Here is a 474,193-nt window from a genome sequence, read left to right on the forward strand (position 1 = left end):
TCTATTTAATTACTTCTTCTGTAGAAATGCTGGCTTCAACTTATTTACGTGTACAGTTTTCGTTCGATAGTCTGTCAATTTTATCACTGCATTCTCGTTGTTTGTAACTTTCTGTACCTCATATGGTCCTAGATAGTTCGCATCTAATTTACAGGTTTTAGCATCATTAATTAAAAATACCCAATCCCCCGGCTGGAAATGTCTCTGATTCATAGCCCTATCATAATACAGCTTAGATCTAAATTTTGCTAAATCAACATTATCTGCTGCGCTTAACTGTGTGGTACGTAATTTATCTACTAAATCGCCTAAATAATCAGTATATACAGGTGTTCTGCTCTCTTTTACGAAGCTAGATGGGATACGCGCTAATCTACCAAAAACTAATTCATGTGGTGTGAACCCTGTTGACTCATGAACGGATGTATTATATGAGAACATAGCATATTTGATCCAAGTATCCCAGTCTCTGTCAGAGTCAATAAAATTCTTCAAATACTCGACTAAAACCAAGTGACTTCTCTCGAGAGACCCGTTAGTCTGAGGATGAAATGCTGTAGTCTTTAACTGTTGAATTTTGAATAATTTTGCTAAATGTTTCATTACTTCCCCAATGAAATTTGATCCTTGATCAGTCAGAATTGCTTCCGGACAACCAAAAACACAAATGAAATTTTCCGTGAAGGCCTTTGCAATATCAATTGCTTTTGTTTGGGCTAAAGGAACGGCTAGTGAATATTTAGTCAAATTGTCTTGGATAGTTAGAATATATCTATTGCCTGAAGTAGTAATGGGTAATGGTCCAACGATATCGAGTGCAATTTTCTCAAATGCTGATTGTGGGGTATCCGTCACTATCATTGGTTGTCTAGTCTTTACTCGAACCAATTTATTCCTCTGACAAGTCACGCAATGTTTAATAAAGTGTTGAATCTGAGATTTCATATTCTCCCAGAAATACAACTGTCGAATTCTACCATAAGTTTTTATCACACCCTTGTGACCACCCACTGCGGACTCATGCATTTCTTTTATAATTTTTTCTCGCTTGTCAATCGCGGGGACCTCGGTTTGATCTAGGCAAAGAGTTATGTGGTAGCCTTGCGGAAATGTTCTTTCCAAGTACATTTTGATATTACCCCAGGGTAGCTTATCAAGTCCGCCCCCAGTCGTCGCGATTCTCACAGTTCTGACATCAAAATAGTCCATAATTTCCCTCAACTTTGAAATACACAGACTCACGTTATTTAAAGTGGTTTTAGCCTCAGCTGAATCTTTGATTACAACTAGAAAGACATGAAAACTTCCATGTCTGAACACTACAACATCACCGATTTCGGGTTTATCTTTCGGGAATTTACTCTCATCAATAAATTTTTTTCGCAAAAGTTCTTGAAAGACTGGAGTTCTTATTTTAAAATCAGCGGAAATGAAGGTCGCGATATTGTCCTTCTTCATAAAAATGCCATCTCTAGTGTCACTGAAAATGTTTAATGGGGTATGTTTCTTCACTCTTTTGCCATATTTAACTACTACGGATTTTTCAGGGGCCTTAATTTCTTCGTCTGAAGAGCTATTCCAATCATCGTAATCACTTATTTCATTGGGAAACTGTTCATCCATAACTTGAATAGAAGGAGGTAATTGTTCTAATTCTGGATCTGAGTGGAAGATAGACCTAGTATTCTCCATATGCAAAATAGCACACTCCTGGCAAACACGACTATCCTCGTTGGGACTACTCTCACAGACTTTTAATTGATTGCTTAATAAACTCTGATTAATAGGACTTCCTTTGGATACCTCCTGTGTTAGTATTTTTCGTTGTCTTCCTATTATATTCTGTAACTCTTTTGGATCATGCGTGCACGTCTTACAGTCATAAACTTCACTGGGCATGCCTCCGCTCCATGCCTCCGGGCCCGGAAAAACTACAACCTTCACACTTACATCACAACTCATTAACTCATTAGGACAAGCAGAGGATTCCTTCAGGTCAGTGGGATGCCCTACAGACAGTACTGTGTCCGTTTGGCCAACTTTTTCCTGTTCTCCAGGGGCCCTCTGACCTAGAGTTTGAATTTCTCCCTTGTCACTAACGAACTGTATCTTACACACACTGGACCTCTCATTACGCTCAATGGGGTCTGAGTTTTGGATCTCGCTCAATCCTTTACTTTGACAATCTGTCACTAAGCTCCTATTCTGTGAGCGAATCGTCAGGAAGTCCATTGGCTTATTTTCAGTGAATAAACTTTCCGTAAACTTAATATTTGCCATTGATAAGTCTGCTAGATCTGTAGGATTTCGTGATAATGCATCTGCATTAGAATTTAGTCGTCCTGGCTTATAGATTACTTCATACTGATACTCCCGTAATAATAATACCCAACGAAGGAGTCGTGATGCTGGATCCCTAATCTTATGGGCCCATACTAAAGGTCTATGATCTGTCACTAGTTGAAATTTGGTTCCATACAAATAGGGGCGGAAATACTTTACAGCGAAGACTATTGCGTACAATTCTTTCTCGATGACGGAATAATTGAGTTCTGCACCCCTTAATAACTTTGAAGCATAAGAGATGGGTAAATCCTTGCCAATTTCACCCTGGCTGAGAACAGCTCCAAGAGCATAATGTGAAGCATCTGTCGTAACAATGAAAATTCTCTCAAAATCGGGGAATTGAAGTATGGGCTCTTTACACAGGAGTTCACACAAGTGTTCGAAAGCATTTTGACACTCCACACTCCAATTAAAAACTTGATTTTTCTTTAGCAACTGGGTCAATGGCCGGGAAATTTTCGCGAGGTTGGGGATAAAACGTCGATAATAACCAATGAGACCCAAGAATTCTTTAATGTTTTTTGCTGATTTAGGAATTGGAAACTGTTTAACCGATTTTACTTTCCCAGGGTCAGGCATTACTCCCTTATCACTGACAATGTGTCCTAGATAGGTGACACTAGTCTGCAAAAAACGACATTTATCAATTTGTAATGTCAATCGACTTGTACGTAGCCTACCCAATAATTTAACTAATTTTCGTTCATGATCTTCTAGAGATGAAGCATAAATAACTATGTCATCAAGATAAACAAAAAGGTCTGTACCCTGAAGACCAGTGAGCACCTGATCCATGAGACGTTGAAACGTCGCAGGGGCGTTTTTGAGACCAAAAGGCATTCGCGCGAAATGATAATGTCCATTTGGTGTGGAAAACGCTGTTTTGGCCTTATCATTCTCATCCATGGGGATTTGATGAAAACCAGAAGCAAGGTCAAGCACTGAAAAGTACTTTGCACCTCCCAACTGGTCAAGAATGTCGATGATATTGGGAAGTGGGTAAGCGTCCGCGACTGTTTTTTCATTTAAATTCCGGAAATCTATCACCATACGCCATCTCTTATTGCCCGCGGAATCGGCCTTTTTAGGAACTATCCAGATAGGGGAATTATATGGGGACGAAGAGGGTTCAATTATATCAGACGCGAGGAGTTCCTTAATTTGCTTCTGAATTTCCTCCTTATGAATTGGAGGAAACCTATATTGCTTCGTGGAAATCGGAATTTCATCGTTAGTTGGAATTTTGTGAGTGAGTACATTCGTACCTTGCAAACGATCGCCTGGAAGGCGGACCTGATAGGGGTATTTCGCAAATACTCTGAGAATACTATTTCTTTCCTCTGAATTGAGGTTTTCTAAGTGGAGACTATTTGTGAGCCTTTCCATTCTTTTCTCTAGTGATTCTGTCTCAGTCAAACAACATGTTTTAATGGGTTTCCCTGAATAGTTTTCAATTTCCTCTAAGTACTGCGCGGGAATATTGAGTTCTCGTTCCTTCTCGTTGCAATTAATTACATAGATCCACAAAATTCCTTGGTTATTTGTGACCAGCGCTTCTCCCCCATAAACACCAACCCCCAAATTTAGTCTCGGTAAATACCCCTGTTTCATTTCAGTGTTTAATATGTGAATTCCCACTTTTTTCTTACAACGAGGAGGAATGGTAACTCTGGTTTGCATTAATGGAATTGAGATTCCCTTACTATTTATGCGCAGACTACTGTTAGAAAAACATAGGGTTACTTTTTCGTCCCGTAAAAATTGTGCACCCAGTATGCCATCGTATTTGATCGGAAAATCTCCACGCACAATTTGAAAATAACAAGGGACTGAATTAAAAATAATATGAGCCTCACCAATCGTTTCATCAGACCCTGGGGTGATTCCTCTTAAGACGAAACGTTTATTTGGATTAATTTTGACACTAGGTTTTAGAACGCTTTTCTTCAACAAATTAATGTCAGCCCCAGAGTCGATAAGAAGTCAATTTTTCATATTTAATAAATCGTCACTTGTGATAGTTACGCATGGGAGTGTCATTTGTTCAGCCTGGTTAATATTAATTGACGCTTTTTGTGGAGAATTTTGAGAGCTTGATGGGGTATTTTGGCTACTACCAGCAGAATTACTTCGACGACAATTACGAAACGTATGCCCAGTTATTTTACAATTCACACAATATCCCGGCTGGAATTTACTGCGACATTGATTAATCATATGACCCATTTTGCCACATGCATAACAAATTCTACGATTTTTGAATAGATTACCGGAATCTTGAGATTGAATCTGCATAGCATTGACTCTAGCAGGTATATATTTCTGGGGTCGATTTTGCAAATTATACGGGCCCTGATTCTTGAAGTGCCGGAAATGACGATCGTGGAAATTTCGTTGGTTATTTGAAGTAACGTGATTTTGTGTATCAAATGAAACTTTAGATTGTTCATACTTAAACAAATCATTACGTTGTTCAATTTCTTTTTGTTTCTCAATTGCAATTTTAACAGCCGCCTCAAAACTGATGGGCTTTTCATTCGCGACATGTGAACTTAATTCACCTCTCAAACCGCGAACGAAGCTGTCTCGAGCTCCTTCCTGAGTCGTAGCTAAAACCCCGCGTGCGATATCAATGGGATATTTTTCTTGAACCAACTCAGTGATTCCCTGAATCAAAACATTTATTCTTGCAACATAATCTATGATTTTCTCGTTAGATTTCTGATGGACATTGGCAAGTAAGCCTTGCCACTGTGATAAAGTCTGGCGAGGCGCAAAAGCCTGTTTTAAATTGGCAAAAATACCGTCAATAGTCAAAGTGGTCTGATTCGCGATGTATTGGCTGGCTTTACCGGAAATTTTGGACTTTATCAGTTGCGTGAAATACATATGATGGGAAGAAGGTGCAAGCGCGACTGCTTGTTTACACAAATCGATAAAATTATTTACGGGAATATTTTCTCCAGTGAAATTGGGAATCAGATTGGAGATATCTTTGATGGACACTAAAGGCTGCTGCATGTCGTTTGCGTTAATTGTGCTAGTAGTAACAATATCGCTTATCGAACCTGAATCTCTAGCATGCGTTGTGGGCACCGACCCTTCTGCATTTGGCATATTTCTGCTACTTCTCCGGGTGCGCGGCATTTTAAAAACTTAAATTTAACTAATGTCAAACAATAAATTCCTAAATAAAATAAGTTCAGAGCTTCTCTCCTTACTAAACTACTTTGATAATTTAAATTTGAATTAGTTTGTGCTCTCTTTTACAAGGTATGGACGAGGCTGCGGCCTATCATCAGTGTATCTCGCTACTACCCAGTAAAACCGCAGAAAACCTGGGCAATACTCTGACTTATCCACCCTCAATAACAATACTTATATCTAGACTTACAATTTTTGAAGTATTATTAATAATCCAATGTTTCACGTTTCCACTCTAATTTCACTTTAATTTCACTTATTGCCCTTTTCAATTTTCACTCAACACCACAAGAAATTCTGCCGGATGAAACTGCGTTGTCTTGTCAGTGGAAACTGCTTGGCTGCAACTGCCCTTGGACCCTTTGACTGCGATCACCGGAACTCTGCTTGGCTCAGCACCGTTGTCACGAAAACTTCCAGAATTTCCAAATTCAAATTCAAGATTCGATGGATGCGGCTATCCCACCGCTGTCACCAATTGTTATGTCCTCCCTAGGTAACTAGGAGAATGGTGGCGCCAGGTGAGTAGTATTTAGCGCCAATCTTCGAATGTGGGTTCGTTACCCGCTAAACCTCTAATGAGGACTCCATCGAAGTCTGTTTCTCCAGGTTGAGGGTAATTGAATTGTTGGGTAATTCAATAATAAAACAATTACACAACTGCTTAGAAGAGCACACTAACACTTTATTTGGTAAAAACTAACCGTATTTTGTATCCTCATACAAAAGTTATTCTAATAACTGATCCTAATTTAGATTTTGAAAAACTAATTGAACAGGCTAACGGAGAGAAGCTGCTAGCAGGATAATTGTATTAATACTAACTTATCTCAACTTAGACTTCTAAGGGTTGGGTCCAGTAACCCCCACCAGTCCCCAAAAGTGGCGCACGCAAGTCCTCCTCTTGGAAGGTTTTAGATTTCTCCTTGTACAACAAACAATGAACAATGGATCCCACATGTGTCGAAGATGTAACCCAGAAAACCTTTAAAATAAGCAGTGCTCAAATTTCATGACTTGGAACCGTGACCGTTGACTTGCCTTTTTGTCTTCAAGTTTCAGTTTTACAAAGAACGCCCTTTATCCAGAGTTTTGAGGGTAATAAATTAGATTAAAACTCAACAACTTGAGATTTATGTTTTTCGTCCAACGGTTTTTCTCACGACAGTCAATTTATTCATCCCCTGTTCATTGTTTGTCCTTATGGTTTTATTTTAAATGTTATTATAAAATTTTTCCAACGACATTAAAATTTTATCCTAAAACAATAACTCAAAAACTCGCGGATTAAAATGGCCGATAAATAGTGCCATCTATAATATTCAAGCCCAGGACATCACACATCCACCTTCCCCCATATAATAAAAATTAGACTCTACACGAGTCTAATTTTTAGACACTTATTCTATGATTCAATTCATCTTAATAGGAATCTTATGTATGTTATTACTTGTTTAAAGTTTACTACTTGCTATCTCTTTATACATAATCTTAGAAGTCTATGTTCTATTTAATTACTTCTTCTGTAGAAATGCTGGCTTCAACTTATTTACGTGTACAGTTTTCGTTCGATAGTCTGTCAATTTTATCACTGCATTCTCGTTGTTTGTAACTTTCTGTACCTCATATGGTCCTAGATAGTTCGCATCTAATTTACAGGTTTTAGCATCATTAATTAAAAATATCACACGTGAGTGATGTCTCTGATTCATAGCCCTATCATAATACAGCTTAGATCTAAATTTTGCTAAATCAACATTATCTGCTGCGCTTAACTGTGTGGTACGTAATTTATCTACTAAATCGCCTAAATAATCAGTATATACAGGTGTTCTGCTCTCTTTTACGAAGCTAGATGGGATACGCGCTAATCTACCAAAAACTAATTCATGTGGTGTGAACCCTGTTGACTCATGAACGGATGTATTATATGAGAACATAGCATATTTGATCCAAGTATCCCAGTCTCTGTCAGAGTCAATAAAATTCTTCAAATACTCGACTAAAACCAAGTGACTTCTCTCGAGAGACCCGTTAGTCTGAGGATGAAATGCTGTAGTCTTTAACTGTTGAATTTTGAATAATTTTGCTAAATGTTTCATTACTTCCCCAATGAAATTTGATCCTTGATCAGTCAGAATTGCTTCCGGACAACCAAAAACACAAATGAAATTTTCCGTGAAGGCCTTTGCAATATCAATTGCTTTTGTTTGGGCTAAAGGAACGGCTAGTGAATATTTAGTCAAATTGTCTTGGATAGTTAGAATATATCTATTGCCTGAAGTAGTAATGGGTAATGGTCCAACGATATCGAGTGCAATTTTCTCAAATGCTGATTGTGGGGTATCCGTCACTATCATTGGTTGTCTAGTCTTTACTCGAACCAATTTATTCCTCTGACAAGTCACGCAATGTTTAATAAAGTGTTGAATCTGAGATTTCATATTCTCCCAGAAATACAACTGTCGAATTCTACCATAAGTTTTTATCACACCCTTGTGACCACCCACTGCGGACTCATGCATTTCTTTTATAATTTTTTCTCGCTTGTCAATCGCGGGGACCTCGGTTTGATCTAGGCAAAGAGTTATGTGGTAGCCTTGCGGAAATGTTCTTTCCAAGTACATTTTGATATTACCCCAGGGTAGCTTATCAAGTCCGCCCCCAGTCGTCGCGATTCTCACAGTTCTGACATCAAAATAGTCCATAATTTCCCTCAACTTTGAAATACACAGACTCACGTTATTTAAAGTGGTTTTAGCCTCAGCTGAATCTTTGATTACAACTAGAAAGACATGAAAACTTCCATGTCTGAACACTACAACATCACCGATTTCGGGTTTATCTTTCGGGAATTTACTCTCATCAATAAATTTTTTTCGCAAAAGTTCTTGAAAGACTGGAGTTCTTATTTTAAAATCAGCGGAAATGAAGGTCGCGATATTGTCCTTCTTCATAAAAATGCCATCTCTAGTGTCACTGAAAATGTTTAATGGGGTATGTTTCTTCACTCTTTTGCCATATTTAACTACTACGGATTTTTCAGGGGCCTTAATTTCTTCGTCTGAAGAGCTATTCCAATCATCGTAATCACTTATTTCATTGGGAAACTGTTCATCCATAACTTGAATAGAAGGAGGTAATTGTTCTAATTCTGGATCTGAGTGGAAGATAGACCTAGTATTCTCCATATGCAAAATAGCACACTCCTGGCAAACACGACTATCCTCGTTGGGACTACTCTCACAGACTTTTAATTGATTGCTTAATAAACTCTGATTAATAGGACTTCCTTTGGATACCTCCTGTGTTAGTATTTTTCGTTGTCTTCCTATTATATTCTGTAACTCTTTTGGATCATGCGTGCACGTCTTACAGTCATAAACTTCACTGGGCATGCCTCCGCTCCATGCCTCCGGGCCCGGAAAAACTACAACCTTCACACTTACATCACAACTCATTAACTCATTAGGACAAGCAGAGGATTCCTTCAGGTCAGTGGGATGCCCTACAGACAGTACTGTGTCCGTTTGGCCAACTTTTTCCTGTTCTCCAGGGGCCCTCTGACCTAGAGTTTGAATTTCTCCCTTGTCACTAACGAACTGTATCTTACACACACTGGACCTCTCATTACGCTCAATGGGGTCTGAGTTTTGGATCTCGCTCAATCCTTTACTTTGACAATCTGTCACTAAGCTCCTATTCTGTGAGCGAATCGTCAGGAAGTCCATTGGCTTATTTTCAGTGAATAAACTTTCCGTAAACTTAATATTTGCCATTGATAAGTCTGCTAGATCTGTAGGATTTCGTGATAATGCATCTGCATTAGAATTTAGTCGTCCTGGCTTATAGATTACTTCATACTGATACTCCCGTAATAATAATACCCAACGAAGGAGTCGTGATGCTGGATCCCTAATCTTATGGGCCCATACTAAAGGTCTATGATCTGTCACTAGTTGAAATTTGGTTCCATACAAATAGGGGCGGAAATACTTTACAGCGAAGACTATTGCGTACAATTCTTTCTCGATGACGGAATAATTGAGTTCTGCACCCCTTAATAACTTTGAAGCATAAGAGATGGGTAAATCCTTGCCAATTTCACCCTGGCTGAGAACAGCTCCAAGAGCATAATGTGAAGCATCTGTCGTAACAATGAAAATTCTCTCAAAATCGGGGAATTGAAGTATGGGCTCTTTACACAGGAGTTCACACAAGTGTTCGAAAGCATTTTGACACTCCACACTCCAATTAAAAACTTGATTTTTCTTTAGCAACTGGGTCAATGGCCGGGAAATTTTCGCGAGGTTGGGGATAAAACGTCGATAATAACCAATGAGACCCAAGAATTCTTTAATGTTTTTTGCTGATTTAGGAATTGGAAACTGTTTAACCGATTTTACTTTCCCAGGGTCAGGCATTACTCCCTTATCACTGACAATGTGTCCTAGATAGGTGACACTAGTCTGCAAAAAACGACATTTATCAATTTGTAATGTCAATCGACTTGTACGTAGCCTACCCAATAATTTAACTAATTTTCGTTCATGATCTTCTAGAGATGAAGCATAAATAACTATGTCATCAAGATAAACAAAAAGGTCTGTACCCTGAAGACCAGTGAGCACCTGATCCATGAGACGTTGAAACGTCGCAGGGGCGTTTTTGAGACCAAAAGGCATTCGCGCGAAATGATAATGTCCATTTGGTGTGGAAAACGCTGTTTTGGCCTTATCATTCTCATCCATGGGGATTTGATGAAAACCAGAAGCAAGGTCAAGCACTGAAAAGTACTTTGCACCTCCCAACTGGTCAAGAATGTCGATGATATTGGGAAGTGGGTAAGCGTCCGCGACTGTTTTTTCATTTAAATTCCGGAAATCTATCACCATACGCCATCTCTTATTGCCCGCGGAATCGGCCTTTTTAGGAACTATCCAGATAGGGGAATTATATGGGGACGAAGAGGGTTCAATTATATCAGACGCGAGGAGTTCCTTAATTTGCTTCTGAATTTCCTCCTTATGAATTGGAGGAAACCTATATTGCTTCGTGGAAATCGGAATTTCATCGTTAGTTGGAATTTTGTGAGTGAGTACATTCGTACCTTGCAAACGATCGCCTGGAAGGCGGACCTGATAGGGGTATTTCGCAAATACTCTGAGAATACTATTTCTTTCCTCTGAATTGAGGTTTTCTAAGTGGAGACTATTTGTGAGCCTTTCCATTCTTTTCTCTAGTGATTCTGTCTCAGTCAAACAACATGTTTTAATGGGTTTCCCTGAATAGTTTTCAATTTCCTCTAAGTACTGCGCGGGAATATTGAGTTCTCGTTCCTTCTCGTTGCAATTAATTACATAGATCCACAAAATTCCTTGGTTATTTGTGACCAGCGCTTCTCCCCCATAAACACCAACCCCCAAATTTAGTCTCGGTAAATACCCCTGTTTCATTTCAGTGTTTAATATGTGAATTCCCACTTTTTTCTTACAACGAGGAGGAATGGTAACTCTGGTTTGCATTAATGGAATTGAGATTCCCTTACTATTTATGCGCAGACTACTGTTAGAAAAACATAGGGTTACTTTTTCGTCCCGTAAAAATTGTGCACCCAGTATGCCATCGTATTTGATCGGAAAATCTCCACGCACAATTTGAAAATAACAAGGGACTGAATTAAAAATAATATGAGCCTCACCAATCGTTTCATCAGACCCTGGGGTGATTCCTCTTAAGACGAAACGTTTATTTGGATTAATTTTGACACTAGGTTTTAGAACGCTTTTCTTCAACAAATTAATGTCAGCCCCAGAGTCGATAAGAAGTCAATTTTTCATATTTAATAAATCGTCACTTGTGATAGTTACGCATGGGAGTGTCATTTGTTCAGCCTGGTTAATATTAATTGACGCTTTTTGTGGAGAATTTTGAGAGCTTGATGGGGTATTTTGGCTACTACCAGCAGAATTACTTCGACGACAATTACGAAACGTATGCCCAGTTATTTTACAATTCACACAATATCCCGGCTGGAATTTACTGCGACATTGATTAATCATATGACCCATTTTGCCACATGCATAACAAATTCTACGATTTTTGAATAGATTACCGGAATCTTGAGATTGAATCTGCATAGCATTGACTCTAGCAGGTATATATTTCTGGGGTCGATTTTGCAAATTATACGGGCCCTGATTCTTGAAGTGCCGGAAATGACGATCGTGGAAATTTCGTTGGTTATTTGAAGTAACGTGATTTTGTGTATCAAATGAAACTTTAGATTGTTCATACTTAAACAAATCATTACGTTGTTCAATTTCTTTTTGTTTCTCAATTGCAATTTTAACAGCCGCCTCAAAACTGATGGGCTTTTCATTCGCGACATGTGAACTTAATTCACCTCTCAAACCGCGAACGAAGCTGTCTCGAGCTCCTTCCTGAGTCGTAGCTAAAACCCCGCGTGCGATATCAATGGGATATTTTTCTTGAACCAACTCAGTGATTCCCTGAATCAAAACATTTATTCTTGCAACATAATCTATGATTTTCTCGTTAGATTTCTGATGGACATTGGCAAGTAAGCCTTGCCACTGTGATAAAGTCTGGCGAGGCGCAAAAGCCTGTTTTAAATTGGCAAAAATACCGTCAATAGTCAAAGTGGTCTGATTCGCGATGTATTGGCTGGCTTTACCGGAAATTTTGGACTTTATCAGTTGCGTGAAATACATATGATGGGAAGAAGGTGCAAGCGCGACTGCTTGTTTACACAAATCGATAAAATTATTTACGGGAATATTTTCTCCAGTGAAATTGGGAATCAGATTGGAGATATCTTTGATGGACACTAAAGGCTGCTGCATGTCGTTTGCGTTAATTGTGCTAGTAGTAACAATATCGCTTATCGAACCTGAATCTCTAGCATGCGTTGTGGGCACCGACCCTTCTGCATTTGGCATATTTCTGCTACTTCTCCGGGTGCGCGGCATTTTAAAAACTTAAATTTAACTAATGTCAAACAATAAATTCCTAAATAAAATAAGTTCAGAGCTTCTCTCCTTACTAAACTACTTTGATAATTTAAATTTGAATTAGTTTGTGCTCTCTTTTACAAGGTATGGACGAGGCTGCGGCCTATCATCAGTGTATCTCGCTACTACCCAGTAAAACCGCAGAAAACCTGGGCAATACTCTGACTTATCCACCCTCAATAACAATACTTATATCTAGACTTACAATTTTTGAAGTATTATTAATAATCCAATGTTTCACGTTTCCACTCTAATTTCACTTTAATTTCACTTATTGCCCTTTTCAATTTTCACTCAACACCACAAGAAATTCTGCCGGATGAAACTGCGTTGTCTTGTCAGTGGAAACTGCTTGGCTGCAACTGCCCTTGGACCCTTTGACTGCGATCACCGGAACTCTGCTTGGCTCAGCACCGTTGTCACGAAAACTTCCAGAATTTCCAAATTCAAATTCAAGATTCGATGGATGCGGCTATCCCACCGCTGTCACCAATTGTTATGTCCTCCCTAGGTAACTAGGAGAATGGTGGCGCCAGGTGAGTAGTATTTAGCGCCAATCTTCGAATGTGGGTTCGTTACCCGCTAAACCTCTAATGAGGACTCCATCGAAGTCTGTTTCTCCAGGTTGAGGGTAATTGAATTGTTGGGTAATTCAATAATAAAACAATTACACAACTGCTTAGAAGAGCACACTAACACTTTATTTGGTAAAAACTAACCGTATTTTGTATCCTCATACAAAAGTTATTCTAATAACTGATCCTAATTTAGATTTTGAAAAACTAATTGAACAGGCTAACGGAGAGAAGCTGCTAGCAGGATAATTGTATTAATACTAACTTATCTCAACTTAGACTTCTAAGGGTTGGGTCCAGTAACCCCCACCAGTCCCCAAAAGTGGCGCACGCAAGTCCTCCTCTTGGAAGGTTTTAGATTTCTCCTTGTACAACAAACAATGAACAATGGATCCCACATGTGTCGAAGATGTAACCCAGAAAACCTTTAAAATAAGCAGTGCTCAAATTTCATGACTTGGAACCGTGACCGTTGACTTGCCTTTTTGTCTTCAAGTTTCAGTTTTACAAAGAACGCCCTTTATCCAGAGTTTTGAGGGTAATAAATTAGATTAAAACTCAACAACTTGAGATTTATGTTTTTCGTCCAACGGTTTTTCTCACGACAGTCAATTTATTCATCCCCTGTTCATTGTTTGTCCTTATGGTTTTATTTTAAATGTTATTATAAAATTTTTCCAACGACATTAAAATTTTATCCTAAAACAATAACTCAAAAACTCGCGGATTAAAATGGCCGATAAATAGTGCCATCTATAATATTCAAGCCCAGGACATCACACATCGTTCCCTAGGGAATTTCACCTTAGCAAGTTTCCACAGTGTCAGACATTTTCAAAAATGGAGAAAAAAATCTACTACAAAGATAAGACAACTGTATTGTTTCCACCAAACTAATTCTTGTTAAATCCCAAGAATGTGAATTCTCCATAATCTCAAAAATGTTAAAACCCCAGAGCCCTCCCCCACCCCTTAAAAATCCTTATCACCACAACATTTCATTCATACCTCGGGTCCAGAAATTGCCGACGCCCGTGTATTCCTCAGAAAACACCGCTAGATAATAGCCCGGGGTACAGTCCCCGCAAACAATCCCGTCTATTTCCACATTTGCAATCCCCCCTCCGCCCTCCGCCCCCCCCCTCTTTTGAAAAACACAAAAGTAGAATAAAAAAAACACAAGAGCTCAAATTAATTGTTACCCAACGCTATAAAAAAATCCAACAAAAAATCTCATGTAAAAAAAAACAATAATGCTCTGAGAGTATTAAGAGAGTGACATGGTCGGCTTCCCTTTGATGTTGAGGGCACCGACACACAAACGTTTTCATCTCTCTTATTCTCTTCGTCTTTCTCTGTCTCTTGAAATTCGTCGAGGACCAATGGCACATTTTCGAGTTGATTGAGAAAACTATTTTGTGCCGACAGAGGACCAAGGGGGGCAGTGTCTCATGACCTCTCTACCCCCCCCCTCTCCCCCCTACACACACGCCCTCCCCCCTAGTTTTATTACATCGCACATACATGGTAAAACTTGGGATTTTACATCGACTCGTTAAAATTTAACTACTCCTGAGTACTTTGATACGCGCTTGCGCGACTTTCCACCGAAATGTTAGGATATTCAGTGCTTTCACTACTGAGTTTTGAGTGAAACAATGTTATGAGGTACAACACAGCATTGCGAAAGACGGGAAATGTGTTTGTCAGGTGCGTAATGAGTTTTAATGAGAGCCTCAATTTAAATTTGTGAGATTTTCCCGGGCTTTTGGGCGAGTCAAGGGTGAAAAGTTGGGTTATGGTGATGAGGTACGGGGGTCACTCGGCTAGGGAAATTTTGCGATTTTTGAGGGGAACGAGGGGCGGTTGGGTAGGCGAAGTGGGGAGGGAGGAATGAGGCACGGGGGACATTGTTACGGCACTGCAGGGTTAGGGTGGGGCGGGCAGGAGCGGGAATACGGGGAACGTGGTTTAGGCGAGGACGATCTCTCGTGGACTGGTAGTCAAACGACGGGCGTTGATGTGAACGGATCGCTTGATTTTAGGTGAAAAGCCCTCCTATTTTTCAAACGTTTACACGATTTATCTCGGGTTCTACGGAATTAATCCCTGAATTTTAAATTTTGAGAGTGAATTTACCTACGGTAAACGCGATAACCACGATATAAATAAATTATTTCGCTAGGAAAAGCGTGAAAGTTGAATTATCTAAAAAATACAACTTTTATCATCAACTCGGAAAAGTGATTTTACTGCATTGAGAAGTTGAGGGAAAGATATATTTTTTTTCATGATATTTGAGAAAATAGTATTGAAATTTTTGTGAGTGATTTTTTTTTCGAAAACCAGTGTTGTGTGTTAACTACGAGGTGATATACAAAGTGATGAGAATCCCGATGGATTAACGGGGGGAAAAAAGTACAATTTTCTCTTCTGTGTAAACACGAGGATCACAGTGGAAAGCCTGCGTGTCATTACGCATGAGGGTCCCATGGCTACCGGATTGGTGAAGTGGTGGCGAGCAAGATTCCTCGCTGGGTACAAGCCCTTTTCCGGTAATTTAATCTCCATAAAATTATTTAATATAAGGGACTGCGTTATGATGGCTCTCCGATGTTTGGAAACAGTAAGGACGAGAGTATTTGGAGGACAATGGTCGGTGGTTCGATGGTGTTTTTGTACTGTTGACCCGCAATACGATCGATTGGGGTCGTTTGGAGACCCCAAATGTCGACAGATGCGATGAAAATATATTTTTTATTCATTTCCACAATCATTTACCAATTATTTTTAGATTCTACCCTCCCACATGACTTGAGGAATTAATTAAGGGGATTAAGACAGTGTAATTGATGGGAATGAGTTGAAAAATGTTTTTTTATTGTTATTGCAAATGCTTCTAAATCATTTTTTGAGTTTACAATTATTTTGGAGGATCATTCCCTTCCTTTTATGAATGATAATTGATCCAATGAGGGCTTTAATCTGGGATGATAGCTGGGGTCGTTGAAACCACCACCTGTCCGTGGTAGGACTAAAAAAAAAATTCTTGTTTTCCATTCGTATTTTTAACGAGATTTCTACCTTTAAATCAATTGAATCGGCGATAGATATCGATTCGTAGTGTCGTTTGTAGTATTAGAAGATCATTTGAGTGATGAAAGGAATTCGCCGACTTCTGCTTCACATAATCACTTTCCAATCATTTTTCGACGTTTGAGGGATTTTTCAAGATTATTCTGATACCTCAAATCAATAATTATCAATCGCTTTTCGTTGTTCCCCCTCAGGGTTATCGAGGCAATTCAATTCCCCAAAAGAATGTTTAGTCATTAATTTTGTCATTGTCATTGCCTGTTTCTGAAATAATCTGGAAATTTCGTCTTTTCACCAACTTTTTTCACTCATCATTGATTCTACCCTTCCGTAATCGTCGAGGTATCTCACCCTTTCTCGAACACTCATCAATCAATTTCTGGAGCCTTCTCCTGAGTTCTTTAACGCCTACTATTTTCTTTCATTTTTCCCAAAATTATTCGTCTGCTGGACATGACAAGCAGTTTTCCCCGACGAATTATTAATCCCCTTCATTGTTTTTACCCGCCCATGATGATTGCAATGACCCTCGAGGAATGAGAGCACGGCATTCCGGTTGATCGTTCTCCAGGAATTCCTGTTTCTTCGATCACCAGATGGTGAACGTCTATAAACCACTCCGGATGTCGACTCGACTTTCATCACCATCTCCATTATTTTTTTAAGAATTATATTTTTTTTTCCACTCATTTCCTACTATCGTTTTATCACTCTGACTTGCCATAATTACTGAAAAACAAAAATAATGGAGGAGAACAATTTGAGGGCCGTGTATGAATAAAATCCCGAGGAAAATCGGCGGAAGATCAAAGAATTCCCTCGGCTTTTATTCACTCATTTAATTAGTTTCTCTCATAACTTCGAAAGCTCTTGACTTTGTTTATGCCGTCTTATTTCGATATGAGGGTTATTTTTATTTTTCAAGTCGTCGAGCGAATGATTAAAGAACGAGAGATAAAAGTACTTTTACGTTGAAACAATTTTTTTTTTATCGCTTTTACTTTGTGAATGGAGTTTATCCCCCATTTTTTTCCACTTCACGTCGTCACTCTCATGTGAAAACAAGAGGGTGGTTTAGTGACTTCAGTTTCTGGAGAGTAATGGGACACTCTTCGCAACCCCTCGGGTGTAATTGAGGGGTGGGGAGGGGGAGTGGAGGGATGAGGGGTTTGTTTGAGGTTTCAAGTCTCTTTCATCAATTTTCCGCGATTTTTTACTCTTTTTTCAGTCAATTTTCCACTTTGTTTCGCTCGCATTCTTCAACAATTTGTTCCAGGGGAGATGACTTATTTATTCAATTGATAATTCTACAAAATTTTGGTGGATAAGAATATCAATTACTCTGCTATCTTCTGATAATTTCTCTTTTCTTCCTTTTTATTTGATTTGTCTTTTCGTTTCTTTAACTCAAAAATTATCTTTATTGATGACCATTTACTGTTTTTATCATTTGCACATGGAAGAACTTTAATTGACCAATTCGTTTATTCTTAAGTGTCAATAAAGGCCAATTAAATGAAAAATAAAATTCTAATGAAGAAACAACCATTAATTCGTTTAAAAATCATCTTCATTGACACTAATTTATTATTTTTGTCTCTTGTCATCGAAATCCTTTTCATTCTCCACTTTCTCATTTCATTAAATTAAAATTTTGAATAATGTTTCCTTTCAGTCCTCTCTTACTTCACTTTTTTCATACAAATTTTTAGTCCTCCTCGAAAAATTATCTTCATTAACGGAATAATAGCGTCAATTAGTATTCAACGATAATAATTCAGTCTCTCCCCTTTAGGTTTCACGTTCGTCTATTTAAATTTCCTCGTATCAATCATTCATTCATTCATATCACACTCAGTTGTGAATAACAGTTTTTTTTTTTTTAAGTTCTGAGAATTGTCGCAACTTTTGTTTACGTTTGACTGTAAACACGCCTGTGTGTTTACTCTGTGTCTCAACTGCACTTACTTCCTCTCGTTGCCAGTGTTATTTATCCGGTTTTGTCTGTTCGTTTGGCTATTCCCCTCGTCTCTCCTTCGCACTTGGGGAAGCCACTGGCATTCCTACTAGTCAATGAACTGTGTTGGAATATACACTTCCGTGAACTGGCACGACTCGACGGCGGTACCATTCCGTTATCTTTTTACTTGCGAGCCGTTCCGGCAAGGGGGTGGGTGGGGGGCAGGTCATTTTTGGTAATAATGCACGAAAATAAATTTTGGATAAAAATTAGACGTCTAGAGGGTGAAACGTGGGACGAAATGACAATCAACCACTTTTTAAATCACGTTTTGTTGAAAAAATTAGACTTGGGAGGGGTAATTTTTGTGATAAACCTAATCTTCGTCCCTCGTTTCGCCCCCTGGAGGTCTACGTTTTACCTAAAATTTATGTTCGTAAGTTTTCGACAACTTCCGGTTTGGAGAAGTGGTCGTAAGTCCACTTTTTCATAAAAAAAGAGATGAAAAACACTTTCTTGAATATCTTGGGATCTAATTCTCAAATTCCGGTCAAATTTGAAATTCTCGGGTCAATTCTATTTGACTCAAGGACGTGAGGGATTAGATGTATAAGATATAAGGGACATGGGAATTTTTGGTTGCGTGAATAGGGTCGTATTTTTTATCTCCGGGGCAACGCAGGACTTCTAGTTTCTCTCTCTAAAAGTGGTACTCCTTTGAATTGGAGTTTTTGTCTTTAATACTGATAAGGGTTTTTTAAAAGTGTGAAAGTCCCTTTAAGTAAAGAAATTCGTAGAATAGATTTGACATTGATATTTAAAGTGGGGACTTTAAATGGTGAATTTTACCATGAAAAATGTCAACTCAAAAAAATTATAAGGGATTTTTAAGAATTGCTCAAGTACTTGGACATCCTGAAAAAAAAAAATCTATAGCCATGACAACCGAAATTGGTCGTAATTAACTGGAATTCCTGGAATAGTCTTCAGTTAAAACCGAAATAGGCGGGGAGAAGGTGAGCTCCTGGGGTACGCAAACTGCCTATCCCCGAGAGAGTGAAGCCCGGAGGGGGGGAGACCTCCTCGAAATTCCGGTCCCTTTCAAAATACTCCGGCAAACAAGCCGACCCAGTCGACGACTGTCGCCGCACCTTTTTTCCTTCTTTTTTTTTCTCGTTATTTCCTCCTTTTCCCATTTTTCGTCTCTTTTTCACTCGTTGAATTTCCCGTAGGAGTCTCTCACCTGCGCCCGGGCGTTCTGGGAGGGCTTTGAGAGTTTTTGTCTGGCTTTCAAAAACCATAAATCCCCGGGGGAGAATTTTTCGGAAAGCCAAGGTATTATTGAGAATCGGAGAAATATCATCCCCACAGTTGGGGATAACGAGGAAATTTTCCGAGGGGGGTGGAGGGGAGGAGATTATTGATCGGGAATGGATTGGTTGGAGGGGTGGGAACATGTGTTCCCAGTTATCGGAGAGTTTCTGATGGAAATTTGACGTTTTCGGGGAAGGGGGATGATAAGTGGTTTTATGAGGGAGGAGAAACATTAAGTACAAGGGCAACTCATGATTAATGCGATTGTTTTTGAGAGAAAAAATGGAAGAAAAAATTGTCAAATTTCCTATTCCTTTTCTCCGAATTTTCGGTTCCACCAATTTTTTATCTCATTCAAACTCACTTAATTTATCATTTAGAAATCAATATCCTCCAATCGATTTGATTTAAATGAGATATTACAGAACAGAATCCCCTGGTATTAATGAAAATTCTATTACTTTATCGAGCCCCACGACGAACAACAGCTGCAATCACTCTCTCGATTTCCCAAAAAAATTTCATTCTCTGAAAATTATAATTCCAGCATAAATGAGCCAACTTGTCACCACTTTTCAACCCCTCTTTCTCCAGTCGTTTACCACATAAAGTATCAAGGGGACGATTCAGACAAAAAAAAATTAACAAAACAATTATGAAAATTTTATCTCCATTGCTTTCCTCCCTACAATCAATAATTTTACCCTCCCCATCGCCACCACCCTCGCTGCCAGCATTGGAACCCCTCTGAATCCAGCACAACAAACCCCCAACAAAAAAAAAATGTCAGTCCAGTGGAGTCCGAGTGGCTGAAAGAACAAAAAATGAAATAAAAAAAAAACTTCAAAAAAATCGAGCAGCCGAGTAAGAGTGATGGCGGTTTGAGTGGCGATCGGATGTGCCCGAGAAAGACAGAAATACGGGATACAGCGGTTGCCGGCGGTCTGCCAAGGGTGAGGGGATGAAGTGAGGGGGGAAGATGATGGAGGCTGGATGAAGCGAGAGATCGGCTCGTTTTTGAAGTACATAGTGGGGGTAAAACACGAGTAGAGTAGAGAGGCTGAAGCGAAGTGGAATAAGAAGGAAAAGAGAGGCGTTTGGTCTCTCTTCCTGGAAGCCAACAATAATAGCGGCCCCGGAGAGAGGCACTGACGACCGTTGGTTCTCGATGCTTCTCGGAAAATACCTAGATCGTATAAACAATTTTTTTTTTTCTTTTTTTTTTGAATTTTTTCTCTCTCTGCAACGCCGAGAAATGGCCCGAGAGGACTTGGTGGACCAAGAAGGTGAGATGAGTTCACGATTGCGTAATGTTTTTGGTATTTCGGAAGGTGTGGAGGCACTTCCGGTTGTGTATTTTAGATTTTTACGAGGAAAGATGATAGGGTTCAAATGGAGCCTTGAGGTGGGTCGGATGGAGATGGTAAATAGGGACGTTCATCTGGAATTTTCGAGGGGGGGGGAGGGGGTTTAGGTGGTGTGGTATTGTCTAGAAATTTTCTGGAATTTTGATCGATTTGTGTTTGAAATTATTTGCAGTTATGGGTTCAGCTTCGGTCGGTTGTAATTGACTTCTTTGAGTTGTGATTTCTTTGGTGAAATGTCACTGGTGGTGATTGAAGAGATTGCCTATTGCTCGTGCTTGAACTCTTGATTAACATCCTTGTCTTCGTCAGAGCTGCTCGATGAGTCCGTAATGACATTTCAATGTCTTCGGATAAATGATATGAGACTTTCCCCGGAGTTCAGGGGAAATAACTGAATTTTTTATGTACGTGGGGTAAAAAGGCATAATTAACACAATACACTTGTAGTTTATCAACAATTTAAGCTGAAACAATTCTCCACGAAAAATATTACTTGAAATTTTTTTGTAAAGCCACTATTTTTCTAGATAAAATCTTCGTCAAGGAAAAAAGTTAATTTTAGGAAAAAATGGTCGTTGGAACTTTAACCAACTAAAAAAACGGGAAGTTAGAAATCATCACGTTTCATCTGAAAAGTCAGTTCCACACTCGGGCGATATTTTTGACATCTTGATGAATGAACATGAAATTATCTTGTTAGCCGGTGATTGTGGGGAAAAACCTCGGGACATTTTTTTATTGGAAATCTCCTTATCTGTGGGAAACATCTCTCGACATTTTTTTACCGCCGATAATCTCATCCATAATTTCCAAAATCATCAGATTTCAGTTTTTCTGAAGCCCCCAGTGCCCAACCCAAATTCTCATTAAAAGGTCTTCATCCTACCAATGCTCCTAAGCAATTTTTAGTCTGCATTCTTCCACGACACGTTAAAAAGGAAAAAAATAATCATTAAAATTGTGTCAACTAAGAATTTCTTTAATTAAAAGGGGGAAAAATTACGTAGAATTTTCTTACATTTTATTTATTAAATTTGAAGCTACTTAATTGAAAAAAAAAATAAAATTGACAGCTGTTCTTTGAATGTTGACAGCTGCGTCTGGAACAGGGAAATTCATGACTAATTGAATATTTCTCATTACTTCGTCTCTAAAATCGCTGAAATTAAAAAAAAAATCGTTTTTTTTTTCACGTAATTAACAGCAACCGAAAAGTTCGACTTTTCCAATTGCAAAAAAAAAATACTAGATAATTCTCGAAGAGAAATTTTGAAAAATAATTGTCGCACAACTTTTCCATTTTCCTTCATCAAAAATAAACAGAACTCCCCAATGTTTTCCGGAGTCTCCCGAAATAAAACACTGGTGACAATTTAAACTATGCTCCACAATACCTCCCCAACCGATCACCAAAAAATCTCGGAAAAACAAGTGCTGAAAAAAAAATAAAAATAAAAAAGCGCGGAAAAAAGTGATGATGGCGCGATCCTAAACGAGTCCAATCCCCTTCCCGCGTCGATGAGAACCTGAAATACCACTAGGCGTTGGAAAAATGTTGTATAATCTTTGATTTATCGGTCGATGTGTTGTGCATGTGTGTGTACAGGCCTGTCCTAGGCATGAAGGCGGCCACTTGAAAGGCTTCGGAGAAAAATTTTTCGAGGAATAACTCGCGCCGCCGCCGGGCGCACCAACGCACACCAAAGGCTAAGCCGAATGGCCACATCTCTCTCTTCGTCTCTCTTTTTCATTCTTCCAACCGGTGGTAGAGAGAATACCGACACTGTATAATGCGTGATTATCCCCCGGGAACTATAGTAAATAACCGAGACGAGCGGTAAATGGTCAATGGTGTCGGCGAGAGTTACCGAAACGAATTTACATTACTTCCTTTATGGATTTAAAAATATAGGTAATGCATTGAGATTACGTTTGATGGAGAGGGAAGGGTGATTAATGATAGGAGGATTTCAACATTTTTGCCATTTTTTTTTTGCGAATTAAATCGAAGGAGAGAGTGTATTCGATCGGTTTTTTAAACTTTGGGAATTAAAGAAGGAGAAGTGGATTTAGAAGAAAATGTCATTAGTCTTTTTTTATGGCAAATTTATGGAAAAAAAGGCCAGAGTAATTTAACTCCCCTTTGAAAATTACGATATTAATAAACTAAGAATATATTTATTGAATGAGAAAAATACAAATTATTAAAAACATGTTCTTGACAGTTTTCTTTAAAATAAATCCAATAGGTTCTGAGATACTCAAACGAATGACAAAGTTGATATTTTTTATTTTGACAAATTAAGTGTGACTTTGTATCGATTGTAAACAACGTTCGACACCTTTGTATGAACATTACCAATAATATTTAGTACCAAAACAATAATAATTTCTGGTAAAACTGTGTAGAGGTACAAATAGTCACGGATTTGTCTACAAAAAATTACTGGTGAACGGCTTTTGTCAGGCGTAAGATGTTTGTTGAATTATCCCCAAATGAATTTCATTGTTTTGCTTTCAGTTGTGGGAGGAATAGCGGAGGGAAGTGACTCTGAAGAGTTATTAGCGGGGGGCGTTGGTACACCGTGTAACAGCTCACCACTGCCACCAGCTACTGCATCTCTTCTTGTAACACCGGAAACTCAACCAGTAACAGCTAACACTCCAGCACCAACTCCCCATGTTCAAGTCAATCAGAATGATGATCAACAGCAGACAGCTCCCAATAATACGAGACAGCTCAGCTTTGAGGTATATTCAAGTTAAAACTCTAGAAAAAATTAATTTTCTATTTAAATGAATCCTCGAAAGTTCTCAGTCATTTCATTTTCAAAATAATATCCGAAAAAAATCAATTATCTCGAGAATGAATCACCGGATCTTAAAAAAACTATTTGGTGACAGACTCAGGATAATTTTCGACCTTAAACCCTGATCGTAAAGATTTTTTTTTTTAATTTGAGATTTTGAAATTTCCTACGTAAAATTTCTTATGATATTTTGACTTAAACCCATCCCTTACACCTGTAAATTAAAATTGAGTTAAAAACAGAATTTTGCGAAGGAAATTGATCGCACCCTCAATTTCCGGTGTCTTAATGAGAGTTTCGGGAGTTGTTCAGTGAAAATAATCAATTTCCGAATGTTCCAAAGGAATTCGAGTGTGACGTGTCCGTGGCAGAGGGCAATCGTCGCCGCCAGGAGTTCTCCTTCACCCTGTACGACTTCGATGGTCACGGAAAGATAACAAAAGATGACATTGCTGGCCTTGTTACGACTATTTACGATACCCTAGGTGCATCAATTCAGGTACCACCTTGTGGCAGTAAAACCATCAAAGTCAAGCTAACAGTATCGCCGGACAAAGGTACAGGCCAGGGTGTCACAAACAATTCTGCAAATGCAAAATCAACCAATCTACCCTCTACTACACCGTGCTGCCATGTCAAGACTGTCAGTGCGTGCAGTCACGCAACGCACGCAAATCGCAGACTTCCGAGAAGGAGGCGAGTGCCTCGTAATCGGGCTGAGGTAATGATCATTATTTACCAGATTTTTCGTTAATTTATTTCTTTTTTTTTTCTTAACTGAGACTCCACAACTGTTTCATCAGTCGATTTTCAAAAGACCCTTCACTAAAATGCGATTATCTGAGAACCTAATGACGGAATTGCAAAAAAATCTTTTCTTCTTTTTTACCGGTAAGAAATATCCGGTCTCAACCGCTCGTTACGAACCTACTTTGCCTCAGAGATTAATTAGAAACTCGTGGAAATGTGAATAAACAATTTTTCATACCGTTAAATTGGGCAAATTAATGATTTTCAGAATACCTTTCACAAAAAATCAATTATCTCAAGACCTAATCAAGGAATTTCAATGATTTTTTTTCTCATTTCAAAGATGATGAAAAAAACTCTCTAGACCCGCTCATAAATCCGTTATGCCCCTGTCGGTTGTAGAATATTGAAGATTTTTCTGAAAGGATATTCTATTTTTTTTTGCTGATTGAGATTGGATGTTTTGTTAATTGATTACTGGTTGATGACTAATGATTGATATTGATCAGCCTGAACGTGTGATGGAGTCACACAGTGAAGAAGACGCTGATAATGTACCTCCCCTCAACATAACGAAGCAGGAGGAATTGAGAAAACGAGTTGGACCAGTACCTCATTTTCCATCGCCTTACTCAAACAGTTCCGAGGGTGATGTAAGCGATGACAGTGATGCATCACCGACAATTACACCTTTAACGCCGTTAGTTAATAATCACCGTAAACGCTCTGGGTCAATGCAGAGACAACAGTTACTCGAGATTATACAGGCCAATATGGAGAAGAACAATCTCAGTTTCCATGCATCTAGGTAATTTTCATTGAAAATTTTTTATTTTTTTAGCACATTTTCCAATAAACTTATCGAAAGATGGAACGATCTTAGCCTTAACCATCTCTTCAATTATCTAATTACTCTCATAACTATTACTTTTTTAAAACAGACATCGGATTTTTCAAACTTTGAAAGTTCCTTGAAGTGTCATTTGTCCCTCAAACTTAGAAAAAGTCATATAATATTATCACACAATCACAAATGCAATTTGACCAGTCAACTTTAATAATTTTCTTCCAGGAAACGACACCAGACTGATCATCTCCGAGTACCCCTGGAGCGCTCATACACCGACCCATCGTCTCCCTACACGCAGAGAAGTCGTCCCCCTTCAGCTCAACGCACCCCACCAGCCTATCACAAACCAGTGCGAGAATATTCCCATCACTCGACGTCTCTCCCAAAGTTGACGACCAAATGTCGTGGAAATTTGCGAAAAACGAGAAATCACCAGAGCACAACACCCCAGAGAAACGTTCCCCCATCAACTACAAAATCCCTGAGGAACAATCTCCAATCGAGTCCAGTGGTGAATCCCAACATTCTGAATCCCCAGGAGGCTCAGAATAACCAGACTAACGTTAATCAAATGAACAATCAGAAGAATGACGTGGAATTCATTCCTCAGGGTAAGAGCAGTAAGAAACACCAGCTTAAGCATGCAACAAGAGAACAAGATCAGGCCAGGGCTATGGCACAGGTGGTGCGCTGGCTCGAGAGGGAATTTTCACAGACTGCTGCTGCAAGCTCCTCTGGCCGGAGGCATGTCCACGAACACATCCATCATCATTATCACCATTATCATGCTGAGGCACTTGTCTAATTTTTTTCGAACGAGATTAGAAGAGATGAAGAAGTCGATAAAGTACTTGACGTTGGAGGGGAATTTTTTTATTGGAAAGATTACTTGATGAGACGGGAGTTCAGGGGGAAATATGAAAATGTCTTGTTTACGGGGAACTTTGTGGTCTAGAAAATAAAATGAGAGGAAATTTGTTGTAAATGTAGTTGTTAGGAGGATAATTAAAAAATTTCGCAGTTGATAATTTTAAATTTGTCGATTGTCTGCAACGAAAAGTTTAGAAAAAAATTGGCGTGAAAGATTTTTCAAAAGGGGAATGAGAATATTATTTTATCGACTTCTTCATCGTATACATTGCTGGTGAAATTTTCCAACTGTTTTCAACTGCAATTATTCAAATTTGAAGATTTTCTATAATGGTCTTTTTACTTTACGGAATTGGGAGATGAAACAACAATTTTTTCTACTTTTTCCCCTGAGTTCTGCATGTTTTTGCATAAATGAATGAATGGAAAAAATTGAATTAGTTTTTTCATAAATTTAGTCATTTGCAGGACAAATTAAATTTAAGTTTAGGCATTTTCTAATTAAACTCCTTCATGTCATATCTCCCAATTTCACACTATTGAATTTATAGACTGACTGAGAGGGCCTACGAACAATTCATACCCCAAAAAGCTTAAAAAATCCATAATATTTAAATAATAATTTTCCAATAATGCAAAACCGAGAAAAAAATCATTCGTAAGGTCTTCCTCACCCTCACTCGTCCCCTCGCGACAATATTTTTGTACGTAGTCTCACGATGAACAAATAATCGAAACAAAACAGAGTATTAATAAATCTATTTAGCAATAAGTCCCCCACTAATTACTCTAAGTAAGTTAATTAAATGTTAATTATAGAAGGATCCCCGGGAAGTGGATGATAATACCGATGATGAAAAATAAAGATATTTAAATAAATAAAAACTCCCATTTTACTCTTCCATTGAACAAAACAAAGTGTGATTTTGTTTAATTAAAAAAAAAAGTAAAACAGGGAGATGTAATTTTGTATTGGAAAAAACTTTGTAACCGATGTAGATATTTTTTATCATGTAACTCGATTTTTTTTCTATTGATATTTATTAAAACACTTCTTTTTTATACTGTATACTATTGCATTCTCAATCAATCAATCCTTACAATTAATTAATTGATTAATCAATCCCATCATCTCGAAATGTTCCTTAATCATCTGTTTTTTTTTCTCAAAATTTTTTTTTCAGTTATCTGCTGAATAATTTCTCCCAACATCATTAATTATTTACTAAGTTTATACAATTAGTTCCACACGACGTCTGTCTGGGGGACCAATACAATATGCAAATATAATCGATATTTTTTTTTAATCAGTATCCAACCCACTTTGTTTTCTTAATTACTTAATCAACTATTATAATTATATTCTGCATTTATTTATTCATTTTCATTATATTATCAGACGTAACTCCAAACACATGTGCTACGTGTATCAACACAGCACATTTTTATTTATTTTAAGGGTTTTAATTAATTTTAGTTAATTACGGGGTAATTCTTTGTTCAAATTTTTTCGTATTTAAGGTTTTCAGGGGCTTTATTTAACTATATTGCATGTGCTTTTAATACAAATCCCTTATAAGCATTCATTTCAGTTAAAAAAGAAGTTTCAAGTGTTAGGTAAGCTATTATACACGCTCATTACTAATTAAGTTTCGGTAATTCATTAAAATATAGAGAAGACGAATTTGCTGCAGTCGAATTTTGTTTTGTATCGATTACCGCGGGATGCGACTGGACCGAGACAATAACTGATTCCTCGTTAGATGGTTGAGAATTTTTTAATGTGGAAAGAAGAAAAACTCAATTTTCACAATTAAAAATTCTTTGTCGATTATAAGGGTAACCAGCCCGGCAAAATGGACGATCGAGACCAGAGAATAACATTATAAATTTTTAGATGTTTTGAATAAAGTTGAACTAATTGGCATTGAATCCATGAATCGCGCGATAATCCTGCTTTTGCACTTCTCAAAACTCGACTGCAAGTCGAATAAAATTGATTACAATTCAATTGCTTTTTAATTCAAGCAAAATTCTCTCTCTCAATACAATAACCAAATACAAAGCATCAGAGTAAATAATAGAAACACTTTTAGTTCATTTCACTTGCACCCAGAATTATCCAAAAGGAAAATTCACGGAAAAATTATAATATATATTTTTCTCATCATTAAGTTGATTAGACTTGAAGGCTTTATACATTATTTTCATAGAATTTTATTCACTTTTATACTTATCAATTCTTTGTTAAAGTAATTAGGTATAATTAGTTGCGCAGCGAAAAAACCATTGCTACGCAGTATCCAAAAATCTTCGAAATTCCAAGTTGTGGACTGATCAAAATGTTTGTAAAATGTAATCGAAGAAAAGCCAATTTTTGATTGATTTGAGGAGTGATGGCAGGTAAAGTCAAATGCTGTTGGTGGACTACTTATAATGATAATTTTTAATTCAATCGTCCATCCATTTTTTTATTCAGAAGTCTCCCAAAAATTCCTGACCTCAGAGATTGTAAAAACATTTCACCACTCCTGCAAAATCACTCAACAATTAAAATCAGTAAAGAAAATATAGCATTTACAGACAAAAAAAAAATCCGTGCAATAATCCTACGCTAAATGCTATTCGCTCTTCAATTAAAACCCGGTAATGAAAATCGTTTATCTTAAACATTGATATGAATACAATACAATTAATAACTTAATCCTAAATTAATTAACAAATCGAATATAGATTTGGTTAATTCAAAAAAAAATGGTCATTATACTGCGATTGAAAATGTACAATCAGACGCACATCCTTGGCATCCTTGGCAATTAAAATTCATTCACCAATATTCCATTCAACCCATCAATCAAAATTCCTAATCAATCAATTGATGAATCAATCAATCAATCAATAAATTGACATGAAAAGTTACCACAGTTTCTGAAATACAGATCGCATTCTCGAATGAATTGAAAAAAATAGTATATTTCCATACAAGTGCGACGAGGTGGCAAAGAGTGTGAAGTTGGCGGCCCGAGGCGAAGCCAATGGCTGACAATCGCACGAATTAAAACATCCCCTCGCACGTGTATCCGAATTCTACTTTTTGTTAGTGATATTACGTTCAGCGAGCGGTGAACTGTGCGATTCTTTGTTTACCAGTAAACGAAAAGGCACTTTTCGACACGGGCTGAATGTAGCAGCAGTGACAAAAAACAATCTTTTCTCTTTTAATTACAATCCATTGATTAATTACTTGGTTTCTCATGATTACTACAGAATTTGGTCATCTGTACTCGAATTACCTATCTTTCATTCACAATTAATCGTAATGACGCAATTAATTATTGATTAATCAATTTGCACTTTTTACTTAAACCAAAAATACATAATTGGACCATGATTTATTATTTTCAATCGTTTTAACTGCTAGTTTAGGTTGCAATTATCTTGAGCAGTGCTTGTTTTTTTTTAACATGATGTACATTTTATCCTAATTCCCGATCTATTTAGACGGTTATTGGTTACTTAATGGGATTGTTTTTGTTTAGATGGGGTTTATTATTTTTTTTTACTGACGAGTGGAGCTCTTTATGGGGCATTTGTACACTTATTTCGGTTCTTTTTGTGATTGAGTGAAGTAAAATTCATGAAAAATCAATTTTTTTTTATTAAAAATTTGTTCTCACGATTTATGATCAGATATTTGTTTTCGTAGCATTTAAAAGTAGTAATGGACTTTCCAAAATGGACTTTGTAAAAATTTATAACGAGAAATAACGAAAGGTAATCACGTCTCATTTCACTCAAATCACAAGTTGAGGGATATAAATTTAAAATTTGAATATGTCCATAATGAGTGAACTTACGATAAAATGTGCCAAAACATTTTCTGCAGTAAATGAAATTCTCTTTAAAAATGTCTTGTGACATTTTGCTCCAAATCTGCTCAGTAATGAGATAATGAGGGGTTGCTGGTGAGGAGTAGATGATGCTGAATAAGAAGAGTTTCTTCTAATTACACGAATGTGCAGTTGATTACAGGTTTTTATGAGAAAATATAACAAAACATTTTTGTTATGAAATTTTATAACATATCAAAAATGTTACGGGATATTTTTTCTCAGCACCAATAGTCAACAACATATTCGCAAAATTACCAGAATAGGTTTTCTTGATTTGACTTGGGTCCCTTGAAATGAGGAATTGTTCAAATTTTTTCACACAAACATGAGTTCAAGGAGAATTAGAATCACGTACGACATCAAAAATATACTATTGCAATAGTGCATCAGTGTGCGAATGACAACACCCTGTAGATAATCATTAACCCAAGGTATTTTGATGTAACCTCGTGTCATAATTATTTCACACAATATTATGACTTTCCCATTCGCTGGATCCCATGTATGAATTTCAGTAATTAATCATAAAAAAATGCTAGAAAATATCCCAAAAAACCCACAAAAATTGTGAAAAAAAAAACAAAATAAAAAGTTTTTATGCAAAAATAATAAAACTATATAATGATTTAAAAAAACAAAACTCCCATTAAATACCTGATTATCTCGGTAATGAGTGGACTTAGGCTGAAATGTCATAATAAATTCATTGTAAATAATATTCTAAGCTGCGACAGTTTCAGACAAATTTCGTCGAAAATCCACTGATTACCAAGATAAGTGAACCATTCAGGAGGCGAGAGGAATCATCTTGTTTCTTATTTTTTTAATAAGATAATCATGAATTAAACAATTTTTTCCGGGAAATTCAGGCGTGGGATCTAAATGTGATTAAATTCTTGGTTAATTAGGTAATATTTCATTCGAATTAAAGTTACGCTCTACCACGTGATTTTTTAGTTCGAGAAGTTGAATCCTCAGTGGTGGTGATTTTCGAAGTGGTTGTTGCCATTCTCTTTGCACGTCCCGTTGATGTTTTATCATTCCTCTCCACCTCTGTGCTCTCGCCAGTCCCTTAAGGAGATGGTTTCGATTTTTCGTGTTATTCCAATTGTTCCAATATTTTTTTAATTTCATTTTTAGTAATGTAATGCAATTTTGATGAGTCTAATTTAACATCTTGTTCTCAGGGGTTATTCCAGTAATGGGTGGATATACGACACAAGTACTTTAGAAATTTTTTGTAGCTTATGATTCCACGAAAAATGTCTAACCTTTTGTCCTAAATCCATTCATCAAGATGGAACATTCGACTTGATGCAAACGGGTAACTGTGAGGACATTAGTGTTTCATCTCGATTAGAGGATTAATTAGGTGGAATTCATCAAAGATGACTGGTTAATAACCGAGGCTTTGGGCTTTGAGTCAGGAAAAAAAGAAATAATGGTTTCTGAAGGGAGAAATGTGTTCGAATTTTGAATAATTATAGGCCATCCATTGTTATTACCATCTCCTTAAATTTGAATAATCATCAAGACCACCCCCCCTCCCAACATAAACAAAAAACCCCAATAAAATTTATGAAAAACCCTGTGATGAAGTGATAAAAGTCAAGAATTCCCTTAATTTTGCATTTATTTTCTTTAAACGTTCAGCACCAAAAACATCTCACGATGAACGAAGATAATTAAATAATAATAAATAAACCTAGGATGAATAGTATTCACAAAAAATAAAGAACCATTTCGTTCATTCCCATTTTATCACTTCATCATTAATGGAAAAAATAGCCCCTCAGTAATACTTGGGATCAATAATATTCAATCGATGAATGGTAAAACATCACTCACCAAGTAGTTTCGTTCTGGGTGCAGTACTGGTTTCCTTAATAGTTTTCTTCATCTCCACCTTCTTCGAATCATTACGCTTTCCCTCCTCTGTATTATTTATAACTGGACTCTTATTAGCCCGATTTAATGCACGTTTAGCTCGTGATGGCACTTTAGCAACTGATTTAGCAATAGCCAGTGCTTTGTTAGTTATTCGTTTTTTATTACGACTGCTTCTCATTGGTTTCTTATTATCATCTTCATCACTAGACTCATCTTCAGATGATGACGATGAGGTGTCACGTTTTGATCTCTTGCGTTGATGTTGCTTTCTTTTGATGGTGCTTTTTCTCTTCTTCAATTGTGACTCATCTTTGTATAACGATAAATCAAGCCCGTCCGGATGTTCCTCTGTCACACTTGGCTTTTCAGAAACACCAGCTTCCACGTCTATTGCTCTCTTCAGAATATTTTCCGTACGCAAAAGCTCGATTTTCGTCAGCTGAAACTTGTTTTTGTCGATTTTGTTGAGGTTCAGGTTCGTCAATATGCAGTCGAAATCTGAAAGTGGTATTAAAGAACCAAAATTTCTATGAAATTCTCCGAAAAAATTGCCCAATTTCATTTTTAAAATTTCCCTTCCTTTTTTTTACGATGAGGCATCATAGTTGACTTAAAAATTGCGAAATGATACTAGAGAACTGTTTAGTGTAACTAAAAGTCCTAACCAATGACAATTAAATTAAAAACCCCTCAATTTACCTGTAAAATCGTAGAAGTCAGGTGAATAAATTTCTCCATTATTCTTGTCCTGCGACAGCCAGCGAATCCTGATGCGCCTACTGCTCTTATAAATATTTTGCATCGCTTGACACACGTAGAAGCTCCCCTCGGCATTTCTTACCGCGAGAAATTCATTTTTATAGAACACAATAAGTTTATCGTCGGCATTCTTATTTGCCACTGGTTTGCTAAGTGTCTTAACGATCAAGGCAATCTCTGGCAACGGGCTCTGATAGGGCTGTGTCTGAACTCTGTTTCTCTTCGGTTTGCTACCTCCCTCCCCGACACTCCCCTTGAGATCCTTGAGTTCACGTGATTTTCTCTTTACAACTCTGGGAGTTGTGGCAATTTTCATTTCTGTTTTCACCGGTGACGATGTCTCTGGTTTAGTTGGTGTTTTTTTCTGTACATTTGGGGAACTCTGCTCTTCTTTCTGGGGAGTCTTGGGGGGTTGCGTGCTCTCCGGGTCCTTCGAGCCATTATTCATTGGTGATTTTTTCTCCTCTGGTTTGACTAAATCGTCGGGTGCATCACCGGGGCCCTTTTCAGACTCGATTGCGCTCTCGGGTATCAGATTGTTGTTTCTGTTGACTTCTGATTGTTTTGGGGATGTCTCCTGGTCTATTGAGGCTTTCGCCCCCTCGACACCGTTGGGGAGGGATTTTTCTACCTCTTGTTTGTCACCATTGTTACTATTGTACTGCTGGCCTGGGTACACTGGACTCCTGTGGTCCTGCACCAGGCTAAGGGGCTGGGAGGCTGGCTGAAGGGTAACATAACTTAGACCACTGTTGCTCAGTGGTTTCATTGATGCTGTTGAGTCCGCTCCTGGCGACACTTTCTGGGCCATCGCTGTCATTGGGAGCATTGAATGACCTGTTGAGGGGGCTGAACTTTGTACGCCTGGCATCGGTGTTTTTATCGCTGATGCACTCATTTTGGGGTTTACTAAGCTGAAAAGACATTTTTTTCGTTAAATTTTTAGTGTCGAAAGGATATGACTCGTGGGAGGAAGGCTGGGATCTTTGACAAGGGGGTCTGAAGAAGTAAATCCAAAATCCCTGTTACAAAAAATCACAGCATTTAAAATTAAAAAATACTTTTTGTCCTTTCAATCCCCTGAATCACGAGGTAAAATAATTTTCTAAAAAATTCAGAACCTCTAGAAAATGTCCCATATTTTCCGTCGTCCTCATGGCCAACCTCAAAAATTCTTTATAACTAATTCAAAGTTAAAAAAAAATCTCCAACCCTCACAATCACCTCCAAATTCATCCCGAACCACCAACAATCTCACGAACCCCTTTTCCCGCCGAAAATCCATGCCTCAGAGCCCCCTAAAATCCCCTTGGAAAACCCTACACATGTCCAACCCAATTCCATTATCACCTATCCCCACATTTTTTTTATCAACTGCACGATAGATTGTAGGTGGTATGTGAATGTTGAACTGTTATGAAATGCTCAAGCATCAACGACAGGAGGTAGAGGGGACGATGGTGGTCTGGGGGGGTCGGGGGGAAGGGTATGTGGTGCGAGTAAACATAAACATGGAGCGTATTTTTGCCATTTTAAGGCAGTTTTTTCGATTATCCGATGGTATAAAAAGATTTATAACACTCACTCGATGGATATTTATCGTCTGATACTATTCAATTGATGCACGATGTCCACAAGCTTTCGATGTTTGTTGGCTACGAACCTGGCCTCACGGTTAACTCATCATTGCCACCGAAAACGTTTTTCCCGCTCAGTAGTTTTAACAATTTTTTTAGGTACATGCGAGGCACTTTCCACGCATTGTTCACTGATTAATGATACTGAAAGGTTTTGCTCAACTTTTTTGGGGCTTTTGATAGTATTTTTGGGGGATTATATGCGCTTTTGATGGATGAAAAATGTTGTACGACTGTGCACCGCACTTTTTCGGGTAAAAAAAACAGGAGAATGCCAGGACGTTAGATGGCGTCGGTTAGTCGACGCCGCTTGAGGGGACCACTCAACGATTGGGGGCGGGCGACACGTCGGGATTGGACGAGCGTTTTCATGACGCGACTGGCGGGATTTTTGATTTTTTTTTTACTTAACGTGACGAGGGTTGTTTGTGTTCACTGTTATTAATTGTAGTCTAGTGTCATTCCACTGTTTTCCGTTCTATTCGATGACACCCTCGTAATTATAATTAATAACCCGATTGCCATTTGAAAATCAGTTTTTTGGTGGAGAAAAATTGTGTGAAACTGTCTATAATTGTTTATATTTAATTGTTTATTTCAATTGTCATAATTATACTACGTTGTAACTTGTGTGTGGTTCGTTCGGCTTGGGAATATGATAGAAGAAACTCTGAACCAAACAGAACGTCACTTTTACCCAATGACAGTGTACAACTGGAGGGTAGGGGACAGGGAGGCAGATAGTTTGAAGCTTCTGATTGTTGATGATATTATTTGTTGTTAAGCCCTCTCAACATCAGGATAATCACAAACGTAACTAATAACGGTAAGAATTTAGGTTCGAAAATTATTTTGTGCCTAAACAATTGATTTGATTTGCTTTTCCCAAATCTGACTTTCTAACCTTAAAATAATCCTAAATTTTGTCTGTTCGATACATTGCAGAGGGGAAAAAGTATCAAAGAATGTCCGAATCCATTTTAATAATAATAAATTCAGTTGCAAAGCCGAGATCAGGCCCTTTTTTTCCAGGTCCAGACAATTCGAGGTTAGAATGGTAGTATATTGGCCCTGTCATCCACTCATTATGTCACCAGGACTATAGCAATGTATTTTTAATCGCCAGAAGTCAAAAAAAGAGTTATTTACTTCTCTAAATGAGAATCATTCTTTCATCATCGATCACAAGAATATCCGTTTCAGCTCAATCATGAATATTCCCCTCGTTCAACAAGCCGGCATGCAGATGGGTCAGATGCCCCAGCCCAACAATCCTCAAATGGCGCAGAATCCCCAACAAGTCCAGCAACAACAACAACAACAGCAACAGCAGCAGCAGCAGCAGCAACAGGCTCAAGAAAAGCTCGACAATATTTCCAAGGTGAAGTCCCTCGTGGGCCCCCTGAAGGAGTCCCTGGCGATAGCCATGAAGTCCGCAGCCCAGACATTCCACCAGAACAGTCTGGTGGACGTCGGCTCCCTCAAAGGCATCGAACCCACGGATCATCGATTTAACAAGAACTTCGAAGAGTTCTTTTCCATCTGCGATCAAATTGAACTGCATCTCAAGACTTCTATCGAGTGCTTGTCACAGAACTCCAGCTCTGTGAGGTATCTACCAATGCCCGTGGTTCCCACGAGGGTCGAGCCTGTCTCCACCCAGGAGGGCCCTGCACTCACTTATCCACAGTTCCTGATGACTGTTAAAGCTCAGGTGGGATTCTTCAGGGAGGTTCATGACACCTTGGTCACTGCTGCTCGGGTTATGTCTGACTGAGGGTTAGAGTAAGAGCTTTTTGTAAATAGATAAAATTAAGTCTTTTATGTTTAGGAAGAGACAAAGAGTAATGTCTTTATTTTAAGGAATTTAAGATGTAGTGAATGAAGGGGTGGGAATATATAAAATAGTTGTGCAGGCCGATAGGGGATGGTAATTTTGTAATAATCGTGGGTCTATGCATAATAAATGTGTGATTTTTTAAGGAATTAAGAAAAAAAATTATTCCAAACAAATATTGAAATTGTTCATTATGATTCCTAAAACCTTTTTCAGATAGTTAATAGGTACATATGTACGTATTGATGGATACAATTTAATATCCAATAAAAAAACAATATTTCCTTGTTATTTTCATCTAATATTCACACCAAAATATGTCGACTCCTATTTTGCCAATAACATCAAGATACCGCAACAAATTAAACTACAAAATACAAAAAATGTTGAAATATCTCCCCTCATCTTAGTTCATCCACCAATTAACTTCCCCAGAACAAACATTTTTCCGTAAAAAAAAAATAATTAATTCTCCCCTCCCGTCCCCCCTTAAACTTCAGTAATTTTTCACAAGAATTACCCCACACTATCCATCTTCGTCTTTCACCGCAAAAAAAGCCGGCAAAAAAATGTGAAACCCAGTGGCTGCAGTTCTCATATGTCTAAACACTTCCATTTACGTGAAATAAATAAAATTCATACAAAAATGATAATCATCAGCTCATTACCACCCTGGGCGCATAGAATGGGTGGCAACGGGTGTAACGATCCTTGTCATCCGAGATATAAAAAAATAGAAAAAACAAACAATCGCATAATAAAAAAATTATTACACCTGACGGCTGTTTGACTTGCACGTTACGGAATTGTTATCCACCGAAGACGCAAAAAAATTGTATTTATTACTTAAGGTGGGAGGTAAACCGTGACGCCATGCTCTCATGTGTATTACGGGCAAACTTGCCAGATATTTTTTATTCACATGTGAATAAATAATAATAGAATATACAATTATTGAAATTTTATTTCAATGAAAAAAAAACTGGACGAGTTAAGCCCGGGGAAGCCATTGATTATATTTTTACATTAATAATGAGACAGTTCGTGAATTCAATTCGACTTTTATGTTAATAGTACACGATTTCTTGCTGACGGATAAAGAAATTAAAATGGAGGAACTAATTGCTTCTTCAGTTTTTACGGGCTCTCCTCATGAATTTTCCAACCACTCCGGAGGCTGGGGTAGAAAGTGACCCCGTTGTGTAGAAGCCATTTTCCATTGTGAAGTGAAGCCATTTTCCTCCGTTAGTTTCCGCGATATTGAAAAACGAAAAAATGGCCTCCGAACTTTTTTAACGTTTTCTATAATATATAGTAGAGTAAAATCGGTTCATGATGAGGGGTTCCAAGTGGACATTTTTCAGGCTCTTAATTGAATTGATTAACAGTGATCTTGGCCCGGGAGTTTTAGTGATATTTGACTGTAGTGGAGTCGGGGAAATGATCTAACTTGGGATTTTTATCGGCGAACGATTTTTCAGTCAAACAACTTCTGGAGGATTTTGCCTGTTGGAATGCAATTCAGTGGGCTTGAAAGCACTTCTCTCCCCAAAAGAGCGTGCTTTCATTCTAAAAGGGGAGGGTATAAGTTCTATTATTAATGTCAGCTGTTGCATGGTTACCAAGCAACTCGAACTTATATACCAGTTATTATAACATCATTCTCTCAACGTATCCTCCTCAAAACTAATGACTATTTATAACCGTAAATATATTTTAAACACCCAAAAATATTTTCCATTCCACCCACACCTCAAGTTGACCAACGTTTATCAAAAAAATCCTCAAATTGCAGTGCAAAATTGGATTCAAACTCCACATCGTGAAAGAACATTTTTAGAATTCACATCTGGATTAAACGTGAATCAAGAATACGGAAAAGGATTTTAGCATTTGACCCAAAAAACTTTAAATTAAAATCCCTAAAATTGAGAAGATTTGGAAAAATAACAAACTTTACTGAAAACCTAAGATTTCCTTGGAGATCGAGGAGATTTCAGTGCGTTCACCAATTAATCGTAGACCCCTCCTCCATGTTCCCCACCCACGTGAAAAAATTTCTCCAGAGGGGAAAAAAAACTGATGCTCTCCACAAGAAATTTGACAAAAATCCAAATTTCCACTGGTCTCCCTAAACTTCCGAAGAATCCACAATTCCACCCGCCAACTCTCCCTTCCCCCTTTAACCCTTTCCAACCCCCACCTGCCCCTCCCGACTCCTGTACTCATCGCAGGTTATCCCTCCTGACAGTTCGATTGGTGTTTTGCCGCGTCTCTCGGCTCTCGCATTCGAAAAGGAAGGACCACCTCTGTTAACCATATTTGGATAACTTTTCCTAATATGGTAACGTCTACTTCTAAATATGGCAGCCGGGGACGCCCTCTCACCGCCAACTGTAACCCTCCGCCCGTAAATTCTCCGGTGTCTCCTGTGAAAATTTCCCCCCAAAATTCCCCAAAAATGGGTCAATGGGCTTCTCGGGGGCCCTCTAAATTTTCCTAGGGGGAAAAAAGTCCACCCTCAGAGGGTGAGTTAACCCCCTGGAATCACCTGGATCTACTTTTTGTCGGCGTTGGGTGAACGAGGTGGGGGAATAATGTGGCGGTTGGTACTCAGGCGGAGGCACAACCGCTCGCACGTAGGTCAAGTTACGATACTCAATGTTCAGTTTGCGGGGAGCGCTCAGGGAGTGCGCACTATTCGTCCCGTATTTAGCCATAGGTGTACGATCACGTGGCAAATACGTAGGGCATCAAATAACTGAAGTGTCGAAGCAAAACTTTGAAAAAGTTTTTTTTTTTAAGTCCAGACACCTGAGTGCACCTGACAAAAAAACCCCCCCAGATATCGAAAACAAATAGTCCAAAATTCTCCAGAAAGTATTTTCTGGTTTTGGGCAAATTTTTTGATTTTTGGTAAATCCTTAAGGTTGTTCAGAGTCTTGTTGATTTTGAGGTTAAGTGGCCTGTGTTTGGTGTTTTGGTTAATAGAAAAAAAACAACGATAATTTAGATGTGCGCGTATCCGTGATGGAAAATCCGAGCGGCGGTAGGGACAGTCGGTACACGGCACTTGGATACAACATGGGTATGATGGGTAGTGATGCTGGTGAGATGTATGGACGACCGTCTACATCACAGCTGGGTGGCTCGCAGATTGGCCGTGGTGGCGCCACCATGATGAGCCCACCTGGTAATACAGGGGGTAGTGGTACCGGTGTTGGAGTGCCAAGAGGGTTGAAGAGATCGTCATCCGATGTTTGTTATGATGATAATGGAAGACAATTGGGACAGGGACAAATGATGCAGGGGGATTGTGTGCCGGATAATATTGACGAGTCATTTACTAATTTGGGAGCACCAAAAAAATCACCACCGAGCAATGGGAAGAAGACCAAAGGCAGGGTGAAGATTAAGATGGAGTATATTGACAACAAGTTGAGGAGGTACACAACATTTTCGAAGAGGAAAACTGGAATTATGAAGAAGGTTTGTTGAGAGCTTTGACATTCATTTGTTTCGAAGGGCAGCCTTTTGAAGGTTTTCTAGGGGTCTTCAGAAATTTCGCAAACAGGGGAATCCTATGCCTTGTCAATACAGTGCCAAAGGCGCTACAGATTTTCAAAAAAAAATCGCAATTTCATTTTTTGCTCATTTTAGAACGATTTGTTCGGAGTTAATGGTAAATAGTTTTTTTAAGAGCACACTCCATTGAACTTATCTATCAGAATCCTGTAGACGAAAAATATTCACCTGGGGACGTCGTTGAATCAATTCTAAAGGAACATCTGCTCTGAACAGTTCTTCTTTTTACTATTTTCCAGGCGTACGAGTTGTCAACCCTAACAGGTACACAAGTGATGCTCCTGGTAGCCAGTGAAACGGGTCATGTGTATACATTTGCGACCCGCAAACTCCAGCCAATGATAACGAGTGAGGCAGGCAAGGCTCTCATTCAAACCTGTCTCAACAGTCCAGATCCACCGCCTTCCGGTTCATCCGGTGATCAACGAATGTCAGCAACAGGTTTCGAAGAGACGGAGTTGACATACAACATCGCCGACGATGAGCAGAAAGTAAGACAACTGGTCTATGGATCACCGCATGGTGGTGCACTACACGGTGGTTATTCCGGTGCTGGTGGACCGCCAGTGTCACAGCATGGCCCACCACATTCACAGCACGCCCAGCATGCGCATTTGATAGCGCATGCACACGCTGGCTCGCCAAGCTCCCATCTTGTGCCCTGCTCGAGTCCTGGACCAATGCTAGCTGGAGGACCCTATCAGCAGTCATGTCCATCCCCATTACCACCACCACATGCCGCTTATCATCCGCATATGTCGCACTCACATCCCCAACGGTAGTAGAAAGAACAAAAAAAAATGAGAGGAATAGATATGGCTAGGGAATTGATAGTTTGGAATGATTAAGTAGAAATGAAGAGAGTAGTAAGAACTCCAAAGACCCGACGCCATAGTTTCCCAACAATCTATTGAAAAAAAAAATTAGGTATTTTTTACCGCGTGTGATTAACTCATCACTTTCAGTTGAATTGTACAGAAACTAATTTCACATATGTCGGAGATTTTTTTTTCAATTGGGCTTCGATCCGTACTTCTACATTATTTAATTGAATATTTATTAACGCTTCCCTGTAAATATTCCGGTTACCCTTGGAGATTAAAAATAAGAAAAAACATCAGATGTATCAACAAGAGTTGCGAGTGCTGGATGATTCGGCTGCGGTGCACGGTTGGCGTTGTTACAGTATTTTTGTGCATCGTGCCCCCTTTCGTACTATTTTTTACATTTTTTGTACAGTACACCCCACCCCACCCCTCCCCATTCCTGTTTGTGTGTTATAGTGGCATGTGTAGTTGGTTTTTCATGCGTAGCTTAAATAGAGAGTACTTAAAATATTTTCTTAATTTAATTTCGATGGCAAACGTCATTGTCCCTTATTAAAGAGAAATCCTAGAATTTTCAAAGATTTTCATGACATTTTCGGACTCTAAGTTATTGTTCTGTTGATATTTACAAATAGTCTCCAAGGTTTTCTTTGGTAGTGAATTTTATTTATAATTGATTGAAATAGAAATATTATCTATCGAATTTACGCACATGCATGAGAATGATTTTGACAAAGTTCTAGGACTGCTCAAATTCCGTCCATTTTTGCATGAAACGAATTCAAAGAAATTTTGACTTTTTATTTAAACTCCCTGATAAATTATTTAAATTATTCTCTCTTGTTGAATACTCATTGTTATAATTATTCTTTTCAAAGAGCAAATTAGCTGTAAAAAATCTGAGTCCTCCCTTTCCCACAACAGAGTACAAAATAACGGCGATTATTAAACAGAAAGCGATAAAAAATTAGCAGTAATTTAATATTTTTTTCTTGATTTATGAGAAATAACACAGTGATCATTAAATGATCAATTATTTTCTTTTTTTGTATCACACGTGTACATACATGTACTGTAAAATACTGTGATAATATTTATACTTTGAGTTTTATAATTTTTTTTTAACTATTAAATCGTAAGATTGGTTACAAAGCTTTAGACATGATTATTTTATTTTAAGTTATTTCTAGTTCATTAGGTGAGTATTTTCGGCTTGTATTTGCTATTTTTTTTGTGGCTTCTGAGGAGTTTACCTGCATCCTACTCCAGTTATTCAGACACTTTATCCATTTGTGTTTGAGCATTTTTTTGGTTGCATTTTTTTTGCATATTTTGTTTGCGATTTTTTGTGCATTTTGTTGGGGAAAATTTGTTGTTGTGTGGATATTGAAAGGTAGGTGCTGCTTTTCATTCCCAGCTTTTATTGCTATTATTGTCAGCTTCCATACAAAATCGAAAATAGTTATTATTTCAACTGAGAGATTTTTTTTTTCGGTGTGAGACTCCTGAGTAAAATATACTAAGGCGTAAAAGAATTTTAATTCGATTTTTTTTCTATGCCAGAAATTCAGGTGAAGTAGTTTTAAAAATAGTGGAATTTAATTCAGTCGAGTGGAATTTTTTTTTATCCACAATTTCGTAATTCCAGCAACAATCCGAGACCTCGTACGGGTAAAAGCGATGAAACGGGTGGTGTTGCTAAACACGGCCTTTAGAAAAATAGCATTACGTGGTTTTCGTCCCTAACGATTTGCTGAAGTATTCCAATCGAGAATAGTGCGTTTATTCCCTTGAGATAAATTATATACTGAAATACGTAAAAATTAGATAATTGTAAAAATTCCTCTTTCGCAATTTTCCATTCGTATTCCTTTTAAAAATAACGCCAGTCTTTCATTCGAAATTAAAAATTTTACTTGCCATTGTCTTCACCATGATGAGTGAGTAGTGGGTAATTATAATTTTCTCAAGCTTTAAAAAATATTTGATCGCTCCAATGACTTTTGAAGACGTGAATTTCACTCTCAATGAGCTATAAAATCAGCCAGTACTTCCGCATCATCAGCCCCACCTAAATTTTCCAACGATAACGAGTTTAAAAAAATCGTCTTCCGAAAAAACACCATAAATCATCAAGTCATCACCTCCTTCACGACTAATTATCCGCGTCGAAATCACCTCCGGGTGTATTTCAATACGCAATATTTCAATGGAAAATCCGTGGAAAATCTAATGTACCAACCGCACCAGGTGTGCTGCTACGGTCTTATAAATACACGTATGGAAGGTGGAAGCCGTGTGCCATATACGGTCACCTTTGTCAAAGCCCCGACTCTTTCGCCATATAGAGTCAATGGTTTTCTGCAATGCCAGACGCAGGCTCTTATATAGGAGTTGACTCCGAGACCTCGGGGAATGTGAACCATGATTTTTTACTCATTTTTTATTTATATATCGACATGAAACATTTTTATACTCCGGGGAGGGGCGGAGGGAGGGCGAGAGTTTTTTAACGGATTTTCGAGTGACGAACAAGAGGAACCGATCGCCGATGGCTCTGGGGCAATTCAGGTCTCGATCTTCCCTCCGGTTGACGAGGAAATACCGTTGGACATTCGCTTCTTGTACTTTGATTGTTGTTTTTGTTGGGAGATGGGATGGTACGTCTTGGAGATGGATTTTTGATGAATATCTCTGGGCGTGAGGGAGATAATGAAATTTTAGTAAAAAGCTTTTCTTTGATTTCTTGAAATCTACAAATAAAATTTCGGCGAAAATTTTTATATCTTTCATAGAGGTGGAAATATTTCCGAGAATGTTTTCACTTTCCATGGAGACTTTTCCTTGTTTAGCGCATGTTGTTGGGTAAGTTACTTATGTTTAAAGATGAATGAAAAGTAATTGATTCATCTATTGACAGATCCCTGATGATACGTGAATTCTAATGGTATCGGCGACAGTGAGAAAATGCATAATTTTTCAGGTTCTTGCGAGCTTTTCTTGCAGAAATAGTCGGCATACCTCGACTCTTTCTATTCATGGAATGTCTCGAGCAAGCTGAAGTGGTAGAAAAAGATCATTTCCTTATTCAATTTACAGAATCGTTCAATTTCTCTTTCAATTCTTCTCTTTCCCCTCTAATTGTTAGAAAAAGGTCTGAAATTCAATTAGATATTCTCCTCCAATTCCCAGTTTCCATTTCCTCTCCTCTATTTACTTTTACAAAAATTTATTTAAGAAAAAATAGCTATCCATAATTCAACGACCCTTTCTCCCTTTTCCGTTTACTCTCATCCTACTATTACCATCCTGTTACCCTTTAAAGACTTTTACTATCGCGAATAATTTTTTTTCGAAGTATCAGGCTGTCCATAGTTTGCTAATAGCCAATTTATCATAGTTCCAACTCTCAAGTGTCTGCATGTATATAATTTAATTTAACGGGTACCCATATCTGTGAGAATCACTGGTAAAAAGCCTCAATTTTCTTCAGGGGCAGGTACCTTAGAATTAATTAAGAGAGACAGGTAATTTCAAAATTAAGTGACTAAATAGTTCGGTTCGGAAAATATCCAATTAATGAAGGATAGTCAGAAACTGAAAAAAATCAAAGTTCTGAGATTTTTGGATTTCTAATTTTTTTATTGTTGAATAATGCTTTTAGTTGTATGAAAATTGAGGGATGAAGGAACCTCAGAACAATCCAACGATCCTCTCCCCTTCCTCCTCATGGTCTTTTCCCTTACCCATCTCCTGTGAGAATCACTTAAAACCGCAAAGTATATAGAGTGCGTATTGAAGACTCGAGCAGCACCGTGATGACCTTATAAGGTGCGAACAAGGATGCATCTCTCTCCCCGCTAGGTTTTACCCACGTATGTATGTATACGCACGTACCACCACGGGGGGAATCATTTTGCACGAGAAGTGCTTCGACAATTTTAACGTTTTCCTTTTTTTTGTTATCGTTTTACCGCTCATGTCGGTACTAACGAATTAATTCAGGTGGTTTTTTTCACGTCTTCCGGGAATTTCCGAGGGTCATTGATGGTGGGGCGAGACGCAGTTGAAGAGAATACTTTCCCATTGATGGAAAATTGAAGGGGGAATTTTTTTTGTTTGTCCCAGAATTTTTTTTCCATTTTGTAAATTAGATTTTAGCATGTAATTGCCAGTTTTTTTTACTAATTTTCGGGGATTTTTTGGTGTTTCAGGAAGAGGGAGCGTCGCCGAGGTCCGACATCTGCGGGAATGACTCGGAGGGTGACTCGAGTGATGGGGATAGCCCACCTAAGGATACAAAAAATCATACAGGTGACTATGATTTTTATGGTGAGGTTTTCTAATACAAAAAAGCTCACGTAAATTCATTTTACTGAGGAATTTTGAAAATAATGTGGGAACTCTCTCTCTTCCCTTTCAATTGAACTTCAACTCTTCGTAATATCAATCAAACCGACAGTTCAATGGAACTCAGGCAAGATACCATCGATAATACTATCTTCAACCACAATAGGAGTCCCATAACACTTACTCTTCCAATTATCATCAAAAAACAATCATTCACTAACCCTCCTACCTAAAAACTACCTCTCCCAACTACTAAAATTGAAATCATTTATCCTCATCCAAAAAATTAAAAATTCTAAATTAAAAATCTTCCAAAACTATTAAAAAAAAAAAGAACGATTAATAGCAACAAATTTCCTTGACCCATACACCCCACAAACCCCCGAAATTCTCTATCACCCCCCAAACAAAAAATTTCAATCACTCCAGACCTCCACCTCCCGTCAAAAATCCTCCCAATCTCTCCTCCCCTCTCCCTTCATCCCTTCATAAACCTACCGTAAAAAAATCATTCCAGTGCCTCTCACTCGTCCGAACCGATAAACCATCGCCACTTCAAAGTGTGTGTTTAGAGGCCTCACACAGGGTTACTTAGAATGCGAGGAACGTGCGAGCTATGACGGGGTTGTCCGTGTAGGGGCAGCAACTCCACTACATCGCGAGCATCGCGGCCGGATGATGGGAGGGTGAGCGGTGGGGGAAAGGAGAGGGGTGACTTATACAGTTTGAACGATGACCAAACTAAGACGACAAACGCCAATTCCTAACTGGGAAGTAGGATCCGGTCGAAATAAGAAGTATAAGAGTGAGATGAAAGTTTTGAAAAAGCCAATGTGCCTTTTCACTCGTCGTACCTCTGGCTTTTGCAGGTGTACACATAAATATCGATGCTAATACACACCGGGACACTCCATATGCCCTCCTCTTACCCCCTTACACCCCCTGGGGGCCCCCACTGCATCAGCGATACAACGAGGCAATGAACACGTTCGGTTATCTTTAACTGTCTGGAACGCTGTGGACATTTTATTGCAATGCCACTTTGTATTTTTCCTTCTTTCTTGCTGTGCTCCCCTTAATTTTTTTTTTCTCCACCAAGACTCTTATTATTTTTATCGACGTTTCATCCACTCGATGCGAATGATGGGGAGGGGGATCTCTCGTTTTTCTGACGGGAAGTGAGAGGAATATTAAGAGAATTTTTTTTTATTTGGTGTACGACTCGTGTCTCAAACTAATTAATCCGAATACTTTATTAATTCCCTTTTTGTTTTTTTCAAGGGGGTTCAGGCGGCTGGGGGAAGTTGTGATCGATCATTTATTGGTGGTTCGCAATTCTAAAGTTCAGATTCGAGAGAATTTTTCGTGGAATAAAGAAATTTGATGGAAATAATGGGTGAACTGGTTGGAGAATGTTTCTGGACTAGTGTCGCCAGATTTATTGAATTGCTCGGTAGTGAGTATATTTTTTTATATTTTTTTTTTTAGGAATCATGTACCAGATGCCCCAGAGTGTCATGTACTCTCATAGCCCTGGTGTACTCCTGAGTATCGGACAAAACGGCCAACCAGTACAAATATCCCAAGACGGAAGTGAGTAACATATATTCCGGCCTTAAACGGCTACGTGTACGCACGTACCGGAAGTCCATATATTTATTGTAAAATTGCATTGAAATTATTATTCCATCGAAGTTAACACTCATTATTAAATCCCATTGTTTTAACTTGGGCGGGTGCGAACATTTTTTTTTTCCCTCTTGGAATTTCTTTTTCACCTTGTCCGGAAAGTAACGAGGCGTGGTCTATTTTCCGAACGGTTCTTTGCGTTGCACTTCAGTCAGAAATGGAAAATTGTGGCGAGTTATTTGTGCCTAAATGGACCGCGGGATTTTTCGGCTTCGCTCACTAGTTGGGCATATTTCCGGTTACGTTTTATAGGGGTTTCGTATAGGGTAATTGGAATGTGCAAGTAGGAAACGACCAGGACTTTGATCATCAGTCACGCAATATTTTGGAGTAAAATTGAAGACAGCAGAGATATGACACAGGTTTCGAGACCTTCCGACCACCTTCGCTTCACTTTACAGCCCTCTGACCTGATTTAATATCCAGAATTGTGCGCCAGGTTGTGCATCGAAAATTGGACCGAGAATTGTCAGAGTAGCGCCAGTAGATTTAATCTGTGCTGCAGAATATTTGGGTGAAGTTGATAATTTTTTTTTACAGATTCGACTAGTGTAACTCCAGGACAATCCCAGCCCTTCATCACGATTCCCCTCAACGTAGCCATGAGTGCCGCTGGTCTGTCTTTACCGGTATCAAAGGGCCTGACGACTCAATGCTCGATAGGAGCTAGTGCCAACTCAGACATGCCGTCTGACCTCAGTAAAGACAGGAAATGATGACTTCTGTGTCATATCACGACGGTTCTAAGAATAATTCGAGTCACCACGCGCGGTAAAAAACTTAGGAAAACCCAGCGAACTCGATAGAAAATTCCAGTAATGATCGATTCTATTGATGAGTTACAATTGTTTCCATAATTATTTTTCGATGGAATTTTTTCGGTTTTTTACTGTATTTCTGTCTTTCTTTTACAAAAAAATTAAAATTTTCGAGTTGAAAAATTTCCATGGAGGCCAGCGATATAGGATAAATCAATCCGAAAGTTCATTTCTATTTATGGTCTTTGTAAAAGATAAAAGATTTATAGAATCAAATAATAATTAATGGAATTTTTTAAAAAGTCAGTAGAGTTGCCTAGAAAATTTTGTTGTTCGTGATGGGGTCTTGCAATATTAGTTCTCCTAATTATAAACGAAACATTCTAAATGGAGACTCAATTTTTATAAATGTTGATCAATTTGGAAAAGTATTGGGACAATTAATACTCATTTAGAATAAAAATGTTGAGATTTCATCCCCAAAACTCATTTTAAAAAAATAGCTCAATTGCGGGAGAAATCATTATAAATCAATGAATGCATATGTTCTTCAGTTCATCAAAAAAAATGGAACAAATATTAAAGCTCACGTTTTTTCACTTCTCCACAGAATTAAACCGACCAACGTGAGTAATTGAAAAAAAAGGCCTTGAAATTTTTTATTTTCAATCCTTGAAATATTTCTTAGAGCAAAAAGCACGTTTTGTACATAGAACTCATGTGCATATAGATTAGCTAATCTACGATGAATCAGTGACACTAAAATTAGTGAATTATTGTACAACTAATGATATTAGGATTAATACTGACATTGTACATTGTGTACAGTACATTAACAGACATATATATTTTATACATAAAACCCTCCTTCAATGGGAAGGTTTAACTCTTTTTTGTATGAATAATGAAGATTATTACGTTTGTAAAGAGAATCTAATAATGATTTTTGTTTTGCCAGGTTGAATGTTTGTATAACATGTTGATGAATGGAGTTCTGTTGTGGCTTAATTATTTTTTTATTCATGGATATCTTGATAATAAAGCAGATTCAATGATTATTTTTCTACTGATTTGATTATGGTTTTTGATCGATGAAAAATTATTTCAGGAAAATGCCTTCATAAACTTTTATGTAATCATTTTAAAAAATTCAATGAGACATCAATACATCTTTCAATCCGGGCTCTTCAATCTTACGATTGTGGTGCATCTCGATGCATTTTTCAGAAATTGTTTTCTTGATTTTTGTTCTGACGATTAGAATAAACACAATTTTTTATTTAAAAATGAAAATCCGGGGTTTTGAAAAACAGAATTTCACGTCTTCTTGTCCCCCCGGTAAACAGCGCGGCGCACGTCATCCCGAGGAACTTGTTCACTGTTCTGGTGAGAAGTAAAGAGTAATAATCTCGTGCGTCGGGTGCAGCCCACTGAAACTCACCTAAAACCCATAAGGATTTGCTGCCCCGTTATTGTCACCGATCCAGATGGCGCAGGATGTTATATGCTCTATCCCCTCCCTGCGATTTTCATCCCCACTCCTCGATTTCTATGGCAAATCCTCATATTGAATGTGCGTTCAAATTGTGTTTTTCTTTCTGTGGTTTTTGCGAAAAAAAAAATGCCATCTTGCGCGGTTCAAGGATGCAAATCGGGTTATAAAACGAATCCCGAGAGAGTACATTTTTTTTTGATTACGAAAAAAAGATTAGCAGAGTGGAAAATTGCATTAAATCGTGATGATTTGAGTGTTGGGAGAGCTGTGTGTGAAAAACATTTTGAAACTCAGGAAATAGATTGAACAGAGAGAGATGCTATAATTAGAAATGGACAAGTTTTCGGCAAGGTATGTTTACACATTTTTTGTTCATGAAAAATAATGTCATATTCGGGTAAAAAAGATTTGTATATATGTCTTAGACAATTTTAAAAGTTCCACGGCTGAAAAAAGGAGTAGTTCCGTCCATTTTTCCCTGGACCGAGGACTGGAATTCTCTTGATTTGAAATGCCAGGTAAAAAACCCAGATCTGTGTCATTACGTGGAAACATTGAAAATCACACATCTTCGATTAGCTTTAATGAATTGGTACGGACTAGGTTCAAATTTCCTGATTAATATATTTTTTAATTATTGTATGTATATAGCTAAGATAAGCACGTCATTCTCATTTTTATAATATACTAAATGTCAACAAATTATCGTTTTTTCTTTATTTTTTCTGCCAACGCGCACAAAAACCCTGGCGCGTATTCAAATCTTCAAACTCCCAAGCGAGATCGAGCATATAGCCATCAGCGCCACCTAGGACGTGACAATATCTGGGCAGCTATCGAGCAGGAGTTGCAGTGGGCTGGTCGGGTGACTCACGTGAATATTAGTAATGACCCCGACGGTAAGAGGCGCCACCGTCGATTTTGGTGGCTGGCAACGATAAAAAACTCGTCTATAAGTAGCCGACGGGTGATTACTTTTCGTGAAATGAACAAATTCTATTGTTTGTAGTAGGTTTGTACTCATTTGTACTCAGCTCCAAATGTTTCGTTAGTTTCACATTTATTTTAAATTAAATAATGTGAGTAGTGTTCTCCGTCTGCCCCCGCTCGCCGACAAAGATATTTTGTCAGTAGCGACCTCTGTGTACCACATGCGGAAGCCCTCAGAACTGAGCTTCTACTCTAGTCCATCCTGTTTGGTTGAAACGGTTCAAACAAATAAAACGGTTTGAGTCAACGGTTTTCCTCTATTGACGGGTGAAATTTTCATTCTGTTCATTTGTGCAATCGACAAAATGCGAAAGTTCCTGGCCAAGAGCTCAGACCATTAATTAGTTGAACGAAGATGCAATCGGATACATCCGAGATGTATTTCCAGGTAAATAACAGCTTTCCCTCGTATTTTTGTCTCATGGGGTCAGGTGTAAGAGGCCTTAATGGGCTTATTGGTTTGTTTTTTGAAGATCAATGTGACACCCAAGGCCGAAAAATCAGCCGGGGCCCAGGAGAAGGCCCTCGATGTACAGGCGGTACTTGTACTGGCGCCCTTTCAACCCCAACCTCACCTCAACATCGAGTCATCCATCAATGTGCCGGCTCAGACAAGTTTGATCATCAAAAATATAAGCAGTCGTTCCTTGAACGTAAGTAAAGTGTCAACACATCTTCGTGATCATAAATCACGAACATAAGTCAACTGTTGACATAATGGTTTCATTAGAACCAGACATATCGCTTCTGAACTCCCGGTTTTCCCCTAGGTGAAGGTTTCCAGACCGCCTCCAGAGGAACGTCGGATTCTTCTTAGTGCCACAGAGCTCTCGCTCTCTCCCGAATCCTCTGCAACGCTCTGGCTCTCTTGGACGCCCTTGGAGTCAGGCTCATGGCGAGACACCCTCCAGTTAACCGACAATCGTCGCCTCAAGTTCGAGATCCCCCTGACCACAACCTGCCTCGCCTCCAAGAAATCGAACGTGAACAAGTCTTCCCGACATCAACCCCAGAAAATCCTCGTCCCCTCTAACGACAACAACCCCTCAAAAACCCATTTACGCCCGTCTGACTCACTCCTACATCGAAAACAGCAAAAGAAGCTGCCTGACAACAAGGAAAACATCACCAAGAGGCAACTCTCCTCCAACGTATCCTCGAAGGGCTCCCGATTGTCAAATGCATCAGTAACGAGTGACTTCTTTTTCAAGCCTTCAAATGGGAAAAATTATCAGAATTTCCGTTGCAATACAGACAATTATTCCCAGAATAGTCAAAACTCTTATACAAATCGTCAAAATGTTGATGGTTTGGAGACCTTCAACACCAGTAATTTTCAGTTGACTCCACTGAAGAATTCCCACCCTCCGGGTTCGGAGAAAACCTCAGTGAAATATGAAAATCACCCTCAGGGCTTTGACATCCATCCCAGCAATCACCAGGAGACACTACTCCCATCTGACACGAGGGAAAACTTCCCCAGAAAAGGGCAGATTCCTTTCAATCCATATTCAAAGGTCTCATCGTCAAATTCCTACACAAATCATCAAAATTTGGAAATCCCTGGAGCTTTCAACATCAGTAGTTTCCAGCTGACTCCCTTGAAGGACTCCAACCTTCATAAATCTGAGAAATTTTCAACAGAACAGGACAACCATCACCAGGACTTTGACTTTTCTCCACGAGACCCACGAATCATCTCTCCAGACAATCAACAGCACTCGCTGCCCCTTCGTCGAGAGACTTACCTTAACCCAGACCCTAAATTCTGTAAACTTCCCCCTCTGCAGCCCCTGGAGCACGAGGAGGACTTTGATGACTCATTATCGCCAAAACCTGATGATCGGAAGAATTCAGGGAACTTCTCAGCTCTCATTGACGATCTGGCAAATTTCACAACTCCTCAGAAATCAAATTGTCCACGTGATAATCGAGGGCTGACTGTTACCAGGACCATCAAGGAGGAGATCATCATCACCAATCATAATGGCACCTTTGAAATAGCTGGGTCTGGAGGGGAGGTCCGGAGACAGCTGGGAGAGCTCGAGTTTTGCTTCGAACACGATCACAAGAAGCCGATAAACCATCAGGGACAATCAGAAGTGGATCAGTTTCAGGGTTCCTCCGGCGTTTCGACTTCAATGAAAATTACAAGAGGAAATAGAGACGATTTCAAAGGGAATTGTCATGCTGGAGACGCTGACCATTCTCAGAATCACTACAGGAGCGATTATCGAACATCAGAAACTGATGATTACCACAACTTGTCAGGGATTTCTGCCTTTTCGAGGGATTTGAAAGGCACTGAGGGCTTCGTCGACGGAGATTATGGCCGCAGAGAAGCTGGACAGCATCAAAATCACGTGAAAAATGATTATCGACAGTCAGCGGATGATGGAATTTATGATTCTTTAGGAGTTTCAAACTGTTCCCGGACTTTTAAAGATCCTGGAGACTTTTTACGCGTAAACTATAACTCTAGAGTCCCTGCGCATCATCAAAGTAATTATCAGCAATCAGACAAATTCCCCCAGAACTACACTGGAGCCCCTGGATCCTATCATCGTCAATCAGAGTATCCAGAACTCTACGTTCCTGTCACCCACGGCCAACCTTTCAACCTCCAAAGACACTCATCAGTCGAGGATTTCACCGCTCCTCATCAGAATCAACATCCACAATCTCGACAACCAGACACGGACCATTTTCTACGTTCCGTAAAGCTATCCAAATCGTTTGGGCGTCTTTCGCCAGTTTCATCGAACACATCGTCACCTGAGGAGTCCCTTCCTCCGGTCTCCTCGTCGCCCTTCTCTTCGATCAGAACCACAGACTCATCAACAGTTCAACAAGTGATCGAGGCTGACCTTTGGCTAAAGGACGAGCCCAAGACACCCCTACGTCACCAAAAGTCCATTTCTCTGGAAAGCATCACCGAGGAAACATCGTTCAGCCATCAGTTAAGGCTTCCCCAGATTAATTTCAATTTGAATGTGACAAAAACATTTTCTTCGCCTCTGAAACCGACAGTCTTCGAGATCTCACCAGTGAAGCGATCGTGTGGGCTTCCTGGAGGGATTCGAGGACTCAGGGAGACCAATTACCACCGGATCTCGCCGAGAAAACCCTCAAGAATCGGAAAAGACAGAACGAAGGAGAATCAAATGTTTCTCAAGAGGACAAAGATGGCTTTGGGAAGGCAGAAGACTATTCCTGGAGTCAGGGTGACTAAATTGTCCCTCTCAAAGCTCCATAAGCCTAAGGAGCCGAAGATACAGGAACAGAGTGTCAAGCTACATAATCCAGAGCAGATTACATTCGATGTTTTCCATCTTGATCCCTTCGCAGCGACTATGACTGAGGATCCCTTCCTCGCCTCCAGTCTTTATTATGACGAAAATTGGATGTGGAGCCAGGAAATGGAGTTCAAGAAGTGGTTGAATGCTTTGCTGACACCCCCTGAGCACCTCAGTGCTGATGTGGACAGTGGAAGGGTCGACGTAGGGAAAGTCTGGCAGTCCTGCAGGACCAAGGAGTCCATCCCTCTTGCAGAGACCCGTGAAGCAGTCTCAGCAAGGTACCACACGAACCACCGTCTGAACACTCTCCGTAAGGCAGCCCTTGTCCTCTTCAACAGCTCCGAGGTGCGATCGATTCTCTCCAGGACAGTTCTCATGATAGAGAAAGGCAATTTAGTCGTGCGCCAGGACAAAGACCTTCATCGAGACATTGGCCTCCAGAAGGAAATCCTCGAGCTCTTCTTCGGCTACAATCCTTTGTGGTTGAGAATCGGTCTTGAGGTCGTCTACGGGGAGACAATTCCCCTCGCCTCCAACAACGACCTCATCGGTCTAACCAAATTCATTCTCTCTAGATTCTTCAACGACCCCTTCCTCGCGGAGAAGTACTCCCATCAAAATTCAACCCTGAAGACCCCCAACTTCATGCCTAATCTTAACAAATTTATTCTGAAAAAGTTTATCCTTCTGGTTTACTTTCTGGACTACGCGAAGAGGAACAAGTTGATAGCTCATGATCCCTGTCTCTTCCACAAAAAGGCCCAAATCAAGGAGAGCAGGGAGATCCTTCTGAATTTCTCTAGGCAAACACTGAGTGGAGTTGGAGATATCACGAAGATGCTGAAGCCCCATGGGTATGTCCTGATGCACAAACAGACGTATCTGGATGAGTATGACTACGCTGTCAAAGACCTTTCGGTGGACCTCAGGGATGGCGTGAGACTCTGCAGGATTATGGAAATTATCATTGGGGGAAAAAATCTCACCTCCAAGTGCAGGGTTCCAGCTATTTCCAGACTCCAAAAGGTTCACAATGCAGACGTAGCTCTGTCTGCTCTCCACGAAGCTGGCTACGTTATTACCGGAGATATTGACGCCAAAGCAGTAGCTGACGGCCACCGAGAGAAGACTCTGAGCCTCCTCTGGCAAATAATCTATAGATTTCAGGCTCCACGCTTCGCGAGAGCAGCTAAGATTTTGCAAAAATGGTGGAGAGCCAATTTATACTACATTCACGTCAGGAACTACCTCAGAAGACGACGAAGTAACGCTGCTATTGCCATCCAGTGCTGCTGGAGGTCATACAGGGCCAGGCGAATGTTCCAAGACCTGAAAACTCAGAAGCAAAACGAAATTTTCCAGAGGAATAACGCAGCGGAGTTAATTCAGACCTGGTGGAGATCCCTTAAAGACCGAAGATCCTTCTTGGCCTGTAAGAGGGCAACAATAATACTGCAGACTACCTGGAGGAGGTACAGGATCTCCAAACCCTATCTCCGGGACCTCCAAAGGAAGAAGAACGCTGCAAGCGCAATTCAGCGTTTTTTCAGAAGTTACAGAATCATGAAGTCTCAGCGAGACAATTATTTAGAGACTCGTGTAGCTGCTTTGATGATCCAGAGATGGTACAGAACAATGTCTCAAGGTCACAAGGATCGCGAGGCCTTCAACAACCTGAAAGCAACCGCGATCTTCGTTCAGAGAAGATTCAGAGCTAATAAATCAATGAACCTCCAGAAAAATAAATATCTTGTGGTTCTAACGAGTGTTAAAACCATTCAGAGATGGTGGAGGGGACATTTGTTAACGAAAAGGACGAGAAATGAGTTCATCATCAAGAAACATTCAGTGAAAATCATTTCTTATTGGTACAGTGGGCTACAATCAATGAAAATTGAGAGAAAATCGTTTTTGGAGAAGAGAAATTCAGCTGTTGTCATTCAGAGGGCCTTCAGAAGGGTCAGGGAGACTAAAGATCATCGACAACAATTGAAGGAGGCCATGAGGGCGGTAGTTGTCATTCAAACCTGGTGGAGGCGAGTGCACTCCCAAAGACAATTTGAAGCTAAACGAAAATCTGCCATCATCATTCAGAGGTGGTACATATCCTCTAAACTCACAATCCAACTCAATCGCAATTATCTTAAACTCAAGTCCGCTGCCATCATCATCCAGAAGAGCTTCAGGATGAAGATAGCGCGTAAGGAGTACTTCAGAATGAAGAGATCAGTGACTATAATCTCACATTGGTACTTAAATCTAAAAGCATCAAGAGCCATTAGAAATGAATTCTCCAGGAAGAGGAATGCCGTCATCGCCCTCCAAAGACGGTTCAGGAGTCTCCAAGCAACTAGAAAACAGCGCAAGGAGTTCCTGGAGATGAGACAGAGCGTTCGCAAAATCCAGATCTTGTGGAGATCTAAAACTTTGACTAGAAAAACGAGAACTCAATTTTTAGAGATGAAAGCTGCGGTTGTAACGGTTCAGACGTTCTTCAGGGGACTCGTAGCAAGAAGGAAACTGAGGCATCTCCAAGATTGTCAAAGAGCTGCGAAGATCTTGCAACGGGCCTGGAGAGCCCAAAAGTTATCGAAGCAAATTAGAGAGAATTATTTAAATAAGCGAAGCTCCATTATTTGTATCCAGAGAAGACTCAGGGCTACTTTAGCAGCTAGAAAATCCCGACGTGAGTATGAAACACTCAGGAAGGCCGTCATCAGCGTTCAGAGGAGATTTAGAGCTCAACGGATGATGAGAACGATGAGGCGATCGTTTTTGGCAAAGAAGAGGGCAGTTGTTCTGGTGCAGTCAATTGTGAGAATGAGGAAATGCCTCAGAAATTATCAGCGAGTAAAGACAGCTGTAACTGTCATTCAGGCGAAGTGGCGATCAACGGTTGTCTCCAGAGTGATAAGACAGGATTATTTGAAGCTGAAGACAGCTTCGATTTTCCTGCAGAGGACATTTAGAGCGAAATTGGAGGGAAGAAGGGTGAGGCGGGAGTTCCTACAGGTAAGGACAACTGTGGTGGCGGTCCAAAGGGCCTGGAGAAGAAAGTTGAAGGCTAGGGAGCAGAGGGAAGCAGCTGTTGTCATTCAGATCTGGTGGAGATCGATGGTAATCGCCAGAAGGGAAAGAAAGCTATTCCAGGAACAGAAGAAAGCTGCAATTGTGGTCCAGAAGTTCTTCAGGGGATGGATGGAGACCAAGAAAAGGAGACAGGAGTTTGAGAGGGTCAGGAAGGCTACGAGCGTCATTCAGAGCTGTTGGAGACGATTCAGAGGCAGGAGGGAAAGAAAGAAGATGATGGAAGCCAGGAGAACAGCCGTTTTAGTGATTGTGAGGTGGTGGAGGGCTGTCGTGGAGAGGAGAAGACGAGAGGAGGAGGAGAGGGAGACCCTCAGGAAGCAGATTAGGGCTGCCAGGGTCATTCAAGCAGCTTGGAGGGGACACCAAGTGCGTAAAGAACAATCAACAAAGATAAAAGAGCTGCGCATTCGATCTAAAAAGGCAGCGGAGGCAGCGGTTCCCTCAACAACAGTAGCCTACCGCCTTGAAGAAGCTATGAATGGTCTGATGACCTTCAATAACGTTGGCCAGCTCTCGATGTGCCTCGCGTGCATTGACATATTGACGAGACTAAGCATCAAGGGTTGCGTGATGTTCTGTAAATTACAACTAGTGGAAAAAATTTACGACCTGCTGGAACAGTCTAATAGGTCCTTGCCCTGGATGGATGTTTGCATGAGGTGCACCAATATCTTGATCACCCTGGCGAAGCTGCCGGACACTGCTAGGGAGGTGAGAAGGTTGGAGTACATGGAGACTGTGGCTAGATTAATGAATGTCACGATCAAAGGACAGACGGAGCTCTTCCTGAATCTGGCCACTCTGCTCTGGGTTCTATTAGGTGACGAGGAATTCAGGATGCAGGTGATCAACGACCAGAGGACTGTCTGGTTAGTGAAGAGTGCTTGCAGCACTGGGCTGAAGAGGGAAGGAAAAGGAACACCTATGAAGAGGAGAAATACGAGCTTGGAGAGGATAATTGTCCTTCCGAATCCGAAACCTGATTGGGGACTAGCTAACAGACGACCCAGGTGCTTCCTTAAGGTGGAGCATGCGTTGTGGGTGCTAATGGAGATGTTTGAAATCCAAACGTTTGGAGTTTAGGAGAGATCATCGGGGAGGAATTGTTAGTAACTACTGTAATACTTTAACCTTTCGGAGATGGCGAGGAGGTCCAAATTGTACTGTATCTTGGTCAGGAACCACCTGAAAAGAGGAAAAGTGATGCTACGATCTGATAGAGGCTAGTAGAATTATACGGACTTCCAAATTTTACAAAAATTTGCATTTTCGAGGTTCATTTCATATTTTTTGGAGGGTCAAAAAAGCTTTGTTTTGTCTTACAGAATAAATTTCGACCAGAAGGAATGAATAGCTTCGAGAGAAAGAATTTAGTTAATGGCATTTACTTCATTTTATTTTTTTCGTTTAATTTCACTCCTCAAGAAATAAAAAAAAATGTAGATTGGTGATAATGAATTGTCAAATATGTCACTTTGCAACATTGAAATAAACAACTATATCGCGATGTGGAAATAGAGTATAAGCTTCCATGAATCTTTGGAATATTTTTTAATAATGATGTAGGCTAGGCCATTATTGTACTGTAAATAATTATACTAGATTATTACTAGTTATAAAATTTTTATACTTATGATGTTTTATACTTCAAAGAATCCAAGGCTTAAAATAATGTATTCCCTTTTTAATAATACTTTTTATTGCAATAAATATAATAAACAATAATCATTATTTTGGCGTTACATTTTTCATTAACAGTCAATTCTATACATACAATATTGGATTACAATAATTATTATTTTTGTTTTCTTTATTCACTTTTTTAAGCATAAAACGAAGCACAGATGCTTATTAATTATAAGTAATACATTCGCAGCGTGTAGAGTAACCAGAAGTGTTTTTTATAATTTTCATTCAATTTAGAACATGTCAATTTTTCTTTTGACTTAATAAAAATTAATTGAAAAAGTACAGCAGCTACAATTTATCAATTAATTATTGGTTTTTTCAATGCGCGGTTAGAGTTCTGATATTTCTCTCTGAGAGCTAAGGAATTTTTATTTGTTAATTATAAAGCCATGTCGGCTAAATTATGAAGTAATTAGTTAATTCATTCTAGGTTGAAGTGGTAAGATGCCGATAATTAATTTACGGGGGGATGAATGGATTAAGGAATAAATATGAGGAAATATTTTGCTCTTAAAGCAATCATTAGTAATATAATCATGTAATTAACAGTGTCTAATTTTTAAATTATCCCGATAAGCCGCGGATTAAGAGGAAAACGCAAACAATTTTTTCCAGAGCATTGCATTATCCCTGAAGACGGCCCTTTGACATTTTCTTCTAAAACCACTCGTCAATGATATAATTATCAAATAAACAAACAATCTTCAGCTTCATTTGTACAACCTCCTTTATTATCAGTCACCAGCCATTGCATCGATTGTTAATTATCGAACAATCTCGGTAAGTAGTGACTTAACGAGATATTTTCAAACAGTTTAAAAATGTCAAAAGACCCATCACCACTTCAACCGAAAATCCCTCTCATTCACCTGCGAATACTCGTTACAATCGATTATAAAATTAAAATATGATCCCATCGTAATTAAAAACACTCGCCAATCCTCCGGATAAACAATTATCCCAGTCCATTAATTATTAATTTTTTTTTCTTTGTATCACAATATACAACAGTCCCCGATACAACACTCGATACTCCTGTTGTACCAATTACACCTGATAAATAAGATATGAATAGGCACGAGATTTACGTCTTGTAGCTGCCATACCGAGCCATTCAACACCACGATTTCGACTTTTCAAAATGAAATAAAAATTGTTATCCGAACAATCCCAGGGGTGGTGGGTATGGTCGAATTGGTGGAGAAAATTTCCGATCCAAACACGTGGTCTTAAACTCTTTTATGATAACTATCTCCCACAAATTTAAACATTTCGATTTTCGGTCCAAGACCACTCTTTTCAAAGGGGTCATGAACTATTGAACATGAAGAGACTTATGACCGCCATTCGGAGCTAGAAATTTCTCCCCCGATTCGCAGAAAACGCTCTCACAACTGTCCGAGAATATCCGAAATAATCGAAAACACCAATTAACTCACAATCAACATCTGGATTATTTTTGCTTCATTATAGTGGAGTATTATAAAGTCTGGAGTCTGTCTATTATACAATAATGATGTCACGAATGTAAATTTGTATTTACACAACTACCTTGAAAAAAAAGATTAATTAATCGATTAATTTACGAAACAAGAAAAAAAAAGATAAAGTGGTGATAAACGTAAATTGAATAAATCCGATGGGCTGGTTTTGTTGGGGTGCTTTTTAATTATCATTTACAGACTTTAACTCTTTGATCTGCTTTATGAGATATGCTTTCTCGTCGTTGAACTGCTCGTCCTCGGATCTGTCTGTGTGGAAGCGCGTCAGAAATTCAATGAGTTTCTCTTGATTGCGGAGCAGTATGTCCAGGATTGGTTTTGGCTTGTTTGGATTAGCAACAAATACCTGGGGAATAATTGGAAATTATTAATCGAATTCAGAAATTAATTATTAGACTTATTTGGAATTTGGGTATTATGAATCATTTAATATATTTGGAGAGTGAAATTAATTGGAGTCAAAGGAAATTGTTAAAACCATTTTGGAGAACTTTGAATCGACATCTTATTGATTCAACCCAGAATGAGTTAGCTCATTGGTTAATTTATCTGTCGAAACGATTCCACTGTTTCCCAGGAAAAATATTCCAAATCAGAATGTCGGTGTAGATATTACCCTCCAACAGAATACCCGGAAAAGTGTGTTTTTTAAAAGCAGATATTAAAGGATAAAATGTGAAACAAAATAAAAAATTATCAAATAAATAATTAAACGTATATTATCTATAACTTTAAGAGAATCTAAAACCTGAGAATATTTTTGGAAACGGCATAGTATTGGGTGTATGATATCCTAAATAAGATTTCTCAGTGCATAAGAGAGACAACTGTCAGAACTATTTGACAATCAATGGATAATGCATTACCTTGAATACGTGAAAGGCCTCAAATTGGATATTACGTGACTTTTCCTTTAGCATATTCATCATGAGCTTCAGATTATCGGGATTCGATATATATCGAGTCATGACCTGGAAAAATATTTTTTTTTATTAAACAATCATTTAGACTTTCTTCTCACTTGCTATAGATTCAAAAGTTATTACTGTGAAATTGTGTCTGTCCAGCAGGAGCTCGCCAAGTAGTTTTAAACTCTGTCGGCGTGTCACGTAGTTCTCGGAGTTCAACAACCTCTGGTAGTGCGAAAAAACTTTATCGTAATTGACTTCTAAAAATTCGGCACTCAACATTTTGTGCCTTGTTAGCAATTCCTGCAATTGAAAACAACAATTTAATTGGTTAGAAAATTTACAGCAATTGATGATTAATGTGTCTTCATCACTCTCGATGCTTCAAATGCTTAATTAATCTATGTTAATGACTCGGGGATTACCTTAAACGTAGAAAAGGCATCTGATGCAATATCGAATGTAGAAACCTCGACGTATCTAAAGAAATTATAAAAGTCGTCGGAGTAAATCATAATTTTAGCGAGTGCTTCGTATCGTGCACATTCTCTCAGCATCGTACCACAATTTAGCGCAATATCTTGGTGCTCATACCTGAAAAAGAAATTATCTTTCAAAATAATTCATTGAAGGCGTTAAGACCGAAATTTAACTTTGTTATACATTTTTCAGGAATACTTGAAATTATTATTTCTAATTAGAAAAGAACTACAACTTGTATTTTTTTTCATGATTTAAATTAAACAATAGTTCAATTTAGTAAGATGATTAATTTATGTACATACCCAGACATAAGTGTGAACAGTATTTCTGGCTTTGTACAAATGTATTCCACCGTTGGTGATCGTGTGCCAATTTGTCGTCGCAGAATGTTGTTGAAAACCTGAGCAACGTCTTTTTTCCCCTAATGAACAGAACAAAACGAATTTTCCTTTAATTGACTTGATTCTGTACAAATGGTAGACGAGTACGTAATGTTTGGTCCTGGACAAGTGATTTTTAGAAAATATCTAATGGTTTGAATTATCAGAAATGGAGAACATTGAATTTAGTTTATTAGAAAAATTAAAAATCAATTTCAAAATAATATTGAGTCATTAGAACTCAAATCAATCGATATTTAAAATATATTTTTTGTAATGAGCATTTAAAGAGCCATTGAGCTCTTATTTTTAGATTTCAATGGATCAGTAAATCATTTCCTAACTCTCTCCGATAACCGAAATGATTTTAGCACCGAGAAATATTGACTTCAGGTCTCCAGCATCTAAGAAGGATAAAGAAAGTCAACTGAGAATTTATTTTTAGATAGAAGAATATTTTTAAAGAAGAGTTATCAATTTATCGAGAGGTCAGAATACATTTCAAAGAAATTAAGTACAAATCAATAATCAGAATTGGAAAAAAATAATCGTTGAATGAAAGGGTATTTTTTAAGTTCATTTCCACGCGTCAAACAGTAATTGAAACAATTTACAATTTAGAAATTTATTAATGATTGTAATTAGTGAAAAATTTACCGAAATTCGCAAAAGTATAAATCAAACGGTGGTCATTTCCGCTTTTTCCCTGTATTACCGACTGGTCCATAATACCGAGAAAACGGTAGAATTATCAATGTCTCATTCAATATCATGTAAGGGTAATCACTTCAGAAATTGCTTTAGCTGTGACGATACTCTTAGGATATTTAAAATTTATTACAATGTTTTTTAATATATCGAAGGACGTCTTTGCAAAAAATTACCAATACCGAGTTTTTTAAATTCTCCCTCATGACGCCGTAAATACTTTGAATCTCCAATAGTATCGACAACTTCTTAAAAACTCATTCGAGTAATTTTTCCCCAACAAAAGAGTATTTTTACAGAGGAGATTATCACTTGTTTCGAGGGGTCAAAATCATAATTAACTGTCCTTATCTCTGTGTGAAATTCTTATCACAAATAAAATGAGATAATAAGAAATGAAGGAGCATATCCCTCTGGATTACCTCGAAGTCAATGCGACTCAGGTTTTGGACAAGGAGAAGCAGCAAATTACTGTTGTACAATTCTTGCGCCAACTGTGCAACAACAATGTCAGCCTGTGGCTCGGTTTCAGCTGTTCCATACAGCATGTTCTTGATGTGTACGAGATTTTTGCTGACATCTTCCTGAGCCTGCGGAAATGCCAAAATAACATGTGTTAATTTCGCGATTAACTACAGTTGGCAGTTATTTATCTCCGGAGTAGAGGATATTTTTTTATTTTTTGATTATACACAGTATTAGCCCTGATTATTGCGAAACATCTCCACTTTTTTTAATAATATAAATTAATGGCAAGCAAAGCCATACAATTGCTAGAATTATCAATTGGCGATTAGAGTTTTTCATTTGGTTATTCTCCTGTCTGAATTGTAAGAGATTTTTATTGATCCATTATTAAGCGGATTTGGCTATTTCGTGAACTAATGACTGCATTTATTTTCGATTGAAGCGGTAAGGCTCCAAAAATTGATCTGCAAAGGACAGACAATTTAGGGGAAACGTCTAAAGGATTTGAGATAGAGCGACAGTCATTAATGAAATACTGCAATTATCAGCAAGCTCCAATTTCGGTTCAAAGATTTTATTACCACCTAATTGTCAGATTACCTCCCTAATGAGAGAGTTTAGGGGACAATGTCGACCGCCCTTTTTTCAGCGAATTTAAATTTCTATGGCAAAGGACATTAGATATTTTTACCTGAAACTAATCGTTAACGAGGATAATTAGCTAGTAAACAAAGATCATCAATTTCACTTGCATAATTTCCCTCGAACAATTTCATCACTCATTAATTCTTGGACAGTCTTGTTAAGGAGTGGCTTAGAAGAAAATACGCGAAGGACATTTCATGCGGGGAAATTAATTTCCAAAGAAAAGGTCTCTTGACACTTTCTTGTTAAATATTTAGTGAAAGACTATCAATTTACCTTTTCCACCTTCTTGTCGCCACGCTCCAGTGCATTGACCGCCTCTTTGAGGGCCTTCACAACCTCCGCCGGACTTTTTTGTGACTTTCCGAACAGAGGCATGATTATTCTACAAGGTCAACACCTTGAAACATAAAATTCAATATTAATTAAACAATTCATTACGTCAAGTCACTGTTATTAAAACTTATAGTTATTCAATGAAAGATGACAAAAACTCAATCATGCTGTGTTCATTACGACTTCTGCCTCAATAAAACAACAAACAAAAATAATAATAGATAAGAAACAGAGTGAATTAGAATTTGGAATTTAAATTGTTCACAAACTCCACTTATTAATAATTGTTATTATTCTGCCACTTGCTCTTGACTCAGTTTGATAAAAAAAGATTTGTAGGCAATTTGAGAAGGTGAGGAGAGAAACTATTTTATCCATTAATTTGATAATTAATGTTGTATTTTGGCTTAATTTAATAACTCAGGATTGGTGTATTGTGAAATCCCGGAAAAAATAGTTTTGTCCAAAACATTACTCATTAATAATTTGCAATTTCTCTTTGGCTCATCAATTACTTTTACCTCAATTCGAGAAAAAAGAAATTGAATAATGGTAAGAAAAAATAATGTTTCAATATCTCAATTAATTTTATAAACAAAATGTGGTCAATTTCCATGTTAAAAATCCAGAGAAAATATGAAAAACATTGAATGCAGTTCCCCTAACCTTTGGCAAACAAAATTTAACTAAAACCCCCCTCCAGCCGTATAATCACCAACAATCAGCTATCACTGACACACTTTTTAATGAGTTGAGTATCTGAACGGCGAGCTCAGCCTCGCCACTAAAAAATTCATGGAATGTCTCATCCTTCGACTCGACCACTATTCCCTCCCTCCCTCTTTCTTTATACGAAAAAATAAATAAAATTCATAAGCCCCCGAGACCCTCGCAGAAGAATAAACCACAGGTGATCCCAACAATACTACATGATTCACCCGCCAGATTCCTCAAAAAACCCAGACGAAAAAATTCAAACAGAACGACTTCATTCGTTGCTAAAAAAATCGCTAATATTTCACGGCCATTGTTATGATTATGAACAAATGAAAGAATGAGGTGAACAATCAAATTAATTACTTGATAAGGCAGAAAATTATTTTGAAATTTTACGCAAGACTGGAAGATAGAATTGCTTCAACTTCTTTTACTGTAAAACATTGTTTCAATTTGAAATCAATAAAAAAAAGATCCAGGTCATCAAAATCATTGATGACAGCCAAAAAAAATACTATGACAGTGGGGAAAAAACCGCTGGAGAATGAGAGTAAATAATGAGCTCTGAACCCCAGTTCAGGTCATCCCTCAACCCCTCGGGAAACGACCAAAATAAATAAATAGATAGATAAGCAAATGGATGGATAAATCCCTTGAACCGTGTGAACTAATTTCCAAAAAAACCCTAAATTGTGCAGAAAAAAATCATAAGAAGAGATTTAAAATCCCTCACTTTCCCCTCAAAATAATAATCACAAATGCAAAGGAATCCCCAATAACTACCTCCACTATCATCCAAATTGCAAAAAAATCACAAAAATCACGAGTCCTCAAAAATATTGGCAATAACCTCGGAGAATCGCAAAACATGTGAAAAAAATGAAATTCCCCAATACCTCTAACCTACGTTAAACCCCAAACCCCAACCCCCCAGTTACGCAATGTTAAGATCAATTAGACTCACCATTCAATCCCCAAATGTCTGAATAAATAATTCCCCTTGATCCGACGTTAGTCCCCCACGTCCAGAAGTTGATGCTTCTAAACAGTCGTGGCCTCGTCCAATCAACGTCTATTTATCATCTGTCGTTGTTGTTGTTTTATTCGCAGTGACGAAATGACTCCACGAAATGATTGATTAATAACTGAATAACACAATTATCCTGATGTTCACAAAGTTTGACAGGTTTACTCGGAGAATTTCGGGTGGAGGTTAAGGCTAGCCAAGTTCCTTATGCTCTCGGAGGTTTTTATGGGCTACCGACGGCGGGGCATGGACGTCAGTGGTTTTATCACAAGACGAGATCGGAGAATTTTTAGTTCGATTGTTAATGCGAAGGGATTCGTCACTCAACTGAATGTGTGGGTCGGGGGACGGCTTGGGAAGCGGTCTGAAGGGTTTGGAGGGGGGTTATAATGGTTGAAGGGTGGGGGAAGTGCCAACCTAATGGCGAGAAAATTCAAAATGAGGTTTTGAGGAGAACTTCGATAAACTATTTTTCTTTCCGATGGTGTGGTCAAAGGTGCGAGAAAAAATACCTTTAATGAGGAAAGACGTGTTGGATTTAATTAGCCCTTAATAAGGTTTGGAGATAAAAGGTTCATGAGGGTGAAGCAATGCGTGAGGGAGTTCTGACGTTGAGCTCCAAGGATTACAAGAATGATTTTTACAAACAAATTTATCAACCACCATTTTATAAATTTGATTTTCGTCTGACGTTTTGTTTATCCCTCAGCAAACTAGTTGAAAAAATTGAGTAGAATTTATCGTATTCAATTGATGATTTTTGAATCGTTAATTCGAACGACGCGCGCCACTCCTGACTGCTACAACTCCCTCCTGATTGGTTATGGCCGTTTAGTAGCGTCGAATCAACGTGACCTAGTCTTTACCGTTTCGTTGGTAGCACTGATGCGCATCCCAACAACAAAACTTACATTTTGAGGTTAAATTCGCTCTTCTCTCATTCCCGCACGAATTTCATTATTCCATCGCTCCAAAGACAACAATTGGAAAGAACATAATCGAAAAAATTGCCTGAGATCACTCGTTGAGTGATAAACAAGTGTTGAAAGCCCGTTACCCGGAAGAAAATAGTGGCAAAGGACTTGCATACTGCAGTTATGTGCTTCCCTTACAATAATAGGATTGTTTTATGGTGATAATATGTCAAAATCAAACATAAGAAAAATAACAGTTGACCCTACGAAATGTAATACGGACTCACGGAGGCCAAGTGTTTTTGAACGTTTGGGTACCAAACCAGTGGCCACTGGAACACAACAAATAACGTCTGATTATTGCAGGAATTGGGCTTTGAATGGCAGTTGTTCGTATGGTAAAACTTGCAAGTAAGTATCATTTACTCCTCAACCCCTGAATCTTTTTTTTATCGATTGCTATCACTCAATTTTAATTGCCTAAAGTGATACAAACAATGAGGATCGCATGCCTCTCTTCACCAGTTCATACGTTCCCTGATTCTTATGATGATTGTTTTTTTAATGATTGACTCGTACTCATTTCAATGCTCTCTGAATCACATGTTAATCATGTTTGCGATTCAGCCACTTCTAGAATGTCTCATAGATTTCATTTGAACCCGTGGATTTTGGAGATTCAATTTGTTGATACTCTGGCAAAGTGCATGCTGATACTTATCACTTTTTAGCTAGTTATTATTAATTCCTTTCATAAAGTAATTCATCACATCGAGATGACCTTCACAAGATCGTCATCTCACGGTCGCAGCATCAAATTAGAAATTAAACTTGGCTTACCAACAACAAAACGTTGTATTAAATCTTTTCGAGCAAATGTTTAATTTTTTAATGACTATTTCCTTCACCTGGACTGCAGCCAATCAGATGACAATATTCGAGCATCCCCAACAGTCTGATCTGATTTTTTCTTAATTTACGTTCACTCAAACTCGCACATGAATCGGATATTGTCCTCAGCCTTCTCTGCCAAAAACAAAGTCTGCCAAATTTAGCTGAAAAATTTGACACACGGGTTCCCAAGCAAGGAAACTGTCGCAAAATATTCAATAGTTTTGAAGCACTAAAGTCATTGCTACGGCAAAATTATGATAATTATAGTGACATGCTCTACTGGTCAATAATAGCAAATGATGATTCAAACGAGCTGACGTGGAATATTTTAATTCTCCACTTTGCTTTTTACCAACGCCTTGTGTCTATGATAACAATTTTTATCTATTTATATTTTTCCTCTACTATATCGCATTCTAATTCCCAGCTGATAAAGACGACGTGAATATTCATCATTCAATGGTGAACTTCTTTATTTTCAGATATGCAATCACCCATACCCTCATAAGTCCCTCAAAAAGAGCAAAGAAGGATACAGCAAATGCCAGTACTCCAGTGGTAAGTTGCAATGAAATTAATAGAATTCAATATTCCATAGGAAATTCATAAGAGCCGCTTCATTAACCAGTTCCTTAATGCTCGAGTGGTTGGCCAATGTGTCGTGTCATCGGTTTTAGTATTTTTGTTTGATAATACTTGAAATATTGTGAATTATAAACTGAAAATTTAAGAATTCCTCATTTCATAGCGGAATAGAATTAATTAATTCCGCTAGATAACGTCTGCAGACAGTTTCGTAAATAATTTGTCAGCTTGTAAAAACCGTTCTGTGACTGGTTCTCCTCTAGATCCACTCGTTTCCCAATTTGGCGAAAAACAATTTTTGAAATTCTCCTCGTTTCACGAGATTATCAAAGCCCACTTGTATTTCAGACGAAAGAGGATTCCTTCAAGCGCGTTACTTCGAAAATCGTCAAGAAAACTCCCCACTCTCCTGACCTTAATCTCGAGGAGTGGAATCAAACTGATCTCGAATACGAGGACGAGAAGGTCCTAGAGCGTCGCCGCCAGCTATTGCAGCGTGAGCTGGAACTACAGATGAAAAAGGACAAAGAGGTCCACACAAAAGATCGGCCCAAGCATAAAAAGAAAGCTATGACTTCGTCCTCCTCTTCGCACTCGTCCTCTTCCTCCTCGTCCTCCAGTTCATCGTCCAGCGAGGACTCGTCCTCCTCGTCGTCCTCCTCATCGCGGAAAAAATTGAAAAAAATAAAACAGAAGCGTGCGCACAGCCCTGCCTCGGATTATGATGAAGATAAGGACCGAAAGAAGAAACTAAAGCTCAGAAGACTAGCAAAGACTGATAAGGTCCCAAAGAAAAAGCGAAAACTTGAGGCCACACCCTCAAAAAAGGACAAGGATCTGCCAAAGCCCTCGAAGAAGGCACCTCCGCAGCGGAAGCACTCGGTAATTCGTCCGAAATCCCCTGTGGCTTCCGGAAAGCCGAAAGAGCTTCGGAGTGAATCCCCGGTGAAGATGAAACGTGATCTTTCTAAAGAAGTCCCAAAACGCGTGAGTCGACCATCGGAGGACCCCAAAGATCCGCTCAAGGATCTCAAATCAAAGGCAGAAAAGTCAAAAGATATTGAAAAACCGAAGCTCCGTCTTCCTGAGGACAAACCGCCCTCAAAACCAAAATCAAAATCGAAGGAGAGAAGGTCCCGAACTCCTCCCAAACCTCAAAAATCGCCCATTCTTATAAAACGGAGGAGTAGAACCCCGGAAAAGCGCCCGAAACGGGAGTCACCAAGGCCTTCGAAGCCGTCCTCGAGGCCCTCGCGACCCTCAGCAGTGCCTCCTAAGCCCAAAGACCGAGAGCTTCACAAGCTCGACCGGAAGGACCATGATACCCTTAAAAAGGTCGAAACCATGAAACCCCGAACTCTCATGGAAGACCTCCGCAAGCCCTTGCCGCGAGACGTTGAGGACAAACGACGGATTAAGGACCATCGGGAGGATCGCAAGCCAACTCATGACCCACGGGAGGAAAAATTCCACCAAAGACGGGACAAAGATCGGGAGGATCGTCCACGTGATCTTAAAGATGTAAAAATGGCACCCACTCCGTTGATGGATAAAAGGTATTTGCGGGAAAAAGAGAAGCCAAAAGAACTCCTCCCAAAGGATGATAAATTACCGAACAGAGATCGACGAGGGGATCGAGAACGGGATCGCAATCCTGCCAAGTTTGAGAAATATGAGAAGGATCATAGGTTCAGGGAGCGGTCTCCGGAGAAGCCAAATATGGAGCGAGAGGTTTATGACAGAAATCGTCACAGAAGGTTCGGGAGGTTCGAGGATAGAAAGGAGAAGGAGTTTCCATCAAAGGTTGAGAGGAGGGAAAGTCCGAGAGGACTAGAAGTCGATCGGAGTTTCGATAGAGGTTATCAAAGAATGGAGTGGGAGGGCCACGAGGAGGGCCACTTCCACGAGGACGAGCCAAGAAGAAAGAACACTGAAGGCCGAAAATTCAATTCTCCATTCGTTGAGAGACGAAATCGAGAAAGGGAGGAAAGAGGGGAGGTCAGGAGGTATCCGGAGAGAAACTTTGACGAGCACCATCATCACTTTCCGCAGGAGCCTAGGGAGAAGGTCAGGAGTCTGGAAAGAAGAGAGGAGGTTGAGAATAAGTGGGAGGAGCATGGGAGGGAGAGGTATCCCGTACCTCAGCCCTTGGCGACTGAATGGGAAGACCGGGAGTGGAGCTCTACTAGACCTAGACAAGGCTCTAGGGCGGATCGCGAGTGGGAACGAGAGAGTGTTCCGAGATCGGAAGCACATGATGAGGAATGGAATCAGAGGTATGACAGTCCAATAGCAGATTGGAAGGTCAATGAGTCGGCGAATAGGAAATGGGAGAACCCTCAAGTACATCTTCGAGCGAATTACAGGAATGAGAGGCTCAAGGAGATGGAGATTGATCATCATAATAAGAGGAGACCATATGGGACTGGTACCCCAGAGGTCGATGGAGGATCACATGGCTCTAAGCAGAGTTCCCTTCATGGTAGTATGAAGGAGGAGCCAATTAACAAGAAGTTGATGGAGCTAGCCGAGGGCCGACCTCGGCGGAGTAGGGAAAAGTCAGCGGATTCATTTGGAAAAAAAAGTGTGATGAAGGAGAAAGGAGGTTCAGGAGCCTTGGGAGGGCTCATTCTGACAGAAGTGAAGGACCTGGTGGAGGCAAAAAGATTATGTCTGGATGAATCCGTAGCTCATCATACGGAGAGTGATCTGAGTGATATCAGTGATGACCCTGATGATATATTAAATATGGAGGATGAGAACGATAAGAAGGTTGTTGAGGAGGACAGCTTGGCAGCTACGCCTCAGGAGCTTCATGAGTCGCCGGAGCATGTCCCTCAAGGGCTTGAGGACCCTGGAGTCACTCCCAAAGACAAGAAGGAGGACAAGGAGGAGAGAGAAGAGCACATGGAGGAGGACAACATGGAGACGATGGACTTTGAGGAAATTTCGGATGGGGAGCTTGAGGAGGACATTAAGACTAGTGGAAAGGGCCTCGGCGATGCCCTCGGAGTGGACTGGGAGAGTCTTGTTAAAGAATCACAACCGAGGAGGGACAATCAGGAGAATGAGGACAGCGCACAGGGCAGGTGGCAATGCAGGGCCATCTTCCAAAGGATTGGCATCTCCAGGAGATACGCTGGAGACGATCTGATGGAGAAGATCGGTAGGAAGTATGGAAATGGGGGAGAGTTTTTGTTGAGTGGGGTGGCTATGGTGCATGCAGGAATGTGGCGACAGAAGGTTATGGGGGAGAGTGAGGAAAGGGGTGAGGGCGGGAGTGATGAGGAGGATGAGGAAGTATTGAAGCCCTTTGTGGGGCTTTTTGAGGAGGCTAAACAGATATTAGAACAAAGTTGTTGAATAAGAAAGGAGTTGGAGAGACGTCAAAAGAGATAAGAACGACTCGGTTTTGAAGGTTTAGGACCTTGGGAAGAGCGAGCAGAATTTTTGGGCAAGGTTGTTAGGGCGTGGAGGAGTTCGTGGAAATTTTGGGAATGATCACATAAGGCCAAAAGAAAGTGGGACTATTTTGCGATTCAATAGGGATAATTAAATGGTCTGGGAATATTTCGAATGAGATCTCAGGCGGTTTCAACAATTTGCAATCACCACTTTATTGACTAAATAGCGAAACGTTCAAGTTTATTGAATAAAATGCTAATTTAATTGTTTCGAATGCTCTGTACTTTTGTGGAAAATATCAAGGGGTGTTGTTGGAAACTAAAAATTAATTTCCCTGTTTCATAAAACGCTTCAGATGAAAGTACAGAATGAAAAAAAGATAACTTCTTTTCAGGTAGTTGACGAATATGTGAAAAAACCCTAAAAGAATAATTTTTCACTTTAGCTGAATTACCGATTTTTGTTTGGAAATTTGATATGATGTGCCAGGACCATTCAACAGTGTTTATTGATGAATTCCATGGGCGTTTTATTGTGGTGAGGAGGACTGTACGGGGCACTGGTGGGTGCCGTGATGGGTATTCTTGTTTGATCAATATAATCAGGGGTTAGTGCCTGTTGAGGTATTCGAAGTCTTGAGTGACTTTAGATCATCCGGTGATGCTACGTCATCCTGCAGAATCTCCACGGCCTTGTCGAGGATTTTCCGGGTATTCCTCTTGAATTCCTGGAGCAAGAAGTAGTAAAAAAGAACAAAATGTAAATTAAATATATGAGATTATGCCGGTTGATGGATTTATCATCAGATTTGTCGATTGATGATTGATCATTTTTAGGAATAATGGCGGAATCTAATGCTTAGATATTAACCATAATGTAATGTAATTAGAAAGCAAACCGATATCTTTTGTTAATAAATTAATTACTCATCTATTTATGTTTGAATTATTACCTTTGAAGTTGGAGTTGATATCTCGTACTGTCTGCGAGATGATTCTTCTTTTATGGTACAGTATAATTCGTACAAAATGAATCCTGAACAGGAAGAGAGAAAGTAGAATCAAAATTATTGGATTATTTATTTGTGGTATGGCAACAAATGATCAGTTGGAGAGAGTCCTTGGTCATAAATTTATACCTTTTAGTTGACAATCACCCAGCTGCAATTTATCTATCATATCGAGTAACTCCTGACAATATTTAGATTTTACTTGGAGCTCTTCATCTGTTAAATCTAAACAGAAAAAAATTTTTGTCTGTCAAATATCTGTCACCTGCGAGTTATCAGGTGGGTGAGTTTACGATACCTTTGAACTGAAGTTCTTCAGTCCTCCCGAAGTACGAGATAACTCGATATTTCATTTGTAACATCGAGCTATTCATCTCTGGAACGAGAATTTTCAATTCTCCCCTCACGAAATTGAGAATTTCTCGTGGAGACTTGTACAGATACCCGTTTACGATTGAGTCAATTCCTGAGATGATTGCCTTAATCTTCAGAACAGAGATCAAAGAAAAAGTTGAAGAAAAATACATTTGAAAAATCGAGGTCAAAGAAAGATTTATATGATTCACCTGGCGAAAGGAAACTGTTTGGCCGCATTGCTTACAGATCCAGGGTGTTGTCCAGCTCAGAGGATCAACAGGAAGCATGAGGCCATAGCAGCTGATGTTGGCGCACCACATTGCTCCAACATTGCTGCCATATTCCTGATTATAAAATTGAAAAAATAGCCCGGATAATTTCCTATTAATCCCTTCGGATCTGGGGGAGGCATCATAAGTTTGCTGATGATGGGGGATGGGTTTGTCAAAATTAAATTCAAGGAACACTCACACTTTGATCAGAACACCTTCGACATCTGCACTCAAAGTGCTTTGACATCATGAGATACCTCCTCCTGATGAAGGTGTCCCAAAAGGGGCTAATGTACGTCATAGTTAGCTCTTCACCCTTCTTGATGTCCACAGCAGCATAAACACTCATTATGTCATTAGTCTTGAAGAAGTGGCGAGTGTTAGGGGTGCACGAGTGATTCTGCATTGCTCCGATGGGGTAGATACCCCTCAGACTGATCGTTCTCAAATTGTCAGCAATAGTCGCTGTCTCCATTGCATTCGTGTCCATTATCTTGCAGACATTCAGCATAAACTCTTCGTCCTCGGGGTCTATCTCTCCATCCAAATTCCTTTTCAATAATTCTATCTAATTATTTATTATTATTTATTCCTTTTGTTTCGCTGAATTGTCTCAATCGTAAGCTCAATTGCAAGGCCACGTGCAATTGCAATTGATCTTTATTAGTTTAACAGATCTAGAATATAAATTATGGGACAATATGGGACTTCAGGTAAAAAATCAATTGATCTACTTTCCGGCTGAATTAATGTTTCTCAGCGCGTACTTTTCCTTGAAAAAAATTGATTTTTAATTAATAAAATTGAAAATTCACCTCTCGACCGTGACGTGAGCCTCCGTGACCCTTGAACGCCATTATGAGTTCCTTATCCTCATCCCCAAGAACTAACGAACGGACCACAATTACGGACATCAACAGTTCCTTGGAGAACATGGGTCCACAGTTGGGCCTCCACTTCCTCAGAATTTCGCACTCCCTGTCCACGTGCTCTGGGGCATTTTCACAGGTATCAGAGCACACAGGAAGACCGCAGCCCCGGTCGCAGGGGAACAGTGTGATGCCTGTTCTGTGACAGTTGACGCACATGGGGAATTTATTCTCACCGCACCTGGGGCCGAGTACGACTGGAGCGTCGACTACTATCTCCTCACCCTGGGCAATGTCTCGGGCGGCAAAGAGCCCACGTCCATTTAATTCCGAGGATTTTATGCACCAGGGGAGGTCTCCACACGCCAGGAGACCACAGGAGGACAGGTGACGACGGATGAGGTGCTCCATTCTCTCAGGATCGTCCATTCTCCTAAACCAGGCTAGTCTTTGGCGAATTCTGTATGACCTTCACGTGTTGAGGATGTTGGACACCTTTTTAGCCAAAATTCACGTTTTTTTTCATAGGATGAAGGATAATCGCGGCACTGAGTGATCAAGTTACCGGGATTTTTCTGAGTGAGGAGCAAAAGTCAACTGCGTACAGATCAGGAGTCCAGTACCTACTTGACTACATGTATCCGGGGTTGAAAATAGATTCACCGAGAAGCCCCGACACCTTTTTCTCCCGTCGACAAACTTTATGTTCTATATTTAATGCGATAAAAAAAATCAACTGATTAAAAGTCTTCCGGAGAGGCAGACAAACTCCAGCTATTCATTTATTGATTTAATTATTTGCATAACTTGATAAACAATATTTATGCAGGTAGACAGTGTCCAGGTCCATTTGTCTCATTATTTACTTAATTATCCAAAGTACTGACTTGTGAATGTCTTCCTGGTGTTACCAGAATCATCGCAAAATGTTTGTTCAGTGTAAAAATTAAATATTATGCAACAAGTGCGGTAGAGATTGGCGAGGGGTGTGAGGGCAATGATGATATAAATAAATAATTGATTTGATGAACGGCTTGGAAACTGGATAATCATCAGTAATGAGTAATTGGAGATAGAACTATTGATGGGAATCATCTATCGAGCGTGATGGTACGCAGGCGTATGTCCACCCGGTATAAAAACTACCCTTTGTTGTTTACAAGTTGTCATAGATACACACGGGTAAACGGGTCTACCAGTGTACATACCGGTCTATGTATATACCCATTCAGTCGGCTTTTCATTTTAACTCGCGCCAGTATGACGATAAGGTAAATGCCACGGAAATCGGGGGCTTTCCATTTCACATCGATTTTATTTTTTTATCTCGCACTTTATGCACTAGTTTGTCAAGAATTAGAGTTGGCGGAAGATTTTATCTTCATGTGTTTACAGTTTTTTATTATGTTTTTGACCTTTGGGCGTTTTCATCGTATGGATTTGTGGAAAAATCATATTTGAGAGGGAATGAATGAAATTTTATGAACAAAGATAGGGGGTAATTGTCAATTTTCAGCCGATGAAAAATTGAATTTTAGATTTTAGATCGTAAATCGTTTCTTGGAGGATAATATTCGAAGCCCTCAGATTTTCTAAATGTTGCTTATTAACTTTTTCAATGATCAATCAAATCCTTCATTTTATTTCAGAAGAGGTAATGGGGAAAGAAAATATTGATTTTTCGGTTGAGTGAAAGTGAGGAAAATGGAATTTTCAGGGTGATGTGAAATGAGTGATGAGGGTAATAATTATATTCACCAAATTGTATTCAAATTTCTCAGATCAATAAGAAGTGGATGAAAAGAACTGACACTTTTTACTGTTTTTTATTAGTGGAAGTAAAGCTGAGAGTGCGATTAGTCTTGACGATAAGAATTTGTTATTTAAAATATTTGAAACTCCCAGGTCAATAAAATTCCTCCGGCAACAAGTGATTATCGTTGCTGTATTGTGCTCGATCCTCAAATGGACTGCAGCATTGAACTGCACGAGTGACCCGTGCATGTATGGAATTTGTCTTGACAGCGTAAACAGGTGACAATCATTAGAAACAATCTCTACAACTAAGAAAGATCCCCAAGAAGTTCAAAAATAAAAAAAACCCAAAACATTTGAAAATGCTCTATGACTTGATCATTAATTTCCCTAATATTTTTTTTTATCGCCAAAACGTTAACAAATTGTCAAATTTGCTATTGTCAATTTCAGTATCACCTACTCAACTTAATTATAAATTCTATGAAGCCGAACTTTAAATTACATTTAATATAATATACTAATTACTCTCTCATTGAACTAAACCAACCGAAATAAAATTCAATTAATTAAACTTCTGGATTTTATTCGTAAAATAATTTTTTGCACAGTTCATACTCGTGTTACTGCATCGACGGTTACACCGGAATAAATTGCGAGATAAATTGGGACGACTGTTGGTCGGATCCCTGTATGAACGGTGGCACCTGTACAGACGCCGTTGCCGCTTACAACTGCACGTGCCCCGATGGATTCATCGGTAATTATTCTTTTTCAATTGGAACTCAATTCGATAATGCACTAATTACTCACTCTCAATTTGCCCGAATCAGGAACTAATTGCGAGCAGAAGTACAGTGAGTGCATGAACCAGCCATGTCTCAATAATGGGACTTGCATCGATTATAACGGCTTCACGTGCCAGTGCCAAGACGGATATTCTGGTGATCGAATCTTTCAATTATTTATCCAATTCCTATAGCCAGGTTTTTTTATTATGATAGGGAGGGGACGGGGAAGTCCGCAAAACTTTTAGCTTTTACCCTAATTTTATTCAACTATTTCTCTCCGTGCATATGACGTCAGGTCGAGGCATTAATTCCCGGATATCTTAACGTACATATAAATGCATCTCCATATTTTTTGCTACAACTGCCTCAGGTGATTACTGTGAGATTGACATCTCCGTATGCAACAGCACGATCTGCCGAAATTCAGGAGAATGCATCGATGGTGCCGGCTACTCGTTCACTTGTAAATGCAAGGAAGGTTGGACAGGTGAATTCTGCGAGGAGGACATCGACGAGTGCCTGAGCTCTCCATGCCTCAACGGTGGACTCTGCTTGAACGTCCCAGCGTCCTACACTTGTGCTTGTCTATTCGGTAATTATTCCCGCCATCAACCCACCCCACAAAACCAACTATCCTCTCTCAACTCTCGAAAATTCCCCCAAAGGCTTCACCGGAAAGGACTGCGACAAGCCGGTCGTCTCCTGCGACGTGAATCCCTGTCTCAACTCTGCCATGTGCCTTCACGAAGACGGTGAGCCCGTTTGCTACTGCGTCCCAGATTACCACGGTTCCCTCTGCGAGTTGAGATACAACGATTGCGAATCAAAATTCGCTAGATGTGAAAATGGTGGTACCTGCATTGATGGCATCAATGCATTCACCTGCTCCTGCCCTGCACCGTACAGCGGAGCCGCTTGCGAGGAGTTTATCCCGGGGAGTACCTCCCCACCAAGTACTTCCGCTATGACACGCACCTCAACACCGAGAAGTGTTAATGTGACTCAAGGTTACGAGATAAAACCCTTTACAGACGCTTTTCGTCAGGTGTCCACTGTACCTATTGACATCGGCACGTCGACGAGGCAGTTGGAAGGGCAAAGTACTACTTCAAGGCCCCGTGAAGAGTCAATCACTACGTCAAAGTCATTGGGAAGTCAAAGTACATCAAAAAGTCCTGTTGATGACCAAAGTACGACAAAAAGTACGTTTAGAAGTCATAGTACAACGAAAAGTACTTTTGAAGGACGAAGTAGTGATGATTTTGGAGGAACTACGTCCACCGATTATGTGACTCAGAGTACATTGAGTACTTTAAGTAGTTTTGGAAGAGTTGGTACTTCTGGTGGTACTTCACCGACTGTCTTCCAAGTACAAAGCACTACGACGAGTTATGGATGGACGGGTGGATGGAATGCGACGGCTAGAGAATTAAGTGCAAGTACTATTTCGAGCACCAGTGGTTTGGGGGGTTTGACTACGTCAAGTACTTTGGAAGGTGAAACGATTGGGGGGAAGGAAACGACGGTGAGCGGTGCCGGAATTAGTACTTCGAGGAGCATTGTCAGGGGGAGGGAAGGGACAACTGTATCGAGTGGAGGAGCGACTGATGGAGTGGGCATCGTCACGATGGTCAGTGTGACACGGCCGGTGGAAAGTACTACAAAAGTATATGAGGGGGAAGTTAGTACTTCGGATGGAGAGGATGCCACCAGGGGAATCTCGTTTAATTGTACGCAGGATGGGAAAAATGGCACTAGTGTAAGTTAAATCATGTTTGGGAGGGCTGGCCTTGAGTGGAATTTCTTAGAGGTAATTTTAGTGAGGGGAAATTACTGGTCGAATTACCGGGGTCAAAGTACTGACGTAATTTGTAACTGCATTACTAGGCGAGTACTCTTATAGGTTGAAAAAAATTCTTGCATAAAGTTTAGAGTGAAGCTAGCGTTTGGGAAATTTTGACTGTTGAACATTTAGATTGGACTTCATAACAAAAATTTTATTTGTTCTTCTGTCGATCAACTTGCAGTGTGATTGCACTTCATTGGATGGGTGCAGTCCCTTCCCGAGCATCAAAAATGCTGCATTCAATGGAAAATCCTACGTCAGACAGCAGGTAAACGTCAAAAACGACGGAATGCTGAAAATTTTCTTACAGCTGAAGACAAAATCGAAGAGTGGAATTATTCTTCACGCCTTCTTCGACGAGGAGAGGTATGTTCTCCTGTATGTGGAGTTCGGCCAACTAAAATTTCAGTTCTCCTGCGGTTTGCAAACGATGCTCCTCGGGGAGATCGATACTCCTATTAACAATGGACACGATGTTGATGTTGAAATAAGGTGAGTTAGCCACTAGAATTGCTATTTAATTTTTTAGGCAGAATTGATTCTTCCGCCCCCTCCCCCTCCATCAGTTTCTTTTTTCTCATAATAATTGTAAGAGTAATTGGCAGCGAAGGGCCGTTTCCCCTCTACTATTTCGAAAAAGAAAAAAGTAAAAACCGTCAATAAAAAAATATAGAGAAATACGTCTGATTGAATTGAATCAAGACCCTGTTTGTTGTAGTCAATTACTGGAAAAGTGGGAAATTACGTTCGCTATAGCATAGTCGTTAGTTTTTGCAAATAAATTTTTTCAACAAATAATGCAAACCCTAAATTTCCTACCTTTCCTCAGATTTCGTTACCTGGTGGAAGACAGGGTAGGCAAATGTCTGGCGAAATTATTCGTGAATGGAACGATGGCAATGAGTGGAGAACAGATGTTAGCGGCGCGGGATGACATCCCGGGATCAGTCAGACTGCACTTGGGGGGAATCCCCCAGGCGTTCTCCCACTATTTTCCCAGGATTGCCCTGGGCTTCATCGGCTGTATGGGCGCTCTAAAGGTGAACGATGTACAGAGGCACTTCATTGATGATTCCTTGGAGACCTTTCAAATTGAGGAATGCACCTCATTCCTGTGTCTACTCAATCCTTGTCAGAATTTCGGTTCTTGTCATGATATTGATGGCAAAGTCCACTGCAAGTGTATCGCAGGGTAAGCTAATTTCGTAAGCGACAGGAGAAGTAAAGTTACTGGTTTCAATGAAAAAATTGCAGACATTAACAAATTAGTTCGCTAATTATTCTGATTGATCCTTATTCTTCAAGATATTCGGGAGAAATGTGTGAAAAAACAGCCTGTGATGATAACCCATGTTATTTTGGCGCTACTTGCATTAGTTCACCTGGTACCGGATTCATTTGTATCTGTCCACTAGGAATGCATGGGCTGCGGTGTGAAGAAGGTAAATTCTCTCACAAATTTTCTGTATCCAGTCAACAATGTTGGCTTATTTAGATGTCAAACTGCAACAACAACAGTACTTTTGAGTGCCACCGTAACTTTGGATCCAAAAGTACAGTGAAAAGTACTCTTCAAGTACCACGACACAGTACAGCCATAACCACAGTACATCAATCTCGTGATTAATTCATTAATTCTGTCAAACGATTTATTTATTTATCTCAGAATCCACAATAGTCCAGCCTTCGTTCTCCGTCTTCATCCCGGGTTTCTCCTCCTACGCAGCCTATGGAATAAATACGGGAATAAAAGATAGCATGGAATTCAGAATGCGAATTCTTCCTCATTCCGTGGACCAGATATCGTTGATAGCTTATATGGGTCAGAGCGCTCCGGGAGGTGACATCCCAGATCACTTCTCAGTGACCTACGTCAAGGGTTTCATAATGCTCACGTGGGACCTCGGTTCCGGGGTCCGTAGAATCTTCACAAAGACTCCTCTCTCCAGCCAGGCTCACCGACCTCATCTGCTGAGGGTTGGCAGAAGGGGGAGGGAAGCCTGGCTCTTCGTCGATGGTGTTGGAAATTTCACGGGTCAAGCTGCTGGGACTATGACGCAATTGGACGTTTCTCCGATACTTTATATCGGTGAGAATTATTATTTTTTCGTTTGTTTTGGATAATATAGTGCTTGGATCCCGTGAACCAGGGATTCGATTGATTATCGAGGCTTTTTTTACAGGTGGACATAAGTCGAAAAATTTTGAATCACTGCCACACGACCTGCCCCTGCACACTGGCTTCACCGGTTGTATTTATGACGTGGAGCTGCAGACAGACAATCAGGTCTTCCCTGTGACAAAATCAAGTCCAGCCACTGGGCGAGGAGTGGGCGAGTGTCATCGCAACGAGTGTACGCGAAATGCATGTAAAAATGGAGCTGTCTGTCTGAATCACGGCCCTACGTACAGGTAAATCCGTGTCCTCACGCTAGTCTTATTACTTCAGTGCATTATAAAACTCTTGGAATAATTCTGAATACGCGGACGTCCTACATTGAATTGTTAAATATTTTTATTGGCATTCCTTTAATGCTAATGATTGACTGAATTTAATTGATTCGCTCTTTCCAGTTGCATTTGCATGAAAGAATGGGAAGGGCCTGAATGCAGTGTTCCATCGAAGCTATGTCCTGCGTCAAACCCCTCGTGCCACAAATACAGCGTATAAATTAAAAATAAATTAATCAAGGAATTTAAATCAATGTCATTGAGAGACTCTAGAGTTATAAAATTTTGAACGATTCAAGTTACAATAACGAATAATTTTGTTGATAGATGTTTTAGAGTGGAGTAGTGCAATTTATACTAATCATTAGGGAAGAATTGAATAATCAAATACCTGTTCAACAATTCTGTTTTTATACTTGTCTAGATTTTATAATGTATTATTTACAAGTCACGAACTCTCCATCTTCGGTTTTGATGTTGCTGATGATGTATTGAGGTGGATGAATAAAACAGCTGCTGAGAGTCGAGCCTGGAGGTCGTTTTTACTGAGATCATGGGACCATTCTACTCTCCCCCAGTGTGAAATCTGAAAAAAGTTGATTGAAAGTTTGATTAAACACCATTTAAAAAACCAGCAGCGAAATTATTACTTACTTGGAATTCTTCTTCTAATCTAGTTAGGCTGATAGCACTCTGAACATTGATTAACCTCTCACAAACCGCCATCATCAAGATCACGGACTTGAGAATATCAATTCCGTACATAAATCCTGGAATTTAATTTGTTTATTTGTTACTCATTATCACTCCATTATTATCGTTTTTAACTATCTTTCTCGTTTATGAACTCATTTATTTCAATTTTATTTCCTCATTACCTATTAACGCAGGATAATCGTAAGAAGCAAAATGCCGTGTCAGGATGTCTTTGGTTGGTGGAGGAATAATGGGAGGACTTATGCTTGTGGTCTTCGTGATGTCGACCTGGTACTTGTCACAGAACCACTGAATTATTGGATCCCATTTTTCTGTTTGCAATTTGAACAACTCTTCCGTATCCTAAGCAATGAATTGATTCGTGAATCCATGAATTATTGAAACGAGCTGATGATGATGATTTTCACTCACGTTTGACTGAAATAAAACGGTGTCTGTTTCTAGGTAGTTTGAAATGTAGTTCACGATGTCCATTCTACTGTGCTGGTGAGGATTATCTAATAAGGTACTGCAAAGGGCTGTCTGAAAAATCAATTAGTTTTAACGAGCGAAAAGAAAAGTTAAATATTCCCTGTCATTTTCTCCTAAATTATTGACGTATTAACATAATCCCAAGACGATAAAAGATGAAGAAAAAAATCAATAAAAATCATTATGCAATTAATGCAATTACCAGATGCATATTGCTCCTGTTGATGGTGTCCTCCTGGCTCTCCCACTCCATGGCGACAGCAAGGGCCAGTGGTTTACTAGTCACCTCGAAGACATTCCCCTTAGGAGTCTTAAGCTTCCTCTGGTCCAAAGTAATCTCGAACCTATCCCCGTTGCTCAGAATATTGGTTTTCCTGTAAAACCTCTTCACAGTAGCTAAAACCCCCAACAAAAAATATTTCAAAAATAATTTCTAGGTTAAATCTCTCCTCCAAGACATCCACAATTCGTCAAGATTAACAAATTCTTGTAATTACCCATTTTTCTGAGAGAAATAGTGGGGGGGAAGAATATCTTAAGCTTCGAGGCCAACATTTTCACGTTTCTCTGCAGTCCTTGAGATTTTAGCGAATCATTTTAGGATTGCAAAGGTCAAAATGATCTCACATAAACTTTCGGAGCACCGGAGTTTCGAAAATGGCGCCGTCACAACCGGCAAATGCGCCCTATTGGACATCTGGCAACACTGGAAATTGACAATCAGTGGAATATTTCTTGATGATATGGACACTGGGCTTGTCTTAACGAAGTAAATCATCTGATCGTCATCAATAGGGTGATAACATAAGGGCGGATGTGTGATTGAGCTGCTGGAAAAGGGTTCAGTATTTTTTTTAGATTTTTGGGGGATTATGGGGTCTTTAAGAGTGAGTCTGGGGGTTCTGGTGATTATCTGTTTCATTGGAGCGAAAGTGGTAGTTGGAGATGATGAGGAGATATCCTTGACAAAGTTCGGGTCCAAAACTGGGCCCACCATCCAGTTCTTCTACTGGTGAGTATCTTTCGAATGGTTGAAATGAATTTTGCACTTTTAGAAAATGAATTTATATTGTTTTTGAGGTTAAGTGCCAGGCGGAGGGGGCAGAATGAAGTCTTCAATGAATTTTCGATAATTCGTTTGGGGAAAGATTATCAGTTGAGAGATATTGACTTCATGTATTTCTCTGATTTAAGCACCAGCTCTTCTAAATGATTTATAATATGTTTCGTAACAATTACATTAGTTAATGTAATTCAGAAGCTGGATCTGTTTGGGATACATGATACTCCAGAGTAAAGCTTTAACAAATATTCATGTATCTTCCTGGGATTCCGAAATATTAACAAACATTGAACTGTTTTGATGTCACATAAAAATTTCCGGTTCCAAGAACTTAATACTGATTTGTTTATTAATCTTGAAATTCCTTTTCAGCTACTCCTGTGGATACAAGAGAGTTTTCGAGGAGTACGCCAGTATCTTAAGACATAAATATCCAGAGCTTCAAATTTATGGGCAGAATTATGATCCTCCGGGTTATAACATGCTACTCGTGAAATTTTTGGTAATTTAATTTATTTTCATAATATACATGTGGAATATATCAAGGGAAATATCTGGAGTTCTTTAGTGGTAGCCCTCTTAATTTTCAAGAGAGTTACAAAAGAATCTACATTACAATGTGAAACTTCAGTATTTCAATGGAACAGCCATAATCGTTGTCATACTAATTTTTGTAATATCCTCATAGGGGACTGCGAAAATCCTTATTATTCTCCTTATAATATCGGGTATAAACCTAACTCAATGGCTGGGCCAGCAGCAGCAGCCTTTCTGGTGGGAGTGGTGTCTCAATAATAAATTTTACGCCTGCATAATGATTTTCTTCGTTTGCAATGCCATCGAGGGACAGTTGATATCCTCTGGAGCTTTCGAAATTCATTTCAATGGTTCGTACCCTTTTTTACTCACATTGTTTATTTGTTCAGTCAAAATATCAACTAAATTTCTTCATTTCCGTACATCTTATTTGGCCATTTTTTAATTTGTTTTGATTTCTCAAATGTCTAGATGTTCCAGTCTGGTCAAAATTAGAAACAGGAAGGGTTCCCCAGCCTCCAGAGCTATTCCAAATAATTGACAACCATATTCAAATGCTCTTCCCAGACCGGGAATCCCTGGAGATGTCGTTCACCAAATAATAAATTCAGTGTGACGATTTTTTAATTGAATTAATGGCCCGAAATAAACATTTTTATTGCGACTGATTGATTGTATCAATCAAGTGAACACTATCCAGATACAAGTGCATTAGTTTCTTTTCACTGAAGACTCGAGCCTGTCGACCATGAGTCGTCAATTGCGGCATTGTTTTCAGATGTATTAATTTTTCAATGTCAAACCGGAGATGAATAGGTGTGTTGTCATATTATGTATATATGGTTTGTGCAGCTACAGTCAAGACTTGACTGATCAATACCAAATGGTGTAAATATGGACTGGTGACAATTGTCAGATACCTCATGGTAAACAAAAATTGGAGGAGAAGGGGGGAGGGATTTTTATTGAGGGTGTGAGAAGTGGCGCAACAGTTAGGAGAAAATGTCAAGCAACTTCTTTTAGCAGTCTAATTATCTACTCTTTAGATGATTCAAGGATTTTTTTGTGCCGAGTTTATCGTTAAATGATGCTTGAAAATGTCTGGAATTAAAGCATTAAGGATAATTGGTCTCAGGAATTGAGCAAAAGGGTCATTTGATCCCCAAGACTATTTTTAATTTTACCTTTTCAAGTCTTATTTGACCCTCAAAACTAGTTGACTCTGAACTACTAAAAAAAACAAATTCGTGAACTGCCCTAAGTAGCCATTTATTAATTGATTTTATTCTGCGTTGGTGATTATTGAATTACTTCACTAATGAATAGATTCATTAGAAAATGGTATTAACTATACGTATGCGAAATTTAACAAACAAGGGAAATAAAATCAGATTTTGTCGTAAGTCCACCCATTACCGAGATTAATTCACCCCCAGCAAAGACATCACACGAACACTTTTACCACTTTGTTGATCAAATGATAAAAAAAAATACATGAATGATGATGAACAATTACCTTGACATCACAGAATCTGAGATTTTAATTTATAATTTCTATGAGGGTGTCGTGAATTAACTACTTTTCTTATTTAGTTGTTAATAATTAATTCAATGTCTCAAAAATTGTACAACTGAATTTTGTTTAAATAAAAAAATCAAGTGAAGTTGGAATTTTTATTTTTCAATCATTTTTTTTCGAGCATTTTCATCTTTTAAACGGAAAAGTTAGGTTATTTTAGTTCAGGTGGCGTCTGAGTTGTTCAACGGCTGTCAAAGGATAAAAAAAAGCTTATAAAAAACTTCGTAATAAACTTGAAATTATTGACAAACAAATAATTGACAGTAAAGAATTCTGGAGTCCAGTTGAACCCTCGAAAGGTAAAAAACAGGAGCCCTTAAATAATTAATATCTGTCCGGCGTTTTGTCAGCTACTCAGTCAGAGCTTAACCTTTTTATCCCACATGATTTTGCAAATTTAGAACAACAAATGTATTTTTAGGCATTCAATTTCCCACTTCGAGAGGTTCATTACTTTCAAATAAATTCTGTATGTTCATTATTATATCAAAGAAAGATTCGAGTCACTTGTTAAGTCGTTACAATTTCAGCAAAAAATGATCTCTAATGCTTCCTCATAAGATCCCGCGTTATCGAGATAATTCAACAATTGAATAAATGGGGAAGTTCTCGATGTTGAGAGTCTTTGTTGCTTCTAGGAAAAATGGAACATCAATGCAACTGTGGAAGCTCTCACTCAACAGCAGAACTAGGTATTCAGTATAATTTGTTCGAAAAAATTGATACAACTGGGGCTGAGTGCCTTAATGAATCTGAGGAAGGGTCTGGAATTAAAGTCTTCAAGCCCTGGGAGGAGCGTCTTAATCGAGAGAAGGTAGACCTTTTGGTTTCATTTTTATCGCAAATTTATTATACTCGTTTGATCGTTGCAGTTTGTGGAGAGCGACGTCGATGATGAGCTCCTTTTCAACATTCCGTAAGTATTCTCCTGAGAATGATAACCAATATAATCGACCCTCATTAGAAAAAGCACAGGGTAAAATGGAAAATTACTGGGTTGGGAGGGATGGGGTTCAGTCAATCGCATCAAACACTGGCTCATTCCCAAACTTTATCATCTCAGTCTAGTCTAATTACGGTCTTTGTCATCTAGCTTCTTAGTCAATACTGATGTCACTCACAATTAGATTTAATTTCTATTGACGCACCTACAGAATTTTTTCTATTATTTAAAAGTTTTCTGAAACGTATCTGGAACATGTAACCAAAACATTGGTGAACTTCACACACTATTTTATCACTTTCTTCTTTGTATCCTCAGATTCACAGGCAACGTGAAATTGAAAGGCATAATTGTAATTGGTGGTCCTGAAGGCTCTCACCCAGCGCGAGTTAAATTGTAAGTCTCGCCAATAAATGAACAAATTCGCTCGCATAATTGAGTTTAATTCGTAATGTTCTGATTGAAGATTCAAAAATAAGGAGCACATGACCTTTGACGACGTAGGTATCGCTCCAGATCAGGAATTTGAACTCGTAATGGACAACCATGGAGTGCACGAGTATCCAATCAAGTGAGTTCATTATTCACATCTGAATCCTTGGTTTATTTTTATGTCAAGGTAGACAGCTCCATGAATCCTAAATCCACCAGTGGAGTTAGAATTCTTGCGGACATTCTTTTAGAAGAGATCTTGCATTCTTAGATTTAATTCTTCATTACCCCTCCGGCTATGCTACCAAGATCCATGAAACTTCAACAAAATTTTGAAAAAAACCCACTCCAAACAAATAGCTAATTCAGCAACACCACTAACGATATCCAGTTACAAATAAACGACGGTCATCCTCTCAGCTTTAATTTCTCGTCTTTAATACTTTCGGAGTAAGACGGATTATCAGTACGAGCTGACGGGGAATATTCCGGGGTTTGAAATGAAATCGGATGAGACGTGATGTCATACGAAATGCGCGAGTTATGAAGACCCAGTAGAAAGAGATTGTTCAATTCGTTGAAATTGATATTCATACCTCTCTCTGGGGTGCAATAATCTACGCGTTTCGACGACAATATAAATAATTCTCGAATGACACGTGCGCGTGGGCGTCATGATGACGCCCACTACCTCGCTCCACGTGGTGAGGAGGAATGAAAACATGTCGACACACGCGACTACTTACTCAACGGGTTAAAACTAGGCAGAGAGAGAGAGAGGGAGATGGAGCATGGCTCGAGGGATAATGTCAGCGATTTTTTTTGTGAAGAATGAAATTGTTTGTCATTAATTGTATAATCGAACAATTAAGAGTAGGAGGAGGGCGACGCGGGATACAATTGCTCTGAATTACGGGAGATGATGTCCGAGGAGAAACGATTACCCAGTCCAATTCAGGGTTTTTCTCTTTGCCTTTAGTCGTGGGTTAAATCATTATGAGGATCACACGATCCTCAACGATATTTAGAGTTCTGGGCCAGATAAACGTAAAGGGGAAACAACCTTTAACCCTAGGTTGGTCACATCCGCGGGAAGACAGACAGACAAAGATGTTAATAAATCAAAAATTATTCCCATCACACGTCATCACTGGTCTTGACGCGGTTATTGATAGTAAACTGGTGATAATGACGCAGGATCGTCAAGTTCTCGTCAGTCCACCACTTGAGCCTGCATTTCATTGGAAATTCGGGAGCCGAGAGGACCAGAATCGATTACATTGGTCTTAAGGGCGAATGGACACCTGGTCACAGGCATGGGGTCACCATCTGTAACTACGAGGCTTTCCCCATGGGATCTGATAATGCACTGAAGGACCTTAACAATATTGCTCGAGAGGTGCAATGATTGGGAAAAATTGTGAAACGAAGGAGATGTCAATAAACTGATTTTTTACGTTTACCAAAAATCATCTGTAATTTTCCTTGGGGGTGGGTTGTATTTAAGGACCAGAAGGGGTAAACAGATATTAAAAGCTACTATGAAACGACACAAGCTCCAAAGTATTATTAAGTCATTTAAACAAGGTAGAACACGAGTACCTGAGTATGTTGGGTGTTAAAGTACTTTGAAGTCCTCCCACAGGTCTCCCTTAGATTACTTTTATCTGATTTCTCATAATCTCTTATGGAATTGGGAAATTGTGTTGTCGGTATTAGGTATTTGAAAACGTTGTTTGTGGTGAAAGTGTTATTTGGGGTAAAAGTGCATTGGGTTTTGCCGACAGTTCATTCCACCTAGTTCTATTACCGTCGACTTGTTATTTTAGGAAGAAGATGAGACACGATGTACAGTGTAATCGTGCTTGGAGTCGACGGACTACGATACCTTGACAATCAAACAAGACCGGTGAGGCCCTAGTAAATGTATACCTCACACTTCCAGGTCAACTCATGCCAAGGGCCAAGGTATCGGTCTGACCCATTCGATCCTTAAACCTCTTTGATCCGCAAATGAAAATAAACTCATCGTAACGTCAAATTCATTAACAACAATCTGATTAAGGACATGCAGTAGTAGGTAATAGAGACTAGATTAGAAAATGGGGCAAATTGATATTTTGAATGCAGTCAATTTGTAGAGAAAATTAAAAATGTGATAAACATTAAACTGAAGACTGAAGATTCTCATCATTGACCCAAGACTTCAGTGTGTTTGCATAGTAAATGAAGTAGTCGTGTGCCAACAAAGGCATCAGCAGGCCTCCGCGAGTTTTACCCCTTCCCCAATGCGCGTACTCCCTTTCACGTTCTCCCCTCATCACCAGCATTGATATCACCCCGTCGCGGGTTTTATTATTCACACGGGGTCGAGACAGTTTTCGCGTAGGAACGAAGGGGTATGGCTCAATGCGGCTGCGCAACGATTTAAAGTAGTGTCTCATCATCAAACAGCGAAACTGCTTGCGAGGAACGTGATTTTCCGATTTTTACGGCTGTCAATTGATTTTTTTAATGGGCTGGCAATAGTGCATATGACTAGGAGGAATTTGTAGTGATTTTTTAAGGATTTATCAGTGATGACACCACGTGTTGTGCTTGTGGAACGTGATAAAATGTGGTTTTGAGGCGAGAATTGGTAATGAGAAAACAGTTTTTATCTTCAGCAATTGGAGATAAGAATCTTGAGGGTTTGATGACAATTGATGTTTTACCAATGTTGAAGGAAGGCTCCGAAGGGATTTTGGTTTTCGTGTCTTCCCCTTTGATTCATTTTTTGGCCCTGGGTTCGTGGGTTCCTCGATAATAAATGATTTTAACAGAAAATTTTTGTTTCCATTTTCGAAGAGTGAGGCACAATTAAAATATTATTTTTAATGCTTCTTTGTTTGTTCATATCAGTATTAATAACGAAAAATTGATTCAGCAGTGAAATCATTCGCTCTTCGGTTGATAACTCCCCTGAGGCTCTCGCGAGTTCATTGTTTCATTTGCCAACCTTCGAAACAGAATTCAAAGGTGATTTGAATAAACAGGGTATGTCACAAGTGTCGATAGCGGCCAGCGCTGCAGGCGAAATGCACGTTTTAATTACACTTGGACGACTATCAAAGGTCTGACGTGACTCAATTATCAACAACGAGTGCTTCCACTCTAATAAAGAAATTCATTCAACTTATTAACAACTCAATTTTCTAGTTTCAACGGACTTTGCCATCACTTAAATCTGCTCCATTAGCGTCTGTTTCACAATTTTTTAGTGTTCATTTTGATTAATGTTTAATTATCGATCAGTAATTTTGTCTTGTGGCAAAAATATTCCAGGACATTTCACTCTAAAGTTATTTGAGCAACAAAAATATTAACAACTAAAAACGAAATTCCGGACAAAGAAAAATGTGTGAGATAATTTTTTAATGAATTATAATTATCATTCGAGGGACTAACAATGACCAGTGATTAACGGTCATTAACGCGAGACATTAAGATCTTTTGGATCAATTGTTTCGACAAGAGCCTGTCCCATGCACTTCCCCAAAGGCAAATGGTTTGATCCACTTCTCCTCCTAATTTACAAAGTGATAAAAATGTTGACAGAAGTTGAGGCTACGATAATAAGTCAGAGAAATTTAGTTCGTCGAAATTAATGAAATGATTGTCATGTGGATGGTGTATACTCTTCGAGGATAAAAAATGTATTTTCGAAACCAACGTCAATGGTAATGATTGGATAACGTTTAAAATCACTGACAACTGCAATGAGTCATCAGCAGTACGCTTGGCTTTTTTTAATTGATTTATCAAAGGAATTTTTTTAATCAAAACTGTATTTCCCAATTTTTGTTGCATTCCACAAAAGAAACGTTATCATTTGGTTATTTTCCTCGGACCAAAGATCAACTACAATGTAGGTCGTTAACATCTAATCAGAATTGAAACGTGAAAGGGAAATATACGTTCATTTTTTCGAGGACACCCTACACTTTGTGTTTAACATTTTCTTCACTGCAATTGCCAACAAGTACGATTCGGTTCTATAAATTCAATTATCTATAAATAGCCCGCGGAGATCCCAACGTAATGTTTTGTAGACTAATACAATCGCTCCTTGAAACTTCTATCACTTTTTTCCATTCATTTTTTTAAGTAAATTTTCAATAAACAAAAGTCCAAATTCCGTGAGAAAATCGTTTAAAAAATTTCGGTTCCTCTTTTCTTTGAGTGACTCCCGTCAACTTTACACTCCACAGGCGCGAAAAATCTCATTTTACCCACGTGGAGTGCGTAAAACTCCACTTTCCGCACTCTCTGCCGAATAATCGTGCTCGACACTTGCAGAAACAGTTTTTCTAGACTCATAAAGTGCAATAGCACTCGCGCAATGCGTAAAATTCCATTTTAGCGAGTGCCCCTCTCCCCCAGGAATCAGATGAAATTTTTCCCACGCGTGTTAAATACTATTTCTCGAAAGAATCTCGGACTGCAAATAAACTCCTCAACATTTCACTTCACGCAGAAATGATGAAATAATTCTATTCACACGTCATCATATCGAAATATCTATTTAATTATTCATCCTCCGCGCAAGCCTTTGAAAATTTGTGTACAACCAGTAGCTGTTGATTCAACAACCTTGAGAATACTGATAACAACTTATCAACTAACATTTTTCATCTATTTTCCCAACACGTTTTGTTAAGCATAACAATATGCCAAAACCAACTTGACTAATTTTCGATAAAACAACAAAGTTCCAGCAACAAGCTACCAGCGTATGTGGTGTTATCTGAATGCGTTTCCTGCGCACAGACGTCTTTTTCCCACCGCCATCAGTGAAAAAAAAAATGCTCGAGGAATGCTCAGTGGAAAGAGAACGTAATTTCCTCAGTTGTTCTTGAGACAGTTGGAGTGTGCAGCTCTATGGAAATTTATCATCCTTTGACTTCATTCAAATTTCAAGTGTTGACACAAAAGTATAACAGACATTGAGAAGCAGTTTCCCGGATAATAAATCAAGCATTTTCAGTTAGTAACGCGACAAGTTAGACATTAATAAAAGTAAATTTTTCAACTTTTTATAATTTTGATTGGAGCATCATCTTTTTTTTTATGATGTGATTATAGCGGACACTGAATGATCAACACATCATTAACGACAGGTAATAACTGAAATTCACTAATGAATTGAGACTACAAGTTCAAATAATTTGAGATATTTTTCAATGTTTTGTTTTGATGAATTAAAAGAATTAATTAAACATTGAAAATACCAGAAAAGCAAGTGCTCAATAAAAATCATAATTGACTGCTTAATTAATAGCTAATTAGTGTTTAACATATTTTCTTGTCATTTCTTCCCACAGATTAGTTTATCAGGAGTATGATTAACATCTCCAAGATTATGAACATCGCAACAGCCGAAAATTTTATCAATAAGTGACGTAATAAAACAGGATTTTGATAATATATCGGATTTACGTGGGCTTAAACATGAAAATCAAATAGTTACGGTGATAATGTGAAATGTACGCTCCCTGGAGACCATTACCGTTCAGTGGTACCTAATCCACTGGATCCATCGGTCACAGTCGATCTCTCGATTATTTCCGGTGTCGAATATTTTATTTACATTTTTTTTTTGCCTTGTGAATTTGGGAGGGGGAGAGGGGGAAAATCATTCCCCGTGACCTCGTGGGAGTTGAGTTGAGTTGAATTGAGTGCTGCGTGCCACGTGCGAGTTCTCAGAGGAATAATGGCCCACGCTGTCGAGGATCCCGAGAAGAAGCAGAAAAGGAAGGAAAATCCGGACGGAACTGTTGATCTGTACGAGCCCGCACCACCCCCCGACGGGGGGTGGGGCTGGGCTGTCGTCTTCGCCTCTTTCATGATACACATCGTCAGTAAGTGCGATATTTCCATGTAATTATCATTTTATTAACTCGAGTTGGCCATCCGCCTCGATCTGATGATGGGTCATCGTCGCGGGGAAACCCCCGGCCGCATCATCCAGATGAGGACGTTGTCAAATGCACATTACCCCTCTCTTTAATAATTTGAAAAATTTATTATTGAAAGTCATTATAATTTTCTAGACATTTTAATTGGAAAAGATAGGTGTGAAGTAAAATTTCGATCGCACTCTGCTAATTTATTTGGCAAAAATAGCCACACTCGATGCAATAGAAAAGCAATTTCTCACTTGTTTCCTGTTTATGCAACTAAAATAACTTTTTGTTGAAGGTTTTCCCAGGAAATTCCATCCATAACTTTAAATTACTAATGTGCATTATAAAAATTCAATTTACCAATTATTTTTAAAGATATGTTTTTGGGGAGATACTCATACACGTATAGAGAGCAGTTTTACACCCAGAATTTCTAAAAATAGACGAATAGACCAAAACGATGCCTAAAGCCATTGAAATTTTTATTAGGAATCTATGAACGAAAAACAGTTTTCTTAATAATTAAAATTCCATTGGAATTTCCATGAAGTTTTAGTCGTATGTGTCATGATAGGAACGTGATGATTCCCCGCAGGCATAACTATGAGCCATCGAACACATTATTCCTGAACAAAACTGGAAAATTTCTGAGCTACAAATAATGGAGAAAAGCCGACAAATGATGAACAAAAGACTTATTAAATATAAATGACCCAGAGCGTTCAATATAGTTGAATTTTTTTGTGGCAAATGACGAAGAACTTCAACAAATCATTCACTAATTTGTAAAGAATCGTAAGATAAAATTCTGATGTCCCCAGAAATGTTATGTACATAGCCTTAAGCAGAACCATGTGTAGCTATTAATATTTATTTGAGTAAACAATATAATAAAGCTGATACACGTAAATGAAAAGGCTCCACAATGCTAGAACTAACTAATCAAAAACTCATTATCGACTCAAGGCAATACCTTCATGGAGTCATTAAAAGGGAAAAACGGAATTATACGAGAAATTATTTCCAAGATTATTTAGTCAACGGGTAAAGTCTCTATAGTCACTAGACAGCCACTGGGTTATCAGGAATTGCAGAATGGATGGGATAAGAATGTAATAAGCGATTTCCTCATGAATAACCGCAGGAAAATCGTTAAAAAAAGCATTGAAAAAGTTGATTTTTTTTTTATTCTAATTTTTTATCATTCAGTACTATTGCGTCAGTAGCTTTCGAATTATCTGAACTTATCAAAAAAAATTCGATAGATAATTTCATTCTAAAATCTCTTGAAGTGAACGAAAAACGAAAAGCGCGAACGAAAAATGATAACGAATGTCTTATCAACGTGAGCCAATAAATTCAGAGAGTCATTGAAAGGGGAAAATGAGATTATCCATGGGAATGTCTCGAAGATTGTTTACGCAAACGACTAGACAATCACTGGTTTATCAGAAATTGAAGAATGAATGGGATAAAAATAACATCGTGAATTAATCATGAGCCGTCACAGGAAAATGATAAGAAGAAAATTTCTTCGAAATTTGAATTTCCCAAACCCGCAAAATTGATCAAAAATTTACTGGAAAAGCACATCATCCATGAGTATGTGGCCAAGATTAATTGCACTAACGACTAGACAACCACTGGCCTCAAAGGAATTGAATGAAAAATCTATTGAGAGTTTAATCCACTGCAACTAGAGTAATTGTAATGAAAAAAAAAGTGGGAAGTCTCTGAATTCGTTGAATTATATTTTGTAATCATCTGATAGTTCTATAAATTTTCTTCGACGCGTATAGAATCGCGGAAATTTTTTCCATACATAATTTTCCTGAAAAATCTCCAGAAACAGATAAAGGCGAAAAGCGCAAACAAAAATTGATAAAGATTCCCTTGTCGAAGCGAGTCGGTATCTCCACGGAGCCATTGAAAAGGGGAAAATGAGATTATCCATAGGAGTACTTTCAAGATTATTTATCCATACGGCTAGACAACCACTGGGTTATCAGGAAACGAAGAATGAATGGGATAAAAATGCGGTGTGTGAATTATTCATCAGTCACTGAAGGAAAATCATGAAAAAAAAAGTTTTAAAAAAGTCCTCGTATATTCGTTGAATAATTCACGCGACACGCGGATTATTGTTTTGGTGGAAGAAAAAACTAATTGTGAAGATGATTCCAATTTTTTGGAGACTTTATCAAAATTTTATTTCGAATTCAGGGCACCAGAATATTCGCAGTAATTAATTTTTTCAATTAATCCCAATTAAATAAAAGCCCTTATTCATTGTTTTACTCATTCGTTTGTTTCGTTTATTCCAATAATAATCCAATCGATAAATTAATTGATAATAAATCATCAATTTCATTAGGTGTTATTTTTATGATGAATGACTTATGATTCATATCTGATTTTAAATTCTTTTTTTGTGTTAAGAAAAATACCTTTCGGTTCTTCCCCTGCGGATGCAGCTTTATCGACTTCACTGATAACCGCATAATTATTAATGTGTCGAAATTCTTTATTGTGATTACAGTGAATTCCCAAATGATTCAAAGAGCATAATAAATGAGATTAAACATTTGATAATGAATATCATTTCCGCAACAGTTGTTGGGCGACCCCTCGGCTCAGCTCAAAGAGCAATACCATAATACTCTCATTACCAAGAAATTATCACAAAGAATGTCATTAAACAATTGTCCTAACACAAAGAGTGAAGTTTCTGCGTGAAATTAGATCAATGGGACATGATTGTTTGGGTTTATTTGATAATGGATTTCAGGGGAATTGTCACTCGTTTCATTCTATTTCAACTCATTCTGAATTATTTCAATTGAACCCACTGGATTAAAGAATTAATTGAATGCGAGATGTATTTGTCCATTACGTGGATTATTTTTTTTTCTTGAATAAAAATCACTTGGAATATTTTTTCTCGTTGGATAAGATATAATTAATTTCATGGCAAAAGTTCACAGCAATAACACCTTGTACATATTCACATTACAATTTTTTATCAATTAAGAAGTTATTTTAGGAAGCTCAACATAACGAAGGGTAATTTGTTGCATTTCTACAATATTCAATTCATGATTAATTGGATGTTCTCCCCATTACAATTGATAAAAGGCTGACTAAATGGTAAAAGGTCACATCAATAATGAATTTAACTTTTTAAAGAGTTTTCATCAACGAAAAATTAGTACGAAGAAAAAAAAACATAAAAAATAATTTGATCTATTTTTATCCTTTTTTTATTTATGACAAATATGATTGATGTATTTCTTTGCGTGATGATCGCGGGGAGGGGTTTCTTCCAAAGGAGATAATAATTGTTTAAAATGGAGATGATTAATCTTCAATGAATGGGGCAATGACCTGACTTTTTCCTTTAGTACCACCGCTTCGAATTACAGCGGATGGTGTCACCTACTCATTGGGTCACTCTAAAATATTTCAATTGAAGATTATGAATTAAAAACTCAATTCTATGACGAAATTTCTCTATCTGATGTGCAACAATTTTTTAATTTCGTTTTTCAACAGTTTATAACTGGCATTTTTTTATTTTTCAATTAAAAAATGATAGTTATTTTTTTTTATTTTAATCACTACTGTCATATTGTTAATTGATAAACCGTTGATTGACAACGGACGATAATAGTTTCCTGGAGATTTTTTTTTCTCTCTGTAATGGACAATAATCATTTTTTAAAGTAGATATGTTCGATTTTTTATGAGTGTATCAATGAACTAATGGTTTTCTAATGTCTGAACGTCTCGAATTACAGCGGATGGTGTGACCTACTCATTCGGTGTATTTCACGTTGAGCTACGCAATTATTTCCAAGCGGGAGACGGCGCCACAGCGTGGATCGCCTCTATTCTCGTTGGAATTACCTTGTGCTCTGGTGAGTGACATTTCATTCTGCCTTCCTGAGGAAATTGAGATGACATTTTGATGGCAAAGCAGTATCCACCGATCATGATCGAGTTCTCATTCTATGCCAAGATGATTTTATTTGAATAACTAATTTATGAACTCAATTTGTTATTTTTTCTTTCTATTGTCAATTTACCAGATTTGATGAGTAAAATTGACTGATCAATGATTTTAATCTTTGAAAATATTTATTGTAAATTAAGTCAAACCAATTTGTCTAATGAAATTAATGCTAAAATTAGAATTCCGATTAAAATTATGTTTTTGTTTCTCTCAGGACCAATTTCCAGTATTTTTGTCAACAAATATGGCTGTCGTCTGGTTACAATTTCCGGTGCAATTCTCGCTAGCATTTGCCTCTTAATAAGTTACTTCGCCCAGAGCATAATTATCCTGTACTTCACAATTGGTTTGGGAACAGGTAAGGGCCGTCTGATTAATTACATTGATTGCCACCAACTACATTAAATTTTCTTCACTAAAAAACCATTAACTATTCACTGCGGAGAGTTAATTATCGAAATCGTTAAAAGATTATTCAATGAAACAATTGAACAAAAGAACACATCCAATAATTCATGAATTACTGATCAATTATTTCTCAATCTTCACCAACTCCCCCAAATTTCATGAAAAAAAAAACATCACTCAAACCTTTCTAAACTTCTCCATTGCAATCTTGAGCGAGCGGAAGAAAATTTACTAGGTAAGACGCTTCAATTATCCGTTAATACCACTCACGCTACTCTCAATTAATGAAATTTCTTCCAACGACTTTATGAAAAAAAAAATCCCATTAAAACAGATGAGATTACGTGGTCTCTGGTTCTAGGTCTTGGATTCGGCCTTGTTTATCTCCCGGCAATAGTCTCGGTCACCTGCTACTTCGAGAAACTACGGTCCTTGGCCACTGGAATAGCCGTTTGTGGATCTGGTCTTGGTACTCTCGTTTTTGCACCCTTTATTGAATATCTAATTGGAGAATTCGGATGGAGGGGCTCTATGCTTATTACATCTGCACTCGTGCTCAATTGTATTATTTTTGGGATCATGTTCCGACCCCTAGAGCCAGTGCGAAAGATAATGGACATTCCTATGATGGTAAATTTTCCGTTCGAATGGCAGCATTCTGATGTCTTTATTAATTTATTCAATGAGTTAATTGAAAATTCTTGGAATTCTGACAGGAATTGACAAAACCTGAGGAGTCAGGAACGTTGAAGGTTCCCCAGACAAATGGACTGTCAGCTAATGGGTTTATCAGACCCCACAGCGTGACAAACATCAATCACCCAAAATATCACTTGATTCCTGGTAACGAGGAATCATCAAATCTTATGAGAATTGCATTGAGCCAACCAGTCCTTATTTCCAAGACTGGACACGTCCAACGATCCAGGGACTTTGGTAGCGGCCTCATGCAGAGAAAGGATATTCTTTATCAGAGGAGCATCGAAAATATTCGGAAACGATCGTAAATAGCAATCATAATCATTTATTAATGAATCACTAGATGTTTTTGAACCGTATAATTCAGCTTAATCATTCAGCTGAATATTTTAATTTTTAAACCAATCAATTTGAAACGCTTCAAAAAATTGTGTTCTAGAGCGTCCTTGGGATGTCGTGACCTGCACGTCGCACTCAGGGGATCGCTGTCAAGTCTTCCCAATGGGATAGATGAAAAACAGGGACAGAATAATAATTCCAAGCACACAAAACCACTGAGTGCTTTTCAACAAATACTACAACTCTCGTTACTCAAGGATTCCGTATTCCTGCTGTTTGTTTTCTCAAACTTCTGCACAAGCATCGGATTTAATGTGCCTTATGTGTATATTATAGTAAGTGATGGATCCTTTACATTGTCAGAAAAATATTTACGAATTTTCATAGCAAAGTTGTTAAACGAATTGAGTTACAATTTCGTTTTAATTAAATTCTATTTCATCTAATTCTATCGATAAATTCCATGTTTAAAAATATTTTTAGCCACAGTATTACACCAACCAAACATAAAATTATACCTGGATACCCGTAATCTGCTATCAAGACATAACCCTGCCCATACCGCCAGACCTATTCCCCGGGGCCTCAGACGGGCCCTGGATAACGAGTCTAGTTACCAACAAAATCTGTATTAATAATCCCATGTCAGTGGCAATACCACTAACAATAGTTTCATAAACACTACCATACACACCACCAAAGAGAAACGTATACCTGGGTACCCTTCACTAAAGAACCATGGAATTCCCCACAGGGTTTAGCTGAAGGAGTACAAATATCGAGGGAGTCAGCCTCATATTTATTATCGGTAATTGGTATCGCCAATACTGTGGGACGTATTGTCTTGGGCTACGTTTCCGATAAGCCCTGGATAAATCGTCTAGTTGTCTACAATATCTGCCTGACCATTTGTGGCGTTTGTAAGTACCTCCCCAACTAAATCGTACCATTGCATTTTATATCCTACCTGGCACTAATACATTCGATGTATTTGCTTTCAGCAACAGTATTAGGAGCCTTTTGTTCTTCCTACACATGGTTCGTTATTTATGCGTCTGTGTACGGATTTACGGCTGGTGCCTACGTGGGACTCACGTCTGTGATTTTAGTGGACTTATTGGGTCTAGACCTTTTGACTAATGCTTTTGGGTTATTACTACTATTTCAAGGATTTGCATCGCTATTGGGACCCCCCATCGCTGGTAAGCAAATAATTTTTTTTTCAGATCACGAACCAAAACCTATGGCTCCCTTGTCTACCCCTCTCGAAAATGTCAGATTTATTGGGGTCATTATCAGATTATCACGACTCTCCATATTAACAGTTTGCAATACTAGGAATGTAATTATCGGTGAGGTCGTTGACTATAGACATCCGTGTCCTTCAACCTTTTCAGGTTCATTAGGAAAGTTTTATTTTAAACAAATTCCGGAGAAGGCTTCGTGTATAAAAACGAAAATTTTTGACAGTTTCAATTATCCCTCTACGGATTCATCAATTGCACTTGTTAATAATGATGGGACAGTACGGTTTAGACCCCCCCTAAAGCGGATTACAGGGGTTTCCTACTACCAAATCATTTTTTTTTTATTTCGTCGTGGTATATGTTTGATAATTATGGGGATTGGAATTTATGTTTGAACGGAATGCTCAGTTATTGAGGAATCCGATGGTTAATCCTATTTTCATGTTTCAGGATGGCTTAGAGATGGAATAGGCTCCTACCGACCTGGTTTCGTTGGAGCTGGGGTCATGATCGCTGTCAGTGGTCTCATATTATTCTTAATACCTTTTTTACAGAGGAAAACCAAAAGAAAAGAGGAAAGAACGAATGGTCTAGTTGTACAATGCTAGGGAAATGAATAAATACGACGTTTTATTAACATGGCTGAATTATTTCTTACCGTTTTCATAGTAAATAAATAGGAAGAGTATTCAACTCTACTTGAAAATGGCAATACTCAAAGATTTCCCGAAATCTTAAATTGATTTTCAAAAATTCAATTGATACAAAAACGGTAGGTGGGGAGGAAATTGATCATGATTTTCACCAAAATTATGATAAGAAGTCTCCTGATGAGTCTATTGACAAACCCCCATAACGATATCAATTTCACATTTAACATAGAGTCCTAAGTCCGATGGGTTCATGCAATTACATGTCTAACACAGTTTCGCCATAGTCATTATGACTAATTGCTGAATTCGTGATAACTAATTAAACTCATGGGTTTCATTCCTATAGCAGTTGGACGTCAAACTTACAATTTTGAACCTGCCGCTACCTGCTCAAACCACTTTTCACTGCTTCCACCGAACGTCAACTTGGAAACCCGCCCATAAATTCTCCAGAACCTTCGCTCTCCAATACCTCCCAATAAGCAAATCTCCCTAAATCCCCCAGGAACTATATTTAACTTTCTTTTACGTTTTCCTGAGCCCGATAATTTTAATTGCCTCATCAAATTGAGTTGAAATCACGCATTGGGACTTACCCAACACATCCCACGAAAATCCAAAAGTTGTAAAAATTCACTCCAAGTGCTTCGTTAGTCCGCCATATTCGCCACCAGTGACGCCTCAGGCATCATCAAGTGTTCGGGAAAACTCCTGGAAAACCCGTGAAAATCTCTAGTGAAAATTAGTGCCTCGATTTATCAAAATTATTTCCCAATTCGTGTCTCTAAAGGATACAGCAACTATGTTCCAAATTGTTAATTAATTTTTCATTTGACTCACGTATTTTCTCCGCAATCAATACGCTGTCTTGACACGTAATTGCATTTCCGTGGGACTTTTCATGGGGTTGGAGGTCACCTTAGGTTTTCAATTGAGTGAAAAAAACAGTTTTAAAAATCTCAGGCCATTGTCCAAAATCTCTGATTATCCCTTTTCCCCAATTAAAATCCCAAAACTCCAACATCCCCTCCCCAGGGCGCCATTTTGCCAGCATGGCGGGACCCGGGGTGACGCGACGTCGAAAAAGGCGGGGAAGATTCCCAAAACCCTCGGAAAATCGTCCAAAAAATTTTCCGACGGTTTAAAAAATGATTAAAATAATTGTCGCATCAGATTTTTACAAATAATTGTTTGTTTATCAATTGTATCAGTGATACGTCATTCCGCAGTGCATCTTGGGTAATAGCGCGGAATGACTGAAACCGGACCATACCCCCACTCTATCCCCTCCTCCAATGCGAAAAAAAACCGCGAATATCTCAAAGAAGAATCAAGAAAAAAATTTTCAAGTCCCATTATAAATAATCTAAACATTTCCACCAACATTAACGAAACCTGCCAGCCCCTATTAGTCCTACAAAAACGCTCACCTTTTAATTAATAGTAAATAAAACCCATTAGTCCTTACAACCTCACAAGCCATTTCCTCAATTTTGGAGTTCAGTAAAAATTCATTTATCAGCAACAAAAATCCTGTCAATGCCAACGGAAGCCGCCAGTCTACATTAACAACAACTCGGATGCCAGCTATGACATGATCAGGAAGGAACCAAAAATTAGAAAGAGAGAACCCAATGACTCCCCAACCAACAATATTTCAATAATATATCGACAACAACTAACGTTCTGTTGAATGTTAAAATAAACTGGTGAATATTATTTGCTGGGTGAGATTAAGAAACGGGAATTGGATTTTTAATTAATCCACCCGTCGAATTGAAAATGAAAATGAATCACTTCCTTCCGTAAAAGGGAAGAAATCGAAGACAACCCGCATTTACAAGAAAAATATTCTGAAAACCAATAAAATTTCCAGTCCCTTATTACTAATATAAGAAAAATTGTCTTGAAATTATGTGCAATAAGAAATGTAAAGGCTCCATCCTCATTAGCAGGAGCAGGTATTGCAAAAAAAGGATAAATAATCTTCTTAGTATTTTGCAAAATCGTTTTATAACATGGCGAAATAGAAAAGGGTGTATTTTCAAATGTTCAAATGCCTCATTATCCCCACCATTTTCCACTCCAGCCAATCCCGTTTCGCCCAATCGGCGGTCCTGCCGCTTTACGTATATAGGATGGGAGAGTTGGCACACCCAACTAGTGTGCGTCTGTGTCTCAAGCGTACTCTGAACCCAAGAAACGCTGGAACAGAATCTCGTAGCCATTGTTGGATATCCGAAGCGATCGTTACATTCTCCCTCGGAGAGTGTGAAAAATTCTCGGGGAAAAAAAGTTCACCCTGTTGGGAAAAAAAAATTCATTTCTCACACCTAATCACCGTTAAAATTCGTTAAAACATTTCCCGAAAATCATGGACAAGTGTTCGCTGAGTTGGTTAAAACCCCGCGCGTCGTGTTAAGATGAACTGAACGTTACCACGGCGTTTATTGAGTGAGATAGACGCATTCGTAAAAGTGAGTGGTAGTGACAAACGGTGGGAGAAACAACTTCGGGGTCGGCCATAATACCCAAACGGACCAACCAAACTCATCAAGGGAGAAAGCGCTGTGGAATTATCGGCGTTAAGGCGTTGTGCGTGTGTGTGTCCAACAATAGCCAGTGGATTTATGGAAATTTTTTTATGGATAAATATTGTGTGCACGAGTGATTTTTGGAGTTTTTAATGGAATTTTTAAGCAGGTAAGAATCAAGTTGGTTTCTCACTTGAGTATTTGTATGGCGCGGAAGGGGGTGGAGGGGGCCCTTGGGAGCTTTCTTCGGTGGGAGCACCGCCATGTTGAATGAATGGCGATGCCTAATTGTGTGTCTGTGAGTAGAATTTTACGTTTTCGAGGGGGTTTTCCTTTTTTCATAGTTTTTTTAATGAATTTTTTGGGCGTACGGCAAGCTCAGGGGGTCTGACAATGTTTTTATAGAAGCTAGACAGATTTTTAGAGGACTGGGAAACGACAGTGGAGGGATGTGGGTGCGGGTGATACGTGCTCGGGTTGCTGGAGGTGTTGATGTGGGTTTAGAGGATATTTCGTAGTTTTCTGAGGGATATTTTTCTAGTGGTGGCCGGGTCTAGGGGGCTCGAAGGGTTTCTCGACATGTTTTTATTGATAAAAGGGGTTAAGGTACTCGAGGACTGATTACGAGGTGATGTGTTGGGGGACTCCTCGTGGAGGTTTGGGCGGCGTTTCTGGGCTGTTCGTGGTTTTCGACGATCCTGGGGTTTCAGGATAGTTTTTAGTCGTGTAAATGGTCTAGAGGGATTCAGGGGATCTCATGGGAAACTGCTGAACGTGATGGGGTTGATCGCAGGGACATGGATCTTACTTGGCCTACTTTGGAGACCTACTTGAGAAGGTGGTTTTCAATGTTTTATGGGTTTTGGGGAACACGGGAAGCCGTAGAAGCTATTTGTAGACGAGTTGAGATTTTTTTTGGGGTTTCAAGGGGAGAAAAATAAGTTTGATCTTTTGGATTTCTTTAGTGGTAAGAAAATTGTTCAAGGTTGTGAAAGCTGTGTAAAGATATTGTTGAAGATTGTAGGGATTCGCAAAAGGTTTAAGAGTTTAAGGGCAATCTCATACGTAGAAATAGTTTTTGGCGCCTAAATGGTGGAGTGTGGGTCACTTCAATGGACGAGGTTGGCCTCTTGTATTGAAAAGATTGGAAAAGGTTCAGAGAATTGTTCATATATCATGGCATAGATGAGGAAGTTGTTATTGTGGCCAAGCAATTCTGCAATAGGGGATCGATCCTGAGTTAACTTGTTGAGGGAACTCCTCGTGAGGAGGTTTGAACGGTGTTGTTGGGCGTGATAGGAGTTTCAGAGGGTCTTAGGGCATATTCAGACAGTTTTCATTGATACTATTGTTCTAGGAGGGCCTTCAGAGAATTTTGATGGGTACAGACGTTTAGGGGGACTTACGAGCTCCAAAGAGGAATCGCTACATGGAATGGGGATTGATCGGGGGAGAGTGGATCTTGGCCTAGTTTGGAGACCTACTTGTTAGGATGATTTTCGGGATTTCAAGGGCTTCGAAGAATACGCGAATCTGTAGAGGCGATTTTTAGAGGGTCTGAGATTTTAGTTAGAGGCTTTTACGGAGAAAAAAATGAAATTTGGTTTTTGAAGATAGGTTCAGGGGGAGAGATGTTACATAAAATTTTGGAAGGTTTTTTCTCGTGTTATTGAGATTACTCGGGATTGGAGACAGGTTTCTGGGGCCAGAGACACTTTGACACGTAAACATCATCTTTGGCGCCTAAACGGTGGTTAGGGGGAGGGGAGGCCGTCACTGATGTGGAATTTCTGATGAGGTTATAGATTTTTGCTAGATTTGGGATATTTTGCTGCCACATGATTAACATTTTGCTACGTTCAATTTAGTTTTAATCAAGTTTTATGATAATATATAACTAATGATTTCTCAGTCAAGTAATGATTCAACTTTCATGATTTTGTTTTCATGAAATGTAAATGAACAAAAATGATTTTTTAAATGCTAAAGCAAAGTAACAAAAGTGGTTAAAAAAATAGTTTTTTTTGGCGCCAAAAATCATCATAAATATTTCATTATTGCATTTAGTAATTCTATATTTTCGAATATGATTTCAAGGCTTCACTCATAATGTATGTAATTTTATGCTGTAATTTTTTCTGAAATTTCTGGCGATAAAAATAATTTGTTTTATTGTGTTGGGGATAATTATCACTCCTTACTTGAGGAAAATTGGGTTATTTAGTCAATTCATGATGATTTGTTGAATAATTTCTGATGAGAATAATAACGCGTTTCATTTTATCAGTGGAATCTTAAATTTTGAATAATTTTGTTTATGCAGATGTTGCTATCTCGAATTCTGGGTGGAGTACAGGGGTTAATCGTTGGTTTACAGGGCTGACATATCAAGTAACTACCTTCTGGTAGGCTATTACTTGTTGTTATGCCTCAACACCATCACCGAGAATTGGTAATATCTTCGTAAAGGAATTTTCATGTTCAACAATGATCAATTGTATCATTGTCACCTCGATTGTTGGTGAAGCCTCGTAGCATTGGGCATCAACGTAAGGCAGTTGTCTGCTACATTGCATTTATGTACCATTTATGTCTGAAAGGTAATTCATATTAATATTTTGTTATTATCACATCAGTTCAAGGAGGATGAGATTCAATTTGTCTTGTTTAATCGTTAATATCTACTGATGGAATGAAGCGTTTTCAGTGAGTCAGAGCGCACTTTAGAGTCCATAATTATGTCTTCAAAATTACCAAAAATTATTGGATTTCACTCTGCCGATTCAAAGTTATTGATGATTGAAAAAAGTTCATCGCATGAATATATTTCTAAAAGCTGCCCAAAGATCAATATTTATCAATATTTCCATTAATATTTTTGTCTGTGTTCGTTCCTTCATAAGATAATTGACAAATTGTCAGAAGCTAAAATCAATTCGCGAGAAATTTGGGGTTTTGGAATTTTTAATTATTTATCTTGATAATGATTCATGCCGAATAAAAATGATAATAGTAATTAGTTCCGGTGGAGCAAGTTCACGAATATATCCACGATTTTCCTCCAAAACGCCGGATTGTCCTGATAAAACTAATCGGCTAACGAATAATGAAGTGATTGAAACTCAACATCAAATTTTCATTATTAATTATTGTTTAATAAAATATCGGTGATTATTTGGAAATTCTAACGGACTTCTATCATTGATTTTCAGAAACGAAGCAACCATGCAGCAGCAGGTGGACACCAATTCGCAGAATAACTCTGTAAGAATTTTCTCTTTTAATTTCTCTAAATTTCATTTATAGTTTTTGTAAGCTCTCGTATGTTCAGAAAATAATATGTTGTTGTTTATTCATTGAAATTACAGTTAGACGTGGAGGAGCGCGAAAGGCTGTGTAATATACCGAAGGTAAGACTTCAATTTTTAATAATTCTCAAATGTATGTTTTTTGGTTAAAAATTCAACGACAATGTTTGCTTTGACCACTAAAATAGTTAAACTTTTACGACTCGACAGAAACTGTCCTCTTAGGAACTATAAATAAACTATGACAAGCACACAACTTCCTTAGACATTTATAAAATCGATATGCACACGTGAAAAAATCACTTTCCATATGTTAATCTCTTTGTAATTATTTAATTTCATCGAAAATTCCAGAATAATATTTACGGTAAATTACATTACCTCTCAGTCCATAGATAATTACGTAATTTACAAAGGCAGATTTTTTCTTGAGAGTTCCTATAGAACGTAACTTTTTTAGAATCATTTTAAAATAGTTGTAAAATTTAGATACGAAAACCCATTCTTCATTCTCCAAACTGAGGCTAAAGACCTATCTTAATTGCGTCATTCCATCGTTAGTACACGAATTTAGAGAAATATCGTTTTTATTATTTTATCAGACAAGCGCCCCTGGAACGACAACAGGAGCAAAATTTGTACCTGCGAAAACTCCACCGCCTCGCGATGAGCCGACAGTCGAACCGGTCAATGGCATTGTCCAGCCACCTGTGGTACCACCACCCACGAGGCCAGGAAGAGTGACAAATCAACTTCAGTTCCTTCAGAAAGCTGTCCTAAAACCAGTATGGAAGCACCAGTTTGCTTGGCCCTTTCAACAGCCAGTGGATGCGAAAAAACTGAATCTACCGGATTATCACAAGATAATAAAACAACCGATGGATTTGGGGACGATTAAAAAGCGTTTGGAAAATACGTACTACTGGTCAGCGCGAGAGGCCATTCAGGATTTCAATACCATGTTCAGAAATTGTTATGTTTATAACAAACCTGGGGAGGATGTCGTAGTCATGGCGCAAGCCCTTGAGAAACTATTTCTGACGAAGGTAAAATCATGTGTCATTAATTAATTGATAGAGAACGAAGGTGAGAGAACCTCGTGATATTGAAATAATTTGCACTTATCTCTCGTGTTAACGTTTTAATAAATGTATTGAATTCCACCTCAGGTAGCACAAATGCCTCGAGAGGAGATGGAGTTAGAGGCTCCTGTGACAAAGGGTCCGAAAGGAAAAAAGGTAGGTCGTGTGGCACCGCTGCCAGGACCACCGGCGCCAGGAGCGGTGCCAGGTCCAGTGGCAGGTGTTGGTAGAGGCCGTCCATCATCAGGTGCAGCGACAGTATCCTCAAGCGTTCCCAATAGTCTCCCTCCAACGGCGACAACAACAGGAACAACTGGAGCTGTACCAATGCCACCAATTGGCACACAAGCACCACCAACTGTTCCTGGTAGCACCAATACCACGACAATAGCTCCTCCACTGACTATTAGTGTCATACCAATGGCAACCCACAATTCTTTACCCCAACAAGTTGTTCCACCAGCCACTGGTTATCATGCACAACCGGCCATTGAACCACCAACACCACCAGTACAGCCAACACCTCAGGTAGCAGCAGCACCTACTGTTCTGCCACCATCTCAACCAGCTAAACTCAAGAAAGGAGTTAAGAGAAAGGCGGATACAACTACACCTACTGCGAATTCATTTGAACCTATGTATCCTCCGATGGACTCGAAAATTGCTAAAATACCAACGAGGAGAGAGTCCGGCAGACAGATCAAGAAGGTAAGGAGATCATTGTTTTTTTTTTCTTCACAGTTTTGTTTTATTATTTTTGAAGATTGTTTGAGGGTGAATTTGGAGATTCGAAAATCACGGGGACATTTTCTATTATCTTTTCGGGATTGATACTTTATTCGGAGTTTATTTCACTCAGGGGTGTTTCATCATTTGTGCAGCGCAAATATGTTGAATATTAAATGACAAAATGTATTTTTTCATCGTTACATTTTACTGTTGTATTGTTGTAATTGTCGTCAGTTTGCATGTATGATCACGTCATTTGCATTAACATACTAACAGTGGGATTGATGATGGGGCTGTTTCAGCCATCGAGGCAAGCGGAAGACGGCCTTGTGCCATTCCACCAGGCCAACATGCCCCTCATGGGAGCAATGGCCCAACAGGTACACATAATATTTATCATCAGACATACTTGTGATTGAGTTGAATCAAATAATATAATATTTCAATCACATTGTGTTGATCCACCTAAACAATAACGTTTATTCTTTATGTGTATTTGATTTCACTCGATCAACCATCTATCTCACTACTCCATCTGTGATGTCTCGCTATGTTTTTTAGAATTTTTAAACCAAGTTCCAAAGTGTAACCAACAAGATTGAATTGAAAACAAATTTAAAAATTATTTCCATTTTTATTTCGTAAAAAAAACGATTTTAGTAACTGTTGAATAGTACCTTGAACAATAATTTCGAATTCAATGAGTTTGGACTTATCCTGAAGGAAATTAACTCCTGTTTACAATTAATTCAATTTTTCGGTAATCGACTATCCGGTTATTCAGCGTTAACTCTCTGGTCTTCCCTTCTTTCTCCATCTCCTTTATTTTCATCGTTAAAATTAATTGGAAAAATAATTATAGCCTCAACACGCGAGTGGAAAGTCGAAGGAGAAGCTCTCGGAAGCTCTGAAGTCCTGCAACGAAATTCTGAAGGAGCTTTTTTCAAAGAAACACTCGGTAATTATCTAGAATAAAAAGTAACTGAAAAATCCCTAGAAAACTCTTGATAATTATTTTCCTAATTTTTTTCTATCTAGGGCTATGCGTGGCCATTTTATAAGCCAGTTGATGCTGAATTACTGGGTCTCCATGATTACCATGACATCATAAAGAAACCGATGGATTTGGGTAGTGTGAAAACGAAAATGGATAGCAGAGAGTACAAAACAGCTCAAGAATTTGCTGGCGATGTCAGACTTATCTTCACAAATTGTTACAAGTACAATCCACCTGATCATGATGTCGTGGCGATGGCGAAAAAGCTCCAGGATGTTTTTGAAATGAGGTAAGAAATTGTTTGTTCTCATTGTCGTCGAAACTCTACTAGACTTTTTCGAATGGATAAAAAAAAATCACCAATCTTTATAGATTTGCCAAGGTCCCGGACGAGCCCATGGGCAGGATTATGGCGATGAAAGGTAGCAGCAGTAGTGGCAGCAGTTCAGGGTCTGATTCGTCGTCAGAGACTGACGATTCTGAGGCTGAAAGAAGAGAGAGGCTAGTGGCGCTTCAAAAAGAGGTAAAATTACATTTTCATTGGCAAAATTGGTAATAAGGAAAACCTGATAATTTCCTCTAGTTGTTGCTATATAAAAATCAAAACATCCAATCGACTACAATATTGAAATTTCTAGTCATGAATTGTGTCGTTACATAGTGATTATACTAACATTTATTAAAACTATATGGTGGTACAATAGTTATCACGTATAAACGTTTTATTTTCAGCTGAAAGCAATATCCGGACAGATAGAGAAGCTCGTAGAAGAGTCGGATCGTAAGAAGAGTAAAAAGAAGAAGCCGGAGAAGACGAAACCAAAATCTCTGAATCGTGCCCCAAGTATGGGTAGTCACAGTGGTGCCATGGAAAAATTGATGAAGCCTAACGTTGGAATGGCAAATGTAACAGACAGTGCTCACGCCAGTATAGCGAGTGTTGCAATGGGTGGTGGTGATCTTAAACTACCATCAGGTATGGGTGTTAATGTAGGTATGGTTGTTCCTGATCATCATCAAGGAATGTCAGCAGGTGGTGGTAAAGCACATGCAACAGCATCAGCAAGTGCCAAGCAGACTAAAACAAAGAGCCGGGGTCCAGGTAAGGCAGCTACCCAAAATGCAACTCAGAAGAGACCAAAAACAAATAGCAGATCAGCTGGTGCAAAGAAGAAAAATGCAACGAGTCAACCACCACCAATTGCTTTTGATTCTGAGGACGAGGACAATGCTAAACCAATGTCTTATGATGAAAAGAGACAATTGTCATTGGATATCAACAAATTACCTGGTGATAAGTTGGGAAGGGTTGTCCATATTATTCAGTCGAGGGAGCCATCGCTCAGGGATTCCAATCCTGATGAAATTGAAATTGATTTTGAGACACTCAAGCCTTCTACACTGAGAGAATTGGAGAGCTATGTAGCGTCCTGTTTGAGGAAGAAAATTCATAAGAAGTTGAGTGGCAAGAGTAAAGATGAGCAGATGGCGGAGAAGAAACAGGAGCTTGAGAAGAGGCTGCAGGATGTCACTGGACAACTGGGCAATGTTAAAAAGGCACCTAAGAAAGGTAAGAAATACTTGAATGGATTTCTCATGCAATGATAATTCTTGGATTTCATTGCTTAAATATAATTTGAATCAATACTTGAATTCCAACTTTAAAAAAAGAAATGCAAATAATGAAGAACTTGACTTAAATATTTCTATTTTATCCACTCCACAGAAGACAGCAGTAAATCAGTTGATGTAGTTGGGCCAGGTGGTGCGAGTGGGCCATCGCGGCTGTCGGCGTCGAGCAGTAGCAGCAGTGACAGTGATTCCAGCAGTAGTTCTCTATCATCGAGCTCCAGCGATTCCAGCGACAGTGAAGCAGGTTAGATAATTACTTCATAAAAACAAAAACCAACTTTTGCAATAATCACAAGCAAATGAATGATAGGTCAACCCTAATAGGGAACAACAGTGGAGGCACTTATTTTTGCCAATTGAAATGAATGCCTCCAGTATTTAATACGAACTGACAATTTTTTATTACGCAATTTCAATTTTTTTGTGGGTAGTATTTGCGATAATTAAATCATTCATGCTGATTAAATGAATCACTACGAGTTCTTTAATGGATATATTTCTCGTTCTTTGACAATTTCAATTGTAAAATACAAAATTTTGATGATTTCCATCTATTTTTTGAGTTTATAATATTCAAAATGAAGGGCAAATTCTAGTCTTTTGATGATCAAATTGTGGTTTTGTTTATTTTACAGTTTTGTTAATTAATTAAATCATTTTTCATTTTTGTCACACATTCATTAATGTGTTGATCAATTATTTGATTCACAACAGAGTATTCACTTCTCTTCTTGATAAATTGTAAATATGATTTTCTCGTGAGCTCAAAAATCAACAACGACCACTAATTTAGTAATTGAGTGGTTAATTAACAATTGTCAAAGACGTTCAGTAAATGAAAATATGTTATAACTTGAAGCACAAAGTATTATCGCAAATGCCTTCAATTCACCCAAATGAACGAAAAATACTTCATTAGAAAAGAAAAAAGCAAATATATACACATATATCACTTATTAGGACGGTGTTGATCACTAATTAACGGTTTCTAAACGTTAATGACCAAAAGTCCATCTTCAAATGGAAATTAAATGTCCAGTCCTCCCTGAAACTCATACATCACAGAAACAAACAATTGTAAATTAAAGAAAATCATTAAATTAAAAAGTAATCAACTAATTATAAACAATTGTTTAATGAACCAATTGTGTAAATTCTAATATCACGTTGGTAAATCCAATGTGTATAATACGTAATATATAATGACTCTGGACACTCAATTTTCACTTGAACAATCAAATTAATTTAAGTAATTGTAGCCAATTCTTTTCTCTTGTTTTATTTTTATGGAAGATGAAAAAAAATGATAACAATCACGAAAAAAAAACATAAAGTGCAGGTGAGCTAGTGGAGTGCAGACTGTGTTTAGAGGATACCATATGCCATATACCAGCTTTATTTAATTAATGAATAAGCATTCATTAACGATCCAAAGTCAATGACGAAGTTGACAAAAGACAATTCAAAATAATTCATTGATTCCTTTTGTCGTTTTTTGCATGACACGAATAAAACACATGAAAAATTCGATGATCATCGAATTTTTATTTATTTTTTGGCATCTACCATATCAACCAGATGTCAGCTATTTTGACCATGGGCAAGAGCCCAAGGAAAATGGCGGCTAATAGTGACAAAAATGATGAGAACTAATTTATATAAAATAAAAAAATCTTTCGCAATCGTTTCACTCATATACTTATCATTTTTTGGTTAATTTTGCGATAATTAAAAAAATGAATGCGTGAGCGACGGGGCCGGGGGGTGGGGAAGAGTACGAGAGTGTGTGAATTAAGTTGAGAATTTAATTAATCCATTGCCAGATTAATTGAATGATAATAATAGGAAGAAACGACGATCTTAGTTATTTTTTTATTATCGTGGAAAAAAAATTCCAATGCCAAAATGGCGGAATCAGCTGATATCACGTGATAGAAGCGGCAAGGCTCGAGTGCACAGGACTGCCCAGTCCCTAATTTACACATATTTATTTCCTTAGAAACGATGAATTAATCAGGATATTCCTGTATTCAATCAATCAATCGGGATATTCCTGTATTTTTCTCAAACAAATATTTACAAAAAAATGCAGACAATGTGTATGGTGGTTGGATATTTTTTCATTGAATTAGGGGGACTTTAGCATGAATGAAAATTCTAAAGGATAATCTTTCTCAGCCAAGAATGACCAAAAATTAATTCCCTGAAAATCATTTCTTTTTGCATTGAATTGAAAGAATTTTGAATAGCTAATGGATTTTATCCAATGAAAAATATGAGAAGTGGGACAATACATTGTGAGACAGATTAACGGAGAGGATTGAGGATGATTTTATTGGAGGGTTTGGGGTATTTGGGCTGCTTTGGAGCCCTGGTCAGAAGCTCGTTTTAATCATCGATTTGTACCCAAATATAAGTTACCGGGATCTCTTGAACGTTAACATTAGCAATTATGCTCATATCTATCATCAGTAATCACTTTGAGCTGTGGTCACTGGTGCCAGTGGTGGACTTGTAATTTCCATTAACATGGTAAATTCGTTCAACTCGATCTTCAGTAGACTTGTCAATTTAAGTTTATTGTCTACCGGATGGACAGGAACTTGAGCCTAAAAAATGTAAAAAAACTCTACCGATGATCACCTGAATTCTAAATCCTTCAGCTACACCAACTGCGCTGAGTTTACTTTCCACTAGTTCCTGGATAAATCAGCCTAACTAGCCATTACCTCCATCAAACTTGTTTCTCTCACTGACATGTGCTAAATTTTGTCGAAAAATTTGACTAAAAAGCTTCTGACCAATATATCAATCCTCAAAATATCCTCAACCGTTCAATAAAATCCCAATTAATCCATTTCAACCAGAAGTTATGAATCTTGAAATTCAGGATATTGACAAAATCAACCAAAAAATAAGGAAATATACTGAAACTATAACTAAAGAATAATAATTGACGACGCTTGAGATACGACGATAAGGAAAGTGAAGATAAATGATAAAATCGAGGTGTTAAATGAAGTTGAATAATTGGTTAACAATTAACAATAATGCATAAAGATGAAACTGGCCTCCAAACACATTGTTTGCACTCCGCTAAGCTTTTCTCCGGTGATTAAATCATCAGTTAATCATTAATTATCCTTTGTTTATTTATCCGCAATTAGATCATTTATACTACTTTTACATCTCTTCGTAAACATGATGAAAATTGTCGATTAATTATTATTAATTGGAGGTAATTTGATGAATTGAAATTGATCGATCGGTGTGGTTTTACATGCCAAAGGGAACGACTTGTTCAAGTAATTAATTGATCTAGATTCATTAACGACTCAATTGTTGATTACTGAGGATGGTTATCACCTGGTGATTGTGTATTGATGGTTAATTGAACAAATTAAATGGGATTTTTTGTTTGTTTTTTATTCCAACAAATGAATGAACACTCGTCCTAATTAACAAATAAATTAACTACTGAAGATAAACAAACGTTTTAGAAGTCTTTTATACGCGATTTTTCGAGACACATTTAGCTATAGGGTCTAATGAACAATGATAAATATTTTTTCTCCCCTCCCTTTAATTCTCTCTGTTTTTATATTTCTATGTGTAAATGTCTGCTCCGTACGACGAGTTTTGTTGAGAATATCATGTAAATTTAATTGATTAATTTACTATATAAATATATAAATATATATATATAGAGAGGGAGAGAGAAGTAATATAAGGAGAATTATGGACGCAATTCAGATAAGGTGCTTGATTAATTGGCACAGTAATGAAGTTAATTTAATTGATCATGGATTCATTAGTTTGGGAGGAGGAGGAGGAGTGTGATGGACCATTCTCAGTGCAATAACTATTTTATTCAGGATAAATTTACCGCGAGAAAATTTAAATAACAAGCTTATCAAAACTCATGGCTATCGAAAATTCTTTAGACAGCGATTCCAACCGGTGGGAAATTGATCGATTTGTAAAAAACAGTTGAGAGTCATCTACCAACACTCAGTTTTACTGAACGTTGGCTTTACCAATGATGTCCCCGTTGTCAATTTTTTTTTCATTTTTACGTGACGAATCCTCGGGAGATTTTGTGATATTCGCGATAGCCTTGTATCAACAATGGTGAATCCTCAATAATTTTATTTTTTCGTGATTTTTTGTTCTTCTCGAAAGCGGAAAAAAAATCTTCAAAGTGAGAAACTATTTGGCGAAATTATATCATTGGATCGAACGAGAAATAAAATTTGAAAATGTCCATTTCACCTTCTCCTCTTTTTTCGTAATTATCTGGAGTGAAAATTTGCCCTTCTTTAATTTCTTAGTAGCCGTCCATTAGACGGAAGCGGAAATGATTTTGGGACAACCCGAAATAGTTCTGCTGTCACACGCTGGTCATAGTTTGATCGTTCTCTGCGGTGTTTCTCCTAAAATCCAAAAAATCATTTTTTCACACGCAAAAAGGGGTTTTTGATGTATTTAAGGAGGATCGGGATCACAAGGGCTCATAACCAGCATTTGGATTGAATATTCTTCGCAGAGGAGAAGGAAATCAATTTCATAGGACGGTTACTAATAGTTTACTTACTATGAGAAATAACGGAAATTTTCACTCCATCAGTTACGAAAAAAATTGACAAAATTAACGAGGTCTTTTCGTTTAATAATGAAAAATGATATAAATATTACGAATCAAGGGTGGAAATTATAATTGCACTCGAGTACAATTAAATATTATTTAATGCACTCACAACAGCGTACTTAAAGAATTTAAGCGGTAAATCTGATGATTTGATTGAGAGAAAATTGATTGATTGAAGTAAACAGAAAAAGAAAATTATAAACAGTGTAAAATGAATTTAATATTAGTACCAATTCTGATCGATCAAAGCTCGGTCAGAATGTGTTCGTCGATTTTTAAGGAGATTATAAATTACGTCATTTAAGGATTTATATGAAAACAAAAAGTGAATAAGTAAAAGTAATGAAATTTTCGTGAAAAAAACTAAAAAGATTAGACGTTTATTTGTAGATTTGATGGGCTAGTTTTTGGTCTTTGATGGGCTTTAAGTCTGTTCCGGGTGATTATCAATATTTATGTACGTGGACCGTATTTTTTGGGAAATTAGATAGATTGATTATTTGCACCGATGATTTTCGTCGAATTTCGCGCAAAATTGATTTTTTTTTCTCTTAATCGTCCAATTATCTCCATAATGAGTGGGTCTATGGGATAATATCTTAGGAGACTTTTTACGAGGAATTTAAATTCCGGTGAAAATGGTCTTGTGACATTTTTTCATAGAACTATTAATTCCAGAGATACGATAAAAATTATGAGATTTCGTTTATTCCTAGCAATTAGATTATTAAAAACCTAGGGCATTTAATATTAACAAAAACCATTCGTATTGCCTTCCGAAAATTTCCACCAATTTTCAACTTCCATTCTTCCTCAATTATTGAACATCAACGATGAATAATTTTCGATAAATAATTTTCCATTGTTTAATGAAGGAAAATACGTGAAAATATTCTAAAAATCGGACGTTTTTCAACTTTTTTCTTCGAGTTCGAACTTTAAATTATTTATGAAGCATTCATCCAGCGATGTTAAATAGTAGAATCCACACTCCATAGTCAAAATAGACAACTAGTTTTCCGGATAAATAACTCATTAATTAATTTATAAACCAATTAAATTCTGGTTTCTGTTCACTTCTTTTTTTCATCGTGACACGTTTTGTAAATACTTTGACATGAAACAGAAATGATGGGGAAAAAAATATAATAACGCTAATGTATCATTAAGTATTAATAATAGATTAAGATTGAATTGAATAATTTTTGAAACGATTATGGATGAAAACGGGAATGTAAATTGAATTTTCCCTCGGATTTTCAGTTTATTGATATTTTCATATGAATATTGAGTGGCTCGCATCTCTTCGAAACCCCAGCAAAATCATTAACTTCATGCTCTTTCAGACACTGGTGTACGTAGAGATCTGGGAGCAAACTCACTTCAAACTTGGAAAATTGTCTATTCAAAACCCTAGTCACAGTAGCATTTTACCCTAGTAGATTGGAAACTGAAGTTGTTGAGCTGAATTTAATAAACAGATGGAATGAAGTGAATTTATGACTGGGGATTTGAATCATAGATTTTCTTAATTATCCACAGCCCTATCCCAACTCCCGATGTCGAGCCATTCACGACCGATCTCACATTTTGTGCTACGACGAATGATTTTTCTCCTCCCCCCAAACAAATTTTCCCAGCCCGAGAATTTCCTTTGAACTAATCGTAAAATTATTCGAGTTTTAATTTACCCTAATTTACCGTAAATAGAGAATACATTAATAACTAATGATAAAACATAACTAGAGAGAAAAATAATACTGAGAGATGTTTTATTCTTTCGTTGGGGTGGATCTTCATGAATGAAAAACAAAAAAAAATGATAAACGATAGAATAATAAAAACGACGAATGCTGTGTGTGCCCTAGTGGTAAAAAGAATAAAATCATTGTAATTTATTGCGCAATTGAAACGCAATTGATTTAACAATTGGAAAGAAGTTATTATGGATTAATGTAGAGTGAAATGAGAGAAATGTTGTTTTGCGAAAGATTTTTTAATTAATATAAACAAAATGAAAAAATGAAAGCAGTGAATCATGAGATATGAAAGTCCAAGTGGGTTGAGAAATAGTGGAGATCATACGATTGAGATATTTAAATGAAATGAAAAAAATGCAAAAAAAAAAACATTGTTGTACACAGTGATACAATTATAATATAAGTATATGAATAAAATCTATCAGTAAATATATGGCGATTTATTTTATTATGTATTTCTTTAGGTTTTTATTAATATGGCTGGTATCCTCTGACGCATTATGTCCTTCATTTAGTTCCTAATTTAGGTTATCAAGGAACATTGTCCAATGATGAGCATTGGTAAGAAAAAAATTCACTCATTTTTTTTAGTATGTTTGCTTTCAAATGAATTTTTGTCCATATTTTGTTTTGTTTTTTTTTTTTTTTTTTTTCATTTTTTTTTTTTCCATAATGTGTTTATAATAGTCTGTAGGTTGCCGAATATTAGATGAATATTTTCACGAATTTTTAGGTAATTCAACGAGTCGTCCACCTCGAAAGAAAGCGAAGAAAACACCTGGCAGCGGAAATCTCACACTTCCGGTATGAATCACTTTTCTTAAATTTACGTTTGAAAAATTGCATATTTCTTTTGTTTGTTTTGATTGTTACTAAATTGTTTCTATTTACTCAGGCAAATCACTCAGGGAATCTACTGTTGAACAATCAAACGAGTGGAAACATAACTGGACTTGTGGTGAAGCCCGTCTTACCGCCGTCCAATCAGCTCTCATCGGATCAAGGTAAAGCACCAAGACATGATAAAATTTTCATGAAATCTCAAACGTAAATCCAGTCACAATTCCATAATTCTAGTTATGATAGTTTATTCCTCTAGTTAGAAAATTTTGTTAATATTGGTAAATGATTTCCTTAGGAGGTAATCAAGCAGCAATAGGTGTGGCAGCAGTAACAGCAGCCCAGGTGATGCCAGTGGCCAGTCATGCATCGATGCCGGCTCAACCGCAGAGGCAAACAGCACTGGCTACTCCAGCACCGGCTAAAAAACCAACACCTCCACCACCAGCCACCTCAAATCCGCCCACTCCATCGGTTACTGTACCAACACCACCACCATCAGTGACACCAACAAGTATCAACACATCGGTACCCTCTCCCGTTGTAACGCATACACCCCAGGCACCTACCAGTGCTTTCCCAGCTGTTACAGCACCCTCGGAAGCTGGAGGCATCGGTCAGCCGGATCTACTGGCAACTTACAATTCATTAGCATCAATACCAACGAGTCAGTCATCAGTGGACGCCCAAAATAACATAAAGAAGGATAGCCACATGCCAATGGTGCCGAGTATGCACCCACTGACACCCAACAACACGAATATGAACATTCTCCAGGACATGAAAAATTCAGTGAACATGATGCCATCGTCCTTGCCGTCGACCCTGAATCTAGCCGGCCTCAACATGTCCAATCTTGGGCTCAACCTACAACAAGGAATGAGCCAGAATCCAATGTCCCTGCACAATCAGCTTGAGAGTATGATGAATACATCGAATCTTCAGAACTCTCACAGTATGATGGGTACATCTCAACAGCATTCAAACGGTTTCAAGAGGGACACATCTCCTCAAAATTTACTGAATAACAATGGCATCCCTGGTATGGCTCTGGGAATGGGTCCTATCAGTTCGATATTTGATCCACCCATGGTCCCCACCATGCCAATGATTCCTCAACTTCCGGCTAAGAAAGAGGAGAAAAGCATCATTTCGCAGTCACAAATGGCACATAAACCTATGGATGGTATGTTTTCCATTTTCATAATTTTTTTGTGGGACTAGGGTAGTTAGGGAAAGTGACCAAGTAACGTTTTAATAGTTTGATAACAGCAGATTTTCATGAAAAGCAATTACTACTTGCTTTGCTCTTGCTCCTATTCCTGACAAAATTATAATATTGCTTTATTAACACCTCACTGATTGCTTGTACTAATCAAAACTTCTTAAACGCTGACGCTATAGCGGGAGCTTTCTTTGCAGAAATGAATGCCCTAGGAATGCCCCCGATCAGCAATCATGGGGGTGGACAGATGCCCTCTGAGAAGAAGATGACACCTCCTGATTCCAAAAATACAGCTAATTTTGCTGCCGCTTTCAAGAATAAGGTAAATACTTCATAATGTCTCTCATCATTACTTAACTCACAGCTAAACGAATACAAAGAATCAAATTTCTTCAAGTGTCTCTCGCCCTAGTTTTTATCCATAAAATTTACGCAAATATTTTTCCACAATCAGACGGTCGAGCAAAACGTGAAGAATGCCTCGTCATGGTCATCGTTGGCGCAGGCCTCGAGTCCTCAATCGACCGCTGGCAGTAGCATGAAAACGGCAGCAAGGGACTCTTTCCAGGCATTTAAAAAACAGGCGAAAGAGAAGCAGGAGCGCCAACGGCAACTGGTGGAGCAACAGGAGTTGAGGCGACAGCAGAAGGAGCAGGAAAGGGAACGCCTCAGGCAAGAGAATGAGAGGAGGCAGCGAGAGGAGGATGACGCCCTGGAGAAGGTCATGAAAACAGTCACTGATCAAGGTGCATCCATGCCAGCAGCCACAAGGGCTGAGGAAATCAAGGTCTCCACTGAGACTGACAGCAACAGTCCGAGCCAAACGTCAGGGTCTGATAAGGCTGCTGCCGAGAGGGAGAGGCAGAGACAACGGGAACAGGAACGTCGACGTCGGGAGGCGGTAAGTTTATTATTTTTTTCTTCTTTATTCGTACGGTTGATTTTTTTTTGTGGCTGGTCTCCATCTTTTGACCTTCAGTGGTTGATAACCACGTTCATTGGATGGTTTTGAAGGGCAGAAGATCTTGAAACACTTTTGGATGTAAGGGTCCGCGTTGCCGCGAGGGGATATCGAATTATTTTGTCCATTCATTTTTTTTCCTTCAGCTTCCTCACGCGCTTATGAATTTTGATCTATCAAATCCCTTCATCAACTTGATAACTTCATTGCGAAACCAATGACGTGGTCTCAAGTAAATTTTGCAATATCCCTATGAATTTCGTATTTTTCAGATGGCCAACAAAATCGACATGAATATGCAAAGTGACTTGATGGCAGCATTCGAGGAAACGTTATAATATTCCTCACCCCCAAGGACCATCTATAAGGACACTACGCCCTGCGTTCGCAGCCCGCTTAAGCCCCTCGTCCCGTTCAATGCTCGCAACACCGGCAAGAATGCCCGGAAATTACATTTTTGCCAGTGTTTTGTGCTCCCATGGACAATTCTGAGTGATGCCCATCCACTCAGGCCCAAAAATAGAAAAAAAGAATCAGTGAAAGACAATTTTGAACACGGTAGTTCTAAAATGGAAGGGAAAACGTGGATAGTTGATTGAAAGCGATAAAGTGATCCAGAAAGACAGTGTGTTTGTGTTTTCGACGGATACACGAGCGTGACCCAATGTAATTAGTAAAAAAAAATACTTACAAAACGCTACTCTCATAATTAACTGATTTAAAGAATTAAAAGATAAATCACAAGAAGACGACAGAGGAAGCTTCTAAGGAACCGACATAATTGTGTTAAGTTTATCGGTTTTGCTAAGTTTGTACTTTATGTAAATTTCAAGAGGAAAAAATCATTAAAAAATTAATTAAAAAAAATTATAAAATATAATGAGACGAGTGATATCTGAGATAGACGATGAGAATGTGTGGTGAAATGGCAGGAAAAAAAAATAAGAAAAAAAAAATTAATTAGTCATATAAGAGAGAACTTAAAGTGTAATGATGACGAGTATGACGTGTACATTTAGTTAAGTTTTATATTTTTCCACAATTCAGTCATTAATCGTTGGTAGGAGTTTAGTGAAGGTTTTGATGATTTTCGTTCCTCTGACGATGATTATTCAGTTATTGGGGATTATTAGTTGTCATTATTAAGGTCTGAGTGCTATTTCAGGGGGGAGGGGGGTTGGGATAAATTGAGGAATCCGTTGGGAAAGATAGGTAGGACTTGTTGAGTCATTAATGTGCAAGGATACCTAATTAGATGATTTTTTTTTGAGAGAAAGAGAGAGTGAATGGAGGAAAATATTTATGACGGATGTGATGAGGTGAATGGGATTTTTTAGAGAAAATGTCAAATTAGATTTACGGAGATGATTAAAGCTTGAAAAGTGGAGATAATGTTATAATGGAAATATATTCAGAGCTTTTTGTAGGGGACTAATTTGCCTATGAAAAAAAAGTCTTTCGATATTTCCTCCTGGTATCGTTCCTTCTCGGGATGATTATGTATTTGGTAGAAAAGTCTCATTCACTCGTCGCGTTTCGTGAATAAGCTACATGATTACATAAATAAAATTAAAATTACTGGGAATCGGTTTATTCCCAGAAGGTCGATGTTTTCGGTATGATTAATCATCCTTGAACAAATGCTGTCAATTATTACAAGAATAATGAATGAGAAGGAGAAGGAATATTTCAATTCAATTGATCGGAAGAAGAAACACTTTAATTTTGTTTCTTATCCAAGGAAAGTGAAACTTCCTGAACTTTTAGAACTTTTCATTTCTCTTTGGATGGAAAATTCAAGCAATACATTGAACAATTGAGGATATTTCTCGTTTATAAACTTTGCAAATGAAAAAGTACAAAAAGTGATGGGAATATTTCTTTTGTATTTATAATTAAAACCACGATTATTGAATTCACTTTTGAATAAATTTGGGGGATATGTTCTCGAGAGAGAGAATATTCAATTGAGACGTGTAACTGAAGTTAAAGTTGTAGTTTAGTCGCCCTAGATAATGATTATAATGATGATAAACAGAGTTGAATAATGTGAACTGTAAAATATTAAATTATTTTGAAAAATCTCATTTTTGCTATTTTTTTTGCCAGATTCATGATTTTTATTGTGTTCTTTTAATTACTATTTTTCATGAGAATCATTCAACAATTGATCAATTCAGTAATTGATTCATCGATTAGTCGATATTGCAATAAATAAAATAAATTCTAAAAGAATTATACTTGTTTTTTTCTCTTACTCTTTACTTCTGCTCAGTAAGAAATAAATAGATGAATAAATTCATTTGATTCAAAAAAATCATTAAAAAATATCTCGCAATTATTCTTAAAAAATAATTAAAGCGAATGAAAAAAAATATTCAAGTGATTTTAGATGGAAAGAGAATGTGGAATGTTAAGTTAGCGAGTTACAGGTAAAATTCTGAAGTGAAGTTGGCGCTCTGTCATTATCTCGGTAATGAGTGATTTGGGGAGGAAATGTCTTGAGACTTTTTTGTAGCTCGCGGAATTCCCTATAAAAATGTAATTTGATATTTTCCTCCCGGATCGATAGTTCTCGAGATAATCGCAGAATTAGAGAGCTGTAAAATTGATTTTGGATTGCTCACTTCACCGATGAATTCGTTTATATGTCAGACAATTACTTTCTGATTTTTATTAATTAGTTGTTAATTGATAGGGTATAGACCGTGTCATGTATAGATTTAAGTGTATAGGTAGAATTTATAAATGTGAGAAAAATATATATAGAGAGAGAAAGGGCGGCCTCTTTAATCGAGAGTACACAAGTGAATTTATGACGTTTCAATCATGACTTTCATTTATTTTCCCTATTTCTGTTATTATTATTTAATTAATGGGTATGTTAGGGATTTAGGGGAGACTGTAGATGAAAGTCTTAGTGGTGAAGTGAGATGTAAAGAAAAACTATGAGAAAAGATGAATTTTTCATGAAAATAAATGATGCATGACAGGTGAACATTGAGCTCTGGGGTAAAACGAGCTGAAGGAAATGTGAATATTATTTCAATTTTACACTGCAGGGCATTCCCTAAGTATTCAACGAAGTCTCTCTCTTTGCAGTCCGTCCCTTACCCCTCCCCTTGCCCAAATAGCATGGCAGAATCGATATTTTCCTTCACCGCGAAATCTGGGGGGAAGAGTGGAATAAATTTGACATTTTATCTCATCGATGAGTCGTTAACAGAGAAAATTCCAGAAATGATTTCTTATATGGAACTGAATCCCCCATCTAAAGTAGCTTCTGATTTATCTATCTCTTAACCCTCTCGTCAATGAGATATTTCATTAACAACAGATAAACGGTAAAAAACCGTCAATTAAAATAAAACTCATTGCTTATATAATCATTATTTCATTAATGAGTAGTGTTGAATAAAAAATGCATGTAGAGCTTTTTCGTGGCAAATGCAATTCTCCACAAAAAGTAATTTCCTATTTTCATGTCAACGCATTCATAACCGAGATAATCAAGCAATCAAGTAGTTCTAAAAATGAAAAAAAATCGTCAATTCATGACGTTTCGCCCCTTTCCCTTCAAAATCTCAGGTAACTCTCGCCCCACTCCCGCCCCTCAATTACGAACTGAAGAGTGTAAAAAAGGCTTCCAAACCCTCATATTTCTACCCCCCCCCCCATTGTTGTTCTCCTCTAATTACCAATTACTAATGATTATTGTTATTTGAATTAAATTGCCCCTCAATGATTAAAAAAAATACAAATTAGTGGAGAGAGAGAGAAAGAGAGAAATCACTTCTCTCCACATGAAAAAAAAACATTAAAAAATGACTAATGAATAGAAAAAAAAATTAATTAACATCTGTACGACGATAGAATTAAGTGAGAGTACGTGTGATAGATATTATAGCTGTACAATACACCATTTATAAGAATTGTAAATAGAAATAACTCGTAAAAACTGGGACAAAAACCAATAAATTGGCAGCAAAAATTGTATAAAAGCCAAAAAAAGAATCACCATTTAAATAAAATAAATTAATGAACTTTGTAACATTAACGTGAGGTCGATAGACAGAGTGTAAGTTATTACCTAGATCTCAACGTGAGTTTAATCTCCTACGAGCTAATGAATTTGCAAGAGTTACGAATAGATGATTAAGTAAACACCAAAATCACTCCTGTCAGAAGAAATAAATTTTTATAAGTTCCCACTGGCGCACACTATCTCCAATGGCACATGAATTTAGAAAGAAAGGAATTATATATTGAACTTAATTTTAATTGACTAATTAATCGATGATTGATTATTTATAGGGATTAATGATGATGGTTGTACATAAATAATTAACTGATGAAGTGAAATAAATGGCTAATAAAATGATTATGTGGATGTTTTTCAATTGAGTGCATGAGGGGGTGATAGTTATTAGTTTTTAGGAATTCAGAATGTTTTTCTGGACATTTTTTGGACGTCAGGAAAATCTCGCATGATTACCAAAGAAAAAAAGGATTCGTAAAAATGTCTTCGAGAAATTTCGTTGATTATGTTGGCGAAATACCGTCCTGTTCGAAAAAAGGTATTCGTCCGGATGATAAAGGAACATATGGCAGTTTAGATAATATAATTTAACCGTTTGATCAGGGGAATTTTGTAATGGATAACATTTTATAAAACAATCTTTTTAGAGTAAGATTTTTCAAAAAATTGTTGAATTGTTAAAATTCAATAATTTTCATCTCCTTCTCGTCCAACAGCAGGAGCTTCCAATCGTCAGATTCTGTTGATTCGGATTTACGGACATGCCCTCCACGAAAATTGAAAGTCATAAGAACATCTGTCATTGCGATTAGAAAGAAGGAGTTCCCTTAATAATTAAAAAGGTTAAAGCATTCATCAATGAAAACGTGATGATTCCAAAGATTCTTACCTTTTCAACCTCCCCCCGCGCCCCTTGGCTCTCGACAACTTCAGACCGCTCGAACGATACCATCAAACTTCACTTCTATGCACTTGCATGTTTACACCGGCTGAATTTGTTTTCATATCATTACGTACGCTAATTCGTCCTCAAACAATAATTCGATTGGTTTTTTTCCACTCGCGTTTCCACGCACTATTGACCGAAGTCAATGGACGTATTGAAGCCTGAGATCGTGCGAGTACATGGTCGCCCTTACAGATTCTTCGAAAGCAACATATGGTCGAATCAGCCGAGTGCACCGTACCAAGAAGAATATCAAACTGAGATGGATGATATGACGAGTGAGGCTTGTGAAGACGATTCAATTGATATTGAGCAGATCTACGGTGGGAAATTTCGACATACCCTGGACATCCCCCCGTACGTCTTACTGAATAATTATCTATTTTATTTTTAATTGGCACGTTAATTTTCTATCAATGACATAATAAATTAGAATGCGTTTATTAATACTCATTTGAGAGCGTACTTTCATCATTCGGCAATATATATTGTATCGTTTATTATCGCAAAACATCTCTATGTAATTGTCATGTAATCTCTATGTACTTCGGATTTTAGTGCTTTCAATGGTCTCATCGTGGGCCACAAAGGAGACACGAAGAAGAAACTGGAGAGAGAGACAAAAACCAATATTAGAGTTCCATGGAAAAATTCTACAGATTTGATAACAATTACTGGAGACACGAGGGCGGATGTGATTTCTTGTAGACAGAGGATAGACTTATTGGTAGAATCTTCGAGGAAGAAGATGCGACCCACTCATTTTGTGAGCATTCCCCTTAAAAACGATGAGTTTATACAGAACTACATGAAGTTTAAAGACCGAGTCTTGGCCGATTCTGATTTCAAAGACGCCAGAGTCGTCGAGGACTTTTTCGTCAATCCCAATAAACTGCATTTAACGGTTGGAATGCTCCTGCTGTTGGACGAGAAGGAGATGAAAGAGGCTGCGGATGTTCTCAATGAATGTGTCGAGAGAATAATCAAGTAATAATTTTTTTATGTCTAATTTTAGAATTCGAGAATGGTATTGCCCATTATTTTCTTAATATCTAGGAGAGAGACTGATTGAAGAGAAAATGTCATGACATATTTTCTGTTGAACTCTTTTTCAGTTTCACAAATATGTTTTAACTTTTTGCAAGATATTCTCAAAATAATGCATCAGCTATTGCTGGATTATCGATCATTTTCATAAAAAATATTTGATATTTCCTTTTCTCTTTACAGGCCGATTTTGAAGGCCCACAAAGATCCGTTGATGATAAAAATTCAGGGATTGGACTATATGAATGATGATCCGACTACAGTATCAGTAATTTATGGAGCAGTTTTGCCGAATGAAAAACTGCAAGAAATTGCCAACAAAGTGTTTGGATTCTTCCTTGAAAAACGTAACACAAATTACAACTCATCTTTGTCAATAATTTCCTGATATTCTAATTTGTTTTCCGTAGCTTTTTGCCACGCCCCAATGGCTTTCAATATTAAATTTGGTGAAATCATGTTTATTTTAGAACTGATGCGGGTGGAACGGACCGAAAACGTTAAATTACATATGACTTTGATAAACACGAGTAAATTAATCGCAATGGATCAAAGAAATCGTGGTCAGAAGATTTATTTCAACGCCGCGAAGATGCTATCGGTAAATTTTAACATCTGATATAGAGGCACCAAGATATTCTTCACTAACGTTAATTATTTTCGCTTTTTACTTATTCACAGGCCTTTCAAGACTATTATTTTGGAGAAATGGAGTTGAAGAGCTTCGATATATGTGAGAGAAATAGTTGCGAAGCTGATGGATCCTACAAAATAATCACGAGAGTCGGATTAATTTAAAGAAAGCTGATTTACGAAAAAGTCTACTTCCGGCCTTCTTAATAAAAAATTGATATTTTTTAATAATATTTAAGTAGGTAGGGGTTTAAGATATCTATGGCATGCTCAGGGAGAATTTTACAACGCCAATAAATTGATGCTTTATTGTAAAGACATTCTTTGAAGGTTACCAAAAGGATCTGCGATACACTAGCATATTTGCAATGATGAAAATAATTTCTAGAGCTCACACTTATGCATAAAATTCAATAAGAGCGCGAGAATTAGCATTTTTCCTACGTTACCGACGCGTAATTTTAGGCATAGAGAATCGTAATTAAATTCATTTACCTTCGCTCCCGTTTACTCAACCCATCGACAAACGAGGAGATTATAATGTTGAGATTTTGCTTCCCCGGGTAAACTGAGAATTTTTAATTCCTTGGTGAACGTCCCAAAAATCAGTTGGCCTACGCATGCATCTCCAAGTGGCTAGTCGTAACAGCCGAAATAAACAAAGGCAGGCGAAGATATGATGAGGTAAAAGCTATCTTCAATCAATTGCTCGCCACACTCATTTCAACTTTTATTTTTTTATTCGTCTATAAAGAGACATCAAAATTCATTCTATTACCCAAAAGGGATGACAAATGCGAATGCCTTTACGTCATGGACCCCAGCGGTCTCAGCCAAACATCCAGATAATATCGTATCCTCAGGATTCACAACAGCGAAAATATTCCGGCCATCTTACGAGAAGTTACCAATTTATTGATCATCAAAATTGTTGGAATATCATGATGATTGAATTACAGGGAGGAGCCATGTATGGAGCAATTGATGGCCAATGAATATCAAAGAATGTGGTTGACAGAGAGAGATCAGTGGCTGAGCAAAACTACCTCGAGAGGAGAAAAAAAGCGCCGGCCGAGAGCTGCCCCCAGTCAAAAGAGTCAAAATGTAAGTCATTTCAGTGAGAATTGTTTCTCCCCTGATCCTATTTTTTTACCCTCCACCAATCGATGCGCATAATTTTCTTCATCTAATTAGACGAAAAAAAACGACGACAAAGCGAAAATAAAGTCTGGACGAATGTAATAGCAATGTCGGCTGTCCAAACAACTCGTGCACAACTTGACGGAAAGCCATAAAGCTCATCATCGACGATACAAGTCCAGTGAATAACCATCAATCAGTGATTCTCAAATATTTATATCAAATTCAAAATGCAAAACGAGCAGAAAAGCGTTAAATAATTTTACAGTCTTCCGATATGAAAATTACTTACAAATCAAGACACACCTCCAACACTTATCCCACAAAACTTACAGGCGCGGCTTCACTATCCATTCCATATAATAAAACCCAGCGATTCAAAGTGAAATTAATTCAGCCATAATGTACTCGAGAATCTGTCCGAAAGCCCGGAAACGGTTTTATGGCCGATAATATCCTGTCTTTTTATCTTCTTCATGATCAAGTGATTGGGAGGGGGAGAAAGGGGAGGGGGTCCTGAAATCCCCTACAATGAGGGGGAAAAATTCTTAAATATCTGATAAAGCAAGTCATGCTCACTGAGATAGTTTATCCGCGTAAAAAAATTCTCCACTGTTATTATCCAGCCCAAGGTCCACCGAGGGCCTTTTTTTGTCCAATATTATAACTATTTTTTCACCATTCTAATGGACGAGAATTCTAAAAAAGTTGATAAATAATGAGAGCCTTTATTAGACCGTTTGAGGAAAATCATAAAAAATCCACTTTATCATTTTATGGTGCACCGTAAAAACATTTCGATGTGAGAAAAGAATTTAAGTTGATGTCACCTTCTGGTATTTCGAGATGTGGCAGTTGTCGGGGGGTTCACGATCTGAATAAGGTGGGGTTAATGCTGACATTAATTAGGAGATAAAGACGTGAAAAAATGTTTAGAATTTTTAGTTGCCCCGGAGGCCGCAAAAAAAACATTTTCTAGTTTATTATCCCTTTTTCATTCTTCTTTAATTTAGTTTTTGCAATTTAAACACAGAAAAAACATAACAAAAAAAATTGACAGAGTTAAATGACTCTAATTGCTAAGACGCAATTAGAAAGAACCTAAATAGGTGAATAAATCTAGCAGCGGGCGCGAAGCGGTCGTTCGCCACTCTGTGAATTATTTACAGATTGACTATTAACCGAGCATCTCTTGAAATGCGTTCTCATGTTGCTGCTCTGGGAGAACGCTAGTGAACAGTTAGGACAGGAGTACGGTTTAACTCCAGCATGATAGTTCAGATGGGTCTTCAGGTGATGCTTCTTGGTGAAGGCCTTTGAACAAATATCACATTTGTACGGTTTCAATCCCGAATGGAGTCGCGTATGAAGTGTCATATTAGATCGATCGGCAAATGCCTTTTGACATATGTTACATTGATAGGGTCTCTCGCCCGAATGGATCCTGAAGTGCTGTTTGAGGAGCATTTTTCTAGAAAAAGCCTTGCCACATTCCTCACACTGGTGGGGCTTGATACCACTGTGGATCCTCACGTGCATATTATACGCCACACGCTGATTAAATCCCTTACCACACTCTCCGCAGCTGTACTCCTTTCTGTTTCTGTGGATCTTCATGTGAGACCCCAAGTAACTTCGATCGTTGAAGCTTTTTCCACATTCGGGACACGTCGTGGAGAATTCCCCAGTGCCCTCGTGAATACTCCTGTGGTATTTGTAGTTTCGTAGCTGAGAAAATCCTTTTCCACAGTCTTTGCAGCGAAATGGCTTTTCCCCTGGTAATGAGTGCAGGCGTGTGTGAACCTTTTTTTTGCAAATGGCGTAAGAAAATTTGGAATTTTAGGATTGACTGAGTTTTATTGAGGAATTCAACAATTGTCATCGCCACTTCTTTCGATTTCTGCACTTACCTTGAGCGATGCTCGACTCTCGAAGTTCTTGTCACAAATTTTACATGTGAACTGGCTCTGATTTGTATTATCAAAATTATTGTGAGATACCTCGGGTCTTGCATCGCTGGTTTCAATGGGCGTGCTGATATTTGTACTGGAAAATACCGGCTCCCCCAGCAAGCCGATCAATGATACATCCTTTCGTGGTCGGCCACTGATTATTTTCTGATTCGCTGCTGTAGGGCTAGATGGTGAAGTGGTTTGAGGGCACACTTCAATGGCTGGAGGAAGTTGATGATGTGGTGGTGAGGAATATGATAGCCTACTTCGGTCGGTAGGTGGGTGATTAGTTGGGTTCTCAGGGTGGAGGGATTCTACTTCTTCTGTCTGAAATATTAAGACATCTTTGTATGTGAATGTATATTTTTTTTTCAATGACTGTGTATTTGTTACGGAACAACATCGTCAACTCATCTTATTCAGAAGTGCACAAACGAATTAAAGATTCTTCGGCACGGAATTAAGTGGAAGATGTTTTTTCCCTCATCCTCGATCGAAGCGAGTCATCCTTCTTGTTAAAATTCCATAAAAATTGACGTCAACACTTATCAAAACTCTCAGTCCTCTAACACAAACATGAGGTAGATTTTTATTGAAATAACAGTAGGTTAAACCGCGCATTGAGTTTTATGATAATAATAGGATTGTGGAAATCCTAAGTGAAGGCGATCTAATACCGTTAGAGGTAGACGCTAGAATTATACTATGGATGAGAAGAAAAAAAATCAATCAACCGAAGTCTTGGGTGAGAAAACGAGAATTACAGCTCGATCGTGTTATTTCTTTATCACGCAGAACTCTCGGATGAAGAATCATTTATAATGAAATTCCTAATGTGAATTTTACCCCATGAGTTGTCGTAGTCCTTCTGTACAATATCGAAGGACCTCCTAGAAGACATTAAACTGTCGGTAATATTCCTATTCTCCCCCTTAATTTTTTTCTTACCAATTGAGGAAAATATCTGGTTCCATATTTTTTTCATTTCGCATAAAAAAATTAACATTTCGTTTATTTACTCACCTGAATTATATTTCCATCTTGAGCTACATGATTTTTGGATAAATGATGTGGCTGCAGGATCTGACACCACGGCGAAGCCGAGGCACGATTAGCGACGTAAAATCTTGGTCGTCTTTTTTCCCGAAATCCATAACAATTTTTTTTCTCTAAATTCAAACAATCATTTTCGTAGAGTTCTTCCTCAGAGCACTGTGGTGGCATCCGATGCACAACTCCCTGGTAGCACTCTTCCTCATTCAACTTGTTCTTTGTCATATTAATTCCAACATTGTCATGATATTTTTCCCATTTTCCTGTTCCACCTGTCGACAAACTAATTTCATCACGAGACAACGATAATGGTCGTGGAAGCGGTGGTATTTTTATATTGAGAGCTTCTGCGGTACTCGAGAATGCCTCTAATCTGTCCCCCGACACTGCAGTGTATCCTGTGTAGATGAATCCCAATACCGCCGCCAAATCATTACCCTCTACGTCAGGAAGAATTACGGTAATTGGTTCGTAAAGACAGGCAGTATTGCCATGCGCTGACAAGACCCTCTGAAATTTACGCATGTATTCAATATTAGTGGGGAAGAGGTAAAGCGACAGAGATTGACATTTCTGAGTCAAGATGTTGAGCAACATCTCCAAGTCCAAGATAGACGGTGGCATTTTTGTAACTACATTTGTTGTGGCACTTTGGTATCGATAAAAGCAGGTATTTGGGGTAGCTAAATGTCAAACAAATATTTTTTAAACCTCAGAAAAATTGTGTACTTCCTCACCTGAAGGTAGGGACTTGCTGCCGACAACACTAATCGATGAGCAGAAAATCTCTGACCTCCTGTGCAACAAAGGATCACGTCTGCATACGTTTGGGAGATCATAGAGTCTCTCAGGATGTCAGTCACGTTGGGTAAACCACGGGATAACTTCACCACTTCTCTGACACTCATGGTTGCTCCAATGATATCCTCACTTTTTAAAATATTTTTTTCTAAAAATTATCATTAGTTCGGAAATTACGATTCCATTTTATGATGAGGACATTAGCAGTAGGATTGATTGTGCTATTTCTCGATATGGTTGATATCATTGGAGACATTGAGGTTGATTCATCATTGAAGATGTTACCACGGAGTTGTCAGGGTGATGACTGCCCAGTGACCACGATTCAGGAAACAACAACATCTCTTGCAAGACACTCCCTCTACCAATCCCTTTTCTTCAATCTTCCTGCGGTCCCCTTCCCCTCGTGGAACATGGTATTCGGGATTTTTGATGACATTCACGGTCATGAGAGCGGGGAAGATACCAATGAGAATGTCCACTAATTAATTCTTCAATTAATTGCATTTTTTTTCCTACGAGTATTTCTCCATTTACTTGCATTTCTTCTCTACTTGTTCCTCGAGAATAAGAGAACTGGTAAATTGGTTCAATTCCTCAGGTGGTTATTTGCACGAATTGAGTTGATTTGTAAGTATATACCTATCTCCAGCCAGACTGTGAAAATGATTACCTTGCTCTTGGTGAAGCGAGGGCCATACTTGGTGATTTCGTATGCATAAGGGGAGGGTGTGCATTTTATGTTTGTGAACAACTTGAGAGGAGACTGCAGAGAGTCTATTGCATCAGACACGTTAGGTGTTCGCTGTTATTCATTGAAGAAAGAATCCTATAGCACTTTTTACAGATTTTTCCATGGGGAAATTATCTTACAATTTTTTTGAAGACTGGTGGAAGAATTTCGGTGAAAAGGACCTTTAAGGCGGACCAATTCCTATTATTTTCCATTTCATATATTTTCGCAAGGATTTATGTGATAAAATAATACATCCTTCAGACATGTTTGTCACGACTACTGTTGTCCCAATAAACAGCGAGCAAAAATTTTGAAAATAATTTTAACGGAATGTATTGAAAGACTTGAACGAGCCATTAGCGCATTGAAACCACTCGTCGTGACATTGCTCATCATTCTGCAAATATTATTTCGTGCGCTCATCATGTACATGGTACCGTTTTACCTACATGTTTTTACATCTCTGTTTGCTCAATCATTTGTTCTCCTTTTCACCTGATCTCCTCTCATTTCACTCGATTTGTGGGGTCAATTAGTTGGACTATGGAAATTATACCTCAACGAGTGTGTAGAAACTCTCTACCATGTGGTCACGTCAATTTCTTGTGGTTTCAGCGGTTTGTGTTAAGAGAGCGGATATATTTTCTCGTGAAACTTAATTTAAATTAATGATCACCAGAGTGACTCATGCCAAGACTCCAAGTCGTAGGAAAAGTACTTTTATTTTTTTTTCATCCCAATTTTTTTTTTCGCATCAACTGGAAAGAAGTAGATGCTCAAGTGTCTCGGTTTAATTATTCTTATCTACCAGGAGCACCCAGGAATTTATGTTTACATTCTTTTACATTTTTGTCAATTATTCCTTGGTTCTTTGGCTGTTTTAATCACTCGAGCATTACCGAGGTGCGATCCTTGGGCTGAAACGACGATGGCTTGACTGATTAAAATTAATTAAAACATATGGTTGGGCTCTGACGAAGTTCAGGTGGTGACATTCGTTCTCATTCTCTCTCGGTAATTGTTACTATAATTTTTCTTCTAATGAAGCATGTCGGGGTGATGGTACCGAATCTGCTGATGTTATCATTATCAGTAATGCTTTGTAAATATTTTTTCAAAGAACGAATGGTGCGTTTTATTTTTATGTAAAAACATTTTATATTCCCTGGGAACCTGTTGCATTGCGAACGACTTTCATTTTTAGTTCCATTTGTTATTATTTTATTTCTTTCATGAAGGGAAAATTTCAAGAGAACCTCAATACGATGAGATCGGGGGTATAATTTTGAAATCAACTGATGGCACGCGACTTGTACATGATCTCTACTGTTGCAATTGATTTTCCAGTGTTTTTGCACGTGCAATATGCCCACCAATAAATAAGGGGTCGTCAGCACATCCTTTCTCTGCACCTTGACATTTTGCATTTGTTATCCTGTGCATACAGTTTTTACCTCACTTTGTCGATCCTGAGTACAACCCTGGTTTAAATAAAGTGGTAATTATTTCTATATTACTATATTATTTTGAAAATGCACGAAGAACCGCACATGTGAACGATGACATTTTGGATTTGTCTCAGACACAAATCTTATTCTTTAAATAATCTCTTTTCCGCATTGTGAATGTACCTGACCTCCGGGTTGATTGGCCGCTTCTGTCGTGTGTCACTTTTCCCTCTATCTCTCTCTGACTTCCAGAGATCTCTGAAAATAATGGTACTGCGGGTACTCTATCAACTCCCTTTCCTCCAGACTGCTCAAAGTGATATCAAATTAATCCTCATTCCGGAGGACAGGATTAAATACCAGTCCCACGATGTGTACACTCTCATATTTTGTTTACATAACATTATTTTGTTATATGGACTTGATTTTTTTATAATATTGAATTTCTTTATGATTTCCAATATCTTAATAACCAGTTTAATAATTCTTTTAATACTTCATAATAATTTAATGTTCTTAATTTTCTTCCTCACAGTATTTTCTAGATTTTGCACAATTTGCCAAAAACAGAAAATATGTGGCATAGAAGAGGGTAGGGCAAAATGGGACATTTCAAAATTTTGACTGTTTACATATTCTCGTCTGATTTTATTCTCCCCGACGTCTTTTATTTTTTCTGCATAACGGTTGTTATTCCCGAGAGTTACAAACTTGATGTTAATAAGGTCGATAATGTTCTTTATATCCCATGTTTACGAATTGCACATTTTCTATGAATGATATTGACTACGGGAGATAGTACGCCGGTACCGTGGGTGCGTAATTGTCCGGTATTTCGAACTCCAATGTGATGATAGGTGACGTGTTATTTCTGAATTATCAGAAGTCAAGGATTTTGGTGTGAGAAGGCCTCCAGGCATCTACAACTGATGCTGCTTTCTATTCAGCCTTGTTCAAGCATTCTCACGATTAATGAATTTTTTTTTCCTGACTTTTCTACTCTATGAATGAGTCATTCGCTTAAAAAATCAGTAAATAAAATATCTCAAGCCAGTAATTGTTATTAATTGATATCTACATTAATATACAATGTGCAATAACTGCATAGTAATGGAAATATTTATGTTAAGATCAACCGCTGCTGATAACGCACGTAAATCTTTCAATTTGGGTAACTTAGAAATAAAATTGAACAAATAAACAAATAACATACAAATATTTTAAAAAACACCGGATTCAGCGCCATCCTTTGGCGAAACCGCAACGCCGAACTTCCCCGCGAGTTCCCCTCAACGACAGAAACATATGTCGCGAGGTCCTCCCAGGCATTGCTCCCATACCCCCAATGTATATACGTGGCTATACGTGGCTACGCCGGGCAGTTACCCCAAACCTCATCCTCATCGTGTGAACAGATCAGAAGCCATCAGGGAAGGCCCCCAACACCAGGAGCACACGGAATTTTCAGTGCGACTGAATTTACCAACAATAACCCCAGTTCCTACAACTTGGCTGAACATAACCTAGAATGCGAGTGAGATTAAAGCTCTAGACAGCAAAACTGGACCTGACACAAATCAAATAAATTCGAAAATCAAATGACATGAGTCTGAGGAAAAAGTTCGAGATGCTGAGAGTCTTCAGGTGCGTAATAATCCTGCATTTGTTTATTCTCATCCTCGAACTGCCCAATGCGGTTTGCCTGGAGGTGATTTACGCGATTAATGCTGGGGGTGAGACTCATGCGGACAGTTATGGGGTGCGATACATGAGGGATCCACTGATGGGAAAGGTTGGAACAGCTTCTGATTATGGAAAGCAACTCATTATTGGAAGGGTCAACACCGTGGATCAGATTCTCTATCAGACAGAGAGGTACCATCACTCGACATTTGGGTATGACATACCCATCAGTGAAGACGGCGATTATGTACTTATCCTCAAGTTCTGCGAGGTCTACTTCAACTCCCCGAATATGAAAGTATTCGATGTGGTGCTCAATGGAGATCACACGGTCGTCACTGATCTGGATATTTTTGAGAAGGTCGGCAGAGGAATCGCTCATGACGAGCATGTGCCCTTCAGGGTGGAAAGGGGAAAGCTGATTTATAATGAAGAGGAGTCGGATATTCTCGGAGGAAAAATACGGGTGGAGTTTATCAAGGGATACAGAGACAATCCAAAAGTTAATGCTATTGCTGTCATCAAGGGGACTGTTGATGGTAAGACACTAGGGTGAGGGTTGGGGCTTCATAATTGAGAAAAATCATTAGAAAATATTGTTGATTTTGTTGGGGAATATTATCAGCATGAGATTAACGTTATCAAGAATTCTGGTGGAAAGCCAAGTATGTTATTTATTTTTCGTATTGCTCAGAATTTTTTTGGCCTAATTTTTTGTTTTGTCAGCAATCAAGAAAAATGTGATGAATAGGCCTGAAATTCCGGTCAATTGCAAAAAATTTCGCTGTCAGTGATAGTATTTTCAGTTGACATAAATAAATATATGAACACATTCATTTGTGATATTAAAATATTTTCTGAACTTCGAAGCTTTAAGTTTATTATTTATGAAGACGAATAGTAGCTTTAGAGGAAAATTTCAAGTGGTTTTTTTCGATCAGGCAATGCCACACTCGATTAATTGCCGATTCAGTAAATATTCACACTGATAAAGTCTTCTCAGTCAAATTCAAATTTTAGAAAAAGTGAAATTTCTATGACATATTCCCTGACAATTCTTGACTATAATCAAGGATGATTTCATCTTTACCTAGATGTAACACTTAAAATTTGTTTAACATGTTCAGCATTCAGTTTAAAAAAATCTAATTCACCCGTTGAATCAGATGTACCACAACTGGGTCCCATCCCACAAGACCCAGAGGAATACCATGGGATGCAGGAGGACGAGGAAGAATCTCCAGTTCGCAATAGACACACGAGTGGTCCTCGAACTCCTGACCCCTACTCAATCGACGATTCGTCGATAATGCTGCCGGTTTTCGTAGCTATCGGGGCCTTCATACCTTTGCTCTTCTGCCTGTGTAAGCTCTGAGGAAGATCAATCATGAAGACTAGCCAAAGCAATGTGAAGCTTGCATGAAGCTCATTCTGCGGAATCTAGCCAAAGGGAAAAAATTACAGAAAAACATTGGTCGAATGTTTTAGCATAGTGGATTATACAAGGAATAATTTAATTTAAAAACCTAATAATTTTTCTTGGGAAATTCCATTGGATCTCTGTGGAATTTTCTATGAAATTTGAGACACGTCTATTGGAATTTTTAAGAAAATTCAACAGACACTCAATGCAACCCATTTTAGCTATAATTTCAACGTCGCATACGAAACTATGCGTTGCGATATCTGAAAGCCTAGAGTCGGCCGGACACCCTAAACTATGGACTAGTTAAAATATGATTGGCTAATCAATTTTTTTATATTTAAGTAATTTAAGCAAAAAATTAATCATTCAAAAATCATGCAAGTGTTCTCTATCAACGAATTCAATGATGCACAGAGCAGAAGATGAAACGAAACGCAGGATTTTCCAAATGCACGAGTGTACTTAGTCGATACAGTCACAATGTGTTAATTGTAACGATTTTTAAATGAACCACTTATTTATGTTTATTTATTTTTCACGATTTAAATACAGAGATTATAATGGGGAACTGATTATACGTGGTATTTGTTAATACGATTGTAAAGTGTGTGAGAATAAAATAATGACTGTTGTTATATGTATCTTTGTAATTGTTTTTTTAACAGACTAACGGAAAATGGGGCCATTTCTATGCTCTATTTGTAATTATTTATTCAATGGTGAAAATTTATGATTCGAGTTTCCAATTGAGGATCGGTAAAAATAATAAGATTAATTGCAATGCAACTGTTTCATTTAATGCATTTTCTCATTAATTAAGTCTTCATTAAATTTCCAGTCGTTTTTAATTGCTTCCGAATGGAAATTACAATCGTACGATTTTCACATTTTCTAATTTTTATTGGAAATTGTGTAGAATTGCCTGACATCTTCAAAGTCGGTCAAAATGATGCCTACGAAAATTTTTAACATTCGTTCAATAATCGTAGAACTTTTCAATTGCATTATATTAATATAAATATTATATTATATATTATCCCCTTAAAAGCTCTTCTGCAGTCGTAACAAATACAATATTTCATGAGTGACCTAAAAGTGGAAATAATGAAATAAATTTTTTCATTGAATTTTTCTACTTATGAATCAATGCCGGCGGTATTCCCGCGAAACATTGAACAAAAGGGTCCCTCAAGATAGGGCATAATTGAGCAGAGTCCACCGACGAGCATCAATCGGCTGAGTTTTGTATGAGATGAATGGAACGACTCATTTGGCATTGACAATGAGGGACCGGTAGCATCGTACGACGATTCAATCAATTTAGTCTTATTATATTACCGAGTTCTTTTTTTTTCAAAGCACTCATTTAAGTCACATTCGTCTGCTTCAGCGCTGGAATGAAACGTGTTTTTTTTGGCAATTTTCGTTGTTTTTTCAAAGATTCTATTTTTATGATGAACTTTGATTGATTTGATAAGAAAGTCATTGGAATTCGCACTTGTCAATCTCCAGATATCGATAGGTATCTCGTTAACACGTCCGATGTGACTACTCCAAGATTAAAACGTGTCCGTGAATTCTGAAGGTTTCGATTAAATCCCCAAAAATATCAATATTTTCCACTCGATTGAATTTTCATTGTAACGGGTGGAAAATGAACGTTTTAGGCGCTGGATGATCCAAAAATTATTTTTCGCACAGTCGTGTAAAAGTCTGGTCGATTTTGTGGAAGTTTTTCATTGAATTCGGGATTTTATAAGCGAAATATTGAATTAAAAAATTAATCTAGTAGAAATAGAAAATTTAAAGCCTTTCAATTCTCACCGAAAACTTCCAATCGAAAAGCAAATCGAATTTCATTGAATGTTTTCTGTCGAAAATTTCTCTGTCAATAAGAGTGACCGAAAAATCCGTAAAAAATCACGAAAACTCAAAAATATGGGTAATTCCGATAATTTATCTCCTGAACTTGATCCAGTTGACAAAGTCCCATCTCTCGTCCCGCTGAATCATTCCCACTGATTGAGCGTCTGTTGCTGTCGCCCCTTAGGCCGGCAATTGTAGATTAAAATTGAAAAGAGAATAACCGAAACGAAAAAGACCCTCGACCTCGTCAGAGGGAAGACGAAGAGGGTTTAATCTGAGGATCAGCCCGCACCGAGATACCCCTCGTTGCATAATCATCTCCTCGCGTCGCTTATAAAAGCCATAATTCGTCTCCCAGTGCTTCATTCATCGTTGACAAACGACGAGACAAGAATATCAACGGTCGGTGAAGATAATATTCTGTTAAAATGGTGCAAATCGTTGGCAAGTACGAGAATGTTGCAAGCGAGAACCTCGAGGAGTACCTGAAGGCTGTCGGTGGATCTGCTCAGGCCGAGGCTGCCAAGGCTTTCGCCCAGGGTAAGCCTACCTTTGAGATCGTTCAGGCTGGAGATAAGTGGACCATCACTGTCTCCAATGAAGGCAAGACTTCTAAAACTACTTTTACTCTTGGAACTCCCTACGATGAGACGATGCCACATGGAGCTGTCCTCAAGGTATTTGTTCATCGTTTTTTATAAATTTGATTTTTATAAAAATATGCAAATATCATAAGTTTGTGAAAAAAAAACTTCAAGTCCATTTCGAGTTCCTTAAACCTGTCTCCCTAATTTTTTTACCCTCCTTTGGCTCTAAATTCATGGCGCAAAATTTTCAGTACGTTATTATCATCCGAGAAATTCCCTTCACAAAATTTTAATTACAGAGTGTGACAACCCGGGATGGAAATACCTTCACCACTGTGACTGATCTCCCCGACGGTAATCAGTCAGTTCGTGTATATGAATTCACTGACTCAGGCATCAATGTCGTAAGTTATTTTGAAATATTTTTAATATCAAAGAGCAATTAATTTTTTATTTCATGAGTCTTTTTAAAGTTTTAAATATCGAACCATTTTACATCAAAAATATTCTCAGCAAAGACATTTATCGAGATTGCGGTCTGCTATCGATCCATAGCTTTCCATTTTTCAATTTTTTGGATGAATAATTAAATGTAAATTTTCTTTACAGCACTTGGCAGACAAAAAGGTCGGCGCAAAAGCCACCCGCACGTACAAGAGAGTTTAATCATAACTTATCAGCGAGAATGCAAGAACTGGCTCCTCATCCAATGATAATGTAATTTTTTCATGTTCCATTGATTGCATTTACTGATGTTCTTAATAAAGATTATTTGATCGAATTACGATGAAGCAAAACCACCAAGCACCATTTTTTTCAATCCTTTGCCTGAGACTTTTCAGGAGATTGAAAGAATTTCTTCCATTTTATTATTATTTTAATTATTTTATTGAATTTTTCTGGCTCGATTCAAGTATTCAATTTTCCTCGTCTGCAGAAGGTGCAATGATAGATAAAACTATTCAAGACCTAACCATTGTTGAAAAATTCATGGACTCAACGTGATAAGCACTTCATTTGTCAGCTCATTAGGTTTTTTGATATCTTAGAAAATTCCTCCTCATTAGAAAATTGTTGCTTCTCATTTTGAAGTGTCCTCTTTGCATTCAAATTTTTAGCTACAAAATATTGCTCGTGATAACACAGAAAAATTTAATAAAATCCGAGGAAAGTCTTCAAATATATTTTATTTGCTCGAATTATTCTTTACTCAACTATTGAATTGCTATTATTATTATTGAATGATTAATTATTGAATTTTGTTCGACGACCATAATTTGGCAAAAGAAATTCACTGTCGCTGTTTATCTCTATAGATAAAACTTCATTACTTCTCGATTATTTTTTATGTAAATGCATTCTGTATCAGACCGTTTAGCAATGGAAGTGTTCCGATCAATTTTCATTTTCAAGTATACTTAAGACTGAAGAATAAAAAAAATTTATTTCCCTATTTTATAAAATTCAACGAATGAAATAATTTTCAAGTACAGTAAAACAATCTAAATAGTTTAATTCAATTTTATGTTTTTCATTGGCGTTTTGCGAGGTTAATAAAGATAATTGTATTAAAATCCAGTGGTTTTCTCTAGCAACTTCTCAATAATATAAACCAACAAATTGTACCTTAGTCCGAGTACCTGACAAGTGACATTTCTCCACAGATGTTCCAAAAACATATATTCAAATTTCAAATTTATTTTCCCACGTTACCCTCGACGATTTAAGTAATCCCACCATAAATTCGCGCCAGCATCGCTCCTCCTCCACCGTCACATGGTCTCTGCCGCCTCATGGAAGCCCACCCTAATCTCAGAAACTCCCACTCGTCAATTCCCCCCGTAAAATTTTACAATCGAAACACGAAAAAAACAATAATAATCCCCACACACAGCACAAATCCCTCGTAGCACATACATACCCAACATATGTATCCCATGTTAATTCAGCATGCGAACGAATGACACAATAACGTAACTGAGAGTACAAATATCGCATATCAACGAATGATTATTTCGTGGGTTGTGTTACCGGAGTGAGTGAGACCAGTGAAACAAAACCGGAAAATTTGAGAACAACCTGTTTTGTCACATAACAAATGAAATGCTAGACAATTGATTCCTCGGCAATTAATGAACCGAGCAATTAGTGCTGTTTTAACCTAGTGTTGAGTGCATTGGTGATGCATGGGAAGTGTCACATGGTCACGCCTCTGTTTACGCATTAACCCCCAATTGTTTGTTTTCATTAATACGAAAACAGTCAGTGATTTTTTTATAAAATAAGTACAATGGATCAGGTGGATGGAGATTATCTGGGCTCGTACAGGAGATTTCTCGAGGATTTTGTCAAGAGCATGGATCCCGACGATCAACTCCCGGTGAAAATGACAAGCTACGACGTCAGGGAGGCTGAACTCGTTGGTGAAGTCATCGACATGACGCTTCGGTATTTGAATCAAAAGTTAGTGGTGAATCATTCAATAATTATTTATTTCAGTATTAAGAGGGGAAATGAAGTCATCGTCATTACATGTTAATGACTCGAGATCGTCTGAGTGGAATTACGTATTGGTTTCCGATTCCTAAGATTGAAAAACTATGAATAATCAGATTTAATTGAGCTTTTTTTTATTTCGATCCAATTGTCTGGGTGAAGACCCCGAAGACCCCGCAGAGTGAAATAAAAAAATTATTTTTCACTTTGAAGACTGTTTTGTAAAGTTCACAATGCGGCTAAACTAATGGAAATGGTATCGTTGAATCTGAATACATCGACGATCCAATAAAATCATTGCCATCCGTCTCCTTCCAATGATAACAGGGAGTGAGGAAGAATGGAATTGTTTACGTTTGCGCAGTTGATAACGGGAGGCAGAGGTGCTTTTATTATCATTGTTGTATTATAGTTAAGACCACACCCTCTTCATATCTCGAAAAATAATCCATCATTGATGATCACTCGATGACGATTCGAATTACTCGAGTCGTCTAAAGTATCTGGTGCAGACGACGTTACTTTTCTCCTGGGTCAACGTCTGAAATTTTTTTTCAATCAAAATTCACTGATTAGTTCGTATGACACATGATCATGATTATTTTACTCACTAGAATCAGCTGGTCGTCACTGAACTCGTACTTTCGAGTGACTTTATTCCCATCAGGACCGATCGAAATAGTCACCAAACAGTCTCCCTCGAGACTTGTCGTATTCTGGAAGAAATTAACGAGAGTTAGACCTCAGATGTTGCTCTAGATATGAATCATTAATGATGATCAGTGTTCATTAACTTTGAGCACAACTCCAGATGGCATGAATTCCTCGTATTCTTCACCAAGTTTGAATTTAATCTCCTGAGTTCGCAGCATTGTGACATTTTTCAACGTCCACTCATCGTCATTCTGACTGATTTCAATTCTTGGATTTGCCATTGACATCATTTTCCGAGGTATATAAGGGACTCCTGTCAAGTGTGTTCATATCAGTCATTAGAACTGAGAACATCGAGAATTAATTAAAAAAATATATTTGATAATTACCGAGGATTCTAAAGAATTCGTCGAGGTTCTCACTCCTTTCGTGCTGATACTTTCCCACTATTTTCACCATTTTTCACTGGGACTCTGGATGCACTGATGCTGCGGCTGTGTTGACGGCCACTGCACAAAGCGCGAGGTTAGAGAGATGCGTTGTTGCAGGCTACAGCGTCGTGACACCTGTTGGAGTGCCTTGATGCGTCGCTTATTACGCATTAGGTGCAGCCACCGAGTGGAACGGGGCTTTCGAATGATCTCGGGAGATGACGGAGTTGGATTGGCTTCATTCACGCAATGTCCCGGCATTTTTATTCTTCTGAGCTTCCCCGAAACTCGAATAATCTTTTAAATTTATCCGCAGAGAGTTTACGGAATTAAAAATTAAAAGTTGAAATTTTCCTTTCTCTTAAACAATTTTAAATAACGTTTTATTCACTGCATCTGACGTTTCAAAAATTATATTTCCCTTAATGCAAGGTCATTTATTCATCCAGGAATTAATAATAAAAATAATCATCATCACGTTAATCATTGCATTTATTTGATCATGAAAATACACATAACTATTTTCTTTCAATTTCAGATATTGTCCACCCAGCCTTCAGTCTCACATAGTTCACCTCGTCATCGAAGAGATAAAAGTAATGTGCAAAGCCCAACCGGAGGTCTGTGGTCTCAGGCCACAAGAAAAGAGTGAGTACTCACTTCCAACACCCTGTAAATCTCAATCACCACTATTTCATCATTACAAATAAATCTCTGTTGCACGTGCTCCAGCATATGCTCCACTGAAGTTGATGCAGGCTGTGACCGGTAAAGTCAACGAAATATGTCGACGTTACTTGGAGAATAGCAGACTAGCCCTCCTACCACCACCACCAGCTACTCCTCTACCTCTGACGACAGTTTATGCTATAAAAAATATCCGACGAAAGATGGAGGATCGTCATGTTGTATTGCACGATTTAAATACTATTTTTAATATAGAAGACGAATCAACAGCGAGTTATTATGCTGTATTCGATGGGCATGTTGGCTCGGAAGCTGCTGTCTACTGTGCAGCACATTTACATCAGTATTTAGCCGAGAGTGTTCATTATCCGACTGATCCAGAGCGTGCATTGCGCGATGCATTTATCACAACTGATGCACATTTTGTACAAAAATCTCATGATTTTGGAGTTAACAGCGGTGCAACAGCTGTTTGTGCATTGCTTATCAATAGAAAATTGTATGTCGCTTGGGCTGGGGACTCTCAGGCGGCACTTGCCAAACGTGGGAATGTCACACAACTGGTTAATCCACACAGGCCAGATAGGAGTGTAAGTTTTTATTCGATTGTTGAAAAATTCAGTCTTTATTTCGCGTTTTTTTCCATTGGGAAATTTCCTCTTTATTATTTCTCGTGGATATTAATTTTGATAGTCAATGGGAAATGTACTGTGTGTACAAAGGAGCCTATGTTCATCCTATCATTTTGGAAAGTGGGTCTTTTTGATTAATCTTCTTAATTAATGATTCAATTCGTCGGAATAAGTTCCTTGAAAATTAAAATCAACCTCTCAATATCTACATCTCACCACATGGTCGTATAGAACAACTTGTTGATAATCCCCACTCTCTACCTTCAACCTGAACGTATCAACCCCAGGACTCCTCCCAGGATCCAAATCCACAATCTTCAAGTCCTTCAAGTTTTTAAGAAAAATTCCCCTCTTTGCGTCCATCACCGGCTCATAATTGTCTGTCCCATTGAGAATCAACTTCTTGGTCTTCCAATGATAGTAAGACAAATCAGTTTTTCGTGGTCTCAGCTTCCTCCTCCCCTTGAAGAACGCCTTCCAGTTCTCCCTCTTCAATCGATGAGCAAAATCGATGTATCCGGACACTTCGTAACCAGATCTCGTTATTACACGAATGAAAATAATAGTCGAGAGTGTTCCTAGACGATTAGCCCTCTCTCGAAGTGATAATTCTGTTATCAGGGAGTCCCTGTGGTCTGTCAGCTCAGAGGCAAGTGTGAATGGTCTCCACACGGGGAATAGTAAATCCTTGACGATGCCCCTGCGTCTCTGGAAAGTCTCACGATCCAAAGTCTCACCTGTACTTTTATAACCCAACTCTGCAATAATTCTCGCTGTCTCAGTATTTCTCAGATAATCGAGATCTACTGCTGTCACCAGGGAGTCGAGGTATTCCTCATAGGTCGTGAATTTTAAGAGGTGTTTGTCGTTATCAACTTGTGTCCCTTTTGTCCCCATTCTCGTACCCTTTCCTTTCAATTTTTCTTTTTATTTTGATTCTCCCCAATGATCTCCAATTGTTCTCGAATTTTACGGGTTCCTGGGGACCCCAAGATAGTGATTTCGCGATGAAAAAAGGTGGGATAGGCTAAACATGCCTGGGGAGCTTTCTGGATAATTTTGGGAAAGAAATTCAATAGCAAGGAAATCCCGAATAAATTATTTAATGGATTCGACAGTTGTTTAATAAATTTATCTGTAGAAGGTTAGAATTATTGAAGAAGGTCTTGAACAATGGAATAACAGTGATCTTTTGTTTCTCATAAAAGGACGAGAAGGACAGAGTACTGAAGATGGGCGGAACTGTGATGTACTGCGGGATGTGGCGAGTGAACGGAAATCTTGCTGTATCACGAGCAATAGGTAAGTAACAAAAAGTTACAGGAAAAAAAAAAACAAGTTCATTGTTGTGTGTGTGGGCAGTGAGTGGAGTGATTTGAATGGCTAGAGAGCGCATCGAGATACTTGATACGCTCATTGATTACTTATTAAAACACATGGGGGAAGAAAGCATCGTATGATGATTTATTCTGCTGTGGGAAATTTTAATCGGTTTAATTCCGTGGTTTTGATGATCGTTAATTTTTAATAGTTAAGGTTTGTAAAATCATTTTATGGTGGCATCAAATTCAATTCGTTCAATAAGTAAATACATTAATAAATTTTATCTGGTAATATTTTATTGAGGAATTTTGAGGGAGGGGTACAATCTTGAGAAGATGGTTTTGAACTAGAGAAAGAGCCAATAAATTCTGAATCATTTTATGGCATCGAATTCGGACGATTTTCGGAGAATATTTTCACTGTCGTCAGTTGTACCAATAACTACCACCAAGTTAGGATTGACCCCACTTTGAGTGAGGCTTTGCCATTTATGTATGCGTGAAAATGGTCAGTGCGTGCCAAGCATACAATGTTCATTTTGTTTCCTGCTATCTCACACCTTCCTTTGAGGGTCATCGCAGTACCCAGAATTATTTACGTTCATTTTCTTCGTTGAATATTGATCTCATGACTCAAAAAAAATTGCAATCATTGTAATTATTAAGTATAAATTAATTGTCTGAGAAAAAAGTCACCGTAAATTAGGTCAAATGACTTGGCTCAGTTCCTATTCCTCGGTAAATAGACCTCATGTGATAACGACAGTGAGATTTCTCATCAAAATTACATTTTTCTTGCAACACTAAGACACGGTAGGAAAAAAGAAACAATTGTCCTGTCGAGCCTTCAGTACAGGACAATTAAATCTTCAAACAGATGTGAAAGATCAAATGATTTGTTCTGTCACATTTATCCACACCTCAATTAAATAGCAATGGCAAATTGACAGAATAGATAAGTAAAATTCCTCAACTTCAGAAGGTGCGTCATAATCTCACACGGAAGCCGGTAATAACCGGAAGCTCGCACGTGCTACCATTTTTACCTCATTATTCAAACGATCACATGCATCGTATTAATTAGATCATTACAGTTAATTACACGCGCTGTGTTCACTTGCTCACTTACTCAATGCTCCATTTTATTGAAATTCATTACGTAGTGATCGATATTTTTTATTTTGTTCCCCAGGTGATGCACAGTACAAGCCTTATGTCACTGGTGATCCAGAGATACGCTGTGTTATGCTCGATGGTAACGAAGATTTTCTGATTGTCGCTTGTGATGGACTCTGGGACTATATCGATGAGACAACAGCTGCTGGAATTGTTTACCAACAAATCTGTCAAGATCCACGTGAGTAATAATTTTTATTGTGGAAAGAAAAGTAACTAATTGCCATCTTAGGGTGGGGGTTACTCCTAAGGATGGAAAGCCTTGACTTTTCACCCCAGAATGGCAACTGCTCACTTTACTCTCGATCATGAAGGAGTAAAGTATTGACCATAAAATGAAAATTATTTTTATTTTGTGGTCAATTGTGGAAATCGCAGTCGGAGCTAGGAGGCCAATTGGCTCTGCCACTTGCTGAATAAATTCGATTTTGGAAAAAGCTGGAGGTGATAATAGAAACATTTTCACAAATTGGATTCGTAAAATCCAAGAGGAAAATCCATAAACGTCAGTTCCTACTGAAGCGATGAAATGAAATCCCCGTCGAAAAAAATATCAATCAATATCCGTTGGCAACAAACCAAAATAATATACCGAATGGAATCGCTTGTATTAAAACAAAGGAATCCAGGGGAGTAGCTGAAGCAAGACCTTCGCCTCTCTCACTGAAGCGAAACGATGATAGTTTCCTCTCTGGACACTTTTTCTCTTCATACAGTCATTGATGAAGAATGAGGCATCCTTACCCAACTTTTACCGTGTGTGTATTCGTTATAACCATTTAATAATGATTCAAGACGCGTGTTTTGCGCATACACGAGACTTGACTCTTAATTGGAGGAATTTTTATGTACGTGTACACTAACAACCCACCAGCACTATGACTATACCGTTATACAAAAGGAGAATTCATGTCTTCGAGGATTTTTTTTATTCTGCTCTCCTTCTGGTAGTTTTCGTTTTATTGCTGTTCGATATTGTATTGCGAATTGACAGGTTATGCTGATTTGATCGAACATTTTCAGTTGTGTTTCCTGTCTGGGCTTGGTATTGATCAACATGGATTCGTCGATCATTCGATTAAAGAAATTACATTTCTCAATCAATGAAGAGAGACCCCATCGTGGGTGATAGATCTTTTGGCCTGGAAGCCATGCAGCTCCATTTGGCCATCGAGGAGCTCCCTAAAGATTCATTATTTCAACGTCAAGTCCTAGAGACACAATGACTCGTCATTTTTAATGTCGCTCTTTAATTAAAGGCTCATGTGGGTGAATCAGTGTCTCATGAACATGTAAAACAGCCGAAGGTGGACCAAGAATATGAAATCATAGTGTCGATGACACATTCTCCAGACTAATTCCGGTAGACTGAAGATTGATTGATCAAATCGCAGTTCATCAATCTCAAGTTATAGTTTGAAAAAAATCCTGAGTTACCGATATTCACTGGCGGTTCATCTTTCGCAACTTCAGGTTATTGAGGAGTCGTTTCTTTTGAATCAGAGGTGAAAGGACTCGTGTGTTGAATGTGCATCGACATCCCGTTCATTCTTCCTCCATGAAAATCCTCAGAATCTCTCATTCACAAAGTAAACTAGAACTTGTTCTCAGAAGTGTCGATGAGAATGGGGGTAAAATGGACTCTGTTTTATTGTCCTTCGGTGCTCATTATTCAGGAACAAATTGCGAGAATTGGTTCTCGAAAACAAAATTGTTCTATTCAAGTGAAGACTGGAGGGACTTTGGAGAATATTAAAAATTTCCATTCTGCCCCACCGGCTCCCACGAGATTTTCTCCAGGGGGAAAAAATTTATAAAAAAATTGCAGAACTCTGGTATGTCTTTTTGTAGCATCTCATTTTTTTAAAACAATCAACGAAACAGTAGTAGCACTTTGCTGAGGGAAAGCAGGTCTACAAATGGTTTCGGTTGGATTAGACTCAGGAATTTGTTCCAGCTCGATTCCAGCGGTGAGTCATTGTCGTGGACTCACCAACCGACGACCTCCAAGTTATTACATTTTACCAGCCACCTCCTTCTTCCGATATATTTTTTTCATCCCTTTTTTTCAATCACTCTCGTGACCCGATATCCACTTCCTTGTTCCAATGGGAAGCATCCAAGCGAGAAAAAAAAAGTACCATTACAAGATGATTCCCAAAGAGTGAAGCAAAAAATAACGAACGTACAGTTAGCCATTGGGTACGTAAGGTTTTACAATTAAGCAGAGAGGAAAAATTCAAGGAGGGAGAGTGAGTGAGGGGAAGAGAGAGGTGAAAAAAAAAAAGAAATTGTGGAAGATTATCGACGGTTGTGGGGCGTTGGCTGGGTGCTGACTCGCTTAAACTTCATGGATAAACTTCGTGAAGAAATAGTGTGAAAACACACGAAATACCAGATGGTTAAATCGAGACTCCACCGTTGAAATATTAATGATAACGCCATTCTTTAATGTTTGTTTTTGGAGAATTTGGCGCATGACATCATCCGTTGGCAAAGAATACAAGGAAAAATCGAGAAAGTCGATTCTTGGGGAGTGAATTTATTCATTCTGGAGTTTGAATTTCAGTCCTGATTATTATGACGAAATTAAGAGATTTTAAGGGAAGGGAGGAGTGAAAGTTTTGGAGAGAAAAAAATTAACGTGCAACAGGACAGAAGTGTTTAACCAGTGGATATCGAAATATATTGATTTTTCATCATTATTTATCAATCTGTCGATAGAATGGCGAGATGGAGAGGGAGAATCGATTATTGCGAGAGATCAAACTAATTCGATAGTTACTTTAAATCTATTGATGCGTATCGATATGTCCGCGTATATTGTTATATCGATCGATATCGATGGGTCAACTTCCATCCACAAACTGATACATCGAGATCATTAAGATCGAGCTAAAATATATAAATATAAATAGTAATAAGGCCCCTCTTTGATATTTGACACAGGATATCATCGATACAGAAGAAGTACAATAGAAAATTAGTTGTCGATTATCTAGAAATCAATTTCTTCACTCTGAAATGCAGATTATATTTATGATGATGAAATTAAAAGGATTGGATTGAAAAGGGAGGAGGAAGTGTTGGCTAAAAAAAAAATTAACGTGCATCAGCATAAGAGTATTTATGTTTGTAGTGTTGTATATCGGTGGAGGACACGAATGAGTCATACTTTAATAAAGTTTTCTCCCATACGAGTGGTAAGAGTACATGTGACGATGAGACTGGTCGCACACGTGGGAGACAATCTTTCTCCTTTTCCCTTTGGTCCCTCTCTCCATTACTCTTGTTATAATTAGAAACTTGCCATTTTACGAGAAAAAGGATGGTGAATACCTTTCGTTGGAAGGAATTGCACTGGTGAAATGCTTCAGAGTTTCGTTGGTTGGTTCTGGGCAATAAGAAGATGAGAATTTTGAGGGGGAAATTTTGCCTCTGCAATGAGTTTTTGGACTCTTTGATGTAACATACGAGGGCATTTATGATAGATATGATTTTAGTTGAAGAGACTAGGGTGGAGGGAATTTTAGGAGGAATTTATATCCAGGAGGCAAGCGATGAATAACATTTATTGAATATTAAATAACAGTTTTAATCGTGTCGTATATTAAATTAGAATTGTAGACTGGCTTCTTTGTAGGTTTTTAGTAGAAAATTTGAGGGGTTTTTGGGGGAAAAAAAATCATCTAGATTGTTTAAATGGCCCAGACAGTGGCGAGACTGTTTTTGTAGGCTTATTGATTTCTATTTGTGTTTATGACTTTCATTCAACCTTCGTATGAGGTTTCTCACCCTTCTGACCCTGTAATTTGTTATCGTTTGTTGGCAATTCAGGTGCCAATTAATGATCAATAATTATGATCAGTTCAGCCATTTCGAATTGTCTCTGTAACCCTTATGTGGTCTTTATGTATCTCCACATGGGCTCGGTGATGTATCTCTCGTCCATATTCCACATTCAAGAATTCCGGTCGGCTCGATGTTGGATTCGTTGATTTAATAAATAATGTCAATTCGTGATAAACGTCATTTCATTAAGAAAATTTGAATCGAAATGTAGAAATCATCAAGCAAATGATAATATATTCATCAAATATCAATTTCCTTCATTTTGAGTCTAAAATTGTAATCGTAAATTACATTTTTAAATTTCATTTTAATGAGAAAAATGATGATCGGGAATTTTTGGAAAAAAAATTTCACCCAGACTGTTTAAAGACCCCAGACACCGGCCAGACTGTTTTTGTTGGTTTATTGATTTTTATTTGCCTTTGTAACCCTCATATGACCTTTATGTGCCTTCACACCGGCGAAATGGAAAAATCATTAGGCAAATGATGATGAATATTCATCAAATATCAATTTCAATCGTATCATCATTTAAAACTAAACATTTTCAGATGCAAGTTGATGTACTCTCCAAAGACCTTGTTTTTCTCAATGCAAAGCTAGACTGTCTAAATGTCCCAGACAGTGGTGAGATTGTTGTAACGATCATACTCTGGCGCAGATGTACGGATATACCAGTCGTGTCTGCCACGGTGCGGAACGTTCGTTCCTTTTGCCGCTTCAGCAGCCTCTCTTAGGCGTCGGACAACGGAACCGGTGATGCATCCCACTCGGCCGTCTTGTGCCGATGGTTAACAAGTACACCATCATCAGAATTATACATTTTTCATATATCGAGATCCATTAACTCGATTTTTTCCTTTAATTTTCGGTGAAATTTATTGAAAAATTTTTTTTTCTCGAGGCAGTTCATGTTACTCTTTCCCCTAAAAAAATTATCAACACTCCCTGGAGTTAATGAAGTGATCTAAGTGGTTTTTAGAAACTCTTACTTCTTGCATGTTTAAATATTGATAATTGTTTTTCTTAATTATTGAAATTTATCGAGACCGGAGAAATGGTCGAGTTAATAATGGGAAAAACGAATCGTTTGTTTCATTTCATTATTCATTTTCGATAAAACTTAATTGATTCCTGTATTCGTTAATTAGGACGGTTGCTTAGTTGATTGATTCATTAGACAAACAGTCACTTTATTGATTTGCTGTAATTTCCGATCAATTATGGGTTCGTGTCGATTTGGAAGAAGAGGGTTTTATATTTTGCGCTAGAGGTGAAAATTGAAGTCATGAGTTTGAAGCGGAAATGAAACGGAAGTTTAATAACTCGCTTCAATTTTTAATTGGACATGAATATTCACTGGCAATATGACCTGATTTTTCAGCTAGTTTGGGATGGGAGAATTTATTCATTAGAATTTTCGTTATTATTTATGATGGGCCCTTGGTTATTTCTACTGATTTTAATAACTTTGTAATTCGTAGATTCGTTTTAACGACATTCAAGACTATTTTTACTCCATCATTTTATGACTCAATGCTGTAGTAAAGTGGCAAATCGAGATGAGTCACTTTGAGTATTGACCAGCTTTTTATGAATATATCAAAACCTAAGGAAGACAGTAAAATGTTCATTGAGACCTTTTTTGTAGGGTCAATTAAGTTCTACAAAAAATATAATCACACTAATTTCGCTATGTCCCTTAGATTCGGAGACTTCATTCAATATTTGACTGCTGAATATCATCGGAAAATTCTAAAAAAAAATTTTTTAAAGGGCGACAGATTTTTTAGAATTGTCCCAGCCAATGCCGAGCCATTGCAGCCGTCCTTTTCCTGTCCCTTTCCCTCAAAAATCCTTGTGATCTCTGGATTTATTCTTCCCATACTCACATATTCATGAATAGAGCCTCGGAAATTCGTGGGATAAAGTAATGTACGTCGTGCCTACATGAAATGGTGAAAAAAAAAGGGCAAGAGGAAGGGACCGAGAATTGTGAGAATGGAGAAGAGAGAGGCGGATGGATGTGAAATGGGGGTGGGTTGGCACGGGTATGAGGTATAGCGTGAGTCATGTAGCGGTGGTGGCGGGGTAGCAATGGCGTAGACACACCACGTTCTCTCTTCTGGCTCTTGGTGATTCAGTTGAACCAGCCGGCCCGGCAGTTGATCGCGATACCTCGCCACACCCGTTACGTTCACTCCCAAGAGCTTGTTCCGTTGATTCGCGATATTCGGGGATTTAAATACTTTGTTGGAGGTGATACACCAATTCCCACGAATATCTCTGGTTTATAGGGGTACTCAGGGTGGTTCGGTAGGTGCCTATCATGGATTTTTTACTATTGGAGAAATAATTGGATTGGAAAGTGTGAAAATCATTTTTTTTTAATATTAAGGCTCGTCTTAGTAGAAGAGTCTCGCGAAGACTTCTCCGAGGAGAAGAAACTGAACGAGTTTTGGAGCTTTATACAGGGAAATATTTTTGCTAAATGTGCCTCGAAGGATAACCGACTTCTACGAATCGGGAAAATTAATTGCTAAATTATTGCCAAATGCTCCGAGAATTATTTAGGAATCGAGGGGATGACCGGGAGTGAAATGTAGTTTTGGTTGTCGTGGATTTATCGACAGGAAGGGCAGTTCTACGAGAAAATTTTACTGGAACTTTTTCATGGAGCAAAAAGTTGTCTAAAAATTGTACTTTTGGAAAATTTTGCTAAATCTCTTTTTTTCGGGGGATTTTTTCTGGAGAAACTGGTGTTAGTTTTGGAGATTTGTGAGGGTTTATTTCATTCTCATGATTCGGAAAATATTCGCAGAATAATGTCATACTTTTGGTAATTGTTAATGGTGGATGTCAAAAATTATTGTTTTACTGGAAATATTATTAACAAGAGAGTATGAAAGTTCTGTCTAAAGATCTCTATTATTTTTCTAAGCCGCGCGTTTATCTCCGGAAAAAAAATCATAGAATAGTTGAAGATAAATGTGTTTATCTCTTCTGTAAAAGGTTATCAACAATTTTTCTTATAAATATCTCAATTATCTCATTATTTTCCCGAAATTCAACACTATAACGAATCGTTGTGTTTGTCCCCAAAATAAAATCGAAGAATTATCGGTAAACGTAAATGATGTGATGAGTTTTCTGTTTACCCAACTGTTTGTTTGGCTCTGGACTCGCGAAAATTTGCATTTGATAAAGAAATAACCGTTGTCAAAAAAAACCCTGGATTACTTTTTTGAAATAATTATTTCGTACGTCAAAAATCCCGTTTTTTAACTCAATCAATTTTCCCTTCTCTATAATCATTGTTATTAAAAATAAATCAGAAGAATTATCATACGGAAATTCACCATTAAAGTAAATCGTTTCCTCTTCCTTCGAAATAAAATCACAGTATTGTCTGTAAATTCAACGACTTCCTAAATTCCCTGTTTACTCGGCTCGGTTGGCCCTCGTCTTCCAAAAATTCAAATTTACCGTAATAAATTTTATTTCGAAAATTATCGCGAGAAGAAATGCATTCAAACATCAGGAGCACTTTTTTAACAAAAAAACCGTTAGAAAAATAATACTTTCAAGCGAGTTTCGAAACAAAATTTGCATCTGGATTAATCCTTCATTGAAAAACCCTATTAACCGTAATCACCGTAAAAATATTATTTTATTTTTACGGAAATTGACCACTGGGAGGAACAATTTCATTTTCAATCAAAATAAAATCAAAGTATTATTCCAAATTCTCTGTTTACCCAAGTGTTTGTTTGGCTCTCGTCGCGCCCCGAAAATTCAAATTTAATATGACAGATGGCACACGCCCAGTCCTGATACCATCGAGCCCCATATCCCGATGAATTTTAACAGGAAGTCTACTCATTTTTTTTTCCCGTGTTAATCGACCCTGTCCATGCTGCCGGTTCCCATTTATCCTGTGGAAAACTCAGTAACCCCTTTCGTAATTTAATATAATTCCTGTAATATGAGTCTGAGCACAACAGTACAGTAACCACTCGAGACGTCTGTGGTCTCGCTTCCACTTCCCTTTTTTTCCCTTTCCGCGCACCTTTCATCAACTTTTTTTTTACTCCAAACGAACGAAAAATCCTCCGGACGCTAACGTACACCAATAATTGTCCCCCCTAGTACCAGTCTAGGAGATACAATTGCCTTGATGACTCATACGTTTACTCATGGTTGACGAGGGGCGGTAAAAATCAATTGAGTCAGTGGTGTATTTTCGTGGGTAAATGGCTGAATTTGGTCAATAATACAAATCAATAAAATATTATAATCTGCGAGGATTCAGTGTGATGTTTTCATATGGAGATGTTGATGAAGATTCTTCCTGTTATTGATTTATGTTGAGATGAATGATGTGCATGTAATTGTTATAATTACATAGTTAATGTGTTATATATAATATATATAATGTATAGGACTTGACTCACTCTTTCGAAAATGATACAATTGTTGGAACCAGAGCACTAATCATGCATTTATTAATTTTATTACAGAGAATCTTCAAGCAGTGAGTCAACGATTGGTCGAATACTCGAAGAACAAGGGCTCCGCTGATAATATAACCGTGATAGTGGTGTTTCTAACTTCACCCAATCAAATAGCAACACGATTTACTCATAATCATCCGCTGATTGCGGATGTTGAGTTGAATAATATGGAGCCGGACAACAGGTACTTCTCATCGGCAACCGGCCAGTATGAAGTCAGTGCTGGTATCAATGCGTCGTTTGGCAAGGGAATGAGAAATCAGAATAATGGAGGGGGATTCGATGATGATGAATTTCCCTACAGCAAATCATCTAATGGGAGACATGAGAATGGAGCTGTGGACTACGACGAGGAGGAGGATGATGGAGAGGAGGATGATGACGATGATCTTGGCCCAGAGAGCAATGTTGATGCTGTAGATGAGGCTAGTGAGGTCTGCACATTAGCTAATGTCTCCAGGGAACTTTTTCCGGATGAATCGCCCAAGGAGGAGACACTGGGGGACGAACTGGAGGACACGGGTGTGAAACTCTCTGGTGAGTTCATTTGTTAATATATTTTTTTGAGGCGGAGAATGTCACGGGGTTGAGCAGGAGTCCATCTTGGGAATTGTGGGGGAATGACGAAATAGCTTGGTAATTTGGGGTCTGTGGGGAAAATGGAAGAGGAGAATTTTGTGGAGAATTCTCTGAGCTACAAAAAGTTTTCTCAACGTTTTTCCGTAGAATCACTAGATCACAAGATAATGAAAGGATTACGAAACTAAATTTTCGAGCGAAACAATCATTCTGGAGGATCTGGAGATGTTAAATTATCTTTTTATTCGCCGTCAGCTCCTGGAATTTAGTGCAAATCATTCTCATTTCCAAAAAGCATCTGAAAGGGAAACCGCTAGTTTTCGATAAGAAATATTGAGTTCCTTGTATTCATCTGATTGCTGAATTTCTCAACAAAAAGTTAAGAAAACCGTGAGAATTATTCAAGTAGACAAGATGGATTTCACCATGTTGAGAGAAGTGAGCTTGAGGTGCTAGTGGTTGGCGTCCAAGCGTGCCAGTCAGTGAACTTGATGCACTGATTGTCGTCTCGAACCAGCTGGAATCAGACCAAGAGCCCCAAGATTTTCCCCACCTCCCCCGCTAGTTGACCCCGCAGCATTGCAACAATTGTTGCCTCTGCTCATTGGTGCGTTCATTATCTTTTCTATTTTTTCATTAGACTAATTGACTAATAATGACTCTATAGTCGTGACTGAATCCCTGACACGATATTCTACATTTTATTAATTAATTTTTTCCCCTCGTGTCCCTGTCTCACGCCACAAAGTATTTTTTTTTCATTTCCAAGTGGTTTCGAGTGTTGAATGGCCTCCATAATTATGGATATTGAATCTTGCTATCTAAATAAAATAGGCAATGAGAAATCAATTTTTCTCCGGTAATGATGGACAGAGTAACGAGAATTTTATATTTTAATGATAGGAGGTCAAATGAAAAACGAATATCAAGTTGATTTAACCCTTTATCGACCTCATTTAGCCCACAAATTAGAACGTCATTGGTCATTTAACCCATAACTTTGTTAACCATCAGTTGACCGATAATTCCACACATCGAAGGGTGAGTTGACCTTTATAACTCTTCCTCCAGGCTATCCTGGCCTTCAAACTATCTGTCACTTAACTCAGAAAAAAACTTCCTCTTGAAAAACTAACTTTCATCCCAATACTCCGAATATCCCTTCCTCTCAACCTCAAAATAACTCCATAACGAGTCATTCCACGAAAAAATTCCGCAGAACCTTTTTTGTACCAAATTAAATTCCCTACAAAAAAGGTCATTACCAATTTTTTGTTAAACCCACGCATTCCCCAATTATAGATCCCCAATTACCAATAAACCTCTCCCCTCCCTAAATGTCAATTAAAATTCCTTCTCTCCTCATTCACTCCCCAAAAAAAAACCTAAAAAATTCAACTCCCCCCAACCCCTACATCATATCTACAATTTCAAATTCAAATTTAGTGCACGCATGAATCCGTCAGAGTCCGTCCACTCTTCCCTGGCTTTCCATTGGCTCTCGATGTCAACTGATTCCACCAATCGCCACACGAGTCCTGAATGTTAACCCAGTGGGGGGGATAGTCGCTAGGAAGGCTGGCAGTTGGTCCCGTAACTCGCCGCCCCAGTGCTCCAGGATTTTTTTGAATCCATTGCGTCTTTTGTGCGACGTGTGTGTGTGTGCGTGTGTATTTTTTTTTTCTTCCCAAAAATATCACAAAAATAACTCGCTCACTCGCGTTACCGAGGGGTTCCATGAGACCACGGGATAAATAATAAAATATCGTTATTGTGTGGAGGAGATAAAATATCGTGAGGGAGAGGAGAAGTGCCTGGGTTGATCGTTGATCGAGAAAGCCGGGTGGAAACAAATTGTTTCACACGAGAAATAAAAAACAACGAACCACTAATAATAATAATAATCATAATCGCCCACTGGAGGATAGGAATCTATTTTTCGCCGACATTTGAGGTACGTTTCAGTGGAATAATGCGAGACAAATGAACTTATATTTTAGCTGAAGCTGGTGGACGTGTGGAAATGGATGATAAAGGAGTGAAAGAGACGAAATAAAAAAACGGATGTGCGCAGAATTTTTTGAAACGTGTGCGCCGGTCCAGCAAGAACTGACTCATATAACTGTGTTTTAGTTTTGTACCTGGGCATTTATATTCTTGAAATTCTCGGGTTTATAAATAAGAGTGCAGCTGCAAGTGAGAGAGAATAATTTTTCACTTTGTTTTGTCAGGGGAGAGTGGTTAATTGCAACTGTAATCATCAATAACTCAGGACTGAACGGTGCGATTTCAGTGAGGGAGGGCTCATTTTAAAGATGGCAAAAATAGCTTGAAAGTGAGCACAAAATTTTGAATTTTCACTCTACCGATCATGAGTTATTGCGGGGACAACTCTTGCGTTCTCCTGTTTACAGTTTCGAGGCAAAATTTTAGGGTCCTGGAGGAACAGGCACAGGGGGAGGGGACTTAGGGAGAATTTATGAACGTGTTGATTCTACTGGAACATGTGTGAATGCGGGTTCTCAGAATGTACCTGGGTTTCCGCCGGTAATGCCGGCGTTATGCATGAAGTTGAAAGTTTTTCGCGTGGCGATGTCTCCTTGGACTGTTCGCCCACTTCCTGCTGCTGGAATTTGTCTTTAGGAAGTAAAGAATTCAGTGTTGAAAGATATTTTATTCTGGATGGTCTTCAAGCTAGACAATCTTTCCGTCATTGTTTTTTTTAGACTAGAAATTTTTCGTGGAATTTCTCTTCTAGAAATTCCAAACGGGAAGTGGAAAATGCAGCAGAACAGAACGAAAGTTTCACTCTTTTTCTCGTACTATTGAGTTATCTCGATGGTGAGTGGCTTTCAGGGAAAATGTCACGAAACATTATTTGCTGTAAATTTAATCCTTTACAGAAAAGATCTGATAAGGTTTTTCCTTAAAATTACTCACTCTGGAGATACTAACAAGGTTATCAAGAAGATCAGATGTGATCCACCGGATTCTCGGAGATATTTGATTTGTTTATTATTTCGCGAATGACATTTGCGTGTCAGGTTTGAGAAGATTTTAATGAGACTCTTTTCGTTATAAATTAATCCTCCAGAAACAAAATGGAATCCATTTTCTTCGGCAAACGCTCATTATCGAGATTACATTAATGTAGAAAATCTAAAATTCTAAATTTAGAATTGACTGTCAAATGATTTTATCGATCAAATGGCTACTAAGGATGTTTGGGGCTGAGGGTGAAAAGACTATCAAAAGTATCTACAGTTGAGGGTTAAATTCTCATAAAGATCATCAACATTTCCTCCGTGAAAGAAATCAAAAAAATACAAGAACTTTTATGAAATTAATTAATTACATTAATTAATCACATGGACTTTCATCTAACTCATTCGTTCCGCGACTTTTCCGTCATTGTTGAATCTTTATCAACAAAAATTCAATAGATTAGATAAATTCAACATTGACGCTCTTTCAGTAACACTTAGTTACAAAGATAACTGCACTGGGATTAGCAGTCGTAGAGAGAGTGGGCTAGTCCGTGAAGGGTAGAGGGATGAGGGGGGAAGGGGGTATACTGAAGCAGTAAGTGTAAAATTAACTTTTCGTTCGGCAAAAAAAAAGCCCCGACGTGAGTGTGAACCGAGAGCGAACAGCCTGTGACACTGACAAGAGGCCATCGTACTTCAGGCAAAATAAAAATCAAAAGAGATATACCACATATAGAAATAAATGAGGAGTGGAATTCAGTTGCCATGTTATTTTAAAATAAAAACAAGTATTGTCTATTTCTGGATTGTATAAACGGAAGTCACTTCGTGTGTCGTCAAATTTACATGCTTCAATATTTAAATGATAATTCATGAAAACAGTGATAGGGGGAAGGGGGCATGAATGACAAGATATGATAAGACGCAATTGCCGGAAATGATTTTTATCGCTGTTATGGACTTTTCTGAGAGTGAAAATATTTTTACATAAAAGATGAAGGTCAAAGGACCCTTGAAGACGTTTTGAGTGAATGCCAGATGAGGTTAATGCTTCAGTAACCCTTCAGGGTCAAGTATTTAATGGCTCCGAGGGTCAAATAATGTTCAAGGACGTTGGGGGAGAGGGTCAAATAATTATGAGGATTGAACGGACTTGAGGGAGTTCTCATTTATATAAAATATCTAGTTGGAACATTTAGGATTGATCACACGATCTTGAAGATCTTTAGGATTGGCCACACAAAGTGAAGGGTTAAACAGTGTTTCGAAAACTTTGAAATGTTTTTCGAAAATTGTAATTGGGAAAATCCTTACTTCACCTCTCCAGACATGAAAATATTTTTCCCCAGTGCGAGCTTTCCCTTCATTCAATGCGTTCTCAACCTTATCCTTCTGTTCCCTTCCATTCCACCTCAAATTACGTAAAAATAAAAACGAAATGAAAAATTCACTGCGACAGCCTCGTCAGCAGGAGGAATGCATCCTGTATGACGGTGGCTGGTAACGCCCATTCCTCATGGTAACACCGTCGCTCATGTGCGTATCCGTCGATACCTAGCCATCCCAGTGTCGGCTACCTCCTTGGCAAATGTCCCAAGTGCATCCTAAATGCAAAGCATTCATCTCGTCTGTTAGAAGAAGGGGTTGAGGGGAGGGAGGACACAAATGTGTGGGCATAGGCTGGCAAACTCAACTGGTCTAGTCCACTGCGTGGGGTTTACCACTGAATTTGTAGATTTTTTATTTTGTTGATTTTTTTTTATCACTCGTTGCCTCAGAGAAGTCCCACGCATTTACCTTTCTATGGTGTGATTTATGATGGAGGGCTCTTATCAGGGGAGTTATTTAATCGTGTTATTTATTAATGTAATTTTCCAACAGGTACCAAGAAAAATGAGCATGTCGATCCAGAGAATGTAGGTGACAGTGAGGACTCTGACGACGAGTGGAATTACTACAGGGTCGATTCGGATAAGTTGAAAAATCAGGGGATACAGGAGGCTGAGAGGTGTGACGATCAGCAACAACTGGAGATTGGGGACTCTGAGGAGCAAAAAGCTACTGAACCTGTGGACATTGCTGAGAGTGACAAGGAGAAGGAGAGAGAGGTCGAGGAGAAAGAGACCGTTTCCAGTGACAGTGACGAGGAGAGAGAGGTTCCACAACAGCTCACTGAACCCGAGGTACGATATAAGAATTGATTGTGATGATTTTAACGATTAATTTCTGAAAATACAATTTTGGGATTTTTTTTCCGTGTAGAGAAAATTTATCATTTATTTTTATCAGTTCAAAGGAAACGAAATTTTTGAGTAGCAAATACGTTTATTCATTTACAGATTTGCGAGCAAACTCCAACGACAAACCTCCCCCTCGTCCCGGAGCCTTCAGAACTCCACCAATTATCCCCCGAAGAAATGGACTTCCAGCTGAATCCCAACGCCGCCGAATTTATTCCGGTGTCACCAGCACCGGCACTATCCGCTCGTATTCTAGATCTTCCAATAGCTGGTTCACCCCTCAAACAGACCCCGATGATGGACGACATCCGTGTGCCCAGTCCCAATGAATTTCAGGAGGAGGTGAGCCACCGTCCGAGTGAGATTGAAGGAAAAATTGTCACCCCTCAGAATGGTGATGAACTGGACGAGAAAGTGGATGAGGAGAGGGTGAAACCAGTCTTCAGTCTCGATGAGTCAGAAGTCTCCTCGACAAAGGCGGAGTTTGGAGATGAATCGACAGCGAGCTTCCTGACAAATCCGGATTATCACAGAAATCCTGGCCTTGATGGATCTTTCACCAGTTCGTATTCAGGTTTCGAGAATGATCCAATGATCATGTCCTTTGGTCCTGGTGATTTTAATCCACTGAACAGCAATCCAGTGGATCTCAACGCTGTTCACGACTTGACAGATGCTGATCTGATGGCCGATGGCAATAGTTCGGGACTACAGGACGAGGAACGGGATAATGATGTGCATCCTGAGTTGGCTGATCTCATTTCTCCTGATTCTGATCAGCCAAAACCATCGGATGCTTTTCCCGACCATCAAGTGAGCGATATGTTCGGAAATATGAGCCTGGAGCAGCACATCGAAGAGCGAATTGAGCAAGAGGTAGAAGCTAAAAATCTAAAGAACTCAAATCAAGAGGAATCAGCTTGTCAGTCCAATGGAGGAGAGCTGCCACTAGGTTATGAGGGACAAGATATTGAGATTAATGTCAAAAATCCAGAATCAGCGGAACTTGAAGAGCCAGTCGAGAGCGGAGAGAGCCTCTTGGAGGTGAGGGAGAGCCCTATGGAAGTGAGGGAAAGCCCTGTGGAGATGAGGGAGAGCCCTATGGAGCTGAGGGAAAGCCCCTTGGAGGTAAGGGAGAGCCCTATGGAGGTGAAGGAGAGTCCTTTCGAATCGAGGGAGAGCCCCTTCGAAACGATGGAGAGTCCTCTGGAGTTGAGACAGACTCCTCAGGAGATAAGAGAGAGTCCCTTCGAAGCGAGAGAGAGCCCTTTCGAGGCAAGAGAGAGCCCCTTCGAGGCAAGAGAGAGCCCCTTTGAGGCAAGAGAGAGCCCCTTCGAGACGAGAGAAAACCCCTTCGAAGCAAGAGAGAGTCCCCTGGAGGTGGAGAGTCCTCTGGAGGTGAAAGAGACTCCCTTAGAGGTAAGAGAGAACCTCTTTGAGATGAAGGAGAGCCCCCTAGAGGTGAGAGAGAGTCTAATCGAGGTTCAGGAAAGCTCTCAGGAGATCGAGAGCCCTAAGGAGGTAACGGAAAGTCCTGAAGTCCAGGAAAGCCTTCCAGAGACGAAGACAACCCCCCTGGAGGTACCTTTGACCTTCGACCTCATATCCTGTGACTCCACAAGCCAGAATCCCTTCGTCTCTTCATCAACTGAAGAAACGAATGGTGATTTAATTGCTTGCAGTCTCACTAAAGAGCCAAAAATTTCGAGTCCAATGCAGGAACTAATGGACGTGGATCCAGTACTTGAAGCCACATCCCCAGTATCAGACAAACCTGATGACCATTTAATCCATTATGACGACTTAATCACCACATCTGAGGCTAAATCAACACCTCCAGAGGAGCCCGTGGCTATAAAATTATCCGAATCCCTTCAGGAATTCACTGGTCTCGAGGAGCAGTTCAATCCACTAGAAAAAGATTCAGGCGTTGAGACACCGATTATCGAGGACTTGAGAACTGATGCTGATCTTATTGCTTCCAGTCCTGAGCCCATTGTCCAAGAGTCTGATAAACCCCATGTTGAAGTCAGTGTCGAACCTCTAGAGTCCAAACCAGCTGAACCTTTAATTCCTGAGATTGTACCAACAATTGTGGAGGCACCAGTGGCTCCAGTGATAGCTCCAGCTGTCGTTGAGAAAGAATCAGAAAAAGAAAAAGCTCCGGCGAAAGCTAAAACAGCAGCAGCATCGAAAGTAACATCAAAACCCCCCTCAAAAACCTTAAAACCAGATGTGAAATCCACTGTAAAATCCTCACTGTCTCCAAGTAAGCCCCCCACTCGTCCCTCAGTCCCACCAGTAAAGAAAGCATCACCACGTCCACCGACAAAGCCTCCAACAGCTGGAGTAACAGCCCCAAAACCATCAAAACCCCCAGTGAAAGCACCGGCTCCAAGAGTCGCTCCAATTCCACCAAAACCAAAACCGACGACTGGAGTTTCTAGACTCTCAGCAACAAAGACATCAGTGACTGATAAAAAACCTCCAGGTGTTGTTAATGGAGATGTGAAAACAGCCAAATCCAAGATAACTAGTAAACCTCCAGCTAAATTGCCAATTGGAACCACTAGACCCACGACAGCTCCTGCAAAACCCAAACTTCCCTTGACTAGTGTTAAAACGTCCACTGCACCTACCACTGGAACTGGAGTGGGGGCTAAACCACAAAGGCCCAAGACAGCACCATCCGCGACTACCACAACTACACTGACAAATACAAGAAGAACCTCAACAACTGCTAAGTCTCCAGTCATTGATAAGCAGATCAAGGAAACAGCAAATAAACAGATATCATCCAGTCGCACTTCTGTCACTGCCACCAGCATCAAGAAAACTACATCGACGACTACATCCACTGTTGCTACTGCCAGACGTGTCACTACGATAACTGGTACTACAACTGCTACCAAGAAACCTCCAGCCAAGCCCACTGGAAAACCAACTGCTGCTATGAATGGAAAGGCTACTACCAAGACAACAGTCAAAGCTAAATTACAGAATGGGGTTTGCGAGGTTAAGAAGACAGAGGAGGAGGGGAAGATCGAGGAAGACGTGCCACAGAAGGATGTCTCGCCTGTTGATGCGTCTAACGACAATCAGCTCATCATCACTGCTGAATAGTTGGGCATATGCTTTTGATGTTTTTTATCTGTCAAAGGTTAGAGGTTTGGTTTGTCTTAGGAGGGAAAGTGTCGGTGATTCTGGGGGAAATGGTGGACTGAGGAATTTTGATGTTTTTCTTTTTGCTCCAAAATGTGGAAAAAATTTTCGGGGATTTAATTTTGAAGGCTTAGGAATTTGAAAGTTGAGGATGTTGAGAAACTTTTTTTTGCTCAGAATTTCACAATTTATTTGCTGAATATGTCAATTGATATTTTTCCGTGGAATTATTCTTCTTAGAGGTTAATTTACGCTGTCCTGGGATTTGAAAATAAATCAAGGAAATTTACTTTTCGAGGACTGATGATTTTTTTTTCTCAGAGTGAGTACTTGCGCGGGCAGATGGCCGAGATTTTTTATGTAGATAATTCTTTTCGTATCATTATAGAAAACATTTTTTTAATATGTGCATCCAGAATTAGGGATTAATTGAGGATTAACTCAAATAAGAAAATGTGAAATCACCAAAAATTCATCATTTAAATTTTCCACTTTCACCAGCTCCTCCAGAGCGCCCTCCCCACCCATTCTTCAATTGACAGCGTCGATTTTTAATTTCTTAATGACTCCATATAACGAGAGAAGCATAAGGAGAGCTTAGGAATTTTATACTCGAAAACGCTTGCAAATTTTCCTCTGTTATTGTGTAAATAATCTAAATGCCTTTTCGTAATTATCGATAAAAGCATAACTATTAATTGTAGCACATTTTTTACACGATTATCGCAAAAAAACATTTTTTTATAAATCCATCGAATCAATATCATGGTGCTCGCTCACGTGGGCTGGCGAATATTTTCCTTTGTCTTTTTTTTAAATTTCACTAACGATTCGTTCAGTGCGTTACTCTGGGCAATTTTTTTTTCATTTTATATGGCTTTGTAATGATAGACCCCGATGTCGGATGGTTGACATCGCACAGGTATCACCAGCGACAAGAGAAAAAAAATGAAAGTACGAAAAAAAAAATATTGATAAAAACCTCTGGCAAAAGTCGATGAGATAATAGATATCATAGTTATCCTTACATTATGCATTTGTTTTCGTAATTACTGATATCATCATGTGCATTACATACTCGATTATTAATCATGTGCGATTTTTGTCCTCTGTTATTGAAAGAAAAAGAGAGAGAGAACGAGAGAAATGATGGTGAAAATCGAGGCTTAATGGTAACGAGATAAAAAAGAGAACGAAAAAATTCATTATTTATTTGTGCGTTCCTACTATTGGACAAGTACATTCAAACAATTGACAGAATTTAATTGAAGAGAAAATAAAATAATGAGAGAGCGTAACGCTTTGTATATCCATCAACGTTACGTTTTTTTCTCATTTCCTCTTGTGTCTGTACAGCACGTTTTTTTTTATTTAATGTGATACCTTTATAATTATTAATATTATTATTATAATTATTATTATTATTATTATAAATTCAAGACAATATGAGATATTGAATAAATAAAGTTTATATTATGATTGGTGTTTTATTTCTAAGGTTATGGTTGTTATTGTGCTGCAAAATATTTATAACAATGGAAATCACTGATATAAACATTTTGAAGGTAAGATGCAGCTCGAGACGTACGTTTTTGTTGGCCTGTCTGATGATGTAGGAGGTGGAGAGGGCAATAAATTAAATAAGATACAGTTTCATCTATTTATTGCTAAAGTATTGTACATGCTGAAGGCATATATAGTTCGATCTCTCTGTCTTTGCCTGTACTTATCTGTTGTTGCTTCGCCGCGAGAAAGGTCCCGGAATCACGTTCCTCCAACCATTTAGGTAAGGGTGCATTCCAATCTGTGGGTGGTGCTTCTCGTCTTGTCCACACGTCATTCATATAATGTCCCTTTAATCGCTGTACTCGGCGGACTTTTTCACTCGCCACGAGATCCTCCTGAAGGATGATATTTTTGATAATCAAAACATTGAAAAAGATAAATGGAAAATATTCTATTCTTTTTCACCCCCGAATTTTTCTTCTCATGGGAAACATGATTCTAATAATGAAAATGAGATTGTCAATAATGAACCATGGCTAGGCGATCCACCCCATGTTCCCTTTGGGATCTGCCGAGTGAAGTTTGAAGACTTTTTTTTATTCTTGAGATAATTTTTCAATGTTGGAATACACCTTGACGAAGCAATATCTGATCATTTAATGTGGACATGTCGGTAATGACAAGTAGAAATTTAATGATAGACACTTACGTAAGCCTGCTGATCATCTAATTTCTTCCACTTGGTGCAGTTGTTGTAATCCACCTTCCACTGGCTGCAATCAGCAGTCTCTCCGTCTACGAACAGCTGATTAAACTTCCCTCTGAAGGAATTACAAACCTTGAACTCCGAGTTGTACATTTCACAGGGCCTCAGCTAAAACCGGTAATTGTCGTTCCAAATCACTGAACATTGATAACAAATTATTCAAAGTAGAGACAAAAAAATATCCAAAAGCTTTAGATGTCTACTTTTTATGTTACATAAATATTGTAAATGATGTCTGTTCCTGAAGAAATATCCGATTCCCTAAGACAACAATAGCCCGGACATAACCTCCAAAATGGAAGAGGCCCTCAGAATGAATGAACTACGTACCATCCATTCGCTTTCCCAAAATTTCTCCTTTGTTTTATTAGTCTCACTCGTTCCCTCGGCATCTTTGTCGTTGACAATGTCATTCTTGTCAGTTTCACTCATCTTCAGTCTTGCACTTGGTATTTTCTAATTCACAATGCACCGAATGACTCACACATCCACTCGGTGGCGATGACGTAGTGCAAACACCCACCCAGGCCCAATTGGGATCAAAATTTACCCGTGCTACGATAATAAATGTTTTCGTTTTGTTTGGGTCGTCACATCGCATACCTTCTAGACTCAAATCAACAATAAAGTGAGTAACAATGGCACGCGGCCATTCTCGAGGCTATCTGGTAGACTTGTTGACTATTTGCTGATTAATTAAAATTTTTTTAAGGTTAGATATGAAACTGCAGTATGACTCCACTGTTTGTGATACTACTGGTCTGTCTAGCCATCTACACCAGCTTCACATGGTAAGACTCATTGTTTATTGTTTCTCCTTGTGGGGGACTTCGAGGATAGACAATTAGAATTGTGTTCTGTCTCAAGAGAACCTTGATGAACACCATGACTGTGTGACCAAGTTTTTCTTATGTCATTTATTCTCCCCTCCTCCCATGGATTAATGGGAATTTATTTTCGAGTAGAGAACAGATATCTTGCGAATTTTAATCTTCAGGATTCTTCCAAGAGCGGTAGCCTGGCTTGTAAAACGAAGATACAAGATTCACCTCCGGGTGGGTCACATCTCCCTCCCCTACTTCATCCTCCGGGACGTCATAATCTCGAAGAACGGTTTCACAGTAGAAATCGAGGAGATAACTGTCAGAAGTAGTTTATTCAGCAGCGACGTAGCTAAGCTTCTGGCAGTGATGATGCACGATGTGAGAATCAACAAGGACGTACCCGTGTGTCCCCCGAGGGCAGAGCAAAAGGACCCAAAGAAAAATTCACCCCTAGATTTTAGAAACAGGAAAGTTCCCCCAATGATCATAACCTTCGTCCAGTTCATGGCCGTTCACATAGAGAATCTAAATCTCCTTGCTCTGGGTGATGGGTGGCTGGCAAACGGCAGCGCCGAGAGCCTCAGTCTGGATGGAAGTGTTGTCCACGGTGCGAGAACACTTCTGGTGGCTGCCACCGTTGCTGGTGGTGCTATGAAACTCCTTCGTCATGCTTCTGACGCATGCCTCTCCCAGATGAGCTTCGCTGGTAATGTTGAGGCGACCATTCAGGCCCAAGGGGAGCTCACAGTTGAGGTGGGATTTGTTCAGTGAATAAGTTAAGATTTTTCTGCACATGTAGTGAGGGCATTGACGCACTGGATTGCAGCTAGAAAGCATGCTGATTTTGTTTTCTTTGCAAACAATGTTTTTGTAGAAGTTGAATGTTGGAGTGACACAGTGTGAGGGATCTGGAGGACTGGGATTGGTCCAGTTTATTAGGGACAGGAAGTCACTAACAACTGAAGCTTCTGACGAGAGAGTAGAGGATAGGGGGTATTCAGAAGACATTCTAGCTAGGTTTGCACCGATCATACCTAAGGTAAAGAGGATTGAGTTGAATTGTGTTTTAATGAACTGCACAAAATATTTTAATAGCTTTTTATTTTAATTGCGAGGCTCCCCAATGCCGTCTTCATGTTTCTAATATAGTTCCGTTACTTTTCGATACAAAATTTCAGAAATAAGAATTTAGTCCCAGGTGAAGTAAAAACGTAAAGACTTACCAAAATTATCCATTCACTTTGGAAAAACAAAATCTCATCTTCTTCCAGGATCTCTCAATGAAAATCGGAAGTTCCTCGATAATCGTCGGTCGGGAGGACCCCTCTCTAACGGGTCTCGAGGGAACGATGAAAAACCTCCTCGTGAACATGACGTTCTCTCCAGAGACCACTCAAACCAATCTAACCGTAAACCTTGAGGGTTTGTCGGTTCGGGGTAAGCTGCCAGTCCTGTCCCTGCAATCGCTCTCCATCTCCTCGAAATTCAAAGACAAAATTTTGAGAATTGACACCCGCCTGACTAACCTCTCCCTAACCTACGACCACCGCGACTGGGAGTCCCTCCTCTCGATAAACCGACCCACCATTCCCACGTCCCGGGTTCCCTCGCAGTCGAAATTCCCTTGGATCCAGAGGATTAAGACGACAACAGACCTTCAGGACGGCTCTTGCACCGTCCGCCTGCCGGATGTACCGGAGGTCTCCTTCGGACTGTACCACATCAACCTAGAGTTGAATCGATTGGGATCAGACCTTCACGACTGGACGACAAAACTCTTAATTGAGTCCCTGAGGTGTACACTAAACGGCCAAGATCCTGGAATCCCCAAGACAACCCATCACTGGGGAAATCCTCTTTCAGTGGGTGTTCTAGTCGCCACGACTCACAAGAACGCCGTTGGCATAGCCATGAATGCACTGAGAACGGAGTGGAGCTTAGAGCTTGGTAGGTTCCTCCAGCAGTCTTTGAAATACTTGAACGAACACTGGAAACAGCCCCCAATCTTCGTCGAGGGAACGCCAAAAGCCTCCGATACAAAGCCAACAATGAACAAACAAGAGAAGGAGAGGATTCTCCAGCTAAAAATCAAAGTATCCAACTGCAATGTTTTCCTCATCTCCGAGAGTGGTCTCTCAGTGATGGCGAGACTGGACTTTGCGAATATCGAGCACAACGTGAAGGAGAGATTCGTTGGGGTGGCAGAGGGTGTGTCAGCCATAACTCTAAACCGAAATGAACCGATAATCTGTGAACACGCCGAGCACCTCAAGGAGCCTTTCCTCTCCATCAGAAAATGCAAGGGTGCAGTGACATCGGAAGCTATCAATATCAGTGTGAATGCATCGAGTCTAGTCTGGAGTCCAAACCTCCATCTTCGATTGCTTCAACTCTGGAGAGAGTCCTCGAGCTTCAGGAATGTGTTCAGCATCAGTTCCTCGGCAGAGGCTGACGGAATGAGGAGGACCAAGAGGACGATTGACTTCTTGGCAACAGGGGGAATCACAATAACCGTGGACATTGATGCCCAGAATCACTATGTCGAAGTGTTCTCGGAGGAGCTGAGGTGTTGCAATGGTGAATGGACATCCAGTTTCTTGAAGGGGTCCCTGGATATGGTTGACATAATAGCCCTTGAGGGACTCGAATTCGTCAGGTTACAGGAGAGTGAGGAAGTGAGATTAGAAAGACAGAATAACGAAGACTTCGAACTGGACTGGAACGAGACCTGGGCGATGACGATTGACTCAGCGAAGGCGTGCTTTCCCTACGAGCACTGCTTCGCCGAGACCATTCAGAACAAGCTATTCAGTTTGAAGAAGTGGCTGAAGGAAATTCATTCTTCGGGATCGACGAAACACGAAAAATTACCTTGTGATTTAGTCATAAAAATCAAAGAGTGGGTGTTCGAGGTGAGCGACGATCCCTTCGAGATACGCCTCAGGGACAACTACGAACTCCTGGAGGACGAGTACAAAGAGAGCCTCAAGCGTCAAGCTATGTTGGATGCTAAAGTCAAGGAACTGTGTCGAGCTCATCTGCTGTTACCCCAGGGCAAGGTAGAGGAACTGTACGCCAGTCTCAGTAAGAAAAATGCGGAGATATACGTGCAGAGGTGGAGACAAATGCAGAGGACTGGACCCGCGAGAACTAGGCTCTTTGCCTGGACCATGCAAGACCTTGAGATTATAGCACTCGCTGATCCTGTTATCAATGGAACTGCCAATGCAACAGCTGCCATCGCCGAGATGGACTCGGAATCACCCTGGCCTGAGGATGGCATTGAATTTGGAATTCTGTGGGTCAGGGGAATCGCTGTCAAGTGTACTGAGTGGAAGCTACAGCTGAGGGACTTTCCACAACCACTGCTGCTAGTGGAGGGATTGAGTATTTGGGGTAAACTCGCTGGGGCCGAGATGCTTGCACCCCCGAGAGCTCGAAGAACCGTCAGGATAAGGGTTGGAGCTCCTTGGGAGGATATCGTTGTCGAGAGGGGAATGACTTCGTTGAAGTATTATCACGATCTCAATTGGGATATCGATAATTTCAGGTAACTTTCTTCTGTATGTATTTAACCCCCTCCTTTTCGCAATATTCCTACCTAGGACGATCCACAGTAGCTTCAAAGGTGCATTGAGCCAGTTACTTGGAGATTCAATTTAATCAGACGACGTATCGGTAGAATAACAAAAGCTAATGTCCCTCTGATCTCCGCGTGTCACTTTAGTTCTCCCACACTGCACATAAACCATCTGTGTAGTAGAATCTCGTGAACATACATCAGCGTAATGTGGCACCCCTAATTTCAGATACGCTTTCGGCCCCTGCTGGGAGCCAGTGATAGCTCAATACAACCTAAGCTTCGAGAAGATCCTCCATCCGAGTAGAGATCCTAGTCCACCCCTTCCCTTCTGGGATAAAATGCGTTTGGCTCTTCATGGCCGATTGACCCTGTGTGTCAAGCAGCTGACAGTCTTGCTTCACGCGTCTCTTGACCCGTACAATACAACCGAGGAAATGGAGTTGACCTGGTCGGGATTGGAGCTGGACTGGACCCTCGGTAAAATCATCATCAAGGGTGATCTCGATGTTTACGTCAGGACAGCCAGCAAATACGATGACTGTCGTTTGCTTCATCTTCCCAACATCAGATTATCAATTAAATTGGCTTGGGTCTGTCTGGGGGATCCTAGGGACCACCACGCAGCCGTTCCCTGTGCTCCAGATCGACTCCCCGAGTATTCTAGCAATCAGGAGCACGACTCTTTCAGGGCTTTCAGATCCCAGAATATAAATGTCAGTCTGTCTTTGGAGACGAGACCTACGGGATCTCCGACCGTCGTGACGCCAGCTCCAACAGCTGTCTTGTACGGCAGCACTCTGAGGTGGTTCGAGAACCTCAAGTTCATTCTGTCAGGGGCCACGAGACCCACGAGGAAGGGGCCCCTCTTCGGTAATGTCAGACCTCGGAAGAAGCAGTTGAGTCGGCATTACAAGAAAGTCAGATTAACTCTGGCTTTTCATCAATTTCACGTCAGCTACTGGATGTCCTTCGCTATGCAGAGGGGCTTTGAAGTCACTGGGGGAAGGGTCGCATGTTCGTCAGAGCACAACCTCTCCCTCTACCCAATAGACGACGGACTGATCCATCGACCGAGAGCTGAGTGGTCGATCATCTACATGAACTGCGAGCTCAGCGATGCCGAAATTTGGCTGAAGAGTGCCCTTCAAGAAGAGGAGGAGTCGGCGTCCCTTCGACAACCAGTGGAGAAGTGCTACTGTCTAAGTGTGACCAGAGTTAGCTATGGCAGGGAGGCACTCGTCGCTGGCATCAGTGGAGACACCCCAACGCATCGACTAGTTGTTCACGATCTCAAAGGCGCGTGGACAAAGACAAATCGTGACGTCGCCTTCGCCCTCTTCGACTCCTTTATCAAGACCCAACAGCTGAAGAGGAATTTATCAACAGCTGCTTTGAAGGGCTTCCACAGGAGTGAAAAGACCCCCCAAAAGAGTAGGACGAGATCAATCGATGCTGTGATAAATACAACAGCTGTTACGACTTCAGGAACGACAAGCACAAATACAAGTACAACAGCAACATCTACGACGACAACGACAACAAGCACCAGCACATCGTCCAGTATGGCTTCTACGTCGTCGGTGGAAGCTACTACTGAGTCATCAGTGGTGAAGAATCATCAGAGTGAAGCTGCGGGGATGCTTCAGCGGCTGATAGCTGAAGCTGCCAACAAGCCTGTAGCCTTCAGCGATGATTTGTCCGTGCAGACAAGGGGACAGCAATTGCGGGGTCTCGCAGCCTGCAATCAGGACGATGTTCTTCATAAGAACTGGCTGATAGCTCTCGTTAATTCTCAGGTGCTGCTGAAGGGAATTGAGACGAAGGGCTACGTGATCCTCTCAGCTGCCAAGGCAGAGATCCTTCAGAGGGTTCACCGTCCTGTCTGGAGGGAGAGAACCCTCGTCTCTAAGACCACGTGGGTGGGCTCACTAGAGTGCATGCAATACTATGCGACAGTATCTGCTAACATTGATGATAACATCGATGACAACAATATCATGTGGCTGACGCTGGACAATATCCAGGAAAAGGATTCGGTGACAGTTGCAGGGCTGCCTGATGTACCGGCTTTAGTCGGCTCGGGGCAGAGTGTTGGTGGAGTTGTTAGTCAAACTGTAGGTGGTGGTGGGGGACTGCAGCATCAACTCCAGAGAATTGTCTCCAGGTGCAAGTGCGAGTTCTGCTATGTTGGGTATGGCCAGGCGTTGGACGAAGTGGAGCTCGAGCAGATGCCACCACCACCTCCAGAGGAAGTCACACCCTGGGAGAGAAAAGACCTGTCAGCTGCCGATGCCTTCACTCTTATGCATCATGACCTGGACGTTTGCACTAACTCACTCCAGTATGCAATGCTTCTGGATGTCGTGAACAATCTCCTGTTGTACGTCGAGCCCAGGAGGAAGGAGGCCATGGAGAGGCTTCAGAGGATGAGATTTCAGTTGCAGCTGCACTCGGTTGAGGATCAGAAGAGGCCGATTCAGCAGCTGCAGAATACGGTTAGGGGGCTTGTGGCGAAGTTGAGGAGACTCGAGAGGGAAACGTACCTCGTGCAGAAGGCACTTGGTGAGGAGTCCAGTCCTGAGTTACAGACGGATATAGAGAAACTCGAGGCGAGGGTCTTCGAGTGCAAAGAATCGTTGGGAGCTAAGGCAGAAGAGCTCGATGTCATGTTGAGTTGTTATAAGGAGACAACAGCACCAGCCGCTGCCTCCACCAGTCTCAAGGATAAACCAGCTGCTGTGGCTAGGGCTGCTGAGATCTGCTTCAAGCACGCCCAGTGGAGGCTCACCGATGCTGATGGACAATTGGGTATTGCCGATCTCATTCTGACGAATTTCTTGTACACCAAGACGAGTAAAACTGATGACTCGGTGGAGCACTTGCTCGAGCTGGGATACGTTAGGATGACTAATCTACTTCCTAATCAGGTGTACACTGAAGTGCTGGTGCCAACTGAATTGCAAAGCAACATGCCTGTGGACCGACAGAGGGCCCTCAGGGTCTTCTGCAGGGAGAAGGCACCTGTTGCTGGGATTTCTGTCAAAGAACATTTTGAGATAAACGTTGTACCTCTCACTATTGGCCTGACAAAGAAGTTCTTCAATACGATGCTCAAGTTTTGCTTTCCTGAACGTGATCCCGATGGAATTGAGGAGCCACCTGCACCACAGCGGGACTCATCATTTTATGTTCCCATTGAGAGGCGCGATGATGTTGAGAAGATGAAGGAACGGGCTGATAAAAATAAATTGTTTATCTACATCAAGATCCCCGAGGTACCTGTCACAGTCTCCTACAAGGGGAATAAGGAAAAAAATCTGGAAGATGTGAGGGACTTTGCCCTTGTCATACCAACCTTGGAGTATCACAATGTCACGTGGACGTGGCTGGACCTTCTGCTGGCTATGAAGAGCGATTCCAGGAGAGTTATTCTGAGTCAAGCGATCAAGCAGAAGCTGCAAATAAAGCCTAGGGGGCCACAGGAGGAGACTACACCGCAGGAGGAGGATAAGGCGAGGCTGTTGCTTGGGGCACGACATCATCCAGGGGATGCTAGGAAGAAGAGTGTTTTTAAGTTCAAGTGAGGGGGACAAGGGGGCAATGACAGAGAGATTGTATTATTGATTAATAAAATAATTTATTTTTTTTTATTTTTGTTGTGGAGTATTACAATTAATGATTGGAAAAGTTATTTTTTACATGCCTTTAGGTTAAGGATTGCTGGGGAGGTCAATGAAGGGAGATAGGGTTTATGTACATCAAAATAATGTTTTTAAAGTTTTTTTAACGTTAGAAACTTGCATTTATTCAAATAAATAACTGAGCTAATTAATACTAATTCATTCGCAAAAAAATCGGGGTGTATCAGCATCTGGACACAGACCAATTTATAACTTTAGAATCAAATTACAAAAATATCTCTGAATCAGCTCATCGATGGTATTCAACAATAATTGAGCTTTATAATGAGAAAAAAATGATTTAATTTGTTTCGATCCTTCAAAAAGTTATGAGTGGAAGTTCAGCATTTCTTTTGGCATATCTCCACTCATTGATGTGAGCTAGGATTCGTCTACCGTAGCCTGTGTGCAGCTCCTTAAATGTTACTTTAGTTCTGGGTATATTCTCAGTCCTCCCTGGGGCTGATCTTACGCTTTGCGACCTCTGGTAGGACGAGTCTGGCCTGTTGAATGGATTGTGACGAGTTCTGGGTGGTGCCCTTGGCAGTTCTGGAGCTTGAATTTCTTCAGGCTGAGCTGCCTCTTCCTCAGCTGCGTCCAGTTGTCTCTGTAACTCAGCTACCATGAGCTTCATGTAATCATAGCTCGCGCAGGCTAGGGCTTTCATCCATTGCTCCATTGAGTCCTGAAAATTCCCATTAAGTTTTGCATTCACAATTATCAAGAGGTCATTTCCCTTTCGTAAAATGGGTCTCGACTCTCAACATCTCGACAATGATTAAATTGCAATGATAATTAAAGAAATCATGAAATGTTGGCCTCTACCTGAGATTCCGCTCCCAGGACGTAGCTCCTGTTGTTGGGTCCATGAAAAACAATTTTGAATCCGAACTGCTCCTCCGCCTCCGCCAGCTCGATGGTACATCCCTCCAGGACAATCATCCCCACGGGTTCTTTGTCACCTCGACGATCAAAGTAAAACAGGATATTCCCCTTGAGGACAAACCATCTTCTCTGGTAGCCCTTGTTAACCTCACCCCGTTTATTCAACCATCCCTCTCGGTCCACAGGAGTTGCCGAGATTGCAAACGCCACCATATTCTTCTCATTTATCTTCATTATCACACCATCAATCAATCAATCGTAGAAAAATAATCAAACAACAGCAGCACAACGCCCAACTGTCACTATGAAATCAACGACAGGTGCCCTCTCCACTCCTCAATCAGCTGTTGACCCACATTAGGTTAGGCACGTCAAAATTTATTTTTTTTGCTCCGCCTCATTAGTCAAGTTTGCTGTTTTTAATTTTTTTTTTCGTTAAAAAAAGCCGGAGAGTTCATTTAAAATTCATTTTCCATTTTATTGTGGACCATAGGTACATTTTTTTTCCCCAAAAATAATTTTTTTTAATAAGAGATTATTTTTATTCAATTGTCCAGTCGATTCGAGTAGAAAAAAAGAAGGGTGGGGGACAGTTTCGGCAGATTGCTTGTGTCGTTCGGAGCTAAATTAAAACCTCCTTGTTTTTATTTTGTGACTTGAAAAAATTGTGGAAAAAAAATTGTTTGAAAAATGGGGAAAGGGTTCAATAATTACATGTGCAAAAAATTCTTCCATCCGGCATCTCGGGACAACTTGAAAAGAGTAATTTTTTTTGTTTATTTGAAGGCTTTTTGCGGCGTCACTGATATTTTGGAGATGTTGGGCATGAGATAATCGATTTTTTGATGATTGTGGTAGGTGTGGATGGCCGAGCAGCAGGCTGAGGCATACAAGAAAAAGCAGGAGGAGCTGAGGGTGCAGTACGAGAAGGAGCAGGATCTACATAATAACAAGTGAGTTTACGGTTTGAGGTTATGTTCACAAATAGGAGGGGCTTTTACATTTCGAGCCTAATGTTGAAGTCTTTATTAGCAGAATTGAAAGTCATGAGAATGAAAAAAATATCAGACGAATCTTTTATTCATCGACACATTTTTTAGACATTATAATTTTTTAAAATCGATTTACCCATCCTGAGACCAGGGCATGTTGTCAGACTAACATCGATCTGGCTGAATTGATATTACAATTAGCAGAGTTCTTCTTCTTCTAGAGCTATTTTGAGTAAAGAAAGTAAAGACAAACTCAGCGTCAATTTTATGTACGAGCCACCCCCGGGGGCTAAGAAAGAACGTGAGAAGGAGGACAATGAACCAGAGTATAAGTTCGAATGGCAGAGGAAATACAACGCACCCAGGGAGAGCTACTGCAAGGGTGACAGTGAAATAAGAGATCAGCCTTTCGGAATTCAAGTGAGAAATGTCAGGTGCATCAAGTGCCACAAGTGGGGGCACATTAACACAGGTGAATATCCACTGATTTCTAGTTCATAAAGACATGATCAAATTTAGGTTAGAACCGGGAAGATGTGTTCACGTTTAAATTATCATTTTCTCATCTCTCGAATTGTGGATAATTAATTTCAGATAAGGAATGTCCACTGTACAGTCAAGCAATGAGCGCAGTTATCCAGCCAACCAGTACAACCACGAGCTCCTCCAATTCCAAGGACGCTCCAGACGCTCTGACTCTAGTCCAGCAGATGAAGGACGACGGTTTAGCACTCAAGAGATCAGCACTAACCGCCCAACAACATCTTCGAGTACCCCAGCATGAGGAGTTGATGGTCTCCGGGGACGATGAACCCACAGAAGAGGAATTCCTAAAATCTCTGACGAGGAAGGAGAAGAAAAAATTATTGAAGTGAGTGAGACCTAATAAAATAATTATATAAAATTCATTTCACAATTTTATTCAACGAGACAATTAAGGAAATTATTTTTAATTAAACGATTTGTTATGTATGAATTATTAATAGTTAGTTTTTATCAAACGGGATGGGTGGCACCGATTCAATTTTATCATTTTGTTTCGTCATAATCATTTAAATTAAATTATACAACTTCATTAACTAATTGTCCAACATGATTTCTTCGGGCAGAAAATTGGAAAAAATGGAGAGGAAGAAGAAGCGCGAAGCGAAACGTCGAAAGGTGAAGAAAGAGGAGAAGAAAAGGAAACGAAAAAAGAGGAAATGTAGACCCCAGGAGAGTTCCTCCAGCAGTTCCAGTAGTAGTGACAGCAGTAGCAGTGACTCCACATCAAATAATAGTTCATCTTCAGAGGATGAAAAAAAGCGTCCGAAGAACCGAAAGACCAAAAGAAGTAGAAGAGACTCAAGTGAGACTGAAAACGACTCCAAAGAGCGTGAGAAACCCACTAGAAATCGAGGGGAAGTTGAGAAATCCCACAGATCGGTGAGCGAAAAAGCGAGTCGAGGAGAGAACGAGAGGTCCCACCGGGATGAGAGGAAAGATTTCGAAAGGCAGTGGGGAGATCGACACGAGAGAGAAAGGTCTGACAGCCGCAGGGATCGTGACAGATACGATAGGAAACGACGAGCGCAGGAGTCCGACAACGACAGGAGAAGCAGACGCGAGTCCAAGCGATCTCGGGAATCTTAAAATGTTTTTATGAATTTTTTAATATTATTCATATGTTTCAATAATATTAATGTCCATTTTTAGAATTTGACGTTGATACAGTTGATATAATTAACTAGATTGTTTTTAATTGAGTGACTGTCAGGTGGGTTGTGTTTTAAGAGGACTAAAATGAGTTTATATTGTTGTATTATTTGTGTGATGATGAATGATACTTTTGTACAATAATTATTGTAAAATCTGGATTGGGAGGATTAATAGAGACTTTGAATTTAATTATTTCAAGATGCTGAAAATTTGAGTTTTATTTAATTGAACGGATCTATTTCAGAGGATGGAAAATGTCCTCCAAGGATTCGAAAGACCTCTTTTGTCATTTATTGGCACAATCAGAATTCTACATGTAGCACACAGATCATTATTTACAGATACCCATGAAAATTCCGCCTGTGACAGACAAGTCATTAATTAGGGTTGTGGCAGCTCGACAGTCGATAAGTTCGACTCGATTGTCCTTGCCAAAATAGTGTACAATAACCTGGGGACGCTGTGCGCGGCGCTGTGTACCGGGGGTTGAGGTGGGGACTAATCAGAATTTTTATTTGATTGTATTCGATGATCTGGGTATATATAACTGAGCAAACCTTGAAGAAAAACCTGCAGGAAATATGAGTGCTGAGGAGTTTGCCAACTGCTTTGTGAATGTTTTACGATTGATCAGTAAATACTCTACTGATTTTGATGCTGGAAGTATAGCTGTTATCTGGACGACTTTCATCATTATCAGCATTGTTTCTACAGCCCTTCTCTGGGTGAAGGGATCGCCTAGTGCGTTGAAGTATTTTTTTAATCATCAGAATAGAATAAACAATGGTATTGGCTTTCATTCTTCAGAATTTCCCTCATAACTTTTCGATTGTTCACTGCATTCCAGAATTTCCTCGGAACATCAACAAGAAAAATTATAGAATTTCAAAAGTCGAAAATTCAGAATGCAGAGAGAACGATCAGAAAAATACAATCATGGTGGATTACAGGAGGAGTGCACGAGAGCTGCACACAGCTGCTGAAGTAGATGGACAATAATTATTTTCGACAATTCCTTTTGTTTTCCTATCGCAGGAAATGGAGTTCAATTTTTTTTTTATTTAGAGATGTTACCTGGACGAATACGTGGCCAAGTGCATCGATATTGTGTCCAAGTACCCTCTCCTGGTGAACGTGAAGTGTCCCATCAGTGGATTGACTCCTTTTCATCGAGTTTGCTACCAGAGAAACTCTTGTCTCATCTCTTTCATGCTGAGCCATGGTAAATAGTCTAAAGATCGGGATGAAATTCTTGGAAAATGTTAGATTTGTTGGTTTTGCATAAAATAATACGATTATGGTGGGGATTAATGTGACCAGGTGCTGATTGCTCTATCACTACATCAAGCAAAGAAGATGCTCTTTGTCTAGCCATTCGTTCGTACCTGCAGGCTCCAAGTGTCACAGATCTCTCGTGTCTCAAGATTTTGCAGGAAGCAGGTGATGAAGAATTGATGACTAAAGATCGTTCATGTCATGTTATTGACAATTTAAGAAATTCTTTAAACATTAAATTTCCTCACCGATTTCTCGGATTTTTCAGGATGTTATCTCGATCGATCGCACAAATGGTATTCATTATTCCTGGAATCTGCTATTCTCACTGCTAACAAACCCCTCATCTTCTGGATCTTCGAGCAATTGCCCTCTCCAGTCCAGAAACACAAGTCATTTCCATGAAAAAATCATCTCCAATCATAATACTTTATATTATTAATATAATGACAATAATAAAAAATACAGAGACATTCAGTGATCGTCAGGACATTTATTTCACGTTAAAAAAGTTGCAAAACTTCTGATAATTATTAATAATAACTTAGTAAAGAAATTGGATTTATTCTATCAACAATTGTCAATCGTCATCGGAGTCGTCGTTCTCGCCGTCAGACTCGTCTTCTAATTCGGGCATGGGGAAACGCAGAATAGCAGCGATGCCCGTTACTTGGTCTAGTTCTGTGTTTAAAAATCAATGATAAATATAATACAAATTGAATAGATTATTTGATAATTATCATAAAAAAATTGCTCTATAGTTTCCTTTTGGGAGAGAAATTTTTGGATGATAGACTTACGTTCTCCTGACACGTGCATACTGGAGAATATCTTGACATCTCCCCCAGCATCCTTGACGCTTTCCACTATTTCCACGTATTCTTTTCGCGTTTGAATGTCTTGACACCTGGAATGGGGAATGTCCAAGTGAGAAATGAAGAGTAGCTTCGTTTTAATTTCATAAATTAATCAAAAGTCAAAGGAAGTGAGGGAAATTAGTGAAGAAATCATTTCATTAGATAGTCTAGGAAAATTGTAAAGAATCCAGTAATTTTCAAAGTAATTAATTATGCATTGGCCTAAGTGAGATATATGTTTAAAAAATCTCTGCATTGTACTGTAAAACTTATTTTCATTGTTACAATTTTCGTTGACTAACTGACCCAAAAAGGTAATTTATAATTTTTCGTATAAGCTTCACCTGAATAATTTATCAGAAATGAGAAGGACTTCAACAGCCTGTGCCTCAGTCGCCATTTTCACGTGCTTTTTGCCGTAAAAGGCCCTCGAAGGGTCAGTCTGAAGTATAGTGTAGAATTGTTCGAGGATTTTCACTTCTCCGGCGGCCTTTGTATCTGATATTCTGGCCACAACAGTTGGATCAGCCAGAACTTCTGGAAATGGCATTCAACAACGATTCATTAATGACATTACTGTGCCCTTTTGTTTTACGAACTCGGAAAGAATAGATTGGACTGGAACTTACCTGTGAGAGAGTGCTTGAAACCAGAACTAGCGTGCACGAGCATAAATTTGCTTTTATTCTCAATCAGAATTTTATTATCGGTTTTGCTCGCCTGTTCTATCATATACTCGAAGAACTGATCCTTCACGAATCCAGGACTTGCGATTATTATGCATTTAACTATTTCAAAGTTTACGTGCCGAAGAATTCCTTGAACTATACTTTCGTAGAATTTAGTTAAGCCCTAGAAATGGGAGAAATCAATATCAAATTATAAACAATAGATATTTTTTGAAATATTTTCTAACAAAATTTTTTATCCTCATTGGACCCCTGAGATCCAGTTTTCACTCAATTTCCTACTGAATACCTTCTCATGTTGGGAAATAAAACCCTTTCGTTTCCTGGGAATGGCCTGATCTATTTTCGCTCGAACAATTGTCATGTTGGAGGTAATCAGGCAGATGTGGGCTATTCCCTCTTGCATCACCACTGCAGCTACATCCGCGTGTTGGGTCGGATCACAAGCCATGTCGATCCTGTCGAGGGCCACTGAATCCCATCGTATCTTTTTCAGGACAAACTTGCGGTTCAGCTCGAGATCCAGAGTGTGATAAGCACCCATCTTCACGTACTGATTCTCCACGATGTTCCTTCCTTTCAGCCTCAGGACACATGCCTGGGTGTCGAAGTCAATTGTCTCTACTGATATCGTCAGGGTCGTTCGCACCCTTTGGCTGTTTGTACTGCCTGTTGCACTTTCAGTCTGAACTTTTCTGGGTGAAAATTGGAATTGTGAGACTTACTCCAAGTATTCTCCTCATTTTGATTGACAAGAGACGAAACTAGATTTTCAATTTTAAAAAATACCTTATTGTGGAGGCACTGACACAATCCTGTTCAGCAATTAAGTTGTAAGCGTGCCACATGTCCTCTGGATTCTCTGGTACCAGAGAAACGACTCTAGAAATTAAATAAAAAATTGATTTACCAGTTACATAGAGAATAAATTAATTAATATTTCCATTGACGAATGCTTACCCTCCTCCATCCTTCTCAATACTCTTCGCAATCAGTTTCATTTTACCCCTTTAATTTCTGAGATTAAAAAAATCAGAAAAAGTAAATTAATAGAGCTAAAAAAGGAGCCTGGCCTTTTAGGATTATTTAGTCATTTTTTAGGGTTTCTAGAATTTTCATTGAGTTTTGGGGGTTATTTTGGTTATGTCTAGGTTAGACTCGTATTGAGAATGATAAATTATTGATAAACAGGGCCACTTACATTAACAATTATTGCACTCTATTAATAAATCACTAATCACTCATTTCAGTTGTGTAAATTATGACGCAGAACGTCGGAGTTCGGGAAATTGGAGCATATGGTTCGTTGTGTGCTACGGTCCGTCATGTTTCTACACCAAAACTGAAGTGTCCAAAAGTTCCTCGAGGGAGATTAGGAGAGTGACGTTTAGTGTCTCGTGTCCGTTTAATAATAACTTTTTTTATCATTGCACTTTTTCACGAATATATGGCTTTGGCTAGATTAATCTATTCGCAATTAAATAAATTTATACTGTTTGATTTTATTCTTGTATAAAACAAGATAAGAAACGAATAAAAATAAATTTTATATATACATGTAATGTAATTGCTTTATTATCTTTAAAGTTTATCCGCTCAAGTTACTGTTATGACAAAAATACATGAATATTTTGTTGCATTTAGGTTATGTATAGATCCTCTAGAATAATTAGTTATTCGGACTAATCATGTCGTGGACATATTCCTAAAGGTCATGATCGAGAGTTCATTAGCATGTACATTGTATGGATTCTAGGAGTTTTTCTCTTCTATGAGATAAACAGCCCTGAATGTGATTAGGATAAGTGACTTCCTGCGAAGACCTCCCCGTTGGTTCTTTTCTCTGAAAGATTTTATACAACATTTGCTACTTGATATAACAAAATGATAGGACAATCAGTTCTCGTTTTTCTTGACACCGAATTTCCATTGGAGGATCAGAGGTAGACCACAATCTTCAAGAAGCAAAATATTTCAGTACACATTATGCTTTGCTTCAGGAATTCATTGTGAAGAATTCTCGAGGTATTATAAATAATCAAATAAATAATCATCATCTAGAGTGGGTTGGAAGAGACAAAGGAAAATTGTCTTATTGTTGACTATCTTGGACTCTGTGACAGATAACAGAATAATCGGCTGATCTTCTATTGTAGGCCTTGCAGCTCTCGACGAAGAGGTCCCCTATCTCTTCGGTAGATCCTGAGATATTGGCAAAAGCTCCGCTGCATCTTCACTCTATTGGGATTGATAAAAAAGAACTCGCCCTGACCATCGAACGTCAGTCTCTCCCGCGCTGCTACAAAATTCCACGTCAGTTTTGTTGCATTCTCCGTTATGTCCTCTATTTTTTTGTATTTCCATCACATCAACTCGTGTGAAAACCTCTCAATCTCCCCTAATTCCCCTTGATAATTAAATAAAACCGCACGATACGTTAACATCATCAGAACCGTAAGTAAAGTGTCACACAGTGCTCTGTTCCCACTCTTCCTCTTCTGAAAGCTATCATATAACCTCCAAAAAAATCGAAACTGTTCTCATTTAATGCTTTAATAAATAATTTAACGAATTAAGGAACGAAATTGCCTCAACGTAATGTAATTAACCTAAATCACCTCACAAAAGATGAATAGGAATCTATGAACTGGGATTTTTTTTTATCAAGACCTCCATTTCTATTGATTCATAAAGAAATTTCGCGATGAAAACACGTTGCATGAAAATAATTGTTTATGAATTGTTGTTTATTTCAAATAAAATTACACGTTTTCAATGAATTAACATGACATTATTTTTGTGCGACAGACGAATGAAATGTTATCCTCGAGAATATTTTTTATTTTTCTCTTTGTCTTGAGTAATTATGGATCGGTTAGTAATTAAAATGAGGGTTGATTAGACAGTTCGATGCCCTTTATTAACATTAATGGAATAACTCCAATCAGTCTCTCATTAGTCCTCTAAAGATTAATTAAAACCTCTTCAGTTTTTGTTTTCTCAACGATTTCCTAATTTTCTTCCTTTCTAAATTATTTTTAAAATTATAAATAATTTATGAAACATGATCAACGATGAATTATTACAAATTTTAACTACCATTACATATCTTTTACTCACTTACTTTATTTGTGCTCCAAAGAATAGTTAATATTTTCGACAGGACTCCATCGTTGATTGTGTATTCTTCAGTAATTGTCTCATATACTTAATGATCGACCGTTCAGTAATTAGAATATGGGGTATTGTCTGTTGTCTGTATGATCAGAAAACAATACCCAGCCTCCTTGATCAGTGATTGTGTTGCGTAACAGTGATCTAGTGTTCATAATAATAATTGAGGAAGTGTAACTGAAGAAGTGAGTGAGAAATGTCGGATTCAAAGGCATCGGGACTCAGGCCACCTTCCAAGATTGGCAGGCCATGCTGCAACGTCGAGCCGAAGCCTGCGGTACCACCTTCACCACCCAGATCATCAATGAGTGAGTGCATCCACTGTTTTTTTATTCGATTTTTGTTGGCAGTATTATTTATAAAATGAAAGACATGTCTTCGTCTTTGGTGCAAAATATTTTGCATTTTCTTGCTTTATGTTCAATTATCTCAATTCTCAGTGGGTTTAGAGAGAAATGTAATGAGTCATTTTTTCGGGATAATTTTATTCCCCACAAAAAATATATCGTGATATTTCTCTCTAAAATCACTCATTATCGAGGAAAACCAATAATTCTGAATCTAAATTTCCAAAAGACAAGCAAAACTATCGAGATGATAAATTATTATGGCTTTCAGTCATTAATTCCACCCAAATCACGTAATCAGGTTTGTAAATGTTTTATTCATCTCTATTTGTTTGTCTTTCCTGTCTTTTTTATCATGTCATCACGTAGGTGAAGAGCCCTAGACTGAGTGCTCTTCACAAAACTAAAATAAACACAGAATAAGCGGTGAGTAATTGATGTTACAAAGTGCGCTGTCTTCTTTCTGTAAATGGCTGTGCTCCCACCATTTGGGAATAAAAGAGTTGAAATGTCTGAGGGGGGAAAATCATTGCACGCCTACAAACGCCACGAGACATCATGATCCAAACAGTGTAACGCTGTTTCTCATCACGTTAGCAAGCAACTGAGTAATCTTTTTTTTATCAATTGTCATTAGTTTTATTATTGGTTATAGCAGAGCATTCTCATCAATCATTCATCACCATCTCTTCTATTTACTCTCTACCTATTCATTGAGACCTGAGAAATAGTCGTTGGTTAATTATTATGAAGTGGACGAAATTTTTTAGTCAACGAGAAACTGAAAAATCAGAAATTGTGAATCGATCAAGTGAAGTTTCTTTAGTTTTCAAGCAATAACTCGTGAGGGAATTTTTTGTCCAAAACTTTTTTGTGGGGAATTTCAAGAGTCCAAAAAACGTTTGTCACGAACATTTTCCTATATCCATTAGGGTTGGAGAAATTTAACAAACTATGAATGAGACAAATGAGTTGACATCAAATAACAAACCAATTTGGCTTTGAATTTTTGCCAAATAACGTGAAATCTATGACAGATACAGACAATTTTGTTAATCACTCCTTTTAAAATGTCGAAATTCTTTCCAAAAGTCTCCAAAAAAAATCATAAAAAATTCTCTATCTTTCACAGATCTGAAGATATTGCTCCAATTCCGATCATAAAATTTTATGAAGCTGTTTTTTTTTTTTCGTAGAACAATTCAGGCTTTTTGGGTTTTTCTTCTATTTTTTAAAATATTTCTTCCGATGAGGAAATCATATGTTTGGACTTAAATTCCTCATTTTTACACTCATTATCACGCATTTATCGATAGGTAACGATAGAAATGTCATGTGTTCTTGACCCAAATAATTTAATTGTCTCTTCATTTATGGAAATCGAAATCCGGTCCATACGACCTTAACAACCTGTCTCTCCACTCGACAATCCCCATAAAAAAACCAACATAACGTTTAAAAAGATCAATGAATACCGTTGGATCGGGGGAAGAAACCGATAGTAGAACGTGTTTTCCATTTTTACGGATTTCTTCTGGAATTCAATTTCGCTGTTGTCTTAAGTTACACTCGTCGCTCTGGCTGGAAGTATTAACACCACAAACACTAAAAATAAATACAAACAATTAAAGAACTTCGAAAAAAATACAAAAGAAAAATAATTATTCAAAAAAAGGAATGAAAATCCAAAGAAATTGATAAAGAATTCTTGTCATCAATAGATAAGTCTTCATTGTATCAATTTGTTGCACATGTTTTCGATAATTCTTGAATTATTTATTGCTTGTTGATACATGAATGTCACGAGGATTATTAATAGTCGATTTTAATCCGTTCGCGAAGGAAATAAGAACGATAAAAGAAAAATTTCTGCATAAAACGTTTTATTTATTGCAGTTGACGTAACTCTCAGTTTGTATATCGCAAAAAATACATAGGTGACTCCTTTACTCTCGTGTGTTAACCTGAAGTCGTCCGTTCCATAAATGGAGGACCAGCAAATGAATAAAAAAAATAATGAGAGAATGAGAAAGAACTAAAGTGGCTAATTGAAGAGTTCAATTCATTGAATATTTAGTTATTGTGTAAATTCAGTCAGTTCTAGGGGAGAAGGTTATTTTATAGTTTTTGTATGAAATTCAATTCTCTGCAAAAAAAAGTCTCTTGACATTTTTCGTAGAACTACAACCAATATGCCAAAGCCTATGACAATAGAACATCAAGAGTCAATGTTCAATGTGGAATATTTCGATATTGGCAGAGTGAAAGTCAAATTTTTCTTCCCATTCTAAAGAGGAAGAACAGATCTTGATAATGAGCTCACAATAATCTAAATTTGACCGTTCCATCAGAAGATATTCACATAAGAAGAAGAACCTGTCCCTCAGAAATGTTGTCATTCGCCAGAACAACAACAACATCATTGGAAATTAATTTTTCTTTTCAAATTCCTCGGGATTTTCGACCTACGTCTGACCTAAACCATAACTCGAACATGATTCTGAGGCAGAATGTCAAGGTAGACTGAATTAAGTCATCGAAACCCACAATTTAGTGTCCAATTAACGGCCAGCCACTTCCTCCTTGCCCTGAACGAGTTCCCTGTTCTGATAATTTCAAACTATCTATTCCTCACAACAAGAAGCACGAAAACGAAGAAAAAAAATCGGTTATAAGACATAGGAGGGACGCCCACGTCGACCTACAAGCCTCACGTACAGGCCACACCCACGCTCTCTTACCATTAATTAGCAGTGATACAAAACCACATCTCATGAATAAATGATTAACAACAATATTTAGTGGTGATTGTCACGATAGAATCTCTAGATTAACATCATTGAGTCATGTCCTCGGTATCTAAAACCGTAATGTGATGTCAAAACATTGGGATTTGATTGTTTTTGGATGAAAAAGGACAACAGGAAGCAGGAGAATCATGTATTAATAATAGTTGTTCATTCATGTTACGTATTCGCGATTGTGTTTGGAGATTATCTTAGCTCCAGTTTTATTCACGGTTCATTTAACACGGAGGAGATAGGTTTTTGAGGGACACCTTGATGATCATGGCTTCTACGTTGTCCCTGGTAATTTCTTCTGATTTAGCTTCAAAAGACAGCCTTTATGAACATTTTGGAACTGAAGTAAAATTGGAAATTGTCACTATTTGCAATATCCCGAGAACCACAACTCCTAGAAAAAAAAAGCAATGAGGGGCAGATAGCGAAATTTTTGTTAAGAATTTTCTTTTCGAGAACTTTAAGGACTACAAAAAAGGTCATATGAAAATTTCTGTATCTCCGTTAGATTTCAAAAGAATCCCCAGACTACCAATGCATCATTCATTGTTAGTTGCAATGCTTATGTAGTTTGTTTGTTGTTTAGTTTTTGCTTTATTTGCATGTGATAGACTCGATGGAGCCAATTTATGAGAACGTTAGACGCAAGGACACTGGAGGCCTTCGTCGAGGATCAGGTAGGACCCCAAAAATACTCAGGAGCCCTCCTCCTATTGTTAGTCTTTCATTTTTTTCGATTGAAACAATCCTTGAAAAATCGTCGTTTGGATTTGAACAGATACGAGTGTCGTGTTGACGGAAGATACCGACAGTTTCATAATCGGAGATCGAGTATGGGTCGGTGGAACGAAGCCCGGCTCCATCGCCTACATCGGAGAAACCCAGTTTGCTCCTGGAGACTGGGCTGGAGTTGTCCTGGATGAGCCTATCGGTAATTCCCAATATCTCGAGAGGAATCACAGCTGGAGAAAAACTTTTCAGAGACAAAATGTTCCTCTTTTCGTGCTGAACATTTTGTTTATTGAACATTTTTCTCTATCTCGATCGGTTCTTCACTTTATAACGACATTACCGATTTCGTTATTAATTAATCGTAATTAACGAATGAAGGAAAGAATGATGGCTCGGTTGCTGGCTCCCGTTACTTCCAATGCGCCCCCAAGCACGGAATATTCTCACGTCTCACCAGATTGACCCGCTATCCACTCCAGGAGAGCCTGATGATACAACCTGAACTGAAGACACCACCAGGCAACAAATCAATTTCACCTTCACTGAGTAAGGATCGCTACAAGTATTCCTATCGTCGCCCTTAAAGGATGCACAGCTTCAGTTTAGAGTCTAGTTCACACTGATGATTGCACAGCACACACAATTAATCCCTCAATTTTATTTGATTTTTTTATTGCTAAAAATTAACCAGAACTATTTAATTTCAATAAAAGAAATGATTTTGCCACTTTGTTTTCCTAAATTTACCAATGTTTATGCTTCCGAATGGAAGCTTCGTAATTATTTCATTTCAACTTTTAAATTTTTCGTATTTATTACTGTTTATCTATTTGTCTGTGACTAAAAAAAAGTCGAAATGATGATGATGGCCAAAAAATTGTCTCGTTAGAAAATGGTTATTCGAAAGTATATTGCTAATAAATTTATTTATTAATAAATTAATAAGAAAAATATCCCCTATACTCCCTAAACAAAAAATGGAGTTCAATTTTCAGTTGATTTATTAATTCACGCTGTAATCGTAGTGATTGTAATGAATTCCTTTTTTGCGCTGAATAAATTAATGGAAATTGATAGATGTTTCCATGACGAGTTTATCCTCAACGACCTCGCGGGATTTGAAGATTGGGGATCGAGTTATTGTGTCATCGAGCCAGGGGAGCAAGACCGGGGTGTTGAGGTACCTCGGGGTGACAGAATTTGCAGCTGGCGAGTGGTGTGGCGTGGAGCTGGATGAGCCCGTTGGGAAAAATGATGGAGCGGTTGGAGACAAAAGGTTTCAGCTGTGTTGATATTTGTTTGAGGGGTTGACAAGGCAATAGCCTTGAAGATATTCCCCATCTGTAGTATTCCGAGGGCAGTCACAGATGGAGGAAAAATTGATAGACGGCCATCGTTCAATTTTTCATGAGGAGAGTTTTGTCTCGAATGTTTTCCTGCATCTCTGACGGTTCCCCAGACGAATTCAAAGTCTTCCGTCGCATAACCATTTCTCTAAAAACACCACATCCCCAGGTATTTCGAATGCAAGCCGAGGCACGGTCTCTTCGCCCCATCACACAAGGTCTCCCGGTCGCCCTCGAGCAAGCGCCCGTCCCTGAGCGCCGTGCACAAGCCTATGGGCGCCTCCCTCAACTCGTCCATCCGTAAAGCCGGCTCCCGAGAATCCCTGACCTCCGTCTCCAGTGTGACATCAGCCACGGCGAGCGCCAGAGGGGTCACCACCGCCAGGGTAAGATTCGCGGAATGAGGCCTCTCCACCAGCCCCCGAGGAGTTCTAGTATTTTTCATCAGTCATTGTTGTACCTCTTTCTTAATTAATTACCCATTGAATGCTGAATTTAGCGCAAATAAACTGATAGGAATTTTTTTTGTAATTTAATTTGCATATTCCAGAGAGTGAGGGCGTCCACACCTGGACAGAGTTCTCTCCAGGTGAGATACTAATATATTTGTTTTTCTTCTAATTGAATGTACATCTTTGAACTTGGTTTTGATGGGTTTTAGTGCCATGAAGTGAGGAAATAAGTTTAAAGGATAAAATGATTGAGTGTCAACACTTATTCCTTCATTTCAATTTGCCATATTTTTGTAGATTTTTTTTTAGATATCTATTCTTCTGAAGTATTATCTCTTGTTGGTGTATTCTTAAGTATTGAGTATCTTGTATATCTGTATTTTGCCTGTTTAAATAAACAAATAAATGAAAAAAGTACTTGGAATAGAGGAGATGAGGGGAAGGGCCTAGGCTAGACTGCTTTCATTATTTTCCTGGTTTATTTTTGCTCACTTGTAAAAAGAGGCTTTTGGTTATTTAGTATTGCTCTGTTATTGTTGTTTGTGTATGAATTTTCCTGAGGATATTCCTTACTGTGGGATTTTCAGGAAATGTTGAAGGAAAAGCAGCAGGAGATCGACATGCTGAAGAAGGAGAGGGATCTAGAGAGAGAGAGGATCACTAAGGCTGCTACGCAGGCTGATAATGCCGAGCAATCGATAGTTAATTTGAAGATGGAGTATGATAAGGTAGATCTTGGATTTACCTATTCGATTTATCGATCATTCAAGTGGGCTTTAGAATTCGAGTTCATAATGAAAATGTCTTGTAAATTACACAAAAAAATTATCGGAGGATTCATTTAATCTCAGTTTTTCAATTTTGATCTATTCCCCTGAACCTTCCTGTTGTTTTCCATGATCAGTATCGAGAGGAAATGGAGAAGACAGTTCTTGACGCTCAGGCAGCCCTTTCCCGGCTCCTCGAGGAGAAGAATATTCTGCAATCACAGTTGGAGGAGGAGAAACACAAATGCGAGGACATTCTGTTTCGATTCGAGGAGGAATCAGTGAACAAAGAGGACATTCAGGTAACTCTCACTTGCCAACAAATACCAAGCACTGTTTAAACATTCAGATCTCTTTGAGCATTGAATTTAGACTGCTCCAAAGCTTGCGAGCTTGCCCCCCTGGTGATGGCTCATGAATTTTTAGTTTTTCGTCAATTGGTCAGCGATTCCCAGTAGATGTCAGTGGGAAAAAATTAGTTGTACGAATGCCTTAATTGAGATGACGTCTCAATGATTGTTGCCCTATTTGGAGTGATCCTGAGTGATTTACCGGGAGATAAAAGGCAGACTCACAAAAATGTGAAACCTACTGGTGACTCTTGACCACTTGATCCTTCTTGATACCCCCCATTTGTCTCCATTTTTATCTAGTGGCTTTTGCTGGTGAATTCCCATTTTCTCTATTTTTCAAATTTCAGAAGGAAAAGGCTGCACAGAGCGTGAGTATTGTCGTCGAGAAGCTGTTTCTCTGCACTATATTCATTGCAATCACGTTATTTGTCACTAAAAAGATCACATTCTTGGGCAGAAAGTTAATATGAACTAATGAAAATACTTCATTGCACATTGGACACACTCTTAACACTTTTTCCATGCCATAATCATCATCAGTATTCGGTTGCGTTCATTGAAAATGCTTGTAAACTGTAAACACTGTTGTAAACAAAATTTATTTTATATGTTGGTAGTTTTTAATTTTATTCAGAATGATTGTTCATGTGTTTTTGCGTTAATTTGTTCAAGATTATGTCATTTTTTTTGTATATTCATGTGCCTGCTAATAATAATGTTCATGTTACTAATTGCATCGTGATGATTTTCCTAATTTCATTTGTGTTGGTAACACTTTATTCTTGAATCATCTGCGATGATTCGTGGGAGAAGGTGGGCCAAATTGGAACGCTAGGAAATTTGGTAGTTTAAGGTGCTTCCCCAGGAGACCCAAAATACACTCGTTTTCTGCTATCGTTCCACTTTGCTCGTCTCGTAGGTTTGATGGAATGATAATTATTAATCAATGAAAAACGTCAGGTGGTAAATCTTCAGAATGAGGAGAGAATAACCGCTCTTCAGAAGGAGCTCTCTGAGGAAAGGGAGAGAGTCATTCAACTCGAGAACGATAACTTGCGACTCTTCGAGGCTGAAGAGGAGCTGGTGAAACTCAAAGCTGAGTCCAACGTTTTGTCAGGTATTTCTATTCTGTCAGGTCTGGGGGAAGAACGGGGCCAAGGGAAATGTTTTCTCATGTTTTTCAATAATTTTTCCTGATTGCAGAAGTGGAAAATACGAATCTATGTCTCAAGGAAGCAAAAATCACTCTGGAGAATCAGATGTTGGAGCGAAACAACATGATTTCCGAGCTTTCCTCGCAGATTTCGGAACTACAACAGAAGCTAAAAAACAGAGAGGAGATAGAGGAGTCCCACATCGAAAAGCTCTCGGAAAATTTGAGCAAAACGGTGGAAGAAAAGAACGCCATAATCTCGAAGATAACGGATGAAAGTGCTGCGAAGACCCAGGCACTGGCTCAGGAAATAGAAAAACTGAAGCAGATTATCGAGACTCTAACGAAGGAAAATTCAAACTCTGCAGAAGCACAGAAAATCGAGTTGAAAAAGTTGCTTGAAGAGAATGAAAATCTGTCGGTGTCAAATTCCCAGAAAATTGAGGACCTGATGAGCCAGAAATTACAGGTGGAGCAGTTACTCGAGGAAAAAGACAAGCTTTCCGTGGAAAAATCGAGGAAAATCGAGGAGTTCGAGAAAATTGTGAATGAAAAGTTACAAACGATAGATCAGGAGAAAGAAAATTCGGGGAAACTTCTTCAGAAGAATTCAGAATTGGAAAAATTATTGGAAAACTTAGGAATCGAAATGAACAATTTGAAGATTGAGTTGACTGGGAAGAACGGAAAATTGGAGGAAACCTCTCAATTAATTGCAGAATTGAACGATAAATTTTCCGCAGTTTCCAACAATCGAGATGAGAAGATCATCGAGTTGGAGCGAGTGGGAAAATTGTTGGAAGATCAAGGAGAGGATAATAGGAAATTGGTTGAAGAGGTGAAAAGTAATTCCGGGAAATTCTCGAGTTTGAATCAGGAAATTAATTCTCTGAAGTCTGAGTTGAGTGAAAAAATCGGGGAAATTAATAGCATGACTGAAACGATGGCTGAGCTGAGGGATAATATCACGATTTTTGAACAGACGAAGACGAATTTGGAGAGTGAAATGAAAATGCATGAGTCAACAATTTCGGAGTTGAATAAAAGGGTGAAATTTTCGGATGAGAAAATCCAGGAATTGATCGCGGAAAAAGGCAAGCTGGAGGGGGAGATCTCGGGGGTTATTTCGAGCTGTGAAGGATCTTCCGAGCAGTTGAAACAGTACAATGAAGAGTTGAGATTGAAAGAAAAGGAAAATGGCAACTTGAAGGAGAAAATTTTTGAGCTGGAAAATTCGGTGGAAAGTTTATCAGGAAATTTGAGGGATAATATGGAGAATATAGGGAAAATCCAAGAAAAATTAGGCAAAAGTGAGGAGAATGAGAGGAATTTGGTGGCACAATTGAAGGAGAACGCGACAAATTTGGCAAAACTCGAGGAACAATTGAAGGATAATGAGAACATTCGTGAAACCTTGAGCGGAAAACTCAAGGAAAAGGAGGATGAACTCCAGCAAATTCAGGATAACCTGAAGGAGAGCGAAGCAAAGTCCGCAAAACTTGATGAAGTCGAGGAAAATCTTCAGAAAATCGAAATAAAATTGCGGGAAAGCGAGAAAAATTCCCGAGAGCTCCAGGAAAAATTGAAGGAAGCCGAAGGCAATCTGAAACTTATTCACGAAGAATTGCAGAAAAGCTCTGAAAGTTCCTCAAAATTGGTCGATGAAATCAACTCCAAAAATTCAAAGATCGAAGAATTGACTAATAAAATCGAAAATTCCGAACAAAATGCCGCAAAATTGACTGGTGAGAATGAGCACCTTGTCAAGACCATATCAGACCTGCAGAGGAAAACCCAAACTCTCGAAAAGAATCTGGAAATTTCCACGCAATTAGAGTCCTCGAACGTGGAATTGCGAAATTCCGAGGAAAATCTGAAATCAAAGATCGAAGAATTGAATGATAAAATTCGAGAATTAATCGTAAAAGTTGATGAAAAAACTTCCGAATCCTCGAGTCTCTCGTCATCCTTGGAAGCCGTATCCCAGGAACAACAGAAATCCTTGGATAAGATCCAGGAATTAAACAATGAAATAATTTCGCTGAACTCAAAGTTGAAATCAGTGAAGGAAGGCTCGGAAAAGCTCACGAAAATGCTCAGGAAAACCGAGGGTTTAAATTCTGATCTATCACAAGCAGCAGAAGCCCTTGAAACTACTCAAAACAACTACAAAATTTCTCAGGAAAAAATCGAGGAACTAAACTCAGAAGTTACCTCGCTTAAGGCTCAATTAATTTTGTTCGACTCAACTGCTCACAAATTAAATGAATTAGAGGAAGAACTATCCCTGAAAACTGAAGAAAATTCTGAACTCTCGAAGAAAATCTTGGAATTATCCACTACAGCAGAAGAAATCAAGACATTGAGTTCCGAAAAGTCCAGAGTTGAAGCGAATGTCGAGAAAATTCTAGAAGAGAAATCAGGGCTTGAGGAAAAGCTCAAGAAAAGTGAAACCGTAAACGAGGAGATGCAGAACACCCTAGACATGAAATCTAAAATGATTGACGAGTTGGTGAGTGTAATGGAGACGTTGAAATCATCGGAGTCTGAGTCAATTAAGAATCTGAAACTGGAATTCTCCCAAAGGTTGGAAGAAAGCTCAGAGAACCTCTCAAAAGCAAACAAGGAGCTCAACGCATTCAAGAAGACCTCTGAACTTGCCGAACTTAATCTGAAATCTATTCTAGAGGAGAACGAGACCCTGAAGAAGTCAATCACGAGCTCCGAAGCTAGAATTCAAGATCTCGAATCGAAAAAGCTCGAGAAAACCTCGGAATTAAATACGAGGAGTCAAAAACTTGAGGAGAAAAACGCAGAATTAAATTCTAGAAGCAAAAAACTTGAGGAGAAGAACTCAGAGTTGCTCATGGAAAAACATAATCTGGAAAAGAAAAACTTAGAGATGAACTCTAGACTCTCGGAGGTTCTGGGGGAGATGAAGACTCTGAAGGAGAATTCTAACAATAATTTGGGAGGTCTTGGGGAGAAGATCCAGAGCAATGGGGAGGCGAAGAACATGAAGGAGATCCTGGAGGACAACGAAACGTTCAAGGGTCAAATAGATTTCCTCAACTCAGTGATAGTCGACATGCAAAGGAAAAACGAGAGTCTCAAGCTGAAAATCGAAGTCCTGGAGATGGGTGTGCCTGCCAGCGAGGCTGACGAGTACTCGAGGGAGACCCTGGCGAAGGTCTCCTCCCCGAGGATGTTCTGTGATATTTGCGATGAGTTTGATCGGCACGAGACTGAGGACTGCCCCAAGCAGGCCCAGGACTTCGAACCGGAGAAGCCAGTGAAATTGACGCCTGTGAAGGGGACAGTGCAGAGGCCGTACTGCGAGCATTGCGAGGGTGAGTTATTGGTGTGCTGTCCGCTCACATTCAAGATAAAATTTCCGACATAAAAATTCTAATCGACACGAACGTTTTCTTTTTTAGTGTTCGGGCACGACACAACCGATTGTGATGACGCCGAGACCTTTTGATCGTCGACCACCGAAACTTGAAATCGAGCTTTGCTTGTCAGCTGATAGTCGCAAAAAAATTCAATTACTAAATCCGAAAATACGTTGAAATTTTCAAAGTATATTTTTATATCGCGTTAGATTATCCCATAAACATTATCCCAGTGTCTTCCCGACTAATTTCCGTCGCTGTTGTGCATTAACAATCGTTTTTTCAGAGACTGTAGTTAATTTAATTATCTCTCCAGGAATTGAGAGGGAAAAATCGTTGGCTTGCCTATTTTCTCAATTCTATAAAGTTGATTAAATCGTGTAAATAGAAGTAAGACCGATCTATTTAATATTTATTATGACTTACGTGTATATAAATATCTGTTATCAAGCTCCTTGCACGCTGAGGTTCGTTGGTGAATTTTGGAAATCGAAGTTGCACAATCTGAGAGATGAAAACGTTTTGTAGAACTTTGTCAATAAAATAGAGTTTATTCAAGAGATTAAAGGAGTTTCTTAAGTTCTGGGTATTTACACGGGCGTCTGGGATTAATCTAAACCTTCCTTCTTCTCCTTTATCGCGTCCTGTAATGGGGGAAAAGATTTTTAATAAGTTTTACTTAATTTATAATGGAATTTGGGAAATCCTCGAAGGGCTCACTTTGAATCTCTCCTCGAAGAGCGACAATTCAGCTATAAGATCAGTTATTGCGTGCATGAATGCCTCGTGTGGAGTGTAGTCTGAGGTTGTCTGGATTCTGATGACAAACTTGTGCTCCAGGGGGTGAGGCACTTTGTAACCAGCAAAGAGAACGTGTGGGTCCTTCAATAACTGACTGTAGAGAAAGGAACAATCGAGTTTTTGAAATTAGCATTTCGAACAGAGGAAATAACGAGAGATGCTTGAGCTGTTTTTGATGGATGTGATCGGGCAGTAAAGGACAATAAAACCATCACTAGTGAATAATTTAATTTTTCTATAGATTCTATAGAAAAAAAAAGAAAATATTTTTTGGCAGAGGCTTAACTCTCTACAGATTTTTTTCCATTTTCTTTCGGAAATGTCAAATGTCAAACTGCCGGTTATCGAGATTGTTAGAATAGAATTTCTTACTTCCTGATCATGTTTCCCAGGGTGTGATCCTCCTTGTTAACTGTGAATATCGCGGCGTTAGGCACCTTCGTGTCCTGCTCTTTGATAATCCTGCAAATTCCCAAAATTAACCTCTCAAATTGCGAGAACTTTCGAAAGTCAAATAGCTTCCCCGATTGACAGTGGATTAGGAACTTGAAAAACTCACTTTTTTTCTCCATCGTACAACAAAAATGACTCAAAGGTGGGTGGCGCGTTCATTGTGAAGTCTTTTTACAATAAAACAGTGAAAAAAGAACACTAAAAACAATAACAAAACCGTTTGCAATGACGCACAACACTTCACGCCGTTACACCGACTGACCGACTGTCGACGCCCGCCATTTTTATAAGGTCGACTGTTTCTAATATCGACAGGTTATGCACTGATAATCGATAGTTGCTTTTGTCGAAAATGAACAATCGATATTTCCTATGCTAAGCTATTTCCATGAGAATGAAAAAGCTGAGGAAATTCGGAAAAATGGAGGAAACGGTGGGAATTCATTGGGAAATTCACTGAATTCTCGGAATTTGTATCGGTGCGTCCAGGTCGATGTTTTAGACAGCAATATATCGCCCCACGCTGCGTCCATCGATTCGATTCAGAATATCGATAGTTGTCTCAAAGTCGACACAATCTCCATCACGTGACGTCATACGCACCGCGAGATCCACCGGAAACCCCCGAGGCTCTTCCCCCTCTCGCACCGTCATCAGAAGGGGAAATTCCTCGTCTCAACAAACTCTTCATCTCCTCAGTTGTCAAAATGGCGGGCGAAGGATCAGCAAGTGTTAATCCAAATGCAGAAATTGTGCGTGGACAAGTGTTTGAAGTTGGTCCGAGGTACACTAATCTCGCCTACATGGGGGAAGGTGCCTACGGAATGGTTGTGTGAGTAAAAATCAACCCTTAAACTATCACAGAATTATCATAAACCCCTCTCCGTGCCCCACAGGGAGCGAGGAGTGAAGGGAATTTTTCGAGTGAGCGGAAATCATTTTTTTTTCTTGAAAAGTCTGGATTCTGAGGGTCTCTTTAGGGTTTTTGCGATGAAAAGAGGAGGAGAGGGCTTTCGAGGGATGTCCTGGGGTAATTTTTTGCGAAATAGAAGGGTCCATCCCCTAATTTTTGGCGGCAGATTTGAATTATTTATGCTGTCACACCCTTTTTTGTGAGAATAATTTTTTGTGGATATGATTTTTCTGAAGTTTTCCAAAGGCACAAGCCCTTTTGGATTTTTAAGGCGGTGGAATCACTGTGAGGGTTTTTTCAAATTTTGGGACAATTTTCGAAAATGGAAGAGCTCCTCCTGTAGATTTTGGCGGTAGATTTGAATTATGCATGTTGTCACACCCTTGTTATGGGAAGCAACCAGGGGAAGTGATAAGAATAGCGATGGTGATAACGTTTTTTTGCTGGTTACAGATCCGCTTACGATAATGTGACGAAGACGAAAGTAGCTATTAAGAAAATTTCGCCGTTCGAGCACCAGACGTACAGCCAAAGGACTCTGAGGGAAATCAAAATACTCACGAGGTTTAAACACGAAAATGTAAGTCTATGGTTCCGGGGCCGTTTGTGAGGTTTATCTCGTTTCTTATCGATTCGACAGGTGCGATTGTACAGATGAGATAGTTCCAAGTCATTTTCAGTTAAAAAAATGAAAATACAACGAAATGAGGGGGAAATGTCATTGTCGGCCCTATGATTTTGTTTTTGATGAATAAAGACAGAACAGAAGTCTCGTCCAGACCTTTTTGCCCATTTGGGAATTCCCTGAAGAATATGAATTCATAGAGTAGAGTTTCCATCGGGAAAAATAAATTTAGAAATCTAGAAAATGCTCTTCATATTCCAGGAGCTCAATTCCAAGGGTAAAACCATGTATTCTGCGTATTTCTCATTTCGTATTCTCAAGTACAAGGGAATAGTCGTCATAAGAGTCTCCCCGTTCTCCCCGGCATTCAGTAAAAACATAAAGCCGCCAAGCAATTCGCTCTATGATACCTCATTCTCCCTTTCAGATCATAGATATAAGGGATATCCTCCGGGCGCCAACAATAGACCAAATGAAGGACGTCTACATCGTCCAATGTCTGATGGAGACAGACTTGTACAAATTGCTGAAGACCCAGGGGATAAGCAATGATCACATATGTTACTTCCTTTACCAAATACTGCGAGGATTGAAGTACATACATTCGGCTAATGTACTCCACAGAGACTTAAAACCGAGTAATTTACTGTTGAATACCACTTGTGACCTTAAAATATGTGACTTTGGCCTTGCCAGAATCGCTGATCCCGATCACAATCACGCTGGCTTCTTGACTGAGTACGTCGCGACGAGGTGGTACAGAGCTCCTGAGATTATGTTGAATTCCAAGGTAAATTCAATATTAAATCCTCCTTATCGGGATAATGAAGGGGGTTGGGAGATAAAAAAGTTAGAAATGCATCAGTCTAAACGTCTTGACAATCGTTGAAATTAATGAGGACCCTTCGGGTCAACCGTCGCCAATAAATAGGGGATGTCTAATCAGTGCCAAATATTTATTTCTCGGTGTATCCAGTGATAATGTTTCCCAAATTTACCCTAAATGAAATGTCAGATTAGAATTAAGTTTGACGTTTATTGTTCCAGGGATACACAAAGTCAATCGACATTTGGTCAGTCGGCTGCATTCTCGCCGAGATGCTGTCAAGACGAGCAATATTCCCTGGCAAACATTACTTAGACCAGTTAAATCACATTCTTGGAGTTCTCGGGTCGCCTTCACCCGAGGACCTTGAGTGCATCATAAATGAGAAGGTAAATCACATAGGCATTTTTCTCTCTATTTCTTTTATCGTTGTGAACGTGTCAGTCGTCATGTGCGTCGTATTTTTATCGATGAATGGGCGTCACGGAAAACATTCCCGGAATTAATTTCGTGATTCTGCACTTTTTTCATTCTTTAGAAACGAATTTTCTCTCTATTCTTATTTACTATTCATGCAATATATTATTATTTATTCATTTTTCATTCTACTCGTTTGGATGGAGAGGAATTTGTTGAATTGAATGGGAGTTCATTGTCTGGAGCTGCCAGTGTAGATTAATTTATTGAGCGATAGGTAAAAAATATTTTTAATTCGCTTGCAGGCACGTAGTTACCTCCAGTCATTGCCGTACAAACCCAAGGTGCCATGGACCTGTCTCTTTCCAAATGCTGATCCACGCGCACTCGATTTACTCGATAAAATGCTGACATTCAATCCCAATAAACGCATTGTCGTAGAGGATGCACTGGCGCATCCGTATCTTGAACAGTATTATGATCCTGCTGATGAGGTAATTGATAATTAAATTCTTGAGAACACGTCGTCTCGAAACTGTGTTTCACTTGTGTTTTACGTAACAAAATATTTCTTCTTCGACAGCCCGTGGCAGAGGAACCCTTCACATTCGACATGGAGCTGGACGATCTTCCAAAAGAAGCACTGAAACAGTTGATATTTGATGAGACAACTCAGTTCGCACGAAACCAAGAGAATGCCATGTAGTCGTACATGCCAATCACATAACTGACGTGTATCTACGACTCAGACACACCAAAGCGCAGAATTGATGATCAACCCGCCCCAAATAAGAGAATCAAGGTTTATCATTAATCAACTTCGCCGAAACGATGATACCACAAAGTTTATTGAAATGAATTTTTAAATGTTCCAAAATTACTCTTGGACAGCTGTTGTGCGTGTGTGTAGGGGGGAGGCTTTCCAATTTTCCACCTCAAGCTGATGATTTATTTTCAAAATTCTGTGAAGAGGAGACAGATGGAGGAATAGAGAAAATAACACTGGAGGACGATATATATATTTTTTCTTTCTGTTTGATTTCTTTCCCCCGATGTTAACTCAATTTCACCAATTAATTTTCTTTCCTCCATTGGAGAGAAATTCAATTGTTGACTCATGTGCTGTCTGTGATTTTTATTGTATAAAAGGCGATTTTAGTGTGGAGAGTGGGTGGAAGGGGGAAATGGGAGTTCGGTGGTAACGTGGTTGAATTTTTTTAGAACTACAAGACAGGTGTGAATGGAATTTTTGCAGTTGTGCTTGAATTCACAAGCTTTCATCGTAAACTGGAGTGAAGTGGAGTGATGAAACAAAATTAGAGAATTTTCATTTAGTTCAGTTTTTGGTGAATATCTTGGGATTGAAGGAAGACAGGAGAATTTTGATGATGACAGTTTTTTTGGAGAATTACGAGGGTTACCACAAAGGTCCTCATCGAACTCTCGCCAGCCCCATTGGATTCTGACATATTCAACGAAGATCGATTGAAGAATTGTCATTTTTTTTCTCATTGCACTTTAGCTTTTGATTAATGTCTTGGAGTCTAGGGGAGACAGAGGAATTATTAACGACATTTTGTTATCTCTACTCACTCTCAAGAGAGTTATCTTCACGAACATTTTGTCATCTTCCCTTCAGCCCCAAGATATCCATGAAAAACCGATTATAAATTCGCTTTTTTCGTTTTCCCACTCCATTTTTCATTTTTTAATCAACTTCCTTTGAATTCAGGGGAGGAACCGTGGCAGATGGAGAAAAATAGTGAAGAGATAAAGTATTTAGTATGAAAAGACGAACATTTTTCATATGTAAAGTTTTTCTCCATCTGCGGTTCTTTTCGAGATATCGAGAACGAGAAAATTATATTAGCTTTAAAAAGTGCAAAATCCGTTGATTGTCCCTACGTACTTCCACCCCATCACCGAATTGTTTTAATTTTTCAATAATTATTCCACTTTCACTCCGAAAAATTTTAGGTCAAAATACTCTAGCGTTAGAATTTTACCAATTAACCGAACCATAAAGCAGTGAAAAAGCAAAAGTGAAAAAAAAAAGAATAATCTGTTTCTTGTCTCAATGTGTGAATACTTGTATCTTCGATGAAATTCCTTTTTAAATAACTAAAAAACATAACGAAAAAGATGGAGAAAACACAAAAAAAAGAGAATTAATAATAATCATAAAAATTTCTTCCATTCCATTTTTGAATTTTTGTGTAAATTAATTCGTCCAGCGATTCCTCATTGTTAAAGTGCATTTAATCGTTTAAGAAAAGGATAATCAAGAAAAATGAGAAAAAAAAATATTATAAATATATATTGATCATCTCAGGCTATTTATCAGCTCGTAACTTTTTTCCGAGTAGACGAGACGAGAAATAATACAACACGAGGTGAACGCGCACTCGTTCTTGTGTGTTGATTGGCACGAGGAAAAAATGAGGTTTCAAGGTTTTTTTTAGATTACATGGAGTTAATCCTGAGTAAGTGGAAATACATAACAATTGTGAGATATTTCGTTGATCATTCGAGATTAATTTTTCAGTTGATTAAAAATGCAGCAAAAATACGAATGAAACAGCTACAGTTCTCGATTTCGAGGAGAACATTTAATTTCCTGGAGAAATTACTTGTGACATTTTTCTCTGCAGCCATTCCTTTTCAATAATTGCTATTAATTTTCAAAAATCCACAAAAAAATCCTTGAACCCTCCTCATTGAAAATTCTAAGGAAAAATCAATTGATATAACTAATTATCGAATATCTTCTGGCCTAATATACTTAAACGTTATGTATGTGTATTTGTTGTTGTTGCTGAATTCATATCTCAATATCTCAACAATTGGAACCCAAAATTGAGCGAAAATAATAAAAAAAAAAACAAGTATTTCATCTACTTACGATTTTTCAGTGTTAAAATTAATCACAAAAGCACAAAAAAAGGGACAGAAAGGAGTGAGATGCAGAAACCGTAGACTAGATTCCCGTAACTTCATGAGAAAAATTAAATACTTGAATTTTCATTGATTAATTCAACGTAAAATCACCTCGGAGGAATGGTTTTTTCGAAAGACATGATTTGTTGGATCAGTTAACAAGTTTTCCATTTTAATTAACTGACTCAAAGTCGACTTGCAGGCGTCATTGAATTTCAACAAATAAAAAATCCGTTTTAGATGTATAATCATAAAATTATTAGCAATTCAGAATTATTATTAGAAATTGTTAAATATTAATTGATACAATCATCACGTGAGACTACGACTGTCCATTACACCATGCTCGTCTGAAAACTCATTCTTCTGTGGTGAAATCAACTTTCACAATTGAAAAAAAATAAACTAAAATTGATTTGTTGGCTGCATTCATAGAAATTTGATGAAACATTTTTCGCAAAGACTAATGAAACCAACGTGCTGCCTTCGAGATTCGATGAAAAAACAATTAAGTGAGAAATATTATTAAATAATAAAGGATTATTACCAATAAACAAAGAAAAATTAATTATCAAAAAGAGGGGAATAAAACTCAAGTTCAGATTACTAAGAAAAAAATTTAATTAATTAAAAGAGATGAAAATCGTAGCCTGGATGCAATGAGCAAGAGATGCAGTAAAAATGTGGAATCGACACAGTGAAAACGAATTGAAGGACAACAATAGTAAAGATTTCTAGCTGTAAATTGATTAAGAGATGAATAAAGTGCATAATGAAACAGGCGAATGATCAAAGTTGACTAAGAGTACCTTGAGATACTAGAGAGTAGTGATTAGGTATTTAAAAAAGTGACATTTTTCAACGGTTTTGTGACTTGTCTTCCCAGGACAATGTGCCAGTTCGATGATTCTCCTCAGTTTATCGGAGAGTTTCTTTACTCCCCCCAGTGATCATTTATTCAAGATCATTTTCGATCTCCAAGTAATTGATTAAGTGTTGAAACAAGACGAGTCCCATTTCAATGAGAAAATACATAAATTCGTCTTGTTTCACCAGTTTACATCTGACATCTTCCCATAAAAAAATTAAAAAACCTAAATTCTTCACTCCAAATGTTCGAGAATGCATAATGAATGAGTGTATCAAGATTATCACGGAACAAAAGTGATTTTTTTGAATTCATGTGGTTGTAATCACAGTGATGAAACGAGTGATAAACCAATTGTTCATTGAAATAACGATGATTAAACGAAATCTATGAATGTAGCTCTGAGTATTTCTTACACTTGAGATAAGATTATTTGTCATTGTGTTCTCAAAAGAGGCCCACAATGGGTGAATTTCAATTTTCCTCAGGTGTTTCGGTGGTTATTCATTCAATTAGCGATCGCAATCAGCTCTTGAAGCCACTTGTCAAACATCATCCACGGATTTTTTATGACGAGGAACAATTACCTAGGCGATTATCAATTATTTTGATCCAGACAAAAATCGAAAGAATTCTACTAAATTGTTAAGAACCAATAGACAAGTTGATGGATCAATTGAAGAATTTTGTTTGTAAATTATTGATTATTTCTATCCCTTCAGAACATTAAAAAGTAAATCTATTGTTACTCAATGTGAATTGTAAATGTATTAAACAAGAAATCATTGTCAATTTACTGTAATGACGAGACAAAATTGCATTATTCAAAGTATTATTGTGCTAATTGAAATTAAAGTGGTTTTATTGACCAATTGAATTCAATACGTCTCCAAAATAAAATTTATTTCACCGGTGAAATCGACGGTTTCGAATGAATGAAGAACAAAACGATGATCCTGACATTTTTCCGAAGGAGTTGAGAAGATAATTAATAAAACAACAGGAACTGCATACAGTTATCATTCAATGTTCATCTCTTTTATTGTGCTTTCATCGTTATTCGTGAAAAAATCTCTCTCATTATGATTTTTATTTTCTTTAAACGTAGTATTTTTCCCTCGAGATAGGAAAAATCCGTATAAAAATTTAGCCAGAGTCACCTCTCCGCTTGTATTTCTCATTTTTCACCTCTATTCTGAGTGGAGATCTCTCTCTCTTCTGGTGGCCCAGTCGAGATCTCAAATCAGCTTTTAATTTGCCAGAATTGCTGCTGAAAAGCATAAACAATCGATTAATCAATCAACCGATGAGGGAATGAACAAAACGAATTCATAAATGCATAAAACATCGAAGTGATTAAATAACTGACTTATTGCTCAACAAATACACAAATTAATTCAATAGTTAATTAATATCTCAGGTGATTGATTCGCTTATTCATCAATGAATTAATCATTGAATAAATTAATTCGCCGTATGGATTTAACTAATTGATACGTTCACGTTCATGAATGATAAATTAATTTCCTCACCTATCAGCCTGTGAATTATCACTCTGACCCTTGACATTCAATCTCGCCCAGACAGTGGAAGCAACTCTGGGTTTGTATCTTGGAACGACCTTGATTACACTCCCCTTTGGCCCCTGGACCTCCTTCTCGGAGATGTCACTGTCACTGCTGCTGGACACTGACTCCTCCTCCTCCTCCTCATCCTTCTCGGCCTGTTCCTCTACCTCCTCCCACTCTCCTTCCTCCTTCTCTAAATCCACCACCTCATCCTCTTCGATTTCCCCGTCGTCGTCTACGATTTCCTCCACTTCTTCTTCTTCTTCTTCATCTTCTCCTTCTTCCTCATCCTCTTTCTGCCCGGTTTTTCTGGATCTGTATTTCTCCGGAGTGGTTGTCACAATCACCTGAATATCCTCTCGATAAATTGGTGCGGGTTTCTTTCGTCCCAGGCGCGACCGCAAATCTGTGCTTTCCTCCTGCTTCTGGAAATTTAATCGTTAGTGATGTCCTGTCAAACATAAAAAAAAAAATACCGACAAAATAAAACCTGAATGCTCACCTGTCTGGTCAACTGTTTGAGTTTCTTCTTCTTCACCTTCTCCTCCTCATCATCCGCATGCATTCTCATCCTGGGGATCTTGCTGCGCTTCGCCCACTCCTCCTCGCTGTCACTACCTTCGGAATTCTTGGAAGAGGTTGCCTCTGTCCTCATTTCTCTCGTTGGCTTCAATCCCAGTCTCTCCTTCACAGTGCCTCGTTCCGGTCGCTCTGATACGCCCCTCTTTATGTACATGTCTTCGACATCTTCGTGAGCCCCCCACTTCTCGGATAATTCACCCCACGGATTTTTCCCCATGTCCTTCTCCTCATTCTCCAATGTTTCACTCATTTTTCGGGGTTTCCCTGTTCTTATTTGTTTGTACTGTCTTTTTCTGGATTCTGTCAGTATTCCCCTCATCCCTGACAGAAAAAAATCATGATTGAATTTTCATTGAGAAAAAGTAAAAGATTGATAAAAAATATTTTGCAAAATAATATAAATTTAAATCAAGTTAAAAACTATTATCTCAACTAAATCGTGAGTATTTCTGAATCCATTACAAGTTCATAGAAATTCTCTACAAAAAGTTTCTGCGACATTTTCTGCTAAAGTTAATCATTATCGAGATAATTTAATTTTTAATAAAAGATCAGATTTGATCAGCCAAAAAAATGATCACTCACCTCCAAAATTGGGATTTCCATATTTCTTGTAGTACTCGCTTATCTTCTCAGCTCTCGGTTGCTTCTTGTCATTTCTAGTAGCGAACCTGAGAAAGATAGCCTTGGACTTGATGGAGTCAACCCCCTTCCGCCATACCCCTGGAGGGAGAGGGCATTCAATATCCTTCACATTTATGTCCTTGCTGTCATTGACTTCGTTCAAACTGTCTTCATGTGCGTTTCCCCCCTGCTCCTCGTCTTCTAGATGATCCGGAAGCCCAACAATCCTCTTGGAGAGACCCAGGAGGGCCCTGGCAGAAGAAATATTATCCAACCACACGACGTTGCATGAAACATCGTTGATCCACTCGATCGCTGCTGGTGGATATTGCTCAAAGTACTTGAAGACGTCTTTGGTGCTCATTTCCTCGGTTCCTCTCATGTGCAGGACATTGAGCCTTGTATGTTTGCTATTTTCGTTGTCTTCAACGACTCCCATACTGGAATACAACTCCTCATTCTGCATTCCTCTGTCACTCTCGCTAAGACCAAACCTTTTGGCCCTCTCCTGCATTTTCTTACGCTCCTCCTCACCGAATATATCAATTCCAGTGGTGAATGTACCCGCTTTGTTCCCATGTCGAGTCTCTACAACAAAATTTTCATCCTCAATCATATCATCGTCACTGTCAACAATTATTCCGACATCTTCGACGCTGTACTCCTCCGGGGGTGTCGTCTCTACTTCCACGAGATCGTCCGCGCGTGCTACGCACGCGCCATCTTTTCCAAATCATAAGAATTGAAAACTCTAGAAAATGAATGCTCTTATTCTATCTTCGAAGTTAAAATTAAAACTCATGGAAAAAGACAATTGGGAAAATCTTAATATATTTCGATTGCTCTAAGATTGCATATACTATACAGTGCGAGGCAGCATACGGTATACAGAATCGAGAACATTTCCGCAAATTCGAGATTTAGCTATAATAGCGACAGCAATCAGTCAAGTCAGGAAGAGGGCGTTCTTAGTCTCATAATAATCTAATCTAATAATTAAAGATTTTCTAATTATTTGTGAACATCAAATTATGCGATTGAGATTATTTATTCCCTTCACATAACCAAGAACATCGCTGCTTGCGAATTTTTTTTCGTGAGTAGTAGTGCAGGAGACATTGTTGCCGCACTAAGGTGTATACCTGCGACTTACAACCGTAGGGAAGGTTCAAACTGAATGTCTGCAAAAAAATCGCGTTTTAAATTTTTATTAATGAAACCATTAACTCCAAACCTATGCCACTTGCGTTCAATAAACATTTACAGGAGTGGGACGGATTTTGAAATGAAAACAAAAATAATGTTCCAACAATTATAATTGACATTACAACATATGTTAAGAACTATGAACAAACATTAACATGAATACATCCTTTGTATCACTTATCTGTGATTCCGGAGAGCTTTATCTACTTTAATCATAAAATTAATTAGTCTTCAGTTTTCTCTGTTATATATAAAAAATACAAATGTTTAGTAATACTTTTTCTTCAAAAACAGGGCCATATATTGAAATAAATTCTGAATAAATACTAATGTTCATGAATAGATTATTATAATTCCATCTGTTTTGGTTGTTAAAGCTAAATGAGTATTAACCTTACTGCTATGAAGTTGGCAGTCTTTAAAAGTAAAAAATCAAATTCTTAAAGAGCTCAAGCTTGTCAATGTTTCATTTTTGTGTAAAAAAATAACAGTATTAAACTTGTTATAGAATTCAATTTTTGCGTAAAAAAATAACAGTGTTAAACTTGTTATAGAACTCAATTTTTGTGTGAAAAAATAACAGTTTAGAACTTGTTATAGAAAAAATTTTCAATTTTGCAATTGAACTTCCAGAGTAAATAGCCCGTCATTAAAGCTATTCAGCTTTCAGTTTCTGAAACAAAAAAGATTATCTGTTCTTAATAACTGTTTAATGAATGATTCAATGCATTTTCATTTATATTTCCATAGAAAATTTTTTTTTATTAATGTTCTAATGAAAATATTATACTGAATTCTGCTTGAAACTAAGCCAACATTAGATGAAAATATTGCAATATTCTCTTGCATTGAAGGGAGAATAGTGAAAAATTAAAAGTAATTAAATTTGGATAACCATAACCATTAATAAAAAAAAGTACCTTATTCGCGACGTCCATCGCCTCTCCAGATGCAGATTCAGCTGCCCCTCGTTTGAGAATGAGAGGAGGTGCTTCGACAGCATCATCCAACTCATCTTCATTGAGGGCTACATCCTCAGTCAGGACTGCAATGTCATCCATGCTGTTAATATTCAGAACAAAACCATCCCCACGACAATCAACTCGACCTTTAATGGTCATTTTGATTCCCTCGATGAAATCTTCTCTCGGGATGTATGTTACCACATGAATGGTCATGCGATGAACCCTTGTACAAAACATGCCAGATCCATAACTCGAACCACTTACCGTGGTAATGCTTCTGAATGGCTCTTTGAGCCATCCAGTGATCTGGACTGGCCCGCGAGCAGCACAAACGTTCTCCATCTCAATTTTTTATATGAGATGACCTTCGACCTTCCATTGTCAGCTCCATTCGTAATGTTAAATGTGCCAAAGATGTCGAAAGTGCTCCTACGTGCAAATTGAAATTCTTTGTCGCTCACAGTGTCCGTTGATCGCCGATACTGTGGATTGGCCGCTTTAATAATCCCTCCAGTGATTTTTATTATCTAAAAAGTAAAATTTCAAATTTTTCATATATTCTCATAGATATTCATACAGATATTCGCATAGATATTCATATAGATATTCATTTTGTTTCCAAAACAGAAAACTGACCTAGAAAACTGAACTGGGCATTTATGTTATTTATTCGTTGATATTTTTTTTCCCTCAAGGTTCCCTACAAATAAATAACGTACGTTCTTACGTTCATTTGTTTGCAACGAACCTATCGGGAAATATTCGATAATTTCGGAGCTCTTGTGGTATTATTCGCGATAATTTTTTCATAATTCTGCGGGTAGGCTATATATAAAAAAAACAAACGATAACTTAACCAAATAAACCTCTCTTCATTTCATGGCACAATTCTCTTTGCCGAAATTTGGATAGGAAAAATAATCTCCTGAATACCACTCGAGCTTCAACATTATCGAGTATTTCCCTCTAGGTTCCCTACCACTCTTGTGGTATTATATGTGACAATTTCACTTTTTTTCTTTTTGAATGGAAATCACCTGTACCTGATACATCTTGATCTCATCCTTGTATTTGAGAGCATCATCCCCCGAGCAAAGTATGCGAACCCTTCTGCCATCATTGTTATTTAAAATGCACTTGTAAATCCACTTAGATGGAGACTTTGGCAACTCTCTCAGGCCTTCAATGCAGTCGACGTAGCCGATGATTTTCCTAAGAAAAAAAAAATGAAATTACTCTCCGAACACGTGTCAATGATAGGTTATGATGATTGAATGCATAATAAATTTTTGAAATATGTTCATTTTTTAAAAATAATAATAGGAATACTTACATGAGTGTAGCTGCAACATTGAAATGATCAATGGCTCTGTTGGTCGTATATTTAATAGGTGGAGATGTCATGATGTTTCACGATTATAAATTATCTCCTTTTTATAATAGGATAAAAACACTCAAACACGTTGCCAAATGTGATGGTTTTTACCGGTTCATTTGTTCCAGCCCAATGTGCGACTAATATAATCGACAGATGTCGCTTCGGTTTCTGTCTTACGCTTACGCATTTTCGAGATATTTCTTCGAGAAATATCGATATCGATCTGTACACGGGTCTCCTTTTTATAATAGGATCTGCTCCTCCATATTCTTTGTTATGCAACAACACAGTTAAAATATCTTAACTGTTTTCGCTCGATTTATTCAATCATTTTTTTCTAATTATCTAAATAATGAGAGACTGCACCATATTACTCAAACACAAACAACTGAAGAGGTTAGGAAGTCGCTGAAAATGTAGAATCCTATTTTCTCGACAAATGGCGATGAAACATTTGATAAATAATGATAATCATTTATTAAATGTTTAATTTTCATTACTAGAACCATTACCAGAATTTTATTGATAATTTTTTATGTTAAGAATTGAACAATTAATTTTTCTATCCAATTATCCATAAAGATATGGCTGCCTACAACCAATTGAGATAGAGGTTATGTCTTTTCAAATTCATAAGTCCTCTTCAGGGATGTCATTCAGGGTAATTACAACCTGAATGGTATTATTTAGCATCAATAATCTGTAAATTTATCAGTGAATTGGTCTCTTATAAAGATATCCTCACTGATCCTTTCATTCCAGTTTAAAAAAATGGACAGAAATGAAAAATTATCATGATTCAGTGCTGGAATGCTGCATGGACCATGGACTCCCTCACCAAACGGATTGCTTTTCTGATATTTCCAGTCCTCGCATTTTTATTCTGCCGATTTCTGGAGATTTCCCATCAGATAAATGTTTATTTCGACTCAGTCTACACTGATGTATCGCACAAAAAAATCTACGATTTCATTATTGGTAATATTTTTAATTTTACAATAGTTGAACTGTCGCCTTGAATCAGTTAATTGTACGTTGATAATGAACTTTGTTTGATCATTCAGTTGGCGCTGGAAGTGCAGGATCGATAGTCGCAGCTAAACTAATAGATGCTGGATCAAAAGTTCTACTCGTGGAAGCTGGAGGTCCACCACCACCATTTGCTGACATTCCTGCTTTATCACCGATGTTGCAGCAAAGCCCCTACGATTGGCAGTTCAAAACAGTTCCTCAAGTCCACGCCTGCAAGGGTTTGATGAATAATGTAAGCAATCGACATGTCTGTCCTTGGGGGAATATTTGTCGATGCAAATGGCATTGTTCATGGCATGTTCAAGAATAAACAATATGAAGTCTCTAGCCTTTTGAAAAATTCATAAAATAATAAGCACGTTTGCTTTATCACCTTCATTAATTATTTTTCATCGTATTAGGTGAGTAATTGGCCTAGGGGAAAGGTACTGGGGGGCTCCAGTAGACTCAACAGCATGGCGTATGTTGAAGGACATCCAGGAGACTATCGAGACTGGTTTCCCGATTATAATGGTAAAAATTCATAAATAATTGCATCAACAATTTGAAGATTTTGTGACTATTTTCTGAGAATTAAGAGGAATTCTTGAGAAGTATTCGGTTTTTATTATGTATTTTCCATGAAGAGGCAAAAATTTTGACTTTTTTAAACTAGAGTTTAAGATTGAGGAATTATTCATCCCTGAGACACTCAGGTGGACCTCTACCCTTGCTGATGCTATCTTAGGAGGAGTTTCAGAATTGTCTACCACGAAAAAATATAAAAATCGTTTGAATGATTTCAAGAGAGTGCCTGTGGTGACGAAGAATGGAGCTCGATGGAGTACTGATAAGTTACTCACGAAGGAGAGGCGCGGGAAAGGACTGGAAGTGGTAACTCATGCACAAGTTGAAAAGGTGATTAACATTGTGCAATAATCAGTTTTTAATTGTTGGCTGTAAAAAATAATGTCTGGAGTCTGGTTTTCGGCTTTATCCAGATAATTTTGGGCGTGAATAGTCAGGCTCGAGGAGTATTATTCCGAAAACATGGTAGAGAATATGTTGTGAAGGCTGAGGTTGGAGTAATTGTTAGTGCTGGAGCTGTTGGAACCCCTAAACTGTTGATGCTGTCTGGAATTGGACCCAGAAATCATCTCGAAGAATTAAAGGTAAAGAGGTTTTGTGTCTTAGTTCGGAAATTAATCAAATTTATTTAATGAATAGAGTTCAATCTATTGCATAATTCACTACAGATTTGAATTCGAGTAAATTAGTTTAATTGAATTTTAAACTTAATTTGATTTTTTTAATCTGATTACAGATCAATGTTATCCATGATCTACCAGTGGGTGAAAATTTAACCGATCATGTGCTCACAGGAATTGATTTAGTTACCCTGAACGCTACTCTATCAGTTAGTATGACTGAATTACTGAAGCCAACATCAGCTTTGCGATATTTCCTCTCCGGAGAAGGTGAAAAAGCATTTTTTATCCATTATTTATCGCCCGTATAAGAATTTAAACAAATAACATTTCAGTTGGCGATGCCTCGAGTCTTTGATAAATGAAATTCGTACGAATGGATTGAAGAACATTTCATGTGAAGATTTAGTTTTATTATTTGAAGTATTTTCATTATTTATGGCAGGACCATGGACATCCACCGGACTGGAAGTCGTGGGAACTCTCCACACAAAGTCAATAAATAATCTGAATAACAATCCAGACGTTCAGCTGATGGTAATGCCAGTGGGAATATCGCAAGATAATGGTGCATTGCTGAGAAAGTATATGGGAGTCTCTGACGAGGTAAATCCTTGGACATAAATGAATGAAAAATTGATTTTATTACTATTTTGTCTTTAAATAGCTCAAAATAACTACCAAACCTTTTGGAGAATGGCATTTCTCCTGGGGAAATGCGAATTGAAATCAATTTTGTCATCAGGTTTTTTACAAATACTTCAGCCCTCTGGCACACAAAACGGGAATAACTCTAGCACCAGTTCTGCTTCATCCAAAAAGTACTGGACACGTCAAACTCAGAAGCAAAAATCCCGAGGATGATCCTCTGATAAATCCTAATTATTTATCGCACCAGCAAGACGTTGTTACGTTGATAGACGGTAATGAGACTGAAATACCATTATGAATCTGGCGAGTAGTTTAAATATCATATTTCCTTTACTATTGCCCTTTGAAGGTCTGAAATTTGTCGAGGAATTAGTGAGTACAGAAGCAATGAAGGCTCTGGGAGCTGAGGTGAACAGGAGAAAATTCCCAGGCTGTGAGGGATACGAGTTCGGTGAAAGGAATTATTGGGAATGTTACGTTCGTCATTTAACGTTGACGTCTTATCATCCTGCTGGCACTTGCAGCATTGGAAAAGTTGTTGACAAGAATTTCAGGTAATTTATGTACTCTGACTTGGCTGTTTTACTTCCGAAATTTCTATTTCATTTTCAAAAGAAAAGAGTGAACATTTGGTTGAATATCCGCAGGGTCTATCACACGAAGAATTTGTACGTCGTGGATACGTCGGTGCTTCCGAGGCTGCCCAGTGGTAATATCAACGCAGCTGTTATGAAGCTGGCTAGCAAGGCTGCGAAAATCCTGAGCGATTTGAGGAGATCGAGACGTGTCGATCAGTGTCACATTGATGATTTTATAAATTTCGTATTTTTAGGAAAATAGGAAAATTTGAAACAAAAAATTTGAAATTGCTTTGATGATCTCAGGGTGACATCACAGAGTCAGCAATAATGTTAGCAGTGACGGGAAATTCGAAAATTACTGGTAATTAATTTTTGGCTGTGGAGGTTGGGGACATCCCATCTCAATTTTTCCTGTAAAACATATATTTGGATATTTGTCCGGAAATAAAATGTACCACACCGACTATGATTACATGACTCATTCTCATTATTCACACTTCCAAAGACAATGTCCCAGCCAATAAATCTCATTTTTTTCATCGTCTTATCTGAGGAATCCATCTCATTAACGATTCACCACCTCTTCATTAACTTCTAACGATCTTCCCCACCTCTTCAACGACTTCTAAATTCTTCAGGAGTTAAATGAATCAAGAGTGAACAATTATCGCTGAAAATTGTCAACTTTATGTATTAATATCTGGTGATGAATAAAAATAGAAAAAAATGAAAATGTGGACAATCCAATATGAAATAGCTCGCACGTGTTGCTCGGCTGTCCCATTATTGTGTAGGTAAAACTCGTGTTGGCATCGCTCTTCTGTCTGTTGTGCTTTTCTTGGCGAGGGATTAAGACGTTCGCTCATCGGCTCCTCAATTGTCGTTAATTTCCGTCAATTGGACCAAAATAAACAACAAAAAGTATTAAATCCCTCGACTCGAAAGGAACACTCGCACTTCAATGAAAATTCCTTCTGTCCATTCCATTTTTCGCTACATTAAATTTAATTAAATTTCGTGAAATAAATCGACTAATAAATTCATCGAGTGAAATTTAAACGTGAGTGCAAGTGAAACAATCAGTGCGAACAATGGAATTAACCGAAATTGTGAGTAACTATGGTCAATAGTTTTGAATTAAAACTACGCGCATTCTATTCACATCAAGGTCATGGTATCTAATTAATTAAAAATTACAATAAGGGAGGAATCTATTGCGACACATTCTTTAATGGGCGATCGGGTTCGGATTTTATACCAGATTACATTACGTAATTAATTGGCAGACATTGAATATCACTGGTATGGATATACTTTTAACTACAAGTGAATTAAACATGAATTTTTTCAGATCATTTTGAGAGATTTTTATGAGGGATTGTCTTGAATTCATTGCCAAGGTTAATTTTTATATCTTTGTCTGTTAAATCTTCGGTTTGAAGAATCGAGCTGCGTAAATTCTAATTGATGAAGGATCATTGCGAGGAAAGACAATGCAGTTCGTTCGGTTCTTTTTACTTCACTGGAATTAATTTTTCTACGTGAAATTTAATGATGAACAAGTTACTGAATAAAAATCGTATTCCATTCCGATGTCATTTACTGAGGATTCAATTTTTTAGATTATTATTTACTATTGGTTCTGATTTTTAAATTTTGTTGGGGGTTTTATCGTGCGTCCGAGGACAAAAATTGGAAATTTTGGAAATATCGAGGCACAATTGTTGTTGAAGGACTATTGTTCGTTACCATTGTATTTTACGTATCTATTTTTCCCCCGATAATTTCAATTCTTATCACCAATAATGACTTGCTATGTATACAAACAGCGTTTATACCTTGGAATTTGAAAGTCATAACAATAAAGTGCTTTAATTATTTTAGTCAATGGGAAATCACGAGGAGGTGAATAAGTCCGAGGAAATTAAAAAATCTAGAAATCCAGACTTGACGTACGGAATTGATGATGTCCCCCCGTGGTATTTGTGCCTTTTTATGGCAGTTCAGGTGAATGAAATCCGAAATTTTTTTAATCTAAAGATTCTATCCGCCGATAAGATAACGTTTCAAAAAATATTTCCATACCAGAATGAATTTGAAGTTGAATTCACGATTTACAGCACTACTTGACAATGATAGGCGCCATCGTCTCGATTCCTTTTATCCTGACTCCTGCTTTGTGCATGGCCGAGAATGACCCCTCACGAAGCTACATCATCTCGACGATGATTTTCGTCACAGGGCTCGTGACACTCGCCCAGACCATCTTCGGATGCAGGCAATTTTCTCAATTATGTTTTTGACAGGATAATCTTGTGGTACAGTATTTTAGTTGAATTTTGTATCATTCAGACTTCCACTCGTTCAGGGTGGGACTATATCGTTCCTCGTGCCGACCCTCGCGATTCTGAACTTGCCGCAGTGGAAATGCCCCCCGGAATCTGAGCTGTCAGCCATGAGCTCCGAGGACCGCACCGAGCTGTGGCAGATCCGGATGCGAGAGTTGTCCGGGGCAATCGCGGTCTCCGCCTTGTTTCAAGTTTTCATCGGGTTCTTCGGTATCGTCGGGGACTTGCTCAAGTTTATTACACCGTTGACCATCACCCCGACAGTAGCTCTAGTTGGACTGTCCTTATTTGAGAACGCAGCGGAGACGGCTTCGCAGCACTGGGGCATCGCCGCGGGGTAAAGGCCATTCCTTAAATACGATCATCATCATCAGGGGACCGTCCTCAACAAAAAAAAACTCAAATTGCATTTTTAGGACCATTTTGATGCTCACTCTTTACTCGCAGCTGTTGGTGGAGGTGAGATGCCCTTTCGTCGTATACAAGAAGGGCGAGGGTTTGAAAATCATCTGGTTTTATCTCTTCAAACTCTTTCCAGTGAGAAGATTTTCCTCTTTTATTATTGAAGTATTTTTTAAAGTCAGCTCTCGGCCATTTTCGAATATTCATTTCAATTTTCGAGATCACTCCAGGTCTTGCTGACAATTGTCGTCATGTGGATCATCTGCGGAATTCTGACCATCACTGACACTCTACCGTCCGGTCATCCCGGTCGCACAGACACGAAAATCAGAATTATCAACGATTCACCCTGGTTCCGTGTGCCGTATCCGGGGCAGTGGGGTATGCCCACTGTCTCGTTGTCTGGAGTCCTGGGGATGCTCGCTGGGGTACTCGCCTGCACCGTTGAGTCCATCAGTTACTATCCAACGACTTCGCGAATGTGTGGCGAGTACTACTTAGAGATAAGGCTTTAATCGCATTTTAATATTTTGCAACCCTTATTGTTCATGATTTCCTTTCAGTTTTTCTAGAATTTTTTAAATGACGAATCAATCGAATTCCCCGAATTCTTCAGCGAGTACAATTTCACTGATTGGCGGTTTTATAGGAGCTCCACCACCTCCTGTTCACGCAATCAACCGTGGAATCGCCTTCGAGGGCTTGGGAACAGTCCTCGCGGGACTCTGGGGCAGTGGAAACGGTACCAACACCTTTGGCGAGAACGTGGGAACCATCGGCGTGACTAAAGTCGGCAGCCGCCGGGTCATCCAGTGGGCCTGTATTCTCATGATTCTCCAGGGGCTCATCAGTAAATTCGGAGCGGTCTTCATCATCATCCCCGAGCCTATCGTTGGAGGGATATTCTGCGTTATGTTCGGGATCATCTGCGCTTTTGGTAAATTTTGAAAAATATTCGGGATTTCCACTCCTTGGATTTTGACCACTGGTCCATTTTCCATTCTTCACAGGTCTATCTGCATTACAATACGTGGACTTGAATTCCTCGAGGAACCTCTACATCCTCGGCTTTTCAATATTCTTCCCCATGGTAAGACGTAAAATACAAAGTAAAGGACGAAAAAAAATCACGAGTGCTTCTGGAGATAAAATCCGACGATTGCACGTGCCATTAACTTTCATTGGCTCTTCAGGTACTCTCTAAATGGATGATTAAAAATCCAAATGTCATTCAGACCGGCAATGAGGTAGCAGATGGTGTGATAACTGTGCTACTTAGCACGACAATTCTTGTTGGAGGTGTAACCGGCTGTGTACTCGATAATTTTATTCCAGGTGAGGTATTCTCGACTCGAACTTTTGTTACTTCCCAAGAATATCCTCGCGGGTATCGAATATTTTCGTAAATAGACATGACCGAGACGAATCCAAGAATTTTTCTTAGAGTTTCTTTCCTTTACTAAAAAAATCCCGTTTTCCTCAAACACTTTCCTTACATAAAAAGTTAAGAATTTTCCTTGGAATTTGTTTTCTTATCTAACAGTTTGTAAGATTTCCTAAATGGGGGCTGGCAAAATCGACGACTCATATTACAATTAGAGTAATAATTATAATAATTCAATACGGGACGGTTCAGGAACATCTGAGGAACGGGGACTGGATAAATGGGCGAACGAGATGGCTCTGAATATCGACGCAGCTGAGGACGAGGGCGGAGAGGCAGAGTACAACACCTTCGATTTTCCCATCGGAATGAAATTACTGCGAAGGTACGATAATGACAAAAAATAAGGCCCCAAATTAATGGGGATAAAACAAATTGTTATCAACACCCTTTCAATTTCAATCATCTGGTCTTCCAGGTGGAGGTGGACGTCTTACCTGCCCTTTTCCCCCACCTACAGACCCCGACCCAGCGCCTGTCGGCGCAAAAAGGCAGCTTACAACGTCGAGGGATGAATGAAATGAGTGAAAAACCGGAATTTCTTGAATAAATAATTTCTTTCTGTACAATTCAGTATCTACAATTCAATGATAATCCTCATGCAGCTCCAAAGAACCGCCACAAAAACGTCTCCGAAAGAATCTGGTTGAATCAACTTTTTGAACACGAAACAATATTTTTTTTTCATTTACCTGCAGACGTCCTTTAGAATTTTTCCCTGAAGACGACTCCTCATCGCGAATTACGTGAATGATGCCCATATTTTTCCCGTGGACGGATCCAGTGCTCATAAAAATCCGTGACCAGCGACTACCGCTGGGATGAAGCCCTCTCTTCCATCCCTGGACCTTACCCAAAACCAGTCCTGTGTGGAGTCGCTGAGGAGGGCGACGACGTCCCCTTTGGAGACTGCGATGGAGTCCTTTTCGTGTGGTGTGTAGTCGTTGTGGATGACCAGGAGGGTCTGTCGAGGGCCGGCTTTTTTAGCGTTGGCCGCTGCTCTGAGGTACAGGCGGTCGACGCTCCGCTCACCGCAGGCCGACACTGCGGTCCGAGAACCGCGTCGTCGTCGCGACGTCCGGACACCGCACTCCGATCTGATATCGCGGAGCTTCTCGGTGTCTGTCATGTTGCCTGGGGGAATAGGGATAACAACACTAGGTATTGCTAGCTTTCCGAATGGAAATTAATCTTCATTAATTCAATAACGAAGTGGTAAACCAGAATGAATTAATTTATCTTAGTTTACGATTTCGTTGTAACATTTATTTTTCACTCAAAAAATTCATCAATCAATTTATGAATAGTCCCCGCCCCAGGAGATGCGATACGTTTCATTTCCTGTCCCTTTACCGAATAAAAAAAAAGGTGATAAGATATGAGTTTATTTACCCAACGGCCTAGGGAACACGTCATTCGTGTTTTCCCAACAAGGCCCTCGTGTGGGCTGGGGCAGGATGCCCAAAGGAAGGCAAGCCGAGTAGCCCACATAGCCCTCCTGTCCGTGGGGCGTCTGCACATACAGCCAGGCTTGATTCTTAAAAACAGCGTTAACTACTGTGCCCAACGGTAACGCTATCTCGTCCTGAATTCCTCCCTGTGTCTGATACAACATGGACGTGAAGGATATCACCACTGGGATGTTCGCTGGCTTCTCTATCGATGCCTGCATGAATTACGTAATACAATCCTTGATCCGTTAGCTCAATTAATCACTCAGAGTGATTAACCCACTCCCGTTTTTGCGTATTCTTAATTTTTTTTTTCTGACTAATGACTCTAGAGAGCAATTTTTCTCTGGCACTCAAGAATTTCTCATGTTCTAAGAGATTCATTAATTTCATTTGAGGGAATCGTTATTAATTGATGAAAAAAAGAAATTTCTTTAAATTAGGTCTTACATTTGTAATTATCTTGTTAATTAATTCTTTTGGAGGCAGAAAAAAAATTATTATTATTGGAATTTAGTCTATGAAAGATGCCCACAAATTTCCCCTCAAAATGAATAAATAGGATTTTTTCATGATTTGGAAATTTCCCAAGTCTCGTGAGATTCATTAAGTTAATCACCTTGGTGAGGAATAAATCGAGGTCATTGATCTCATAACCAAATCTGCTGTTTCTTCGCGTTTTATGAGTTCGTCTGGCTCTCCGATGCCGATGCTTTTCATGGACACTCGGTGTTGTTGACTCCCTCAGCACTAAACTCGGCTCGGAAATTGCCCTCTTCATTTTTTCCTTTGTTGCCTCTTTGTTTTTGCACTTGAGGAAGTTCTCCAGCTGTCTGCTGGCTACTCTCTCGCTCTCCAACGACTGCAATCAGAGGTATTTAAATATCTGGATGGGGGATAGCGGTTCAACAGCGACATTGTAGAGACGCGACAGCTTTTATGACACGGAGTGTCTAATTATCCGAGCGGGAGTCGTTTTACAGCTAAATGTCAGACAATTTTTTCAGTAAATTAAATGTCCTAGAAAAAAATATAGATTCTTAACTTTTCCGGGAAATATCCCCAAAGACGACTCGGTAATGGCTCATAGGGTTTGTTTCTGGAGAATTAAATTTCCTAAGAAAAGTTTCCTAGAGCTTTTAGACTTCAAAGCGTTATAAAAGCTGTCGCAAGAAATATTTCTGGAAATAATTACCATTTCGAGTTTGTCAATCCCATTTTTCGTGAAATCACTGCTTTTTATGGTGTCATCGGGCTTCAGGTGGCTCCTGGAGGAACCAGTTGTTTTCTTCCCGAAGACGCTGGGATCAGGCTCGACGGGGTGCTGCTGACCCCGCAGGACCCATGTCAGGGAGATCTTCGGGCGCAAGTGGGCACTGCTGCGCTGACCCATTCTCGGGGGTGGTTTCGAGAATTTTACCACTGGTGGCAGGAGACAGCCTGCCACCAAGCCCACACTCTCCACCAAGGAGACATACACTGATTGTTCATTGTTTCGTTTCTCTGTATATTATTTACTTCGTTGTCATATCGACGGTAAAATCCAGTGGTTAAGTAATAATGTGAGATACGTTGAGTCGTCTCTCAGTCGAGTCTCTGATGTGCAATATATCCGAATCTAAGGGAGATAGTGGAATTTTCGTCATTACGTTTTTTATGGAACTCAATTTGCTCTACACAAAAGGTCATGATAAAAATTTTGCTATCTCCCTAATATTCCAAGATATTCATTAAAAACTGATTAATACCCAAAACTGACTCAGCTCGGTTTATCACTTCGCTACTCCATGGAGATTGTCTGTTTTTCTTAATTATCTTGATAGGGAATGCCTCTAGAAAAAATTGTACGTATTATTTTTTGTGGGAAATTCAATTCTCTACAAAAAATACTCGGTCGATTTTTTTCTGAACCTTTTCCTTATCGAGATAATTTTCAAAAACATAGATCGAACCCCTCAAAGTTCCCGATAAATTCGTTCGCATTCGTCGCTCGACATGAAAAAAAATTGAATTTGACTCTCACAGACACACAGGCCCCGGGGGAATAATGCTTAACCCCGTTGACCCTGTGACGATGGTATTTCAAATTTTTTTTTTTACGCTTGAACCTGGCAATAAGAGCCAGGCCAGGGGGCTTAATTATATCTCCTCGGACTGCGAATTATCGTACACGCTACGTGAATTTTATCGCACCCATATCCCCTCCTCTCTTTACTTTCTCATTTGTACCTTGACTGGATCAGACGGGGAATTGATCCTGACGTTCCAGGAAAGATCCTGAGATCCATCGGAAATAATAAAATTTTGAGTGTTGCGGGGGTGCAACTGACTTTATCGCGTTTCCGAGAGGGTTTGGGGGAAGATCCTTGGAGAATATCTTCTAACGAAAAGCCGAACGGAAGTTGTGTAGTCAAGAACTGCCTATGGAGGTAGTAGAAAGCTCACAGCCTGTGCCCTTTGAGTAGATCCTGGAGAATCTCTTGTGGCGAAGAGCGAAACGGATGTTGCACTGTCGAGGACTGCGCCAGGAGGTGATACGACATTCACAGTCACGTGGACATCAACTGCGGATAGACTCGAATAAAGTTTCTCTCGTTGTCACTACTCTGTCCCTGTCAATTAAAACATCTCCAAAACTATTAAAAATCATCGAGGAGTTCAGAACTCAGATCATATATTTTTCTAGATAATAAATCCATTGTCTTATTGTTGATAAGATCTCCCAGCGGTGCATGTGTTCTCTCATAATCAAATCATTTCAATCTACTTAAAGAAATAACACGGTTTCGAGAGTTGGAACTCCCAGAGACATGAGTAAGGGCTATTTAATCGTCGTAAAACCCCCTTTATTTCCTCACGGCGCGTCTCAATGATTTCTCAATGGTTTTCGAGATGTTTCGAATGGAAGTGAGTCATTTCTCCAGAAAAAAAATCACTTTATCAACTCTTTCACATTCGAAGCACGAAATTTCACATTCAGAATGTTTTTACGACGAAGAACTCATTGGAATCACAGTTTTTTCGTGAAAGGACAGGCACACGCGACGAAATAAATCCCTCGAAAATTAGTGGACCTCCTCACCAACGCATGGGACCCAATGCAGAGGGGCATAGGAAGTCGAGGTTGACACTGAAAAAATAATATTTCAAACTGAAAAATTTTTTTGTCAGTAACAAAGTGGGGAACCAAGTGGTTATTGATATTTCGAAAAATCTTGAAATATCCAGCGAACACTTCGAGGACTTGAAATAGACTAGTTCTTCCGCGGTTGGGATGATTCGCCTGCACCGTTGGTCGGGGGTGGGTAGCGGTGAAGGCAGTGGGGCGATTGGCCTCCAGCTTTCCCGCGCAAATACCCCACCACCAATGGCATTATTCCTCCTGGAGTTTTAGCGTAATTGCGAGACACGCTCGGTGCTTTACCGAAATGACAGTGGTGGGGAGCTGGGATACTCGTACATCCTCTTTACGAGTTACTTACCATTACATCGGGTACATGAAAATTTACACATTCCAGACACCATCATTCCTGCCTCCATTTTTTCCTTTTTTCTGCACGAAGATAAATTTCCTGCGAAAATTCTACCCCGAGTGGTGAAAACAATTATCATCCCTCATTTCCCACATTTCTGTGGATTATCTCTACATTTTTTAAACAATGATTTACAATAATTGTCTGTGTGGAAGTGACAGATGAATTGTTGAAACAAGACCCACCGATTCCCATCGAGATATCTGGTATATTTGTATCCGTTCATCAGTTCACGTCTGACATCTTCCGATAAGCAAATTAGAAAATTAAAATGCTTGACTCCAACTGTCCAGGATGTTCCGCCCTCCATAGACTCCATAAATAACTATAAAATTCATTGTTGAGTGCTTTGAAACTCCGTCTGGTCCATGTAACCCCCTCCCACCCCCTCTGGATCCTTAATTTCCCCTCTTGTCGAATTACTCGCAAAATGAATGAGCGAGGAACGATTCAATTTTCGATAATTCTCGGTAGAGAATGATGCAGAGGAATGGAATAAGTCCGGAATACCGGGGATTAACGTGTGTGAGTAAAGGACGGAGAAGATGAGAAGGTGGAGATTCTTCAAAGATCGGCATCTCCTGGTCGCACGCTCCGGGCGCACGGGATATTTCGGCCGGATTCTTCGGCTTCCACGTTCCCATCGCCGGGTCAGGGGTCACGGGACCCTCCTCCCTCCCTCAACCCCTTCTTCCAGCAGAACTGGCCAACATTTTTCAGATGATTTTGACTTTATCGAGGAGTTCTTCGAGATGAGGGATTGCTCTGGAATTCAGCTCGTCAATTAATCCATCATGCAAAGATTTTATTTTTATAAATTGGGCTAATTCAAAAAAATTCTTAAATTGATTTTCCACGGAAATAAATAGTTTTTGAACATTTATTTCAACTGTCCAGCCACCTGGTGCAATGATTGACCTTATAATCAGCGTCCGCTATTGGCTCTTCGATAAATCAATAAATAAATAATTGAATAAATAACTTCTCTCCTTGTGGGGGCGATACGCAGTCCATTTTTTAAATATAAATCTGGAACCAAAGATGTCCATGAAAATTCACATACGATACCGCATACAAACACTGCACTGGGGAATATCCAGAGAGAAGTGATAGAATCAGCCGGATAAATCCAATTTTCAAATAAAATAACAGCAGCCAGAGCCCTCAGGACCTCCAAATATGCCCATCATCAAGACGAATGTAAAAAATGGTTATTTTCCCCTCGCAAACTGTCTTAACACCCCGTAAAATGCAACAGCTAACCATAATCCATATCCACCATTACTCTTAACGGCAAAACATAACGTTGGAATGGGATACGAGAAGGCATTAGCTACAACAGGCCACTCAATCGCCATTATCCCATCCCCACGCGTTTTCCTCATCTCCCGAAGACTCTTAAATCCCCACTCCAACTATGTAACACACTGTATCTGCATTACGGTGATTTTTATTTATGTTTTATATCCCCTTCCTCTCCCCTCTTTGCATCGCATCGTGTACAGGTGATAAACATTTCACGGAGATTGTTTTTCCCGGTAAACATCAGCGGTTTAAGCGTTTGATTTGTGTTCCAGCTCCTCGCGAATCGCAAAGAAATAAAGATAAAGACAGAGGAGTAAAAAATGTTGGTTTATCGATGGAAGTAACCGCTACTTGGATCCACGGATTTTTTTATAATGAATTATGCGTGAGGAGATGATGATGGATAATGGAAAGGGAAAGAGAGAGTTGAGGAAAATCGAAAATCAAGTGATAGCGAATTTCGATCAGGATCGAACAGGAGAGACGGAAGGATCAGCTCACTGAGCTCTTCTGTTATTTAGGGAAATCTGGACGTTCATAAATTTGTTTAGAGTACAAATTTGAGATAGTAATAGCAATAGTAATTCTGTTATTATTGTCTTATTATTTTCTTTCATAATAATACACATTGAGAATAATGAAATTAGAAAAATAGCGATAGGTGGAGAATGGGTTGTCTTGAACGTCAGACATAAATCATGCGGCGAGTGGTGGTTGGGGGATGAGTGTTAGTGGGAGGAACGACTTCATGTCGACTGTATCATAAATTAATGCCAGAGTATGTTTTATTGGGGGGTAATTGTGCATGAAATGAGAATATTTGTTGGATGGCTGAGGTTTCTCGGAAATAGTTTGAGCATGTCTATTTCGATTGACGTTTATAACATTATTTTTACCGGCATTTCTTGTAGTTCAAGTGAAAGCTTCAATTTATTAACGGAAGTAATTTTCGTCAGATGTATGTTTTTACTAAAACATATAATAAAATAAAAAATTAATACGCGAATACCTCTTTAAATTATGAACGAATTTTCCTTCGTAATGTCATTTTTTTCTATAAATATTGATAGATAGTTTAGTTTACTTGATTTCCTCTGTAAGTACCAACAAATTTTCCTCATAAATCATTCGAAAACTTTCAAAAATTTTTTTTCCAACTCCACTTTTGTAACCAACGCCTTCCGAATCGAATTTACTAAAAGTTCAACCTGATTGAACGGCGGGAACGGCATCCCCTCGAGCTGGTACACAAAGACACTTCCCGATATATCAGCAACCACTAGCTGATCTCCACTCCTGGTGAACTCGAGAGCGCAGAGTCTTCCACCAGGAGTGAGCGTCACCGAGGAGGGTTTATAAGTTCTCCTCTTGATATCCCAAATTGAGATCTCGTTATCAGCACAAGTTGCCAGGATCGTGGAGTTCTTGGGGCTCCAGGCGGCCGCCCTTACGCAGGACATCCTCGTAGAGAGGGTGATAAGGGGCTCCGTGATGCCCTCGGCCCAGATCCGTGCAGTCCAGTCAGCCCCGCATGTCAGGAATAATTTGGAGCTGAATGGAGAAAACTCGAAGGCATAGATTGGCCCATCATGCGCCAGGAAGCTGTCCACGTGGTGATCGAGGTAGTTTGTCGAGCAGGTGTGGACGCAACCCTCGTCGGAGCCTACGAAGTAGCCGTCAAGTTTCTCAGGATGTCTTCTTAACAGTACAGCCCCAGGATTTCGGCGGATCGAGATGTCGACCTTCTCGCAGAAATCCTTACGAGGAACTCCAGAGATCTCCGCTTCAATCCTGGGTATACGCATCATCTGAGTCGAGGTGAAGTCCTCGTGGATCGGATAGCACAGAATTCGACCGTCCTGGGTGGACGTGTAGATCTGCTCTTCGTAGTCCATGTACTCGTCCCCCTGCCACCACTGGACTTGCCATTGTGGGGAGAAGAGACGGAGTTTGTCGCTTCACGGAGATGTTTACCATCAGGTGCCACAAAATGGTGGGACATGAGATAGATTGACACTTTAAATGACAACACGAAATCCACGAGAAAAAAATTTTTGTAACGAGCGTTTTGCGGAGCGCATTGAGAGCTACGGAAGAGATCGGGAAATTGATAGATAACAAGGTGGAAATAGTAAATAGGTACAATTTCACCGAGAGCAAAAATAATCGACCTTCGCTTTGAGTCAAGAAATCGCATCATTTTCCAACGAATTTACTGTGTTAAACGACCCGGACAAAAGTCGTGAACGTGTAATCACTTAGATGATTAAGCTACTAGAGTTAGGATTAAAAAGCAATTAGGATGGGATCTTCGGACCTCTCCTAATCTATTTAATACTCACGTCTTGCTGTCCCGCAAAACAGCCAAACTCCTACTGCTCACATCGATGACTCGGAGACGTCCGTCGTAGAACCCCACAGCCAGCTGATTGGGCTTCGATCGACTCCAGTCGAGGTCGGAGATTGCTGATTCGAATCGGTAAGTCCTGTCTGGTTGACTCGGGTTCTTCATGCACCAGATGAGCAGGACACCATCACCGGTTGTCTTCTTGGAGCCGTAACCAACGGCCAAAATATTGGGGTTTGTGTAGTTCCACCTGAAGGCAGTTACCGGACGATCTTTCGTTGCTGAACAGGAGTGCGTCCACAGGAGGTTCAAGGAGTACGTGAACTTCAGGTCTGGGCTACAAGGGTCACTCTTCAAGAGACCCTTGAACCGCTTCTGAGGAATTATGAAGAGATTGCTGGCAATTATCCTCTCCATTATTTGAAGAGCATCTTTGAAGGACGATTTCTTGCTGATTTCGGCCAGTTGAGCTTCCGGGCTGGGGGTCGCTGGGGTCAGCGAGAGCTTTGGAAGCTTGTTCCTATCCTGCAAAGTTTGGATATCATTACCTATCTGACATGACTTTATTTCACGATTCGATTCGAACTTTAGGGCTTGCAAATGTTTACCGGTGTCTCTTCCACCCTCTGAGCCCCTTCCAGCTCGGCATAAGTGTCATGAATGACCCAGTTATTGACCACAGTCCCCTGATTCATTCTCCTCTCCCTTCCGAGGTGTGTCGACCTGGATTTAACGTGGACCCTCCGTGTCTGTGTCTCGGCTTCTGCCAGTTTCCTCTTTGGTCCACCCTCCAAGGTAAGCATCTCGTACCTCTCGTTCTCTTGTTGCACCTGCTGACCCTCGGGAGTGTCCAGGTCTGCAGTCAACTGCGGCATCTCGAAGATGATCATCGTTTCCGTCTCCTTCAGGAGAATCGTCACCGTCTCTGGGAATTTGGTCGATGCTTCTTCAAATTTTGGGAGACAAAATGGTGAGGGAGCACGAGACTCGTCACCAAGTGACACAATTTCCTGGGTTGCAATCAGACTTTCCATTGTCTCGTCAAGGGGGGGAATAACGGTTGTATGCGTCGGAGATGGCTTCTATGGAATAATCAACAACGAAATGAGAAAAAAGAACTGAATAGTGACAAAACTGACTCCTAAAAGCATATTTTTACTCGATTACCGATACGAGTCCGGATATGCTGGATCGCAGTGCGGCGGAGCTCAAGGACATCATGGATTCACTTCCGGTTTTCAGCATTCCAATAGTATCGTACGCTGTTAGCCGATTTTCCTCGATTGTGGGATAAAAACGATGGGTCAGGAGTTTTGGAGTGACGTCGAGCCCATTCTCGAAGACTTTGAGGTGTTTTCGTTGCTGGAGGACAGAAGTTAGAGGCTTCTGGGGCTTAGCTTTGGAGGGACGTCCCCTCGACATTCTTCGGGAGACTAGACTGTTTGCCTGGGCCATTGTTTGATCGATACAATTGACTCGATACTTTAGTTAGCCCGACAAATTTTCGTGTTTCTTCATTTTCGTGGCGTGATCATTAGTTATTTGTTATTGATAGGCATTTGTTTGCCCAACTGATTAAATTTTTTTGTCCTCACTCTCCTCTACTTCCTCGGCGCCCCCAAGAATTGCTCGTCACTTCAAAATCTCTACTTTACCACCCACCGATAACCCTCACCGCTAGTCACAAAGGCAAACCCCCTCCACAATCAATAGGCGCACTTGGAAAGCCCTGACAACCCCCACTTCCTCACCCAACACCCAAAAAATCTTAACCCACCCGAAAAAATTTTCTCCACCCTTGTGAGAAATCTCCGAAGAATTTTTCGAAACTCCTTAGAAAGCCCTGGAAAACCTGTGACGCTAGTCAATGAACTTTGGCCACGTAATCTTGTGTTAAACTGTTCCCCGGGGGCGTGCGGGGGGCATCAAGTATGACCAGGAATCGACGCAAAAGACATTAGTGTGTGTTGTTCTGTGCACGTCAGTAATAATACGGCGGGGTTCGTGCTTTGATAGCTATTTTCTTGGACACCTGTTTTTTTTTCGCGATAGAGCTGACGAACAACAGCTGCTGGAGACCTAGTTGCCTGGACATTGCAGACATACGAGGGGAAATTGTGAGTGATTCCACTGATTTGGGGTTTATTTTATTATGTTGGGGTTAATTCGACCTCTGAGGCAATTACGATTGCGATGACCCAGTGAACGGTCACGAGGGAGGGGGCAAGTGCTGTCATGCATGAGGACAGTGATGACTTTATGAGGATGTCAGGGGAGTTCTAAGGGCCTCGGGTAATGGGACTTCTGTGGATTCAGGTCTGGGAGAATGGGGACCGTGGAGGAACAGCCAGGCCCTTCCAAGCCCAGTGATCTTGGAGGGAAGGAAAAGGAGAGGGATGACAGGATGTTCGAGTGTAATATTTGCCTGGACACTGCCAAGGATGCTGTTGTCAGCATGTGTGGACACTTGTTTTGGTGAGTAGTTATTTGTGGAGGAGAGTTGGTGATTAACGAGCGTGACATTTGAGAAGTGACACTTCACTGAACACAGTTCGTTGTGAATTTCCACTTCGAGCAGAGGAAATAATGTTTCGTTTGTGATGGGCTGATGGGACAGGGAAGGATAATGGCACCAGTAATGATGGAATTTGCTTTTTTTGGTGGTCCTGAGCTTCTGAGAGTAATTGCTTAATTAATGGCCTTCTTTACATTCCAATGACTCGAGATTGAAGGGGTCACATTGAAAAAATGACTGTTCACGTGCAAAAAGTTTTTGTAATCCTCAAAACAACCTCTGACGTTACCAGAATACATCGTCCGATCACGAGATATTACAGATCACAGCAAAGTCCCCTCGCAATTTCCCCTTCCTCTTCTAATTTCACCTCCGCATTGGAAAGGTCATGATAAATTCTACAACCGTTGATACTTTTATTCGTCAGTTGTCTTGGAAAAATATAGTATAGTGGCGTGATGTAGAAAAAAAGTGAATATTTATGGAGTTCCCAGTCACGGACACGATATCTTACACATTGTCTCTTTTCTTCAGTATGCTATAAGATGCCTATCTCGTACGGAACAATTCGTTTCCGGAAATAAATCCACACTTACAATCGTTTAATTATTGATAAAAAGGGTCTGAACATATTTCCTTGTAAAGCTGCTCATTAGTGAGAAAATTCTCGTATACTTATGTATTTATCGTCATTTTTAATTTATTTATTTTACTCCAGTTGGCCATGTCTTCATCAATGGTTAGAAACAAGACCAACGAGACAGGTTTGTCCAGTCTGCAAAGCAGCCATTAGCAAAGAAAAAGTTATTCCACTCTATGGAAGAGGTGCAGCCAAGCAGGAGGATCCCAGGTAATTAATAATTCTCGAAAAGAACATGAAATACAGAATGAAAGGCTTTACTTTACTTGGATTATTCTTGGGATCCATAGAAATAACGTTCCACCTCGTCCCGTGGGCCAGAGGACAGAGCTAGAGAATTCAACGGCCTTCACAGGACTGGGATTTGCGGACGGAGGGTTCCACATGTCCTTTGGCATCGGAGGATATCCTTTCGCCTTCTTCACGTCGTCGCTGAACTTTGGAGAGACTCGACCAAGTGCTGGTGAGAGAAACTGATAGTTTTTTTGTTTTCGTGCTGGACTCTGAGGGTTGGCTGGCCTACTATTTCTATTCATTACTCATATTGTTCATCACCATTATCATAATTTTCAGTACCCAGAGGGACTCCCCAGTCCGACGACGACATCTACATTTCAAAGATATTCCTTTGGCTGGCAATAATTTTTATCGGCTGGCTCTTAATGGCGTAACCAAATCTTCCTCGCAATTATTCGATTTACACATATAATACACTCTGCAACAACTGTATAATTCCCAATTATTTCATAAACAAAAATATATCCAACGATCTATCGACTTGAGAATTTCAAAGAGACGACAACCAACTTGAGCTGTATATATCCAAGGTATTCGAGGTCTAGGGAGATCAAATTAACTTAGAATATATCTCCCAATTCTAGCTTTAAGAATAATTAATTATAAGAGATTTCAATTTTATTCGTTGGAACAAATTCAATGAACTTGTACGTGGGTTTGTGTACATACTATAAGTAATTGTTGGCGTCAAATTTTCATTTTATTTATCATCCAGGGAATCTAATAAATACACTGAAACAGTAATCAAAAATGAACTTGTGGATTCAATAAAGAAATCAAATGAAATAGTTGGAGATGTTTGGGAAAATTTTTTGAAGTTTCATCTTCAATTAGTCAATAAAAAAAACGTGAAAATCGTCAAAGCAGATTGAATAATTTATTATAATGTGTCAGTTGTCTAGAAAATAAGATACAAAAACGTTTTAATTTACTGGTTGATTAGTTTTGAGGAGGTGCTGAGATATATTTGATTTACATCTCGTCTTTAGAGTGCTTGCTGCGAATGAATCCCTTCCTCTGGAGTAACTCATTGCACTCTTCTCGAGTGAGTCTGGAGAGCTGGAGACGCTCTACCTCCTCGTTGTGTTTGTCATACAGGACGAGCTCTGGTGGTGCTCCCTGAATGTGCTTGAACTCTGTTCGATCACTGGATATTAGGTGTTAAGGATATAAAATTTAAAGGTGGCAGGGGGCTTGCTAATTCTATGTGGCTGCCAGGACGTGAGAGAGGTGCGAGGAGTAACACCAAAACTCCCTCATTAACATGAAATCTTCCTCATTAACAGATTCATAAAATTTGAAATAAAAAAAATATTTTTCTACTGAAATATCTCGGAATCCGCAGAGTGAATTCTGACCAAATTATTCTCATTTCAAAGATAATTGTTCAGGCTTCAAAATGAGCTCTGCTTCATTAAAATCGCCCCACCCAGTGCTCAAATATTTTCGATCAACTAAAAATCAATCTCACTTGTCTCACTTCATTCATGCACCACAAAATAATCATGTAAAGGATACTAGAGCGGCAAATCTTCGTTTATGAACTCCTTGACATCAGGAAGACGGTTCAAGGAACATCCAGAGCAACTCTGAAACAACAAAAATCGTGAATATGTCGCGAACACAGTCAATCACTCCAGATATCGCGAATTAACCTAGAACTTCAACCCCAAAGCTTAGAATCAATAGCAATGACGATCATAATAACCTCAACAATTGCATGCACGTAGGCACTACCGCTAGCCGAAACTCCAGCACAGATCCCCAGGAGAACAACAACACAAATCCCCTTCATTTTTTATTTTTGCAATTGTTTGAACAATTATTCTATTCCACTCGCCACCCTTCAACCAATGAGATTGATCTCCTGCGACGCCACCAGCATTAGAACAACGTCACAAGCACCGACAAACGTGGAGCAATGGCGTTCTCATGTTCAAGTGAGTTTTTTCCATAATTTTATTGCTTTTCGAGATTAAAAGATTTTTGTGCCACTCATTATTAATTTTTCAAAGGCTTTTCAAGAGTTCGCGAGGAAATAATTATTTTGTTTTGGCGTTTTGAGAAGTATTTGGGGACCGGTGGGTCGCTAACCTCAAAAAAGCGTCTGGGTCATTTGAAAAACATGAGAAAAAATGTTGCAGTACGGCTTTGGTTCAATTTATTTATATATTGTTGTTATTTATCTTTTTTTTGGTGTCTGAAAAATTTATGACATGCAATTCATGAATTTGTGGGTGGGAATGGGGGAAGGAGTCTGTTTGAGAGGAAATGTCAATAAATTATTGAAGACGTTTCGGATTTCTTTTTGTTTACCATTGAAGATGTTGGTTTAATTTATCGAGAGGTTTTTTTTCAGTTTCAAATGAAGTGCCAGAGCACCCGGTCGTCTCTCCAGTCTCTGGGTGCATTTTCGAGAAGAGATTGATTGAGAAATATGTTGCTGACAATGGAGTTGATCCCATCAATGGGAAAGAGCTCACTATAGAGCAGTTGATCGAGATTAATGGTAAGTTTCATTGATTTGTGATCGTTGTTAATAATTCTTGATACCTCGGACGAGACAGCTAAATTACCAATTCCAATGAAAAATATCCAAATAACACAATATTAATGTCTACTCTCTTTTCTGTTCACCAGTGAGTCCAACAGTAAAACCAAAGCCCCCAAGTGCCACTTCGATCCCAGCAATTCTGAAAATCTTCCAAGACGAGTGGGATGCACAGATGCTGCACGCATTCACTGTTCGCCAGCAGCTTCAGACATGCAGACAAGAGTTGTCACACTCTCTGTATCAGCACGATGCAGCTTGCAGAGTGATCGCGAGACTGACGAAAGAGCTGACAGCAGCCAGGGAGGCTCTGGCAACATTGAAGCCCCAGGCTGGCATAGCTCCCACTGCCATACCCCAGCCAGCAGTGGCAGTCGAGGCTGGAAGTGGTGCTGTCCAGCCGACAGAGCAAGCTGGTATCACTGAGGATGTCATTCAGATACTTCAGGAGAGGGCGACGGTCCTCACACAGGAGAGAAAGCGAAGGGGAAGGTCCATTCCTGAGGATCTACTCCCGGCTGAGAGCATCAGAAGCTTCCAAACACTTGCTTCACATCCGGTGAGTGATTTATTATCTTTTAAAATTTTGTCCAGTTGTAAATTTTGAGTGGGAGAGAATTCATGAGGAAAAATCTGGGGGTTTCGATGGAAATCGGCGATTTATCGGGGGAAGGAGCGGGTTTAGGAGAAAATGTCTTTAGACATTTTCCTGGAGAATTAAATTCCCCTCGAAAAAGGTCAAGATATATTTTTTCGTGGAAATAATAAAATCTTAATCGTCTACTCCAGGGTCTGCACAGTGCATCAGTGCCAGGAATCCTTGCTCTGGACATTCACGGTGCTGATACCAGTAAAATATTGACTGGAGGTGCTGACAAAAATGCCACAGTCTTCAATAAAGACACCGAGCAGGTGGTGGCTATTTTGAAGGGACACACCAAGAAAGTAACAAGGGTTATTTATCATCCTGACGAGGATGTAGTTATGACGGCATCTCCAGACTCGACGATTCGCATTTGGAATGTGGGAACCAGCCAGACAACTCTGCTGCTGAGGGCTCATGATGCCCCAGTCACTGGATTGTCCCTTCATCCAACTGGGGATTATTTGCTCAGCTCTTCCCTGGATCAACACTGGGCTTTTTCGGATATCAGGACTGGGAGACTACTCACTAAGGTCGCTGGCCCAGGCAGCCAGCCTCTGACCACCGCTCAATTCCATCCTGACGGTCTGATCTTTGGAACCGGAACTCAGGACTCTCAGGTGAAAATCTGGGATCTCAAGGAGCAATCCAACGTCGCCAATTTCCCTGGACACTCTGGACCCATTTCTGCGATCAGCTTCTCAGAGAACGGATACTATCTTGCGACAGCTGCTGAAGACTGTTGTGTCAAGCTGTGGGATTTGAGGAAACTGAAGAACTTCAAGACTCTCCAGTTGGACGAGGGCTACGAGGTCAAGGATTTGTGCTTCGATCAGAGTGGAACATATCTTGCTGTTGCTGGATCTGACGTCAGGTAAATTCATTGTCAATTTTGATTGACAATTTCAAGTGATTTTATTATAGATCTTCATCACATTGACTAATTCATTAATTTGAGTAATTTGTAACATTTAATGTCTGGAAAAATGGTCAGGCTCATCATAATGAATAATTTTTTAATTTATTAATTTCAGAGTTTACTTGTGCAAGCAATGGCAGGAACTGAAGGTTCTCAACGACCACACAGCAACAGCAACGGGAGTTCGATTTGGCAGGCATGCACAGTACTTGGCATCGACAAGTATGGACCGAACATTGAAACTTTATGGACTTCCGTAGAATGATACTTAGTTTTTCCTCATTATTATTTCATTTTTCGACGCATCTACGATTAGTATTAAGGTCCATAATGATAATAAAGATGTCAACAGTAACAAGTAATTAATAAACCATTGTAAGAGTTTTAAAATTTTCCTTGAACAAATTTAAATATAATTTCAGAATATTTAAAATGAATTGTCTTGAATAATTCCATATGGGGAAGTGGCTAGTGAATTAATTGCCTTAAATCTTCAATATCGCGAGATTGTTAGAGTGAATTTCAACGATTTTCCCTCCATTTTAAGGGTTGTTTCTTAGCTTTAAAATGAGCTTTGATTCGTTCAAATCGCATTGTTCAAACAAGAAATATTGAAAATTTCATGAAATCCACATTTTGTTTTTGTCGTCGATTATTAGTTATTAATCATTATTCTAATTAATTATTACCCATGATTGATGGTGAGCATTTATGGCAATTAGGGATAATTAGTAGCACACAATTTCAACTACAAAAAGTTAATTGAATTCATTATTACATGTTTTTCATTACATTAATTATCAACTCTTAATGACGTCGATTTATGGCCACTAGTAATTATTAATACTAAATAATTTTAATGTCAGAAGACTTGATGACATTGATTATTGATCATTAACCGTTATTAATTCACAAACAAAATGTTAAACGGTTCCTAGTTCAAATTCCCACTGCGCAACTAGCCGGCGCCGAGTCAAGATGGCCACAGATCACCGTTGTTGTTTGAGGTAACGCCGGCGTTTGTCCTACGTATTTCCTACAAATAGAGAGAAATCAGCGAAATAAGTAGAAAAAAAACGGTAATTAGTGATAAGTCATTGACGGCGATGTTTTTATCATGGAATTGAGGTAAATTATTGTGTATTTTAAACACTAGGGCCGGTGGAAAATCCACCAAAAAAAAAAGTAAGTTAACGGACGCAATCGTATGCGCAAGTTTTCCGCGCATATCGAAGATGGCCGTGAACCTGTAGTCCCGAGCTGCGGCTTTGGCGTGCGTCCTACGTATTTGCAGTAAAATCCCGGTAAAATTAACTCATCTATTATTAAAAAGACAATAATCACTCAATAATGATGGCTGGCAACGATTTCATTATTGAATTGAGTAGTATTTTTCTGTATTTCAATCCATTTGATACTGAAAACTAACAAAAAAAAAAAGCACCTCTGTGCCATTGCGCAGTCTGGTGCGCACCATCAAAATGGCGACAGCTCTAGTGCCGACCACAGGCGCCCACGTTCCTCTCAGTAATTTCCCATATCAATGAGAGTAAAACCAGTTCAGTCATTACTAAAAAAGCAATAAATCATCAATATAATTGGAGAGTAATAACTACATCATGGAATAGAGACGTATTTTTGTGTGATACGAGCAATAGAACAAATAGAAAATTGGCCAAAACCTCGTCGGTCTACTGCGCCACTTCCTTGCGCACATGTAGAGATGGTGGCTGGCTTCTACCTTTAAACGATCTTTCTGGCACTCACTGCCTATTGAGAAAAACGTCAAACGAACCACTAGTGAGCAAAATTAATTAAAATAATAATTTGACAATTAATGGACGATTTGAGAAATGATTCGAAGATTATTCTGGCACTCACATATCTCACTACGATATGAAAGATTATAATTTTCAACAAATGACTTTTGAACATGACCAACGGTTTTTTGACTCCGTCGGTAAAGCAGTTAGCAGGCTCACTGCTGGTAACATCGGAAACGCTATAATTACAGAAACCTACTAATAGACAAATTGAGTATTTTGGAACATTTAATCGTGATTATGGAGTATTTTGAGTGCCTCAAAAACTAACTATTTTGTGGAAAAAAGACGAATTGTGAATAAGACAAATTTTGATTAGTGATTTATTTTTTGTGAAAAGTGTACCTACAAGTTGTGTGTCTACCGACGTGATAGTAAACCCACGAGATGGTGTCTTTCCCGCGTAAATCAATTGTTTGTTTAACAATTTAACGAAGTGTAAAATGTAGTAAATTTTTATTTAGGGTCATATAAATTTTTTAAAGTGTAAAATTTTTTTTTTCGTCATGTTTAAAAGCTGGTATTCATTCTACATGCTTTGTTTATTATTTTTCATCACACCGTGTGGAAAAGTAAAATTTTGGGCACGTATTTACGTGCCCAAAACATTCCTTTTTCCTCACGCTGTGGTGAAAAAAATCACCGCTCGCGGGTAAGTGTTTTTTCGTGAGTGCAATGGTTCAGTGAGTCAGTGTTTTTAAAAATAGTGAAAAAGGTCATTTTTTTTCTGTTTAATAGTGAAAATTAAGCAATTGTTTAGTGTTAAGTGTGAGTGCATACTAAAAAATGGATTAGCTGAATGCAGAGATAAGGTAGCTGTTCTTATCACCCAGCACCGGTGAGTGTCAAACCATTCATTTATTTATTCCATCAATTTTGATCAACTTTACCGGTTATTATTCAATGAATTTTGCGGCGAGACTTATTAGTTAGGTTGCATAACAGGAACATTTGAGGAAACATAAAAACACTCATTTTGTCTTTCACGTCAGTTTTTTCTTATCTTTTTTTTTCTTTAAATTTACACAATTATCTTTACATCGATATATTATTATTCAATTTATATACAGTTGACGTCGGTTCTTTTGTTCTTAATCTTTACAAGCTTACGTATCTATATTTGTAAATTTTCATTATAATTAGTTACTTAGGAATATTTTAGACATAATTTTTTTATCGGTTTTCCATGATTTTTTTTTTATTAAACTAAGCACCTTAGGTACAAATTATAGTTCACTTTTCACAGCCATACGAAGAATTTGCTTTCCTTCAGTGAACAAAAATAAACAGAAGTATTTGTGTGATGATAACTGATAATCAACAAAAAAAAGAACACTATGTCGACTTCAATATTTTCATCAGAGTTTGAATATTCTTTCGAATGACTAAAATATTGGAAATTATTCTTATGAATTTGCTATAGTTTTATCTCAAAGAGTTTATAGAAAAAAAATAATTTTGATTCCGTGACTCACAACCCGATATTTCTCGTTTATTGAGAGATTTCGATCAAATGAAAAGTTGAAACTTTGGGCAGGGCTAAATGAAACATAAACGACCCGTGTCACATACTTTCGATAAAAAATTAAACAAAAATATAGGGTTGAATGGAACTATACACTTTCGGTAACTGTAAATCATGTACATAAAAATTGCACTTAACTAATCGTTGTTCCTCGATAAAAACAATAAATTTCGGGAAATTTTCAGTGCAATGGATTAGTCATCTTGGACATTCCACTGTCACTCTATTTTCATTCGATATTTCAGTGGTAAAGGGGTAAAACAAACTCGTTGAATTATTCCAATGATTTGTGGAACTGTCTGACACAATTTTCATTCTTATTAATGGCCCATTCATCTCGAGGACAAGTGCTTCAATGGAACCCTCAACAGACCTTGACATTTTTTTTTTTCTTGAAACCAGTGATTGTCGAGATAATTCACGTTTCAAGAAAATTATTTTCGTCAGTATTACAATTATCTCGCATACCATTAGCTTGAAGAAAAAATATCAACGGAATTCTTCCACAGAAAATTAAATTTCTGCGAAAATTAAACATTTGAGAACCCGTAAAAAATTGAATTCCTTCTTCTCCACCACTTCACCACCGATTATTCACGTTTCATCTCACTCCGTATTAATAAATATCTGTCGAATCTTCTAAGGAGCTTTCTAAACATTCAAATTCATCAATAAATATTCTTGTCAATTAATCACGATTCACATGCAATGAAAATTACCCGAGTAAAAAATGGCAACATAAGAATTTAATTATTTGTTAGTGATGCTCTTATCGTTCCTCCACTGTCGTAACACCCATCACAACTGGCACCCTTGATCAGTAATATTCTCCCCCAAAGTTGGGAAGATTTTTCCCACCTCGAAGTGTAAATTTATCAGGTCATTCTCGCATCTTGATTCTTCTAATTTCAAAGTCCTAATCCTCTCAGAATAATTCTCAAAAATTATGAAGCCCTTTTATCTCTTGACTTCTCTTCAAACGATACTCTCCCTCTCACCCTGCAGTTCATACCCAGCAATGACACCCCTCCTTATCGATACTTCGCTGCTTCTCAGTCCATTTCCATTGAACAAATTAACCAACCAACTTCTTATGGAATTTCTCGCCGAGCTCTTCTTATCGGGCACCCCATCCCCACTGACATTCGTCACCATGTGATCCAAGGATCTCCACCTCTTCACACTCCCTAATCCCTCCCCCTCACTCGTCCCCGTTTCATCATTACCCAGAAGGGGAATATCCACTTCCTCCTGAAAGTTCTCCTTGTGAATGACATCCCCATTGGGATAATTGTTGTTGAGACTCGTCAGATGTTCCTTCGAACTACTGAATTTCTCACAATTCTCTAGTGATCGAAAGCTCTTCTTCGGTTCTTTCCATCCCAAGTGTGAAGATTCCTGATTAAAATCACTGGGGAATGGATCCAGTGATTTGGACTCACGAATTATTGTCGAGGGGTAGTCAGAGGTCGTCGAGGATGAGGCAATTGTCGACAATACTCTAGCGTTTTTATTCAACTTTGGTTGTCCCTCGAGGAAGAGATCGTCAAGGGCTAGTTTTATGTTTGCAGCTCTTATTTCAGCCTCCTCGCTAACTGTTAAATTGTCCAGGGTAGTTTTTGAGAGGCTGTCAATGAGAAAGAGGGGATTTCGCTCCAGTTTTCCGAGTCGTAGGTGGCGGGGTACTGGGCTGGTGTTACCACATTGGGAGGCTGAGTCGTCGGGGCTCGGTCGGGGTACGGCACTCGTACGTCGTGAACCCGCACCGAGACCTCCCAAGAGGGATGCTTGACGGGAGTCCGGATTCAATTTCGGGCTTCGACGGGGTCGGCAGAAAAGTGGAGCGAGATCACCCACGTCCACCTGGAGAAATATTTTATTTTATTTTATTTAATGGACGAATTCTTTTTCTTTGGTAAATTTTTTGAAAATGAGTTAAGGGTGATACAGATCGATTCATCTCTAAAGGAAGTGACACTATTGTTTGGGTGGACTTTGATAGGTTCGAGGGATGTCACGGGACTTAACTGTTTTTTCTTAATTATTATTGTTTATAGTGTATAGCGTAACTCACATCTCTCTTTTGAATCGCTTTTTCATTAGCCCCAACAAGCCAATAAGTCTTGACGTCTCCCTTTCCCTTCATATGGACCAGTCCTCTCTCCTCGATAATATAACCACCAATTTTGTCCAGGGCTTCTTTGCACTGGGCACTTATGTGAATTCTCAGAGCTTCTCCATTAGATTCCATTCTTGATGCTGTATTAACAGTGTCACCGAAGAGACAGTATCGGGGCATTGTCAGGCCAACAACACCAGCCACAACTGGGCCTAGAATCAATTAATTTAATTTAAATTATCTGGTAGAGATTATTTTGCGTTGAAAAATGGAATTTAACTTCTTGGCTGCCAAATAGTTCGGAATCCAAGTGAGATAGAGGGGAGAGTCTTGCGAGTAACATAGAAAATTTTATTGTGCACTTTCTCAGCTTATGAGGCTTTAGGGAGAAACTGGAAAATGCGATAATTTTCAGTTTTTACCTGTATGAATTCCTATTCGAAGTTTTAGAGTCTCTTGTGGTCTGTGGGCTATCGTATGCTGTTTCACCGCGTTCAGAAGCTCGAGGGACATTGAAGCTATCTCACCAGCATGTCTGTTACCATTTTTCAATGGCAATCCTGATACCTAAAGTTAAAAGGGAGACAACAATGAAACAAAGGAGTTATTATACTTAAAAATTCCATTCTCCATAGGAAATCTTAAGCTCTCAATTGAATTCTTAATTAATTTTTTAATATACTCAAGAATTGATCAATTAATTTATTAAAAATTTAACGTACCACCATGTAGGCATCCCCTATGGTCTCAACCTTGTAGACATCGTACCCCTTGATTATCCGATCGAAAATCGTGTAAAGATCGTTGAGAAAATTAACAACCTGAAAAGGTGTACTCTCAGCAGACATTGCTGTGAATCCCACGATATCGCTGAAGTATATTGTCACTAGATCGAATGCTTCTGGCTCCACACCAATTCCATTCGTTAGGCAATTAGCCACAGGCTCTGGTAGCATTCGATGCAACAAATCCTCAGTTTTCTGTTTTTCCTCGAAGAGAAGGCGCGTGCGCTCACTGACTAGATCCTCGAGATTATTGGCATACTTCTCCATCATATCCATCATCTGATCCATAATATTTCTATGTCTACCAGCCTTCATTTTGGCAAGTCTGCTTCTTATCATTTTGAAGTCTGGCCTCAACTCTGGGCTCTCTGACCAGCAATCAGTTATCGTACTTAGGATATAATCAGCACAATCAGTCTCTGATTCAGACAGAACGTCGATGTTTGGACGAAAGGGTGGTTCACCGTCCTCCGGGTATCGCTTCACGCGCTCAATTATTTCTTTGAAAAGAGAATTCGATCAAATGCTTGTTTTTTTTTTGTTTCGTTAATTTTCTTTTAAGATTTCGTTTGAATTGGGGACTTACCTTTGGGCTCTAGGTCGACTCCACCATAGGGACCCTTTCTCCCTATTATCTCGAAGAGAATTATGGCGAATGAATAAATGTCACCCTCTTGGGTACCCCTTATTGGGGCGGTGGAGCTCCTCAGCAACTCTGGCGCCTTCCAGAACAGATCTGAGGGATTGAGATTAAGTTTAGGTGTGTTCAAGGAGTTTGGGCGCTTTCTAAGATATTTGTTTAATCTTTATAATGTGATCTGACTCGTTGAAATTGCAAACCCAGGTCCTCGGTAATACTCACTTCGAAAATACTGATGTTCACCGATACTGTCCGACTCGGCGCAGTGTCTCATATCGTGAAGACCAAAATCAGACACTTGCAGTACCCATCGTGATGTTACAACACAATTTGACGATTTGAGATTACCATGACAGACTAGCACTGAAGATTCATGAATATACAGCATACCCTGCACATATAAAAAACGAAAAAAAAATATTTAAAAAATTCTACCCACGATTCAAAGACTTTCTATTGATTTTCTCACCTTAATGAGATCATGAACTAATGACGCAATGAACATATCGTCTAATTTTATGTCCTCATTTTCAATTATGTCCTGAAAAAGAAAAATTGAGTAGCGTGTAATATTAGTTTAATTCGAGGGATAATTTGGAAATTGATTGGTTGAGATTTTTTCTACTCACATAAAGACTTCCTTTGGCACAATAATCGGTAATTAATAGTATCCTCATGGGCTCGACACACGCACCGATGAAAGAATTGAGATTTCCATGCCTTATTTCCCGTAGAATTCTCATCTCCTTCATTACATCGCGTGATATATCTTTTTTTTTAGAAAATTTGAGTTCTTTTATTCGCACTACAACACCGTGGTAATGACCAGTCTGGGCGAAAACTTGGCCACCGCATCTTGACTCGTATGACATTGCGCTAACTAAACTTAACTGTGAAACAGATAAATTGAAGTTCTACTTTAATTGAGAATTTAGTATTTAAAGTTTTTCTTAATATAATTGATTGGAGATGTTTTTCAATGGTAAATGAAAATTAAATGAAATTATCGAGATTACGTTTGGTGGAAAAAAAATAAATTAATGTGATATAATATAATTTGTTATTGAAGAATGATAAATGTATACGTGATAGACTCACTTTACTAGGTGATGACATGAGATTATCCAAATGTGGATATCCATGAATTTCACTAGGATCTATTTTCCAAAGTAGACCCTCAATTTCCTGTTCAATTTTCCATCTTCTGTAAATACTCATGGTGATAACAGCAGCGCAAAATAGTAGAACAGCAAGAATACCCGCGGCAACGATACTACGTAGATGTGTATCATCTTTGGGACAGTGTTCATTCAAAAATCCACAGCCCGGCTCAGCCTCTGGTTTATTTTTTCCCGGCCATTCCATGGACTCAGATGGCCTGTACATCTGTCATCAATTAATGAAAAAATATAAATTATTCAGTCATTGGTTATTGAGGAAATATTTCAATGCTATTATCATTATTTCTTTTGCTTTCTTTTAACAACCAACTCACTCACTAGAGTTTCACCCTGTTGAAATTGCCCAACTGGCTTCATTTGAAATTCACAGAGGAAATTTCCCCGGGCTAAGGGGTCTTTCTTCAGAGCTAGTACTGAAAAATTTCCCTCTGAGTCACCTGCTTTATCCAGTTTAATCGTTTGTCCACCCACGCCTAATGTCGAGAAAAATAACTAATTTAGTGAGATAATTTTATTGAGAGATTTCTCGGAATTGATAGGAGATGGGTGATGTTGTTAGAAAAAAATTATTCTAGAGGAAACCGAGAGCTTTTCCCTATTTTAAGGATAATGAAATTTTCGTCTAGATAATTTTTTAAGAGGACATTAAGGGCTAGAAGTTAGTGGAAATAATTCATCATTCATCTCTCCTAAATTCCGGAATGTTTTGACAAAAGCTATTGGCCCTTTGACAGCTACTCACTCTGATACGTATGTCTCTTGATAATAGTCTCAATAATGAGCGTTCCATTGCTAACAATTTCCTCAAGACTGCTCTCAGGCTGTTGACGAATCAGTTGATCCAATGCGGTAGCATAAAGCTTCACCGAATCATACAGATAAGCGGCGTGAATAGACACGTACTTCTCGTATTTCATCAGTAAATCAGGTACTGGAAAAGTGAATGGCTCTTTAGACGTGTAATCCCTCACTTTTTTAGTGAATTCTTCGTAACTCTGGTTGGGTGGACTAGATGCAACAACCATTAGTGATCTAGCACGTTTGAGAAAATCCTTTGTCTCCAGGCAACTTTGTCCTTTATCATAATCATCTGGCCTCCATAAGTACTTTTCCGCCTCTTTAGGCGAATATGTCATCATATCAACGTAAATAACCATGTATTCACCATTATCAAGTAATCTCTGATTCTGCATTGCCGCCATAAGTTCAATTAATGATAATGGTGTACCGAGAAATATATATATACGTGTCATATTCTTGGTGTCTTGTATCAACTGGAACCAAACCCCAGCGTGACAACAGGGCAAACGATCCTCGCAACATGTGTGACGATCTTCAACGGTTTTGTAGTGATTCACCGTGAGGTTGTTCTTGGTAGCCTGATTCTCCAGGGATTTTGCCACTGTTGTCCACGCACTCTCGGTTATTATCGTGAATTTGTTCCAACCGTAATGCAACAGTAGGGCTATCAGTGACTTGGTTACCTGTGTTTCGGGTGGCTCGGTCCGGGCGAATGTTGGCACTTTCGAGGCTTTGTAGTCGGAGCATTTCTGACAGGGCAATAATCGGCTGATTAGTCATATATGTTTCGTTATTTTTTTTTTCCGGAAATTACATATATTTGTGGGTCCAATGGAAGAGATTAATGATGTAACTCTACTTGAATCTTCCAGTAGATATTTTACATCATTCAACCTGTCATAGGTACTCTACCATTTGACCCTATACTCATTCATTTTCATGAGTCATAAAACGGGTTTCAGGGTCAAATAGAGAAATACTTGACTGTTTGGTTGAGTTCAACGAATTTTGGAGATATTTCAATGAATGAGATAAATGAAGGGGATCATTAAGCTCGTCCATAAAACTCTTTTAATAATTAATTTGAGTCAATTGAAATAAAGAGAAAAAAATTTAATTTTTTTCCTGAAATCGATAGTTAAGATGAATATGAAAATGAAAGGGACAAACAACAAACTAATTCAACTAAAAATAAAATCAATTTCTGTCATATTTCGTCAATGTAAATTGGTTTATTTCCCATTTAAAAATAACCCAAAAGTCTGGCGTTTTCACAAATTGATTATGATGTGTAGAGAATATCCCGGTGAGGTGGGAGGGAGGGGGGGGGGCTGAATAGGGGGGTTAAATGTGGTGAGGTGAGGGAAGGAGGGAGAAAAATGATGAGGGCGTGGTGTTAGGGTGCATTGGTCATTGCCGGCTAGCTGACTGGCGTTATTCCTGGCCGGCGGTCGGCTATATTTAGACGAGACCACCTTGAGAGAGCCCGCGCGCACTCTCGAGTAGTGATGGTGTGTGTGGGGAACTCTCGACGTGCAACGCGTTGTGCAACAATTGCAGTCCAAACTGATACGATGGGCTGCAAATGCATTGTTGGCGGGGGAGGAGAAAAAAAAATGATATTCTCGATTTGTTCTTATTTGTCTCCGGAGATGCTGTGTCAAGACGGAAATACGGAATGCAGATGTTCCACTGAGGGGGAGAGGAGGGTAGGGAGGGTGAACATATTTTTTTGGAAAAACCGAACCTTCACGTGGTGCATTTGTGGGGTTATTTCAATAGCGAAATATTCTATGAGCAAATATAATAATATATTTTATCGCACTTGTTGCGTAATGTAGTAATTTTTCAGTCGTATGTTAACATTTTTTTTTATTTAGCACGAAACCTGTTGGGTTATAAGAGCATTAGAAAAAAATGAATGTTTTCATACTCTCACATATATATACATACATATACATACATATATATTCATATGTGAGTATCTTAACATATAATTACGCACTCGTACCGAAAGTTAGTATTTCAATTAACAATCAAAACCAAATGGTCACACACTCACACACTGATAGAACAGGAGGAAGGATTCTGTTGTATTTAAACGAGACTGTTTATCAGTTACTATGATTCGTCAATTATTAATGAATTGCGGTAGTAATTAAGGAGCTATGATTGATACAACAAAATCCTTCAATCAGTGCATACATGCATACATCTGGTGATGAAGTATAAATAATATATTCGAATTTTCGGGATGAAAATTATTTATTTTTACCAGGGAAAAAAATCAGTAATAACTTTTTCGCGGAATACAATGACTTGATTCGATGGTTTAAAAAAAAATGGAATGATAGAGGAGAGGTGTGGAATCGCGCTGTCTACGGTGAATGTTCACCGGTATATGAGTATACACGTGACAAAGTAAAACAGAGTTAGCGAGAAGAACCTCTTCCCTCTCCACTTTATATTTAATGGTAATAGATGCTGCGGGAGGTGGAGGAGGGCACCAGGGTAGGGGGTAACAGGAGGGGGGGGGGGAGGAGGGAATTGAGGGAGGTAGCGAGGAAGGAGAGCAACAGGCATTCGAGAATTCAAGCCACTACATACACATGTTAACCACAAATACAACGAAAGAGGCTTTCATTTATTCGTAAATCAACAGCAGTTGATACTATTTATAGACGCACGGGACAAATAGCGATAGTCTCGACTGCTGGCGTATATCCTTGAATGGCAAAATCCCACATGGAAATAAAATTCTTGGGGATTTTTGCAGGCTGGCTAGGGCTTTCTTTTCAAAAGAACCATTGAGCACTGAGGGCTACAAATTTTAGAGGTTTTTTGGCGGTTGTGGGACGCGATAAACAGTGGGAAGAATTTGTAAATCATTGGGTTCTTTTGAAAAATTAATTGGACGAGATATGGGGAGAGAGACATTTTTGAAGTGGAATGACAGAGTTTTTTTAAAAATTGTTGACGCGGTGCAAAAATCAACTCTCCGAAGGTTCAATTTTACTTGAAAATTTCCATAGTTCAGGTCAGTGACTGATAAATATTTGTTTGAATGTGAGCTTCATTGAAAAATATGTCGGATGTAAAATGTAAAAACAAAGATTATGATGGGAGATGTTCTTTGACTATTTTTTAAATTTGATTAGTGGTGAAAATAATTACAATTGATTGATTGAATCAGTGCAATTGATTTATGCCATTTCAACAAATCACAGATGAATGAAATATTCACATTAGTTTCTCATCTATTAGAGCATTAATTCTCCAAGTACGCTTTTTATCACAAATTCCGTTATCTACTCAATGACATCAAACGTCGAGTTTTACATTTGCTGTAATTGCTGGGATTAAGATAATGAGAAAAATGAACTGATTGAGTGGTGATTTTATTCTTTTTTTTTTTTTCTTTCAAGCATATAAAATTTGTTTGAACATGTGTGCGGTATACGAGAATGTGGTGGCTGTTAGTTGGCGATGCGAACTTTCACGTAGGTGGGACGGATGCCAGGTGGTCAGGAGGCGACGCGTTCACCAACAAAGATATATCTCCCCCTCCCCTTTTCCACCTCTGCGTTATTGCCAGTGTATCAAAATGTCTTGAGGAAAAATGAAGAAAAAAAAAATGGCAAATTCCACTCTATTTTCGGTCGGTTGGAGATTTTTTTTTTTAATTGTCTGAGAGTATTTTAGGTGATTTAGGGTGGAACTTATTTAGAATATGAAGTTTTGGGTTTATTTTGGGGGACGTTCGAGAGAAGAGCCAAGTGGTGTTGAGGGTCAAGAGGGAGAAATGAAGGAAGTGATCAGGAGAATCAAATTTTTGGTAATTATATGGTTTACTGATGAAATGTACATATAATTACAAATTTGTTCCGGGTCAATTAGTAGGAGACACGCCCTCAGATTTTTGAGGATCTATGACACTTTGACACCTGCCTCTCTCCCATTTGATCCTCAACAAAATTTGATAAGTGGGACACAACGAAAAGGCAGTTAATTGTATTAATTGGGAATAATTGGAAACGCAAATCGGATGATCGCTTTCATCGAACCCTTTATCATTTTTCAAGTATTAGACAATAAAATTAAAATAATTTCAATTGAGCTGTATGTCTCGGACCTTCACCAATTCTCAAAAAAATAAAAAATCATAAAAATATTCACCACTGGGATAACCAGAATATTAAAATCGATATTGATGGGAATTTCAAACCAGCGAATATTGAATCGAGATCAGTCTTTGATTTATTCTTTCGAGGGATGATAATGTTCGTTGAGACGAGCGGGGTGGTCCAGCCGGAGAGTGGGGACTGAGATTTACCAAGATAATGGCGGTCCCCTCCTCCTCTCTTTCGCCCTCCCCCCCTTTATCCCCCTGTGGGTCTGGCGTAACGTCGTGGGGGCCCCCGTGGGAGTCACCGTGACCGTGAAAACGAGGTAGTTAGAGGTACCACCCGGGCCCATACGTGGGAAAGAAATTTATATTCGATCGAGTATCGATAATTCAAGTTGGTAGATTGTTTTTTTTGCAGTCATTTTGAATTGTTCATTTCACTTTGGGGGGAATTATCGCTCTATCTTATCAATCGAAACTCCTATTGATTGGAATTTTTGGAGTTCGTTGGACTCTTCAGAATTGAATATTGTGAGATTTTTTTTCTTTCCATAAATGTGACAATGTATAAAATGGTAAATGGTGTGTACATTGGAACACTTGAGAATGTGGCGAGTGCGGGACAACACTAACTGCCTCTGTTTATCGGAGCTATATTTAGACACTGCTATTGCTTTGGAAACTGTTTCTCTGTGTGCGAAGGAGAAGAGGCAAAGACCCATAGCCCATAATCGTCAGTATTATGAAGTAAAGATTTTTGGTTGATTTTTTTTTTTTCACTTCGGAAGCGATATTTTGTAATCCTTCAAGACTGACTTTCGCATTTTTTTTGTCGAGTATTATATAGGAGGAAAGTTTTTCAAATGGTTACAAATTTAATTTATTGAATGATATAATCAAAAAATTGAAAAGAAATGGTTTTTAAAAATTATAGTTAGTTGAATTGAAGAAAATGATTAAAAAAATAATAAATGACATGCGATGGAAGTAAATTATCTGCTGAGGAATTGGGTAGATTGGATTATTTTTCGTAACGATGGGATTATTGCGGCGATGTGGGGTTTTAAGAAGAAATATCAGGAGAAACTCTTCATTCGGAATTTTCCGCTGCCTCCGTGAGTTAACCAATGAGTGGAGGTACCCACGACCAGTTTTACTCGCCAATGTCTTCTCTCTGTCATGCACCAAAAAAAATTTAAAACGTATTTAATTTGAAATAGACGAGCTTCATATTATTATTGAATTAACCAAATCACTTGTCTTATCAGGTCGTCCATTTGAATCATGAGCGGTATTTAATCATCTTTTTCTCATGTTTTTCCGTTGACATTAAGAGCATCAAAGTTGTTATCGATATCGAAGTGTCTTTGACAGTTGCTATCATTAACTTTATCAATTAAATTGCAGACGAAAAATGACAAAAAAAATTAAACCATGTGTAGTCGTAGTCATTAAAACTACATTTTGCGGATAATTGTTTCTTCAACGTGCACTGATTACAAATAAGTAATTAAAGTTCTTTGAACTTACGAAAACTATTTGTGCATAAAATTATATTTCTCGTCAATTTTTAATATTAATTAATGATAAATTTTTCATGGAGACCGCCCGACGTTCAAGAGAAGTGCAAATTTTCTATTACTCCGTCAATCATCCCCCCTAAATGAACTATCTCATTTTTGGTTCCGATTGAAAAACCTACATTCCTCGAATATTTCAATTTTTACATTCAAATTCCTACTCTACTTTTGCATTTAACCTTCCACCATCAAAACCCATGTGTAAACAATTCAATTCCCCCTGTAAAACTCACCCTCATTTGTCATCTCTCCCTAAAAACAATTGAGACCCTCAAAAACTCTATTACCCCAATTATTTTCACATCCCCCTCTCCCTCAGAGTCCCTTAAAAAAATCCTCATTAATTACTTTCTCAATCCCACACATATACTTTTGGAAGATCGCCGGTGGTCGGAAAAGAGTGAAAGGTAAAAGAAGGCCAAATAAAACGAACCAAAAGAAAAAAAAAAGAGAGAGAAAATAAAAAATCACACCACCAAAAATAAAAACAAAAAAGGATAAATGAGTGGCGAATCCCTGAAGAAATCCCACGGTGTCCGTGAGGTTATGCCTTCGACCACCCCGGCACCACTCTTTTACCTTCCCCCGTTCTCCTTTTCTTTTATCCTCCTCCTCCCTCTCTCTAACCCTCCCTCCCTTCCCGGGCCATTTTGCCACCCCCCCCCCCCCGCCCTTCATTTCATATATAATTCTGTCTCACTTTGGTACGAAAACCCGTAGTATATACTGGAGGACAACAAATATAAATAAAATAAACAGTAAATAAATGAAAAACAAAAAATATGAAAAAATATAAAATAAAATTTACAAAAAAAAGATGAAGGGGTGGGGGGAGAGAGAGGTGGAAAGAGGAGGGAGGAAGGATAACGGCGTCGAACTGGCTCGCTAACTGGCGGTCTTTATCTCGGATATATTTAGACCCCGGCACGATCGCTCGAAGCGACCGACCGGTCCCAACAGAACCGATCTCTTCCCCCCCCCTTCCTCCTTCCCCTCTCACATCGGTTGTGTATAAGAGAAGAAGAGAATCCCACGGTGTCCGGTATGGTCCACCCATGGGGGCTACCACCATGCTCGCCTGCTTGCCGCCGTACGCCTTTCATTCGACGCAACTAACATATATATGTGGATGTTGTTGTTTTATTGGTGGCAGAGGGGCCAGGGGAGGGAGGGAGTTTTTTTTAAACTGTTGGTCGTTATCATTTTTTTTTTGCCATCATGGCACTTGAGGAGATGGATGATGGAGGATTGGATATCTCGGTCAATTACTGGGGGTGGATTTGAGCTTCAGAGGTGGTAGAAAATGATACTTCACGGCCTCGGATGAGAATGAGAATTTTCCGTACAATTTTACGTCCTAATCTATAAAGTGTGTATTTTTCTACTGAAAGCGTCCCTGAAATAATGGTTTAGGTAGAAATGTAAGAGAAGATGAGAGGTAATTTCAGTATTCAATCGTTACACAAGCAAATAATAATTCAAATATTTCTGAATACTAATGAATTACCTCATCCCGAGAACAAGAACAAAACAACATCTAATCGCATCAATTTGTCAGCAACGAAAAAAAAAAACCACCAGTTGCGTCGGAACCTAATGTCACGGTCTAAATATAGATTTCAAACGAACTCGTTGTCAGGCATTTAATCTGAACCTCATGAATTTTTCCCTCCAAAGTTTAGCGTGAAAGAAAAAAAAACGGCGGGAGGGAGAGTGGGGAAACAGCAACTGTTGAAACCAAAATGACGGTTTTTAAGCTGAATTGAATTAGTACGGAGGATTCTTCAGTCAGTTGCCACTTCTTATTAGTTCAAATGAATGCGCGTCATTTTGTCCCAATTGAGTAGCTTAATTGAACGTATTTTAAGCCTCACGCAAGACACTTTCGTAATGAATATTTTCCCATTTATTATCATTTTCACTTGTTTTAAAATTGAAATAATCGAGTTCATGGTACGTACCATTTGTCAACCCTCAAACAATTGTAAACGATAATATCGCGTAAGTGGACGTTTGTACATCGGCAATGTGGGGGCCACTAGAGGCATTTATTTCGTTGTCAAGAATCTTCATACATCCCTCCGGATGAATACTTAATGTATTCATTGAAATAATACATGGGCTGAATCGATAATTTACGTATTTATTGTTGTATTTTGCTGCAAACGTGCCTTCACATCGGTTAGCATTTGATGATTATCTTGGAATCTTTGGGGAATGAGAGAATTTTTGTGAGGAACTTCTGGGTAGAGTAGCAAAATTGTTGGGAAGATTGTGCTGTCTTCATTTGGTTTCAAATTCATGACAATATTTGGACAAAATCCTGGAGACCCGAGGGTAGTTTAGAGACTTGTTTATTGCTGTATTCTCCTGCGAATGTGTCTTCGCTTCGGTTAGTTTTTGATAATTATCTTTGAATCATTCACGGATGGGAGAATGTTCGTGAGAGACTTCTTTGTATAGTAAAGAGAGATAGGAAGGTCTTCAGGATAATTGTGCTATCTTCATTTGATCACGGGATATTGAACCCGAAGTGAGTCTTCAACGAGTTGGTGAATTTGGCGGGAATATGAGAAAATGTGATCAAGTCTTTGGAACTACTTGAGAACGAGAAAATGTAGTCAATGAAGTCCAGGTCATTATAAAAAAATTACATGTAATCGGTGAATGAATCATTGATGAGAGGCGATAAATAACTCACATAACTGATCATCGGTATATTTCTCGATTGTGCTACAATTGCCTCGACGTAGCACGAGCCTTCCGGTCCAAAAAATGCAGCAACACCGTCGCAAATCATGTCGACCATTGCTCTTGTAGCATCAACAGTCTCACCCCGAGTGTCGTTCCACCGCATCACCAGCCTCACGTCCGGCAGTATATTTGGATCATTATTAATCTGAAAATTATAAGTTGTTACTGAAATTCAATTAAAACTTGTCATCGTCCTCGACAATGATTTTTCCAAACTAAAAATAGATTCTCAGGTTTGTGGCTTCAAAAAAATCGTGAGATTGTGTCAATTGTTTGTCGAGTGTGTAGATCTTCCAAAAAGTACTGGGGAATTTTCAAGTCCATCATTTTCTTTGAACATGTCGGAAGTAACGAGAATTGAAAGTTATCTTTCTTATCGTTGAATTTGTATAATGTTTTATCTACAATGAGTTATTTTAAGCTATGGATGTCTCCAAAAAATGTTTGATAATGATTTTCTGTTTGCTTCTTGTAGATGGAAATTTCTTGAATTACTTGATAAGAAGTAGATGTAGTACTTGAAACGTTGGCAAAGTAGCTTGAATTTATCATTTATTTTATTTTTAGATTTTAAAATTACTAAAAATTGCGAAATGATTTGGAGGAATAGGAGGGATTTGAATGTTCATGGTGACAGGTTGGAACATTAATTCTGTTGAAAATTCCACTGGCATAATTTCCATGTACATACACATTAGTTACGTCCCTTTGCTGTGTTATATGCCGATGATATTGTTTTTCCAGAAGGGATTTTTGAAATTCATCTGGACTGAAATTTTCAAATTGATCTTGAGATCGAAAAATTATTATCAATTATTGTGTCTTATGTCTCGATAGCTTCAGGATGTTGCAGTGTATGAAATAAGATTCTTACACATATTTATTCATCTCTTCCCTTTTTCACGTACCCAGGAATTGCTGGGGGAGGAGGAGGAGGGGAGGGGGGCTACACATTTGCGATTTCTTCTCACGCTCTTTGGGGTTTCGGGCGTGGGCGGACCGGCAGAAGCGAAAACCAAAGTAAAAGAAATGAAAGGAGAAAAAAGAAAGTAAAATAAAGAGGAAACAAAAAATTTATATTTCATGATAAAGTCGAACAGATTCAGTGATGCAATATTTTTTCATTTTATCATAAACAAATCATCATATATCAATCCATTCTATCATTTTTTTTTTCTCCATAAAATTCAGGTGAAAGTAATACGAAAATCCTGTAAATTTTAACTCTCCAAAGGAAAAAAAAAATTTCAATTTAGCAGTAGAAAAAAAAAATATATATAAATAAAAGCCTTAAAAATATTTTCTCCGCGAGTTTGAGGGCACGAGAGGAGTCAGAAAGCCGCGAAATGTAAATTACCATCGTGTGAGAACGTAACAACCCAGTGGTGGAGGCGCTCGTGCCGCCAAAGACCGTTGTTTGTGTGTATATAAACCCCATTCGAGGTAAAACACAAAAGAAGCGAGTAAAAAAAAGCCAAAAGAAAGGGAAAAAACTCCTTGAAAAAAAAAAAGCCTTCAAATTGAAAAGGGGAAGCAAGGGCAATAGGATATCCTCTCGTTCTATTCTTGCCGCCAAAGGAGAGTAAGGAAAAGTGAACTTAAAGATCCCGGTTAAGAACTACGATATATTTTTTTTTTCTATTATTATTTTTATTTTCCCATTCGATTTTGTTTTGTTGCTATAATGCATTGTCCGTTGGAATTTACAAAATTTGCATAATAACCTACCGGTAGTGATATCTGTTCAACGAAGCCGGACGTAACGGGTGAGTCGACGGGAAAGTACATAGGAATTACTATGTGTGCATAGTTTTGCACAATTTTATGGTCATGATTTTGTGGATATTTGAACGATGGAGGAAAAAGGCTTTTTTTTCCCTGAAGTGGTGGGGGATCGTAACTTTGTTTACGTCTGGAAGTACTTTAAAGTATTGAAAAATATAGTGTACAATATTTTATTGAATTTTAGCAATTTTATTTTTTATACTTTGGATTCAACCAAGAGGTGCACTAAAGGAGCGTATAAATAAATTCTGGTACCTCACTGAGTACTTTTTACTTCATACAGTAAAAATTATTTTTTACAAAATAGTAATGGGAACAAACCTCATCAAGCGCCATCGATATAGCCCCAGATATAGCGAGTCCCTGTCTATCCTTGAGACCACCTTTAATAGCCGTTAAATATCCGATAGTTAAATTTCTTGGCTTTTTATCGACACGATCCAATACCAATGATTTATTCGTTCCTTGGAGATCAATTGTTCTAGATTCCAAATGATCCGTTTGATTGTGTGATGTCTCAATAAGTGCGAGACAGGGACCCGACACGAGTAGCAGTAGAAACAAGATCGCCCACGTTTCAGTGCTATCAATATCGCCTAGAATCCGATGGTGATGATGACGATTACTTGTTCTGTTGTACGGATGCTGGTGTTGCTGGCGACGGGCAGGCCTGCGACGGCTCGATGATGGCGGGCCGGGGCGCATGGCCGCCGCCGCCACCGGTCAGCGCCTACCTCCCCGCTCACCTACCATAAATTAATATTAATTAGTTAATTAATATGATCTCTAATTAGTTTTTTTTTTTTTCAAAATTTTTAACAATGTTCAGATAGGTCATTGTGATTGGCTCCCAAGGAAAATGTGGAAAATTTCATAGGGGTGAAAAAAAATACCCCTTTTGCCTGAGGTGTTTTGTTTAATGGCGCAACGTTTTATCGCTCGAAAATTGTTCCTTCGATCGATCGAAATAGGGCAACACGAGTTGGTTTTCTTTATAAAATCCAAAGCAGAATTTTCCCATCTCTCTAATGGCGCCAATTTCAAATTTTTATCTGAAGGATTTATCAAGGCCGAGTTAATAACATCCTGGATTTCCAGGGTACTGATCGCAACTACTCAATTTCAATTTTTTTTTCTTTGCTCACGATGTTATTTTTTGTTGAGTACCGTGTGGGCAAGTGTCAGGGTAAAGAAGTCAGTGAGCATTAGAGGTCTCTCATGTGTCGCAATTAGATCGGTAATTAAGACGATCGGGGCGTGTGCACGAGCGGTTCTTTCGTGGTCACGCCCTTATTTGCCAAGTTAAATTGCGACGATCCTATTTCTCAGGCTTGCGATTAGAGAGGGGAGAGATTTTCGACCTTGAGGGGAGATGGAGTATAACCCATAACCATCCCCCCTCCCCCTCCCCGAGTGCCACTTGAGGCGGTAATTAATGATCCAAAAAATGTTTCTCTTAATTTTGTTTTGATTACATGACTTCCCGGGGTTCATTAAATGCTCGGTAACTCTTCAACACTTCAAGATATCAAATAATGTTGGGGAGATAATATTTGCGTTTTTTTCGTGAGTGGAAAAAAATGGCCCGGGGGGTTGAGTCGTATGTCCAGTGATTAGTAAGATTTTTTTTTTGCACACATAAATTTGAAGGCGATTAAAATTAATAGAAAAACACCTGTTTCGAGTTATCTGTGACTTGGGAGAGGGGAAAAATGCGATAATTTTAAGGACAAATGTTGCGTTCGTTTTTGACACTGTTCAGTTAAATAAATATCAAAACTGTGCTAAACATCCTCACGAGATACCACTGACTTATCATATTCTCGTTCTCAACGAAAAACTTTGAGTTCATTCTGAGTTACTCCGGGAATTAGTCACGGATTGTCGGACTGATGACGGTATTTATTTATTACTAAGTAGAGGGAAAGGTGGAGAGACTGTGGTTGTACACCTGCAGTTGCTTGTGGTTTTGGTTTTGTCGTCATACGTCATTTCATTTGGATGTCGGGGACTATTTGAATTTGAGAAATTTTTTTTTCGTCCAATAAGTGAAGACTTGAAGAAATTTAAGAAGAGATATCGGGCGTTAAAAATTCACTTCAATTTCCCAATTATTTCTCGAGGAAACCGTAAGGCATAACAAAAATTGTCCCATTATTTTCTGAAATACCGCAAAAATCAAGTTTTGAAAATGAAAAAAATACGAAATAAATTTTTCTTCTAATTTCCTATGATATTTCTCATCTTCGTTGGTACAACTCAATCCTCCGCATTAAATCGATATCTTGAATAAAATTTTTTGCTCTCGCTTCAATTTTTTTGTTGAAAATAAAAATTTAATTGCATTTTCATTAGTATTATAATTCAATTTGATAAACAGATTAGTGTTATCAATTGATATCCCGTGATAATTGATGAAAGAAGGAAATATCGTATGCAATTAGTGGATAAAAATAAATAAACGAATAAATAGAAAATATTTGAGAAATGGTAAAACGCGAGAGAATTTCAGTTCATGTGTTTTGCGGTTTCATGGCGGACGTGAAATGAGATAACGCTGTTAAAATAGTACGAGTGCGATAAGGAGTGTTTATAATATCCGCAGCGGAGACTCTCCGTACCGTAATTTTAACGATTTTATTTATTTTTTATTTGTTTACTTTCTTCACTTTCATTTATTTTCAATTTATTCCGTGACAAGTGCACGATCACGGCACATGGACTACCTAGTTTAGCATTATTAACGTTGCATTGGAGTCTCTCTAGCATCGTCATTTAACGTTTAAATTTGTGGTTAGAGGGTGATAAAGTTGAATAAAAAAAAATGTAAATGTCAGATGGTTAAATTTAGATGGCTGTTGAACGTCTGGGTTTCATTTTTTTTTTCTTTCCATCGAAATTTCTCGTGACAAACACTTGAATATGATAAGTACGAAATAATTACGCAAGAGTGTCTACAGTTTCACTCGAAAATCCCTGAATTATGGATGAAGAGATTTTTTTTTAATTTATGATGCGATAGGGAGTAGTTGAATGTTGAAATCAATCGGGAATTACCTAAACATGGCAAATTGGCATCGATGAGAAGATGCTTGTATTTTCACTTCTATTTTTCTGTCATATTGAGAACAGTATTTTGGTGCATCTGAATGAGCGTCTGACTGCGGCCACCTGGAACATAAAAAAAAAAACATTGGTTTGATGAGAAAAAACATAATTTTCCTATCACTTCTCGCTGAAGATTTCAAAATCTAATAGAGTAAACAATCCAGGAAGACCTTTTTTTTTGTAGATCATCAAATTATCTACCAGTTGTTTCTCTTCAAAAATTCCTTTATCGCAGTTCAACTCTAAGATATTCACTAAAAACTTATGGTAAACAAGGATCGCCTCATTCTGCTTTCATATCTTTCGTGATAAATCGAAAAAAATCGTTTGAAAAAACAAGACATAATAATCACACCAAAAAACCCATAACAACATCATCGAAGAGCAGCTCAATCCCCTAAAAAATTTCAGTATTGTCCAGTGATTAGGATATCTCTCTCAAACAACTTCTTCCCCACAGTTTGATCACTTTTTTTGTTCTCCCCTTCTCCCAACCATTCATTCTTAAAATTATTTTTATTTCATTCTAATGTAAATACCCCGCCTTCTAATTTCGCAGTCACGTGCATGAAAGGATGAAGGCGCCCACTGGCGATTAAAGGACGTGCCGAAAGCGCATGCAGTGAGAGAATAAAAAACAAATAACAACAAAACAAACCAAATAAAAGTATCAAAGAGAGGCTAAAGACGGGAGAAAATAAAACATACGAGCATTATAAACCGAGGATCGCGTGCGAGTACAGGCACCACACTGTTCCCCTACCCCCCCCCTTCACACCCTCCCGGGCCCCCATGCCCTACAATGCCCCGAAAACGTGGAAGGGACTGCGGAAGCACCAAAACACCCATCCGTCAATGAAAATGAGCCCCAGTGATTCAGAAGAAGGTTAAAAAAAAAATTAATAAAAATGAAAAGGTTTTAAAACGAAACACAAATATCTTTTTCACCGGCTCGTGGAACTCCCTCTTTATCTCTCTCTCCTTCGTCTTGGTGTTTTTTTTTTTAGCCGAGTGCACGCGCGTCCGAGTGTTACATTCATTTTCGCGCGACCACCGGAGCGTGCGAACCCACGATCCTGCCAACTCTCTCGGGGCCCGCAGATCGATGATCCATACCGGTTTCGGAATCAATTTGTTTTTCTTTTTTCGGAACTTTCTTTTCGTTAGGTTTTCGGGGGTTGTTGAGAGTTTTGGGGTATGAACGATCGGGGTAGTGTGAATGTTTTTTTTTTTCAATGTGAGCATTGTGTTAAGTTGTGAAGGAATAACTTTAGTTTTAAATTAGGGGAATTGAAGAAACGAGGTACTGTTCATGAGAACTTTTATTTTAGAAGTGAGAGTCCTTAGACTCTGAGGATCTTTGGGGATGTTTAAAGGGGATGGGGAATACGTTGGAGGTTTTCACGAATTTCTGGATATGGGAAATGAGGAGATCACGATATACAACAATTGTCTTTGTTTCGAAATAGTCTAGTCGATGTAAGGGGGTTGTAAGGACGAATAACTTTATCCCGAAATATTAGGTGACAGTGTCTTACTGAAGTAATTGATTATTGAGATTATTTAACTGTCACAGAACTACCAAAAATCAACTCGTTCCTCTACGTTTTCACACTTAATATCTGAATATATCTGTTTTCTCAACTCATTCGCACATCGGGCATTAAGATAGACACTTGTTTTCATTCTCAACTGTGTTTGGTACCTTTGGAGAAGAGGTTGACTTGTGCCGAAAATAGACTAGTCTCCGGCGTAGTTAAACGCACAGTACAAACTCGTATTCACTCGTTTAAAGTTGAAAATTATTTCTCTCTTTAGATACTTTTCTTGGAAAATAAAATTTGTGGCTCTGTTTATCTTGCTTTCCTGTAATCTTGGGAGACACTTGACACACGAATCGATACGTATCGACATCACACTGATCTCTGAGATAACAGACCACTTAAATCACCACTTTCACATGTCGAGCTGTTGAATATCGGCATTTTTTTCTCTCTTTAGTGATTTGTGGAGGAGACGGAGGATAAAAAGAATAATTTATAAGTAAATCAAATCCTTTCGCGATTTTTAGCGCAAATATTGTTAGGAGGGAGGGCAAAATGGGCAAAGTTGAACTGTAACCCTTCGCATATTCCCCAAAATTAACCCACAAGACGGTTGACCCTGAATAATCCTCCGAATAATCCTTCCCACATTAATTTTTTTATGCTCTTATATTTAATCCTAGATTTAAGGAAAAATATGACAGCTATTATTGGAAGATAAATAATGAATACATTCGTAATTTAAAGATACGTAATGAAAATTCAAATTCCCTCAAAAACCTCGGACTACTTTGACTCAATTAAATTCCTCGTTTCGTGCCACGAACTGAATGAAGGCCTCGACAAAAAAAAAATAATTTTTTATCAAGGACACGTCAGAGGTCCTCCTTGAGTGTACCTTCATCACTAAAAAATTATAAGTCTTTTTTAAAACTTTTTCACGGGAGCAAAAAAAGGTTTAATAGACGTTTAAATCCTTGTTGAACACAAAGCCCTGTCACGTGTGCGCTTAATGAACATGCGAATGTAGCCCTTTACCCGCCAACTAATCCCATACCAACATCTCTCCTTCTCCTCCCTCACACCAACATTACTGATGTGAATGTGGGGAATGGCCACGTGCATTACCAGTCACATCCCGGTTTAAAAATTTTTATTCTTAGGCATCACGAGGGGTTGAAAAATTATTTATTTGGAGATGTGTGTGAGTTCATGATGAGTAGTAAAAATGAGACAGTTGCCAGATGTAGAATTTATTTTTCGTTAAAATTTTTTTTTGATAACGATTCATTATTAGAGCAGTGACACACGATGAAGTAACGACTTGGGATTTAATCTCTTGGTAAATATTGGATTTGACTGTTGATGAGTGGATTCAGAGAAAATGTCAAGAATTGGTTTTTGTGGAATTTTAATTGTCGGTGGAAAACGCTTCTTGAGATCTTTTCGACAAACCGATGGCTTTCGAGATTAGTGAGGAATTCCAATCCAATTGTACACCAAGAAAACAAATATAATTATGCCAATCAATATTATTTCGGACATTCAAATACTCGAAACTTCAAGTTGGAAAATTCCTTCTGATTCTTGTGAGAAGACTATCTAATTCGTATTATTTATTACTCTATTATCCGACGAGTTCAAAATGAAATTTTCCGACGAGAATCGAACGATAATTTTCAGGAAAATATCGGAAGAAGGGACACTTTGAATAATAATAAGAACAATCGAAAGAATAATCCTTGACATTCGCCTCTAAAATGCCAGCTACCCCTGACAAAATATCAGATCTTAATTTGATATACCTGGACAATGCTAATGTCCCTTACTAAAATTCAATTAATTTGATAACGAAATAAATTTACGAAAAATATTCTAGAGAAAATTATATCATTTGACTAATAAATCATTCACCTGTATATAATCTTCCGAATTATCGCAGCCCATCAAGAAATGTCGCATGACATTCGAATAACTCAGCCATATCGGTAGTGAATACAAACGGTCAATTCCCCATAATCACCTTTAAATCATTACTGAAATCTCCGAAAAAAAAATTCACATGTAAATTCACCTAATGAATCATCGAATTCTTCACACATAATCATTAACAAGAATTCTCGTATCGTGACATGTATAATTCTCGGGCCATTTGAAGTCCCCTTCTCCAGCGAATAACACTGGATCAACAATGTCCAATCAATTAGCAAAGCCCCAGCAACAATAACAACAACGAGTGAAATAACAAAAAAAAAAAAACTCGTATGCAAGTCAGAGACTAATAATACCCATGAGTCAGTGACAAAAATTTTCCCAGTTTATTTTCACTGAGATTATTCTTCCCAACAAACAAGACCTCAACAATAAATCTCACCCAGTGGGACTGAAAAAAAAAATTCGTGGCCAATTGCGATAGCACACGACCGGTGAAATACAAAGATTTGGAATGTTTATTTTTCGACGAGTCTGGGAATGATTTTTCGTCAATTTTTTTAGCCTTGTCGAGTGTTAAAAGTGTAGCATTAGAGGAAGTGACATTTTTTTTTTCGTTTGTAGTGCTACAAGATGAGATGATTATTTTCCCCCAGGTCTTTATCTCCATCAGCCTTGAAATCGTAGTACAAGAAAGAGATAGATTGTTCGTTTTTTGGTGCTTTGTTGTGGCACTACCGTAAGCTATCGGTTACAAACGTTCAAGTCCATTTTGACTGTTGATCAGTTTTCAATAAATACTTCAAAATCTGAGGCTGATTGCACTATTTTTGGGATAACATTTTTTGTAGTTCTCATTGAGATCTACTAAAAAGGGTTTGGGGAAAATTGTGCTATATGCCTTATACTCGAAGATATTTATCGATAACTATGATAAACGGAGACGGTGTGGATCGGTAGATCGCATGGGTTCTTCATTATTTTCCATCGAATCATTATTTTCTCGGGCTTTGAAATAATTAGTTGCGGAGATATTACACTTCTGTATTTTTAGGACTTTGTCATAAGGCAATTATTTCGCATTAGGTCTTCAGTTCTAAGGTTAGACCTTGTCGAACCTGAAAATTGTCGTGTTAAATATCACTTTTTCATTGTTGACTGCTTCGTCACCATTTGCCATGCAGCAATTCCACCATAAAATCATAATAAATTAATATTTACCTGGAACTCGTGGCCACAGCTAGCATGGTAATCCCAAGCGTATTAAGACCATTCAATTATCCTCGGTCATAATCACTGAGAATGAAACTTCACAAATAAAAAAACACCAGTAAACAAAAATTCTAATCTAAAATTATTATTGGAAAATTTTTTCAATTAATTCAGCATAATATGGTGACGTTTTCTACATTTATTTTTAGCTCTTTTAAGGCGTACACATGTGCGGAAATGAATGCTCAAAATTTTTTTTTGTTCTCGGGTTAAACCAAAAAAAAAAAAAAAGACACAGACACAGAGAGACACGGACGCCCCGTAGTCGAACGATCGACGACGCACTTTACTCTCTATTTGACTTTTATTATCCTCATCTCCCTCTCACTCAGTGATTCTACCATCGTGTACACATAAATCTCATTTTTTTGTTCAAATTTTTCCCACCACTGAGGGCTCAATGTAGCCGGAACAATTTGAATTGCACTTGATCACTCGTAGAAATTCGATAAAACACGTTTTTTTTTTCTCTTTCGTTTTCAAACGTTGAATGTTCTAGATTTTTTTTTTTCGGGAGCACTGGGTCTCCCTGATTTTTTTTTTTACTCTGGCACTTCCGACGTTTCAAGGTCTCGTCGGGATTGGGAGACGTGTGAGGGTGGGACTTGATGAATTTTTGGATAATTTTTTTTCTTCCAGCGTGAGGTACACAAAATTATGGAAGTTAGTGATTCTAGATTAGCGCGGATGAGCTCAAGACGAGTGCCGCGACGTTACTGAGAGAACACATGATTCTCTGAGGCGATTAGTACGATTGGCTAGACACAGGGGGCAGTAGTTGGGTTATTCGGGTGATATCGGGATCACTCGGTCCTATAGATCGCGCGCAGACGATTCAGAGTTCGAAGTTTGAGATCGATTATCGGGAGAAATTTCAAATGTGAATAACTCGGTGACTATTGAAGATAAGGAAAAAATTTGTGAGGGAAAAGGGTGGATTTTTTAGGGGGATATTTTGTGATCAATTAGTTGTTTAGATGAGTAATATTTACGGAGATACAGGTGGGGGAATTTTATTAATTCAGAAAGTGAACTACTTTATTCGTTAATTTGATGAATTCTTCATGAATTTTATTGTATGGGAATTGAATGGAATTTTTATATGAAATTTAATCACCGTTTTGTATATCTGCAATATCTCAGAGTTGAAAGTTGAGATAAATTTTGAGAGATTTCGGATGTCATTATCTCGTGAGATATAGGGGGACGAAGATTTTGAAAAAAAAATAAACGAAAAATACGGTGGATTTATTATTGGGAAAAACAAGTCGTATTTCTTCGACTTCGATTACCCTTCATTGACCTTCCGCATGGTACCATCGAATGTTAGAAATAAAAAATCACCTGATTAGAAATGATAAGATTAAAACATTTTCACCCCTGTAAATATTCATTTATCTCACCAGACTCGGGCAGTAAATCGATTTAAACAGTACGATGAGAGGAAAAATAATTTAATTGTCTCGGTTGTTATTTTTTTTTCCAGTCATTATCATCACTCAGTGTTAAACCAAGGGGGGAATTGTGTTAGTGTGAAGCGATAAGTCGACAATCCGTCTAACTTTTCCACTCAATTTTATTCGTAATTTATATTCAATTTACAATCAATTGTGTTAGTAATTAAACGCGCGTCAACGAAATTCCAAAAGGCCACTCACACGAACATGAAAAATTCACAGTGTGATTTTTTTGGGAAAATTCAGTTAATAATCACCAGATGACGAGTGACTTTGACTCGTTGACTTTCTCCTTTATTCAATTAAAATTGATTAATTTGATGAAGAAAATTGTCTAGGCAGGCAAATACACTTCCACGAGAGTTTTCACACTTCAATATTTTTCCTCTCATTTAAATCCATTGACGTTGATGGTACAGTGCTGAAGTTATCTTATCAGACAGACTCGGGCGCAGTGTCAACATGATTCGTGACTCGTTACACTTTGCAAGCTAATGGATGGACAAAAATTTCATAAAATCAATTGGGAGAATTAAGAATTGCGAAAATAAATGATAATATTTGAATCATTAATGCTTCAGCTTAGATGATTTCTATAAATAAACTGATTTTTAAAAAATGTTATGTAAAATTATTGCGTATTGTCAATGAAAATAAATTTGCATTTGTGTCACAGGTGGAAGTAGAAGATAATTCGATTGAAATCCGTCTGGTGATTTTAATGAAAAAAATAAAAATTTTAATTGGGTCTGTTGTCAGTGGAAATGTTTTCTCATCATATCTATTTTTAGCCTAATCTGACACTCTAAATAAAGCCAACAGAATCGTAAAAAAAATAACCCTTTTTGCCTCACATTTTCTGAGAAGAAAGATAATTTTCAATCTTGTATTTTCGTTATTTAATCGAAGCTCAGAATTTTTTTTAATTTTATCCTCGTGAGCCCAGGGGTTGAATTTAAGGAGAGTCTTCTTCATCTTAAATTTTTCCAAAAATATCCACCCAAAACATTGATAAAATTGCATGCAGTTCAGGCTAATGCAATATCAACCAACTGCCTGATAAAATTAAATTCTGGATTAATGGATAAGAGGGAGGGGCTGATGAGGGAAATGCTGAACCTGTACAAATGTACTTGGAGTGTCATCTCACTCAATCCATGACATCTCATTTTATCCCATCGTAGAAGACAAAGACAGAGGTTTTTCAGCATGACTTGTTATACGATAATCGTCGGCCTGACGTCAAATATCAAATGATTTCGCTGCGTGAATCGGGACTGACTCTTTCAATTGTAACCAACCGTAGTCCCTAGATTGAATGATGGTTGTCGAGGCTAAGTTGGCCGACAACCACTTCACCGTGAATAAGACGGCACGCCAGTTACCATACGACTTTTTACTTTGTATTCATTGTCATCCAGCTTTCTCTGAATATGTATTGCATTTTTTTTAATGCCAGGAATAATAATGAAATGACTTAACCTGTTGCTCCTACTTGATCCTCATGATCTGTTTATTACACCCTCAATTCGTCTTTCCCGGGGGCTCCTGATTCGCATTTGACCCTTAATCTATTCTTTCTCTGGTTTCACCCTCACTAGCTTCTCCCCTTTAACCCTGCAATGGTCTCTCCCCTTTAAATCATAACTTCATAAATCGATATTGCAAATTCGATTAGATTTTTTGGGAAATATCTCGTCTAGTTCCACTAAAAAATCATGAAATGATAAAAAACAATCATAGCGATTCCATTATAACTTGTTATTCGCCATTTCCCCATCAAAACAATTCAATGATGAGAAAAAAGGGGATTTAATAGATCGTCGTAAGTATTTGTCCCCGTTTATTGTTCTCGTGAGGAGAACTAATCCCGGACGTCGTTCACTGACAACTTCCGGAATGACAAATTGTCGTGACGAGACATTGGTCCGTGAGAGACTGCTATTTCATTCGATGTAATGTAAAAAAATATGAAAAATCATTAGTAATTCCACTGACATTCATCGTAATTTATTGAATAAAAATGTGTACAATTCACGGTGTTTGTTTTACTACGATGGAATGTAGAGTTTATACTGAGAAAAATTGTTGAATGAATTTTTTTAAAACACTCCATAGATTCCAATCACTTCACACTCGAGATTTCTATCTAATTTGATAATTAACAACGATTAAGCGATAAGTACGTTGATATCCCGTTCAACCATTGGGAGGGGCCTTGATCTTGACATCAATCACACTTTTATCGTTTTTCTCAATACTGGTAATTAATTGTTGATGGACGTGTTAATAAACATTTATGAGTACCAGCGATGTTATTTTTAACTTAATGTTTTCACATTGACATAAGAGGATACTCACAATAGTATATCTTACGATATTTTACAATGAAAATTATTATACTGAATGTATTTAGAGTAATGACTAGAAAAATTGCTCCATAAAACACGAGCCTTCCTTGATTGTCGCTCCTCTTAGCCTCAAAAAATTATCAAAAATCATTACTACACTAGAAAATCACTTTGATTAAAGTGCATTGTCATGATTTTAATACTTGTTGCAATACTAGGGTCGATGTAAGCACTTGGGCCATTTTATTTTCGTAGTGTAGCTTATTCTTTGGAAGCCTTCATGTGCCCTTTACGAGGATTTTACTCCCCAAAATTACCACCCATGACAGTTCAACTTGGTCATGATAACTGTCTATGACTAGCTGTCTCCTGTCTTTTGTCAAGGGTCTTCTCCATTCAGTCAAACCCGTACAGGATTTCGAAAGCTTCATGTCTAATACTGAATTGATAGATTTTGTCCATTAGGCAGTGGTACCTGTAATTTTCCCAGTCTGTTGGACTTTATTTTTTCATTAATTATATTATATCAGAGGTGTAGCTTCTGCCGCCAATACTTCGCAGAATCTTCCCACACCCTTCACCACATACCTAGGACTCCCCGGAACGGATTTACATATTTCCGGTGCTCCATTAGTTCGATCAAAACAATTTTCCCCAAATTCCAATTTTTCCACACAAGGACAGGAACTGCTGGAGGACCTGGAGCCATCCATACACCCTTTGCAGGGACTCCACTCGCCAAAATTCACGATCTTTCCCTTACTCTGATCGAGCTGATCAGAACTGGCGAATCTCAATCTTTTGGGTGACTCACTTGAACATCGGAGAAAGCTCATCCTGATGGCTTTATTCTTCAGGGAACTTTTGGGGACCAAAATTTGATCCAAATGCTGTCTCTTTCCTTCCTTTCTCCCAGGCTCTTCACCATATAGCCAATAGGTTATCCGCTCCCCTTTTCCCTTCATCTCGATCAATCCTCGTTCCTCCAGGTGAAATCCCCCAATCCTATCCAGAAGATGTTTCGTCTCTTTGCTACAATGAATTCTCAGTGGTTGTCCCATTGACTCCATTCGACTAGCCGTATTAACTGTATCACCGAAGAGACAGTACCTCGGCATCTTCAGGCCCACCACCCCAGCACAAACTGGACCAGAATGTATTCCAATTCTCAGCTGAAGTTTATCGAAAGGTCGATGTCTAATACTGAATTCTTTGATTTTTTCTAAAAGGCACAGAGACATGCTGGCAATTTCTCCAGCATGTTGGATGCCATTTCTTATTGGCAGACCACTGACAACCATGTAAGCATCACCAATTGTCTCCACCTTGTATACATCATAATTTTCAATGGTGGCATCGAAGCATGTGTAGAGATCATTTAAAAAATCAACGACCTCTAGAGGTGTACTTTCTGCCGACATCTGGGTGAAGCCGACAATATCTGAGAAATATATCGTCACACAATCAAATCCCTCTGCCTGAACTTTGTGACCCTTTTTCAACTGTTCAGCGACATATTTAGGGAGCATTTCGTACAGAAGTGCATCCGTTTTCTTTTTCTCCTCAGTCAGCTGATCTGTCCTTTCGTCGACAAGTGCCTCCAAGTTATTGGCATACTTCTCCATCATTGCCATCATGTTATCAAAGATATTGGGTTTCATACCTTTTCGAAGTGGTCGAAGTTTGTTTCGAACGGCTTTGAAATCGGGACGAAGCTCTGGATCTTCAGACCAACATTCCTCGAGACAATCGCGAACGAAATCAAAACAGTTCTCCAGATGCTCGAGGGAGGGACGCAGGGGGATGCTAGAGGGAATGGGATTGCACAGTTGGGTGAGCAGGTGCGCTGGGGTTGATGATATTGGGCCGAAGGGACCTTGCCGACCGTGGAGCTCGTAGAGAACTATCGAGAATGAGTAGATATCACCTTTCTGGTAGTCTCGGGTTAGCGGAGGAGATATACGAGAACGGAGAAGCTCCGGCGCGCGGTACAGCAGACCTGTCGGTAATTTATCGTTTTTAATTGTGAATTTTAGGATATTTTGAGGGGAGGGGGATGATGGGACGGAGAGATATGGAGACTGCAGGTGATTGATGATGTGTGGGGAGGTTCAGAACTGAAAGGACAACTGATATCATTTGAAGGATAAAATTATTCAACGATTGGGTTTTAGTACTGGAATATTTGCTTTTTCCCCTTCAAAGACTATTTCCGCTTACTTTGGTACTTTCTCATAACATCCTGGGGCTCACAGTCAGCGTCCCTCTTGAACTCCCGTAATCCAAAGTCAGCGATCTTGACAACCCATCTTGAATCCACTAGACAGTTAGATGTTGTGAGATTTCCATGGTACCTTACCACCGATTCGTGCAGAAACATCATTCCCTGAAAGTTATTTCATTTTATTCATGTGATTGTCATCAGTTCAGTAGCGAAACGGTAAAACTATTTAGGTCGACTGTTAGCTGCGTTGTCCAAACATATCTTTGAATCTAGGGGAGATAGCAATCTCATTTTATGTGGCTCTCAATTCACTAGACCAAAAATCAATAGTGAAAATTAAATTGTTGTGCTTCGCTTGGGTTTTTTTTTTTTCAACAGTTGAACTCATAAATTGTCGTATTGATTTTTCAAATAACAAACATGTGTGGAATCGAGAGAAAATGGAGGAACTTTCAGGCACTTAACTAATGAATTTTACTCAGTGTTTACTAGGTTTTCTTTGAATTTATGAATTTAAGGGGAAATTAATGAATGATTTTTCAGTGATTTTTTATTATTCGCATAAATCACTTTGGAATGTTTTATCGCTTTACTACTGATTTGGGAATGAAAAATGTAGAGGGCGATGATTACTCTGATGATATCACCAACTAAGGACGCCATGAACATGTTATCTAGCTTCATGTCGTCGTTTTCGATGATGTCTTTGAGACTTCCCCTAGCGCAGTATTCCACAATGATGCAGATATTTGGTGGGTCTGTGCAGGCACCGATGAAGGCGTTAAGATTATCGTGTCGTAAATCTCTCATCTGGAATGATGACATACTCGTAAAATAGATTTTATTGCTTTCCGGAAGTTCACTCACATCTCTGTTGTTAACGTGACAGAAACTCGTGGAATAAGTGGGGAAGAAGATTATCTTTTCGTGTTTATCAAGTGCATTAAATCAAATGATTTATTTAATATTCATATTTACCACTTTTAACTCCTTCTTCATCTCTCTTGTGATTTCGATAGATTTTTTTCTGACTTTTTTTATGGCGAACATTCGACCCCGGTAGAATCCAATTTGTGTGTAGATCATGGAGTATCGAAAGTCAGCATCAGGATTTGAACTTAGAGACACTTGACTGGTTCTCACTACTGGCTAAATAAGAAAAAAATTATGTCATTCATTTTATTTTATTTAAACAATCGAATTATTGATTTTAGAATATTATTTTTCGAGCTAGGATGAGTCGTGTCTGTTCAATTTCCAATATCTCGAGACCAAATGATGCGATTTAAACGAGTCATAACTCATGTTAAACCTTGGAAAAATATCTGTAAAAGAAAAAAAAAAGTTGAGCAATTTTTCTCAGCGGTTCTCGAGTTATCGATGACTGAAGACAGGGTTTTATGTCAATATTGAAAAGTCTAATGGATTTTTTCGATACCCAATGCTAATGAGATAATTTGACACCTTGATGTTAGGCTTGTGGGTGGGTTCGACAACTCCTCCCTCCTCTTTAGTCTCTCTGATCTGGATATCCTTGTAATTGACCTTCCAGAGCAGTGAATCCAACTCCTGTTCGTACCTCCAATTTCTGTACAGTACCAGGACAATTGTTAGGAGAATTAGGAATATTCCACCGGCAATTCCCCCGACAATCTCCCCAGTGTGCGCTGCAATTCATTAAAATGGTCCGCACTAAAGCGAGCTTGAAAAAGTTTCATTCATTATCTTAAGTGGGATAATTTTATCCGAGGATTAAAAAATACCACGTGTTCTTTATTATTTTCAATGACATTTGATTAATTTATTCAGCATCTAAATGAGCTACTTTATTTATTATTTTTTCTCTGGTTGAAAGACTCACGTATCTACTCACGTCTTTTACATTTTTAATTTATTAATTAAAAATTAATTCATCAATTGATCAATTTTCACTTTGATTTATTTTTCTTACGTCTCATAAAATAATCCGAATTTATTTTACTTTCTCTAATGAATTCTCAACGACTTATTCACATGAGTGATTTAAAAATGAATCACAAGTATTATATAGACAAATGTTTCCAATAATATAATCGTGAGAATGTGAAAATTCTCAGAAAACTCACAATAACATTTTTCCCCATGATATCCGCAAAATGGTTCGGCCACGGGTGGAGCCCCAGTGATCCAAGTTATGTCCCTCGTAAGACGTAACTTCTGAAAGTCCAGAATAAAATAAATGAAAATAAGATGGAAAATTGTGAATTCGATGTAAGTGTAGGATGGAAACGATTTTCGGTCTCTATGCAAGCTCAGGGTTTCGCACAAATATTTTTCCCTTTCCTCTCCCCCCCCCCCCCCCCATTTTTCTCGATCACTTGCAGACAGTGATCGACGAGAATTTCCCCGGAGTAAAATGGTCAATCGATACTTTTACGTCTACTCCCTCGTAAGTAAGAAAAATTTATGTATGAAAGAGGAGATACTCACCGGCAAATTGGACGATTCCTCTTTACCGACAAAGTGCCCTATTGGGTAGAGACCGTGACCTTCCTCGGGATTATCCTCGAGGGCAATGAGCGTATAGTTTCCCTCTGCATCACCGTTCTCATCCATGTACACCATGTATCTATGGTATTGTACGGGAAATTTTATTCGGTCAATGACAATCGGGGAATTTAAATAAAAAGTACAAAATATCACAATTTTTTTTTATCGTTGATTTAAAAAATGACGAGGGGTTAACCGTATGCTGAGGGTTGAACAGGAGATATGAACAGTGAAATTAAGGGTGAACGTTCTCAAGGGTGAAACAGAAGAGACGGGTGGAGGGGTTCATAAGGGTGAAAAGGAGAGACAAATGACATTTTGATGGGTTGAAAATCCTTTACGGGAGAAAAAATTATCACACATTTTCGGGAAAATTCTCACCACCAAGATTATTCAATATTTGACCGAGGTCAAAGTACGATCCACGTTAGTCAACCCCACCCACCCCATTTATTCTTGGCTTCCGCTTCACTTTACCCCATTCTCCCTCAAATATGCAAATCTCCTAGTATGAAATCCCAAGAACACGATAAAACCCCCAAAATTACCGATAAACCATCAGATAAATGAAGAACCTACCCCATAGCACTACGATAGTGAACCCCATGTAACATCTCCACCATTTTCCTTCCATCCCTGGGGTCTCGTCCCTTTCTCAAGGCACTAGCTAAAGCTCTGGCGTAGAGATGTACAGCATCATAGAGGTAAGCCGTCTCTGGTACGATCTTACTTGTTCCAAAAGTGAGAAGTGCACGTGATACATCACAATAGTACATATATATTGTTAATGGGATAAATTATTTCACCACTCTATGATATTAAATATTTTATATTCCAAGGACGTGAGGGAACGCTTCAACTGAAATAATTGGAGTTAAAATTCAGTAGCGAAGTTGGTAAAACTAGTTACGTTGATTTATGTTCAGTTTTTAAGCCATATCTCTTACTTTAAGAGATATACCGAAATTTTTGTCAGGACACTTTTTATCGCATTCATTTCGCTCTACAAAAAAGGTTCTAATGAAAATTTTTCTATCTTCCCTAGATTTATAGATATCAATGAAAAACTGGTCGATGGTTACAAGCGATTTTATCACTTCGCTACTGAATTGACAGTTTATTCGTCCTGGGAATAAAAAATGTGAAAAAAATGGGATTGAGTGGAAATAGTCTCAGGAATTTCAGTCTTCAATTACCTTGACTAGACCCCCGAGGGTAGCAAGGGGATTTGTGAAGTTGAATGGAGGCTTTCCTCGGTATTCGTTTATAATTCTTGTGAAATTCTTGGAGATCCTGGGAGGGGACGCGACGATACTGAAGTAGCTGCGATGTGCACGAAGGAGTGAGGGTGTTGTGTGCTCCTGGAGAAGCCCACGGAGGTATTTCGAGGGCTGGTGTTCATCGTATTGCTCTATGTCTACGCCGACCACCCAATATTCACCTGGAATTTTTGAATTATTATTGAGGAATGATAGTGACGATGGGAGATGACGTGAGAGGAGGCGGATCAGCCAGTCTTGAGGATCGAATAACAGTGGTGGATTTGATTTTTCTGTCTCATCTTCAAGGGCGTTTGATCTCAGGAATTTAAGAGGGTGAAATGGGAGAGACAGGGGAAGGGTTGATTTTTTTTATGGGCTAAATGGGAGAGACTAATTAATTTTTATCTCTCTTTTGATCCTTCACACTGTCTTCGTTCGTCAATTAATTTTTTTTTATCATTTTGAGAATTGATAAAAAAAATATATATAAATAATTACCATTATCCAGTAATTTTTTCTCATCAAGTGCCATCAGTAGTCCCATGTGCTCGTCATAGTTACCGAGTATAACATAAACTGAAAATACCCAAGAAAAGACACATCAGCCATGACTTAACTTCCAGTTCGTCTGTTGGCCTTCATCCAATTTCATTCCCACTATTATATATCACTTAAAAAAGAACATTCTGAAAGACCATTTTTATGAATATTATTTTCAGCAAAAGTTTCCCCAGGAGCCCCCACTCCCTCTTACCCCTTGCCACACGGGTAAAAAAGTGAAAACGAACTGCTAAGAGAATGCTTGTGGGAATAACGTGAGAAAAATTGTACGACAAAAAATTGAAGTGAGAAAGAGGGAGAGAAAACGATTTTAGTGTTGAAGTCTGTGAAACGTCGTAAAAAAAACTGAGTGACTGGCTCATAAAAGACGATCTCCCTTTCCTCGGCTTCTCTTTTGGCCCCTTGAACCCTCGATCATTGCCCAACTATCCAATAAACCCTGTCCAGGACTCGGCTCAAGTTGAATTTGAAAAATTTACGAGACTGAATTTATTGGATGCTGGTTAAATTTGAAATAAAAAAATCTTATTTTGGGGTACGATATTTCATTGTTAATCAGGAGAGAGTGGGTTAATAGAACATTTTATTTTTAAATGAGTCGAAGTACTTTGAGGGCCAACTTGAAGGGATGAGTAACGGGGAGAGATTAGAGGAGTCAAAGAAGAACTTAATATTTTTAATGGGGCAGAGGGTGAACCACCACCAAAACCCATTTTCCATTTGGCAATTAATAGAAATAAAATACGAATTCCTCTCTGCATTTGTTCTTTAATGAAGTCGCTACTCAGAAGATCTTAATCAGTTCCGAAGAATTCAATCATTCAAGTTAAAATGTCGTTTTACCTTTTAACTCGATATCTGCTCATCTTACGAAATTTAAAATTACTCTCACAACATTCAAGGGAGAACTAGTTTAACATGTCATGGGGAATAGCCTAAGTGCAAACAACAAAAATATTTTAGCGTTTGAAAATTAATTCGAGTAAAAATAAAATCATGATTCTATTACCAAAAAAAATTTATCAAAGACTTCTATATGATTTTCACAATTCGTATGCAATTTCTGTGTTCGCAATAAAGTTTGGAGAATGAATTGGGCCCTTGCGATCGAGAAAACTGTTGTTGTTCTATTTTTAAACTAAAATATGATGGAGTGCGCTTCTCTGTTATGTAGCTGAGAATCATTTAACACTGGACACGTAGAATCGTCATGAGGTGAATGTAAATGACACATAAGGTGTACGTGTACAACCGCCATGCGGGACATTTCAATACAATGATATTTATTATCACACATGCGGGTTTATGTACAGACATAACATAGCACAACCGAAAATCCAAATTTATCCTCCCACTGGTGTTGCACAATTGTCAGCGATAAGAAAAATTATTTATAGAATTTATAATTTATTTTTTTTTTTCCGTCAGTGGTATTATCAACTCACTTCGAGTCTCTCGGTATGACGTCTCCACGAGATGATGAAATGGATTATTCATGTGGGTTACAAGGTAGGGCTCGGTCCAACATCTCTCGTAGGTGACAGATATCCCAGAGGAGCGGAATGATCGGATAATTGTGCCAGCAACACTTGACATCTTGTTGTTGAATTCAAATAGTGTCGAGTTCATGTACATAAAGGTGACCTGCAATGAGATGGTGGAACGGCTTTAACGTGGAATTATTTTATTTATTTAAATAATCAGTTGAAATTATGTAAATAATTATTCAGTAATTCAGGGTAGGAAATAGGGAGATTATTATTCAGTGAAAATTGGAAAATTCAGAGGGATAATTTAAATAACGTTATCGTGGTTTATCATAGGGTTCTTTATCGTATTAATAATTCATTGATTTTGTTTGTTTACTTTACTTTTGTCCAGTTGAATTTCAAAAGTACCGCAACAACGGATTTTGATATCTGGGTATCTGGTGGACGTGTCCTGGCGAATGTTGGAAACTCCGCGTTGTTCGATGTTTCGTGATGTGTGCAAAACTGGAAAATAAATAAAATTGTTAACATTTAACTATCGAAGTTAGTTCGACCATCTAGGGGTATTCTGTTGATAATTACGGATTCGTATACGTGACTTGGGGGGTACACATTATCGTAGAAAATCATGGGGAATAATTATTCTGGAAATCTTGTCGGATTTCCGGTTTCCGGGGGCTGTTCGTCATTCGCTAAAGGTTCATAGATTAAAATTAAGGTCAAGAAAAATTTGTTGTTTGGAATTACCCGCACTGGGAAAGGGAATAAACGCACAACGATTTTCTACTAAAATAAGAGGGGCGGATGACCACCAAAAATTTGTTAATATCAAACTCAATATTAAACTCACGTAAGAAATCATAGGTAAATTAAATGCAGCTGCCATTTTGCCCTCGTGAACGCACGTTTCTTGGGGTCCAATGTAACCACTGACGTTTCTTGTCCAGAGATCAGCAGTTACCAAAATGCTGGTGTCCTCCTCACCGTATGTCTCAGCGACTATAAAGTCGAGTTTGTGGCCCAGTTGTTTGAGCTCACCAGCATTTACCTGACATAAATCATACCCCAAATGATTCCCTTAACTTAAGAAAATCCAAGTAATTCATTTTTTGGAAAAAATCTGAGGAAACACTTCACGATTTCCTTTGATAATTTAAATAATTTAAATTATTTTAATATATAAAATATATATCTATAAAAAATGACGTCAAATCCTTGGATATTTTCAAGAGGAAATGCCCAGAGTATTTTTTAAAATGATTTGTGTGACATCGAGACCAAAAATATTCTGCGAAGTAAAAATTTCACAATTGTTCCCTGGAAGAATTTCAGTTAGCGAAATTCCCCCCATTTGGAGATAATGCAATGTTCTTGGCAATACAGTTACTTACCTCTTCGACAGCAAGATTTATAGCCCCCGAAATCCTGTATCCAGGTCTCTGATACTCTAGATCCCCCATTCGTCGTTTCGACCCAGTGATATATCCCAATGTAAATGTATCAGCATTAACCAATCCGTAGATCGCTGTCACCAGGAGACACGCCCTTTCCAAGTTAATCAGTCGCATAACCACTGAGAAATCTAGCAATTTATCGGGATAATTTAATGGTTAACGTGCGAGAGAAGTGTCAGTGATTGATGATCAATGACAATGTCTTATAATTTTTTTTTTCACTAAAAAGACTTCACGGTAATTTCACGTTTATTCATCATGAAAATACAACAACAATTGAGAGGTGAGAGATGATAATTAACGTGATTGAAATTGTTTAAATTTCCATTAAATATTTACACTTCGATCAACGATTAGAATTTTTTTTAATTTTTTTTATTATTTTTATTGCTCATATGTACACCCTCTCGGGTTTTTACACTTCATTGACCTTCAATCCACTCCCTTTAGCACATATATCATGACATAGAATTACAATTGTCTGTACAAGGAATTTTATAAAATTCCTGATAATCTGGGGTTAATGTAATTTTCATCTAATTAATGTATCACGAAAGGGGAAAATCACTCTGGTGACATTGCGGGATATCAATATCAACTTCCTTGTTTTCTTGGGTGGCACTCACAGTGCTTTAACTTCCATTAACAGCACTAGTTCAACTACAATGGACCACCTGCCAACGCCATTAGACGTCGGGGAATCCCGAAAATCCATAGTTTCAGAAGTCGAGGGTAACTTAGGAATGATGGAATGTTGTAAATGCCAAAGCTACCGCAACTTGCAAGTACCACAGCCTCTCCCACAAAAACCAAACATTCGAAATACGTGACTTTGCACCTCGTTACAGAGTTACTAGGTACTTTGAGATGGTTTGTGGTATTGGCGAATGGTGAAATTGATTGTGATTTGCTTTAGTGAAGAGAATTTAAGGGCAATTGTGGCAAAGTGCGATGGTGAGATGCGCCGAGACTTGAGTCAGGTGTTCCTGAGGTCAAAGGGCTTTTGCAGATTAAATTAGAAATTGGGGTGAACGTTAAGTGAGAGAGGGTTGAGCGGGTCAACCAAGGAGGTGGGTAAATGCAGGGGGATAAGGATTTTTTTCTGGCGTGCCCTAATTTTCCACGTCCTCAAGACAAATTAAATCTTAATTAAATGCAAAGCGATTGCATTTTCCATTCTGTCTCATGACACATAAAAAAAATATTTCTTTTGTTTTGTCAATGTTTTCACTGACAATTATGCAGAGTTATTGTATGCGCAATAGAATTTTACGAATTCATTGAGTACCAACGGTGATTTATAACGGCAATCTATCTCCACCATCTCAGTTCAATGGCAATTGCAACATAATATTAAATCGAAGAATTAAAATGCCTCTCTTTATTTTCAACGTCAGTTCATTTTAAAACATTGTAGTATACGTTACAAATAAATAAGTGGGTTAAATCCAGTCACGTTCCACTCGCCGGGGCATTCCACTTTTTTTTCAGATTCCTCCCCTCCTACCCCTCTCCCTCCCTCTCTCACTTTTATTCCGACAAATGATTTTTGATAATTCGTCATCCTTGGACATCATTGCCCTCATTTCTTGTTATTTCACAGCTTTTTATTCTCTAGTACAGAATGAAGTAAACGGGAAGATTAGTCACTTCTAATTATCCTCATCAGTGGGTTACGTTTTGTTGTCGCAACTCACGTGCTCATGCCTTTTATTCGCAATTTCACAACCGGTTGGATAAAAAAAAAAAATAAGAGTAAAAGTAAGGGATTGATTCTAGAGTTTTATTATGCGCGATTTTGCCCCCCCCAGGCATTTAAATTATTAATATATTTAATGTTGGGAGAGCGGTGTTACACAGCCATCGCAATTTCGAGGAAAAAAAAAAGCCATTCGTCGGGACCGGCTGTCAACTGTCAAATTTGTCGTCTGTGTAATTAAGCTGAAGAAACACGAATTGTAAGGCAATTACATGCTACATTTGGAAACACTGAGACCAATTTAAATGTCAAAAGTTTTTGTTTGATAATTCGATGAATTGAGAAAAAAGGTTTGGGTCCAGTAGCTTATAATATACATCAATTTTCATTGTTTTTTAGACGACTCGTGGGAAACAAATATAAATGAAAAAATATTTGCAGAGAATTTTTTTTGTATCTATTTAAAAAAAAATTTATTTTCATTCATTCAAATTCTTTTGCCACAAAAAAAAAATTATTTTCGCAAAAATTATAAAATAAAATTCCCATAAACAAATATGGTATTGCAATATTTTTATTCTATTTTTTCAGAATTATTTTATTTCTTTAACTAGACAGTTTTGAATCATTTTTTCTCAGTCATTGTTACAGAATTATTGTTTACTTACCTGCAATAGTTTACGTAATTTTAGAGTCTCATTGCACCCAAAATATGTTTCGATCTCTTGCTAAATTATAGATATAAAAATTGTTTTTAAAAAATCCCGTGTGACTAGACTCGATATTTGGGGATAAGTGGAGTAGAGTGGACAGTAGTCGAAGGCGCGCGCGGCCAGACTGACTACTACGCTTTCCAGTACCGGCTCTCATTGAGGAGTTTTGATGTCGCTGGCCCCCCCGGGTGAATACCTTGGATTTTCCTACTCTCTGTTGGCGCATGACCGCCCACAGACTCTTCTATTCTCCCCCACCGATTTTTGTCTTTATCATTCTTTTTCTTATTCGTCTCGTGAATTTTTTTATTCATTTTTTTTTTGCACTTCTCGTCTTTTCCACTTCTTTCATTGTCGGGGGTGGGCGTCTTCTGCTTTCAATCCTACTTTTCACCCCCATTTTTTTTTGAGCGAGCGGATAGTGGTGTTTATGGCTGGTGGTTGTCAAGTTTTTTAGGATTCTCTTCTCCAGTGGGCGTGAGGCTTTCGTTTTAGAATCGAATAACTTTGTTTTTCATGTCCATTAGACAACGAAATGGTCAAATGGTGAATGTTGGTGAGGTTTAACGGTCGTCGGGTTGAATATGGGGGAGGAAAAGAGTAAAAAGGGGGGTTGGATGTTTTTAAGAATTTAATGGGACAGAAGAAGGGACTGATCACTTCTCTCGCCCTTATCAACTGACCCACTTGACCCCTTTCACCCGTCTCTTTCATTTCACCCTTAAAAATTCAGATTCTCTTGTTCCGTTCCGTCATCCCTCCGGTTTTACCCTCAACCCCTTGAATGACAAGCTCTGCTGTGTCTCCCCTCTTACCCCCCCCCCCTTTAATTTTCACTGCAAATTGAAGAAATTTGCTGATTACCCAATTCCCAGCACCGGAAGATGAGCCAAACAATCCAGTTACTTCACGAGAAGTCAATGAAACCAATAAGAATGCATTTCTCTTTCTCTCTTCCTCTCTCAAGTGTTGAGTCAAGAAAAATTGAGTGCTTTGACAATCGAAACACGTAGCCACCATTAATGATTCGCATCGAGTGAATCAACGAAGCTCAAGTACCTCTCCCCCCCTTTCACCCTATTGCAAATACACATCTATGAGAAAGCGAGGGGAATACCTATCGCTACATTTGTCGTCGCAATCATCGATTTATTTTGATGTTTTTATTCGTCAACAATAGCCCTATTATCATTGAATGACGCCCTGACGTGACTCTCGTGAGAAATTTTTGCTCTCAAAATTGTTCAACAGGGTCGCAATTACGTGTAGCACGTACGTCTTCTTCGTGTGATATCCCCCTCGTAAATACGAATTCGATTGTCGGTCAAATAGTCCTGAGGGTCAAGGGGGACAGACAGACCGAGGGGGATCACCCACTTCGATTTATAATGAAACCTTTAAAGACGTTTGACCTCTCATTTTTTAGTAATAATTTTTTTTATCCACAGAAAGCAATTTTGTTAGGAAAAATTAGTCTTCCAGGGCTGAAATATCGTACGAAATTATAATCAACTAATTTTTAGGTCAAGTTTTGCCGGAAAAATTGGACTTCGAAGACTAAGTTTTGTAATAAAACAAACAGTCGTTCAATGGAGGTCCAATTTTTATCCAAAATTTCATTCGCTGTGATATCCTCTGACCCCCCTTAATATCACCCTCGAAGATTATCCCTCAACACCAACTACATCGTAAATTATACGTTTTTTTTTTGGCCCACGGCTATGACACGTTTTCATTGTGTCACGAAGTAATGAATAAATCAACAAATCAATAATATATGCTATCAATTAACCCGTACGGTGTTGCGGAATTGTTCTCCCGTATGTATGGCGCTAGAATAATCACAGCATTGTATGAAATAACAGATAATTGTTGGGTGTATAGTTGCATGAAAGCCCTCTGTGAACACTCATGGCGGTAGATTCCTTTATGCTACCTACACTCGCGAGTAACAACGGAAACGTGAGAGCTTGTTTTCGACGTCTTCCAATTACCGTAAATTATGCTGGATGTTCGATTATATTGGCGCACTGAACTAAAGGGACTCTTTACTATTGTTCATTTGCTTCGAGGTGGTTGAAATTCCAGTGGAAAATTTGCTCGGATAATGGGGAAAATTCATTCAACAATTCACGAGAGTCAACAGCATTTTCAATTATTTTTTTACATCTCGGTAGATGTTTACTTATCAAGATGTTTGATTAATGTTTAATTGTCAATTATCAATCATCATTAATCAATTATCTTGATGTTGTGAGATTTTAGAGGTAAATATGATGTGATAAGATATTTTTGGAGGGAAATTACTGTTGTTACGAAATTGCAGGTCTTGCTCTTTAAACAAATGACATAGATTTTTTTTTTACAAATTTATTCTTCCAAGGTAATAAAAAAAGTATTCGAATCAGATAAAATTCCGATACTGTCATAATTTCACTCGATAATAGTCATTCAATTGGAGAAATTGAATATAGATATCGTCTAATCAATATAATTGACTAATTATCAATGTAAATTATTTCGGAATTCAGCGAACAAATTAAATTAATCTCATGAAGGAATCACCTTCTTTATCAAACGTTTTCAATCAAAAATACTCGTCTAGCGTTGGATAGTCGGCTAAACGACCAACTCAGCACCTGTTGCTCGTTTTCAACCGCTGCATGTCACGGAACCGTTGTAGCGATTACCAAATTACTGCCAAAAATACCGCAAATGACTCTGACCTGTCTTTTCCCCCGTTTAATTGATTTATTTACCCCCCTCATTGTAGTAAAAAAAATGAAAGAAAAAAAACATAAAAAATTACTCTTGCGCGATTCCTTTCGCCTCGATTGCCAATGGATAAGACACCGTCGGGGGAATTCCCGCAGTGGGAGATACTCCAGCGAATCTCGAGATGGCGCCAGTGAAACGGAAAAAATTGCAGAAATCTCGGGTGAATTGACATGTCTGAGTATACGCAAAAATAGAAATAAATCGGGAATTACTCGCGAGGAAGAAAAAATAGATATCGTGAAGGAATGAGAGCAGACGGAGGCGGTTTCAATCACATCAATTGGATTTTTTTTTTTAAATCTGCTGGGAATTCGGGGTAATCCAGTTGATCGTAATCTCGAGGGGGCGTAAATAAGATGGGAAGTGAGGGGAGATGATTCAACGTGGCAGGAGCAACAGTCGCGGAAAATTGATGCTCGTTGGAATTATTTTTTCCCCATTTTCAAGTGCTTTTTTATGTGAGTGCCTCTCACTTGTTCATTTATTCATCCCTTCTCTTCATTGCTATTCATTCGTTTATTTTATATTATTTATGGAGTACTTTTTTAATGTTGGACGATGGGGGAGCCCGCTAAAGTAAAACAGGGAGAATAACGAATGTTAAAACACGTGAGCAATTGCCGGATACTTATCATCACTTTAAAATATTATTTATAACATTAATTACGATACTATCACAGTATTACCGGTAAACTTCCTTAATCACTTCATGGGAGAGGTCAATGAATGACCGATAAGGTTCCATCATTTGACGACCATTTGACCCTCAAAAAATTTTATTTCCCTGATCATCTCCTGACCTTGTCACCCACCACAATCACCTGACGATATCGAAGAGCTCCCCCGTTCAATATTCTCCCTCTTTTTTTTAATTATTCACCCCCTTCCCTCTCTATCGACCAACAGCACACCATGAAGCACACATTTGTGAAATAATGAACAAAGTAACTCTGGTGAACAGTTTTTTTTTTTTTTATTTATTATGAAAATTTTACCCGTTATATCGTGGAAATGAAGTTCTGGGAAATGGTTAGCTTATGTAAGAACTGAAATGCCATAGTTTTATAATACTACTTATTTACCTCATTTCCTACCACATTGTCTACAGTTTCCATTCTATAGAAGTTTCACTTTACATTGGCTTTGAAGTGATGAGGGGCAGAACTGTTAGCCGTGAGGGGACAAACCTCGGGGGCTTTATGTCGTTTAATTTTGCGTGTCTATTCTCTACGAGTTTTCCATTATCTGATGATCCACTTTGTGAGGTGGGCAACACATTCTGACAATTTTTTTGTTGACTAGGAGGACTGAATGTTTGTACGACAGGTTTTTAATATTTATGAGAGAATGAGGGACAGTAGACCGGAAACGAAATTCATTGTTCAGGAGTTCAATTTTCCGGAAACTGATGAAATTTTGGTTAAAATAAAAAGGAAAAGTGACGAGGGTCCATCGGGTAAATTAATTGATCTCTTTGAGGAGATCCTTGAGACTGTTTAACGCTTGTGATTAGGCGATTTGTCCTTTCCCTTTGAATTTGAAAAAAATTGACCCTTCAGTTGACGCTCAAGACCGTTTTACCTGACAGATCATTTCACCCTACGTCAGGTGCTTGATCTACACTCATGTTATCCTGGCAGTTCATTCCTCTCGGCACTCGTGGTATTGATGATAAATAGCTTCAAAAGGGCTCGTGTCAGTCTACAATTTTATCACGAAAATGCCATTTTCAACTAGACATTTGTTTTCCTCTTTTCAACGTCGAGCTATGTTTATTCACTCTCTTGAATTCTTTTTACGAAACCGGCATCTCTCTATCAGTCCGCAAATTAAATATTTAGAGATACCTACATTCTCGTTCGGGTGCAGTGAAACCACAAACATTTTTTTTATTTTTATTCACAGTTCTAGTTTGGAGATCCTTTGAATGAGTGCATCTGCACAACAAACGAAACGAAATGACATTTGGGAAAATAATGTTGGTACGTTTGATGGATTGTTGTGCTATATTTTTTCCTGGAATAGTCATGTGTTTATGTGGAAGAAGAGCCAACACCAGTGCCACTAATTATCGTTATACATATCTGACATGAGGACATGTGAAATGAGGCTATTTTTTTTAAACCTGACATGACATTTTCATGTAACTCACTTGGTTCTCAATATGAATGGGATATTTTGAATTCAATAGGTGTATCGCAGTGTAAGGGCTATTTTGTACCTCCATTCTGTCATATAAAGTTCCGCAAAAGGGACATTATATAACACGGAATGTTCTTACAAACCTATCGGCGTGAAAAACTTTTTCTTTTTCAGAAGAAAAATATTTTTCACGGCCCTTCCAACCGGTTGAGCTTTAAATTTTTTATAAGACTGAATGGGGCAAAATGGGATTGCAGAGAATAACAATAAGGAAAGGAAAATTCAGACATATTTTTTAAAATCTACATTATTGAAGAATTGATCAGGAGCTTCGGACGCGGGTTCGAATCCCGATCGGACGATGGGATTTTTTTTCTCTTCAAATTCTCATTATTTTTTCATTTCTCCTCGTTCTAAGGTCATGAGGGAGATTCAGTGAATCCTCACCTGTCCCTCCCACTTGGCCCTTTCAACACTTTCCCCTTTCCATCCCACTTGATCCTCAAATAACGAAATACCCCAATATCCATCGGCCGCCCTAAGATGTACCTTCACCACTCGCTCCCAGTTTGACCCACCGCAAACAATCTCTCTCGTACCATCTTCGCTGTAGAATAATTCCAACTGTTTTTCTTCACCATTGGAATTCTGGGAAAGTTCTTACACCACCAAAGTTGTTCATCTCCCCCAAGACAAATATCCATTGCCATTCGCTATATACTTTTCAACGACCTCATCCGTTTGCCAAGATGATCCCAATATAAAATATCTTTATCTTGTGTCTTTGTGGAGCTTAACTGTTCGTCCCTTTGAGTTGTAAAATCAAGGTATGAATTCATTACCTCAACAGCTGTATCGCAGACGACGATAACACCCAGTGATATTGAAGTTGTAATCGGGATCATCCACGTGGAGGTGTTATGTAGTTGCTCACCCTCGGTATTTTACGGTTTCGTTTTTGGTCTGATGTGTTGGTTGAGAAAATGATAATTCTCTGGTGAATATCAACCAAAGGTTTGTACGAGGGTTAACAGGACTTCTGTATTCTCAGGTGAAAGTTTGTTCGTGTGGAAGGCGAAGCGGATGCTTGTACAAGATGACAGGGTGGTGGGGGAGGGGGATATCTATGTGGTGCTTGTTTTATGCATGAATGCAGATGATTAATCGCTGATTTTACTGCATGATTGAGGGGATTCAACAACTTCACGTGGGTTATGGTGACTAGGGATGTCAATATTGATTTTGGTCTTTCAAAGTATTTTCTCAGCCCATCGAGAAAAATATTCCAAAGAAAAATCGGGAGAAATATTGGAAATTTAGGGTAGAAAATATTATGGAGTGTTTTAAAATCTTAACAATTAAATCAGATATTTTAGGCTTTTCATAGAAATCAGGAAAAAAATTGAGGTTCAATCCAATAAAATTTTCAGTGCCTGCAATGGCAGAATTTTATTTTCTTTTCAGGGGATTGTAATGTTCAGACTTTTATCATTTATTTTTTTTAAGGGTAGAAACTATTTCTTGGCAACGGTTGAAATTCGCATCGTAAAAAAATAATGTGTTTCGTTTCTCTTCTGTGTTGATAACTTTCGAATTATGAGCATCTTCTGGGTCCAATACGACACTTCTACCCTCACAAACCAAAATTAACGATCATTAACAGCGTCCGAATGGCGTCAAGAAACATCAAAGATAAAATTATATGATCCATCCATCCCTCACCATTTTCCAAGATACTAGAGTCTCGTGATTCCCAGAATAAACCTTGACGACTGGAAATGACCTGGAAACGTTAAATAAATGTTTGCAATGCGTCCCCCAGGCGTTTCACAGCTGAAAGGAATTTTATCAAAATAAATTCGACATCTATTTTCCATTCGTTTATTGACATTTAAGATTCATTATAATCTCAATTATTTCAGTTCAATAATTCGATTCTTTATTTCATTTTACTCAACATTCAAATATACATAGAAAATTAAAATTTCGTTACAGTCCCATTGTCTTATGTCAATTTATTAATACTTGTTACGGGACGATTACGGTTATATTTATGGCTTCATTAATAGTGGATGATATCAATGATTAATCAGTTAAACATCCACATGTTAAGTGCTGAATTTATTGCAATCAATCTTTGGTAATATTCTGTAAATAAACTAACAAATGTACTTATGATTTTAACTATATACATTCGACGGAGAGAAATTGTCTATAAAAATTCTAGTGCGAAAAAACCTTAATATCTCGGTTGTAAAAAAAACCCAATAATATCAACGTAAAACTTGGGGATTTGTGGCACAAATTTCAGGGGATATAAAAACATTTTCCACAGAAGTTCGAAAAAAATTAACGTTTAAGACAATGAAATTTCCATTGCCAGAACTGGAATTGGTCTTGACGATTCCTTTTTCCTCTTCTCACATGTTAGTACCGGTTTTTTTTAAATTTCTCTCCGTGTGCAGATGAACCTTAAATAACGATCCTCTAAGTGCATTTTTTAAAAATTAAATACACCGTATAGCCAGAAGGGCATAAGTACTGAAGATTCTTTTTGAAAGTCCAAAGGTTCCAAATTTAACATAAAAAAAAAATATTTCTGAATTTTTCCCGCAATTCCTGACTGATACAATTATAAAATTGAGTAAAAAGTTGTCCTCTAAGTGGGCGTAACTCCACACTCATACTTCTTTCTTAATATTAATCATAAATCTCGAAAGAGGCCAGTTTTGTGCTACTGGTCCATTTGGCCGTACTCTCTCCACATTTGAGTTATTTTAGAAATCTACGGGGTAATGAGAGAATATTCACTTTCTTCTCTGTAATCGTTAAATAAATTAAATGTTGGGAAATAAGAGCCAACTCCGTATACTACGAGAACATGGAGCACGTGCTCAAACAAGTTTTATTATGAGCCAACAAAATCATCGAAAACTGTAAATAAAATTATTCAAGCAGAACTTGTTAATGAGAAACATAATTATTCTGCTTGTAATACCAACCAAATATTTATCTCAAGTGGTAGCTAATTAATTAAATACGGTCTTAATTACATACACTCCTTTGGCTATACAACGACTACGTCATCTTCAAAAATGGTATATTCTCCACAATTACGTCTTTTTTTTATTCTGACGTGAATTTACGTTTATTTTATACAATTCATTTCGTTGGGAATTTTTTAATTTATAAAAAAAATCGTAGTTAAATGGCGGCAATTCTTCTAATAAATTCCTGAAGTCCATTTGTGTTCTGTAAACTTTGAGAAATTTTTTTTTTGGCTTTTCGTCTACCCAGTACTCTCCAAATATCTAGATATGCATATACACAGGGCATCCTCAAGTCTCACTTGACGACGGAATGCCAATCTCGTTGAAGCGAGATTCCACCATTAAATAGGAGCCAAATTACCGGTGTTTCGTGTCTCGCATGTGCTGAGTCAATTCTAGAGTGGCTACTAAATGCAAATTCACTCAAATGCTGTACGTAACTGGCATTCCGTGGGAAGATGCGTCAGTTTGTGTAATGGTACTATTTTAGGTCATTTTGATTTAATGAAATTGAAAAATTGTGGATTATTCAATTGTTGGATGAAATTTTCGTGTTGATGAGATGATTTTTTAATGGGTTTCTGTCCACAAAGACAGGTCCAAGGAGGAGCATATGCTTTTGAAGAATTCATCACATGATTTTCCAAAGCTTTGACACCTCTTGTAAATCGATAAACTAGAATAGGTGCATTTATTGAGATAGATTTTTTTTTACAATCGTCGAAAATTTAATTCTCATTTTCAGTCAATTTTTCTATCACCTCAAGCATTGCATACATTTCAAATTCAATAGTTATCAAAATTATTGACAAGCACCTTGAACAATGTGAACTAAAAATATAATTAGGCCTACGAATTAGCAACATATATTCTTCTATATAAATTGATAAATTACATATGTAGCTATATATATTGTAAGTACCATTTAACAGCTACTAGACCTTTTATTGAGGTATCTAATATTTAATATACAAAATGAATCAGTCAATTTATAAATTTTTTACCTCGCAAATTATCTGCCCTTAAATACATCAGTGAGATTTTAGTGGAGAAAAGGAAAATTATGAGCTTCCGTAAATCATTTTGATCTTGTGTTCTCTTAGCAAGTAATTGGGTCTCGTGCAATGAAGAATTTCAATTAAATTGGCGCCAGGATATCGTGGGATTTTATGAACCCGACGAAATCGTACCTGTTGCATCCGCCTATATACTGGTATCACGAAATGTGAACATATATTTATCAAGGGGTTGACCATTTCCAGAAAATGTCGTGATCAAGAGTTTAAACTTCTATGAGTTATCTTTACCCTCAAAAAATTAAAAAAAAATCATTTTTTAATTTCAATAAACTCTCAATTCCCAATTTGGCAGATACGCCACCTTCACTCGATATTACTAGTACAATCTCGTCCATTGAACATTGAAATCATTTAATCATTCAATCATAACATGTATGAGAGACTGTTATCTATTCAGATCGATAGAAACTCATCCATTCAGGCTTAGAATAAACATAGGGGAACACATGCGGGAAAATACACCTGTCCCTATTCCACCACCTGCCCACCCCCTCTGAATACATGAAAACTATCCAAAATTGCCTGCAGATTCTGTGGGAATATGACAGAAAGCCGAGACTCGAACAAACAAAATAAAAAATCCCCCCCTCCCCACCATTTCGTGAATGATAGATAGACCCTTGTGACAATTATTCTATCATTAATTCATCTTTCCAGTTATTCCATTTGTTATATATTTTCCCCTCTCCCCCTATCGTTTATCCCTTCCTGAAATACGCCCTCCAATTCACCCCCGCATCAGGGGGTAGAAATTGAGATGACGTGTGGCCGCAGGGTGTGACAATGCTGTAGGATACTTCGTACATCTGGAGATTGTGATATTGACGGGGAGTGTTATCAGCTTGTCATTCAGAATGCCGTATCAATAATGGAAGTAATATTGTAGATATTTCACAATTTCATACTTATATTAGTATTATTATGATTTCTTTGAGGATAACATTGGAAACGACAGAAGTTATCATCGATGAAGACAATTAGTCCTCTTGAACGAACTTCTTAAAATAGTCTATGACGATTAATTTCAATTATCCAGATCTGATTGCATCTGTTACATTATTCATGTAGATCATAGATCGGATAGATCTTGGAAGCGAATATTTTTCGAAACACGAAACACCCGGAATGGGAAAGGGCATACAAAGATAGACGTTCACCCCGAAAAACCTAGATTTTTCACAATTGAACTAGTTCTTTGTTCGTTTTAACATTTTGACATTTTCCTCATCACCAATGAATTCTCAATAAATAACGAAATATATATTTCGTGATATGCTCTAAACTTGTGTCAACAATGTTCCCTGATTTCCATTCTTGACACTCTCCTTCTCCTTATTATCACTGGTAATGGTAATATTTGATCTTGATGTCATGGTGATGGTAGTGGTGGATGTTTTACTAATCAAAAGTCCTCTCTCTCCCTCCTCATCTTCAATTTCACCTCTGGATGTACCCGAGGTAACAATTTTATTGGACTGAAGTCTCTCAGCACTGGCTTTAGCTTTTTTTGGAAAAACACTGTTCTCAATGTGAAGTGTTGCATTGACATCCTTACCAGCTGCACAGGTGCAAGCTTTGAGAAAGCTCTTCTTAAAATTATCACTGAGAAAGGCATACAATATTGGATTCATAGCACTGTTGGAGTAGCTGAGGAATCCAGCAAGAAGAAAAGCTGTGATACCAATTCTCGATTGACACTGCTTTGGGGGTGTGTAAATAAGGGCAACCTGGGTAATCCAGTATGGTAGCCAACATAGAACATAAACAGTTATGACAGTCAACACCAATTTTGTCACCTTTCTGTGGGATCGTTTCTTCTCCTTCGATTTATTCTTCGGTCCAACTGTCTGCAGTTTTCTGATAACCAAGAAGTAGAAGATCAATATGAGGGTGAGGGGTATGGCAAATCCCATAACAAATGAATACAGAGTAAACATTGTCTGTCCACCATGATCATCCGGCCAAAATATATTACAGCTCATTCCATTCTGACTTTCTCCTGTATTTGCGTACAGAAATACTGGCACCATGAACAATGCTGATGTACCCCATGCACTCAACGATACAATTTTGGATATAAATGGGGTTCGCATTTTCGGTGATGATATTGGATGGCAAACGGCTATGTAACGATCAGCTGACATTATAAATAAGAATATGCTGCTTGTAAATTGATTTATCGATGTTGTTGTCATGTACGCTTTGCACATTATTTTACCAAATGGCCAGTAACCCAGGCTCATTGTTGTCACTAAAAATGGTATTCCAATCAGAAAGCATTCATCTGCTATTGCCAAATTCACTATATACATGTTCGTGACAGTTTGCATCTTGGAGAAACGAAGGACAACGTAGATGACCAGTGTATTGCCAAGGAGTCCAACAATGCAGACGATTGAATACAGAACTTGATTGACAATTCCCACAATTGGTACTGTTGCACCGCAGGTATCATTGGTGATGTTGTGGTGGTCAAGGAAGGTTGATATATTGTCGAAATTCATGGTTCCTAGTGAGGCATTCCTTTGGATGATGGTAACCTGCAACAAGCGAATACACGATCATTGAAAGTTGTTTTTGTACGTGGTATTTCTGGGATATTTCATTTCTCTTTGTGTGGGGAATTGTCAATAGTTCATTGACACTTTATATCCTACCCAAAGGATCATAGTTACGACTACATGAACATCAGCGGTTTGTTTCTACTCCGATGATTTCTATCGCATGAGAAAATCACCGCAACCACCGTAAACTCTGAAATTCTGACTATAGGAGTTTGATAACCAACTTTTTAGTTTCATAGGAGCAATATTTTTGTCGTTATTCATAAAATGCTAAGTACTCGAGGGATGAAACTCTTGTGATAAGAAAGAAAGCTGTAAACCGAAAAGTATGGAAATGACTGGTTATTAAATTCAGGGAGAAAATGGATCATCTGAAAGTAGATGATCTACAAACTAGAATGGGCTTCTACCAGTGAACATCGAAAGCTAACCCATTTGTTGATTGATTTACTTTATCATCTGGATAATTCAAGTGCACTGACCGGTCGGAAAATGTTCCATTGTCATTGTCTGTCACTCCGATTGTGCCTGAGCTCCCTAGGAAAAAGGGGTGAGCCATAATTCCTTTTGTAAACTCGTGGTGTCTGTGGACATTTATGAGATTGTTGATTGGGACTTGTGTGGGTGCGAGATCGTCTGGACATCGTTATATCGATGATGTTTATAACATTAAGTTGTCCCAAGGGATTCTTTCGAATTTTCCAAGTGTGTGAAGGTCCTATGTAGATATTTGCTTTTAGTTCTGTTGCTGGAGAGATGGAAATTATTCAAAATTGTTCGGATGGAATTGGAATTTCTGTATTTAGATGGAATTGTCAGGGATAATAACGGTGATAGACGAAAATGTTTCCTGAAGCGGCGCCTTCCATTTTCCATGTTCTTCTCCTGTCGCCTTTGTTCGTGGCTTCCATTGAAATATGGAAAGCGTTCAGTGAAACGGAAGAATGTTAGTCTTCACGAAATGTGTAATTTTGTTGGAAAAGTTGTCGTCTTTATTATTTGTGGGGATAATTGTTGGAGGGTATCGAAAATTATTGGTGATATGATATGCTGGAGGATAATGGGACCGAGTTGAGAGATTGAAAATTAGATGTGAACTTCTATTTTTCTATCCGTCGCGCATAACAAATCAAAATATTTCCCCTAGTAATTAATTGCGATCCTCCTCTCCTGGAAAAATGGCAAATTTCACCAATTGCACCACCCCCTCTACCCCCATTAAATTCTACGTGTGGAAATAACAATCGATGAATCGCAAAAACTGGGTACAAGAATAATATATTCACCTCCTTTATTTTCCCCTTTTCACATGGTCATTGGAATTCCTGAGAGGCACAGAAAATAACGAGCTACATCTCCTGTTTGTTATTCCAACGGTGGAAATAGAGAAAAAAAAAGAAGAAAATAGACCTAGAAATTTATTTCCCCTTTTTTACCCCTACCTCTCATTTTTTACTGTCTCTACGCATCCTGAAAGATATTTACAGTACATCCAGGTATTTCATCCGTAAAATACGCAGCCGTTACCATCCACTCTTTCTCGTGACCGATGAAAACACCGAGGATATTTACCATCCCAAGGGACATTTGTATGCGTCACATTCCGGTTAAGCTCGAGGAGATGAGATGAATTTGCTTCAATTTCCGATAGCGGGAGGACGTAGCCAATATGAAATAGGAATGAATTTGGTTCAAATGGGTCCACCGATCACTTAATTCCTCTCTCCAATTTCACTCTTCACGCATTTTCCCATCTCATTGAAGTTCAAGTTGCAGAAAAAATTTTTGGTTTTCCTTGTGGACCATAATAATGCGTTGAAGAGATCGTATTTTTCCCACTAATACATCACCACGACTGATTGACCGAAGATATCGATAATATTGAACACGAGGCATCTCATCATATTCCATACTATTGCTTTCGCCGTGACTATATTGCCAATACCAGGAATAGAGCAGTCATAGAGTGTCAGATTCCAGGAACAATTTGATAAACTCTACGTGCAAATATAACTGCTCCAATTTTTTTTTCCCCTCCCCCTCTCGCTCACCGAGTGTTTGTTGAGGGAATATCGATGCCACCGACCGAATGAGTGACACATTGCTACCAGATTATTTATCAGGATGGTGCCATGCGTCTGTTTAATCCATTTCGTTGATTCACTCCATGAAACTCATTCGCTCGTGTCAATTCGCTGACGTGTGTACATCAAATTTTAGCACACGTACAGAAATTAAAAAAGATTATATGTAATGTTTGGGTAATCCCTTCCAGTTCAGCTGGACTCGCCAATTTATTTTTCCGATATTTCGATGAATTTTCAGGCTACACCGCCGGCGAGATTTATTACCTACGTTTTTATTGACGTTGGGGTATTTATTGGGGAGGAAATATTTTTTTTTCCCGCCGGGGGAATTCAGGTGAAATAACTTTAACGAGTAAATTAAGCAGATTGGCTCGATGGGAAATTTCGTAATGTAGTATCGGAGATTTTTAGACGTAGTTTTATTATTATTTTATTAAGGTAGAACCCACGCACTCTCACTAATGGCGCCTAGGCCATTAGCAGCTGGCCCACTCCGCCACGTTTGGGGAATTCCCCATAGACGGAAAATGGCAAACAGGGCCCCATAACGGTGGTGGGAGAAGAAGCCCAGAGGGAGGAATCGGGGGTGCCAAGGGTATTTTTGTTAAGAGAAGTAGTTAGTATGTAGTAAGTAGTTGAGAGGGAGAGTACTGAGTAGAGAGCGCGTGTAGAGTTAGAATCGAAGAGTGACAGAAGTTTATTCGACGACGATTAGTTAGATTTAGACGTTTTCGTTTCAATTAATAAGTGTCGGAAAACCTTATAGTGTATAGTGTTTTTGTAAAACCTAGTGTTTCTTATGAATAATATAATTTGCTAGAAATCAAACTGTTTTTATCTTTTTAAAAAAGTATCCCCACATATTTTTGGGGGCTCGTCCGGGATACGAAAAAAAAGGTACAGCCATTCTAGTGAAAAAGTGCAGCAAAATGTCCGACTCTGAACGTGAACGAAAGAGGAAACAGCAGGAGGAGTCCCAGCGAGAACAAGAAGCCGCGATTTGTGAGACATTGGAGAAAATGAAGCTTCCTCAACTCAAAGAGGCGTTGAGCAAACGAAAGCTGAAAACAACTGGCAACAAGAGCGAGTTGCAGTTGCGATTGAGGACTGCGCTAATTTTCGATCGCGAACACGGTGCTTCAACTAGCAGAGTCGCCAAGGGTCTCTTAGACGATGTACGAGCTGACTTAGACGCTGAGGAAGACGACGAAGACGATGGACCCAGCAGCGAGAGTAGCGACGAGTCCGAGGAAGAAGCTAGACGAACTAGACGCAATAGACGGCACGAATCTCATAGACGACCTCGTAACTACAACCTCACATTTAAAGACGTGGAAGAGTCAATGGACTCATTCTCTGGAGACGATCACATCAGTGTTATCCGATGGATAAACGATTTCGAAGAAATGGCCGAAATGTGCGAATGGAATGACGTACAGAAAGTGACTTATGCCAAGCGGATGTTAAAAGGTCCAGCGAAGCTGTTCGTCAATTACGAGAAATTCAGGAAGTGGTCTAAACTAAAAAAAGGTCTGAAGGAAGAATTCGCAGAGATCATTGACAGCTATAAAATTCACCAGGAGTTGACTAAACGCAAAAAGAAGCCAGATGAATCGTTCCAAGCATACATCTATAAGATGATGGATATTGCAGCGCAAGGAGACGTTGATGTGCGTTCGGTGATACAGTACATCGTGACCGGAATTCCAGACGATCCAGTTAACAAAAATAAACTATATGGAGCAAGGACAATTAGGGATCTTAAGGAGCGATTTTCCGAGTACGAGACGATGAAGGCCGAGATGAGATTAAAATCAAAAAGTGTTAAAGTGGACGACAAGAAAAAAATCGTCAAACCGAGTGCTTCAGTGAGAAATGATAATACTAGATATTGTTTTAATTGTGGTGAGAAAGACCATCTAAGTAGGGAGTGTCCTCATAAGGAGAAAGGACAAAAGTGTTTCAAGTGCAAAGGATTCGGCCACGTTGCAGCGAGGTGTTCAGCGAAGTCAGACGAGAAGAAAACATCATCTTATGCATCGTTCCAGACACCGAGAGGAAAGCAGCTGAAGGATGTAGAATTGGGCAACCAAAAATATTCAGCAGTCATCGACACAGGAAGCGACCTTAGTTTGATAAGTAGAAAAACATTCATAAAACTGGGGTCCCCCTCATTAGGGCAAGATACGCAATTTGACGGGTTAGGCGCGACAAATAATTCGACAATGGGATCATTCGAAACTTCCATAATTATTGATAAAGAGAATTACAACATTACATTTCACGTAGTAAATGATTTTGTGATGAAATATTCTGTACTTATTGGAGCTGACTTCTTAAATCAGGTAGAATTGCGTTCGATTGCAGGCAAAGTAACGATTCAAAAAATTGTAAATGTTTTTCCCGACGATGATGCTGAGATTCCGGAAGTTTTAAAAATTGATGTTATTGAGGATACTTCATTGGATTTATCGCACATTGGCGACGTAGAGTTGCGCGAAGAGATCAGTGATATTATTGATACTTACAAACCGGTAAAGACGCGAGACGTAGAGATCACGATGAAAATAATTTTGACAGAAGATACACCTGTATTTCAGAGGCCAAGACGGTTGTCCTATTTTGAGAAACAGGAAGTAGACAGACAAATAGGTGAATGGCTGGAGCAGGGGATTGTTCGCATCTCGAATTCGGAATTCGCGAGTCCTATTGTTTTAGTAGGGAAAAAGAATGGTGAGACTAGAATTTGCGTAGATTATCGAAAATTAAACAAGAAGATCGTGAAAGACCGTTACCCTCTGCCGTTGATAGAAGATCAATTAGACCGGTTGCAAGGCTCGAAAATATTCACTGCACTCGATCTCAAAAATGGATTTTTTCACGTTGACGTATCGGAAGAAAGCCGAAAGTTTACTTCGTTTGTGACACCGAGCGGACAATACGAATTTTTAAAGATGCCATTCGGGCTGTGCAATTCACCGTCGGTATTTCAAAGATTCATAAACGCAGTTTTTCGAGACGCAATCGCGAAAAATATTGTGCTCACATACATGGACGATGTAATAATTCCGGCTAACAATAAAAAAGACGCGATGGAAAATTTAAAGTATGTGATCGATATTGCAGAAAAAGCGGGATTATTAATTAATTGGAAAAAATGCAAATTTTTGCAGACACGTATAGAATACTTAGGACATGTTATCGACGAAGGTAGAGTTTCACCGTCAACGAATAAAATCAAAGCCGTGATAAAATTTCCCAAGCCAACATGCGTCCGAGATGTCCAGAGTTTTTTGGGATTGACGGGATATTTCCGAAAATTTATCCAAGGATATGCGCGTGTGGCTAGACCATTATCAAATCTGTTAAGATCTGGCGTAGAGTGGCATTTTGATGTAGAACAAGAAAGGGCTTTTAATCAATTGAAAATCGCATTGAGTAGCCATCCCATTCTACACTTGTATCGAACGGAAGCGGAAACTGAGCTTCATACTGACGCGTCAAAATTAGGGTATGGAGCAATCCTTATGCAAAAATGTGAAGAAGACAAAGCATTTCATCCCGTTTATTTCGCGAGCGGAAAAACATCTCGTGCCGAGGAGAAATATAATAGTTATGAATTAGAAGTATTAGCAATTGTCAAGTCCTTAAAAAAGTTTAGAGTTTACTTATTGGGGATTCCCTTTAAAATCGTCACTGATTGTAAAGCGTTCACTATGACGATGAACAAACAGGATTTGTGTGTCCGTGTCGCGCGGTGGGCATTACTTTTAGAGGAATTTAAATATGAAATTCAGCATCGTCCAGGGAAAAGCATGGCTCATGTAGACGCTTTGAGTAGGAATCCCTTACCCGAAACATTATTAATCGAAGAAAGTGATGAAAGCATGATTGCCAGGCTAAGAAAATGTCAAAGCGAGGATAAAGATGTTAGAAATGTCATTGAAGCGATGAATGAGGGTAAGACGACTGAGTATGTTTTACAGAATGAATTATTGTATAGAAAAATGAAAGACGACGTTTTATTAATGGTTCCAAGAGCTATGCAAACACAGATTATTAGACAGGCTCACGAGCAGGGTCACTTTGGAGTCACGAAAACGGAGGCGTTAGTCAAGCGAAATTATTGGTTCACAGGTATGAGAGAAAAGGTCGAAAAATTCATAAAGGGATGTATCAGTTGTATAGTAAATGAACGAAAGCAAGGCAAACAGGAAGGTTTCCTGAATCCAATATTCAAAGGAGACACACCGCTAGATACTTACCACATTGATCACATTGGACCAATGACGTTGACGAAAAAGAGATATAAGCACATTTTTGTCGTTGTAGACGCGTTCTGTAAATTTGTATGGTTATATGCGACACGATCTACTGATGCCGCGGAAGTTATCGATCGACTGACGAAGCAATCTTTTATATTCGGGAATCCAAGACGCATTATCTCGGATCGTGGAACAGCTTTTACCTCAAACGCTTTCAGGGATTATTGTTGCGAGAATAACATTCACCATTCATTAATTTGTACAGGTCTTCCTAGAGCGAATGGTCAGGTAGAAAGAATAAATCGGACCATGATTCCGATATTGTCAAAGTTGTCTGCTCCAAAGCCGGAAGAGTGGTACAGACATGTCCACAGTGCACAAATGTTTTTAAACGCTACACCGAGTAGAAGCACTGGCAAAACTCCTTTTAATTTGCTATTTGGAACAAAGATGCGTTTAAAAGAAAATGTGGAGGTCCGAGAAATGATTGAGAATGAGTGGGTACACATGTTTGAGGAAGCACGTGACGTAATAAGGAATGAGGCGAAGGAAAATATTTGTAAGATTCAAGCCGAGAACCAGAAAAATTATAATAAGAAACGCAAGCGCGCAGGATTGTATCGGGCAGATGACTTAGTAGCTATCAAACGCACACAATTCGGACCGGGTTTGAAATTGTTTCCAAAATTCTTGGGTCCTTACCGAGTGACAAAAAGTTTACGGAATGATCGTTATATAGTTGAGAAGGTGGGCGATCACGAAGGTCCAAGAGAGACATCGACATCAGCCGATCATATGAAGCCGTGGATAACCGATAGAGATTTTTCAGAAGAAGAATGCACATAACATCTGAGGGCAGATGTTCTTGGTCAGGAAAGGCCGAATGTAGTATCGGAGATTTTTAGACGTAGTTTTATTATTATTTTATTAAGGTAGAACCCACGCACTCTCACTAATGGCGCCTAGGCCATTAGCAGCTGGCCCACTCCGCCACGTTTGGGGAATTCCCCATAGACGGAAAATGGCAAACAGGGCCCCATAACGGTGGTGGGAGAAGAAGCCCAGAGGGAGGAATCGGGGGTGCCAAGGGTATTTTTGTTAAGAGAAGTAGTTAGTATGTAGTAAGTAGTTGAGAGGGAGAGTACTGAGTAGAGAGCGCGTGTAGAGTTAGAATCGAAGAGTGACAGAAGTTTATTCGACGACGATTAGTTAGATTTAGACGTTTTCGTTTCAATTAATAAGTGTCGGAAAACCTTATAGTGTATAGTGTTTTTGTAAAACCTAGTGTTTCTTATGAATAATATAATTTGCTAGAAATCAAACTGTTTTTATCTTTTTAAAAAAGTATCCCCACAGTAATGTCCGGTTATTTGCACTAAATAGATCGTTCTTTGATTCGACAAATTTAGGGGAATGACCTCTAGAAATTGACATTCACCTGTCGTTTTGACTATACATTTTTCAAATACGAGAACGGAATTTTTAGTCAATTTTCTCTGTTCCTCAATTCTCATCAAATTATGGAAAATTCTGCTCTGAATGCAAATTTCCAAATTTTCAGGAAGGTAGCAAAAATACTGAACTCATAAGACTCATCTCATAATTCTCCCACTATCGAAATTATTGCAATTCCCTCCCTCTCCCCCCCCTTCCCGCCCATCGTAAACTTTAGTGTCAACACTTTAATTGAAAGCCCATTACGTAACCTTTCGCAAACCCCTAAGAATTCGAAAACGCAATGATTGATGACAAGGATTCACCCCGAAACTTTCCTAATCGTTTACTCCATAAATTTCAACTCCTCCCAGTTACCAAAAGCCCCACAATTTTTAACTCTAAAGAGACCACAAAGTTCATCTAGAGCTTCCAATGAAATTTTAATTCACAATCGGATGCTGAGTGCTCTTACCCCCTGTTAAATTATTCAAATCAGTCTGTACTCGGGGTTAATTAATGTCGGTTGAGTTCATTTCAACATTGCCCCTTCCCCCAACCACCCTTTTCTCCTCATGAGGGACAAGAAACTTGATGGAACACTGTTGTTTCGAGTCTTAATCAGCTTTAAGATTGATGATGTCATTTTGTTTGATTAGTGCTCTTTTAATTTAAATGTAATCGTTGAAGTACACTCAGGACCACTTTCCTCTGAATAACATTTTGTGAATAATAACATTGGGGTGCTCTACTTTCTGGAATATGTGAAGAACTAGAGATTGATTTTTCCTGAGGGGAAAACAAGGAAAAACCTGTCCAATTATAGAGCAAAAATATTTGAATAAAAGACATTTTTATTTTGAAGTATTGAAATGACAAAAATAAATGTTGTTCTCAGTGCAACAATATTCATATCGTTATTGTCCTCTGAGACACGTCTGACGGGATACAAAAATTCCCGAAAAATAAAAATTATCGTTTTCTCTACCGGGGGGATGAACAAACATAGAGGGTGCATGAATAGAATGCAGCGAAAAGAAAATACGATAAATCGTCTCAATTTTTATGCGCTTGTCACTCGCTATCTCGTATTTCTTCGTCTTATGCATCTGCCAGTGATTTTGTATGTTTATACTGAATATCTTTAGAGTCATCATAAATTTTCTGTAACGGAGGGGTGAATTCTTGAGATATTTTTCGGTTTCCATCAAGCACATGTGTCTTATCGTTTCACTTTTCACGTAAAAATAAAATTTCACAAACACCAGGAAGAGCTGGATCCAATTAGACATCATTTGGACTCTGAATTTATCATAATTTTATTGAACTTAAAAAACATTGTTACGTCGCGTGACACTAGACCTTCATAAATATTATTCAAATAAATTAAAATTTGTTTTCTCGCCAGTCACGATTTTTAAATCCGATTTGGTGACAATTTTCCAGTGACTTGACATCTTCCCTCGGTTCAGATTATAATTAAAAAAAATAATCAGCACCAGCAGACGACAATGACGACCTCCCCTGGCTTAAGTATTCAACTGCAATAGAGCTTTTCCATTATCACGTGCAATTTATACCCATCGTTGATTAGATTGCTCAGGGATCCGTTAAGTATTACTATCGATTAGTGGGTATAAGACTAGACTGTGTCAATGGACATTAAATGGACACGGAGACAGTACCAGCCGTTGATCGACACCCCTGTTGTCATTATCAGCCCTATCGGTATACTCCCACCACAACAATCCAATTAGCTACCTTCGATGGTGTAATAATCGAGCCGTGGATTAATTAGCTGAATAATAGATTATTATTTTTTATGTATTTAATCAACGTTCATTACGACGGAGTCGATGGAAAAATTTCACTGGGGAGACTGTGATGAGGTAGAATAGAATTTGGGTCAGACAGTGGTGAGGGTCAAACTGTTTGGCCCTCCTCTGTCCCCCTTTTCTTTGACCATCACAACTATTCAACCTCTCGGGGCAGTAATAGTGGGGAAAAGTGAGGCGATAGTGGGTTATTCTTTAAGAGTCACAACGATGTTGAGGGTCAAATGGGGGAGTCAAGTCGAGGTCATGTGGGTCAAGTGGCCAATCAGAGAGATAATTTTCCCTCTCATTAAACTCTCAAGACCTTTTATAATTATTTAATAATAAAATTGAAGGAAAATTTGGTAAAATTTTAACTCGCATGAACTTTTCCTGCCCTTTCACTTGGCTTTAAACGCCGAAAAAAATTTTAGGTAAAAATTGGACCTCGAGAGGGCGAAACGAGGGATGAAGATTAATTTTATCACAAAAGTTAGCCTCCCAAGTCTAATTTTTCCAACAAAACTTGACCTTATTATTTCGTCCCACGTTTCACTCTCTAGAGATCTAGTTTTCATCCAAAATTTCTTTTCGTGTGTCATCTTGCATTCGTTCCCTCTAAATCAAATAAATATAAAATGCAAATAATGCATCATATCATATCCTCTCTTCATTTCTGCTTCTCACAGGGTCTCGTCCGCTTATGACAAAAAATAACACAAGTGCAACAGAATAAATCCTCTCCTCGAGGAAGGATTTCCATACGAATATCCTGTCAGGATTTTTAATTTGAAAAATCTTTCCACAACTCAAACATATACAACACACTGTGACCCAAGTTTCATTTTAAAAATATCTCCAGCCAGAGGCTAAAAAAATTGTTGGAAAAACGTGGAAATTATCGGGAGTGAGTTCTCCCATCCCAGCAAAGCTCTCGTTCATTTTTTGTCACTACACTTTGAAAAATTCCATCAAATTTTGTGGCATATGGCAAACCTGACCTCCAATATGTGACAACGCATACGCTCTACAAATTGTCGAGTGCAAATTTTTCATCGTATCTCCCATCAATTTCATACATAGCCTCTCCAAATTTCGTAATAAATGCCAAATACAATTACCAAAAGCCACTAGATATTATATAATTACATCACTGATAGGCTAGTTGTTAATGAAGGATCTCTCCGACATTTACTCCTCATGAAGAACAAAAATCGAATGAACTAAAGCCAAGAGGTAGCAGAAGTTTCTACCTGAAAGGAGTCAAGAGATGCCTTGATCAAATTTCCACCAACTTTTACAGGATGTGGTATCTGCCATTAAATTTAACTCCCTTTTACCAGAGAACTACACCATACAACGAAACAGAAGGTGAATATTGTGTTATCGAAACTTTTGTTTTATTCAGAGAAACGAGAAAAATTGGTCGGAACAAATTGATTTTAACTTATACAAATGACGAATGAGAAACTATGCAAATTCCGTTCTTCCACGAACTCTCGTAGAATTACGTGTCTCAAATAGTAGGATTGAGAGTTACAATTGCACGACTGCAAGCCTAATTAGTCAAGTATGGAATAATTTTCCACCACTTTGGTTTCCTATCGTTGAACGCTCATCATAAATTCCGTCACATGTGAAATTATTTACAGCTCGAATATCGTAGATATCTTGCAAGTTGGTGCTGAGTTTTCATACGATAATGACTTTAGGATGAGGGAGGGAGTCGATGTAGTGAACAATCGATTAGAAGGCATCATTGACCTGAAAAGGAATTCCAAGTTGGGGATTTTTGGGGACATTGAGTCTTCCGGGGGGGGGGGGAATCATTGGTGAATCAGCTGATGCCAAAGACCTCCGTTGGATTGTTATATTTTCGTTCGAGCGAGTGAAATTTCCTGAATTTTTGGACATGATAATTTTTATTTTTACTAGGGCTGTTATCCTCCCATCCCCCTAATGATCAACCGCCACATAATTACGACTCACGCGCATTTCCAAAATGGCAGAATGACACAATGTTATGACAGCAATAAATCTTTTGTCGTTGTTTTCCCCATGAAACATTATTCCGTGAAATTCGATGTAAAAAATTATTATTAGCGATAAATGTCCTTCGATAAACATCATTCACTTCTCCAGTAAAATTTTACATAATATTAATTATATTGAACATTTCGACGTCACATTCCGAGTGCCGGTGAAATCGTTATTTCCTTTCTCATGGTTGACTGCAAAGTGACTTCAACTTCATCTCCAACCCTTTAAATCAACTTCAGAGAGCTTATTACACTGAATAAACCTCTTTTCAAATGAAATCGTCGAAAGAAATAAAATCAAAAACCGCGCAACCCCCCGAGGTCGTTGAGACCGTTGAATATGCGACCCAATTACCTAAATCAAATCAACGTAATCATCAACCACAAATGAAACCTTCGTCGACAGTCAACTAAAAAATACAGCGTTTGTGATAAAAAAAAAAAATCTCATTTGAAATCTGTCAAAGGAAAATGGATTTCAGTGGAAAACCCAATCGATAAAATCAAGAAAGCGAATTTTCAACTGGTCCTCTGCATTACCATGTTGATACCCTGTTCACGGTATGTGCGAGGGGTTCTTCTCATGGGGATGAACACGTGTGTACGTGAATTAGGGAAAAAGGGCGAAGGGTTGGGAGGTGAGGGGATGTGGCGTCCCGGTGGAACCCTATTTGCGTCGGTGGTGCGGATATACGAGGGACACCAGAGCCCCTCAACGGGAAATTCTGCGAAATGAGGTGAAAATCAAGTTGACGTGGGGGGAGGATGTGCGGGTGAGTGTTGATGTGTGTGTGTGTGTGTGTGGTGTTAGTTTTTGGGTGAGTGTAACTCCCAGATCGAGTGCTGCTGGACTTTAATGAGCTTGCTGAATGCGAATGCATTTCGGGTGATTCAAGTTGGTGACAGGAAGGGTGGGATGGATGGCGATGAGGGGGTGAAATCGCCACCGGCTGTACTGGGATGAAACGTCAACAAATAGTTTATTCCTCTGGTTGTATGGCAGTGATTCAATAGGCGGAGTAACGAGAAAATTAAATGCAGTTAATTATGGGTTTCTTGATTATCTGGAAAAATGGTGATGGGTCAAATTGGGCAAATGAATTTGATGGTCAAACGGGTCAACGGGAGAGAGAACGTGAACCATCAGAACTACCGTACCTTGTTGGGGGTCAAATGGGAGAGATAGGGGAGGGGGGCATTCTAGTATTGATGAAGGTTAATCAGGTGTGGGGGTTCGATAGGAAAGACGATGAGCAATAAAATGTTATTGAGGGACGCAACAGGGGAGGCGCCCCAAAATTATCGGGATAATTCTATTGACTCAGGGGTCAAGTGGGGAATCGAAGGGAATCAGGTCTGTGCGAAAAATTATTGGGACATTTTTTGTAGCGTAGAGATTATCTAGAAAGTTGTTCCATCATTTTATTTTGACATTCATTAAGGCTATCATTCATTGAAGCCTGAAGGGCTTTAGCTACCATTTGAACTTATTCTGCATTCTGCATTACAGCGATAATTCATTATTTACTAAATGTGGAAACACCACTCTCGACATGAGGTATTTTATCCTACAATATAATTCTCAATGTTTATTCAACTCATTTCTCTCGTTCATTAACGTTCCACGAATTCATCAGTCAATGGTAATGATTTCACTCTGCACTTCCAATTTTACGAACGACTGGATTTGATGAAGGGCAGCATATACCAAGAATTGAAAATGTTTTAAGCTCAAATGAATAATATTTAATGCAAAAATTACCAACAGTTGTAATCCGAGTTACTTGTAATTTTCATTCGTTAAATTAATGGAAATTGTTTAATTCCGGGAATGGGGATTTGAATTTCACAAAAGTGATCAGAATATTGGGAAGTGCATAACGATGCAAAATTACTGGCTAGAGAGAGTGCCTCCGAAGGCTCAACATAACATTTTTTATTTGTATTAAAAAATTGGGGCGACAAAAAAATGTGTTAAAAAAACTCAACCAATTTATTTTTCGTTTCACAATATATATTTACCAGGACCCATATTTTTTATCGTCATGCTTCAATTCTTCCCAATTGCCAATCCCCTGAGTTTTTTCCTCCGAAGCAATTTTGAAGTTGAAAAAAAATCAATGCTTCACTTTAACTAAGTTTTCCCTGTTTTCTCGGGCACAGAAAAAAATATATAAATCAAAATTTATGGCGAGAAGTTCGCGAGAATGATATCTTGAATATTTCTGGCTTGAATAAAATACGCATACATGAGGGAGGTCGGGGCAACATGGGCTAAAGGAATAAACCGACTTATCAACGAACAAAAAAAATTGCCTTAATTTTTTCTTCTTTCAATTTTTATTAAAATTACAAAATTACAACATTATGAAATATGAATGGAGAGAATTGCAGAAATCACTAATATTTGCAAGTAAAACATAAATATTCGGTACCAAATTACGTTAAATTTTTAATTAAATCAGAACTCACAGATATATTTAGATAAATTCTCTTATTTCTCATCATTTCCATCACATTCGTCTTATTTATTGTCCGATAAAAACATAGAAACGTTGATATTTTAAATTTTTCAGAAAAGCCCTTTTATTCTCCGCACCCCCAAATCCAACATATATTCCAAACATTACATTTTCCCCGAAAATATGCGACACATGAGCGGATATAAGTGACATATATTTCGGCACATAAATATTTCTAACGACACCTATTTCTGTATATATATTTTCTTTCCCATGTAGCATCCTCCTCCTCCTCCTCCCCCCGAGGGAATGTAGGCAAAGTTACTTAACTATTATTTATGGACTTTCGATGCAAAATAAAATCCAGAGTAACTCTCACCTCCCTCACACGAAGGAATCAGGCATTTCCGCGATAAGAGCCCTCCGAACATCAGCCAGGCAAACACAATAGAGGGCCGAGGGGTCGTTGGCAAGATTTTCCGTCAAGAAAAATCTGAAGATAATCCCGACTTGTCGATTCTGTCAAGACTTTTCACTCGCGAATGATGTGCTTTCATCAAAAAAACATTACCTTTTTTTTTCTTCAGTGACAATTTGTTTTATAGATAAAAAATATGATGCAGTAGTCACGATGCATTTTATTTACAAAAAACTACATCTTTTTGAGTGAATATTTTCGACAATCGTTGAGAAGTCATCGAGAGGCTGCGTGAAAAATCACGGAATTATGAAGTGTTCTTTTTACTCGTGTCTCAGCCCATTGCAATTCTCGAAACGTTATCACTTGTGTAAGTAGCTTAAAGGGGAGCTCATCCTGGAGAAAAACTTTTTATAACCGACAAAATAAGATTTCTCGTTATCACCTATAAAATCTGGGGAAAAGTTGGATTTTTTTTTTCGCAAAACGAATTTTTTCCTCTCAAACTGAGGATTAATCTCGGATATCGATAGGTTAGATATCGATACGTACAGCTAGGATGAAGCAAAGGATTCACCCCTAACTCCCACATCTCCCCCATTGACTACTCAATCCAATTAAAGAAAGTGAGAGAAATCAATCAGAATAATGAAATCTGAGGATGTGATTACCACCACCCTATCCCCTTCTACCCTTCTCCCTTCCAACCCTGGGAGAAATTCACAATTTTCTCCATTTGCATATGCTGAAAGGGAGGTGTAAGAATATGCTTCTGTAAATGCATTCAACTTTTTTTTCCCCCTCCCATTGTACCCAAATATACCCCGAGATTTGCTTTCCGCATCGGTCTCCCCTCTGTTCCGGAATTGCAATGCAAAAGGCTATTCTATTTCACTGAAAATCTCCGGGTTTTCCAGATTTTCCGGTATATCGATGTCGACAACAGTGAACTTTTGTGATTTCTGGATGTGACGTGAGCCGCCCGATGATTTTTTATTCCTCTCGTTTTCCGCTTTCCAGTTCTTCGCAAGTGCCTCTTTTTACGTTCTAGTCACGTGAAATCAAATCCCGGAGAAAGAGTAGGAAAAGTTTCAGAGAATTTGTTCCGTGTGAGAGGCGTCAAGTGACATTAAATGAGTGTTATGAATATGCAGAATAAAATGGATGGAAATGCACGAGATAAGGTGAAGTTTGCCAAGTTCTCGTTTAATGGGGAATAACGAGCTTTTCTCATGAAAATGTTTGAAAAATTTTCTTGAAGATTATGGTGTGGTGTAGGCTGAAGTGGAGTGAAGTGGTACCGTATGTTATGTTAGAGTTGGAGATTATCGAAGGGTAAATGGGAGAAATGGGGGGAGGAGTTGAGAGAATCAAAGGAAAGGCCGAAAAATAATTTCATCACAACCCACAAACCTGACCTTGAATAACATTTGACCTTTGATAATTTTTACCCGGAAAAATGCGGAAGAAAATTATCAAAATTTTTCTCTCCATTCGTTTTCACCCTCGTTTCGCTTGGCTCCACTTTCCCCTAAATGAACAGTGTTGCTTCATCATAGAAACATCATTTGTAATCCCGATAGATCGTAATAAGAGAGACAAGGATGAATCGCTCTTTGCCGAACTCTTTTCACCTCAAACGGGAGTTTCATTCCCCGAGGGGAATCGATCCCCCATGTCACATTCGACGTTTCAATATTTCCGCTTCTCCCCTATTTTCACTTGATTGGAGATAATCCCAAGTAATGAAAAATCATGATTGCTGATAATTCACCGAGTGAATCATTTCACGCTGAGAATATCCAGCTTACTTTTTAATTGAAATTTTCAAAAATCATTAAATTTCTCGTTCCCTCTTCACGAGTAGAAAAGCGTGCAGAAAAATATATGACCTCGACGAAAAACCTTTTACCGTTTTAAAACAATTTCGAATAATTTCAGGTGTTGGTAATTGTTATTGAATAGAAGGGAAAGAAATTGGATGAAAATTAGACCTCAGAAGGCGAAACGTGAGACGAAGTGACACCCAACAACTTTGACTCAAAAGTTTTTTTGGAAAAATTAGATTTGGGAGGCTCTTTTTTACGATAAAACCAAAGTTTGTCCCTCGTATCGCCCTCTGAAGGTCTAATTTTCATCTAAAATTCCTTGTCGTGTAATTATCGAAGGCCATTTACTGACTGATAATATTCTAGTTCAATATAATGCTCATCCCTGAAAGTGAATTTGGTTCACCTGGTGTTCCCACATGCATTAAAAATCAGAATGATCGACAACAATAATTTTTCGTCTCAATGCAAATGTAGATCTATTGCAAAAAAAAATCTATTTCTCAGAATGAAATTTAAGTCCCTTCAATCCACCTCCAGACATTCAATATTCAACGAGATTCATTTCGTTCGGTTCTCCATAAAATCAGGGAAGAAATCACAAGGACTCCCATTGCCAAGAGATATTCCATCTCAAGAGGGTCTACCCGATTACGGGATCCAAAGTGGGAACTTAACGAACCGGAAACCCCCACCCAAAAGACGCGCTGTACAGTAAGAATGTATTTTTCTCCTCGATATATAGCAATGTGAGAGAGGAATCAGCGCAATTGTATCGGAAATCATCTTCATGAGGATTTTCTCTGGTGTATTGATTGGATATGAGAAGGTCAAGGAGGAAACGGTCGCGTGGAAAATCACGGACGATCCGTCCATCGCACTGACTTTTTTTTTTCCGAATGTCAATTCTTGGTTTCGCTTCAGGGTTTTCATTGCCCACTCACTCGAAAGCTATTGGAAGAAAGAAGATTGGATCTTTTGGAAAGACAATTGTTTCCGTCGATCCAATGCTGAATTTTTTATCTCGGGCTTTTTAAATGGCTGAAATTTATTTTTTTTACTGCACGGATTCCAACTTTACGGGTTACTTTACCATAAGAATGCAATAAGTGATTGTTAGAAATACCAAGACTTTATATTCCAATTTTCCAGAGTGATTTTCTACACAAAGACAAATTATTCAAATTAACGTATAAAAAATTCCATTGAATTTATATTAAATTACTCATTCACTTCAACTATTTATTAATATATAAATGTTCATAATAGATAAATGTTCATATATATATCTAACATTTGTTATCACTCTTCAACAAGAATTCCATTTCATCGAAATTCCAATTGTTTATCATATGATTCCGCTTCAGCCGAATTTCAAATTCTTTTCACCTCAGGAATTCTTCCCATAAAATTGCTCAGTCTTCCATTGAAAGGGTTCAGGTACCAGCCGATAACTAGACCACCGATAAATCGAAAAATATCAAACCCACTAAGAATTCTCTTGAAATACGATGAATGAAGAAAACCAGATGGAAAACTTTCCGAGGATGTGCCACTGAAAAATGAGGATGTGTTAGTGTCACCAACAAAAACCAAGTGCTAAATGAATCTCAACAGATGCTCACATTTATCATGTTCTTGTAGTGCTTTAAAGAGCGGAAAATGGGGAAGGATTCAGCGGGGAAAATGAGAAACTTGGTGGAGAGGGGGTGGGTGGTAGAAGCATTAGTTGGTAGCCCCTTTTACCCCCGTTGGTCTTGAGTTACTTGAATTTGTGGGTTTTTATGGGGCGAAGGCTATCCTTCCTCTTCTCGGAAACTTGAGCTCCAGCAATTATGGTCGAGAGTGGTGTACTGAGAGAGGGGGTGGATGGGGGTGGCAGGGATTTCGCTGGAAACTCATGTTCAATGGCTAGACGAATATGTTCGCATGGACTGGGAAATATTTATTTTCAGGTACATGAGAAGAAATTTTGGATGAAAATTAGGGCTCTAGAGGGTGAAACGTGGGATAAAATGATAATGAGGGGTTGAGATAGGACTGAAAACAGCTATGAACATACGATTATTTTTTCTCCATACAGACAGCACTTAATTTTTAAAGAATTTTTGTCTTTGTACGCTGAATCAAAACTTATTCCAAATTTTGTTTCCCTTGAATGAAATAATTGAGTGAAAACTGGAGAAAAATTCAATCAATTTCCATTAAAAAATATTTCATTGTGCGTTCCACATGCCAGTGAAAACTAAAACGATGAAAAGGGCAAAAAAACAAGAACGGAGTTGAAAACGGTCAATAGCATGGGAAAAATTAAATAAAAAACCACCTCAACAACCAGAAGGTAAAAACGAAGTCCATTGTTCACCGATGGTCTGCGTAACGCTGTTCTACGCGTGTAGAATTTGCCCTGTTAAAAAAATGGAAATGAAGAATTCAGAGGGGAATAAAAAGCTCTAGAAATAAACGAAGGGCGGAGGAATGGTATGAGATAGCGGACTCTCTAACCGCCCCGAGGAGTAACGAGAGTCTGGTGAAATTCGATGGCGTGTGTGGGATACAGATAGAGAGCATACAACATCTCAGGGAAGTTTGCATGTCAGGCGGAGAAAAAAAAAATACTCGTAAAGTGTGTGCCTGATTTATGGAAATAAATCTTCAGCTTTATGGATAGTAAAACGGGCAATATGAGGAAAATGGAATTATCTTCATAAATATAGTGATGTCTGCTGTGCGAAAATTGAAAAATATTTATTTGTTTCCTGAAGTTGAACTTCGTTGACATTTCTTGTCATTTTATTCGATTTTTATTCTTAAAAAAAAACGATTAAATTATTGCTAAACGGTAAAGGGACGACTCAAGCGGGAACTTGGCCCTTAACTCATGATTCTTACCCACCCCTTCGTGGGTTAAATGAGAGAGTCGAGGAGAATAGTGAAACTCTGATGGGGAAAATCACTGGAGTCATTTTCCCGTAAATATCACAGAGAAAAGTTCTTTAAAAATTACTCTAAACATTCTTCAATATTTTTTTTGCTATTTACCAAATGCTTTCAATATTCGAAATTCGCAATTATTCCACTTTGCCTCGTGCTCTATGATTGCGACCCCAATATCAATATCGCAATATTCCTCATTAGAATTTTATACCCCCGGCAATTAAAATTCTTATGGGGCAGGAAATTAAGATCGTGGAGCTTTAATTTCCGACGGATACCACGGCTTTCCATCCCCTCCATATCTCTCACTTGTGATTACACATTGTCCCCCACCTCCCTCTCACAATTTTTCATAACAATTTTATATCTCTTATCACACAAAATTCACTTTCTCCTGGTGGCGTCTAACCTTCATGAGATGCTGTTCGCCTCATTTACGAGCATTAAAAAATTTCCCTCTGCCCTTGTCCGCCCCCGGCGAACTAATGAGAAGTGCAAATTATAATTAGAGGAGGTGAACGTGTTACAATAAAATGAGGGAACATGAGAGAGGAGAGCGGACCTAGAGATATCAGGGTTTTTCGATGGGAGTCAGACCACACGAAAATGTTGGATATTTGACTGTGGGTCAAATAGTGATCCATACCATAATTTGACCATTATTTTATCGAAATTTTACTTCACCCTCTTTTGTACTCCATTCGGTAAACTCACATTTTCTGGAAATGGTAAAGTATCGGCTTCGATGGACATTTCTTGTAGAATAATAAAAACTCCGGAATTAACCGTCAGTGTAACGAAGCAAGAAGAAAATGAATTCCACCTCCAATGGAAAAACGATTGATCCATCAAGTATTAAATTGTTGACACGACTCATCCCAGAGAAAAGAGAAAAAAGTGGACGAGGGCTAGACAGCTGGTGCAAACGTGGGTCGACACGAGTATCCCTTCAGCTTGAAACACGAACAAACCGTTCATTTATTTTTTTTATACTTCATCACGGTCAGACATTTTACGAAAATCCACAGAATTGAAACAAAAACAAGTTATCAGTTAAATAACTTATTTTATTAAATCAATGAATGATCAATAGTAGCAATGATCATTCTAAATGTTTCATTATTTTCCCTTTTGGGTTTAAAAAATCATTTACTATTTTTTGCAAACTATCCACTCAGTAGAAATGAATGGCAAGTTGAAAAACGTGACATTACAGTAAATTTTTAATTGCTAATTATTTTGATGCTGCATTGGTTGAGTGTAGTCAATTAAAAAGTTTTTCCATAACATTTTAACTGGGGCAAATCAAACTTTTCTTTCAATTTCACTGGAAATTTCCCTATCTCTAATTCCATCACTGAAATCCCTTTATCTCCATGGAAAATCTTATTCTTTCGTAATCCAATGTCACTCCCTTCCTCCCCCAATTCACCAACCCCTGCCCACCCACCTGCTCATCCAATCACCGATAATCCAATTGAAAGAGAGAAATATTTCGTATAAATCCCCGAGGAAAGTGGAAGATTACAGTGTAAGTTTGTAATTTCAAACGTGAAATTTCATACCACCTGGGATGATACTGAGAGGCAATATAGATTTACCATGAAAGTTGAAGAGATAGCGTCTTCACTGCTGTGGAATGTTATCAGAAAAGTGGGATATCAAAGTTTTCCGTAAATAGAAAATAGATAAAAGAGAAAAAAAAATAAACTTTCATTTCAAGCCGGGCATTGGGGGGCAGGGGAGGGGATGGCAATGAAATGAAATGTCTCGTTGGAATTAATGAAATGTCAGTCAAAGAAACTACCATGTCAATAATTTTTATATGAAAAAAATGTTGAATGATGGCATTGGAGATATGGCTGAAAGTGAAAATTAGATCGGATGAAATGAAATATCGAGTGACGAGTGAGCAATCCGCACTTTAATTGCAAAACTTTGTCTTTGAATGTTAGGGAAGGATTGAAATGATTCTGTTGAATGTTGTGCTGCCAATTTGATGTACCAAATTTCCGGTGACATCGAGGTCCCTCGTAATTAAGCCAACAGCATTAATTAGGGAATGAAAGAGTTTTCCGAAGCGAATGATGGAATATTTTGTAATTATCAAAACTTTGGTGGCTCCAATTTTTTTTATTGCTAAGGCTTTACGTGTTGAAGCGAACGTACATATATACTACATATTCAACATGATTTGTTACGAGATCTCCTGCAACTGGCCATCACCCGAGGCCCTTCAGCCAGTGAGCAACATGAAAGGGATTATAATATTCATTTTTGCCTTAACACATATCAACACTTGTGTCTACATCCCTTATGCATATATTCTCCACTACATATTGAAGCCCTTACAAGAGGAGAGAGACCCTATTTCACCCTCCGGATATTCCCATCCGTCTGGGTGACTTCACCCACCACAAAAAAAATTTCACCCCTCAATTTAATAATAATAATAATTAACGAAAAGTGCAGTCAACAGTTGGAATGTGATTCACTATAGTCAGTGAAGGGTTTCTGTCTATTTTGTTTAAAAAAATAACAGGGGATCGATAGGTAGTCCTCTTCGAGACTCGTTGTCCCTCTTCTACCCTGTTTGCTTGCTTACAACTCCCTCAATCTTTCTCCACCCCCTGTCCGCCCAACTTTAATACCCAGCAGACGAGCCAAAGTGTACAGCCCTCTCTTCCTCGTGTTTATGTACTGTCTCCCAGGGTCTCCATTTCTCCACCAGCTGGATTCCAGAAGTGATCAGGCCTGGAGGTCCAACCTCCTCTTTCACTCGAGGGTAATCAATTCTGTCGCTGATTTATGAGGTTAATTCGAAGAAGGTCCCCGGGGTTTCGGTACTGGATGATTTTATTTATCTTCTAAGGTGCATTTTGATTGTTTTGGGGTTGGGTGGAACTACTTGAGGTGGGTGAGGGCTTCAGGGATGAAATACTGGTGAAGATAAGATTTTGTTATTTATTGGTGGAATATTTTTTTCGATGGTTTAATATTAATATGGGGGCGTTTGGGGTAAGGTAGAACGATAGTGAATTTTGTTTTTGAGGAGTGAAATGGAAGGGACGAATACAGTCGCTGAAGAATCCAAATTTCTCAAGTGTTTGATAAGGGAAAAAATTTTTGATACAAATTAGACCTCTAGAGAGCCGAACGTGGGACGAAATGACAATCAACGAGTTTTAAGTCAAGTTTTATTCGAAAAATTAATTATTTTCGTGAATACGAGAGACAAACGATTGGTCAGAGGGTCAAACTGGAGGAGGGGAGAAGTCTGGGGTTCATTTGATTCGTCTTTTACAAATATTTGACCTTAAAATTGTTCTTAATTTTTCTGTTTGACCCTCAAGTAGATTTGACCCCCAACTGCCTCTCCCCTTTGACCCACAAGGATATTAACCCCTTATCATTCAATCACAGGACATACACGAGTTGAATCACTCCATCGCGATCACCCTTTTGTCCCCTCGACCCTTTTCTCCAGTTGTTCCTTAAGGACATCATCTATTACTTGTTTTATTGCGCGATAGAGATAGAAGACAAAGTACTTTGAATTTTTCCAATTCATACACTCGACTGAAATGTTTCGTATCGATCACTTGTTGTATAGTTTTTCTTTCTGAAAAGGAAAAATAGAAAAAGCCTGCTTCCACTTTCGTGTCACTGTGCATTCCCTTTTTATCTGTTAACTGTTCAACTTTTCACTTGTCTTCTATCATTTATCCACTCGCTCGAACCGGAATGCCTGGATATATCTTGTGGAGTTGATGGTTGAAGTTTGTTGAGATCATTCTTGTTGGTATCGCGGGATTTGAGAGGGTGAAATGTTGATGATATTGAAGGTTAGAAGGACAGGATCGAGTTATTTTCGACTGGGTGAGATGGTTGCGAGGGGTCGAATTGCTCGGTGAAATGGGCAAGTTTTTTTCGAATCCGGAGGGTTGCGTTATTTGAAAGGAGAGGGTATCAATTCCAATCTAATACTGATTTAAAAATATCAATATCCAAAAATTGATATATCTGGAAGAGGGATCGCCGGAAAAATGGGACGAATGGGGATAATCCTCAGGGGCGATCTGTAATAATATCGATAGAACAGACAGTCGTTCACAGCTCTGACGACAACCGGTCAAGCCAATTTATTGAAATTAAATTGAGTGAATAAATTCGTCAGGTTACAACAAACTCATAACTTATTATTTTTAAAAATTCCCTTGCATATCGTGGTATATTAATAGCACATCAACTGAAGTGTATCAATAAATTCCATATTAAAACCTTAATACTCAAGATATTTTCAGTCGAAAGAACAAAACATCGGAGCTGTCTCGCAAATACACAAAAGAACGACTGAATTTCCCACTCTAGTGCATCCAACTCCCCGGAGAATTATTTCAACCTGGAATTTTCTTTGAATTTTCATTAAGCTGGGGGTTACAGCCTCTCTTGAAAGGCTCGGAGAGAAAAAAAAAATCGCTAAGAAAATAAAAGAGAAAATTAAAAGGAAAAGGGAGAAGTTATGAAGGCAATTTCACTCCTCTATTCGAGATATCACCCTCACGAATTTTTTTCTCCTCTCCCTTCTTTTTTTCGTGACCGCAAATTAGTTTCCACCGCCTTTTCGCCCACTTGTTACACACGGGGGTGCGGTGGGGCGCAAAGAGAGAGAGAGTGGATGAAATTTTGGGGCGGGGAAAACAGCGATAAGAGGAGAATCGGGGAGTGTTGGAAATATTCTGAATTTATTGACACATACTTTTCATGTAAGGGTTTATATAAAATATAAACTGTCCACTTTACATAGTTTTACACGTGTTTTTTCATCTACGAAAATTCTTCTTGAGGGCCTGTATTCAATAGTACTATTGTAAATACGATGTGATATATCGTTACACATTTGGAATTATTTATTTCTCAGAAATTATTATTGGAATATCGACGTATTCAAATATATCAATATTTGAAGGGATTAGGAACTCTAATGAGGAACTTCATTATATAAAAATCTCTCAATCAACTTCTCAGCATTAGGGCTAATCATGCTCTCCAGGACTGACCGTCCGCAATACCTTTGAAGGATCATATTAGTCTACACAAATCCCACATGACCGTAGTCTCTCCCATCAGGAGAATTCCACTGACTAAATAATTGCACAGACAAGATACACGATAACTTAAACCCAACTAAAAACTTATAATCTCCGATATCAAATTCAAAAACACGTACCCCACTCATTAAATCCTCTAATGAAGCGGTAAAACAAAACAAGTTACCTCATCTCCGATCTTGTTTTTCATTAAACAAACTTCATAAGTAAAAAGATACCGGAATCAGCGGAATTTTCATGACTTTCCTTGAAGTGAAAAATCACTTTCACAAAAAAGTCCGCATGAAAACTTTTCCATCAACCCTAAATTTTACGATATTTATAAAAACCCAGGCACTAGGTCAATTTACCCCGTTCTACCCTTCACCAGTGAATTTATTTTTTCCATTTTTCTTTTAGCGATAACTGGCCAGTTACCGGCAGCTACCATTCACCAATAATATTCAAAAACCATCGCAACACATGTAGAATATCCATTGATTCAACAATATCAATATATCATCGCTGATATATCACCGATATATCAGTCCAAAAAAATTCAACAACAAACATCATCCACTCAATCTCTTCCAATTTATCACTTCACTCCATCTCAATTACTTCACGATAACATCGTCCAATTACCAAAAAAAAAAAAAAACAACCCATAACTCTATTCTCACTGGATCGTAAATCCCATTACCCAATGGTTGGAAAAGAATAACCGGAAATCCACAAACTGGGAGTAATGAGGAATGGACAAAAAGGACCTCCGGTGCAAAAACCATTTTCATTCTTCTATTCCATTTGTTCTCCGCTCAATCCTCTCCTCCTCCTCCTCCTCCACCTCCCCCATCCCCCCGGGCTGCAACAATATACCTCACCCAGGAGGTAATCGCCTTGTGGTGCGTTACAGGAATATGACACAAACGTAATACAGGGAAAAACAGGAATAACAAAGACAATGTGACGGAAGTGCTGAGCAGAGGGAGAGGGATGAAGTCATGGCGCATGTCAGACGAATGGGGGTGAGGGTGCGGCAATCGCCAGAACATAGAGGGTATCTCCTCACTGTCCCTCTCGCATCACCACCTCCCCCCATCTCTCGTCACTATTTTCCGTCTTTTCGTGGTGTGCCCATCCAAACCCTCGAGGGCTAATATATAAGGGATGATTTTGGGTAAGTGTGTGGGCACAGTTCGACTGATGAGCGGTGGTGTAGGCACGGGGGGAGGGATGAGGGGTAGTATAAGTGGTCTCTGGACACAGAGATCTGTGACAATGCGTGAGGGGGAGTGCCACCCCCTCGAAGGAACAATTGACACTGAAAATGATTTTTATTGACGAGGAAAGGGAGTGAAATTTCAGGACTTTTCTTTCGAGGGCCGGTATTTGCATATCAGGATATGAGATATTTTTTTATGCACCCGGCCAAGAGGGGGAGGGGGGTAAATATTGGTAATATTGGTTTTACGATATTGCAATATCTCTGGATATTTTTTTTTCGCAATTTTGGGCCATTGGAATGTGAATTGAAAGGATTTTTTTTTTCCCTGGAGATGCTAAAATGAGTGAGATGAATAATTCAAATATCCTGGAAAATGAAATATTTTTCCACTCAACGATTCGCTAAAAATGTCGATATTATTCTTGATGGTTCGACTTCAGTCAAAAGTCAGTGGAAATATGGTATGAATTGATAAAGTTCGGTGTATGAATTACGCAACATCAAAGAAGCCGGCAATATTGAAAGCAACAGTAGCATGTGATCATTGGAATGGAAAATCGTGGCATGATGTTGTTCATCAAATAGTGTGGGTTATGCCTATGGGAATTGACGTAACGACCTGACGCAGCTCGTTTTCCCCATGCAATATAATACTTCATTGCAATATAAATGAATTCATCTTTCAGGAAATAGGGGTTATATGCAAATTGAGGTGACTCGTCTCATTTCATCATGATTCCGGGTAAAATTCACCTCCTCCATTTCTCATGAATATTGAAAATGAAAAATAGGAAGAAATAACATTCCATCGAAAGGAGTTCCTTTTTTCCTTAATATCCCATCAGGCAATTTCTCGTTCTGTCGATTATGTGAACCATTGTCCCTTCTTTGATGTTCCTCATCTCATCGTACTTCCTCCCAATTCAGAATTACATTTGTGGGAAAAATCACCAGAAAATACTCAGCTCGATTTCAATCTATCTGTCATAATCGTTCCAGTGTCATTTATGGTCCGATAAATTTTTATATTCGATGGGAGAAAGGAATTTCCAAATGATGAGAGGACTCGGCTCATTATCGTCTCAGTCTTGACACATATAGTGTCATTGCATCTCGTCACGACATCGAAAAAAATTCACCACATTTCTGTCTCATGAATATTGTAAATGTGAAATAAGAGACAAGAATATTTCATCGTGAAGAAATTTATTTTTTCTTTTTTTCATAACGTAAAAGGCTCCCGAGTACTTTTAGAATATTCACTAGTTTTTTGTAATTGGAAGATCCTGCACTCGAATTCCAGTTCGAGCCATTAATTTTGCAGTGAAGCCACTTGTACACTAATATCGAGAATGATTTTCACTCGTTTTCCAGATACTGGATCCAAAAACCCATTTGCAAATTTACTGTCCTCACAATGATGTGGTCCATTGTCTCTTCCTTGATCGTCATCCTCTCGTTATCTTCCTCCTCAGCTGCCATTCGACACGAGATAATAATTCCATCTTAATCCGTGTATTATACTGACAAAATGGCTCTATTCATATTCTACTAAAGTTTGATGTTCTGAATGACAAAAAGTGGTTCCAGATGAAGAGAAAAGACTGCCGGCGATTTATACTATCATCCTCAATTTTGGCTCACCGTTTGGCCAAATATTTGACGTGTAGCCAATATGTACTCCGACATTAATCCTCTTTACCGTTTTTCCATCCCTCTGTTTTTCACCGCTCCATACGGAAAATCGAGAGATCTTTTTGTAGAGGGATATCATCGGTTCAGGGGAGCTTAACGTGTGGGAGGAATTGGCCAGGGACTAGTAATCGCTTGTTTTAATCCTCACTGCGCTCATATGTGTGTCTTAATTGACGATTTTACGTTGGTGATATTGAATCGAAATTTCTGCAAAATTCATCACTCGACGCCATTTGTGTTTCCATGGCAGGGAAACCATTAGAACAGAGACCATTCATCAGTTGAAGGGATTGATGATGGGAAATGCCATATGAAAAGCTACTTTGTATCGACGATTCAGAGTTATGAGGGTTATATTCCATTTCAAAATGCCAGTCATTTTCGAGAATTAGTACAGCATAATAACAGCAGCGTTCCATGAAACGACTTCAATTAAATTTTTAATTAATTGAATTAGATTATTCGTGAGTGGTACAAATTATTTATTTTTATTTGTGGAGCGTGATGCGCTTTGAAGCACAGGGTGCAGTTGTATTCCCCCTTTTTTGGCTGGATATTAATTTTTTTTACTCGATAAGATATGTCAAGGAGGAAGGATGATAAGGCAAGACGTTCAGGAAATTTTAATCCTATTTATTCGTCCCTCTATCTTAGAAATTCCAATTAGTGATTTCACTTATTTGATTAGTGAGGAAAATTGCAATTATCATTTCTGAGTAATTTTACTACTGAAGAAATAAAAAAAAATAACTCTTTTTTCTCACTGATGTCCCTGGTTAATTTGATTTTATCACAGTCCGTAAAATGTGAAAAAAAAAGTTGGAAAATTTATTTGCTGTCTCAGAAGTTGTAAAACTAGATGTTCGTGTTGTAGAAATCACCGTGTGGCTAAAGGAATTGACCATAGCAAATACTCCCTGGAGAGACACTTTGTATTAACAATTCTAGAGAGATTCCAGGTCCTATTCCATTTCAACCAGTACTTCGTCTTCAAATACTAATAGACCCATGTAAACTTTCTACTACATACATCAGCAGTTTGTCAATTGCTGATGTCCGCACATTTGCAAACAAGTTGAAACCATAAGAAACTTCTACAGAAACAACTTTTCACGATTTGATCTTTACCTTCCCATGATACGTGAGATTGTAAAACTATATCACCATTGCATGTCATCTCCCAATTGTTGGGAGGACGAGTGAATTGATGGTGGTGAGGTGAAATCGTTGGGCAGCTGAAAGGATCGATGATGGGAAACACCATGTGAATAGGTACTTTGTATCAGTGATTCTCGAGTTGTTAAAATCATATACCATTTCAAAACGCAATTCATTTTCGGGAAATTAGTGGAGCGATGTGAACTATCAAGAATCCAACCAATTGTCCTATTGTTGATGTTCAAACATTGGGAGATACCTCACAATCATCAAATCCAAAGAAAGAAAATTTTCACTGATTGGCCGACACATTCAGCTCATCCCCCGAGTGGTAAAACTTGATTTTTCCCATTCAGAAATTGCTGGACAGTTGGAGGGATTGATGATAGCAAATACTGACCGGAATGATCCGGTTCTATTAGCAATTCTAAAAAGATTCTGATACTATTTCATGTCGGAGTGCGCTTCGTCTTCTAGTCTAATAGATCGATGTGAACTCTTATCAGACATCTCAGCAATTTGTCAATTGCTGATGTCCGCACATTCGCAAACAAGTTGACCGATGAGAAAGTCTAGCTGAGCCAACTTTTTACGATTTGGTTTCTAACTTTAAATGGTACTTGACGTGGAACTACTTTATACTAATTTATCTTCAGAGCTGAACTTATCAGACAGTTGAGAGGATTGATGACAGAACACACCAGATTGAAATTGTCAGTCATCTAATTTCAAAGTAAACATTTTTTGGTAATTAGTAGAGTTCAATGAAGGTTTGGTATTCCATATTGGGCTGTCACCTTTACATGACACTTCAGTTTATACAATCATCGTACAAGACTAATGCATGGAGCAGCTGTGAAGAGATTGATAAGAGATGTCCCCCACGTGTTGAAATGATATCCCATTTCAGACTGTAATTTCCTTTTGAAAATTACTTGAACCCCATGTGCTTTTAGCCAAAATCCAAACGCCTCTGGAATCGTTGATGTTCAAACATTTTGAGACACCCCAAAAGCCCATCAAAACAACCCGTTCAATTTGGTCCTTACCTTTAGGTGATGCTTGAGGTTGTTGACACCAGGCAGTGTAGCACCGCGTAGCGTCCACCGGTTGGCATGAGGACTCGAAAGATACACACGTGTCCGTTCCCTCGGTCAAATATTTCATCAAATTTTCCCAAAAAACCTCAGCACAGTCTTTATTATTCACAGAACAAAAACAAATTGGCAAAAATTTGCCAGAACTCGTCCGAATGAATTTCGCGATTTTTCGGGGAATGGGGGGGGACACCTCCGGCGATGTTCAAGGGGTCGAGGGATATCACGAGTGCGTGATGACGACTGGTTGAGTTGGGGCGTCGGTGGCAAACAGATTTTGTGAATTCTCCAGCTGAGAGCCGGCGACGCCGTTCCTGGGCATGCGCAGGGACATCACCAGCATGAGCCTGCGGCCAGGCACGTCCGAGCGGAAGCGGACTGATGTGATAAGGGGAATTCTCACATCTCCGTGCGGTTTCCCTGCATACGTTATGGATGAAAAAAAAATCAAAGGGATTTAGATTATCATACAGCTGTATCTTTTTACCCCGAGGGTTCTCCGTGAATGTGTCGTTGTAGTGGAGTAATGAAACTGGTATTGATGAGAATCATAACTTTCTGAATTAGTACGGAACATTTCCTTAATTATCAGAGGGGAATATTGGCTTCATTACGATGTACATTATTATTAAAAGGCCCTGACCACGTGATCGTAGGGTGAAATGGTCTCCGGACAGTTTTTTTTGGAATTTTGAAAGAGTCGTAACTCCTGTCCATCAATTTGCAATAGTTTTTCGTAGAAAAATATTTGTTCAGTTGAAAAAATACGAGTTTTATTTTTTTTATGAAGAAGAAATTTGCTTCACTACATAATGGGGTAATATTCAACCCCCCGTGACTTAGGAAGCCACTTGGTGATGCTTTACGGAATATTGTTGTTTTCAGTTTGAAACTTCTTCATGAGAAAAAATTATTTATGCAATGTCTTTTCCATTACCTCACTCTACCCATTCATATTTTACTTTTTCCACTGTATCTTCCTGGAGTACGTGACAGTTATTGTCGTTGTTCCCTCGTTCTCGCACGGGGGAAATCAAACAAGTTGTAAAAAAACATTGGAAAAAAAAGAGGACAAGAGTTAGGATAATACAACTCCACAGTCTCCACTACTTTTTTTAATGCTCCTTCCCGCTTGTTTCTCAGCTTCTTTCCATCAACAAAAGTCTCATTTTTTTTTCCGCCAGCGGACATTGTCCTGAAATATGAAGGAGGATTAATGAGATATTGGCGAATGAGGGAGTTGGAAAGGGGAAAAAAAATTTTGTTTTACGAGGGGACGGAAAATGAGTTTTTTCAGAGCGCGTGTCGTCTGGATAGAGTTTAGGACATGTGAGAGAAACTCGTAACTCGGTGGGAATATCAAGATATTCCTGAGATAATATTTTGCTGCGTTGTAGGAATGGGCGTAATTGGTAAAAAAGAACATCGGGATTTAAAATAAAAATTGAACTCCGACTAAACTTTTTATTCAATGAATTCCCGTATACAAGAGCGGAGGAAACAATTTTTTTGAGACAAAAAAAATCTAGAGCCAAGGAACAATAAAGGAAATTTTTTTTGCAATAGAAATGAAAAAAATGGCTCGATTATTTCCAAAGAAAAAAATATTACAGCTGAGCCTTCGAATTATTTATTTGTTTCTATTTTTCTAATGAATTCTTTATTCGAAGCGTTTTTTCGGGAAATGAAAAACAAAAAAAACAAGAAAGGATTTGTTTCAGTGACAAACATAAAAAAAATCATCCCTGATTAATCGAAAAAAAAAACAGCAAAGGAGGCTCGGCATATTTATCCCCCAATAGCAATTGTTTTTCCCTCCTGGCTGGCGATATCTCCACATCTGAATAATTCATGACTCATGGATTAACGAAATGGCTCGTTAACGTTGTGCATGAGCACATCTAACGATGCTCGACGTATCGAGCTTAATCGGGAAATTTAATTTCATGGTAGTAGGCGTTTGCAGACGCCCCACTGTGGAAAAAGGGGTTGCGACATAGCAGATTGTGAGAGACCGCGTTCGTGACATCAAGTGTAAAGCTGGGATTTCCCTCCCTTGTTGACAAAAAAAAATGAAAAAATTCTTCGTCAACTTTTTGTCACCCGCAAAATCTCCCCAACTGTCAGAATGAAATAAACAAGTGAGACATATCTTTTGTCATAACGTAGACAATAGATTTTCATTACCCGAATCTGAATATCTTTAATGGACCTGCAAAACTAATACTCAACACGCGTATGACGCTGTAAAACATTTCCACATTTTCATGGATTACTTCAGTTGTAAATATTCCACTGGTCATTTACGTTCCGCCATTCGACGAAGTTTATCCACATAATCCTGGTATATTATCCATTTTTTTGTAGCCGGTCATGTCGTTACAAAAAAAAAATAAGAATCCGCGGAGATGAGGAAAGTTGAAAAAACATTTTCTCACTCATGTCTTTCCTTATTGGAACTGTAATAATCTCGTCCCGATAGAAAGGAAATGTGACATCTTCTGCCGGAAGGCGAATCCATCAAACTCGTATTCGCTGTGATGGGCTTTCCTTCAGCCAGTGACAATGTCATTTTTTAAAATTGTCGAGACTTGCCAATAAATTTTTTTTATTCTCTTTTTCATTTCCCTTTGGAGAAGTACATGCCAAACACGTATGAATCAGTGAAATAAAATTGAGAGGAATATGATGAATCACTGTGACGCGTCTTCACGAGATTTTCTGATTTTCGCATATTTATTCAACGAGGAGTTAGATTTTTTGCGTTGATACGCAGATGGGAAGAAAGTGAACGGGAGAGGCAGAATGAGAGAGAGAGAGAGAAATGAGAGGAAAAAGCCATCCCATCGACATTTCCTTTAATTTTCTGGAAATCAACTTAAATCCGTATCTTTTTCTTCTTTTTCTCCGTCTCAATGGGGAGGGAAGATTCAACTTTGACGAGATGAGGAGTAACTGATTGTAGACACAAACGAGATTTGATTATAAAACCCGTTGGATCGATGTTTCAATTAAAAACTTTGATCATTTTGTTCGAGTTCGGTCTGATTAACGGAGTGGTTCCAGTGGGATCCTTAACGGATGCTGGAATAAATAATAAATCCTTATTTTGAAACAAAAATTATGGAACGCACCTCTCCAAAAGTTTCCTCTGTTGCAATTAAACTTTATCCTGCGGTAAAATTCATCTAATTAAAATTCTGATTTTTTATTTTTATCATTTACCTTTATATTTTAATTTTTTTTATTCTTCAACTTTTCATTTCTGGTTGTTTCGCTCATTCCGCTCAACAGCTGTCCATATCTCGAAAAATCATTCAAACATTCAAGTGAAACTCCTCAATTATTTAATACACATTTATCTGTCGGTAGAAAATGAAAGAGAATTTATTCCGCCATAAATACAATGTTATTTTAATGGCATCTCCTCATAACAAACACGAATATTAAAATGTACTTATGGAAAGTGGACGTTTAGCTCCCGCTGCTCGTCGGAATGTATGGATTCCGGCGGAATTTATTGACATTTTTCCTCGAATAGACGCGAGAGATGAGAGAGATGAAAATAAATGTAACGGGAAAATTTTTCAATCATAAAAATAAAAAATGCATAAAAGAAAAGTATTTTGTTGGATCATCAACGTCCCATAAAACAGAATGTAATACCAATTTTCTTTTCACTCCCATGAATTGTTTTTTTTTCTTTCTCTTCTTTTTTACCCCGTGAAAAAGGTAGTTCTCACTTTTATCGTGCAATTTTCATACACTGAAAATCCTCATTCCGTTTAATCTTGATCTCTTCATGACTAGAATAGGAGAGAGTGATGGGCTGTGGTAATTTTTTTTTCCACTGGAGAAATCAGCCCTCTGGACTTTTTCCCCCTTTCCTTGAGCTTTCTTTTTTGGTTCGCATTAAAATACCTCGACAGCCTTTATTTATGGAGACGAATGGGACGACAGAGCTGGACTATTGATTGAATTATTGCGTAAGTGAAATTATTTCAAATACAATTATTTCAAATGGAAGAGGAATGAAAATTAAATTTTTGATTTATGTTGATTTATTATCTTCATGAATTACCATTCCACAATGTGTGGCATAATACTACCTGAATATGCAATTAAAAAATCTATTATTCACTGAAATTAATCAACGGAAACCATATCAAAAGGCTCATTTGGCTCAACACTGTCCTTCACTATGAATCAGACAAAAATCCCCATGAGAAAATTTAATTTTTCTAATCATATCACTCGTCGTCTGACATCTGACCCTCGGAGTCTGACCCTTCAACAGGGAAATTTACCATCGTGCCCCTCTACCTCGTATTCTCCCATTGCGAGCGAATATTCAAACTGTTGAAACAAATACAAAAATTTTAATCAATGTCCGTCTCAATTGTGGAATAAAAAATTCCATGAAAATTACATTCCACAAAGTTCATGAACAAAAAAAAAACTGATAAAGTGAAACAGTGATGCACTCAGCACTGATGGAGGCTCGAGTTAATATCGGTGAAGAGGGAGTGACGAGTGACTGCACTTCAATTAATCGATTGCGAAAAAAAAAATATCAAGTGCTGATGAATAAAGAAAAATATATAGGGGGAAAATCCTGATGAGTTAATTAGCTGGAGTGCAGGGCTTGACGCACAAAGGGCTTATGAAAGCGATTTCACACCGTTCCCTGTTACATAATTAAAAAGAGAAAAACAAAAATGCATCGGCAAATCAATTTCCGGCAAGTCAATGTATTCTTTTTTCATTTTACCAGTACGTGTTTTTCAATTTGTCCATAGAAAACAGTGAAATACGGTACATTCGTTTCAAATAATCAACATTTCCATTGTCCAGATGAAAAAGAGTAAAATAAAATGATCAATTGTCCGATTCATCCCAGATACCTTTTCATATTAATTTTAAAAAATTGTACTAAACGTCACTGTGAAATATGATCTCTGAACTTTAATTAATTCTTCTCACAAATTATTATTCATTCAATCGATTCCTATTTATCTATTATTCCCCTTCGGTTGTTTAATTTTATGGACAGTATTTTCCAAATTCCATCATTCCGCGAAGTAGGCTCATTTCGCCCCATCCATGCACTATCGGCATCCCGATTCCTAAAGATAATGATTTCATTATAAATATGAAATTCATCGCATGATTTATATGGCCATTTGCCCCATGAAAAAGCAAAAATTCAATCCTTCGGAATTTTTTAATTTCGTGAGAGACAGTGCCACTAGTATGAAAAAAATGTGTGAATGACGTGAATGTGGGATATCACGCCTAGATTTTATTGCCAAATACCAAAGGGCAAAGCTCAAAGGGGAAAGCGCACAGAGGATGTGAAATCATTTGTAATCAAGTATTTGTCGTTGATATCGTGACATACCCTATGCCCACCACTTTGAAATACCAGTCAACCGTAACCACTCCTTGTAATTAAACGAATTTAATCGTGTGATTAAGCTAATCAAATGCCTCAGAACAATTAATTATGGTTTAATCGGGTAATTAGAAAAGCGAGAAAACTTATTTAATCGAAACTAATTCCACTTGCAATTATTTTAATTGTTCTTGCTAACGAAATTTCCGTGTGAAATTGTAGTTGATCGTTGGAGTTTCAATGGAGAAAGTCACAGCGTTATAACTTTTTGGGGTAGAATGGGCCTTTGAGTCAGTGGGACGAATTTCGATGTGGAATTCAAGTGGCAACAGGGACAATATCCGGCAGCATCGCCTGGATAGTAATTAAGCTGAAAACGGACAAGGGGATGACACGACACTTCTCTGATTACGGACAGCGAGACCGGGGGAATAATGAGTATCACAAAAGGATCTTCAGAGATCAACAACTGTTGAAATTTTTCATTTGTAAATTGCAGAAAATATCTTTTAATTATTCGATAATTCTGAGACAATTTAGCGACTGTAACAGGGGCGGGTGGGGCAAAGAGGAATAGCAGAGTAGAGAGAAACGGTATTGAAATTTGTTCTTCAAAGATCAAACAGCTCTGAGGGTTTAATCAAGGACACCAACGAAGTGACAAGGAATTAACGGCTCGTAAGGGTATACGTATTTGGATTGACGGCTTGATGATGTACCTGGCCGAGATAAGCGAAATCAGTAGAAGGAATAAATCCCAGGAAATTAGAGGGAATTATCATCCGTTGAATGATAAGTCAATTTCTCGACGAAAATGAAATAAGTGACCGAAAAATTATTCAAAGAAAGGGGTAGACATAATTTCATATAAAATATCTTCTTTTATTTATGAGAGTTATTTAACAAGGACATGAAGTAGACACTAAACAAATTTTTGACGTAGTTTCAAATCTCCTAATGTTGAATCAAGCGCAACTCCAGTAGTTCTCCGCTCGACAGCGCGTAAAATTGAGTTTCGTTGAGCCTTTCTTCCGAATTTTCCATTTCTTCGTCAGTCCCAAGAGAGAACTTGCCTTCGGGATCTTTTAAATGTTCCTCACCAGCTAAAAATAGTTACAGGCATTACAGAGAGGAGTAAATGCGATTAGTAAAATCCAAATATGCACACAATGGAAATAAACAATTAATTTTCATTATTTATATTTCATCGCTGGAAGAATTTTCCCATAAAAAATACTTCCCGAAATTTCTATCTAGAAATTTTAAGTTCTCCAGCTCATTCAATATACCAATAAATTGCAAATTGACTCGTCCAGAACTTGTCTATGTATTACCTAAATAATCAAAATACTTACTGATTATCTTGAATGAATAAGTTGAAGGTTCTGAATCTTTCGAGACAGTCTCTGCCACAATGTATCCGGACACTGTTGGAGAGTAGTCTGAGCCCATCTTCAGAATCTGGAAAAAATCATTTCATTGACTGATTTTGTCAGCGGTTGCGAGAAATTAATTAAAGCAGTGAAGTGTCTTTTGTGAAAATCGGTATTTCCATGAAAAAACAATTAAAATCTGATTTGAAAAAATTAATAAATTATCTACATCTCAATTGATTCTCAATAAGAAAACTTACTCTAAATGCCACGATATCTCCCACAGCAAGATCCTCATTGTAAACAGGATAATCGAGAGGATTTACGCTCGAAAAATCCTTCTCCTCTGAATCACCATCGACACCTCCATTTTTGTCCTTCACGGGGGTCTGAAGGCTCCCATTAACTCCAGAATCTCCATTCTGCGATGGATGATCAGATATTTTTGTCTTCTGGCCCACAAATGTCAGAGGAAACTGAGAATTCTTCAAACTTAGTAAAGTATTTAATTCTGGAATTACAGGAGTGGCGACTCCATTTCTCGGAGATTCAGTTTCCACTGCGTTCTCTTCTTCGTTTTCCTCCCAGTTGAATTTGAAGTGCTTGGGCTTTGTCTTGGCAGTGAGACTGCAATTGATAGGGACAGAGAGGGGCTTAGGCGAGGGAGGAGGCTGTTGTGGGACTGAAAGCTCTGGAGACGCTTTACATTTTCTTTTCCGAACCCTTCGACGTTTTTTCTGAGGAATCGAGAAAAGTTCAGGAGTCTGTGAAGGGGTTTCGGGGGCTTTCTTGGGGTTCGGGGTAGTGTCTGTGTCGGAATCTTCTGGGAGGCTTGTGTGACCCTTACCCTCTGATTCTGTAACGAAAACCATAAATTTTCCCTGAGTCTTTTATTTATGAGATTAAAAGTTTGATTTGTATTTCTCAGCTGTCACAATTGACTGATTATTTCTCATTATTTTCTTGTTTAATTACCTGTGATTGATCCATTCAAACATGCCGTCTTCCTGATATCTTTCGTAGATATCGAGTCACAAGGCTCTGACTCTGCCCCAATATCATTTTCCTGGCGAGAATTAATCTGTTGATGTTCCTTTTCAAGTTTCCTTGGCACTTCAATGGTTGTTAAGGGATTCCCATTGGCTTTCACCGCAATATCTCGCCAAATTGTCACACAATTTGGATTCACAGCCCCTGAACACACCCTAAAAATCCCAATTTATATGAGAAAAATTTTGAAATCGAATGCAAAAAAAGGGCGTATGACTTGATTAATTTATTCATTCATTGATTCATTAATAATGAACTTTACATTTTCGAACTTTATTATGGGATTGACTTATTCGTTTATTAACTTCTCTCAGTTTCCTTGTTCATAAAATAATTAAATTTAATTGACTTCTTTCTCACTCGAAAAAAATGTGGCGAATAAAAATGATTAGGATTCTGTGCCTGAAACTCACCTGATAGTCTCTTCCTCCTGAATAATCCTGACATCCTCATTCATTGGTAAATAAACCCCCTCACACGAACTAAGATAAAAAGGCCGGGTGATACCAAAAACCTGCTTAATTCTCTCATGCAGATGCAAAATATGTGAAATATTTTTCTCATTGACGTATACATAACTCAGCTTTCTCACATCTTCGTAGAACTGCGCGAGATCGACTTTTACTCGATAATTTTTTGGATTCTCCATGATTTTCCCCGATGTATCAAATTTTGTTTACACTGACAATTTTCATCTGAACCTCCTGAATTTTTGAGGTTAGGTTCTACCGGTTTTTGGCGGAAATAATCGATACATCATTGATTCGATTATTCAGTACATCGATTCAGTCCTACAAACGATATATTTATATCGATGTTGGTAATATTGATATTTAGACCCGCGATACATCGGTACTGCAAACTCTCTTCGGTTTCTCCCGGCATTTCCGCTCATTCCAGGAGATGTCCCTCGTTGACTCTCCCTGTTTTACCCTCCGGAAAATTTTATTTCCCCGCCCGGGTACAGCTGATAGCATCTGACAGTTGACGCAAAATCTGGGACAAGTGATATTTCAACAAAAACAATAATCACCAGTTGTTTACTAATCGAATCACTGATCGATCAGTCAACCTGGACACATCTAAGGATTAGTTGAGGAGAGCAATGTGCTGAGGATTTTTCTGGGTGAGAATTGATTTTTCTCATGTTAAAAGACTTCAACTACATGAGTCATAGACAATATTACACTCCACTCGAAGAATCAATATTACCTTTGTTGATATAATTGTGTTTATTCATTTGGCGTGTCCCTGCTGCATGTGGGAAAAAATATTATTTTTTTTCGTGAAACAATTCTTCTGGATTTATGAATGTCTCGATCTACGTTCGTGAGGATCAGATATTTTTTCAAGATGATTTCCGAGAATTTTTGAATGCTACGGATTTTAATTACTCGTTATAACAATTACAGGTAATTATGAAGTGAAGGACGATGGATTTCAGATTCTAATCACTGTGTAGTTCACATTTTTACGAGGATGAGGAGAATTTTGCGCGGAAGTAGTAAAATTAAGAATGTTGATTCTCAGATATAAAATATGGACTCATTAAATATTAAATACAGAGTTATTCTCGTAATGAGTGATTATAGAGGAGAATGATATACGCCATTTTTTTGTGACAATCCAGTTCTGCAGAAAAAATAACCCTTAGTTAACTTAACTCCCTCCATAACCCTAGTACCTTATTCTCCATTCAACATCGCATATCTTCCTTCCATCCACTTCCCCCAAAGAGCAATAAACTAGACTCCAAATAATGCACTTACCGAATAAACCAAAAATGTAGAACAAATAAATAACCATGCGACCGCCATTTGTTTACAGCGTTCCATGGTAATCCTCTGAAAATTAAAAAATAATGCCCAGCACGTATTTATATGCGATAAACAGCGAGGGCCGGGTGTTGGCCCTCTCGAGTTCTGGTAGCATGTGGCGAGAATTTATGTACCTGGGTCTTGAATTTAAACGTCTCTCGGCGGTCCCTCATTTCATGTGGGCCATCGGAGGTGACCGACAGGTGTACGTCCACGTGCACGGTCTCGATATACCGATTCGAATAAAAGAGGAGACTTACGAGAATGAACGGTGGCTTCCACTCGAGGGTTTCAGTGGAAGGCTCTTACCCACTGACAGATATAATTTCTCGAATATCGATGGAACGGTTGATAGATCTAGGGACAAAGTGAAATTGCCGTCGATGGCATGGCAATGGGAGGGGGACTGGCATATCGAGACTACTCTTGATGGACAACCCTTGGACCATGACGTGAGTAGGATTCTCTTCTAAATTACACATGTGCCTCCTTCATGTTTATCAAGTGAACGTCATGATCACTTCGATTCATTAAAGAACAGAAGGGCTCATTCTACTCCCTCGATTACGCAAAGACCTTATTTCAGGGTTGGACATACGCCGTTGACTTTCCAGCCACGTACTCCACCAAAAAGCAATGGAAGTCATGCGTTCGTCGACGAAAATGGGTCCGTTATCGGCGATATTCAGCGCTGAACTCCTGGTGCGCCATAGCCCCCCTTCATAAAGACCCAACAAAAGAGCCCTTTATCGATGTAGCGATAGGTGGTACTCAGATCCCCGCTGGTAATCCCACGAATTTATCCGTATGGGCAGTAACAGCCCACGGACGCCTCATGTACCGCGTGGGTGTGTCATCCACCTCCCCCGAGGGCCAGCGTTGGTCTTCCATAAAGCTTCCCAATAGCCTGGAAGTATCTCAAGTCAGTGTAGGTACTTCCGGCCTAGTCTGGTGCGTATTGACAGACGGAAAAGCCCTCGTTCGCACCGGTATCGTCCGGGAGAATCCAATGGGGGATGACTGGAGAACTGTTGATCCACCAGACAATTTAAAACTGTCTCAAGTCAGCATCGGAACAGACGCTCTCTGGGCGGTATCCCAAGACGACTCCGTCTGGTTCCGGAAGGGAATCAAAGGAGAGATGAGTGGCATCTGTGAACAGCTGGCAACGGGGACCGGATGGGTTGAGATGCCAACCAAGATGGCCATGGTTTCCGTAGCTCCGAATGATCAGGTCTGGGGTATTGGTCTCGAAGATCGGTGTCTCTATTACAGAACTCACATATCCACCTCAGAACTCACTGGCAAGAAATGGAGACCCATCACGGCGCCACTTCAGCTGTCAAGAGCCAGCTCCAATGCAAGTCTGTCGTCGAATCGTCACAGTATGTGCGGAACTCCCCAACAACAGCGGCATCAGAGCTGGAGTTCACTGAATCGTCCCCAGAGCACTGGAGACGCCACTGCCCTGATCAGAGACTGGGAGGAGCAATCAAGATCAGCACCAACTGCGACCTCCTTGAAGACATGGGAGAAGGCAGACAGACCAAAAGCCTTTCAGGAGACTTTTCCAGGGGATGATAAGACGAAATCATCAACTTCTGTGGAGTCAAATGATCTTACTGATTCTTCTGGTAACATCACGATCTCAAACGAATCACTATCTCATTCTGGGGAAAGCACGATCGTCTCCGGGAAGGGAATGGGGAGCACTGTGAAGGTGAATCCAGCCGCATGGTCCCCGGTTCACTCGGTGGGTTCGATGGTTGGAGTGGAGGCGCATCCAGAAACCGATGGAAGCATTTTTGATCCAGATTTGACCGGTGAATCGGGGATTTTTGGGGAAGATGATAGCACTGCTGCTATGTATTGGGCGGAATGCGATGTTCTCTGGTGTAAGGTTGAAGCAGGTGCCTGTTTCGTTAATCCCAGCAATCCTCCCAAGTGGATCAGCGATGGACAACACTCAAATGCCAGTGAAATTTCGGAAAGCTGGAGGATTAGAATTCTTGAAGAACTGAGGACCAGGCAAAGAAATATAGAATCAGCTGTTTGTGACTTATCAACGTATGAAAAGGCTATTGAACGGTCGTCATGGGTCAAGAATGGAGACGCGAGGTGTCGATTGAAGGGCAACAGCAACTTTGAGGATTGTGTCATCGAACTGGAATGGATCAGCAGTGACACAGGTGCCTTGGACGCTGGTACCTTCACCATTCTCAATTCTGATGGAGCCACAACTGTTCTCCAATTTCCCGTGTCCGAGATTGTCGCTGTCATTAGCTGTTCTGAACCTGGTGCACCGAGACTAGCTATCCACACTCCTAAACTACCAAAGTCGAAAGTACTGAGACTGCAATTCTCCAGTGATACAGAAATGGAGGATTGGTTAGGGCATTTGACATCTGTCACCTGCAAGATGAATAACGTATACTCAAGACCTGGTCCTAGGTCGATCTGGACGACAACCGCTTTGGGGGACGTTTACGTTTATGATCCTGTAATAGCTGAAGGTAATCAGATGCATGAGGGAACTTATTCACAAGAGCTAGAAGTCCAAGGAAGGGACCTTCCGTACGAGACAATCTTGCATAACGGTTTCGGCCCCGGTAGTTCGCTTCTCATATCCGTTTGCTGCCATGATGACGCCGATCGTCTTGCCTTTAACTTCGTTTCACACATGGCTTTTGGTAAAAAGGCTACGGAGTCCCATGACGTGGCCTTCCACTTCAATCCTCGATTAAACGAGAACATCATTGTCAGGAATACTTACGAGAATGGCCAATGGGGGGATGAGGAGAGATCAGGTGGGTCTCCCCTAAAGCCTGGATCAGACTTTTCATTAAAGATCGTCTGCGAAGAGAGGAAATTTAGGATCTTTATCAATGACCAGGAGTTCACGTCTTACTGCCACAGAATACATCCAGGGGGGATCACCCATCTCAGGATAAAGGGTCTGATGACCCTTCACAAAATCCTGTATTCGTCGAAAGAAGTTATCATCGAGCCTGTGTCCATGTTCTGGAGATTAATGGGTGGGCATTTACGAAAGGTGGAGACCTGCCCTTCCGGTATAACCTGGGGTCTTGGATACGATCATACTGCCTGGGTGTACACCGGTGGTTGGGGTGGATCTGTCCTGAAGGAGCTAGGCTCCAATGGAGACATCAATCCCATGACTGACGTACAAAACTACTTTGTTTACGAGAACCAGAGATGGAACCCGGTGACCGGATACACCTCCCACGGGCTTCCTACCGACAGATACATGTGGAGTGATGTGACAGGCAAGCACAAGCGAACCAGGGAACACACAAAGTTAATGTCAAGCCGTTGGAAATGGATTTCCGATTGGATCGTCGACTTTCATACCCCCGGGGGTGTCGACAGAGATGGCTGGCAATATGCCACGGACTTTTCAAGTTCCTACCACGAGAAAAAGAACTTCACAGACTACGTGAGACGTAGGAGATGGTTTCGACGATGTCAGCTGATGACTTCAGGGCCTTGGAAGGAAGTCGGCAACACGAAGATCGTGGATATCAGTCTATTCGATAAGGGTGAGGGTGATGGTGTAGAGGTCTGGGCAATCGCTGCCAATGGGGAGACTCTTTACAGACGAGGGGTCACTGAGTCATGCCCGATGGGTGTCTCCTGGGAACACATCCCCTCCGACCAAGCGCTAATTGGAATATCCGCCGGGCCGATGGCACAAATTTGGGCAGTAGGAAAAAATGGCAGCTCCTATTGGAGATTCGGTATTTCCACGGCGAAACCCACGGGGGAGGTGTGGGCCAATGTAGAACCACCACCTGGTGCTCAGTTGAAACAGATTTCCGTTGGAAAAGGGGGCATTTGGGCGCTGGATAGCAGTGGACGACTGGCTGTGAGAAAGGAAATACAGCCAGGTGTCTTCCCGGAGGGGACACACTGGCAGGTGCTACCGGCCATGCCAAATGACCCCATTCACATTGATCAGGGAGTCATCAATGCCAAGCAAGGCTTCAGGATGGTAGCTGTTTCTAAGATAGAGAGGCAGGTCTGGGCTGTGTCCGGAGCGGGGATTCTTTGCCGGAGGATTGGAGTTACTGAGGAGAATCCAGCGGGGACTGGATGGACTACTGGCATTGGTGTAAGTCATGAATATTTTCTGCATGTTTTTTTAATTAACCAGAAGGACAATCCTACGTATTTATTACTTCGACAGTTTGTCTCTTACTATTTCTCCTCGGGGGGAATTCATGAGAAGTTTATCGTAGGATATGATAGAACACATTTGAAAACTGGAGTTAACTTGATTCTTGACCAGTTTGTAGTTAGTTCTTAAGGTTTATCTGCTCTGATTTGTTTTTTGGAAAATTCTATTCTTAAATTTGCAGGCAAACTGGCAGCACATCACTGTTGGTGGACTCTAATCGCAATCCTTAAAGCCAAATATCGTAAACCGTTGAAATAAAATATCACAGTATTTTCTCAATCCTAAAAATAATAATGAAAAGCTTAAATTTCAAAGTATCAGAAACACGGCCTGAACCTTAGAATCACTAGTCAATGATTAATCATGTTGTTTTTTAAAGACTATGTATTTTTCCCCGTTTTCAATGGGCAATCAACATAAGCTGCTGTTAGACGAACTAATCATGCTTTTTTTTATTTTATATATTTTTTGTGATATTGAAGACATTCCCGTGATGATATATCACGCGACTTTTAATTCCTAAATACTATTATTTTTGTACAATTGCCATGAGAGTGACATTAATTAATAGGGAAAGGAGGGGAGATACAAAATAATTATTACAGCCATTTATACTATGTATGTACAGTGAGAGTTAAAATACTGAATAAATTACGCTCAAATGTGAAATGTTTGTCAATAAAATATTTACAAAAGACATCGCTGCCCATCACATGTTTTAGGCTTTAAAGATTGTGGTGTAGAGAACCTGGAAGATAAAACGCTTTGGTATCGAATAATTTCGATTTACGGTTCCTCATTTGGATCCTCTCTTGGTATCATCACCAAGTAAATGCATCTTCATTCTCCGGAATGGAGTAACAGTGATTTTTGTTAATACTTCGTATAATTAGAAAAATAGTAGATTAACTTAAAATTTGGTGGTTATTCTCACTGGCTCAGTGTAGTCATGAGCCCTTTTGTTCGCTATTCCTTGCACACTGTGTCGAATACCGTAGAGGAAATAGATGGCGAATCCTGAAAATACGTCAGAATGTTTTTTATCAGGAGCGTCGAAGGTAGAAAATTATTGTGATTGGGGTGGGAACGCAGATGCTTACCTACTGCCATCCAGACGACAAATCTCACCCACGTGAAGGCATCCAACTGAAGCATTAATAATAGATTGATCAGGATACTGACGCAGGGAATGAGGGGCACCAAGGGAACCTGAAGGAAAACGAATCAGTTACAATCAGGAATCCAACCTCGTTACAACTCACTGGTCTTCTGGAGAAGACAACTTACTTTGAATGCCAGATTTACGTCTTCCACCGGCTGCCTCCCAATAGCGATCATGGATAACAAGATCATAACAAGAATAACTCCCAAAGCTACGATTCCTATGACGTGGAGCCCATCTCCACTGAAATTCACGTGATTCAAAAGCAAACCAAAGACGAAGGCAAGACAGGAGAATGTGAGGATCGCCCAGCCTGCTACTGCACTTGAGAATTCCGTCGCAACTTTCTGATTGCATAGGTTGAAGATTCGCTTGAAGTAGTCGAAGAAGGTCGGATCGTCCTCCAGCATGTCATTTGGCGACAGCTTGAGGCTTGTATTTGTGTTCTGATATCTCAGAATGAGAACACAAATGGCGACGATTGTGTAAGCTAGGAGTGTCCCTATGGACATCATGTCGATTAGCTGCTCGAGGCCGAAGATTAAAGTCATGATTCCTGAAAAGTACAAAAAGGAAAAGCCGAGCGTTACAGCTGCGTCATCAGCAAGGAGATTTGTCACCAACTTTGTACCAGACTCTGGCAGGACAAAGCCTACACTCCGAAGGTCACAATTAGACGCATTCACAATCCTCACCTGTCAGAAGTCCAGAAGCAATCGTCCCCACTACCGGCGTCTGCGTCTTCTCATTGACCTTCGCCAAGAACTTGAAGATAATTCCATCACTCCCCATAGCATACAGAACCCTCGGTAACGGGAACATTGCCCCCAGAAGACTAGTACACAATGCGAAGACAGCTCCGACGTTGACAATCCACATGATCACTGGCCAACCGATTTGGCCGAAGACATACGGAAAAGGTGCCTCTGGACTCTGATCGTAATAAGGCCACATCATGGTCAGGACCGTGGAAATGGAGAAGTAAGCAGCGAAGGAGATGGTGAGAGACAGGACAATTGCCATGGGAATGGTTTTCTGGGGATTCTTAGCTTCTTCGCCGGTAGCAGCCACTGCATCGAACCCGACGAATCCGTAGAAGCATTTGGCTGCACCCACCATCACTCCGGAGATGCCGAACGGCATGAAGCCACCAGTTCCAACGTTCTTATATTTTTCAGGAATGTTCTCAGGGGAAATACTCCAGTTGGCGGGATCAGCTGTTGTCGAGATCAAAAGAATCATTAGATGCTGCACCAGATAGACAATCGAGAAAATCCGATCATTGTCAGTTGCAGCCGTTCTCCATGAACATCAATTTTACCTTTGAAAGATCCTGCCACGATGATAATCAAAATCGTTATCAGATTCACAGCTGTGAATACCATATTCAGGTATGATGACTCGCGTACTCCGATGCAGAGTAGTAAGACCAGCAGCATGACAACGATGAAGGCAAAAAAATCAGGGTACGTGGATAAAAAAGAAACGTTAACGGGCATAATTGAGTGGAGGTAGTTTCGCATGACGTTCCCGATAAGGGAGTCTACGTAATTACTGAGACCACGGGCAACACTTGCTGTACCTGCAAGACGAAGTGTGTCAATAAGCCTCGGGGTTGGAATGGAAAGAGTGGAAAAATCGAAGAGTTGAATACTCTGTAGGGGTTGAATTCTAATAATAATTACCAATAACATATTCTAGGATGAGATTCCATCCAATAACAAAAGCGATGAACTCCCCGACGGTGACATAACTGTACACATAAGCTGAACCTGCCTTAGGTACTCTGGAAGCAAATTCAGCATAACACATGCCTGGAATGCAATGAAAAAAAATTATTTATCAATCGGGATATTCATAATCTACGTCATCCCCCGGTGTCTTTCGCTCAGTGAAACTCTAGATCTTATTCGGTATAAATTATAAAACCCGGAATAATTTCCCTGATGGAAGATTCTCACCTGGGGAATTTATTAGATTGAAATTCGATTACCTGCTAGTGCTGATGCAAAAGCAGCGATAAAAAAGGAGATGCAAACAGCGGGGCCTGCAGTCTCCTTGGCGACACTACCAGCTAGAACGTAGATCCCCAGACCGAGAGTACCACCGACTCCTAGAGCTGTTAAATCTAGAAGACCCAGGACTCTTGCCAATTCTCCTTTCCCGTCCGAGCTCTCGTCCACCCGTTTTCTGCTGAATGCTTCCCACAACTTGGACGCCATATTTTTCGAAGCTACGATACATTATTATAACTACGGTGATGTCAAGGAATTTCCTAGTGACTTTTTTCTTACAAATATTGTAAGCATTTTTTTACAAGGAAATAGCCTCTAGAGCCCAGGACTCATATCCATATCTCGAAACCCCATTTCACTTATCACTCATTACTATCAAGTCGTCTTAATCTGTAGTGGGACTTCGGAATTCATTTCATTTTGAAATTTTCTGTTATAATTTTTATCATTACAAATCACTGTAGCTTGTCTTATTCTAGAGATACTTGATCATGAAAGAGCCGATAGTTACGACAATCTAACATCTCTCGAATGTCATTCATTGTTTCACATTAAGATAAGTATCTGGTGTTGCCACAATTGATCCAGAAAACTGAGCCACAGATATGAGAATTAAAATCGTTTATACCCAAATGCTCCCGGGCATTAAACAGTCTAAAGATTCACCATGATTCTTATCACAATGTATTACGATAAAAAGTGAAACTGACGTTTAAATTGCATTACGAAATTGAGGTAAAGTGATAACGATTGTTCAAAACTAAAAGTATGGAAAGCCGCATTTGCCAGCACAGAAAAACCATTTTTCCTCGTCGCAAAGTTCCTTGATTACCTTTCACATTTTATAGTGTATCAGAATAATCAGTTACGAAAATTTTGGGGAAGATTCGTTGGACTTGACTGGAGAAATTCATGGCCAAACGACTGCCAATGTCGAAACATGACTATTTGGAAGGCATGTCGCGAAGTCATTACGATATCCATCACAATAATATTTACAATGAATAATTAATGACGATGAGACATTCGCAATTACGAAGAAATAATTTTCTCTGCAACAACCAAATTCCATTGAGACTGGAAATTTTCCTCAAGCTGTTTAAATAATTAATAAATTCTCATTTTTATTATGCGCGAAACCAAACGGGAAAATCCACCGAGGAAACATATATTTCCGCATATTTCCGCAAAGGAATAAATTGCGCGTAGATGAAAAAAAAATTGGGCAAGGAGGGGGGGGGGGGCGGGGGGAGGGCAACTACTGGAGATAAACGAAATTACTATTATGAATGCGTTGTCGCAGCCAAGGACTTTGAAACAACACGAGCACTTCATCCTTGAGACGAGAACAGTGTCACGTTGAATGAAGGATATGACAGGTTGCAATGAAATGTGAAACACTTGTTTTAAACGCAAGATGTAATGATCGAAAATCTTGTCGAGGTAGTCATAATTCCCAGAATATATTCATGACATGATGAATGGGAAAGCGAAACAATTCACGAAAGTTATATTTTTCCTCAGTTGATCACTCAGACATGACGGAATTGGACTTTTAGATACTTTTTAGTCGTTCATTGTGGAGCAAGGACGTCAGGATCTTATGTAAATTAATCCATTAAATATCATAAATCAGTGGAAAACGCATGCATATGAGTATATTTACACTCGATTCGCAAAAAAAAAATTATTTCCATTTTATTTAACGGTTTAATCGCCTCGAGAGACAAAAAGTCTGGAGAAGAATGTCCAGTTGTTGCCGGTCGACTGATTACTGCATTAATTATTTTCATACACACGAGTGTTAAGTACCATATGTGCAATTAAACGGGGGAATTTATTTTTACTATCACGTGAGTATCAGCAATCTGCATATGTTAGAATAGAAGAATAATTATCACAGAATAGGTGATGAGCTGATGACGACTTTATAAAAAAAAGGTCAATCGAGAAATTTATACTTAAGGAGCAATGAGCTGGCAAAGTGCGAAGGTAGAACTAAATTTAGACAAATTATGGGGTCAGTCCTGATTGAGCGATGTGGAGAGTGATCGTAGGGTTCGTATCTCCCATTTGACCCACCACTTGTTTCTCTCTGGACCCTTGAGAAATTTTAATGATGCCAATCATTTTATTGGCTTCTCCCATTTAATCCTCGAAAAAATCTATTCGTTTGAGGGGCAAATGGGCCCATTATGGGAGAGCATTGAATTTTTTTGAGGATTAAATGGCCGAGAGGAGTAGAATAAACACAGGGTTCAGGTGGTTTCAGGGGTCTGTTGCGAAAGATTAAGAAAGTGATGAGTTGATTAAACTGAACCGCCTGATCCTCCGCGTCTTTCCAATTTGACCCTTGAACAACGGATTGGACTTGAGTGAAAGTGTGAGGCTCAGCGAATACTATAGAAACTCTTGTGGGTCGATACATTATTAATTCACCAATAACAAGATTCGATTAATATCGATGGAAAATAGGGGATGAGCATTGAATGTCCATCGCGGTAGGAAAAATATGATTGAAGACCAGATGAGATGGAGATAATGTGCTTCATTGGTTTATCATCGAAAACAACTTTAAAGTTGATTTCTGATTGCTGTTTATCATATATTCAGATAAAAAAGTGTGCAAAACAATTATTCTCTGATTATTACAAGAACTGGGAAAATTAACAAAATTATCTTCATCTCCCAATTACTTGAAGAAGATCCAATTCAGAGAGGATTAATTCTCTTATTTTTTATTAGTCCAGACAGGAGAAAATGGAGAACGAACACAGATTAAAAATCTCTTATCGGGATTTGTACTCTAATGTCGAGACTGATTTAATCATTCTTATTTACTTTCACAGCTGGCTCCCTGGCTGGATTAATTATTCATGCACTTGATAAAGACAGAAAATGAATTGTTTCACAATTTGTTGAGATATGTAATTGGTAATAAGTAATCTAGACTGATTCCTCCGATCACGATAAAAAATACAACTTGATTTTTTGACAAATGTCTATAAATTCAGGGGGGATATCGAAATTGTTATCAAAATCTTTTTTGTCGAGCGAAATCACAGCTACAAAAAAATGTTTTCCATAACTTCTCAATCTCCTATCGATTGCGAGATATTCTGCACCACCTAAGGCCTCTAAGGCCTTAAGGATTCCATTAGGATCCCATGAAACGAATTGTCACACCAGACCAAAAATATCGTTGCCCTCCAATTAATTATCGATCACCATTTATTTATCTATATTTCTATTTATAATAGTGAAGCTTATGCAAATGCTCTTGTAGCATTTATAGTTATCAATTCATGAATAATTAAATTATCGTTGGGATTAATGTAAGAAGCCGATGTAAAGAGATACAACTTGAGAAGAAAAAACTTCAAAGAAAAATTAAAAAACAGGAATCAAGAATTATTGAAATAGCAACTGGAATTTTCCATGAATAATTGAGGATATAAATCCATTGAATAGTTTACAGTATTCCACTTACCGAAGATCGATCAATATTGCGGAGTCAATATTACTTTCTCTTCATGTACTCGAAAATTTAATTTAACAATAATTCGGTAAATTTTATTTTATCATGAAATAAGACTAGCACAACTCTGAGAGCGTCTGACAATCCGTTGCAATCGCTGGATGTCGACTAAAAAGATACGTAACACGGGCTCACAGGCATCACCAATGTCAACGGGACAATTACCCACCTCCCACTCGTTCCCCAGTACTTCCCTGATTTATGAAATTTATACTACTCGTTCATTTCACTGAGGCTCCCCCTCTGTTTTTCCCCTACACCCGATGAATTTTCATCGATCTCCATCTATTTTATCATAGAATCTTCCTCATTAATTAAAATAATACAATTTATTGATCACATATTCTATCAGCAGCATTTCCGATTGTTCCCTCCACTCTAGTTCAGTGAAAAACAGCCCATTACTCAATGCGAATTGTTAGTATACGGTTAAAAACAATTATTAATACTAGCGATAGTTTATTCATTGCTATAAAAATTTGATATCAATATCAATTCGAGAAATTGTGTTGTATCAGCGAAAAATTAAGATTACCCACATTTTCTTATTTCGTAAAAAATTATTTATTCAATAATCTATCTTTACCGTACACTATTAATTAGTATCAATTACTTGTTATTGGTTTTTTAAATGATTCGGGATTAGTAGCGCATCCTGGGCACGTATGCAATGACTCGTGAATAAATATTTCGCAGTCAAGGCAGAACGTCTGGCTGCACTTATCACAAGTGTAAACCTAGAACAAATAATTCAAGAATATCCTCAAAACAAAGTATGAAGGACAACACATGCATTTTCAAACTCATGCTCTCATTCCGTAAAATCGTACCTTCTTATCAAGCTCTGAAAAACGTCTCTGACAGCCGTAACAGTGGTTTGAGGTTTCCTGGATAGGAATTTCCTTGAACGGCTCAACAGGGAATAGGTAGTGATAGGATCTTGCCAGATGGGGGGCAGAGACTAGAGTCAATCCACAGGATTTGCATTCAACTGGCAATTCACAGTGCTTTGATAAACACTGGGGACACAAATAGCCAGCGGACGTCAACTTTGCTGCTTCGTCTGTATTTTCGGCATGACACATGCACACACTCATCGCTGTATCAGCAGCTGTGGTGTGAAGGGCATGATGTGGAAATCCCATCTTCACGAGGGCAGCCTCTAGCCTCGTGGCAGCTGGAGGTGGGTCCACGTGGGCTTTCAGTTGCTCGAGAAAGTGTTTGTCGTCAAGAACTACTCCATGCTCGCCACCTGTGCTAGTGGCCAGTCTCTTGCAGACATGGAGTTCTGCAGCTAGACCTATGACACTGCATCTCACCCCTTCGGTTTTCAAAGTCTGAATCGTCTCAGTAATGTCTCCAGGGTCGCAAGTCGTCAAGGATCCTATGATCACGAGGATTTCTCTGCTGGCGTGTGAAGGAAGGTTCTTTAGCGACTTCAGGGCCAACTCCAAGGAATTCTGGAGAGAGGGCTCACCAGTAATAGAGGTGGATTGACCCAGACTCTGAATTTCCTTTATATGTTTCTTCGAATTTCCTGACAGTTCACTCAGCTTCTCAGCTCTCTTATTCCTCGTGATAATTAATCCGAGTTGACTAATGGGATTTTGGTAAAAGAATTCATCAATGAAATCCTCTAAAAGCTAAAACCAAAAATGGAATCCATAATATTAATCTCGAATTGATAATAACTCGAAAACGGCAGAGTGAATTTTCCCAATTTTTTGGTATCTTCGACATAATTTCCTAAGTTACAAAATGAGATGTAATTCATTAAAATCCTCTCGTTTGGTCACGACCTACCGCTGATCCAAGCAATATATTTCCTCCTCACACTTCTTCATTCACGTTAATTATTTCTCGTCTCTAATAATTCCCTTGGTACTCTGAACTAATAATAAATCATTCTAGAGGTCTGATAAGCTTGACGAGTCCCTACATACCTTTATTGAGCATAAAAGTCTTGTGGGTTTGAGGTCCTGTGTCCCCATGGCCTCCGAGGCATCCAAAATAATGAACAGATGCCTCATCATACCCAGCCTGGTATTCCCAGTCTTCTCCAACTGTCTCTTCCTCTTGGCCTTGTGGATGATGTCGGCCACAGAGGCCTCCAGACCCCCATGATCGTCCTCTTTGATCGCTTCCCTTCAACATAACCCCAAGATCCAAAACAAATACTTAAAACATCGAAAAGTCTCTTCAAATTCTAACTTTCACAGTTTATCCTCTGAAAACTGAATGCCTCACCATGTTTTCTCGTAACCTGTCTCCCAGCGGTATTCCTTAGGTCCCTCTTCGTCCTCCATAATCAATTATCACTGATAATCAAATGATCAAACGCGTGAATACATTCGAAACTGTCAACAATCAATCCTAACCTAAAAATGGCATTTCTGGAGATGATTCAAAGCGGGTAGTTAAACCTTAGTAATTGAAAACAAATGAACAAATGCGTCGACGAGTGGTTGTCACGGGCTTAGGGACGGTTTGCCCCCTGGGGGTGGGGGTGAAGAGTGCCTGGGGTGCGTTAATCAGCGGAAAATGTGGAATTCGGGAGTTGAGAGAACCGGAGTATGAAAAACTCCCGTGCCGGGTAGGTAAGTAACTTTAATATTTCATTCAATAATTTTTTTTCACTAAAGTTATTTACATTTACGGATTCTTACCATTTTTTTGATGAGAAAATTTTTTTCTCCCTTCAATTTTGAGATCAGTGGGCAATTTTTAAAAATGACGTTTAGATAAATAAATTAGCCTTTCGTTTAGTTCACCCTCACTACTTCCTAAACATTGACACAAAACCAACAAATCCTAGCTGCACTGGTGCCAAAGGGTCCGAGCCCCTCCGAGCTAGACCTCACAAAGAAGTTCACTGCAAGTGAACTCCGTACAATGTGTCCAGCAACAGCATATGCTCTTTTGGCTGCTGAGGAAGCCCTGAGCGACGCCAACTGGCTCCCAGAGAACGAAACTGATAAACGAGACACTGGTGTGGCTGTGGGAATCGGTATGATTGATCTAGTTGACGTCTGCACTACGTACGAGGCCCTGAAGAAGGGCTACAGCAAGGTCAGCCCTTACTTCGTCCCCCGGATCCTTCCCAACATGGCTGCTGGTCAGATCAGCATAAAATATGGATTCAGGGGTCCTAATCACGCGGTGTCAACAGCCTGCGCGACAGGGGCTCATGCCATCGGTAATGCTTCCCTTCATCGGTATCCTCCCATCCTCCCTTAATTTTGTTCGCATGTGATGAAGAAATTGAAAAATGTCTTCTAGGCGACGCTTACCGCTTCATCAGTGGTGGCGAGACGTCAGTGATGGTCTGTGGAGGTGCAGAGGCCTGCATCAGTCCCCTAGCCATCGCGGCCTTCTGTCGCCTCCGTGCTCTCTCCACAAGTCGCAACGATTTCCCCCACGAGGCGTCACGTCCCTTCGACAAGGACCGCGACGGTTTTGTGATGGGTGAGGGCTCGGCGATTCTCATTCTCGAGGAACTCCAACACGCGCTCAATCGAAAGGCCCAAATTTACGGAGAAATCCTCGGATGCGGGATATCAGGAGACGCCGCACACCTCACAGCCCCATCTGAAGACGGAGTCGGGGCGATTCTGGCGATGGACAGGGCTATCAAGAATGCAGGAATCAATCTCGACGAGATCACCTACGTGAATGCCCATGCCACATCAACCCCTCGGGGGGATACCATAGAGTTGAAAGCTATTGAGACAGTTTTCGGAGGCCACAGCAAGAATATCACAGTCTCCAGTACCAAAGGAGCACATGGTCATCTTCTGGGGGCTGCTGGTAACCTCGAGGCTCTCTTTACACTTCTAGCGATCAAGGAGCATGTCTTCCCACCCACCTTGAATCTCTCCAATCTTGATTTTGAGGGATGTCTTAAATTTGTGCCCAATGAGAAGAAACGATGGGATGGAGAAGGGAGGAGAGTTGCATTGAAAAATGCCTTTGGATTTGGTGGGACCAATGCCTCTTTGTGCATTGCTGAATTTGTAAATTAATTTTTCATTGATGAATAATTGTAACTATTACAATCACCTTTAGCTAAATTAGGAAAGGAAATTGGGGGCTACATATTTTTCCATGTTATACATACTTATCTGTTAGAAAAATATAAAGTCAGAATTTGTTTCTCAAGAAAATTTTATTCGAGCTCTGCCATTCTCAATTACAATGAGATTAGAGAATAAATTTCAATGATTCCTCCAATGAAAACGAAGAAAAAAAAATTCTTCAACAATTATCCAAAATATACAACGTCATCTCTATCGAATTCCCAAGCGGTAAAAATTAAATGTAAAAAAAATTCTGTCAACTCGAGAAAATAGGAATCATTTTGGAATGCCATTGGTTGAGTTATAATGGCTACACAAAATAGCGAAGCGTTTGCGTAGGTTTTTCCTCAACTCCAGCCGTTTTTCATGTACTTGACACACACGTGAATGGAATTCTTGAATTTCCTCGAGTGGAATGAGACTCTCATTACCTTCCTCATCCGATAACGAGTCTTGAAGCATTTGCGCTAATGTCGGAGTGAATTTTTGTTCCCTAAGTAATAATAGAGGTGAAATGGAATGATTCAATTTATTGGTTCCTAAAGTATCCTGACAGTCACCCTCGTGACCACAACACCCTTCGGAACAGGCGACTTCTGAGCCCTCAGGAGTACTGGGCATAGAGACACTACTTCCATTGTGCTCGGATGAATATCCACAATCCTGGGAGGACTGAGAGGGTTCCGAAGACGCTCTACTTGCTTGTTCACTCAGCTTGGAGAATTTTAGCCATTTAAGAAGGTCCTCAGTGGATTCTAGGTCATGCGGACAGGTGCACTTCTCTTCCTCTATAGAAACCTCTGGCTTTTTGTGATTTTTCCCACTGGAATCTGGTCCTTTCCTAGGTTTCGAGGCTTTTGGTTTCTTCGGTGACTTCTTCGGTGGCACGCAGGTACGGGGTGGGGAGTTTTCCGGGATGGGGGGCTGGATTTTCTGAAAAAAGATCAAAATTCAGGCTCCAGTGGCTCAGGAATTCTTATAAATTATGATCCCCAGCTCACCTTTTGGCTAGAATTTTCTGTACAATTACAATCGGGCTCTGGTATATTCTCCTTCTTCTCCACTTCGTCCTGAAGAGTAAATTATATGAATTTCAAGTACTTGGGACATTTTCAAGAATTATCTAGCTCTCAAATTTCCTTACCTTTTCCTTCTCGTTGAGCTCTCCCTTCTTCTCCTTCTTCTTTCTCCTCTTCAGCCTCAGCTTCTCTTTCTTTTTCTCCTTGTTGAGCTCCTCCCTCGTTAGCTCCTCGCAGACTATCTCCAGCTGTGTAATCCCCTGTTTTACTTCCACTGCCTTCTGAAAATTACGTGACAGAGCATCGATGGCAACAGCTGCAAATACTTTGCAGACAGTCTCCTCCTCTCTGAGTCGTCTGTGTACTCTGTGCAGTTTCTCAGCTACACACATGCCCAGGCACGTGAGCACCTCCTCCTGGGCGATCTCCAGGGTCTTGGCGTGTCTCTCACGGCCCATAATTTCGGGCTGAGCGCGTCCTATTAATGAAGAAATGTAGTCGGAATTCGTGGGGAGGTGGATATGACTCTCTGCAACACAGCGTTTTATCCCTGCGTAGAGGGAAGGCGTGTAACCCTTCTCCTGGATTGTGCCGGAGTTTTTCCAAAAGAGGGACGACGCCAGGAGGACCTTCGTCCGACATTCTGAACAGAATCGATGCTTCTTGAGATACGTATCGAGGGTTGATTCGAGGGTTTCTCTTTCTACGACTGTCAGCTCCTGGCGACAAGGGGATCGCATCACCTCCCAGGCTTCTCGCCAAGCCCCTGAGGGTGGACGGGTACGTTGCACCTCCAGGGAATGCAAAACGCAACGTCGAGATTTTTTACTACGGGGTTGTTTCTCCAGGAGGGCGTTCAGACGTGCGCTGAAAAGGATTTCAGGAGGATTTAGTCTTTTCAGGGAATTCAGGAGAATTTTGAAACTTTTTGAACAGTCGGTTCTATGTGATACTCTTGGGTCTGAGTTTTTTTTAATGAGAAATTATAGCATTTTATTTAATGCGAGTCTCTTTAGTCGGTAAACTGTAATCGTCTATAAAATTCTGGTCTTATCAGACTGACAAAAACCTCACCCGAGAGCTCGAGAAATTTTAATTGCCTTTTAATTGTGTTTTACCTGTGCCCCTGGAGCATAGTGCATAGTAATCGCGGAGACTCTAACACTTCGTCGCTCAGGGTAATCATACCGTCCTTGGTGACTATAATTGGATCTAGTGCTTGATGACCCGAGGTCATAACATCGTAGAAGAGACGCTCCACACTTCGGCGACAGCCGACGCAGGGCACAGCCTGTCTGAGAATATCCAGCATGTCGTTGTGAGACACCTCGAAGGCTTCCTTAATTTTGTCCTTCGTGAGAATATTCAGTTTGCGAGTGAATTCGTCCAGGTGCTTGCCACGCACCAGCGGGCTCTCGCAGATGTAACCCAAACTGCTCAAGTCCATTATCATCTGGATATAAAATTGTAATTTTTTCCAATTTCTTTCATAATACCCATTTGACTATTTTTTCATGGAAAAAAATATGTTGAAAACTTTGACAGTTTATCTAATCAGTTCTGAGGAGTACCAATGAAAAAAAAACTCATCAGGGTACAAATAAATTCTCGAAAAACAGCAGTACGGGAGGCCCAGGGTAAATAACTAGCTGGGGGGTCCAAACTTTGTAAGACTCGAATTTCATAATTCCACTGTCGAACGTAAGTTCTGTACAATGTCTCATACACTGGGGAAGGTTTTGTCCTCGAGTGAAATTTTCCCTCGTCCTTGAGTAAATTGAGTACAGAACGCTGAGAGATGGCAAGGGAACAAATCGGCAAGACTCGAAAAATTATACACAATAAAGAAACATTCTAGGAAACCCCTAAAACTATTTTTTTTTTAATTGAAATACTTGAAAAAATTATCCCAAGAATAAATTCTAGCATTGCCTTCATAGAACGACTGATCATTTCAAGTGTCTGGATAGTTCTACACCTGGAAAAATTAGATGTCAATGTCTATTTATCACTCAAGTATTGTAAGCTCCAAATCTCCTCATGAGATTTTCATTTGTGCAAAAAATTAAAGTAGCAAACAAATCAACCCCAACGATGAAAACTTTTGTAATTTTTTCATCAATTTCGAGTATGAAAAATCTTCAACATTCAAATCATCTTTAACAATAATATCCTCCCGACAATTTCCCATTTTTCCTAATTGAGGTTATGTTCCCCTTCCGTGATTACCGTTAGAGCCTCTCCCCATGATCCACCATTGACATCCAAAAGAAAATCAACCAGGTCCACGAAAATTACAAGCCAGTACTCACCGTTAACTGGTGATCAACAATCAACGGCATTTGTCGTTTTTTGAGGGTGACCGGCTGCTCCGTATGCCAAATATCGATGAGTTTCGCCATTGTCGAGCAATTACCCCGGAATATTACCACCAGATAAATACGATTCAATTAATTTCACGAGAACACTAGTTTCCCGATGATACGTAGAAAATTATCAGGATCCTCTCGATTCCTTCGTTCACCGTTATCTCATGCTATTGATGATTTATCGTGTCAAAATTGGAGGATATGTCCTCTACCTACAGTATACGTTGCAGGTCTGCCATTTGCAACTGAAGCGACAGCCTCTCTACATATTACCCACTTCCGCCCTTCTGCCCCCACTCCTCTGGGGATAACTCCCACCCTTGGACTTGTTTACGTTTTCTTGATGGTGATTTGGGAAATTTTTTCATTGTAGAGAAATCGGCAGGTTCACGCGAGCATCAAGGGGAGGGGGCACGATTGAAAGCTTGTACAGGTTTTTGAAGGGAATTTTTTTTTTACGCGAAGATCAAGGCACGAAGGGCAGAACTATGAGAATTGAATGATTTCCCTAGAAATAGAAGTCATCTTCTTTAATTGACCATTCAATTAAAAATTTTTTTGTAATTTTTTAATTGATGGTCAAAGGTCCTTAAAGCCTTCATCCAGGCCCAAATGATCGTTAACAAGGGTCTGGAGGGAGCAGTGACTGCACAAGGCACGTTGGAGCTATTCAATCAAAAGTCTAAAACAACCTTTGAAACCCTACAGGGTCGATCTAACATTTTAAAAAATTCTTAAAATACGAATAAAAGGAAGAAGACTACCATCAGAAACTTCCTTAAAAATTTTTATTGCGAATAAAAACAATCACCTGAAGCTTTGAACAAAGTGTAATTAATTCTGCCACAACCTCAGGACTTTATCCTTCCCACCAGAAGCTACTCTGAGTCCATCAGGGGACCAATCAACTGCGTAGACCTCGTCAGCATGTCCAGGCAGGTCCTCAGCAAGTTTTTTCGTCTTCATGCTCCAGACTTTCAGTGTTGAATCCGATGAGCCGGAAACAAGGAGTCTGGAGTCTGCACTCCAGGCGATGGAGTACACCGCCTGGACATGTCCCCTCAGTGATGTTATGAATCTACCGTTGGAGGCCTCCCATAGTTTTATTGATTTGTCAAACGACGCCGAGGCGATTATCCTACCATCCGGGGAGAACTTGACGTCGTTTATCAGTTGCTGATGTCCCGTCATCCTGGCAATTGATTTCTTCTCCTTCTCCGGGGCCCAGAGGAAGAGCGTGAAATCGTCGGAGCCTGATACGAGACGTTCTTCTCCTACTGCCTCGTACCTCCTCAGAGCCAGGGCCTGAGGGTCCTCCGAAGAGCCTGAGGAACCTACGAGCTCGAAGGGACCAGTTCTCAGGACGTAGTCCACATTGAGGGCTAATGTATTCACCCAGTGGGCGTGTCCTTGGAGAATTCTGCAGAGGATTCCCTGAGAATAGAGTTGTTAAAAATTTTTTATTGGACTAGTGTATGCGACACGTGGCTCAACCTAGAGTTTAATTCATCCCTATGGCTTCTAATTTGTATGATATTCGAAAAAGGAAAGTCAAAGGAAGTGAGTCAACTGTTTCTTACGTCTTCAGCCCTCCAGACTCTGATGCTCCTGTCCTGCGACCCAGAATAGATAAGGCCTCGTCCACCCCACCTGACACAGGTGACACTCTTCATGTGTCCAGCCAACACTCTCGTAGTCTGACTCAATTTAGTGTCCCATATTCTCAAGTCAGTGTCCTTGGAAGCACTCACGAGGTACCTGCACTCCTTATTCTTGTGGTAAGGCTCCCAGCTGATGGACGTCACCCACATCTTGTGCCCAGTCATGGTCTTGCCTATCTGGGTACCTGTGAGTGGGTCCCACTGGATTATAGACCCATTCTTACAGGCAGACACGAGCTTTGTGCCACAGGGGGACCAGGAGATGCAGAGAACCCAGTGCTTGTGTCCTGTGCAGGTGAAGTGAGGTGTCTGGGTATTGATGTCCCAGAATCGGACTGTTGTGTCACCAGAACCACTCGCCAAATGTCGCCCGTCTGGAGAAAAGGCAACTGAGATGACTGCCTCTTTGTGACCTGGAATTGAAGAAGATAAGTTTTGATTATTGGAAGTTCCAGGGTAATAATCATCCCCAAGATATCCATTTCTCTTTTACATCCATTCTGAGGGCAATGAAAATATCTTGAAGTATCAGAATTACCTTCAATTGATCCTGTACACCTGGTCACAGCCCTGACCTTGAAAATAGCTTGTGGTTGGTAGATGATGTCGACGACGTTCTCACTGGTGGAGAAATTTTTTTCCAGATTCTCCCCAAGAGTCCCAGTGACTTCCACGTCGTTAATGAAAAATGCCAGAGGGACTGGGTCCTCCTGGCCGAGCAGTGCATTGCAGATCAGCTGGAGCTTGTCGACCCCCACGTCCAGAGGAAGGTCCAGAAGACCTCCTGGTAGCTCCTCTCCTGTGTCTGATTTCAGACGAGAGAGAACTGTCTTCTTGTCCCCTCTCGACTCTTCCTCATCCTCTAATTTTCTTTTATGCATTTTCTTCGATTATTTTAATTAGTTGACGAGTGACTAGGGATTGGTTTCATTGACAATCTTCAGAGGATGATCTAAAACATTTATGAAATGTGACACATAAATATGGAATTGTTGCAAAAAAAACATTTTCTGATTCAGCTTTTCTATCTCTTATGAATTTTAGGTTATGTTCGAAATATCGTCCACGCTGTTGACAAAAACATTCATATTTCTCTGAAAACTCACTAGCAGCTGCCCCAGGGATTTCTTCAACACTTCTCAAGGATTCAAGGAACAATCAAATCTTCAAAAATCAGAATTTTTTCGGCTTAGTCACACACTTTGACACTAAACAATAACCACGTGGGTTTCCGCCAAAATTTTTGGAGGTTCCCCTTCGTGCTGTCTAGCATGCGGGAGAAACGTCAGCTGATGCCTCTCCTCCATCGATAAAATAGAAAACCCAAGAAATAACCAATTAGAACAAATGAAGGTGAATTATTGGAATTTTTTCAGAGAAAACATGAGAGTGCAAAATAATTTATTTTTCCTCGTTTTCGCGAAAGTTTCATTATGCTCTTCTTCAACTCCGTCGAGTAATCATTTCTAATGGTGAAAGGAAGGTCATATAATTAATTAGCTAATAGCAATAAATTAATCCCATAACATAAAAAGGAAATATAAAAATTCTAAATTAATAAAACTTTAGAACAAGTCAATCGTATGAAATATTTTTGTAGCATTTCTGCTTCGATTTCCAGAAAATGCCATCAATAATTTATGAAATGGCAACTAATTGTTAATAAATTATCAAGTTGAGACGAAATCGTAAAAGTACTCCATCATCTCCATTTTTCTTGGTGTATAAAAACACTTTCATGATTTTTTTTTCATGAAATGTGGAGTTTGTAGAGATGCCCCCAGGTGGCGTCGAGCATTCACCGCCAATAATCGAGCACCTGGAGGCATTATTCGTGGGAAAAAAGCCTCGGCGTCGTGCGTTGAGGCCATCAAACCAACAAATAATTCATTAATACCTTGTAAATTCAGTACTCTTGCTATTTTCAATAGTTCATCAAAATTTTGTCGGGATAAATTTACTGTTGGAGATATTGTTTGAGACTCTAAGGGTTGGAACAATGTGGGGGTGTCCTCAGGACGTCTAAATCGAGGCATAAAAAACGGGGTGAATTTTTTTATAGTCGGGAAATGTCCGGTGGGGGTCAAGGAAACAGTAGTCCGAGTCTTCTGGGTAATCTCAGGAATTTTAGGTTTCAAAAGAAGAACGTCAAAAAATTAAACATGTGTAAGTATTTTTTATCATTTTTTTTTTGCTTCTTTGTACTCAAGGTTTGCAATTGAGGACAGCTTCTGTATAGACTAAAGACATTTGTTTATTAATTTATTTTTTTATTTGTTGATGAAGGGTTGTCTCTGACAGATAAACTAGATTTTTTTATTGAATTGTTCATTCATTTGAGGGTTATTTTTGAGGATCTATAGTTTTTACCCCAGAGCCATTGTTGGAAAGAAGGATTTTTTTCATTTTTCTCTTGGTTTTCGTACAGCTGATGATGACAGCAATTTGACAAGTCCTGAGGTCCTTCCGAGGAGGAAGTGTGTCAATAGGATTGTGGACAGTGATGAGGATACCTCAGAAGGACCCCCGAAGTCCGGTGGGGGAGAGGGCGATGGTGAGGAGATAGAGAGAGAAAAGAAGATGAAGTACCTGAGTGAAGAATATCCCAATATCGAGTCTTTGAAAATTCGAGAAGTCCTAACGAACTCCAACTGGAACACAGAGCAAGCCAAATCAGCTCTGAAGTCCTTGAAGAAGCGTCCATTAAAAAAATCCCCGAACTCGGGGAAGAAAAAACGCCGAAAAAGAGATGACGACGAGGAGGACATCAATATTGACTCAGACGAAGCGACTTACACCACCAAAGTATTCGACAGTGATGAAGACTCGGACGCAGAGATCTCCAATGACTTGACGGGCGACAAAAAGGCAGTTCTGGGCTTCATGCAGACTGCGAGATCGGCAGAGCTGTTGCTGATGCATCAGTGCTCCCAGAAGAAGGTCCAGGCCATTATCGACGCCAGGCCATTCGATAACTGGAGAGATCTCGTCCAGAAATTCCAGACGAACAAATACCTCGATACTGAACTTTTGAACTCGGCGCAGAATCTTCTTGCCACCAGAAATGTCGTGGAGGCGTTAATGAAAAAGTGTTTTCGCTTGTCTGCGAATATGGAAAAGGCAGTATCCGCTGGCTCTCACATGATCTCCACTCAGCCATCGACCCTTTCCCCCGATCTGACCCTGGCCCCCTACCAGATGGTTGGCCTCAACTGGCTAGCAGTGATGCACTCCCAGAACGTCAACGGTATCCTAGCCGATGAGATGGGCCTAGGCAAGACCGTCCAGATAATCGCATTCCTCACGTACCTCAAAGAGACCTCTCCCTCCCCTTCTGACGGTCCCCACCTCATCGTCGTCCCCAGCTCGACCATGGAGAACTGGTCCAATGAACTCTCCCGTTGGTCACCCTCTCTCAAAGTTGTTCAGTACTACGGCTCCCAGGACGAGAGAAAATGCATGCGCATGGGCTGGAGAAATGGTGACCTGGACGATGTCGACGTTCTCTTAACGACGTACAATTTAGTCTCGTCAACCCCAGAGGAACGTCGACTCTTTCGGGTTCTTCCCATCGAATACGTAATCTTCGACGAGGCGCACATGCTGAAGAACATGTCGACAATTAGGTACGAGAATCTTGTGAGAATCAACGCCAAGCATCGAGTGCTCCTCACAGGAACTCCACTTCAGAACAATCTCCTCGAGCTCATGTCCCTCCTGATCTTCGTGATGCCCTCGATATTTGCAGGCAAGCAGAACGACCTGAAGAGCCTCTTCGCGAAGAATCCCAAACTCCAGAGTGAAAAAGAGCGCGAGGAGTTGCCATTCTTCGAGCAAGAGCAGGTGAAGAATGCGAAGGAGATCATGAGACCCTTTGTCCTGAGGAGATTGAAGTCGGAGGTCCTGAGGGACTTGCCGGCCAAGACTGAGAAGATCATCAAGTGTCCCATGATCAAAAAGCAGAAGGACCTCTACCAGAAATTCATTAGGGAGTTCTCCGAAGAAGCGGGGAGGTCTCCTGAGGTCAACGGCGTCGGCATGATGATGCAGCTGAGGAAGCTCGCTAATCACCCGGTGCTAATCAGAGATTACTACGATGAGGATAAGGTGGAAGTGATATCCAAAAGGCTGGCCAAGGATTCGACGTACAAACAGAAAAATCCACAGTTTATCTTTGAAGATCTTCTTTGGATGAGTGATTATCAGATTGCAGAACTCACCAGGGTTCACAGGTGAGTTTTAGTCCGCAGGATTAGCCCTTTTCATTGTCTATTGTGACATCCCCATATTTCACAGATGTCTCGGAGGGTTCGGCCTACCCCAGGAGATCATCCCCGAGTCTGGCAAGCTGAAGATGCTGGATGAGCTCCTGCCCAAGTTGAAGACAGAGGACCACAGAGTTTTAATCTTCAGCCAATTCACCATGATCCTGGATTATCTGGAAGAGTACCTGACGCTGAGGGGACATTTATTTTTGAGATTGGATGGACAGACACCTGTCGTCGAGAGGCAGGATCTCATCGATGAATTCACGAACGACACGGAGATCTTTGTGTTTTTATTGAGCACCAGGGCGGGGGGGCTGGGAATCAATCTGACTGCGGCGGATACTGTGATTATTCATGATATCGACTTTAATCCGTATAATGATAAACAGGCGGAGGACAGGTGTCATCGTGTTGGACAGACTAAGTGAGATCTATTAACTTTGTTCTTCCCGTCGATTCATTATCTCAATTTGTTAATTCTTGCCCTTAGGTAATTAATGATGGGAAATTAATCGTTTTTTTGTTCTTAATAGACCAGTGAATATCATCCGGCTATTGTCGGAGGGTACGATAGAGGAGGGAATGTACGAAGTTGCTCAACAAAAGCTGCACCTGGAGCGGCAAATTACTGGGAATGAAGGTAAAATTATCTCTAAACCCATTTTTTAGGTCTTCTTGACCAGTTCATTATTTTGTAAAGTGATGGTGTCAGTAAAAGAATATTCACGAGATTTTTTATTGACTTTAATCAATTTCATTTTCAGAGAATGATAATGCGGATAAAAAAAGTGTATTGAAACTGCTCAAACAGACACTGGGGCTGGACCCACACAATAAATCAGTGTCGCTGACGCCATCGAAGACTCCCACAAAATCACAAAATGGCTTTGATGGCGAATTTTAGTAGCCAATTTCTACTTATTTTTTTATCATTACTTTTTTAGATAAAATTCAAGCAATTTTCAATATTTATGTTCTAATTTAGTCAATCGATAATTTATAACAATGTGTAAGTTTGTCTTGGAAAAACAAAAACGATGGAATAACATAAGCGTCAAAAACATTATATTTCGTTTGAACACATTGGAGGAAAATATTGTGTCAACATTTTTGCATTTTTCTATAATTTTCAGTTGATATTTTAGGTTTATGTCTATTGTAAATTGGTGTACTTGGTGTAAGTCTGAACAGAATTGTAATGAAAAATTAAATGAAATTGAACATAATTTTTTTTAGGAATGCAATAAACATTAAATCACAGCAATTTATTTCTCCACTACTATTTTTAACTTTATGGTTCAATTATGGATTTAATAGATCGATGAAGAGAAAATGTGATGAAGCAATTTTCTTAGTTCAATATTTGTGAACACTTATTCAATACGATGAATAATGCATTTTGTAAGAATCTCTCAATTTAGTAATTTAATAAATTAAGAGAATGTCAATATTTCCAGGGTGGATGTAGATCAATTATTGACTAACAATATTCCCCAGCCATCAACAGTAACCAGTTTTTTCAATTCTCGATTTATTCAATTGAATTAACATAAAAAATTAGAAAAAATGGAAGTAATTTCCATCGAATACAAAAGAACTTAAATTAAATGAGAGGAATTCACATTGGATGTGGCGATGAATCTATAAACTAACCAGTGGCATCCTTTATCACAGGACAGGATAATAAATATCCAATAAAAAACAACTTAATAATACTAATTAAACGAAAATTATTAAAGAGGCATATAGCCTCGAAAACAGAGATACGTCCTCTCAATTCCTTTTCAAGGAAATACGCTCCCTTGGGCTTCATCTTAGGCACTCGATGGTCATCTAAATGATATAAAAAATTTTTTTGTTATTTAATCAACGTAAATTTGATATTAAACTCTTCCTTTTTATTAATGTTTTCTTTTTCTTTTGTGGTTAAGGCACTCGGAGGGGCTCATCGCCAGGGCTTCCGGACGGCACCAGCGCTTGTACTTCTCTTGATACCCCTGTCTGCAAGCAAAAGGTAATTTTGAAGCTTTTAACCGTTTGATTATATTTCTTAATCCATTTGATGGGATGAGTGTATGAGGACTGTGATGGTGACGTTATGATTCAAAAATGCTTACAAACAATTCCTGGTGACTTTTTATCTCGATTGTTTGATGTCCACGTCTGACATCGAGTTCTGGAGGTGCTCTGCGCCTCTGGCAGTTGAAAAATTCCCAATCTGCACGAAAAAAAGATAAGTAAACGAATTAGGAATCGCAAAATGGTGAAAACAAAGCTTTCGTACTCTTTCAATTTTTTTCGCGCCAGTGTCCGTTGTGTGGCAAATGACATTGATGACCTGGCGGAAGAAGGACGGTCTGTCTTCACCTTTTTTATCTGTCTGTCGTGAGCTATAATTTCCATTCTCTTCGATGGACTCTGTGAAAATAATTCAACGATATTCATAGATGCAGCGTCACACTGCAGCTGCAAACGCTTGTGAAAATTCAATTCTGCGAGTTCTAGCGGTGCATCTACGGTCAATTTCAACATACAGTGGAGTGCCTCACGGTAAGTGTTTTTCAGTGATATTATTTGCTCTGTTTTCATCATTCTACGAACCAAAAAGCCACGAGCATATGCATTTATTACTGTCGCTGCGTGAATCTGAAATGAAAATAACTTATCAATTTTTTACGTTCTCCCATGAGGGAGTGAAAGGCAAATATTTTCGACATTTGCCTTCCAAAAAAAAAGCCATCCTCACATGTCTCGGATCACGAAGACCCCCATTGGCCACAGGCATCCTCCTGGTCTGCACTTCCAACGGGAACAGTTGTCTGCTGACACCCCTCATCTTCCCATCCGGGCTCCCTTCCAATCCGCTCTCCACTAGATTAATACTCATGCTCCCATCGGAGTCAAAGGAACTCGAGAAATCCTCGTTCTTCCAATCCTTCCTGGTGTCCCTCTCCGCTAACCCTTGGTCATTCTCTGCCTCTAGCCGTTGTTCATCTCTCACCCTCTCTCGGACTCCCTCCCCAACCCTCTTCACCAACTCCATAATGGAAATCCCTGGAAAAGTCTTGTCGATTTGCTCCAAGAGCATCAGCTGCTGCTTCTCGAACGCCTGCTGCATGAACGCCTGCTCCTTTTGCTGGCGCTCAATCAGATCTGCCATTTGTCTGTCGTGGGTCCTCTGGATTTCCTGGAAGACTCCCAAAAGTCGTTCAGACGTCCCTGCCTCGAAGTCATTCATATCGAGACTTTTTGTCATCCTCTCGTCAGGTTCATTTGTCGATATATCGTTAGAGGAGTTCAACAGATCCCCCAGGGAGCCTCCCAACTTCTTCTCCCCCAGGTAGAATTCTCTCGACTCGACGTTTCGATGCTGCAGGCGAATGTTTTCATTATACGACATATTTTGATTTTTCGTTTCCAAATTTTTTGGCGTCGACTCTGTCTGAGAGGCTGTGTCTAAATTTTGATTCCTCGATTTGGATTCTCGAGCGGGACTCGTGATATCCCGAGTCAACGACTGATTTTTCGAGGAACTTCGATTTTCATCATTGGAATTTCTATTGTGACAGTTGGAAATTCGATTTGGACTATCGGAATGTTTCCCACCGATTTTGGCATCTTGAATCTTCTCGGAATATGAATCCCTCCTTCTCAAATTTAGATTTCCTCCCTCTCTGTTCCTACTCTCCTCGTATAATCCCTGACTCCTACCCAAATGTCGACTTCTGTCCCCCAGATTTCGATTCTGCTCATCACGATATCGGTTCTTCACTTCATGACTGGACTTCGAGCGTCCAAGAGCCCCCCTGAAGGTTTTCTTCGTATTTCTCCCGGAGGATTCAACATGAATGGACTCGAGGGAGCCATTGACCCTGTGATTCGCCTTCCCAGGCTCTCCAATCCCATTTTCCAAGGAACTCTGGCACATCCAGGTGCCTTTGCTGTTATTCAACCCCCAATCTCTCCGTTTCTGTTGGTCTGTAGGCACGTAGTCACGTCTGTTAACCTCGATATGAGCCAGAAGCATCGGAGAGGGTGTGTCGAGGGTGTAGGAGCCCTGTCTCACGAGCTTCCTGGGCTCCTCTTGAGAATTTTGAATACTCGATGAAGATTTCGACTTCTTCAGGGGCTGGGGATCTAGAGTTATCGGAACAATGTCCAGGGATGTGGGGATTTGGGGCTTCGAGGTCTCTGAGGAGCCCTCGGATGTGTCGGACGGGTTAACCAGGTATTTATTCAAGTCCGTGGACTTTGTCAAGGTCGTCTCGTCATCCGAGAGGGTCTCCTCAGTCTTTGACCAAGCTTTAGAGGATTTTCGGGAGATTCTGGGAGTCGAGGCAGTTTTTAATGTGTCAGGGGAACCCTCGGGAGTCAAACGTTGACGGGAAAGCTTCTCCTCGACGGAGAGGGCTAGTTGTTTGTAGTAGGACATCTCCGAGCGTAGCTCCTCTGTCATCTTGTGGAAAAAATATTGAAGATCATTAGATTAAGATACTCTCAAGATTCCCAACTGCTTTCACCCCTCCTCCCGTCCCCAAGACCTGTCTGTCATCAATATCGTCAATTAAAATCCCTCCCACCTAGATGAATTCGAACTTTATGTTTCAGAGATTCCGTGAAGCTTCCAATTGAAGACTCAAGTCTTCAAAGCAAATCTAAGAAAAAAGTTCACTCACCAAGGGCGGGAGGATCGGCACCCCTCGTATCCTAATACAGCTCTTGTACTCCATATTTCTACTTTCAAACACTCTCTAAATCCCAAGAAGCATCAGACACCAGCGCTCTAACAAATTTTCATGGCTTCTACCTCATTCCAAGAAATTTTCACTCATCACTGATTTCAAAAGGTATCGTTAGCCCCCACTAAATGACTTTGGCGAAATTACGTGATTTGTAGGTTAAGAATAACAAACAAGCATCATCACGAACCAACAAAATTGTAGATCGACCGTCGAGCAATCCAAAAAAGAACCGTAAAAATTGGTAGCTTTGGTGGTACACAGAGGTCGTAACTTACTATGGTCAATTTTTGTTTATTATAATTTCTTTAAATAATTGTTTATTCTAAAAATGAATGAGAAACTAATGAAACCTTTTAGGCTCAGTACAAACGGGTGCAAACCTAGTACAAACGATAGAATTAGTTCATTTTGATAAAAGCAATCATCTGTTGGCTATTTACATACGAATGCGCAATACATCTCCCCTTTGCTATTTGACCCTTAAACTCCTTTATGTAAATAAGTAAACTGCAACTGATGCAGAAAATCATGAATTTCTGGTGGAAATGATTTTATTGTGAGAATAACGAGAAGATTCCAGATGTTTCGGTGAGTGAAGGGTCATATAGAGGTTCTGCGCAGCCTCGCGTGCGCAATATTATTTTTTCCACAACAGCCGAGATCAGAAGTGTCAAAAATACGTTGTTAAATGACAGAAAGGGTCCTTGTTTTTGTGTTGTGAAGTGTTTACTGCCAAGATCATTGAGTATTTCCCTGGATTGAACATGAATTTGGACTATGATCCTTCAATTCAGGCGTTTGAGAGCTTCTGCCAGTGCCAGAGAGCTTGTGATTGTGGACAAGGAACAGGTGAGTGGATTTTGCAACATAATTTTAATGAGTTAAGAGGGAATTCAACTTATTTATGCTTAGAGCTTCATTTTCGTATTCGATTTCCTTCAATGATGACTTCCCTGGCAGTTTTCGGTTATTGTTAATAAGTTGGAAGTGATTGTTACTGATAATCATGATCCTTGATGGGTTCTTGATGATTATCATTTGTTTTCTTGGGACAGAAAGAGTGGTTGTTGATCATTTATGTAATTTTTTGGGTTTATTCCAAGAAATTGCATACTTGTCACTTTATGACTGACTTTTCTCATAATTGTTTATTCACGAATCAGTGTTAGTTGTCCTCAACAACAATTCTTCTCCCCCTTTCCTCAAATTTTATTTAACTGAAGTCACGAGGGTCAATAGTATTTATTGAATAATATCATCAATATTTTCAATGGTCACAGGGGTTGAAAGCATGTGTGATATCTGGGACTTTTTATAATCTTAATTCACTGTCCAGAGCACGAATGGTCCTGGGATGAGACCCTGGTGACGAGCACTGCTGAACTATCACAACACAATTTAGAAGTGAAGTTTCATCCGGGATACAGCAATGGAACTGCTGCTGTTAGGGGTAATCAGAGGCTGGACAAGGACAGACATCATTATTGGGAGATCAAGATGCTGACTCCCATTTATGGGACTGATGTGGTGAGCATTGATCTCTACATAAATTTTTGGTTTATTTAATGAAAAGAATTGTTTTATAAAAAGTAACTTGTTTAGAAGAACCAAATTAAGGAACAAAACTAAAATGTAAATGAAACAAAATTTAATTTGAGAAAGTCTGGGCATTTGACCCTCGTTGTAACATTCAGAAGGCAAACTGATGCTGTATCCATTCAGATGGTCGGTGTAGGTACAGACAAAGCTCAGCTAGACGTGGGTGCGAAATTCTGCTCTCTCCTGGGAATGACTAAGGACTCATGGGGCTTCTCCTACAGAGGTAAAATCCATCATGCAGGAGAGTCTCGGAGCTACGCGATGCCCTTCGGCCAGGGGAGCATTGTGGGTGTCCATCTGGATACGTGGAAGGGAACTCTCCAGTTCTTCCTGAATCGTAAACCCCTGGGGATTGCCTTTACTGGGCTGAGGGGACAGGAACTTTATCCTATGGTCTCCTCGACAGCAGCTAAAAGCTCAGTCAGGATCGCACACAGCTGCTCAGTCCCGGCTTCACTCCAGATGGAGTGTCTTGCCATTCTGCGACCTTGTCAGAAATCTTATCTCAACGTGGCCTTCCCTGGGCTCAAGTACCTCACACAGAGCATCTTCGCTGATATTCTCAGGATTAATAGAGGTAGAGAATTGAAAAAATATATATTGGGTTTTTCTTTACTTTCCAATGTAGATAATTCAAGAATTAAAGTTCATTTTATTTTTACCCTAACAGGATAATAACTGAAGCTATTTTTTTATATTTCAATTATTTTATTCTCCTCTTGCAGATGACGAGGATGACGAAGATGAATACGAATTTCCTGAAGAGTATCTAATCCTAGACGATTTTGATTTTGCACTTGTGGGCTACGGCAGGAGGAAAAAGAAGCGTCGTATTGCGTCTTCAACAGAAAAACTTCTGCCATGTTCTCCATGATAGTAAATTGGAATATTAATTTTTTTAATGGATCATTTGGCAAGTGCGCGTTTTATTTCATTTTTTTAATTACAAATTCCTTAATTTTTAGAAAATCCTACTTTACTCCAAATTTCTTAAACAATTGTAAAATACTGATTTTATGCTCCGAGAACAGCGCTGGCATATAAAATCTAATTTTTTATTAAACGAGAGTTGTCATTCAATAGAATTATTGATTTTTAAAATTATAATCGGATTGTTCTTGTTCTACATTTTCAAAAATCAGCTCTTCCTGGCTCTCTTTCCCCCTCCCTCCATGCCCCCGCGTCCCTTCCTGTTCTCCTTGATCCTAGTGCAGAAGACGACTGCCTGTGCCCACCCAGCCATGGGCCCCCAGGTCTTCCTGAAGAAGGTGTTGATCTCCCCATAAACCCCTGAACTCGCTGAAAATTTCTTCAATCCCTGGAGATACGTTTCCTTTGCGACCTGGTAAATGTGTGTGTCCACGGGGATGGCCTCCAGGTGTCCCAGGGACATCAGGCATATGCAATCGGCCACCTTGCGTCCCACCCCGGGGAGAACCATCAGCTTTTCCCTAGCTTCTTCATAAGAAATTCCAGAATTCTTGTGAAGGCTCTCCAGCCACTTGTTTCCCCCCAGCTCCAATAATTTTTTCGCCGAATTGTTGATGTATTTCGCCCGATAGCCAAAGCCCTCCTTCAGGAGAACCTGGGTGACATCCTCATGGGATAATTTTTCGATTTCAGGAAAGTCAAAGTGGATTTCTCCATCGACTTCTCCAATTTTTTCTCCATAATTCTCGCACATTCGATCGATCATCTTTGTTATTCTCGTTATGTGATTGTTGGCACTGCAGATAAAGGAGAAGACGTTCTCGGTAGGACTCTGGTCGAGAATCCTGACGCCTTTCACCTGGGACGAGAATTTTGAGAAGTGGGGGTCTGAGGAGGACCAGAGGGCCAGGTGCTCTTTCAGTGAGAGCTCCAGGCGGAAATAGTTTTCTAAATGCTTCTGACAGGCTGAGGGGGTCTTCAGGGTGCGGGTATGCACGGTGAACAGGATCTTGGACGTGTCCTGATGCAGTGTCCATATGGACGAGGCGAGGACCCCGCGGTATTTTTTATCTGGGGTTTCTTTCCATCTGGAGGAGAATAGATTCGTCTGGTTGATATTGGGGAATTCATGAGGAAAAATGACAAATCTACGGGAGAAAAAAGGTGATTGAATTGTTTCTTCATAATTACCTGAAGCTTTGCCCACCCTTGAGGGTGATCCCGAGGTCGAGTTCACTTCTGTCGCAGGGAACGGCTCCAGAAATTATTTTCAAACTAGTCTTCGCGGTTTTAGACATTGTGTTTACTTTTCAATTGAGGTTATGATTAGTATTCACTGCTTTCTCTCTTCTAAAATCTAATTTTCGACTTTTCCATGTCAAGACATGTTCGAAGAATCTTAAAAATTGTTTAACAAATCTCAAAGAGTTTATGAACGAAGTTTTCTCGAAGAAAAATCCAGTATTGTCAGAAGGAAACGAATTCCAGGGTTGTTTACTTTCGCCCAAAGCCACTTGGGGGGAGGATTTGGCGGGAACCGGGAGGGGTATATCAGGGGTAAAAATGAATGCATTTATTTTCAATTTTTTCGTTCAATATTTTTCATTAATATCAATAATAAATAAATGACTGCTTGATTCCTCACGTCTGCATGCATCTCCTATCAATGATGAGCATAACTTCCTACATATAATTAATAAAATCCTAAAAAGTAAAAAAAAAACAGAATATATTAAAAGTTTATTTTTTCACATTTTCGATTCCTAGACATTTTCGTGATGGGATGCTTGGATTCCCTGAATACAAAAAATTGAGCCTCCACCGAATAAATTCACTACAAAATATTCATCTCTAGGATTAACTCTTAACGTTAACACTCACATATCACTAGACTCTCTTTGAGAAGACAATATCCCATGTTGTCGAGTTCTCCAATTTTTAAGTACAATAAAAAATTTTGACATCTCCTCAAACCTTCATTACCATTACCAACCATTATAACTAGTAGTACGACTCCCTATAAAATTTTTTCCCTCCCCTTTTCTCCCAAACGAGACGATATGTCTGATATCCCGACAATTCCCATGACATTGTAATTAATAACCATGAAAATCTCTGTATTGTCTAGCGAGTGGACCGTGTCTTGAAGAAATCGTCGACTTAGTCCTCGTTAAGCCCTAGAAGATGACAGCAACAACTTGCCAATGATACCTGAACTTTTGGAACAACTCCAGCTGCGGACCCCCTGGGAAGTTCCAATGTCCTATTCTTTCTTTGGTAGACTTTCCAGCATTTGGAGGGAGAAAAAATTATTTCTCCAAATGGTCATGCTCATTAATAGGGAACATTATTACGTAAGAACGCTTGCTTCTTGTACTTATACTTTTCGCACTTTCCCCACCAGGAGTGGCGGGTGCAGACCTTCTGCGGTTTGAATACGAAGCACTTGGTCTGTACCATGTTGAAGAATATTTTCCCCACAAAATTAGCTGACGAGGTGCCTGCCATTTTCAAACAGGTCCTGAAGCTGTAACAACAGTTTATTCAAGTTTATCACTTGGAAAACAACAGCAAATGTCGAGTGATAATGTCAAGACAAGCGAGAGATAAGAGAAGCAAAAAATCGACAATTTCCGAGGTACAGTAAAACCGTATTAGTTCAGTGAAAAGGTCAAATGGGAGAGAGAACTGGCGATCATTTCCTTGGTCTCTCCGATTCGACCTCTTGGACCCGGCTCAGCTGTTCACCAAAGAAATTCACTATCGTCTCGTCGTTTAGCATTATCATAAATAATTGTTTAAATACGATGAGATTCTTACCGCTCATCGCACGAGCAATGCATGAGAGTGGAAATACGCCAATTAGCCAGACCATAGCGTGATCCAAGCGCTGGTATCCAAAATCGACAAGCGGTATCGTGTTTCCTGCAGCATGCGTCAGCTTTACCAAACCCACCCAGATTGGTGTACTTGGTGGCGTGATTGCCCCTACCACACCACTTTGTACCGGGTATCATGAAGACGTCTCGCTTTCTCCGTCTTCCATGAGGAGTTATCCCATCCCTCGGGGTTGTCGGGTCCTTGCATTCTCTGTCAATAATGTTATCGTTAAGGATCAATCACTTCAAGGTTCATCTGAATTGCAACTTAAAATTCACCAAAGGGAAAAGCTGTAGCTGTACATTTCCTGTAAAATTTTGTGTATCGAAAAATCGAAAAGAAGTTCCACGAAAAATTACATGTCGATATTTCTATTGTAAGAGGAATATTCATTTAAAATCGTCAAGACTCTTTCTCATTGGCTCAGGGTGACTTTCCAATTGTTGTAGACAAATTTCAAAAGGTGCGGGCTATTTATCTGAAGTCAGAATGCACAAAGCCAGAGCCTTCGATCTCGTCAACTACCCAAATGCAAATTTTTATTCTTCAGATGATGCTGTGTTAAAGTACCGGCTAATTATGCGGAGAAATCGGTTGAAAACCGGTACTAATTCACATGCAAAGAGCTCTGAACAATCACTCTTCTTACCTTTGGTCACAGCCGCAGTGGCTCAGTGTGAATGGCATGTAATTCCAAAAATTGTAACGCTCAGAAAAAGGCGGTATCGAGCGACAGCAGTGATCGTGACGTCTGCAGCACCTGTCCAAACTGTCAAGTCCACCGAGATCTTTGTACGCGGCAGCTATATGATGTGGACCACACCATTTGGTCCCTGGGGCTATCACCATCTGCTGGAGGCTCCTTTCCACCCTCCTGCAGACCTCCCCCAAAATATTAGTGAAAAAAATCATTACTTCATTGAGACATTCCCTTCTTTCGAAAATCGATTGCCCAAAAAAAAATAGACGAATGCATTTTATTCAGTCATCGCAGGGGGAAGGGGGCGTAGATGCCAGAAAACGGAATTATTTTCTACATGAAAAAACTTGATAGAAGGGAACTCAATAGACTCACGCCCTTTACCATCGGAAATGGACTCGAGAGTTTTTTATATTGAAGAAGTAATCGGTCTCACAAATGTTTTATTTACTGATTTTCATCAGACAAAGACATTGACTTGTTCTACAGGGGGACCTATGAGGGACTTGGCCTGCGGTTCGTGCGGAGGGGCCCAGCTCCTCTACGATTAGCAAAGCAGAGAGGGGCATAGCCCCCTAGTAAATCCCTTTAATGAAAAAAAGCAATTGTTAAGAATAAAAAGATGGGCGATTTCATCACAATCTAATGATCGTGTCCACACAGGGGCTGAGCCCCCCCCCCTCCCCCTCAACTGTCATTAATAAAAATAATGTATTCATCTGTCAAGAAGAAAGGAACCACTCACCTCCTCTGAAATTGTTGCCTAAACAAATGGCTCCTAGCTCTGCTACTGACCCCATGGCACCTCCTCACTATATCCGAAGTACTTCCAAGCCAATCCAGCACAGAAGGTACTCGACTACCTCGAATAATCCACTTGTACCTCTGGTCTTGGTCGTCAGCACCACAGATATCCTCGTTTATTGATCTTACGTCTATAACGTCCACGCATTCGGTCAAATTATCACCCTCATAAATCAGCTGCAGTCTCTTCCCATTCTCAAGGACCAGTTCTCTCAGTGCGACACTCGTCTCTCTTTATTTTTTTGATTTTTTTTTTCAGTTTTACCGCACCCAAAAACAGAGAAATGAGGGAAAATGTGATAATGATGTCTTCTCTCATCGATTTACTATTATGATTGTCGTAACCAGAGGGTACATAAAGAATCTATTATTTTTATGTCTCTACCATTCATTTTTTTTTCTATTCACTATTTTTCGGGTGAAGCTTGTCGATGTCTGCTGATAATAAATTTACGGTACATTTAATTTCAGCGGTGGAGATGTCAAGTTTTTTAGGAATGATTGATGAACTTTTTTTGTATTTGAAATTTCTCCAGTTTCATCGTTTGTCGAGTGCTCGGGGTGGCTGGAAAAGGGGGGGGGGCGTATTCCAGGAGTAGAGATGTTTTAGCCGAATCCTGGTGCGTGACACGTTGATTATAATCTTTGGTTTTCATAATTTTTTGCAGGGTGGTGAGAAGGGGGAGCAGATGGTTCGGCGATTTAAGGAAGGAGTCTAATCCTGATGAAAGGATTTCTCCGAGGGTTTAAAATACCTGAGTGAAAACATTCACGCGGTCAGGGGATTCAGCTACTCATCCCCGTGAGAGTTTGAGCAGAAGTGAAAACATGAAGTCTGTAATCTCGTGGATTACTTAACTTGGCACTTGTGGGGATTAAATTGATTGGCTTTTTGTACTGAGATATTATCGATTGTTTTTGATCGAGCTCAGGATTATTTTAAATCAAATTATTATGCTGAGTAATGGACAGTTTTGCGAATTCCCTGGGGACGATAAATTTTTATTTTACGGCCTAGGAGGGAAAATGGATTTTATGGATTTTAGGGACATTCGCTGACGAGGAAATATTTCTTTTCAAGAGAAATATTTTCACACATTTGAGGGGGATGGAGGGGGGTAGGTGGGTACTTTACGGCCTCTTGCTACAGAAAAGTTATTCTTTTATGGTTTAAGACGTAAAACTAATTTTATGGGAAAGTCGTATCATTGGAACGGTCTATGAAGATTGTTGTGAGTCGCAATTGACATTTTTTGGTCTAGGCAGGGAAAGTACATTGACAGATGAGAAAAATTTTGCTGATACAAATGATATCATAAAATTAAATCTTTACCCCCAATTGAGAATAGTTTCTCTCCCACAGATGCCTTGGTAATGAAATATTCTGTTGATTTCACCATCTTTCATCGACTTCGTGATAATAAAATTGTCTGTCGTATTGGAAATTCTACTTGTTTGATGTGATAATGCACTGACGAGTGGTAACACCAGGACGACACTCACTACCGGCACCAGAAACCGATTTATGTCCGGTTTATTTCTATTCACAAACGACCACATCTCCAATTATTTATTTGTACTTTCGCAAAAATTTTCAAACACGATAATTTATTAGAACTGTGATGTCAGGTCTTTCGTTACTGATTTTTATATTTTTGCTCAGATGTTTTGTAATTAATCCGATCGAACGCCGGAAAAATTTTGCTTTTCCAGTAGAAAATGTTTTTGAAATTTCACGTTAAAAACTCCAGGAAAAAAATGTCTCGAGGAAAACTGGATGAAGCGGGTCGCAACCACCTTAAGGAACCAGAAAACACAAATATTCGTGGGCCATTAAACGGTATCACCGCGGCCCCCACCCCTCACTCGTGCATTAATTTTAATTAATCAAGAAATCAATTAAAATTCCAGAATTCACTTCACGTCACTCCGTGAGCCCACAATCAAAAATCCCCGGTTATCCTGAACAAATGAATTGATAAAAAAAATTGTTTAATGTCAACTTAACGATTTATTTAATAAACATCGAATGATCCACGTAAAAAAGTATTTCATCCCGATTTAACAAAATTTTTAAAAAATCACTTGAAAAAATCAGCTTTCGTGACACCTCTCGATCCGCTGATGTCTAGTCTCCCTTAACGACCCGACTGATACTCAGGCCTACGTCCTGGCACTGTCCAGCATCCCAAAACAGTTGCCCACCACTACCAGGGCAAAAATCCCCCTCGTGGTACAGTTGAATCGCACGAGATCGCGCGCCTCTTGTTCAGTACCACTTCGGCTGGCTTTTTCGGTTTTTCCCCACCACTTCCTGAGCCACACCGAGGTGTCTCCGTTCCTGACGATTCTCTTCCCCTTCATTCGCATTCAGAATGCACCGATCAATGGAAAAACATAATTTTCCAATGATTTTCTCCCAATTCTCACAATTGAAATCGCCCAGTTCGACTTCATTTAAAATCAAACCGTCCGATTGACTCCAATGACATCCAAAATATTAAAAAAATTCTGTCTGCGATAACGATCGTGATAAAAAAACGATTGATCTCAAACTAAATTTTATTTTTCAGAAAACACCTCCTCAGGAAGGGAGGGGCTGCCGGCCCCCTTTTTGCAACACGCCACGATAAAAAAGAGACCTAATGAGTGTCGGTATGTTAATTAAACCTTAAAGTTCATTTTCTCAAGTGGTAAAGTAGGAATAAATATTTTTAAAACGTATGATCAATTATCAGAATAATTAATAATCACCGATCAATCCAGTGATTATTGTCCGGAGGATTTTCTGCGGATTTTTTTTTTGATGATTAATATTTAATCCGATGGACTAACGATTTTTTGAGATAAATGAACGGCTAGATTAGTATGCAGTGCTCGAAAGAGAAGGGACAAGACAGATATATGCAAAATGAATGCGCGATGTTATCTCGCAGTCATCCCATGGCATTTTTGGGAAAAGGGGACACAGCGGGCGGAAGGAGTCGGTGGGGGGGGGATGGGGGTTGAAGGGGTGAAAAGTTGAGGGTGAGTGCCGAGAGGGGGTACAAATGTTACGACTTGATGTACCATGTCCTTTTGCAGTTATAAATCTCAGTCAATTCCCGAGGGACAGCTTCGGGAACAGATCATAGAGATCACTGGGGATTGTCGTACACTCGGGGAGGCGAGGAATTTGAATGATTAAATAAACAATTTTCTCAGCTTTCTGAATATCAGAGGAGGCGAGGGGGTGATGATTCCTGAGTGTCTTGAATCGTAAATTTTGACGGATGTTAGAGGAGAAAAAAGGCGATTTTATTTCACTCGTGTGAACGCCAAATGAGGATTTTGATTTTTTCAATGTTTTCATGGGTAAATGGTCAAGGTAAATGTTAAATGTCAGAAACACAACTGATAAGTGATAAATGTCCGATACAGTACATTGGGAGACGGTACAAATTGCGAACACGTCATTCGTATCGTGGAGTGATGTAAATTCGGGGAATTTTATCGGAATTAAAGTCAAGAAGTTTTTATATTTATTTTGAGTTATCCGGAATTTGACCGCCCAGTGCGTCTAGTGGATGATGAGGGCAGACCCGGTCAGCAGATAAAGCGCAATAAAGTTTTATTAATCAGGAACAATTCGTAGAAGTGAGCGATTGACGATGTACCAATGGGACAGTCTCACTGCACTACCCGGGCCCTTTTCGAAAACGTTATCAAATTAACATCCGGTGAGACGTATAAATTACTATTCTTATCACTGAGTTTCCGCAATTGTTCATGCGACACAATTATTTTTTTAATTATACACCTGTCCTTTACCTGCCCTTCCGTAATCTATCAGTGAAAAGAGTATCCAGTAAAAATGAGGGAAAATTTACGCGTTTTTTCACTTAATGTTCTGGCATTTTTCCTGAAAAATCGCGGACCTATTCCGTCATTTTTACCGAATGCTATTTTGAAGGGAAAATTACGGAACAGGCGCCTCATTTTTCAAGAATTCTTCTCTCCCTGAGGAGAAAAAATTTGAAACTTTACAAATATACTTTAATGTTCCAAAAAATGTTCTATTAAACCCCGAAATTCAAGTCTTTTCGCCCGAATATCCCTAACAACCGGTAAATTGAGTTTTTTTCCACCAAATTCTTTTATCCCAGATTATCCCATGTAAATCCATGTAAATTACCCCACCCTCGGGCAGAACATTCTTCGCTGAAGCTCCGAATAAACTTCTGATTTTTCATATTAAAAAATCCATCAAACGAAATTACTGAGTGGAGTAAAACCAGTGAACATTCGGTATGAAAAAATAAATAAATAAATGAATGAGTGGAAATTGTAGGTTGAGCAAATATTACGGCTTTCATGTACCGTTTCTCGGTCAAATATCTCCCGACTGAAAAAATTCACCACTCAAGGGTCCCATTGAGCCCAAGGAACTTGAAAAAGTGTAAATAATTTTCTGGAATATTCTTCAGCATTTTTTCCTTTACACATTTTCTCCTGAGGGGGGAACTGTTGAAGTAGGTGTCGGTAGGCAGTGGGTACGCGGGAGTGGACCCTCGAGTGATCCCGAACAATTGAGTGCCCGAGGAGAACCTCAGGCAGAGTCACTTTTGAATGTAATTCCTCGTCTTGCCCCTTCGAAGGGAAGAGAAAAAGGAGTCAACCCCCCGTAACTGTCGAGAGACCGAGGACAATGGACAACCATTTTCAGTCTTTCAATGAATTTTACAATAAACCACTCACCGCTAAATTATATCAAATAATTGTGACTGATTTTTCGCTCGATAAATAACAACTGGAAACCCTCAATTCTGAAATTCCTCTTCATTATTTATTTTTATTCACTCTCAATGCCCGGAAATTCGTTTCACTGAAAAAATTTCGAGTTTTTTATTCTGCATTCACTTACCTGATGAAAAAGTAATCAATTACCCAACATCTCTGATGCCTTTTCACCCAGAACTCCAGTCCTGCGGATCAACGGCATAAAAACTTTTATCTCCGGTTCCTCCTCAACGCCCCAAAAGCAGAAAAAAAAAATGTAACATTATTCGACCTTGGAACCTCGCCAATTGACGCTCCTGCGGTCTGAGTGCATCGGAGTGAAAGGGGCGAGGTGAAAAAAAAAATTAATGTTGAATATAAAAAGCGAGAGAAAATACCACCAAAGGATTCGCCATTATCCCGTAATTAATTCTTAATCATTAGTGAATTCCCTAAACTCAACTTTTCAAATTTTATCACTTTATTATTTTATTATTATAAAAACGATGAGGATTTTACTGCAACTGTTCAGGACATGGAAATTGCGTCGGTCCGATATTTCGGTTACCACAGCCGCCGGTGTCCTCTCAATACCATACTAATTTCATTTCTAGTACTGGGATTATATTGACCGTGAAGATCCCCACGTACTCAAACCTGCGGGTGAAAATCAGGACAGGCGATGCATGACGCCCCTCGTGCATCCCCCTCTTCCCAACGACGAAAAGAAGCAGAAAAAGCGAAAAAAAAATAAATAAACGAGGAGAAAAAATGGAATTAAGTGAAAATTCATACATTCATAGGGGAGAGAAGCCGCCCTGAGTAAACATGAATAATTCTCTGATAGTTATCGGAGTGGAGGGCACTTAGGATCAAAGAAATACGGTGAGATGTACTTCCCAACGCGTGAAACTTACAGCGGCCGGTAATGCCCCTGAAATTTCCCTGCTCTCCAATTCTTTTTTTATTTTCCCCCTCGTGAAAGCGGGTTTTGATCCTTGAGACACCGTTGGACTCCTGGTGATCGCTATCACTCCGATCGTCTTTTACGCCTGACCCCGACGGCGATTGGGCCTTTCAGTATCGCGTGACGACCGATGAAAAAATCAGAGACCACAGGAAAGTACATTAAACAAATTTTAATTGATGGAGCAAATTAGAATTAGAGAGAAAAATGTCCGTTTTATCCCAGTCGGGAACCGAACCCGGGTCTCCCCAGTACCGCGCCGAGTGTCTGACCAACTGAGCTGTCCGATCCGACAGAAGTTCATCTCAAAGTCACCAGAAACATCGGCTGACCTCCTTTAGGCGTCAAATAATCCGAAGGGAATGATAATTAGAGCGAAAAAATTCCCAATCAATTAATTTAGCAATTAATTTATCGATTTTTGTTGCCTTCCGTTCACTTCCCTTCGTCCTCAACGAAGGGAAGATCAGTGCACAAAAATACCATTACCCCCTACGCACGGAAAAAAGACGTTTTCCGCACGTCCCACTGTATTTTGCCATTTTCACCACCTCTGGAGGTGCTGGAGACGCAAGAGTGGAGGTACTGCTTCAACCCTCGTCTCCCGAAGTATCTTATACACCGACTCCCCTACTGTAACCTCACTAAATTCGAAAAATCTCGTCTCCACATGTGGAGTGCGTGTATTACCCAGTAATAGTTCCAGTGTAAAGCGGATAATTGCGTAATTCCCGGTGCAATTCCCCTCGACGCGTCTCGATGGAGGAAGAACAACGACAAAGGCAATTAAAATGTCCTCAGACACCCTCCCCCCTCACCCTTGGGTATCAGTTCAGAAACTCCCAGGACATTGAATCGTCCGAGAAAAGGATCCTCCAACTGGTGTCCGGAATTTTTTGATTGTCAAAAAATTAGTCGCTGGACGATTGATGGGAGTTGGTGGATATCAGGTGGCTCCGGGGGGGCCTTAGACACCAGTGATACTGCAGTTGGATAAAAGGGTATCGGAGGAATGTCTGGAGGGCCAGACGAAGCCGTAAAAATTAATTAGGCAGCCCCAGGGCCCAGTCCTCATTTCTTCCGACGATTCTTGATATACCTGCGGGGCCATCGGACCAAAGCCTGTCATCGATACTTCGGTGATTGGTGCCAGACTTTTTTTTTACGCCGAGGGGAAATTTTTTTTAACGGGTTATATCGGATTATGGTGAGGGATTGTTGAATAATATCGAAATGATTCGAGTATGAATTTTAATTTTTTATTTATCGAAAATTCGTATTCAATCAATAGATGTAATGAAGGAGGGGGAGAGGTGGGTCTTTCTTCGCTGGTCGGACCACTCAATTAGGGAATGATTATACTGTTCTCCGGGTGAAATGAGGGGTCGGGATGGAGAGAGGTGATGGTGCGTTCGAGAGGTGAATGCTATCGGGAACAGCATTTTCGGTGAGATAAGTAAAAGCGTTTCGTGTGAACGTGGGTAAGATAAGGTTTTTCAGTCTTGTATTCTCCCGTTGAAGAGTGACGGGGAACGCTTCATCGGGACAACATTTCAAAGTTATCCTCGGTGTGAAGAGACCATTGTCTCCGACAATAATGGAAATATATTGGAAACCGTTCGTTCAAGCGTTCAACAATAAATTTCATCATTTTTGCTGAGGACACGGGGGAGCAAATAATTTTAAAACGATGACGGGTTTTCTTTTTTTTATTAATTTGTTGTGGGAATAGATATAGATATGAATATGGAAAAATATTTTATGGTGTCGATAGAAATTTTCCTGTCGCTGTGGGGAAAAGGGCCTTTTTCAGCCGAGGAAAACTACAGTTACAATTGCAGTTACAATTTTTCCTTGCCCTATACGAACAGCAATTTTGGACAATTAAACTTGTGGAGGGGGAAAGGTGGAGCGGTCATTGGCAAGTGATTTTTGAGGAATTTTTGTCTCCGGATACAGGAGTGAAGTATCGATAGAGATTTTTAGGGAGCCCGGGCTGAGGGGTGAACGATCTTGCGTCAAGGATTTCTCGTATAATTCTCCCAGGTAGAGATTCGAATATGTGCGTTCGTCTGAATGATGGAGTTTACACTTTATCATTTGTGCCACCCGTTGACTCTCATTTTTATGGGCCGAGAAAATTTTTTCGGGATCGAATGACGCCGCGAGGGGTGTTCTCCCGGGATAATAATGATATTTCGGGTGTAAAATATGGGTTGTTCTGGGAAATGAAATTTTTAATTGATACGCGAAGCCCACGGTCAACCGATACTTCCAGAAACAGAAAAATTGGAAACCGAGGGCCTTTAATCCAACAGCCTAATAACAAATTAAAAAAAAAAATAATAATTGAAAAATTTCTAAAACCCTGAATCCTGAACAATTTTCAAATCGTTTTTTTCTGATTCCGCCCATTACGGACCATAAAATTGATAAATTAATTTTGAAAATTCAAAATTAATTGAAAGCGGTGAGGAAGATCCTTTTACCAGGTGATTTTTACCTGAACATTCTCTTTCCGGAAACAAAAGCCCATTCAGTCGCGGCAATTTTTTTTTTCTATCCCATTCATTCACTCGCGACCCAAGAAATTATCGACTTTCTGACTAGACAAATTTCACACCTGACCATAGCAAAAGCGCAATTAACACAAATTTTTCTTCCTCCCTCGGGGTTTTTTTCTCCTCAGGGTCAGGACAGAGAGTAGTGACGAGGGGCCACGCGAATTGTTTTTGTCATTTTGGGGCAGGGGGGGGGGGGATGGTAGGACGAGGGACGGGGGAATGGAAGTAGCCAAGCGTAAAGGCGATACCGTCATGGGGTATCACAAAATTCAACTGTAGTATTGCACCCCTCCCGCGTATCGGTTGTCCTTCAGGTCCCTGGTGGGACGATTTGTAATGTATCAATTACTCTACGAACTGGAAATTCATCCTATTGTCGATTGGTGATTTCAAGTCTATTGATTCCAGAGACCTCCATTTTTCTGATTTTTAAAAAATTTTCTTGACGTTTCCTCCGTTGTCAGGCATTTTTTAAATTAATTTTATGTTTTTTTGTTTAGTATTCAGTGCGCAGATGAATTAATTTTTTAAAATGAACTCAAAGTTTGGTTCGTTGACAGGGCAACACTTTCTTCGTTTAACAACTACTTGATAAGACAATTACGTGGATGATCGTCAATGTTTTAGTTTTTGTCAATATTTTTGATATTGAACCGGTTTTAATGTTTAAAAAATTGCGGCAAATATTTTCTTTCTGTTCAAATTTCGGTAAATATTTTAATTGGATATCGATCAGAAAAAGATGAAACAATTTAATGTGATGGTGTAATTGGAATTAGCAATTAGTCATCATGTGCGTTTAGTGAGGTAATTTACTGCATTGTCGATAATAACGTCCTCTGCAGTCGATGATAACCAACTCTCTAGTCGATAACTTACCATTTAATCTAAAAATAAAAATTCCTTTGTTTGTTTTTGATACTGTACAGGCGAAATAATTTTCATATTTTATATTTTATGAAAATTTGAAGTTTTTCCGAACCAAGTCGAATGATAAATACTCATCCTCTCAAGAATTGTAGAAGTACGAAAAATTTCTCGAAACCTCAAGTTTTTCTAAAAATAATAAAAAAATATCTATTGCAAATTTCACATCCTGCGAGTGTTGAAAAAATTATCTCTTGATCTCTCGATATTTATAGATTCTCCGCTTTAACTTTACCCCTTCTTTTTTCTGGGGGAATACTTTGGCTCAAACATTCCCTAGTGTTCGCGAATTCCCGCGAGTATCGATAATACTATTTTCTCAAGTGAATAATAGGTAGAAATTACAAGTCAAAAGAAACTCTTAGAAAACAAACAACATTCTCAACTTTGATTTCACCGCCATTTTCCTAGGGACATTGTTTCCCCCAAAAAATCGTGAGTCTTTCGCACTCATGAAACCATCGGCAATAAAGAATTCTAAAGTAGATAATATCCTGCTTTGATATCCCAACCAAAAATCCAAAGAATCCTCTATTGATTTCAAGCAGAAAATCCTTATATTTTTCATACTATAAAAGAATCAATTCTAATAAAAAGGAAAAAAAATATACAGAGTCTCGATCCTTCCTCAAATACTTTCAAAATACACCAAACCCGAAAAAAGTGTGAAATTCTATAAAAAAATAGAGTTTATATGCAGCAAAAAAAAAGAGGAAAATATGAAAAAAATTATCGCAACTTTAACTTTGCCTCTTTTTTCCCTAGGGATATTGATCCCCTCCAAAAAAATCCCCAGTTTTCCACTTCCTCAGCGACTCCCTCCAAAAATTTCTTCCATACCATTGGCAGCATTGTTTTTTGGTAGTTTACAAATAAAATGGCCGATATATGAGGCTTATTTTGTATGTGACCGTACTGAAATACTAAATAATCTAAAAATTTCACCTCTCACGTTCCTCAACCGTCGACCGCCCTCACCCCTCATATTATGACAATAACAAATAACAATAAATCACCAGCAATATTGTGCATTTGTGCGGGAGTGTCGCGTTACCAAGTAGGTGGATAAGGTTGTCTTTTTCTCCACCGTGGGTTGACCGTGTGTCGTTAGACGCCGCGGTGTGTCCTCTCTCTCCTCCCCCTCCCCTGGATCCTGCCACCCCACTTCCCCCCTGTGGCAAAAACCAAAAAATCAAGGAAAAACAAGGGGACATTGAGATAAACACGAGTACAATTGTAATTACCACGACAAGTCAGTGACAGTGCTGAGTTTTTTGGTGATAATATCAGTTATTACCATCGGTTATTCGCGAATATCAACGGCAAAGCCAAATGCTGGTGCTCCTGCCATAGCAAGTTGCCGCCAGAATATTGCACATCACCAGGGTGAGGAGTATATCCTAGAGACGAAGGCCGTTTTGTTTGTAAACCTCAACATCAAGGTTATCCACTGAAACCTGAAGATCGACATTTTCGCGGGTCTATCGACCATTTATTGGACACCACATTGAAGCATCCCCTCGAGGAAAACGACTTTCTATCAATAAAGCAACATCTTAAGTGACAATGTCCACAAGTTAAGCATCAAGAATCGTGAAATTGTTGATAACCTCAGGAAAAAGTTGAGCATCAAGTGCTATTATTGTTGAGAAACGTTTATTTCACCACAAAAATCACCTCAAGACCATTCTTGTCTCGATTGTTAGGAGTTTGGACGAAATTCACAGCAATCAGAAAGAGGAATAAATACTGTGGACGAAGATTGTTTTGTTTGTGATCTTCAACATCAAGATTCTCCGTTAAAACTTGAAGATCGAGACTTTCTATCGATAAAGATAAATTTTGAGAGAGAATTTCTATGAGATAGAAACCAATAATTGTGCAATTGTTGACAATATAAGGAAGAAGTTCAGCATCACGTGATATTTTCGGTGAAAAAATATTTCACCACAAAAATTACTTAATAATTCCTACGGGCAAAGGTTATTTTGTTTGTACACTGCAAGCCAAAGCTCTTCACTACAATCTGAAAACCAGGATTTGAGAGTCTATCACTGGTTTCCTGGCACTATATTGCAGCATCCTCTCGAGGACAACGATTTTTTATCAACAAGAAAAGATATTACGTGAAAATTTCCACGAGATAGGCAATAATAATCGTGCAATTGTTGATAACTTCAGGAACGTTCAACTCTCAACTAAGATTGCCCATTAAGAAGGAATATTTCATTACAAAAATCACTTCAAAACCTCCACTTTCGTCTCAAATGTTAGAAATTTTCTCCAAATTAACAGTGACCAGGAAGAGAAATAAATCCTGTGGACAAACGTTTCTCTGTTTACAAGTCTCCACGTCAAGTTTTTGCACTAGAACTTGAAGAGCAAGATTGTGGAGGGTCTATTGGTGATTTATCAGTATCACATCGTACAACAGTTGTCAAATAGTCAATACCCCAAGCAAAAACCTGACACCTCAGTGGCATCATTGAAAAAACGACTACATCACGTTCACCAAGTCCCTCCAAATCCAAGAGAACCTAACCAAAAATTCTCCTCTCGTCTCAAATGTTAAAACTTCCCTCCTAGCCCTGCCAATTTTTATCCTTCCATTTTCCCAACAAATGCAAAAATCCCACTCCTGATCATCCCTCCCCTAAAAGCTGGGCCTAGTCCGGCTTTTTCCCCCCACACTACCAAAATTCCCCCGAAAATTCCCTCAAAATCAACAATAATTAACAAAATAAACAGTGCCCAAGATAAATCGCATATAAAGCGTCCCGACAAGGGGCGCCGATATGCGAGAACAATATCACCTCCCCCCGTAGTGAAAGAAGAGATTGAAATTATTCAGAATATTGACAACAACATTGAAATACTGGAGTGCAACGGTTACATTTATCACCTAGAGCCCATTAAAATATATCCCACCGATCAATTAGTCGTTGTTGATTCAGTCGGTGTGGATGAAGACATAACGACAAATGATACAAATAAACAATCGGTTATACTTGATACAGATACATTAACAGTGGCTAACGAGAGTGATCAGGATCACGCAACCCTGGCCAATATGTGCACAACACCTGGCAATGCTGGCACTGGTTTTGGGTATGCGTGGTCATTCAATCCAACAAACGAAGGTAGAGACACTAGCCAGTCTGACTTAACAGCGAATATAAATTATGCTGTTAACAACAATCAGGATCAGGGTACGAGTCAGAAAATTCAGTCGGATGTCAAGCCCAAGGTGGGCAATGCCAACCAGCCTGGGCACAGAAGACAGGTCTTTCAGATGACTGACAACTGTCAGACCACCCAGCAACAGCAACAACAGCAGCAGCAGCAACAACAACAGCAACAGCAGCAGCATCATCAGCAGGCTGGTGCTGGTGGTGGTACAAGCACTGGAGCCCACAATCAAACCCACAACACCCATCAGAGCCACGTTACCCATGTACGTACAAAAAAACATCCCGATGTCTTCTCACTCACCTGTGACAAGGGCGGCTGTAACTGCGACGCATCACATACGACTCCAGCACAGACACTATTTCCGAATACCCTTGTTTTCACAACAACCGACAAACACGCCATGAGTAAACACTTTATGACACCAATTGGTCCAATACAGCTGACAGCCGAGGAGTGCAATGAAATTCTCATGAAACGGGCTGCAGCTGCATCGAATCAAGCGAATACCAACAACGTCAATCAGAATCAGACAGAGAGTGCACACTTTGGCCATGTACTGACCCACGTCAACACCACCCAAATTGACACCAAGGTAAAGCAACAGGATATGGGTAGCCAGGCGAGAGTACCCAAGGAGAGGCCTTACTCTTGTTCCGAGTGTGGCAAATCCTTTCTCCTCAAGCATCATCTCACCACCCATGCCAGAGTTCACACTGGTGAACGGCCACATATCTGCGTCCACTGTGGCAAAAGCTTTGCCCACAAACACTGTCTCCACACGCATCTACTTCTTCACAGTGCTGAGCGACCTTATCAGTGTCGAGAGTGTAAAAAGTCATTTACATTGAAGCATCACCTGGTGACACATACGAGGGTACACACCAGAGAACGGCCCTTTGTATGTCAAGAGTGTGGAAGGGCTTTTCCATTGAAAAGACATCTTGTAACACACAGTAAATTTCATTCTGGTGAACGGCCATTTGTATGCGCCGAGTGTGGTGAATCATTCTCTCAGAAGGATCATCTCACCATGCACTCGAGGTTCCACGGGAGTTTGCATCCATTTGTCTGCTCAGACTGTGGTGCTACATTTCAACGAAAGTTTGAGCTCGTTAATCATGGAAGGTTACATGGAAGGGTACCCCATTCCTGCACAGCGTGTGGCAAAGAATTTCTACAGAAGAGAACACTCCTGGCCCACATGCGATTGCACACGGGGGAGACACCATTTGCCTGCACTGTCTGCGGAGAGGCCTTTCCTAGGAAGGCTGATCTTGTTGCACACTCCAAGATGCACAATGCAACCAACACCGATGACAAGTCACTCACGTGCAGGTAAGCATTGGGGTTTTTTTTTTTTTGTAAATGGACGGAGGGTGGGGGAGGGGGCATTTCCGTCGAGAGCGACGGAAGTTTTGGTTAATAGTTGATCGTCCAACAGGGAGTGTGGATTGGGCTTTTCTAATCGGGAAGCACTTACTTTGCATTTGAGGTTACATGCTGGCGATAGGACACTTGTTACTGATCTCTGTGGACTCGCTGCTGCCTTTCAACAGACACCTGGACACTTTCTTACGGCCAACGCCACTGGAACGCATCAGGTAATTTTTTAGCTAGATGAGGAATTATTCCAGGGGTGTCAAGGCGTATAAGAAATTTTAGTCTTGAGGTGACCTCAAATTAGTCTTTGTAGTCCCAACAGAAGTATTCGGAAGTATTTCTTACTTCCGAGAAGTAAAAGCTTATTTTAAGATTGCAAAGAACTTGAGGAATATTGAAAAAGTCTTGATTTGAGTCCTGATTAGAAAGATCTATATCAGCATGATCCTAACCAGCGTAACTTTTGAAAATTTCAGATGAACGGACCACTGGGTGCACCAGGTGTATCTCACATGCAGAGTGCAACGCAGACCTCACCACCAGCGGGCAGTGGTCCAAAGCCCAAACCCCACCTTTGTCCGGACTGTGGTCGTGGTTTTGCCCAGAAGCACGGTCTATCCCAGCATCAAAGACGTCACAGTGATGGCAGTTGTCACATAAGATCCCACGTCTGTGATAAATGTGGCAAGGCATTCTTCCAAAAGAATCACTTGCTGCTGCACCAACGTCAGCACATGGATCCACCACCGAGTATATTAAGGCAACAGCAACGACAAGCTGCCCAGGCTGCTGCACAAGCTGCACAACAAGGTGGCCAGGCACCAGGACAAGTACAACAGCAGCAAGTACAGGCACAGCAACAGGTACAGCAGGTGCAGCCTGTTCAGCAACAAGTGCAACAGCAGCAGCAACAACAGCAAGTGCAGCAAGTACAACAACAACAAGTGCAACAGGTGCAGCAGCAAGTACAGGTTCAAGTGCAGCAAAATCAACAGACGTGTACTGTCGACACTAAAGCCATTCAAATGCAAACTATTGAACAGCAAGTGCAGGAACAGGTGCAGCAGCAAGTGCAACAGCACCAACAGCAGCAACAACATCAACAGCAACAACAGGCGTGCAATGAGGACACTAAAGCGATACAGTTGAATGTTACCATGTGAAACGATGGTGGGGGACATTCTGAACATTGTGAGGATGATATAGCACGAAATACACAGCCTCATGCTGCTGCATACATGCACCCACTTCTCTTGTACTAACAATTTTACAATTGGTGATACATTTGCGACTGGTTGAGGTGCGGAGGAGAAGCGAAAGGAGGCAAAGGGGTTTGATGGGGATTTCAGGATTCTTGCACATATTTTTGAAATTTGGGGGGAAGAGGGAATCTGTCAAATCTCGAGGGTTCAGACAATTTTTTTAGTGGGGGGAGAGGGAGGAGGTTGAGAATGTGAGTAAAAGAGGTTATATTGGTCATAGGTTTTTTAAAAATATCGAGGGATCTGTCAGAGATACGAGATTTTTGGTGGTTATGGTTTTTGTAGCCCTTGGGATCATCTGCAAAAAATGTGGAATTGAAAATTTATGTGGCTTTGGTGGATCTCGAGATATTTGGTGAAAATGATGTAACAAAATGTTGGGCAATTTGCAAATTACGAATTTTTGAAATAGTATTTTTACAGTTATCAAATTCTTCTGAATTACCAAATATTCGTAAATTATAAATTGTTATCAATCACTTGGTATGTGAAAATTATCAACACAAATTTGAAGAGTGACACGAGAATCGTGAATTATTCTCAGGTGTTTGCCAGCCCCGGGAAAGTTTAATAACAAACATCCAGTTGAAATGTGAACTAAATTAGTTATATTTAATATATCTAGATGATGGAAATTAAAATGAGAAAAAAAAGTAATAATTGAAGGGATGAAAACTAAGCAAAACAATAGACTAAAAATGGATGAAAAAATTAATGAAAAACCTTTTGAGGATAAAACAAACAACTTAAGGAGTAAGCAAGTAATCGATTTTATTACAAGAGTATATATAAAAATTATACATATTATATTCTAATTCTAATTGTAAGGCTTGTAACAAGAAGTAAAAAAACAAAAGAAACAAAAAAATAAAAATAACCATATATTAGTGTTTTACATATATATTATTATATATATTATACATACTTTATGTCAAAATTTATTTTCTTTGTTCTTTTTCCGTTTTTTTTTAAATTGTAAAATTGAAGTACTAAAAGGTTCTTTTAGTATGTGACACAAGTGAATTTCAGACGAGAAAGAAAGGGCTAAAAGAGTCAAACGAAACCAGCGATGAAAGAAAACCTTCATTTGTCATTTTTAAGTTTGATTAGATGTTTGTTTTTATTGATAGAACTACATTTGCAATTTATAATGAAAAGAGGACGAGAGGGTGAGGAGAAAAAAACGGAGAAAAAAGTATACATATTGAAATAAATAAAAAAAGAAAAATTAAGTGATGAAGAATTTTTTATTTTTTTTCATGGAATTGGGGGTTTTCTCGCTTGTAATTGCAATTAATTAAATTGTGAAAATACGTGAGAGAAATTTCGGGAGAAAATTGCTGAGCTACAGAAGATGTCAAGGGTACATTTCTCGTTTGGAATTAAAATATTCTTTTATCGTTGTTTTTCCATGTGTTGAAAATTGTTTTGAAAAAATCCTGGAAAACCTAATCCTCCATTCAATGATTTTTCCCAATTTTCTCCAAGAGTAGTCGATTTCCGAAAAAAACGAAGGGATTAATTTTGTTTTGGAGGTCAAACACGAGGGTCGATGGTCGTCAGAAGGGTGAAGTCTTGGCAGGTTCAACAACAAAAAATCCCTCACCCCCAGGCTCCCTAATAATCGAAAAGGAAATCCGCGCCAATTTCTTACGCACTCCCATCCCTCCCTTCCATGTACACCCCCTCTCACCGCCGCAATCAATCGCAAAAAAAACTCCCCAGACACCCTCAAAAAAATTCCCACGCTTCCGATCGAAAAAAAAAAACAAATTAAATTTCTTTGTTCCCCGCCATAAAAAACAATCAGCCAATCGAGCCGATAAAAAAAAAGCTGAGCGTCACGGCAGCTGTTGGTCGGTCTAGTGAGGGAGAACGGAGGCTTGATCCCTCTGGTGGCGATGTCCGGAGGCTTCGTAAAAGCCACCAGACGCATGCGCCTAAGCCCTCACAGTCCTCCCTCCAGTGCCAATGCTAGAAAACTTAAAATAAATCGAACATTGGCATAGGCTCTCGTACTGAGTGCAAGTAAGACAGGTACAAAACGTGTTGTTAAATTAAAAAAGGACGTAAAACGAGTAAAAACGGTATCCAACAGCGAACAGTTGAATATCTCTGTCGTGACCCCCCCACTTTCAGTGTCGACACACGACTCGGTCCGTTCAGATATCCGAGGGATAGAGAGAGGAAAACGACTTTTTCCCCCAAACAAAATTGCGAAGATATCGGGAGAATTTGAAAAATTTTCATTTTTTAAAAAATATCACAGTGCTGCGGACGATACGGAGACAGTTATGAGAGAACTCAGAGACATTTATTCGTGTAAAGCACGAGTGAAAAAAATTGTCTGAAGTGCTTGGTGTTTACCTCATTGTTCGTCAAACTGTTTTTTTTTACAAGTTTTTAAAACCGAAAACAGTGAAGGGAACGAGGATTTGCGGTTGTGTCTGTTGGCTATCGCCTCACGCATGCATATGGAGGTAAAAATATGGGATTATTGCTAATCACAATTTTCGTCAGCCACGGATTTTCCTTTGTTTGAAGGTGAAATGCCTCGTTGTTGCCCATTCGCATGCTCGATCGTCCTCTGGTTTTTCCCTCACGTTTCATTTTTTTTTGAGCGCTTGGAGGGCTCGACGGGGGGGAAAAGGTGACCCCTGGGGAATTGACCATTTTATTTTTCACAATTTTCATTTCAGCCATTTTTTTATAACGTACAAGAACGCGATTTATCGGTTTTAACCAGCGAGTCTTCGATGTTGGGTCATTTCAACTACGCAATAGCACATTTCTTTGTCTCTTCATTGTATCCGAGTGCTGTAGACATTTGTTCATTTCATCTGTTTTATTGTGTAGTTTTTTTTTATTGACATAGTAAAATTGTTTATGGTGAGTGCATTTCGATCCGAAAGCAATTTTTCGAGGAAAAAAAAATCAATGTTTTATTTTCCGTCCTTTGTTGCCATTTGCCTCGCGCTCTGTCTCACTCGCTCCGATCCGGATTTGTATACATTCTCAGCTGATAGGGTCTCGTGTCAGCTGCCCAGAGACAGCGATGAGGGCCGGAGGGAGACGAGCGCTCGAGTACATCAGGCCAAAATTCGGGATTTCGATTTTTCCATTGTCCACTACCGGAGGCTATGGCAATTCCCCCGAAAATCAGAATCACTTTTAGATCGTGTAAAATTTTCAAATCATGAAAATATTTATTTAAAAAATATCTAATTTGGGCCAATTTATGCAGTTTTTTATTCATATAAAATGACTCAATCTAAAGACCTCTTTGACATATTTTACAAAATATAAATTTTCAAGATGGATCTGTAACTAATGTTTTATTCTTATTTTCCTCTCAATTTTTGAGTTCTAGTCGTCTTGGCTGACCTTTAATTTAAAGTATACCATTACGATAATTGAAGAATGGACAATAAATTACGAATTAATTATTAATTGCCAATGACGCATCGTTTCTTAGTTGTTTTTTTAACGTTTTTTAATGTCCAACTCTAAGTTTGGCTCATTGAGACAGTCATTTGGAGTGTTAAACAGTATTTGACGATCCATCTGCTAATTAGCTTTAAATCACAGGACCCACAGGCTAAATGACATATTACTTTCTTGCCATTGCCATCAGTTGTTGTCAGGATTTTTCCGAGTGAAACTGGGGTACTCGTCAGTTTAGAATAGTTCTATTGAAGCCAATTGGTGGTGTTTCTGTTTCCTTTCTTGTCGTTTTGTGGGGTAATCTAGACCTACTCCAGATTGCAACGACCCACATGGCATGATTGAGACGGAAATATAAATAAATTTTTATGCTTTTTAAAATTTGCGTTTGACGATAATGAATAAAAACAAGTGTCATTACCTTATTCATATTCCCCTTGTCACATCAAGTAAACAAACAGACGTCATGACTATGTCAAAGAGAAGATTTTGTCCCCTCAATTTTTGACCCTAGACGTCACCAGGGTCCTTGTGACACCATCAAATAAACAAATGTCACAGTCATGTCAAACAAGATATCGTCACGACAACATTTGACCCACGTGACCCCTATCATCGGAAAGGTCGTTGCTGACCACCTCCACTGCAACCTCCCCCTATTTTCCTGAAAAAATGATCAATCATTATTTCTATTGTTATTATTTAGTCCTCCATATGCGTTTCATCGTTAAATAATTCCTCTCCCATTGTTTTTCCTCTACTCTTCTGTTTCCAACGCATCATTCAGACGCTGTCATTAACCGAATCCACCTCGCGTGTAATTGAACCCCATGACTCATTCATTTTGTGGCTGAAATGAAACATGATTAGCATAAATTCTGAGTTCCCTTGGTTTGTTATGACTTTCGAAGAGTCGTTGTCCCCACCGTTCCATTTGATTTTTTTCCCTTTTTTTTCCACACGGGGACTTTCTTTCCCACCGAAATTGGACTTTTTGGTGATAAGATAACAGCAATTACATTATCAGCTGCTTGTTGATTTTCCGATACCTTGACTTCATGCGTTTTTGATTGGACAACTGATTGTTTTTGTTTACCTTACGGGCTTTCATGTTTTGAGGCTGAAAATAGTAGAGGATGATGGGGAAAATCATAAATAATTTAGACGTTCGTGGCTGACGGCTCGTGACTCATACCCAGCGCTATTAAGCCAGCTGTATTATACAAATATTGCCGTTGATGCATAAATATGGATCAGAAAGTCAACTTCCTGGTGAATAAATAAGGAGATCAGTAGAAATTCCGTGAGAAAATATTTTGGTTTGACGAAGAAGTAATTGGAAAGTATGGGAAATGTTCCGATGGGTCAAACGGGAGGGTAAGGAGGGTCAAACGGGCCGACCCACGGGGATCTTTGGCCTTTCTTCTGGCACTTTCATTGCCGGGTCACGACAGCCCAGGGCGAGTCGAGAGGGTCAATACGGTCAGGGATTTTAAGCCCTTTCCACCGTCTCCGAGCGTTGACCCTCGAGCCCGCTCGCTTTTCTAGTTCATCTCCTTCAGCAACAGCACCCTCCAGACGACGCTGCCCCCTTGTACGATCCCCCAAGGGTCGTACGGGGTCCGGGAAGTTTGGAGTTTGGTGTTACGAAAGAGGATCGAACTCGCAAGAGCCATTTGACCCATCTCATTCCTTCATTTGCCTTTTTTATTTGACCCTCAAGCTCACTTGACCTCTCATCTTCATTGTTACGGGCTTTGCCCCATTTGCCCCTATCTCCCGAAGAGTAGATACGGAGGAGGTCTTCCTGAAATAGAATGTGAAACTCTTCATTCATCTGAGGAAAGAAAAAAAAATTAATATCTTGTTTTTACATTAGGTGTCCCCGAACCGGCGCTGTCTGAACCAGCTTAACAGCTGATCCAAGTACGAGGCGGCGGTGAACGGGGCCACTACTGCACCACCACCCCGCGAACGGATTAAAAAAATCATAACAATCCATTGTTTTTCTTCGACGATCGGCCAATTGATCGAGAGAAGGTAGATAATTGCAAAATTCCCAGGAATATACCCTCTTGTTAATACGATAGAAATTTCAATAAGTTGTTATAAGACAGAGGCGTGGGAAAATCCAGTTATAATTAATGTTCGTTTAATAAATTTCATACAAGTGTCTGAAACTTTTTTTTCTACGTTGGATGTGTCAAACACCGAAACATCGTGCCCTTTTTTGTCATAATGGGGAGATATTGGAATTTCGCGCTCGTGACTCCGGTAAAATTTTATTTTACGCACTAGTAATAAAATATAAGTTTTGGAAAGGAAAAGCGTGAAGAAAAATTGAAAAGGGGTAGGAAAGATGGGAATGAATTTTTCTCTTTTGTTTCTCGAAGGAAGATAATACATTGAGGGGCCTGAGAAGATAATAACAGTCAGATTGACGCAAAGATGGTGAAAACTTTTCAAGCTTATCTGCCCTCCTGCCATCGCACTTACTCGTGCATACACTGCCGTGCTCACTTAGCTAATCACGACGAACTCATCTCCAAGGTTTGTTCCGTACTGAATGTATTAATCCGATTAGTTTGGACAGTTGATTAATAATAACGTTTTGCGCAGTCCTTTCAGGGCAGCCAGGGTCGTGCCTATCTATTTAATTCAGTGTAAGTTTTATTTTTAAATTTATTCGTGATTACGCTATGCCATGAATATTCTGGAATTGCAGTGAGTAATGGACATTTATTGTTGTAGAGTTAATGTGGGCTGCGGACCCGCTGAGGAAAGAGTTCTGCTGACAGGGCTTCATGCTGTCGCAGATATATACTGCGAGTGCTGTAAAACAACACTCGGCTGGAAATATGTGAGTTTTTTTATTATTTTCGGGGGGTGCGGGTTAAATGGCCTTTTTCGCCTTTTTCTCACCCATTTGACTCTCAAGATTCTTTGATTTTAATTACTGATGTTAATGAGATAGATCTGAACATTTCAGCGAGTGAGAAAAAAATAAAATTGCCATTTGCAGGAGCACGCGTTTGAATCAAGTCAGAAGTACAAGGAGGGCAAATTCATAATCGAACTTGCCCACATGATAAAGGAGAATGGATGGGAATGAACCACCGTCATCGGGGCAACAGTGGGGGATCCTGACTAGATAAAAATCCCCTATTGGAGCCCCTTGGAACTGACTAATGACGTGAATAATTAATTCTTAGAGAGACAGGCTAAAAGCGCTAAACATAAAAACAATCCATACATTGTTGTTCTCATGTTTCAGTCCCTCGAATCATTGTAACTAAAACGGATACTAATGAGTAAGGAAAATGACAAAGCATCATTACCCCTAAAACATTAAAAAAAAAAAACAAAAAAAAACCACCAACGAAAGTCTGTGATTTCATTTGTGATTTGTAATCTTAGTAATGTTTTTCTGCTCCGGACAATTTCACTGAAGGAAAAATGAAAAAATACCGATACATCGGAGATTTTTTTTCGAGATGAAAGTAACCAAATTTTCATTCTCAAAAAAAATATTCTTGATTCAAAAGGAGCTTTTTTTAAGAGAAAAAACAAAAACACTTATCAACCGGATATTTTTTCACAGTGGGAAAAATGTTTCTCGCCGCAACCGGAAAAAAACATTTTCGAAATGAACATAAATATTTGAATTGAAGGAATGAAGAAAGTCGATTATTGTGGAGGATGTGGATTATTGTGGAGCCATATAGAGAGGATTTTATGACGGAAAGAGATGATTAAGTATTTGTATATTGAGAGATATTTTTGGAAATGCGAGAGATTGTCGAGGTGATGGGAAAATTTGTTGTGGAGATTGAGTTGTCGAGGGATGTTTTTGGGGTCGACTGTGGTTAAAGTGGTGCCATTGTGGTGATTTTTTTTTTCTTCGTGGGTGGGAACACGTGCCGATGAATAATCCGGGGAATTCTCAAGAATGGAACCAAAAAAAATTGTTTTAACTGATTGAGAAGAACGAAGTCCCAAAAAATGAGGGGGTAAAAAAAATCGACACATGATTTTTTTTGTCCTCGTCAACTCCCCTTTGCCCCTGGATTTAAAGAGGCACCAAAATTCCCAGGGCGAATATCGTTGTTGTGGGGATAACCTATGAGAATTTTTCCGCAACTAAAAGGCCGCAAAAAATAATGTTGAAATGAAATAAGATACGATGAAATATGTAATACGAGCGCAGCGGGGGTGTGCCACAGACTTTGTTGGACTGACTGCCTGCCTGCCGCCTCTATCGTTGGAATTTCACTGCCGATAATTCCTAATTAATTAATAAAGATGAAATAATGGGAGATGTCGAGATGAGAGAGACGAGGAAATATAATTGGGAGGATTTTAGAAATGAAAATTGGGATAAATTTACTGAGCCTGAGAAATGCCCAGATTTGTAGCCCCAGCGTAGCCTACACTAGTGTTATGAGAAAGCCTATATAAAATATTATAGGAATTCCTTTAATGATTTCTGTGATTAATTGAAATGACGAGATAGGGGATTAAATTTTCGGAATTTTTTTCTCGTAGTTGAGTGTGATAGAATGAGAATCATTAGCTGGGAGTATTCGAAGGATTTGGGGTGAAGTCCTGGCCGGTCCCTTTGGCCCCATTTTTTTTCAGAAGAAAAATTATTGACAAAAATTTCTGATTAAATTTTTGTCTAACCAAATTTTATATGTAAATGTTTTTAAAAAACTTCTTTGGTTTCCCTCTGTTTCGAGATCTTAAGTTGCAGGTGCTAAAGTTCTGTTATCAATCCAACGTTAGTTTTTTCTAAACATCTAAATATCTCTGAATTCAACTGAGATACAAAAAAAAAATGTCAAGACTTTTTTCATGGCATTGAGAATTTCGTGGAAAAGTCTCATAAAAATTCTGTTATCTCCCGTTGAATCCGAAATATATAAGAACAAATCTTCAATTTTGTTTCTTCAACGGAATTTTCCTCTCCTCAATCTCCCACCCCGCAATATATTCCCGTGATATTTATACCCTGAGCGTGATGAAGAATGCAAATAGAAATTGATCTCTTCATTTCACTTAATCCCAATCTAGCGGTTAAGGATTGTAAAGTGGGAGATATTTCAAACATAAAATTTGATGAAAAAAAAATTAATAATTATAATAATAATTGTGAGAGATTGAAGGAGGGTAATGGTGTTAAATATCGATGAGAATGAATTTTTATGGTTGAATGGTATTAATATTGTATTATAGATAATCACTCATGTCTTTCTCTATTTTTTCATTTAGTCTGTGAATTATCACATAGTGAAATTGAATCTGAATAACTGTGAATGAACATTCAGATGTTAGACATAATTTTGTAACTCATGATTTATTCATTTTCCATTAAAAAAACCATTGTTTACATATTTTTGGTTATTTTTTTTGTCTTTCGTTGAAAGCAATTGATATATTTTTTTTATTCATCAATAAAAATCATGGCATTGTTGCACGTGCACTAGGACGAATGTTAATTATCATTTGAAATTTCAATGTCTTCATCTGTCGTTGAGTGGAATAAGGAGATGCGTAGAATTTCCGTGTGAAAATTCAAATTTTACAGGAAAATATAAAGCAATTACCTGAGAAAGTACAAGTTAATCATGAATGATGCAGGCGCCATTTTGAAAGGCCCAGGAGGTCACCATTTTCGGACGCGAGGTGAATGGCCATTTTAATCAATCGGTTGTCAAGCAAATGAGAAGTTAGAGAGGATTATTGTCGCTGTTTTGAGGACATGAAGGATGAAATGGCCGTTCACTTCGTGTTTTAAAGGGAATTTCTTGGGAATTTTCAGCACCAACGCCCGCAGTACCCTCCCTCCCCCCTCTGTTCTCCAAATCACCCCCAAAAACCTTTTTTTATTTCACTCAACTTCCTATTGTTCACCCTTTTAACGACCAATAACACGGAAAATCACACTGACAAATTTTGTTTGATTGAGAATGTCACGAGCATCGATTTGAAGATTTTAAAGCATCAAATTTGTCAATTAAATTGCTGGAAAAAAATGCAAAAAGATAATTTTGAAAATAAAAGGAAATATTTTTCAAAAACTTTCCGTTGTACAAATAAACGATGGCAATTTAACCACTGAAAATGCTTGAACATGATGAGAAAAAACATAGTTTTGAAAACATTTTGAAAATTTCTTCAATACCTCTATGCCATCCTCAACAACAAATCGCACATTCAGATAGCGAAACCCATAAAATTCGAAATTCAATGAATTACGAGTGCTTGAGCGTGTGATTGTGACGGCCTAATCCTCTACATGTCTCTCGAGAGTACTTTTGATATCAATGTGGTGACAAAAAAAAAATACTAAAAATTACAAGATAAAAAAATTAATTATTTTTCTCCTCTACTATTTTCCCGTTTCATTGTATCTCCACCTCTTTGTGAAATATCAGTTGAAATTTTATGTAATAAAATTGTAAACACGAATTCACGATTAATTAAACAATACATAGATATTTACTTCAATTGAGTTACACCGATAAATAGAAACAAAGAAATAAATATACGGAGCGAATAGACATTTGTTTTGTCAAACTCATTGAAGTGCGACGAAAAGAAACACAAGTTAATTTTTTTTATGAATAAAAATATTAAAAAACCAATACATCTCGTTCAACCTTTTTTTATTAACAATATTTATTTTCAGACACATAAAAAATCATATACATTCCAATATTACTAATAAAGCACCTCTTCATAGGCTGTGGATGAATTTGACTACTGTAAATGTTTTATCTATTCTTCTTGGCTTTAGAGATTGGTTTTGCATTATTTCTGTTGCAGCATAATCTCCACATAATTGTTGCCAATTTTTTTACTATGTACAGGAGCACCAGCAGACACGTTAGGATAAAACCGTACACATCTAGCAAGTGGAATTGCCACCATGATAATTTAGTTGCTGGTGATTTCAGGACTGTTCCGTGTCTCGCTGTGAACTCGACCCAGTAGACAGCTGTGTCCAGAGCAGTCATTGGACGGGCCAAGAAGAGCTCAGACACGTGAGCGATATTTTTGCTGCGAATATATAAGTTAATAAATATCACAAATAGATCAACTACGGAAATACGTGAATACAATTTTTTTGCTCAATATTTTTCAAGGACGAGGAATTGTAATCAGAAAAGAAATTATCAATTCACACATCATCACGAGATATTGATTCTCATATCATTTTCATTACCAAAATTATTTTTACGTGAGTAAATATCCTATGATATAATACCTGTATATGGGATCCTTCAGAATAGCATTAATTGCCCCCGTAAGGGACTCCACAGAGAGTGTGTCAACACTGAGGGCAATAGCGATTTTTCTATTCGCGTAGCTGTTAATGTTGGTATGTTGATCACCAAAAAGGGGAATTCCAATCATCGGGACCTTGTGAGCTAGGGCTTCCTGAGTTCCCAGGAGGCCTCCATGGGTTATGAAAGCTCGCACGTTTTTATGTTCTAAAGGGCAGATTTTTATTTGATGAGTTAAAGGGTCAGGAAGCTACTAAAAGTAGATGATGTTGTCAACCTACTCAAAACGGCCACTTGCGGCATCCACGGAGATGTCATAACATTCTTGGGCAAACCTTTGGGGAGATTCGTGGCGTTGGCAATTTTCATGAGAACTCGCACCGGTGCGATTCTCTCGAACGTTTCGTATAGAATTTTCAATTTGTCCAGGGGAAGTGATTCAATTTTAATCATTGAACCGAATGTGAAATACACGCAACCGTTCTGGCTGTCATCCAACCATTTTTGTAATTCCTGAAATTCAAGATCATCTTCTAAATCATTATCAATATCATCCCATTCTTGCTACTAAAATCATCAGTCATTTTACGTCTCTGACAACTAATTAAATCGTTAAAGACGAAATTCGTAAAGGACTGAGTAAAATGAAAGTAATTATTTCTGTGAAATAATTCACGATCACCTGAATCCTCATTTTTATCATGAAATCATCATTTTTATGAGAGTGACACGAAAAAATTCCTGAATTGTGAAATCATTATCTCTGATATCATTTTACGAGTTATCAAACCAATTATATCTGTTGAGTTATTGAAGATATGTAATTATCATGATCCTTATTATCATTCTCATCAACATCATGATTTTCATGAGAGTTTGACAAAAAGTGGCAGATATTCCTCGGTTTCCTGAAGATTCACAAAAAATAATCCATCAATTTTTCTCAAGTCATCGTTATTTGTCTCACTATTCTAACGAGTTACACCAACACAACCGATAAATCAAAGCCCAACTCACCGGTGTGAGACGCTGATCACTGTCATGGACATGGAGGCCCCCTACATCGATGACATCAGGTGTCGCCGGTTTAATTTCATTAATACTGAAGTGCTCGTTCACGAGCAGCAGTGATACATCATCATACAACTCGTTGAGCGATGAGATTCTCCTGTTGAAGTACTTCTCCACTTGTTCAACTTGTTCTCGCAAGTAGTAATTGATTTGAAGGCCGATCACGTTCGTGATCAACGTATTTGTCAGTCTTTCCCAGAAGTTCATGCGTTGAGTGAAGCTGGAGAAGAGACTTGGCATGTATGACGGGTTCAGGGGATTTGCAAAAGGGTCGAATAACCAGTCATGTAATTTCGAGGCTACGAGACCGACAACGGGGGCGTCCAGGTGTCTGCCGAGGGCTAGGAAACATTGTGCCGTGAATGACTGCGAAAATAAATATTTAGGAAAATTATTGAATAATTTTAAGTATAATTTTTCGAGATTTTCTGAAAGGTGGCTGTAAAAAATGACTCGGAGTTATTAAAAAATATAATCTTTCACTCTCCCTCTCTCGATAGTAACAAAACATGCTTTGATCGAGTCATTAGGGTAATATTCTTGTCATAACACAAATTAACATCAAAGTAAATTATTCTGCATGAACAATCAATCGCTTCGGCTTTTGAAATTTACATAGGATTCTTTGAAACTGAATGGCATCTGCGTTCTACAACTTGACAAATGCTTGCGCTAATAAATATCTTATCGACCGGATAGATAACACTAAAGTTATCATTGTGTGACTTTCCCTGATCTACTTTTTTTCCAATTTTTTGCTCTTTTAAATTTTAACCACAAACAACACTTGATTCTCAATCTTTTTGAAATCATTGTTTATCTCAACGACTGACAATGCTGATCGATGAGTAGTAGAATACTAATTCAGCCGCAATCAGGAGTAATTATTTTTCAATTAAACAATAGCTTCGTCTCGAGCTCCACCATTTAACTAGAAAAAATTTGATTTGAGGATCAGGAATATTAAAAAAAATTGTTCTTCAGAGGAAACTATTCTTTTGTAATCTCTTGCCAATTAGAAAACATTAATTTTGTTATAATTGTGGGTGGGGGTGAGCAATGTTTTCATAAACATCATGTGACTCCCGCCACGTTGAATTCCCTAAGTCGTATCCACTGAGCAGAATATAAATTATGCAATCACGCGTTCGGACAGAGACAAAGTCACACCAAAACAAACTCGCATTGAATTCTATTTTCGTCTCCCACAAATTATACCATTTTTTCCGTTAATGACTCACTGGAACCGACTAAGTCCATCCATAAAATCATAAATTCCCCCGATTCCCCAGTTGGATGATTTTATCCCCATAACCGAGGAAATCGTGGTATCAAAAAGTGCATTACTTTATGTCCCTATTTCTTATCAGCTTCAGTTTACCAACAGCTAGATTTGACCTTTCTATCACATTCATCGATTGAATTTTCGCTAAAAGTGTAACTCTAGGTTAGGCCAACTACATCGGTAACTAAAATATAATTTTTCCTCTGAGGACGTCAAGTGAATTGACCTTCTGTCAGAATATCTCGGTTATCTATCATCAAATTGATAAAATAAATGTTGTCATGTCATACGTAATTACTTCAACAATGATAACATCGTAAGTTCCCTTGGGCGTTTTCATCAGGTCTTGGAAGTAGGTACTGCCGAGTAATTCGCACACTTGTGTCCCCGTATGTCTGACGAAGAAGGCCATGGATAAGCCGTTGAAATTCCTCGTCTCCTGGAAGGAGATATTATTGACAGCAACAGGTAAAGACCCCAGGAGACTGATGTCCCGGTAATTTGATATCGGTTTCTTCGTGGGAAAATGGGACACCATGTCAACACTGTGACCTCGCCTCGCCAGCTCCTTCATGAGGTTCTCACCGAGAATGAAGTGACTCTTCCCGGGGAGGGGAAAGACCCCCAAAATTCTCAATGCACTTGTGCCCTGGGACTGCAACACTAACACTCCTGTCATCAGGAGCAAAACACGAATCGCTGACATGTCGGTGGAGTTTTGTAACTGGACAAGTGGATGATGAGGTGCCCGGAATTAGGAAAATGCCAGCGACGAACTCACGCTGCGTTCTGTTACTAAACTGAGCGGCTCTTCACGAATTGAGTGAGTCTTCCTCGTATCTTGTGTCAAGAGGAGGGACGTGTAGCAGTGGTTCTCGCTGGCTGTTGGGGGTATATCGAGGTCGCCTGAGGTAATACGTGGGGCGATGGTGAAGTTCAAGGAGTAAAAAATTGCCAGTGGATGTCACGGACTTTTTGCAGTAATGGGAAGCCTTGGATTTACGGATTATTAAGGGAACGTGTAGGGAGAAATTCCTGTACAAATTCCTTAACAAAAGTAGTTACACTTACAGCTTCTCCTCGTCGATCTATTTCGCCTAGCTTAGTCATAGACTTACATGGATATGCATAGGTAAATATATATTATATTAAAATATATGTACAAATATTTAGATTTTTATTAATTTGTATTTTACGGTTCTGTAATGTTGGAACCAACATCTCTTCTATTCCTCAATTTATTTGAATTGATAATTTAATAAGAGTATTCAGTGGCAAATTACATTGAGTCTTCAATGAAAATTTCATGATTTTTTCTGCGTTAATTTCATTTACTTGTTTTTCTTGGCCTTTGAGACATTTCGCGAACGGAGTGCCCTGGACAGCAGTGCGATGAGCTTAATAATTGTGTAGATAATTGTGAGAGCACATCCTAAGACGAATCCATAAACGTCTAATAGATGGACTTGCCACCAGGACAACTCGGTTGCTGGGGATTTCAGGACTGGCCCATGTCTCGCTGCATATTCAACCCAGTAAATGGCCTTGTCCAGGGGACTCATCGGCCTGTCCCAGAAGAGGTCAGATATTTTCGCAATATTTTCCCTGTAATGACATAGAATTTAGATTTGATAGTGGGGGTAATTCAACGTCGTTTCCGGGATCATGGGGTCACTTAATTAAGGCGTGAGGGGTTCCTCGATTTTAATTGGACGAACCTGTACGTTGGGTCCTTCAGGACAGAATTAATGGCAGCAGTGAGCGAATTTTTGTTGAGGGTATTCAGATTCAGAACCACAGCAATTCCTCGGTTTTCATAGCTCCGCATATTTGTATGTTGATCACCGAAAAGAGGAATACCGATTATCGGAACTCTGTGAGCGATAGCTTCCTGAGTTCCCAGGAGGCCGCCGTGAGTTATGAACGCCCTGACGTTCTTATGTTCTGGAGCACATACCATTGATTCATGGTAATTTAGGAAATTTAGGGTAACTGCGAATATTAACAAATGTTATGAGAACGACTCGTGAACTCACTCAGTGCAGCTACCTGGGGAATCCACGGTAACATCTTGACATTTTCTGGCAGTTCCTTGAGATGAGCTTTGGGATCACCTCTCATCAGCACTCGCACTGGGGAAATACTCTTGAAGGACTGATAGAATACTTTTAATAATTCCTTGGGGAAGGATTCGAAGTTCACGGTGGAGCCGAAGGTAAAATAAACACAGCCCTCGGTGCTCCTGTCCAACCAGTCTTGTATCTCCTGAAATTCATTGCCGAATCAGTCGCAAATTTCTAAACTAGGATAAGTGCATTGATTTTTTCTCATCAAATCGTTGTCACAAATTATTGGCAAGCGATTTCCCCCCAACATGCACTTGTTCTAGTCTTCGGATGACCCAGAGAAACATAATAAATTGAAATGCTCAATTCCCAAACGAGAGGAAAGACCACTGCAGCCCACTCACAGGCGTCAATTGTTGAGTATTATCATAAGTATGCAGTCCACCGACGTCGATGATATCCGGCGTCGAAGGCTTGATGTCATTGGTACTGAAGTGCTCATTAACGAGTACCAAGGACACATCGTTGTACAACTCATCAAGACCTGAAATTCTCCTGCCAAAATACTTCTCCACCTGGGTAATCTGGCCCTTCAAGTAATAATCAAATTGAACACGAGCATTGTTAACGAGGAATGTATTCTGCAATCTCTCCCAGAAGGTCATACGTTGGGCGAAGGTTGAGAAGTAGCTCGGCATGTACGAGGGATTCAGAGGATTCGCGAAAGGGCTGAAAAACCAGTCCTGCAACTTGCACGTTCCGAAGCCCACTACAGGAGCTTTCAATTTTGGGCCGAATCCAATGTAACAAGGGGAAGCGAAGAACTGTAAATAACATGAGATATGAAGAAATTATTTAGAATATTCTCCCAACAATTCAGTGTTTATACTCGAAAAAATTAAGTACATTTACTTCATGAAATAATCTCCAGCACTTCGAGTGACCTTCCGCCACCTTTTAGATAATTCTTGGGCGCCGTCTATCGCGATAATTTGCTAGTTTCGATCTTTTTTCTTTAGCTTAATTGAGCGTGTTTTGCGTCATTGAACGTATTAGCTCTAATTTCACATGTTAAAACGTGAATCGGTTCGTAGTACAACGGCAAAAAAAATCATAATAATTACTTCTACAATGACGACGTCGTAAGTCCCCTTGGGTGTGTCCATCAGCTCCTGGAGAACCGGAAGACCGAGTAACTCACACACTGTGGTCCCCGCCATTTCCGCGAAATTCCTCATGTTTAGAGAATTAAAGTCTGCAAAATGTTCATACGTCACATTATTCGCGAAAATGGGAGAGGATCCTCGAATGCTGATGTCACGATAGTTCGGTATCGCGTCTTTCTGAGGAAAATGTGACACCACATCCACAACGTGACCCCTGCGTGCCATTGACTTCAGCAGATGTTCGCCACCGATGAAATGGCTCTTACCAGCGAATGGAAAAATCGCGAGAACATTGAGTGCACTCGTGCTTTCACTGTGAATGAGTAAGATTAGCGCCAATAAAAAAAGCAATCGTGTAGCCGACATTTGTAACGCCCGTACGTCAATTAACAAGAGAGAATGAAGACGGAAAAATTCGCAATGACCTGCCGCTGCCACTGGCATCACTAGACTGAACTATTCTGCAGTGTCTACTCAGCTTGAGAATTATCATAAAGATGCTCTTATAAGCGAATATTAAGCTGATCTTCGGCCCCGGAATACGCAGTCAACTAGTTAAGGTACACCAGTGGTCGATGTGTACGAAATTCCGGGACATGCACTGAGGAAAAAATATAATTTTCCCCATTTGCAACAGAATTATGAGAAATATAAATTCTATGAGTCAGCAAAATCGGTCGTCGATTGAATAATCGCAAGTCAAAATACTATTGGCGAGAAGATCGAATCGTACGAGATCGATCTACCCTATTGAATTTACAATATAAACTTTCCGTCATTTTCAACGCAGACATTATGATGTGCGATATGGACATGCGTCAAATTCCAGGGAAGAAGTACGCTCTATCATATATTAAGATAATTAGTTCAGTAATTGAATAGAGTCTTCATTCTTTGGCGCAACGTCTGACTTTAATCCTCCAGTAATTCTCGTGCAATCCCACAAGATGATAAATCATTTATTTTTTTTGGCATTTGAAACATTTTTCGAATTAATTCCGCTAGCCCATTTCCACAGCAGTGTGACTACTCTGGTGATTGTGTAGACTGTTGTGAGAATACATATTAAGATGAAGCTGTAAACGTCTAATAAGTGGAGCTTCCACCAGGACAACTGAGTCGCTGGGGACTTCAGGACTGGCCCACGTCTCGCTGCGTATTCCATCCAGTAAATGGCCGTGTCCAAGGGACTCATCGGACGGTCCCAGAATAGGTCGGATATTCTCCCAATATTTTCCCTGCGATAATTCAAATTTATTGCGAAATCATGGGATCACTTAGTTAGGGAGCGAGTGGTCCCTCGATTTTAATTGGACGAACCTGTACGTTGGATCCTCCAGGACAGTGGTAATGGCAGCAGTGAGTGAATCCTTGTTGAGGGTCTTCAGGTCCAGAACCACTGCAATTCCTCGTTTTTCATAGTTTCGCATATTTGTGTGTTGATCACCGAAAAGAGGAATTCCGATCATCGGAACTCTGTGAGCGATAGCTTCCTGAGTTCCCAGGAGGCCGCCGTGAGTTATGAATGCCCTGACGTTCTTATGTTCTGAAGCACATACCATTGGTCCATGACAATAGACGAAATTTATTTCAAATGAGATATTAAGAAATTTTACGAGAACGACTGGTGAACTCACTCAGCACAGCTACCTGAGGAATCCACGGGAATATCATGACATTTGTTGGCAGATCTTTGAGATGAGCTCTGGGATCACCTTTCATCAGCACTCGTACTGGTGCAATGCTCTCGAAGGACTGATAGAAGACTTTCAACAATTCCTCAGGAAAGGATTCGATGACAACGTTGGATCCTAATGTAAACGACACACAGCCCTCGGTGCTCCTGTCCAACCAATCTTGCAGCTCCTAAAATCCAGTATCAAAAGCAATAAATTAAAATTCTCAATTGGGTAAAGGCTTGATCTTCTCCTTGTGTCCACTCACAGGCGTCAGCTGCTGGGTATTATTATAAACATGCAGACCCCCGATGTCGATGATATCTGGCGTCGAAGGCTTGATTTCATTTGTACTGAAGTGCTGGTTAACGAGAATTAAGGAGACATCATCGTACAGCTCATGGAGGGAGGAGATTTTTCTGCCAAAATACTTCTCCACTTGAAGGCTCTCAGTCTCCAACCAGTACCTGAATTGAAGACGAGTGTTGTCCGTGATCAGTGTATTCTCCAGCCTCTCCCAGAACGTCATGTGCTGAGTGAACGTTGAGAAGAAGCTCGGCATGTACGAGGGATTCAGAGGATTGGCGAAAGGCTCGAACAACCAGTCCTGGAATTTCGATGTCACCATTCCCACCACTGGAGCGTTCAACTTGTTGCCGAATCCGATGTAGCAGTGGGCAGCAAATAACTGGGAGCAAAATATCACCTCAGAAATTGTCAACTTGATAATAGGAAATTAATTTAATTGACTAGTTCATTGATTGATACATTCATTTAATGAATCCTCATTTCATTTCACTCAATGACATCAAGAAATTGTCGGGGAGTCGTTATCTTCCGGATGCAATTGAGGCACAATCAATAATTATAGACTTTGTGATAAATGAATCGTAGTAATTACATGAACGAGAATGACGTCATAAGTCCCTTTGGGTGTCTCCATTAACTCCTGAAGAACCGGCTCGCCGAGCAGTTCACACACACTGACCCCGGCTAATTGAACAAACTCCCTCGGGTGGATGAAATTATATCCTTTGATCCTGTCGTACGTCACATTATTCGCGAACATGGGGAGTAATCCTCGGAGGCTGATGTCACGATAATTTGGTATGGGATTTTTCCGGGGGAAATGGGACACGACGTCGATGGTGTGACCCCTGCGTGTCATTTCCTCGAGGAGATGCTCGGCTCCGATGGAGTGACTCTTACCGGGGAATGGATATATCGCAAGGATTCTCAGTGCACTTGTGCATTCATTGTAAATAATTAATAACGATGCGACCAGGAGAAGCAATCTTGGGACTGACATTTTTCGAATGTTTTTGCCTCGAGGGCAGGAGAAAATTTTGGAATAAAAATTATGTAATGACTTTTTTGGGTAATTGCTCCGACTCGAGTGAATGTTTGTGAAGTTATATCTGTTTGGATTGGGAATTATCAAGAGATACTGCGTTATCATTTTCTTGCCAAATCTGGGGATTAGCGAATTTCAGAGTTGACTTATTTGTTCAAGGAGAAGTGCGATATGTTATGGGCCCAAAAAATGATAGAATTTATTATGGCTTTCGTATGGGAAATCCTGCAGGAAATTACGACATAATTGTGAGGAATCCATATGCATGATAAACGAAGTTAGCGTTATCAGTTTGGGATTTTTATTTATTTTTGGCAGAGCTTTCACCAGGAAGCAAAGTCTGGTTTTATAGAAATCGATTATAACATATTAACGTCTCACACGCAATGGCGTGTGAAGCAATAGAGTGACAATAATTGTGCTTATAAAGTTGAGTTGAGTTCATATTTGTCAAACAATCGTCAAAAGCACAGCATTTGAAAAAATTTACATTTGTCGGTAAGTTACCTTTACTGGTCTGATTTTTTAAAATTTTTATGTGAGGTTATGTTCTCCACGCGTGGTGAACGAATTCACTAAGTGCTCGAGGCATTTCAATTTTTTATTTTTTTATCCGAAGACTTGATTTGTGTTTCATGTTATGAATAAATAATTATGGTTCGATACTTGATATATCTGTCCTACATAGGCACCCGCTACAGGTATTTACGATCATTTTTATCGAGGACTGTTAGCTGTAAATGTTGCGTTCTGGAGAAAGTTCTTGGTGACGATTTTTTTCTATTGTTTAGGGGTGCAGCTAAACAAATTGGAGCCACTAAGCTTCTGGACATTGACACCATCCAAGGAGCTTTGGAAACGTGTTTACATGCGACTGTCATCCCCAAGAGTCTTGTGAAACCATTGGTATATACGTCCAGCAGGTGACTAATGATTTTAATCAAAGAAAAACGAGAATTTCTACAAGACATTCCGTAATTTAAATTTCTCCCTTGGGGAATGAATTCCCCCAAAGCCATTGAATCATCGAAGCTCTTTTTAGAACGGACGCTGGCGTCCACGCTATAAATACAACTGTTCACGTGAACCTCGACCATCCAGCAGGCATCATCTACGATACAGACACAATAATCCGACGATCTAATTTGTATTTCGCAAGATGTGGTCATGAGATTCGATTGACAAAGATCTTACCCGTAACTGATGAGTTTCACGCGAGGAGATCGGCTAAATCTAGGGAGTATTTTTATCGTTTTGGGGTGGCCAAGGACTGCACAGAGAATAGAATACCGATTTCTGAATTAGGAAGGTCCTGGCACGTTCGGTAAGACAATATTTTCAATTATTATTCTGTGATTAGTAATCGATTTGCTTGTCACGTGGAAAACTCAAACAACAAAAAGTACTGGGAGATCTGGGGTGAATGTTAATCATTTCCATTATTCCAACTTCTAGTGGAGAAAAGATCGACATAGATGCGTTGAAACGAGCGATTCCCCTGTTTATGGGGAAACAAAATTTCGAGACATTCGCAGGGAAGAATCGCACCAACCGTACACTAAACTACGTCAGAACGCTGTCAACCCTGAATGTGGAGGAGATTCCCTCACTCATGCCCCTTGATCCCCTCTCTCAGAACTTCACCTTCTGGCAGATAAACGTGTCTTCCAGGTCCTTTCTCTACAACCAAGTCCGGAGGATCGTTGGTACGCTCATTGGAATAGCCTCTGGCACCATCACGGAACGGGACGTAAAGGTCATGTTACAGGTACCCAACAATAAAAACTGGAATCCCTCAATTCCCATGGCACCACCTCAAGGACTCTACCTCAAGACTGTTAATTATGATGAGGAGGAGATGCAGAATAAGTACATCATTCATCATGAAGCAAACGTAGAGGCGCCCACGACGAAGCTGGCTATAGTGAACTGATTGGTGATTTGTTCCTAGAAAAATTGAGAACATTTATTCTCGTGCTTTTGGGGATCTGAGGGAGTTAGGTTTCTCTTCGTCAAGGAGAATCGAAGAAAGTGATAAATATGTAAAAAATAGCAGCAGTATAAAAAACATTAAGTAAATTTGTAAAAAAAAACAAAATGGATTTCTCAAGTCAGATTAAAAATTGTAAGAAGTCTCTGAAGCCAACAAAAACAATTCTAACGAATTATTTGGGCGAAAAATTTCAAGTGCAGGGAGAGACTGCGGAGAAGCTAGGTGAAGGGTATTCCTTCGTTGTTGATAATAAACCAGACCTCCAGGTCGCTAGAGTTGCCCCTGGGGTGTTTCTGAGCTCCCAGGATCCGGTATTTTCCTTAGAAATTCTGAAGGAAAACAATATCAAGAGCATTCTGAGTCTCGGCATCGAGCCAGACGTGAAATTCCCCTCGATTTCCTATTTCTTCTTCGAGATATTAGATGTCCCCGAGTTCAGAATAGCAGAGGTCCTGGACAACTGTCTCGATGTAATCAGGAATTGTCGAAAGGAGAATATTCTCGTGCACTGTAATGCGGGGATCTCTAGATCCGCCACAATTGTGATTGCTTACCTCATGAGGGAGGAGAACTTGAACTTCCAAGAGGCGTTGGATAAAGTTAAAAGGATAAGACCCTGTGTGAGACCCAACGAGGGCTTTGTCAAGCAGTTGAAAGAAATTGAGACCAAAAAATGAATGAGAGAATTGTCAAAATAGCTGTCTTATGTATAATACTTCATTGTAAAATAGGATTTGACATATGAAAAAATTGACAGGAACGGGTGAATAAAGTAAGTCCATAATCGTTTAACAACAGTTCATTGATTTATTTAATCATATTGGCATTACCCTAATATTACAGTATTTCGCATTGATCAATTAATTCCATACGATAATTGCCAGCTCACAATGATCCACCATTACATTATAGTATGTATATTATGTATAATAATTACAATTCTATCCGAAATTACTTAAAAAATTGATAAAATTTCATCTCCCTGTCTCATGCACATTTGATATCAGCAAATAATTTCATTAATCATCTATATCAATCAAACAATTGATTAGTCGATCACTTAATTTACCCAGTGATGGTGGAACGTAGGTCGTTTCATTAGGCTTATAAAAATTGGCTGAAAATCTAGAAAATACATTAACATCGTTAACATCATCGTCTCGATGAAAAAATTTAATTTATCAATTTTCATCCCCTCAGGGGGGAGGATATTCTATCGTTACACAATCATTTTCACATGCACACGTACACAAACTCTCACGATTAATAAAACTTATATTGTTCATTATATTCATTAATTTCTCATTCATAATATTCGGCATATATTGGCTACTTGAAGAGCTTTTTACTTTTTTTTTGTTTGTTTTCCGATTTTCTATCGCTATTAGTTTCTATTCGTTACTTAGTACACGTGCATAATCATTTATATACTCAATTACATAATATGTCCATATACATAATTACTAATATTCACATTCCTCCAACAATTGAAAAAATGAGCTGTCCCCGAAGAAAATAGACAAGGCACTTTTTAACAGAATAAGTAGATTATTATTTTTATTCATTTTTGTCATTCTCTTTCACTTATTTTTTCTCTTCTTTTAGTCATAATATTTTATCAACTAGTTGGCCTCATGTAGACGTATGCGATTTAATCAGTACTATTAGATCTTTTTATTTATGCTTTTTGTGGCTGTTTTTTTCATGTGATTGAATAAAAAAAATTGTCCTTCTGGTGCACATGAATAGAATAGTCACAATGGGACGCAAACCTCACTTTTTTTATGCAATCAATAAATACAAAAGGCCCTCGATAAACCAAGAGAATAAATCACTCAACGAGAATGAGAACGAAAAAATGCAATTTTATGTACAAAAAAAGAATTCGTTGTTCGAGGAGAAATAAATTTCAATACAGAGGAAATGTACAATTGCACGAGGGTGTCTTTTCGACGTCGAAGCCAGTCTTAAGTACGATATATCTGTAGAGAAAATCCATTAATTGATAGTAATCTCAAGTGTTGGAAAAATACTTGAGTATAAAATGCATTTCGACTACAGATACATGAATACGAGAGAAAACTCATTGAGAATTAACAAATTTCAATTGGAGAGTAAATAAACGAGACTGTTTGGTATTTCTATAGCAAAAATCATTCGATGTCCAATTTGAGTGGCCAGGGTCATTAATTCAGATGTGCAGCAGCGATCAGCAATGGATGGGGGAGGGGGATATAATGATGTGAAAAAATGGAAGAAGTCCCATTTTTTTTTCTTCGCATCTTGTGGAAAAAATCGAGGAAAGAATGCGAATTTCTCACTCGATTTTTTCGCTTCGTTACAGGAAAGTTTTTACCTTTTCAGTTGGAGGCTTAACGTTTGCCCCAGGGGCCCTCGGGTGCCGAGACCGGGACTTGATTTGAATCGTGACCGACGAAGGTCGGGAAGTCAGCGACACTTGCTGTGTCTGGGGCACACCTTGGAGGCGCGTTCTGCTCCCAGGGGGCACCCTTGACCACGAAACCAGAGTCTGATTCGCTGCCACGTGGACGCTCCAACTCGCGTTTAGTGGTGCGAGTGAGGGATTGACGGATTTGCCGTTCCTCAATGTCTTGAAGCTGTTGGCAAAACAATTACGGTTATTCTACATATTTTAAATGGGAGGGGAAAAATGTACAGTTTATAATTTGTTTACAATTTCAAAATAAAAAAAAAATGAATAAAATTTTTTTTTATTATTATTATTTTCCCTGCAAAAGACAACAGCTCCAGGGGCTGCATAGAAATGAACGTCTAAAACCTACGTTTCCTCCTTCAGAATAAACAAAAAAATACTCACATATTCATGTTCAAGATTGAGCAAGTGTTCTTTAGCCTCGACGACATTCTCCTCAGGTCCAATAATAGTCACAAGATCGAGATCCTCATCATTTCTCTTGGGGAATTTGATCTCCACCTTGTACTCATCCATAATTCTCTTGATATTTTTCCCCCGTGCCCCAATGAGTCTCGAGTGTACGGCAGAGTCAATACGTATTTCCTCCTTATTAAGTTCATTCAAAGCATTGACGATCTTCATAATCTCGTCCTTCGCCTCGTGGGCGTTCTTCTCGAACCCAGTAATCGTGATGATGTGCTCGTCAGGGTCTCCCTTTCTGGGGAAGTTCACTTGCACATCGTGATCAGTTCTAATTCTCTTGATGACAGCGCCCCCACGTCCAATAATTTTTGGATGATATTCCGGATCGATTTCAATTTTGACTTCAAACGACTTGAGCACCCTCTCCTGTTTCTGCGCCTCAAGATCATTGACCCTCTCCAGGATGGCCTCCTTGGCTTCCAGAACGTTAGGAGGTGCCCCAATGATCTTGATGATGTCCAGCTTTTCCTCGGCAGGTGACAGATTGATGTGTACATCGTACCTCGACATGAGGATCCTCACGTCCTTTCCAGACTTTCCGATGATCAACCTGTGAAGATCGAATGCCACGGGGACTTCAATGGTGATGGGGACCAGATCGAGCAGTGCCTTCTTAGCGTTCTCCACGTTTTCCGGCTGTCCTGTAATCCTAATAATATCGCAAGCTGGTGTCTCCTTGACTTCCCCATTCTCTCCTCCCTCACCATTGACCTGAGACTCCTCGTGTTCCTCCCTGTGAAGAGGTTCCCTCTCCGGGAACTTAATCTGCACATCGAACTCAGACGTGATGGTCTGGACCTTGCAGCCCTTAGCGCCCATAACAGTTCTGTGATGTACTTGAGGAATGACACACTCAATAGAAATCATGGACTCCAACTCCCGAACAATCTCCCTCATTCTTTGCTTGGCAGCCTCGATGCAATCCTTCGCCCCCTTGAGGACTACCCGATTAGAATCCACCCCCACTCTCGGGAATGATATCTGCACGCCTCCACAATCCTCAGCAATTTTGTACAAAACTCCACCCCTCCTCGCGACGAAGTGCCGATGATGTTTAGGATCAATCTGCATCTCGTCCTCAACAATATTATCGATCTCCCTGATAGTGGCCTCCAGCTCCTCCTTGGCCTTTTCCACGCCGTCTTTCTTCCCAATGATCGTGATCACCTCCTTATCCTCGTCATGCTCAGTCGGGAAGACAATCCTCACCCCCGTAGACTCACGTATTCGCTTGATATTGGCCCCCTGACGACCGATTATGAATTTATGGTAGACCTCCTTTGCCCTGACGATGTCTGAGAAACTCGACAGCTCGTTCTCATGGATCTGCTCGAGGAGCTGTTGCTTCGCCTTCTCAACGTCGTCCTTGGGACCTCTGATTGTTACTTTATCACTTTTACTATCAGCTGGTGGGAACTTGATCATCACTCTCCCGCAGTCCTCCATGATGGAGTGAATGAGTTTGCCACCGATTCCAATCAGGCGGTTGTAGTACTTTGGAGAGATCGTCACCTCCTCCTCAACAACACTCGACAACTCGTTTTGGATTTTCTGAATCATATCACAAGCGATCTTGACGTTCTCCTTTTTACCTGTGATCGTTATAACATCGGTATCATCCACTTCTGCAGGAAAGTCTATCCTCGTCTGACTTTCCTCGCGAATTCTCCGGAGGTTAGCCCCCCCCTTGCCGATCACGTACTTGTGGAATTGCTTGAATATCGGCACCTCCACGACGTACGAACTTTCATCGAGCTCCTTGACAAGCTTCATGAGGTACTTGTGGCACCTGTCGACATCCACCTTGGGCCCTCGTATCTTCACGATATCCCCCTTTTCCTCAGGCCCAGGAATCGTTATCAGGACATGATTGAACTTGTCCCTGATCTCCTTGATATTGAAGCCCTTGGTACCTATTATGCTTGCGTAATGGCGATGATCAATGATCACGTCCTTCTCCTTCTCGTTCTCCAATTTCTTCACCATCTCCGTCAACTGCGTCTCGGCCTCTCTCACTCCCGCCTTCTTTCCCTCAATCCTGATCATATTCTGGCCATCGGCCTCGAATATATTGATCACCACGTCTGTCTCCTCCTTCAGACGATTCACCTTGGCACCGCTCTTTCCTATTATATGCTTGAAGTATCTTGGATCGACTTTCAGTTCAACAAATGTCAGCTTGTTTATGAGATCCTGTACGTGTGACTCAACGTGCTCCCGTGCCTTCTCCACGTCCTCAGGTGGTCCCTCGATCTTGATCTTATCGACATTGGCGGTGAAGCTGATGTTGACTTTCGGAAGGTCCTGGGTGATTTTGTTGATATTAGCACCTTTGGGACCGATAATGTATTTGTGAATCCACGCAGGTGCTTCGATCGTACGCACCGAGTTGGCTTTCTCATAGACCTTGTCAAGTGCCTGACCCAATTTCTCCTGGGGACCCCGAAGAGTTATTGTTCCTGTTGGCGAGTCAGCCGGTGGCATCTCCACAGAAACCCCCGTTAACTGGAGAATCTCAGCTATTGTACTGTTCCTGTGTCCTATGACGTACTTGTGCTGAGATTTCGGCACTTCAACCGATACAGAACTGCAGCGCTTCTCCATGTTCATGTAGATCTGTTCGATCATTCTCTTGGCATTATTGACACCCTCTTTCTCACCGGCTATTGTGATCTGGTCATTCTGGGCGGATGGCGGTGGAATGTTGATTCGAGCTCCTGTCTCGGTTATCATTGAATTGAGATTCTCATCGTGTGCACCCCGAATGAATGGATGGTAGATCTTTGGAACTGTCACACGCTCGAAGGCCTTTCGCGACTGTTCATCCGATATGACATGAATCTCGTGCTCAGCCTTCTCAATTCCCTCCTTAGTTCCTGTGATTGTTATTATGTCACTCTGTACTTCCATCGAGGGCATGTTGATCTTGGTGGCTGTCGTTTTTTCCAGATCCTTCAGACGCTGTCCCTGTTTTCCCAGAATCCAGCGATGATGTTCCTTCGGAATAGTTATCTGCTTGCTAGTCTGAGTCTGGAAAGTTGCCAAAATTCTTCTTCTCGCGTCCATCACTTCGTTCTGCTTGCCGGTCAGTACGAATGTAAGGACTTGATTCTTCGATGATGACATCTCGATGTGCGTGCGGGTCTCTTTCATTATCGTTTGACACGTGCGCATCGATTCACCCTCACCGAATTTATTACTGTGATCGAATTTACGTTCCTCCATGGGAACGTGAAACACCTGCGTCACGTGGGACGAACCAACTCGCATACGATCATTCATTCTTAGCAGGGGGGTGGAGGTTATTGAGTTACTCCCTGAGCCGGGGAGCTCGGGAAAGGTCTCGTCGTAGGTGGGGGGCTCGTACGCCGTTCCCTCCTCCATTGCTGATTGCTGCTGCTGCATCCTTTAGGTTGAGAGTGTCCTGGATCGTGCCGAGTCTTTACAGTAGCACTGAAATATTTATTTCTCTCTTGAATCCGGAGACGAAGGTCGGATTTCGTTAGTATCAAAGATGAGGGGGATTCGTTGATGATTTATGAGTGTGATAATGAGCTTAAATGCAACGATAACAGAAAATTCTGTGATATTTTTTTGAGATTCAATTATTTTTAGAATGTATTTGGTAATTTTTTTTGTTTTTCCTGTCAGATTGTCAGTGGAACCGACATTTCCAGTGGAAGATGGAAAGCAATGTCCACTAGATTACAGGAAAAACGATTAAATATAAATTAATTTTACGTATAATTCTTCCAGCTTTACTTCTTCATACATTTTTTTTTGTAATGTTATGGCTTTCCTTACGATGAAGACGAAATTTTACAACATTTTTAATAGGTCATTTACGTGCGGAAGAGGACATGGGTGCGATACCTTGTTTTTTATTTTTTCTCGCTGTATTTTGCAAGCAACAATATATGGGAATATTGACTCAGTTGTGATAATAGTTTTGCAACGCGCTTTCAATTTATAATTCGATTTTAATGACACGAAAATGTAATCAGTTTTTTCAGTTGTTGTTTTTCTTTTACGAGAGACATTGGAATTAATGTTTTTTACTTATCAGTGTCATGGGCACATGAACTTTTCCCATTTTGTGCAAAATATATGGAAATCTGATCACCAAAGTAAAATATCTGTGAGAAGCTTTTTTGTGCCCCTCCTTTTTCTCTACAAAAAGTGCCATCACAAAAATTTTTCCATCTCCCTTTCCTGCCGGATTATCCCCCAAAAATCAACCAGAAATAATAAAAATCGAGTCACCTCGCCCCCTGAAATGGACAGCACAATTCTCCATGAAAAACAGAAATCTTGTCGCACTCAAATCTCCAAAACTCCACTCCAAAGTCCATGAGATAGAGCACAAACCCGAAAAAAAAACTTGACTCAACCCAAATGCCACTATCTTCCCCCAGTGATAACTCACCGCAAACCGGAACAATACCGAAGTGAATGAAAATTTTAAAAATACGTGATTACGAAGGCTAATTGTCAATTGTAATTTTCGGCTGTGAATGGAGAAAATGTAAAATAAAATGCGTGAAAATGCAGTGATTGGAGGGTCGCGGAGGTAACGACCATATGGAATGATGGAGAATTTTTCCCTTCCTTCACATCTCTCGGGGCTTTGACACGTCACGAGAACGGTAACCTCTTCCCATCGACACGACCTTCTTGTCTACGTAATCCGGGACGTGGTATGACCGATAATTAGCGAGAAAAAAAAATTAATTCCCGGGTCAAAATTGTCACACTAACACGGGGATTAGTGACGGATAATTGTTTAAATGAAGAAAAAAAAATCTACTTACTCTACCGTATTTGAGAAGTCCGGTCGAATAATGACACTTATTACGTCGCCAGCTTACTGTGGAATCCTGGAATTAAAATATTTTTGGAGTTTTAGACTTTCGGTGGAGTGATTTGCCCGGTCTACGGGACTTTTCGGGATCGTTAATTGAATTAGGATTTTTTTTGCAGAGACGGGAGTGAGGAGATGGGGGAGTAAAGACGACTTTCCTTACCGGTAACGCAAAGTGAAATGAGACGAGGAGTACTGAGTCGGGCGCCACTGCTGCAGCTGAGAGAGTTTTTCTTTTTTTTTTATCGTCGGGGTTTTTCGGGGGTTTTGATTTTTTCCGTGGAGGGGATTGGGGATTTCTAGGGTGTGGAAATACTGCGGTTAGGGGGCTCTGGAGAATGATGGGGATTTTTAAAATTTTTTCTCTTTGAAATGTAGGGCAAAATGAAGTGGGAAAAAAGAAAGAAATGGAGACAACTTTGGGAGCAGATTTTGGCGAATTTTTGGAACGTGAAAAAAGCCGAAATTCTTAAATGACCTTTTTTGTAGGTCTCTTTTTTTACAGAAAGTATTATGACACTTTTTTGATCTCTTCGTTGAATTTGGAGATATCTTTCCATTTGTCCATTTTAGATATTGAATTTTTGTTGAAGGCATGTCGGGTAATGACCTTGAGCACTAGAGATATGTAGGGAATTTCAACGGAAAATCGTTATTGTGTTTTTTGCCGGCCATTTTGAAAACCCAGAAGGAAAGCGGAAAATATTGAAAAGTAAAGTTCACTTCAACAATTAGTTCTTACAAAAACATAGTCGAAAGAACATAGCAGACAATTTATTAAAATCTTCATCGAAGCTCTCTCTCTTTTCGCAAAAAAAATGCTCTTCTCTTGGGGGAATTCCCCTAGTCCCTAGAGGAATACTGGAACTCAAATTGATTGTCGACGTTAACAATGATGTTCCACCAGCAATAATAAAGCATTATTATCGATTGCTTTTGAATAATTATTTAATTTCATGGCAACTTCGAGACCTGCACCGAAGGTTAATATTTTGAGGTTAAACTCTCCCCTCGGGCTCGTCGAAAATCGACCCTTGGCATTTGCGAGAGTGGATTGATAAACACCGCAATGGTCTTACGTAATTTCTGATAGAAAGGTTAATCATCGGGTCACCGTGTGAGAAATTAAGGCCGCAGGAACAGGCCATATCCTACTTGAGTCGAGTAAACAAAGAAGTGAAAGAAAAATGCCTCAAAATCAGAAGAAGCCGTACTACGTTGGAGCCATTGACGAAGGTACCAGCAGTGCTCGATTCTTGGTAAGGGTCCACGATTTTTCTAAATTATTATAAAACTACAAATGTGACATCATGCAAAAATTTTCCGCAAGGAACTCGTAGAATTTCCTCATACGAAGGGAATTTTATAACTGTACTGGTGCCTAATTATCTTTGTAAAAATTCTAAAAATGGAAATTCGACTATCAGTTATTCTTAATCCGATTTAATAATTAAATTATCAGCTCTTAGTTGTTCTTCATTCGATTAGTCGATTTGTAGAATGAAAATTCGTATCCTTTGTAAAGTTGTTTGTGAAACCTGCTTTTCAGATATTTGATGTTGCAAAAAGAAAGGTAGTGACTTCCCATCAAATCGAGATAAAGCAGAAGTTTCCTCAAGAAGGATGGGTGGAGCAGGACCCGAAGGAGATTCTGAGTGCGGTAATGGAATGCATCGCGAAGGTGATGGTGAACCTGAAGGATCTGGGAATTGATAGTTCTGATATCAAGGCTGTGGGCATCACAAATCAGAGGGAAACAACTGTTGTCTGGGACAGAAAGACTGGGGAGCCCCTGCACAACGCCATAGGTACAATTAAAATATTTATTCCCGGGCCTTGTATTAATTTCCCTACCTCATTCATTCGTTTGCATGAGAATAAAGCAGCGGAAAGAGGCGGAATTATTTATGCAATCAATAAAAATGAAGTTGAAGTTATCTGTTGTGAATTTTGAAGGGTATCAGTTCAGCTGACCGCCAAAAATGAAAAACACCGACTTGTTTTATCAATTAATGAATAGAACCATCAATTGAAATATAAAATTATCCGCAAATCTAATGATGAAAAATTTCTTTGAAAAGTTTGGTTGGACATGAGAACTACTACAACCCTCGAAGACGTCATGGACCAGATTCCAAACAAAACTAGAAACAAGAATTACCTGAAACCCATTTGTGGTCTTCCCCTGTCTCCTTACTTCAGTGCGCTAAAAATCAAATGGCTCATCGACAATGTTCCCAAAATCAAGCAGGCAGTCGATGCTCAGAATTGTGCTTTTGGTACGATTGACACGTGGCTCATATGGGTGAGAACATATTTATTTTACCCGAGTTAAGACCCAAATCAGCTCCATTCCCTCCTGCCAAGCTCTCAAATTGCCCCTCACTTCTAGCACTTGACGAACGGAAAGCTCCACATAACGGACGTCTCCAACGCCTCCCGGACGCTCCTGATGAACATCGAGACCCTAAAATGGGACCCCCTTCTCTTGAAGTTCTTCAGCGTTCCCGCACACATGCTCCCGGAGATAAAATCCAGCGCAGAAATTTACGGCACAATTTCCAATCCCAGCTGCCTCTCAGGAGTCCCCATATCCGGCTGTGTTGGTGATCAGCAAGGGGCTCTCCTAGGCCAGCTCTGCCTGAAGCCCGGCCAGGCCAAAGCCACCTATGGCACCGGCTGCTTCCTCCTTTACAACACAGGAACCGTCAAAGTCGACTCAACCCAGGGACTGATAACAACAGTCGCCTACAAGTTCGGAAAATCACCGGCTGTTTATGCCCTCGAGGGATCTGTTGCGGTAGCTGGGGCCGCCCTATCCTGGCTGAGGGACAATATGCAGTTGATCAGCAACATCGCCGAGACGCAGAAGATGGCAGAGCGTGTGAAGAACTGTGGAGATGTTTATTTTGTACCAGCATTTTCAGGACTCTACGCGCCCCACTGGCAGCAGGACGCGAGGGGAGTAATCTGTGGGATTACCGAGGGCACACAGCAGTATCACATAATCTGGGCGGCTTTGGAGGCTGTCTGCTTCCAGACGAGGGACATTCTGGAGGCTATGGTCAAGGACTCGGGGACTAAATTGTCGGCTTTACTTGTTGATGGGGGAATGACTGTAAATGACCTGTTGATGCAACTACAAGCTGACTTGACTGGGATCAATGTCTACCGGCCGCACATGGTCGAATCGACGGCATTGGGCGCTGCCATTTTAGCCGGCATTGGGGCTGGCCTGCTCGACGTTTCAGAAGTTGAGCCGTCGCAGATGACCAAGTTCAGCTCGACCATTGGGGAGGACGAGAGGGACCTGCGTTATTCCAAGTGGAAGATGGCTGTTGAGAGGTCCATGAAGTGGGATCTCTCGTCAAGTTTGGAATAAAATGGGGGATTTTTGGGCTGAACCAGGGGATATTATTGTACGTTGTCGAGTTGTACTTATGTTGTTGATGGGGGAATCTAGCTTGTAGGTGGATACCGTAAATGGACACCAATGGGGGGAAATTATACTGCGGAAAAAAATGCTTTTGCCGAATATGGATTTACTTCAGAAAAGTATTTATTTTTTTAATACTTCTGTTCTGCAGTGGCATCTTGATTAGGCCTGAATTATCCAGTTTCTTCTACTGATACGAACGAGTAACAAAATGTAAACATTATTTTCAGTTTTGACCATATATTGTTATTTTCAATCATGTGATAACATTTTCTTGTATAGATTTTGTATTCTAATTTATCTATTGGAGAGTTTGCTTAGGCGTCTATTTATCGGTCAAGCTATTCTGTTTAAAAGGTGGTGATATTTCAATTTTTGAAATTTTTTTATGTGTCATTTAAGGAGTGATGGAGTTTGATTGTTGTACTTTAATGGGTGCTAATGTCACAGGTACTTCAAAGTTAATGATGTTAACGCTTAATCCGTACACACATTTGTGAAATTTTCTGGGTCACAGTCTTTCATTTACTGCTCAGTTTTTTTAAGCTAAGAATTGGACTATGTAAAACTTTGTTGAATAAGATTGAAGATATTTTTTATCACAATGGATTATCAGTAATCATTTGGGGGAGATGGACTTTTTGCCTTTATTTTTTGGTGACAGACATTCGTCACTGAGACTGATCGAGGGATTTGAACCCACAAACTTTGGTTTGTCAATTCCTCTGAAGACAAAATACTCGTGATTTTGCTTGAATGGTGATCATTACCTAGGGAAAGTTAGGGATGGTAACTCGCAACCGTCAGATTACCCACTCCGTGCTACAATTAGTGAAACTACCCCGTGGAGCAACCCCTGTATGAAATATGGTATTGCATTCGTCACGGCAGCAAATAAACTTCTGTTCCATAGAAAAACTTTTTCTATCATTGCCACAGCTCTGATATTGGACATCAATCTTCTTTTTTTACGAAAAATAAGTGAATGTAATCGATAGAACATTGGAGTCATGCAGAGGTATCAAAGTGCTTCCTTGTTTATGGTAGGAAGCTCGTCAACAGGGGGAGATATTGGGAAATGAGTCAATATTGGTTTTCCTGTCGAAATAATAAGAGAACTCGTGTTTGACCTGTCTAGGTAGAAAATATTCCAGCAAGAGAAATGGATTTATATGTTTGAAAAAAATTGGAGCACTACCAAAATTCCATTCTCCACGTCTTCTTAAGAAACAAAAAATGCAAACAAATTCCACTTTAGGGGGTGAGTAGATGGGTCTTTATGGCAGCTAATCGGGGGAGATATTGCGAAATAAGTCAATACATTTTTATTTATTGAAAAAATAACAGAAATTTTATTAACTGATTTCACTAGAAAATCTATCAGCACCAATATCCATTAGTGACTTCTAAAGTAATTAGACCGCTGAAAAAAATCCCATTTGCCGCGAGAAATAAGAAATTAACACTGCAATTAAATGCCGCTTTAGGGAGTGAGCGGAAAAAGTCTTTGTGAACGCCAGCTCATTAGCAGGGGCGATATTGAGAAATGAGTTGACATCATTTTACCTGTTGAAAAAATTATTAAAATAACTGGTTTGCCTTGTGGTACTAAAAAATATACTAGAAAAAAATATAGTTTTATAAATTGAAGAAAAAACACCACTAACGTTTCACTTTAGGGGTCGCGTTCCCCGTTCCCAACACATAAATGAGTCATTCAAAAGGAAAAAAAAATAGGACACTGGCTCATAATATTTTCATCAGCTGTCCATCGCATTATCCTTTTATTGCTCCTCTTGTCCAAAAAATACCTGAGAGTTGTACATAATCGCGTGCTCTCGAGGGGATGAAATCAATGGTGAGATGCTGCTGTGAGCGCATGTGGGATAACGAATCCACTGCGTTGAGCTCCAATACGCAGTGCTAAAGACCCACAGTCGCTCTCGAACCAGAGTCAGTGCAGCACTGATTTTTGACTCCACACTCTACCCGACTTATTGTTTTGAGTGAAGGGTCGTGGATATCAGCAACCATGAAGGACCAGGAAACCACGGGTTGCCAGAAGAAACCGACTAAATTGAGAAATTTAATCTACAAGACTGAAGCATTTGACTCTCTTAATCCGCGAGGGACCGAGGTAATTCTCCAATTACCATTGATTTCCGTCATTTGCCAAGAATTTCTTGACGTTTGCAGAGGGTTAATGACACTATCCAGTGCTCCGCCCCATTTGTCTCTCCAGGGGTGACTTAAAAAATTTTCAATCATAAATAACTACTTGTTAATTTGTTGTATTTTTTTATTTTGAGATTACCCCTGAAATGGGATTTTTTTGTTGCAGAAAACTCTGTGCTCCGGACAAGTATGTCTCGGGAGTATCATGACACTCCCCTTCCACGGGACTGAGCCGCGAAAAAAAGAGGAAATCCTCGTCCACGCGAAGGACTTCCTGGACCAATATTTCACGTCCATTCGGAGGTGAGTTAATCATTCAGTGAATAATTGAAAAACCATTAAAGTTCGTCACTGGAACAGGGGAAAGTACTGCCCACTGTCCTAACAAAGAGATTTATTAATAGTCAATTATTAAATTCAGATTGAACAGCGATGCTCATCACACCCGATGGGAGAGCGTTCAGAAGGAGGTCCTGATGACCGGTACCTATCAACTCAGCGAGACAGAATTAGTTTTCGGCGCTAAATTGGCATGGAGAAATGCAGCACGATGCATAGGACGAATTCAGTGGTCAAAACTCCAGGTTTTCGATTGCCGTTACGTGACAACCACCAGCGGAATGTTTGAAGCAATATGCAATCACATCAAGTACGGAACTAACAAAGGCAACATAAGGTGAATTACAGTCATCCAATTATCATAAATCGATTGAGGAAAAAATCGGTAGTGATTTGTTGAATGAAAATGACGATTTTCTTGTTTACTTTCTGGTTTTCTCAAGGTCTGCCATCACGATATTCCCACAACGAACCGACGGCAAGCACGATTACCGTGTCTGGAATACACAGTTGATCGGTTACGCTGGATATAAAAATAAGGATGGCAGTATTCTCGGTGATCCTGCAAATGCGGAATTCACTGATGTGAGATATATCGCTGTTAATGTCATTTAAATTTGTCTTCATCAGATTGAGGAATGAATTTTGGAAAATATTTTTAGTTATGTCTCAAACTCGGATGGAGAGGTCCGCGTTCGGGGATACGGACTCGATTCGATGTTTTGCCGCTTGTTCTTTCAGCCAACGGACATGATCCTGATTACTTTGACATTCCGGCGGAGCTTATTCTCGAAGTTCCTTTGAAACATCCAACGTAAGTGTCGTTTACAGTTCGATAATCAAGAAATTTTGTTCTGTCCCTAAAATTGAATAGAAAATTTTTTGCGTTTGTTTAACGTGCGTAAAAAACATCCTTTACACCCCTTGTGACACTATGTACTTTCTCAAATTCAGATACGAATGGTTCGAAGAAATGCAATTAAAGTGGTTTGCCGTACCCGCAGTCTCATCAATGGTCTTTGACTGCGGAGGTCTGGAATTCACAGCAACTCCCTTCAACGGATGGTACATGAGCACCGAAATTGGGGCGCGTGATCTCTGTGACGTCAATCGTTACAATCTTCTCGAGGTAATTACCCATAAACTTGCGAAGAGTGAAAATTACCATGTCTTTGCTTGAAAAATACATGATTTATTCGAAGAACAAGGAGACGCGCGTCATTAGTTTATCTCGATGTTTTTTGTAATATCCTCAGACAATAGCTATTAACATGGGCCTGGACACACGAACGCCAATCACTCTCTGGAAAGATAAAGCCATGATAGAAGCAAACGTCGCTGTTTTGTACAGCTTTCAGGTAATTTATCCGCACGTACGGTTGATACTGGTATCAGTAATGGAATTCCTCTCGGGAAAAAGAAACATTTTCCCCTGAGGCAAGGGGGAGAGATGTGTGATCCAATAAAGACTCGCTTTTTCATCCCAGATTAAGAACGTAACAATAGTGGATCATCACACAGCATCCGAATCCTTCATGAAACATTACGAAAACGAGATGAGACTGAGGAAGGGATGTCCAGCTGACTGGTTGTGGATTGTACCTCCACTATCGGGCTCAGCAACACCCGTTTTCCACCAGGAAATGGCGCTTTATCACTTGAAGCCGTCGTATGACGCCCAGGACCCGGCCTGGAAGACCCACGTCTGGAAAAAGGGCAGGGACAAGAAGTCGACGTCGAAAAAACCGAGGAGGAAGTTCCATTTCAAGCAGATTGCTCGGTAATATTGAATTTCAACACGTCAGCAGGGAAAATTCGTACTTTCTGTAACTTCCAGTATTTTCAACTGCTTCTAGGGCTGTCAAGTTCACATCGAAATTGTTTGGTCGTGCGCTATCTCGTCGCATAAAAGCGACTGTGCTGTTTGCGACTGAGACAGGCACGTCCCAGATGTATGCCGAGAAACTTGGCGAACTTCTTGGTCATGCCTTTCATTCACAAGTCCTCAACATGGCTGAGTATGATATCAGCAACATCGAGCACGAGGCTCTTTTGCTCGTGATTACTTCGACGTTTGGTAACGGCGATCCACCGGAGAATGGAGAGGTCTTTGCACAAAATCTTTACGCCATGAAGATGAATGAGACTTATGTCAATAGTGAAGCTAAAATCAGGTAGGTCTATCTTTTTTTATTTTTCACAATATGATATAAAATCTTCAGCTTCTCATAATTTTTCCAAGAAGCCCAAAGATAAACAAAACCGTCTTAATATTTATTCGGAATCATATTGGTACTTTGTGAGCAACATCAACTTCTTTTTCCTTAGTCTGGCATCATCAAAGTCCTTCATCAAGGCCAACAGTCAGACCGAAGTCGGAAGTATAAAAAAATTGGACAGATTGGACTCGCTCCGAGGTTCGACGACGGAGTCTCAAAATGAAGACACATTCGGACCGTTGAGTAACGTTAGGTTCGCTGTATTTGCTCTCGGCTCATCGGCCTATCCGAACTTCTGCGCATTCGGCCGATATGTGGATAATCTCCTCGGGGAGCTCGGGGGCGAACGCCTCCTTAAATTGTCCCAGGGGGATGAAATGTGCGGACAAGAGCAGGCCTTCAGAAAATGGGCGGCTGATACTTTTGCCGTTGCGTGCGAGACCTTCTGTCTCGATGACGACGAGACGCTGCTCGAGGTAGCGCTGTCACTCGGATCTGAAGCCCTGTCGCGATCCACTGTGAGGTTCGTCGACGCCGATCCTCAACCGATTGCCAAATGTAAGGATTTTGTCCATTTGAAAGGATATTTTTTGCTATTGAGGGGGTGGATCAATCGGTTATTTACTATTTATTGTTGCAGCTCTTAGCAAATGTCATAATCGAAATGTAACGACCTGCAATATGTTGAAGAAAACTGATCTGAGTGGAGGGATTGCTGGGTAAGTGTTCAGATAAAAATAAAAATTCACAAGTGATAAGCGAAAAATGGGCTCAGGGTTCGCCAAGATGATATGAAATGTCTAATCCATTTGTTGTAAAAAGAATTTATTAAAAAACTGATTGGTTTTTACGTCTGAAGTGGAACGACTCTTCTTCTCGAGCTCGACGACCTCGCCAGCATGGAAATTCCATACAAACCTGGCGATCACCTGGGTGTCTTCGCTTGTAACAAAATTGAACTGGTGGAGGGAATCCTGGCGCGTATGGAGGCCACAATGAACTTCGACACTCCGATGGAGCTTCAAACCCAGAAGCAGTCTCACACCCCGAACGGAATTATCAAGACGTGGGTTCCACACGAAAGATTCTCGCCGAATTCACTCAGAATGCTTTTGACTCGATTCCTGGACATCACGACACCACCGACACCGAACTTGCTGAGATACTTTTCGTCGATAGCGACTAATCAGAAGGAGAAGACGCAGTTGAATCTTCTAGCAACTGTGAGTGAAAAACTTCATCAGAAAATTGAAAGAAAGAATCACTTCAATGACTTCTGTGGAGAGAGGAGGTCTTCAGGAAGGTTTCTAGTTACATGAGCATTTTTTTTTTAGGACTCAGCGGCCTATGAAGACTGGAAGCACTGGAAATACCCGAATTTATTAGAGGTCCTTGTGGAATTTCCGTCGGTGAAGCCCTACGCTCCTTTATTTGTCCTCCACTTGACACCTCTTCAGCCCCGATTCTACAGTATTTCCTCATCTCCACTGGTGCATCAGGGACAGATTCATTTGACCGTTGCCATTGTCCAATACAAATCACAGGGTAAACACCACCAACATCCAACATAATTCCAAATTACTCTCGAGTCTCATTTTTTAAATTTTTATTCGGAAGTTTAACTGACAGCAGAAATTGTCATTCATGTGAACGAAATTTTTAATTAAGGGGGAAGTGGACCAGTGCATTACGGTGTCTGCTCCAATTACTTGAACGAGATAACGGACGGAGAGCCACTCTACGTGTTTGTCCGCAGGTAGAAGCATTTTTAATTATAATTAAAACCGGGTGGAATGTTTTCAGGAGAAGGGGATGTTATGCAGTGCTTTTATTGCACCTACTTTATCATTCAAATAATAAAGATAATAATTGCATGAAGCGCTGGACGATTCCATAATTCTTCTGACGATTGTTAATTCCAGTGCACCGAATTTCTACATGCCACCGAATCCCGAGCCCCCCATGATACTCGTGGGTCCGGGCACAGGAATCGCGCCCTTCCGGGGTTTCTGGCACCATCGAAATGCCCAGAAGTTACTCAACAAAAGTAATTATTTCGGTTATCACCGGGAAGTCTTTTGTCCGTCTCAATACTGAGAATTCAATTGAAATTCCAGGTCAAGAGTTCGGGAAGATCTGGCTCTTCTTCGGCTGCCGTCAAAGATGTCTCGATCTCTACCGGCAGGAGAAGAGGGAGATGATGGAGACAGGTGTCTTGGATAGAGTATTTTTGGCATTGTCTCGTGAGACTGGAGTCAAGAAGGTACAGAATGAATGTTAAAGGATTGTGGAACTGTAGGAATTCCGGTTTGTTTATCTTATTTTTTATTTTCAGACTTACGTGCAAGACATGATCCAATCAGAAGCCTCACAAATCTTCAATATGCTTGTGCATGAGCAAGGACACTTCTACGTATGTGGTGATTGCACAATGGCCGAAGATGTGTATCAAACCTTGAAGCTAATTATCCAAATGCATGGACACATGAATGATAAGCAAGTCGAGGCTTACATGCTGTCGCTGAGGGTAAATATTGAAATTAATTATTGTAATCTCTGTGTGGGGTAACAAAATCGAATGTTCTTCTTCTCAGGATCAGAACAGGTACCACGAGGATATTTTCGGTATCACATTCCGAACGGCTGAGGTTCACAACAGATCTCGCGAGACCGCGAGAATACGTCTAGCTACTGAGCCAACATCAAGCTGAATTATTGAAGAAACATATCAAAAGCCCTTGGATGAATCGATTTATTGAATATATAAACTAATACGATCAAAATGTAATGAAAATTTAATCAAAGATAACTGGAGTCTTCTTGTATTTGTGACTGTCAATCTTCTGGAACTGCATGCTCTATTTTTGATGACGACTCACTATTAAATCGAGTCTGTAATATACTCAACAACTGATTCCATATCAATCGCACAAATTTTTCTGTAGTCACTGGATAAATTAGAGGGAACAGAATTTAAAATAATGGAGTACAAGGGGGAACTTGGAGAGTGAATGTGATCATTTATTGTAGCATTTGAGTTCGTTTTTCTTATGACAGTGGAGGTGTGCTTGAGATGTACTGAGTGGATTAGGGGTTTCGGGAAGTCTTGAAAAACTGTAATTGGTGAGAATAAAGACATCACGAGCAGTAAAATACGTGAATAGAATAAATTTCCTTTCGTTTGTCGCCTTGGATTTTTTATTTGAAGATTGATGCATGTAATAATATAATATTCATTACAATAGTGAGCAGCTCAGTAGAAATTATGTTTAATTGTAATAATAAATAAAAATTCCGCGACAGTTTCGTAAAATGTCCTGCCGTTCATTCATATTTTATTTCTCTTCGTGCGAAAAAAAAATTGTAGATTTTTTAATACAAGATGTAACTTATATTACTCAGGTACAATTTGGCAAATATTCCAAATATTATTTAGCGAATATTATAGGTATTTTTCAGAGGTCCTTTAGCAATCACCCTGATCCCAATAAAATGATGTACAATTGCCCTCACCGTTGCATACCTGTCGGTGGAATGAATGCAATAGAAATTGTTCTCATACTTTATAAATGAAAAAGAGGAAACGAGATTACCTTCGTCGGCATTTTTGGATTCTCTGGATCCCATTCGCATTCGACCCCGATCGGGGCAACTTCCCTTCCGAATAAGTGTTGGTCGCCACATAAGATTGGTTTATCGCACTCTATGGGATCCTAAACAATTCCAATGAAATTAGAATTTATTTTTGAAATATACCTTCGAGGTAATTTATTCAGCGTTACTTACTCCATTGAAAGGGGGATAATTATGTGCAGAACACAAAATTTTCGCTTTTCGTGGACAGGCCATTGGGTCGAGACCCAGAGAATCTGAGAAGGATTCTAAAAATAGAGGACATAAGTGGCTAATTAACGCATGACCACGCAGTTAATAATTTTTGCAAATAAATTTCCACACAGAAGAATATGTCTTTGGAATATTTTCAAAAATCTTCGAAGATTCTTCCAAAGAGTCTTTCGGTGACCCAAAAGGACTCTCAGAGTGCACATTTTTCCAGAGGCAATTAGCTTTTCGATTCTAGTTTAAAATGAAACTTACTATCAGGAGCTATGCCTCCATCAACGTACACAGCAACCAAGAGCACCGCCACGACTGCACCCAACTTAAGAATGAAATTCGCCATCTCGAACGTTGAATTCGTAATGGAAGAAGAAGAACTGTGATACATCGCATCATTTTTTTCGTTTATATACAATATCGGGGGGTTATTATCTAAATGAGCTTCAATTGAGTGAATCGTAAATGCGTAAATGTGTCCTAACAGCGTCACTGGTAAATCAGTTCCGAAATTCACAGTTAATTACGTTAATCGAAGGAAAAGGTAAACGCTTTCATGATCACGTACACCCAGCCAAAGCTATAGCCCGCAGTCTTAAACTCCTTCTGTTCGGATTTTTGGTGATTAAGCCTATGACGTATTTTCCCTATCTTCTGATGGACACAAAATTATGAAAAAAATTTCATCATCGAGTCACATTAGCCACCTTGTGAATGGCGTTAGCCCAATTGCATCAGAAATTTTGGGAATGGTCACACGGTTCCAGAGGCGTCGTCGTGAGATACGAAGTCCGTAAGTAGAAAATTAAATTTGTTATTGTTAAAGCGAAACTGCCATACAATTCACAGTTGATTGAACCAATTGAATGAAAAGCTGAATGATCCTATCACCCCTCTGATGATTTTTGATTTGTGATTCGTTTATCATCTTTTTTTATTTTCAGATTTATGTGCAAGACATGATCCCATCAGAAGCCTGGCAAATCTTGAATGTACCTGTTCATGAACAAGGCCACTTCTACGTACGCGATGATTGCACAATGGCCGAGGATGTATATTAAACCTTGAAGCTGAGCATCCAAATGGATGGCCCGATTAATGATAAACAAGTCGAGGTTTACTTTCTGTCTCTGAGGGTAAATATTAACATTAAATATTAACAGCTTTAATTGAAGTCATTGGGAGGTCGTTTGCAAGGGTCGTTTAGCCCTCAGAACCATTCTCATATCAGCTTTAAATAATTGTAGAGTTGTTTAAAAACCGTGTATAATATAATTTCCTCTCCTTTTCTAAACAAAACCCAGGTATTCCGTAGAGAACTCATGAAAAACACTTACAATCAAGTATTCTTTATTGTTTTAAAATCAATATATGTAAAAAATATCATATACAATAATAACATTCAAGAGGGCGATGCATAACAATTGATATAAATAATTTGCTTTGGCCCTAAATATTATTTTCTCATGGAATATATCACATGGTCGAGTGGGCTGTTCAATAATTTTCATGTAATAATACATCGACGAATTTCAATATCTACTTTTTATTCCCTCGCAAACGAAAAAAAAATGCGATAACTATAACAATACCCATGGCACCACCCAAAGCGAATAGTGACCAGCAGACTACATTAATTAACCGCAGATTATCCAGTAACTCCCGGTTCAATTGATCAATTAATTCATCGGGGAGGTCTATTCCCTGCAAAATAATCATTAGAAAGGTTCATCACAAAAAATTATAAACATACGCATACCTCATCGAACCATAGAATGGGCATGAGAGTCGTGTTGAGACGAGAAGTCAGAGACACCTTGTCAACTGGACGCAAGAAGATGTTAAATTGGCCGCGTTTGCTTCCTCTCAGAGGTGCCCCAGTGTCCTGTGAAAAGTTCATTGAACCCATTCCTCAATTAAATTGATCAAAAAATATTATAAAAAAGGAAATCAGTAACGCAGTGGTAAAATGATATGAGTTGACTTATCTCTCAGTCAAATATTTGTGCGTTATCTCCGAATTTAAGAGAGATAGCGGAATTTTAGTAATGACATTTGTTGTAGAACTCAGTTTTCTCTACAAAAAAGGTAATAATAAAAATTCGTCTACCTTCCGTAGATTTCGACATATTTATCAAAAGCTGGTGAATAATTCCAAGTGATATATCGCATTTTACCACTTCGCTACTGAAATTTGTGGACTCAATTTGGCAAGTGCATCCCTCGAGAACTTACGGGCTGTAAGTCCACGAAATTTTGATGCATCGCAGGAACAGGATTGAGACCCTCAACACCCTTCTGATATACCTCATGGGTCAAGTAAAAATGAGGATGAGTGAACACGATTGGCGCTCCTGAAGAAAAAAAATCATTTCTCATCTTTGACTATTTGTTTTGGGACAGAAGTTACCGTGGCACGATGAGAGCTCCAAGGCCCCATCCAACAGGCAGTCATCAATCCCTGATATTCCACTAGTCCTGTTTAGACAGTAGCACTGGTTCTGAGGTACCTTTTGCGGCGATAAAAAATTCGATTTTCTCGCTATGTATCGAAGCCCATCAATTCCTGAGTATTTGATGTCTTCGGAATACGCCAGAGATACTGTTCTGCAAGCGATAAGATATGATATTTATGTATTTCGCAAAGTATCATGAGTGATTTGGAGTGTAACGATGAATGAAACAAGATGGTCTCAAGATACGAAAATATCAAATTATCAAGGAATTTTTTCCTGGTCACTGCACCTTTTGCATGGTATCAGCATTATAATTTTTCTAAATAACAATCTTCCTCGTACGGAAATTTAATTTATTACCGGCATAAATCTACGGAGAAGATGTCTATCACGGACTGAGTAGTTTCGAAGGGAGGGTAAATAGTAGCATCCGTTCCATATACTTCGTTGCAGGAGCTGTTATCCTGCCACACATTTGTGAATTTGTAGTCGTCCCACGAGGACAATTGACCCACCATTGTCGCATAGGTTTTTCCACTGTTCACTGTGAATCTCCCTTCATCCGTATCATTTTTCTGGGAGAAATAATTCCCTCATGATTATCTCATAGTTGATCTGGAGAGTGCGGGGGAAAAGGAACCAACAGCAAGAGGGTGAATGTTTCTCAAGATCAGTTAAGATCAGATCAGTTGACCCATTTGTTCATCAATAAAGAAATTAGCAAATAAATAGGACTCACATAAGTTAAAAACGAAAACCTGAAGTTCCCGTCCGGCTGTCGAACAAGTGTCCGAGGGGCCAGCTTTTCGATTACTCTGCACCCTATTTTAAGAGCAATATCATTACTCTCACAGTTCAACACAATTCCATTGAAGAGAAAGTCCCTGGGTGTGGTTATGAGGAACATATCCTTCGTGTTGTTAAAAAGTTCTGGAATTATTCGATCGAGAAGTTGAACGAGGGATGGTAATTCCCGCTCCGTTGAGTCAATCAGCCCCTGGAATAGTAATTTGTAATCAGAATACACGAAAATAATGATTTTAAATTGAATTACCATCAGAGGCAAATTGACGATATGAATTGCATCGGTATCGGTGAGAGGGTACGAGGCATTCGCATCAAATTCAAAAGAATGGTACTCGTTGTATGATAGTGTGTCTCCATCCTGAGTTATGTTGAATTTAGATCTGTGCTGTCTGTATAAAGTAAAAAACTCGTTAATTCATAATCTTATTATCATTTGTACGTAAAGTGAAATTTTGCACACAGGATTACTTGTAAATGTAGGGCCCAACTTCTCGCAGAAGGGATTTATTCCCATTCATTACCCCATCAGGATTTGTAACGTTGAAAAAATATACTTTGTAAATAATCGGTACCGGTGTTATTTTCCATCTATCGTACGCCTCGGTGCCGTTCACCAGCGGAATAGCCTGCGAATTAATAACTCATGACCAAATTTTCTCCAGATAAATGGTTACATGAAGAAAAAATGACTTACCTCGTTTATTCCTTCATGAACAATAATGGGTAACACGACATATTTTGAACATATCCCAAGAATACATGCGACTATCGCTAGCCCGATAAAACAACCGTAGCAAATTCCCAATTTCCTACCCATGTTGTTGGGGCCACGGTATTTAGGGTATAAATCGATTGAGTGATCTCAGCCGGGTTCTATGATTTCGTAAGAAATCATTATCCACGGAAAAATTGATAAGATATATATAATCGAAGAACGATTGTAATCGTGGTATTTCTGGAGAAGGGAGATTGACCGTGATTGATTAATTGATTGGCTTCGTGAGAAGTCATTCTTGTGCTTTTAGTCTAGTTGGCAAATATAAAAAATATTATATACACATGTATATGTATATATATATTTTATATACATAATTTATTGTCAAATATAGGAGATCGCAAGAACACATGACTCATTTCACAATAGAACATTTCTGAAGATTCTAAGTACTTTCAATAATTTATACATACCTATTAACAATATAAATATCTTCACATATTTTTGTCAATAAATAATAAAATAAAAATATGTACAATTTCAATTAACTAGATAACGGATATAAGTCACTCAAATAAAGTGCTCTAATTGGATTTTTTTTCCAGGGATTGAGGTGATGTACTTGGTACTTTCGTTTTCGAGGTACTTGTGGGTGTTTGTACATTCGTTGTTTCGGTTTCCACCGGTGATAGGGCTGTTGACAAGTCAGTTTTGTACTCGTGGAGTGACTCGGCTTGTAATCTCTTGGCATCGAGGGACTTCATGTATGCGAGGAAAGATGTCCAGACGAGACTGCAGATGCTGACGTAAACGACACGATTTCTCTCGGGGATGAGGACAAAGTTTATCGTTTGAAGGATTGGCCATACGCAGATGCCCATCTGTAATAGGAGGCCCTTAGCACAACAATCACACGTCGTGGAAACACTAAAATCAGAGGGTCTAATGGGAGAAAGGGGGAGCGAGGGTCAAATTACTGCAGCGGTTAAGGGTCAATCTACAATTATTCTTCATTTATCCCTTACGTTTGACCCACACGACCATTTGACGGTCTCGCTCTCTCTCATTTCGCCCTCATCGTCACACCCTTTTTACCCTTTGATAACATTTGTTCGTCAAGACTGCCCGGGCGTATAGGTATCGTATACCCACTCCCAAGAAGTCAATCCTATCTTCATACTCAATTTTTAAATATTTACCCTCCACGTGGGAAAAATTTTTCTTTTGACTTCCTCCACACATTCCGAGACCGGTTTGAGCTCCAACAAATTCATACCGAAGAAGAAACAGCACATGGCCGCTGGCCCATACGTGACTTGTTCCACAAGAGCCTGAAAATGATGGCAAAATCCTTCGATCAATCACTTCATCATTGGCAAGCTATCCTATAGAGGATTTATGATCGGTACTTTGGTAATTGCGGATTTTAGTGTGGTCTTCGGCCACACTCGGGAGGCTATCGTTAGCCAACCGTAGAGAGTCGGTGCCACGAACAGTCCCCCGTAGAGGCTGAACCTCAGAGCTTGGAGGTAATTCAGTTCCTCCTTTGAGACGAATTTCTGCTGGAGCAGACATCCCGCTGGCCAGATCACCGAATACGCCGCCATGCCCCTGACCACTGGGTACTTGAGGGACAACTCCCGGAATTTGTAGAATATCACGCGTATTCTCATCTCCCGTTTGTTGAAACAAAATCCTGCAAACATATTTTTTATTGTATAATTTTTCAACTCTTCGAAAATACAAAAAATAATACTGGAGTGGAGGGAAAGGATTGTTATGATAGTATGGTTTGTCCAAGTCCTGATTCGATTATGAATAAATCATTACTTATGTCATTTGATTAGTTGGATTTGATATTTACAAAAATCCACCATTTTTGAGGCGATTATTAGCTCTAGGGTCTGAACTCCATTGAATCCACAGCAAAAAAAAATTCCTCCTCTTTCCAAAAAATCGGGGAATCCCACAGTACAGACCCAAAATTCTAAAAAAAAATCACTACCTCGCAAACGAAAAAATCCGAAGTCCTGCGTCTACAACCGGTCACCACTCGACTGAGCCAAACACGACAGCCCCCGGAGTCGTAACCCTGTCATGACGTAATCAAATGCCTTTGAACGCATGACGTTTCTTCACAACAATGAATTTACCTTGATTTGATCAGTCAGCTGATTCAAAGTGCAGGGGACAGTGCGAGTTTGGAGATTTTTCGAGTGTTGACACACTCGTGGAGTTGTCACGGGGGCATAAAAATCGATCGAGGAATTTTGTTCGAGTGAATACATGAGCGGATGTCAATGAATCACTGGCATTTTCAACGAGGTCTTGCAATTTTTTCAGAGAACAATTTTTACTCGTCGAACTGCGGGGTACACACGCGCACTGGTGACTACCTCGCGATGATGAAATATTTTTTTTCATTGTGTGCCATTCTTATCGCGGCCTCGAGAAAAATCCCACGATCAGGCGCATGCGTGAACTAACTGGCGCCCTATTTGAATAGTTGTTTTCCAATTTTTCCCCCGAAACTGATCCCCCCGAAGAAATAAAGCGCTCAAAAATAGTCAATTCTTTAGTTCTTATATTGAATAACAGATAAAATACAATATAGGTACAATAACTCTCAGCCGCACATGAGATTAATTCTTACAATTGTTATCGATTGTTTCGCCTCTTGCAAAACAACCCGAAAATATCAATTGTCCTTCCATTTCCACAAGATCATTGGATAAATGATAAAAAACCTGTCAACAAGTATAATTCGTTTGTTCACGAGACAACAGTTGGTGGGATTCGGTTGACATCATCGAGTTTTAAAAATATCTAGTGAAAAAATTCGGAAATTCAATGCTCAAAAAAATACACATCCGCACGCACTTCACATCTTGTACGCCTCGCAAATTCAATAGAATTTTTTTAATTAACTGGATGGGATTGATTACTACGCCGCTATATCGAAGAGGTCGAAGATTCCTTCGTTCTCGGAGAGGTTGAAGTGATAATCCTTGTCAGTCGGTGGAGGACTGAGACTGACAAGTGGTCCACAGACTGCAATGTGAAGAAAAACACCGCATAATAATTAATTAGTCTTGATGTCAAAATATCATCAATAATAAATTGAGATACTCACAGTCCGCGTAAAAGTCCTCCAGCAGATGACCATCTGGTCTGATGAGATCTGGAAGAATAAAAATTATCATTATTATTATATGGTGTCAATATTCTCAATCAATGATTGTTGAGCTATTGACTCACTGGTGGTGTTGACGTCACCGAGGATTATTTTGGCTTGCAGTGCATCCACATCTTCGTGATCCTCGTCATCAGACGTCTCCATCTTTGTACTAGTTCTGGACGATCTAGAAACAAAAAAATTAATATTTTGTCATTCAGAGAGTAGAGTAGAGAATCGAATTCTGCATAGGGATTTTTTGAGATATTTTCTCATAAATTTACTTTCGAAAACGAAAAAAATGTCGGATCAATATCCAAATGAACTAGTTTATTCTTCCAACCGTTCATCCCCGGATTGATCACCTAATTAATATCAGCTCACTGCAGATCGTAAATATATTCTCCATATTCACGAGGCGAAATAGAGCTCCACAATTTCCATTATCATCCCAATAAAGAGAAAAAAAATTAACAATGAAAGTAGACAATTACCTGGACAGCCGCCTGTTTGGCTTGTTCTCCTCTCTCTTCTCCCCCTCGATTACCTCCCTCTTGATATCATGAGAGTCTTTCTCGAGCATGGCCTCCAGCATCTTAGTGTCGTAGTTCTCTGCAAGACTGGGATGCACCGTGTAGACCTTTATCTCACCGCCTGTGCTCTTAAGGAACATCTCGAAGTTCTGCTTGTCACTCTGAATACACTTGGACAAGTTGGGAACCTTGAGGACGGTGTCTGAGGGTGCCTGAATCGCCAGAACAAAGTCCTCAGGGAACTGCTCCTTGACGTCTTCGTATGTGATATAGGCAAATTTTCTGTTCTTGAAGTCATTCTCAATGTTTTTTATGCTCTGTTGGATCCACTGCAGGTGGAGGTCCAGGGTCGCCTCGTGCTCCTCAAGTTCCCGGAGCTCGTCTTTGAGGTCCCCAAGTTTCTCGCCGGTTTCGTCGGAGTTGCAGCCTGGCCCAGCTCCCCTGAAGAGTTTTTTTAAATGACAACAAGAATGGAAGGACGAGCAATCACTTTTTTTGTGAAAAATTTAATGTTTGTGAAAAAATGACGAAGATATTCGCATACACTGAACCAATTTTAAATTATCAACAAATATTAGGGCTCTCACACCACATAATAAAGATGTAAATACTCACTTCCACTGTATCGAGTTCTTGCTTTTCTTCTCAATGAGCCCAATCCCTTCGAGAACATTCGTAATATCGTAAATCCGTCGTTTTTGTCGTACCTCGAGAATGTCTGCAGCCTATAAACCCCCCAAGAACCCCAACAATCAGCGAAAACCCTTTAGGTTATGTGAAAATATCCCCCAATAGCATTTGCCCCATTCTCGCGGCCGCCCTAGGGCCCAAGCCTTACGATTCCTATAAAAAAATTCAAAATTTCCTCTCCAAGGGGATATCCCGAGGCTTTTTCACTTCCAAAGCAATTTATTTTGAACTTCCCGCAAGGACAAGCCGTAATGGCGTGACTTAACCTAAAAATCCATCACTTGTTATGGATGTGGAAAAAATTGGGGTCCCCTTTGTTGATGGTTTATACTCACGACTTTCAAGTCCAATACTCCGTCCTTGGCCTTTTGTAATAAATTGACGAAACGTGTTGTTAGCAAACCCAGGGATTTCTCAAATCTACTCTGCTGATTATCTGCCATTACAAGTGTTTTAACGGTGGTAAATTTTAATGTCAAAAATTTTCGAAAACCATAGCCCGAGTCACTGTTGGCCTCTGTCGCCTTCGAAATTGGCGCAACCACAGCTGGGGGAGCGCTGTCGACGGCGAAAGTGCGAAGTGTCTTTTGGCGGTAGAGGGAGAGGTCGCGGGTTTTGTTTGAAATTCGAGGTCTTTGATTGGGGAATAACGATCCTTCTTAATTGGGGAGGGGCAGACGATGCTTTAAGGAGCTTTTGAAGGAGATAGCACTTTTCCCAGATGTTTTTGATCGATTATTTATCGGCCTATTCCTGATTTTGTTGATTTTTCAGAGAAAAAATTGATGAGTGTCACTCCCCCCTGCCCCAAATAATGAATAATCATTAAAAATTCAATCATTTTTTATTATTAAAAAACATTTCTATTAATATGTACAAATAAACGGCACTTCTGCGATAACATTTTTGCGATTTACAAAACGCCATAATCCTTTGCATTGCCCGGTTCAGGACTGGGGCTCGAGCTAACCGAGCTCAACGTCTCCTCCTTAACCTTCAGTGTGTCCTTCTCCTTATCCTTGCCCTTCTCCTTCCCCTTATCCTTCTTCTCCTTCTCCTTTTCCTTTTCTTTCTCCTTCTCCTTGCCATGTTTATGGTCATGCTTGTGTTTGTGCTTGTGCTTATGCTTCTTCTTGTCCTTTTTCTTTTTCTTCCCCTTACCCCCTGACTCGCCCTTCCCCTTGCCGTCCTCCTCCTTCTTGAACATCCCAGGCTCGAAGCCAACGGGCCCCTGCGATCCCATCCCCATGAGGCCGGGAAGTGACGCTGAATTATCGGAGTAGTACTCTGTCTTGATCTTGCCCTCCCCAGGAGGCTGTGGGCCCCCTTTAGCCTCAGAACTCTGTGGCTTCGATTTCTTCGCAGCTGGCCCATTCTCCCCCCCATCGGGCCCACCGCCTCCCTCTTTGATGGGCGAAGCCTTGCGCTTCGCAACTACAGAAGTCGACTCCACTTCGCAGATGTCATTCTTCGGAAATACCGCATTCTTCACTATTTTGGACTCCTCCCTCTCGGGACTCACTTTTCTGGGCTTGAGAACCCCCGCCAGTTCAGGTATCGGCAGGCAGTTGGGCCTCTTGGTCCCATAAAGTGTGTAGTAAAGGTCCACAAAGTCACATCGCAGCTTGGAATCGTGTGAGAGCATTCCATTCATAAGATTCCATATCCTGTCGACCAACTCAGGTGTGTCCAATCTGTGCCTGTGGGCACGTTCGAAGGGAGGATTCTCAACCATGAGTCGGACGAGTTTGTGCCTAATACCGGGATGTGGATCCATCTCAGCCATGTCCAAAAGAAACTCCAGATCCTCCCATTTACCGTCTACCCTCGTGAAATCCACGAGGGCCTCGAGGGCCACTATTCTTACCTCAATGAACTGTCCGTAAGCCGCGTAGGCCTTGAACAGGTTGGCATTGCTCGGCAAATGGCCGAATTTCTGGAGAATCCTGATTACCTTGAGACATGCTACACTCACTGTGTACTTGTAGCAAGGCACGAGTTTCTCGAGGTTGAGATTGCGCGTCACCTGGGGGAAAATTAGATATTTTTATTGTAGCAGAAAAATATAATCATCAAACTTCCTCAAGTACATTCCATGATGACATTGGTCACAGTCTCCCTACGCTCACATTACCCACATTTCTTATTCTTTATCGACAAATAAATTGAATTACATACCTCTTCGAGGATCGCTTTCGTATCCACTGAGAGTGACTCAGCTGTAATAGATGCGCCATGTTGGACACTGATAACAGGTGTGACAGTGGCACCAAGGGCCTCAAGCAGTGCAGCCCTGTAATAGTTATCGGAGTACCTGTTCTTGCTGTTATCATTGTACTTGAATAAATCCATGAGAAATGCCAAGACCTCAGGCTGACAGATGCCATGAGCGTTTCTGAGGCCCGCCATGGCAACTGGAATAGTCTTCTGCAGGAAGTAATGCTGAAAATTCGAGAAATTATTCTGCTTGATGATCCTGCGACATGCAGCTGAACCATAAAGCTTCCTGAAAATAGCCAACATGGCAGGTGGTCCTGCCCACGTTCCCACCATAGCGTTGGCTACTTTAGTCAGACAATGGGCAGCCCTGAGCCGGACTTTATAGTAGCAGTGCTCGTTCTCGATGGTGTCAGTGAGAGCTAGTCTGGTGGCCGGCGTCGAGTGATGCTGGAGTGCCTCGATTGCCTCCAGCTGGGCAGTCACATCCCTCTCGTGACGCAGCTGGTACTGCCACTGGTAGTCTGGCTGTTCAATTTGAACTGATCGCATCAGAGTAATATCCGGATCCATGCGTATCCACAGGACTGGCGAGTCGTCCATGGCAGAGAGATCCATGTCGACTTCCTCTCCCGTGCACAGGGGAATTTTTTTCTTCTTGTTCCTCCGCGATTTGCTGTGACAGGTGATATCCGCCTTGGCGCTTGTTCCCTCGATTTGAAGGGTGTGCTTGAACGTACCGTCCAACTCCTGAATGTTCACCAGCAACGGTCCCACGTATTTCCTAATGCCCTTGGAGCTCGCGGTGTCCTGACGTATCTCCACCTCAACAGTATTTCTCTTTCGATTGAACACAAAGCTCAGGGAGAACTTGGCGTGACCACCTGTGCGAACCCACTGATCTACAAAAACCGCCATATCCTTACCAGTGACTGTGAATATCGCCTTGGTGAAGCCATTGGTGGATAGGAGCATGTGGCTCCACAGGCCTGAGTCAATCTTCTGCTGGGCTGCATTCGTCGCAAGAGACAGCTGTTTGTTGAGCACCTGGAGGAGGAGCTCTTGTCCTATCCTGTGCTCCATCATTCGTATCACCAGGTGCGCCTTCTTGCGAAGGACCTCGAGATACTTAGGGGACATGGTGTGGAGATTGCGAATGGGAAAGTAGAAACCAGGATCGGGAGTACGGGGAGCTGGGGCTGGAGTGTTGGCGGCGATTGGGAGGGGAGCTGGGGGTTGAGAGGAATCGAGAATTATTCCGCCAAATTGCTCCTCATACTTGACTACCTCCTGCATCTCGGCGTGTATCCATTCACGGTATTCGTTGTTGCCGAAGCACTTCTTCGCATAGAGACCTGTCAGGTATGTGGAGATACCCTTGGGCAGCCACGTGTCTGACCAGTTCTGCATTGAGATGAAGCAGCCGTAGAATTGCTCAGCAATTGCTTGCGCCATGGCTTTTTTTGTGATGTACACCTGATCTATTATTGCAGGGGAGTGGAGGAGGTTTGTGTTGAGGATTGACATCGTGGCGTAGGCGTTTATGTCCTCGTCTATTTCATCGACGAACACCTGAAGATGATTATTAAACGGTTATCAAAATTTTTGAGGGTAAATGAGGTTAAACATTGATTTCCCGTTGTGTGTTCTCACCTGTTTGTAACAAGAATAAGGATATCTGTTGGACAGCGTCTCCTCGTAGAACTCGAAAGCCTCGTGCATGTACTTAGCTGAGACCTTCAGCGAAGGCAGTAGTTGAGGTAGGCAAAAGTGGGTGACCTCGTGCATGTATGGGTCCACGAAGATCTCAAAAGGTCCCACCGCCAGGGCAATGTTCGGAGCACAAGCCGGTGTGTTCAAAACATAGTGAAATGTCTTTCTTCTCATGTCAGGAGTGTAAACAACCTCCACGAGATCTCCACAGGATACAGCAGTCATCGTCTCGTCAACTGTGAACTCCAGCTTCCAGGTGCAGGGCTCGGCAAAGCTGTCGATGCAGGGAAACCAGAGTCTCGATGAGTTCTCGTAGCTGTAGGTGTACATGTGTGCACCTCTCTCAGCCAGACTCCCCTCGCAATTCGGCACGACAAAGTGAACACCACCCTGAGGCTGCTCCAGGGAGAACTCTATCCCTATTCGAAGCTTCTGATTAATCTGGACGAGGCTCTCCGAACCCTCGGGCATCGTTATCAGGAGCTCCCCGGAGTTATTGTCAGGGTCAACTTTTTGTGCTGCTGCCAAATGCATTGTAGAGAAGAACTCTAGAGAGCGTTGCTTCTCGTCTCCCTGGCAGATGTCCAGAAAGGGATCGAAGTATTGGAAGGGGGCCTCCAGGGTGTCGTTGAGACAGACACGATAGATCCGGCATTGTCGTGCATTCAAGCGAATCTTCAAGAGGCGATCACGTAGGGGGACAATTGTCAACTCCACGAAACCAATTATGCTCTTCCGTTGGAAGGAGATGCCCGTCAGAGAGACTATCTGGTGGGCTGTGTTAACAAAAATGGTTTTCATAGATTTCAAGGGTCTCAGAGATTTTGGCTCTTAGTGGAAGTATTCGATTTCAATGAAATTGGCAAATGTTGCCAAAAATATTTCAAAATATAAACATATATATTGTTTTTAATGAACTTTGTAAAATGACCAGTTATGATATCCGAAATTGAATAATATTATTATTGAAACATGAAAAATTTAAAAAGAAATGGACGCCTTCATTTTACCCATCCTTGTTTTATCTTGGAACTCCCAAAATATAAGTCCCATGACAACATACTTGTTTATATGACTTTCGAATAAAGAACAAACAGTAGATTTTATATAATTTAATGCATTGCTTAATCCCCATGACCATATTCTGATATTCGCCCTAAATTTATCTCAATTTCTAAGTAAAATTAACTGTTATCAAGACCTAAACACGTTTGGACAATCCTCTAGCCTTCATATATTCAAAATGGAACATTTCTGAGTGAAAAAAGTACTAAATTATTGGATACTTATAGTTTAAATGGCCGAGGGACGTCGGCTGTGCGTTCCTTCTTCATATTCCCATCGAGAATTGGATTATTTTTCCCCAATTTCGACAAACAAACTGACAGTTTCTGCCCTAATCTTTGGTTAGGGAAGCTACTCTTCTTCTTCGTCACACGCAGGCGCCATTTTGGATTTTAGTTTATGTGTAGTGGCGCCACTGGCGATTGTTGTTGTTGCACTCGTGTTGTGTATGTGGATCCGGCGTTTTGTACTCCAAACAAGTTGCTGACTATTATTTTTCATAATTCCAGGGTTTATTATATTTTTTAACCCCACAATAAAAATATATCATGGCTAAACATCATCCCGACTTGATTTTCTGTAGAAAACAGCCTGGAGTCGGTGAGTTTGAGCCTCATAACCCCGAAATTTAGTTGTCCCTCCTCCGAAATGATTAATTAAACAACAAAGTAGAAAGATCATGTTCAAGGGTCAATAACTCAAGATCTCCAGATTAAAATTTCCATCACCAAATTGAATGTCGATAAAATTATTTTTTGTGACTCATCTACAATTCTGACATCATCTGGTTCACCTTTTAAGCAACATTTTTTGGAAGATAACGAATGTGATTTGTGTATTAATCCTGATAATCAACAATTTTTGTTTCGCAGCGATCGGGAGATTGTGTGAAAAATGTGATGGAAAGTGCGTAATCTGCGACTCGTACGTTCGTCCCTGCACTCTGGTGAGAATCTGTGATGAATGTAATTATGGATCATACCAAGGCAGATGTGTAATATGCGGAGGTCCAGGTGTATCAGATGCCTACTACTGCAAGGAATGCACAATTCAAGAAAAAGACGTGAGTTAATTTTCCATAACCAAAAGATCTCTTTTCTAAATCGGCAATAACTACTGATCTAATGATGCAATTTCCATTGGTCAAATTTCACTTTAACGAATAGCAAAAACCTTTAATCTGAATTTAAAAAATCCTCATTTCACTCAGCCAAAGGGGAGATATTGAGAATGGAAAATTTTTTATTCCTTTCTCTATTTGTTAATCCCAGTAATATGTCTTTAATAATTTCATTTTCTTTGTAGCGAGACGGTTGCCCAAAGATTGTAAACCTAGGCAGTTCAAAGACAGATCTATTCTACGAAAGAAAGAAATATGGATTTAAAAGAAGATAAGCATAAACAATTCCACATATGACATACGATAATAACGAATAATAAACAATGAAAACATTTTTTAACATCATCTATACTTTATTATCTCTATTTTCATGATTAAAATTCTCCAGACAAAACAATTGATTGGAATGTCCTGACGTATGAATGTAGCTTGCACATATGTATCATTCGTTAAAATTCTCTTTTATCGTTTAACATGCAATATAGAAGTCTCTAAAAAATATCATCGAGTCTAAACACAGTGATGCAATTTGCCTGAATAATTAGTGTTGGTTAGTACCTTCGAACGCAAATAAAACATCTTCAAGTTTATGTTCATTCAGTGAATCTCGTAATAAATTTTGTAAAAATTAAGTAAACTGTCTTGACATTGGATTCGACGCCACAATTTCGTAATTCATCTATTAAAATGCCTCGCAACGAGTGGATTAAATTCCTAATTGAACATTTTTCATGAATAATAATACTTACGCAGTAATTGCAATTGGATCTACAATTTTATCACGAATTCTACAGTCTTAAACACTCGGTGTACCCCTAAAACATCATTTTCTACATGATAATAGTCCCTAACTGGAGTTAGTTTGCCTCAAAAATATCCTCACATTTGGTTTATTACTCTAGTATTGACTACAGACAAACAGCATTGAACATATCCGGAATTTTACAGTTGATTAATCGATTGGGTCCAATATACTAATGAATTAATAGTATAAATAATCCTTGCAAAATTACGACTTAATTTCGAATGTCTGAGGAATATTCATTATCTTCATTCACTAGCTAATATTGTCGTTGCCTAAGTTGTCATGTTTCCGTTGTCTTCATTGTTTTATTTTAAAACCCATTAGGTTTTTTTCTTTAAACTCCCCTCGTTATGTACAATTATTTTCTTCTTATGCAATTGGAAGAGTTTATCGCAAGTTTTTAATATCGCCATCACAAAATATATCCTGTACATTATTCGTTAACTTATGGAGCATTATTTCATCGCAGAATTGTCACCTGGAGCTTTACATTTCGTATGAAAATAGTTCATTCTGGTGATAATCTTAACACTTTTAGGTTCAATTGTTCAAGCTTTCGTGATTACTGGTGAGATACGTTTCGATTCAGGAGGGGGGTATACGAGCGTAACTCTTGAGTCATTTAAAATTTTCCTTTTCACTAGAGGCAACTGATCATATCAATGTCGAATAAATATTGGAATGGGGATTGTCTCAGGAAAGAGTGAATGAAGGGTGAAAGGTCATAGGGGATTTTTCTTCGTAAAGTTAATTTTTTGCCACGAAGGTCTTGTGATATTTTCTCCGAAACCCTCACATTTTCGATATAATAAAAGAATTTGTAGAACGATCGAATGTAATTTTCCCCAACACTTTAATTTTTTTCATTAAAAAAATCTCAAATGATCTCGAAAACCAACAGATTTTCATAAAAATCCTTCTGACTTTTTCTTCTAAACCCCCTCGTTATCAAGATAATCCCCTATTTATCCAGATAAAGCCTCATTCACCAAATCTCTTCTTAGAAGATCATTCTCCCTCAGTCATTCCTCCCTCGACCTCCTCATGAATTCCGCCCTCTCATCTGGACAGTGATGAGCTAGCAACGGACCTTCCACTGACGGCAGATTGAAGACTCATCATGGAGCCCCTGTAATGAGCCGATGGCAGAACCTCATAGAAGTACATCAACTGGGCCTTATGAGCACTGATAGATGGCAGGAATTCTCCTTCATCAGGATTCTTCCACTGGAGAATGTAAGTCCCAGGCTCTTGGATGATGTGTGTCCCCTGGATGCTCTCCCCATCGTGGCAGACAACACTCGATTCTACCTTGACGCAATCCACCCCCTCCCTCCACTCCTTCATAAGAGCCCCATCGAGTTGATCACCTTGATCACCTGATGCTGTACCATTTGGTGATAGATCCGCCTCTATCTTCTCGTGGAGGAGCGTGAAGATGACGTTGTGACGCATTACGTCAAAGTCCCAGGTGAGAACAGCTCCTGGATCATTTGTGTTTATCGCAACATGGTGAACCTGACCGTGGGAGAGGCTTATCGAATGATAGAGACTGTGCTCGTGATCGTTTGAGGGCTCTAGCTCTAGGCGGTAGAGGTTCTTCGGCACCACTCCTCCCTCGTTTACATAGGTCTGGAAGACAACGGGGTTTTAAGGATCGTTTAACTCTCACGATCATTTGACCCTCACCCTGAGGGTCTTTGTGAGTCAATTTGACCCAAATAACCCCCACGGAGGATTGACCCTCAAAAAAATATTCTTAAAAGTCAATTAAGGGTCACCATTTGATTGTCAAAATGCCTTTAAAAATGACCCTTAATGATTTTTAGTATAAAAAACCGAATAGCACTTGATTGAGAGTCAAATGACTCGACATTTGGATCTAAAGCTCCAAAAGGGTTGAGGATCAAACAATTCTCACGTTGTTTGACCATCAGACTATTTGCGTAGATCTGGAAAATAACCACAAGATGTTTTCAGGGTAAAAGCACTTTGACATTTTCATAATGAGACATCTAGATGAGTTGTGGACATTTAAGTGAATTTCTGAATATCTGTTGGGTTGATATTCATAATTTATTCAGGGATTTGTTCACTAGGGAATGAAAAAAGTGATCATCACTATCAAGAGCCCTCTCAAGTGTAAAAAATTATTAAGAGAATGGGAAAATTGTACATCATGGATTCTCTAGTACAAATAATTATAAGAAATATTGAAAACTGCGATAGGATCGATAATTCTGGGGGTTATTATGTTATTTGGGGACCCCCTCCCACTATTTTAAGATCTATCCAAACTCTTTCGTCCGTTTTTTGACAAGAAATCATGAGAGAGAGTTTTTAACGTATTGAATAATGTCTCTGTTCACACTCAAGGCCTCTTGATGTGTTTTGAAATTAAATTCTCGTGTATTCTCATCATGTGCTGACTCAATAACTACTAATAACCAATATTTGCCAGTGACAATGACGATTAAACATCATAAACAAAAGTGATAATATGCAAATTTCACAATTTTGATTTTGTATTACACAATTGCACTTTAACTTCTCAATATTCTTACACTGCTGCAGGGTGTCTCGTTAATGTAATACTTCGATGGTATTGTCAGTTGTTCAACAGAAATACCCTCCTGATGCCAATTCAATCAATTGAAATTAAAAAATCAAATGAAAAAGAAGAGAATTTTCAAATTGATTAAACTATTCAACTAAAACATATTATCATAATACGAGAATAATTGTTTTCTTAGGATTGTTTACCTCTGACGGACCCCCGAGGAAATCAGGAATATACTCCGGATCTATGTAATCAGTCAGCCCTCCCTCGTTCTGCTCCTGATAGTCAGTTCCACAATAGAAAATAAATTTATTTCTCGTATTTTCATCTGTAACAAAAAATTTTTTTTATCCATTTTTTTCTGCATAATTTTCTCTTCAAGACCCCTTTGAATTAAAAAAATTCTTACGTATAAATGTGCTGATGAGAGTCCATAGTATGGGAAAGCATCGTGGAGCTCTAATTATCAAAACTCGTCCCATGGTCTCAGGATAATTAGCTTCAACGATTTCAATAATCCTTAAAAGTGCCTGGCAAATGATAAAATAGCATAAAAAGAACCTGTTGGTTTCCAGATAATCAGTAAAAAAACGAATAATTAATTATGCACGGGATTTGTACACACTTTGATACCAGGTCTCCACAAATGTCTCATATTGAGCCCCTCAAGATCGATGAGCAGACACCACTGGGACACCGGGTGCCCAAGGACAGTGGTAGCCTCCTCCATCAGTGAAAGTCCCTCCTCGCATATGTGTAGAGCCTAAAAAATATTTGTGTCTTTTGGTTATAACATTATTTCAAGGTTTGGGGTAGTTGACGAGGTATAACATACGAGTAATAATAATTCATCCTCTCCGATCGATTTGAGCAAGCCCTTGACGTCCATTTGGCCTAATCGGAGAATGTAGAGGGGGCGACCATCTGTTAATATACAAAATCATGAAAATATATTTTTTTCGAAGAATGTTCTTTTGATCTTCCGGACTTTTCATTGTTATTATGGCTGAATATCTCGAATAGAAAGGGAAATTGTTCTTTTATGGATTCCAAACCATTCAGCAAAAACCAATTTCAATTCACTGATAGATTTGGACGCAATGATATACCTGGGGATGGATTATGAACTCTGTTATCGTTGATGATATTAATCTTGAAATAAACATGACATTGAAAAGCTCAGGGAAAAAAAACGATTTGTTGTTTAGTGGTGTAGAGTCGCAAATAAGCCAGTGAATGAACAACTACAAAGTGAAAAATTAATTAGAATCTAAAGGTCTTCCTATTAGTCAATACATGTGGGAGGGGAGATAAGTCAATTTGATGAGAAGTCTTGGGTTTCGAAAAATATTCACCAGCCATGAAATTCACCCTCAAATAATTTAAACCTACCTTTATCACAATGATGCCACCCCCCCGGAAAATAATTCTTCACAACCTTCGGCGCCTCGTACTCCTCCAAAAGCCTGTCAATCTGATACTTCTTCCTCCAGTGAAGGGACTGCGTGAGCATCTCCTTGGACTTGTCCACCATGAACTCCCTGGCTCTCAGGAATCTCAGGAGTGTGGCGTCACTGGGTACGGAGGCACCTCGCAGTTCCTGAATACTGTTCCTGAGCTGGACAAGTCTGCTCTCCTGCATCAGATCCAACTTCCCCAGGTACCTCTCAATGTAATCCGAAGACAACTGTGTTTTTGTGGACGGCAACTTGGCCTCAGCCTCGCTCTTCTCCTCGATGATGATGTCCTCATCTTCCAGGTCTTTCTCATCCGAGCCCATGAGTTTCTCTGGCTCTACCCACGCCTCCACCGAGGTCACTCCCTCCTTCTTCAATTCATTGATGAAGAACTCGATGATCTCCTTACCCTTGGCGATGTTCTGGGCGTACTGCTTCATCGCCAATTTCTCCATTGCATTCTCAAAACCGAAGAAGTTCTTAATGTCGAGGCTCGCCGTTTGCTCGAAGCACGTCCACTCCGGATTCTCCGGATGTACGAAGTAACGACACTTTTCTACTACAGCAACACGTGCCGCAAATGACTCGTTCCATGCCTCTATCTCAAGAATGGAGTTCCGTCGGTCCAGGACGTTCTTCTGAATGAAGTAGATGAAGTCGACACCGATGATTTTCTTTAGAATGTAAGGGGCCTCGACGTTCAGCTTGCACCGACGCTCGGTGGTACGGATGGCGCCATTCTGGGACTCCTCGTCAAGAGTCACCTCGCAGCCGACGAACACCGGGATTTGGGGACACGTCGGGAAGCGTTTTTCGTATGCCTGAGGGAAAGGGATTTTTTTTTTATATCATTTATTTTTCTATTTTTGGGGAAATGAGAGGTGGTGGTTTTGCTACAGCGTCTTCAAGGGGTGGGTGATTCAATTTCTACGGTTATGGGGGGTCGCTTGACCATTGAGATCCTATGAGGGTCAAACGAGACAGACGTTACATAAACCTTACGAAGTTTGGTCTTGAGAGGCTAATTAGGTCAACCCTTAATGGCAAATCATTTGGCCCTCAATCAGGAATGTCTTCTTCATAATCCCCCTCTTTCTCCGTTCATTAAAAGAATTCATAAATAGTGAAGCAATTATCCAGATAATTCATGAATAAATTATTCTAAAACCTTCATTTCCATAATTTTAAACGAATAACATTTTCCGTTCTGTGGTTAAATTCTAATGAGTCTTTAACAACCGATAATTTGTACACCGTGATGAGCGAGAAATTGCATGCAGCAAATCGACAAGTCACGTTAAATCTCAACATTAATTCGAGGTACGACACAGGTGACACGTGAGTTGATGCTATCGTTTCTGTATTCATCTCTGAAAAGGCTTTAAATAAATTCGTAAAGGGCTTTATTTCCCCATTTCCACACGAAACGGGGGGCTCAGGGAATTGAATGAATTATGAGCTCCGTATTATTCCGAGGCAAATCGTCTTGGGAATTATTTCTTAAGTGGCGTGAGAGCTTTGGAAGTATTTTTAAACCGATCATTTCCTTTAGTTTCCATTGATTTTACGTCTCCGACTGCCACTGTATGACGTTGTTTCCGTGCAACGGGTGATGCTATATGTGACAATTGATGAATTATTATTATTTTTTGAAAGTGGAAGTTTTGTATTCAATTAATAAGGGAATTGATGAATTTTCCGTTATTTCTCTGGTGTTTCGCTTACGAGGCGAAAAAGTGTGATTTCGTTTTAGTTTTTTATGAATATTTCGAAAATCTATGAAAGGTAGAAGGACATTGCTGAACATTGTGTCTGTATCTCGTGAAATTTTCCACAGGCAAGGCTTTAGTGGAATTTTCCGAGTATGTTTTAGATGCTGAGATATCCAATAAAAACAAAGTGATAAAAGACTGGAGCAAAGAACCAGATCAATCCCAAGGCTCTAGTTTCTCCTGAATATCTCAAAATCTCAGTGATTTACAAAAGTCATCATCATCATCATCATTATCATTTAGACCTCTTTTGTGACAGGTCCTTCATGATATGCTCCTATCTCCTCGGATTCCATAATAATCATCGAAAAGTGAAACTACAACTCTCCAAAAATGAATATTTATGATTTTACTTCTTCCAAACAAACCCTATCAATCCTCGAATTTAGTGCCCTCTTTCATTCTCCCCCAACAGAACGAAAAAAACATCCAGCAGTGACCCTTGACATTCCCACAAACTCGATAAGCTCTCAACGTGCTAGTGAATCCATATCTCTATCCAAATGCCATCATGTGCGCATAACAACATCACAGGTACATACAACGTTTCAGCTACCCGAATGTCCTCGAATGACCCATGCTTTGATGATATTTAATGACTCAAGATGACTAATAAAATCCAAAACAAACCAGCATGACGAGAGGAAAGGGATGCTTGTAGACCCTCACGGGGGACTGATATTGCTGGACCATTTTCACTTGTTTAACACTTGAGGTTTTCTCCAACTGCACTGTTAATTAGGTTTAATCATTTAATCAATGGAGGGGTAAACTTGGAGGTGGATTTTTGCACTGTTATTTAATACTTGTCACTGGGTCCGACGTCACGGGACGAGTGAGAGGCGCTTGGTCAGAGCAGAAGAGACGCCAGGCTTTTAAACGTTAAGGCCTCCACGCAAGTGGCGATTTTTAATCGTCAATGTCCCCGAGGGGGAGAAATGATTTGAATGAGTCAAAGGCTCGTGTTTTGACAGGGTGGAAAAATGATTTTCGAATGATACAATAAAGGCGGAATTGCACTCAAGGAATCTTAGATATCGGAGAAGCTGGAATGATTTTTTTAGTGAGCGAAATTACTAGGGAAATTGACGTAATTTTTTTGTTCATACATTTGACAATACTGTGGGAACTAATGGTGTAATTTTGACGAGGTAGTGCTCGTTTTGAAGAGGGGAAAAATACCTTTGAAATGACAAAAAATTGGAGGAATTCACTCAGCGGATGCTGAGATATTGAGGGATGCAGATAGAAAGTTTTATCAACACTTCTAGGTTATATTTTTGTTGTGAGATATGAGGGTTCAAACGACTTAAACCACTCGTCAGGGGCTTTAAATCAACTTCGGATATTTTTTGCAGCAATTTTGGTGGTGGGTGAAGGAAGTTAGGGAACTTGACGTGATTGTTTTTGTTTGAGGAAATGTTGGGGTTTGGAATGCTCTGGGGGGTTGCTCTCTTGGGACTAGGGGGGGTTGAGGGTTCTATGGGGGATCGATCGCAGTTCTATAGACAATGTTTATTCAAAGGTTATTCGCAGAAATGTCGGCACAGTGAGTTTGTTTTATTTAAATAATTGAGTTTCCAAATCGATGATATGTAACGAATCAATAGGGCACTTTTGTTGAGTTAAAAATCGTTGTTATGGATATGAAATCTTTATAAAATAAAAGAATTGCGGAAAAAATTAATATCGTCGTTTGCACCTTGCAGAGGTGGACTCCGAGATTCCAGGAACATCCTTGTTCTCATGGTCTTGCGAAGAGGATTGTAAATATGACTGCATGTGGGAGACAGTGGATCACTTCCTGGAGCATGGACTGCAGATCCCCCAGTTCCATGGAAAGGTAATAATCGTATTTGTCTCACTCGGCTTCAGGGATGTTACTTGGAATGTTTTGTTTCCAGTGGCCCTTCGTGAGGATTCTAGGACTTCAGGAGCCAGCCTCTGTTATATTCTCAATTATTAATTTTTATGGCCATCTCCGGATGTACAGGCGGTTCAGGAAGGAGATCAGGTCCTCGTACCCAATGGCCCTGATGTGGACTTATTTAGCAGTAGTGAGTGCTAATCGTAATTAATAAATGGAAAAAATTGTTTATAATCCAGCAATTACCATTATATTTGGTATTCAAGGTCTGCATGAACGGTTGGTTTTGGTCAGCAGTGTTCCACGCTCGTGACAGACCCTTCACTGAGGTAATGGACTACTCCTGTGCCTTCACAATCGTCGTGACCCTCTTGTACTGCATCCTCGTGAGGATATCTCACAGGAGGAAAAAGACAATTGTCCTTATAACATGTGCCTACCTCAGTATTTTATTCACTCACCTGTCGCATTTGTGGTCGGGAAGAATCAACTATGGATACAACATGAAACTGAATATTTTTTGTGGTAATCAATCACAGAAACTCATTAATTAAAATGTCAAATAATTTCAATGTTAACTTGACGGTTCTTTTTTAGGATTTTTGACTTTCGTGATCAGCATGATTTGGTGGTACAAAAATTATACAAAATTGAGGTATCTATACCTCATGGGGTGTTTCAATATTCTGTCTGCAGCTGTGACACTCCTCGAGATGGCAGATTTTCCTCCAATTTTTTGGATTTTCGATGCACATTCCTTGTGGCATGCCTCCACAGCTCCATTAGTATATTTTTTATACAGGTAAATTATCAATTGGGGAATATAATTCAGTTTTTAAAGAAGAACAAATGATTTGACTTCCAGATTTATGATACTAGACTGCCAATACTTGAGGAAAAAGCACAGTCAGGTAATAATCGATGATCGACATGTAGAGTAGAATTCCACGACGAAAACCCACTAGGAAGGTAGAAACCTCGACATGACCTCTTAAATAATATATATTTTATTTTAAAAAATTTTTACACTGTATAAACGAAACGAATCATCTATAATTTATCATCAGGTAATCCCCTTAATTTAAAACATGACGAATGGTTTCACCACCAAATATTCGAGAAAGCACGTAAGTCTAGTAGATGATTAGGTCTCAGACACTTATCATAGTATTTTTTTTAATTCATATGATTGGTAATTGTATCAATTATGTTTGTGCTTTTGTTATGTTAAAAATTAAGATTTTCAGATCGTAAAATTGAAATTTTGACGAAATAGGAATGTTTTATCAACAATTAATCAATTTAAAATTTCTCGTTAAGCTTGAGGAAAATGGTTTAAGTACCAAAATGCAGGTCGTCATTCTCCAAAACTCGTTCATTAACTAATGATTTTTTAAATGAAAATGAATTGCCGCTGTAAGGTAATAAGTGACGTAATTTGTCGATGTATTGTTTATACTGGTTTGAATGCATCTAACGACATTGTTTCGATGTAAATTACAAAAATTTAAAATTTGTAAATTAAATATGACTATCTTGTCTTCGTCATTAAGAAGTGCAAATATTTAATTGCATCCATTACCTAGAGCTGCGTATAAAAATGATCGCACATTCCTCCATACAATTAATTAAATTGTAATTAACTGATGTGAATCATCAATAATTGAATTGTGAAGTGTAAATAGAGATAATAAAGTTTTGTAACAAACTCCAGGCCATTCAAATAATCATTAAAATTGTTTTAAAAATCTTTAGTGCCTTTGGATTCTAAAATAATCCTCAAACCTCATTTTTCATTCATTGTAATTTTTAAAAAATAGAATTTAAATACGAAATACCTGAAATTGTAGGATTATTTTCACAAAATTGCGCTCCAAAGGTACAAAACAGCAGCTGCAGGAGATGTTATCTAAATATTGAATTATATAATTATCACCTTGAGCTGCATATAAAAATGATTCATGTATTCCTCCATACCTTTAGCTGTTTAAGATAATCATGAGAATTGTTTAAAAAATCTTTAGTGCCTCTAGATTTCAAAATAATCCCCAAACCCCAATTTTCAACTGAGAGAGTGATATTTAGACGTGAAAATTTGGAAATTATCTACCATAAACCAAGCACCAAAGAGTAAAACCAGCACCTACAGTAGATGTTACTCATAAAATACTGATTTCTCGTAAAAAAGTTACTCAAACCATTAGAAACTACTTCACATGGATCATTTAGTTAAAAAATAACTGGTATTGGAGTTATTTTGATGGGACGCTGCCTTTCGTGAGCTATCACATAAATGCAAGGCTTCATTTCGTCAAACGCTACGTTACAAACTCATTATTATAAATACATAAGGCCATTAGTACGTAGTTATAGGCTCAAGTCTTCTCTTTTCTGCAATTCTGTTTTTCCTGATTTGTTTAAAAAAAAAAGCAATATTTTTCTTTAAAATTAAAATTGTAAATGGCAGTTTCTCTTCTTTTTCTCTTACTTTCTCCTCTCAATGCTTGAAGAGTGCCTCATGCTCTGGGTTATCATCCCTGTGTTTTTCTAAATTACCAGAGAGAGTTGGATCTGGCCTGCGACGTTTGAAGAATCCAAGTTTCCATAAGACGATTGTCAAAAGAATTAGAAGTAATAATCCAGCAACGATAGCCACGATTATTATCCAAATTGGAACTGGCTCAGCGTCTTGCTGGTCTCCAAGGTCCGGATAGGCTATGGTTTCAGCCTAGAAACACCGGAAAATAATAAAAAAATATTGTAAACGCCATTAAAGCTGAGAAAGTTGATAGAATTAATTTTATTTCTTACAATAGCATGATCATTTTTGAGATCTTCCTGCTGGATCTCAATATTCGGAGGGATGACGATCCTGGCATTGGATCCTATTTTGACTTTATCGACTTTAGGGTAATCTTCCACGAGAGTTGAATTCCAGAGTCTAAAAGGAGAATTAAAAAATTTATTCTGAGAACCAATCCAGTGACTTATGGATTGATTGATTGATTGAGAATGTTTACCTGGCCTTGACTGTTATCGTGGCCTCTTGCTTTCGTTCTAGATTGTAGATTATGCAACGGATGTCAAAACACTTGGCAGTACCTCCTTTGCAATTCTGTGGATCAATAAAAAACCCTTTTCATTGTATTCACGATCATTTAATATGACTATAACGTTTCTGGCTTCAGTAACTTATGTCTTAATTCCTCATCATTTATCATCATCTTCACTTGATCTGCTACTCACCATAGACACAACCTGATGTCGATGTCCATCATCATCCACGACAGTCCTAGTATTAACGACCTTCTCCGTGTCCCTTCTCTCCCTCACCCGATTACCAGTCGTCCTATTCCGCCAATAGGCCGCAGGTGCGGTGTCTCCAGTGTTGTACAAGGGATCCAGATCCTCATAGCTGGAGCTCCGCAGCAGATCCAGAGGATTCTCCTTGAATCCCGCAGGGAGGAAACACTCCCCGGAGTGACTGACAATTGGTTTATCCTCAAGGTACAACAGCCACTTGCCATGAGGCTTATCATTGGCGACTTCATACGGCCATGAAATAAAAACCTCAACCGTTCGGACCTTCCAGGGGCCCTCATTGAACACCTCATAGATGTGCGAGACCTTGGGGCCGACCTGGTCCAGTCTCTTGATCGCAGACTCCCCCACAACTTCACCTCCGTAATACGCCCACTGGGTCTTTGCACTTCCCTTGATCGACAGTTCCGCCCTCTTGACGACAATCGCCTGCAAGTTGACAGGGGACTTCTTGCTGACCTCCTGGGACGTCGAGTTGGCGAATATTTTGAAGCCCAGTTGGGGCTCATTGTCCTCAACCCCTTTTGGATCGAATCGAATCTGGAGGCTGACAGCGTTGTCCTTCCGGAAGGGATTACCAATCGCACAGACGACGAGAGTTGCGTTGTGAAGGTTGCAGATTATGGACTCATTACTCTTGGAGGCGATGTAGTTCAGACTGGGGGAGTGAGACACGAACAACTGGGCCTCATAAGCCGATTCACCTATGTTCGCTGCATTGACGTCCACTATGACCTCTTCCACTTCCCCGAGGAGGAGTTCGTAGAAGCTATAAGGAAGTAGGAATTTAAAAACAACGTCCCCATATTTTTTATTCGACTTTCATATCGAACATTAAAAAATCGAAGATACCAGTGGTCTAAAAATAAACCTGGAGGACATTTTTTTCATTACGATATATCGATATGTATCAATTATCACAGAAATCAACACTCACTTGGGTTTAATCGGTGAAGGTGCCAGTTTAAGTTTCGCCTCGACCCTCATATCGCTCTCACAGATATCATTATCCCCGCAATCCTTCTGGAAAGTCGCCTCGAAGACCCTCGCGGCCTCCTGTTGATTGAGAATCGGATAATTATTGATATCCGTCAGAGGTTCTCCCTCCCGCGGCATCTTGGGTTCGTCTTGCACGAGAGTGTAATTCACTCGGAATTTTATCGGCGACTGAATGTCCCTGGTGTTCTCTTTCAGGTATATGACCTCCCTCTGGCAATGCATCAACTTTGTCGCGTCCAGGGTGACGTTTCTGTTCACATAGTGCGCTTTGTTCCTTCCCGCCTCGAACCATACCCTCGAGAACTTCTTTTGTCCCGTAAACGTCTCGGCCTCGATATGATAATTCAACTTCAAATTTTGCATTCCCTCGTTCTGCCTCAAGGACTCGGTCTTGCAGCAGGCCTCGAATTCGAAGCACGTAAAATTCGATGAGGGCTCGGCAGAGCAGCCGATCCTGTTGGGGTCAATGGGCTCAATTTTGTCAACATAAGAATTGTTCTTTGAGTATCTGATGAACGTGGTGATGTCGATTATCTTGCGCGCCCTGAGGAGAACAACGGCGTCGTTGTCGTAAGCCCCTATCAGCAGGTCTGGATATCCATTTTTATCCATGTCTATTCCTCCACTTAGGGAGTAACCGAAAGTTCGCAGGGGGACTGGGGTATCCTCGGAATGGATGACCTGTAATGGAAGAATGAAGAGCAATTGAACGTTTGTTTCACTGCATTTTAATCAACTATTTTATTTTTCGTAATTAAATAAATAAATAAAGAGGTTTGTCCTACCTGGGAGGGAGTGGTCAGGATACCGTTCTTGGATCCCAAATAAATGTAGACGGTGCCTTTCCCCTCGTAAGGGGCACCAATAGCCAAGTCCTCGAACCCATCGTGATTCAGGTCCCCCAGGTTAGCTAGGGCGAAACCAAATCGGGACTCCTCGCGGCCGACTAGCTTCGTCGGCCGGCAGTTATCGGAGTCGCGGTTGCTGCGGCAGAGGGAGGTGTACACGTAGACAGCCCCTCCTTCGAGTTTATTAAAGTAGAAGGGAGCTGACACCACCAGGTCAGTTTTTTTGTCACCATTCACGTCCAGGGCGGCTATTTCGTAGCCGAAGGACGAAGCGAATTGCTCGCCGTCGAGGGTCAGGGCTACGTCCATATCAGGTCTGAGGAAATTAATAATTTTTGTTTCTTTCAGGATTAATTTAGAACTGACTTTAAATATCGAGCCCGGATTGTGATATTGGCAATGGGTAAAACGTTGCCGAGCCTCTAGCGAATGTTTTGAGATCATGACATAAAGTCTGGAGGAGGGGTGGGGTGATCAACGAATCCTCTAAAAGATGAGTTAATCTACCTCATTACCAGTTTACGACAAACATAATCATTACCTGAAATCCTGTCTCGTTAGAATGACCACCTGTCCAGTGCCATTAGACCTCGGTGCCCCAGAGGCGTAACTAAGTCCACTCCCGAAAAAATTGCCAACCGTAACAGACATCCCCAGGTAACTATACTTATTAACAGGCGATGCGTCCTGCATGGGGGCATGATAAACCGTGCTGTCCCTTGCCAGATAATCATCAGAGACCGTGAACAGGTACAGAGTCCCCCTCCAGGTGTGAGGCCCAGGGGTCCCAATGACCACTCGATCGTCAGAGGTGAGAACTCCACTGGTACCTGCCTGACAATAGCCGAATTGCTCGTGAGCCTTGTTGGTGGGCTTCCCCGAGCACGGTTTTTTCAGGTCCTGATACTTGAGGTCCTGTGTCAGGATGTAGCACTGGCCCTGTCCCCATTGGGAATCAGCTGTCTTCACTATGTGACGGTGCGCACAGACCATTACCTTCCCTCCAACTCCCTGACTTCGGACTGTCACACCCAACCACTGGCCGTCCTTTATCTCGTCATTTCCGGGTGAGATCAACTCATCGGACTCGATATCTGGAAATTTAATGGGTTAGACGGGAACTAGAGGTGTCTGGCACCCTGAGAAATGGCGGAGATGAGGCCAATAAAAGTCACTATTTGAATTGTATTGTGGAAAGCTGATTTCCTCATTTTTTTCTGTTCCTGGGCTTCCCAGAACCAAAAGGTCCACCTTTTGGTTTCAGGACATATTCATTGCAAAAATTATGAAGTTTTTGTACATGTGCCTAACATGAAGTTTATTGAAATCAAATTAATCATTTCTCAGGGTCTGGGGCCAGCAATAAGTGTTTTCAGCGAGTAAAAATGTTAGTAGATGAGCAGTGAAACATAAATTTCAAGACACATTTTTTGTGGGAAGTTGAATTCCCCATAAAAAAGGAGATCAACACATTAAAATTTACCATTTCATCGCTCATTGGTTGAATATTTCTCTCAAAAACGCTAGCTTGCTTCACAAATCCCCCAGCTTAGGGCCTTTGGTGATGTTAGTGGTCAATTAAAAGTTTGAGGAGTGATATCTGTTGTTGAAGCAATAAAAACTGTAAAAATGATCATGAAAAAAATTTTTCATTTCAATCCCTCAAACGTTCTGAATAGTCATCATTAAATTTAGCATAACGATGTGAATATCATCGTCCATCATAAGCCAAACGAAGCGAATTGTGTGAAAATGTGTTTTTGTTCGAGCAGAGGACTTGTTCTTCATGAGAATACACATGTTATCTCATTCAGGATGCTTAGCCCAGCCTTTTATTTTAGTGCATAATTCAGCAATTGAATAATTCTAACAGCAGCAGGACCAATCACTTGCTGAAATATGCAATGACAGATGCATTATGAAAACCTTAATGACGATTGTTATTCGCGTGCCAAAGCAGCAATGCAATTGCCATGCCTGTAATTAATAAAAACTTTTCAAAAAATCGAATCATTCAAATCATTCTCCACCTTAATTCCACTTACTTGGATCATTTAGACCATCTTCAGCTGTTAAAGTAATTCATAATTTGTTTAGAATTTTTACACAATGTTTGTTGTCTCGTACTTATTAGTTACTTATTACGATTGTATTACGGTTTTATATGGATCATTGGGTTGTATTAATCATGATCTACTGTACATTTATGTAATACCATGTAATGTTACACCAGGTCATTCCTCAAAGCCGATTGTTTTGCACGTCTCGAATGTTTATTTCGCTTTGGATGATCAACAAGTTACTCTACTGAATTGTAGGAGATTTGTTGTTGGTTTTTGGGGTTGGGATGAGGGCAGAAAGATCAACTCACTCAATCTGCCGTCTGTTATGACCTGTGTGCAGTCACTGGTAGTCGTGGTCAGCGGACACTGCCATAATGCCCCGGATCTGTTGGTACCGGGTTGTCTATTTTGATCCAGAGGCGCTCCCACTAGAATCCTGAGATTGTACCGGAATTTAGAGAATTTGGGTTTTGGAGGGTGAACGTAATTGTTTAAATAAAAGGAAAATCCAGATAATTAAACTATAAAGGCTCCTGTGTCCGTTCGAATTCATCATTTTATCTTCATTTATTTACATGACGCAGGAAATCATATAAATAATCATTGTACAGTACACAAAGTAGAGAAATAACAGAATATTTCCAAAGACTGTTCTTAATGAAGATTACGAAATAAGTCCGATAGAGAGGAAGTAGTGAATGGATAATTTATCAGGGCAAGTAATGATCTCATAATCAGCAGATGCTCTGAACCATTAATTTAATGAATTACCTCTGAATCTTGAGACTGCCAAAAGAATTATAAATTTATTAACAGCATAAGTTGTGCTGTCCAGCTGTTATAAATATAAAAAAATAAAAAGATGAATAAAAGGGTATCGTCGACACAATAAAATATTACAAGTGAAATAAGATGAAAATAAAATTCAAGTTGAATTAACAATACCTCCCGATGATCTCAACATTTCCCTTACTCATCTCAAAACTATCCCATAACGTATCTCACGAAACATGAGCCAGACAGTCTCAGCTTCGTAAAATTATGAATCATAAAAAAATAGACTCACAACAAGAGTTAATAGAAAACATGCTGTGCTGGGTGTGAGCACTGGCTTCTGTTATCTCCCCCCTGGCCCTCTTTCTGATGGGACACTAGGAGATAAAGATCCCCAAAACATGCCAGCAGAAGCCCCGGTCGCAAAAAATAAAAATAAAACAATAAAAATAAATAATATATAAAAATAAATTATTCACCAGCTCTTGACATTGTTCTCCGAATCGTCCTGATGTTCAGCAACGGAGTAACCGAAATAAGAGCCACTTACTCCTCGTTTTATGACAGGTATCCTGGGCTCCAGATTAAAACCGGAGGTACTGATCACTACACAGACTCCGATAATAAATAATCCGGTGTTATCCATTTTATTCAATCACTGGTAATTGTTTCGTGTTTTATTTGGTCATTTGGATTGGCAGTTTTAGCACAACAAAGAGCACTCGGGGATGAAATAGGTGAGATGAGGTGAGTTTTTCAACCCACACACTTCAGAGGGGCTTGGAGGTTCACTGACGAGAGAGGCGAAGATTCGTCTCCTCAACGCCCACGCTCCGTCGGCCGGCGAGAGTTCTTTCCTTTCTCCCGGTCATGGCGCATATTTAGGACTTGCGGGGAGGGGGATCTTGGTCGGTAATCAAGTGGAGTAGTGCAAGTAACTTATCGACTCAGGATAAAGAAGGTAATACAATGCCTGAAGGTTCTATAGTGAAAAGTTAATCAGGAAAATTAAGAGAAGAGCCACATCATCATTAATATTAATTAATTAGAGATCGATTCAATTGAACTGAGGTACCTCACGGACAGTATCAACTGTCTTACCGACTACTGGTAATAATAGGCTTCTCCTAGTTGGCTCATTCTATAAATAAACCGACGGCGTTCAAAAATAATTCGTCATTCCTGAAATACATTCCCGGAGGAATTCTCTGTTTTCTCTCTCAATATTATCCTTACGACTTGCATAATGACCTCTCGATCCTCCCCAGCGGCCAACGACCCGCGTCATCTCCATCGATTATCATCTAATCAATCGAAAAATATGAATCTTCATTTCAACATGTCTCGATTTAATTTTAGATCCGTTGTGCCCCATCATAGCGTTGAATTTTTTTTTCTTCATCCCACTGTTGTGGGCTATCCCCACCGTCCCAGCGTTTCACAACCTCCGTCCCCCGGACCCCTGCAGCGTTAAGAGCCACGCTGTTATATACGCACCGGGGGAAGTGAAGTAAAAGCCAAGCGGATCCAGTCTCGGATCGCAGCTCGATCGTGATCAATAGCATTAGCATATCGCCATTATTCCCTAGTTTTTTTCCTCAATTTGCCTGAATTAATTTTGCAACATCAGCAGATGAATTGGACATTTTGTGCGGGATTTGTTCAGTCTTTCGGAGTGAAATCGCATTATTCCGTTGTGATAAATTGAAAGGGTACTTTTGATTAATTTAGCTGACCCCGGTCGACTCCAGTTGACCCATTATCATCATGTTTAATTATTTAATCGGTTTGTATCACTCTACTTGTTTTTTTTAAATAAAAACTTCTCTTTAGAAATTTTTATTTTATTGTGAAGAATAAATTGAATATCTTGATACATAACATTGTAGTTCTGTCCAGCGCAATAATATTCCAGTGAAAAAATTTAATTGAATTCAAAATTTTTAGTTTTTCCACCATTTTATAAAACATAATTTTATTGCATGTAGAAATAAATTAATTTAATGAAACATCCAAGTGAATCGACTTCTTAAAGAATAAATTTTTAAACTTAATTGTCCTGACAATTTTTTAATGTGAAACGGATTGTTACTGCAAAATAAATCATTTTCTGTCTGATAATTTCATAATTTTCCAATTTGATTTAAAAATAGATAAGTAATGGAAAAGTAAAACCACTGAACTCATGCAGAAAATGTATTTAATTTGCGGTTTTCTACGAATACTTATTTCCATTGTAAATAAAACACGCGTGGTCATTGTTATTGGCTGTGTGTAAGTGCCCAAGGCGCAATTAAACCGGTGGTGACCTTCCTCATCGTGACGTTAAGTCGATTACCCAGAGATAAAGTTCAGTGAATTTTTTTTGTTTATGTGAATTCTAGTTATGGAGTTTTCGTGAATTTTTGGAGTAGTTGAATCAACGGAGGTACATGGAGGGAAAATGGAAACGGGTCGTTGGCTTTAAAAGGAAAAAAGAATCAGAAATAAAGGTAATTGGAATTTTTTCAAGCCTGGGGAATGAGTTATTTCGGGATTAACGGGCATTTACTCATTGGGAGTGTCAGGGCGATTAGGCGGTGTGATAACGCCTTATCTGGTGCTCCGTTTGCTCCTAATGATGCTTTAATATCTTCTTTTGTTATTCTTCCAGTGGAGAATTTCAATTTTATTTCATAAACGAGAATTTTTTTTTCATAAGAAAGACGGGGAAATTGTAACCGTTGAATTCCCAGTGAAAAATAGTTGAAGAGATCCGGAAATGGGTGAACAAAATTCTTCATTCTATAGAGATCCAATGAAGCGAGCTGATGATCAGAATAGAATGAATAATTAAACATAAAATAAATTTTGAAACTATCCTCAAAGATTTTTTCATCTTCTTGCGGCTGAAATTTTACAAGTCAATTATTTTGTTGGATGTCAGTAATTTTTTTCCTCCAGAAAATTCTTATCAAAGATCTTATGAGGATTTTTAAAATAATTTTGTTGCTCATGATATTTGGGGGAATTAAGATGCAGTGGATGAGCCTCATAATCTGCCTGTACGCGGGGATGGCATCAGCAAGGACCGAGGAGGACCAGTCCCTTTCTGGTGGAAGCACAGGGAGAGCCTTGCCACCCCCAGAGCGATGTTTCTACCAGTCCCAGATGGAGTGCCCCGAGGTTGTCAAACCCGACGACTGTCCCTGCAAGCGGATTCCCATTCTGTCTCACACGAGCAACGACGAGAATGCTGTCTACTGCTGCAACTTGAGTGCCAAGAGCTTCGAGCTTGGTCTCGCCTGTGCAAGTAAATTGCCTCAGTGGAGCTTATTTTTCTGTCTAAAAATTTCTTCAAAGTCATTCCTCCAAAGTTATTCAGACACTGATTGTGCAGAAATTAATTTGATCCTGATATTCTCCAGATTTTCCATCAAACGTTTCGTACATTCACATAAGGAATGCAACACTAGACGTCTTCAACGTCTCAGAGGTGAAGTGGAGAAGACTCAAGACCCTGGCAATAACCGATGGCCGGATTAATCGAATAAAGGGTCAATTTCTGATGATGACCCCAACCCAGTGCTTGAACTTGTCCAATAACGGATTGCTTGAGATTGAGAATAATTCATTCACAAGATTAGCGCAACTGACTAGTCTTGATTTATCCTACAACAATGTCACACACCTGCCAGCATTGAACACCATGCACGGACGTGAATTTTGGATTGACATATCGAGTACTAATACCCTCATGTGTCACGACGTTTATCAGTCTATCAACAAAACTGGGGAGAAACAGATTCATTTTAATAGGGAGAACGAGACACTGTGCTCGGCTAGTAAAACATGGCACTGGTTCAATTCCACTGAGCAAGTGCCACTCCAGCAAGTCAGGTATTTGAGTCAGGTGTGTATCACTTGGTGCTTTTCTATAACGAAATTTCATCAATTCCATGTCGATGGAATTTTTTACACGCCACTAAATTGACCATAGCACCCTACCCTCTTTTACTTTTTTGTTTATTTTCAATTCAGTTCCATTAATTTACTTTTTTAAAAATAAACCTATATAATCTATGGGCAATTTTTCTTGGAAAATATACGTTAAGCTACGCTGTAAAAGATGGTAATCAAAAATGTTTACATACTTCTTTTCAAAAGGGATGAAAAACCAATATTTACTTGAAATTCTGGCTGTTTATAAAGCGAAGGTGTATTGACACACCAGTCTCGTTGATTCTAGTTTTCCAAACATTCTCCTATTTCTGTTCAACTCTTTCATTTGAGTCCAACACTCAATTCTTCTCCTTATCTCACTACAAACACGGCTTTTCGAGGGATGGGAATTATTTTGGAGTGAGAGCGTACGGAATTTTATCAAGATTATCGCACTATTGATAGCTAGAACTCGACGGAATAGGGCCTTTTTACGCTCAAGGCCGTGTATTACGGTCTTCTCGTCAAGTGTCATAAACATCGAATGATTTAATTTCCAGGAAACTGTCGTTCAATGGTCATTACATCAATATATTGCATACTTCTCCGCAGCAAATGGATATATCTAAATTTTTTTTCTGTCAGTTTACGTTGTAATATACCCTGATATTTCATTTCATATTAATATATCTCCCTTCACGATTGAATTCAGCTGCAAGCCGAGTGCCCGAAAGGCGACAACTGGCAGTGCCAGTGTAGTTTTCGTCGTATGGACATGATTCATGGAATATCACCGACATTAGCTGTCAACGTAGACTGCATTGGTATGCAGTTGACCGAATTGCCAGATCGGCTTCCACGCAACACGATATCACTCAATGTTTCCTACAATAACGTAAGTGATAACTCATAAGGGATCTAATTATCCGAAGAGAGACTCTCGAATTTCTCCCTCTAATTTGACTTATTCCCTCAAAGATCACAGTTCTCGATTACTTGAGCACAAATCACTGGTACGAGGATCTCAGGGAGTTTTCCGCTGATTATAATAATATATCGTCGATCAACAAACTCGAGGGCTCAAAGTTCCTGGATAATTACGCATGCTTGAGTCTACGATACAATAAAATCAAATCTGTGAGTATCAAATTAGTTAATTATGGAGGGGAATTTTATTTTGACTTGCAAGCATTGAGAATACTTTGTTTTCCAGCTACCGACGTACATTTTATCTCTGAACGGGCCTGATAAGAATTATGCAATCTCCAAAGGCGTGAAACTTGGTGGGAATGCATTGCATTGTGATTGCAATACTGCAAAACATTTAAAGGTAAATTCACCAGTGAATTTATGCCACAAACTGTGCCATAAATTCCAAAATCATGACTCTAACTCACAAATGAATTTCTCAAGGGATGGCTGCAAAGCAGGATTCTCGATGCCGACGAAGTCCTCTGTGAAAAAATCAAGGAACGAGTGATCGAGCTGGATCCGTCAAAAATGTGCGTCTATCCCGGGGATTGGACTGATTACATTTACTATATAATTGCGACTGAAGTCTTTTTGTTGATAAGTCTCGTGGCAAAGGTATCCTATGACTACTGGATCTTCAAAACTGCTGGGTATCTACCTTGGCCGGCCAACAAGATGCCGAAATTACCTTGCGATTGGCTGTGCGAGACTTAGGTTTAATATAATGTCGAGCCCCTGAATAAGATACCTCAAGGATTCCCCCCCCCCCCCCTCTCGGTACCTCCCTCGCCTTATGGGTGAAAAAATGATCACAAGGATCAAACGAAAGGCAGGAACGAAGAGATCAGAGGGAGCGAATGGAATTGGAAGTCGCCGTGAGGGACGAGGGGAGTAATCCACTCGTGTCTTACGTGACGAAGTGGAAATTTCACTCGATTGAGGTATTTTATGTCAAGAATCGGCAGTATTCTCCATTGAAATCTCAATTTCAAGTATTCCAGACTCGAAAAAAGACTAAAAAGTTCATTTTATCACTTTCGTATTTAGAGTATATTTTTGACAGGATTTTTACTACCGAAACGATATTGAAATCCAATAGATATTTTTTATACCGAGGACAAACGAAAAAATACATGCTATATATTTTCCCTCAACTACCTAATCAGATTTTTTATTTGATGAACTCTCGATGATATTGACTGCATAATAATCTAATTGATAATTAGATTGAACCCATGACTTTGGATATTAAAAAATAATGCATGTAAATAAAAGTACTCTAGTCGATATTGGTGTCTGATCTAGATATTCAAGAGACGTTAAACTCAAATTTGTTTTTGTATTTGTAAAATGCATTTTCAATAAAAAAGTAAAATAAAATTTTATTTTATTGGGGCTTACGTGTTTTGACTCCAGGTTTCTTTACACCTTTCGCATTATTCGATTTATGAATATTTTTAGATAATTTCTTGTTTACTTTAGGCACTTGTTTCTTGTTCTCAGATTTATTCACTTTACTCGAACTCTTCGGATGTTGTTTCGCGGGTGGTTTTGCATTTTTCTCACTAGAAAAAAAAACAAGAGTTAGAGATCCTAAATTAATTTCAAGTGAATGACCAACTGAAAAAGCCAATTACCTATTATTCCTTCTCCTAAATTTAGGAATAGTGGATATGGAATCGCGCTTGGGTGCTTCCCTCTCCATCTTCTTCCTGTCCCTCTTGCTATGCTTCTTCATAGCTAACATGTACTCCGGGACTTGACACCCAGAGTCCCTCATGATAGCTGCGATGCTCCTCAAATTAGCAGTATCACTCTCAGTGAAGAATGTTATGGCTTTTCCCCTATGTCCAGCTCGTCCCGTCCTCCCAATCCTGTGAATGTATGATATTGCCGACGGTGGGAAATCGTAATTGATGACGAGATTGACACCCTTGAAATCGATACCTCGACTCATGAGCTCCGTGCAGATGAGCACCCATATCCTTCCCTCCCTGAAGCACCTCACGACATTGTCCCTCTAGAGCAAAAAACGAAAAGTGAATTTACCCCGCTATCAAGACGATTCCTAGATTCTTTATAAATATATTTTGAAATTTTAAATAATTACCTGTGTCTGCGTCCTGTCAGCATGAATGACATCCACATTGATCCCATCGTAAATCAGCTCGTTGAACAGCTCCTGCGCCCTCTCCTTGCTCTGTACGAACACCAGAACAGGTGGAGAGAGGCCCCCGGAGATGATATTCCTAAACGCCACCAATTTTCCCCTCTCGCTACCCACGAACGTCAGCTCCTGCTCAACAAGATCAGTTGCTGCATTCCTATGGCCAATGGTAACATTTATCAGACCCTTGAGATTGTGCCTGCACCACTTGGTGACAACTGGTGTGTTTGTCGCACTGAACATGGCTCTCTTGAGTCTCTCATTGGTGCAGGCATTCGATATCTGCTCCAGCTGGTCCCTGAAGCCCCTTGTGCCTTCCTCGAACAGCTTGTCAGCCTCATCGATAATCAGGAACTCCACGTTTGAGAGATTGATGGCAGGTGGATCTTGATTCAACAGGTAGATCAATCTCTTTGGCGTTGTTATGAGAATGTCGAATTTCTGGGAACTCTTGGGGCCATATTTATCCAGGGCCTGTTTGATTTTACTGATGATGTGGACGCGAAAGCCACGTCCCTCTGACAGCCTCATGCATTCTCGATACGTTTGTTTTGCTAGTTCCCTGGTTGGGCTGAGGATTATCGCGCGAAATCCCAGCTTTCGTGGGCCTTCCAAGTGGTGGATTATGGGCAGGAGAAATGCTGCTGTCTTTCCAGATCCGGTTGGAGCACAGGCGAGCACTTGACGGTTCTGCAAGAATGGGGTTAGTTATTGGGGAATTATTTCATTAGAAGTGGGTTGAGAAAACATTTTTTGTAGAAATTGTTTTAGGTTATAATCCAAGCAGAAAATTAGTTAATTAATTGATCAGTTGATGAAATAAATTCACTCACCTCCAAGAGAATCGGCATGGCTTGCATCTGAATGGGGGTGGGCTCCTTGTATCCGCATTGCCCCAAATTCTCGACCAAATCAGCTCGAACTCCATGGCGAGCTAGGTCTTCGAATGATACTATGGGGTCAGGAACTCGCCGTCCAACGACGGAGATTTTGTTAGAGTTCCTGAACTGGTTGATTTTCTCCTGGTGTTGCTGGGACTCCCTCTCCTCTGGGGTCACATTTTTCTTTTTGGAAGTCTTAAGACCATCTGTGGTCGTGGAAAGTCCATTTAGAAGGGTCAAAGTTTGGCCTTTTGAGGATGAGGGATCATTGGATGTGTCGACAGGAGTGAAATCATCTTCAGAATCTTCCTCTATTGCTTTTCGTTTTCTTGATGAGGAAATATCGTCCAGTGGTTCGGTTTTAATGCTCGTGATGGGTACATTCTTTTCTAATTTGTTCCCAAACTAGAAGATAAAATGGAGGAAATCAACGAATTTGTTTTAGAAAACGTGGACAACTCATTATGAGTGTTATCACATTCCTGTTGCGATATCAAATAGTCATATTCTCCCCAAAATAAATCGTCTTCTGATCATCAATAACCAAACCACATGTCCTTGACACCTAACATGAATTCTAAATCTTTAAAAAGACTATCGCACTTACCTGGAAGCACTGAGTATCCTTCTTAAACTTTTTCTTATCGAATTTAGCACCTGCCGACAATTGTTTAAACAAATCAAAGGCATCCATGATCAACTAACCTATGAATTTTCCACGACAAAAACAACTATTTCACTCATGGAACTCACATGTGTAGACCCAAATCGACGGTGGTGCCCATCACCGCCGGAGTCAGAACTAACATTGGCGTGCCCCTCTAGATTACTCTATCCCCTTTGCCACAAGCGTACAAGTAGTTCGGGTAGCTGCCAGGTAACTAGAAAACTTACTAGAAACTACGAAAATTATTTAGTGACTTTCACTCCTATGTCCTATTTTCAATGGCGGTATTTAACGAACATCTGAGCATTGTTTATCAATTCAAATTGGCGGGATTGGTTAAGTAATAACTGGTAATTGTTTTATAAAACTCCAGGGAAGCTCGTCACAGCGAGTGCAGCGAGTAAGTGTTTGAAATAATGAGTGAATATAATCAGAAAAATAATTGAAAAATAGATAGCATTATTTTTCACAAGGGAACGTGGTTTGATTTATGGAATAACCTTTCTGTTGTGTCAGAAATGCAACCGGTGAAGATCAGTGAACTCCTGGGGCTCCCAAAAAGTGTTGGGAAAAAATCAGGTAAATAAATCGCGCATTCAAATGAGCATAAGCTCCCCATTTAGACATTTCATTGTGTTTTGATGTTTTGCAGGGTCAGAGCGGAAGAAATTAGAGCCTATGAAGATAAAAGACCTGCTGGAATCTGTCTCGAAGTCCTGTTCCCGTTCTAACGGTGAGTGGCTTTAAAGGGAAATCCAAAGATAAATTTTTCATAGATAACTTCGGAACATCAAAAAATGTATTTTGGAATTTTTTTACCGAAATGCTCAGTGATGGAAGTGGAGAATGGATTTTAAAAAAATGTCAAAAAGGACTTTTTGTAGAGAATTCCATGGACTACAAACAGGTTTTTTTGATATTTTTATTTAGCCACCCATTTTCCAGACATTTTTACTTTTAAGGACACAAATTTTGTAGTGTAAATGGAAGTTCCTCAATAATTTGTAATCCTCCACAGATCGTGTCACTCGTCCCACGTTCTTAATCCCGGGGAAAGGTGTTCGTCGCAAGCTCTACGACCGTTCTCCCTCGCCACGTGCTTCTAGGCCCTCGATTTGTCCCCAAAAATCAGGGACGCGACTTTCGACCCGAGTCTCAACCCTCCCCGCCAAAAACCCCTCCCGCACGACCCTCCTGCCGTCTGCAAAGCCTCGTCAGTCCCTCTTCCCCCCTCAGCCTTCAAAAACATCAATAAAGCCTCGGAAAAGTTTTCTCCTTCCCCCGAACTCCATCATGAAGCAGCACATAGAGAAGACGGTCCACGAGAAAACAATCCTGGAGGCTTCTCTCATCATCGATGAAGGTGATTCGAAGGATAATCGCCCGGAAACAATAAAACTCCAGCGACCGACAGTGATAATTCGTTCTCAATCATCAAAAAAAGCTCAGAAGCCCTCAAAACCTCCCCCTGAGGACCTTAGCACAACCTCCACGGACTCAAGCTCCCCGAAGATCCTGGAAAAGTCACTGGAGAACAAAGAGAATATTCCACCGTCTGTTGTGGCCGCCACTCAGCCCCTGACTGAGTCAAAGTCCCTCCAACTCAGTGCAGAAATGCTCCAGGAGACGCTGAGGCGTGTGGAGAAGATGGAAGCGACCGTCGAGGAGATCAGGACCTCACAGAATCGCGTACTCCAGGTCATGGAGCACATGTATGATTATTTTACGAAAAATATAGAAAAGAGTGAGAAGTCGAACGGGATTTTGGAAGCTCACAACGGAGTCTTAGATAAGGAAAACATTTCCAATAACAGATCCAGGAGAAAGTCTAAAGAATCACCTGTGATGCGCAGGCGGTCGGCGAGGATTGCCGAACGACTCAATGACCCCAATGACAGCTTTTCGAGGCTCGAGGAGAAGCTCAACGTAAAGTCTACCGGAAAAACTATGAAAGTTGTGACTCCAGGAAAGAAGACTCCAGTGCATGATCAGTTCATGTTGCGCAGGTATTGGGGAATTATCTCGATGATGAACGGTTTTGGCAAAAAAAATTTGTGAACATTTTTTTGGTTCACAAATACTCGCCTGGTTTCGCTCTTGGCTTGATTTATTATTTCTCGTTCCAGGTGCAAAAGTGAACGAGCGTTGAGGGAATATCTTGCGATGAAGGCAAGTATGAGTTATCTAGAGACACCGGAGGCTGGAAGGCTCAAGGAAATGCACGCGGTGAATACTCCTTCTGGGAAAAAAAGCCTGAGGAGGTCGATATCAAGAAAGGTCTTTGATGAACTGGAGGACCTGTACAGTGATGATATCGAGTAAAAAGACATTATTTTTAAGAAGTGTTTGCATCTAAAGATTATCTTAAGAAAGCTTTCATGTACTAAGATGTTTAACAAGAGTTGGAATAGGCTTTTATATTTTTGTATGGAATAGACAAAATTTAGAGACATTTTGTATGAAGTGGTGTTGATGTTGGAAATAATTCTGATGAATGTGTGAATTAAATTTTTATGAATAATAAAATTACGAAAATACAACTATTTCTGAGTAGATCAGTTCATTTTCAATCCGTTTCTTTACAATTTTTCTAATGTCTGCCACTAATAAACAAGAGTGTACTATATAATGCGTCCACTGAACTAAATTAAAAAAATCCAAACAGGACAGTGAAGAAGAATTTTGAAAAATTTCTGTATCGATCGCCATTTTCTTCCACCCATTCGGCCCTGGGCTCCCCCCAATTTTGTCCCCCACATCAACTCACACTCACGTCTCTCGTCATCTCGTTACGTTAGTTCATTAGAGTTCGTTATCGAGAGACGTTTGTCTGGTGATTCGCGATTGATTTTCTTCAAGAAAAAGTAAAAATGCCCCCCAAGAAGGCACAAAAGGGTAGAAATGGTTTTTGGTACTTCATGCAGGACTTCAAGAAGACCCATGAACAACAAGGACGAGTATTTCCTGGAGGTTTCAGGGATATCCAGGTTGATCCACAATGTTCCAAAGCATGGAATGTGAGTAGAGAAAGAACAAAGGATTACCCCTTTGTCACGTGACGCCTTTTTAAACACTTTCTTTGTTCTGACTAGACCAAGACATAACATGAATTCTCCACAATCTTCTGTATCTCTAACCCAAACTTTTAAAGACAAAGAGTAAATGCTTTTTTGAAATTACATTACTTGGAGACACGAACATTTCTCGTTAAAAAAATGCCAACATGCCTAAAAAATTGTAAACCACCTGTAGGAATTATCAGAGGGGGAGAAGAATCGATACAACACAATGGCAGATAAAGGCCAACCAAAGCTGACAACTTGGGGTGAGACAGTTTCTAGTGTCCAGGAGAGGCTGAAGAAGCAACAGCAGTTCGAGGCTGCCATGAAGGCAGACATCGACGAGACCATTCACCTAGCCCAAGCCTGCAACAACATTCCTGACCTTGTGTTTTACTTGATCCACGTTAATTACGCTTACTGCAGGGAACGACCTGATACCACAGTCGACTATACTCCCATAGAATTCGCAATTTGTGAATTTTCAATTGTTGATGGTATCAAGAGGATTTATCACCAGATAATAAAAGTCAAAGTTGAACTTGGCTTTGCTAGACTCGCCATTGAACACGCTGATAATACTCATAAGATTCAAGAGAATTATGAAACGGGCGAGGGTGATTTCAAGAAGATCTACCACCAATTTCGAGAATTTCTGAAGGTCACGGAGGGCAGAACAGGGAAACTGCCGCCAATTTACACTCGTCAAAAGTTCGTGACAATTGTCAGTTGCTTTCTGGACAGAATAACTATTGGAGGAGATGTTCCACAAGATATCTTTTCTCTGTACTCTCTGGAGTGTCTCTTTGGGAAACTGATGTTCTCGTGCAACCCTACGGTGTATCGTCTCTGTAACCCAATTCTTTTGGCAGAATCTGAATTCGACAAGGATTCGTTTGCCTACTATCCAGATCTTGAGTGCGACTATCATCGGAAAATTGAAGGGACATCCAACCACTGTTCGTCCTCCATCATTCGCCAGTGGGCTTTCCTCATTTGTGATTACTGCTGCAATTGGTTTGGAGTGGAGATGCTCCCCAACGTTCATTGTCCTGCTCGTCCTTCCTCTAATGATGGAGATGCCAACTTGCTGGCAGCTGGCATGGCATCCATGAAGGTGTCAAGCGAGTTCAAACCCAGCAATCTCAAGTCAATGACAGGGGTAACAATCGATTAAAGAAAATTTAGTTTAGTTTAATAAAATTAACGTAACGTTTGCAGGTGAGTGAGGCGTACAGGTACGAGAAAGCTGGGCGAACAGCAGAGGAGGAGGCACAGAGAAGGAAGGAGGCCAGTCTCGTCCCTCTGGAGATCATTGATTACAGCCAACCTGTGAACAAAGGCTTGAAATTTGTAAGGAGAATTAATTGAACTATGGAATTCTCTCTGTTATTAATTTCCAGGAACAATTTCATGTGAAATGTGATCAATTACAGTTCAGACCCCTGAGGCCACCAAAGAACATGATGGGACATGGTGAAGCATCTTCCCAGGCGGTTAAGCAGACCCAGCCAACGATGGGAAGAGGTAGGGCACAATTAATAAAATAAATCGACGAAAATTGACCTATTCAATGGAGAAATGCCTTGTTTCAGGTCGTGGGGGAATTACTTACGATTAGTTTCATTTGCGATAGTTCCTGACGTTCTTCCCATCGTTTTTTACCCATACATGGGCTTCTCCAGGCTGGAATTCTGCAGAACTTCATTCATAACTTGAAATTATATAAGTTTTATTTTTATTTCTCGTGATTAATGGATACACTTTTTATTTTATCATTTTGGAGGAAACGTTCAGAGAGTTTTTCATTGTTTTGAGTTAATTTTTTTGTTTCTTTAAAGTTTCTGAAATATTTTCTAGAACTTGTCGTGTCCTCAGAAGTTCCAGCAGGTAGTATTTCTGGCCAATTAATTAGTTATTTAATTCTCAGTTCACTTCCACGAGACTGATTGGACCTATTATTACTCGACGTGTTGTTTTTGTTTTGTTATTTTCGTGGAAACGTTTAGAATTTTTTTGTCTTTTGCGTTTATTACATCGACGATGAGATCCTCAAATTTGTTGATGCGTTTGATGGATAGATCGCGACGGATAGTGAGAGTAGGAGTTTTATAATGAGATATATGACTTCGAGGACCCCAAAGACTGAAAAATAAGCAACAGGGTTTTTATTTTCATAAAGTTCTTGATGAATCATGAGTCCAAGAGGTTCGGGAGGAGAAATAATAGATTATCAAATATACGAGAAGAATGTTTATTTGAAATAAAGAAAATTATTGATCCATAAAGTCAAAGATACGACTGATTATTAATGTAAATATGTTACAATGTAGGTAATCACAACTTTGTAATATCGATTCATATGGTGCTATTTAAATACAATGGTTTTCACAAGAAAAGATGTTGACTTTTTTGCAACTGTTTCATTCATCATTGAGGAATTTCAGCAAATTCTCACGATACGGTACGATAATAAGACAATCTTATATTCCTGGGAGCCCTAGACAAATCGCCAGATACACCGTGGTCTTACCAACGGGCACGCTCACCCTCGTAGTTCATGCGCCACCGCTGCTAAATTTACCGATTGAAACTACTCCATAAGCGTCAGCAATCTCTGTTATAATTTCTGTCTGGTGTATCCAGGTCTGCTAGATTCGTCAATTTATCTAACCACCTCTGTTCAAAGATGATCTGCGCCTATTACACCCTGTGTTCGGTGGTGTCTCCCCTCCACTGTCCCTTGGTTCCCCTCTCATTCGTCGGGACCGCGTCATCGCGTTCTCGGAATGGCCAGTTCGTCCAAACGCGACGTTGGCTTAACATTGTTTTGGTATTCTTCATCTCCAACATTTCCCGCGGCAATCAAGCGCCGGCTTGACCAACAAAAATGCCGAGGAAGCAGCAAAAGAACGGCTTCTGGTATTTCATGGTTGACTTCAAAAAAGCTGAGGAAAATCGTGGAAGATCCTTCCCCGAAGGCCTGCGGGACGTACAGAGTGATCCGGAGTGCTCGAGACGTTGGAAGGTAACAATACCGTTCTGTGTTTTTGTAAACACGATTCGGAACAAAGGGGCACTGGTCGCACGTGTTTACGTCGTAGAATTTTCTTTCTCTGGTGGTGCCCTTGAGACATCGTCGAGTTTGATGTTTTAATTGCATTCCTCATTTTAAATCGTCAGGGAATGTCTTAAAAATCCACCAGCGTTAAAAACGTGGAGAGTTTGTGGTGTTAGGTGCACGAAATAAGGGAGGAATCAGCATTTTTATGTCCAAGTATTTTCATGATTGAAGAATATCAAGGAGAAATATTATGGGAGACTGTGGAATTTTTATTTGTTTTTATTTTTATTTTGATAGACAGCAAGGACAGGAGACTCTTTGAGAGCAGATTACAGATTCCAAAACTGATAAAACGTTGGAATATGAGCATAAGTGAAATTCTAAATCAACTCTGAGAATTGAGAATTTTAAAAGACGTTTAATCAGACAAATCCAATCTAAATTGTCTTATTATTAAATTCATATTCATTCAACTCCATGGAAAAACCTTTACCAACAAAATTATATACCAACATTATATGTACAGAGCATGTGGCGATGTATAACTATCATAGTAGCATAAAAAAAAATTCTATTCTCTTCTATTTCTCTACCTCTAGAATTTATCGGTGTCCGAAAGGCAGCGTTACAATGACCTGGCCAAGAAGGATAAGCGCGGAGCGAAGCTCACTTCTTGGGGAGAGCCTATTACCCTGGTCCAGGATAGACTCCGGCGACGCGAGGAGAGGGAGGAGAACATGAAATCGGACATCGCTGAGACCATTAGATTAGCCAACGAGTGCGGCAACATCCCCGATCTCACCGTCTACCTCATCCATGTGAATTATTTCTATTCAAAGGATAAACCTGACTCGTCGGTAGATTACATTCCCGCTGAACTGGGACTGATTGAATTCTCTCTTGCTGAGGGAGTCAAGTCCTTCCTCCACCTGATCATCAACGTGACGGTTGAGATTGGATACGCAAGGGAGACGATGGAGCACGGGGAGAGCACCCACAAGATCCCGACGGACTACGCCAGGGGGGAAGGCGATTATTTGAAGATCTATGAGAAATTTAGAGAGTTTTTTAAACCTATGGAGGAACAGACAGGGAAGATTCCCCCCATTTATACGACAGAGAAGCATGCACCTGTTGTCACTAGCTTCTTGGATCGAATAACGAGAGCTGCAGGACTTCCTGACGACACTTTTTCCCTGTACTCCCTCGAGTGCCTTTTCGGGAGGCTCATGTTCCTTTGCAACCCAAAAATGGTTCGCAGTTGCGATGCGACACTGTTGGCAGAATACGAGCTAAAGAAGGAGGCGTTCGCCTACACCCCAAATATTGAGTGCGAATATCATCACATGATTGAGGGAACTTGCATCCACTGTTCTCTGGCCATTGTTCGCCAATGGGGTTTTACCATTTGTGACTATTGCTGCTCTTTCTTCGGTGTTAAAAGGATTCCGAATGTTCACTGCCCAGCAGTTTTTATGACGGATGACCTGGACGCACTGGCGTCAAAAGTAGCATGTCTCAACATTCACAAGAAACACATTCCAGGGACAGTCAAAAGCATGACAGGCGTAAGAGCTTAAGTTTGTAATTGGTGGTAGGGTGCTCTTCCTACTGCTGGGAAATTTACAATTCTTCTTCTTGAAATTTTTCAAATTTTGTTATTTAACTATTATTATTCAGGTCACTGAGGAGTACAGACTGAAAAAGGCTGGACGTACAGCCCAAGAGGAGGCGAGAAGACGGAAAGAGTCTCTCCTAAATCCTCTTGTGATTATTGATCATGGTTTGACTCAGCAGAAAGCAACACCGCCAGTTAAAGAGAATTGCGAAAAATATGTGAGCGAGTTATTTTTTTTTTATTTCCTTCAGGATCAATTTCTAAAAATCGATGAATGAGAAATCACATTCAATATTGTCATTAAATAACAAAGAGCCCATGATCAGTGGAGAGGTGTATGATAGCATGAATTATTTTAATTGCAGTTAAAACCGCTCAGAGCACCAAAATCATTGAACCTCATTGTTGAAGGAAAAGTTGATAAGGTGCCAGCTCTGGATAACGTCAACTTCCCGTTAATGGGTAAGTCACCTCTTCAATTTTTATGTACTATGAAGATTTACAGTACGAAAAGAATATACATAGACGTGAAATTGTTTTCTGAGTAGACAGAGACGTGAAAAGTTTACGGTGAATGTTCCAAACGAAGGAACAATTAATGTTCCAATCTTGATCAGAAAAAACCTCTAATTGTTTATTTTATTGAATTCACCTTCGACTTCCAGGGGCTCCAGGGCATAGATCAGGCAAAGGTGCTGGTAAACAAGCGAAGGGTGCGGGTAAGAAAATTAATTTGCCCCTGTAGCTGACTTAATTAGAATGATTAAAATTATTTGATAAAAATATTTTCTGGTGCAGGTCGCGGCGGAATCCCTTCTTAGTAGGACTTTCGAAGCTATTGACCATAATTTGTTGTGGATTTGACGATTTCCAGAAATTTTTCGTTTAATGATTTTTACAGATGATGTCTTGAGTGAAAAAAGTGTCCGATTTATATTTAATTACACATTAGAAATCAACAACGAAGTATTGTGTCCAACTTGTTACCGCAACAAGAAAACAATAAAACCATTTATCTTTATAAGAACAAAACGTTTCCCATAAATTCTCACGTTATACCATCAGATAAAAATATAAATTCTACTCATGATAACATTCCCTGCAGGAACTTTTTCTACAGTCGATAAAATAGGTTTGAAATTTATGAGCTACATTTAAAAATTCAATTTCTTTCCTGGAGAATTTTTTCATGACAAACTAAATCCTGAATTCACTCATAAATAAGGGAATTTTCAGTAATGTAAACATATTAACACTTCTCCTAATAGTTCTCCTTCATCTAGACGAGAACCATTAAATAATTTGAAAAGATACAAAACTATTAGCCAATAAAAAAAAATTCTATTATTCCTTCAACATCATTACGTCAATTTCTATTTACGGAAATAGCGAAGTGATAAAACGTGCAAGCCCATCCCCTCGGAAAAAATATACGACAAATATGCAAATGCCACGGTGATTGCAATGCGCCTGTAATCACTGTAATTAATAACCTTGACACTAAAGGAAGCTCGAGCTAAAAAGGACTGGTGTATCTAGCCACAAGCCGAGGGTAAACCGACAGGACGAGATGGCTTACGTCACCAGTGTGAGAGAGCACTCAGCATTATACTAAGTCGTCTTCCTTAAAAAAAACTCGACGTCCTTAGAGGCCGTCCGAGCGCTAAATTACCACCCCAATTTTCCCTCTCAGTCTGTTTCATTCCCCTGTTACAAACGATCCTCAACTACAGGAGGAAGAAAATAGTGAAAAAGAGGAGGGGGAATGAAAGGGTGAGGGAGAGAAAGAGAGAGAGAGAGAGAGGTGGGGGATAAAAAAATAAATAAGAGGGAAAAATATCTCACATCTCACGGGCAAAACCTGACTGTGGAAGTCAAGGCCAAAGACGCTTCTCCTTTCGAGATATTCTAGAGATTATTATAAAGATCAGCTTCCTTCCACTGGAACGCCGTAAAAACCTCTGACTCCTATGCTCCACTGAATTTAACCATCAATATTTGTTGTGTAAAATAACAAATTTATACGACGAATTTCTATTTTTTCGACTCCAAGAACCGAAAAATAAAAATATTTCTGTGAACAGAATTCGCAATAGAGAACCAACAATGGCTGCACTGAGGGGCGCAAAATGGCCGCCGTAAACGTCCAATTCTAAAATGTAAAACACTTTATCAGGCCTTGCGAAGATCGATGGGGTAGAAAACCATTCGATATTTAATATAATTAATTGAATCAGAGGCCAGCTTAACTGCACGTGTAAATACATACCTTCCCCCAATATACCTTCTGTGGATTCCATTAGAGATGATTTATGTGCACCATGTTGGAGCGTCGGCGCCATTTCATGCCCGGTTGCAAAAGTAAATGACCAATATAAATGCCTGAAATTTCCATCCGATGTTAATGAGAATCTCAGCTTTATTGCTCATCCATTATTTTTCAGATTTTTGGCAAAAACCCTAGAGAAAGTGAGCATTACAATTAGTACTGAAAAATTGGCGAAAAATATTGTGAAAAAGCCATCTTCTGCAGTCACTTCCGTTACCTCTTATAAGACCCCCAATGCACAGTAGTTCAAAACTGTAAACCAGTAATTTTTCATTTCATCATCAATAAATGAAACATTACTAGATATTTTTCGCACACTCACTCCTCAATATTTATTTATGCAGAGCAATACATTTAGCATTCTTCGCAAACCTCAACGAAACCATTATTCCACCATCCCTCACCCTGGTCATAAATTTTTCTATGAAATAAAATAAAATAAACAGTAAAAGTGAGAATGAAGTATTGAGAGAATGAAAATGGAAATCATAAAAGAGAACATGGTTCTGCGTAGGAAGTGCAAGTACGGCATTCGCCCACGTTTGAAGAAGTGATTGCCTTAAAAATTTTACGGATGAGAGAGAAGTTGAGATCACTTGAGGCACGTGGATTGGTTTCACCGAAATTCACCGGTTCCTCTTGCGCCCCCTCACACCAGAGAAAGTTTAAATTCTGAGTACTGGCTCCGCCTTAATCTCTGCATCCTTTATTTTCAATGCTATATGCCGCAATGATGCTCTCACCTGGATCTTACCTTATTTGTCCATCGGTGTAAAAATCAACTGCAACCGGATTTTCTCAAAACACTGAGCGCTCCGGAAGTTGAGGGATTAGGGCCAATTTTTTCTTTATCTTGACACTTTCGTATTCCCAAAGGCTCTATTCGCATGTAGAAGTCCAACGAGAAGTCTAGTATCTTCAATTATGTTTAATGAAGCCCTTGTAGTATTTTCACATGCCCTTGCCTGACTCGAAATGATTATAATAACGATATTTGTATGTAATACATATTATTTAACACCCAACAATTTGAGAATAAAACGTGAAAATATAGCAATGTTAATTACGTAGAAGGTTCAAGGTTCAGGTTAAAATAAAAATCAGTCGTACCTTCATCATATTTATTTTCACGTGAGCCCGGGAGTACGTATTTTCCATCTTGTACACGTATTTCCTTCTCGTGCACATGGGGTTGATACATAGGTGCTTATTAGTTGGTTCAGTCTCGTGTAATTGCCACTCATGAAAGAAAAGTAAAAATTATGAATCAAGAGGAATGATAAAAACACATATGTATACAACTTACCGTTACTGCATCAGATACTCGGTGTGCACGTAGGTGAGACGTTTATGAGAAATGGAATTTAATGGATATGAAGGAAATCTCGTCGGGGATATTCGATATTGCTTCGCGTCGAATTGACGAATTAATCATTCACGATGAGAATAACCAGTTGAACTCACTCATGTGAACGTGGTCAGTGTTTTTCTGAGTCATGGGAAGCATTTCACATATTTCTAATGAGGCGATAAATATTGAAAAAGTCAGAGTCATGAGATTTTTCTCTAGCGATCCTCGCAAAAATTAATTATCGCGAGTTATTCTACTCAGGGACAGTGTCGTTGAGACGAGTAGAATGATTTATTCAAACTATTTTTAATCATTATCTACTCCAGGAAGTTACGCAATGGCTGATTGCATCGAGATTGGTATGATTACGTTGAGCCAGCAAGAGCAGCCTGAATGGCTCCATCATATTTTCTCTCGATGCTGATGTACGCGGCCGTGAAATATAGCACCTGATTGTCAAGAACTGGTGTGTAATTGATGGATCTTCAATCAACTTAGCTTACATCCTCTTTTCAATGATTTACTATGAATTAAATAACATGAGTAATGGCGCTTTTTCATTGTGATTGAAATGCGGGAAATTACTCATGTCTCTGTGAGTTACCGAGTGGGTAAAGCTACAGACTGGGGACCGCAGGGTCACGGGGTTCAAATGCAAGTGCTGGTTATTTTTCATATAATGTGCATTGTTGATAAGAACAATAATCAATTTTTCCCCTCTCATTCATCGCGCAACGTTTATACATGCGGAACAACGTGCATTACATTGAAATTAAACGCAAAATTGCACCGACATCAAATATTTTTTCTCGCGATAAAATTCTCGGCAAGCCCCGAGGAAACCTCCTATTGTCCCACATCACCCCCTTCAGTCCAGCCGTAAATCTCCACTCCTCGCTTTTAAATATAAACTGCATCTGAAAAGAAAGAGCCAATAAATACAAACGTTAACTTTCCCTTTTTTTTTAATCATGCAGATATTTCATTCTCCGGGTAATGAAAAAGAACTGAAAAAAAAGGGAGGGCTTGTGCCCAAGGTGAGAGCGATAAAATTCGATATACAAGTTGGTGGAAGACCGGTCGCACATACTATGCTTCCCTCCCTCTTTTTCTCGTATTGCAAAGTTCAAACCTATAAGAGACTACGTTATGAGTAGTGAGAAATGAAAAAATAAAAGTAATATGAAGAGAGCCGGCTCGTGCTCACGATAACGCCCTCTCCTCGCATACAACCACCTGAGTTCGACCACAGGCATCGGTATATTGTAATAACGGACTCGTCCGCGAGTATTTGTGCTCATTTCGTATTCTTTTCGAGGGTATGCGTCATCCTTTAACAGTAGAGCCTGATATGACGCCGGATGTTTCATTTTGTTGCCGGGGTATGTCTCAGGGTTATTATCCATGCCCAAGGACAATTAGAGAATTTTAATTGTCGAGGCGTGTTGAGAATATGGCAGTGATGAATTTCGAAAATTCTACTTTGTCGGAAAACTCACGTGAGATGCGCAGCGAAGTGGTAAAACGGGATAACTCACTTTTGACTATTGACCAGATTTTGATGATTAAATTCATTTAATTCCAGCTGGAGGTGAGGATTGTGTGTCGCGAGAACTTGGAATTGCAGATTCATTCGAGTTTTATCATTTTTCGTTTCTCTCTCCGACAAATGCGGGTTGTTATGCAAATTATAGCCACTCGGCCGAAGATTTTATTCCGGGGTATGTCGGAAGACAATCGACTTCTTGACTTCATGACGATGAACTTTGAAAAATAACAGTGTTCGACTCATAAATCAAGCATGATAGACATTTTTTATGATTTTGCGTGGGTGTTTTATCCCAATCGCCCACGATGTTTTTTTCGTAACACTAGAGATGATGGAAATTATGATGACTTTTGCGGAGACCTATCTATATACGTATTCGTTCCCTTTCAGACGTTGAGCTCACCGCGATGTCTTCTCGCGTTAGTTACGGGTGGGTCGCCTTCTCTCTCCGTCAGTATATCACCTCTCCTTTTTTTTCCATCCCTTCAGCTCAAGTTCTTCTGCGAAGTGGCGATTAATTTCAAAGGGTCTGGCGTCCAGACTCCGCGTAGAATTTTTTTTATCTCATCCCTATGACAACGAAATATTATTCAGAATAATTTCAAAATTGTTTTTCGATGTTTTTATTTCATAGGCACGACAACGTATCCTTTAATATCCCACGCATTATCCAAAAATGGAAGGAGTCAAGCCAGTTTTTCTCCTGACCTTTTTCTGCTTCACTGAATAAAATTTCACTGGGTATATTTGTGGATTATCACTCTTCAATAAACAATCATCGTAGTGATGACCGAAAACATTTACTGATATTCATTGGAATTTAATTAAAATTTAAAGTATGAGCCACAGCATGGCATCTACACCAAACGGCCTGTTGCTGTCATGAAATTTTTTTAAATTTAATGCCACCTGACAATTTTTCACCCTGATGACAACTTGAGATTACATACTTTGCCTTGATGGCCGGGCGATGTGATGTGTCAAGGCGTCTATCGCTCCATAACTTCATGAAAAAATGATTATAAAATCACTTTCCTCATAGATGATCTATGGAGGTGCTGATTAGTTAATTCGTCTTGAGGTATTTATCACTCACTGTGAGGATACGGAGATCTAGACGCTTCTTATTTATGAAGAAATGGAAGAAAAATGTTCAGGGAAACGTCCTAACGTGAAAATTTAATCGATGATTTGACATATTTTCTCTTAATGATTTATAAGACATTTACAAAAATCAAGTTAGGCAAAAACTTTCGATTTTATTGATCATGCAATTCAAGATCTGATCCTGGCTACCAGTGAACAATATTCCCCTTTTTAATAATATAACACAAAGTAATAGAAAATAAAAATAAATGATAGATAATAATCGAGGAAATCAATCGAATCTTCACGTTACCCCTGCGGACGTCTAACAGTGGAATCACCTAAAAATGTAGTGACAAAAACAATTCAAAATTTCATGTCTCCAGGCATTTTTCACTCTCGATGACAACTCGGGATTATGTTCTTTGGATTCATGGTCAGGCGAGGTAATATGTCAAGGCGTTGCTCGTTCCACAAGTTCATAAAAAAATAATTGTAAAACCGGCGTGTAAGATTCAAAATGTTAATTACTTTCCTCTCAGTTGATCTATGAAGCTGGTGATTAGTTAATTCGTGTCGTGTCATTTATCACTCGGTAGCGACGCTGTGACATGAAGACGTTTCTACTTCTGACATCTTATTTATCTATTTTCCTGACCCTGATGAACTCAAGGTATTCATCGCCGAAACGTTAACCTCTGATAATTCAATGTATTCCCATTCTCTCACCAGATTTTTCTAAAGATCTTTCAACACAGTTCCTCGACTTCATGATTTTTTTCTCTCAATGAGATATGCTGATGGATAATTTATAAACTAATGGCGCCAGCTTCGGTGATTTCCGAAAATAAAATAAAATAAAAAAATATATTTGGGCTCATCTTGAACGTAATAGCTGATTGGTAAGTTGTTCGCCAAAATTAAGCTCGCGAGGGTGGAGGAGGAGGAGGGGGGAGAGGGTCTGGGCGTTGGTGGAGCCCTCTGCATTGAGCGTTACTCAATGTACGTAATTATCCTCACGGATATCTGGTCCAAACAGTTCTCCGTATTCGCGGAATAGTAGACATTCCATCCACAACAATAAAACAGTAAAAAATGTAGCAGGGATGATATTCCCTTCCTCCACAGTATCATTGCTTTGTGTCTTAACGGTAATAATGTTTACCATCGTCATCCATCGTTCCCTATTGCCGCTCGTGGAATTCTCGGGTGGTTGTAATACCATATACACACAAACAACACCATGGCACAACAGCTTTTCGCGGGGAAATAGGTAGGGAGGCTGAGTACGGTGAACCCGGGTAGATGCACGACGTGCCTGGAAGGAGGGATCCGGAGAAACACTAGACAAGGATGAACAGAGGTGTATCGCATGTTTATTATGGAGACCTACCGGACTCACCGCGGTCAACCGATTCATCCGTCACAGGGGCTAATACGATATCCTGTTGTGAGGGGTGACGCCGAGGGGAAAGGAGGTTATAACACCAGGAAAATGGGAAAGAAAACACGAGGATTAGTGGAGAGGTAGGTGGCACGAGCCGTTTAGATAATGAAAGGGCAGTTGGATGTTCGATTGGAATCGGTTTCAGGTGGATTTTAATATTGGATTTTTGGAAAGGGATTGGGCTGGGGAGGCCTGGGAAATATTCTGTGGTCATTATCATGGGTTTGGGGGGGGGGGGGTATCTTAGGGGGACTTGTACCGTTTTGTAGAATGAACATATTAACAAATTTTCACTCAATATTTTTTTTGAAATTTATGGAAGGGGACGAGGCTGCAGCGGCAGCATCGTATTTGATGTGATGGGTCTCGATGGGAGGTTATAGTTTATTTCAGATTTCTTCAGGTTTTTATGAGGATTAAAAAAAATGTTGCAGGAGTCACGATGCCTGTACATGGGTGAAGAGAAGATCAAAGATTGAACGGCTGAAAATGCAGTTAACAAAATGGAGAGTGTGCTCGTGTTACCGGTGCAGTTGGTAAGTTCCACTTTCCATTTGTTTATGTAGCTGTTGTAGTGATGAAAGGTTTCGTAATTGGAAAATTTAATCTGATATGATAAGCTGCTAATTACGATTGCGTAGAGGATAATGTTCACCATAAAATGAACGACATCCACGTCAAACAATGACAATGAACTTCGGAGGTGATCTAGTGGTTTATTGAGGGGTGATTAAATGACAGGTTATTCTTCATGAGCAATTTTATCAAATATTTATTGAGGCGTGGTCTTGGTTCGAGATCAGTTGCAGAACTGAATGATGAATATTGCTCAAAGGCTTTAGACTTTTTTATAGTCAGTTTCCTTGTCATTAGACTTCATCAGCAAGGGAATCGTAAATTTCCAGAGGCAATTCAGATGAAAAAATCATACGACAGTTCCCTCAAATTTCCGACAACCACGATTTTACTCCGAAATTGCGAGACAAAATGACGTAATTGTTATCGAATATTACTCTGCGTGCAGATCGGTATTAAATGACTAGCAAA

The 474,193-nt window shown here is 39.3% G+C and overlaps 78 protein-coding genes and 2 long non-coding RNA genes across 151 annotated transcripts; 40 read left to right on the plus strand and 40 right to left on the minus strand.

Moving 5' to 3' along the window:
• The first annotated feature begins 15,133 nt into the window (after positions 1-15,133).
• On the plus strand, positions 15,134-27,245 carry LOC135160880 (protein naked cuticle homolog 1). The gene is made up of 5 exons (XM_064117981.1): positions 15,134-15,714; positions 23,418-23,647; positions 24,050-24,427; positions 24,966-25,264; positions 25,529-27,245. The coding sequence occupies exons 1-5, from the start codon at positions 15,651-15,653 to the stop codon at positions 26,109-26,111; spliced, it is 1,554 nt and encodes a 517-aa protein (XP_063974051.1). The 5' UTR covers positions 15,134-15,650; the 3' UTR covers positions 26,112-27,245.
• On the minus strand, positions 23,240-34,617 carry LOC135160879 (uncharacterized). 3 transcript variants are annotated; one of them, XM_064117980.1, is made up of 4 exons: positions 34,304-34,617; positions 32,659-33,632; positions 31,918-32,457; positions 23,240-23,666 (listed from the first exon to the last, which is right to left on the minus strand). In XM_064117980.1, the coding sequence occupies exons 2-4, from the start codon at positions 33,614-33,616 to the stop codon at positions 23,659-23,661; spliced, it is 1,506 nt and encodes a 501-aa protein (XP_063974050.1). In that variant the 5' UTR covers positions 33,617-33,632; positions 34,304-34,617; the 3' UTR covers positions 23,240-23,658. The 3 variants fall into 3 exon arrangements, with proteins under 3 accessions (XP_063974050.1, XP_063974047.1, XP_063974049.1); XM_064117977.1 differs by lacking the exon at positions 23,240-23,666 and adding an exon at positions 27,682-31,140; XM_064117979.1 differs by lacking the exons at positions 23,240-23,666; positions 34,304-34,617 and adding exons at positions 27,682-31,140; positions 33,943-34,097.
• A 194-nt stretch (positions 34,618-34,811) lies between these two features.
• LOC135160882 (mediator of RNA polymerase II transcription subunit 29-like) lies at positions 34,812-36,368 on the plus strand. The gene is made up of 2 exons (XM_064117986.1): positions 34,812-35,181; positions 35,559-36,368. Exon 2 carries the CDS (start codon positions 35,566-35,568, stop codon positions 36,130-36,132), a length of 567 nt encoding a protein of 188 aa, XP_063974056.1. The 5' UTR covers positions 34,812-35,181; positions 35,559-35,565; the 3' UTR covers positions 36,133-36,368.
• A 2,467-nt stretch (positions 36,369-38,835) lies between these two features.
• Positions 38,836-48,467, plus strand: LOC135160881 (serum response factor homolog). Of its 4 annotated transcripts, none has more exons than XM_064117982.1 (5): positions 38,836-39,681; positions 40,017-40,555; positions 44,819-44,918; positions 46,443-46,547; positions 47,184-47,325. In XM_064117982.1, exons 1-4 carry the CDS (start codon positions 39,223-39,225, stop codon positions 46,500-46,502), a joined length of 1,158 nt encoding a protein of 385 aa, XP_063974052.1. In that variant the 5' UTR covers positions 38,836-39,222; the 3' UTR covers positions 46,503-46,547; positions 47,184-47,325. The 4 variants fall into 4 exon arrangements, with proteins under 4 accessions (XP_063974052.1, XP_063974053.1, XP_063974055.1 ...); XM_064117984.1 differs by having other exon boundaries at positions 38,840-39,681; positions 40,017-40,268; positions 47,184-48,467; XM_064117983.1 differs by lacking the exon at positions 46,443-46,547 and having other exon boundaries at positions 47,184-47,343.
• On the minus strand, positions 41,794-42,839 carry LOC135160883 (uncharacterized). The gene is made up of 3 exons (XR_010298647.1): positions 42,749-42,839; positions 42,525-42,675; positions 41,794-42,411 (listed from the first exon to the last, which is right to left on the minus strand). It is a non-coding gene; the product is annotated as an uncharacterized LOC135160883 (long non-coding RNA).
• A 1,609-nt stretch (positions 48,468-50,076) lies between the features above and the next one.
• On the plus strand, positions 50,077-58,006 carry LOC135160048 (protein abnormal spindle). Its single transcript, XM_064116195.1, has 3 exons — positions 50,077-50,274; positions 50,360-50,539; positions 50,657-58,006. The coding sequence occupies exons 1-3, from the start codon at positions 50,242-50,244 to the stop codon at positions 57,356-57,358; spliced, it is 6,915 nt and encodes a 2,304-aa protein (XP_063972265.1). The 5' UTR covers positions 50,077-50,241; the 3' UTR covers positions 57,359-58,006.
• Positions 58,007-59,411: 1,405 nt separating this feature from the next.
• On the minus strand, positions 59,412-65,489 carry LOC135160084 (protein Mo25). Its single transcript, XM_064116262.1, has 8 exons — positions 65,076-65,489; positions 63,335-63,458; positions 62,368-62,535; positions 61,160-61,278; positions 60,800-60,968; positions 60,513-60,677; positions 60,333-60,437; positions 59,412-59,812 (listed from the first exon to the last, which is right to left on the minus strand). Exons 2-8 carry the CDS (start codon positions 63,434-63,436, stop codon positions 59,630-59,632), a joined length of 1,011 nt encoding a protein of 336 aa, XP_063972332.1. The 5' UTR covers positions 63,437-63,458; positions 65,076-65,489; the 3' UTR covers positions 59,412-59,629.
• A 535-nt stretch (positions 65,490-66,024) lies between these two features.
• On the plus strand, positions 66,025-71,869 carry LOC135160059 (zinc finger CCCH domain-containing protein 13-like). Its single transcript, XM_064116221.1, has 3 exons — positions 66,025-66,463; positions 67,429-67,504; positions 67,880-71,869. Exons 1-3 carry the CDS (start codon positions 66,279-66,281, stop codon positions 70,892-70,894), a joined length of 3,276 nt encoding a protein of 1,091 aa, XP_063972291.1. The 5' UTR covers positions 66,025-66,278; the 3' UTR covers positions 70,895-71,869.
• On the minus strand, positions 71,147-75,474 carry LOC135160073 (SET domain-containing protein SmydA-8-like). The gene is made up of 8 exons (XM_064116250.1): positions 75,202-75,474; positions 73,390-74,151; positions 72,774-73,142; positions 72,512-72,646; positions 72,244-72,430; positions 72,075-72,170; positions 71,889-71,971; positions 71,147-71,663 (listed from the first exon to the last, which is right to left on the minus strand). Exons 2-8 carry the CDS (start codon positions 73,870-73,872, stop codon positions 71,538-71,540), a joined length of 1,479 nt encoding a protein of 492 aa, XP_063972320.1. The 5' UTR covers positions 73,873-74,151; positions 75,202-75,474; the 3' UTR covers positions 71,147-71,537.
• LOC135160058 (protein eyes shut-like) lies at positions 74,545-80,548 on the plus strand. Its single transcript, XM_064116220.1, has 12 exons — positions 74,545-74,714; positions 75,349-75,477; positions 75,810-75,958; positions 76,032-76,142; positions 76,360-76,581; positions 76,655-77,748; positions 78,017-78,327; positions 78,665-79,027; positions 79,141-79,277; positions 79,502-79,924; positions 80,019-80,247; positions 80,410-80,548. The coding sequence occupies exons 1-12, from the start codon at positions 74,551-74,553 to the stop codon at positions 80,504-80,506; spliced, it is 3,429 nt and encodes a 1,142-aa protein (XP_063972290.1). The 5' UTR covers positions 74,545-74,550; the 3' UTR covers positions 80,507-80,548.
• Positions 80,549-80,676: 128 nt separating this feature from the next.
• LOC135160089 (ATP synthase mitochondrial F1 complex assembly factor 2) lies at positions 80,677-100,310 on the minus strand. 2 transcript variants are annotated; one of them, XM_064116267.1, is made up of 8 exons: positions 100,172-100,310; positions 99,928-100,042; positions 81,972-82,180; positions 81,677-81,870; positions 81,415-81,525; positions 81,165-81,345; positions 80,941-81,056; positions 80,677-80,872 (listed from the first exon to the last, which is right to left on the minus strand). In XM_064116267.1, the coding sequence occupies exons 3-8, from the start codon at positions 82,027-82,029 to the stop codon at positions 80,735-80,737; spliced, it is 798 nt and encodes a 265-aa protein (XP_063972337.1). In that variant the 5' UTR covers positions 82,030-82,180; positions 99,928-100,042; positions 100,172-100,310; the 3' UTR covers positions 80,677-80,734. The 2 variants fall into 2 exon arrangements, with proteins under 2 accessions (XP_063972337.1, XP_063972338.1); XM_064116268.1 differs by having other exon boundaries at positions 99,698-100,042.
• LOC135160094 (thioredoxin reductase-like selenoprotein T homolog CG3887) lies at positions 82,187-84,745 on the plus strand. The gene is made up of 4 exons (XM_064116276.1): positions 82,187-82,486; positions 82,910-83,039; positions 83,226-83,424; positions 83,546-84,745. Exons 1-4 carry the CDS (start codon positions 82,347-82,349, stop codon positions 83,674-83,676), a joined length of 600 nt encoding a protein of 199 aa, XP_063972346.1. The 5' UTR covers positions 82,187-82,346; the 3' UTR covers positions 83,677-84,745.
• Positions 84,814-88,186, plus strand: LOC135160093 (PITH domain-containing protein 1). The gene is made up of 6 exons (XM_064116275.1): positions 84,814-84,952; positions 85,292-85,467; positions 85,526-85,569; positions 85,915-85,992; positions 86,063-86,167; positions 87,226-88,186. Exons 2-6 carry the CDS (start codon positions 85,297-85,299, stop codon positions 87,434-87,436), a joined length of 609 nt encoding a protein of 202 aa, XP_063972345.1. The 5' UTR covers positions 84,814-84,952; positions 85,292-85,296; the 3' UTR covers positions 87,437-88,186.
• Positions 88,388-99,315, plus strand: LOC135160069 (monocarboxylate transporter 12). Its single transcript, XM_064116245.1, has 11 exons — positions 88,388-88,666; positions 90,780-91,187; positions 91,392-91,928; positions 95,771-95,890; positions 96,200-96,343; positions 96,755-97,023; positions 97,110-97,396; positions 97,532-97,766; positions 98,186-98,351; positions 98,433-98,633; positions 99,129-99,315. Exons 3-11 carry the CDS (start codon positions 91,781-91,783, stop codon positions 99,284-99,286), a joined length of 1,728 nt encoding a protein of 575 aa, XP_063972315.1. The 5' UTR covers positions 88,388-88,666; positions 90,780-91,187; positions 91,392-91,780; the 3' UTR covers positions 99,287-99,315.
• Positions 100,311-100,381: 71 nt separating the features above from the next.
• LOC135160053 (bromodomain-containing protein 2-like) lies at positions 100,382-123,429 on the plus strand. 6 transcript variants are annotated; one of them, XM_064116209.1, is made up of 18 exons: positions 100,382-102,034; positions 104,189-104,465; positions 105,078-105,129; positions 105,234-105,275; positions 105,776-106,219; positions 106,343-106,963; positions 107,287-107,364; positions 107,847-107,942; positions 108,023-108,270; positions 108,354-108,504; positions 108,714-109,551; positions 109,708-109,857; positions 116,755-116,825; positions 116,917-117,025; positions 117,160-118,047; positions 118,266-118,408; positions 118,541-118,987; positions 119,320-123,429. In XM_064116209.1, exons 2-18 carry the CDS (start codon positions 104,455-104,457, stop codon positions 119,383-119,385), a joined length of 4,455 nt encoding a protein of 1,484 aa, XP_063972279.1. In that variant the 5' UTR covers positions 100,382-102,034; positions 104,189-104,454; the 3' UTR covers positions 119,386-123,429. The 6 variants fall into 6 exon arrangements, with proteins under 6 accessions (XP_063972279.1, XP_063972283.1, XP_063972278.1 ...); XM_064116213.1 differs by lacking the exon at positions 104,189-104,465 and having other exon boundaries at positions 108,714-108,957; positions 109,015-109,551; XM_064116211.1 differs by lacking the exon at positions 100,382-102,034 and adding an exon at positions 102,035-102,163.
• Positions 123,430-124,029: 600 nt separating this feature from the next.
• LOC135160083 (activating signal cointegrator 1 complex subunit 1) lies at positions 124,030-126,032 on the plus strand. The gene is made up of 5 exons (XM_064116260.1): positions 124,030-124,389; positions 124,591-125,019; positions 125,263-125,426; positions 125,550-125,680; positions 125,761-126,032. The coding sequence occupies exons 1-5, from the start codon at positions 124,178-124,180 to the stop codon at positions 125,875-125,877; spliced, it is 1,053 nt and encodes a 350-aa protein (XP_063972330.1). The 5' UTR covers positions 124,030-124,177; the 3' UTR covers positions 125,878-126,032.
• Positions 126,033-126,170: 138 nt separating this feature from the next.
• On the plus strand, positions 126,171-138,064 carry LOC135160103 (uncharacterized). 2 transcript variants are annotated; one of them, XM_064116290.1, is made up of 3 exons: positions 126,171-126,615; positions 126,672-126,816; positions 138,002-138,064. In XM_064116290.1, the coding sequence occupies exons 1-3, from the start codon at positions 126,500-126,502 to the stop codon at positions 138,035-138,037; spliced, it is 297 nt and encodes a 98-aa protein (XP_063972360.1). In that variant the 5' UTR covers positions 126,171-126,499; the 3' UTR covers positions 138,038-138,064. The 2 variants fall into 2 exon arrangements, with proteins under 2 accessions (XP_063972360.1, XP_063972359.1); XM_064116289.1 differs by lacking the exon at positions 138,002-138,064 and adding an exon at positions 126,907-127,325.
• LOC135160067 (zinc finger protein 260-like) lies at positions 127,972-130,765 on the minus strand. Its single transcript, XM_064116242.1, has 4 exons — positions 130,595-130,765; positions 129,828-130,367; positions 128,763-129,131; positions 127,972-128,655 (listed from the first exon to the last, which is right to left on the minus strand). The coding sequence occupies exons 1-4, from the start codon at positions 130,763-130,765 to the stop codon at positions 127,972-127,974; spliced, it is 1,764 nt and encodes a 587-aa protein (XP_063972312.1).
• LOC135160088 (malectin-A) lies at positions 134,179-136,592 on the plus strand. The gene is made up of 2 exons (XM_064116266.1): positions 134,179-135,064; positions 135,692-136,592. Exons 1-2 carry the CDS (start codon positions 134,446-134,448, stop codon positions 135,898-135,900), a joined length of 828 nt encoding a protein of 275 aa, XP_063972336.1. The 5' UTR covers positions 134,179-134,445; the 3' UTR covers positions 135,901-136,592.
• Positions 138,065-138,170: 106 nt separating the features above from the next.
• On the plus strand, positions 138,171-139,201 carry LOC135160099 (fatty acid-binding protein homolog 5-like). Its single transcript, XM_064116283.1, has 3 exons — positions 138,171-138,494; positions 138,704-138,808; positions 139,014-139,201. The coding sequence occupies exons 1-3, from the start codon at positions 138,246-138,248 to the stop codon at positions 139,068-139,070; spliced, it is 411 nt and encodes a 136-aa protein (XP_063972353.1). The 5' UTR covers positions 138,171-138,245; the 3' UTR covers positions 139,071-139,201.
• Positions 139,202-140,249: 1,048 nt separating this feature from the next.
• LOC135160051 (titin-like) lies at positions 140,250-164,612 on the plus strand. 2 transcript variants are annotated; one of them, XM_064116202.1, is made up of 8 exons: positions 140,250-140,867; positions 142,524-142,633; positions 142,718-143,262; positions 144,513-144,606; positions 145,819-145,983; positions 154,175-154,705; positions 159,616-159,917; positions 160,074-164,612. In XM_064116202.1, the coding sequence occupies exons 1-8, from the start codon at positions 140,695-140,697 to the stop codon at positions 163,095-163,097; spliced, it is 4,944 nt and encodes a 1,647-aa protein (XP_063972272.1). In that variant the 5' UTR covers positions 140,250-140,694; the 3' UTR covers positions 163,098-164,612. The 2 variants fall into 2 exon arrangements, with proteins under 2 accessions (XP_063972272.1, XP_063972273.1); XM_064116203.1 differs by lacking the exon at positions 140,250-140,867 and adding an exon at positions 142,401-142,417.
• LOC135160100 (fatty acid-binding protein-like) lies at positions 141,013-142,178 on the minus strand. 2 transcript variants are annotated; one of them, XM_064116285.1, is made up of 4 exons: positions 141,944-142,178; positions 141,695-141,867; positions 141,512-141,616; positions 141,013-141,468 (listed from the first exon to the last, which is right to left on the minus strand). In XM_064116285.1, exons 1-4 carry the CDS (start codon positions 142,011-142,013, stop codon positions 141,466-141,468), a joined length of 351 nt encoding a protein of 116 aa, XP_063972355.1. In that variant the 5' UTR covers positions 142,014-142,178; the 3' UTR covers positions 141,013-141,465. The 2 variants fall into 2 exon arrangements, with proteins under 2 accessions (XP_063972355.1, XP_063972354.1); XM_064116284.1 differs by having other exon boundaries at positions 141,013-141,441; positions 141,944-142,172.
• On the minus strand, positions 143,257-144,482 carry LOC135160091 (cilia- and flagella-associated protein 299-like). The gene has a single exon (XM_064116273.1). The coding sequence runs from the start codon at positions 144,199-144,201 to the stop codon at positions 143,503-143,505; it is 699 nt and encodes a 232-aa protein (XP_063972343.1). The 5' UTR covers positions 144,202-144,482; the 3' UTR covers positions 143,257-143,502.
• Positions 164,613-164,782: 170 nt separating the features above from the next.
• On the minus strand, positions 164,783-165,880 carry LOC135160098 (synaptic plasticity regulator PANTS). Its single transcript, XM_064116281.1, has 3 exons — positions 165,739-165,880; positions 165,352-165,516; positions 164,783-165,037 (listed from the first exon to the last, which is right to left on the minus strand). Exons 1-3 carry the CDS (start codon positions 165,838-165,840, stop codon positions 164,804-164,806), a joined length of 501 nt encoding a protein of 166 aa, XP_063972351.1. The 5' UTR covers positions 165,841-165,880; the 3' UTR covers positions 164,783-164,803.
• LOC135160050 (protein hobbit) lies at positions 165,404-173,465 on the plus strand. 5 transcript variants are annotated; one of them, XM_064116197.1, is made up of 7 exons: positions 165,404-165,525; positions 166,019-166,036; positions 166,121-166,199; positions 166,406-166,985; positions 167,107-167,271; positions 167,504-169,782; positions 170,042-173,465. In XM_064116197.1, exons 3-7 carry the CDS (start codon positions 166,141-166,143, stop codon positions 173,397-173,399), a joined length of 6,441 nt encoding a protein of 2,146 aa, XP_063972267.1. In that variant the 5' UTR covers positions 165,404-165,525; positions 166,019-166,036; positions 166,121-166,140; the 3' UTR covers positions 173,400-173,465. The 5 variants fall into 5 exon arrangements, with proteins under 5 accessions (XP_063972267.1, XP_063972268.1, XP_063972269.1 ...); XM_064116198.1 differs by having other exon boundaries at positions 165,406-165,525; positions 166,126-166,199; XM_064116199.1 differs by lacking the exon at positions 166,019-166,036 and having other exon boundaries at positions 165,414-165,525; positions 166,126-166,199.
• A 69-nt stretch (positions 173,466-173,534) lies between these two features.
• On the minus strand, positions 173,535-174,735 carry LOC135160092 (sesquipedalian-1-like). Its single transcript, XM_064116274.1, has 2 exons — positions 174,321-174,735; positions 173,535-174,180 (listed from the first exon to the last, which is right to left on the minus strand). Exons 1-2 carry the CDS (start codon positions 174,612-174,614, stop codon positions 173,815-173,817), a joined length of 660 nt encoding a protein of 219 aa, XP_063972344.1. The 5' UTR covers positions 174,615-174,735; the 3' UTR covers positions 173,535-173,814.
• Positions 174,736-174,955: 220 nt separating this feature from the next.
• On the plus strand, positions 174,956-177,268 carry LOC135160078 (corepressor interacting with RBPJ 1). Its single transcript, XM_064116254.1, has 5 exons — positions 174,956-175,142; positions 175,239-175,333; positions 175,594-175,844; positions 175,967-176,243; positions 176,482-177,268. Exons 1-5 carry the CDS (start codon positions 175,071-175,073, stop codon positions 177,002-177,004), a joined length of 1,218 nt encoding a protein of 405 aa, XP_063972324.1. The 5' UTR covers positions 174,956-175,070; the 3' UTR covers positions 177,005-177,268.
• Positions 177,269-177,414: 146 nt separating this feature from the next.
• Positions 177,415-178,822, plus strand: LOC135160090 (uncharacterized). 3 transcript variants are annotated; one of them, XM_064116271.1, is made up of 5 exons: positions 177,415-177,856; positions 177,918-178,054; positions 178,136-178,292; positions 178,391-178,510; positions 178,614-178,822. In XM_064116271.1, exons 1-5 carry the CDS (start codon positions 177,652-177,654, stop codon positions 178,748-178,750), a joined length of 756 nt encoding a protein of 251 aa, XP_063972341.1. In that variant the 5' UTR covers positions 177,415-177,651; the 3' UTR covers positions 178,751-178,822. The 3 variants fall into 3 exon arrangements, with proteins under 3 accessions (XP_063972341.1, XP_063972340.1, XP_063972342.1); XM_064116270.1 differs by having other exon boundaries at positions 178,391-178,822; XM_064116272.1 differs by having other exon boundaries at positions 177,415-177,811; positions 178,391-178,822.
• LOC135160081 (protein pelota) lies at positions 178,819-181,251 on the minus strand. Its single transcript, XM_064116258.1, has 8 exons — positions 181,093-181,251; positions 180,852-180,908; positions 180,681-180,773; positions 180,181-180,586; positions 179,832-180,054; positions 179,547-179,739; positions 179,146-179,252; positions 178,819-179,026 (listed from the first exon to the last, which is right to left on the minus strand). Exons 2-8 carry the CDS (start codon positions 180,890-180,892, stop codon positions 178,926-178,928), a joined length of 1,164 nt encoding a protein of 387 aa, XP_063972328.1. The 5' UTR covers positions 180,893-180,908; positions 181,093-181,251; the 3' UTR covers positions 178,819-178,925.
• Positions 181,252-183,207: 1,956 nt separating this feature from the next.
• Positions 183,208-195,955, minus strand: LOC135160101 (DNA-directed RNA polymerase II subunit RPB11). Of its 6 annotated transcripts, none has more exons than XR_010298501.1 (6): positions 195,772-195,955; positions 195,585-195,674; positions 195,132-195,306; positions 195,006-195,055; positions 194,838-194,915; positions 183,208-183,349 (listed from the first exon to the last, which is right to left on the minus strand). XR_010298501.1 is itself a non-coding variant. In XM_064116286.1 (5 exons), exons 1-4 carry the CDS (start codon positions 195,822-195,824, stop codon positions 195,020-195,022), a joined length of 354 nt encoding a protein of 117 aa, XP_063972356.1. In that variant the 5' UTR covers positions 195,825-195,955; the 3' UTR covers positions 191,064-194,915; positions 195,006-195,019. The 6 variants fall into 6 exon arrangements, 1 of the variants encoding a protein (XP_063972356.1); XR_010298500.1 differs by having other exon boundaries at positions 183,245-183,386; XR_010298499.1 differs by lacking the exon at positions 183,208-183,349 and adding an exon at positions 184,027-185,017.
• LOC135160052 (restin homolog) lies at positions 183,232-194,978 on the plus strand. Of its 4 annotated transcripts, none has more exons than XM_064116204.1 (13): positions 183,232-183,373; positions 186,825-186,890; positions 186,992-187,144; positions 187,324-187,491; positions 188,023-188,221; positions 188,461-188,677; positions 188,842-188,880; positions 189,331-189,471; positions 189,648-189,812; positions 190,211-190,231; positions 190,824-190,980; positions 191,067-194,366; positions 194,454-194,978. In XM_064116204.1, exons 1-13 carry the CDS (start codon positions 183,262-183,264, stop codon positions 194,498-194,500), a joined length of 4,785 nt encoding a protein of 1,594 aa, XP_063972274.1. In that variant the 5' UTR covers positions 183,232-183,261; the 3' UTR covers positions 194,501-194,978. The 4 variants fall into 4 exon arrangements, with proteins under 4 accessions (XP_063972274.1, XP_063972275.1, XP_063972276.1 ...); XM_064116207.1 differs by lacking the exon at positions 183,232-183,373 and adding an exon at positions 183,380-184,020; XM_064116205.1 differs by lacking the exon at positions 190,211-190,231.
• Positions 195,956-196,337: 382 nt separating the features above from the next.
• LOC135160082 (mitogen-activated protein kinase 1) lies at positions 196,338-199,467 on the plus strand. Its single transcript, XM_064116259.1, has 6 exons — positions 196,338-196,497; positions 197,032-197,158; positions 197,631-197,993; positions 198,251-198,418; positions 198,752-198,940; positions 199,030-199,467. The coding sequence occupies exons 1-6, from the start codon at positions 196,373-196,375 to the stop codon at positions 199,150-199,152; spliced, it is 1,095 nt and encodes a 364-aa protein (XP_063972329.1). The 5' UTR covers positions 196,338-196,372; the 3' UTR covers positions 199,153-199,467.
• Positions 199,468-203,267: 3,800 nt separating this feature from the next.
• LOC135160071 (nuclear cap-binding protein subunit 3-like) lies at positions 203,268-205,745 on the minus strand. 3 transcript variants are annotated; one of them, XM_064116246.1, is made up of 4 exons: positions 204,987-205,745; positions 204,322-204,722; positions 203,784-204,244; positions 203,268-203,521 (listed from the first exon to the last, which is right to left on the minus strand). In XM_064116246.1, the coding sequence occupies exons 1-4, from the start codon at positions 205,639-205,641 to the stop codon at positions 203,398-203,400; spliced, it is 1,641 nt and encodes a 546-aa protein (XP_063972316.1). In that variant the 5' UTR covers positions 205,642-205,745; the 3' UTR covers positions 203,268-203,397. The 3 variants fall into 3 exon arrangements, with proteins under 3 accessions (XP_063972316.1, XP_063972318.1, XP_063972317.1); XM_064116248.1 differs by having other exon boundaries at positions 203,784-204,241; positions 204,987-205,720; XM_064116247.1 differs by having other exon boundaries at positions 203,268-203,518; positions 204,987-205,720.
• A 600-nt stretch (positions 205,746-206,345) lies between these two features.
• Positions 206,346-208,965, minus strand: LOC135160097 (uncharacterized). 3 transcript variants are annotated; one of them, XM_064116278.1, is made up of 5 exons: positions 208,530-208,965; positions 208,240-208,408; positions 207,461-207,723; positions 207,152-207,276; positions 206,889-206,904 (listed from the first exon to the last, which is right to left on the minus strand). In XM_064116278.1, exons 1-4 carry the CDS (start codon positions 208,598-208,600, stop codon positions 207,267-207,269), a joined length of 513 nt encoding a protein of 170 aa, XP_063972348.1. In that variant the 5' UTR covers positions 208,601-208,965; the 3' UTR covers positions 206,889-206,904; positions 207,152-207,266. The 3 variants fall into 3 exon arrangements, with proteins under 3 accessions (XP_063972349.1, XP_063972348.1, XP_063972350.1); XM_064116279.1 differs by lacking the exon at positions 207,152-207,276 and having other exon boundaries at positions 206,346-206,904; XM_064116280.1 differs by lacking the exons at positions 206,889-206,904; positions 207,152-207,276 and adding an exon at positions 207,833-207,896 and having other exon boundaries at positions 207,552-207,723.
• On the plus strand, positions 207,911-212,491 carry LOC135160065 (glucose dehydrogenase [FAD, quinone]-like). 6 transcript variants are annotated; one of them, XM_064116240.1, is made up of 11 exons: positions 207,911-207,981; positions 209,378-209,552; positions 209,639-209,838; positions 210,008-210,119; positions 210,262-210,503; positions 210,587-210,757; positions 210,910-211,063; positions 211,239-211,399; positions 211,539-211,716; positions 211,794-211,998; positions 212,092-212,491. In XM_064116240.1, the coding sequence occupies exons 2-11, from the start codon at positions 209,399-209,401 to the stop codon at positions 212,282-212,284; spliced, it is 1,770 nt and encodes a 589-aa protein (XP_063972310.1). In that variant the 5' UTR covers positions 207,911-207,981; positions 209,378-209,398; the 3' UTR covers positions 212,285-212,491. The 6 variants fall into 6 exon arrangements, with proteins under 6 accessions (XP_063972310.1, XP_063972304.1, XP_063972306.1 ...); XM_064116234.1 differs by lacking the exon at positions 207,911-207,981 and adding an exon at positions 209,089-209,235; XM_064116236.1 differs by lacking the exon at positions 207,911-207,981 and adding an exon at positions 209,102-209,235 and having other exon boundaries at positions 209,337-209,552.
• A 321-nt stretch (positions 212,492-212,812) lies between these two features.
• On the plus strand, positions 212,813-216,788 carry LOC135160068 (solute carrier family 23 member 2). Of its 2 annotated transcripts, XM_064116243.1 has the most exons (11): positions 212,815-213,134; positions 213,910-214,032; positions 214,146-214,303; positions 214,378-214,710; positions 214,790-214,910; positions 215,006-215,261; positions 215,425-215,712; positions 215,786-215,865; positions 215,969-216,110; positions 216,412-216,544; positions 216,638-216,788. In XM_064116243.1, the coding sequence occupies exons 1-11, from the start codon at positions 213,117-213,119 to the stop codon at positions 216,732-216,734; spliced, it is 1,749 nt and encodes a 582-aa protein (XP_063972313.1). In that variant the 5' UTR covers positions 212,815-213,116; the 3' UTR covers positions 216,735-216,788. The 2 variants fall into 2 exon arrangements, with proteins under 2 accessions (XP_063972314.1, XP_063972313.1); XM_064116244.1 differs by lacking the exon at positions 213,910-214,032 and having other exon boundaries at positions 212,813-213,134.
• A 2,272-nt stretch (positions 216,789-219,060) lies between these two features.
• LOC135160062 (dynein axonemal intermediate chain 4-like) lies at positions 219,061-226,475 on the minus strand. 6 transcript variants are annotated; one of them, XM_064116230.1, is made up of 6 exons: positions 226,023-226,475; positions 225,464-225,937; positions 224,851-225,380; positions 220,753-224,464; positions 219,900-220,234; positions 219,061-219,288 (listed from the first exon to the last, which is right to left on the minus strand). In XM_064116230.1, the coding sequence occupies exons 1-4, from the start codon at positions 226,308-226,310 to the stop codon at positions 223,633-223,635; spliced, it is 2,124 nt and encodes a 707-aa protein (XP_063972300.1). In that variant the 5' UTR covers positions 226,311-226,475; the 3' UTR covers positions 219,061-219,288; positions 219,900-220,234; positions 220,753-223,632. The 6 variants fall into 6 exon arrangements, with proteins under 6 accessions (XP_063972300.1, XP_063972299.1, XP_063972298.1 ...); XM_064116229.1 differs by having other exon boundaries at positions 219,900-220,282; XM_064116228.1 differs by having other exon boundaries at positions 220,607-224,464.
• A 343-nt stretch (positions 226,476-226,818) lies between these two features.
• LOC135160095 (E3 ubiquitin-protein ligase RNF185-like) lies at positions 226,819-228,787 on the plus strand. The gene is made up of 5 exons (XM_064116277.1): positions 226,819-226,972; positions 227,172-227,330; positions 228,089-228,220; positions 228,301-228,473; positions 228,584-228,787. The coding sequence occupies exons 2-5, from the start codon at positions 227,182-227,184 to the stop codon at positions 228,679-228,681; spliced, it is 552 nt and encodes a 183-aa protein (XP_063972347.1). The 5' UTR covers positions 226,819-226,972; positions 227,172-227,181; the 3' UTR covers positions 228,682-228,787.
• Positions 228,788-229,162: 375 nt separating this feature from the next.
• Positions 229,163-230,157, minus strand: LOC135160102 (selenoprotein M-like). The gene is made up of 3 exons (XM_064116287.1): positions 230,016-230,157; positions 229,826-229,896; positions 229,163-229,454 (listed from the first exon to the last, which is right to left on the minus strand). The coding sequence occupies exons 1-3, from the start codon at positions 230,100-230,102 to the stop codon at positions 229,280-229,282; spliced, it is 333 nt and encodes a 110-aa protein (XP_063972357.1). The 5' UTR covers positions 230,103-230,157; the 3' UTR covers positions 229,163-229,279.
• Prp19 (Pre-RNA processing factor 19) lies at positions 230,110-232,790 on the plus strand. Its single transcript, XM_064116249.1, has 5 exons — positions 230,110-230,247; positions 230,667-230,816; positions 230,948-231,417; positions 231,648-232,375; positions 232,536-232,790. The coding sequence occupies exons 1-5, from the start codon at positions 230,229-230,231 to the stop codon at positions 232,678-232,680; spliced, it is 1,512 nt and encodes a 503-aa protein (XP_063972319.1). The 5' UTR covers positions 230,110-230,228; the 3' UTR covers positions 232,681-232,790.
• Positions 232,791-232,965: 175 nt separating this feature from the next.
• LOC135160104 (uncharacterized) lies at positions 232,966-234,241 on the minus strand. 2 transcript variants are annotated; one of them, XR_010298503.1, is made up of 3 exons: positions 234,103-234,241; positions 233,865-233,990; positions 232,966-233,456 (listed from the first exon to the last, which is right to left on the minus strand). It is a non-coding gene; the product is annotated as an uncharacterized LOC135160104 (long non-coding RNA). The 2 variants fall into 2 exon arrangements; XR_010298504.1 differs by having other exon boundaries at positions 233,765-233,990.
• A 106-nt stretch (positions 234,242-234,347) lies between these two features.
• Positions 234,348-351,468, plus strand: LOC135160060 (SWI/SNF-related matrix-associated actin-dependent regulator of chromatin subfamily A containing DEAD/H box 1 homolog). Of its 3 annotated transcripts, XM_064116222.1 has the most exons (7): positions 234,348-234,646; positions 234,982-235,081; positions 348,037-348,140; positions 348,403-350,206; positions 350,271-350,666; positions 350,776-350,882; positions 351,007-351,468. In XM_064116222.1, the coding sequence occupies exons 1-7, from the start codon at positions 234,631-234,633 to the stop codon at positions 351,144-351,146; spliced, it is 2,667 nt and encodes an 888-aa protein (XP_063972292.1). In that variant the 5' UTR covers positions 234,348-234,630; the 3' UTR covers positions 351,147-351,468. The 3 variants fall into 3 exon arrangements, with proteins under 3 accessions (XP_063972292.1, XP_063972295.1, XP_063972294.1); XM_064116224.1 differs by lacking the exons at positions 234,348-234,646; positions 234,982-235,081 and adding an exon at positions 347,327-347,457; XM_064116225.1 differs by lacking the exon at positions 348,037-348,140 and having other exon boundaries at positions 234,348-235,081.
• LOC135160054 (receptor-type guanylate cyclase Gyc76C-like) lies at positions 235,218-260,132 on the minus strand. 4 transcript variants are annotated; one of them, XM_064116215.1, is made up of 15 exons: positions 259,345-260,132; positions 254,597-254,710; positions 251,861-252,285; positions 249,702-249,899; positions 241,236-242,043; positions 240,812-240,966; positions 240,411-240,698; positions 239,942-240,202; positions 239,782-239,853; positions 239,535-239,703; positions 239,259-239,408; positions 238,610-239,172; positions 238,310-238,454; positions 237,843-238,099; positions 235,218-237,631 (listed from the first exon to the last, which is right to left on the minus strand). In XM_064116215.1, exons 3-15 carry the CDS (start codon positions 252,242-252,244, stop codon positions 236,744-236,746), a joined length of 4,338 nt encoding a protein of 1,445 aa, XP_063972285.1. In that variant the 5' UTR covers positions 252,245-252,285; positions 254,597-254,710; positions 259,345-260,132; the 3' UTR covers positions 235,218-236,743. The 4 variants fall into 4 exon arrangements, with proteins under 4 accessions (XP_063972285.1, XP_063972287.1, XP_063972286.1 ...); XM_064116217.1 differs by lacking the exon at positions 251,861-252,285; XM_064116216.1 differs by lacking the exons at positions 254,597-254,710; positions 259,345-260,132 and adding an exon at positions 252,685-252,924.
• Positions 262,798-275,250, minus strand: LOC135160009 (guanylate cyclase 32E). Of its 2 annotated transcripts, XM_064116125.1 has the most exons (15): positions 275,091-275,250; positions 272,661-272,851; positions 272,120-272,317; positions 271,651-271,773; positions 271,225-271,423; positions 269,717-269,794; positions 269,153-269,397; positions 268,536-268,681; positions 267,897-268,035; positions 267,533-267,623; positions 266,892-267,094; positions 266,406-266,576; positions 266,061-266,237; positions 265,424-265,589; positions 262,799-265,202 (listed from the first exon to the last, which is right to left on the minus strand). In XM_064116125.1, the coding sequence occupies exons 2-15, from the start codon at positions 272,835-272,837 to the stop codon at positions 263,725-263,727; spliced, it is 3,591 nt and encodes a 1,196-aa protein (XP_063972195.1). In that variant the 5' UTR covers positions 272,838-272,851; positions 275,091-275,250; the 3' UTR covers positions 262,799-263,724. The 2 variants fall into 2 exon arrangements, with proteins under 2 accessions (XP_063972196.1, XP_063972195.1); XM_064116126.1 differs by lacking the exons at positions 272,120-272,317; positions 272,661-272,851; positions 275,091-275,250 and having other exon boundaries at positions 262,798-265,202; positions 271,646-271,767.
• LOC135160012 (somatostatin receptor type 2) lies at positions 281,934-316,552 on the minus strand. 6 transcript variants are annotated; one of them, XM_064116133.1, is made up of 3 exons: positions 288,035-288,098; positions 287,231-287,332; positions 281,934-286,724 (listed from the first exon to the last, which is right to left on the minus strand). In XM_064116133.1, exon 3 carries the CDS (start codon positions 286,686-286,688, stop codon positions 285,462-285,464), a length of 1,227 nt encoding a protein of 408 aa, XP_063972203.1. In that variant the 5' UTR covers positions 286,689-286,724; positions 287,231-287,332; positions 288,035-288,098; the 3' UTR covers positions 281,934-285,461. The 6 variants fall into 6 exon arrangements, with proteins under 6 accessions (XP_063972203.1, XP_063972200.1, XP_063972199.1 ...); XM_064116130.1 differs by lacking the exons at positions 287,231-287,332; positions 288,035-288,098 and adding an exon at positions 316,254-316,552; XM_064116129.1 differs by lacking the exons at positions 287,231-287,332; positions 288,035-288,098 and adding an exon at positions 288,321-288,770.
• On the minus strand, positions 322,558-324,838 carry LOC135160075 (uncharacterized). The gene is made up of 5 exons (XM_064116252.1): positions 324,533-324,838; positions 324,045-324,274; positions 323,330-323,925; positions 323,052-323,157; positions 322,558-322,799 (listed from the first exon to the last, which is right to left on the minus strand). The coding sequence occupies exons 1-5, from the start codon at positions 324,766-324,768 to the stop codon at positions 322,651-322,653; spliced, it is 1,317 nt and encodes a 438-aa protein (XP_063972322.1). The 5' UTR covers positions 324,769-324,838; the 3' UTR covers positions 322,558-322,650.
• On the plus strand, positions 325,084-330,803 carry Pex23 (Peroxin 23). The gene is made up of 4 exons (XM_064116219.1): positions 325,084-325,245; positions 325,947-326,388; positions 326,523-330,068; positions 330,316-330,803. Exons 2-4 carry the CDS (start codon positions 325,981-325,983, stop codon positions 330,349-330,351), a joined length of 3,990 nt encoding a protein of 1,329 aa, XP_063972289.1. The 5' UTR covers positions 325,084-325,245; positions 325,947-325,980; the 3' UTR covers positions 330,352-330,803.
• On the minus strand, positions 330,083-337,007 carry LOC135160066 (cationic amino acid transporter 3). The gene is made up of 8 exons (XM_064116241.1): positions 336,802-337,007; positions 333,290-333,529; positions 332,982-333,110; positions 332,618-332,878; positions 331,992-332,513; positions 331,422-331,852; positions 331,235-331,343; positions 330,083-331,151 (listed from the first exon to the last, which is right to left on the minus strand). The coding sequence occupies exons 2-8, from the start codon at positions 333,516-333,518 to the stop codon at positions 331,045-331,047; spliced, it is 1,788 nt and encodes a 595-aa protein (XP_063972311.1). The 5' UTR covers positions 333,519-333,529; positions 336,802-337,007; the 3' UTR covers positions 330,083-331,044.
• LOC135160079 (general transcription factor IIH subunit 2) lies at positions 337,430-339,237 on the minus strand. Its single transcript, XM_064116255.1, has 4 exons — positions 339,097-339,237; positions 338,793-338,994; positions 337,680-338,492; positions 337,430-337,586 (listed from the first exon to the last, which is right to left on the minus strand). Exons 1-4 carry the CDS (start codon positions 339,153-339,155, stop codon positions 337,455-337,457), a joined length of 1,206 nt encoding a protein of 401 aa, XP_063972325.1. The 5' UTR covers positions 339,156-339,237; the 3' UTR covers positions 337,430-337,454.
• Positions 339,299-341,012, plus strand: LOC135160076 (3-oxoacyl-[acyl-carrier-protein] synthase, mitochondrial). The gene is made up of 3 exons (XM_064116253.1): positions 339,299-339,446; positions 339,665-340,045; positions 340,129-341,012. The coding sequence occupies exons 1-3, from the start codon at positions 339,299-339,301 to the stop codon at positions 340,869-340,871; spliced, it is 1,272 nt and encodes a 423-aa protein (XP_063972323.1). The 3' UTR covers positions 340,872-341,012.
• On the minus strand, positions 340,996-344,570 carry LOC135160064 (gametogenetin-binding protein 2-like). Its single transcript, XM_064116233.1, has 5 exons — positions 344,257-344,570; positions 343,063-343,397; positions 342,070-342,811; positions 341,927-341,995; positions 340,996-341,858 (listed from the first exon to the last, which is right to left on the minus strand). The coding sequence occupies exons 1-5, from the start codon at positions 344,344-344,346 to the stop codon at positions 341,202-341,204; spliced, it is 1,893 nt and encodes a 630-aa protein (XP_063972303.1). The 5' UTR covers positions 344,347-344,570; the 3' UTR covers positions 340,996-341,201.
• On the minus strand, positions 345,088-347,276 carry LOC135160074 (notchless protein homolog 1). Its single transcript, XM_064116251.1, has 4 exons — positions 347,081-347,276; positions 346,513-346,926; positions 345,894-346,387; positions 345,088-345,747 (listed from the first exon to the last, which is right to left on the minus strand). Exons 2-4 carry the CDS (start codon positions 346,853-346,855, stop codon positions 345,148-345,150), a joined length of 1,437 nt encoding a protein of 478 aa, XP_063972321.1. The 5' UTR covers positions 346,856-346,926; positions 347,081-347,276; the 3' UTR covers positions 345,088-345,147.
• Positions 351,291-355,217, minus strand: LOC135160061 (uncharacterized). Its single transcript, XM_064116226.1, has 5 exons — positions 354,919-355,217; positions 352,989-354,698; positions 352,527-352,888; positions 352,360-352,460; positions 351,291-352,243 (listed from the first exon to the last, which is right to left on the minus strand). The coding sequence occupies exons 1-5, from the start codon at positions 354,970-354,972 to the stop codon at positions 352,188-352,190; spliced, it is 2,283 nt and encodes a 760-aa protein (XP_063972296.1). The 5' UTR covers positions 354,973-355,217; the 3' UTR covers positions 351,291-352,187.
• Positions 355,218-355,499: 282 nt separating this feature from the next.
• Positions 355,500-357,690, plus strand: LOC135160086 (SPRY domain-containing SOCS box protein 3-like). 2 transcript variants are annotated; one of them, XM_064116264.1, is made up of 4 exons: positions 355,500-355,833; positions 356,321-356,511; positions 356,647-357,160; positions 357,309-357,690. In XM_064116264.1, exons 1-4 carry the CDS (start codon positions 355,749-355,751, stop codon positions 357,455-357,457), a joined length of 939 nt encoding a protein of 312 aa, XP_063972334.1. In that variant the 5' UTR covers positions 355,500-355,748; the 3' UTR covers positions 357,458-357,690. The 2 variants fall into 2 exon arrangements, with proteins under 2 accessions (XP_063972334.1, XP_063972335.1); XM_064116265.1 differs by having other exon boundaries at positions 355,513-355,833; positions 356,707-357,160.
• On the minus strand, positions 357,538-359,023 carry LOC135160085 (N-glycosylase/DNA lyase). The gene is made up of 2 exons (XM_064116263.1): positions 358,705-359,023; positions 357,538-358,601 (listed from the first exon to the last, which is right to left on the minus strand). Exons 1-2 carry the CDS (start codon positions 358,809-358,811, stop codon positions 357,722-357,724), a joined length of 987 nt encoding a protein of 328 aa, XP_063972333.1. The 5' UTR covers positions 358,812-359,023; the 3' UTR covers positions 357,538-357,721.
• A 101-nt stretch (positions 359,024-359,124) lies between these two features.
• LOC135160080 (uncharacterized) lies at positions 359,125-363,707 on the minus strand. The gene is made up of 5 exons (XM_064116256.1): positions 363,231-363,707; positions 361,839-362,129; positions 361,043-361,267; positions 360,334-360,603; positions 359,125-360,040 (listed from the first exon to the last, which is right to left on the minus strand). The coding sequence occupies exons 1-5, from the start codon at positions 363,455-363,457 to the stop codon at positions 359,848-359,850; spliced, it is 1,206 nt and encodes a 401-aa protein (XP_063972326.1). The 5' UTR covers positions 363,458-363,707; the 3' UTR covers positions 359,125-359,847.
• An 8,203-nt stretch (positions 363,708-371,910) lies between these two features.
• Positions 371,911-378,179, plus strand: LOC135160107 (zinc finger protein 530-like). Of its 2 annotated transcripts, none has more exons than XM_064116293.1 (3): positions 371,911-375,640; positions 375,747-375,906; positions 376,162-378,179. In XM_064116293.1, the coding sequence occupies exons 1-3, from the start codon at positions 374,184-374,186 to the stop codon at positions 376,846-376,848; spliced, it is 2,304 nt and encodes a 767-aa protein (XP_063972363.1). In that variant the 5' UTR covers positions 371,911-374,183; the 3' UTR covers positions 376,849-378,179. The 2 variants fall into 2 exon arrangements, with proteins under 2 accessions (XP_063972363.1, XP_063972364.1); XM_064116294.1 differs by having other exon boundaries at positions 371,919-375,640; positions 375,798-375,906.
• Positions 378,180-378,946: 767 nt separating this feature from the next.
• On the plus strand, positions 378,947-387,038 carry LOC135160119 (protein yippee-like 1). 5 transcript variants are annotated; one of them, XM_064116311.1, is made up of 7 exons: positions 378,948-379,427; positions 382,271-382,431; positions 382,563-382,665; positions 382,785-382,941; positions 383,011-383,054; positions 383,143-383,251; positions 383,414-383,763. In XM_064116311.1, the coding sequence occupies exons 4-7, from the start codon at positions 382,840-382,842 to the stop codon at positions 383,501-383,503; spliced, it is 345 nt and encodes a 114-aa protein (XP_063972381.1). In that variant the 5' UTR covers positions 378,948-379,427; positions 382,271-382,431; positions 382,563-382,665; positions 382,785-382,839; the 3' UTR covers positions 383,504-383,763. The 5 variants fall into 5 exon arrangements, 4 of the variants coding, with proteins under 4 accessions (XP_063972382.1, XP_063972381.1, XP_063972383.1 ...); XR_010298505.1 differs by lacking the exon at positions 382,563-382,665 and adding an exon at positions 383,993-387,038 and having other exon boundaries at positions 378,951-379,427; positions 383,414-383,702; XM_064116312.1 differs by lacking the exon at positions 382,563-382,665 and having other exon boundaries at positions 378,947-379,427; positions 382,789-382,941.
• Positions 387,039-387,042: 4 nt separating this feature from the next.
• LOC135160111 (UDP-glucosyltransferase 2-like) lies at positions 387,043-390,858 on the minus strand. Its single transcript, XM_064116297.1, has 5 exons — positions 390,335-390,858; positions 388,698-389,117; positions 387,962-388,193; positions 387,662-387,887; positions 387,043-387,453 (listed from the first exon to the last, which is right to left on the minus strand). Exons 1-5 carry the CDS (start codon positions 390,740-390,742, stop codon positions 387,168-387,170), a joined length of 1,572 nt encoding a protein of 523 aa, XP_063972367.1. The 5' UTR covers positions 390,743-390,858; the 3' UTR covers positions 387,043-387,167.
• A 334-nt stretch (positions 390,859-391,192) lies between these two features.
• LOC135160110 (UDP-glucosyltransferase 2-like) lies at positions 391,193-393,871 on the minus strand. Its single transcript, XM_064116296.1, has 5 exons — positions 393,227-393,871; positions 392,507-392,926; positions 392,073-392,301; positions 391,755-391,980; positions 391,193-391,641 (listed from the first exon to the last, which is right to left on the minus strand). The coding sequence occupies exons 1-5, from the start codon at positions 393,710-393,712 to the stop codon at positions 391,368-391,370; spliced, it is 1,635 nt and encodes a 544-aa protein (XP_063972366.1). The 5' UTR covers positions 393,713-393,871; the 3' UTR covers positions 391,193-391,367.
• Positions 391,480-398,377, plus strand: LOC135160115 (uncharacterized protein). 2 transcript variants are annotated; one of them, XM_064116303.1, is made up of 4 exons: positions 391,480-391,616; positions 397,090-397,221; positions 397,341-397,622; positions 397,754-398,377. In XM_064116303.1, the coding sequence occupies exons 1-4, from the start codon at positions 391,576-391,578 to the stop codon at positions 398,229-398,231; spliced, it is 933 nt and encodes a 310-aa protein (XP_063972373.1). In that variant the 5' UTR covers positions 391,480-391,575; the 3' UTR covers positions 398,232-398,377. The 2 variants fall into 2 exon arrangements, with proteins under 2 accessions (XP_063972373.1, XP_063972372.1); XM_064116302.1 differs by lacking the exon at positions 391,480-391,616 and adding an exon at positions 396,820-396,999.
• Positions 394,053-396,612, minus strand: LOC135160108 (UDP-glucosyltransferase 2-like). The gene is made up of 5 exons (XM_064116295.1): positions 395,846-396,612; positions 395,213-395,632; positions 394,906-395,134; positions 394,589-394,814; positions 394,053-394,506 (listed from the first exon to the last, which is right to left on the minus strand). The coding sequence occupies exons 1-5, from the start codon at positions 396,401-396,403 to the stop codon at positions 394,224-394,226; spliced, it is 1,716 nt and encodes a 571-aa protein (XP_063972365.1). The 5' UTR covers positions 396,404-396,612; the 3' UTR covers positions 394,053-394,223.
• Positions 398,378-398,395: 18 nt separating the features above from the next.
• LOC135160117 (dual specificity protein phosphatase 19) lies at positions 398,396-399,086 on the plus strand. The gene has a single exon (XM_064116308.1). The coding sequence runs from the start codon at positions 398,396-398,398 to the stop codon at positions 398,966-398,968; it is 573 nt and encodes a 190-aa protein (XP_063972378.1). The 3' UTR covers positions 398,969-399,086.
• Positions 399,075-406,377, minus strand: LOC135160105 (vigilin). The gene is made up of 4 exons (XM_064116291.1): positions 406,236-406,377; positions 406,023-406,088; positions 401,131-404,664; positions 399,075-400,909 (listed from the first exon to the last, which is right to left on the minus strand). The coding sequence occupies exons 3-4, from the start codon at positions 404,614-404,616 to the stop codon at positions 400,664-400,666; spliced, it is 3,732 nt and encodes a 1,243-aa protein (XP_063972361.1). The 5' UTR covers positions 404,617-404,664; positions 406,023-406,088; positions 406,236-406,377; the 3' UTR covers positions 399,075-400,663.
• Positions 406,378-406,913: 536 nt separating this feature from the next.
• Positions 406,914-410,113, plus strand: LOC135160112 (glycerol kinase 3). The gene is made up of 4 exons (XM_064116298.1): positions 406,914-407,331; positions 407,622-407,880; positions 408,154-408,377; positions 408,465-410,113. The coding sequence occupies exons 1-4, from the start codon at positions 407,260-407,262 to the stop codon at positions 409,452-409,454; spliced, it is 1,545 nt and encodes a 514-aa protein (XP_063972368.1). The 5' UTR covers positions 406,914-407,259; the 3' UTR covers positions 409,455-410,113.
• Positions 410,114-411,435: 1,322 nt separating this feature from the next.
• LOC135160106 (nitric oxide synthase, salivary gland) lies at positions 411,436-417,514 on the plus strand. Its single transcript, XM_064116292.1, has 18 exons — positions 411,436-411,645; positions 411,850-411,986; positions 412,105-412,359; positions 412,466-412,607; positions 412,685-412,836; positions 412,977-413,151; positions 413,279-413,380; positions 413,510-413,802; positions 413,879-414,196; positions 414,351-414,799; positions 414,882-414,960; positions 415,101-415,464; positions 415,576-415,786; positions 415,910-415,997; positions 416,164-416,288; positions 416,359-416,504; positions 416,577-416,768; positions 416,836-417,514. Exons 1-18 carry the CDS (start codon positions 411,541-411,543, stop codon positions 416,950-416,952), a joined length of 3,450 nt encoding a protein of 1,149 aa, XP_063972362.1. The 5' UTR covers positions 411,436-411,540; the 3' UTR covers positions 416,953-417,514.
• On the minus strand, positions 417,427-419,293 carry LOC135160118 (uncharacterized). Its single transcript, XM_064116309.1, has 4 exons — positions 418,340-419,293; positions 418,028-418,122; positions 417,835-417,954; positions 417,427-417,764 (listed from the first exon to the last, which is right to left on the minus strand). The coding sequence occupies exons 1-4, from the start codon at positions 418,467-418,469 to the stop codon at positions 417,708-417,710; spliced, it is 402 nt and encodes a 133-aa protein (XP_063972379.1). The 5' UTR covers positions 418,470-419,293; the 3' UTR covers positions 417,427-417,707.
• Positions 419,294-419,411: 118 nt separating this feature from the next.
• LOC135160113 (sensory neuron membrane protein 2-like) lies at positions 419,412-422,330 on the minus strand. Its single transcript, XM_064116300.1, has 9 exons — positions 422,036-422,330; positions 421,810-421,967; positions 421,589-421,730; positions 421,274-421,531; positions 420,895-421,109; positions 420,489-420,685; positions 420,314-420,432; positions 419,838-419,963; positions 419,412-419,782 (listed from the first exon to the last, which is right to left on the minus strand). The coding sequence occupies exons 1-9, from the start codon at positions 422,156-422,158 to the stop codon at positions 419,618-419,620; spliced, it is 1,503 nt and encodes a 500-aa protein (XP_063972370.1). The 5' UTR covers positions 422,159-422,330; the 3' UTR covers positions 419,412-419,617.
• Positions 422,331-422,409: 79 nt separating this feature from the next.
• Positions 422,410-424,468, minus strand: LOC135160116 (mpv17-like protein). 3 transcript variants are annotated; one of them, XM_064116305.1, is made up of 4 exons: positions 424,210-424,468; positions 423,466-423,752; positions 423,256-423,387; positions 422,410-422,937 (listed from the first exon to the last, which is right to left on the minus strand). In XM_064116305.1, exons 2-4 carry the CDS (start codon positions 423,727-423,729, stop codon positions 422,641-422,643), a joined length of 693 nt encoding a protein of 230 aa, XP_063972375.1. In that variant the 5' UTR covers positions 423,730-423,752; positions 424,210-424,468; the 3' UTR covers positions 422,410-422,640. The 3 variants fall into 3 exon arrangements, with proteins under 3 accessions (XP_063972375.1, XP_063972374.1, XP_063972376.1); XM_064116304.1 differs by having other exon boundaries at positions 424,062-424,467; XM_064116306.1 differs by lacking the exon at positions 424,210-424,468 and adding an exon at positions 423,921-424,052.
• A 150-nt stretch (positions 424,469-424,618) lies between these two features.
• On the minus strand, positions 424,619-427,000 carry LOC135160114 (transcription factor E2F4). Its single transcript, XM_064116301.1, has 6 exons — positions 426,790-427,000; positions 426,380-426,489; positions 425,726-426,205; positions 425,315-425,418; positions 425,190-425,237; positions 424,619-425,107 (listed from the first exon to the last, which is right to left on the minus strand). The coding sequence occupies exons 1-6, from the start codon at positions 426,895-426,897 to the stop codon at positions 425,001-425,003; spliced, it is 957 nt and encodes a 318-aa protein (XP_063972371.1). The 5' UTR covers positions 426,898-427,000; the 3' UTR covers positions 424,619-425,000.
• Positions 427,001-427,279: 279 nt separating this feature from the next.
• LOC135160805 (transcription initiation factor TFIID subunit 2) lies at positions 427,280-431,839 on the minus strand. Its single transcript, XM_064117829.1, has 4 exons — positions 431,677-431,839; positions 430,325-431,164; positions 428,633-430,243; positions 427,280-428,480 (listed from the first exon to the last, which is right to left on the minus strand). Exons 1-4 carry the CDS (start codon positions 431,716-431,718, stop codon positions 427,368-427,370), a joined length of 3,606 nt encoding a protein of 1,201 aa, XP_063973899.1. The 5' UTR covers positions 431,719-431,839; the 3' UTR covers positions 427,280-427,367.
• A 25-nt stretch (positions 431,840-431,864) lies between these two features.
• Positions 431,865-433,070, plus strand: LOC135160809 (PHD finger-like domain-containing protein 5A). The gene is made up of 3 exons (XM_064117837.1): positions 431,865-432,049; positions 432,322-432,512; positions 432,755-433,070. Exons 1-3 carry the CDS (start codon positions 431,998-432,000, stop codon positions 432,842-432,844), a joined length of 333 nt encoding a protein of 110 aa, XP_063973907.1. The 5' UTR covers positions 431,865-431,997; the 3' UTR covers positions 432,845-433,070.
• On the minus strand, positions 432,902-440,002 carry LOC135160807 (protein real-time). 2 transcript variants are annotated; one of them, XM_064117832.1, is made up of 8 exons: positions 439,794-440,002; positions 437,327-438,212; positions 436,770-436,858; positions 436,560-436,697; positions 436,344-436,464; positions 436,138-436,262; positions 435,939-436,007; positions 432,902-435,006 (listed from the first exon to the last, which is right to left on the minus strand). In XM_064117832.1, exons 1-8 carry the CDS (start codon positions 439,854-439,856, stop codon positions 434,434-434,436), a joined length of 2,064 nt encoding a protein of 687 aa, XP_063973902.1. In that variant the 5' UTR covers positions 439,857-440,002; the 3' UTR covers positions 432,902-434,433. The 2 variants fall into 2 exon arrangements, with proteins under 2 accessions (XP_063973902.1, XP_063973904.1); XM_064117834.1 differs by lacking the exon at positions 435,939-436,007.
• On the plus strand, positions 438,504-442,231 carry LOC135160808 (post-GPI attachment to proteins factor 3). Of its 2 annotated transcripts, XM_064117835.1 has the most exons (7): positions 440,169-440,712; positions 440,873-441,006; positions 441,068-441,220; positions 441,297-441,555; positions 441,628-441,832; positions 441,896-441,999; positions 442,098-442,231. In XM_064117835.1, exons 1-6 carry the CDS (start codon positions 440,583-440,585, stop codon positions 441,969-441,971), a joined length of 957 nt encoding a protein of 318 aa, XP_063973905.1. In that variant the 5' UTR covers positions 440,169-440,582; the 3' UTR covers positions 441,972-441,999; positions 442,098-442,231. The 2 variants fall into 2 exon arrangements, with proteins under 2 accessions (XP_063973906.1, XP_063973905.1); XM_064117836.1 differs by lacking the exons at positions 440,169-440,712; positions 442,098-442,231 and adding an exon at positions 438,504-439,697 and having other exon boundaries at positions 441,896-442,032.
• LOC135160806 (integrin alpha-PS1) lies at positions 442,020-449,872 on the minus strand. 2 transcript variants are annotated; one of them, XM_064117830.1, is made up of 10 exons: positions 449,515-449,872; positions 448,570-448,697; positions 448,244-448,267; positions 446,740-447,292; positions 446,136-446,514; positions 445,289-446,031; positions 444,277-445,120; positions 444,051-444,145; positions 443,842-443,971; positions 442,020-443,758 (listed from the first exon to the last, which is right to left on the minus strand). In XM_064117830.1, exons 1-10 carry the CDS (start codon positions 449,679-449,681, stop codon positions 443,528-443,530), a joined length of 3,294 nt encoding a protein of 1,097 aa, XP_063973900.1. In that variant the 5' UTR covers positions 449,682-449,872; the 3' UTR covers positions 442,020-443,527. The 2 variants fall into 2 exon arrangements, with proteins under 2 accessions (XP_063973900.1, XP_063973901.1); XM_064117831.1 differs by lacking the exon at positions 448,244-448,267.
• A 660-nt stretch (positions 449,873-450,532) lies between these two features.
• On the plus strand, positions 450,533-455,323 carry LOC135161006 (protein halfway). 2 transcript variants are annotated; one of them, XM_064118233.1, is made up of 8 exons: positions 450,533-450,747; positions 451,420-451,527; positions 452,051-452,327; positions 452,443-452,927; positions 453,669-453,851; positions 453,935-454,093; positions 454,170-454,286; positions 454,370-455,323. In XM_064118233.1, the coding sequence occupies exons 2-8, from the start codon at positions 451,468-451,470 to the stop codon at positions 454,640-454,642; spliced, it is 1,554 nt and encodes a 517-aa protein (XP_063974303.1). In that variant the 5' UTR covers positions 450,533-450,747; positions 451,420-451,467; the 3' UTR covers positions 454,643-455,323. The 2 variants fall into 2 exon arrangements, with proteins under 2 accessions (XP_063974303.1, XP_063974302.1); XM_064118232.1 differs by having other exon boundaries at positions 450,534-450,821.
• On the minus strand, positions 455,299-457,748 carry LOC135161005 (probable ATP-dependent RNA helicase DDX52). The gene is made up of 5 exons (XM_064118231.1): positions 457,584-457,748; positions 456,929-457,381; positions 456,039-456,785; positions 455,566-455,948; positions 455,299-455,493 (listed from the first exon to the last, which is right to left on the minus strand). The coding sequence occupies exons 1-5, from the start codon at positions 457,668-457,670 to the stop codon at positions 455,316-455,318; spliced, it is 1,848 nt and encodes a 615-aa protein (XP_063974301.1). The 5' UTR covers positions 457,671-457,748; the 3' UTR covers positions 455,299-455,315.
• A 155-nt stretch (positions 457,749-457,903) lies between these two features.
• Positions 457,904-460,184, plus strand: LOC135161007 (uncharacterized). 4 transcript variants are annotated; one of them, XM_064118237.1, is made up of 5 exons: positions 457,904-458,043; positions 458,160-458,222; positions 458,302-458,376; positions 458,662-459,649; positions 459,770-460,184. In XM_064118237.1, the coding sequence occupies exons 2-5, from the start codon at positions 458,162-458,164 to the stop codon at positions 459,963-459,965; spliced, it is 1,320 nt and encodes a 439-aa protein (XP_063974307.1). In that variant the 5' UTR covers positions 457,904-458,043; positions 458,160-458,161; the 3' UTR covers positions 459,966-460,184. The 4 variants fall into 4 exon arrangements, with proteins under 4 accessions (XP_063974307.1, XP_063974305.1, XP_063974306.1 ...); XM_064118235.1 differs by having other exon boundaries at positions 457,905-458,043; positions 458,296-458,376; XM_064118236.1 differs by lacking the exon at positions 457,904-458,043 and having other exon boundaries at positions 458,066-458,222; positions 458,296-458,376.
• A 253-nt stretch (positions 460,185-460,437) lies between these two features.
• Positions 460,438-463,101, plus strand: LOC135159970 (protein maelstrom homolog). Its single transcript, XM_064116057.1, has 5 exons — positions 460,438-460,660; positions 460,896-461,864; positions 461,924-462,055; positions 462,139-462,229; positions 462,298-463,101. Exons 1-5 carry the CDS (start codon positions 460,514-460,516, stop codon positions 462,321-462,323), a joined length of 1,365 nt encoding a protein of 454 aa, XP_063972127.1. The 5' UTR covers positions 460,438-460,513; the 3' UTR covers positions 462,324-463,101.
• Positions 463,102-463,483: 382 nt separating this feature from the next.
• Positions 463,484-466,416, plus strand: LOC135159969 (protein maelstrom homolog). The gene is made up of 6 exons (XM_064116056.1): positions 463,484-463,730; positions 464,366-465,334; positions 465,447-465,602; positions 465,750-465,846; positions 466,050-466,103; positions 466,183-466,416. Exons 1-6 carry the CDS (start codon positions 463,593-463,595, stop codon positions 466,203-466,205), a joined length of 1,437 nt encoding a protein of 478 aa, XP_063972126.1. The 5' UTR covers positions 463,484-463,592; the 3' UTR covers positions 466,206-466,416.
• The last annotated feature ends 7,777 nt before the right edge of the window (positions 466,417-474,193 follow it).

This window comes from Diachasmimorpha longicaudata, chromosome 3 (genome assembly GCF_034640455.1).
Source record: "Diachasmimorpha longicaudata isolate KC_UGA_2023 chromosome 3, iyDiaLong2, whole genome shotgun sequence".
NCBI classification, from domain to species: domain Eukaryota; kingdom Metazoa; phylum Arthropoda; class Insecta; order Hymenoptera; family Braconidae; genus Diachasmimorpha; species Diachasmimorpha longicaudata.

What these genes read in the sequence shown, in the direction of transcription:
- LOC135160110 (XM_064116296.1), bottom strand. Translation starts at nt 393,712, where the DNA reads ATGCCAGTGGCAGCGGCAGGTCATTGCGAATTTTTCCGTCTTCATTCT. An exon ending in TCCCCAGGTAGCTGCACTGA is followed by an intron (nt 391,981 to 392,072) that starts GTGAGTTCACGA and finishes TATGTGCTCCAG; the next exon opens with AACATAAGAACGTCAGGGCG. An exon ending in CTGAAGGACCCAACGTACAG is followed by an intron (nt 391,642 to 391,754) that starts GTTCGTCCAATT and finishes ATGTCATTACAG; the next exon opens with GGAAAATATTGCGAAAATAT.
- LOC135160090 (XM_064116270.1), top strand. Translation starts at nt 177,652, where the DNA reads ATGAGTGCTGAGGAGTTTGCCAACTGCTTTGTGAATGTTTTACGATTG. An exon ending in AGCTGCACACAGCTGCTGAA is followed by an intron (nt 178,055 to 178,135) that starts GTAGATGGACAA and finishes TTTTTTATTTAG; the next exon opens with AGATGTTACCTGGACGAATA. An exon ending in CTCTTTCATGCTGAGCCATG is followed by an intron (nt 178,293 to 178,390) that starts GTAAATAGTCTA and finishes TAATGTGACCAG; the next exon opens with GTGCTGATTGCTCTATCACT.
- LOC135160050 (XM_064116197.1), top strand. Translation starts at nt 166,141, where the DNA reads ATGACTCCACTGTTTGTGATACTACTGGTCTGTCTAGCCATCTACACC. An exon ending in ATCTACACCAGCTTCACATG is followed by an intron (nt 166,200 to 166,405) that starts GTAAGACTCATT and finishes TTTAATCTTCAG; the next exon opens with GATTCTTCCAAGAGCGGTAG. An exon ending in AAGGGGAGCTCACAGTTGAG is followed by an intron (nt 166,986 to 167,106) that starts GTGGGATTTGTT and finishes ATGTTTTTGTAG; the next exon opens with AAGTTGAATGTTGGAGTGAC.
- LOC135160114 (XM_064116301.1), bottom strand. Translation starts at nt 426,897, where the DNA reads ATGGCAGATAATCAGCAGAGTAGATTTGAGAAATCCCTGGGTTTGCTA. An exon ending in AAGAACTCGATACAGTGGAA is followed by an intron (nt 426,206 to 426,379) that starts GTGAGTATTTAC and finishes AAAACTCTTCAG; the next exon opens with GGGAGCTGGGCCAGGCTGCA. An exon ending in GGAGGACTTTTACGCGGACT is followed by an intron (nt 425,108 to 425,189) that starts GTGAGTATCTCA and finishes TTCACATTGCAG; the next exon opens with TCTGTGGACCACTTGTCAGT.
- LOC135160095 (XM_064116277.1), top strand. Translation starts at nt 227,182, where the DNA reads ATGGGGACCGTGGAGGAACAGCCAGGCCCTTCCAAGCCCAGTGATCTT. An exon ending in GCCAAGCAGGAGGATCCCAG is followed by an intron (nt 228,221 to 228,300) that starts GTAATTAATAAT and finishes TGGGATCCATAG; the next exon opens with AAATAACGTTCCACCTCGTC. An exon ending in AGAGACTCGACCAAGTGCTG is followed by an intron (nt 228,474 to 228,583) that starts GTGAGAGAAACT and finishes CATAATTTTCAG; the next exon opens with TACCCAGAGGGACTCCCCAG.
- LOC135160099 (XM_064116283.1), top strand. Translation starts at nt 138,246, where the DNA reads ATGGTGCAAATCGTTGGCAAGTACGAGAATGTTGCAAGCGAGAACCTC. An exon ending in CACATGGAGCTGTCCTCAAG is followed by an intron (nt 138,495 to 138,703) that starts GTATTTGTTCAT and finishes TTTTAATTACAG; the next exon opens with AGTGTGACAACCCGGGATGG. An exon ending in CTGACTCAGGCATCAATGTC is followed by an intron (nt 138,809 to 139,013) that starts GTAAGTTATTTT and finishes TTTTCTTTACAG; the next exon opens with CACTTGGCAGACAAAAAGGT.
- LOC135161007 (XM_064118235.1), top strand. Translation starts at nt 458,162, where the DNA reads ATGCAACCGGTGAAGATCAGTGAACTCCTGGGGCTCCCAAAAAGTGTT. An exon ending in AAGTGTTGGGAAAAAATCAG is followed by an intron (nt 458,223 to 458,295) that starts GTAAATAAATCG and finishes GATGTTTTGCAG; the next exon opens with GGTCAGAGCGGAAGAAATTA. An exon ending in GTCCTGTTCCCGTTCTAACG is followed by an intron (nt 458,377 to 458,661) that starts GTGAGTGGCTTT and finishes AATCCTCCACAG; the next exon opens with ATCGTGTCACTCGTCCCACG.
- LOC135160091 (XM_064116273.1), bottom strand. Translation starts at nt 144,201, where the DNA reads ATGGGGACAAAAGGGACACAAGTTGATAACGACAAACACCTCTTAAAA.
- LOC135160101 (XM_064116286.1), bottom strand. Translation starts at nt 195,824, where the DNA reads ATGAACGCGCCACCCACCTTTGAGTCATTTTTGTTGTACGATGGAGAA. An exon ending in TTGTACGATGGAGAAAAAAA is followed by an intron (nt 195,675 to 195,771) that starts GTGAGTTTTTCA and finishes GGGAATTTGCAG; the next exon opens with GATTATCAAAGAGCAGGACA. An exon ending in CTGGGAAACATGATCAGGAA is followed by an intron (nt 195,307 to 195,584) that starts GTAAGAAATTCT and finishes CTTTCTCTACAG; the next exon opens with TCAGTTATTGAAGGACCCAC.
- LOC135160102 (XM_064116287.1), bottom strand. Translation starts at nt 230,102, where the DNA reads ATGAAGGGGATTTGTGTTGTTGTTCTCCTGGGGATCTGTGCTGGAGTT. An exon ending in ACGTGCATGCAATTGTTGAG is followed by an intron (nt 229,897 to 230,015) that starts GTTATTATGATC and finishes TTGTTGTTTCAG; the next exon opens with AGTTGCTCTGGATGTTCCTT. An exon ending in AACGAAGATTTGCCGCTCTA is followed by an intron (nt 229,455 to 229,825) that starts GTATCCTTTACA and finishes CCTAATATCCAG; the next exon opens with TGATCGAACAGAGTTCAAGC.
- LOC135160066 (XM_064116241.1), bottom strand. Translation starts at nt 333,518, where the DNA reads ATGGCGTCCAAGTTGTGGGAAGCATTCAGCAGAAAACGGGTGGACGAG. An exon ending in TTTTGCATCAGCACTAGCAG is followed by an intron (nt 333,111 to 333,289) that starts GTAATCGAATTT and finishes ATTGCATTCCAG; the next exon opens with GCATGTGTTATGCTGAATTT. An exon ending in CGTGGCAGGATCTTTCAAAG is followed by an intron (nt 332,514 to 332,617) that starts GTAAAATTGATG and finishes TCTCGACAACAG; the next exon opens with CTGATCCCGCCAACTGGAGT.
- LOC135160806 (XM_064117830.1), bottom strand. Translation starts at nt 449,681, where the DNA reads ATGGATAACACCGGATTATTTATTATCGGAGTCTGTGTAGTGATCAGT. An exon ending in CCTTCACCGATTAAACCCAA is followed by an intron (nt 445,121 to 445,288) that starts GTGAGTGTTGAT and finishes ACTTCCTTATAG; the next exon opens with CTTCTACGAACTCCTCCTCG. An exon ending in ACGATAACAGTCAAGGCCAG is followed by an intron (nt 443,972 to 444,050) that starts GTAAACATTCTC and finishes TTCTCCTTTTAG; the next exon opens with ACTCTGGAATTCAACTCTCG.
- LOC135160879 (XM_064117977.1), bottom strand. Translation starts at nt 33,616, where the DNA reads ATGAGTGCATCAGCGATAAAAACACCGATGCCAGGCGTACAAAGTTCA. An exon ending in TGACTTCTACGATTTTACAG is followed by an intron (nt 32,458 to 32,658) that starts GTAAATTGAGGG and finishes TACCACTTTCAG; the next exon opens with ATTTCGACTGCATATTGACG. An exon ending in ACCCAGAACGAAACTACTTG is followed by an intron (nt 31,141 to 31,917) that starts GTGAGTGATGTT and finishes CATCTCCTTAAG; the next exon opens with GGACTGGCGAGAGCACAGAG.
- LOC135160060 (XM_064116222.1), top strand. An exon ending in GTTCTTATCACCCAGCACCG is followed by an intron (nt 235,082 to 348,036) that starts GTGAGTGTCAAA and finishes ATTTTTTTATAG; the next exon opens with TCGGGAAATGTCCGGTGGGG. An exon ending in GCAAATTACTGGGAATGAAG is followed by an intron (nt 350,883 to 351,006) that starts GTAAAATTATCT and finishes TTTCATTTTCAG; the next exon opens with AGAATGATAATGCGGATAAA.
- LOC135160081 (XM_064116258.1), bottom strand. Translation starts at nt 180,892, where the DNA reads ATGAAACTGATTGCGAAGAGTATTGAGAAGGATGGAGGAGG. An exon ending in ATTGAGAAGGATGGAGGAGG is followed by an intron (nt 180,774 to 180,851) that starts GTAAGCATTCGT and finishes TTTAATTTCTAG; the next exon opens with AGTCGTTTCTCTGGTACCAG. An exon ending in TTTCAAGCACTCTCTCACAG is followed by an intron (nt 179,740 to 179,831) that starts GTAAGTTCCAGT and finishes TGCCATTTCCAG; the next exon opens with AAGTTCTGGCTGATCCAACT.
- LOC135160083 (XM_064116260.1), top strand. Translation starts at nt 124,178, where the DNA reads ATGGACGTATTGAAGCCTGAGATCGTGCGAGTACATGGTCGCCCTTAC. An exon ending in TGTGTCGAGAGAATAATCAA is followed by an intron (nt 125,020 to 125,262) that starts GTAATAATTTTT and finishes TTCTCTTTACAG; the next exon opens with GCCGATTTTGAAGGCCCACA. An exon ending in TGGATTCTTCCTTGAAAAAC is followed by an intron (nt 125,427 to 125,549) that starts GTAACACAAATT and finishes TGTTTATTTTAG; the next exon opens with AACTGATGCGGGTGGAACGG.
- LOC135160086 (XM_064116264.1), top strand. Translation starts at nt 355,749, where the DNA reads ATGAATTTGGACTATGATCCTTCAATTCAGGCGTTTGAGAGCTTCTGC. An exon ending in TGATTGTGGACAAGGAACAG is followed by an intron (nt 355,834 to 356,320) that starts GTGAGTGGATTT and finishes TTCACTGTCCAG; the next exon opens with AGCACGAATGGTCCTGGGAT. An exon ending in CCATTTATGGGACTGATGTG is followed by an intron (nt 356,512 to 356,646) that starts GTGAGCATTGAT and finishes AATTTGAGAAAG; the next exon opens with TCTGGGCATTTGACCCTCGT.
- LOC135160094 (XM_064116276.1), top strand. Translation starts at nt 82,347, where the DNA reads ATGGGGTCTTTAAGAGTGAGTCTGGGGGTTCTGGTGATTATCTGTTTC. An exon ending in TGCTACTCGTGAAATTTTTG is followed by an intron (nt 83,040 to 83,225) that starts GTAATTTAATTT and finishes ATATCCTCATAG; the next exon opens with GGGACTGCGAAAATCCTTAT. An exon ending in TTTCGAAATTCATTTCAATG is followed by an intron (nt 83,425 to 83,545) that starts GTTCGTACCCTT and finishes TCAAATGTCTAG; the next exon opens with ATGTTCCAGTCTGGTCAAAA.
- LOC135160053 (XM_064116208.1), top strand. An exon ending in CCGGCAGACAGATCAAGAAG is followed by an intron (nt 106,964 to 107,286) that starts GTAAGGAGATCA and finishes GGGCTGTTTCAG; the next exon opens with CCATCGAGGCAAGCGGAAGA. An exon ending in CAGGATGTTTTTGAAATGAG is followed by an intron (nt 108,271 to 108,353) that starts GTAAGAAATTGT and finishes CAATCTTTATAG; the next exon opens with ATTTGCCAAGGTCCCGGACG.
- LOC135160093 (XM_064116275.1), top strand. Translation starts at nt 85,297, where the DNA reads ATGGAACATCAATGCAACTGTGGAAGCTCTCACTCAACAGCAGAACTA. An exon ending in CACCCAGCGCGAGTTAAATT is followed by an intron (nt 85,993 to 86,062) that starts GTAAGTCTCGCC and finishes TTCTGATTGAAG; the next exon opens with ATTCAAAAATAAGGAGCACA. An exon ending in GTGCACGAGTATCCAATCAA is followed by an intron (nt 86,168 to 87,225) that starts GTGAGTTCATTA and finishes ATAATGACGCAG; the next exon opens with GATCGTCAAGTTCTCGTCAG.
- LOC135160048 (XM_064116195.1), top strand. Translation starts at nt 50,242, where the DNA reads ATGCAATCGGATACATCCGAGATGTATTTCCAG. An exon ending in CATCCGAGATGTATTTCCAG is followed by an intron (nt 50,275 to 50,359) that starts GTAAATAACAGC and finishes TGTTTTTTGAAG; the next exon opens with ATCAATGTGACACCCAAGGC. An exon ending in TAAGCAGTCGTTCCTTGAAC is followed by an intron (nt 50,540 to 50,656) that starts GTAAGTAAAGTG and finishes GTTTTCCCCTAG; the next exon opens with GTGAAGGTTTCCAGACCGCC.
- LOC135160100 (XM_064116284.1), bottom strand. Translation starts at nt 142,013, where the DNA reads ATGGTGAAAATAGTGGGAAAGTATCAGCACGAAAGGAGTGAGAACCTC. An exon ending in CGAATTCTTTAGAATCCTCG is followed by an intron (nt 141,868 to 141,943) that starts GTAATTATCAAA and finishes CACACTTGACAG; the next exon opens with GAGTCCCTTATATACCTCGG. An exon ending in GTGACGACCAGCTGATTCTA is followed by an intron (nt 141,442 to 141,511) that starts GTGAGTAAAATA and finishes AAAAAATTTCAG; the next exon opens with ACGTTGACCCAGGAGAAAAG.
- LOC135160061 (XM_064116226.1), bottom strand. Translation starts at nt 354,972, where the DNA reads ATGGAGTACAAGAGCTGTATTAGGATACGAGGGGTGCCGATCCTCCCG. An exon ending in TGCCGATCCTCCCGCCCTTG is followed by an intron (nt 354,699 to 354,918) that starts GTGAGTGAACTT and finishes TTTTTCCACAAG; the next exon opens with ATGACAGAGGAGCTACGCTC. An exon ending in GTCTTCGTGATCCGAGACAT is followed by an intron (nt 352,889 to 352,988) that starts GTGAGGATGGCT and finishes TTTTCATTTCAG; the next exon opens with ATTCACGCAGCGACAGTAAT.
- LOC135160105 (XM_064116291.1), bottom strand. Translation starts at nt 404,616, where the DNA reads ATGCAGCAGCAGCAATCAGCAATGGAGGAGGGAACGGCGTACGAGCCC. An exon ending in TCAATCTTGAACATGAATAT is followed by an intron (nt 400,910 to 401,130) that starts GTGAGTATTTTT and finishes TTTTGCCAACAG; the next exon opens with CTTCAAGACATTGAGGAACG.
- LOC135160882 (XM_064117986.1), top strand. Translation starts at nt 35,566, where the DNA reads ATGAATATTCCCCTCGTTCAACAAGCCGGCATGCAGATGGGTCAGATG.
- LOC135159970 (XM_064116057.1), top strand. Translation starts at nt 460,514, where the DNA reads ATGCCCCCCAAGAAGGCACAAAAGGGTAGAAATGGTTTTTGGTACTTC. An exon ending in AATGTTCCAAAGCATGGAAT is followed by an intron (nt 460,661 to 460,895) that starts GTGAGTAGAGAA and finishes AACCACCTGTAG; the next exon opens with GAATTATCAGAGGGGGAGAA. An exon ending in CCAGCCAACGATGGGAAGAG is followed by an intron (nt 462,230 to 462,297) that starts GTAGGGCACAAT and finishes GCCTTGTTTCAG; the next exon opens with GTCGTGGGGGAATTACTTAC.
- LOC135160069 (XM_064116245.1), top strand. Translation starts at nt 91,781, where the DNA reads ATGGCCCACGCTGTCGAGGATCCCGAGAAGAAGCAGAAAAGGAAGGAA. An exon ending in CACAATTGGTTTGGGAACAG is followed by an intron (nt 96,344 to 96,754) that starts GTAAGGGCCGTC and finishes CTCTGGTTCTAG; the next exon opens with GTCTTGGATTCGGCCTTGTT. An exon ending in CCTGACCATTTGTGGCGTTT is followed by an intron (nt 98,352 to 98,432) that starts GTAAGTACCTCC and finishes ATTTGCTTTCAG; the next exon opens with CAACAGTATTAGGAGCCTTT.
- LOC135160106 (XM_064116292.1), top strand. Translation starts at nt 411,541, where the DNA reads ATGAAGGACCAGGAAACCACGGGTTGCCAGAAGAAACCGACTAAATTG. An exon ending in CATTTCAAGCAGATTGCTCG is followed by an intron (nt 413,803 to 413,878) that starts GTAATATTGAAT and finishes AACTGCTTCTAG; the next exon opens with GGCTGTCAAGTTCACATCGA. An exon ending in TGTCCAATACAAATCACAGG is followed by an intron (nt 415,787 to 415,909) that starts GTAAACACCACC and finishes TTTTTAATTAAG; the next exon opens with GGGGAAGTGGACCAGTGCAT.
- LOC135160111 (XM_064116297.1), bottom strand. Translation starts at nt 390,742, where the DNA reads ATGTCAGCGATTCGTGTTTTGCTCCTGATGACAGGAGTGTTAGTGTTG. An exon ending in ACGATGTTATCATTGTTGAA is followed by an intron (nt 389,118 to 390,334) that starts GTAATTACGTAT and finishes TTATTTTCGCAG; the next exon opens with TCATTCACGGCACAATGTTT. An exon ending in GCCGCAAGTGGCCGTTTTGA is followed by an intron (nt 387,888 to 387,961) that starts GTAGGTTGACAA and finishes TCTGCCCTTTAG; the next exon opens with AACATAAAAACGTGCGAGCT.
- LOC135160097 (XM_064116278.1), bottom strand. Translation starts at nt 208,600, where the DNA reads ATGACATCTCCACCTATTAAATATACGACCAACAGAGCCATTGATCAT. An exon ending in AATGTTGCAGCTACACTCAT is followed by an intron (nt 208,409 to 208,529) that starts GTAAGTATTCCT and finishes TTTTTTTCTTAG; the next exon opens with GAAAATCATCGGCTACGTCG. An exon ending in ATGAGATCAAGATGTATCAG is followed by an intron (nt 207,724 to 208,239) that starts GTACAGGTGATT and finishes TTTACTTTTTAG; the next exon opens with ATAATAAAAATCACTGGAGG.
- LOC135160113 (XM_064116300.1), bottom strand. Translation starts at nt 422,158, where the DNA reads ATGGGTAGGAAATTGGGAATTTGCTACGGTTGTTTTATCGGGCTAGCG. An exon ending in GGTTTTCGTTTTTAACTTAT is followed by an intron (nt 421,110 to 421,273) that starts GTGAGTCCTATT and finishes TATTTCTCCCAG; the next exon opens with AAAAATGATACGGATGAAGG. An exon ending in GGAGCTCTCATCGTGCCACG is followed by an intron (nt 420,433 to 420,488) that starts GTAACTTCTGTC and finishes TTTTTTCTTCAG; the next exon opens with GAGCGCCAATCGTGTTCACT.
- LOC135160058 (XM_064116220.1), top strand. Translation starts at nt 74,551, where the DNA reads ATGGTACGCAGGCGTATGTCCACCCGGTATAAAAACTACCCTTTGTTG. An exon ending in ATGGGAAAAATGGCACTAGT is followed by an intron (nt 77,749 to 78,016) that starts GTAAGTTAAATC and finishes ATCAACTTGCAG; the next exon opens with TGTGATTGCACTTCATTGGA. An exon ending in TTCTCCGATACTTTATATCG is followed by an intron (nt 79,925 to 80,018) that starts GTGAGAATTATT and finishes CTTTTTTTACAG; the next exon opens with GTGGACATAAGTCGAAAAAT.
- LOC135160075 (XM_064116252.1), bottom strand. Translation starts at nt 324,768, where the DNA reads ATGGAGAATCCAAAAAATTATCGAGTAAAAGTCGATCTCGCGCAGTTC. An exon ending in CAGGAGGAAGAGACTATCAG is followed by an intron (nt 324,275 to 324,532) that starts GTGAGTTTCAGG and finishes TGGGATTTTTAG; the next exon opens with GGTGTGTTCAGGGGCTGTGA. An exon ending in GAGATATCGTGGCATTTAGA is followed by an intron (nt 323,158 to 323,329) that starts GTAAGTTTTCTT and finishes GATTTTTTCCAG; the next exon opens with ATTCTGAAGATGGGCTCAGA.
- LOC135160078 (XM_064116254.1), top strand. Translation starts at nt 175,071, where the DNA reads ATGGGGAAAGGGTTCAATAATTACATGTGCAAAAAATTCTTCCATCCG. An exon ending in CAGGATCTACATAATAACAA is followed by an intron (nt 175,334 to 175,593) that starts GTGAGTTTACGG and finishes TTCTTCTTCTAG; the next exon opens with AGCTATTTTGAGTAAAGAAA. An exon ending in GAGAAGAAAAAATTATTGAA is followed by an intron (nt 176,244 to 176,481) that starts GTGAGTGAGACC and finishes TTCTTCGGGCAG; the next exon opens with AAAATTGGAAAAAATGGAGA.
- LOC135160073 (XM_064116250.1), bottom strand. Translation starts at nt 73,872, where the DNA reads ATGGACGATCCTGAGAGAATGGAGCACCTCATCCGTCGTCACCTGTCC. An exon ending in AAACAGTTTCCTTTCGCCAG is followed by an intron (nt 72,431 to 72,511) that starts GTGAATCATATA and finishes TCTGTTCTGAAG; the next exon opens with ATTAAGGCAATCATCTCAGG. An exon ending in TATCAACTCCAACTTCAAAG is followed by an intron (nt 71,664 to 71,888) that starts GTAATAATTCAA and finishes TTCTTGCTCCAG; the next exon opens with GAATTCAAGAGGAATACCCG.
- LOC135160076 (XM_064116253.1), top strand. Translation starts at nt 339,299, where the DNA reads ATGCGTCGACGAGTGGTTGTCACGGGCTTAGGGACGGTTTGCCCCCTG. An exon ending in AAAACTCCCGTGCCGGGTAG is followed by an intron (nt 339,447 to 339,664) that starts GTAAGTAACTTT and finishes AACAAATCCTAG; the next exon opens with CTGCACTGGTGCCAAAGGGT. An exon ending in GACAGGGGCTCATGCCATCG is followed by an intron (nt 340,046 to 340,128) that starts GTAATGCTTCCC and finishes AATGTCTTCTAG; the next exon opens with GCGACGCTTACCGCTTCATC.
- LOC135160808 (XM_064117835.1), top strand. Translation starts at nt 440,583, where the DNA reads ATGTTGGGGTTTGGAATGCTCTGGGGGGTTGCTCTCTTGGGACTAGGG. An exon ending in TCCCCCAGTTCCATGGAAAG is followed by an intron (nt 441,007 to 441,067) that starts GTAATAATCGTA and finishes TTTTGTTTCCAG; the next exon opens with TGGCCCTTCGTGAGGATTCT. An exon ending in TGTGGACTTATTTAGCAGTA is followed by an intron (nt 441,221 to 441,296) that starts GTGAGTGCTAAT and finishes TTGGTATTCAAG; the next exon opens with GTCTGCATGAACGGTTGGTT.
- Pex23 (XM_064116219.1), top strand. Translation starts at nt 325,981, where the DNA reads ATGCCCAGCACGTATTTATATGCGATAAACAGCGAGGGCCGGGTGTTG. An exon ending in GACAACCCTTGGACCATGAC is followed by an intron (nt 326,389 to 326,522) that starts GTGAGTAGGATT and finishes ACCTTATTTCAG; the next exon opens with GGTTGGACATACGCCGTTGA. An exon ending in GATGGACTACTGGCATTGGT is followed by an intron (nt 330,069 to 330,315) that starts GTAAGTCATGAA and finishes TTAAATTTGCAG; the next exon opens with GCAAACTGGCAGCACATCAC.
- LOC135160103 (XM_064116289.1), top strand. Translation starts at nt 126,500, where the DNA reads ATGACAAATGCGAATGCCTTTACGTCATGGACCCCAGCGGTCTCAGCC. An exon ending in TTCCGGCCATCTTACGAGAA is followed by an intron (nt 126,616 to 126,671) that starts GTTACCAATTTA and finishes ATTGAATTACAG; the next exon opens with GGAGGAGCCATGTATGGAGC. An exon ending in CCAGTCAAAAGAGTCAAAAT is followed by an intron (nt 126,817 to 126,906) that starts GTAAGTCATTTC and finishes TCATCTAATTAG; the next exon opens with ACGAAAAAAAACGACGACAA.
- LOC135161005 (XM_064118231.1), bottom strand. Translation starts at nt 457,670, where the DNA reads ATGGATGCCTTTGATTTGTTTAAACAATTGTCGGCAGGTGCTAAATTC. An exon ending in AGGATACTCAGTGCTTCCAG is followed by an intron (nt 457,382 to 457,583) that starts GTAAGTGCGATA and finishes TTTATCTTCTAG; the next exon opens with TTTGGGAACAAATTAGAAAA. An exon ending in CCATGCCGATTCTCTTGGAG is followed by an intron (nt 456,786 to 456,928) that starts GTGAGTGAATTT and finishes CCATTCTTGCAG; the next exon opens with AACCGTCAAGTGCTCGCCTG.
- LOC135160098 (XM_064116281.1), bottom strand. Translation starts at nt 165,840, where the DNA reads ATGAGTGAAACTGACAAGAATGACATTGTCAACGACAAAGATGCCGAG. An exon ending in TTTGGGAAAGCGAATGGATG is followed by an intron (nt 165,517 to 165,738) that starts GTACGTAGTTCA and finishes TACCGGTTTTAG; the next exon opens with CTGAGGCCCTGTGAAATGTA. An exon ending in TAGATGATCAGCAGGCTTAC is followed by an intron (nt 165,038 to 165,351) that starts GTAAGTGTCTAT and finishes ATCATCCTTCAG; the next exon opens with GAGGATCTCGTGGCGAGTGA.
- LOC135161006 (XM_064118233.1), top strand. Translation starts at nt 451,468, where the DNA reads ATGGAGGGAAAATGGAAACGGGTCGTTGGCTTTAAAAGGAAAAAAGAA. An exon ending in AAGTCAGGTATTTGAGTCAG is followed by an intron (nt 452,928 to 453,668) that starts GTGTGTATCACT and finishes GATTGAATTCAG; the next exon opens with CTGCAAGCCGAGTGCCCGAA. An exon ending in TCAATGTTTCCTACAATAAC is followed by an intron (nt 453,852 to 453,934) that starts GTAAGTGATAAC and finishes ATTCCCTCAAAG; the next exon opens with ATCACAGTTCTCGATTACTT.
- LOC135160115 (XM_064116302.1), top strand. Translation starts at nt 396,953, where the DNA reads ATGGTTCGATACTTGATATATCTGTCCTACATAGGCACCCGCTACAG. An exon ending in TACATAGGCACCCGCTACAG is followed by an intron (nt 397,000 to 397,089) that starts GTATTTACGATC and finishes TCTATTGTTTAG; the next exon opens with GGGTGCAGCTAAACAAATTG. An exon ending in GGAAGGTCCTGGCACGTTCG is followed by an intron (nt 397,623 to 397,753) that starts GTAAGACAATAT and finishes TCCAACTTCTAG; the next exon opens with TGGAGAAAAGATCGACATAG.
- LOC135160117 (XM_064116308.1), top strand. Translation starts at nt 398,396, where the DNA reads ATGGATTTCTCAAGTCAGATTAAAAATTGTAAGAAGTCTCTGAAGCCA.
- LOC135160107 (XM_064116293.1), top strand. Translation starts at nt 374,184, where the DNA reads ATGTGCACAACACCTGGCAATGCTGGCACTGGTTTTGGGTATGCGTGG. An exon ending in GACAAGTCACTCACGTGCAG is followed by an intron (nt 375,641 to 375,746) that starts GTAAGCATTGGG and finishes ATCGTCCAACAG; the next exon opens with GGAGTGTGGATTGGGCTTTT. An exon ending in ACGCCACTGGAACGCATCAG is followed by an intron (nt 375,907 to 376,161) that starts GTAATTTTTTAG and finishes TGAAAATTTCAG; the next exon opens with ATGAACGGACCACTGGGTGC.
- LOC135160112 (XM_064116298.1), top strand. Translation starts at nt 407,260, where the DNA reads ATGCCTCAAAATCAGAAGAAGCCGTACTACGTTGGAGCCATTGACGAA. An exon ending in GCCCCTGCACAACGCCATAG is followed by an intron (nt 407,881 to 408,153) that starts GTACAATTAAAA and finishes TTCTTTGAAAAG; the next exon opens with TTTGGTTGGACATGAGAACT. An exon ending in TTGACACGTGGCTCATATGG is followed by an intron (nt 408,378 to 408,464) that starts GTGAGAACATAT and finishes CCTCACTTCTAG; the next exon opens with CACTTGACGAACGGAAAGCT.
- LOC135160054 (XM_064116215.1), bottom strand. Translation starts at nt 252,244, where the DNA reads ATGCGCCCCGGCCCGCCATCATCGAGCCGTCGCAGGCCTGCCCGTCGC. An exon ending in TTCAACAGGGTGAAACTCTA is followed by an intron (nt 240,699 to 240,811) that starts GTGAGTGAGTTG and finishes AATTGATGACAG; the next exon opens with ATGTACAGGCCATCTGAGTC. An exon ending in TGAACATCAGTATTTTCGAA is followed by an intron (nt 239,409 to 239,534) that starts GTGAGTATTACC and finishes TCAATCCCTCAG; the next exon opens with ATCTGTTCTGGAAGGCGCCA.
- LOC135160809 (XM_064117837.1), top strand. Translation starts at nt 431,998, where the DNA reads ATGGCTAAACATCATCCCGACTTGATTTTCTGTAGAAAACAGCCTGGA. An exon ending in TAGAAAACAGCCTGGAGTCG is followed by an intron (nt 432,050 to 432,321) that starts GTGAGTTTGAGC and finishes TTTGTTTCGCAG; the next exon opens with CGATCGGGAGATTGTGTGAA. An exon ending in GCACAATTCAAGAAAAAGAC is followed by an intron (nt 432,513 to 432,754) that starts GTGAGTTAATTT and finishes TTTTCTTTGTAG; the next exon opens with CGAGACGGTTGCCCAAAGAT.
- LOC135160079 (XM_064116255.1), bottom strand. Translation starts at nt 339,155, where the DNA reads ATGGAGGACGAAGAGGGACCTAAGGAATACCGCTGGGAGACAGGTTAC. An exon ending in ACAGGTTACGAGAAAACATG is followed by an intron (nt 338,995 to 339,096) that starts GTGAGGCATTCA and finishes GTTATGTTGAAG; the next exon opens with GGAAGCGATCAAAGAGGACG. An exon ending in TTTCAGAGCTTGATAAGAAG is followed by an intron (nt 337,587 to 337,679) that starts GTACGATTTTAC and finishes TATTTGTTCTAG; the next exon opens with GTTTACACTTGTGATAAGTG.
- LOC135160067 (XM_064116242.1), bottom strand. Translation starts at nt 130,765, where the DNA reads ATGAGTGTCAGAGAAGTGGTGAAGTTATCCCGTGGTTTACCCAACGTG. An exon ending in CAGCAAGTCCCTACCTTCAG is followed by an intron (nt 130,368 to 130,594) that starts GTGAGGAAGTAC and finishes CGTAAATTTCAG; the next exon opens with AGGGTCTTGTCAGCGCATGG. An exon ending in AGAGTCGAGCATCGCTCAAG is followed by an intron (nt 128,656 to 128,762) that starts GTAAGTGCAGAA and finishes TGCAAAAAAAAG; the next exon opens with GTTCACACACGCCTGCACTC.
- LOC135160065 (XM_064116234.1), top strand. Translation starts at nt 209,191, where the DNA reads ATGTCTTTTCAAATTCATAAGTCCTCTTCAGGGATGTCATTCAGG. An exon ending in CTCATGCACAAGTTGAAAAG is followed by an intron (nt 210,504 to 210,586) that starts GTGATTAACATT and finishes GGCTTTATCCAG; the next exon opens with ATAATTTTGGGCGTGAATAG. An exon ending in CGTTGTTACGTTGATAGACG is followed by an intron (nt 211,717 to 211,793) that starts GTAATGAGACTG and finishes TGCCCTTTGAAG; the next exon opens with GTCTGAAATTTGTCGAGGAA.
- LOC135160805 (XM_064117829.1), bottom strand. Translation starts at nt 431,718, where the DNA reads ATGAAGAAGGAACGCACAGCCGACGTCCCTCGGCCATTTAAA. An exon ending in ACGTCCCTCGGCCATTTAAA is followed by an intron (nt 431,165 to 431,676) that starts CTATAAGTATCC and finishes ATTTTTGTTAAC; the next exon opens with ACAGCCCACCAGATAGTCTC. An exon ending in CGAAAGCGATCCTCGAAGAG is followed by an intron (nt 428,481 to 428,632) that starts GTATGTAATTCA and finishes ATTTTCCCCCAG; the next exon opens with GTGACGCGCAATCTCAACCT.
- LOC135160807 (XM_064117832.1), bottom strand. Translation starts at nt 439,856, where the DNA reads ATGGTCCAGCAATATCAGTCCCCCGTGAGGGTCTACAAGCATCCCTTT. An exon ending in AGGATGAATTATTATTACTC is followed by an intron (nt 436,698 to 436,769) that starts GTATGTTATACC and finishes AATATTTTTTAG; the next exon opens with GCTCTACACATATGCGAGGA. An exon ending in TCTCATCAGCACATTTATAC is followed by an intron (nt 436,263 to 436,343) that starts GTAAGAATTTTT and finishes TTTTTGTTACAG; the next exon opens with ATGAAAATACGAGAAATAAA.
- LOC135160068 (XM_064116243.1), top strand. An exon ending in GCCTTTTTATGGCAGTTCAG is followed by an intron (nt 214,033 to 214,145) that starts GTGAATGAAATC and finishes CACGATTTACAG; the next exon opens with CACTACTTGACAATGATAGG. An exon ending in CACTGGGGCATCGCCGCGGG is followed by an intron (nt 214,711 to 214,789) that starts GTAAAGGCCATT and finishes TTGCATTTTTAG; the next exon opens with GACCATTTTGATGCTCACTC.
- LOC135160052 (XM_064116204.1), top strand. Translation starts at nt 183,262, where the DNA reads ATGTCGGATTCAAAGGCATCGGGACTCAGGCCACCTTCCAAGATTGGC. An exon ending in ATCAATTTCACCTTCACTGA is followed by an intron (nt 187,492 to 188,022) that starts GTAAGGATCGCT and finishes GGAAATTGATAG; the next exon opens with ATGTTTCCATGACGAGTTTA. An exon ending in AGGAAAAGGCTGCACAGAGC is followed by an intron (nt 190,232 to 190,823) that starts GTGAGTATTGTC and finishes GAAAAACGTCAG; the next exon opens with GTGGTAAATCTTCAGAATGA.
- LOC135160092 (XM_064116274.1), bottom strand. Translation starts at nt 174,614, where the DNA reads ATGAAGATAAATGAGAAGAATATGGTGGCGTTTGCAATCTCGGCAACT. An exon ending in TCCTGGGAGCGGAATCTCAG is followed by an intron (nt 174,181 to 174,320) that starts GTAGAGGCCAAC and finishes GGGAATTTTCAG; the next exon opens with GACTCAATGGAGCAATGGAT.
- LOC135160082 (XM_064116259.1), top strand. Translation starts at nt 196,373, where the DNA reads ATGGCGGGCGAAGGATCAGCAAGTGTTAATCCAAATGCAGAAATTGTG. An exon ending in GGTGCCTACGGAATGGTTGT is followed by an intron (nt 196,498 to 197,031) that starts GTGAGTAAAAAT and finishes TGCTGGTTACAG; the next exon opens with ATCCGCTTACGATAATGTGA. An exon ending in ATTATGATCCTGCTGATGAG is followed by an intron (nt 198,941 to 199,029) that starts GTAATTGATAAT and finishes CTTCTTCGACAG; the next exon opens with CCCGTGGCAGAGGAACCCTT.
- LOC135160080 (XM_064116256.1), bottom strand. Translation starts at nt 363,457, where the DNA reads ATGTGGTCGTTTGTGAATAGAAATAAACCGGACATAAATCGGTTTCTG. An exon ending in CACTGCGGCTGTGACCAAAG is followed by an intron (nt 360,604 to 361,042) that starts GTAAGAAGAGTG and finishes CATTATTGACAG; the next exon opens with AGAATGCAAGGACCCGACAA. An exon ending in CATTGCTCGTGCGATGAGCG is followed by an intron (nt 360,041 to 360,333) that starts GTAAGAATCTCA and finishes CTGTTGTTACAG; the next exon opens with CTTCAGGACCTGTTTGAAAA.
- LOC135160881 (XM_064117982.1), top strand. Translation starts at nt 39,223, where the DNA reads ATGGAAAATCCGAGCGGCGGTAGGGACAGTCGGTACACGGCACTTGGA. An exon ending in AAACTGGAATTATGAAGAAG is followed by an intron (nt 39,682 to 40,016) that starts GTTTGTTGAGAG and finishes ACTATTTTCCAG; the next exon opens with GCGTACGAGTTGTCAACCCT. An exon ending in TCGCACTCACATCCCCAACG is followed by an intron (nt 40,556 to 44,818) that starts GTAGTAGAAAGA and finishes TTGGTGTTTCAG; the next exon opens with GAAGAGGGAGCGTCGCCGAG.
- LOC135160084 (XM_064116262.1), bottom strand. Translation starts at nt 63,436, where the DNA reads ATGCCTCTGTTCGGAAAGTCACAAAAAAGTCCGGCGGAGGTTGTGAAG. An exon ending in ATGCCTTTTCTACGTTTAAG is followed by an intron (nt 60,678 to 60,799) that starts GTAATCCCCGAG and finishes TTTCAATTGCAG; the next exon opens with GAATTGCTAACAAGGCACAA. An exon ending in TGGACAGACACAATTTCACA is followed by an intron (nt 60,438 to 60,512) that starts GTAATAACTTTT and finishes ATATTTTTCCAG; the next exon opens with GTCATGACTCGATATATATC.
- LOC135160089 (XM_064116267.1), bottom strand. Translation starts at nt 82,029, where the DNA reads ATGTTGGCCTCGAAGCTTAAGATATTCTTCCCCCCCACTATTTCTCTC. An exon ending in ACAGGAGCAATATGCATCTG is followed by an intron (nt 81,526 to 81,676) that starts GTAATTGCATTA and finishes TTGATTTTTCAG; the next exon opens with ACAGCCCTTTGCAGTACCTT. An exon ending in CGATTATCCTGCGTTAATAG is followed by an intron (nt 81,057 to 81,164) that starts GTAATGAGGAAA and finishes ATTAAATTCCAG; the next exon opens with GATTTATGTACGGAATTGAT.
- LOC135160880 (XM_064117981.1), top strand. Translation starts at nt 15,651, where the DNA reads ATGGCTACCGGATTGGTGAAGTGGTGGCGAGCAAGATTCCTCGCTGGG. An exon ending in TGGGTACAAGCCCTTTTCCG is followed by an intron (nt 15,715 to 23,417) that starts GTAATTTAATCT and finishes TTTTGCTTTCAG; the next exon opens with TTGTGGGAGGAATAGCGGAG. An exon ending in CTCAGTTTCCATGCATCTAG is followed by an intron (nt 25,265 to 25,528) that starts GTAATTTTCATT and finishes ATTTTCTTCCAG; the next exon opens with GAAACGACACCAGACTGATC.
- LOC135160059 (XM_064116221.1), top strand. Translation starts at nt 66,279, where the DNA reads ATGTCAAAATCAAACATAAGAAAAATAACAGTTGACCCTACGAAATGT. An exon ending in TCGTATGGTAAAACTTGCAA is followed by an intron (nt 66,464 to 67,428) that starts GTAAGTATCATT and finishes CTTTATTTTCAG; the next exon opens with ATATGCAATCACCCATACCC. An exon ending in CAAATGCCAGTACTCCAGTG is followed by an intron (nt 67,505 to 67,879) that starts GTAAGTTGCAAT and finishes CTTGTATTTCAG; the next exon opens with ACGAAAGAGGATTCCTTCAA.
- LOC135160108 (XM_064116295.1), bottom strand. Translation starts at nt 396,403, where the DNA reads ATGATAACGCAGTATCTCTTGATAATTCCCAATCCAAACAGATATAAC. An exon ending in ATACCCAGCAGCTGACGCCT is followed by an intron (nt 395,135 to 395,212) that starts GTGAGTGGACAC and finishes ACTGGATTTTAG; the next exon opens with GAGCTGCAAGATTGGTTGGA. An exon ending in CTGGAGGATCCAACGTACAG is followed by an intron (nt 394,507 to 394,588) that starts GTTCGTCCAATT and finishes GAATTATCGCAG; the next exon opens with GGAAAATATTGGGAGAATAT.
- LOC135160051 (XM_064116202.1), top strand. Translation starts at nt 140,695, where the DNA reads ATGGATCAGGTGGATGGAGATTATCTGGGCTCGTACAGGAGATTTCTC. An exon ending in TCTCAGGCCACAAGAAAAGA is followed by an intron (nt 142,634 to 142,717) that starts GTGAGTACTCAC and finishes CACGTGCTCCAG; the next exon opens with CATATGCTCCACTGAAGTTG. An exon ending in TGCTGTATCACGAGCAATAG is followed by an intron (nt 144,607 to 145,818) that starts GTAAGTAACAAA and finishes TTTGTTCCCCAG; the next exon opens with GTGATGCACAGTACAAGCCT.
- LOC135160064 (XM_064116233.1), bottom strand. Translation starts at nt 344,346, where the DNA reads ATGGCGAAACTCATCGATATTTGGCATACGGAGCAGCCGGTCACCCTC. An exon ending in TTGTTGATCACCAGTTAACG is followed by an intron (nt 343,398 to 344,256) that starts GTGAGTACTGGC and finishes TTTTATATCCAG; the next exon opens with ATGATAATGGACTTGAGCAG. An exon ending in CAGAAAATTCTAGCCAAAAG is followed by an intron (nt 341,859 to 341,926) that starts GTGAGCTGGGGA and finishes ATCTTTTTTCAG; the next exon opens with AAAATCCAGCCCCCCATCCC.
- LOC135160116 (XM_064116305.1), bottom strand. Translation starts at nt 423,729, where the DNA reads ATGAGAATACGCGTGATATTCTACAAATTCCGGGAGTTGTCCCTCAAG. An exon ending in TAAAATCCGCAATTACCAAA is followed by an intron (nt 423,388 to 423,465) that starts GTACCGATCATA and finishes CATCATTTTCAG; the next exon opens with GCTCTTGTGGAACAAGTCAC. An exon ending in AAATTTTTCCCACGTGGAGG is followed by an intron (nt 422,938 to 423,255) that starts GTAAATATTTAA and finishes CTCCTATTACAG; the next exon opens with ATGGGCATCTGCGTATGGCC.
- LOC135160062 (XM_064116230.1), bottom strand. Translation starts at nt 226,310, where the DNA reads ATGGCCCAGGCAAACAGTCTAGTCTCCCGAAGAATGTCGAGGGGACGT. An exon ending in GCATATCCGGACTCGTATCG is followed by an intron (nt 225,938 to 226,022) that starts GTAATCGAGTAA and finishes ATTATTCCATAG; the next exon opens with AAGCCATCTCCGACGCATAC. An exon ending in GTTTTGCGGGACAGCAAGAC is followed by an intron (nt 224,465 to 224,850) that starts GTGAGTATTAAA and finishes ATCTCCGTGAAG; the next exon opens with CGACAAACTCCGTCTCTTCT.
- Prp19 (XM_064116249.1), top strand. An exon ending in GCAGTTGATCGAGATTAATG is followed by an intron (nt 230,817 to 230,947) that starts GTAAGTTTCATT and finishes TCTGTTCACCAG; the next exon opens with TGAGTCCAACAGTAAAACCA. An exon ending in GTTGCTGGATCTGACGTCAG is followed by an intron (nt 232,376 to 232,535) that starts GTAAATTCATTG and finishes TATTAATTTCAG; the next exon opens with AGTTTACTTGTGCAAGCAAT.
- LOC135160088 (XM_064116266.1), top strand. Translation starts at nt 134,446, where the DNA reads ATGAGTCTGAGGAAAAAGTTCGAGATGCTGAGAGTCTTCAGGTGCGTA. An exon ending in CATCAAGGGGACTGTTGATG is followed by an intron (nt 135,065 to 135,691) that starts GTAAGACACTAG and finishes CCGTTGAATCAG; the next exon opens with ATGTACCACAACTGGGTCCC.
- LOC135160085 (XM_064116263.1), bottom strand. Translation starts at nt 358,811, where the DNA reads ATGTCTAAAACCGCGAAGACTAGTTTGAAAATAATTTCTGGAGCCGTT. An exon ending in AAGGGTGGGCAAAGCTTCAG is followed by an intron (nt 358,602 to 358,704) that starts GTAATTATGAAG and finishes ATTCTCCTCCAG; the next exon opens with ATGGAAAGAAACCCCAGATA.
- LOC135160009 (XM_064116125.1), bottom strand. Translation starts at nt 272,837, where the DNA reads ATGCGACTGATTAACTTGGAAAGGGCGTGTCTCCTGGTGACAGCGATC. An exon ending in CACTATCGTAGTGCTATGGG is followed by an intron (nt 268,036 to 268,535) that starts GTAGGTTCTTCA and finishes ACAATACCATAG; the next exon opens with ATACATGGTGTACATGGATG. An exon ending in TGTTATGAGAAAGTACCAAA is followed by an intron (nt 265,203 to 265,423) that starts GTAAGCGGAAAT and finishes AATTACCGACAG; the next exon opens with GTCTGCTGTACCGCGCGCCG.
- LOC135160118 (XM_064116309.1), bottom strand. Translation starts at nt 418,469, where the DNA reads ATGTATCACAGTTCTTCTTCTTCCATTACGAATTCAACGTTCGAGATG. An exon ending in TGGAGGCATAGCTCCTGATA is followed by an intron (nt 418,123 to 418,339) that starts GTAAGTTTCATT and finishes CTCTATTTTTAG; the next exon opens with AATCCTTCTCAGATTCTCTG. An exon ending in ATTATCCCCCTTTCAATGGA is followed by an intron (nt 417,955 to 418,027) that starts GTAAGTAACGCT and finishes GGAATTGTTTAG; the next exon opens with GATCCCATAGAGTGCGATAA.
- LOC135160119 (XM_064116312.1), top strand. Translation starts at nt 382,840, where the DNA reads ATGGTGAAAACTTTTCAAGCTTATCTGCCCTCCTGCCATCGCACTTAC. An exon ending in ACGACGAACTCATCTCCAAG is followed by an intron (nt 382,942 to 383,010) that starts GTTTGTTCCGTA and finishes CGTTTTGCGCAG; the next exon opens with TCCTTTCAGGGCAGCCAGGG. An exon ending in GCCTATCTATTTAATTCAGT is followed by an intron (nt 383,055 to 383,142) that starts GTAAGTTTTATT and finishes TTATTGTTGTAG; the next exon opens with AGTTAATGTGGGCTGCGGAC.
- LOC135160074 (XM_064116251.1), bottom strand. Translation starts at nt 346,855, where the DNA reads ATGCATAAAAGAAAATTAGAGGATGAGGAAGAGTCGAGAGGGGACAAG. An exon ending in GTGTACAGGATCAATTGAAG is followed by an intron (nt 346,388 to 346,512) that starts GTAATTCTGATA and finishes CTTCAATTCCAG; the next exon opens with GTCACAAAGAGGCAGTCATC. An exon ending in GAGTCTGGAGGGCTGAAGAC is followed by an intron (nt 345,748 to 345,893) that starts GTAAGAAACAGT and finishes CTCTATTCTCAG; the next exon opens with GGAATCCTCTGCAGAATTCT.
- LOC135159969 (XM_064116056.1), top strand. Translation starts at nt 463,593, where the DNA reads ATGCCGAGGAAGCAGCAAAAGAACGGCTTCTGGTATTTCATGGTTGAC. An exon ending in AGTGCTCGAGACGTTGGAAG is followed by an intron (nt 463,731 to 464,365) that starts GTAACAATACCG and finishes CTCTACCTCTAG; the next exon opens with AATTTATCGGTGTCCGAAAG. An exon ending in AAGAGAATTGCGAAAAATAT is followed by an intron (nt 465,603 to 465,749) that starts GTGAGCGAGTTA and finishes TTTTAATTGCAG; the next exon opens with TTAAAACCGCTCAGAGCACC.
- LOC135160071 (XM_064116246.1), bottom strand. Translation starts at nt 205,641, where the DNA reads ATGATTGAGGATGAAAATTTTGTTGTAGAGACTCGACATGGGAACAAA. An exon ending in TGGAAATCCCAATTTTGGAG is followed by an intron (nt 204,723 to 204,986) that starts GTGAGTGATCAT and finishes TTTTTCTGTCAG; the next exon opens with GGATGAGGGGAATACTGACA. An exon ending in GATAATTCACAGGCTGATAG is followed by an intron (nt 203,522 to 203,783) that starts GTGAGGAAATTA and finishes TATGCTTTTCAG; the next exon opens with CAGCAATTCTGGCAAATTAA.